Genomic DNA, 537,758 nt, shown 5'->3' with positions numbered 1-537,758 from the left:
CTGCTGGCAAGTGGCATCTCCCAAACAGCCGCCTCCTTCTCCGGCTCCTGAATCAGAGAGATTTGCAGCAGCTGCTGCTGCCACCAAATTTCCTTCAGCTGAAAGTTCCTGCCTTGTTTTTTTCTTTTTTTTTTTTTTCCACCACTAGGTGCTCGTTTAAAGACAACAGAGCACAAAGAGGACAAGGGAACGTGTTGGGAAAAGCTTTGGTTATTTTAGGAGGTGTTTCATCAGAGCCTGATAGGTTTTCTCTCTTTCCAGGGGTGCTGCCAGTAAGAAGCTAAATTATTCCTACAGTTACTGCATTGAATAGAAGCGTCTCTCTTGAAAAGGAGAGCTCCTCTGGATGGTTTCGGTTCAGTTGCTGTAATAAAAGAAGTTTTTGTATGAATTTGGGGGCAGATTCTTCGAAGCCACTCCCGGCAACAGGCGAGGAAGAGGCTGCAGCCTGCGGAGTCAGAGCTGCCTGGTGATCCCTGGGAGAAACCCTCTGCCCAGGGCCAGCGAGAAGGTCCATCCCGGCACCCACGGCTGCTTCGTGCTGAGCAGTCACACCAGAAAGCGGCTTAAGCAGAAATGGGTCTCTCTGCTGCCTTTCTGAGGCACTGGGTTTCTTTTCTGCCTCCACACAAAGTTGTTCCAGCAGCAGGAGGAGGCAGGAGGCCCCACAAAGGGCCAGCGTGGTCCGTGATGCCTCCCAGGCCCTCCCTCCTTACATCTGGATCAGCCCCAGGTGCCACTAGAAGTGCCGCAGTTCAGCATCCAAATCCTCAGTTATTTGGAGTCAGGTTCCTGGTCGGAAGGAACCTATTTTGGGAAGGGCGACATCTCAGGGGTTGGCAAGAGGAACAGCGTGTCCCGGGAGCTTTCAGATGCGGGGAGACAGACCTCACCTCTCCAAGCCCAAGCAGAACCAGGGCTACCGGAGTGCCCTAAATAACGGCCAGGATGACTTCTGGGTGGTTTTTTTTTTTTTTCCTGTATAATTCCTTCCAGCTGGGGCACTTCGGGCACGGCTCCCTCAGAGCCACCCCTGCAATCCCATCCTACAGGACAGGAGCTGCAGGGTGGGTGACAGTCCCCTCCCTATCCCCCCACAGCTCTGCCCAGCCAGGCTTCTTGCCCCTGGGGGGAAGGAGCCACAGACCCAGGGGTGTTTGTTAAACGCAAAATCTGATTTTGCATGTTGTTCCTTGCCGCAAGTTGCAACAGCTCCAGCAAAACCATTTATCAAAGCACAACCTCAGCTGGGCACAGTCCTTCTGCACGAGGAGGGAGTTGAAAGGGAAAGCTTGGCTCCACTGCAAGCCCAGGGACACCATCAGCCATCAAACCCAGTTAACGAACATGAAAGATCTTTAGAGAGAAGAAAGGACAAGTATGCAATTGTCAGCCTCCTAAGAGCCTGTAAGATACTGGAATGCAGTTAAGTAGAAGACAATCAATTAAGGCTTAAATAAACTCAAACGAGCAAACATTAATGAGAGCTATCTTGTATCTGAAACAAATCCTCTTAGCTGATCACCACTTAAAGAAGTATCATCTCCCCATTTGTGCCAAAGGCAGAGCTGGTGGGGGACCAGGACCGCATCCAGGGAGCTCTGGGACCTGGCAGCACAGCTTGAAGGGCTGGAAGTCAACAGGAACCCGTGCCTGTATTTATTTGTCTCTAAGCATCTTTCATTTCTCTACAAACATTGGTAAGGAAAGAGAACCTCAGTACTGAAAGGCCCCGTTGCCCTTGCCACCAGCTTTCCTCTGGCCCCGAGCCTCTTGTAGCACTTCTGGCCTCTGCCCTGCGCTGAAACATCCCCGGCCAGGAGCTCCTGGAGTATTTTTGAACCAGAAAAAAAGAGATATCAAAGGGAAGTTGAGGCTTTCAATAGCACCAAAGCCAGCATGCAGACAAAGCTTGTCTATATAGGCCACTGCTTGGGTTCAGGGCTGGTTTGAGATGCTTGGAGCACAAACCTCATGGGGAGGGAGGTCCTTGGCCAGAGTCTGGGTGTCCGAGCAGCATCCTGGCTGCCAGCTGCCGGGCCAGGCAACACACGAGGCGCTCGCTTCTGCACCTTCTTAAAATAGCCAGGGCTGCTTTTTTAGTGGTATTTTTAAAAAGCGGATTGGTGCCAGGCGGCAATCTCGGCCCCTTTTATCTGTCTCATCTCCCCAGCAGCGCTGCCCGGGCGGCGGGCGATGGAGCCGCCCGCTGCGGGAGCAGGAACTGCGAATTATCCCTCCATTTAAGCAGGAGGGAAGGAAGTCATTAGCGAATTCATTTGTCTAACTTGTTCTTCTCAAAGTCATCTCTCCCAGAGAGCAGAGTTCCTGACGCGAGCGCAAAGCTGCAAGATTGGAGCCGGCTGCGGGTGGAGATGCTCCCAGACCCACATTCGAGAGGAAAAAGTGGAGTTTTCCCAGCGATCCAAACTGTACTTCCCAGGTTTCCCATAACAGCACCTTTGTCATCACCCACCAACGTGAGCTTCGAGAGGCGAGGGGTCCCCATGGGCTCTTCCAGCAGTGTCATGGGGACATCGCCAGCTGCGCCGCGCCTCACCCATCGTGTTCTGGAGGAAAAAACTGTTAATTTGCCTCCGAGTGAGAAGAAAGGCGCTGTCCTGGCTGCACTTGCCGAGGAGGAGTGAAAATTGTCTCTTCAATAGAAATAGGTTGTGATTACCCATTTGCCTTTCATATGGAAAAAGCAGAAGTGTTACTGAGAGCTTGGGAAGAAAAGAGGAGTATAATGCGATTTCTACCTCCTGCGTTGGTTTTTCAGACCAGTGCTGGCAGGGAACAGGATTCTGGCAGGCACCTCACAGGTTTTGTACTCTGAGCAGCTCTTAGGGGCCTCAGACTTGTGTTCGCTTAAGAAAGCAGCCCCCCAGGTCTCAAACTCCTCTAATGGTTTTGATGGGAGCGGAGAGCGAGGCGCAGCCAGACTCCAGGGAGCCAAGAGTCTCGAGGCAGGGGGGCTGCGAGGGAGGGCTGAGGAGATGTGGGAAAGCTGGAAATTATTTAATGGGGCACATCAGCCTTCTGCCCGTTCCCTAAGCCTGACAGAGGCTCCGCAAGCCCCCAGAGCCTGGCAGAGTCCCCCCTGCAGCACGGACTGCCTGCTGGGGGATGTTACCCGGCTTCCCAGCTCGCTTTTGCAGGGAAACGAGTTATGTAGCCGCTTTTGTCCCCAAAGTCCTTCCCCAAGGAGAGGAGGCAGAGCATCCCGCCTCCGCTGACTAATACCGGCCCTGCAGCAGAGCCTGCCTCGCACGCCCAGCTCCCTGCCCTCCCCAGATGGATTTGTCCAATACTGAGACCCAGCAAAGAATGCAGAGGAGTCGCTGCTACCCAGGAGCCAGTGCCCTGTGCTGCATTTGTCTGGCTAGGCTGCTCTCATACAGTTTCTTTTTCTTTTTTTTTTTAATCTAAACATTGCTAATCAGTTTCTTCAAGCTCTAACATATGTCCTATAAATATCCCTTGTGGAAGCAAAATCTGCCTCATATGTGTATGCAAGACAAAAGAAAAAATTAGAAAGCGTGAAGCCCTGACTTAGCAGCCCAGCAGCATAATTAAACCAAAGCCTTGGAGATTAATGAAAGAGGGAAGATGCCTACCTTGTCTATACCTTACCACAGCCTCGCAGCACCCCAGAGCTCCAGCAGCCTCGGTCACCAACAGATACAGAGTTTGCCCAGGCTCAGGTGCTCAGCATTATTGCCTGCAGATCCCTCCTAAGCCACCCAAAGAGCCACTGAGGGCTGGGCAGGGGATGAGGTGGGGACAGAGCTGTGGAGCGCTTTATTCGTGGAGCTAAGCAGGAAGCTTGGTGTTTTCCTCTTGATATTTAGCAACAGCCCTGATGTGCTCCTAGAATTCTTATTTCAAGCACTTCCTTAGGAAATTTATGGGCTCCAGCAACAGCTGGAGATGCTGGTAAAGCTCACGGTTGGGGTGGGGTGTCATGATTCTCAGCTTGCCTCTAAATGGGATAGGATGGGATGGGGACAACTTCCTCACTCAAATTACCTCCAAGCACAAACATCCTGAATGCAGCAGCAGTCCCGTGTAGATAGAGCTCCTCTGGCTCTGCCTCTGTTCCAGCTGATGGGAATGAGCTCAGATCAATCATCTTTCTCTAACTGCCTTCCTAGCCCCCTGGCCAGGCTGCAAAGCCCTGATTGAAGCAGAAGACTGAGGCTGTCGAGTATCTGAGCGGCTTAATTGCCTTCAGCACGAGCATCAAGAATCCACCTGCTCGCCCCTTGCTTCATGCTTGGGTACCGTTTGTTTTGATGGAGACACAGTCAGCTCTTGGCTGGCTTCATCCCCAGCACACCCAGCCCTCACCCCCTCTGCCGCGACTGCTGGCATCTCCATCACGAAGCCAGCAGGGGCTGGAGATCCTTGGGGGGATCAGGCAGGCAGAGACTATCAATCCTGGAGGCATTAGGTGGGCAGGGGCTGGAGATCTCAGGGGGTCAGGCAGGCAGGGGACACAGAGCCCAGGGGCACCAGCTGGGGTCAAAACCAAACGTCTAAGAAACAGCACTTGCAGGAGGCTGGAAACTGTGCTTTTATCAGCTGGAGAGGTAACCTGCCTTTGCGAACTCCTCTGAGAAATCCTCGGCATCATTAGAAAGGTGACTCTGACTCCAGCATTGCCATGGTTTCCCCAGGTTTCACATCTAGCTGCTGCAAGGTGAAGCAAGGAGGCTGGCGGTCGTGCTGGCTGCAGGCTGGGAGGCATTAACCACCCCGAGATGTGAAACTCAAGCAGAGGTGCCTGCCTCACCAAGGAGAGGCACCCTTACAGGGTGCACCTGTGCACGGAGAAAGAAAAGCCAATGCAGTCTGGTTTGCTAAACAGGGGAAGGTAAGCAAGTACAAGAAGAGAGATGCAGGGAGATGGGGGTTCTTCCTGAGTCTCTGCGGGAGCCACAGCAGGAGTCCGAGTGCTGGGGAGGTGAGGGGGAGTCAGGGAGATAGCAAAGAGAGTTTTGATTTCACCGACTTGCAGTTCCCAACCGCCTGGTGCGAAGCAGCTGCTGCTTTGGAATCGTGACCCCTGGGAAGTGCCGCTTCAGAGAGAAGGAAACGGGCAACGATATCCCTGTGCTGGCTCTTCCATCGTGCTCAAGCATCGCTGCAGCAGGCAGCTTCCAGGACGCTCATTCACACTGAAGTACCGTTCTTTACCTTGGTGGTGGCACAGAGCACACAAGTCCAGCTCTTGGATTCCTTGTATAATGAGTTTTTCTTCAGGGAGGAGGCTTGATGCTAGGGCCAGTTTATTTCCAGCTCTGGGACCGGTGTATTCAGCTCCCACACAGCCCTGCCGATGAATTTTTCAGCCCCATTGCTGGGATAATGGAATTACAGCACTTGGTTTCATAAATGTGAGCCAGTTAAACCCTGCAAGGATCTCTAGCCGGGCTGTTACGGATTCCCTTTGCTTTGGCGATATTCGTCTCATGAATCTCAGTGATGTTGACAATTGGGCACAGTTTAATTTTGCAAATCTGAGGAATGATCAGGCCAATTTAGTTCACATTTAAAGCATTTGTGTTCACATGCTGGAAAGCCTTTCTTCTTCCTTGCTCCTTGCCTAAGGCCCTTATTATCCACTGGTGCTATTTATCAATGCACAGCAGGTATATTACAGTAAGGTCTCTTTCGCAAAGTGATACAAAATAATCATTCCTGTTCCTCATCTGTTCTGCAAGAAAAGTGAGCCCGACTCTCATGCATGTCAGTATTCCTGAGCCGCAGCATTTTATATTACTGCGGGAGAAGTGATTTAGCTCAATAAGCTTTTCTCATAAATGGCAATAGTTTTATCAAACGAAAGGAGGCGTGTGTAAATGAACACACCGTTCCCCCTCGGCTCCAGCACTTCCAGCCCTGCACCGGCCCTGGGGATGCTGAGAGACCCCCCTCCCCAGTCTCATCATGTATGTGGGGCTGCACCCCGGGACTGGGAAACCTCGTGCCAAGTGGGAAATAGAATCATTGAATGGCTAAGGCTGGAAAAGCCCTTTCCACTCATCCAGTCCAGCCCTCAGCCCACCGTGCCTGCTGAATCGTGTCCCCAAGTGCCGCATTTACAAGCTCTTTGAACCCCTCCAGGGATGAGGACTCCATCAATGCCCCGGGCAGCCTCTGCTAGGGCTTCACCACTCTTTCCATAAAGAAATTCTTCCTAATATCCAATCTACACCTCCCCTGGTGCAACTTGAGGCCATTCCCTCTCATCCCAATGCCTGTCACTTGGGGGAAGAGACCAGCACCCACCTCACCACAACGTCCTTTCCAGGAGCTGCAGACAGCGATGAGGTCTCCCCTCAGCCTCCTCTTCCCCAGGCTCAACAGCCCCAGGGCCCTCGGCCGCTCCTCATGCTGGGAGGTGTTCTGTTTGGGGCAGAAAATGTCCATTTTTCTCCAAGGTGGAGCAGCAGTCTTAAATAACAGCTCGTGCATCTGAAAAAAAACCCTCCTTCTCCCACACATAACAGCTCCTTATCCCCTCTTCTCCGCACAGATTTGCCTCTGTTTAGCAAAGGGTTGCACAGATCTATTTTGCCGTTTAATTGACACAAACGCATGTATTTCTGCTACACGTCGTGGCCTGCAGGATGCTGCTGGTTCACAGCAGCAATGGAAGCTGTCTGAGTAGGGCACTTCTTCCTCTGGCATGTAATTAAATGCTCGGTGAAGTGTCTGGAGATGTCTGCAAGCCTGGAAAGCACTACAGAAAGAACAGTCGGGGCGTGTGTTTCCCCATCAAAGTGATGAAGGAAGACGGTGCAGACCTGGGAGCTGCAGAGGATCAAATCCTGCAGGACCAACAAACGCCAGTGTGGGTGTCCCAGGCATCAGAACCAGGATGATTCTTTGGTACCAGACCTGCAGGGAGCCCTAGCAGAGTTGGAGCTGGAGCTCCAGGGCTCCTCTGCACTGCTTCTGCCCTGAGAGCGATGCCTCTGCAGAGCAAAGGGGATGATTTACCCAGCTGCCTTTCCTTGAGCACAGAGAATGTGGCTTTTGTTTGGCTTTCTCCTCCCCAGGGTACTGAGGTTTAATATTACCTTCCCATTAATTTATACGAGAACATTTCCAAATAGTAAACTTCCAATAAATTAGTAATGCTGATCTATAAAAGGGAAAAAAATAGTGTTGCAAGTTTATAGCCCTTTGGAAAAGACATTAAACAGAGGCCTCCTTAGCACGGAATGCTCTGGGGAGGCCAGGGGGGCTGAACTCTGGGCTGGAGACCCCTGTGAATGCGGCACATCTGCAGGGGACTGGGCTGCAGGGGCACTCGGCATCCTTCACCTCTGCCTGCAATAAAATCTGATGCAAGGCGGCTGTATCATCGCTGACTGACGTTGCTGTTATCACTTCTAAAGCTCTGACAGAAACAGGTTTGTGGGCAGGCACTGGGGTGACGTGAGGCTGCGGGACTCCTGTCCTCAAATTAAACTCCTCAACCCTGCAGCTCCTTCCCTGGAGCAGGCGGGGGGGCTCCGGGAATGAGTTCCCGCAGGTGTACGAGCTTTCCCTCTAACAGCCACTTTACATAGAAGTGGAGTTGATTGATGATTTTCCCACTGAAGAAGCCTGAAATGAAATAAATAGGATTGGACGTTGGAGGCAGTGATGCTCCCCTGCTGCTCTCCATCGCGGTGCGGCTGCACCTGCTGCGACTCGCGCTTGCCAGGAGCTCCGGTCTCCCCAGTAATGGATGGAGCAATGTGGAATGGAAGCCTCGTTCCTCCTGCACCGGGCTCCTTGTCTGTACTTCCCTGCATGATTGATATGTGGCTCAGGACCCTCCTTGCCTGGAATTGGCATCACAGGCCACTTGGAACTCTTACTTCCCCGAAAGGCTGCTTCCAGCAGAAACTGCAGCTGGCTGCAGGGAAGACGTTGAGGCAAACTGGTTGTGAAATCTGTCATTTCCACGTTGAGGGGAAAACCTCTGTGCAGGTTTCACCACCCAGCTGAGTTCCCTCTTACCTACCTGCACAGGCAGGTTGGGATGCTCGGGCACACAGCTCCGCACCACACAATAACCACGATCCTGCATGTTCCCATCTCCAGCTTATCCCTTCCCCATCTGAGGGGCAAACGTGGATCTTAGCCAGCCCCAGGGGACATGGAAAGAAACTTTGAAGTCAAGGCCCCGCACGAAACAGAAGCAAAGCAAACGCTTTCTGGTTGTTTTTCAAACGTGCTCTCCCCCAGTATCTGTCAGAGAGCAGCAGTGAAAAAAGCACAAAAAGATTCCCAACGACCAAACCAAAGGCGATGAAAAATGAATGAGAAGACAATTCAGCCTGCAGAGTACAAACAAACTATCTGGAGCAAATAGTTTATTTGAAGATGCTAACAAATTTGCTCCAGAGGCCCGCAGAAAAAAAAGTCAGGTACCACAGAGCCAGCCTTTTCCTTATTTATAGAATAATTATGATGATTTATTAGCTGCGATCAGAAATGTATTTATGGCACGGAAGTTTTCAGCCATATTTCAAGTAATTCACCTCCTCACACGGCTCCCTGTTGCTGTCAGCCCGGCTCCACTTTTTCTTCCCCTTGAAACCTGCTTACATGACAATTTATGGCTTTGTTTCTGGGAGAAGCAGGTGTCTTGCTCCAGAGAACAAAAGGAAAACAAGAGCTCAAGGGTAAACCCCTCTCCCCAGCAGCCCCCGAGCTGCCCTGTGCCAGCTCCCACGGCGGGGGCACCATCCCTAGCACACCCGGCTCTCACTGGCACCGTCCTCCAGCAAAGGGCTCTGGGTTTCTCCCCAGCTGCTCCATCCCAAGCACAGTGAGGCAGCAGATGTCCCAGCAGCACCACATATTCCCCTGTGAGGCTCCTTCCCCCGTGCCCACCAGCATCCATCCCTGGAGGGGTTCCAGGCCAGGCTGGATGGCGCTTGGAGCCCCTGATCCAGCAGGAGGTGTCCCTGCCCAGGGCAGGGGTGGGACTGGATGGGCTGTGAGGTCCCTTCCCACACAAACCGTTCTGTGATTCCGTTCTACGATCCAGATGGGCAGTGTGGATGGAGGGATGGCAGCCAGCACCTCATCCTCCACAGGTCTCCTTGGAGCCCAGCTCGCTGGCTCCAAAACAGCCAGAAAAAGCATCTCCACATTCTCATGCTGTCTACTGATACATCCTTGTTCTCTCAACCCCTGCTGCTTGATAGGTGTCACCATTTCCAGTGCAGGGAGGAAGCAAACCCTCTCAGAAGAACACCAAAGCGTGGGAGAAACACCTGAATATTTAGGTTCTGCCCCAAACAAAGCACTAAATATGTTTTTTCTGCCCCACCCACTGTGGTTCTTCAGGTGAGCAGCAATAAGGGAAACAAGGGGCAGCTGCGCTGCAGAGCCGGGATGGACAGGGTAGGGCTAGAACTTTCCTCATGGGGTCTTCAACGGGATGCCCAGTTCCACCTGAGCCAGCTGCCACTGGCAGGAGGGGAAGGGTGTGAGGGGGACGGGAGTCCCTCCCATCACCTAGCGCCCACAAACCATGACAGCGGCACCTGTGGTTCTGCAGCACCCCGCTTGCTGCACACGCAGCTTTGGGGGTTACCCTGAGAGTCGCTGCTGTGGGACAGGATGAGAACACAGGCTGTGGAGCATTGTGCATGTGAGGCTGCAGACAGACAGACAGACAAGCAGCCACAGGATTTGTGCACCAGCGGTGGGGGGAGCCGAGACGCCCACCTCTGCAGGTACCTGCTTTGGCTGATTTCTGTTACTCCCAGCCCGAGCTGCAGAGTTTTATTTAAGCACTTCACCACTCTCCTCTTGTCTTCTTTTTTTTATCTCACAATAAAAGTAAGATGCAGTTTCCAATTTCTTTCATGCCGCACTCATTCATCCCCCCGGTACCCGTGGGGCCAGCAGGCTGGAGACTGCGCCAGCGCCTGAATACTGAGGGGAAAAAAAGGTCTTAAAGTTTGGAGGTCCTTGAGGGTGAATGAAGTTTGATGCTGCTGGAAATACAAGCTGCTGCAGCCGCCGTCCTGCTGCAAACCACTCGCTTCTCATCAACTCTTGTTTGTTTGCCTGCACGGGCTTAGGGCACAGATATTCCCTCCCATCACCCGGCTTCTCGTCCGTTCAGGGGCTGCCGTGAGCTGCCCAGGAGGCTTTAATTCTCTGCTTTTGAAAGGCGATTTCATTTCACTGGCCGAAGCGCCGGATTTTATTACAAAGCTGGTATGACAAATTCATAAAAAGAGATGAACCCTCCCCTCTAGTCCCTGCCCACCAGCAGCTCCACGTCTCCCTCCTCCTGAGGGTGTTTGGGCAAAGGGCAGGCAAGAGGGAATTAGCTACCCTTAATTGGCTGCTAAACCCTGCTTACTGGGAAACTGCTTCCAGGAGCTTTTACTCTGGGCCCTCTTAGAATAACTTGAATTTCAGGGGCCCAGGACCCGACACAAAGGCTGCCACTAACAGGATTAATGACCAGAAAGCAGAAACGGCTCCATTACGGTTTGGGAATTAGATGTATCTGGGAGCAGCCGGGATATAATTTGGTTCATTTGTTAAAATAACATATCTAAAAATGCAGTCCAAAGCAAGCCCATTCTCAGAGCCCGAGAAGACAAATAAGAAGGATGGACCTCATCCCCACAGCATTTGTTTTCATTAAGTGGGTGGAAAAGGCCTGATGGAACCAGAGAGCTTGATAGCCAAGTAACCTTGTTGACTCTGGAAAAGTCAGAAGCTTTCAAGCCAGAATTAGCAAACCAGCTCAATTAGAAAGAAATAAAAGCCAGCCTAAAGCCTGAATTTCCATATCCCTCAGCTTCTTGCCCACGTTGGACACTCTCCGATCGCTGGGTCTCCGCACAAGCCCAATTGCAGAGGACGTGTCAGCGCCACATGGGAAATGCTGCACAAGCCAGGACGTGCCTGGCAGCCCCCTGCACGCTGGAGAACCAGCAGCCAGACCTCCCTACTTGAAGGGCAACCAACCGAGAGAAACTTTCAGTTCCTCGGGCTGATTTAACTCCCTGAGCTTTGTTTTGTGTTTGCTCCCACAGCGCCAAAATTAAAGGGATTTGTGCACTAAAACACTTTGGAAATTTATGACCTGTGGCCTGATGTTCTCCTGGAGCTTTTCCTTCACATCCATCTTTCTGTCTGGATTTCCCAGAAGCAAAACCTCACCACTCTCTTCCCTGAGTCCTAAACCACCTCCAAGACTTTCCTGCGAGCAGCCTGACCTGTGGGCACAGCAAACGGAGCTGTTGGATGCTCCCACTCCCTGCAGGCTGCCAGCAAAGCCTCGGGAGCTCATCCTGATCCCGTAACCTCCTGCGTGGTCCTGGCCGGTGGTGGGGGCAGCCCCAGGGACTCTGTTCAAGGATTGTGCCCTTGAGTCCAGCCCTGCCTCTCCTCTTGCTCGATCAGCTTTGGTAAAGCTCCTCAGCTCATCCTCCAAATCTTCTTGGCAACAGAGTCACCCAGGGCAGTTTAATGACTTTTATAAACAGGTTAAACAGCGCCTGGCCCTTTTGACTCCTAATTAAGAAGTCCTCTAATGCTTCCAAGGTCATGGCTTTACTCCCCATGTCTAATTATGGCTCCAGGCTTATGTGCTCTTTGTCTAGTCCAGTTTATCCACTCCTGTTTGTTTTGCAACAGCTTCTAATCGTTACCTAAAGCAGCTCCCAAACATTACTGCCGCCCCTTCGAGTGTCTGGATACAGGAGGCACCTGGCATACCCCTGCTGTAGGCTGCTGGCAGGAGTTTAATCCAGGAGGCAGGGAGAAGCTTTTCTTGCTTGGACTGAGGGGATGCTGTGTGGTGAAGAGGGATGAGCAACCTCTGAGGGACCCACATGTGGGGTGCAGGGTGACAAGGGCACAGACCCCACTGCCTGCTCCCCTCCCTGTATCCTTGGGCCATTTTGCTTCTTTGTAAGAAAATAGCTGAGAAATGTTCCCTTTTCCCCATTTCTCTGGCTGCAGCGCTGGCCCTGAGCACCCTGCTAGTGCCACTGCTCCCTCGGGACCTGTCCCGTTACCCACGGGCACCAGCGGCTCAGAGCCCCGTGCTGCTCATTCCTGTCCTTCCCCGCAGCAGCTCCTGGTTACGCAGGCAGAGAGAAAAGGTGCCTCCTCCGTGCCTCTGCCATCTCGTCCCTCTGATGCCTGAGATTTTTTTGATAAGCTCCTTGTTTCCCAGGCAGAGAGAACAAAACTCTTTTTCTTGCACCGAGCAGACAAGATGTTGAAATGTTTTTTCCTGTGATAACTGAAAGTGGAAGAAATCCTGCCTGCGATTCTTGTCGAGGGATCTCTTTGTAGTTCAGTGAATCATTTCATCCCCAATGTTAATTTAAAAGCAAACAAACAGAGCTGAATGCATTTGATAGCGGAATTATTTCCAGTACATTTCAGGTTTTGTTGCACTGTGTTGTAAAACATCGCTGCGTGGGCGAGGACGGCTCCGCTGGGGATGGCCCTGGCCTTGCTGCACCCCATCGCACCCCATCCTACGCGGGATGGAGCCTACAGGGAAGCAAATTCCTTTGCCAGGAGGGCAGGTAGCGCTGCCAGCCCCAGGGAGCATCCCAGTGGGAAAGGCTCTTGTTCACCACCACAGCTACAACAGCAAATCAGGAGTTAAAAACTCCCCTTGAGAAACAGGAGCTGCAAAACATCAGCCTTGTTCCACCTCAAAAGAGCAAGAATGAATCAGAAAAGGGCAAAGTGCATGAAAAGGCTGAATTGTAATAAAAATGGTGTTTAAATGTGCCACCAAGAATTAATCACTTTTCCCTTGGAGCTTCCCCTTTGTGGGCTATTCCTGAGAGTTTTTGGAAGGAAACGTGAACAAGAAATTAGTTTTATTTTGCGTGTAAACTAGATTGGGGGTGTAATTGCCCTGGTTTATGGGCACACAGCTCAGCAGAGGATTATTTCCACTGGAATGCCAGGAGCGGAGCAAGGGGTGCTCAGCCCCTGGTTCCCCTGCCATGGGGCTCTGGGAGAGGGGACACAGTCCCAGAGGGCTGGTGGCCCCAGCAGACAGCCAAGGGGGTGGTGGTGGAGACTTTCCTACCTGTTTTGGTGGCAGCCGGGTCAGGGTGAGCGATGCCCTGGCACTCGGAGAGCAGGAGGTGGCCACGGTGCGAGCCCAGCTCTGCGGGGACCAGGCTGCCCTCCAGGCTCAATAAATGCCTGAAATTGGTAGCGCTTATCCCACTTGAGTCAAAGGCTGGAAATAATGCTTCCCAGGGAGAGGCAAAGCGCTCCATCTGCCTGGCTGGTCGGAGGGGAGGCCGCCGGCTGCCGGCAGGAGCAGCGGGCACAGAGGGGCCCGTGGAGCCAAGCCATGTCGACAGCAGAGAGCCCAGGGAGATGGTGTTCTCCTCTCCATCACCTCATCCCACCTCTGCCCCTGCTCCCTGATCCCAGGGTTATCCACAACACCTGCTCTCGAGCAGAAGAGATGCGCAGTACCAGCGAGCAGGATCAGCACTGAAGGATGCTTTGTCATCAAAACCCCCCTTGCCGGCAAGCCCGGGGAGCGTCACCTTTTCAGATACACAAAATCAATGCTATCCTATATTCCAAAACCTTTTAACACCAGACAGGCAATTTATCTTCTTTTATGGTGGCTGAGAGCTGAAAGGAGTCTGGCCAGATTAAATAATCCAGCAATAGCAATTTGAGGTCATTTTCATCATATTAATGGTTTTCTTGCCGATAGTAAAGAAGTGAGCAGAGGACCTGGGCTCACTCTGCCCTCGCGATGGCATCGCTTTTCTGCAGAGAAGCTGTTTTTGATGAGCACTGCAACAAATGGGAATGAAGAGGCAGCCTCTATCGTGGATGCACATAGCATCACCTGGGGCCAGGGGAGCCGTGTCCTGACTCCTGCCTGGCAGACGCCGCTTTGGGACCAGGATTTGGCCTCTGTGGACCATTTATCTCCACTCCAGAGGAAGCAACGGAAGGGAGAACTATTTGAAACTCTTTCCTACCCCCTTTTAAGGACTAAGAAAGTAGAGTTGGAGCTTTATGAAGCTGTTTGAACATTTCAATGCAAAAACAGAGCTCCAGATTTTGGTAAGGAGATGTGGATGTGCTGCTGTGTGATTGCAGATACAGCCCACAGCCTCTCTCCTCCTCACAACCCCAACTCGTACACCACACACGTCGGGGGAAGGAGAGGAGGAGCTGGAAGTCTGAGTATTCCTTAGAAACAGAAAGCAAATTTGAGATAACATGAAAAGCATCTTTTCATACATGTGCAAGCCTCTTGTAAGCACTTTCCAGGAATATTTTACGGCCTCAGTTTCATTAGTAAGAACACTTGCAGAAAGCAAATTCTCAGTTTATATGCTCGTGCATTCGGCGCTTACAAATGCTGCATTATGGATTTGGTTGTAGAACACAACTTGCACTGTGAGATAACTCCCACCAAGCAGCAGGACGAGCTGCAGGTGGCGGGTGGGATTCCCCAACACAGGCGGCTTCACCAGATCGATAAACCCCCTGGAATTCGCTGCCGGGGTACTCTCTGTAGCATTGGGTTTGTTTACCACAGGGATATTTCTGTAGCTCTCCAGAACAGCGTTTGCACATGGTGCTGGGTGGCACGTAGGTAGATGTTTACGCAGGGAGGAGAAAGCCACTTTCCCGTGAGATATTGGCTCAGTGCATGCAGAGCAAATTAGAATCCTGGAATGGTTTGGGTTGGAAGCGACCTCCAAGCCCACCCAGTCCCACCCCCTGCCACGGGCAGGGACACCTCCCACTGGATCAGGGGCTCCAAGCCCCATCCAGCCTGGCCTTGAACCCCTCCAGGGATGGGGCAGCCACCCCTGCTCTGGGCAACCTGGGCCAGGAGCTCCCCATCTCACCTCCATCATGATCCAGGTGGCCCAGCACAAGCCGCTGGCTCCCACACCCCATTGCTATTCCAGCGGGAGCGCAGGCAGTGGCAGCCACGAAGCTGGTGGGATCGCAATCACCATCATACATCTCCGATATTGCTTTCCACCCATAGAACGTAATTGCTTCTGCAGAAGAAATTAAGCATCATAATGAAACAAACATAAAAAGCGACTTTGCTCTCCGTCACCAGATCACACATCGCAGGCTTTGCACGTAAGAGCTTCAGATGACACTGCAGGGTCCCAGCCCCAGGCTGCCACCATTTCTGACCCTCACCTGCACAAGTATTTGGATGGAACTAAGTGATAAACTCGACCCCAATTTGCAGACCCTTTCTGCCTTCCCAAACCTCTCGGCTTTCACTTTATCGCCAGTATATTGGCTGCCTTTGGCTTGGCTTTATTTCTGATCCTGAAAAACATGTCAAGGTCTTAGGAACATCATGTGTGGTGTTCAATGCAGGGTTAAGTCACTCGGACCTGGAATGGGAGGAAACATCATTTTCTGAAGAAGCCTCACATATCTGAGCACAGGGTTTGCAACGCAGCAGGACAGAGGACTTTACCAGAAGAGGTAAAAGCACAAAATGCTTGTTTTACCACCTGGAGCCTTGCACTGATCCAAGCAATCCCTGTGCCAAGGTGCCTCCCAGCTGGGACCTGTGAGTCAAAGCCAGACTGCAGCCACTTCTGCCTTTACATCAATAGAATCATGGGATGGTTTGGATTGGAAGGGACTTCAAAGCCCATGCAGTTCCACTGGATTGCTCTGCAATCTTCTCCTGAGTGGGTTAATTCCCTCAGAGTTACCAGGGAAGGGGAAGCTCAGTGCTGCCTGCACTCCTGGCTTCGGGAAGCAAGCACTTGGCAAACAGCTGGATTGATTTTGTCTCCTTTCCCCCCACGGTGCACAAATTCCTGCCTGAGGTGTCCTTTCGTTGTTCTCAGCCTGGGTTTTCTTCCTTGATTTGCCACCCACACTGAGATGCCAGCTGAAACCATCGCTAACACACCAGCCCCCACCTCACCCACCCCAATTAGCCGAGTTCCCTTCGTGCCAGCGCTGCCCTCAACAGGGACCCAGAGCCCTTCGCTGTTGGGAACTCACTGAAGCAGCACCTTGCCCTTTCACAGTCTCCTTGGACACCGCGGAAGAATCTGTCCACTTAAAATAGGATTATTTCTGGGTGGCAAACCACGAAGTTAATTTGGCTCTAATCCCTTTAAATGGAACCAATTATTGGAGTGCTAATGACTCTTCTGGAGGTCCCTCCCAGGCCGTGGCGAGATGAGAACCAGGATGGTGTAACCACCTCCACGAGGGAACACAGCGTTGGGCCAGGAGCCCAGCAGAACCCCAGGAGCTGCGGGTCCCTTGCCACCTGCTTCCAGTGCAAAATAATCAGAATAAACAGCTTCACTCATACAATGCCCGCTTCCTATCGCTGATAATATTATCATCATGATATTAAGCCGGTTAATTCTTTCTCTCAATTTATTTGCTTTTGTTTTTATACTCCTGTGTTGTAATTTTCAATTTAATTAGTTTCAGTGTTTCTGAGGGCAATAGGTCTTGGTTTATCTTTGCAGCTAATAGTCCTAATTGTTTACCCTTCCTTCAGCAATATCTCATTAACTTTATGGGCCATCATTTCCGTGGCATCTCCAGAATTAATTCCCCTCACTGTTTGAGCCACATTCCTAAAAAACTTCCCCCTATTCGCTTCTCTGAGCCTGCTTGACCTTGACCGCCCTTGTCCCCCCGACTGCTCACACAGCTCAGCGCTGCTGTGCCCCACAAATCAGGGGTAGAGGATGGAGCCAGGGATGCAGGGCAAGCAGCAGGGATGTGCCCTCTCCTCCTGCATCCCAGGAGGGTTTTTGTACCAGGGATCTCCCATGGCCAACAGGCAGAGATGGGGGAAAATAACGATGCTGGCATTGCTGGATGAAGCTCCGCAGCAGCCAAGGGCAGCAGAGCAGGGGAAACACTGAGCTGGGACACAGCCCCAGCGGCTGCTGAGCAAGGATCAGTGCTGGATGAGGAAACCAAACAGCTTTAGGTCATTTCTTACACCAATGTCAGGTCGCAGCGGCGAGAGGAGCTTTGTTCCTCAAAGTGCACTTTTGATACATCTAATCAAGCAGGCAATTTAGAAAAGAAACCAAATCGAGTCCCTTCTGAATACAAATTTCACAAACGCTGGTAACGGGCAGCACTCCAGGAGCTCCCGCTACAGGGAACCTTCTGGCTCCCGGCTCCAGTGATACAGGGTCGCCTGCCCTGGGCAGAGACCCCCTCAAGTCTGTCCTCTAGGAATTGCAGTTACATTTCTCCTCTTTTTGGGTCTTTCCACAGAAGGTCCCGCTCTTCTAAGAAGATTTTTGGTGGTTATTTCTGTCTTTAGCATCCCCGAGGTCACTTTTCCTGCCCATGGATGGTTTCCCCTTGCAAGTGCAAAATTTCTTCCTTCAAGCAGGACAGAGCTGTTGGAAAATGAAAGGATTGCATCACTTTTGAGGCAGCTAAGGCAGCACAGAGCTCCTCATCCCTCTGCTGGCTCCACGAGCGAGCTTGGCTGTCTTGGCTTTGGAGCATCAAGGCTGCTGCGTTCAGCACGGCACCGTTTGCACAGGTTAAGCGGAGGGCAGAGCTGGCAGACAGCTCCGCTACCCCCTACTCCTGCTTTCAGACCCCATTAATCACACTCCTAATGAGTTTGTGTTCACAGATGAGATATTTTTGGCCACAGAGACGAATCGCAGATTATATCTCCCATTGATTGTTTCATCCTGCTCGAATGATTTGTACCGGGAAACAGTTCTGAATTTTCAGCTTAAATCATGCTTGGAGAGCAAGCTTGGCACATGGAGATATTTGTTCTGTTGAAATGATTGCAATGAGTTTGGATTTCATTCCCAGTTTTATGCTCCTCTTCATCTCCAGGTCTGGGCTCCCTGGTTCCAGAGGGCAGCACCCCGAGCCCCCCGGTCCCTGCGCGGCTGGAGGGGTCGAGCAGCACAGCTCACACAGCTCCAGGAGCGATGCTGGGAAGATCCACTAGTCACAGCCACTCGGCTGCAGATTTCTGCGTGAGCCAAGCGCTGAAACATGCTTTCCCATTAAGCAAGCAGGTAGGGATCTGCTGGTGGGAGCTGTAAGGGCACCTGAATTATTGATAGGTACACGGGTTCCAGCAGAGGCAATGAAGACAGTGTGAGTGGTTCCCTTCCCATCCAATGTCATCTGGCTTGCAGTGAATTAACTGTCTGAGCCCACTGAGTGCTCGCAGGGCTGCACACCTCGCGCTGCATCGATTGCCAGGAGAGCGCGGGGAGGGCAACGGCCACGGCGGAGCAAAGGAAGCTTTAACTTTCAAGGTGATCAAGATGGTTTGGATAAACAGCTCCGAGGAATAATTGAGGTGAGGACCGAGTGCCCAAAGCTCTCCAGTCTTTTGCAAGAGAATTTTGATGAGTTTGAGATGATCGCTGGCATGCAAAGCGCATGGGGGGTGAGCAAACACATGTACGTACAACATATGGAGGAACACACATGAAGTACAAATCAGCCATATGGCCAAATGTTTCTGCCAAATTTTCTTTTCTCTTTCTTTCCTTTGGCTATTTTTCATCTTCCACGGGCTGCCACAAAATGTGCCCAGCCTCCTCCGCATCCCCAGTCACAGCATTTCCCATCTCACTTTGAGGGCCAGTTTGAGCTGTTTTCTGGATGATTCCATTTCTTAATTTTTCTCGTATTTGTCTTCCAGACTGCATAGAGGAAAACTATTCCCTAAAAACCAGCCAGATGTGGCAGCGGCCAGCAGCTTCTGGAGGGAGCCCACCGTGGGCAGTGGTGTTTCTCTAACCCTGTATTGACTTTGGCTTGCAGAATCAATATTCTTTATTAGCTGATGAATCTCATCAAAAGACTTTCTGTACTGAATCTAGATAAATTATTTAAGCAGTAAATCCCTTCCACTCCAGCACTATTACGGCCTGGTGATTTCATAGGGAAGAGCAGCAGAGAGAGGTTTAGGGACAAGGTCACCGTCAGCAGAACATCAGCGCAGCAATAGGTTTGCCAATAAGTGACTGTACAGCCAAGAGCTACTGTAAAACAGGCAGGGAACAAGAAATAGGTTTTCAACAAAACACTGGGATTAACGGTGAGTTTGAGGAGCGAGCCATAGGAGATGGTAGTCTTAATTATTTATGCAAGCAGGTTGCTGTGGCTGAAGGGAGCGCACAGGACTAGCTGCAGGCAGGAGCAGGCAGGGCAGGTGAGATGGGGCTGGTTTCTGCTCCTGACGAGGTGTCTCCATGGGAAGCAGCTCCCGGGCTGCTCTATGGCTGCCGGACAGACAGACAGACTCACCTCAAGCTGCCATGGAGGGTGTAGGAAGATGCAAGCAGCAACGTGTTTGCACCCTTCTGCCTAGCATCGGGGTCCCAGGCACAGGGAACAGGCTCATCCAGGCTCTTGGGACCACGACCACCCACATCTGCGCTGGGGTCGCAGCAGCAGTGTCTGTAGGGATGCTCATTTGCTAATTGTGACCTGAAAACCAAGATGCCAACAAGGGCTGGAGATGGAAGGATGCTCTGCTCCACCACCCCGCCTCCCTCCAAGGTCTGCTGCCCGCATCTCGTTTGCTTTGTAAATTGGGCTTCACGCACTTGTCAAGGGCCGAGGAGCTTCAAGGCCAGAGCCAACCTACAAGCCACGGAGTAAGAAATAATTCTGCCTCCAAGAATAATGCTGGCTCACGAGGTCAGAGAACTCAAACATATTTATAGCCAGCAAAAGAAAATGATTGTGTTAAACAGGAGCTGAAGTACGGCAGGACCTGGAGAGAACCGCGGGCTGCGACCATTCATTATGTTACCAGCAGCGTAATTACGCAGCTCAGCATTAACATCCTGAAGACTTCACTGCAATCCTTCTCCAAAGCCCACTTTGGGGATCAAAAGGCTAATGCATATTTTCAGTGGAACAAGGCTGTAAATCAAAGGCCAACCTTGGGTTTAAGAGGGGCTCGTGTTGGGTGGAAGCAAAGCGATAACAGGGCTAAACCGAGGAGCAGCGCATCCCCCCAAGCACCCACAACCCCTCACGCTGATACTGAGCAGGAGAACAACGCCAGGGACAGGCACAAGGGACTCGGAGTGACTCACTCCTGTCTCCTTATGGAAATCACACCCAGATGCGTTCGACCTGGTTCCGATAATCAGCTATAAATAGCAAGCTCAATTAAGGCAACCAAACAAAGGAGAGGATGGATACCTGCACAGAGGGACCTGGGGGACAGGAGAGGGGGCAGGGAGCCAGGGTTTCTCACCTTCCCTGTGCAAACAACATGGTAAAGCTGCAAGGAGCAGGTCAAGCATGGGACAAGGCAAGAGGGGACCAGGAGCCCAGCACACGCATATTGTGCTGGAAGCCGAGCATCATGCCCTGTGCTCAGGCACCCCCGAGATGCTGCACCCCTGCAGGCAGCCCTGGGGGTGAGGAGAGGCGAGTTGGGTGCCCCGGGCTCTCTGTGTGCAGTCTCCCATCCCCAGCCCTCCACACACGCCTGCTTCGCTCCATCCAGGCTTCAGACTGTGAAGCCCATTGCAGTTTCAGACCCCAGCTTTAGTTATAGCTCCCCAGCTGAAGTGAAAACTTGATTTCCAGTAAAACTTCCTCTCCTCTGGCTGTTCAGCTTATCTTTGCATTGGATTCATATTCAGGACCACATACAGTTAGCACCTTTATATTCATTTTCCATACGGACTCCACAAACGATGCAAACACAAACACGACATTGAGCCAAATGAGGCCAGCAGTGTTACCACCTCGGCGCGATGCCTCCCCAAAAACATTCCCTGCTGGGAACCAGCCCAGCTCCAGCTCCCAGAGCCCCTCACTCACCACCTGCAGCTGCCCATCCCACAGATCACCGGAGGAAAGTCACGGTGCTCCCACTGCTGCTGTTGTGTCCTGCAGCCTTGATGGAGCCCAGTTTTCGCTCAGCCCTTTCACTGGGACTGAATACAAGCATTTCACCTGCAACAACTCGTTTTAAATAGATGGGATAACCCCTGGCAGCTGCTTCTAACCAGGCTCCCCATCAAGGGGGAGAGGCACCCTCATGCTGAGAGTGCAGGGGTAGCAGCTGGTTGCTCCTGAACCACAGGGATGTGGTGGGTTTTGGGGTCCCATGGGCAGGTCCCGTGAGTCTCTGTGGCTCTACTCCCTTGTCCCAACGGCTGCCAGGCAGGGACATGGCCCTGCAGCTCATTAGGGAGCTCATCAGTGCTCCCATCTTCCCCCCAGCAGCAGGGCTCTGGAACTGGGATTGAAGGAATAAATTTAGAAGTATGTACACCTCGCCTTGTATACATCAAACCCAATTTATTCAGAGCAGGCAGCTCAAATGGGCTCACAGCAGCCTTGAGAGCGTGTTTATCAGCCAGGCTACTTGGGAGATCATTGCCATTGATTGCCATGTCATTGTCACCGCTGGGCACAACGGGAGGGAGAGTTGGACAGTGAGGGCGCACAGCGGGGGCTGCGCTTCCCTGGGGACGGGCAGGGATGCCGGGGTCCAGCAGAGCCCAAATGCTTCTGAACTCTGCAGAACCAGGTCTGCTGGTGTGACCCGCCAGAGCCGTTTAATGGGCTTGTTATTTATTTATGGATTGGTATAGAGCCACCTGCGAGGGGAACACGGGCTTTTTTGTACAGGAGAAAAGAAAATCCTGCCTGATGGAAACAGGAACAGAGCAAACACTCCATGAAGGGCAGGCAGGTTTCTTCACAGACAAAGGGCGGGCAAAAATGAGTTGAGGGCTAGAAAAATCTCTCCCCAAAAGGAAATTAAAGACCTCAGGCTATTGAGCTTATTAAAAGAAGACTGAGGGATGACTGGGGACCTGCATGGAAGGGACAGCGCAACAGGGGTCCCAGGGACAGAGGGGGATGGCGAGAGCCAGCAGATGGGAGTTCAAACTAGACACATTCCAATCAAAACTGAAGGTCTGTTTTACTCACAGCACCATGAGCAATCAATGGTACCATGAGAAATGACCATTTCCAGACATAAGAAGACCCTTCCTGCTCTCCGAAAGGAGCAGCTGAAGGCCAGTGCCCTCCTGCCCCGGCTCAGCCCTGGGGACAGGGAAGGTGCTGGCTGTGGGTGCTGCTCAGAGAGGAAAATATACTATGCTCGAGCCAGAAAGGGACTGCTACTGAAAAGTGCAATGCCCTTTTATCTGTACTCCAAATCATTATTGCTAATCCTGACCTCCTGGATGCAGATGTTGATCAGTAAATCTCCCAGTACTTTACAACAGAGGTTGCTCTCCCTGTCCCCTTTTTCGCAGACAAGGAGATTGAAGTCAGCTGGAATTGCCAGCGCTCAGCCCTCCGAAAATGAGGCTCTAAATAACTGAGACTGCAGGGGACGAGAGGGAGGGAGGCTGTAATGACCTGAGCAGGAAGATGTCCAGGGCAGCAGAACGGACACTGCAGCTCAGGAGAAACATCTCGCAGTATTTCATGGTCGGGAGTAGTTTGAGCACTCTCATTAGCCCCATCTTCTCATCAGCGAGGCAGAGATGGGTCCCAGCCAAGCCCCCTGCTGCATCTCCCCAGCGGGGTCCCCACCGCCCACCCTGGATGGGCAAAGCCTTTGCCAGGGTTGGATGCTGCACGATGATTTCCACTCGAGGCCGAGGCGGGCTCGGCTGCCCCGCGGGCTCGCAGCAGGGTGGCAGACGGTGGGATGGCAATTCCTCGCCGGCAGAGGGGTGGGAGGAGAAACTCACAACAAAATGGCTCGGGCTTTGCAGTCACTGCGGGGTTTGGCTTGTTTGCTTGTTTGCTCTTTGCTCATCCTATTTCCAGCTGCTCTTTTGTGTATTTGCGCTTTGAGGCTTTAATTGGGGTGGCTGAACAAAACCCATCCGCAGCCCACAATGCTGCAGCCGTAGGTAACAGGAGGCACAAATTAGAACAAATAAATCTGAATCAAATCCCATTCCTTGTGCAATCACAAAGATCAACACGTCAAAGTGCACACACTATAAATTAAAAGCCTCCAAGAAGACAGTTGAACGCGATTCGTGGCCGTCGTGGCTGGGTTTCAAAAGGCATTTATTCTTCACAGTGCGAGCTAGAGCTTTGCACGCTGAACAGCGGGAACTTTCCCTCTGCCGCCAAGAAAGCTTTTTGCCACCAAAAGATTCCTTTCAGCAGATATGAAAACCTCTGCCGTGGTGCTCTGTGCACTGTGCCTGTGTCAGGTAGACGAGCAGGCAGGCACCGAGGGGCCCCGGCACAGGCACGAGGGTGGCTCAGCATCAGGAGGTTGCTGTGCAGGAGGGTTTGTTTCTGCAGGCAAGGAGGTCCAGGGCTGACTGGTTGATACTCATGGAATCATGGAATATTGGGGTTGGAAGGGACCTTAATGTCCACCCAGATCCACACCCCTACCATGGGCAGGGACACCTCCCACCGGATCAGGGGCTCCCAGCCCCATCCAGCCTGGGCTGGAACCCCTCCAGGGATGGGGCAGCCCCCACTACCCTGGGGAACCTGGGCCAGGGCCTCCCCACCCTCACAGCAAAACATTTCTCCCTAAGATCTCCTCTCAATCTCCCCTCTTTCAGCTTGAAACCGTCCTCCCTCGTCCTATCCCTGCCCTCCCTGGTCAAAAGCCACCCCCCAGCTTTCCTGTGGGCTCCAAGCGTCACATCTCCAGGGCAGCTCACGCTCAGCATCGCGCTCCTCCGGCTCACAAGAGGGGCCTGGTGCACAAAGCAGATGTTGGACAGGAGAGGATGCTTACCCCCTGCTCCAGAAATTAAGATTTCACTGGCAGATTAGGGCAGTTCAAAGAGGAAAAAGGCTCCACAATATTGTGAAAGAAATGAAGTCAGCGCGTTTCAAAAGATGTACACAGAGATAAACAAGAAGGATGCTCGCAGGCTTGCTTGGTGTTACATTATTTTTCACGTTCCTTTAGCCTTTAACTGCCTTCTGTTTGATCAATGAAACTCTCTTTGCTACAGGGCACAAAATAAGTGGCATATAGTAAGGGAGGGGTACAATTTACCCGTGTTAAAGATAAGCAGAAGTATCTTCTGCAGCTTAAGCAGCCACCGACAGCTGCCCCACCTCCATGCTACGGGGCACTTACCTGTTTATCGATTCGGCGCCTGGCGTCTGCCGTTTGCTTTTTTCACCTCCCAGCTGCCATTTGAATTTTATTGGCTTCTTGTGTTTAAAATTACAAGCAGGTCTTTTGAATTGGCATTAGCTCTTTAAATATGTGCTGCATCTTCGTGTGTCGTGCCAGCACGAGCCAAGCACATCAGAAGCTGCTAGATAATAGGCAATTACTGCTCTTAAACAGACGAGGCATTCACTAGCAGAATGGGCTGCATCTTAAATCATCCATAAATTCTCTAATAGCACTTCTATTAATACCTGGTTTCTGGCACATTCCTAATTATTGTATTCCTTATCAAACCACCGCCTTTCCACAGTGAATCAGTGCTGCCGGGTCGAGGAGACGAAGGCAGGAGCCGGTGCAGCGCTCGGAAAGGGAAGCCTGGTTCTTGTTGCATCGGTACAGACGTGCCGCGCTGGAGGGATAGTCCTGGACCAGGGACCCACGGTGAGGAGGCAGCGTGAGGGCAGCTCTGCCTCCATCCCACCACCTGCAGGCATTGTCTCCCCCAGGGAAGCCGTTTCACCACATCGGTTGGGTGTTCCCCTTCGCCAGACGTAGTGTGCCTCGGCTCTGGCGTCCCCAAGGATGAGCAGCACCTTTTGGTAGAGGCTGAGGCTTTGAAGCAAATAAAATCTCCTAGAATATCCCAGTTGAGGCAGCTCACTGGCATCAGAGGAGCCGAGTGGGTGCCTCCAAGTTTGGATTCTTGGTGAGGGCAGTGTTGGCCGTGCAGAGCAACCCTGCTCGGCGCATCAGACAGGCTGCAAATGCTACCAGACAATTCCTGTCTCATTAAAGTTTTTTGAAATATTATCCTTTTCTTCTTCACCACGTTTTCCCCCTATTAAACAGAAATCATGCTTCCTTGGGAGAACACAAGCCATTTGTTTCCATAACAACACCTTTCCTCCTCGCACCCCGGCCAACACTCCCCTCCTGCCGTGTCCCCCGCTGCAGCCCCCAGACCCCAGCGTGGGCAGAACCCCCGTGCTCCCAGGGTTCGACGCAGCCCTTCGATGGTTCAGCTCTGGGACTCAGTTTTGGGGGGTTTGACGCCTCTGACATCATCTGAGCAAAGCCGGAGCCCCACGTCCAGCATCGCTCCTGCTCACTTCTGCCTTTCAAAGGAGCAGGGCAACATGTTCACCTGCCGGGTCCTCCTTTAAAACTGAATCGTGACTACGCAAGATTCTTCAATGCTGGGAGCTTCGATTATTTATGTTTTTAATCACCCTGAAAGCTCCCCAGAGCCTGGAGGGAAAGCGTTGCTCCAAGAGCTCCTCAGGTGCTCCCTGTAAGGTCATTAATGCTGCTGCCAATTAGAAATTCCCCTTCCCGCCTCTGGACCCTTGCTGCGCCAGGATATCACCCTCCCGTGTTCACAGGAAAATTAAACACAAGAGATGAAACTGCTAAATTGGATTCATTTACACAGATCAAAATCGCTGCAGCAGCATCAGCGCCAGGAGCGAAGGCAAAGCAGCACCAGGAGGGAGCGGAGCACGGCCTCTGGGAAGGGGACGTGGGATCCATCCATGCAAACACCCCCCGGATGCCGCCCATGGGTCAAGCAGCTTTGCAGATATAAAATGATAATTCTCTACAACACTGCGTGCTCCCAGGGGGACAGAAACAGCCCAGGGACCCCCAAATGCTCTCCTTGCCTCACGCGGGGTACGAGGATGCATGATGGGACCCACCCGGATCGGCAGCGCAGCCCTAAGCCCCCTCCTCCGGGCAGCGCCGAGTGGCTCCGCGGTGGCAGGGGGGGAGAAGCTGCCTGGCAGGGGAAGAAGAGAGAAAACGCTGCCAAATGATGCCCCAACATGCTAATTTCTGCTCTTTTTCACCACACAAGGTTGATCTATTTGTTAAATAGCCTCGCTTCATCCGACTCCCCATCCTCTTAGCATTCACTTTTGGAAAGCCTTGCTGCGCTTTGCCTGTTGTGGAGATGAACCCAGAGCAGCAGCTCGCACGCCCGAGCGCTCGGTGGGCAAAGCGCTGGATTTGCAAAATTAACCAGCACCTGGCAAACCCGGAATGAAAATGTGAGGCAGAACCAAGACTTCGGTTGATCGCCTCCACGAGCCGGAGTGCAGGGAAGGGAGATGAGCTCCGGTGATTTATGCAACCTGGCAGCACAGCGCGGGTTTGAATATTCCTGGTGAATGAATTAAAAACAAGCATTCTGTCTGGGAGTCGCTCTGCGGGGAGCACTGAGAGGAGACACCCTGAAGGGCCTGGGAAACAGAGCTGCTGGGACCTGGTGGGAACTCCAGAGCTCCAGGCATCCCCATGCGGTGGTCAAGAACTCTGCTTTGGGGCTTTATAGAGACCCTTCAAGCCCATGAGATGCTCCTCACGCCCTTGTCCTCAGGATTAACTTTCCAACTTTGCTATTCAATTGCTGCTCTGCTACACAACAAGGGCCACTCAAGGTGGTAGGTGCCACCTGGTGTCCCTGGCATCCGCAGTCCTGAGGCAGCGGGATACTCCTGGCCGTGCTTCTCCCCTCTAGAAAAGCCCCTGGAAGCTCAGCCCATCACTAAAAGTGCAGGTTTTTCAGAACTGGAATCCATGCCTGGTGTTAGTGCCCCACCTCTGGTGATCTCCCTGACACTGTTGGACTTCATGAGGTTCATAAATGAGATTAAAATACAGTTAAAATGGATTAAAGTGGACTCGTAAAAGCTTTTAATGGGAGAAACACTTCATTCTCCTAACTTTTTTAACCAGAAGAGCTGGAATTTTCCTTTCCTGAAAGTTTGATTCCTGATTTCACTCTTTTCCTGATCCCTCAGGACCGTGAACTCCACCAGAGTGTGATCACTGCAGGCCAGGACAATGATGATAAATTATTAATGTTTCCCATTGCTTCTCTTCACCTGCCCCCTGGCAGAGCAGCCCGAAGGTGCCGGGGGGGGAGGCAAGTCCCGTGCCACCCCAGCTCACCCCTCCCAAAGGCAGGAGATGCAGTCCAGCCGCTCAGTGCCACAGCTCTGAAATAAAGATGATTAAGGAGATATTCCAGCTTCTTCTCTTTTCCCCTCCTCGGTAAATGTCATGCTTCAGGGGAGTACAGCCAAGAAAAGTTCAAAGTAATAATATCAGAAATCTGCTTCTCTTTTCCTTTTGACATTTTATTGTGATATGAAATAGCAGGGGATAAAAGCTCTAATGGGGATATTTGGTTCTTTCTTTCGATGTGCATTTTAAATGCGGGCTGGTTATGACTCACATTTATTATGATATATGCAAATCTTTAAGGGCCTCATTCACAAAAGCCGAGGCAGCCACGGCCGCTCTCCCACGGGATTTGCTTTGTGGAGCCAAAGCCTGGAGGAGGAGGAGACCTGACACCCAAAGTCATGGAACCACGGAGTGTCCTGAGCTGGAAAGGACCCACAGGGATCATCCATCCCGCCGCCTGCTCCTCCATCCCTGGCTCATCCAGCTTCCCAGAGGAGGATGGATGACTTTGTGGGGAAAACCGCTCTTCTCCAGCCTTGATTTTGGTACAAGCTCATCGCTGCATCCTGCTCATGCTTTTTGCAATTAAAGCACAATCTGCTCCTCCATCGACCACTTTGATTATATTCCTGCGTTGACTTTAAACCAGGAGTTTCAAATGGATAAACAATGTCAAGGAAACTGGCTATAAAATACAATTTTAATAATATTTAGCTGGTAATGCTCGTGGAGCCTTGTTGATTTGTGATGGGAAAAACGGGTTGATTTAAAAAAAATAATAAAAACTTCATTTTACATTGAATCCTCTCCTAATTAGAAGCTATTATTGCTCTCCAACAAATAATCTTCTGAACTAAGTCCATTCCGCAGAGAGTGATCAAAGGGTGATTTAATTAAATTTTCATGTTTAATTTTCCTTTTTCATTTCTGACTTTTTTTTTGGTCCTTTCTCTGTCGGAGGAGGGAGAGGCGCTGGCTGGGGCCCCTGTGCAGCTGGATCCTGCTCTGATGGAGCATCCTCCTGCAGGTCACCCTGGGTGCGTGCCTGGGTATCGACATCCAGCTGGTACCCTGCGGCGTGAGATGCTGAGGGAGCCGGTTTCCTTCTTCATGGTGTCTTGGTTTTAGTTGTCTGGTCTGCAGCCAGCTTAAATGTTATACTTAATTTAGAGCAATAACACTTAAATTATGAATTGTCTGCTGTAAGTATAAATTATACATTTTGGAGATGAATATTCAGGTCCTAATTCAAAGCAGCAGATGTGGCATGGAAACATTCGCAGGCGGATATGATTCCAAGCTATGAGTTGTTTTTATTTTCCCTGGGAAGCTGTTCCTGGGCACCCCAACCTTGCCAACGAAGGAGCCCGTCAAGGGCCCCAGGATGCCCCAGCCTGGCCACCTCCACTTAATGATTCTACGATTTTATGAATAACGCTACGCCTAAGGTGAATGAGCATCCCAGAGCAGACAAACCAGTTGCTTTAGAGACGAAGGCATGGACTTGGGGAACGGAATCTGTGGGCAGTGAGGAGGGAAACCTGTGCTGCAATCCATCGCCCTGCTCAGATGCCCCCACACTTCACTGCTTGGGTTTTTTTACCCCAAAAGGCGCAGATGCATCATCGTTGGCCGAGTGGGACGGGCTGGGCCAGAGGGGACCCTCAACTAGGGATTGTAATCAGCCAAAGGCTCCCCTCCTGGGGAGAAGCTCAGGCACAAACCAGCTCCTCCTAACAACATTTCCTCATGTCCAATTTGTGTTTACAAGGGAAAAGGATATTGCTGATTAGCAGAAAGCACATGCGCTCACTAACGGAACGGGGCTCCCGGACTCCAGTGCGGTGCCGCGCTCCAGCTGGCAGCACCCGACGGGAGAGGCAGAGCAAAGCTCCGGTCCCCCCGCGCCGCCTCTGATGGTGCTAAAGAATTCATCAAAGTGACAAGGCTACAAAAGCCGTGCATTACTGCTCCACCGTTCCCTTGCCACTCACCGGAAAATAATGCCCCTGCTGAGTTGCATATGATCTGTTTCAATTATTTTTTAATTTTCAATGTGTTAGTCAAACGCCGGCACTTAGAGAAAAAGAGAAAAAATCATGCAAAGTACTTTCAAAAACTCCTGTTCTGGTAAAAAGCTCTCCTGCTATGAATACACAATATCTCCTGTAGCAACTGGTGAGTTAGCGTGCATTTAGAAACACCACATTTACATACAAATATGCTTTCATCGCATCTAGATAGATGGAGAGATATCTCCTTTTTCCTTCCAGCCACTGCCTGGTTCTGCTATCACTGCTAGAGATGCTTCTATTAAGACATATGCTGACACGCATCTATGTCATACAGGCACGGTTAAGAACATGGTTTCCTGCCTGTGATGCTTCTCTATTTTAGTTAATCATGCAAATAACCTTTCCCAAGGGACCACGGTGTCCATGGGCATAAGAGTGCGGTGGGACAGGAGTGCGGGTGGGATGGGGACACGCTGGGACAGGGATGCAGGCAGGAGCTGCTTCTGGACCTCCAGCGGGTTGAGCAGGGATGGACGGTCGCTCTGCAAACTTCAGCTGCTGATATTCAGCTCCAGGGCTGGCAACTGCCTTGCGCTAACGGTGCCAGCGATGCCCGGGAAGGCGCCCGTCAGCCCTTCCTTCCCGTGGCTGAGCCCAATGTTGCTTTCCCAACGATCACACTGGCAATTCTCAAATGTTGAAACGCTGGAGCAAAGCAAACCCGGTCCAACCTCCAGTTTGCTTGTGGTGCCTGGAGCTGATCTGCACGCACCCTGCATAGACCCTGCACAGCCCTCATGGCCTGAGCCTGGTAGCCCTCTGTTTTGCCAAAGTCCTCAAATTCAGCAAAGTTTGAAGGCAGTTTCTGGCTTCATATCCCACAGCACAGAAAGGAGTTGTGGGATCCCCACGTCCCTGTTTCCAGGGGGCTGCTGGCACTCAGGAGCATGAGCTGCTCACACCGGTGCCTGCTGGAGAAGACAGAGGGGCGATGGGGGAGCCAGGTAACTCAGCAAGCCAGCAAATGTCACCCCTGAATACACATCTCTGCAATCCATGGTGATCTCTAAGGTCCCATGGAAGCAGTTGAGTGCCAGGAGGGGCCAAACAGGTGAATAAGCACATGAAACTCGGATTGGCAGCAGAGCCTGGCAGCACCATCAGCCAGCACTGCACGGGGAACCAGCCCCTGGCAGGGAAATTGGCCCTTCTCCACTACCCTGCACTGGCTTCTCCAGACTGAAGTGTCTCAGCGTTCCTGCCAGGGCCAAACTCACTCACACTGGAGGGAACGGGGAGCAGGAGCAGCTCATTCCCGCGCCCAGCCCTCACCAAGCCATCCCACACCGCACCCTGTCTGCTCCCCTCCCTTTTCTAAACAGCTGCCACCACCATTTCACAAGATAAAATCCTGCCCTCGTGCTTCCCAGAATCTCAGCTTCTACAAAAATACTTATCTGATGGAGAAACCTTTATTTTTAGCTTTGCTTTTTCACTGAAGAGTGAAGAATTCCCCTCAGACCCCTCGGTAATGAATCGCAGAAAAAGTTTCTCTTCATTTCAGCTGAACGACGCTCATCTGAGGGGGTGGAAAATTACTGCAAAACTTTAATAGTAAGTAACAAAAAAAGTCTTAAATCCAACCTTTATGGCATTTTTAATCACATCAGGCATGATTCATTTCACATGCAAATCCGGCCTCACGCTCTCGGTGCTGCTGAAGCAGCTGACATCAAACCATTCCAGCACAAAACAGCTCCAGCAGAAGACAGAGATTCAGATCTTCACCAAAGAGCAACCGGAATTCTAATTTTGCTTTGAAATCTGGGATTCCTTTTGTAAGAAGGGAAAAGTGGTGGGCACAGCTGATAGCATCCTCCGACAGAGCGCTGTTTTATCTCTAACGGCAGGTCAGGAGGGGTCCCTGCCAACGCGAGGGGTTTATCCCAGCGACAGTACGACTCCAGATAGCAGCAGCACCCTGTGCCCTGCTGCACGGGGCTGGGGCTCCCAGGGTGTTCCACAGGCATGTTTAATCTCATTATTGGCCAGCCTGGCAGCTGCTTCTCACCATTCATCGCTCAAGGAATATATAAGTAAATGGGTGTTTCATCCCATCTATTTGGAGGGGCGGTGATGCCGGGAGTGCGGTTTTGGGCTCACCGCAGAACCGATGCACCTCGACCCGTGGCTAGGAGCCAGCCCGTCTGCCCTGGCCATCGATTCATCCCCAGGTCCTGGGAGCGAGCAGCTCGCTGCCTCGCTGAAGGAGAAGGAACACGCACAGTGGGAAGCGAAATGCACAGCCAGGAAAAACACCGTCAGGGAGGATTTTGCTCGATGCCTGTTGTTTCCCGATGACCCACTTTAGAACAACAGCAATATAGAAGAGCAGGTTTTGCGCTTCTCCTCTGATCTGCAGCACTGGGCAAAGGCATCTCTGGAAATCAGCTTGTGCCCACTGCCTGCATCAGGCCACCGTGCTGAGCAAAGTGGCTCCAAGAGGTCTAGGACAACTCATCATGGCCAAATCTCCATGGGACAACTCTTCACAGGGACAACTCCAACCATAACCCTAAACCTGACCCTGAGCCTAACCTTAAGCCTAATGGCTTCCCAGGGACAGTTGTCCCATGGAGAGTTGTCCCTTCCTGACTCCCAGCATTCCCACAGCCCTGAAAACCTCTATGACCAGGAATGCTGCCTGACAACAGGTAAATGGCACCGAGTGCCACCAAGGCACAGAGGCAGAGGAGCCAGGAACAAAAGTCCAGGGCTCCTTTAAACCCCTGGGAAATGCAGACCTTCCTCTCCTTCACCCCTGGACACTGCACAGTCATTTGTAAGCAGGTAAACTTTGGCTAATAGGTTTTCTTGCAAGTTTGCAGCCTTTTTTTAATTAATTAGTTAACTAAAACCGCTCTCCAAGTACTGCCACGCCCCCTCTGAAAGAGAAGCCAGGTGTACCAGGGCTTTTATCACCTCATTTTTCTTCCTTAGATTTTAGTCTAACTTGATTGTTCTTTGTTCCAGCAAGACTCCTCTCCATGGTGGGGATAAATACAGCACAAAGTATTTAACTAATCAATAGAGACTAATGAAGTGGCCACTGTCTGGTGATAAATGAGTGGTCAAATGTGACTGGGGACTGCAGCCCACATTGACCACGGTGTTTGCAAGAAGCATGGCTTGTAACCTCCATTTCGACTGGAACACACGTCAATTATTTATTAAGTGACTCTTAATTAGAATAAGTTTGAGTAAAAAAGGGAAATAATGCTGTAACCTGCACAGAAGAGAGCTCTGAGACTCCCCACCAGCACTGATGCCTAAATCCCAAATCCTCCTGATTTCAGGAGTGCCCTGAGTGGAAACGATGAGGGAAAAAAACATCTTACTATGAAGGGCACTGAACAAAGCCAGTAACACATTTCTTCTTGGCCAAGAAGGCCAAGGTTGTCTTGGGGTGCATGGATAAGAGATCAAGGAGCAGCTCCGTTACGCACAGAGGATGCAAAGAGATGCCAGAGCCTTCCACCCTGTCCTGGCTCGGTGCCGGTCATGCATTAACTCCATCCCAAATCCATGTCTTGGAGCACTGCTTGCTCTTATCAGCACACGCTATGCCTGTTTATCATAATACAAGACAGAAACAGGTTGCTACTGAAGAACTCAAGCTCTTCCACACTGGTATAATCCTCAGATTTATTCAAGTACTGTATTTGCAGTGAATTCCTCTTACAGGCTGGTTTTGGGAAGGCAGAGCAAACTACCCAGCTCTTCTTGCCTGGAGAATTCAGCCCATTCATTTTCCCCACACTCACAGGAATAATGTGAAAAACAAACCACAAAAGCTGTTCAGAGGGAGAAAGGAAGCAAAATATTTTCAGACCGCACAGCATCACAGAATGAAGCCTGAATCCATCTCCCCAGACCCAGGACTGTGTGCCGGGCCAGCGCTTTCCCCTTTGCTGCAAGGATTCCTCGCAAGGTTGCGCCCACAGGAGCTCTCCCGAGGACAAAGGTACTCGGTGTGTGAACAGAACACGCTCTGCTCTCATTAATAAGCCAAAATGCAGCAATCATCTCAAATCCAGGTCTCCCCAGCAGAAACCAAACGTGTGCATCAACAAAAAATCCCTGGCCAGCGCTCGGCTGCCGCGAGCCGCTCCACGTGCCCGAGGTCCAGATGCAAACTAATTGCTAATGGGAGCTAATTGGTTACGTGGCATTTCTTACATTGGTTTTGGCTCCTAATTGGGTACAGTTTCCCACAAGGAGATAAAATATTTAAAAACAAGTATATGAAAGCGAAAGTCAGCCTTTATTAAAATGACTCCATCGTTTTGAACGGATGCCTTCAAGTACGCTTTTGTAATTCATCCTCATAGATATAAAATTATCATCTGAAGGAAGATTGTTAATAAAACTGACACTTCCCCATCAGTCAGCTTAATTCACAATATAACACTTCCCAAATCCAATTATGCCTGTCTGATGACTGACACTCGGCTCAACGTTATTGTTCATGTGGAAAAACGGATACAAAAATCAGATGCAAGTGTTTTATGGAACACCAGGTGATTCCTGTTGGGACAACTCCTGGATCGCTGCTGATGGATAAAGCCAACAACCCCAGCACAGACGGTGCTGCAGGACCCGACTCTACCCAGCAGTTCCAGCCCTGCCCTCCGCAACCGCCACATGTTTCTCAACAACCTCTTAAACCTTTCCTTGTTTCCCATGCGTGATCAGATGCTTTTCCAAGCCAGCCCCCCTCCGCACGCGATGCCCGTGGGAGTCTCAGCAAACCCCTGCACCCCAGGCATTGTTCATCGCGGCGTGACGCAGTGGAGCAGCGTGAATGTGTGCACAGCTCGAGCTGAGCCAGTCACGGGACGTCAGAAGACAAAGCGCTTCTTCAGCTGGGGGTGTTGCCTCTTCCCACTGTTTTTCTACTACCTTCTTGCATTAACGTGATCTATTTTGTACGTTTGGATTTAAAATAAGAAACTTGCATTCCTATAAAGGATTTATTTTTAAAGATATCAGAGTTATCCTGCAGCGTAACTTGAATTGTTTGCTGGGAGGACAGAAACCACTGCTATAAACCTGTTAGTTCATCAAATTTAGGAGCACAGAAGAGGCTGTGAGACTACAGAGACAAACTGCATCTTGGACATCGGCCTAGAAGGGTTGAATAACCACCAAACAATAGGTTATAAGTGTCTTCCAGGCCACACTGTTTGGAAAACTGCATCTGCTGCGGGTCTGTGAGTGATGGTCATGTTCCACGGCGGGACAAGATTTTGTACCTGGGAAGGACCCTGAAAGGGCAGGTTCCAGGCGTGGTTTGGTGAACGTGCTGCTCATTCCTGCTGCGATATCCAACTCATCCCAGGACTAGGGGGCAGCTCCACCTTCGGGGTTCAGATCTCCAGGTCTCTCTTTACCCCTCTCCCCATCAGCGGGGGCCCATCCATCTGCAGCCCTGAGCTGTCGCAGCACGGGGCTCCTCGGTGCCCGTGCCTCCCCGGGGGCTACAACACAAGCACATTCCCTTGGGAAGAAAATCATGTTTGACTGAAGTCGGGTGGATGCGGTGCCACAGCAGCTATCGCATGGCAACCATCGCCACGGAGACCGAGCTCTCTCTGCGCGGGGCATCTCCACCAGGCAACTCCATTGAGGCCAGGAAGGTCCCAAATTACCTCTATCTCCATTCTTGCAAGGACCTACAGGGCATCACCTGTGGGTGCTCAGCTGCTTCATATGAGGCAAGAGGAGAAATGAACGCTGTTTCCAGGTAGAGAGCAGGGCCAGGGTGCTGCATCCTGCTCCTCTGCATCTACGTGTCCTCCAGCTGCTCCGGGATATGGGTCCCACTGCCTGCAAGGAGCTGCCTCCACCCCATCGATGTGCTTGTACAGGATTTGAATATTCTTCTTTGTTAACAAGGGTTATTTGTTTAAAGACAAAAATCTCATCCAATTGTCACAAGGACCAGCAGTTTAGTGCTTTACCGCTCTTCGGGGATGCCGTTTGCATGGCATTTCACATTTTATTCCCTTTTATTGGCTGTAGGGTCGTTACAAGGGAACGAGGTTCATCGATCACGCGTGCGGGAAAGCTGCCAAGGTGCCTGAGCGGAGCTGGGAGGGGAGGTGGGAAGGGCACAGCGACCGGCCACGAGCAACCAGCCTCCAACAAGAGGAGGAAGGAGAGGCAAGGCCTCCCAGGCAGAGGGGCTGGGAAGGCAGAGACGTCCCGTCAACCCAGGTTGCGATGCCGACAAAATGTGACGCGCAGGAGATTAATCCCGCCTTCCCACCTGGTTCAGCAGATGCTCAAGTAAGCAGCATAAATTTTTATTACTGTAATAAGTCACTGGCTTCTCTTGCAACTGCAGCAGCCGTTCCTCAGCCCCAGGCAGGGGGGCTTCACTCCAAACTGAGCAGGGGGGTTCTCTTGTTGTAAAGCACAGCAGGAGTGGATGGAGGTGCTGTGGTCTCCAAGTAGGACCAGTACATGGCCACAGCACAGGACCAGTTCTCCCCAGACCCAGATGGAAACAGCCTGGGGCTTTTCTTGGTGCTTTGCACAGTCCAAGAGAGCACGAGGACAAGACGGATGCAAACATGAGGCAGCTTGCGCTTTCTCCCGAGGTGGCCCTGGGCACTGAGGTCAGCTGAGGATCTTCACAAGGCTCCCAAAAATGTTCAACAGCAATTTCTATTTAGCTTTCAAAGCTGAGCTGTGAATGGTTTCAAGACAGTTAAGACCAACAAAGAAATATTGTGCATCTGCCTGCAGCTGTTTGCCAGTTGGACGAACCTCCAGGCCTCCCTTGAACAAGAAGATGGTCTTGGACCTTGACATTGTGGGTATCTGGCCAAGCAGCCCTGAGGCGCGACTGTCCTGCTATTCTGTTGCTGGCACGGCTGTGGCTATGGAAATAGAGCATCTTGCCTTGGAAGGGTTTGTTGTGGGCAACGTTCCTCAGACAGAACACCAAAGCAGGGAGCGACTGCTTTACATAAGCAAAGCACCAAAGCTTTCCACTTCAAATTCCTTCAGTGGGATGTGAGCGGCACGGAGCTGCACGGTCCTGCAGTGGGTGAATGCCAACAACTACCTCCTCCATCCAGCTGTTATGGACAGTTGTGGGTGGGAAGAAAGGCTCAAGGCCCATTTCTCACTCCGAAAGCGTATGCGGAGCAGCAGCCGGGGTGAGTAAACCCTTCTGCTTCTTGTCCACATGCCTTAAAAATCCAGCTTCCTCATAGCCTGCTGTGACCAGGCTCAGACAGAGGAGAGAGGAATTCCTTGCCATAACCAGTGAGGAGCGGAGCGAGTGACAATAAAAAGATGGGAAAGATACAAAAGATACAAACTGTGGGAAGAGAGACGTGCACCTATCCACAGGGCAGGAGCACATGGAGCCCTGGCGGTGTAAGCCAACAGCAGTGGGGGCTGCTCAGCATTGCACTGGCCTTGCCTGTCATCACCCCCAGGAACAAGAAACAAAAAAATTAAAATAACAGACAAGCAAGAGTCTTCTGCCCATTCCCAAGACCAGTGGAAAAGGTGTAACCCACCCTTCGGCTCCAGAAATCGATAATTCCCATTGGCACAGCCTTGGTAAGGGAGGCGGCAGCACCTCCCGGCACGGGGAGCACATTTGGAGCCTCAGCTGGCAGCCTGTCTGCTTGGTTGCACTGCTGCATGTCAGCAGAGAGTGATTGGGAGGCAGCAGGGAGCCTCATACACCAGGAGACTGCTCTTAGAACAAAACTGAGGCTGTTTTTAATAGTTTTTGTGTCCCCCCGCGCGCTCGCTCCGCCTGCAGCATCTGGGGCAGGTGTGGGGCGAGGGGGTGGGAGCTGCGGTGATGCTTGGGGACTGTGGGCATCACCATGGGGCCACAGTCTGTCCCGAGCATCCAGCCAAGGTGTCTTTAGTTAAGGCTAGGATGAAATCCTAACTTCTCACTTCAAGGATGGCAACAGAGAAAGCTGATTTCCCTGCAGCTGTGGCCCCGTGCGAGCAGAAACGAGACGGGTCATGTTTGAACAGTGAAACAACCTGGCCATCACCCCATGCTCAGCACGAGCAGCGATGCTCAGGCAGCTCCTCCACCACACTGGCCCCACGCTGTCACCTCCAATGGTGGCATCTGCCATGGTGGCACAGCTTGATGCCTTCCCTGCTCTTCCGAGGGGTTTGTCTTCCTCCCTTCTTCTCCCTGTTCAGCACAAGGCTCATGGCTCAGTGAGCAGCTGGTCACTGGGAAGGGCTGGCAGCCTGCAAGCTGCCTGCTCATCAAGGTAGAATCTGGTAGCAGAGGAAAAATAAGGCTGGAATTCCTGCTTGTGACACACACAGCCCAATCACTTTGCTTTGCATCATCCCCTGCCTGCTGATAGAGCCAAGCCACACCATGGACCTCTGAAAACCCACCACAGGCTGCCCTATCTTGGAGCACAGTGGCTCCATAGAGCAAATAGAGCCAGGCACAGGAGTTAATTTACTTGGAAAATGTTGTGATGGCTATACGGGTCCAGGGCACACAACCTAGATGAATGGTTCAAAGAGCTGGGCTCGTTTGTCTTGCTGCACTGCTGAATATATATACATTGTGCTTCGCTGCAGGGCTGTGAGCATTTCCTTCCAGCACAGAGGCTCTGCTCTCTCTCTGCCATAGAATAAATCCCTCACAGGTGGCTCTGGCCACGCACTCTGCCCTGCAGCCGTGTTCCCTGGGGCTTCTCCAGCTGCAAAGCCCCTTGTGACTTCCACCTCCCGAAGGAACCAGCAGAAGCTGGCAGTGCCTTAGCATGCACTGGTACCCAGCTCCACGGCTTGGCATCCTGTGGTTGCCATGGAAACTGAAGCAGCCAGCAGCGCTGCCAAGCGGGCAGTCAGTGCAGGGGAACCTGTCCTGATGGAGGTCTGGGATGCCCACTGGGTCATCCTCCTATGCAGGAGGAACAGTGGAGAGCTGGCTCACGGGCTCTGGTGGGGCACAGGAAGGCAGTGGGGAAGAAGGTGCTGGTTTCCTCTGCAGGTGGGGGAAACAGCCAGCGATGCTGGAACCGCACAGCGATGCTGGAACCGCACAGCGATGCTTGCATCCCCCTTGGAAGGGGTTGGAAGCGATTGCCCAGCCTCAGCTGGAGGGCAGGGGATGGCAGGGGTGAGGTAACCCCAGACTAGCTCACTTTGAGGTGAGAGGTGTCAGAAAACTCTTTCTACAAGGTGTTTGCAGAACACATGCAAACAGTATGTGCAAAGCCCGTAGTCGTCAGCCCCCAGTCTCCCCAGCACTGGGACAAGCATTCCCTGAAGCTGGAGGCTGGTGAGGCACCTCAGAGAGCTGCCCCAGCCCTGGCACTGCCGCATCGGCAGCACCGTGAATCCACCAAAATCCCTTCTGCACGCTTTCAGTTAGGAGCCTTGGGGACCACTTACTCAGATTGCTGGAAGAGTTTGCTGGAGGCAAATATGAGAACCCAGAACCGCAACTGAATAGAAACAGCATAGCTTTAAAAAACATAAACCCTACTCATCCAGATGCTGCATTTTGGACTTGAAGTGCCAGCTCCTCTGCTGATGGGAAGGGAACAGATCTTCTGATGTCAGAGGGAAGGCGGTTACAGCAGCATCTGCTGTTTAATACTTGTACGATATTTAACTGACAGAACTAATCACCGTGGCTCAGCACTTTCACCATATGTATTACCTTCCTATTTGCTCCCCAGGGAAATCCCTGGCAGCAGCGATGAGCTGCCTGAAAACCACCTTGAGGTTGAAATAAACCAGAAAAGAAACCCATGGATTTACAAAACTATAAGAAATAAACACATGATGCCCCTTTTTCCGGAATAGGTGCCCCTCTTGATGGATTCCATGCTGGAAACCAGCAACTGATAAAACATGCAGCACAGACGTGACAAACAGGAGAAAAGAAGCGATCTATCAAAGCAACTCCTGAAGCCTTGCAATAAAACAAAGTGCCAAATGGAATTATAAACCACTGCTGGTGCTTTCAGAGCCGGCTGGGATGTTGGAGCATAAATAACAGCTCTGAAGCAGGCTCTGAGCCCGGTCCATGCAGCCCATGGGAGCCAAAGGAGCCACCCTGGCCAAAGGGCTGCGAGGGGGACCGTGCTCCTGCCTGCATCCCTGCTTCTCCTTGCAGAGGAATCAGCACTGGGAATGGTGGTAGTTTACTTTTCACAGTAAGCATGAAACCAGAGTCCTCTGGACTTCGGCCACCACACACATGGTCTCTAATACCCCTGTGAGAGCCCATTCCAGCACATCCATATGAGACACAAATCCCACCAGCGTGCCACACGGGACCTGTTCACCACAGCCAGGCTTCTGAGCAACGTGAGCATGAAAGCCAGCTTAACCATCTGCTATTAACGGAGGCTTTCCTCGGGCTGATGTGACATCTGCCATCCCAGGACGTGCCTGGGAACAGGCACCTGCCCAAGTGATCTGTACTTGTGCAGAGAAGAGCTGCTCGCCTCTTCACGGACCAGCAGCAGCAAAACTTCATCTGCTGCTGGAAAGATGCATGAGTTTGAGGCTTTTCAGAGGAGACTGAGTGCCACTGAATCATCACAATATTTTTTTTCTCCTCTTCTTTTCCTTGTATTCATCTGAAACAGTTCACTTTGCTATTAAGGCTAAACCATGAATCTATGAGGACCATATGCTCCCAGCTATGTTGCAAGAGCCCAGGACTAATTCAGATCTTGAGCCTGTCTTTAGGCCATCTGTTCACAGGATCACACAAGACAATGTGTCATTATGGCTGGGAATTTGCATAACCGCTGTGGAGGAATTGTGTCCAACTCTATTCATACCAGGCACAATGAATTTTTCTCACGCTGCAGGAAGGGGGCAGGAATCGCGCGAGAAGCTGATGAGCATCCCAGCCACGTTTCCCACAATGGGCCCAGACTGAGCATCCATGGAACCCCTTTAAACTGCAGGAGCACAGCGATGCCACCCCTCTCGACCCTTCCTCCCCATCCGTCATGCTCTCAGCTCTGATCTGATGTGCAGCAGCAAACCCCGTGCCGAAGGGCAGAGCATCGAGCGCTGCTAGCATGTCGGCACTCCATCTTCTCTGTGAGGCTGACGCATTAATTCTCCCAGCTATGACAACAAAGGCTTAAATAACCGTGTAAATAATAGATCACGTTGCAGAAGGCTTGGAGGAGCAACACCGAGCTTGCTGCAGCCTTGGGCCCTCATCTCCTTGCCAGCTGCAGGAGCAGCGATGCCAGCAAGACATAGCAGAGGCTACAATCTGCTGGCTATCGCATGGAGCCTCTTCCAGACCGTTTCCAATTCTTTGTGCCAAACCCAAGGACAACCAGTAGCTCCAGTCCAGGCAGACTGTGCCGGCTCTGTCCCCATTCCTGAGGAGGTGGCCCTTGTGCCACATCCAGTAGAGCTTCATGGGGTGGATGAGCCATCAAACCAAGTGGGTTTAGGCAAAACAGGGTGAGGGTGGGGAGGCCCTGGCCCAGGTTGCCCCAAAAAGTGGTGGCTGCCCCATCCCTGGAGGGGTTCAAGGCCAGGTTGGATGGGGCTTGGAGCCCCTGATCCAGTGGGAGGTGTCCCTTGCCTATGGCAAGGTGTTGGAACTGGATGGGCTTTGAGGTCCCTTCCAACCCAAACCATTACACGATTCTATGAATATCGGTGTGGTTTTTGTGCCAGGACCTTCCCAGCTGTAGGAGCAACCAGGGGAAGGGAGCAGGGAGGCTTTGGCCCCAGCTCCTCTCCACCCGCCTTGGGAAGCCGGAGAACCAGCCTGGAAAGCTTCACCCGCCTCTTAGTCCTCGCCAAAAGCACAATAGCCCTTTAATGATAATTACAGGCTTTCCAGCAGCTTTGTTGTTCCGTGGGGCTGGGGCTTTTTTGGTAGCAATAGGTGCTGTTTAAGTACTTGAGAGAATGGCACTTAGCAGATGTCTTGGGGTAAATGGTAGGTTAAGTGATACCGAGAGCACCAGCGAAATGAGCGCTAATTTACGCTCACATGATTAAATTTGCATGGTTAATTCTATTTAAAGCAAACATCCAGCGCTTGCTGGAGCTCCGAAAGAATCATCGCTCTCCTCTGCAACACTTGGAGGATGGAAACGGCCAGGATAATAGAGCGAACAAACATTTCTGTGCTGCGGGAGCGAAGTTCCATAAACGTGTTTCCCTTGAAAAGCTTCGGGCGCACCTGATGTGATGTTATCGCCAAAGACTGCAGAGCAAACACAACTGACATTGAGGGGATTAAATGAGTGTCCTTCAGCTGCTGTGTGAGCTGGGGATGCTCCCACCCGCAGGGCTCAGCATCATGATAGGAACGGTTGGACTGGATGATCCTGCGGGTCTTTTCCAACCTCATGATTCTAAGATTCTAAGATGTGTGCGAGCATCGCCCAGCCTCGTGCAAAGACCTGGGTGAACACGGAGCTGCAATGAGTCCCCAGCCAAGCAGACAATAAAACCCAACACGCGCATCTGCAAGCCCAGAAACGCCAAGGCTGGAGGCACCGGCACCAGGCGAGACGGATCCTTCTTCAAAAGCCGCTTGTGAGCTGAACTAGGTCCAAACTATCGCCTGCACGAAACGCTTTGTTGGGGAACTGCCACCTGCAAAACGCTGGGCACACACCTGCGCTGCGGCACCCTCCAAGGCTCTGCTACCAGGGAGGAATGACCCATGCATCCCATCCCATCTCAACGCAGGGAGTCTGCTGCTCACTGCACTGTCCAAAGGAAGGGAATCACCACTGGGGCATTCCTTAAGGTCCTGCTGGAGCACCCAGAGCCACCAGCTGAGGAGGAGACGGGGAGAAGCTGCCTCCTTTGGCTGGGGACAAAGCTGTGGGTGGGCACCCACCAGCCCTCAGCGTGGGCTCCAAGCAGACCCGGTGCCCGAGAGCCTGCGCAGCACCAGCCGCGGGTGCCAGAGGTGCCTGCGAGAGTAAGAAGTCTCAAACAGGTTTTCTCTCTTTCTTTTTAGCTATAATTTAATAACATGGACAATGCTATACAAGGAACTGAAGTAGTTTAATTTATTCCTAATTAAGGTTCTTGAACATTTACCATAGAGCCATGGCTCCCTGCCACCTGGATGCTATTTCCCCCATTCTTAACCACTTGGGATCTTTCCTGGTGATTTTGCCTTCTAGTTTGATACTGGGAGAATGGAAGGTGGCAACTTAGCTTTTCAGCAATCAATATTGCTCATTAGTTGAATAATAACAATTCCTCAACAAGATTCTTCGAGTTCTGCAGGGAACAGAAGGCCTGTAAACACCCTGGATGAGCGAAAAAGCATAAATTACCTTGGAAATAATAAGCCAAACGTAAACTGTATTTATGGCTCATTAAAGCAGTGATGCCGCATGTGCACGGGAAAAGGCAGAAGAGGAAGGTGCTCACACACCTTGAACATGAAAGCAAAATATCCAAAGCACTGTCCCATGGCATATTGACATCGGTACACGTTGCTGTCTTCCCTTCCTTGCACAGGGCAGAGAAAAAACACTGCGTCACGCTGGTGGCCCGAGCCCAGGCAGGCTTTGAGAATTACAGGCGGCGAGCTCTCAAAAGCAACGATCAGAGGAAATATTTCACAAACAACCAACAGGGCTGAAATCTTTCCAGCAGAGAACAAATTTGTAAGACTCCAAGCTGGCGTCTGGACTATTTGTGAGCAGTAAAAGGAACCAAATGCAACAAATGAATTGCTCGCTGCAAAGCAGCTTGCGCGGCTTGAGTAACTACCCAGTAATACCAAGCCTCCTGCAAATTGCTAGGTAACTACGCTGAACTGAGCCAAAAATAATCCCTCCTGTGACTTGCTCTGACAGTGCTTGGAAGAGTGAAAACACAGTGTTTCAGCACATAAGGGTATGATAGTGGCTCTGTGGAGCAGCACCAAGGGGCCTCCGTTGGTGGCACAAGTGATGTGCCAGTGGTGGCAGGTCCCTCCGATGGGCACCGCCAAGGGGCTGGGGCACCCACCTCTCCCTGGGGGCTCCCCACAGGCTTTGGGATTCTTCAGGGTGGGAAAACAACATGAAAAACAACAGATATTTTTTACAAGGGCAAAGAAGGGGCTCTGCAGGTCACTGGATTGCCTAGGTTGGAAGAGATCTTTAAGATCACCAATTCTGACTGTAAACCTCACATTGCCCGGTTCACTATTAAACCACATCCCTAAGCACCACAAGATCCCCAAGGAGCACAGTCAAGTGATGCTGGAGGGACCCCTGCCCTGACTACGGCTTCTATCCCAAGTACGAGTCCTTCAGAACCACTGCGTACACCAGAGATATCAATAACACCCCGCCACCTCAGGTGCTTCTTGATAAATGTGTTCCTGTTGCCATACAATATTAGGAAACATCCTGATTAACTCCAAAAGGCACCATCAATTGCCAAAGTTGGAATTCTCCGGAATGAGAAAAGAACCAATTTTGTACCCTGTCAGCAGAATGTAAATGAACGGCCTGAATGAATTAGTGCACGATAAACTTTTAAAAAGCCAAGTTACAATTTAGAGCAGCAGCGAGAGCCGAGGGATGATTTAGGACTTATAAAAAAAAATAAAAGGTACAGCACCACTCTAATGCCATTCAATTACGCCTGCACAGCTGCCCATAAATATCTTTTACCACCTTCTGGGACAAAACATCTTTGTTCCACACTGCTACGAGGGTTTTGTGCCCAGCGCCTTCTGAACGGCCGCCCCTGGCATGGGACCATGGGGATAACTGTGCCCACTCAGGTCCTACAGAGGGGTTGGTCCTGCAGCCCCCAGCTGCTTTGCTGCTGGCAGAGGTCTTTTTGCAGAGCTGCGTGTGGACCAGGCACCAGCAAACACTTTTGCACGGGAAAGGGCACCAGGATAGACTTGAGGAAGAGTGCTGGCCGGGCACTGCTGGCAACGAGGGGCTCCCTGCAAAGGCAGGGAGTGCAGGGAGAGGGTGCTCAGCCCGGGACATCCCTCCTGCAAGCCCCTGACCCACCAAGGAGCTGCTGAGCCCCCGCTGTGTCCCCACGAGTGGCCCAGAGGTTTCACCATCACTTTGTGCAGATGCCAAGTGCTTTGTCATCCCTGCCAGGTTCCTCTGGTGCTGTGTGTGCAGTGGGGTTACCCACAGTCCCCTGACAAGATCCAAGTAATAAACGGCTTTGGTTTGTTTTCAGTAAGCCGCAATGACTCTGCTGATCCAAGCTATTAATTCTGGCCCTTCCCGACAGAGGGGTTGATGTCTGTGTCACCCAGGTCCCCCAGCCTTGACTCCTCCTTCTGCAGAGGTGGGAATGATGTGCAGTGGTGGGAGCGCTTCCCATTGTCCATCCACCAGCAGGGCTGCTCCAGGGCACCAATCCTGCCGTGCATGGGCTGCTGATCTGGGAAGCTGGCAGAGCACTCTGCATCGCCCATCCCAACGTCTCATTCACCACAGCACCGCTGTTCCCCTCAGAGTCCTGAGAAGGTTGGTGCTGAGTATGCTCAGGAGGTCCCATATCCAACCGTAACCACAGTGGAGAGGTTAAACACCTCCACAGCTGAGCTGCTGCATCTCCTCTGGGGAAAGGAGCCGCATCCTCTATGGCAAAGCTGGGTGAAGAGCTCGGCAACGCCTCCATCGCAGCAGCCAGGAGTGCAGCAGGGTAGAGATCAGTCACAGAAAGCCCTGCCTCTGAGCTGGCAGCTGCACGGGGTTGGCACAGACATTGAAAGAGTGTAGATGTGCAGGTCGCTTCTGCACCCGTACGCACAATGGGTGCCCTCGTCCCGCTGGGGATGTTTCCAGTCTCACCACAAGAAGGAGGCAGCAGCTGCCAGCACCCACCCCACCCGCCCCAGCACCTCGCTGCCAGGCGCCTTGGGGTGCTGCCAGGCACTTGACTCAGCACAACAGAACTTTCCCCTCATCCTCTGGCACTTTGCCTGCAGCCCCTTCAGCTCAGCCACTTTGCCGCTTCCCCCCGTGATGCGCGCTCAGCTCACGGGTGAGGCGGGCAGGCAGCGAGCCCAGCAGAAGCCAGCAGCACTGCAGGCGGGCTCGCTCGCAGCCAGAGGTGGGAATAACAGTGCCAAGATGCAGCTGTAATCATCTGATGCTCTCTCACATCTCTCCTCTCACCCTGGACGGACACCCCCTTCCTCTAAGGACGCTCCTCCAGGGTAGTTCAAGGAAACATCCCCCACCCTGAGCCAGCGCCCACGCCAGCTCAGCCTCCTCAGTGGGGAGCCGAGCACGCTGCAGCTTCTTGCAGGAGTCGCTCACTGCAAACGGTACGCTGATCCAATTTCACGCTTATCCTGGAGCCTCTCGTCCTCAGCCACAGTTGCAGTTTGCGGCTGTGCTTTTTGCTCCATGCTATTAGCCCTGGGTGAACAGGCCCTTTGGCAGGCGCCGCACGAGATGAGCTGAGCTCCTTGGGCCATGGGAAACAGGTCTGGGGGGAGCAGAGAGGACTGAGCAGACCACCAAGTCCCTGCCATGGGGATGCTGACTTGGCCAAGGAAGGCAAGAAGATGGGATGATCTCTGTCGCCGCAAGAGCTGCCCAGCCCTGCTGCTTTCTGCCAGCTCATCCCCATTCCTGTGAGGCCACAGAAAAGCAGAGCATCCTCCCCACACTCCCAGGGTCTCAGCATCACCTTGAGAGCCCCAACCCAGCGAGCCACAGCCCTCGCTGCTGGAGCCCAGGGGCTGCTCACTGGGATGCTGGCAGGGGAAGCTGCATCCCCGCAGCCCGTGGAGCGCAGACAGCGGCATGAGTCAGTAATTGCAGAACTCGTTTATAGACAGCACTGCAAATGCACCTATTAACATCAGCTCACATCTCCCGAGTGATTTACCTGCTTCATTTTGTTCAGTGAATTAAACACAAAAATAACCGCGGTCTACACCAATTCTGCTATCGACCTGCTTGAAATGGGCAGCATCCGTCACTCCTCCGGCTGTGCCACCTCGGCGACACGGGGATGAGCGGCCAGAGCACAGAGGTGCTGCCTCAGGAGAGCCGCGGGCAGGTCACCAGCTGCAGGCGGGTAGCGCCGAGCTGCCTCCCGCACAGCCAGACACCAGCCCGTGAGTAATTATTTGAAGAACTAGACAGTTTATTGTCCAATTCATGATATGTCTGATAGCAAGCCCGAGACATTAATGTCTTTCTAAATCGTTGCTGGGTGTAATATTTTGCCACTGATACTGCACATAATCCTCACGTTTGATATTCCCCTGTAATCTAATGGCAGTCTGTAAAATTACAGTGACACTAATGCTTACCACCCTTATTGAATGGTAAAATCAAATTAAAGATGAAGTGTCATCAATTTTAGTTTGGGCTCCAAGGTGGGAGTCAATGGACCTGTCTTGAAAAAACAAGAAGGTAGCGATGTTTTTGTCACTTTTTTTCACCCTCCTGGTGCTTATTGTAGGTTCTATGGGGGGTTCTTTCCTCTCTAGCTTCACTGTGGTTGCTTTTCTTCAGCAGAGCCACAACACAACCAAAGCACTAAAAGTTGCCAGCAAAAAAAAGGAGAATTGGCCAAAATGGGTGAAGATAGAGATGGAAGGACCAACCGCAAGGATCGACGCAAACATACAAACTGGGACTGAAAAATTCCAGCAAGCTGCTGCCAGAACCCCTGTTCTCGTTCCACACACTTTGCGCAGAGCTCCCAATCTCAGCCCCACACCAGAATTAGCCCCACAGCATCCACCGTATCTCAGAGTCCCAACTACGCAGCATCCCTGGAGCTTGGAGCTCCCTGTGTCCAAGGGGCAGCAGAGCAGCCCCTTCCGAGTAGCCAGCACAGCCACTCCCCGGCCTCACTCTCCACCGGGTACCCCAAGCTGCTGCACATTTGTCTCTTTAAACAAAACCCATCAATTCCATCATTTCCACTAAGGCAGCTTCCCTGCCTGCTTTGGGCAGGGGTGTGCAGGGAGCTGGAGACATGCAAATGCATCTCTGAGCCCTGGAAGCAGAAGCTGCAGCTACCATTTACACACCCTCTTAGAGACTGAAAAATCTTCTACAGGCACCATTACTTTGTTGAGGCCAGGCTTAAGAAACTCAGGAAAACACAACAAGAAAGGATAACTTAATTGTCAGGATTCGCACCCCTAAACAGACAAACTTGCCCCTTAGTACAGGCAGAAAATTCTTTTTTCCCCCCCATGAATGGCCTGAGGCTCTACAAACTTGATTAAAGATAGAACAACCACTGCAGGATTCATGCTTATCAAGAGCAGGCGCATCATCTCGCTGTGCTGAGCCGAGCACATGCTCCATCGCTGCTACCAGCAGGCACGTGAAGGGCAGAGCCCACAACTGGGAGTCTTGCACCAATGCCCAGATACAACTGGAACTCCAACGAGGACAAGCAGCTTCACAGCGTGACCAGAGCCCACGCTCCCTGCCCCAAGCTCTGCATGACCTCAGGGAAACCACGTAACCTGCCTCCGCCTGCATTCCTCACACCGCACCACACTCTCCATCCTCCTACCTTTCTCCATCCTTCGTTGCCTGTTGAGACCGCAGCGTGTCCCACCTCTCACTCTCATCTCGTTGAGCATCTGGAGAGGAGGTGGAGTCCTTGCTGGTGCCTCCCGTCATTTCTGCAACAGAAAGGGTCACCCCTGTGAATCTGATGATGCCAGCAATAATGCCTCAGGTACCCAATGTCGACATCGTTTGGTTCTCTCCTCCAGGCTCTCCTCCCCTCCCCAACATGCAGAACACGGCTGTTCTCTCATTAAACAGAGGGCAGCTTTATCACCGCTGATTGCATTAACCTAATAATACCTGCATAAAGCAATCAACAAAAAAGGCTAGAAGGTTTTCTGTTTGTTTGTGGTTTTTTTTTTCTTTAAAAAAAATACCTGCTCCATGAAGTATTGATTAAATTAGAGGATTAAATTAAGCAGTGACTGAATCAAGTGCTAGGGCTTGCGAGAGAGTCTGCATGCAGAACACCAATGCGGAGGGCCCCAGGGGGAATAGGAAGGGTTCTGGAGCCCAGCAAAGACGTGGTGTGCACCACAGCCTGCAGAGGAGAGCGAGGCCAGCGGAGTTAGCACAGCTGACAGCAAAGCCCATGTCCCTCACCCCACTGCCCCATGGACGCTCCCCTGCAGCATCTCACAGGACTCCATCAGATTCACATCCAGGGTTACCGGTACCAACCTCCGCCAGGGACACGAGGGAAGCTAGAGGCACAAATAGGACACGCACCACAGTGCCCATGGCTTGGAACACTAATTGTGGGGATGTTGGAGCTCACGTACACTTTCCGTGAAGTGTCATTATAAGCTGTTAAAGCGGGTTCTCAGTGGTGATCCTGAAAAATTGTTGCTTCTATTTTTCTGTCTTTGTGAAAATTCTGATCCTGCATCAGAGATGAAAGTTGCATCATCTGAGTATGCTTGTTGTGGTTATCAGCTTCTCCTTGTTTCCTGCAAGCTGGGGCAGCTTTCCTTAGATAAAATTGTCACCAGAAGGGAAAAACAGACCATCTTTTCAGCTGGTATGAGTTGGCAGCTGAAGTCAATGAATTGATTTTATCTTACATTATCCAAGCATCTCACTGGAAACCATCATATCCAGCCTAACAAATTCTTCAAGAATTTATCATTTCTGATAAAGTCAGGATCAAGGGTGTTTTTGAGCTTCATAATGAAATTAATATTGATGTGCCTGTGCTTTAGAGAAGGCTGCAAAGGATGCACAAGGAGAAGACGGGCTCTCCTGTCTCCCACGCTGCCCAAGGCTCACTCACAGCCCCCTGGTGACACCTCCCCTGGAAGGGCAGGATTTAGAAAAGCCCCTGGGCTAGCCAGCAGCTTTTCCATTATCCCAAGAGACCCAGGGAACACGTAATGCAACAGTGGCACTTGTAATTCTGCAAAACCAGACACCACCCCAACCTTGGTGGAAGGACAAAGCAGCTCCTGCCACGTAGTGCTGCAAGGAAGGGGCATTTCCAGCCCAAAGCTCCTGCTCCAGCCAAGGTCCTGGCATTCCAGCCCCCTGGACACCCTGCCAGGCTGATCATGAGGTGGAGACAGAGCCCCACGGTGCCTGTGCGGCTCCATAACCTGGGCTCAGCACCCCTGTGTCCTCCCGGCCACCCTCTGCCTCCTGAGCTGCAGCCCACCCAGCTCCTGGGAAGCTCTGGCTGCCCGATCCAGGATCCCAGCTCAACAGGGTTCCCAGAGACGCAAACAGGCAGGTAAATGGGTAACGGCAGCCTGGGGACTGCAAAGAAATATTTGCTGAGCAAGAGGAGCAGCAAGTCAGCTCAGGGTTGGTGAACCCTAGATGCTGCTGCTGGAGAATAAATGGCTCTGACAGGCAGCAGGCGATGCCAGCCAAGTCGCTGGAACACCAGGGTTCTCTATCAAACAAATTAAAATTAGCAGTAGGCCAGAGGCTGACATGCCCACTGCCTGGGGCCAGCGCTGCCACAGAGATGATGAGGATGAGCAAGCAGCGAGTAAGCCATCCCCACGCCATTCTCCCCTTGCGGAGAGCTGCCAGGGTGCACGGTGCTGCTCATCCTGACGGCAGGAGCTGTGGACGGGTCCCCTGCAGACACATCCCATCCCTCTCCCTGCCAGGACAAGGTGCTCCAGCCGTGGGACAAGCCACCTGCTCCGAGCAGCGATGTGTGCCTCGCTCTTGCCCTCCACACACAGATGGAGTTCTTAGAATTATGGAATCATTAAGGCTAGAAAAGACCTCTCAGCTCATCCAGTCTCTCCCCACCACGCGTGCTGATCCACGTCCCAGAGAGTCACATCTACCCGCTTCTTTAACCCCTCCTGGGAATGAGACTCGACCTTTCTTCCAGAAAGGCACAGGAATAGAGGGATAGGGACTCCCCAAAGCCACCTCTTCCTTATGACCCGTGTCCCCTGAGCCTGGCAGGGCGGCACCACTGCAATAAGCATCTACTGAAGCTCCCTGGAACAGTGCTCAGCACCACATCCAGAACTAGAAAATGACTTCTCTTTCCAGTGTAGCAACCAATAAGTTGCCTGAACTGAGGAATCTGCTCCCTGCGTCAGCAAGGACGCCGAGTGGAGTGTTCAGAGCACAAGAAGCATCCTCCAGAAACAGCCCTCTCAGGCTGGCACAGAGCAGCTGGTGACACAAACCCCACGTTCCATCTCCTTTTCCATGGCTCATTGCAGCGCAGCTTCCAGCCTGGCACTTATCAGCACCATATTCCCATTTTAACACAGATGCCAGTTCATAATCTTGATGATTGGCCTGGAAACACGTTCCTTTTCACCAGGATTTGAAAGGAGAATAATATTTTATACCGATTTCCCCTTCTTGTTTCGAGGGTATTAAGAAATGAAACATTAATGGAATACAGAAAATGAACTGAGCGTTCAGCCACCATTTACCAAATTGTTCCTGTTCATTTCTGGGAAAGGAGGAAAAACTAGGAGCAAGAATAAAACTGTGCCTAGAAACACACCATTTCTCCAATGCATGCATGGCTGACAGCCACAAAGCACAAATGAATAAATATTTTATGTACTTTAATTTCCTCATCTACGAGCTTGATGCTCTCAGCCTTTCTTTGCTTTATTTTGCTACTTCATAAATGTTAAAAACGTTTATCCTCTTATTCTTCCCAACAAAAGTGAGACTTTTGCCAGCCTCTGCTCCCATTCCATTTGCTTTCATCTCTTTATTAGCATAGCAAAACAGCACATCACCTGCAGGTTTCTCCCTACAGTAGTTCTCCTTTCTGTTTTTTTTTCCTCCTTCCTTCCTTCAGTTGCCTCATCACCTGCGCTCCCATCCCTCTATTATTCAGGAACCACAGCGTTAGCGGTTTTTCTGTCCCAGCTGCTCATCGAACCCTACGCACTATTGAGATGCAGCTTGGTTTGTTCTGGTGCTTATTTCATTTCCCTTTTTATTATCATCATCTTCTCTTCCTTGCTTTGCCATCACATCATTCCCCACCACTTCCATTCACCAGCTCTCGCGTCTCCTGTGTGCTGTGGCCAGGGATGCAGGGATGTCGAGGGTGGCATCCTTGTTCCAGCTGCACTTTCACCATCTTGCATTCGTCCTTTAAAAAACAGTCTCTGGAAAATTCCCACTGCTGTTTCCCTTCAGAGAAAGGTATCAACATTCCCATGGCAGCTCCCAGAGCCCAAAGGTGCAATCCTAACTGGTGCGTCTGATTGGCATCGATGCCAAACTCTGCCCTCCTGGAAAGGATCTGCCACTGGGAGCATCCAGCCCATCAGGGAATGCCACAAGATGCCACCAGGCTGCAGCTTTCTGGAGACTTTGAGATGCCCCAAAAGCCTCAAATCACTGCCAGACAACTCTGCAATAAGGCAAAAATCCTTCCTGCAATTAAAACTTAATCCTTCTAAAATGGAGCAGCAGCAGGAAGGAGGACAGGTAGGTGAGGATGGATGCCGCCAGACTGAGAAACAGAGGAAAGCAATAATGGAGAACAGAGAAAGGTGAGCACGAATGAGGATTAATCACAGGCAGAGTTCAATAGGAAGGTTTTAAGGTGAGGCAAGATAAGTGGCAATGCCTCCTGAAACGGCTAATTGTCAGGAATTGGGAGAATTACCAGTCCCGGCTGCGTGCTGCGGCTCCAATGTTGCATTAGGCTTTCTTGGCGATTTGCTAAATTTATTCTTCCGTGATTTCTAACAAAATTCAAAGCTCATAATCACCCAGTGGGTTATTTCCATTTGTCTGCTTTCAAAGTGGTTTTAGCAAACCTCAGATACTTTTAATTAGCCTTAAATCTCTCAGCTCTTTTCCTCAACCTGTGATTACTCTTTAACTGAGCTGCATCCATTGCCTTTCCTCCCTCCTTCGGGCTAAGAAATTGCAATTTCCTTCAAACCAGCTGTTGCTGAAAAATTGCAGCTGGGAGTTTGTTTTTCAGAAGTGCCTTTTTTTTGCCTGTCACAACCAAACAGGACAGGAGATGGGGATGCAAAAAATACTGTGCTCCTCCCCAAAATGAAACCGCTATCCCCAGGCAGCCAAGGAGGGTTCCTTCGGGAGACTGAAAGAGGAAAGATTGAGATGAGATCTTAGGAAGAAATGTTTTACTGTGAGGGTGGGGAGGCCCTGGCCCAGGTCGCCCAGAGCAGTGGTGGCTGCCCCATCCCTGGAGGGGGTCAAGGCCAGGCTGGATGGGGCTCGGAGCCCCTGATGCAGTGGGAGGTGGTGGAACTGGATGGGCTTTGAGGTCCCTTCCAAGCCAAACCATTCTCTGATTCCCTGCTTCCAAGTAGCTCGAGCTCTCATTACAACAAGCAGCACAACAAAGGCAGCATCGTGCTGGGAGTTAACCTGATGCACCAGTAATTCCCCCACACAGGTCACCAGAGCCAGAACTGCCTTTACAGCCAGAGCAATGCACGATACATCATCCCACAGCACACAGGGCTGTTCATGCCCTCTGAGCCACGACCATCACCCCTTTTTCATCACTGTGGGTTCCCACTTGCCTGTTTTCTGGGATTTAGAGGCTCATTTTAATTGAGCTTACTCATTTCAATAGGGTCTGGAAGTTCAGGTCCTTGGTGTGACTCTGCGGGTCTCAGTTTTGATCCCCAGCCCTCAGATCAAGAGGAGTTTTAGGCACATCACAGAGGTGCAGGGGCTCCCAGCGTACACCGACTTGCAGGTTTAGCAGCCCACACACAGGTACAAATCCCTGCTTGTGCTCAGCTTGTCTGCACACCCCCTGCACATGTGCCTCTGAAACACTGGAGCCGCACGGAGCTGCAAAACCATCGTGGCTCGCATGGGATTGAGATCAAAGCTGCCCAGCAGTGCTGATTACCGCGATGAGCCCTGACACTGAGAACTATTTTTAATTCAAAGAGTTGTGTCTGCCTCTGTGCCAACCTGCGAGCTCTGTCAATTTGCAGGGAAGCAGTCAAATCCGATTACTACAGAAAATATGCAGGGAGGGTAACATGGTGTGAACTCACATAATACGTGTTGGTTAAGGTGCTATCCCAGGCCTGACTGTTTTCTGGATGTTATAAATCCCACAGCGGTAAAGAAAGCGTCGTATCCAAGGGCTATAATTGCTATAAGCCCTTCAGCTTGAAATGTCTTTGCCCTGAGGGTCATAGATATGAAGTTTCCCTACAAATGAATGTACCTTTTCACAGGTGGTGTTTGCATCTTCTCCTTGCTGCAGGAGAAGGTGAAGCCGTAATGTCTTTATACAGGACCACAGGTTGAGCTTTCCTGCACGGGTACCTCAGTAACAGCATCTCCTGTTCATATTGCAGTTCTCCTTGTCCCCAGGGAGCCCTGAGGACCTGCAGACCTTCCGTGCTGGAAGCTGCTCTAAGATCTCCCTGGAGCCTTCTGTTCTCCAGACTGAACAGCCCCAGCTCTCTCAGCCTGTCTTCATACAGGAGATGCTCCAGCCCTGGAATTATCTCCGCACCCTCCCTGTGCTGAGAACCCCAGAACTGGATGCAGGGCTCCAGGTGGGTCTCACAGAGCAGAGCAGAGGAGCAGAATCCCCTCCCTCCCTGCTGGTCCCATGGATCCGGATGCATCCCAGGACACTGTTGGTTTCTGGGCTGCGAGCACAGCTCACATTAAGCTCCTTGTGCACCAGCACCCCAAGCCCGTCCCTTCAGAGCTGCTCTAAATCCTTTCTCTGCCCAGCCTGGATTTGTGTTTGCGATTGCCCCGACCCAAGCGGAGCCGAGTACGGCACCCAGGGATGGGGCTGACCACGGTGTTGAGGAAAGGAGGCTCAGCGTGGTGTTTGTAAGTGGGAAAGGGACAGAGAAGAGGCGATGATTCAACAGCAGCAGCTTCCAGGAGACTCGCACAGAAGCAGAAACAAAGCCTCAGAAAACTGCTGAGATTTGCCTATAGGAGCCTCCTCGAGGAGCTCCCATATCCCCACCCCTCACAAAGCCAGGCCAATTAATGATCCCAATCAATAAACTTGACCCAGAAATTTCAGACAGGAGCTACAATCAGAGCAACATCTCTCCCGAGGCAGCCTCACAGGCACAATTTCATGCATTACAAGGGGAAAGACTCACTCACAGTCAGTTTTCACGGGTCCTTTCCTTGAACACAGTCTTCAGGATTAGGGACAGCAGTTTAAAGAGTGCACCCAGGTCCTCTGGGGTAAATCATGTCATGACATATTTGGTAACGATTGTTAATAGCTCCTTTATTGCAGTGCGTAGCTCGAGGTGACACAAACACACTCTGAGCCCCCACAAACTGGAAAGCACACCCAGTTCTCCACAATACACTTAGAAATATTGATGGTAACTAGAGGAGACAAGAGATGCCACACTGATGAAGGCGAGGAGCAGCACCTCCCTCCTCAGAAGGGCCCTGGGTCCTGCTGTCAAAGTAATAACAACAACAACAGTGCAATTTGCTACCCTAGAACAAATAATACCTCCTAATGCAAAGGCATTTCACTTCCCTGCCACATAATTACCTTTCTGATTCTTTGAAAGGGCTGCAGATGACCTCTTCATCCGAGAGAGCAGCAGACAGTACATCTTCCCCCCCGCACGCAGATCCTCTGCTCTCCCTGCGCATCAATTGAGCATCAGTCAGCCTCCACCCTCACAGCCCAGCAGAGCTACAAAGCCCCCTCCCCAAAAACCCATTGCCTTCACCTGGGGGGTTTTAAAGCCTGAGGTCTGGTTGCCAAAGCAGGAAAACCTGCTGCCATCACCTCTGCTCTAACCAAGCCACCCAGATGCTAACGCGGACACAGGTGGAGTTACTAAACCTGGAAACAGCAGCGTGGGCAAATGGATACGATGGGAAGTGGCAGATGCACCTTATTTATTTTTAGAGGCCTCATTTAAGGGTGAATATAGTAAAATCCGTCTTTCATTGGGGAGAAAATATTGACAAAAGGTAAAAATAGAGCTCCACAAAGAAGAGAGCAGCTAACGAGGCTGCTGCATAGGAGGAAAACGAGCCGAGGACCACGGGTGTTGTGATGGGGGACAAGCAATGCTGTGGTTCTGAAAGACCTTCTCTGCAGCTGTGCATGAGGGTGGGTTCGTCTGCTGAATCTGTGCTCTGCTTTGAAAATTTACAATCTTTTTAACATCAGAGAAGCAGGCCGTCCTTAGAGAAGGCTTTTATTGACCCGGCATATCCAAAGCTGAATATATTATAACACCAGAAATAGTTTCATGCTCATGGTCAGCTCCTCCACTGAGCTGTGCTGCCGCCCGGTCCCCACTGCACCAGCTCACACCACGCGTGTTCGGGGGTCGCACGCCCAGAGATGCTCCTCAGCCCAGAGGCACACGGGGATCGGGCTTCCCCAGGGCGAGAACTTTGCAAAGAGCAGCCAAGATCAAGGGAGTCGAGCACTCCCCTCGCTCCGATCTATACTGGGGGGGAATCTGTTCTTCCAGAAAGGTTGAGGACAGGGAGGGAGGGCTTCAAAGTTCCTCCACAAGCCGCTGAAGCAGAATTTTAATGGGGAAGAAAACAAAAATATGAAAGTGAATAGAACAAACAAGAATAAATTATTTATGAGGATGAAAGTGAAGAAAGGGAAGTTAACGGAAACAAAGGGAACCACACGTTTCCCACAGCTGAGGTATCATGATCAAAGCTCTTGCAAAACCAAAGCCGATCGCTGAGGCTCAGCGATGAACACCGAGGCTTTGATAGCGCGTGGCGAGCGGTACGGAGCAGCCGGGCACGGGCGCTCCCTCCCCGTGCACCCAACCGGGGACACACCTCGCTCCTGCGGCACCAGGCACACAGTGCTCCTCCAGAGCTGTTGTTTCACTGACCCCTTATTTCATAGATCCCGCAATAAAATGCAGTGTTTTCTGCATTCAATGGACAGCGGGTGCCCCCTGCACCCCAGATCTGCTTCTCACGATGCTGCGAGCATCAGCTCCGCAGCTGCCCGGCTCCAGCAGGGCGCTGAGCGGCTTGGGAGGCTGCTCGCTGCGGAGAGAGAGTTATTGCAGCACTAAACTAAACGTTCAGGTTTCAGTGCCCCTGGGCGCGCTGCACAGCAGCTCCTTACTTGCAGTAACTCCTGTTTATGTCTCACCTCCCCGGCTCCACAAAGTGCCTGACGTCGGCTGCGTTGGAGATGAATCCCCAGGAAAGCTCACAGCCCTCAGCACGCTCCAGGAGCCTGGAGAAGTCAGAGTTCAGGCTGGTGCCACCGCCTCAGGGCTCCAGTGGGAACGCTGCGGGGTGAGAGCCGTCTCTGTGCTTCACCCCTAACCCAGGCAGCCCCTCGCTGCCCTCCTGGAGAGTGGGTCACCCCAATAAATCACACCGGAGCACGCCGCGATGTCACACCTGCCTACCACTTAGTTTCTCAAATAATGTCCCTCTGTCGAGTAAATGAAAGACCAACTATGGTGTACCCAGACAAACATCTTCTCTTTAAATATTTTAGAACCATTAACCTCTCCCAGCACTTGGCGTCATCTGCCAGGTAATTGAAATGGCTTTGCCTAAGCAGAATTTTTCTGAGATCAATTATTTACTTCCAGCAGAAGGGTCTGGCTTTAGGCTTATTTATGATGCAGCTGTGCTACCACCAGCTTCCTCAGCCGTGTTTACTCCTAAGCAGATAAAAGCCGGCTGATTGGAGATAAAGTTCTTCATTTTTCCAAAGTGCCTGATTGATCTTGTTGGCCACACTTGGAAATTGGGATGCAATGCCTTCATTACGCTGTTGTCTTCCTTCTATTGCCATTCCACGAAGAAGCTGCGCTGCAGCGAGCCAGCTGAAATTGGTGAAAAGAGCTGTTACGGAGACAGAAAAAATGGCTTTTTTCTTCCAGTGAGGCCCTGGCCCAGGTTGCCCAGAGCAGTGGTGGCTGCTCCATCCCTAGAGGTGTCCAAGGCCAGGCTGGATGGGGCTTGGAGCCCCTGATCCAGTGGGAGGTGTCCCTGCCCAGGGCAGGGGTGGAACTGGAAGGGCTTTAAGGTCCCTCCAACCCAAACTATTCTATGATTCAACGATTCGTACCCTGGATTCGCAGCAGTCACGGGTGTGTTAGGACAAGCTCCTTCCCCTGGGGAGCCTGTTGAGTCCCAGCTGAAGCGATGACTGCAGAGAGACCGGCTGCTCAGAGGTCTTGCTCCTGGGCTGCAAACCTTCCCACCCTGCAGCCTGGTCCCTTTTGCTGCTCTGAGTGCAAACAGGGAGCATGAAGAGTGCCCACGTCTGCCTTGAAGGAGCCTGACCTTAAAACAGATCTTTCACTCCTTTCATGAATAAGATAATTACCAGGCAAAGGCAAAACGAGAAGCATGAAAATGCATCGACAGGAGGAAATAAAGCAGGGGCTTGATAAACACAGCTTTCCCAGTGCCAGCCGGTGTGGAGAGGGCAATCGCTGCTTCCCTCAGCGAGTTTGCCGTATTTGACCATATAAATGGTCTTATTCAAAGCAGAGAATTAAGGTAATAACAGTTCTCCAGGAAGGAAAAGAAATTCAATTTCAAAGCCAAATTAAACAAAGCTTCCAATTAGAACAGATAATGTTTTCAGTGAGCTGAATATCCTTTTTTCCAGCAAGGTCTGAGTTTAATTTTTCTAATCGGCTCTATTTTGTCAGTTCAGTTACTTCAAGGTGGCCAATTCCTTAGGAATTGGCAGGTATTGACTGAGGATGCTGGGCTCAGAACTGGCTTTTACCTCCCGTGCCAAAGCCTGTGATGGTTTGCACTCCGCCGGCGCTTGGCTGGGTTCCCCGCTGCCGGTCCCTGCCGCGTGGCTGGGGCACGGGGCGTTTCTCCGCTGTGCCGTGGGGCCGTGCCCGGCCGCGGCACCTCCTCGGTTTGGCCCCAACAGGACCCTGCGAGCGCCCTGCTTGCAGCTGGCAGCCCGGTCCCACCCGTCTGCACGCTCAGAGGCCAGATTTGCATTATTAAAGGAGAGCTAAATGGCTTATTGGGTGCGGGTAGATGAAATTATCGATTTCGTGCTTTCAGGAAAAAGCCCAATTAAGAAGATCTAATGGAAACGTGACCCTTTATCCCCATTTTGTCTTTATACCAGGAGCCAATATTCAACTGCTTCAGTGAAGGAGAAAATCTGATCATTTCTCTTGTACTTCCCCTCTTGCTGCTCCCTGCCAGAAAGACTTGCTGAGTGCAAAGAAATTCACCCTGGGAACACCTGGCAGGAAATATTGTGATCCCAGGGGAAGCAGCTGCCTGTGAGGTGCCAGCAGGGAGAAGGCAGGATGGGAAAGAGCAGACCCACCACGACGGTGCCCGTTCCTCCTCTCCACCTTCAGCATCCTCTGTACCTGTGCCATTTCTCCCCTTAAACAAGCCAACGTGAGGCTCGGGTGTAACCGAGACAAGTTATCAGCCTCGTCTGCTGATCCCTGAGTAGTTTTCTCATTGATTTCTCTCCGGACTACACGACAGAGATGCCACTTCCCAGTAAAGAAGGACCCTCCGGAGAGTCGATCTGTACTCCTGATGTGACAAGAATAGAGCTTCCAATAACGGCGGTGTCAGGGTAAACTGTCACCAGAGCTGAGTGGAGAAGACGACATGATTGCTTTAATATGGGTTTTTAAGAAACTCTGCTTGTTGGGGAATTACGCGGAGCTGACAGTCGGGAGCACTGATGAACTGCACTGGTTCTCCCTCACCCACCCAGCCCCACGGGACCTGCAGCCAAACACAATCCCAAACCAGAGCGATCCCACTGGATCAGGGACTCCAAGCCCCATCCAACCTGGCCTTGAACCCCTCCAGGGATGGAGCAGCCACCCCTGCTCTGGGCAACCTGTTCCAGGGCCTCCCCACCTCACAGCAAAACATTTCTCCTAAGATCTTATCTGCACATCCCCTTTTTCAGCCTGGGGGTTGCTTGCACTACGGCTCTTCACCTGCTCTTGCTGCTTGGGAAGAGAGCGGAAAGAAAAAAGGCAGCAAGAGGGCAGATGGGGCTGCTCCCTCGCTGGCCGCAGGATTAGCCGGAGAGCACGAGGTGCCAGCCTTGTGCTGCAGGAAATTAGTTTTGCCACGGGTCAAGCACCTTCTCGTACAGATAATTCAATTACTCGGCTTGTTCGTGGTGGTCTCTGTGTGCAGCAGAGCTGGCCCTACCCTCAGACAGGGTTAGAAAACACTTTATGCCCAGCTGGTTTGGGGGCCAGGAGGGCTCCATCTCCTCCTGGAGAGGGACTGGCTGCAGTCCCAGCTCCCATTACCAGCCCTCAAGCTGCAGCACCAAGAAACCCGTGGTGCTTAAACTTTCCACAGCCAATCTCTTCACTGGATAATTATGGCAGAGGATTTCAGTTATTAAAACTTCCCACTTTGGCAGCTCATCTGAGATGAAATCCTCTGGCTTTGCACAAATAATTCGCATCAGATCTCACTGCCGCGCGTTCAGGGCTCGTTAGCGGCGAGCTGGGGGGATGCCAGCAACCGTCATCGCTGCCTAGCTCGGAGAAGGATGATTTCCTGAGAATAAGCCAGTTTAATTCCCACTGATTTGGAAAAGCACGAACATTCTGGGATTTTCTGCCATCTTCAGTGAAGACGAGTGAAGGTTTGGGGTGTGACTGGTTTGCCTCCAGCGGGGCTGCTGCTGTGCTGTGGACTCGCAGCAGGAGCGATGCGAGCAGGCGGTGCGGTGCCATCCTGCTCCCTGCTCCCAGAGGCACCTCTGGAGCCCAGCAGCCTGGAGCCTTCCCAGTGGGGCGGCTGAGGTGCGTGTGATTGCCCTCTCCTGGGATGAAACTGAACTTCCTGCAGAAATTATCCATAAGCCAATAACCACAGTAAGTGCCACGAGTAGCCCAGCTCTAATAAAACGGGGTCCCCTTCCCCATTCAATCAGGCAGCGGTGGTGGTTGACTCCTACCTGCGTGTGCTGCTGGCCACGGAGCAGCAGTAACGTCCATCCTAACAGAGGCAAGAGCTGAGCGGGATCCCAGCTTCTCGTGCAGCTCTTGGCACATACGGGCACCTGCTCACGCTGCGGCTGCACACGAGCTGCACGAAGCCCCTCACCACCACGCAGCTTCTCCAGCATCACCCACTGCGACAGGGAGGCAGCCGAGCCCGGAGAGGCACCAACATCTGGGGCAGCAGCTGCCGACGTCTCAGATGAGGAACACAAGCTCCCACGGATAACAGGATGCTCTTGGGTTTGTTTCTGAAAGCATAAAACCGGGTCCGAGGTGTTGTGCAGGGAGGAAAAGCCGGCAGCTGCCCCGAGCGAAGGAGACCGAGCAGCCCAGCCCTGGGTTTGCTCAGGCTCCGTCTTCCTCCCTGCTGGGTTTTCCCAGCGCACCCCACAAACACTAACCTAACCCCATGGGTGTTTTAGTAAAATCTCCCTCGCACGGCTTCTCTGCCAGTAAAAGTGATTTGCAAGTGGTTCAAGCACAGGTTTATCTCCTCCCTGCACAAAGTGGTTTTCGCACCGGACTTCTGAAATAAATATTAGAAGGAATAACCAGAAGCTGATATAATAGAGCCATCTGCTCTATATTTTCCCTCTTCCACTGCGGAGGATGAAATACGTTTATAGCCCCACTTACGGCCATCCCTAGGAGTGGTTCCTCTGGGCAAACTGAGCTGGTGATCAGTGAGGATAAATCACGCTGTCCCCACTGCAGTCAATAAAGCCGAGCGAGCACGCACAGGCTTGGGATGCTTAAAGTGTAAATGGGGGACGGAGCCCGACTTAAATCCAATCTGGAGCTGGTGGCTGGGAAAGCTGAAACGATGTGAGTTGTATTGATTCTCGGGTTTGCTTTGGAAACACTGGAAACCTCAAAAAGACAAATGTCTGTTTGGAGCAGATTTGGAAAGGGGAGCCCCAGAAAGCAATAAATATGCCTCATAAAAAAAGGTTAAACTTGTCACTTGTGTCTGCGGCAAGCAAACTAGGTTAGAGCCCGGCTCGGAGGGGATGGCTGGCAGAGCACGGCATCGCCAGGATATGGAAATTCCTGCTAAAAGAGAGTGATTTATAGACATGAAAGCTACATGGAAGAAATCATTGAAATACGGAGCCTATTTCCCAGTGTGATGTTTTCGAAGGTGCAGCTGGGGCTGCCAGGGGTGTGGGATGGCAGCAGCCACCCACTTGGGAAGAAAGAGAGAGATGAGAGGAGATGAGAAGAGGAGTTGCTTCTCTCATGCTGGAATCAGGGAAAAACCAAAACCTCTTGTTCTGGGAGCTACACACTCTGGATCAAGGTGTCCACTTGCTGTTAAAGCGCAGGCAGCGTGTTGCCATCTATCAAGAGTCACCACCGTGCAATTAAGCCCTCTCTACATCCCGAGGTCTTCTCCTGCACTCCATCATCCCCTCGTTCTCTGAAACGCTAATGGCACTAATATATTTATCCTTACCGAATCTATTAAGTTTGAGAACTGCATGAAACTGCTGAGTCGTAACACCTCGTTTGTAATTTTGTCCCTGAGGACACTGTCGGGTTTTATGCACCCCGTACCGAACGGCTCTGGCACACTGGGGAGCCTGGTCAGGAACAGAGTGATGGTTGTGGGGAGCTCTGGGGAGCTCGGAGCACCTCGAAAGCTGCGGGGAGCAGGGCTGGGGGTTCACAGAGCCCGGTGTTCCAGAGGGGAAGAAGCATCTTCAAGCTATGATGGATTTAGTGACACATTAGGGCTTAATTAGGAGGCAGGTAGGAGTCGGAGCAGCTTCATACGGCTGCATGCTGATGGTGTGGGGGTCTGGGATCACTGGGTGACCAGAGGGGGCTGCAGGGACGGGGCTGGTTCGTCCACCCAAGCTCAAATGAGGAGCATCCCCAGCTCCAGCGGGGAGGCTGTCAGAGAGGAGCAGCAGCCCTTCTGCATCACCACATCTTCCCAGCGCGATGCAGCTGGGTCACAGGGCTCCAAGGGGTCACAGCGGGCTGGGAGGGTTATCATTATAATCATTATTGTTCAGAAATATGAAGACAATGAGGAATAAACACTGGATCTATTTATAGAAATTCTAGGGAACTCTCACTCGAGCCATAAACCCACTTAATTGCAAATCTGCACAGATGTTTCCTTTGAATTTGAAAAGTGATTAATTAATAAATTAGAGTAATACTTGTTTTGGCTGAAATATAGTAATAAATAATGTTTATAGCGTTTAGTTACCAAAACACCCTCAGTGCTATGTGACAAATTAGACACAGGGAAAACACCTAAAACATATAAGATGGACAATTAAAGCCCGGCTCAAGCCATAAATAAACTCAACAGCACAAGTGGGTGTGCGCAGTGGGGGACCGAGGCTGGGATGCTCCATAGCATCGTGCCCGGTTTAGTTCTGGCCCCAGTGGTCCCAGTGGCCACTGATCCCAGTGGCACAGCACGGCACAGGGGCTGCACCCTAGCACCTCTCCACCTCTTACTCCATCACCACGGGAAGCTCCACGGCACAATCGATCCCTCTTCGAGCCCTTGGCAAAGCCCACGTGTTTACTGTGCCGGTCATGTTGACTTTTTTTTTTAATTCATGCATAATTCAAACTCAATACATAATTCCCGGGTAAACACAGACACAACTTTGCTGTTGACTATTCCTTGACCCAGTTACTGTACAAACACGCCATGGATTTCAGCAGCACTAGAAAGGCGAGACCTTCAGCAATTTCAAGGGCTCGTGGGGAGCAGCAAATGCTGGAGGAGAAGCCGGCTCCCTGCCCGGCTCCTGCTGGCCGCCCCACGGCTGCTCCAAGCCAGGAAACCCCTGGTGGGCAGAGCTGCCCACGTTCCCGGCTCCGTTCCCAGCTCCGATCCCGCTGGCCCCGAAGCGGCACCGTGCACTGATAGGACGCCTGGTTTGACGACTGGCAAAGTTATTGGAAAATCCGTTTGGGTTTCCACTGAAATAGGAGCTTTTATTCTAATTTATATTGTAATGAAAGCTTGTACCAGTTCTGTATCGTAAACACAAACAGTGCAATCTTATAAAAATTTCATCTTTATCTATTTTGGGGAGAAATAGCCCTGTCTGCCTAATTGAAGCATCTGTCATCCTGACATTAAATAGTGCATCCATGGCTCTTTTATTATATTTCCTTGCATTTCTCATACACTGTTAAATTGAAATAACCCCGTTGGCTAGGAGATAAAGGGAGATAATAGGTATTTTATAATGAGTAGAAAGGAGGATTCATCTTCAGTCGAAGCTGAGAATTGCTTTATGGGGTTTTTTGGTGGTGTTATTTTGTTACCCTAACAGGGGGATTCTGCTGCTCAGCTTTCCCAGCCCTCGAAGATCAAGCGAAGAGCATTTACCTGCACATGAAGAGGCGCGAGTGCCAGGCAGCTGCTCGCCAGCATCCAGAGCAACAGGGTTTCCAACGCGCCGCTCTCCTGGATGACTCTGGGGTCCGCAGAGACTTCGTGCATCACGGCTCCATCTGGGTAGCACCCACAGGCCACTTGGGAGATGGTTTTCATCATTCTAAGGAGTCATCTTTTCCCCTCATTGCCATTTCTGAACTGCTCCAGCGCCTGCTGACCCGCAGCAGCATCTGAAGAGTCACCCGTGTTGTGTGCGTGGGTGGCCAGGGCGCAGCACGGGGACCCCAGGCAGCACAGACCCTGGATGAAGCCGCCTCCGAGCATCCCTGGCCGAACAAGCCCAGCCTGACCTGGTTGCCCTCAAAGCCCCAGCGGCTCAGCCTGGCCACCACCACGGATCTCCACTGGGTTCCACGCCGGCTGCTCCATCCCAGCCAGGGCTGCAAGCAGGAGACGTGTCGGACTTGCAGCCGAAGCCGCATCCTGGAGGAGCACCCTGGCAGCAGGGCAGGAGGAGCCGCTCAGGAGCTGCGCTCTGCGGAGGATTAGGTGAACCGTGTTTGGGTGAGCTGGGGGTTAAAAGAGGATTTTGTGCATGAAATTAATTTTAGCCAGTGCTGCTCACGTTGCGAAGGAGCCGGGGCAGATCAGTTCGGCCTTGGCTTTGCAAGGAGTAAGAAAAAGTGGCTCCAAAGGGGTTTGGGACCCATCTGCAGGGGATGCCAGGGCAGGGTCCCTCTCTGGCTGCCGGGATGCACCAGCCCAGCGTGGCAGGACCACATCGCGCCTGCTCGGCTCTCCGGACCAGCGCTTGTCACCTCTCAGCAGTGAGACGGGGCTGTTCGGGGCACCCGAAGGAGAGGGATGCCCAAGCCCCGTCTCCCCAGCCACAGCTCTGCCACGAAGCAAAAACACCACATAAAATCGAACCGTTCTGCAATTTCCCCATGTGGATTTCTGTAATTAAATTCCATGCAAAACGAAGCAATTACCAATAAAAGGCCCTGCATGGCTTAGATAATTATCAGCGCGGAGGCTCCCCAGGTAGCTGGCAGCGGGGCTGATGCCCACTGGTGGGGATACTCCCCTCGGCCCCTGGTGTGAGAGGTGGGTGCTGCTTTCGGGGGTTCCCTTCAGGTGGCCCCTGCTCCCTCCACTGGGCTTCCCAGGCTGCCCACGGGATCCCCAACGCTCTGGTTGGGTTCCACAAGATCCCCATGGCTCTGGCTGGGCTCCGCTGGATCCCTGCGGCTCTCATTGGGTCCCACCAAACCCCCACAGCTCTGCCCCTGGGCGAGGGTAGCTGTGGAAGAGCCACTTCCCGGAGTAAAAGCATAAAACCTCTAATAGAGATTTCCCTGAAACCCACTGGAAATAATTAAAACTGACTTCTAATACTTTACAAACTAATTAAGAGTATTGGACTGGATAACTACGTCGGAGTAAAAGTAGCATTTAATTGGGATAAACTGAATCATAATTGGAAATAAGCGGAGCCCAGAACAATAAACAGCATGGCAGGAGAGGTTGTGGGCAGCTCGCAGCAGCGCAGGGAAGCGCGATGCCGGCCCGGTGGCCACCCTGCGTGGTTTGCTGCATCCCTGCTGGTGCATCCCGGAGCATCTCGAGAGCCAGAGCTGCCAGCGGGGCGACAACGGCTGCGACTGGATCTGGTATCGAGACACCAGAGATATCCAACCCTGTCAGGAAGCACCTGCACACCAAGCTCCATTTCTAGAGCCCGATCTGCATTATCAGCCCCTGACTCAAGCCTCTCCGGTTATTTATCTCCGCTTTAATAACAAGCCCCTTTCTCCAGTATCAAACAGCCGTGTTGCCGCCGTGCCCGCATCTCATTCTCTTCAATGAGATAGGAACAAATTAACTGGATACTGGAGCTGCCGGGCCTTTGTTCTCCCTCATCTGCTCCTCTCATTACTTTGAGGAGCCCTTTTTTCCTTTTCTTTACTGCTTTCTTTTCCCAAACAATGGGCTCTGAATGTATTCACACAATTCTTTTATCGCTCACTTCTGCAGAGATCTCTCATTCTCCACCTGAACAGTTGCTATTTCTGTTTATGAAAACTTTCTTGCTGACTGCTGAAATTCACATTTCATCTTGCAATGCCTGGTTACCTCAATTATCTCCTCTTTCATTCCCCCTTTTAGATTTAACAGCTACAATTTATAAACACCACCCTTTCCTCCTGTTTCCGTGTCTCCCACACGCTTGCAGCGAACCCGTGAGCCTCCTCATCTCCCTGTGATGACGGCAGGTGGCCAGACCGCTTTTCTTACATTATTTGCCCCACTAAAGGAAAACAAACTCTGAAAACCCTCACCCCATCCCTGGAGGGGTTCAGGGCCAGGCTGGATGGGGCTTGGAGCACTCTGGCCCGGTGGGAGGTGTCCCTGCCCATGGCAGGGGTGGGACGGGATGGGCTTTGAGGTCCCTTCAACCCAAACCATTCCCTGATTCCACGATTCCCTTTTCACCCTTTCACCAGCCACAGAGAAGCCCCTGCCAGCCCCTGCTCATCCAGGAACCCTCCTGCCCTCCCGAAGGCGTGAGCTGCTCAGAAGAAAGCTGTTTTTTACCTGTCTTAGGGCTCCCTCCCCATTTGGGTGCTGGGTGGCAGTGATGGGTCTGCGCGGCAAAGGACACACGATGCCTCTTGCCCAGGGCTCCTCCGGCAGCGAGAGCACCAGATGGGCTGGAGTTCATCAAAACCTCCACATCTCACGGTCTGAGGAGCCCTGAGAGGAGCTCGAGCACCACTAGCAAGGTCTCTTCTACCAGCCCAGCTCCTCAGCTGAAAATGATTTTATGGTTAACTACAGACCATCTGTTCTCCTCTACTTTTCTAATGGAGCCCATGTTCTTTATGGTTTATTAATATTTATTTAGCCTGTTTAAAAGCTAAGCGTGTTGCAGGAGACTTGTGATACATCTAGGAAGGTTTTCTCTCCCTTCTTGGCCGCTGCTGCACCCGGGCACCCTCAGAGCCAAGAGGGACTTTTCAGAAGGGTTTTCCCTGGAGCTGGCAGCTGCCAAGACCTGAGGCAGCGAAGCTCAAGGAGCTTCATTTGCACTGAGGTCGCTTGTCCCGTGTCTCCCTGGTATCTTCTAAGGCAGCACGAGGTGATGATGGGGATCACGGCCAGTGAGGAATTCCCTGCTGAGCCTCTAGACCATGTGAAAAGAATAAAAGGGCTGGAGAAGGGTGTTTGGTCCCTGTCCCCCGAGCACCCAAAGCTTCCGTGCCACCTCCCAGCAGATCCTGCATCTCCAAACCGGGCAAGGGCTGCTCCAGCTCTCTCTTAAATTGCCTCCTCCCTGTCCCACATCAGGGGTGAAGCTCTCAGAAGCCCCTGTGGTTGCAAACAACGAAGGCTTCAGCTTTGAGAAAGGGAAGCCTGATGCCTAATAGCTGCGAGGAGGATTCAGGAGCAGCACCGCACGGGCAGCAGCTTTGTGGTGGCACTGTGGGCAGGATAAACCTCCCCAGCGCAGCTCTGGCCGCAGCACAGGGCTGCTTCCCACCATCAGTCCCAACCATTTTAGGCACCTATTCCACATAAAACCCAAAGCGGATGGCAATTCATTTGTCTGGGTGCAGAAGGAGCCAGATGCTGCCTGGCTGCAGTGAGCCCCTTCGCAAAGAGCGCACGGAAAAAAGTTAAAGAGGAGAAAGAAGATGAAAAAACGAGATCTACGGCAAGTTTTGATGAGCATTAACATGCTGCAAGTCCGACAGCTCCTGATAAACGGCAGAGACATCGGGCTGTAACAAGGCAAGCAGCCTCTCAGGAGGCCAAAGAAAATAAAGTTTAGCATCAATTTTTAACTCCTGCTCTGCATTATTTACCCAAGCTACTCCCCACCCTCCTGCGCGCACACGGCTCCTGGTGGCAGTGGGAATGGGCACCGAGCCCAGCGCGTTGCAGGCAAAGCAGAGGAGCTGGGGCAGCACCAGCACCACCGATACCAGGACCACCAGGTGCTCAGGGATCCCTGAGCCCATCCCTAGGTGCTGCCTTTCCATCAACTCCAAAAGCATCACTCTGATCTCCATGGAAACGATGGGATAGGCTTTAGTCTGAAGTGCTGATTTGGCTGCGACCCTGGGAGCAATCGACAGGGGATGAACTGCGTTAAGCAGCAGCAGGGGCGGGATGTGTCTCTGGAAATGGGTGCCAGAACCGTATCTGATAACCATTTGGCTTAAAAACCCACTTTCAAAAGGCTGGGAGCCGAGCTGGGCCAGCCCATCACTGAAAAGGATTTATTTAATTCATCTGATCCCTTTCTTCTGTGCCCAAATTATCCATGAAAACAATTTGATTGGGTTTTTTTTTCTCTCTGAATTTGACCATTACTGTGAAGCAAGGGGGCAGGTGTGCAGGCAGAGCTCAGAGCATCCTCCAGCACCTCTGGAGGGTGAAGGCAACCCTGCTGCTGTCGCTGCCCCGCGGGGACCTCGGCCATGGGTCACCAGCCCAGAGAAACAGCCCAGGCTTGCAAAACCTGCTCTTGAGAAACAGATGGTGTTACAGCCCCCAGAGCCCTGGCTGACACCGCAGCAGGTACCCAGGGGGGACTCACCAGAGGTTTCCAGTACCGCGGGGTAGGAAGGGCAGCCCCACATCTGGCTCCCTCAGGACACGCTGTAACAGCCCCGGGTGATCTGTACAGGGCTGGTCTCTCTCTAGAAAGAAACCCCACCACCGCACACCTTTCTTTAGGGAGAAAACACAGAGCACGGCAGCGTGAGACACGGAATAGAGGCGCAGAGAAGGCCAGCAGAGCGCTGGCTCAGCCCGCTGGCATCTCCCGCTCCCATCGCCCACTCCACGCGTCTTCTGGAGATAAACAGAAGGCCGTAGCCTCCAAGGCTTTTATTCCAGGACTTTCCATTTAATTTAATTATTGAAGTATGTTTCCCCCGAGATAAGATCTGTGTGACATTTGATAAGCCGTTCCTCCCGGCAGAATCCACTCTCCGCTCGCACCAGTCGGCAGCCGAACAGATTTACAGGCGCTAATGAAGGGGCCTTATCGCAGGAGGCCAAGTCCTGGGGCATCTCTGTCGAGCATCTCATGGATGAGCAAGAGGGGCGGCGAGGCAGAGGAGAGCAGGGTGCGAATCAAATGTTAATCTGGGCTGGGAGGTGACGAACGGCTGTCAGCGCTCGGCTCGTTCTGTCCATAAAATCAAGTGCTTTCTGAGTGTGAATTCCTCCGTGCTGGACTCCCACTGCCGAGCCAGACAACACGTTCTCGCTTCCATGAACATCGCCAGCCGTGGGGAGCAGCTGCAGGACGCAGAGCAGCCTCGCCTGGCGCTTACCCTGCCTGCAGCACCCACTCAGTTCCTTTAAAACTCTTAATTGTGTTTGGAAATCGAGGTAAACGCTCAATGCCACTGACCTTTGCTCAGGTGGATGCTGCCTCCCACCTCTGCACAATAAAGTAATTGGTAAATGCACACAAAGCCTCAATTCTTCACCAAAGGCCAAGCTTGGAACAGAAAGGTAATTATTTTAAAAGCAACCGGCAGCTCATAAACAGTACAGATTTCTCATTCTATAGCTGTGCATTATTATTTCACCTGTCCTGAACAGTGCATGGGAAGAGGCCCCCGTCTCCTTCCCCGGTGGCTGCAGAAAGTCCCCAAAGACCTTTGGAGGGAGGCAAATGGAGAAGTCCCGCTTGACTTCAAAGAGACGAGCTCCACAGGGAGCAGCCGGCGTTGCTCACGGTGGATTTTGAGGCGCGTTTTTGCGCAGCATCCCCAGCCCAGCATCCCCTCGCCGCGGTCCAGCTGCCGCCCCAGAGGAGACACCTCCCTCCAGGCAAAGTCCAGGGGTTTGTGCTGTTCCACCTCGGAGCCCAGCGGGGCGGCTCCCGTCAGCCGCTGCCCACAGGACCTGATCAGACAGCAAGGACATGGTTTGAAAATGCCCTTCACATCTCATCCATCCCGGCCGAGCGGGAGCGCAGCAGGCGTAGCTCTGAGGCTTTTCATCTCCTCTGCCAGCCGTCCTTTCTGCTGAAGATGCTAATAAAATGCATTTCCTCCAGCCATTGTTTCACTTATGGAACCTTCAGCCCAGTTTTGATTGAGTGCACTTAATATAGTTGCTCTTGGAGAAAGGATTTTGAGCCTGGTATTTGACAGCCTTGATCTTAAAGAAATCCATTAAGAGCGGCTTTATCTCTGGGTTTTGTAACCCTTAAATCGGTTTTTTATCACGGCGATGGAGCGCTGTCAGGAAGACGTGTGGGAGAAACAGGGAATAAACCTCCCAACTCCAGCGCTGGGACTGCAGGGTTGGATTTGGGCTCTGTCTTCATAACTAAAAGGGGGTTTTCTCTGCAGAAGAACATCTCACACAGCAGCGCGAGGGGAGGCAGAGCCCAGAGGGAGCCCACCGACCTCTCCGTGATGCTCTGTCACCCTGGGAGCCGTGTCCTTGTCTTAAAGCTAATATGGACTTACCACCAGCAGCACTTTCATCACGGTGAAGCCCAGCAGCTACCTGGAATAATCTCCTATAGGATTTCTGGAATATTTTAGTAAGGAGGGAGGTGTTTCAAGTCATGCTGAAAGAAAGGCTGCAAGCACTCATCAACACAGGGGTGAAGGGTGTCTTATCCCACTACTGGCACGAGCACATCACGATGAACATTGGCAGCACTGGCCAGTGGCTCCCATGCTTTCTCCTCACTTTCCAGCCCATTTTTGCTCTCCCGATACGGTCACAAGCGTCAAGCAGGGAGATGGGGAGATCCAGGGGCATCCCAAGGGCTGCTCCTTCGAAGGCAGCGAGGGCAGGGGGGCCAGGAGGGGGCATTCGGCTTCTGTCGGGAGAAATTCATAAAGGAAGAGAGATGCAGAGCCTGGAACCCAAGGGAGCAACGACTGAACCTGCAGCCAGGGAGGGCTTGCACAACATCATCTGAGAGCAAAGTCACCCCCATCTGTGGCACACACACATGCTAAGGACACCTTGTGTTGCACGCATCGAAGAGAGCAGAGCAGAACTTTGCAGGGTGGAAGCGTCACCTAGAGCTGACGACACGGCAGCAGCGTCCGTTGAGCACCCATCCCGCACCCCCTGCCCGCGGCTCCAGTCACCGTGTGCTGCCAGAGACAAAAACTAATAAATCCATCTCAGGTGAATTAAAGCGTTTCATTCAGATTTTGACCTTTCAAAAGAAAATGAATAACACATTTCAAAATAAAAACTCATTTCAGAGCTGAGAGTCAGAACATTTCCAGCTGGAAATGCCAGGGCAACACATTAGAACACCAAAGCTTTTTGATTCCATAGGTGGAAACCCCGCTCCCTTAGACCCCAGTGCCAGCAGCCTCCTCGCAGACCGCAGCCCCAGAGAGCAGGAGCCTTTGCCTTGTGCCACGATGCCACTTCCAAACGAGTCTGTCAGCTTTCAATTTGGCAGAGACCCTAAATACTCATTTCAGCTAATAAAGACACCCGGTAATGTCATATTACGAGGCTGGCGAGCTCCCAGCAAATATTATGGTGAGCCTTTGTTTAATTAGAGGTTTCTCAGGCAGCCACAGTTTCATCCTCATAATAGGAAAAATAAGCCAGGTTTAAAAGTTTAGGCTGGAGACGTTACCCTGCCAGGCAGTGGACACCAACAGGATCCCGCGAAGGTGAGGAGCAGATTTAAGAGACTTGGGGCTGCCCAGGTGAGAGCAGCAGCGTGGCGAAGGCAGCGACACTCAGGGCCTGATGGGTCCTATCTGCTCTGAGAGGACAGAGCACTCCCAAGGGTTATTGAAACCACAGAAAAAGTTTCCCAATCCTTCCCTCCCCTGTGCGCCCTGGTGATGAGATACGAGATGAGATTTTAGGGTGAATTAATTATATCATTACAGGAATCCAATTTTCTTCCTGACACAAATGAAATGGGAGAAGAACAACAAGTTGCACGCCAGGCACGCAGCGCTACGAGCTTACTGTCATTAGCAAGGACAAATTCATTAACAAGTGCAAACCCAAGAAGCAGCTCCATCCCAGCCCCTGCCTGGCAGAGCCGAGCAGCAGCCGCTGCTCCTGCGCTCGCCCTGAGCTCGAGCAGCAGCATTTCCAGCACCAAGCAGAGCCAGGCACAGGCACAGCCCCGTTCCAGCCCTTTCCCCGTGCCTCTGCGCAGGCTCTTCGCCCGCTGGCAGGATGGGGTCTCGCCCCGCTCCCTGGCTGCTCCTCTGGGATCCCCACTGCGCAAACAAACCCGCATGCACCCAAAGGCTTACGCTCAAAGGAAATTGTGTAATTAAAGCTAATGTAGTGAAGACAAACTAACAGGCAGCAGCAGGGCATATTAAAGCCCTACAAAGATTTACAGGGCTGCGTGCACTGTAAGAAAGGAATTCCAGGTGGGAGAAGGTGGCACAGCTCTCACCTGCACTGCCTCCCTGGCAATGCAGAAGAGAGGGGAGCCCCAAGCTGCCACCTGGCTCCTGGTTTCCCGCCCCTCTACTAAACTCTGCAGCTAAATACAGGCACATGTGTAAATAATTCAGCACCTCATTACACCTTCATCATCTACAAGAAGACCATTAGCAGTAATGGAGCCCAGCCAGGAGACAGCTCAGACATGGGGCCGTGCACAGCGCTTTCCCACGCACCCTTATACCACTAGAAGTGACCAATTCCCACTCTGGGTTCTCAAAGCAGAGCTGTTGAGGTTTTATTTCTCAGCCCTTCCTTCTGGCTCCAGGCGGTGCCACAAAGGAGCACCCATGGGTATCCAGGTCCTTCCCAAAGAAGCTGGGACATAAGACGCCTCCAGCTCCTCCCACAAAAGTCTTTTCAACTTCTCCCCAGCAGCCTCACCTGCAGCTTTGGGGTTGCAGCAGCCAGGGCTCAGCCCAGGAGAGCTGTGTGCTACGGCAGGCGGTGGCATTGGCGGCTGCTGAGCCACCAGCTCAGCTCCAGCCCCGGTGTCAAGCATCCCTTGCCCACCAGCAACTCCTCGGCCAGTGCCTGCGACCACCTAGTGCTCGGCGCACAGCCGAGGGTACGGCACCAGCTCATCTGTAAGCCCCAAGAAATATCATTGTATGAAAAAGTAATGAAAATTATTCAGCTAATCTCTTTTAATAACCCGGCTCGGGGGCCTCTCTATGCTGCAGACAGTACAATAAATTTTAAAATATTAGCTGTCATTTCCAATCAGTCCCAGGGAGGGAGAGGAACTCAGCACACGACTCCATCAAGGCTGCCAATTCATCAGCCTCTGGCCCCGAAGGGAGCAGCAGCTCACGGCTCCTGGGGGTCATGGGCTCACCCTGGGCTCTGCCCTCCACCCAGCCACAGTGGCAGGGGGGGCACGGACCCTCCAGCCGCTCCCATGACAGACACACACACACTTTACCTGGCTGCGCTGCCTTTTTACCTCACCTCTTTAGGGTTTTCTTCCTCCACACGGTGAGTAGAATGCATCCTGGCCACGAATGAACACTAAGAGATGTGCTGCCACACACAGGGATGCAGCCATCACCGCTCAGCTCAATCTTATTTTCCAGTCATTCTACTCCACAGCCCCGGCCCCTGGGATGCTCCCGGGAGCTGGGGATGACACATGGGACCCCCAGTGCTCCCCACCAGCACTTGTCTTCACAAGACAGGGACTCTGAGGCTTTCCAACTCCCATGAAAGAAAATGCCGCCACACACTGCCAGTTCTGTGCAAGTTTAATTGATCAAGGATGAGTAAAAAATATTAAAAATCCTAGAAAACTGCTTCAGCCTGTGCAAAACTCACTGGGATATAAAATATTTCAAAAATATCCTGCAGAATCAGCTCTGCAATTTTTTTAAGTTAAAAAAGTATTACAACACACGTGAAAAACAGCAATGCTTAACAAAAATAAAGACATCCCGCACGGTAACAAACACATTAGCCCTCCCTGATTTGAGCAGACGGAGCTGTGCGGCACCACCAGCGCTTGCGGCAATGCCTGGGGATCCTGGCAGCCAGCGAGACCTCCCAGCTCGCTGAGGGGACTACGAGCAACTGGGCTCATGAGTCTGTCTGCAAACAACATGGCCAAGGAGAATTTGGAGAAAACAAAGATAAGAAGTCCCAGAAAGAAGCGTGTCCCTGAACCAACACTGGAGTCTGGCTGCTTTGCTGGGGTTGGGGGTGGCCTCACTGGTAAAGGACCTTCACACAGAAGGTTTCCTCATTCTTGTCCTCATGGTCATTAATGTGAATCAGGATCTCCTCCTCTCCTGCGCTCTGGCTCGGGGCGAACCGCAAGCCAATGGTGTACACCTCCCCGCCAGCGATCTGAGGGAGAACAGGCGAGAAGAGAGGCAGCAGGACACAGCACAGAGCCCTCAGCGTGCCCACTCTTTGCAGGCTGGCATGGCCCTCCCCTGGCAGTGTGTCCCAAGTCCACTCAGCAGCTCTCCCTGCATTCACAGAACATTGCACCTTGCACCCACGGGGCACCCTGCATGCACCAAGCGCCACTCTCTGCGGCCAGAGGGCATCCTGCATGCACCAAGCGTCACTCTCTGCAGCCACAGGGCATCGTGCATGCACCAAGCGTCACTCCACACATGGTGCAGCCCAGCTGGATGAGGGTGGAGCTCTGGCAAGGGGGGAGAGGCAGGAGGACGTACCTCGAAGGAATCCTCCTTGAACTGCAGAAGGTCAGGCCGGTTGGTGCACAAGAAGTAGAGCCTGGGCGAGGGGTAGGGGTTGGTGTAGGTGATGCGCTTGTTGCAGCCTCTCCCGCCTCCCGCAGGCAGCGAGATCTCAAACGCCTGCAAAGATGAGCAAAAGCTGTGGCAGAGGCGGCACAGATAGCAGCGGGGGCAGAGGGAACAGCGGGCTCCCTGCCAGACTCCCTTCAGAGAATTGCCTCCTGCATGGATGCACAGCAGGGGACGTTTTGGGGTGCACATTGCCTCACATCCCCTCCTGCTACACCTTACATTTGATCTCTGCCACCAGGTACAACAAAACACCTTCAAGTGAAAGCACTCATGTTTCTGCTGGCACCAGCACATTCACAGATGTAATTACAAGCCCCAGCAGCAAAGGGCCAGGGGAGCAGCCAGGCCCAGCAGCTCCTTCTCCAGCCAATTAAGGGACGCCCATGGGGAGAGCCACGGCACTCGCTCAGATAACGCCCCGTGGCAGTGGGAGGTGAGCTGGCACTTGGCAGGACGCTGTGGCATCAGTTTAAGTGTCGATCTGAACTCCCTCCAGTACCGAGGGCTTTGGGAAAACAATTTTAACAGGGAGACATTAGCCAGGAAATCTAATTTTCTGTCTTTGAGACAAGACCTCCACCAGCACGGCACTAATAGAAAGCGACACACTGTGGCTTTAATTTCACAACCAGGGATACTCCAGATCAGCCCAAGAGACATTGCACCTCGGTCACCAGGGAGATCAGGCGAGCCGCAGAGGCCTGAATGCTTGCTCAGGGTGACAAGTGCCAAAAACCCCACAGACGTAAAGAAACTACGAAGCAGGAGAGAGCCCCAGGTCACTGGCTGGATCACAACCACTGACTCAGCATCACCACTGGGTTTTTCCAGTGCAAGAGTTGCCATACCTTGGAGATGAGGGGCTGCCGGCAGGACAGGCAGAGCAGCCAGGAGGACACCAGCTGGTGGGACTCTACATCCACCAGGTTGAGGTAGATGAACCTGCTGCCAGCCCGCCGAGGCCTGACGCCAATGTACAGCTCCTGCATGCCGTTGGCGGGGAGGAGGAAAGCACCATCCGGATCCACCTGCGGAAACCAACACCGGGAGCTGCAGGCACTTGCAATGACCTAATGTATCTCTGTGACATAAAACTACACTCACTTGCTCTGAAGGAGCTCTGCACGCACGCCACCACCAAACCCCACCTACACGAATATGCCAGGACTGGCTTCGTGTCAGGAAGTAAGAGAGACAGCTCCTCCCCAGCACGGGGACTCCCTCCCCTCGAAGTCTTTGCCTGGGGATGTTTTCTTTTGTTTACAGGGCAGTGATGGAGTTTTTGTGCCTTTCATTATTCACATTCACAATTACGGCTGAAGGAACTCTAAAGAAATTGTTAGTCTTTCGATGGTCTCATTAACACAGATAATTTGCCCTCCGGGGTTTCACGCCAATGATCCTACACATGACAGCTCTAATCAAAAGATAATTATCCCAAACACTTTACAACGGCAAATTGTTCATAATTCCGAGTGGGCTGCCCTTCCCTTTCCTGACGGGGTTTCACTGGGCTAGTCCAGCCCAGCTCCCTACGTGCCACCACCGCAAAGGCCCCGAGCGCGCCCACGGGCGTTACCTGCAGCTCCTGGGGGTGGGAGGTGAAGGCTCTCACCCTGCGTGGGGCCGGGGTGCCACGCAGCAGCAGGGAGAGGCGGGCGAGCTGCCCGGCCATGCAGCTGACGTCCAGGCGCTGCAGCGAGTGCAGGTAGAACTGCCAGATCTGGACAGGAGCCGCCAGCCAGGCGTCCCTGTGGGAAGGACAGATGGACAGGGCTCAGAGTGAGCAGTGAGCACCAAGCAGGGAGCCTGAGCTCTGGGAAAGCTTCTTCTAAGGACCTCAGACTCGGTGCACCCCACTCCTGAGGCTCAGGTAACAGCATTGTCCGATGCAGACATGGCCCATGTGGCTCACGGGCATCGGCTGCACTGTCCAGATGCTCTGGACAGGGATTACTTAGAGGAAAACAGGACGATGTAAAACTTTAAGCTGCAAATGTTTCAGGCAGCTTTCTGCTGCTTAGTGAAGCTGTCCGGGCTCGGGTCCCCTCCTGCCCTGCCACACACTTGGGGTTAGGGTTTCGCACTTTCTAGGGGTCCTGCTACTTACATATAAATAGCAACAAAGAACTTTTTGATCTGCGGGCTCGGTCCTCCGGCTACTTTTAAGAAGATGTCCTGTGGCTCCCCAGGGCCCTGCGTGTGGAAATCAGAGCATGGTTCCACTACTTAACCTCGACATCAAACCAGCTAATGAGGACTCCAGGGTTTCCTTCACATTAACAGAAACACTCGCCACCAGCCCACTGACAGAAGCAGATGCTTCCAGCATCCAGTTAAACTACGTTATTAAGTTATTACACAGCTTGGCTGAGCCCTTCCAGTATTTTTAATTACAAAAGAGGATACGAACGACGATCACGTTCCAGGTCTGCATTTGTAATCAAATTTTGGCAAATATTCCCCAAGTTTTCTAACAAGCTGTAATCCAATTACGATGCTAACGCATTGCTGCAACAGCAATTAGCAACTATCCTTCACCACCATCTGCACATAGGTGCCCGAGTTTATTTTCCCTTCCCACCTCCCCCAGCCACAAAGCAAGTCCAGGAAATCCAGTGCTGGAGTTGGGAAGCAAGGAGAGGGATACAGAGTGATGGCTTGGCCCAAAGAGCCCTCCCAGCCTGGCATCACCACCCCTGCATCGCCCAGCAGAGCCGCTCTGCCCTGCGCTCAGAGGATGTGCTGACCCCACGCATGCCTCCAGCGGCTGCGATACCCCGAGCAGCAGGAGGGTCTATCGCACCCCTGACGAAAGGATGCTGTTCCCCAGCACCTTAATCAACTGGCATTTGCTCAAAAGCACAGGGGAGTATAGGCTGCTGCACCATGGGATAGTGCAACAGTCAGCTTTGACTGCAAAAACAGGGCAGCTCCTTTTAACTGGGAATAAAGGGCAATTCCAGCTTCATCGCCACCAGCATTTCACTACCATGGGCTGATAAATGAGGACACTCCACAGGCATAAGGCATTTCTCTGCCGATAAAAGCAACCCACGCAGCAGAAGGGCACAGAGGACAGCCCGATGCCGAGGGGTAACGTACCATATTTTTGGTTTCACAAATGATGTCGGGGTCGCTGCAGCGAACAAACATCTCTGGTTCCCCCCCTGGCATCCCCACTGGCACGCCTGCGGACAGACCCAGGAGCAACCATAGTCAGCGCTTTCTTTGTGCTTGCTACCCTGCACCCCACACAGCCACAGACCAGAAACCCTCATGTCACACTGCTAATGAACTACACGAGCAGAGAGGAGCAGGGAATTAAGTACAAAATTAACATAGGCGAGTGCAGAAAAGCAAGGAGTCCAAAGCTGTGAAAGGGTGAGGAAGCAGAGACAAGTTCTCTGGAACCGCCTGCAACTCCAGAAAGGTCCCTATGAACCAGGGATGCCAACTAATGAGGAAGAGCCCAAGCACCCACAGGGCATACTGCAGGCTCACCAGGCAGGGTGTGCCAGGGGGGCAACCGAATGGTCTTCTTCAGGAAGGTTAGCTCAGGGTGGTAGAAGCGGAACGTCTGGTCCACCACGTGGGGCTGCGGCTCCACCTTCACCCGCAGCAGCGCGATGGGCTTCCCCCTGCTCACCTGGAAGGAGACCTGTCCCGGCAGCCAGCAGGAAAGGGATGGAGTTGTGCAAGAGCGATACTTCTCCTCCCACACAGCCCTGCGAGCAGCCTTTTCCCCAGCTCCCTCACCTGGATGTGCTTTGTCTGCCCAGCCACGCTCTTCCTCAAGGAGCAGGGATCCATGTTGGCTCCAGTGCCCAACCCCGCTGGCCCCTGCAGGGTGTGAAAGCAGCTTGTCTCAGGGTGCAGCACTGCAACGACTGCGCAGTGCTCCCCATGGCTGTATCCCCCTCCCCTGCACTGGCAAACATTGCTAAGGGAAACAATTCCTACTGGGAACAACTCAAAACAAGGGGCCATGTGTACCTGAGCCATGACAACTGCAGGGTCTGCAGAGAAGGTCTGGTATTTGAAGGGGATGCGGACAGTCTCATGAGGGCGCAGGTAGACTTGAGGCCTGAGGTCATCACGGAGGTGGAACATCTCCTCCTCCACCGGTGTAACACTCTTGGTCAGCTCCTTGAAGTGGCGCCACTCCCTCGGGTCCAGAATGACGCTGGAGGAACGAGCGAACGGCAGAGATGCTGGTGAGGACCGGTCAGGAGCCGGTGCCACCCTGGCACCTCCCCAGGCACGCTGAGACTCTGTTTCAAGCCCCACCTGAGTTCGGGGTGGTCAATCTTGATGGTCACGGTGTGCTGGGTACCATAAGGGTTCTTCAGGGCGAACTCAAAGAACTCCGCCACCCCCAGCACAGCATGCACGGTGCGGGTGGCGGTGATGGCCTGGCTGAGCACCTGGGAGATGCTCTCACCCTTGATGTGCTCCCGGTAGGCATCAATGATCTGCAGGTCTCGCATGTGTGGGATGCGCTGCTCCCGCTAGGAAGGAGAGCACCATAAGCCTGGAACCACTGCAGCACCCCCAGCCCAGTGCCCCTCTCCTCACCGAGAGCTGGGGCACCTTCCCACCGCTGGCATCCTCCTGCTGCCGCACCAGCGCCATGCGCCGCAGCTTGCGCCGGTGTGCAGCCACAGCCTCACTGGGGGCGGCCGGGGGGACTGGCCTTGCCACTGGCCTGCGGCTGCACAGCGCAGCTGCCAGCTCACCGTCCACCTCAGCCAGCCTCCGCGCCCGTGACTCCTGCCCTCCTGCAGGGAGAGAGCACCGTGGCACCACCGGGGACCCACATCACCACTCAAGGGCCCCCGCGATGCTGCAGAGGGGACAGGCTGCACCCCAGCCCGGCAGGACTCACCACCAGCAGCGCTCAGGGAAAACCAGCTGCCTGCCGGGCCGCTGCCAGCGCTATCTGGTGCGGGCGTGGGGCGGGAGCGGGACGGCGGCGGGGACGGAAGCTGCGCTGGGGTGTCCTCACACGGGTGGCCTGCCAGAGGCAGAGACAGAGGGTGAGCGGAAACCATCCCTTTCTCATCATTGTAAAACCTACCACAAATTTTTATCCCCACAAATCAGGGGCAAATACCTGGCTGCTATCAATGCTCTGTGCTCCCACCAGAGCCATTGCTGTTCGCACCGTACAGCCATCCACCCCGGCACAGAGCGGCACCAAAAGCACAGCGCCGCCCACAGTGATTCTCTGCTGAGCCTCTCACCAGCTCCAGTTCCCATTTTGTGTGGTCTCTGTCCCCGGGCTGGGGCACTGCCCCCGGCACAGCCACACGGCACCGTGTCCCTTCATGCTCCCACAAAGGCAATGCCCAGCAGCACCACGCAAGGCTGTAAAGCACCAGGCATTTACCCAGCCTAGAAATCCCATCCCCATCCCTCAGGCAGGGGTACCACGCTTTCCAAAACTGTTTTTAACAACAGTATTTTGAAATTAAAAAGAGCGTGGACAGGAAAAAAAACAGCCAAAGGGCGGCTCCTGCCCTGGTGCAGCGACTCCACTTCCTCCCTCCTTGTGAAGGGTGGAAGTTAAACCATCCCTGGGCTGTGAATCTCAGATTCTCCTTCCCAGGAGCTTATCGTCCTTTTGCAGGCAAAGTGTGGGAACGATGATTTAAGATATCTTATAATGGAGCTAATCTTTCTTCTGAAGATAAGATTTTAAAACCTGGAGTCACTGCACGTTTATAGGACGGGGAATTAAATACAGAAAATAAAAGCAGCCAGCAGGTTCTGGGAAAAATAATGTTCTTACAAGTATGGTTTTCATTCTGGTACAGCCCTCTGCGTTTCTCCCGCAGCCCCAGCCTGTCTCCTAGCACCTAACCACACAGCGCTGTCCCTGTTCCTCTGGGCTCCCCACCACCCTGCGCCAGCCTTTGGATGCAAGCAGGGACCACAAGCACAACCAGGAGCCACACACCTCTGCCCTGCGTCCCGCAGCGCCCTGAGCCAAGCGGCTGCACTGGGACAGGGCTCTGGCCGGCACCGGAGGTACCTGGCAAGGGGGTTGTGCCACAGGGCACTGGTGACAGCACCCAAGCCTTCTGGCTGCATGAGTGATGGGCTCTTACCGACGTTGGCCAGGCAGAGGTGGAGGCGGCCCCTCACAGCCACACGGACGCCGAGGGGCCGCAGGGCACCGTGCCGCAGAGCCTCCCGGCCCAGCACTGTCACATCCGGCTCATACTCGGTCGTGGCCACCTCCAGCTCGTGGTGGGTCCTCACAGCCACGCGGCCCTGGCGCAGCAGGGGCTGGGGACAAGCAAGGATGGGCGAGGGGTAAGGCATTAAAGTCAGGTCTGGGTGAAGGGGCCTGGGTAAGGATGTCTCTGGGTGTCCTAGGACTGAGGGGTTAGCCCTAGAATACTGCAAGAGACCCAGGGGAGTGGAAGGAAGTCAACGTTTTGTCATCACTTTCGATGAGATGATGACAAATCCCACGATTAGGGGCTTGTCAGGACATCATCAGTCTCAGTTCACAGAGGGGCTGACAGCAACTCGATTACTAAAGATGCAAGGGTAATGCAACAGCATCTCAACACGGGACCAAAGGGAAAGCCAGGGTCTTCCTTAACCCTCCTGCATGCTAAGCAGGTGTCTCCATCCTTAGCATTCCTGAAGGCTTAAACGGAACAACCTTCAACTTAACCCATACCTCCAGTCTGACAGCAGCAGACCCAACAAGGAGCAGGGAGTCTCCATCCCAGATGTCAATCTGGAGGCTGTGCTCGGCCAGGTACCGCACAAACCAGCGCTGCTCCCCAGAGCGCAGAAAATTGGGATCCACCATGTACTTCAGCTGCAAGCCCGGCGGTCCTGTGAGACATTGCCACTGTCAGGGAAAGGGAGCTTCCCCAGGCACTGGCACCAGCCACAACAGGCACTCTCTTCTGCTCTAGAGAAGCCTGCTGGCTCACACATCCACTCTCCCCCACTTAATGAGCCCATGGGTCAATTAGCAAGGCCCAAGTTCCCCTGGGATTGACACCCACCCACAGAAACACTCAGTCTGTACAGACCCCCCTGACATTTCCACTAACAGCTCTGCGTGCAGAAAGAGCTTCATCAGCCACAAGCGCTTGGTGTCTCTCAGGATCAGAACTCAATAAGACACAAAGAACCAAAGCAAAGCATTCTGCTGGGAGGATCAGAGCCGCTCGCTCCAGGTGCCACGCTGTCATGTGTTGCCTTTCTTTCCAAAAATGCTCAAGCTGCAGCAGGAGCTGGCAGCCTCGATGTGCAAACTGCATCTCTGACACTCAGCAGTGTTTTACTTCAAGTGTTGGACATTTTGATCGTTCCTCATGCGTGCCATGCAAACAAGAGGAGGTTTGCTATTAAAGCAGACACCGGCCCCCTCCTCAGCCCAGAGGCAAGCCCAAACCTGACTGACAGATGAGGAGCAGCCACACGAGGATGCTATAAAACCTGAGCTTACCAGTGTTGAGGGTCCCGTCCTTGTTCAAGCGGACAAGGAGCTGTGCCGGCACAGCTGGCCCAGCCACCACATCCCCATCCGAGCTGACCAGCTGCAGCCGTGGCGTGGTGACCGGTGGGAAACGGTAGAACTGGAAGGTGAGGAAGACCGTCCTCGGCCAGGCCCCCTCCACACTGTCTAGGGCATCCCTTGAGGGAGAGAGAGGGGCCTGGGTTAGCTCGTGGCACAGTGCTGCCTTCCCATCACAAGCTCCTCGTGCGTTTGGCACGCGCTGAGAGGCAGAAGAACAAGACAAGATCGGCAGCATCACAAGTATTTGGACTTCTCTGAAGACAGCGGGCATATGGTTTGCCTTGGCTTCCCAAAAAGCTTCATAATTCCAGCTGTCTCTCTCCATATGCTGTGACGGAAGAGCCCAGCAAAGGCAGCGTTTTACCTTCGCACAGCACACTGCCATCCATGGAAAAAACACAAGTGGGGCCTTATCCAGCTAAAGCCACCCCAGTGGGTGCCAACTTTCTCAACTCCATATGCATTTACAGCAAACCCCTGCATTAATGAGCTTTTATATCCCCTTGTGGGTAGCAGATACAATTTAAAAAAAGAGGAATATGATTTGAGAGGACCTCGAAAGGACAAGAGAACCACCGTAAAACTCTCCAGGGCTCTGCCTCCACATCAAGATGCTGCAGGAAGCAGCACTTTGCAAGGATTTCTCCCGCACAAGCAGCAAATGAGTCTGGGGGGAGTTGGGGAAAGGACTCCTGGGATCTGCCTGCAGAAGGCACCACAAATGGCTGTCGGCCCACCTGCCAAAAGCCAGGAACTGCAGGATTATTTCATTGCCTTGCAGAGGGTCGTCTTCTTCCAACTGCAGGTTGAACCTTGCTGGCTCTACCAGCTCCGAGATCTCCACCGGCTCCTGGTTGCGGTCTAGGATCTCCGGGAACCCTGCAGCATGCAGGCGTGCCAGGGAGGCGCGGGAGAGCAGCGTGCAGGAACTGATGGAGAAACGGGGGTGAGATACATAGAAGCGGCCACGGGGAACCACAGTGCAATGGGGAGGGAATGCGGGAGCCTAGGGAAAGGCAGCCGAGCATCACCTGCCTGCCTGCAGCCCCATGGCAGCGATGGGCACCTGCAGAGGGGCAAACGGCAGCGCCCGCAGCTGGTCATCTGTGCAGGGCTCTGCATCCAGCGAGCTGAGATTGGCCTCCAGGTGAGTGATTCCCGGCTCCTTCGGAGAGCTGTGGCCGCGTGGTGCTGGGAGCTGGCCCTTGCCCCACGGCGAGGCTGTGAGCTGGGACACTGATAGCTGGGGGGAGAGTGGAGAGTGTGAGCACCCGCGGCCCTGTGCCCAGGGAACAGCCCCCAAAGCAGCCGACCCTGTGGGAACCCTGCGGCAAGGGGGGCCAGCAGCCCCTCCTGGCTAAAGCAGCTCAGACAACGCATTCTTTGGCATCACAGCTTTGCTGAGAAACAGCACAGCTCAGCTGCTCAAGTTTTCACACTCCTGCTTCCTATTTAGTGCTGAACTTTCCCTGGCAAGGAGAGGGATGAGAAAATGCAGCAGGAAGATCAAACCACCTAATGCGGTCTTTATGAAGCATTTCATTTCATCAAAAATATTTGTGTGCATTGATCCCTGCATCAAGATATAAAAAAGCATAAAGAGGGATCTCTGTATTCATAGCTTTCTTTAAATCCCAGTGGCTCCACACAAAGAAACCGTGCATCACTGTCAGCACATAGCAGGGACAATAGTACCCAGCAAATCTGGGCTGTCAAAAAACAGAGCTGCCCTTAAAAAGACATTTGGGGTGTGAACAGAGCTCAGGAAATCGTGCCCAGGGCATTCTATGTGGGATACATTTCCTTCCCCTGGATGAGGTGGATTCGAGCAGGACACTGTGCCGCTTGCCCACCACTGGTAGGAAAATAGGCAGAGGCCAGGACTGGAAGCACATCCTCGGCACACAGGCCATCCCCGGGAACACCGCTGCCCATCACCTGTGTGCTGGTGCACGTGGCACTTACCCCTGGTCCCTGCGGAGAGCCCGTCGTTTGCTGCGGGGACGGCGAAGCTGCAGAGAGGGACAGGAGAGGTGCTGCAGCAGAGCCACTGCCCTCAGGTCCTGCTGCAGCAGCTGCACCCCCAAACACCCAGCCCCCTCCAACTTCTACCTGCCCTTTTACATTTTGAGGTGAAGCCAGCTCAGAGAGGCATTTACCATTTCTCACTCACTTATTTGACTCATTTTTCCAGTATGAATGCTGCCTGAGGGGGAAACGCGGCACATCTCCAGATCCATCCGTTATTTTGTTGGGAATTAGGCTAACTGTGCCGCAAAGGCAGCTCCTCCATCCCCAGACTGTGCTGCGGTTCCCTACGGCCATGCGGCGCTGCTTAAGTGGGATGCTTAATGAGACGTGAAAGTTTGAGGATACTTAAGGTTTTTGTCGCTCCTCCGTTATTTCTTGTCACTCCCTTCATCTGTTCATGCATTCGTGCCCCGAAACAGTACGAGCTTTATCGTGTTTATATTTGGCTGCTCGGCTCGCGCGCCAGCACAGCTGAGCTCGCTGTGCCACTGAGCCGTGGGTCCTTCGGAGCAGACCAGAGGCACAGATGTTCTCTCGCTGTACCCACGTGATGCCAAGACCTTATTTTCCTTTCACCGCCATGTGCATCCCCGCTATCCCACGCTTTCTGCCGTGCAAAGGCAAGTGCCCTGTCTCCCTTACACCTAAACTACTGGTTCCTCTCAGTTTGGATGGCTTTGGCTATTGGTAAAGAGATGATGGACAGAGCCATCAGCAGCACCGGCAGCTTAGCCCACAGAAGATGTGCTCCCCTGGCCAAAAGGCCCAGGCAGCAGCACATTTTCCAACACAGCACTACAAAATGCACTTTTCAGCAGCTCGGGGCACAGGCTGGCTCTTGCACACAGCCACTCATCTCATGGCACGGCTCTGGAACCACTGCAGTGCTTCCTGAGCTCTCCCTGGTGCCACCAGCCCCCCAGAGCCAGAGCAACACCCGGCAGTTCACCCTGCTGAATCACCCTGCTGGGACACGTCCCCTCGCTGGGCACCCTGACCGCACTCCAGGACACTCCTTGCAAGCCAGAGCGCACCAGCCTAGCGCTGCGAGCTCACCATCGTCACACATACACATCTCCCTTCACCGCACTGCAACTCACTCAACACCCTGGCCAACGCCAGCTGAAAGGAGTCCAGGAAAACCCTCCAAGTAGCACCAGGAAGGTCCCGACAGTGATGCTGGGCAGAGCCTAACTCAGCACACCCCCCGACCTCTCACGACACCCACAAAGCTTTCTGCTCCAACGGCCCTTCCACCAGCAAACCGGCTCCTCATCAGCAGAAAGCCTGAAGCTGGTGCTGGGCCAGGAACTCGCTGCAGCAAAGCCATGGTGTCACTGCCATCTCCTGGAAGGCACAGCAGCACCGGAGCTGCCGTGAGAGCAGATGCCCATGCTGCACCCACTCACCCCAACCCACAGGCCGGCACCTACCGGCTCACCAGAGGAGCCAGATCAGGGCACAAAACACACGTAAAGGCTGTCAGATATCTGGGGCATCGCACCAAGACCTGCATAGGAACGACAGCAGGAGCAATGCTGTAGAGGAAAGGAGAGTGCATCTCCCACCGATCATGAAACAGGGAGCAGATAGAAACAAGCTGGAAAGGATTTCCAGGAGCACAGGGCATTGACTCAGCCTCACTCCTCAAGCCAACGGCAGTTCCCTTTCCGCCTCCAACACACTCGGCAGATGGGCACCGAAACCCTGACCACCTGCCCCCATGTGCTATAGATAGATACGTACATGCATACGTGCACGCACACACACGCAGCCCGGTTCTCCTGGCACAGCCCGTGCACGCCGACCCAACAGGTGCTGCTGTCACGCTCCCCGAGCAGCAGCGCAACGAGATGATTATTTCCTTCCTCAGCCCACAACTGACATCTCTCCTGTCCCCAAGGTCTGTGAGCATTTGGAGTGCAGACGGAGGAGCAGCAGCACTGGTGGGAGCCCATCTAGTGAGCACAGGAACTCAAACGCCCTCAGAGCGACTTGAAATGGGAGCAGGGTGGCGCCGTGCTGGAAATCCCTGGGGATTTTGCCTGTGGCTCAGCACCGCTATCACAGGGAAGTTTTGTAAGTTAAAAAGCAAGAGCTGAATTCAACTCGATAGAAACTTGGTTCGCTCCAGTAATTCATAAACCAGCTCACTGAAACCCATTGAAGTAGTGTTTCTTCTCCTGAGCAGACACCAGTGCCACACTTTATATTTTAAATGTCAGCGATTTGGAAAACACTCACTCAGTGACGGCGTGGGAGGCTTCTCCGACGTGTCCCTGTCTTTACGTAGGATCTCCGCAGCAGTTACAAGATGTTCCTCCAAATCAGTGGAAACGTGGAATTGGACAGTCCCAGACTCCACGTGCTTCCCCTGAAAATGGAAATGAAATACTTATAGACAGTGTGCTCCACGCAGGCTCCCTCGTGCCTCCAAGAGACGATTCCCTTGCCCTGCAGCCAAACGGTGCTGCAAGCTGGAGGCAGAGCTAGCAAGGGGCTGTACTTTAATTTGCTTTAACGCCCTTACCTGACGGGAGCTCCTGCTGCTTGGCGGCGCCTGGTAGACCAAGGCTTGGCAGGGGCCGCGGCGGGCACCGCCACGCAGGGGCAGGACCACGTCGGCCTCACCACTGCCCAGAACGGGGCTCCAGACGGCCCAGCGCATGGAGCGCATGTCGGCTGCTTCGTTGCGGGCGCTGCTGGGCAGGGACTGCAGAGGAACAGGGGGAGCATGGTGAGCACCAGGCACCGCCACCTCACCACCGGGATGGGGCAGTGGGTGCTGCCAGACAGACTGGGCTCTGATCTCCAGCCACACCTTCCCACATCCAGCTCTGGCATCACAGAATCCACTCCCCTTCAACCCATTCCAGACACTTTCCAGCACCTTATTTCTCTTTTTCGCACCCATTTCCAACCCTCGCATCTTTCTACTCCTGTCCCTTGCAGGCTCTGAGGAGCACAAGCACTTCTCTGATGCAGAGGGATACTTTGGTCCCGGAGAGGTGACCCAGGAACAGGAGATCTCTCTGTGAAGCACCCGAGCTGGCCTGCATGGTCTTGAGGTTTGCTTCTCTCCCTTCTGCCAGCAGCACTGACACCTTCCTACAAGATTTCACCTCCTGAAGGCTGACCACAAACCCACAGCTGCCCACGGGTATGAATCCTGAGTTCTCCCTCTAAAACCAGCACCACCCCTCCCTCATGAGCATTCCCTGGGGTTTCTCGCATCAGCCCCATTGACCTCGCTCACTCCAGACACCGCTCCCCTGCCCACAGGGTGCAGCTGCACTCCAGGTAATCGCACCGCATCCCTTCAGGTTATGCAAGGGATTACACCTCTAGGTTATGGATCAGCAGGATATAAAGCTGATATAGTAGAAAAGCACAATATAATGCTTTTCAAAACTAAGAGGGGTTTCATCCCTCGCATGTATTTAGCACACATAGGCTGAGACAAAGACACCAGCACCCAACTAAACGGCTTTAACCCCACACCCAAGCGGCTGCATTGAGGGATGGATCCCTGACTCCCTATCCCTGGGAGATGGGAAAGGCAGCGTAAAGGCTTCCACCTACCTGGGCACATCCACAGCCTCCCCGTACAGTGAAGGAGAGGCACAGGAGTGAACAGATCAGTCTCTACCAGCTGCAAGCACCCTCACAGCCTGCTAATTATGGCACAGCAGACAAGGTGATCAGCTCTGAGAATGGCTTTGGATTAACTGCTCTGCCCAAGGGCTGTCCCACGAGAACCAGCTCCACCAACTTCTCGCCCAGTACTCCCAGCACAGCCCAGAAAACAGATCTGCACATCTGCAGCCCCAAATCTACACGGGTCCTTGGGTTTCAGCTTTTTAAAGGGAATTGAACACAACTCAGTTGCAGACTGGAAGGCTCAGTTTCCCCTCCCTCAATACAAATACCTCTAGCCTGGCACATGTGCCCAACTTTAAAAATGCCCTTTTCCACCCAGTTTTGCTCTGGGCAGCTCTAAGGAGAGGACACCTGATGCATTATCAATGACCATCTCAGCAGGCTGACTGGGGCGTCCTGACAAACCCACAGCCCCTGATTCGGCCCCACTAGAGCAACAGCTCCAGGCGCAGAGAGCCCCTGGAGGGGACAGACCAACTAAATTGGGCTTAACCCGCAGAAAGGGTCAACTGAAATACTTGTAAACAATAGCTAAGTGGGCGTTAAGGAGTGTAGTCTCTGCAGTCAATACAGGGTGAAGCTCCCAGAGAAACCTCAGCAATCAGGAAAAAAGGAGTGGGAGGGGTTAACTTCTTTTCACATAAATGCCCAGTTCTAAAGAAAAGCCTTTTTTAAATTAGAAAAGGCTGAAGTTTTCCAAATTAGCTTTCCACACCCTATGGCACTGCTGCGGGACCGTGTTTCTCCATACACAAACACAGCAGAGAAACATAACCACATGTCATTAAAATGATTCAATGAGCCCATTTGTTGGACATGTTGCACAGCACTGCAGAAAGCACCTGGTCACTTTGTGAGGCCATTCGTTAGCCACGCAACAAGGAACAGCTGCATCTTGGGGGTGTGGGATGGCAAAAGGGGGGCAGAGGACAGAGTCACTCAGCAGGGCTTGCTCCCCAGCAATTCTCCACTCTTTAATAAGGGACAGAAACGAGGTGCACATACGAACTCAGCTCTACCTTCCCACCGGCTCTCCCAGAGCTGCAGAAGACGTACTCGAGCTGGAAGCACACCCCAAATGCCGGGTGAGGGACCATTTCGCTCAGGTGGATGCGGCTCCTCAGGACCAGGTCTTGACCTGCACCCCTGTGCCGGGATGGAGAAGCAGCTGTGAGCGGTGCCTGAGGTGGGAGGGAAGCAGTACTGGCAGGTTTCCCTCTTACCTGGCTCTGGAGCCAATCACCCCTGAGAAGCTGCCCCGTGCCACCTCTGACTCTGGCACCAGCACGGCCACCTGCGGTGCCTGGACGAAGCACAGGCCATTGTGGACACCAACATGCAGCCGTCGCTCCCGAACGGCCACTCCATCACCGTCCGGGGCGGTGTTCGCCTGCAAAAGGTAAGTTTTCCAGCTCAGACAGGAATACAGCACAGGGCAGCACAGCCTCCTTCCCCACGCCACCCATGGCCAGGAAAATTCAGGCAATCCATCAGGAACTCAAAAAAACAGGACACACCCCCAGCAGGTGATGCATATTAAAATCTTTCCTCTTTATGGCAGAGTTGGTGCCAATCTAGCAAATAAAGGACTTGGCCAGTGGTCATTACTGCACGCCTCGCACTGCCGTTCCTAAAGAGCCGTGTTCAATACACCCTGCAACTCATCTTTGTGTTATCATAGCAGAGCAAGCCCAAATTCTGCTTATTAGTGCCTGGATGTCCAAAACAAAGCCTACAGGAAGCACCTGTTACTAATCTAGCAGTAAAGCAAGCAAAAAGCTCACAGAGCAAAAAAAGTCTCCAAACAAAAACAAACACACAAGAAGCATTTATCTGAACCTTTCCACTCTGCCTGTAAATGCAGCACCAGTATTGCCGCTCACGCACTGCTTTCCCCAGCCCTGAGTACAACAGCAGTACCTGAAGCAAGCGATCACTGTTCAGTAAGTCCAGCAGCTCTTCCTCAAATTCCTCCAGGGAAGGGTACAGCCGGACAGAGAGCCTCTCCAGATAGCAGGTGACCGGCTTCATCAGCCGGGGCTTCTGCAAGCAGTCACCTGAGAAGACAAGGTGGTGGCCACCACTGCAGTGCTGAGGTGCCCTGCAGCACAAGACACTGGCTCTCCCCTCATCTGCTTTCAAGCTGCGGTCTCAGAGGCACCGGGGACTCTGCTGCTTTGGAAACCTTGCTCAGCTGTAACATTAACAGCTGCAGCCCCCAAACTGCTCAGCAGCAGGGTTTTCTGGGTAGTAAGATGAATTCAGCTGCAGAACTATGAGTACTTTTACCCTCTGAACACAAAGTTCACCATTTAATTGCAGCAGCTCAAACAGCAAGGCTGCTACCCACAGGGAAAGATTAACGAGGGCAGAGTGTGCAAGAGCTCATCCCACCAAACCTGCCAGACCCTCAGTGCCGCTGCCGAAGAGGAAGACTAAACAAGCTGCAAGGGCTTCTCCTAAGACTCTGCTGAAGGACTGTAATTAAACCAGCCATCACTTATCCCTAGCAGCTTCCCAGGAGCAAAGCAATTAAGGGAAGAAGAACAGACTGAAGCCATTTTGACATCTTTCAGGATGAGCTATGAATGCCAGCCCCACTGGCCCATGCACAGGGAGATGCTCTTGCTAAGGGGCAGCACTGCAGAGAACCCAGAGTGCCCAGAAACTACATGCCAGCACCCTGCCTGCCCTGGCCGCAGCCCCCTGGGTCCTGCTGCCTTCAGCAGGAGCAGCACAGCCTGCAGGAAGAGGGAAGAAGCCCTTACTCGCATCTCCACGTGCCAGCAGCAAGCCAGGAACCGTCTCCCGCCCGGATATCAGGAGGTTTTCAGGAAGGAGGTGAAATATCTTCTCCAGGGGCTGGTGGGGCTTCAGGGCATACTGCAGGTGGCTCTTCTCCATTACCATCAGGTATTTGTTCTCTGAAGAAGAGAAAACATCCCAAAATGACCAAAACTGGGGGCAGACAGCTTTGCAGTGCTGCTGCTGAGGAAATCGTTATCCACAAACACACGTGCCGGGAGCAAAGCAAAAACCTGGCTTTGTCTGGCCAGTACTTTCCCGGCTGGTGGTAGGACTCAAAGCCAGGCTGCTGCTTACTTTCCATGGGGTCCTGGAAGCGTGGGTGCAGTAAGGCACGTGGTGTCCCATGGTACAGCTTCAGTCTGAAAGCACAGAGCACCTGCAGCGTCAGCAAACCCAGCCTGAAGCACATCTTCACCTTCCTCAACAAGAAAACAACACTTTCCTACTCTGTACCTGTGGTAACCCCCCCTTATCCTTTAGGGAAAGCACAAGATCACTTACAAACCCATCAGTGCAGAACTCCAGGTTTCTAAATGCTGGCTTGGTTTCTGCAGCTCCAGGACTACATTTTCAACCCAGGACCACCCTTTCTCCCCACCTCAGCTGCTGTGCATATTGCCACCCCAATACCAAGCACATCCAAAGGCAGCGAGACCACCTACGCTCTGTCCTCAGTGACCGGGTCCATCGCCTCTGAGCCGTTGCGGAAGAGGGGGATGAGTCCAAAGCCATAGGAGAGATGCTGAGGGACCCCACTGCCTTTCCCAGCTGCCACCACCACTTCCACGACCGCAGTGATGCCAGGGTGGTTCAAGGAGGTGTGGAAGTAAACGGTCTGGGAGCAAAAGGAGAGAAAAAGGGCATTTCAGAGCTGGTGGATGCTGCAGGCAGGGTGATACCTGTTGCATCTTGGCAGCCAGTGAAGCAACCAGAACATCCATTAAAACTTACAGACAGCAGCTCATGGTAAATGACCTCCAGCATCACTTGGAAATCTCAAGCTCCTTATATCTCAAACATCATTAACTTCTTGTTCTTTCTTTTTTTATTGCTAACACTCCTTCTCCAGTTACTTGCAGGCTGCAGAGCCCATAAGAGCAGGGCTTCGAGGTGCCCCTGACCTACAATATTACAGCAAGCGCAGCACTGGGGAAGCCAAGGAGATAGAAACCCTCCTGCCACAGGGAGAGGAGACAGGGGTGGCCCAGACCTGCGTGCAGGAGGGGACAGGACACAGTCACCTCCCCAGGGCAGGATTTAAAGCTAGGTTAATCTTTCTATTAAAAACTCATTACCGCAGTGTCCCAGGGAAAACGTTTACTGTAATCACAGGCTGTCAGGAAGGGATAACGGAGAGAGACATTACCGCGTCAACCCAGGGAAATAAATCGTTATTCTATTATCTTTTATTGCAAATCGTTGCAACAATGACCGCTGGCTGCAGACCGATGCCTCGCCCTGCAAAGACACACAGCGCCCTTAAAGCGGATCCCTTGCTGTTCCCTCCGTGAATGCTGACAGTGCTTTGCAAGAGCTCGTTTCTCTCCCCTAAACCCTACGAGGGCACAACACGGGAGTTAGCTCAACCTTCTCCTCTGCAAGACCCTGAGCGCTACAGCTGCACCATGTGCACGCAGGGCAGGCTGCAGGGGACACGCAAAGCAACTGAGTGACTGCAGGCCCCTAACACCCCAAAGACCCTGCTCCAACTGCTCCCAACCCCACACCAAACACCCAGCAAGCCTGTAGATGCAGGAATGGTTCTTGGAAAGGCAGCTCCACACTGCACCCAGGGAGTAGGGAAGCAGCACCTCATGTTTTCCACTGCAGGATGCTCTCCCACAATTTTTCTCCATCCTTCTTAAAAAAAGCAGTAATTAAAACACTTGGGGAACAAACACACGCATCAACACCCCTCAGAAACCACTACTGGTTAAATAAATGAAGGAGCACGGCGCTAGTCTGTGTTACACTTCATCTGCAGCACTGGAGGAGGTGGAAACGAGTTATCAACGAGAAAACATGACCTCTCCACTGTCTTCCACACTACAGGGCAGCAGGATCTCCCCGGTACAGGAGCACCCCTGCTTGCCGGTAGCGGCAGAGGATGGAAGCACAGCTTGGGGTAAGTTTAATCCCCAGGTAAGGCAAGAAAAGTGCCGTGCCAGACGACAAGCGGCTGCTCTTCCCACTTGTGGAGAAACACTGCTCTCTGCTGCCGGCTCTGAAGAGAGCAGCCGGCACACGGCACCACACCACTGCTGCACAAGGAATCCACCCAGAACCACATTTCCTTGTGCCAATAAACCACGCAGAAAAGCTCAAGAACTGGACAGTGTCCGGGATGCACCCTAAGCAAAGCATTGGGAAGCACCCAGAAGGGTTTCCTACTGCTCTCTGTGTGCATACAGGACAAAAGGCCACAGAGAAGGCTCGGCAGCAAACCAACCGTGGCCAGAGCCTGTGCACAGAGCTCCCCCTGCTTTAAAGGGCTCATGGCCACAGCGCACCGATCACAGGCTCCCAGAGCTCCCCGAGCTCCACTTCCACCAGGCTAAGTCAAAAAAACAGCCCCACAGGAGAGCGGCTCCTGGCTGAACCAGAGCAACGATGGCTTTTCCCTTCATGCATCGAAAACCTCCCTCCTCAGACCTGTCTCCTGCAGCCCCAGGCACTGCCCCACAGATCGCTGCCCCTCTCACCACCCCAGACTCAGCCACCGCAGCCCCCTGACTCTCTACCTCGTTGAACGCCGCCCTGGCCGGGCGCGGCGAAGCAGCACGGGCAGCTCTCCAGCCGCTCCTCCACGTCCTCCCGAAGAAGTGGCGGTAGGTGGCATCGAAAAGGGAGAGGCGCAGCTGGTACTCGGCTCCCTGCAAGGCACAACAGGACAGGAGGTATTGGCATCTATGCCTGCTTGGGGCTAGCTCAGCGGCCCCACGCTGTGAAAACACACATCAGGAAGAGAGAACAAGATTCCCGCACTCAAATTGATGCCCAGATTAGGCACATGGCCGTGCCCAGCTTCACGCGCTCCTGGAGAGCCCTTCAGAATGGCAGAAAAAGCAAAAGTGGGAAAATTGAATATTAGGGAGGGGCAGCCTTTTAAAGTGCTACCCAGAGATTTTAATTTAAAAACTCCACCTAAACTAAATATTAGCAATAATTAAATTACAAATGAATCAAACACCAATGCAGATTTGTGGGTAAAAACACACAAGACAGAGACATGGCTCTAACTTGCGTTTCTGGGAAATTTACAGCCAGTTCTCCCCCAAACAAGTGACCTTGTTTCAAAAGCCTCCAGCTTTATGGGTTCTTGGCCCACAAAGACAGTAAATCCTGGTGCTATGGGGGGCTGGCAGTGAACGGAAAGCAGGGGCTCTCCGAGAAGGGGCTGCTGGGTCTCCTGGGCAGAGCAGAGAGCCCTACCTGGGTGAGCGCAGCCCCTTCCAGGTACTTGAGGACACAGCGGAACGGCGTGGAGCACGACGGGCGCGTCCGTCTGCGCTGGCAGTGCGGGGGAACAGCCAGGTGCCGCAGGAACTCCCTCTCCCACTCGCTCATCCTGCTCCGAGGGTCGCCTCTCCGCATCGCCCAGGCTGGAGAAGGGACCCTGTCTCAGGGAAACGCTGAGGGCCCCGACGGGGCTCGTGTGGCACCCGCACTGCGAGGCACGGGGACACGGGGCCCAGGGGGTGCCTCGGGAGGCCGAGGGCCTGGCCGGAGGGGCCACCACGGGCCAGTACGGGGCAAGCTGACCCCCTGCCCTGCTGGGCCCCCTGCTCCCCCGACACAGCATCCAGGTACCTGTGGGCACACGGCACCCCTAAAGGTGCGTGTGGGGAGACCAGACACATGCGTGTGCCCACAGACAGACCCCACAGACAGGGACGGGCAGACAGACAGGCCCCCACGGACGGGGACGCACAGACAGACAGGCCCCCACGGACGGGGACGGACAGACAGACAGGCCCCCATGGACGGGGACGGACAGACAGATCCCCTCTGGCAAGGACAGACAGACAGGCAGATGCCCTCAGGCAGGGACGGACAGACAGACAGGCAGACCCCTACAGACAGGGACGGACAGACAGGCAGGCAGATGCCCTCAGGCAGGGACGGACAGACAGGCAGGCAGGCAGATCCCTATAGACAGGGACAGACAGACAAGCACTTGCAGGCAGACAGAAAGACACCCACGAACACACAGACAGACTCCCAGCCACAGACAGACGCAGGCACCCACGGACGCGCAGATACAGGCAGACAGACACACAGAAAGGCAGACGGACAAGCAGACACCCCCCGGCCGGACAGACGGACACAGCCTCCCCCTCCCTCCCAAGCGCTCCGCGCCGCTCCCCGCGCCGCCGCCATACCCTCGGGCGCGACCACCTGCGCCCCGCCCAGGGGGGGGACACACGCCCACATCCGCGCCGCCGCCGCTCGCCGCCGCGCCGCCCGCGCCCCGCGCCGCCCCGCCGGCGGGAAGACTTGATCGGGATCTGCGGGGCGGTGTCGGGGCCGGCGGGGCGCGGCGGGGCGGCGGAGCCCGCGGCGATGGCGGAGGCCGCCCACCCCCCCTGCCCCCCGCGCGGGTGGTAGCGCCCGGCCCGGCATCGGGTTACTAGGGCGATGGTGCCGCACCGCGGGGGGCGTGTCCCGAGTGAGGCCCCGCCCCCTCGGCGCGGCCAATGGGGAGCGAGCGTGGCCCCTTGGGTTGCGTCCGGCGGGAGCGGCGCGCGGCGCGGCCAATGGGAGAGCGGGGCGGGGCGGGGCGCGGCCAATGGGAGCGCGGGGCGGGGAGGGGCGGGGCCAATGGGAGCGCGCGGGGGCGGGGCGGGGCGGGGCCGGCCCCCCACGAGGGCGCCGCGGCCGAGCGAGGGAGCGGCGCGCGCCGGGCAGGTGCGGGGGGAGCGGCGGGAACCGGGGGGGGGGCGGGAGGGGAGGGGAGGGGGCAGCGCGGGGTGCGGGATGCAGCCCTGGATGCGGGATGCCGTGCGGGATGCAATGCAGGATGCAACCTCGGATGCGGGATGCCGTGCGGGATGCAATGCAGGATGCAACCTCGGATGCGGGATGCAATGCGGGATGCAGCCTCAGATGCGGGATGCAGCTTCAGATGCAGGATACAATGCGGGATGCAGCCCTGGATGCGGGATGCAGTGTGGGATGCAATGCAGGATGCAGCCCTGGATGCGGGATACAATGCAGGATGCAGCCGTGGATGCGGGTTGCAGTGCAGGATGCAGCCCTGGATGCGGGATGCAGTGTGGGATGCAGTGCGGGATGCGGGATGCAGTGTGGGATGCAGTGCGGGATGCGGGATGCAGTGCGGGATGCGGGATGCAGGGCGCAGCATCCATGCAGGGTGCCACCTGGGATGCAGCGCGGGGCCGGGTCCCCTCCTGCTCCCACAGGCCTCTGCCCTTCCCGGCCCCCTCGCGGCCCCCTCGCCCGCAGCCCCAGGTCCGTCTCCCCCCCCGCCGCCTCCCGGGGTGCCAGGGCCGCCGTTGGCATCGCCGCGGGCAGCTCAGCCCCAGCCCTGCGGCGTGACGGGAACAAGGGACATGTGGGGGGTGTTCTCCCCCAAATCAGAGCTGGGGTGGCTCACAGCAGGGACAGGTCGGTGTGTCTCCGACAGCAGGCCCCGCTGACCGCAGTGACACGCAGGGCTCTCGGAAAGGAGGACCCCTCTCCCGAAGCGTTCCCCGTCGGCACCCCAGCCGCTGCCAGCGCTCCCCAGGGCTCTCCAAGGAACCCCAGAACCCTTCAGGCTCAAATCTCTGTGTTCTGACCCAAAGGTGTGCGTTCCTCTGGCTGGTGAGGCCCTCTCCGGCCTCTGCTCCCCGTCCGTCGTGGTTAAACTGGCATCCCAGTACCATTCACGGGGGCACCGGGGGCTCTGGTCGTGGTGGGGGCTGCGGGGTGGGAGAGCAGAGCCCGAGCTCGGTGCCACTGCAAGGAGAGGCCACAGCACCACAGGTTTCCCCCAGAAGCGCTGCTGGCAGCCGCGGTGTGAGCCGTGGCCAGTGCTGGGCAATGTATTTATCAGGGTGATGTGGTTTTGGGCTGAAAGAGGAGAGATTGAGATGAGATCGTAGGGGTCGATGGTTTGCTGAGCAGGTGGGGAGGCCCTGGGCCAGGCCGCCCCGAGAAGTCGTGGCTGCTCCATCCCTGGAGGGCCTGGAGGCCCTGATCCAGTGGGAGGTGTGGGACTTGGAGGTCCCTTCCCACCCAAACCATTCCAGGAGTCTGTGATTCTATAATAGATATAACTGGAAACACCTCTGCTCGCAGCTGCTAATGGGAGACACGCAGGACCAGCTTCTATTATTATTATTATTATTATTATTATTATGAGGAGGAGGAGGAGGAGGTGGTGGTGAAGGAGGAAGGCAGTGGGGCTTCTCCTCTCTTGGCCCGTAGGTGTGATGTCCAGGTGGTGCGAGGCAGGTCGAGGGCAGTGCCGGCGCGGTTCGGAGCGGGCAGCGCGCCTGCTGGCCCCGGCGCTGGCATCACCGCGCCGGGAGGGCACAGGAGCTGGCAGGATGCCGCGGTGAAGCTGAGCGGGCCTCGGCGGGTGGAGAGGGACAGGGGTTTCCTAATTTATAAATGGAAAAAGCCGCGCTGTGCGTCTGCAAAACCCTGACCCCTTTTTGCTGGCTTGGCCCCCTGGTTTTCCTGTTAAATCCAAGTGCCAGCCACAGCGGTGCTGTCACCGCTCCAGGATTACAGTGCTGGGCTGCTGCCAGGGCCAGCCTGCTCCAGGTACCAGGGTGGGCTCCTTGCCCGAGATGCCCTGAGAAGGCGCGATTGGCGTGTGTGGCCGAGGACGGGCGGCAGCCGGTGGGACGCAGCGCCCGGAGAGCCCCAGAGCTGCGCGGCAGCCCTGCAGCATCGCCTGCAGCCACCCGTGGTTTGTTTCTTAAGGAAGACGCTTGGCACAATTTGAAGGCATCCGGTGATGGAAGCATCCGGCCCCGGACTCCTCCGCAGCCTCCTCTCGCGCGTGGCAGCCGCTCGCTCGCCCACGCGTGCCGCCGGCGCTGGGCCGTGGCACCGACACGGTTAAGGCTCTAGTGGGATTGGGATGCACGCCACCGCGGCCACACGCCACCACGGCCACACGCCACCGCGGCCACGCGCCACCACGGCCACACGCCACCGCCAGCCAAACTTGCCGAGTCAGGACGCGCGAGCGGCAAGGACGGCTCTGCAGCATCTCTGGTGCTGCCGCATCCCGGGGTGCCACGCGCTCGGCTCCCTCTCCTCTGCCAAACGCCTTTTCCCAGGGACGGAGCAGGAATGGGGTAGGAACCAGCACCTGCTGTGTTTGCCTCCGGCTGTCACGGCTGCGCCGCATCAGCGCCGCTTCCCGAACGTGGCAGAGCCTCCAGCTCTGCCGGCAGCCGGGTTTTTATCCCAGTTTTTTTGTCTCCTGACTGCGCATCTCAATCTGAGCACCGGAGCCAGGTAAGTGCCGTGCTGGGGTGGTCGGTGCTGCCGGCAGGTCCTGCTGCTGCGGCTGCAGCTCAGCTGTGTTTGTCTGGCAGCCGCAGCGCAGCAGGGAGCGGGGCGAGAGCTGCGCATCGGGGACCCGCGGGTGCTGGGCAGCGCGATGGACCCCATGCTCTTGTCCCAGCGTACGTGAAGGTGAAGCAGACACAACCCCATCTGCTGCGTCGCCTGCAGTTTCGGGCTGTGTCATTGACTCTGGCAGCGGAGCGGCACCCGGTGCCTGCGCTTCAGCACGATCGCAGGCGACCTCGCATGTCGCAGCTCCATCTCCAACGCCTGCCGTGTTCGCTGGCTCGGTGACCAGATTGTAAACACGCCGGAGCCACCGGCCACGCCGGGGAACGCCGCGCTGCAGCAGCGGGGAAGGGGCACGGCTGCTGCTCTGCGCATCCCTGCAGCACCGGTGCTGCCTGCTGGGAGCGGGGCAGGAGAGAGGTGACGGCACCGGGGTGAGAGGCATTTAGAAGGCAGAGCAGGGCAGCGTGAGGAATTGTGCTAAAGTCACCTTTCCTGCGGTGCGTGGGGGGAGCGTTGGCTGAGGGTGCTGATGGCAAACCGGGTGAAAACGGCAAGAAATACCAGAGCAGGTACCTGGAGTGGGGAGATGCTCGGTGCTGTCTGCCCTGCACCCCTCGCCTGAGCGTCGGGAAGGACCCTGGGGTACCGGGACAGGGGTCCTGCTGTTCCCGCCACCCCAGAGGCTCAGCAGTGGGTGAGGAGGCTTCACCCCGACATTCAAATCTATTCCAGGCGCAGTTTCATCTCCTCTTGCTCCAGCAGCAGCGTCTGGGGGGGGCCATGGTCTGCAGACCATCCCTGGGCTGGCCCGGCAGAGCTTCAGCTCCCAGGGGCTTCCCAGCCATAAATTCTCACAGGGTCTCGGTGCCGGCGTTCTCCTGCCCCATCATGCCAGCCAGGGATGGGGATGGAGAAGGGGGGCAGGTGGGAGCAGAGGCTTTTGGGGCACCCCTCACACCCGGGCCCCAGGCACATCCCGCAGGAGAAAACCCTTCTCTTGGGGTGCCTCGCCCTGCAGGAACTCCCGCTGTTCGGACTCACGGCGCAGGAGTGGGCTTGGGGGGCACCAAGCTGCCCGCGCCAAGGAGACCGGGCTCCGGCAGCACCTTTGGCTCCGAGGGGCAAAAGTGTGGGGTTGGCCGCCGGGGTGGGATGCTCTGGTCTCAGGATGCAGAGCCCGGTTCCAAGTGCCAGCGTCCAGCAACGCTTCCCGGCAAAGTTCCTCAAATGCTGCTGGCAACTTGCCGGCCGCCGCGCTGGGTGCCCCGGCATTGCCACGGGGCGATGGATGAGGGGTGCCGGGTCCCGCTGAAAACCGCATCGAGCTGAGCTCGGGGCAGCACAGATCCCTGGGATGCGTAAACAGTGCCAGCCCCGAGCCCCACACTGAGTTTGGTTCTGTGTTTGCATCAGCACAGGCGAGGAACCCGCATGGCTGCGTTGGGGGGGGTCTGGCTGTCCCTCCCGCAGGCATCCCCCCGGCTCGCTTCAGCTTCGTTACGCTGCCTCTAATTAAGTGACGCTGGGTGGGCACGCGGCAGCTCGCGGGAACGTGCCCAGCCAGCAGCCACTGCTGACCCCGCGGGCACTCGAGCAGCCCCCGGGAGAAGCCGGGGGTCACAATGGTTTGGGGGCTTAGCGGGGTCCTCTTGGGAAGTGGGGGGGAGCAGCTCCCTCCTGCCCTCTCAGATACAAACCTGGATTTATTGAGCCCCATCTCCAAAAGCAGTGGGGGTCCTGCGGTGCCCGGGGGAGGAGGGATGTGGGTCTCTGCGCCGGGGGCCACGGTGGGGCCAGGGGCCACAGCGGGCGCGGGGGAGGCTCTGCGGGGACGGGCTCGGCTGCCGCAGCCGCTGCCATTGGGCCGCGTGGGCTGCAGGGGCTGCGCCAGGATGCAGGCACACCGTGCCAGGATGCGGGATGCGGGATGCGGGATGCAGGAGGGATGCGGGGCGCAGGCACACTGTACCGGGGTGCAGGAAGGATGCGGGGTGCGGGAGAGGTGCGGGATATAGGCACGCTATGCCGGGATGCAGAAGGGAAGTGAGAGGGATGCAGGATGCCGGAGAGATGCAGGCTGCAGGCATGCCCTGTTGGGATGCAGGCGGGATGCGTGCCAGGACATGAGCACGCTGTGCGGGGCCACGCACTCACTGTGCCCAGGAGCACGGAGATCTCTCAGTCCTCTCCAAAAAAAGCAGCTCGTGACCTGCAGCATAAAGATGACATGGGCCTGAGGAAAGATGGGTCAAATTGAAAAATGAGCCCCAGTTCTGTAGGCAGGCATTGCGGTTTTCTGTGATATTGGATAGGGAGCAGGAGCACGGCTCCCAGCTGCCCCTGGCACAGGGATGGAGATGGGGACAGGATGGGGACAGGGTGCCCGGGACACGCTCCCCTTTCCCCCAGAGCTCATGCGGGCTGCGGGCAAAGCCAAGCTCTTCGCCTCTCCTTGGCTCATCCCTCGCGGAGGCAGCCTCTGGGGGCAGCTGTAGCGCTGAACACCAACAAAACGGACAGTTTCTCAGGCCCCTGTTTCTTTACCATTTTCTGATGTGTCATAAGACCTTGGCAGCGTGGGTCGGGTCAGTGCCTTGCAGCTGCAGCTCTGCTCCCCGTGGTGTGGCTGGTGTGTCCTGCTTGGCTCCGGTGGGCAGCGAGGGATCCACAAGGGGGTCAGCAGCCAGCCCCGCTCTGCCCTCTCCAGGAGCCCCAGAAGTTTGGGGAGTCATCGGCATAGGGACGGGACGGGTTTGGGATCTGCGGCGGGTCAGGGTGCTGTGTCGTGCCTGCCGCTGCCCGTGCCACACACCCATCCGGCTTCAGCAACAGGAAGCACCGTCATGCGTGCGCCCCAAAAAACACCCATTTCTTCCTCTTTTTCTCTTCCCCCGTGGCAGGGGTGAGGCAGCGAGCGGCTCCGGGGAGCCCAGGCTGGCTCCATGTATCCCGAATCCACCACTGACTCCCCAGCGCGACTCTCGCTGCGGCAGACGGGCTCCCCCGGGATGATTTACAGGTAAGGGCAGAGGGGGCTCAGCGGGGCTGCGACCTCAGTGGGTGCCACAGCACTCCAAACCCATCCCAGCACCCCAAACCCACCTTGGCACCCCAAACCCACCACAGCACACAGTGCAAAAACTCTCAGGAGCACAAAAACCAGATGGTGGCAGCATTTTGGGCGCTGGTGCCTGTTCTGGGCAGAGGGGGTTCCTCTCGGGGCGCGTGCGGGTGCCCCTGCAGAGCAGCACAGGCTGGCACCACTGATCCTGCCCGCGGCCGCCAGCTCTGCCACTCAGTCCCACTCCACCTTTCTAATGGGGTTTGTGGCATCTTTCTTCTTTCTCCTTTTGCTGTCGGAAGCGCGAGATACGGGAGCCCCAAGCGCCAGCTCCAGTTCTACAGGTAACCCAGCCTCTCCCCCTCCCCAAAATCCCTCCCGGCAAGCGGACGCGGCCAAAGCCCTGGCAGCCCCTGCCTACACCCACGGTGCTGCCGGGGCGGTGCTGCCGGCAGGAGTTGCTGGGCAGGGGTCCCTCTGTACAAGGTGGGCATCACTGGCATGGCACCACGTCTTCGCCTTCTCGTGGGTTTGGTGCGGCCGGGTCGCTGGGCTCCCTGTGCAGCGGAACCTGGTCAGAGCGCGGTCAGAGCGTGGCTGGTGGGATACTGGTAGGCGGGCACCGTGGGGGCACTGGGCTCGGCTCGGCTCAGTGGGAGCATCCCGCACTGATGCTGCGCCGGGAAGAGCCTGCTGGCTTTTCCCAAGAGCAGCTGCAGGAACGCAGCCAGCTGCTCCGCTGCTCCTTCCATTAAGAGAAGCGTCATTAAGTGGTAGAGAAGGCAACACTCCCCCACCCCCCAGCATGCTTTTTCCATCTGAAATGAAGGTGGCACTTTTCCCTGCACAGCGTGCCAGCGGCCACATCAGCACTGCCAGGGCCGTGGCAGCTCTGCCCCAGCCCATCCCCACACACGGTGGGACAAGGAGCGCGTGCCCAGCACTGGGGTGGCTTGGTGGCAATGCAACCATGCCTGTCCTGGTGCGGTGCTGCCACCAGCACTGCCGAGCCCCAGCCACAGGTGGGTTTTGGTGCCACGCACCTAAACCTGGGCGCATGTGGTGTGAGAGGCACCCGAGGCGGAGCGGTGGGAGCTGCCTCGCCTGATGGTGTCTGTCACTCGGCCCCGTTTTGGCGCTCCTGCCATAGTGTTTCGGTCCTGCCGTAGCCCTGCTCCGACCGCGCCGCCGTGGGGACCGCGGGAGGGCTGCGTCCGCTCCCCAATCCAGCCCCACTGGCCGTGTGCCGATGGCGCGGGACCTGTCGCTGCGGGGCGAGGGTCGGCTGCGGGCAGCAGCAGCGATGCCAGCGTTGATGAAGCAGCTGCGCATCCCCGGGCTTTTAGCGAAGCAGCCATGAATAATTTAGGTCCCCTTCGCGGGGAAGAAAATCCCCTAATAGGGCTAATGGAGCGCGGTGAGAAAGCTGGGCGCTGGGGGGGCCCGACACCACCGCCAAGGGCTTTGGATGCCAAGCGCCGACACTCCCCTAACGCATAAAAACCTGACAGCCGCGCGTCTCTTATATCTGCCCCGGGGCAGCCCCAGCTCCGCCGTTGATAAGCAGCATCCCCAGCGTGTGGGTGAGTCGGCGCGGGCGGCAAGCGGGGATGGGCACGGACGGTGGGGAGGATGCTCTGCATGGGGCGGCTTGGGAATCGCTGCTTTGGGGGCTCGGGGTCTTTGGTTTTAGTCTGTTGGTCGCCCACCATTTCCCAGCTTGGCAAAGCCAGAGAGACGCCTTTCCAAGCCGCTGCGCTGTGTACCTGGCTGCCTCCCACTTGTTGTGCCCCCAGCGCAGGCTGATGGTCCCCCATTATCCCACAGAGCCCACACCCGATCCCCGTCCCTGCTGCTTCCCTGCAAAACAGCCTCACCCGCTTGGGCTTTGGCCGCTCCTGCAGCCCCGTCGCCCCACGTCCCTTGGGCAGTGTTGGGATTCCGGCTAACGAATGGAGAGTGGGTGACCCTGCTGCCCGCGCTCTCCCTGCCGCCCCACAACCTCGCTCAGCCGAACGTCAGGGAGGTGTCACGATGAGGCAGCCGGTGGGTTCCTGCCCAGATCCTCAGAGCAGCTCGGACCAAACTCCCTGGCTGCTCTTGCAGCCACATCAGTGCAGCATGGTGAAGCCGTAGGGCAGCGGTGCAGCTGGCGTGGGCTTTTCCCAGGGGTCCCACCAGGGCTGGGTGCTGTGCACACGCCCAGCGGGAGCCACCGGCGCTGCCCTAATTAAAATCACTGCCCGCGGAGAAGGGCTGGTGCCGACAGTGCCACCTCCAGACTCTGGCTTTGAGGCACGGCAGGAAGAGGAGGCTGGTGGCCAAGGTCCAGCATGGCTTTGCCACAGGAGAGGGGTCCCTTTTCTGGGTCCCCTTTGCATGTCACCCTGCGTACCCAAGCCTGAGTCTCCTGGCTTTGGTCGCCTCTCGCTGGCTGCTGCTCTGGATCTGCTGGGCTTTCTCCTTTTCCCCTGAGGTCACACCTCGACAGGACGTGCCCTTCTCATTTGGCTCCTACCACATAAATTTGAGCTTTGCAGGGAAAGAAAAAACCACCACGGGGAGCTTGGCCGGAGCCTGATGCCGGTGCGGCATGCTCCCAGCAGCCGCTTCGGCACCGGTGCCATGGTTTTGGCCCCAGTCTCCGCTCCCTTCAGACCCTGAGTGCCAGGGGCACTGCAGAGCAGCAGGGAAGGCGGCGCTGGTGCCGCCACTGGAGAGGCGGTGGGTGCTGCCGGCGGGTGAGGAGCCCGGCTGCGGCAGGCTATTTTCGGCAGCCCGCACTGGCTGTGAGGTCGCTGCCGGGGCTGCGGGGAAGGTGTTGGCTGGTGGTGCGGGTTGCGGCAGCCTGCCGCAGGCACGGCACCCACCAGCAAGCACCCACAGCCCCGGTGAGCCACACCGCCTCCTTTCCCATCCTGACCGCCCCTCTCTCCAGCGCACACGGGGCTGGATGCTCACTGGCAGCACTGGTGCCACGGCACAGCCCAGCGCAGCTCCTGGGGTCGTCGTGTTCAGCGCAGATGCAGACCGGGAGCGGGTGTGGAGGCAGCACCGCGTGTGCATGTGCCAGGCTGCAGCAGCTCGCCCAGCTCAGGGCAGCCCCGGCCATCACCGCCCAGCCGTGGGCAGCACCGCGTCCCTTCCCTGCCGCCCTTGCCAGCCCTTTTGCTCTCCCGCTCCTCCACCTCGGCTTTTCGTCGCTGAAGCGCTGGCTTGGCAGGGTCCCTTCTGTCCCCTCCCAGCGACACAGACTCGCCGCGGGTCCCTGCGAGGGCGGGTGCCACCAGGGCTCCGGCATCGTGGCGCGGGCACGGCTCCACCATGAGCGTCGGCAGAGCCCGGCATCGTAGCGGGGCGCTTTCCCAGCTCTCTCCGTAGCGTCGCCGGCCCGCAGAGCCCGTGCCGGGGCGGCGGGATGCTCTCCATGACGTACAGCGAGAGCCTGCGCAGCGTGGCCAGCCGGCCCCCGCCCGAGTGGGGGCTGCCCCCTGCGCCCCGGCCAGCGGACGGGCTGGAGCTGCGGCGCCTGCGGGACGTGCGGGCGGCGGCGCGGGCGAAGACGCTGGAGGAATTCCTGCGGATGCATGGGCTCTCGCTGGCCGACAGCACCGCCTGCGCCACCGGCATGGGGTACAGGTAAGGCAGCGCCGCGTGAGGCCAGAGGAAGCCTCGGCACAAACGGCGATCTCATGCTGCGCGTGCAGGAGAGGCGGCACCGCGGCCTCGTGGCAGCGCGAGGGTTTTTGAGCTTCTCACCTGGTTTTCCTTGTGGCTGTTAGGAAGTTGTGAGTGCAAACACGCACCGGGCGGCGAGAGCAGCCAGCGACAGCGACGCTCTCCCCGCGATGAGTGCTCCGGGCACAGCTGCCGCCGCATTAATTTTGCATGCGGTGCCAGGCACAGCGCGAGGTGCATCAGGATCTCAGCTGACTTTTGTCCTTCTCGTTACCCACCGTGCGAGGAGGACGTGGGTGCTCCAAGGACACGGGACTGGTTTCCCCACTTTCCCCAGAACCGCGGGTGGCGTGAAGGGACGGCGGCTGCTCACCCTGGAAAACGTGGGCACGGGGGGTGGGCTCTGGGCTGCTGGGAAGGCCTCGGGGGGGCCGGAGGCTCTGCTGGTTCCTGCCGCGCTGTGCTGCACCGCAGGTCAGGTTCCCCTGCGCTCGCCGTGGCAGAGGTAACATTTCTGCGGTGGCAGGAGCCCATCTAATATTGATGGGGTGGTTATTTATTGATGGGCGCTGGTGCGGCACCCCCAGCACGGCTCCTGTGGGCGTTGGCCCGCTGCCCCCCAGATCTCGGGGGCTGGGGAGCTGCCGGTGCCCCCTGTGCTGCCACCGGCCGGATTACCCGGCTAAGAAGCTTTGCGGCAGAGGGAAGTGGAGGAGATTACAAGAATTCTCATTGCGCTGGGGCTGAACAGGCATCATTTCCCCCAGAAGCCAAGCCCCAGCCCCGCTCTGTGTTCCTTACCCAGGGGCACGGGCGGCACTGGCAGCCGGCACACGACCCCAGCCTCAAACCGATGCCGTAGCTTGCGCCCCTGCTTCATCAGGAGGCGCTGGGCTGGGTTTCGCCTCCATCGTCTTGGGTCACACTGGGTGAAATCTGGGGGAGGCGCTGCTGGGGCCGTGGCCGCGATGGGTTGGCAACTGGTCCAGTTTTGGCAAACGCCCGGGATCCAGCCCTGGTGAGCCAGCAGCATCTTCCACCCCCTGCACTCTCTGCCCCTGGAATCCTAGATTTGGCGATGTGCGAGGGCTCCGCCGGGAGATTTTTGCTCGGGAGGAGGGATGCGCAGCCAAAGGGAGGCGAGAGACCCCAAACGAGGGCTGTTGGGAAGCGTCACGCTGGGGTCCCCGCTGCGGCGCATCCCTCCTGCCCCCCACCTGCCCCAGCGTCGCTCGCTGCCTGCGCTCATCAAATATTGAGGGCAGGAGGGTTGCCGGGAGCCGGCTCCGCGCCCGCCGCCTCGCAGCCCCCCACCGTCACGTTGGCGGAGCAGCGTCGCGTGGGCGCGCGGGAGGAGCTCCCGCCTCGCCCGGGGCGCCGGCTAAATTTAGGCAGCTGGCACGGCTGCCCGCCGGAGCAGCATGCAGGTCTCCTTTGTGTGCTCCGAGCACAGCATCAAGAGCCGGAGCGCGGAGGATCGCCTCAACCGCCAGAATGCCGGCAGCCCCAGCCTGGGCACCCGCGGCAAGTTCCGCGCCGTGGCCATGGTGGCCCGCAGCCTGGGGCAGCTCTCGGTGCAGAACGCCCCCTCCTCCAGCGAGTCCAGCGTCAAGCAGCCGGGGATGAAATACCGGTAGGAGACGGGCGCGTTGCTCGGGTGGCGGATTCGCTGCCTGCTCGGCTGCTTTCTCTGTTCCTCCGGAGGCGGCGGGGGGATCCGGAGGGGCGGCTGTGCCGCTCTCTCCTAATCCGTGGCTTGTGTCCTGCTCTGGAGGCTTCTCAGCGCTAAAAGTGCTGACCATGCACCACTGCCGCCTTCCTCGCCGTTCGCTCCTCACCTCTTTGATCCAGCCTCACCTAAAACCAGGGCAATGGCAGGGGGAAAGGGACCCTAAAATGTGGGAGAGGATTAATAGGATCCCCAGCGCCTGCTGTGCTGAGCGGGCTGCGAGCCGGGGGGGTCTGCGAGTCACGGCGCGCGTTAATCCGTGAGCTGCCATGGCATCGTTACGGCACTGCTGGAGACTCAACCGCCCTGCGAAGCGCACACGGGGCTCTAATCCGGGATCCAGACCTCGGTGGGTTTGGAAACGGAGGGCACTGTGTGCACGTTGTGCCCCCTCAGGCAGCGCCCATGGGGTCTCTGCACTCTACGTCCCTGGCTCAGAGCACCGGGGGGCAAGCGGGCACCTGTGGGGCTGGGGGCTCTCTAGGATGAGCAGGCACATTGCGGTCCATCCGTCGTCCGCTGCATGCCCCCGCCGCAGCCTGGACACGCGGCCATTGGGCTCACAGCACATCGGGGCGGCCGTGTGCGAGGCCATCGTCACCCCATCCCTGCCCGGATCAGCCGCATCCCTCGCCAGGCACTGGGGAAGGATCAGGGTGTCCCCATCCCGCTCTCCAATGCCGACTCCTGGGGTGGCAGCGCTGGGGCCATGCGGGGCGGCATCCCTTGGCTTGGGACTGGTGCCCCACAGTCATGTCCCCCTCCAAAGCAGGTGGGTGACCAGCTCAGGGGTCCCCAGCGGTGGCTGCGGGGGAGACGGTGGCACAGGGGGATGCTCGGTGCAGACAGAGGGGTCAGGATGGCTGGGAACAGCAATGGGCGCCCACCGGCCCAGAGGAGCCCTGGCAGGGCTGGTGCCATCCCCTCCTCCTCTCTGTGCCACAAAATGCTCTAAAAATAACGTGGGGCTGGGGGGAGAGCCCGTGCCTCCAGATGTTGGGCAATAACGCGGCGGCGCGGAAGGGAGATGCCCCGAGTCGGTGCCGTGGGGCCATGGCTGCTCCCCGTGCCACGGTGCCGGCGGTGGCGGTGCCTCCCGGTTGCTACGCGACACCCGCGCGGGCGAGCTGCCGCGGCTCACCTACACTTTATTTATTTTAACACTCATTGCTCGAGCCTTTGTCATTTTTAACGAGAACTGGCTCTCCATCACCAGGGCGAAGGCGTCTGCCAGCCCGGCCCCAAAGCTGTTTCCCACTCCTTGTGCCGGCCCCGGTGCCAGGGCTGCCCCATTTCTCCGGGACGCCCTCGCTCCCTGTGCCGCAGAGAACGGGCACAACTCGTGCCATGGGTGGGACACTCCAGCCCCGTCCCCCAGCACCGACGGTGCCATCAGGGGGCCTGGACACCCCGGCCTCGTCACAGGGAGCCGCGTTAACGAGGTCACTGCCCGCTGCGCCAGTGCCGGCTGTGCTGCCGGCAAGCCGCGGGGTGGCTTTTCAGTCCCTTACGGTCGGTACCCTCGCTGCGGGACTGACCCAGGGATGGGGTTGGGGAGCAGGGATCGCCATGGGTGCACGTGGTGGCTTCCCTGACGAATCTCTGTCTTCCAGGAACCTCGGGAAGTCTGGGCTGCGCGTGTCCTGCCTGGGCCTGGGTAAGTGCCGGGACCGCCGCGTCCCCTCTGTCCCTGGCGAGGGTGGCACTCACCTGCTCCAGCTCGGCTTTACGAAGGGCAGGAAAGGGTTTCCCTTCGCCCGGCGGCGCTTTGAGACGCAGCCCAGAAATTGTCACATTATTTTCTCTTTCTCTCCTCGACCGTGATCGGAAGCGACCGGGCTGTGCCGGGAGCACCGCGGCGCACGCGGAGGGGCCGGCTGTGGCCCCTGAGTGCCGGGAGCTGGGGAGGGTGGCAGGGGGCGCAGGGAGGCAGGTTTGGTGCTCACCATGCGTGCACCCTCTCCTCTGCAGGGACATGGGTGACTTTCGGAGGACAAATCACAGACGAGGTAAGGCTCGCACCCCTCACACATCCCTCCCCGAGCAAAGCACAGAGCAAATGGGGCCGGCGCGGCCACGGGGCTGCCTCGCTGCACATGGCGCTCCGGCTCTCGGCCGCCCCCGCCACCGACCCTCCCCACTCTCCCCTCACAGATGGCGGAGCAGCTGATGACTTTGGCCTATGACAACGGCATTAATCTCTTCGACACGGCAGAAGTCTACGCTGCCGGCAAGTACGTACCGCACTTCGGCAGCACCACAAGGGGCCTCATCCTGTGCCCCAGGCTCCAGCATCTCTGAACGCTGGCGGCACTGGGAGCCTCTTTGGTTTACTGGCTGCAAAGCCAGGACGGGGCTGCGAGCAGTTGCTCATAGGGAGTGACAGCTCGTGTGGCTCTGCACTGGCCGTGCCACACCGGCACAGCCAGGCAGCCGCACGGTGAGCTGCAGTGGCATCCAGGCCACAGTGCCCGGAGGCAGCACGGCAACCGCTGTCCCCGTGGCCATCGGGTGTCCCTTGCCATTGGCCAGGGCTCCCCAAGGAGCCTGACATTCCCTTCCCTCGCAGGGCCGAGGTGGTGCTGGGGAACATCATCAAGAAGAAAGGGTGGAGGTAAGCCAGGCTTCATCCCTATGCAGCAAACAGTCACCGCGGTGCCGATGGGCTGGGGAGAGCGGGTGGCGCGGCCCCGGGAGGGCAGGCGAGTGGGCAGAGGGAGCAGGCATCGCGCCTGGGGCTTCGCAGGTGCCGCTGGTGACTCTCTCTTTCTCCCTGCAGACGGTCCAGCCTGGTCATCACCACTAAAATCTTCTGGGGAGGAAAGTAGGTAGCATGCCCGCACCATGGTGGAGGGGCTGGCGCGTGCCAGGCTCTCACCCACTTTTCCTTTTCCAGGGCCGAGACGGAGAGGGGCCTGTCCCGAAAGCACATCATAGAAGGTAGGGCTGCTCGCCGGGAGCTGCTGGCCTCGGCACAGGCCGTGTGGCACACAGCCTGGCAACGCCTGACGCTCCCGTCCGTGCCGCAGGTCTGAAGGCATCGCTGGAGCGGCTGCAGCTGGAGTACGTGGACGTGGTGTTCGCCAACCGGCCCGACCCCAACACGCCGATGGAAGGTGGGTGCCGTGCCGCGGAGCCACGCTCCTCCCTGCCGCCATTCATCACCATCGCAGTTGGTTTGCGCCAGGCTTTTATTTCGAGGGCGTTTTCCCTTCCCAAGCAGAAACCGCTACTCCGCCGCCACGGCCAGCCCGTGCCGCGGTTAAGCTCTGCCGCCCCGCCCCGGCACCGGCCCCACCTCGGGTCGTGGCGCGGGTGGCTGGTGACGCAGCAGCGGGTGCTGCCCTGTCCTGGCAAGCCGCTCGCTCTGCTCTGCTGGCAGCGGCCGACTCTGCTCTCTGTAAATCTCTCTTTTATCACCAGGGCACCCATTTAGCTCTTCCAAGTCCAGGACTTTCATCGTAGAAGGTACACCCTGCCCGCCGGCCGCTGCGCCCCCGCGGCGTTCCCAGGGCAGATCCTCCTCCTCTGTGACTTCCATCCTCATCCCCTGCCCCGAGCAAACCCCGCCACAGAATGCACAGGCAGCGGCAACAGAACCTCCCCACCCCTTCAGACCAAGTAAAGGGGCAAAAGCTGAGCGCTGGCAGCTCCCTGGCCACCCCGGGCCATGCTGGGCACCGTGGCAGAGCGCCTCCTCACCAGGGAGCTGCTCCGGCCCTGGCCAGGCCAGCCTCGCGCCCCTCGCTCCCCTGCTGCCCACCTTTGGCTGCCAGAGCGCGCCTTGGCTTGGCCCCAGCCCGCATGGCTCAGGGCCGGCTCCTCCCGAGCCCCCCCGCGCCCCTCGCTCGGGGTCCGGGGCTCCCTCCCTCCCTGGGTCTCAGCACACATGATGCTTCAGGTCCTTCCCTGTGCTGCGGCGCCAGCCGCGGTGCCGGTACCCACGGGGCAGGCGCCGGGAGCCTCGCGCTGCTCCCTGTGCCAGGAGGGCCCCGGCCTCGCCGACGGCATGTGAGGGTCGGTTCTGATCCCTGGCACATCCTGAATGGCTGCTCCCTTGGTCCTCATCCTGCTCCTCCGAAAGCATCTTCCGGACGCAACCCAGCTCCCACCCCGGTGCTGGGGAGTGAGATGCTTGCCCCCTTCCTGCCGGCGCGGCACCCGCTAACCCCACCGGCCCCTCTCCCCTTCCCTCCCGGCAGAGACGGTGCGAGCCATGACTCACGTCATCAACCAGGGGATGGCAATGTACTGGGGGACCTCGCGCTGGAGCTCCATGGAGATCATGGTAGGGGTCCAGGGGCACGGGGGCGGCCGCGGCAGAGCAGCCCCGGTGACGCTGATTTAATTCGACAGCAGTTGGCGGGAGCCAGGCATTCACAGATGTGCTCCAGCCTTAATTATTCTTTGGGGCTGCTGCTCAGAGCTTCAGGCAAGGGACCCGGGGGGGCAGCGGGGGCTCGGCGGGATGCTGAGGGTCCCGGCTCTTCGGCAGGAAGCGTACTCAGTGGCCCGGCAGTTCAACCTGATCCCGCCGATCTGCGAGCAGGCCGAGTACCACATGTTCCAGCGGGAGAAGGTGGAGGTGCAGCTCCCCGAGCTCTTCCACAAGATAGGTAAGGGGGTGGGGGTCCCATCCCAGCCCCCAGCAGCCCCGGCTGCCCCTGCACTGCAGCCCCTGCAGGAGCTGGGGAGGAAGGGGGTGGCAGCGTCAGCCCCAGCTTCGCTCTGCCCGCAGGCGTCGGAGCCATGACCTGGTCCCCACTGGCCTGCGGCATCGTCTCAGGGAAGTACGATGGGGGAATCCCCCCCTACTCCCGCGCTTCACTGAAGGTGAGTCGGGCCGGGGGGGCACGCGGGGATGGACAGAGCTGGGGGAGCGGGGCCAGCGGCAGCACAGAGTCCCCCTAGGAGCAGGAGGTCCAGGAGCCACAGCCCAGGGAGTCTGGGGGTGTCCTAGTACTCCTCCATCCCCCCATTTCCCCACTCTGAGCCCCCTCCTGCCCCCCAGGGTTACCAGTGGCTGAAGGACAAGATCCTGAGCGAGGAGGGCCGGCGGCAGCAGGCGAAGCTGAAGGAGCTGCAGGCCATTGCCGAACGCCTGGGCTGCACCCTGCCCCAGCTCGCCATCGGTAAGAGGCCGGGGGACACTGGGGGGCCGGGGGACACCAGGGGTGGCTGGGCCACGCTCAGGCTCTGCTCTCCCTCCTGCCCCAGCCTGGTGCCTGCGCAATGAGGGCGTCAGCTCCGTCTTGCTGGGTGCCTCCAACGCCGACCAGCTGATGGAGAATATTGGAGCAATACAGGTCAGTGCTCCCGCCTCGGCAGCGCCGGGGGGAGGCTTCGCCGCGGGAAGGCGAGCAGATGCTGCTCACAGGGCTTTAACAGGGCAGCAAGTGCCTGTGCTTTGCTGCTGCAGTGCTGCAATGCACCGGGCTGCTCTGCAGCGCTCGCTGCTGCACGGGGTAGAAAAGGAGGTTGTGAACCTCACTCGAGACAAAGGTTACAAGCTTTGCTTGATCCGAAGACGAGCAGCAGAGCAGAGGCTTTGCTGAGTTGAGAAGGCAGGGAATGAGCCAGACCCACCCTTCCCATAACTGGGTCGCTCAGCCAGCAAGCTGGGGCTTGAGCATCAAGGTGGCAGGGTGGAGGTGGCGAGCGTGGTACAGCCGCGTGCCGCCGGCACCCTCCCACCTCCCAGCACCATCCTCTGTCCCCTTCAGGTCCTTCCAAAGCTGTCGTCTTCCATTGTCCATGAGATCGATAGCATCCTGGGCAACAAACCCTACAGCAAGAAGGACTACAGATCCTAAGCGCACACCCAAGCGCGCAGCCCTCGCCGCCCGTTCGCTTGCTTACGCTTTGTTGGAGCAAAGTGGAGAGTGTGGTTTGCACCGCGAGCGCCGAGAGCCAGCGCTCCCCCCCGCGCCGCCCCGGACCATCGAACCGCTGCCGCCCGACGCGGCTCTGGAGCGCAGGGATGGCCGCGGCGGGGAGAGCGCGGGAGGGCGAGCCCCGAGCTGCCCTGCCCTCGGCGGGTGCCGCATGGGGAGCCCTTGCATGCGTCGCTGCCGCCCCCCGTGTTGCCGGAGGCGGTGGGCGCGGGGGTGCGAGCGGGTGCTGTACGCCCACGAGGCCGACAACACGAAGCTGTTCCCCAGCCTGCGCCCCGACCCTCGCCTCTGCCCTGCCTGCGGCGCCGCTGCCGGCAGTGCCGACCCGGGCACCGGGGGGGCTGCGGGAGCACCCGCTGCCCGGAGCAGGACGGGTGGGGACAGGGAGGGGGCTCCTGTGTTCCCTGCGCATATAGAAAAAATTACAGACACGGGGACATGTATGGGTACACAGAGCTGTGTAGGCACAGCTTTACCTCCACACCTACGCGCACATCTGTGGCTGCGCACCCCTGCCAATGCCTGGAGAGACACCCTGACAGACTGAGAATCACAGAATTGCGGTTGGAAAAGACCCTTAATATCACCCGGTCCAACTGTCGATCCAGTCCTGCTAAGTCCAGCACCAGACCATGTCCCAAGAACATCTGCCCATCTTTTAAACCCCTCTGGGGCTGGAGATTCAACCGCTGCCCTGAGCAGCCCCTGCCAGTGCCTGAGAAGCCTTTCTTTCAGTGAAGAAGTTCCTAAGATCCAACCTAAATCTCCCATGGTGCATCTTGAGGCCAGTCCCGTCACTGGCTACCAGGGAGGAGACTCCTTTCAGGTAGTTGTAGATCGATGAGGTCTCCTCTCAGCCTCCTCCAGACTGAACAGCCCCCAGTTCTTGAGCTGCTCCTCATGCTCTAACCCCTTCCTGAGATGCACTCCAGCATCTTGTGCCCTTCTCGTAGTGAGGGACCCAAAACTGACCCAGCATTTGAGGTGTGGCCTCCCCAGCGCCGAGTACAGGGGAAGGATCCCTTCCCTGCTCCTGCTGGCCACACTGTTCCTGATGCAGGCCATGAAGCCATTGGCCACCTAGGCCACTGCTGGCTCATGTTCAGCTGCCGTCAACAAACACCCCCAGGTCCTTCTCCTCCAAGCAGCTTTCCTGACACTCTTCCCCAGTCCTGGAGCACTGCAGGGGGTGATTGTGACCCAAGTGCAAGACCTGGCACTCGGCCTCATCCATGGGCCCAGCGTGGCCAGGTCCCTCTGCAGAGCCCTCCTGCCCTCAGGCAGATCAACACCTGCAAACCGACTGAGGGAGCTCCATCCCCTTATCCATCGATGAAGCCACTGAACAGAGCTGGCCGCAGCGCTGAGCCCCAGGGACACCGCGGGTGACCAGCCACCAGCTGCACTAAGCTCCGTTCGCCACCCTTTGTGCTCGGCCCCCTGGCCAGCATTTCACCACGCGTGCCAGACGGCAGGGGCCGTGACCGCAGCCAGGACCCCCCAGTCACCCCCACCCCGCGCTCCTTCACCCACCGGCCACCGCTCGCCCCACCAGGCTCCTGCCGCCTCCTTCCCAAAGGATTTATTAAAACACAGAGAACAGAAACCGGGACACACGGAGTACAAAGTGAATGCGGGGCCTCGCTCACAGCTGCCATCGGCCTCTGGCAAGAGGCCACCGCTGCGGTGCAGCCGGTGTCACCGCGCTTGCAGGGGTCCCAGCCCTGGCTCTGGCCATCCCCTCCCTCCGGCCCACGCGCCCCATGCCCGGCACACCGAGAGCCGCAGCCCCAGTGCCGGGACAGTGCCGGGGCTCCCACCACGGTGCCGATGTCCCTGCTGGGAAGGGGCAGGCAGGCTCCGGCAGCGGGGCTGGCAGCACGCATGCACTTGCTCAAACACCACGAGGACGTAGAAATGGACCTTACAGGGAAGCTCGGGAGCCAGCTCGGCCCCTCGGGCACCCTGGAACAGGCAGCCGGGAAACAGGGAGCCCGCCGGCCACCCCTCACACCCCACACGCGGCAACAAAACCAAGACACAAACACCGTGACTCCCTCCCCTCTTGGCTCGGCCCCCTCACCCAGACAAACTCTTCAAGTCTTCAATAAGAAAGTGCAAAAAATGTACATGGAAATGAAACCCCCGGCTGCTCTGGCAATGATGGGGGTCGCGGCAGGCGAAGCACACTTGAAGCGGGAGAGCCCAGCAGCGCCGGCGGCAGCTCGTCTTCCACACAGGCACCGCTGCCGCGTTTGCCCTGCCTTCCTCCAGCGACGGGGCGGCTTTCGGCTGGGGGGCTGCTGCGAGGAGAGGGGAGAGCTGCCCACCAGCCGGGCTCTGGCCCTCCCCGCACCAAACAAGGGGCCCCAACAAGGGGATCCTGCCCCAGCGCCCGCTTCTGCTGCCGGTATCAGACACTCGAGGAGCAGCCCAGAGCTGAGCCCTCGTACAGCCCCCAGCCCCTCGGCACAAGACCCTGGGGAACAAAACGTGTCAAGTGGCGAGCAGAGCCTTACCTCAGCTGGAAACAGGAGCTGCACTGGAAAATCGTGGGAACAGCTAAATATCTGTGATGGGAGAGAGGGAACCATGCTTGTGCGCTGTCCTTGATGCTCCTGCCCCACTCCAACCCACTCCCTGCGTTTCCCTGCCTGGGAATCTTCACTAGAAACCCCATCCTACCAGTCACATACGGTCCCAGAGGCATCTGACTGTAGTTGACAATCCCGCCTGGCCCGGGACCTCGGAAATTTGGCCCAAAGTTGTTGTAGATCTGGGAGGAGCCAAAGGAGCCCTGGGGAGTTAAGGAGGGTTAGGGTTAGGGTTAAGGGGCGCTGAGCTGCAGCCCCAGCCCCACCACCGGCGAGGGGCTCTGTCCCCATCCCCCTGACCTGCTGGATGGCAGGGTCCCCCCCGCGGGTGGCCAGGCGGCTGAGGATGCTGCGCTCGGACATCTGGAGCCGGGCAGCCACGGGTGGGATGCGGGACAGCATGGACGGCAGGCGCGTCACATCGGCCTTCATGTCGCTCAGCAGCTCCTCGAGCTGGTTCAGCACTGTGAGTGGAGCGAGGCAGCACTCAGTGGGGGGATGCCCACCGGACCTCCAGCATCCCAGCCCTGGGAGGCGATGGCAGAGCGCTGCGGACTCCACCACGCCAGCTGCAGCAGCAGCATGCCGCTCCCCAGGGCCCTGCTGGGAAAGCGACCTGAGGAGGAGCAGGCAGCTCCTGGCCAAGGGAACACGACACAGGGATGACCTCCCAACTGGAATTCCACATGGTCAGAGTGGGAAACACTTCCCAGCCCCTGAGGAAGGCTCCCCCTGGCCTCTACCAGCACCCACCCTTGTGTAAGACGGCATTGGCGGGCTTGTTTCCAGCCAGGGACTCTTTGGAGAGATGCTGGTGGCTCTCAGCAAGGCACTCCACTTCAGCCAGACGAGCGTTCAATGCCATAGCCGGGTGATTGGGGTCTTGGGTCATGTTGAGGTACGCAGCCCTCCGCAGCTGCTCCTCGATCACCAGGGCCTGCTCCAGCAACTGGAAGGTAAGGGAGGGGAAAGATTCAGGACCAGAGCTCACACCAGCATAAACCAATACCATGCAGTTTGTGCCAGTAGAGCCTCTGTGCTCCGTGCACCCCACTGGCCCCACTCCCAAAAGCTCCTGGGGAAGCAGGCTTAGCCCTTGTGGTTTCATATCCTGTTCAGACACCAAGCATCCCAGAAAGGGACAGGGGCAGCATTTCTACAGCATCACACTTGGTGTGGGCAGAGCTCCCAGCCCTCTCGCACCGCACTGCAGAGCTGCAAGCTTCCCAGGACCAAGACCCAGCTGCTGGGTGCCTGCTCTCCTCCAGCAACCACAAGCCCCTCGCAAAGAACATGCTGCTCCCTGTGTCACTCCCAGAAGGTGCTGGCAGGCTCCAATCCAGCTTTGGGGCACCACACTGGTTTCCCCCAGCAAGTAAGCATTCACCAGCCCTGGACCCACAACTCACCTTGAACCGCCGGGCGAGGAACTTGTTCTTCATCTCAAGGTAGTTCCCCTTGTGTATCTCCGACTTGAACGGCTCGTTCAGGATGACGTAGCGTGGGTCATTCTGGATGTCCTGCCAGCGAGCGTAGCCGTGGCTGGCGCGGAGGGAGCGTCAAGGGAAGAACCAACCAGCCAACAGCACGCCCACCACCACACAGCAACATGGCATCGCCAAACCCCTCCCTGCTCGCCACCACGCTGGCACCTCAGCCCCTGCACCCTCGCCTCCCTGGCACTCAGCAGCAGGAGGCACAGTCCCACCAAGCCAAAGGGTACGTGACAATTCCTGCCAACAGCCAGTAGTCATGTCGGCGGTGCCAGATGTCGTAGATCTTGCCAGAGGAGATAGCAGCCCTCTCCTCGTTCTGCCACAGCGTGTGCAGCTCTGCGGAAGCAGAAGCGAGAGAGCTGGGTCAGGCAGCACGGCTGCCGGGGACAGCGCACAGCGCATCAGGCAGGGTGAGCAGTGACATTTCCTGGGTGACCGTGGGCACAGAGTAAACTGAAGCATCTTGCTGCTTTCTAAAGGGTTCCCCTTTCTTGCAGAGGCTCAGAGACGCCGTGCAGCAGCTCTGCAGCTGCAGCCAGTGCCTCGTCTCTTGCTCTTACCTGTAAAGCCACCATCAGCAATGTTGAACATAAATCGGAAGTTCACATTTCTATCATCCTTCTTTCCATCCTCCTCATCCTCTCTGTCACCGTTTTGCTGAGCCTCGCTCTGCTCCTTCTCCTCCACCTTGGCGTCCTCTGCTCGGCAAACACAAGAAGCAGCGTCTGTCAAATCACACTCTGCCAAAAGACTGACCGGTGTCACACTGCCCCATCAGCTCCAGAGGAACTCATCGCTAAAGGCCCTGCTGGAACAGCCATCAGCCAGCTCTCTGCTCCACAGCAGGTCCTACTGCCTGCACAGCAAGTGCCCCCCACAGCAGGGCGTTGCTCCCACTCGTAGCTCCAATCATCACCAGAAGGCGAGTGCCAACGGCTGCAGGTCCTGCCAGCTGTCCTCACCATCACCTCCTGCACACTGCCTCCCCTCTGCACTGGGCACCTACCTTGCTTTGGAAACTCCACACCTCCTCGTGTCCCAAAGCCTCCTTGCATCTCACCTGGTTTGACTTCTCTGTCCTCCCCTTTCTTCAGGCTGCTGTTCAGCTCCGGCTTCTCCAAAGGCTTCTCCTTCTCTTGAATCCCCTCATCTGCTGAACAGAACCGGACATGAGAAAACCTTGGTGTGCGTAACTCTCTTCAGGGAACAACTTTACTGTCTGGAGAGACTTCCCCTTTTACGGTGTTGTCTGTACATTCAAGGTATTCCAGAAACTTCGAACAGAATATGCCTCTGCATTTTATCACAAAAACTTACCTGGTTTTCCCTCTCCCTTAGAACATCTAGAGGAACACGTCATTAAGAACAGAGAATGCCCCCCAAGCTGAGCATTTCCCTTTTATTTACAACTTGGCATTGTTGTTTGTTCAGGAATTGCTACAGGTGACATTCGGGTTTCCCACTCTGACTAGAGAAGAAGAACGCCTGAGCAAGGTGCCAGCGCTGGAGCCTCCCACCAGAGGGGAAGCCCGCCCACCAGTAGCACAAGCACATCCAAGGCTGCGTGTGCCCTGTGTCCCCACAACTTCAGCCGATGAACAACTCCAGCACAAATCGATGTTGCTACCAAGCGCCACAGCCCCACAAGAGTCCCAGCCGTGGCTGAGAGGAAGTCTGGTTACCCAAGACACAGAGACCCACCTTTCACCAGGGGTTCAGGAGAGGGCTCAGCCTTTTCACTCTCCTCTTGCTTCTCTTCTCTTGGTTTCTCCTTGCTATCGCAACTTTCTGGGTGCTGTTCACTTTCCACCTTCTCAGCACTCGCAGGCACCTTAACGTAAAGCGCCCGCACCAGATCAGCCCAGCCCTTCCCTCAGGGAGCACTCCAAGTTTCCAGGCAGGCCACAAGAAGGCTTCCCTGAGGAGATGCTGAAAAAGGCCACCCTACCTGGCTGTCAGACACCTTCCTGGACTTCAGCTCCACTTGGTCCTTTTCCTCCTGGAACCCGAGTTGTGTTTCTGTTTTGTCTGCAGCAGTGGCAAAGCAAGGAAAGTCTTGAGAGGGGCTGCACACGCTGCCAGAGCAGGCAGACATCTGCAAGATGTTCTGGTGTCTTGGCCCACCTCCCTGCCCAAGCCAGCCCAGAGCCAGGATCCCTGGAAGCCTGGAGTCACACCCACCGGTGAGGGCCCCCGGCCCCGTGTGCATATGCGCTGGGCTAGCCGGCACAGGGGTGTTGGGATCTGAAGACACAATCTCGCTGGACTTCCTGCTCTCCGGGCCCCCAAGAAGCAGATCTGGGGTGCTGTACTTCCCGTTCACATGCTCAAACTCCTGGACCTGGGGCAGATACAAACCAGCAAGTCAAAGGCAGCAGAGGCATTTCCAACCTGGGCAGCAGGGTTCACGTTGTTTCATCCATGGATACAGGACCCCACACCCACCCTGCCAGAGACATTCAACCCAACAGCCTCCAGTGTGATTCCCCTTTTCTGCCAGCCAGACTATTAAATACCTGCTCACCCAGGTTTATGACACAAACGGATGAGCACTGAGCCTCTGAGATTCAGCAGGGGATCCCTGGCAAGGGGCATTCAGCAAGCAATGAAACCCACAGCTCTCCAGAACGTACCTGAAAGGGCACGTGTAAAATTCTACTCACCCACCTTCTTCCTTACGAGTGACATGACTCCTATCCGAGTCAGCACATGCTGGCGTGACAGCCCTTCCCGGGGAACGCCGTCCGCAAAGGTTTCAGCACCATCTGCCCCAGGTTCACACAAATGCCTCATGAAGAGAGAGACGTACGCCCTGTGGAAGGAAAGGCAGAGCTCAGGCCAGCTCGGCCCACGGACGCCATGCTGAGCCAGGCACTCACTCCCTCTGCGTTCACCTGCGGGCGAGGGAGAGCCTCAAGCCTTGCACCCAGGCTAAGGTTTAGGGATCTAAAGGGAATGTCAGCAGCCCTCTCGAATGAAACGGGTGCTGCCTCCCCCCGAAAGAAGCCACAGAGAGGGTGTGCAGGCACTGCTGCCAGCGCTGCCTTCCTGGGAGCGTGGCAGAGGCAGTGACACAACAAGGCAACAGGATGATCACAGTTCATCCCAAACACACAAGCTAAGTGCTCACTGCAATCAACCAGAGCCCTGGATGGACCTCACCTTGCCTGCCCGGGGGCCCCATACCTGAATTCCTTCTCACTCTTCCCGCGCAGATCCCGGACCAGCCAGTGCGAGTTGAAGGCGTCCTGGGGCGGCATTCCCCAGCGCATGATGGCGTTCAGGAAAGCCTTGCGCTGGCGGGCGTTGAAGCCAAGAACCTACACAGAGCAGAGGTGTTGCTGGGATCACGAGGTGGCACGGTGGAGCCCTGCAGCTGTTACAGGCATGCTGGACCAGGACCAAGGCACTGGCAATGCGGCACGGAGTAGTCCAGCCTGTGAGCCTGGAGCAGCCCTGGCACAACTGACAGAAGGTGCCGACACTCACCTCGATATTCCCCCCAACTCTTGCCAGCAAAGGAGGGAGAGGCTTGTCCCGGTCACTCTTCAGCTGCCTCCGGGATTGTCTTCGGCCACCTAGAATCAAGCAGCCTCATTCAGGCTCAGGCAACAAGGAAGGACAGCTGCAGCTCTCACACAGCTGACTCTATGCCCCAGGCTCCCTGCACTCCATCCCAACGGGAACAGACTCCAGGCAGAGCAGCAGTCTGGGCTGTAGAGGCCCTTCCACCCATCCCAGTGGCCGCCCCAAGCAGGGGCACTCTCCAGGCAAGGGGGCACCACGCGTGCTCCTCCTGTGGTCCCCATCCTTCCACCACGAGGACCAGAGCAGTGTCCTGCAGCGGCCACTAAAGGGAACAGCGCAGTGCTGTTCCCTGCCCTGGGAATTTCCTCACCTGACAGGCAAGGGGGATGCCTCCCCTGGAACGGAGGCCCAGAGCACGCCAGTCCCTCCAACCCAGATGTTTCTGCTGCACCCGAGTGCCAGGGCCTTCCCGCAGAGCAAGATCCCATGGAGGATCAAACACAATAACTCACTCTGACCTTCTGGCCTCTCTTCAAAGTCTTCATCCTCATCCTCGGAGCCGATGGAGTACTCCGACTGATTGTCAGAGAGCTCGTCCTGCCACTCTGCCGAACACAAGGGAGGCCGGGTTAGCAGAGCATCCGAGCAGTGGGACCCTGCCCAGCAACTGCGACTGCCCCTCTGCCAGGCAGCCAGAGGACACAAGCAGGAGGAAATCACATTCTCAGGTTTCCCAAAAGCAGTATTCTCCTCTACAGAAAGAAAATAAACCAAAATATTTTGCCCACAGAGATTTTTCCTAAATTCCTCCATCAAAACCAGTTTGCAGACCCCAAAGTGAAACGAAAAAGTCTTTGAAGTATTTCTATACTGGAAAGTTTAGGAACCTGGAAAGTACAGAGCCACACAGGCTACCAAACTGCAGACCAACAATTCAGCCAACATGTCCAGCAGGGAACCTGCTTGGGCAGCTTTGCAGGGCCAGCTACGGGCCCGCTGCTCACCCCAAGCCCCACCAGGAGCTGTGTGACTGCAGCTCTACCTTGATCCTCCTGCGAGGCGTCGTTGTAGTTGACTTGCTTGCGGATCCTCTTCCCTTTCCCCAAGTTCCTGGCCAGATCCTCCTGCTGCTGCTCATAGTGGTGCCGCAGCAGCTTCTCCCAATAGTCAGGGTCCACGTTCTCCTCTTGCTTGATGATCTCGCGTTCCACCTCCTCCTGCCAAGCAAGAGACAGGAGGCTTGAGATGAGGCAGCTGCAGACCTGCCCACATTGCCCCGCCTGCCTGTCCTCTCAGTGCTCCAGGGAAAGAGAGAGGGAGAATACTGAGCCCCTGGCTGGAACTTGGCTCCTGGGTCTTTGCCCAGCATACTGACCTCAGTGCAGGACTGCCAAACGGCCAAGACAACCTCTCACCCATCTCACATCGATGGAAACACTGCAGATCAGTGTTTGTTCCCAGAACAGCAGCCAGCAACTGGCTTCATCCCCAGGTGAAACAGGAGCAGCACCATGCCCATTCCCAGTCTGCACACGGACAGAAGAAGGTGCCTATGGATGCTTTGATTGAAGTCCTGCGACAACAGGGACACAGCCCAGCTTGCACCATGGCAGCAGAGGACAAAGCCAGCTGTGCTTCCTCAGCCTATGGCCAGTCCTACTAGCCCTGGGACCCCAGCCCTGAAACAATCAGGAGCGGTCGCAGGCAGAGTGGGGGTTCCAGCTCTGCACCGAGACACTCGCAAGGAACAGGAAAGGAAGCAGGAGAAACACAGAGGGATGTACAAAGAGATGTGATTGTAAGACATGATACTAATCACATTACCACACCGTCCTCTTCTCTCACAACATACTGGGCCACTTTAAAGGAGCTGAGATACTCATTCATATTCTGCAGCTCCGTGTCATCAGTCGCATCCTGGTTTCGGTCCAGAAGCTTAGAGATGGCAGCATCGTCGTAGTGGATCACACTGCTGTCATCCACATCCTTATTGTCACCTGGAGAGCACAAGGCAAAGGGAATGGAAGCACAAATCACCATGCAGAGAGAGCCAGGCAAGCTCAGGTTGTGTGCAGGGCCAGGGAGGGGGACAGCTCACCCCAAAAAGGGGGGGCTACACACCTGGTGGGGTGCCACCATGCTTCTTTTTCATGCCAGGAGTCACTGCACCCCCTTTGGTTGCCAGCGTGTCAGAGAAAGGGGTGACAGCATCCGGCATGCCAATCCGCTGTCCCTGAGACACCATTCCTGCGGGCACAGGGCAAGGAGAAAGAGCCCTGGCAGCTCAGACAGAGCCCTGCCTCACACAGAGCATCCCACACACCCTCCCCACCTCACCTTCCACATCATCCTTGAAAAGCTCTTCTGTCCCAAACTTGAGGATGTCATCCAGCTCTTGCTTGGTCATGGAGCCCGACTTGGAGCCGAGCCCCGGGCGGACCACCAGGTGTGTGAGCATCATCTTCCTTTTGGCCACCTGGGTGATGCGCTCTTCAACAGAGGCTCTGGTCACAAAGCGGTAGATCATCACCTTCTTGTTCTGCCCGATACGGTGAGCTCTGCTGAAAGCCTGCAGGCAGAGCACGACACCATCAAGGCGTCATGAAGACATTTGTCTTCATTTTCCATTACTTCCAGAGGCACCAGCTGCTCGCCCCTCCAGCTGTCACTTCCCAATGACGGTCAGTCCTCAGCTAGGGTCTGCCCCAGGGTCTCAGAAACACAAGTGGAAGCTTCCCAGAAGAGGAGGGGACACAAGCAGCAGAAGAAAGCAAGACGCCCACAGAAGGAGCTGATTTTATGCGCCACAGAAGGGCCAGGGCAAGGCTGGTGGGTGCAGGAAGGGAGCTCCTGAGTGGAAATGTGCCCCATAAATCCTGCAGAAAGCATCAGCAGCTCTCAAGAGAAGAGAGCAGCTTCCCTGTGCAGGGACTGAAATAGGGCAGAGCCAGAGAGGTACTTACTATACAGGAAGGAAAAGGAAAAAGTCAGAAACCTGGATATCATTGTGGGGATTCCAGTCAGAATCATAAATAATGACTGTGTCAGCTGTAGCAAGGTTTATGCCCAGACCGCCGGCACGGGTAGAGAGAAGAAAGCAGAACTGCTGAGCACCAGGAGCTGAGAAAGACAAACCCACAGGCGGCAAACAGTGAGACAGAAAGGAACGCGGCCCATGTGGAAAGATGCAGGGCTGTGCTACAGGCATAAACCAGCTGGAATCTTTGATCTAAGCCAGCAAGCAAGGGGCAGGGAAGGCAAGGAGTGAAAATATCCTTCACTGGGAATCAGTTACTGGAGAAAAAGCAGCTTCAGAGGCCAAGGGGAAGCTCTGCCATCTACAGAGTCCTTGAAGGAAAACACCGGAGTCCCTCCATCTAAGCAGCCTGCTGTCAGCACGCTCAGGGTTCATTTTGGGACACAACTCAAGCGTTTAAGGACGTGGTACGAGCAGCTCATGCAGTGCCTCAAGAAGCTGGATCACAACTGATGCATAGGCAACCCCCGCCGCCAGCCCTGCAGGCGAGTCGGGGCTCTTGGGCACAGCCGAGCCCACGGAGGGCTGCGAACCCGCCCCACGCCCTCTCCTCGGCAAGGCAGCAGGGCACGCACCGTTGAACCTGTCGATGGCCTCCTGGCGCAGCCCGCCGGTGATGCCCCCATCGATCCGCTCGTACTTGTAGCCTTCGTACTCCAGGAAATCCTCCAGCAAGTCCAGCATCTTCGTCATCTGCAGGGCAAAGCAACGCTGGCAGGAGCAGCTCTGCACAGCCTGGCTCCCCGTGTCCCCCGGGCCCTGCCCTGCCCAGCCCAGCTCCTGCCTGCAGCCCAGAGGCCAAGATGATGGCAGTGCCACCAGCCGCAGAGTACGGCGACAGGCAACTTCCAGAGGAGCGGCATTCACGTCTCATCTTCTAGAGGCAGCTTTGCCAGCACGAGGAAATCATGTCTGAACAGCACTGTTACAATTACCTCCTCTTTATCCACAGATAAAAAGATGTTTTAGACACTACAGAGAGTCCCTCGGCAGAGAGCTGGGACACAGTCCATCCACTGCGACTGCCACAGATGCCACACTACCTTGGGGTGAGCTGTCAGCAGTTCTCCCACCTTTCTTTACCTGTTCCTAGCACAACATTCTCATATAGAACAAAAAAAAAAAAAAAAGGTGTATTATTAATCCTTCCCTACACTCACCTGGGAGAAGATGAGAACTCTGTGACCACCATCCCGTAACTTCTTCAGCATCTTTTGGAGCAGCATCAGTTTCCCAGAAGATTTGACCAAAGAATTCCCATCATAGGATCCGTTGGGTAGAACTGGGGCCTCCTGTGAAGGCATCCTGGTTAGCCTCTTTGAGAGCAATGCTGGATAGCCTCACATTGAATCTCACAGGCATTTCAAAGACAAAATCCTGGTGTGAAACCACACACGTGAAACCCCACACCTTTAACCACAGCCAGATGATGGAAACAACCCCACCGACAGCTTACACACAATATTGAGCAATGTCTCCACGGGGCAAACATGGGTGACGTACCACTGCTGCCACGGGGAACAGGTATGGGTGGTTACAGCACTTCTTCAGGTCCATCATGATGTTGAGCAGAGATACTTGGTTCCCACCACCTTTCGAATTCAGGGCTTCAAAATTCCTCGTCAGTATGAATTTGTAGTACTTCCTGCAAGAAGAGGGACATAGACACTCTGGTTAATTTGAGTAGAGGAGGGACTGGCATAAGCAGAATGGCGCCGAATTAAGCCCCACTGCCCACTTCAAAAGGGTCGTTTTGATGGTTTTAAAAGCATCAGTTCCACAGCCTCAGCCCGGGGCTAGGTTTATTGGGCTGCTTGGAGGATGTCACAGCTCCTGTAAAGTGGGATGGACTCGGAAGCACAGTGGCCAGGAGCTCTCCCTGCCACTGGGTGCAAACCAAGCCCTGTCCCACCATGGTGGGAAGAAGCAAGGAGCCCTTCCCTGCTCACCTCCAGCCTCTGGAGAAACTGCTGTTGGAGCCAAGCAAGTTAGCCCAGAACAAAGGAGCAGAGCAAGCACAGCCTGTAGCAGTAGCGATGCTCCAGGCTGATGCCAGGCAAGCTAGCAGCACAGGCTGGTGCGCCGGGGCCGAGAACAAGGGAAGGAGAAGGGGCTCCAGCCTCAGTGCTTTCTCTGCACTTTCCAGAACGAGCAGTACCACACTGAGAGGCTGCCAGTATCAAACGCTCCCCGCTGAGCAGCTAGGACTGCACAGAGCCCAATTTAACCAGGCTGAATGTGCTTCCCAGTGAGACAGAAAGCGCTCCAGCTCTTCCTGCAGCAGGCCTGAAGCCAGCGGGGTCTCTCTGACCCCTCGAATCCCACCAATGCCCCACCATACTCAGAGGAGGTGAGGTGCGGGAAGCCAGCCGCCCTGGGGAGTGCTGCTGGGATTACTCACTTCTGCATCTGGCTCAGCTCCACTCTCACGATCAACTCTGTCTTGGCTGGCATGTTCTTGAACACATCCGCCTTGAGCCGCCGCAGCATGTGGGGACCCAGCAAATCATGGAGCTTTTTGATCTGGTCCTCCTTGGAGATGTCTGCAAACTCCTCCAGGAACCCCTCCAGGTTACTGTGAAAGCAGCCAGAACCCCACAGTGCTGAGCAATAACAGGATACGCAAAAGCAAACACATCATTTTCCTCATGACATAAAACCAAGAGTAGAGCTCTCACGGCACCCAATGAGATCACTCCCATGTCTGCAACCAGGCAGAGTAAAATCCAAACCAAGCAGCCACACGGATGCCTGAGGGGAAATTCAGGCTAAATGCACTAATAGGAGGTCAGAACAAGCTCCCCAGATACCTCTGTCTCCTCAGAGAGGGAAGAGAAGGCAGGTTCCAGATCCTCAAAATCCTCCTGACCGACAGCAAGGCAACAGCTGCCCCCGGACCCAAAACGCAGTAGCCCACAGGAATAAATGTGGTTTCACGCAAAATGCCTCTAGCTATTATGGTAAAACCTCCAGGGCGAGGTGCTCTGCCACCTGCCTGTCAGCGCAGACCAGTGACACTGGCACAGTCGCAACTGGATCCAGGCAGCCCCACACCAACAGGAACCCAGGAAACTGGAAAACCTCTGCTGAGCCGCCCCACTGACCGGCAAGGGAGCAGGGAACTAATGCAACTTACTTAAACCTCTCCGGAGTCAGAAAATTGAGCAGGTGGAAGAGCTCTTCCAAGTTGTTCTGGAGCGGAGTACCAGTAAGCAGCAGCTTGTAATCAATCTTGTAGCTATTTAATACTCTGAAGAACTGGGAAAAGAAATGAGATCAGGTGAAAAGCACTCAGAGGAGCCAATTACCCCTGTCACCTGGAGATGGTGCAGCCTGTGTACACAGAGACTCAGCAAGACCTTTCCCCACAGCAGGCACAGAGAAGAGTGCAGCTGCATGTCCTGCTCTGAGCCACCCCAGTCGAGCACAGGCAGCAATCCTGACTGTCCTGGGTCACACCACCTGCCTCCTCCTGCCCTGGGACTGCATGAAGGTCCCAAGGGCCAGAGACTGCATTGAGCCTCAGGAAAAGAGAAAAGGAAGGAGAAAGATCAATTCCCTTCCACAACAGCCCAACAAAGGACCATCAGGCCGCCAGGCAGGCAACAAGGCTGACACCGCTTCCACTACTGAAGGATTTTTAATGTCAGAGGATGCTAAAGGGAGCAAATCTATCAACACATGGGTGCCAGGCAGAGCCTGTGCGAGGTGAGGACACCTTTCAGCCCCCAGGGAGGAAAGCACGGGCCATCAGATCACCAGCACTAGGGTGTCACATCTTTGTGGCACCAGCCGCACCATAAAAATGGCCCACAAATGTCTGCTACCTACTTTGGACTGGTTGTTCTTCAGTCTGTGCGCTTCGTCCACCACCAGACAGGCCCACTCAATGGAGCCCAGCACCGCCTGGTCAATAGTGATCAGCTCATAGGAGGTGAGCAGGACATGGAATTTGATCTGGGCTTCCTTCTGGAGGAGCAGAAGGAGAGAAAAGCCAGGATTAGAGATCAGGGAATGGGATAGCCCCAATTTGCTTCTCCTGCATGTCACCCAAGGAGAAAAGGCAGGACTGTCTGCACTGCAGAAGCAGCAGGGCTGCAGAAATCTATACCATTCTGAACATTAGAACCAAGCAGGGGACTACAGAAATAGAAGGTCTGGCAGAAATCTTTAAAGCTCCTCACAAATCCCCTGCATTTGTAAACACTGCCAGTCTCCCTCTTTGGACAACAGCCGATGTCGAATCCTGCTCTCTCCCTCCTTACCGATGGTTAAAGTACTGAGTAGGGCACAGACTTAGCTCCCACCTTCATCCGAAAGACTTTCTTTCCACTCCGGATAGCATTGTCTTCAAAAGAAAACTCATTTTCCCGGATGACAGATCGGCTTTCTTTGTCCCCTGTGTACGTCACGACATAGAAGTCAGGTGCCCACATCTCAAACTCGCGCTCCCAGTTGATGATGGTGGAGAGAGGGGCGCTGACCAGATATGGCCCTTTGGAGTGGCCCTGTTGAGGGAGATAAAGTTCAAGCTGTTCATCCCATACCAAGCAGCTCTCAGCCACTGCAGGGACCGCTGGATGCTCCACTCACCTCCTTGTACAGGGAATACAAGAACACAATCGTCTGCACAGTTTTCCCCAGCCCCATCTCATCAGCCAGGATTGTATCCGTCCCTTGGGCCCAGGAAAACCTCAGCCAGTTCAGCCCTTCCAGCTGGTAAGGATGGAGCGTGCCTCCCGTGGCATCGATGTACCATGGCTGCTTGTCAAACTTCACTGTAGGCTGGAAAGAGACAGGACGCAAAGCAGTGAGAGCCAACTCCCCTTCCTTTCTCTGTGGCCAAGCACATCTCTCTCTAGCCTTATGACACATGAAAGCCTCCAAAGAGATGCAGAGCTGGTTCCCAGCCCCCAGGCTGCTCACAGAAAATCCATCCCAGAGCTTTGGATGTAAAATAAACAGGAAGGAACTAGAGGAAAAAAGTGTAAAAGGATGAGGGTTGGGCAGACATCCCTCTCTCTGGGCTCACACCCTGTGCTGCCCCCACAGTTCCTACTCACATCCACGAGAGGTGTTTCTGGAGGCTTTTCCAGCTTCTCCTCTTTCAGTTTTTTCCCTTTCTTGTTCAGCTTCTTCAGTGGGCGCATATCCTCCCCCAGCATCAGCTCCCTGCAACAGCCAGGGCACATCAGAAGGCAGGCGGGCAGCCTTCTCCCAGCCCCCAGGCCAAGGGACAGAAACACCTCCCAGACTCCCCTGTTGTTTCCCCGCAGGAGCTCGTCCAGCCCCGTGAGCACTGGCACTCACAGTGTTAATATTCCCCTCCCAACAGTCCAGGCAACTGCATCCTAAATGAGGAATGGCAATTCATCAGGACATGGTGGGTTTCCCCTCAAAGAGACAGGAGGCAGCACCATGAAGCCACCCTGAAGAGCAGTGAGCCTGCGAGTATTACAGCAGTGTAAGTTCAGGGGAAGGGGAGAATAGGCTGGAAAACGGATAGGCGGGATTTCCCAGCGGTCCTGAGCCTTCCCAAAGTGCTCGGCCACTGCTCTGTGAAGAAGGGTCCCTGCAAGTGGTGCTGGTGTTTGAAACAGGGACACCCGCAAGCCCCTGGCCGCCCCAAACGCCTGTGCAGGCTGCCCCAGCCCTACCTGCCCTGGGGCTGCGGCCCGACCGCCTGGCCAGCTCCTACCTGTGGTTCCAGTAGAGCTGTTTGAGGTTTTCATAGTAGGGGATGTCTATCTCGTCGATCTCCCAGGTGCACTGGTCGTACGGCAGGTCTTTCCACTTGATCAGGTAATGGATATCTCCCTTTTTATCGAAGCTGTAATGCAGGGCAGGAAAAGCCCATCAAATGCTGCTCAGACCCTGGGAAACCCCCAGCCCTAACCCACTTCCACACACCTGGATGCCTCCTCTGCTTTTACCGACCAACTGTGAGAGCCAAGAGAGGTAGAAAACCAGAAAGTATCAATACTTTCCAGCAGAAATACCTACTGATCTGCTCTGTGTGTTACATCATTAAAGGCTGCTCTTCCGTTCCACTGAACACCCTCCTTCTCCTGTTTTGCCAAGGCTGGATGGACACCAGCACTCACCTTCCTTCTCCTGCAGCCTTCACTGCTCTGTGTAGTTCTGCTTACACTGACAAAGGAACAAACGCCCTGCTGGGCCTGAATATACACCTAAGGGGAAAACCCTTGCCTTATTAGCAGATAATGTAAAGCTTGATCGAAAATTAGCCAGGCAGCTTTGTTTATTTTCTGCAAAGCAGCCTTCAAGCAGAGTTGGTGCTTGAAATTCCAAGTTGCCACTTGAAATGCAGGCATTCAATAAAAAGCTTTCTCTAGCCATTCAGTGTAGAAACAACACCTGCAAAGCACAGCTTATATGCGGGGAACTCTTTCCACAGAGAAGAAACACAAATGTCAAGGCTTCCTGAGGGAGTCAGGCACCTGCTCCAGCTCGGATCCCTGCTGGTTACTCAGCTTTGCTGGGAGTGCAGAGGGGCCTCACGGCTTCCAAGAGGAACAAAGGACCCACACGGAAATGGGCTGCTGTTCCAAAGCAGTTTAGGTGAGCAGCTACAGGGCACAATCGATGTAAGGAAGACCCTTCACTGAGCTGCAGCAGCGATTTACAAAACAATCAGGCTGTAACACGGACCCCAACAAAACATCCGGGCAGAGCAAGACAACTCTTCCTCTTACTAGGAGCGGCTGAGGGACCTGGGGCTGTTCAATCTGGAGAAGAGGAGGCTGAGGGGAGACCTCATCGCTCTCTGCAGCTCCCTGAGAGGAGGCAGCGTCCACTCACTTCTGCCCTCGGCCTTGCCTCAGGAGCAACCTCCAAGGCAATGCAGACCTCAAAACAGGCCAGCAGCCGAAATTCCACCAGCCTGAAATTTTGGCTTTGCAGGACAACAAGAACTTCCCAGCCCCCGGGGAGGAGAATTCAGCCAAGTAAAGAAATCCCGCAGCTGGCAGTCCCAGGGGCTCAGCTAACGGCATAAACCGTCTGTGCAAGAGCTGTGCACGAAGGGAAACTCACAGGGAGCGCAGCCCCATGGCTCAACACTTCCTCTGCAGAACTGTCAGGGGTCCCAGGAGCACAGCAGGGCTCACCCCTGCCGTGTCCCTCCCTGGGGTGCGACAGCTCAGTGCGTGCATTATAGAGGCTCAGGCACCCTGGTACTCACCTTCCCAGAGCCCATTCACACGGCTCCTCACCTGTGGTTCAGGATGCGGTGGATCATCATCCACTCGGGCTTGATGCCGTAGCGGTAGAACCGCTCCTCCATCTTGGCGTACTGCGGGTCTTTGTTCTTCCGCTTCTCCCTCTGGCTGTCCTCGTCCCCAGAGCCGTAGTCGAAGGCCGGCGGCTCATCCATGTCGTTCTTGCGTTGGTAGTTGCGGTACATCACGGTGTGGTAGAGCTCGAGCTGTGGCAGGAGGGAGCCGCGCTCAGCCCGCGGGCGGTGGGGCAGCGGGTTGGGCAGGGGCACCACGAGGACAAGGATGCGCTGGCTCACCTGCAGCTCCTTGACCCAGGAGCAGTGCCAGTAGGAGAGGCCGGCCCACTTCACGAAGAACTCGCGCTCCGGGATCCCCTCCAGCACCTTCGGCGGGGGAAGAGCCAGCTCCGCGTCCGGGGTGGGCAGCACGGGTGGGAGCGGGGTGGCCGGTGGCTCTTTCCAGGCCCAGTGCAGGATGCGTTGGACTTTGCCCTTCAAGGGAGGGCACTGGAGATACAAAAGCAGATAGGCAAGAGCACAGAGTTTAAGGGGAGTCCCTGTAAGGGGCTGCAGAGATAAGGACAGGCCTGGAGGGCAGAAAGGGTGGATGGCAGCCATGCAGGCACAGCAGGGAGAGCACGGCCTGGGCTCTGGGGAGCATCCCAGCACAGCCTGTGCTGAAAGCTGCTGCCAGAGGGGAAGCCCAGGACAAAGAGCAACCACGGATTCACCCTGGGCCACAGGGAACAGAGCATGGCAAACCAGGTGACCTGAATGGTCCTAGACCCTGCCTGCATCGATCTCACCCCAGAGTGCATGCGAGTGGCAGTGACACTCCTCCAGGGAGGGGGGTTGTGGCACAGGGTAGGACACCAGCCCCATGGCAGGCTTGAGGAGTGGTGGCAGCCAGGAGACCCAGGGCAGGCAGATGCAGGCACAGAGGGACAGGGCAAGGAATGCTGGTAATACTCACTGTACAGCGAGGGCAGAGCCATTCACCGTTTGGTATTTCTGGCAGTGGCGGGTTCAGGCAGTGGAGGTGGTAGGAGGACGGGCAGGTATCACAGCACAGCAGCTCCCCTCCATCTTTACAGACCCGGCAGAACTCCATGTGATCATCCTCCTCCTCCTCGCCACCTTCCTCTTCCTCCTCCTCCTCCTCCTTTGGCTCCCACTGGATGCCCTCCTTCTCCTGGGGAAGCACAGCCAGCATAACCAAGGGCTTCTGCCGGCCGCCCACCCGCCCCCAAGGGCCCCGACCCCACTCACGCAGTGGGGGCAGCTCCACTTGCCCTCAGGGGCCTTCTCCAGCTCGGGGTCCAGGCAGACGAGGTGGTAGGCACGCGGGCAGGTGTCGCACAGGATGATTTCCCCTCCCTGCTGACACACCTCGCAGTAGTCCTGGTGATCCGTCTCGTACCCGTCCCCTTCTTCGACTGCAAGCAAGGGACAGGTGTGGTCAGCGGGACGGCAGAGCCGCCTGCTCTCCCAGGAGGGAACGGGACACGTGCTCCTCTACCGTGCAGTTAAGGAAATAAGGACAGTGTTTCACCTCGGACCCCTCCTGTTACATCCCCCTACCTCTCTGTCCCTCAGCACCACAGTTCATCTTTGCACACAGCATCATCTCACCTCTGTCTCTCTTTCTCTCTCCATACTGTATCATCCTTTGGTTCCTTCAGGCTCTCAATGGAGAATGCCAGAACCTGGAGAGGTTGCAAGGGAGGCCGGTCAGAGAAACCTCCCCAGGCACCAGCACCACAAGCTGCAAACGCACCATGCAAGGGTGACACCGACTCCTCTCCTGGGACTACTCTGCTCTTCCTGGCTGCTCACTGGCACAGAGGCAGAAGCGCTCCCAACTCAGAACGGACAGGAAAAGGAAGGGAGGGACAAGGCCTTGCAAGCACCAGAACAGCCTATCTCAATTCCCGGCTCTGCCACAAACTCCCAGCACGGACCTCTGCCCTCCTGCTCCTCCAGCTCCCAGCAGAAGCTGCCTGGCTCCGGCACGAGGGCCCTTGTGCGGCAACAAGCCAGGAGAAGAGATGCCCTTCACACACGAGCCACAGAGCCAGCCAGCCAGCCCTGCCTCGCTGACCAACGGGGAGGCTGGCCAGCATCACACCCCAACCATCCCCCAGCCTAGCACCGCTCTGCCCTTCCTCAAAAGCAAAAGCAAAAACTCATTGGCAAAGCTGGAAAGCTAAAGGATACACCTGGATCTGAAGCACTTCATCCCGAACGAGGACGCAAGGCAGCACGCGTCCTGCAGCGGCGCAGGAGGTGGAGATGGCGTGGGAAGCCAGGCAGGGCACGCCAGGCCCTGGCAGCCCCTGTCGGCACTCGGAGCTGGAGCAGGGCACGGGGCAGCTCGGCACAGGGAGCTGCTCTCAACGGCAGTGCAGGGGTGGAAGGGCCAGAATCCACCCACAGCCTCCACGAGGAAAGGAATGAAGGAATATGCAGACAAACACGGCCACACAGCCACTGGGAGACCCCAACAGATGCCTCCCTCTTCTACGTCACTACCACAGACCTACCGCTTGCCTGCCCGCTGCCTGACCACACACCTCAAGATGAGAAGTCCCTTGTCCTAACGCTTTCTCGCCTGCTCCAGCGGGAGCTTGACTCAAGCCACATCTCTCTCCTGGAGAGACACTCCAGGAGCTGCCCTCAGAAAATCACTTCCCTGGAAGCCCCACAAATCCTGGAACTTTGCTGCCATAGGAAAAATGCTGGTAGGCTCATACATGCAGGAGAGTGCCGGCTGCCCTGCAGCCTGTCCCGGTGCCCGGAGCGCAGAAGGGGCTCAGTGCCCGCGCTGCTGGGGCTGCGAGCAGGCAGCGAGATGGCACAGGCAGGCTTTGGGAGCGCAGCACCGTGCAGGGCACAGCACCACAACCACAGCTCTCCCAAAGCAACTCTCAGTGGTGACATGGAGCTTCCTCGAGGGGACCTGAGCCCCAGGCAGTGGCTAATGGCTGCGAGAGGGAAAGCTGACTGCTGATCATTGGAAAAGCCCTGCTGCCGGGCTGTTCCACTGCCACCAGCACTGTGGGAGTGAGCCGGCGCCCCACGGCGGGACCCACTCATTGCCTTCTTGCAGGCACGAGCCCACCAGCAGCCAAGCTTGGACACCAAGCAAGCACTTCAAACTCCACACACAGACAAGCACAAGCACGTCCTCTGCCACCGAGCCAGCGCCAGACACAGCCTGGAGCTGCCGAGGCCAGGAAAGGACCATCTGAAAAGGGAAATCCAAACAGAACAGGAACAGAGTACAAAGGAATGGCCTACTCCTCTTTTTCTTTCTCCTCCTCTTCCCTTTCTTCCCCAGGCCAGCCGAGCACTCGGAGCGCACTGAGGAGCTGTTGATGCTGGCACTGTCAAAGTCGGATTCCTCTCGTTCCTCCTCTTCACTCTGCAGAGGGGAAAACCAAAACACATACAGTCCAAGGGCTGGCATCCCAGCAGTCACTCCCAGAGCACACCACTCTGTGGCAGAACAAACCCCCAGAGACCCACATAAACCCAGGTGGGACCACCCATCAGCAGCCGAGCTCCGCAGGGACCCCCCCTTTCCACAGGAATCAACAAGCAGAGCAGTCAGAGCGGCAGGGATGTCAGGGCGAGCACTCTCCAGGCTCCGACAAACAGGGTTTGCAGGAGAGCACCACAAGGCACAGGGAAGCAGGGAAATCTCCGATATCAGATCAATGCCACAGCCAGGGAATCGCTCAGCGTAGATCTGGACAGGAACTAGAGCCGACAGGCAACCATCTTGCACAGCTCCACACGGCACCGCGGCAGCTCGCCTGCTTCCCAGCACCGTCAGCGTGCAATCTCAGAGCACATCTCAGAGCACATTTAAAACATGTTAAACCAAAGTGTCAAGTCCCCGCTTGGCCTCCCTGACAATAGGTGAGCTCTGGGCTTCCCCAGCAGCGTGCTGACCCCGCAAGGACAGAGAGCAGAGATGTTGCGCAGTACAGCAGGTGAAGTGCTTCAGGAGAGGCTCAGCGTCCTGCACACATCTCCCAGCTAAGAGCCCGCTGCTGTGATAATGTTATCATGGGCATAGACACCCCAGAGAGACGCGGGTAGGGAACAACCCACTACTCCCACTGCTGTGCAGTCAAAGCCCCTTTCCTCCACTTCTCAGCAAAACTTTGCTCCCTCTCTCCCTCTCCACCCATTTCAGTTTGTGTCAGCCCAACGGTGTGCGTGCACGCAGGTATTCGTGCTTAACCTTCCTTACAACATAAAAAGGAGCTAAACCGGCCCAGCATTCAATGGTGTCAAAACATAACACGTCTGAATTCTTATTCTCAAGACTTATGCATGCAAATCCCTGATCTGGCAGCCACTAATTGGGCACTTAGCACTCCAGCTGCAGAAGCAGCCCAAGCTCTTTATAACTCTCAGAAACACAAACGCACAGATTTAGAGTGCGCTTGGAAAGGGGATGAATTTTCCATGATGTGTCATTCAAAAACACCGTTCCTTTCGCTGCAGCCTCTGACGCACAAAGGATGTGTGATGCGAACTGGAGCTCAAGAGTCTCTGAGCTCCAGTAAGGGTGAACAAACGGGGTTCTGATCAATAACATTATCAAAGCCTACAAGAGTTCCACCCCTGTTTAATAGCTGTTAAAGAGATTTATTCTTCAAAATGATCCGCTATTCTTTAAAACACACCTGATGTGCGTGTGCTGAGAGCACAGAGCAGAAACAGCAGCAGAGCTCGGCTGCTGTGCTCTTCCCAGGAAGCTCTGGTGCCCCTGGACCCCGCTGCAGGATCACAGCTGCCTGGAGGCAGCGATGCTAATGTAATTAAAGCATTCACTAATTCTCTTTGACGTATGGTTCAGCTGGAGCATAAGCCCTGAAGAATTCCTTTGCAAATGAAATCTGAAATGATGGCATTACCACCCTCACCACCGAATGCAAATGCAGTTATAGGATTGTAGCAGAAATCAGGCCCAGACACACATGAGGGAGGCTTCCAGGACATGGCTCATCCTGACATTTCCCAGCTGCCCCCTAACACCCGTGCAGGAGCAGGCAGCGCACACTTACAGAGGAGCCCTTTTTCCTTTTGCTGGGGATTCCTCCAAACCGGAACTTCAAGCCTGCCATCTTTTTCCCCTTCCCCTTTTTCTTCCCATCTTTGGAGCCTTTGATTTTCTTTCGCACACCTGGACCTGGAGAAACAGAAGAATTGTTCGCTTTGAGTTGGAAGGGACCTTAAAAATAATGTAATATTTATTAGTAAATATAATTTTTTATAACCCTGCAAAAGGCCAAACCCCAAATCGGTCCCCACCTCAGCCCCAGGATTAACAGGGAAGATGAGGAAGCACTGTGAGCCCAGGCAACATCGAGCACCATCCCCAGAACACATTCACTGGGGCTGGCACCTACCCTTGCCTTCCTTGGTCTTGGCCTTCCTGATGACTGTGGGCAAGGCCGACTGCTGGGGGCTGGCGGCGAGCGGCGTGGTGACGGTGACGGTCTCCACAGCCGCAGCAATGGCCGCTGCCGCCGCTGCTGCCGAGCTGCCCTTGAACGGGTTGTTGGCACTGAACTCTCTCCATTTGGCACCAAGCACGGTCATCATCTTGGACATGGGGATCTTGGGGTTCTTCTTGGCGATCAGAGGCCTGCAGGGTTGGGGAGAGAGAAAACCATGCATTAACGGAAACGCTTTGCTGTTATTGACACTCAATTTTTCTCATTAAACTTTTCAAATAAGCACACACAAACAAATGGGCTTTTAGAGGGAAGAAGAGGAGAGAGAAACACCCCAGCTGTTTTCCAGCCAATCCTGCAATAACAATGGAGTCCTGAGGACCACTCCTAGTCAGGCAGGGAGGGGCAACTGCGAGGTCATGATGCAGAATTCACTCCACAGCTTCACCCACTCGACTGAGCAATGCCCAAACCTCAGTCACCACACAAGACCCTGTCCAGACCTACAGCTTCCCACCTGAGGAACTGGCTGAAGGCCTTGTAATTCGTCAGAGTGTGGTAATCCTCTTCTGAGAAAATATAATCTACATCATCAAGGCCCCATTCCTCCATCAGCTGGGCTGAGCTCTTGGGCTCCTGTGGATTTACAGAGAGACATCATTAACATAACCAACCGTTGCTCTGCAGACAAGCAGCACGAGGCTGGGTCTGGCGCGTGCTCCATAGCAGACGTCCTCCCTCACCAGCGACACACAGCGATCTGTCGCTGTGATTATAAAACAGAGCATGCACAACTGCTTAATAAACTAATGCTTCACAGACTTCCAAGAAGCAAATTAACGTGGCGCCATCCAAATGCTCCCTATAATACAACGTGAAGCCTTGGCAGGTTTTGTGTCTCCAGGAAACTCAATTTCCTTCTGTGTGTAAGATAAACAGAGCAATACAACCTTTCCTCTCATAGTTGTTCACCTACAATCTCTTCCTCATCAAACTCAGGACGAGCTTCCCATGAAACCCAAGGCCACCTTCTCTAAGCACGTGCTGCCCTGCCAGTCTGCCTCACGTTCAGAGGATAGACAGGATGAATCTCTCACTGTCGGGATGTGGGCAGACGCCCTGGGAAGGCTCCTCAGGCTGAGAAGCTGCCATTGCCAGAAGATCCAAGCTACCTGACTAGGCCTCCAACCTCAGAGTAAAACACACCGGCCTCAGCCCCACGAAGGTTCTGTGAGGACTTGTGAGCGCTCATCGCCACGTGGCCAAATACTCCGCCATCCAGGAGCACTTTGCTTGTGCTGCCCTGCTTCACACAAAGGGAATTTATCCTCGAGCAGCCAAAACTACAGCTCAGCTCCACAGCGACTCACTGCCAAGGAAACTCAAGGGATCAGGCCCTATCCTGAGGTCTCATGCTCTAGCACCAGCTCGGGGTAAAGAAATCTTTGGTACCTTTAGACATCCATCCTCAGTGTCATCCTCCTCTTCATCTTTCTTCTTCCGTTTTGGCTTTTTCTCCTTCTTTTCTTTCAGTTTTTTCTTCTTCTTTTTGTTGGGGGAATAGTCACTCCCTTCACTTTCTGATTTCTCCTCGATCTCCTCTTCGTTGTCTGACATTTCATCATTGCTCCCCTAAAACAGAAAGCGACAGTGGAGAAAGGGCAGGGCCTGCCCCTCTCTGCCCTCCTCCAACAAACCCTCCCAGCCAGCATGAAGCAACGGCTGTCACCAGCCTCCCTCAAACAACTCCACTGCTACGCTGCGGGGCTGGGGGAAAACACCATGAAAATGGGATCTGGGAATAGCAAGAAGCACCTGAGCACTGGAGGCACAGAAAGGAACTCTTGGTTCGGCCATTAAAACCAGCTGCCTGGTAAACCAAAGAGCAGCTGCTATGAGTGACAGCTCCCTGCCCTGCTTAAGGAGCCAAAATTCCCAGGCAATCAATATTTAGGCAACAGTTTTGATCACTATAACACAGGTAACACAAGATATTCCATCTTATGTTTGCTTACGGCTTTACACAAAGTCACATTCGCCTATCAGAGCATGAACAGTGGGGAAACTAAAGGGAAGGTCTCTTCAGCCATGAGCAGTCTTTGAATGACTGGACAGGTATCACCCTAGGGTTTCGCTTTGTTGCTGTTTTCTTTCCCTGCTCAGCTGGGCACTGTGCTGCAGCCGAACAGTGTGACTGCAGGATGATTTCAGCTGCCACACGAACAAACAGTCCTGGTGGATGTACAGGGAGCCTGGAAAGGGGCAGGAAAGCAGAATTAAGGCACACGAGTCTTGCTGGACTGTTAGAGCTACTTGATCACACACAGCTTCAGCAGCAAGGTGAGCCAACTGCTTCAGGAAGGGCTGGGCCTGGTAGATGCCCAATGGGGCTCAGATGCCTACATCATGCTGGGGAGGACGCCGGTCAGGCAGAATTTCTTTCTGGGAGAGAGACCATGACCTGCTGCACTGCTCTCAGAGCAAACACATTACCACAGACTGCTGGAGCGCTTGGGTCCCTAGACAACCTTTGGGAGGATGCATGTGTTGGGGCATCCCTCCTTCCCACCCAGAGCCCTCACGCTGACGCGCAGAGCAGCTCAAGAGCTGAGTGGAAGGCTGCCCCGCAGGAAGGGCTGAGCCCAGCATCACACAGCACCCAGCTCCAGGTTCACCACCACAGCCCCTCCTGCCCCACGCCGGGGTTTTATGGCAGCGCCCCACACAACGCTCAGCGACCATCATGGACTTCTGGTCCTTCTCGATTCAGAACAAACCCAGCATTTCCTCTTGCAGGGTTATAAACAGTTGTAATTTGGCACGGAATAATTGGTTGCCATGGTAACTGCTGCAGTACAGGTTGACATTCCCCCTCTCCACTCCCTCCCCTGACAAGGACCCTCATCTCCATGCGCCGAGGTTCAAGCTGCAGCCTGGTTATTTTATGCAGATTTTTCCAGGGGGTTTGCAGCATCGCTTCCTGCGCCAGGGCTGCTGGCAGCGTCGCCGCACACTGAATGAGTTTGGTGGCTGGGGCAGGCAAATTCCCACGCAGGCACAGCACAGCATCGCGCCTGCCGCACGCCCCGGTGACAAAACCAGGGGGACTGCAGGGTGGCAGGCAAGCACGCCACAGGCAGGCACTTCACCCATGCCTTCCTCTAGCAGGGGAAAAGGCCACTTACCCCCCAAAACACTCGAGGAGGAGTTTAGGAGAAGGAAGACCCATTCAAGGCCCCCCCTGATCTTTTCTCCCTCCTCCCAAAGGCAGCCTGGGTCCTGCTCAATGCCTACTGACGGCTACAGCAGCAGCATCTCCCTGTCTTCAACGGATGACAGAACAGTCTCCCGCAGGTGGGACCGAGCTTGGTTAATACTGCCCACACAAGGCATTAACTAAAAAACCACCCGCACTCAACATGCAGCCTGTTATTTCCTCCTCACCCTGGTACAGCAGCATCCAGAGCCGGCACGAGCGGCACACATTGTCTTGGCTAGGCTGCCACTGACACAGAGTAGAAAATCAGAGGTGAAAATTACCACAGGGGTTTTGTTTTATTCTGCTCCCCCTGTCCAAAAAAGCAGCATAGGAAAAAATATGTCCAGTGATGGAAGAGGTAGAGGGAGGAGGGGATCCGAGCCAGCTTTGTGTGGCATCTGCAGAGGAAGAGCATCATCACCATGGCCACGAAGGAGCAGAAGAAGCTTCCTTGGGGCAGCGACTTGTGTAAAACGCTGGCAGGCAAGGCAGCACATGAAGGAATTAGTTTTCTTTAAATCAGCAGCTCATCACACTCCCATCAGCAGCAAAAGCACTTTAATGCGCTGCCTCATCCAGCCAGCCTGCGGTTACAGATCCCACGGGGCGCGGTGGCGACGGCTGGTCGGGAGCAGCATGCTCAGCCCCGCTTGGCAAGGGAAGGGGTGGGGAAGGGTGGCTGCGCTGGGCAAGAGACTTCTCCTCAGGCACAGCGTCCCTGGGGAAGGAAGGGGCTGAAAAGCTGCAGCGTTCACCCCTCCCTCCCACCAACCCGATGGCACCGAAGGGCCAGCGCACAAGATGGATGCGCCCATCCTCACGTCCCCCACTGCCCAGGGACAGGAGGGCAACAGGCAGAGCCCCTGCAGCACGAGGAGGCAGCGAGCACTGCCCTGGGACCACACCGTGCCCCAGCCGGGCACCCTGGCAGAGCACATGTAGCGCTGGTCAGTCCTCCCGACCAGACGCGGCCTCGGGAAAGCCTGACCCTCGAGGACATGACGCCCCGTCTTTGTTTTCTAACAGAAGGCTCAACAGCCCTTCTGTGTGACAAATCCTAGGAGCCCCTATGCTGTCTCACTTGTAAAACACCCTTGGACGAGCGCAGCCAACACTGACATCCAGTGAAACCCCCAACTCCTGCCCTGGTCGGGGTGGTTTGCAGCCCCTTCTTCAGAAACACGAGCCCCAGGCACCACGTCAGTGCAGGAGGTTCCAGAAACATTCTCTGCCTAGCCCTGAAGACGAGGGCAGGGAGGAGCCACACCGCAGCGGGCAGGAGGCCTTCAGCAAACAGGGATGGGCAGCACCATCGCTCACACCAACGCAGGCACCGCAACCAAGCCGCTCCCGAGGGGCTGGCAGCCACATCGCTGCCAGGAGGCACAGTGGATTCTTATCACCCTGAGGCCCCTCGTAGGGCAGAGTTCCTCCCCAGAGAGCCCGAGCCAGACAAGAATCGTTCTGGCCCTGGCTGTGGGCCACCTCCCAGGGCCAGGAGAGCACCCCCTCAGTGAGGGAACACCCTGGTAACACCTCCCTTTCCACTCACAACCACCTGTGAGGCACCTGCACAGCTGAAAAGGCCTGCAGCGTTACAGTCCACAGCATTACCTCCTTCTTCCTCCTCCTGATTTTAGCAGCTTTGCCGTCTTTCAGCTTCTTGGACTTCTTTTTCTTCTGCACAGCAATTTGCTCTTCTGCAAAAAACTCATCCAGTCCTTCCAGCACCCCATCGTCTTCTTCTGGGGACAAAAGGGACAGCTTGCGTGGATGGAGCGCACAGGCACGGACACCACAGCCATGTTTATCAGCTCAGGAGAGCAGATTTGTGCGGCAGCGGCAGGCATGGAGCTCCACAGCCTCTCCTGGAGCACCTCAGGCTGTTGAATGGACCCGGTGGACAGTGACCAAGGGAGGACGGGGTCGCTCCAGCTGCTCAGGGGGCACTGGGCTGAGCTACGGGCGATGCTCAGGGACCTGGTGGCAGCAGCGACGCCACCACCGGCTCTCACCCGCCGTTCCTCATCACCCTGAGGCCACATCAGGGCTTTTATTTTCCATTTCCAAGCTTATACAGCCAGGACTGTCCTGAGCTGAAGGGACACAGATCCGGTTTGACAGCAAGCTGGGCCAAGGCGGTGTCCGTGCTTGGCCAAATCCATGCAGAAGGGGCTCACCCCACACCAGGAACCGGCTGAGCGGAGACCCTGGCACGCCGGATAACAGGGATAACGGGGAGAATGGGGATAAGCAGAGAGCCGGGCACAACGGATAACGGGGAGAACCGGGATAACGGGGAGGAGCGGAGACCTGGGCACTCTGGGTAACAGGGATAACGGGGACGAGAGGAGATTCGAGCACACCGGATAACGGGGAAAACGGGAATAAAGCGGAGACCTGGGCACTCTAGATACCGGGAATGAGCAGAGACACCGGCGCACCTGATGACCGGGAGAAGCTGAGGCCCGGGCACCCCCGATAACGGGGCCGGGCGGAGCCTCCGCCCTCTCCCCACCCCGCCGCCTACCCGACACGTCCTCGTCGTTCTCCGCGTCCTCCGGCAGGTCCCGCCCGGCCGCGGGGCCCCGCATCCCGGGCAGCGGCAGCAGCAGCGGCGGCCCCAGCGCCGGGGCCGGCACCGCCGGGCGCCCGCTCCGCGCCAAGATGGCGGCCACAGGGTCCGCCCACGGGGAGGCCCCGCCCACCGCCTGGCCCCGCCCACCGCCGAGCGGCCCTAAGCCCCGCCCCATCCAGGCCCCGCCCACCGCCCCTCCCCTCGTGCCCCCCAAAAGGCCCCAAACGCCCCCAAAAGCAGCCCCTGCCCCGGCCCGCCAGCGGAGCGCAGGCTGTCAACAATTCTTCCCCACTGTTTATTCCAGGAAAGTAAAACTGTACAAAATGGCTGCCAGGGGGTAGCGCTCAATCCTCCTCTTCCTCCTCCTCCTCGTCCTGGTTGATCTGGAAGTAGCGCAGCTCGTAGCTCTCCTTGCTGTTGGCCACCACGCGCAGCCAGTCCCGCAGGTTGTTCTTCTTCAGGTACTTCTTAGTCAAGTACTTCAGGTACCTGCAGTGGGAAACACAGCTACAGGTGGCTCTGAACCCCCAGCCTCCAGCTCTGCCACCCTCAAATCCATTTGGTCATCCCAAATCCCCCATTCCCATGGCAGCAACACATCCCACCAGGCACCTCCCGCTGGGAAACACCAACAGTGGGGCAATCACACCAGTCACACAGAGCCCAGGTTGCTCCTCGCTCTCCACGGCTGCGGCTCTTGCCACACGCTCGCAGCCAGACCCGTCTGAGTGGGCAAGAACAACTGCCAGCTCCCGCTGGAGCTCCAGGGATGCGTGGGGTGCAGCACCATCACGGAGACACATCTGAAACACAGATGCTTGTGGAGCTGGGCAGTGCCCTAACACCGCATGTGGTTTCCCTTCCCCCACTGTTTCAGAGCTCTGCCTTTGTCCCTGCGCCACCCCTGCCACAGCAAACACTGTGTTTATCAACACTAAAGGCCCTCCAGCGCGCAGAAACCCTCTCCAAAGATCATTTGGGAAAGAGCATCACATTTAACAGAAAGTCTTGGCATGGCTCCTCCCTCAAGACTTCTCTTCACAACTGGGCCCTCCTGCCAGCCCAGCTCCCGTCTGAATGCCAGCGATGCCCTGCTGAGAGCCACCTCCTGCTGGCAGCGACCAACCACAGCTCTGAGCACCAGCAGCACCAGCCGACGCAGCAGCCAAGCGCAGCCCCGGGCACGAGCCTAGCACGTGCCAGCACCTGGTGCTGCCGGGACACAAGCCTGCCCCACCACCTCACCTCTTGGAGAACGGGACCTCCGACGTGACCGTGATCTTGCTCTTGCTCCTCTCAATGGTCACCACGCCCCCGCCCAGGTTTCCCGCTTTGCCGTTCACCTTGATCCTTTCCTGCAGGAACTGCTCCTGCAAGAGATGAATAACAACGCTCAGCCGGGGCCGCCAGCTCTCACCGGATACGGCTGTGGCAGCTCGCCAGTGCCCAGCGCTTTGGCTTTGCATGAGAGCTGGGAAAGAGAAAGAAATGCCAATACACCCAGGGGGAAAAAAGAAAAGCTGTATTCCTGCCAGCTGGGAGGCTCCGAGCCTGTCAGCGCCTTCCACAACAAATCCGACTAGCCTATCCAGACCTGCACAAGTGAAGTTCTCCAGTCTGAGTACACTGGATTAGTGAGGGAGTGACACCTTTCGTGCCCTCCAGGAGGGCAGACAGTGAAAGGACAGCCGTGTTGGGATCCTCCAGGACACCTCAGCCGCAGGTGAGGTGCCGCAAACCCATGCTTGAGCACAGATCGAATGAAATCAGGTGAATCACACCGAAATGCAGCACAAAGTCCTTGCCATTCCTCACGCTGTAATGTAAAATCAACCCTATGAGGGATGAACGGCAATGCTGATTTACAGGCAGGGAAAACACCTGCGCTTTAACTACAGAGTGTTTACAAACAAGTCTCCCAACACAGCAGACTTTTACGCAGCACTATAGCGAGGAGCAGGAACAAAGCAGGTGGAGATAGGGGCTGCTGAGGCAGCAGCAGAGGCCATCAGGGCAGTTGGGAACGGAGCCAGCAGCACCCCAAAAGGCCTGAAGGAGTAGCAGGGCGGTCACACCTAGCCCAGGGGCAGCCCTGCACTCACAAAGTTGGCGGCATCCATGATTCCATCCTCCACAGGGTGGGTGCAGTCCAGGGTGAACTTCAACACCTGCTTCTTTTTTTTGCCACCTTTTGCTGCAGGCTTCTTCTGCAGCAGGGAAAAGGGAGAGTCATGAGAAATTCGCCATGGACCTGGGGCAGCGAGGAGAAGGGGCCAGAGCGAGCCCTGAGCTAGAAGGACAGAGACCACACTCCAGGCTGCGGGGATAGAGAAGGGGTCCGGGCTGGGATCTGGGCCGCGAGCAGCAGGGATAGGGATGGGGCCTGAGCTGGGGGGCAGCGGGGAAAGGGACGGGGTTCAGGTCAGGATCTGGGCCAGGAACAGTGAGGAGGAGGATGGGATTCGGGCTGCGGGACAGCGAGGAGAGGCACGGGGGCCGGTCTGGGACTCGGACCGGGAAAAGCGAGGAGAGGGAAGGGATCCGGGCCAGGATTTGGGCCGTGGGCAGGGAGGAGAGGGATGGGGGCCGGCCTGGAGTTGGTCGGGGGATAATGAGAAAAGGGATGGGGTCCGGGTGAGGATCCGGGCCAGGAGCGGGACGGGATTGGGGCCACGGGGCCGAGCCGCGATTCGGGCCGGAGCCGGCGGGGCGAGGGCCGGGGCGGGACTCGGCCTAGGGGCGCTGAGAAGAGGCACGGGTAGCGGGTCAGGATCCCGGCCGGGCGCAGCGGAGGGGCGGGCAGGGCCCGGGGCCGCGGGGGGGCGAGGGCAGCCCGGGGCGGGGGGGGCCGGCGGGGCCGCGCTCACCACGGGCGCCATGGCGGCTCCGGCGCGGGGCGAGAAGGGAGGGCCTCGCGCCGCGCACGCGCACGGGGGACCGCGGGCGCGCACCGCGCATGCGCCGGCACGCAGGCCGCCCCAAGCGAGCGCCGAGAGCGGCGATGGCTTCCGGCCCCACCCGCGCACGCCGCCGGCCGCTCCGGAATCGCATAGCGCTGCCTGGCGGGGCTGAGGGCGGGGGTTGATACCTTTGTGGGCGGGGCTTGGGGTGTGGGCGGGGCTTATGCTGATGGAGGCGGGGCTTGTGCTGAGGGGCGGGGCTTATGCTGAGGGGCGGGGCTTATGCTGAGGGGCGGGGCCACAGGCGCCCCTGCGCCCCTCGGTGCCTCGGTGCTTGCGGGGTGCCCCCATCCCTGCACCCCAGTCGCTTCCCCCAGGGTCACTCCTGCCCCCCGAGGAGCCTCGCTGCCTGCGAGGTGCACGTCCTCGCACCCCTCGGTGCCTCGCTGCTTGCAGACTGCCCACTGCCCTGCACCCCGGTTGCTGTCCAGGGGTGCCCCCTCGCCCCCCTCGCTGTCCAGGGGTGCCCCCTCTCCTCTCCCCCCGTCTCCTCGCCAGGCCACTCGATGCCCAGGTCCCCGCAGCCGTCGCTGCCGCCCAGCAGCGCGCGGGGCTATTTTTGGGCCGCCCCGCAGTGCCAAGGGGCCCCGCGTCACGGGGGCCGCTGGGCCCCGACACCATCGCTCCCAGCCCGGCCGGCACACAGGGATCAGCGGCGCGTACGGCCCCGCACAGCACCGACCCCCGCGGGCACTCGGGGAGAGGTAAAGCCTTTGCCTGGCCATGGTGCCCCCGTGCCAGGGACAGGGGCTCCCAGCGAGTGGGGGGACAGCCCAGGGCAGGGGACACCCCCTCGCAGGGGATGCTCCTCCGCAGGGGTTCCCCATCCTGGGGGACACTCCATCCCGGAGGACGCTCCTCCGCAGGGGTTCCCCGTCCTGGGGGACACCCCACCCAGTCCTGCCACCCCCAGCCCGCGGTGCCGGGGGGACAGGGCGCATTCGAGGCAGCCTCATGCCATCGTGCTGCTCATAACCTAAAAATAGGTGGCAGCTCGCAGGCCCTGGGGGACAGGATCCGTCCTTCGCACTGCAGCCACTGTGCTCGGGCAAAGCGGTGCCGTGCGGGGCACAGGGGACGGTGTGGGGGATGGTGTGGGGCACGGCGGGGACTGCTCTCTGCCCCACAGATGGCCGGCGGCATCTTCTCGCCGCTGGGGAGCTGCTCGGAGCTGGAGAAGGCTAACTGCCACCCGCTGGTCTGCCTGCTGTGCCACGAGCCCTACCAGCACCCCTGCCTGCTCGACTGCTACCACAACTTCTGCGCCAGCTGCCTGCGGGGCCGCGCTGCCGACGGCCGCCTGCACTGCCCGCTCTGCGGGTAAGGGACGGATCCTCACCGGGCGCGCAGCCCCTCGTGGCACTGCTCCCAGGGTCCCCAGAGCTGCCCCACCTGCCTTGGGTCGGTGTCTCCATCCTTATCCCCATGTGATCCCTGTCCCCATCCCCATTCCCCATCCCAATCCAATCCATCCCAATCCAATCCAATCCAATCCAATCCAATCCAACCCAACCCAACCCAACCCAATCCCATCCCATCCCATCCCTATCCCCATTCCCATCCCATCCCACCCACAGGCACCCCTCGGTGGTGAGGGGGGGCACGGGGCTGCCCCCCGTGGATCGGCTGCTGCAGTTCCTGGTGGACAGCTCTGCGGACAGCGAGGAGGATGTTCAGTGCGCCAACTGCGACCGGCGCGGCACCAAGGCGGTGAGGACAGCGGGGCAGGCAGGGTGGGCAGGGGACCCTCGCCCGGACCGTGCCCGCTGACAGCCACCCCCCATGCCCACGCAGGAGCTGGACACCATGTACTTCTGCAACACCTGCGGGCAGCCCCTCTGCGCCCCGTGCCGCGAGGAGACCCACCGCGCCAAGATGTTCGCCCGCCACGAGATCGTCTCCCTCTCCAAGCGCACCAAGGACATCCACAAGAAGTGCCGTGAGTGCTGCCCCGTGCCAGGCTGCCCCGTGCCAGGCTGCCCCATGCCAGGCTGCCCCGTGCCAGGCTGCCCCGTGCCAGGCTGCCCAACACCCCTGTCCCTTGCAGCACTGCATGAGGAGCCCTACATCATGTTCTCCACCGAGAAGAAGTCCATGCTCTGTATCAACTGCTTCAGGGACATGCAGGGGTGAGCACCCTCGGCCCCACGCCTGCCCCGTGCCCTGTCCCGTCCCGTGCGCTGACGTCCCTGCCCGCAGGGAGAGCCGGGCGCACTGCATCGACATCGAGACGGCGTACATGCAGGGCTGCCAGCGGCTGGACCAGGCGGTGATGGTGGGCAGGGGGGCTGGTGGGGTTTCAGGAGGGAAGGTGGGGGTTTGGCGCTGCCTGCAGCGCTGCAGCCGCCCCACCGCCCCTGGACAGGCCGTGAAGGAGCTGCAGACATCCACACGTGAGGCCATCGTCCTCCTCAAGGCCATGATTGAGGAGGTGCACAACAGTGCCAGCGAGGAGGAGGCAGCCATCAACTCCCTCTTCAGCCGCATGCAGGTGCGGGGCAAACACCCCCTGTCGTGCCCCGAGGCTGCGGGTGGGGACAGGGTGGCCGTGGGACACAGGGTGGCCATGGGACACAGCAGCCACAGCGCCCAGGAAAGTTGTGTTGTTTGCAGGAGCAACTCTCCGAGAGGAAGAAGACGCTCCTGAAAGCCGTGCAGAGGTGAGAGGCTGCAGGGTCCCCCCTCGCGGGGCGTGTTGGGGTGCCCTGGCACCAGATGGCTCCCCGGTGTCCCACAAGGCTGTGCTTTTCCCTGCTCTGCTGCAGCCAGCACGAGGAGAAGGAGAAGGCCTTCAAGGAGCAGCTCGCCCACCTCGCCTCCCTGCTGCCCACCCTGCAGGTAAGGTCCTGGGTGGGCAGGGCTGGGCGGCCGCGGCCCCGAGGGGTGCCAGCAGCGACACTCCCTGCACACAGATCCACCTGGTGACCTGCTCGGCTTTCCTGAGCTCCGCCAACAAAGCTGAGTTCCTGGACCTGGGCTACGTGAGTGACGCTGGTGCTGGGAGCAACCGGTGCATCCCCTTCCCAGAGCCGGGCACCCGCCGGGTGCCAGGCGCTCCTCACTGCACCTCGACGCTGCCTTTCAGCAACTGATGGAGAGGCTGCAGAGGATCGTGAAGCTGCCACACCGCCTGCGGCCAGCGCAGACCAGCAAGGTAGAGCCCTGCCGCCCACCTCAGCCCCCGCTGTGCCGCCCCGGCCGCCGGCTCTGCCCAGCCCCGTCTGGCCCCGCAGATCAACAGCGAGTACCGGGCAGAGTTCGCCCGCTGCCTGGAGCCCCTGCTGATGCTCAGCCCTCGTCGCTCCATGGTGGGCAGCGCCAGCGGCATTGGTCCCGGCATCACCGGCGCGAACATGTGAGGTGCTGGGATCGCACCCGAGGCGCATCCCGCTTGCAGTCCCCCCACCCTTGCCCTTGAGCCCGTCCCCTCGGCGGTGGCGCGGGCGCAGCTGCGCTGACAAACGACAGGCGCGGGGGCTTCAAGTGACACTTCTGGGAAGCGGGGCTGGCAGCAGGGACCCTGTGAGCCTGGTCCCCAGCCTGGCCCCCACCGGGCTCCATCCCGGGGCTGCTCTTGCTCGCCGCACGCCCACGGTGCCGCGGCCTCTTTGCCCATCACTATTTTTATCAGAATTTCAGGGAAGTGCCCGGCCGTTCCTCGCCCGGGATATATTTAGGCCTGTTGATGTCACGGCGGTGCTGGCCCTGCCAGGCGCTCCCGGCCGGAGAGGACAAACGGGCACGGCTGCCCCATGGGGACCGCTGCTCGCCCCCAGCCAGGCTCGGTGCCGCGGGGCGGCTGAGCTCCCCGGGGCTGCCAGCCCCAGCACAGGCAGCGGGAGCGCGGCGCTGCACGGTAGGACGGATGGCGGTGGGGCGGCAGAGCTGGGGCGGTGGGCAGCGGGGCAGATGCAGGGGCAGCAGCGCTCACCACGGGGACAGGAGATGCCGGCGGTGAGGGAGAGAGCTGCACATTCCGCTTTAAAAACCACAGCGTGCCAAGCCTGGCTCCTGCCCTCTCTCTGCAGCGGGAGAGCAGCCCATGGAAACCTGACTTCTGGGGAGGTGTAGGCGACTCCAACTCGCCCTGAGCAAAAGGGAAGGGATGCACGGAGCTGGCACAAGCCCAGGCATCCCAGGGGCGAGGGGCAGTGGGGCTGAGCAGGCGGCTTGGCCCCTGGCCCCCGCTCGCCTCCAGCGTGCCGCTGTCGCCCTCTCCACAGGCTCCCCGGCGGCCAATGCTCCAAGACCCTGATGGTGCCCAGCTGCCCCCCCGCCGGCAATAAAATGTCCACGGGGCCCCTGGTGCGGAAGCCGACGATGCACCGGTACATCAGCACCAAGGTCCTGCTGGCCGAGGGCCGCGAGACCCCCTTCGCCGAGCACTGCCGCAACTTCGAGAACACCTACCGGGTAGGGAGCACCGATCGGGATGGGATGGGGCGGGAGGGGAGGGCGCTGCTCATGCAGCACCTGCAGATGCTGCAGACGGAGATCCAGGGCCTGAAGGACCAAGTGCAGGAGCTGCACCGCGACCTCACCAAGCACCACTCGCTCATCAAGACGGAGATCATGAGCGAGATCCTGCAGAAGTCCCTGCAGATGGACGTGCAGATTGCAGCTCACTACTCCGCTGTGGAGATGATGCGCAGTGTCTTCGAGGAGGTACGGCTGGTGCAGCAGGGTCCCTCCGTGCCGTTGTGCGCTGCTCAGCACCCTCTCCCCCTTCCAGGTCTGGGAGGAGACATATCAGCGGGTGGCAAATGAGCAGGAGATCTATGAAGGTACCGGCAACCCCGCTCCCCCCAGCCCTGAAGGCCCTGTGCCCACTCCGTGGCCACAACTGGCTTCTCTCGCCCCCAGCCCAGCTCCACGACCTGCTGCAGCTGCGGCAGGAGAACAGCTGCCTCACCACCATCACCAAGCAGATCGCGCCCTACGTCCGCTCCATCGCCAAGGTGAAGGAGCGACTGGAGCCCAGGTGAGGGGCATGGGGGAGGCTTTTGAGGACAGGGGTGCTTTTGGGGCTCGGGGGGACCCAACCGTGACTCCCACCCAGGCTGCAGGAGCCCCGCGAACCCAAGGAGGAACAGGCACAGATGCTGCTCAAGATCTGTGACAACAGTGAAGCAGCACCAAGGTAGGCAAAGGTGAGCACCAGGCTGCTGAATTCCCCCTTCCCGCTTGCTGACACCACCAAGGTGCTTTCCCTTCCCCAGGGTCGCCTCACCCAGTGGCACGGAGGGGGCTCCAGGCAGCCCTGGGGACGGCTGTGTGCTCGGTGGCACCTCCGGAGACCCCTCCCAGAAAAGCAAAGACTGCTGCAGGGGCCAACAGAAAAGCGAGGCCAAAAGTGCTGCCCAGAAAACGCTTGCACCATAGAGCCTGATGCCAAGCAAGCGTGAAGAGCTGCACAACAGCTGTGCCCTGGTTGTTGATGGCCCCTCTCGCCTCGTGCCACGAGCAAAGGCAGAGAAACAGCCTGGGCACCCAGTGTCTGCAGCGTCGCAGGAGCTGGGCTGAAGGCAGCTCCGTTTGCCTGCAAAAACTCTTTCCACTCTGCCTCTTGTGTGTTAGAAATGAAATAAACGGGCACAAGCGTACATGTCCACTTGGTTCCACATACCTGGTAAAGACAAAAGGCCAGCAGGGGCATTAGGCTGAAGCCCTGGGCAGGATGCACGCCAGAACACAAAGCAAAGCTGCTGGAGGAAGGGGCTGCAGGGCTTAAGGGAGGAGACACGGACACTGTCCCTCTCTGTGGCTGCACAGCCCCAGCAGTGACTGTGAGTGGCGGTCGTGCTTCAACACAGCGTTGAAGTGCACTGAAAACACCCTGGGAATGTAACAGTAAAGAATGCAGTTCTGATGGTGCCACCTTGGCTCTCCAGCTAACAACCAGACAGAAGTTTTCTTGTTTTTTATTAAAAAAAAATCCAACCCCAAAGCAATTTCCAGCAGAGCCCCCCTTTCCCGAGCTGTTCCCCAGCACATTCACCATGGAGCACCCTGATCTCAAAGCATGAACTGACGCAACTCATTTCCATTCCAGCTAGAAAGGATAGTTTAAAACTGAAGAAAACAGTGAACCTCTTTGGTATAGAACAACAGAATAATTATACCACACAGCTCAAGGAGGAACCATTTCCAAAATGGTAATGTTTAAAATAGCGTTAGCCAGCCAAACTGGTTTCCCATTTGGAGAATTCCCCCAGAAGCATCTCCCAGTCACACCATCATCCCAGGTTTTACCCAAAAAAACAGGCAAGGATCCTGAGCCCTAAAGCCCTTGGCAAGCCCGGCAGCTGCGGTTCTTCCCCAACCCCAAATCCTGGGATCTCTGCAGGATGGAGGTGGCCTGGCAGGATAGGAAGCATCGTGATTTGGAAGTGGGGAGAGGTGGGGAGGCTCAGCATGGCAGCGGCTGAAAGAGTGACCCAAATTCATGGCAGCAGCCGAGGGAGGAGGGAGCGGAGTCGCTTTCCTGACGCATTTCAGGAGCTGCTCACGACCCAGCACCATGAGGTGAGCAGGAAAGGCTCCCTGTGAATGCGAATGCTTGGGAGCACTGACTGGCTGCCAGAAGGGTGGGCAGCAGCCCCTGCACCTGGAGGGCTGGAGGCTCCCGTGAGCCACAAGCACCACCCCGCAGAACCCGGCCTAAAGAGATTAAAGCCACGCTGCCTGGCTCGCAAGGTCAAAAAGCTTTAAATTCAAACTAAGCCATAGCAACAATCCGCCGAGCGGCACCTTTCCTGCACAGGGGTGGAGGGCAGAGCTGTTCTCCGAACAGAATGGGTCCAGAGGCGTTCCGATACAATTCAGCTGCTGCAGGCAGGAGGGGTCGATTCTCTTCAGGGTCACTAAAGGCTAAGTTATCTGGAAGATCCCTGAATGTGCAATGAAGGACTTATCTTGAGGAGGATAAAAGAGCTTCTGATCCGCTAGTGACCTGGCCAGCCGCCCAGCTCCACAGCCCTTTGCCAGCTCCTCCCGGGCAGCTGGGAACACCAACAGGCTGCTTCCAGCACCACGCGTCGTCCCTCGCCTGGCAGCGCCTGGAGCCGGGCGTTCACTTGGCCAGTCCGGTTTTCACCTGCACTACAGTTCCACTTTGACTCCTTTAATAAAAGGGAGACCCGATGGCACCTTCCTTTTGTACTCCAGGTACTCTTCTCCAAAGAAGTGAATGAGCGTGATCTCCTCCTCCTCGATCCGCTCCCTGAAGAAGCGCCAGGAGGCCAGTGTGTAGCCCACCATGCAGATGGGATTGCAGAGCAACACCTGCGAATAGACACCACCCGTCAGCCCAGAGAAACCCAGGTGGCCACACTCCCACAGGCTAATCGCCCTTTGTTGAGTTTTCCAAATCTAAATGCTCTCCAAAGAAAACAAATGATCCCAGCACCTTTTGTGGCATTTCATTTCAGGGACAAATTAGTGCTTATGCCTAGAAGAGCTCTAGAACTCAGTGCTACTCCATGTGAAGTCCTCACTACCCGGCACAGGACTGGTTTTGGCAGGAGCGGGGTTGAGTCCAACTGCTTATGGAAGGCATTTTGGCTGTAGGGATACAAGGGAACTCTGGACACCAGCTCTGGGCTAGCTGTGCATCATGCCCTGCGCCTCCAAGGATGTTCTGGCTCACACAGCGGCCCCACCACCCCTGCTGATTCCACACAGAAAATTAAGGCAATGGGGTCTTCCTAAAGATGACATAGGGCAGAGCACTTGGGGCTTCCTGATCCGTTCTGTGTAGTGGAAGGTGACAAAACCCACGCCCAGGCCACCCCTGGGCAGCTTGCATCCTGTAGGCGTGCAGGGCAGCGTTAAGCAGAAAGACCCAGGTTAGAAGAGGGAAGCATCCAAGAGTGCTGTGCACAGTACCTGTGTTCCAATACTCCAGTAAAACCATCCCACGTAAGAGGGGTGCCGGAACCACCCGTACACACCACTCGTCACCAGCGTGTGAGTATCTGATTTCTCGTTCTGCACGATGTGGTTGAAGTTGGAGCCGGCTGTGAGCATGGCAGCTTTCCTCAGGCAGTCCCCGAAGATCACCATCAGCAGCCCCACGGTGCTCAGCCAGGTGATCTGCTTCAGCTCTGCCAGGGAGGGAGCGCGGGTCACAGCAGGGCTGCGCAGCTCACGCTCGTGGCACGGGAGGGATTCCCACCATCTCAAAGCACCACAGCATGTAAATCGCAGCCAGCGGCCTCGTGGCAAACTGCCCCGAGGGGAACTCAGTGCCAAGGCACAGCCTGGCTTCGCAACACAAAGCACGGTCAAGCAGACACACTTGGGTTGGACACGGGCAGCTTCACAGCCTGCGCTGCTGTTGTGAAGCAAAAAATGGAAGCATCCCAGACTGGGCAAACAGTGACAATCTTTGCCAATTTGATTTTATCCCTGGTCAAAAGATGCCCAAGAGTAACCACAGTGTTGCACTTTGTGCAGCCAAAGTGGCTTGGATGATACCAGCAGAAAAGGGCCAATGGCAGAGCAAAACCGGCACGGTGTGTCCGAGCAAGGGGAGCTCTCCCCCCACCCCCCGAGACCCAAACCGAGAGTGCAAAGGGTCTGAGGCTGCATCAAAGCTCCCCTCCACGGCTGGCCCACGTAGGCTAAGAGGGCGTCACCATCTGAGCGGGTGCTGGGCAGAGCCAGGGGACGGCACACGGGTGGGTGGGCAGCAGGGAGGGGCAGGGTGGCCAACCTGGGAAGAGAATCTTCTCCAGCGTGAATTCCACCCAGGAGGAGAGTGCAGCCAGGTTGTACTCGAAGCTGTGGTTGAGCAGGAAGGAGTCCAGCGAGAGGCTGCGTGGGTTGTTGATGGCTGTCACCAGGTACTCCGAGTAGTGGAAGAGGGAAAGAGAGCACATGTACCTGCGGTGGGATGGAGGCAAGGCTCAGCAGGGCCCAGGGCTGCCACACGCGCCTGGCTCTCCCCGGCCCTTCCCTTACCATCCAAAGTGGCGCCAGGCAGAGCGGCCGGCGCTCAGCAGCAGCCCGCAGCCGAAGGCGAAGCCTAGGAAGCAGGCGCGGACAGCAATCTGCAAGGAGAGAGAGTACTGCCAGTGTTGCCCTTGGAGCTCCAGCCTCACTAAGGCCTTCCCCAGGGCTGGTGCTCCCCACCTGCCGCCCCTCGGGACCCCCCTTCACCCACCAACCTCCCCTTGCCCCCCAGCCCCGCTCCTCCTCACCCTGCAGCCCTGATCCCCGGAGTCCTCCCCTCTTCCCACAGGCCAGCTCCCCTGAGCCTGCTCACTCAGGTTCTCTCTTCTCCCCCAGGTCCTTCCCTCCCTCTCCTCCCAGCCCCCCTTCCCCATGCCCTCTCCGCCCCCAGCCCGGCTCCCCCATGCTCGCCTCACTACCTAGGCCCCCTCCAGGCCCCCCAGGCCCCGCTCCCCCGGGGTCCCCCCCGCCCCTCACCCTGTAGAGCGGCCGCGGGTAGAGCAGCAGCAGCGCCGCGTTGACGCCCGCCACGTGCAGGACGAGCGCCAGGCGGCCACGCAGGCCGGGGGCGGCCAGCAGGCCCGGCGGGGAGCCCAGGGCCACAGGCAGAGCCGCCACCGAGGCGCCCATGAGGAAGGCGGCCAGGCTGGCGCGGCCCTCCCGGCCCAGCCGGCCCCGCCGCGGCCCCGCCGCCGCCGCCATCTTGGCGGCCCCCGCCCCGCCCGCGTCGCCCGGGAAACGGCCGCGCCGCTCTCGCGAGACTTGCGCCTTAGCCGGGCGGGGCCGCCGCTCTCGCGAGATTTGTGAGCCCGGCGGGGTGGCAGATCTCGCGAGACTTGCGCTTTAACCCAGAGCGGCCCGCAGATCTCGCGATAGTTGCAGGCCGCGCGTGCGCAGTGGCCGCCGGCGCCCCCTGAGCGGCTGCAGCTTAGCCTGGTCCCGGCCCCGCACCTCCCTCCGGTCCCCGCCTCCCCTCACTGGCCCCGGCTCCGCACCTACCCCACCCAGGTCCTTGTTTAACCTCGCAAACGCCGTGCCCCGACAGCGCGGGGCTGGCCCGTTCGCCCCCTGACCCGGCCCGAGGGGTAGGGAGCGAGCCCGGGGCTCGAGGCGGCCTGCTTCACCGGGGCTCCTCGTGGAAGGCCCACTAAAGAGGCAAATTTCCCGAAACGCAGGGCAGGAGGGGCCGAGGGGTTGGCAGGAGCGGGGAAGCAGCGCGGTGTTTGGAAATAAAGCCCTTGTGCCGGCACTACTGCCCACTGGAAAGCGAAAACACCCAGAGGGACGCCCTTGTTTCAGTCAACGACAAGAGACTTTTATTATGCCATACAACTCCTTAAATAACTTAGATGTGCACAGAGAAACTACCTAAAGATGTCAACAAAACAGTCCAAGACATTCAGTACGACGCCTGCTCGGCGCGAGGGTCGTACGTAAGCTTTGGTGTGCAGTTTTGGGACATACCGGCACGGTTAACACAGCATCACAAAGACTCGTGGCCTCGCGTGTCCCGCGTGCCACCACGTGCCTCTGCCCTGCTCCGGCACGGGCGGGAGCTTCGCTTATGGGACCAAACAGCAAAAACCAGGCTCGAGGGGTGAATGGCGAGCGACCGGGAAGGATCCCGGTGGCTTTCGGGGCGCTTAAGCCACCTAAAGCACAAGGTCTATGGCGCTAAACCGATCAGCAGCGAAGCAACCACCCTGCATCTTCAGCGGCAGGCTGGGGCGGGCGAAGGCGCGAGGCCAGCACGGACCGGACACAACATTAACAGGAACCTGGACGTTTGGCGGTCAAGTGTGGAGCGGGATCAGGGCTGGGCAGCCTGCTGCATCTGCGCCTGCCGCTTGGCTTTTGTCTGGAGGTACCTGCCCTTCCCTTCCTCGAAGCGCCGCTTCTCATCCTCTGTCTCCGTCTGCCAGTGACAGAAAGAAAGCAAAGCCACTGGTGTTAGCTGCCTCGGGGCAGCACGGTTCTCCTGCCTTGCATTTTGCAAGTGTGTGTGGGAGGGAAATGCACCACCCTGGAGAGGAAACAAAGCAAAACTTGTGCTCCATGAAATATGTGTGTTTTGACAGCCGATGTCTAATTAGCCAACAAAATACTTGGGAACACAGAAGAGCTTAGAGCAGGAGCTGGATGAAATATTCATCGAGAAGCTGCCCTTAGGCAGCAGTGCTGCATCTCCTGTCAGCAGAGCTGTGGCCAGGAGAGCTAAGACCAGGTGAGGGCTGGAGCAGGGACAGGGAGTGCAGGGGCCTGTCTCTACCCCTCTGGTGTGGGCAGGGTGGGAAGCTGTTGAGCCTGTCCTCAACCATGGGAAAGGAAAGTCTCCAGCCTCCACACTGGCAATTTTCAAAAGAAATCCAACCCAAAACACTGATACCTGCTCTGGAAAGGCTCATTCATGCCTGTATTTTTCTACTGGGTAACTCAAGGGAAGAGGATTTGTTGGACAAAAAGGCTGTTGGGGTCTGGCCCGGGAGGAGCAGGGGAAGGGCTGGTGCACAGCCAAGCTCTTACCAGCAGCTGCGGCACAGGCAGGGGCTTCCCCTCCTTGCTCAGGGAGACGTAGGTGAAGAAGGCGCTGACAGCACGGTACCGCTCCCGAGGCTCGTCCACAAATGGGTCGGCATCCACAAAGACTTCAATTTCCATGGATTTATTGCTCGTGAAGGTCATGCGCCCCGAAATGGTGATGACACTGCCTGTGAGGTGGAGAGGGGCTGGTTGAGCAGATGGCCCCAGCTTCTGCTCGGAGGAAGGGAGCAAGGTGTCCCGTGTGTTGTAAGCTTAAGCCATGCCTTAAGCTTCTTGGCACAGGACAAGCCCAACAGGGACTGAATTTCTCTGCCTGTGTGCACCCAAGGGGGCCAGGCTGTGGCACTGGGAAAGCAAAGCAACCGCCACCCCCCAGTACCTTTTTTGATCTTCTCGTGGAAGTTGATGGCGTCCACCGAGGCGGTGACGATGTTGGTCTTGCAGTGGCGGGCGGCAACAATGCCAGCAACCTCGTCCATGAGCTTCATGGTGACACCTGGAGGAGGAGGCAGAGGGTCCCATCTCAGGGAAGCTGATGGGATTTGGTAAAGCCACACATAGCTTGCTAAGGCCCTTTGCACAACCAGTGCTGTGCCAAGGAGCGGGACTGGAGACCAAATCCCAACTGCAGGAAACCCCCAGTACCAGCACAGACTCCTGTCGAGAGTAGCATCAGGGTGACATCCTTGCAGACCTGGGCTTAAGCTCTAGGCCAGCTCTGGCTCTCCCAGAATTCTCCGAGCAAACCTCAGCCTTGCAAGGCAAGATCAATTACACAAACCTCCTGCTTGGGAAGAGCCTTGAGCCATGTTGTTGGGGGGCTTTTTAAGCACACAGTTAGATGAAGCGCAGCAATCAGTGTCCTCCCAGCCTTTGGCAAATGCACCTCTCCCTGGGCTCACACTGCACGTGTCTGTCCCATCCTTCCCAAGCAGCAGGCAATGTGCCAAGAGGAAATTGCTCCAGCAAATAGCATTCGCTGGGTGTTCGTAATACCAGATTTGCGGTTTAAGAGACAATGGTGAAATTGCAGGATTTACAGTCTGAGCATGCCAGTTTTCAGAGCCTTGTTTAAGCACAGAAAAAACCAAAGCTTTTGTCTCAGCTGAAGCAATGCGAAACCTCACAGACAGTGGAAACGGGTTTGCACACCCTCTGAGGCAGAGCCCGCTTCTTGGAACACTGAGACGCACAAATAATTCCCGAATCACAATTCTGCTCCAGGGAGAAACCAACACAGCCACCTAACGGGGCAGCGCTCACTCACCTCCATGCACGAAGCCCAGCAGCGTGCAGTCCGATGGTCCCACCAGGTGGATCAGGCTGGACTGGCTGTAGCCAACAGTGTGTGGCTCTGTTAGAGAAAGAGCAAAGCAGAGGTTGGAGTGGGTCACCAGCACCCAAACACTGATGTACGCCCCTGCCTCAAACCGTCTGAGGGAAGAAAATGCGGGGCTGGCTTGTGGAAAGCTGAAGGATATGCAAATCAGTGCTGAAATCAGCCCCAAGAACTCTGAAAGCAGAGCCCATTCACCACCTGATTGGCTGCCACCTCCTTCTAACACCCAACGATCAATTTTATTCCAACTCATGTTGTTTCTTCTTTCAAAGTGCTCGAAAACAAAAGGGAGAGAACTGGATGAGTGCATGCTGTACACTTTCCCTCCTCGGGCCCCCAGCTGCAGCCCAATCTCCCCAAACCTGTCGCTTAGCGGCATCTCCAGAGGACCACACTTTGCCCTTGGCCCCACATCCCCCAGCCCTGAGACATGCTGTGACATCTGACTGCCACTGAACCCAGGTGACAGAGATCACCCTCTGACTGCTCGCAGAGGAAAACTGCTCTCAGGGGTGGCAGCATTTTCTTTCTAACGGGAGATGCTAAAGGCGCTTAGTGCAGGAAAAACCATCTGAGCCCCAGCCACTCGGCATTGCCTCCTCTGGGAGGGCACCCACACGGCAGCACCCGCAGAGCCTTACCTTTCGTCTGCCTGTCTGTGAGCAGGGAGAACAGAGGGGAAAAAAGTCATTTGAGCAACTTCCATCCCACGTCAACCCCCAATGACCCCTGCATGCCACCTCTCTGCCTCTGCCCGAGGGCCACGGCTGGGCATGGAGGCCACAGACCACTTGCCCCTTTGGCTCGCTGTCAGCACTGCCACCACGTTTCCAGAAGCCAGGGCAATGCGTTCAGTGGGAAAGAGATTCCCAGCGATCCCCTAGGGAAAGCAAGTCCCCCAGATCCTCCCCTTCAAACTTTTTCAGCTTCTTGCTGAAAACTGACTTCCAAAGAAAAGCTGCAGCTGCGGAGCGCGCAAAACCCTCAGCCAACCCTTGCATTCACCCTGCGCTGGGCAAAGCCCGCTTCCACTGCCCAGGAACACTCGAGGGATGTAAGGACCGGTGGCAGGAACCATGTTTCAGCAGAGGGCATCCCACGAACCGGCCCCAGCAGGCAATCGCAAGTGCCCACCCAGCTGCCCCTCTGCAGCTCCACCCCCAGCGCAGCCACAGGTGCCTGGGGACCTAAGGAGTCGCCTCAGAGACCAGTTCAGCCTCCCAGCACCACTGGGATGTTTCCATAGGCCACATGCTGCCTGCCCGCATTACCTGGGTTAATGACAGGGAAGATCACATCGCCGTTTCTCTGCTTTGTTTCCAACCGATCCAGCTTTTGCTCCTCGTAACGCTTCTTCCCCTCATCCTCCTGCTCCTTTCTCACATACTAGAAGGAAACGCCAGTACAAGCAGGGTCAGCAGAGCCACCCGCACAGCCAGGGGTGCCAACGGGGCCAGGTTAGTGCCCCAGGGAGGGCGAGCTCTGGTGTTTGGGGAGCAATGCGAGCCGTTCTACCTGAATGGGGGGAACCTCAAGGACCTTGTTCACGTTCTTCAGAGACAGTGGCACATACCACAGCGTTGCCTTGTTCGTCACCTTCTTTGCCCCTAGAAGAGAGGGTGGCAGAGGATGACCATGCCGATGCCAGCAGCGCTGCGATTTGGGACTGGTTGTGTGCTGGCAATGCTGCCAGCACCACAGCCCCCTGCGCTGCCTGCTCCTGCTGCGCTTTGGCTCAGAGCGGATGTGACAACGTGCATTTGGGAAGGTGTCCCAGCAAGTGGAGCCGGTTGCCACAGCAACAGCAGGAAAAGGGCCTTTTTGAGGCTGAGGGCAGCCAAGGGCGGCAAATGAGGCAGGAGGAACAAAAGGCAGAGTTATCCATTCTTCACTAAAAACGATCAATGAGCTGTGATCCCCAGGGAACCTGCTCGGCTTCCCTTCCCAGCACCAACCTCCCTGCTGCCCTCGGTGCTCTCAAGAAAAAGACAAGGTCTCCCCTCTGCCCGATGCTGTTGACAATGGTGGGCAGAGGACAGGGTCACCGCCACAAGCTCTCGACCTGCCAGGTTATTCCTCACATTTTGGGATAGATCTGCTGGCAGCCACCCACCTGTTAAGATGTTTTCAGACATGACGTTGACCTGGACCTCCACGGAGTGCCGGGAGGTGTAGGTGATCTCAGCGCTGACGTTAGCCACCTCGCCGATGCACATCGGGGAGAGGAAGTCCGTCCGTTCTACCCGCGCCAGCGCGGCCACACAGGGCTCCTGGAGACGGTGAGACAGCCAGGGTAGAGGCCACAGCCACACCGCGCAGGACGCAGCCGGTAGCTCACTGGGGCGCCGATCCATGCTGTGCACAGCTCTGGCAATTCAGCCTCTGCCTTATCAGCCAGTGGCTGCACTTCCTCCCCACCCATAACGGATGCAGAGGCTGCCTCTGCCTTGCCCTTTGCAGGAGTTAAATTAACAGCAGCATAATAACCCTCCTGCTCGTAAAACACAATTTCAGTGGGGTGCTTCCGCAAGCCAGGGCCGTGCTCAGGGAGCAGCCAGACCCACCGCTGCTTTGCACACAGGAGCAAACGCTTCCAGTGTGTGTGGGTGACTGGGGAGACCCCCAGGGATGCCCAGTGTTTCTGTGAACCCCTGCTCCCGGGAGAAGCCCGAGGTGCAGCAGGGGGTTCGGAGAGTTGCCGAGTCAGAACCCACGGGCTCTCCGACACCTACTCACCCCGCCCTCGGAGTTGCAGTGGCGGGTGCTGATGATGGCTCCTGCCTCCTCTATCATCTTCAGGATGGTTCCACCGTGGACGTTCCCCACAACATTGGCATCGTCCGGGCGCATGATCCTGCCCGGGAGAGACACCGGAGCTCACACCCTCTGCCTCACCCGCATCGCCGGCCCCAGTGCAGCCGCCCAGAGGCATCGGCATCGCCATCGCCCTACCGGATGAGCTGCTGGGCCATCTCACCACGCTGATGCCGGCAACGTCACAGGCGCTGCCTGCACACGGCTTCCTGTGAGCACTGCTGGAAAGGTGCCCTAAATCGCTGCTGGGAGGGGAAGGAGGCATCACTCCCTGCCAGGCCGGCTGGCTGCTGACCTGGGACCTCGTCTCGCTGCCACCTCACTGGAGCCTGAGCTGGGTACACGCCACCACTCAGCCCAGCTGCCCAGCTCTGGTGGAGGGACCTCGAGGCACCGGCCCGGGGGGGACCCGTGGGAACAGGCCAGAAATCTGGAACCTGCTGCGCTGCACACCCTGCACGGTCACAGACACCGGGACAAGGGCACGGAACCGCTCCCCTGGGCACGGGAGGAGCAGCGTCATTGCTGCAGGCAGCGTTACCGGAAAGGTAGCACCGGGAGAGGCAAGGTTACCGGGGGAGGAGGCGTTACCGGGGGAGGAGGCGTCGCCGATGTAGGCGGCGGCACCGGGAGGGGCAGGGTTATCGGGGGATGCAGCGTTACCGGAAAGGTAGCATCACCGGTGCGGCCAGTGGCACCGGGAGAGGCAGGTTTACCGGTGCAGGTAGCCTTGCGGTGCCGATATCCGCGCCGGTAGCATCCCGGTCGGCCCGGCGCGCCCTCTCCCGCCCACCCCTCCCCTCCCCTGCATCCCCGGCACGTGGAGGGGCTCACCTGGAGACCTGGATGGCGGCGGGCCCCGGGCCCGCGGCGCCCCGCTCCGACATGGCGATACCGGCGCCCCGCCCGCAGCGCCGCAGCGGCAGCGCCCCGACAGGCCACGCCCCCCGCGCGCCATTGGCTGAGAGCGTTTAGACACGCCCACTTCTACGCTCCTATTGGTTGATGGCTCTTAGCCACGCCCCCTCCGCGCTCCCATTGGCCGCGCCGGCAAGGCTCGCGTTGGCCACGCCCCCGCGCGGCTCGAGCCGGCACAGCGAGGCACCTGCCCCCTGCCGGCGCCGGCGCCGGCAGGGGGCAGGTGCCTCGCTGTGCCGGCTCGAGCCGCGCGGGCGCGCTGAGGGGACCCGTCGCCCCCGCTCCCCGTCCCGCTTCGGGGTCTCACCCCCGGGACGGGGGCACGAGGTGTTCCGGGGCTTCGGTACCGGTACCGCAAGCTGCCGGGGCGGGGCGGCGGTGCCGCTGTCCGCGGTGCTGAAAGCGCGGCGGTGCCGCTATCCGTGGTGCTGAACGCGCGGCGGTGCCGCTATCCGCGGTGCTGAAGGAGGGAGGGGGTGTCCCTGTCCGCCCGCCCCGCCCCGCTCGGTTCCGCGCCGCCGCTCGCCGGTCCCGCCGTCGGTTCTCACGGTGTCGCCCCCCCCTACGCTGTCCGTCTCGTCCACCTCCGCGCCGGGAGTCGGCAGAGCAGCCCCCCCAGCATCGCCCCGTTCGTGCTCGTGCTGCCGGCACCGGCGGCGCACGTCGGGGCTGAGGGAGGAGCCCATCGCTGCCCGAGGGAAGCGGGCACCGGCGGGACCCGGGGGGGCAGCGGCGGTGTCCCGGCTGTCCCAGTGCCGGTCGCCGCCCGGTAAAGCCCAGCTGCCGTTTGAGGGGCCGTCGGGAGCGGCTCGGGGGGTCTCGTTCAGCGGGTAGCAGCCGCGCCGTCGGGCGGGGCGGGCGGAGGGGCGGCCCCGGGGGAGGAGGAGGAGGAGCCGGCGGGGCCGGGGGGCGGCGGGGCGGCAGCGCCGCGCAGTGCCAAGCGGCGGCCGGGTCCGGCGGGTCCGGGTCCGGCGGGACCGGGTCCGGGATGGCGCTGGAGCGGGCGCTGCTGGCGGCGCGACAGGGCGACGTGGAGGCGCTGCGGGGGCTGCGGGCGGCGGGGCTGCTGCGGCCGGGGCTGCGGGACGCCCTGGGAGCCTCCCCCGCGCACCACGCCGCCCGCGCCGGCCGCCTCGCCTGCCTCCGGTACCTGGCGGCAGAGACCGCGCTCCGCGGGGACGCGCGGGCGCGCAACGGGGCCACCCCGGCTCACGACGCCGCCGCCACCGGCAACCTCGCCTGTCTCCAGTGGCTGCTCACGCAGGGCGGCTGCGGCGTGCAGGTGCGACGGGGGCGCGGCGGGGGGTGGGGGGTATGAGGGGAACCCCCGCTCTGCCGACGGGGTCCCGGGCAGCACCGGGCGGAGCGGGGCGGCAGCCGCAGCGCCGCCGCGTCCCGGAGGGCAGCGACCCCCCCGGGTTACACAACGGCGGCAGCGGGGCGGTAAGCAGCTTTCCCCGGGTCGGCCGGTGGCTAACGCCATGTGATGGGCCCGAGGAGGCGGCGGAGGGGCTGGGAGCGCGGATTAATCAGGAAGGACGGGGTCAGCACGCTCCGATGCCCTCCTGGCCGGGGGCCAGCCCCGCCGAGCACGTAGGACGCCCGGGCGGCTGCTCAGCGGGGCCGGCGGCGAGTCCCGGGGCTGCCAGAACAACGGGGGCTTTGTGCAGCGCCGGCTGGGACACTGGTCCCGCAGCCCGTTCCCTCGCTCCGGGCCTGCTTCGTGCAGCTGGGACCAACGCGTCGGCCAGTCCACCCTCCCCAGGGCCACCCTCGGCCCCCAGCCCCACACGTGCTCCCTGGAGCCAACGGCCACCTTGCTTCCTCCTGCAGGACACAGACAACTCCGGTGCCACCATCCTACACCTAGCAGCCCGCTTCGGTCACCACGAGGTGATCGACTGGCTCCTCCGCTTCGGGGGCAGCGACCCCACAGCGGCCACCGACACGGGAGCGCTGCCCGTCCACTATGCCGCGGCCAAAGGAGATTTCCCTTCCCTGCGACTCCTCTTGGGACACTGCCCAAGGTAACGGCTCCCGCTGCCTGCGGGTGAGACAGGCTCTATACTGGGGTCTCACCAGCACCGGCAGGACTGGGGCTGGTGGGGGAGCAGGATGCCTGCTGCCACCCCATTCCTGCCTCCAGCCGCCGGGCAAGGCGCCAGTGCTGGGCACAGATTCCGCATCCACCCTCGTCCCTCGGCTCCAAGGGCAACGCAGCCGCATTATCAGGAGGAGCAGCCTGCTGCACCTTCTTTATGGCCCAGGGAGAAAGGGCAAGGAGGAGAGCGCTGAGCACTGGCAGAAATATTGCTGCCGGCTGCTGGGTCAGTTCCCTGGGCTCCTGGCGCTGGGCGATAACACAGCCGCCTTTGTCCACCCGCAGTTATGTAAATGGATTAGGCTGCCCGCCCAGGAGAGTCTGCTCCCCACGCCAGTGGCGACCTTTCCGCCTGCCCAGGGCTGCAGGCATCGCTGGACACGGCAGCCTTGCTCGGCCGTCATCTCCACAGCAGCATCACCACTCACCTCCTGGGTGGTACCCGGGGCCAGGCTGGTTCCTGAGGCAGGCAGCGCAGCAGCCCACCAGGCTCACAGTGCCCAGCCTCTCCGTGGGGCACCGGCAGGCGATGAGGTGCCCTTAGTATTATTTCCCGCAGCAGGCAGAGGCCACTGGAAATAACACATGGCCCTACACAAGGTGGAGCCTGGGGGTGTGCTTTGCCCCACACCATGTCTGGTGGGCTCAAAGCCTGTGGATAAAAGGTTTACACAGTTCCCCTGCATCCCGAGGCACCCACCAGCCTCAGCCTTGCTGGGCCCAGCTCTTTATCCCCATGCCCCAGGGCCCAGGTGTGCTGCGTCAGCCCCAGAATTAATCCAGGATTAATCTGTGGGGTTTAACCCCATAGCTCCAGCCCAGCCATGGCTCCCACTCAGTGCCCGCAGTGTCAGCCCCTGTGTGGTGCCGGTGGCCACCCTCCCACGCTGGCTTTCACACTTCTAGCCGGGGTTGCTCTGCTGCCGTCACTGCCTTCCCCCTGAATTATTCAGGGCTGGCCCCACTCCCGTCCTCGTGCCCGTGCGGAGGCTCCGTTACAGCCATGAAATCCAATCCCTGGGTGCTGTCGTGGGATGCTGGTGCTCCCAGCGCACCTTCACACCAGCCCCATGGGCTCCCCGGCAGCTGGTGGCCCCGCGTGGGGTCTCGGCCATCTGGCAAAGCACTTTACCAGCACTTGCCCAAGTGGCTTAACCCCTTCCCGATTAGTGGGGAAAAGCAATCAGGGGCCAAACCCATGCACGTGCTCCCGCTGTCTCCTCACATCCCGGCCCCAACCCCTGCCTGGAGAGCACCCAGCGCCGTGCCGGGCTGGCAGTGCCGTGTCGTGGGGCACCATGCGGTGTGGCAGGAAGGCAGTGCCAGCTGCTGCCCGTCTCACAGTTACAGGGATCAATTATTAAGGGCCCACGATCGTTGTGATAACAGAGCAGAGTATTTATTGCTCTTCCTTTTTTAAATATTCAACAGGTTTGTTTATGGAGCACTTGATAAAACAGCTTCCTGCGCAGCAGGGACGCCGGAGGCAGGGGTGTGGGATGCAGGGACCTGTACCACGGTGTAGGTTGGCCTTTCCCTGCCGGCTCCCCTGCAGCCGGCACTGCCTAAGCTGCTTATTTAAAAATACTGCTAAATTGCAGTGTCCAAAAACAGCCGGAGGAAGGAGCTTAGCCTAAGCAGCTGATTAACTTAGTGACCTCCCACTGCCGCAGCCATCGCTGTGCAGGGACCCCGTGGGGAGCTGTGGGGTGGCCAGCTCCCAGCCCACGCTGCCCTGCGCATCCCCGCGCATCCCCGGACCCCCAAGTCCTGCCAACAAACCTGTGTGTCCCCCGTGCATCCCCTGGACCCCCACAGGTCCCGGTGCTCCCCGGCCCACGTGTCTCCTGTGCATCCCCTGGATCCCCATGTCCTGCCAACCCACGTGTCCCCTGTGCATCCCCTCACCGGGACGCGTCCCCATGCCCCACAGCCTGTGTGTCTCCTGTGCCCTGTGCATCCCCTGGGCCCCTACACGTCTCCTGTGCCCCCATCCTGTGCGCCCTCCGTGCCCACCCTTCCCCGTGCGCTGCCGTTGGTGCTGGCCGGGTGTGACGGGCGCTGTGCCCCGCTTGCAGCACGCTGAGTGCCCAGACCAAGACAGGGGCCACCCCGCTGTACCTCGCCTGCCAGGAGGGCCACCTGGAGATCATCCAGTACCTGGTGCAGGACTGCGGGGCTGACCCCCACGCGCGCGCCCATGACGGCATGACCCCGCTGCACGCCGCTGCCCAGATGGGCCACAACACCGTCATCGTCTGGCTGGTAAGCGCTGGTGGGCACCGTGTGGCGGCACGGTGAGGGGCTGGCGGTGCCGGCTCTCGGCTCACCTGCCCGTGCAGATGAGCTTCACCACGGTGAGCCTGTCGGAACGGGACGCCGAGGGGGCCACGGCCATGCACTTCGCCGCCAGCCGCGGCCACTCCAAGGTGCTGAGCTGGCTGCTGCTGCACGGCGGGGAGATCACCACCGACAACTGGGGTGGCACGCCGCTGCACGATGCTGCCGAGAACGGCGAGCTGGAGGTGGGTGCTGGCACCCGGCAGGGTGTGAGGGCGCGGAGGGGCCTCCCGCCGGCCCTGCTATGTGCCCTCCTCTCCCCAGTGCTGCCAGATCCTGGTGGTGAACGGCGCCGACCTCAGCATCCGCGACCAGGATGGCTACACGGCAGCTGACCTCGCTGACTACAACGGCCACAGCCACTGTGCCCAGTACCTGCGCACGGTGGAGAACATGGTACGGCAGCAGCCCCGAGCGCACGGGCAGCCCGCAGGGCCCTGACGCTCCCGCCACGCTGCCTGACCACGTGGCTGTGCCGGCAGAGCATCGAGCACCGCGTGCTGTCGAGAGACCCCTCGGCGGACGGGGAGTGCCGGCAGCCTGACTCGGGCATGTCATCACCCAACACCACAGCGTCAGTGCCCCAGGCGCGCTTCGAGGTGGGCTCCCCCGCCAGCACCCTCTCCAACTACGACTCCTGCCACTCCAGCCAGTCCAGCACCGGGGACAAGAGGGGCGGTCCCGCGGGGGCCCCCGCCGCCCGTGAGTGTGGGGCTGGGGGGACGCGGGGTGGGGGCAGCGGGGCCAGCCCCCCTGACTCCCTCCCGCACGCAGGGGTGCCCGAGCCGGTGCTGGCGGACATGCAGGCGTACATGGACATGCTGGACCCTGAGATGCGGCCACGGGGCCGGGGGCCAGTGGGCGAGGGTCCCCCCCCACCGCCGCCCCCCACCTTTCCACCGCCGCCACCCCCGCCCCCCAGCACTCGGCCACCCCCGCCGCCCCCCGGCTACCCTGCGCCCGCGCCCCCTGCCGCCCCCCACACCGCCGACATCTACGTGCGCGCCAAGAACAACCTGCGGCACGTGGAGAGCCAGGCGCTGCGCCGAGAGGTACGGCCCCGTGCCCAACACCCTGTGCCCCACGCACTGCAGCTCCCACCCACACAGCCAGGGGCACGAGCCCCGGGGTGACAAACACTGGGCACCAATCCCTGTGGGGATCTGCAAGCTCCTGGTGACACTGGGAGGGCACAGCCCCAGCCTGAGGCCATGTGCCCACGGTGCTGGCACACACCAAGGGGCTGGGGTGCAATCAGCAGTGACCAAGGGGCTAGCGATGCTCCAGGGCCACCATGGCACCGGGCAGCCCCACTCCATCACCGCGCTGCCTGGGGCACCTGGTGGCACCGTGCAGGCCATCGCACGGCAGCCGTTGCAGCCGCACCCACAGGGCCCTGGCGATGCCACCGGCACCGCGGCGAGCTGGGCGTGGGCGGCTGCGCAGGCTGTAACAAGAGCAGCCAGCTCCGGTGTCGCCCGCGCCGCAGGTGTCGGGTGGCACAGTCGGTGCTGCCAGGAGCTGAGAGGGCTCAGCCGGGCGTGCACAGGTAAGGAGGGTGCAGCCTGCCAGCGCGGGCCGGGGGCGCACAGGGACGTGGTGGGCTTGGGGCACCCCCACCCCTGCCATGGCTTTCACCACCCCAGTGGAGCTGGGAGCTCGGTGTGCGGCTGGAGTGAGGGCACTGGCAGAGCCTGGTGCTGTGGGGAATTGGGGCACATGGGGTGGGAGTCTCAGCAGAGCAGGGTGTGCCAGGGCCATGGGGGCTCAGGACCCCGTCGGGTTTGTTTTGCACAAACCTGGCTCATTAGCGCTCACTGGGGTAACGAGCGGCCCTGCGGGGGGGTCTGGAGCCCTGGGGAGCTGTGGGCAGGTGCCAGTCCGGCGCCAGAGAGGTGTGGGTGCCCCGAGCAGCAGGGTGAGCGGCACAGACCCTCGCGCCGGGCTGGGGCTGGCACCGCGCCCGCGGCAGCTGGAGCAGGAAGCGCCGAGCTGGCACTTGTTGACTTAGCTGGGGCTGGTGCTGGGTGCCCAGGCTCGCTATGCAAATGCCACGGGCAGAGGTGGCACATGGAGAAATGCAAATAGCAGGGCCCCCGGCACAGGGCGCGGGGCTGTGCCGCTGCAGCACCTCAAGCCCAGGCAGCAGGCACAGCCCCCTGCAGCACAACCCACAAAGCCGCTGCGGAATGTGCCGGGGTGAGCCAAGGCTGCGCTGCCCGAGACCCCCATTCAGAGGGAGGTTTGGGGAGATAAGCTCCTGGTAATCCACAGCCGGGGCTCCTGTTCCCAGGGGGTTATCCCAGGGGAGGCTTGGCTGGGCTCTCCTGGGCACACGCTATGGGTCACAGTGCCAGGCGCTGCCTGGTGTGCAGCCTCATGCCGAACAGCCCCTGCCTGCCATCCCCCGACCTGGGCATCTGCCCCACAGCCACCACTAGCCCAGGCCAGTGCCACCACAGCTCAGCCCCGCACGCCAGGCTCAGCCGTGCTGAACCGCGCTCCCGGTTGCAGCTGGCATCGCGGGAGAGCAGCCCCGAGGGCCTGCGCCGGGCTGACTCCACCAGGAGGTCGAGGAATTTCGGCAAGCAGCCGAGCACCGGCGACTACTACAAGCACCTGGGGCACAGCACGGCCGAGCAGCCCGGGCCGCGGCGGATGGCGCACAGCGAGGAGGTGAGACCCCACGCCGAGAGCCTGCACGTGGCTCAGCGGCTCCAGGCGACGCCTGCCCATGCTCTCTTCCAGGCGTCGCCCATCTCGACCGACACCATGCGCAACGGGGACAGCAAGACTGGCTCTGAGCTGCCGCTGCCGCCGCCACCACCCCCACTGCCCGATGCCGCCTGCCCGCCACCCCCGCCACCACCCCCACCAGCCGAGACCCCTGCAGGCCCTCGCCGCTCCTCCTCCTCCACGGGAAGTAAGTGGCGAGGCACTGGGTGGGCGAGGGGAGCGATTGCGGGCACCGTCCCGTAGGCTGCTCCATGGCGGCGCGTCTCCTCCCGTGGCGCTCTGGCCGCGCGGCTCCTGACGGCCTCTCTGTCCTTCTCTCCTCCGGTGTCGGCGCGGGGGCCCTCATGCCCGCCCGCCCCCGCCTGCTCTCACTGCTGGCCGCTTCTCTTCTCTCTTGTCTCGCGGTGGCCAAATCCTTCCTCTGCCGCGCGCCCTGCGCTGCCTCTCTGCTTCTCCCCCTAGAAGGAAAGGCGCTCAGGCAGATGAAGAGTAAGTACCAGCCCCCCGCGTGCCTCCTGCCCAGGGGGTGCCGGGCACGGCCGTGGGGCTCAACCTTCGCCAAAGCCCTGGGGCGTTGACGGCTGCCCGCGAGCCCTCGTTGCTGCGCTGGCGCTGCCATGCGGGCGCACCAAGAGCCGGCACGGGGCTGCCAGAGCCGCTGGGCACGGGGCCCCGATCCCCACGGCCCCGCACACAGAGGGCCTTTGTTCACCTTCAGCCGGCCGGCGTGACCCCGCCACGTGAGCGCACCCGCTGCTCCCCCGCTCTGAGCGCTGCCGGCGGGCTTGGCCGCTGCTCAGCACCCGCTTTATTAGCGCCGGCTCACGGGGCCGGGGGGGCTCGGCTGGCACTGGATGGCAGCGTGTGCACCCTGCTGCACGCTCAGCACCTGCCGCTGCCGGGTCACAGCACGGCGCGGCCGAGCGGCGCGAGCCGCAGGCGCCAGGGAGGGGGCTCTGCCTTGGCACGGCACCATGGGCCGTTAGGGACCCACTCATGGCTGGCACGGACGGTGGGTGCTCACGGAGCGGGTGGAGCGAGCAGTGGTGCCGGTGTCCCTGGGGGCACTGGATGCCCTGGTGCTGCGCAGCCCTTGGGGCTGCCGGTGGGGCTGGCACAGGCTGTGGGCGGACAGCTTCTGGGGATGCTGGGGATGTGTAGGGGGTCTGGGCCCCCAGTGATGTGGCACGGGGCTGCCCTCCCATGCCAGGGCTGCAGTCAGACATGGGGCATCCTTCTGCGGGTGGCACTCGGGGCTGGGGGCTGCTCCAGTGGGGTCCCATGGACCCAGTGAGCTGAGTGAGGGGATGCTGGTGCTGCAGACCCAGGTGCTGAGTGTGGTGCACTGCTGCGGTGGGGTCCCATGGACCTGGGGAGCTGGGTGCTGCTGTTCCTATGGACCCGGTCAGCCTGGAGCTAGTCTGGCAGGGTCGCGTGTGTGTGGGGAGCGGGGTGCCCAGTGCTGTTCTGATGGGGGTAACAGGGGTCGGGGTCAATCAGCCACCCCACCACCCCCTGGGCTGGGGGCTGCCAGCACTGGGGTGCTCACTGTCCGCCCTACCCCCCTCAGGCACCAAGTCCTTCAACATGATGTCCCCCACCGGCGACAACTCGGAGCTGCTGGCTGAGATCAAGGCTGGGAAGAGCCTCAAGCCGACTCCACAGAGCAAAGGCTTCACCACCATCTTCTCCGGCAGTGGCCAGGCAGGGGCCAACGTAGGTGGCAGTGGGAGAGCTGGGGAGCCGGCAGCGTGGCGTGGTATGGCACAGCAGGCGCCAACCCACCCTCCCTCCTTCCTCCGCAGGCAGAGTCTCCGCTGTCCTCTCCATCGCCCACCAGGACACCCACCCCGCCGGCCACCCCTGAGGCCACGGGGCCACCACGCTGCCTGGCAGGGGGCTCGCCAGAGCCGGTGCTGAACGGGAGCTCACCGGTGCCAGCAGCAGGCGCTGGGGCAGCAGTGGAGGTGGAGGTGCTGGTTCCGAGCCACGATGAGCAGGGTCGGCCCATTCCGGAGTGGAAGCGGCAGGTGATGGTGCGCAAGCTGCAGCTCCGCATGCAGGAGGAAGAGGAACAGCGGCGCAAGGTAGGGGGGTCCCACGAGGTGCAGTGGCAAGCGTGGTGCGGGCACGGCCCCGTGTCTCAGGACCCAGCGACAGAGAGTGCGTGGCATTACCCCTGGCTCCCTGCCACACCGGGGACCCCCCCGACCCGCATGCAGCACCGTGGTGCCGTGGGGGTGCCGCGTGCGGCAGCGGCGACACAAGGTGTGCGCGGCACAGCCTCAGGAACCCCTTCGCCCTCTTTCCCGCCGCAGCCTGCAAGCCGCTCGTCACCCCCGTGCCAGCGCAGGTCACCCACCTGCGAGGACACGCCGGGTCCTGCCGGGCAGCTGCTGTGGGACGAGATGCGGTACCTAGAGAGGCAGCTGGGGAGCCTGCGGGTGATGCACGAGGTGCAGCCGGGGTGGCCAGAGGAGGATCTGCTGCCGCCCACCGCCCTGGCACCGCAGCGTTTCGCCCTGGCCCACGAGGAGCCTCCGGCCTGCGGCAGCCAGTACCCCGTGCTGCCCTGGAGCGCGGCCACGCTGCCGGCCACCCTGGGCAGCCAGGAGGGCCTGGGGCTGTGGGGAGCGGTGGGCGGGCACGACGCCCGGCACAATGCCCAACGTGAGATCCTGGGCTGCGGCGTCTCCGTCCGTAGCCTCAAGGCCAACTACGAGGGGCCAGGGGAGTCCCCCACGCCCCTCCCCAGGGTCACCAAGCGCAAGCGAGCGCAGCTCCCCGGCAGCACCCGCCAGCCCGTCCTGGAGGAGGAGTACGGGGACGGGGCACCGCGACGGTGCCGGCCGGCACCGCCAGAGCCAAGGGGCCCAAAGGAGCGTGCTGTGGCACGGAAGGAGCGTGTTGTCTTCCTCTTCCTGGAGCACTGGAAGAAGCGGGCGGCGGCGGCGGCGGCGGCCGGGGAAGAGCGGCCGTGGCAGCCGGGAAGGCGGCGGTTGGCAGCGGGGCGGTTGCTGGCCCGCTGGAGGAGCGTCGCCCGCCGGGTGCCAGGACGGCAGCTCCGGCGGCTGAGCCGCGCCGCGGCGCTGTACTGGCCACAGCACTTTCTGCCACACGTCGGCGGCTCACCCATGCCCCACGACAGCCTCCCGCTCGACCTCTTCATGCTGGGCTACTTCCAGCTGCTGGAGATGCCGCTCAGCCCCGAGGAGCGGCGATTCCGACACCTCCTCTGCTACGAGATGTTCGACCGCCTCGGCAGCCACAGCTGGCACCGTGTCCGCCACTTCCACCGCACCGTGCTGGAGCAGGTCGAGGCTGGACACCGCCACTGGCTCGATGGCTTCGAGGACCTCGCTGAGGAGTTTTTCGGGGGCGGCCCCACCACGGTGGCCAGGAGCCCACCAGCGCCTCCCAGCACAGCCCCAGGAGGGGATGGGGCAGCAGCACCGGTGCCGGTGCCAGTGCTGGAGCTGGGAGAGTTCAGCGAGGAGGATGTCTGCCGCTTCATCGACCGCAGTTTTTCCTTCTGGAAGGAGAAGGAAGCAGAGATGTCGGACACCTGACCCCGGCGGAGCACTGCGGCTGTGCCAGTGGCATGGGGATGGCCGGGAGCAGGCGCCGGCATTGGCAGGAGCTGGTGCCCGGGTGTGCTCAGCCACCTCTGTGGCTCGGCGGAGGGCTCGGTGCTGGTCCGCGTGGCCTCGGGCTGAGGTTGCAGTGTGCTGCTTGCCGTGGGTGTGTGTTGTGCGGGGGGCGCTCCCCTCCGGCGTGGCGTGTGCGGTGCCAGGGCAGTGTGGGGCCCCATGTGTCAGTGCAATAAAGCTGTGGTGTGCGAAGGGCTGGCCGCGCCGCGCACTCCTTCCTCCTCCCCACACCGGTGGGCGGTGAGGGGCTTCATTAGCCGAGCCACGTGCCAGCGCGGTGCCGGGAGCGTGGTTCAGCCCGGCTGCCAGTGGGATGCGGTGCCACATGCCGCCGTGATGCCACACGGAGAGGGTGGGCTCCCGGCGGTGCTGGTAACACCGGTGTCTGTTGCAGGAGAAGGAGGAGGAGGCGCGCCTGGCCAGCATGCCGGCCTGGAGGAGGGACATCCTGCGCAAGAAGCTGGAGGAGGAGAGGTGAGCTGGGCTCGGGTGCTGCCGTGCCAGCCAGGCACCCCGTGCCCACACTAACCCCGTTCTTCCTTTTGCCTTCACAGGGAGCAGAAACGGTGAGTGCCGAGAACCCCTTCCCTGGGTAGGTGGGTGGGCACGGTGGCTCCGGTGACCATGGTGCCCTGTGCCCTCCGCTGCTGAGCAGGAAAGAGCAGGAGAAGCTGAAGCGAGAGGAGGAGGAGAAGGAGAAGGAGCAGTCAGAAAAGCTAAGGACTCTCGGGTACGATGAGACAAAGCTGGCACCCTGGCAGCGGCAGATCATCCTCAAGAAGGGGGACATAGCCAAGCACTAGCCACGCCATGCCGCACCCCAGCTCTTCGTGGCGGGAGGAGGCCGGCAGGTCCCACCGCGGGCTGGGATGAGCCTCGGACCCTCCTCCTGCCGCGGACGGCCCATAGCCTGACCCGGAGGAGCCCCCGGTGCCGCCACAAGCACCCGTAGCCCCTGTCCCACTGCCGCCAGCCCGTGGCCACTCCGTGCTGCCCCTCGCAAAGCAAAGCGAGCTGCTGTGGCGTGGGGCACCCCGTGTGCCGCCTGGCCTCACCACGCCACCGGCTCCCCATGCTCCCCGCTGGCACCGCTCGCCGTTGCGACCACGGCGCACTCACCTCCATTCCTGCCCCTCCTGCCTCTGGAGCTGCTCAAGGCTGGCTCCCCTTTGCCCCTCACCGCCTGCCTTTCCAGCGATTAAAACGATAAACCCCGCCAGCAGTGCCCCGCGCCTTCCTGGGGCTGCCCATGCCACCCCCACCGGCACCGCGCCCACCGCGGTGCCCCCACCGCCCCATCACTGACATTGTCACCATCACCTGCATTGCTGCCGTCACCCCCGGTGCCGCCGCGGTAAGAAGGGCTGGGGGCAGCGGTTGGAGAACACGCCACTTTATTGGGGTGGGGGCAGGCGCGCCTGGCAGCGGGCGGCCTCGAGAACTATCCCATGGGTTTGTGACGGGCTCAGCGCCCACTCGTCCCGCGAGCGGCTGGGCAGCCAGCGTGCTGGGGCGTGGGCCCCCAGCCCCAGGAGCAGGAGGACATAAATAGGGGGGGCGGATGGCTGGGCGGGCAGGGAGGGGGCATAAAAGTGACATAAAATGTCTACACGGCATAAGTAACAATACTTAGGGCTACGACTCGGCCGGTGAGCTGGGGAGGAGCCGGGACCTCGCTTTGCTGGGGTCAGGGCCCCGCGGGCAGGCTCCGGCGCAGAGCCTCGGCACAGCCGGCTAGATCCATGTGCTCCAGGGCAGCGAAGACGCGGTCGAGCGTGGCGCTGGTCTGCTGGCACCAGCGCTTCAGCATCTCGTACTGCTGGTCACGGATGTGGGTCACCTCCAGCTCCACCAGCTCGATCTCCGCCTCGCGCAGCTCCAGCACCCGCATGAACTCCTTCCAGCGCCGCACCGGCACCGCGTCGATGACAGCGTAGAGCTGGCTGCCCTGCAGCAGGGCACCGTGGGGCTCCGGAGGGGCGGAGGGCTGCACCTCGCCGGGCGGCTGTGCTGCGCCGCTGTGCTGCTCCCACAGCAACGCCCGCTGCTCAGGGCTCCAGCTCGCTGTGCCGGTAACGTGCTTCATCACCTGTGGGGAGAGCGGCCACGGCCAGCACACGCCGTCCTGTTTCTGGGCACTGACCTGGCACCCTGGTGCAACCGCAGCACCAGCTGTGGGGCTGGCTGCCTGCGCCACAGGGACGGGGCTGCTTGCCGGGGCGCCGTGCTGGAGCCGTTTCCTCTTATGGTAGATGGCGAGGGCGCCCAGGAAGAGGGGCCCGGTGAGCGAGAGCAGGAGGTACTCCAGCCCCGAGCCTGCAAGGAGGAGCAGCAGCATCCCTGTCAGCCATTGCCGTGGCATCCCCCACGCCACCACACCCGGCCCTGCCATCCCTGTACCTCCGCTGCTGCTGCCGCACACGCGCTGGCAGTCCTTGCCGCAGGTCTCTGGGGTGCTCCTGCAGGGAGAGGGGAGCCGTGGGTGCCGTGCCACGCCATGGGCCCCGCACACGGGGAGGGTCAGAGCTTACAGGTGGCACGGGCGGCACTCACTGCCCTCAGCGTAGAAGTTGGGCTTGCAGCTGCCACAGAGCGTGTCCTGCACCTCTGTGCCTACAGAGAGAGTGGGTGTCGGGCAGGGCGGCACAGCCAGCGCGGGCACGCGAGGGGCGGCCGGCAGCACTTACAGGGCCGCTGGATGAGCCGCCCGGTGCAGGGCTGGCACTGCCGGCACGAGAAGTGGCTGCAGTGCTCATCAACGCAGTCGCGGAAGCGTCCGGGCTCACAGCCACAGGCGATGTTGCTGGTGGCCGAGCAGTTGCTCAGCACGCTCTGGAAAGCTGCAGGAGGCAGGCGGAGAGCGGCTCGGTGCTGTGTGGCACAGCACAGCGCCATGCAGCATGGCACGGTGCAGCACAGCGCGGCACGGCACCGGCTCACCTTGGCGGTCACACTCATAGCAAGCCTGGCACTTGGGGAGGGTGTTGGGCTGGGCACGGAAGGTACCGGCAGGGCAGGCATCACAGACGCTCTCACTGCCGTTGGTCAAGCAGGCGCGGACCAGGAACTTTCCTGCGGAGACAGCGGGGTGACGAGGAGCACGGCTCCCTGGGGTGACAGGGCACAGCACCCGCGCGGCTCTCACCTGCGGGACACGGGACGCAGCACCGGCGAGCCCCCTCGATCCAGTTCGTGCCGGTGGGGCAGGAGGGTCTGGTGTTGTGCCTCCGCAGGCGGGCGGGCGGCTGCACCCCGACCTGCAGCTCCCGCGGCGCAGCACAGTCCTGGCACCCCGGAGGCCGCGATTCACCCACCGCCGCGCACAGCGTCGCCAGGATGCCCTGAGGGCAGGGACAGGGCAGGGATACAGCAGCCAGGACGCCCCAGGGAAGCGGCCGGAGCCAGAGCTGTGCTGTGCCTCGAGCTGCGTGGGTGTGAGGCCCCGAAGCTGGGAATGCCCCGTGACAGCCCCTGCGCCGCGCTCGCCCCACACACCGCGGGGCCACCCTGCCGCCCCCTATGCTGGGGGAGCCCTCGAATGCAACGCTGCCAGGTTGGGCCCGGGGTGCTGTGCCACCCGCTCCCCACAGCGCCGTGGAGAGGGGACTCGGGCGTGCAGGCTGCCGGGCTGCGGAGGTGCCGGCGGTGCCAGCAATGCCGCCCACAGGCTGGGGCTGCCGGCAGCCGGGTGCAGGAGGGTTAATGGTGCCGGCGTTGACTTTCTTGGGTTTGATCTCCCTCGCAGAGGAGGCGATTTCCTCTTGCAGAGGAAGCCATGCCTGGCTCACGCTCTCCCCGATGCTATCGCGCCCGGTACGTGCACGCTAAAGTAGGTCAGCGGCGCCCCGGCAGCCCTGCGCCCCACGGCCCCCGCGGGGGTGGCGAGGGGGGTGCCCGCGTTGGCACCTCTGTGCCGGGAGGGCCACGGCGCAGGCAGGCAGCCAGGGGATTCCTCGCTGGGGGCTGGATTTCCCAGCCGCGATGGCCTCGATTACAGCAACTGAATCATTTTCTACTAAACCTGCCGCCTGCAGACTGGAAACCACTCACGGGCCGCCTCGCTTGCCGAGCGCTGAGGGTAGAGCGGGGCGGCCGTGGCTGCCAGCGGCACGTCTGAGTCAGCGCCGAGGCGCAGCCGAGCCCTGCGAGCGAGCAGGCAGCTGCCCCTTCCCCCGTACAGGGTGCAGGCACCCCGCAGCCAAGGAGCCGCGGCACAGGTCCCATCGCGCCGCTGCCCGTGCGGTGGCGAGAGCCACAGCTTCTTGTGCCACGCAAGAACCACCCTTGCTCGTAAAGCTGCCCCATCAGGGCCGAGCATCCTGGCACCCGTGTGCCGGGACACTCGCCCACCCAGCAGCCCCGAGCCCTCCCGCAGGGTGTCGGCACCGCAGCGCCCACAGCCCCCGAGGCCACACGGCGGCCGTGCCCACCGACTGGGTGGCCGTGCCCGCTGCAGGCGCCCGGGTGAGCAGGCAGAGGACTGGGTGTTTTCAGCATACTTGGCACCGGTCCTACCCCCACCCAGAACCCCGCAGCCCGGCTCCAGGACACCCCCTCACCGGTGCCAGGGGCCACGGGACCCCGGTGCCGCCGCACTCACCCAAGCCGCCCCCAGGCAGCAGCGCTTCATCCTTGCAGCCGATGCGGCTGGGTCATGCCGGGGCTGCGGGCACCGGGGTGTTGGGGCAGCTCAGCACCCGGGCAGGACGCCCCGGCGCCCCATGGCCGCTGGCAGCGCGTGGCGTGTGGCGAGTGAGCGGCAGCCCTCCCCACGCAGGCTTTTACACCTGACCGCAGCAGGAGGAAATACTTTTTTGGAAATGAGTCCATGGGGTGCGAAACCACATGACGGGAGCTCCAGGCGCGGGAGGGAACTGCACCGCCCCGCCACGGGCTGCCACCCTCCCCTCCGCCTGGCACAGTCCTGCGGCGTCCGGGGGGCACGAGGAGCAGCACCGAGCCCTGCCAGGGGCTCCATCCCCACTCCGCACCCTGGGACACGAGGCCAGGGCCACCCCAGCCCCACGGGGTCCTGCGCCCTGTGCCCAACCCGGTGCTGCCCAGCCACAGGGTGCCCTGCAGCCGCACGAGAGGTGAGGCGGACGCGAGGACGTGCACCAGCTGGGTTTATTGCTCAGTCTGCCCCCCCATCCCTCCCCACAGCACAAACCCTGCCCTGGCCAGACCCTGGGGCCACCGCGCCCCAGCCCAGCACCATCCCCTCCGGCCACCAGCCGCAGCCTCCCCTCCGCGCTGCCCGCTGCACCAGCCACTGGTGCTGCAGCCCTCGCTACACTTCCCCACTCACTGCTACCAACGTTGTCACCCCCTCCTGACCCACTGGAGCCGCCCCACGGCTCCCCACAGGCCCAGAGCCCCCTGCCTGACGCACCGCAGGCCGGCTGAGCCCTGACCACCAGCCCTCGTCCCTGCTGTGAGGGTCCCGCTCCGGGAACACGCAGGCAGCCCCGTGCCACCCTGCCGTCCTTGCCGAGGGGACTGGTCTGCATCCCCCGCCGTGTTCCCGCCGGCACAGCATCCCCGTTTCCAGCCTGCCCGGCCGCAGCGGTACAGTTAGAAGCGGGAGCAGCTCCTCGGCGTGGCCGCGTGTCCATCCTTGCTGCCCCAGCGGCTCTCAGACCTCCCTGCAAGGCACAGGGTGGGGAGACGTGCCCTCAGCGTGGCTGGCGAGCAACAAGGGGGGCCAGAGAATCCTCTGGGAACACGCGAGCAGGAGCACTTACGAGGCAGTCAGCGTGGAGTTGAGCAGCATGGTGGTGCGGATCCGGTAGAGCTGCGCCAGCGTCAGCCTGCGGTGCTGAGCCGCCTGCGGGTCTGACAGCGTCCGGCGGGCAGCGCCCGGGGGGTCACGATTGAGCTTCCCTGGGAGCGACACCGGGCTCTCCCCTGGCTCCTCGGGCTCCGAGAGCTCCGAGGTGGAGCTGCCGCTGCTGCCGGGGGCGGCTGGGGGGCCGGGGGCTCGGCCAGTCCAGGGGGGGCCGGCGTGGAGGTCAGAGAGGCTGCGGCTGTGGCCGAGGGGGGCCAGGGGCCCCGGGGGCAGGAGCTGCGGCAGACTGGCCTCCGACTTGGACTTGAGCACCCTGGCCGGGCAGGACAGCAGCTGCACGGGCATCCGGCGGCGCAGCCGCGGCGAGGGGGGCCGGGGGGCCGCAGGGGGATCCCGCTGCCGCCCCTCCTCGGCCGCCCCCTCGGGCTGCTGGCTGAAGTCCTGCAGGGAGGCGGGCGAGAGCGTGCCGTAGGCGCTGTCGATGGACGACGAGCGGCAGCCGCCGGCCGAGGCCGCCGCACCGTGGGGCAGGGGAACGGGCAGGGCGCCCGCTGGCAGCTCCCGGGTGGGGGTCTCGGCAGAGCTGGGGGTGTCAGCGGAGGTGCCGGTGCCAACGGAGGTGCTGGTGCCAACGGAGGAGCCGTCTGAGGTCGAGCCGAAGGGCCCCGCGTCCCAGTCTGGAGAGGAGAGCTCGTCGCCGCCATCCACCACGGCGAGGGTCTCGGTAGAGCCGTCGGAGGGGCTGTGGGGACAACAGGGTGAGGAGGGGGCTGCACCGGGGCGGGGGCCTGTGGGGACCCCTCCCGCTCCCTACCACCGCTGCGAGTTGGGGCTGGCGCTGCCGCGGTGCAGGACGGTGGGCGAGCTGGCAGCTGAGGTGCCGCTCTCGCCATCCTCCTCCTCCTCCTGCAGGCGCCAGCTCTGCCGCAGCCGCTGCAGCAGGGTCTGAGGAGGAAGAGGCGTCAGAGAGGCACTGGGCGCCCCCAGCACCCCTGTCCGCCCCCCGCGCCCCTCACCTGGGCTTTCCGCACCGCCTCGACCCAGCTGCGGCACAGCGACTGCCCGCTGGCCTGGAAGGTGTAGGCAGCCACCGCGCTGCCCAGCTCATTCAGGTAGATGAGGACGAAGGAGCCTGTGGGCAGGGGCCGTCAGCAGCGCCCGGGGACCCCCCGACAGCCCCCAGCACCCCCAGCGCTGCTCACCCGGGTCCCTGAGCTCCTGGCAGACGACCTTGTCCACCAGCAAGGGCTGCCGGACCACCTTGGTGCGCTCAGCCTTCTTGAGAGGCTTGGTGATGAGGAAGAGGTCGGTGAAGAGGAAGCAGTACACATCCATCTGGGGGCGAGAGCGGGGCCGTGGGTCCGGCTGGCGCGGCGGGCGGGCGCGGGCGGGCAGGGGCCAGGGCCGAGGCTCCCCGTCCCCCGCGGTCCTCACCTTGCTGTCTTTACCTTCCCGCATCCGCAGGCTGCCCTCGAGGAGGAGCTGCCGGGTGTCCTCCGGAGAGGTGCCGGGGATGGGGGCCGTCAGGTCCAGCCGCAGAAACTCCTTCAGCAGCTGCCAGGAGCCCCCGGCATCAGCGCCGGGCTCGGCTCGGCACGGGGTGGGGTGGTGCGACAGGACATAGGGTGGCAAGGCAGAAGCTCGCGTAGCGTGGGGCGGCACGGAGCAGCAAGGCACGGCGGGATGAGACACAGGGTGGTTCAGCGCAGCAGAGGATGCGACAGCACAACGCGGGGTGGCACGACACGGCAGCTCCGCTGTGCCCAGCCTACCTTGTCCACCTCGTCCGTGCTGCCCTCCACCACCTCGTAGGCGTCGATGCGGCTGAGGATGGCGGCCAGGCGCTGCTGCTCCTGCCGCTGGCGCATCCGCGAGTTGACGTGGTTGATGAATCGCTCCACGGAGACGATCTGCGGCCAGGCTGGTGAGTTTGAGGGGCTGGGGGGCACCCCACACCCCACCGCCCCGTGCCCCTGGGCCCTCACCATGGCAGTGATGGCCTCGCGGGCGCGCGGGTCATCCGTCTTCTTCAGCACGGACTTGAGGAGCAGCGGGTACTTGGTGAGGCGCTGGTGGGGCTTCACCAGCATGTCGCTCAGCTTCAGGCGGCTGCACTGCTCGTGTTTCTCTGCCCACTGCAGCACACGAGTGTCAGCTCCGGCATCGGCACCAACACCAGCCCCCAGCCGCTCCCCTTACCGTCACGTAGGCACGGAACAGCTCGCTGTCCCGCAGCAGCGCCCGCATGTACTCCATGCAGCCCTCCTCCTCCATGCAGTACCGCACGTAGGGCTTGAAGAGGGACCCAAACTAGGGGACACAGGGGGGTCATCGCACTGTACAGTGTGGCTCAGCCCCCTGCCGCGGCACAGGGTCCCCACTCACCATCTTGAAGCCACTGAGGAAGTCGACAGGGTCGAGTAACGCCCCAGTCCGACGAGCCTTGGCCAGCACCGGGGCCATGACGCTGCGCCACAGCTCGCGGTGCAGCCGGATGATCTCCCCGACGTTGCTGAAGAGCCGCTCGGCATCCACCTGCGGGGCGAGGGGGCGGCTGTGCGGGGATGGCACCTTCACCCTGCCGCACGGCCAGACCGCGGAGCCGTTCCTGCGGGGTCCCCGTCCTGCCGCCCCCACCGCTCACCTCACAGAGCAGCCCCGACTCCTGAAGGTTCAGCAGGCAGCAGAGGAAGAGCTGTGGGGCAGAGGGGAGCTGATGGGGTGCAGCCGTGTCCCCCGGCCCCACCACGGCGCGGTACGGCTGCCTCCGGCACTCACGTCAGTGATGACTTTGAGCTTGCGGATGTAGCTGGCCTCAGTGTGCAGCAGCTCCCAGATGGCTTCCTGCTGGTGGCACTGCCGGCGTGACAGGGCCTGCGGGGTGGCTGTCAGTGCCGTGCCAGCGTCCCACAGAGCCACCGTGGCCCCCAGCCCCAGCCCTACCTCTGCGCCGTGGATGATCTGCTGCCAGCTCTCCTCCAGCGCCAGCCCGGCCTCGTCCCCATCCTCCTCCCAGGAGTCGCGGTCAAAGCGCAGCTGGGGCGGCAGCTTGGGCAGCCCGAAGGTGCCGTAGGCGTGCAGCCGGCTCGCCAGCTGCTCCAGCTTCTCGGTCTCCTGGCCAAAAGCGGTGGCAGAGCGGCTGGGACATCTCACTGACCTCCCTGTCTGAGAAGCTGGGGGGGCTCGAGCCCCCGGGCACCCATTCCAGCTCCCCAGCATCACCCCCTTCCCACACGCGCATCCTACATACCCGCCCGAAGGAGCCGGCGCTGGTGCCGGAGCCGAAGAGGCCGCTGAAGCGGCTCGCAGCGCGGTTCTTCCAAGTGTCGGTGCCGTTGGTGGGCAGGGCGCCGCCGCCGTGGGGGGCCAGCTCAGCGCCGGCGATGCTGGCATCCCCCAGGAACTCGGTCATGTTCTTCCTGCGCCGGCCGGGAGCCTGCAGCGGGGGCAGCCGGAGCCCTAGGGCTCAGCGCAGCACCGCACGCCCCGCGGGGACAGCGGCGCGGCAGAGAGCGACGGCAGGGCTGGCACCGGGCACCGGTGGCACTGATGGGCACCCAGGGGGCACCAAGGGCAGCGGAGGCCGGCCACGCTCCCCTGCCCGCACTGACCTGCCTACCTGCATCCCGGGGCGCGGGGCAAGCGGCCCCTGGCACCGCGGCTCAGGGCATCCCACGGGGCACAGACCCCGGCCGAGCCGCCCACCCAGCCGCGCGCCCAGCTCGGACAGCGGAGCCGGAGCCGGGGAGGCTGCAGTCGGACTCCTCCGAAACAAAAGGAGGTGGGGCCAGCACCGAAAAACTAATTTCCCCCTTGCCAGATAAGCTCACCAGAGCCAAACAATTCACCGGCCGAGATCAAAGCCCCCCAGCTGGCCGCGAGAGCTGGGTCACGGCCAAGCAGCTCCCGCTGGCCTGGGCACGGCTGCGCCAGCGGCCCCACGCGTGTCCATGGCTGTGCCGGACACGGCCGCTGCCTCCCCTGGCACAAGAGGCAGCAGGGCCAGGGCTGCCCTCAAGCCACGGATGCCCCACTGACCCCGGCACAGCCCCAGCCCTGCCACGTCCTCAGCCGGGAGAGCTGCCGTGGTGCCAGCACCGCTACTCACCGTGCCACCACATCCCCAGGTGCCCCCGCCACCGCCAGCCCCATCGCCCCGGCACGGCTCAGCTGCTGCCTGCCCCAGGGAAGGCAGCCGCGGCCGAGATCCCCGTGGGGAGAGCTCGGCACCCGCTGCCCCCTCCGCCCCACCAGGGCTGTGACGGTCCCGCAGCCAAGCATCGTAGTGGTGGACACGGGTGGCCACCAGCCCTGGCCACGCAGCCAGCTTGCCACGTCCGAGGGACGCCGGCACAGGGCCGGCACCACCAGCGCCACTCCCCACGAGCGCAGCGGCCAACCCGGCCCCACGGCTTATCTGGGGCCAGGGTCCACGGGGCAGGACTGAGCCGTGCACCGCCGCCGGCTGGTACTGTGGTGAGAGGCGAGACCCTGGGCGGCATCGAGCAGCTACCACCTCCGGGTCCCCCGGCCTCCTCTTTGCCTTTGCTCTGGGGTCAGCCCGTACGCGGCACAGCTGCGGGGCCGGTGCCACCATCTGGGCTGCCACACCTGGCACAGGGCGCTGCCTGGGCACCCTCGCAGGGGCACAGCCAGGAGATGAACCGGTTCTTGGCATCTCAGGGGTGTCTTCGCCCCTCCCGGTGGTGCTGTGCCACTCACCAGGTTATCGGTGCCCTCCCGGCGTCCCGGCACCGGCCCCAGGAGTGCGGCGGTGCTGGGAGGGTGCAGGACGGGCAAGCTGGCGGACCTGGTGTCCCACGCTGCCTGCTCCACCTTCAGCTCATCCCCGGGCTTGGCTGAGGGAGCAGCAGGTGGTCAGAGTCCCCCAGGAGCCCCGGGGCGGCCGAGCCTCCCGCTGGGCCCCCGCCACACCTTTCACCCGCAGGTAGTGCCCCCCGAAGCGGAACGCCTCAAACTGGAGCGACAGCGGCGTGTGGGACTGGTCCAGGTAGATGTCCACCTTGTCCAGCTCTATCGCCTTCCGCTCGAAGACCGGCAGCAGCACCTCCCTGCGGGGACACGAGACCCCATCCAGCTCCGTATCTGTCCCCACATCCGTCCCCGCGCCTGATCCCACATCCACCCCCGGCAGACTCACCCCAGGGATTTCTTCTTCACAGCCGGCACGATCTCCATCTCGATGTCACCGCTGAGGTCGAACTTGAGGGTGAAACACTCCTTGCTGGGGTCCTGCGGGGAGGCAGCAGCCGCTTGCCCATGGTCCCTGGTGCCTGGCGGGGCCTCGTGGCCGCCCACAGAGCCCAGGGCACGAGGGACAGCGCCGTACGTCCGTGTGCCTGCGCCGAGCCTTCTTCTTGGGCAGCTTCAGCGCCGAGCTCCTCCGCTCCCTGTGGGCACGGAGCGCGTGAGGCGACGGGGACGCCGCGGCTCGGGGCAGGCAGGGGACACGGGCCGGGGGCTCACCCTCTGCTGTCCAGAGCTCCCTCCTCCTCCTCGTCGGACGCAGGGCTGGTGCGCGGCGGGCACGAGCGCGTTGACATGTTGCGGGCCAGGACGGATCCTGCAAAGAGGCATCGAGCTGGACGGTGCCAGGACCCTCTGCCCCGCACCAACCCCACCTGCAACCCTCTCCCCTCCCATCGCTGCCCCGGGCTGGCGCCGCGGAGCCACCGCGTCCCACCCAGCTCACCTTGCGCGGGCAGGTCGAAGCGAATGTGGCTGTCGAAGTGCATGGCGCCATGGAGGCGGCCGTCGCGGGGCTCACACCGGCTGAGGGGGCAGTTTGGCTGCCGGCACTCCGTGGGGATGCATACCTGTGGGCACACGGATCAGCCGGGGGGGGACGGGCAGCACCTCGAGCAGCCTGGACCCCCCTCCCCATCCCTGGGCACGGCCAGCACACACACCACTCGTGGACAGAGCCGTGGCCAGAGCCGTGGCCAGGGCGCATGCGGGGATGGCCGCGTGAAGAGGACGCAGCCACGAGGCCGGGGGTTCCGCACCACCGATCCCCCTCCCTGCTGAGCAGAGACCCTGGGAAGGAGGCACGTGTGTGGGTACGGGGAGGGGAGCCGGGGGACAGCACCCGTGCCACCCGCACCTCGCCGGGGGCCGTGGAGGCCGTGCCGCAGCCCCTGGGCGCTGGCAGAGCAGCGTCCGCGCACGGGACGGAGGAAGCCAGCGTCTGCAGCGAAACAATGCTCGAAGCCGGCACGCTTCCTCCGATTGTGCGCCGGCCCCAGCCCCACCGGGTATTCTCAGCGGGTTATTTTTAACCCCACAGCGCAGCCGGTGACCCCCACATCGCCGAGGGCTCCCGCTGGCCCCGCTCCTGGCGACCGCGGGTCCGTCAGCGCATCCCCGTGTGGGACCCGTTGCTGCAAGCAGGCGGCGGGCGCGAGAGGCTGGCGGGGGGAGTGAGCCCCGCTCGGGCTTGTCTGTGCCGCTGTGGGGAGGAAGCGCCCATGCAGCCCCGGCCGCCCCCGTTTTCCTGCCCTCCTTCCTCCCGGCGCTGCTGAGGTCAGAACTGACGCGTTCCAACACCCGCGCTCCCCGGGGGCCACCAGCCCTGCCTCGTGTCCCGGCCACAGCCCTCCTCGCCTCCCACCACGTGCCCAGCACAGCGCGGCCGCGGCACCCGCTCGGGCTGCGGGCACAGCCGGCACTCGCTCAGCGCCCGTTGGCATCCCTGCAGCCGGTGCCGCCCGCTCGGCCCCACGTTGTCCCCGCAGGAGGAGCTGGGCAGGATGCTCAGGCCCCTTTGCCCCCCCTGAGATCGGCTCCTGGCCCCATCGTGCCCCCGGCAGCTGCCCCAGCGCCGCTCGTGCCTCGGCAGGTCAAACCCCCCCGCCCCACGCTACCTGCCAGCAGCACCGGGGGCCTCTGGCGACAGCTTGGGGTGGCCCCAGGGGTCCCACAGGGCAGCCACAGCCCAGCGCCACGAGTGCCGCTGCCGGCCCCACCGCCCCAGCCGCACAAACACAGCGCGGTGGCGCAGCTCCCAGCAAGGCTGAGCTGCCGTTCTGCCTGCTGCGCCAGAGGCACCGCTGCGTCCGGCACGGGAACCCCGGGACGCAGGGCCAGCCTGGTGCCGCAGCCGTCCGGAGAAGGGACCCTAAATCCACTCCAGCATCACGTTAGCGAGCCAGGGGACAGACGGGCGGGAGCGGATTAGCCGGAATCACAGCAGCTCAGGCAAACAGGCAACCGCCGCACCATGAGATGCCAGCAGGACGACGGCACCGCCAGGGAACGCGTGGCCAGCACGGGCCAGGGGCTGCCGGCCGCACCAGGGCAGCTTCAGGGAGGGGCGAGTCAGGCAGAGCCGCCGGCTGCCCTGCTCTCCCAGCAGGTGCTCCCACCGCCCCACAGCACCCACCTCGTCCGCGCTGCACTCGCTGGCGCAGTCGGGGTGCTGGCAGCGCAGCTCCGTCTCCTCCGGCGGGCACGGCTCACCTGCGGGAGAGAGGGGTCAGCGCCAGGGGCAGCCGCGTGGCTGCGGCGAGGCTCCCGCACCCCGACGCTGGGTTTCAGAGCTCCGCAAAGCGCTGGGGCTCAGCCCATCCCGCGGGATGCATCCCCGTGCCCAGGAGCCAGCGCGGCATCCCTGCTGGGGAAAGGTGCCGACACCCCACCGCGTCGGGATCCGGATCGAGACACAGACCAGGTCCCGCGGGGCCGGCACGGACCAGGGCAGCAGCAGGAACACTAAATCTGCTACTACTTGCCAGCCCCCAAAGGGGCTTAGGAGCCCGTTAAGCTTTGACAGTTAAATCGGCCTTGGGGACAAATCCTATTTTGAAGGCTTTTGTTATGTGTCTCTTCTAATCATTTAAAAATAACAGACTCGGGAGGGCTGACGGCAAAGGAGCAGCGCGAACGCCGTCCCGCGGGGCAGGGATGCTCTGATGGAGGCTGCCCAAGCGTGGGGCAGGGATGCCGCACTGGGAACCGCTGCGGCTCGGAGCCGGGGATGCGGAGAGGCCAGGCGGCACGGTGACACCGGACAGCACGGGGACACCAGCCCCAGCAGTAGCACAGCCAGCCCAGGGGCTTCCCCGCCGCGCCGCTCCCCTCCTGCCAACACAAACAGCGTCTGCGCTGGCCCAAGCAGGACGGTGGCCAAGGCCAGGGTTAGACTCAGTCTGCGGGGAAAAAAGCCTCTGGGGCCGCCTTTGAGCTGCTGCCTCTGCCCAAAGAGGGCTCCACACAGAGCAGTGCTGGCTGCCGCAGCTCCCGGTGACCCCAGGTTCCAGGGGTGGCTGCGGCACAGCGGGCGCTGCCGGGCGATGGCACAGGAGCAGCCAGGCTGGCTCGGCTCGCCGCCCCCGGGAGAGCTCCAGGAGCTGGGGCTCCACGCGGCCCCCGCAGCCGGAGGACAATGAGGGCTCTGTCTGTCCCCTCGGCTGGGCTGCGCGGCCCCCACCCCCTGCCGCTACCGCTTCACTTGACCTATTGGGAATAATAACGGAAACAAATAAGGAATTCTTGCACGCACCCAAGGGAAAGTTTTCCCAACTCACCCAGAACTTGAGGCCAGCCAGCACGGCCGGTGGTACCAGGAACCAGCCACACACCAGAGCCCCGCGGCTCTCCCCAGTGCTGACCCCGGCAGCGGGACACGCGTGCCAGGCCGTCAGGTGTGCCAGAGGGAGCTCCTGGCACAGGGTGCACAGGCGGAATCCCCGTGGCTGAGGCAGGAGGGGTCCAGGTCCCCACCCCGTCACCTCCTCCCGCTTGTGTCATCGCTCCAAACGATGCCGAATAGGTTTGAAATCAGACGGCGCCTGCACCGGCGCGCACCGCAGCTGCTCGCTGTCCCCAGCATCCGATGGAGCGGGGAGGAAGCGGGATGGCAGCACACAGTGGTTTGCTCGGTGCTCCCAGCTGCACCTGCAGCAGCCCCACCGCGTCCCCGCTGCTGCGTCCCCGCTGCGCCCGGAGCTTCTGATCCGACACGGGTGCCCAAACGCCACCCCTGGGGTCACCTACCCGCGAGCTCCTCGCCGCCGTCCAGGCTGGAGCTCCAGGAGAAGCGCTCCACCGCCACGCACTGCAGCGCGGCCAGCCCGGCGGGCACAGCCTCCAGCTCGTAGGCTCCTCGCTTCCTCCAGTACAGAAACATCGCGGGGTCGCGGCGGGGCCCCCCGAGCCGTGCCCGCCCGCCGGTGGGACTGGCCAGGGGAGCCCAGCTCCGGCTTTAAGAGCGGGTCCCGGTCTCTGGACAAGCGGCGCATTCACGCTGGCAGCCGGGAGCCGCGGGGCGGCCGAGGGTGCTGCTGGAGGCTGCCCAGCGCCCGCGCGGGGGGCACACAAAGGGCCTTTCTTCAGCCTCCTACAGACATTGCACAAATTTCACTTTCCGCCGTCTATGAGAGACATTCGGCCACGCAGACAAGACATGCTTGTGATTAAAATAATCGGCATGAAGAGGGGGGCTGTTCTGCTGTCGGATGGCTCTTGGGGGGGCAGGAATGTGCTGCCCCGCACCCCGGCAGCTCCCCCACACCCGCAGCCCACATGGAGGAAGCCAGGGGGCTCGAGGGGGGCTTCCCCCTGCTACAGCCGAGCAAACGGGAAAGCGGCAGGCAGGGCTTACAACCCACAAAGGCAGCACCTTTGTCCTGTCCCACGCAGAACCCTCCCTAAAACAGAGGGAAAACAAAACACCATGCAGGACAATCATCCCAGCTCCCAAACTCATCAGCATCCTCTCCCCCTGGTCATGCTGCTTCTGGGGGCCCTTCTGCCAGAAGAGGTGGCCAGGAATTGAGACTAAATCATTGCTGCAAAGTTAATAGATGCCAACTTACTACAACATCCATCCTGCTTTACTCAGTGCATCGGTGGTGCCTTAGGTGCCACGTAACTGCTTCGCCATCAATCGCAGTGCTCAGTGTTCCCACCCAAGCCAATGGGACGTGATGCCAAGGTCTGTGCTCCGCAGCTGCCGGCCAGACCCACGGTGAGCGCCGGGAGCCAGCCCGGTACCCCAGCAAGAGGCCACCCCACCCGCCTCCAGGCCCCGGCAGGTCCGAAACCAGACAAGAGGCTGTGCACGGGCTCACAGGGTGACTCACGTGTCCCCCAGCTCGTTCCAGACAGCATGGGGTCCAATGCCCTCGGCTGGGGCGCTGGCATAGCGCAGACAGGGATACTCAGCCCCACTGGGTGTTTCACCCACATCACTTTCCCATCTCACCTTTCCCAGTGCCTTTTGCTCCTGCTCCCCCATGACTTGAACCCCTGCCTCGCCCCGGATTTCCCCCCTGGCTGCACATTGGCCCCTGTATTTATTTTAGCCACTGTTCAGGCCAGGTTGTCAGCCAAGTCCTTCCTTCACCGCCAGACCCAGCCAGATGGGCATAATTAGGCCTGGATTACGTTGAAGCTTTAACTCCTTCGAAGGCAGCGCTGCTGACAGCCCCTTGTGGCTCCTCCGCAGTCCCCTCCCTGCCAGCCGTCCCATTTCATTTGTTCCTTCACCAGCACACGCTTCTGGGAATCTCACAGAGCACACAGAAGCACTTTCGGCAGTTCGCTCACACCCACCAGAGCCGCCAGCCAAACAGGCTCGGCCCCGCGCGGCACCAGATCCCTCCTCCTGCTGCTGCGGGAGAGCCCCGGCCTCAGCGGATCCAGACGGGCACCCATCCTGGGGCTGCGTTAGCAGAACTGCAGTCAGCAGCCGGGTTACATTTGCAGTCAAGGGTTCATCAAACGCCTGATGTGCTGGTACCACCCATCCAGAAGTGCATTTCCCAAGAAGGTCCTCAGTTCAGCCCAAGATGCTCACTCACCTCTGCGTGACACTCACCATCCTCTCATCCTCAGTTGGGAGTGAATCCCTGCCCCAGAGAGCTGGGAAAAGAAAGAATTAAAACAATGAAGTTGCTCAAGTCTTTCCAGCAGGGCAGAGTTGGGCAGGAGAGCCCAGCACCACTTCTACCCATAGCACAATCTATCCAGGGCCAGGCGATGCATCCAAGCCAGACCTGGAGCTTGTCCAGGACTGAGCAGCAACCCCCACCACAGAGCTGCTCAGGCCACTGTGCAGCAGAGGGACACGTGGCGAGCGGCCAACCTCCCTCCAGTGGCTCCAGCTGCTGCCAGCCAGGCACACAGAGCATTCCTTAGCTTGCTCGTTCCTCCCAGTCTCCAAAAGGAGCAGAGGACTCATGCAGCAGCAGGGACCGAGCCCCTGGCATGAGCTCCTCCCCAAAGCAGGAGCAGCCCAGGTCACGGCCGTTGTGAGCCAGGCTCACGCCAGGCTCTCCCAACCCCAGCACTTCCCGAAGGCTGCTAACGGAGAACTGCTTCCCGCCCAAGGGAGCAGCCGCCTGCAGCACGTGCCGGCTGTGTCCGAGTCGACGCACGCTAACGTAAAGTTCAAATCAAACCACACTTTTAACAGACAGAGTTTTATTATAAAACACCAAAATACACACCGCAACTATAAAACATCACCTGAACTGGACACACTGCAGTATCCACTCTGGACACCCAGCCAGGGCCTCTCTGAGCTCTACAGCGCTCGGGGATCCATGACGTCCCCTGGCTCCTTCCAGTCTCCACACAACCAACCCTGAGTCTCCACGGCTTCAGGTGTAATCGCACTCAAACATGTATTCCCTCCGCTTGAAATGCTTCTTCTTCCTCAGCTTCCCAGAGCCCAGAATGCTGTAGTTATAATCAGATGTGACATACGGGATCTCTCCCTCAACTCCTTGCTGGAAAGAGGGAAAATAAAACCAGAAACCACCTTTAAGAACGAAGCAAGAAGGGCTTTCCTCTACAGACACAGCTGACTGCTGGAAAGGAGAGAGCCTTCAGCAAACAAACCCTGCTCTGGTATCCAAAACACGAGAAGAACGTCCTCCTCTCCCTGTCGCTATGCCTTAAGGACACTTTCCTACAGAGATACTGATCTGCTAGCGTCCAGACATCTCTGGGCATGCACAAGCCAGAAACAAGAACGAGAAAGCCCGCAAGCAGCCTCAGCACAGCCAGCTTCCACCCTCTTCCTGTGCAGCACCTACCTGGCCCATGAGGACACAGTTTGGGATGGAAATATTGCCCAGGAGCAGACAGTTCACTTGTCTCAGGTTCTCCGGAGGCACTGGTGTCAGGATGTGGTAAAGTTTCTTCTCCATATCGACCCCTCGGACAATTCCTGAAAAAACAGACAGGCAAAGTTCAGTACCAAACTCTGTGTCAGAACCACATCAAATCCAGTCTTAGAAGGAAACCAGCAGACAATGGAAGGAACTTCACATAAGCCACATGGAATCTGCTTTTGAGAACGTGAACCCAGACAGCAAGCAAATAGTCATATTATTGAAGAGGTGAGCTAGGACAGGCGCCGCAAAATGTGTTCCCCACAGCTGGGACCACCAGTTAACGCAAACCAAAGGACTCGCAGCTCAGCTTTTCACAGAAGGGAACATGTGATGACCCTTCAATCTCACCCCACTTCCTCAGTGTTTTTTGACAGAGCAGGCAATTCCGTTACTGCAAGGAGGCAGCTGGAGGTTCCCGGGCTCGCTCACCGAAGCCAAGGCAGTCACAGACTGGTGTCTGCGTCAGCAGGACTGGCCCCTCTGACTGGCAGCGGATCTCATCTGGTATCCTGCAGAGCCCAACCCAGCTGGCGTTCATGGCATACATGATGTTGGTAGGAGCGACGTCCGTGTGAATTACCCTGACTGCTACAGCATTGAACGGCACCTGAGGGCACGGAAGGAAGAGAAAAGCCTACCATTAGCTCTGCAGTCCAAAGGCAAAGATTAGATAAAGCCACGGACACAAAACCACAGCCTCAGGCATTCCCTGTGGCAAACACACTGGGTTGAATGCAAACGGGCACACACAGAACACGCACGTGTCATCTTGACAACCCAACGCACCTCACTCCTCCATACACTGAGCAAAGGCGCTATTTCTCTGTGGAGCACAGGACCATTTTCTCCGGAAAAACAGGCTGTGGAGGCAGAACCATCGGCCGGGCCCTCCACAACATCTCCCAAGCCTTTCAAAACCGCTCCCTTACCTGATACGGCACCAGGCTGTGCAGCGGCAGCACCGCCCCGATGTCTGGGTACTGCAGCTGACCCAGGTAGCCCAGTATGGACATGTCCCGCAAGATCCCACCGTGCACTCGTCTGCAGAGACAACCGTAGCAAGTCAAGGCAAGGCAGGGCACGTGCACACAGCAATCCAAACCAGACACCCCAAGCAGCGTTAGCTGCTACCTCTCCCAAGCTGTTTTTAAAGTTTCTACCACTGAAGAAAGTTGAGAGCGATGTTTTTATTGCCTCTAAGGGATCACAGGATTTAGGATATTGTTTCAAGGCATTAATTGACAAGGGTGGTGTTTGGTTTGTTCTATTTTTTTCAAGTCTGTTATTAGATAATGCATTAGGAGCCCCCCAACTGGAAAGAGAGCAGCACTACTCTATTATGCTGGGCAGCAGCCGTGGCCAGGGTCAAAGTGAGTGACCAGCAGAGGGAGAGACAACCCCTCCCTTCCCTCCTCCCTCCGCCGAGCACCCAGAGCGCCCAAACCACAGCCTAACACAACCCACCAGCTCCAACCGATTTAATGGAGCAGAGCAAGAGCCTACACCATCAGGACTAGGCAGGATTTTGTTAAGCCCACTAACAACATGTAGCACTGAGCTTCCTACTTACGCTTCACCTGCAACCCCTGCTCGAGGGAATTCCGGATGGACATACAGCAACTTATACTCGGGAGCCGATGCATCTCCCTCCCCTTCTGACTGTTTCCAGCTCTCCACTGCACTCATATACATCTGCTTGCACTTGGATTGCTGTTTGCCCTTGGTGTACAGGCCGGGAGTGAGGTGCACGTACTCCGGGGTGAGCGGAGCCATGGCCTTCCAATCGTACACATCCATCTGAACAATGTGACTGGGCGACAACAGCCGAATGATATCAATCAGAAGCAGCAGACCCTCACCTTCAGGGAGAAGGGAAAACATGACTGCGGCCGCTATCCAAACAGGCTGGAATGCGGTTACGGAGACCAGAACTAGCTCAGAGTGGGTAAGCTGTATTTCTGGTTACAGAGACTCTAGAAAGCGCGGTGTTCTTTCCCTCCTCGCACACCACCTCCCGAGAACAGACTTACCCTACCTTTCACCCAGCCCATAGTGTTGATGACCAATGGCACCTCCTTCTTGTAGGAGCTGAACACGTACTTTACGACGTCGAGGTACCTCTCTGTGTCCTGTTCACAGCTAGTCTGCCCGTAATACACCATCTTACGTGGCGTCTGCTGGTGAGTGAAAGGGGGTCCTGAAAAAGCCATCAGCAAACTTCTAGTGGCTTCTCTAAGTTGAATAAAACAGCCCCCATCCCTGCAGCACCTACATCCCTTCAGAAATAACCTCCCCTCTTCCCACATGCTGACAGCCTGCATCTATAGAGGAACTTTTCTGTCACTGGCAAGGCTTCACACTAGACATTCTGTTTGTTCAGGGCTTGGGTTTTTTTTCTTGTTTGTTTTAAATCACTGCTTTTTACACACTTGTGAATTTCAAAGCAAGCCTTCAATGACAGACTATCCAGAAAGCAAACCAGTCTGGCCACATCCTTCTAAAACAGCGACCCAAATCCACATGACCGCAATCACCAGCTATTTTCTCAGCTCTAGTTTTTTTACACTCGTAACAGCAACCCCCCCACCTACATGGATCCACAAAGTATTTCTCAAGCTAGTTTCTGGCAACTGTAGAGCATGGAAAAACACGTACCCAGAATTGGCTCTGTCACATTACTTAAGGACACGCATCCAGGAGGCGTAAACTCGGTTTGACCTATGTCACATTCCATATATTCAACAGATGGAAGGCTGCGGTGAAAGAAGCCCCCATATTAGTATCCAATGAAAAAAGAAACAAGACACGACCTGGAACACACCAGAAGCACAATCCCAGGTTGCAAGAATTGCATTCTTGAATTCAGTCAAACCACCACTTGTCTCCCTCCTTCCCTCACCCGAGAGGGGATTGGGGATTAAGAGAGTACGTAAAAGGCTCAGCCACAGTTCAGTGTGTATTACAACAGCTCCATCCCCATCCCGCTCCAAGGGCGGCAGCCAGAATGATGACCAGAGGCGGCACTAGTGAGTGTATCCCCCGTTAACTGGGCACCCTGAGACCAGCCATTACGGATTTATGAACATTATCACTTTCATGCTAAGCCCACAGCAGTCACAATAAGCTTCCACACCTTGCTCTGCCAAGAATCCTCAAAGACATGAGCAAACTATAACTTACCATGTGTTTTCAAGCATTCTAACTCCCAGTTCTTTACTGAATCCCGACTGCTTGGTGTCCAATTAGTTCAGGTACTCCAAGACAACAATTTCAACAGAAACACTCAATAGTCACCTTTTTTGAAAGGAACTCAACTCAAGAACGTCTAGTTTTCTGAGTTCTTGTTTGTCTGGTATTTAAGAGATATTCATCTTCCAGACCTAACAGCTTTCCCAAGAATCTTGGCAAGCAGTTTTTTCCCCTTATAAATCCCATGCAGCACTCAAAAACTTGTAGAACACACACAGACTCACCGGTTCAGTAACAGATTAATCAGGTATCTGTTAAACGTTGATTTCCCAGTGTTTTTTGGGCCACACACCAGAACCACAGGGACACCTTCATCTTCCGCTGGAAAAGCAAACACACTCTGAAACAGACCGATGCCATCAGTCTGCTGATGTTCACATATATTTGTCAGGTTAAAAAAAAAAAAAGCCTAAAGCCCCTTTGAGCTGTGGGGTTCAACCAGGATATGTTTTAATGAAATGGAAAATAATCCATTAAGGAGAATCACATTAAGTGAAACAGAGTAAAGGGAAAAGGCCCCTGGAGCGAGAGGCCAGCCGTAGCACTGCAGCCCAGCACACACAAACTCCCAAGGTTAACAGTATTTCTGGGTCTCTTCCAACCTGGTTATTCTATGATGCTATTCTATGATTCCATTTTGGGTGCTGCTGGGTAGGTAAGGGGGTGCTTTTCCTGTCTGCTACAAAATGAGGCAAACCAGGCGTTCTGACGTCAGACTGGAAGTGCCTTTAGAGCTGTGATCTCGGAAAGGTACAAACCCACTCAAGGAGATGCACAAGCTCAAGACACCCACCAAGCAGGGGATAAACAGGACCTTTGAGCAACAGCTGTCCCAGGGCACGCTGTCCCCAGCTTTAACGCACAAAGAGCCTCACAACTCTCCTTCCCTCAGGCTCCTAAAGCCACCAGCCTCCCTGTGCACACGCCACTCACCACAGCACGCCTGGATCAGCTCCTCCAGCGCCAGGACCATGCTCTCTGACACCAGCAGCCCGCGCTCGGGGCTGCACTTCACGATGCCCACAGACGCCAGGACTGCGTCTTCCGGCGTGAAGCTGGACTCCTCCTTTTTCTAGGGCAGAGCACAAAGTCATTTCAGAAGCGTGCAGGACACCCGCAGCCACACTGCCGGGTGCCCAGAGGTGTGTGAGCGCGACGGGCGCCTCTCGCTCGAGGCACAGCGTTCAGGCAGGATCGGGGCCGCACCTGGGGCTCGAAGAGCTGGGAGAGCGGGGGGTGGCTGAGCAGGAACCGCGTCACCGGCGTGTCCAGGTGCTCCAGCAGCACCAGCGTGCACTCGGGCGAGAACCGCGCCATCACCTTCACCCGCGCCTCTGAGGGGCACGGACACATGGACACGTGCGGACACACAGAGGCCACGGACAGAGGTGCAGACACAGAGAGACACACGGACGCAGAGATGAATGGACACACGGACAGGTGCGGACATACAGAGACAGGCAGACACACACACACAGGGACAGAGACACACTGAGAGAGCACCCCCCCCCCCGCCCCGCCCCGCGCGAAATGGCGGCCCCGCACTGCCCGCGCACAAAATGGCGCCCCCCCCCCCCCACCCCAGCTCCCCGCACCCCCTTCCCCCCACATTCCCCGCATCCACGGTGGCGCCCGCACGGCTCCCCCGTTCCCGCACTCCTCGCTCCTCCCGGCCCCCCCCCCCGCGCTCCCGTTGCGCCCCCCGGCACTCACGGCGCCGCACGCGGTGCTCCCGCATGGCGCGGCGGGCGGCGGCGCGCAGCTGGTGCGGGTCGGGGCGGGCGGCGGGCGGCAGCGCCTCGATGCTGAGCGCGCAGTGCGAGGCGGGCGCGAAGAGGCGCAGCGGCGGCTGGTGCGGGGCCAGCGCGAAGCCGAGCACGCGGGCGGCGCCCAGCAGGCAGCGCGCCGCGCACTTGCCGGAGAAGCTCAGCGCCTGCGGGGACAGCGCGGTCAGCGGGGCCGGGGGGGGACCGGGGGGGAGGAGGAGCCCCCGGGGGCGGCCCCCACCTGCCGCGGCGCCAGCAGCAGCACCGCGCTGCCCTCCGCCGCCTCCGCCGCGCACAGCCCCGCGCGGGGCGACGCGTCCCGACGGGCCGAGCGCCGGGGCCGCCGCGCGGCCGGCATGGCGCCGCTCCCACCCCGCGCCGGGCGTGCGCGGACCCCGCCCCGGGCCCAGCCCAGCCCCTACCCCGCCCCGGCCCTGCGCCCGCTCCACCTCCCGCCCCGCTCCCCGCCTCCGTCCTCACCCCGAACTCCTCTCTCTGCCGCGTCCCCGCGCCGTGCCCCTTGCCCTGCCCCTCGCCTCCGCCTTAAGTCCTGCCCTGCCCCGTCCTCTGCCTCCATCCCCGACCTCCCTTCTTGCATCCCCTGTCTTCTGTCTCCGGCCCCGACCTCCCTTCTCGCCTCTGCCTTCAGCCCCGTCCCTGTTCCACCTCCATCCCCTGCCCCATCTCCCCTCTCGCCTCCGCCTTCAGCCCTGCCCCATCTCCATCCCCTGCCCAATCCCCATCCCTATCTCCATCTCCATCATCTCCATCCCCATCCCCACCTCCATCTCCTGCCCCATCTCCATCCCCATCCCCTGCTCCTTCCCCTGCCTCTACCTCCCTTGTCGCCTCTGCCTTCAGCCCCGTCCCTGCCCCATCTCCCCTCTCGCCTCCGTCCCCGCTCCCCGCCCCGGCCCCTCCGCGGTGCCCGGGGCGATGTGGCCGCGGGCGCTGCTGGTGGCGCTGGCGCTGTCTGCCGGCTGCCCGGGGGGCCGCTCCGCGCTGCGCCTGGCGGGGCTGTTCCCGCTGCACGAGGCGCCGCCGCCCGCCGCCCGCCCCGCGCTGCCGCGCTGCGACCGGTGAGCCCGGAGCGCCCCGCGAACCCACCGCCCCGCACCGCGCGCTCTCTGCCCTCCTGGGGGTGTTTAGCCTGGAGAAGAGGAGGCTGAGGGGAGACCTCATTGCTCTCTCCAACTCCCTGGAAGGAGGTTGTGGAGAGGAGGGAGCTGGGCTCTTCTCCCAAGGGACAGGGGACAGGACGAGAGGGAATGGCCTCAAGCTCCGCCAGGGGAGATTTCGGCTGAGCATTAGGAAAAAATATTTCACAGAAAGGGTCATTGGGCACTAGAACACGCTGCCCAGGGAGGGGGTTGAGTCACCTTCCCTGGAGGGGTTTAAGGCACGGGTGGACGAGGTGCTGAGGGACATGGGTTAGTGTTTGATAGGAATGGTTGGACTCGATGATCCGGTGGGTCTCTTCCAACCTGGTTATTCTATGATTCTCCCCAGCCCTGCCGCCTTCAAGAGCCACGGGTACTGCCTGTCCCAGGCCATGCGCTTCGCCCTGGAGGAGATCAACAACTCCAGCCGCCTCCTGCCCGGCATCCCCCTGGGCTACGACATCCATGACACCTGCTCGGAGCCCGCCAGCCTCCGTGCCACGCTGCGCGCCCTGGTCCGCAGGGACGGCCAGGACATCCAGCTGCTCCCCTCCTTCCGCAGCTACCGGCCCCGGGTGGTGGCCGTCATCGGGCCCGACAGCACCCAGCTGGCCCTCACCACGGCTGCGCTTCTCGGAGTCTTCCTCGTGCCAGAGGTAAGGGTGAAGGTTTGAGGGTGATACCGCGGGCGGGCGTGGAGCGGAGGAGCCCGGCCAGGCTGGAATCGCAGCCCCTCTGTGCGCGCGCCAGCCCAGGTCTCTTTCCAGGCACTGGCAGCTGCCGGCCCAGCTCTCTGCGGGACCTGGGCTGCCGGCCCTCAGCGCACCGTGACCCAGGGGAGCGCAGACCCCTTTCTCCTGGCTCCCTTTTCCAGATCAGCTACGAGGCCTCCCTGGAAACGCTGAGCCTGAAGCGTCACTATCCCTCGTTCCTGCGCACCATTCCCAGCGACAGGCAGCAGGTGAAGGCCATCTTCCTGCTGCTGCAGCGGTTCAGGTGGACCTGGGTCGCGCTGCTGGGCAGCGACAATGCCTACGGCAAGGATGGCCTGGACGCGCTCAACAAGCTGCTGGCGGTCAGCGACGTGTGCGTCGCCTACCGGGGCATCATCCCCTTCAACCAGGACTCCAGCAGCCCGCAGCTCCACAACCTGGCCAGAATCCTCACGGAGGCCAAGGTCAACGTCACTGTTGTCTTTGCCAACAAAGGAAGCGCCCGCGCATTCTTTGAGGTCGTGGTCCAGAGGAACATCACTGGCATGGTGTGGGTGGGCTCTGAAGACTGGTCGTTAGCACAATCAATCTGGCAGGTGCCGGGCATCCAAGGGATCGGCTCGGTGATTGGCATGTCAGTCGAGAAGACAGAGCCCACGATGCTGAAACGCTTTGAGGCTTGGAAGGCAGCAGAGGAAAGCGCTGCAGCTGAATGCACAGGCAGCATGGGAGCAGACGGGGAAACCGGAGGGAGCGCCCAGCTGGAATGTACCCAGAGCTGCACCGGCTGCCGCTTGCTTGCCACTGCCCCTGACGTGTATGACGCTCAAGCCTCCTTCAACGTCTACTCGGCCGTCTACGCCGTGGCCCACGGCCTCCACGACCTGCTGGGCTGCGCCTCGGGGGCCTGCAGCAACGCCACAGTCTATCCCTGGCAGGTAAGAGCGATGCCAGAAAGGATCTGCCTTGTGGAAGAGGATCCTTCCTCAGGGACAGGATTCTCCCGTGTCCAGGGGCTTCCCTTCCCTCTGGAAGGCTTGGGTCCCAGCTGAAGAGCCCCACAGGTTTCAGCTGCCCAAGATCTGGACCTGCCCCAAGCCCTGGGTCATGGTCAGCCCTTGCAGAAACTGGGAGGGACTTACTAGATCCAGGCATACACTGGCCCCTGGGGCTGGAAAGAGAAGCCAGAGCAAGAAGGGTCCCTCCAGCACTCCTCCTTCCCAAGACAGGGCACTGTACACCTCAGCGGGAAGGGCTCTTCTGTTCTGTTCTACAGCTCCTACAGAAAATCAAGCGAGTGAACTTCACCCTGTACAACAGTTGCATCTCCTTTGATGCCAATGGAGACATTCGTAAAGGCTACAACATCATCATGTGGAAGTGGAGTGGCCCAAGGTGGGCGTTCGACGTGATAGGAAGGTTCAGTGTGAACCCTGACCGGCTGAGTGTTGACCAGGGCAGAATGCAGTGGCACACCAAAGACCGCCAGGTACCGTTCTGTCTCCAGATCTTATTTATTGATTATCGCCGAGCCAGCTACACCCTCAGCACTGCCAGGCGTGGGGTGTTTCCCATAGCAGAACAAAAATGGGGTGGCATAGGGGGGGTGATCCATGTCCTAAGCATCAGCTTTCATCCTGCCAAACAACAAGCAGGGCACACAAACTGAAAAGGCTCCCAGGCCCTACTTTTATCTTTAAAAGGCCTTATTTTCTCTGTAAGAACCACAGCGTTGCGAGCTCTCAGCACTGGCCCAGGCTCTGTTCAGGGAGCCGGCAGCGAGCTGCTCGTGTGCTAGCTGGCCTGGGCCTGGCACTCAGCGAGGCGCCCCGCTGCCCGCCTGACCCTGGCCGCACTCCCGGCAGGCTCCCCCCTCAGTCTGCTCCCAGGCCTGTCAGCCCGGGGAGAAGCGGCTGCAGCAGAGCCGCCACCAGTGCTGCTTCAGCTGCGTGGCCTGTCCATCGGGAACCTTCCTCAACAAATCTGGTCAGTACGCCGGGGCGTGCTCCCTCCCCTGCCCTCACCTCACCACCTCCTCCTCCCGGCTCCTTGCTTCTGCCCCACCGTTCTTCCCTCCCGCTTGCTCTTCCTCCCTGTGGTAAAACCCTCAGAGCTGACATGAACGCGTTCCCATCTGCCTTCCAGTGGGTATGCAAAGCCCGTATCCTGTGCCTTCTGGGGAGCGCTGCCCACACCTGGGTGCAGGTGGCCAAACGGCCAGCGGAGCCGGTGCCGGCACAGCTCCTTCTCCCACTGCCAGCCGACACGGGGTCTCCAGCCACACAGCTGCTTCTTATACCGCATCCTCTGGGAGGGAAATTCGGTTGCCTTTGTGTCCTGAGAGGCACTCGGGGCTTCCGCACTGTGTGGCCATATGGAAATGTCCATATGGAAATGTCCCCTGCCTGGGGCAGGCAGCAAGAATCTCCTGTCTCTGAGTCACTGGCCACAACGTGAAGGCCCTTGCTGGTAGGTGGTCACTCAGCAGCCCCAGCCCATGCTCAGGATGAAGGGGCAGAAATGGCAGCTCGGGGTGACAGCGGTCAGCGTTCCTGTCCCAGAGCCCTGCCAGTGGAAGGGGGGCTGCTCCAGACCCACCCCGGCCTTTGCAGATGCCTACTGGATGCACAAGCCCCTTCCCACGCAGCCCTAAGCCTCGGCTCACCTTACCCCTGCCAGCCTCCTGCTCACAACCCAAGCAATCGAATTCTGGGAAGTCCATGGGGGTGAAATTTTGGGAAAGGAGGCCCCCGCACCCTCCCAGGCTTGGAAGCTCCTGAGGGGAATGCCCCAGATGTGAGGAGAGGGCAGTTCTGGCAGGGAGCCTGGGGCTGCGAGGCCGGGGTGCTGCACTGTGGCCCATCTCTTACCGGGGTGTGCGAGGTGCCTGTCAGCGCCCGGCTCCTGTCCTCCGCAGATCCCTACAGCTGCCAGTCCTGCAGGCTGGACGAATGGGCCCCACCGAGGAGCGAAGCATGCTTCAGCCGCACCATCGAGTTCCTGTCCTGGTCTGAGCCCGTCTCCTTGGTGCTGCTGATCCCCACTGTCCTTCTCCTGGTGCTCATGGCGGGGCTGGCAGTCCTCTTCGCCGCAAACGCCTCCACGCCGGTGGTGAAGTCTGCAGGAGGGAAGATGTGCTTCCTCATGCTTGGCGCTCTGGCCTGCGCCTGCAGCAGCCTCCTCTGCTACTTCGGGGAGCCCACCCGGCCCACGTGCCTGCTGCGGCTCCCCCTCTTTGCCATCAGCTTCACCCTCTTCCTCTCGTGTGTGGCCACGCGCTCCTTCCAGATCATCTGCATCTTCAAGCTGAACGCGCGCTGGCCGGCTCTCTACGAGGTCTGGGTGCGGTGCCGGGGCCCAGTGCTCTTCGTGGCCGCCAGCACGGCGGCCCAGGCTGTGCTGTGCCTGGCCACAGAGGCCACCAGCCCCTCGGTGCCGTACAGGGACTACAGCGCGTCAGCCGATCGGGTGCTGCTGGAGTGTGGCCCGAGCACAGCGGTGAATGGGACAGGAGCCACCGGCTACACGGTGCTGCTCAGCGCCTTCTGCTTCATCCTCAGCTATCTGGGCAAGGACCTGCCCGCCAGCTACAACGAGGCCAAGTGCCTCACCTGCGCCCTGCTCCTGCACCTCACCTGCTCCGCCGCCGTCTTCTGCACGCAGGGAGCCTTCCGCGGGCGGAACGAGGCGATGGCCCGGGTGCTGGGTAACCTCTGCACGCTGGGCGGGCTGCTGGGCGGCTATTTCCTCCCGAAGGCCTTCATCATCCTGTTACGGCCGCGCCTCAACACGGCCGAGCACTTCCAGATGGCGATCCAGCGCTACACCCGCCGCCGGGCCGACTCCTGAGCCGCGGGGGCCGCGATCTCCGCCGCGGGGGGACGCGGAGGCGCTGACTCGCTGCCTCCTGGGCCGCGGGGACATGCGAGAAGCCCGAGCTCCGCCGGAGGCGCCGACAACACCGGGGGGGGCCCATCTCCGCCACCGGGGACGTGGGAGGACCGATGTCCGACGCCGACCTCCGCCTCCCGAGCCTCGGAGGTCGCGCGGGGCCGGTCTCCGCCGCCTCGGGGGCCGCAGAGCGCTGTCCCCCCTTCGCCTCCCGAAGCCCTGAGGCGCAGGGGGAACCGCTCTCTGACGTCACTTCCGGCGTGACCGCGACGTCGTCGCGCTGCGCGACGCCACTTCCGGCGCGGATGGCGCGGCCATGGCGGCGGCGCACAGCGTGCGGGTGCTGCGGGAGCTGAACCGGCAGCGCGCGGCCGGGCAGTTCTGCGACGCGACGCTGGGCGTGGGCGGCCGCGAGTTCCGCGCGCACTGGCCGGTGCTCGCCAGCTGCTCGCGCTTCTTCCGCGCGCGCGGCCCCGGCGGCCCCGTGGCGCTGCCCGAGGCGCTGGCCGACACCTTCCAGCTGCTGCTCGACTTCTTCTACACCGGCCGCCTCGCCCTCACCGCGCACAACCGCGCGCGCCTGCTGGCCGCCGCCGAGCAGCTCGGCGTGCCCGACGCCGTGGCGCTTTGCCGGGCCTTCCGCCCCGCCCGGCCCCGGCACGGCGCCGCCGAGCCGCCCCGGCGGGACGCGCTGCGAGGGGACGGCGGCCCGGCGGTGCCCCGGAGCCCGGCGGTGCGTGAGGGGGCGGGGGCGACACGAGGGGTGGTGGGCGGCAGCCTCGCAGCCCCGCGTGACGGGGTAGGGGACGGCAGAGCCGCGGCCCGGTGGTGCGAGGCGGGATGGGGCTGGCGGTGGCCGGAGCCGCGGGGACGGCCGCCTGTCCCCTCGGCAGCCCGGCGGTGCCGCCCCTTCCCCCGGTGGCTGCTCAGCTACGGGCCGTGGCCCCGCAGCCCGGTGGTGCCAAGGGGACAGGAGATACAGGGGGAGGGTGGCCCCACAACCCTGCCGTGCGTGAGGGGGTTGGGGGGGATAAAAGGGGAGGGGTGGCCGCCCCGCGGTGTGTGAGGGGGTGGGGGTGGCGACGCCAGAGGCGCCGTGACAGGTGCTCGTGACTCTGGCCCCGCAGTGCGGGAAGGGACAGGGGGGATGGTGAGGGAGGCGATGGCTGGAGGTGCAGTGACAGGTGCCCATTCCCCCGCAGGCCCCAGAGGTGGCAGGTGATGGGGGGCAGGTGGATGACGGGGCCCTTCCCGGGAAGAAGGCCCTGCGGAGCAAAAAGAGCCCCTCCCCGGGGAAGACGCCCGGGCCACCAGGGAGCGGAAAGGGCACAGCAGCGCCGGTCGAGTGCCCCACGTGTCATAAAACCTTCCTCAGCAAATATTACCTTAAAGTGCACAACAGGTAAATGTTTCGGCTTCTCCTTGCATGCGCCCTGCTGGGACCTTTGCTGCTGCACCATGAGGGTGGATGTGAAGTCCTGCTTCCAGCCTCGTGGGAAAGGAACATCCCCTCAGACCCGGGGTGGGTTGATTTGAGTCAGCGAGGGGGTTGTGCATCTCCAAAACAATTACAAGACCTGCAGTGTCTGTCCTGGGCTTTGGGAATTTAGCAGAGAGCAGTGGGCACCCAGGCTGCCTGGTCATTCCTTCTCCCTTCCTGCCACTTCCCAGAGTCCTTGCCAGGCCAGTTTGTGCATCTGCCGTGGGGCTGGCAGTGATGGACACTCTCCGTTTGTGTTCCCCTAGGAAACACACTGGAGAGAAGCCATTCGAATGTTCCAAATGTGGCAAATGTTATTTTAGAAAAGAGAATCTCCTGGAGCACGAAGCCAGGAACTGCATGAGCCGATCCGAGCAGGTACTCCTAGGAGGCTGCCGCGGTCTGGAAAGCATGTGCCCTCGGGAGCGGGATTAGAGCCTCTTTCCAGCTACAGTCCAGGTCCTGCTCAGCTACAGAATAAAACCCCCTTGTCACCTCTGTGTGGCACGTGAACCTCGGCCAGAACTCCCCTGTCTGCTGCCTCTGGCAGCAGCTTTCATCTGACTTGCAGACACCACTTGTTTTGTCTGTTTTTTTCCAAGCACCTGAGGATGCTCTCGATCCCTAAAAGATCAGATGGCTGTGGGCACGGTTTGACATCGTACCCCAGCGCTGGTCTGAGCCGCAGGCGTCCGATGACCTCGCGCTCTCTTGCAGGTGTTCAGCTGCTCGGTCTGCCAGGAGGGGTTCAAGAGGCGTGTGGAGCTGCGGCTGCACATGGTGTCGCACACCGGGGAGATGCCCTACAAGGTCAGCAGCGCCCGCCTGCGAGGGCGTGGGAGGAGCTGTTCTGTGGTGGGGCGGCCTGGCCAGTGGAGCTGAGCGCACCAGCTCCCTTCCGTGGTCTGCGTCGGCCTCCTCAGGGGTCCCCATCTCTGAGCTGGAACATGCTCTGGGGACACACCAGAGCCAGGTGCTCTCTGTGGCCTCACCAGGGACTCCTGTGCGGCCTTGGCACGGCACTGCCCTGCCTGCTGCACCCACACGCCACCCCTCGCACCAAAGTGGCCGTTCCGGGGTCAGGAAGCTGATCCTTCTTTCCTGTCCCCCAGTGCTCCTCCTGCGCCCAGCAGTTCATGCAGAAGAAGGACCTGCAGAGCCACATGATAAAGCTGCACGGTGCACCGAAGCCCCACGCGGTGAGCGGAGCTGGTGGCTGCGGGATTCTGGGAGGGAATAACCTGCGCTGAGGCCTTTCTTGGCTCTGCTTAGTGCAATGGGGAGTGACAGCAGCTGGGAATGGTGTCCAGGGGTGCAGGATCATCCCTCGTCATTCTTTTGGGTGACAGACCCAAGTTCAGAGCAGCCGTTCACTGCTATTGGGCTGCCTCATCCTGTTTGGGTGCTGTGCGGCCGCAGGGAGGGATGGGGCTGCTGCAGGCACGTGCTGCAAGTAGCACCCCATGAGCTGCCTAATGTGCACTCCCATGTGCCCTCGCAGTGCTCAACCTGTTCCAAGTGCTTCCTGTCCCGGACTGAGCTGCGCCTGCACGAGGCCTTCAAGCACCGGGGAGAGAAGCTGTTTGTCTGCGAGGAGTGTGGGCACAGGGCCTCGAGTCGCAATGGGCTGCAGATGCACATCAAGGCCAAGCACAGGTGCGTCCTCCCGTCCGCCAGCCAGGCTCTCCTGGCTGCACCTCATCCCCCGCGGGCCCGGCTGGTGCTGCCATGAGAGGAGCTGGCTGTGGCCTTCCAGAGGTGCTGGGCTGGAGCTCCTGCTGGGAATGCAGCGGAGCCCCACGGCCGTTCCGCTGTGCTCTCCCAGAGGGAGCGCCGCCTGTCAGCACTTCTGAGTGCGACTGCAGGAAAGCAGGCAGTGGCCGAGGCTCACCCGCTCAGCTCATCCCTGTTCTTGCCGTGGCAGCTCCCAACGCTCATCCTGCACATTCTCTGTCCTGGGCTGGTCATAACGCCCAATGGCCCAGAGGTTCCAGAGCAGTGTTTGTGGGCCTGCAGATACGTTAGTGTGAGACAGGTTGAATGAGGATTAACTGTGGGTGAGGAGCAGCCGCTCACCTGAGGGGCTGGAGCTGGCAGTGGCAGGGATGTTAATACTTGGCCTGCCCACAGGAACGAGCGCCCCTATGTCTGCGAGTTCTGCCACCACGCCTTCACGCAGAAAGCCAACCTCAACATGCACCTGCGCACACACACCGGCGAGAAGCCCTTCCAGTGCCACCTCTGCGGCAAGACCTTCCGCACGCAAGGTACGGCATGGGCGCGTGGCTGGTGGTGCTGAGCACCGCGCTCCAGAATCCAGGAGCACCGGGAAGCAGCTATGCTGCAAAACCTCCCTTCTCCTGCCAGCTTCACCTGGGGAGCCGCACCACGCTCTCATCTGCGTGGTGATCCCGAGGAGGGTGCGTTCCCATTATTTCCATTCCCCTCAGACACAAAAGGGAAAGGAAGTGCTGGCTTTTCTTTAAAACGGTCGGCCTGGACCAGCAGCTGCTGTGTGTGCTGCTTCGCGGCCTTCCTGACCAGCCTGGCAAACAGCACATGTGGGCTGCGCTGCGGCGCGTTCCCATGTCTTGGGAATGGGGGGGGAATGTGCCGGCACGGGGGGCACACGCCGCACCGCTGACCCACGGCCGCTCCCCTCTCTCCTGCCGCGACCGGCAGCGAGCCTGGACAAGCACAACCGGACGCACACCGGGGAGCGCCCCTTCAGCTGCGAGTTCTGCGAGCAGCGCTTCACAGAGAAGGGGCCGCTGCTGAGGCACATCGCCAGCCGGCACCAGGAGGGGCGGCCCCACTTCTGCCAGATCTGCGGGAAAACCTTCAAAGGTAACAGCCCTGGCCCCGCGGCTCCCTGCACGCTGCCCTGCTCGCGGTGCTGCCGCCAACGCCTTTCGCTTCCCTTGCGCAGCCGTCGAGCAGCTGCGTGTCCACGTCCGCCGGCACAAGGGCGTGAGGAAGTTCGAGTGCACCGAGTGTGGCTATAAGTTCACGCGGCAGGTGAGGCCTCCCCCGGTGCGGGGCACCGGCCGTGCCAAGGAGCCAGCCCTCACCGGGCCCCTCACCCTGCCCCGTCCTCTTGCAGGCTCACTTGAGGCGCCACATGGAGATCCATGACCGGGTGGAGAACTACAGCCCACGGCAGCGGAAGCTGCGGAACCTGGTCATCGAGGACGAGAAGGCGGTGGTGGTGGCCCTGCAGCCGGCCCCGGAGCTGGAGGTGGGCTCGGCCGAGGTGATTGTGGCGTCCCTGTCCCACGGCTCCCTACCCGAGCAGATCCCCGTGCAGAGACTCTGCTCCAATGAGAGCTTCTCCGCGGACGTGATCGAGCAGTCACTGATCATCACCACGACAATTCCCTAAGACTGAGAGAAGGCGCGACCGCCCATGCGTCCATCCTATCAAACCACAACACCGCGCTAGGCCAGAGCCCCTCTCGCCACGCTGCTGCTTCCCGGGTTGTGCATCCACCCCTTCCCCTCCAGGCTCCCACCCTCGGCTGCAGGGAAAGGGTTGCAGTGACTTTTTCACCGGGTCTTTAATGAAATGACCACAAAGCTACTCAGAAGGGCTGCTCAAACAACTGTGTGTGCGCTGTGTGCTCTCACCTGGCGCCAGCAGTTCTGCCTCTGGATCTGAAGGCCATTAAAGCGCACCTTCTCCTTTCCTTAATGCTTGCCTGTGCCTTATTTCTGCTCTGGTTGTTGAGCTTCTGCTAATTGCTGCAGTGGGGCACAACCCGCACCTCCGGCTCCCTGAGCCAATGTAACCATTACTCAGCTTGAACTGGGTTACAGCAAGGAACTGGACAGAGCGCCAGGCTCCCACGTCCAGGGGTGGGGGATTTGTCTGAAACAAGGGGTCCCGAGTGTTCCCAGGGTTGGGGAACACGACCGAGGGCACCCGTTTGCCCCAAAACCACAGCCGCGCTCTCTCCCTTTCCCCTCTTCCTCACCGAGAAGGCAATCTCCAGTCTCGTGCTGCAGTGACCCCTCGGACGCCGGAGGTGCACAACACATCCTTTATTTGAGTTGACTGCTGCAAGTAAATTCAAAAACAAACCATGAGAATAAAAATACACGATCTGTAAATGCCGCAGGCCTTTGTTTCAAAGGACGGTGCTGGAACCGTACTCAGGGATTTGGACATGAGAGTTATACAAAAAATAAATACTGATCTGTAGCTAGGCAGCCGGCTGGGGTGGTGGATGCGGCAACGAGCACTCATGAGGGCCCAGCACAGATACCTCGGGCTGTAGCGCAGGGTCAGCTGCACGGCACATGCCGTCCCTCCTGGGCACCACACGAGGCCCCCAGGGACAGAGGAGCCACCCTGGATCGCAGCCCCTGCCCGGCTCCTCTGCCCAGGGGGGTCCCAGTGCCCCCCAGCCCGCGGCAGCGCCAGCAACAGCTTCAGACCATGGGGCTGCCACAGCGCGGTGGCTTCAAGGCACTGTCAGTGTTTCAGAGGTGGTGTCGTGAGCTGCATTCCCATGTTCCACAGCTGAGGAGCACGGCACAAAGCAGCATTGAAGGCAAACGGGATATTTTTAAAGCTGTGAAGATGCTGATGCTGTGGAGTCGCGGCTCTGGCACTGCTCAGCCCACGGGAGGCGGGTGGTCAAGTGCACAGGCTTCCACCTCTGAATCACCCTTCAATTCAAATATTGTTCCTTTTGGTTAGAAGTGAAAGATGGAGAAATCAAATGTATCCAGGCACCACCTCAGCTGCTGTCACCCTTTGCGATTCTCCTGAAGGCTCGGCTTATTTCCAGGCAAGCCATCCCACAGTTTTAGCTGATTTTGTTGAAGAAACATTCCAGGAGCAAACAGCAGGCAGCGGGAACGCAGCCCTGGCCAGCACGGTCGCTCAGCGAGCATAAAGGCAAATTGTACACAGGCCAAACAAACCCACACCCCAAACAAAAAGATAAAAACCCCTAACCCAGATACCTTTCACTCTGCAGCACTGCCTGACTCGACACCTTCACCAAACACCTGGGTGGCATCTTCCAACTGCTCAGATTCTGAGGGCTCCTGAACAGCAGAGGTGCCCCAGACACGAGACCCCTCTGGGGGTTCCCTCACACGAGGTGATGTTATTCTGCATCGAGGGATCAAACCCCGCCAGCAATTCCGCAGGCCAGCACTGAATCTCCCGAGGGTTGCGTTCCCCTTTCCCAGCAAGCTGAGGTTTTGTCTAAACCAGGACAATGCCACTCGGCTCCTTCACAGCGGCACAGAAGAACCAGCAGCAAACGGCCCTCACCACAAGCAGCAGCTCTTGCTGCCGGGTTCAGCCCCGCTATCCACGAGCCCTGGTGCAGGGGGAGCAGCTCTGCCCCGAGTCAGCCCCAGAGCCACCTCTTTGGCCGGGTCAGAGGGGTACACGCTCCCGCTCTGGGCACAGCCAGGGCAGTCAGAAATGAAAACGATTGAATGTGACAACGTGAGTATAAGATAAATAAGGGGTTTCTTCCTAGAAGGAAAAAGTGCTTAGCTGGGAGGGGCTGAAGAACAAATACCGGCAAAAAATTAAATGCTGCAAGTTAAAGAAAAACCCCACCAGAACACAGCAGTGAGGTCGTGCTCTCTGCCAGCTGCAGCTCTGCAACAGCACGTCCAGTGTTCAGTTCTCACCCCGTCTGTGACCAGAACAGTTTTGTTTCCAGGCACCGGTTTGCCACCGCCATCTCTCAAAGCAACCCTGGCTCTGGACAAGGAACAGCGGGGGACGGCGCCTCCCCCTGCTAACGAAGCTCGTTCAGGTTCTGGTTGTGAAGGTTTTGGTGCTGCCTGTTCAAGCTGATGGTGTTGTCCAGCGTGATGCCATCGTCCTCCAGCGTGGTTTCCGGCATGAATTGCCGGAATATGCTGACGCTGCCGTGCCAGAAGATGGGCTCAGGGAGTCGCCCCACCACGCTCCACGTTCGCGTCTCGGGGTCATAGGCTTCCAGAACATCCGAGAGTTCAAAGGTGTTATCGTAGCCACCAGAGACGTAGAGCTTCCCGCCCAGCACGGCCACGCTTCCCCCAACATGAACCTACAATTAAAAATACACACAGAGCGCAATTAGAAGGAGGGCTTTGCCCAATTAGGGAGATGATAAAGTGTCGGGTACCGTCCTGCAGCCACTCGCTTGGATGGGGCTCAGCGCCCACCAGCTCCAGGCCCAGCACTGCCCCAACACCAGGTGCAGACACAGCTTCCCAGCTTTTCCCAGCTCGCACGTGCTGCCCTCAACACCCGGCTGCACAATTGCAGGCCATGAATTTTATTTTCAGGAGACTGCAGTTAACTGCACACTCTACGCTGGGGGAGAATCAAGGCACACCAGGTTTTCCAGAGGTAAATCAAGCCGATTTTTAACACTGGCAGGCATCCCATAGGCTGGTAAGTGTCCTACCTGAAGCATGGCAGGGATCTTATCCCACTCATTCTTTGCTGGATTGTAAACGTCCACTTCAGCCGAGTCATCTCTGTGGGAAATAACACAAGGTTACTCTTCTGCGTTCTAAAAACCTCCTGCCTGCAAAGCCCCAAGCCTGAAACACCATCCTGAGCCCTTCTTCTCCACTCCTGCTACATACACTGGAGCCTGAGGGACCCGCGTATGGAGGTGCAGGCCTCCACGCAGACCCCACCTCCAGCGTGAGCTTTTCCTGCACCAGCAGAGATGTTTATCTCCAGCAAACGTCTGCACGTCTCAGCCGAACCCCTGCTGACGGAGCAGGCTGGCACAGAGCAGGCGCATGCACCGCAGACCAGTGCCGGAGCGCTCCTCGGTGCCAAACACCTGCAGCCAAAGAGCCCCAAAACCCCTGCCGAGCTTCTCCACGGGCAGAGCAACGCGCTCCGTACTTGCGCTGAGCTATAGGATGTCGCCCAGGAGGTGGGGCAGACAAGGCAAGCCTGGCAGACAAATGCTGCCGCCCAGAACTGTGTACCTGGTACCGTTTGTCCCCCTGCTGCGCACACTGATTCCCATCACCAGCAGCAGGTCCAATGCTTCTAAGGATGAAGCTGAAAACCCCGACAGGCTGGAAGGGAAGCGAGGAGCAAAGCCCTCACCACACAGCTCCAGGCTGTGGTCAGGCCAGCACCTCCTCTCCCGTCCCAGGGCTAGTGCCAGCAGGGGTGCAGTGAGGCCCAAAGCCTCGTGCTGCGCCGTGTTTAGGCCTGTAAAACGAGTCCCCGTGGCGGGGAACATCAGGCAGATGCGCCAGTCTGAGCTATTTAAAACTAACCAAAAATGAGTTTGTGTCTTTCATCCATAACAGATTCCTCTGTCCCCCAGGGATGATCTTACAGCTTACACGGAGCTGCAGCCCACGTGCAGCACGTGGAATGAGAGGAGAAAAACCTGACCCTGGTCATCTCCTCACTAACTCCTGCAGATGCATAAGTCATGGGAAATCCTGACATCTCAATTACTTGTTCTTTTAAAACGGAAAAGGCAAACCCACAGGACTGACTCCTGACAGGTTGCAAACAGCCAGAAGAGCCACTGTTACTGAAACGAGGTGACTCCAACGCTCCTCGCGAACGGCCACCAGGAGCCGGGATGCTCCTCTGAACCCAAGTGAATCAAACGAATGCTCTTGGGTCAAAGCGGCTGCTTTGTGCAAAGCCAAGAGGAGATGAAAAAAGAAAAGCGCCTGGAGGCTATCGCAGACATTAACGTTTGCTCCAGGTCATTGCAACCAGATGAAATGCTTCTGCACTAGCATGCCTTTCCGTTTATTTTTAATGAAGCGGATAACCAAAGTGTTTGCGCCACCAGGACGGCTTCGATGGGCAATTAGGTCCCAGTTTGGAAAGATGCTTAAAAATAGTGACCAATCATTTCATCTGTAGCGCTGTTATCTCTGCCAGGAGGGAGGATGTCCTCCCTGTGCTACGGTTTAACGTTTTCTTGGAGCTTACTGACCTATTTATAGCAACAAGGGGGGGAACCAGAAGCCAAGAAAACCGAGAAGTCTAATTCCAAGCTGCGCTGCTGACTCCGGCCAGATTTACACCTGGCTATTCCCAGCCCTGGGCTTCAGTCCAGACATTTTTGCACAATTTTAAGCACAGCTCTTTGAGGCTGAGCTACAACAGACACGAAGGAAGGGGAGCAGTGGTTTACAGACCCCCCTGCAGCATGACAGGAGCAACGCCACGCTTACCCAATGCCACGCTCTTCTACGACCGCCCGCAAAGCCCGCGCCCCTTCCTGGGAAACCCTGGGTGGTGGGACAGGCGCGGTGGCCCCGCTGCTCACCGTATGAAGTACATGAGGCCATTGAGGGTGACGGTCTTTGGGGCGAAGGACCAGGGAGGCAGCTGACCGCAGCTGACGAGGGACCAGAGGTCACTGTCGGGGTCGTAGCACTGCATCACCATCGACTCTTTGCCAGCAAGGGAGCCGATGGCGAACAGCTTGCCGCGGCAGGAGGTGGTGGAGCAGTTGTCCATGGGGTATGGCATGGGCTGCAGAGCCTCCCAGCTGTCCACTGTGTGGTCATAGCGCTCCGTGCTGTCGGAGGCGATGACGTACAGCAGCCCGTCCAGGACCATGGAGCTGTGGTATTCTCTGGCTTTCAGCATGGGCGACACCTCTGTCCACTCGTTCACGCTGGAATTGTACCTCCAGACACAGTCGTAGAGCCTCGAGCCGTCCGACCCCCCTGCAACACAGCACACATTTCAGAGCCTGGGTTAGCACAGAGAAGTTCTCTGGAGTGGCGGAGGAGAGGGCTTGGCTTGGGAAAGGGACCATTGCTGCCTCCCAGCTACACCTTCTGAACACCCACAGGCACTTTTCTGTTTCCCAGGGCCGCATTCTATGAAAATACTTCACTGCTGGGGGACTGCAGCAGCTGTGGACTTAAACTCCACTGTGGTTTTGTGGATAAAATCCACTGTGGGGATTTTAATGCCAGTTTTGTGCTGTTGCTTTCACAGCAAGCCAGGAAAGATTTCTCCCATGTTGTTCCCAGTCTGCACTCAGCAGCAACTCAGATCGAGTCTCCCAGGTTTGCCCACCTCTATCCTTCCAAAAGAGCATTTTCTTTCCCATTTTCCACCCCAACTCTGTCGCTCGGCAGTGGCTGCTGTGACGTGATGGAGACCAACGCTTGCCAGCGCCTGGGGGCCCAGACAGCGTTACTGCCGGCAGCATGGAAACCTCCCGGCTCTCCCCGCTGCCCGTGCTACGACACTGACGCTGAGCAGAACAACCGATGAGCCCTGCTGGCAGCAGCCTCACCGAAGCACGGGGCTCCCAGCAGTATCGGCGCCCCTGGACCTGCTGGGATTGCTCTGGCGAACTCCCACAGGACATAAGGGTGTCTATATAAATAAGCTGTGTGGTTGCCTATCATTTTTCCTACCTTCCCCTTAAAGAAAAGCCTAATGTTTGCTCCTGACAAAAGGATGGACAGCTTTCTGTCCAGCTGCATCCGACCTGCCCTTCACATCTTTGTCAGTGCGTCCCGCATGCCCGGAGCGAGCTGTTTCGCAGCGCCTGGTGTCCCAGGCCTCAGTCTGTTACAGCTGCCGCAGGGTGGCCATGCCAGCTATAGGGATATAGTTCAAAGGAGGCTCCTACATGCAGACTAGCAGCCAAATTTACACATCCGTGTCACCTTGACAGGAGTAATTATAGCACCAGTGGATGGTAAGGAGGCAGGAGACGTGCTGGGAAGGTACGGTGACTCAGGCGCTGACTGGCTGCGGAGCCCGGGGCATTCTGACACGCCTCTGCCTCCAGCAGCTGCTCGGCTTGATTCAGGGGCTCTGGACCCAGACCCCATCTTCGCGGCCAGAAACTCAAAATCCTCTCAAGTCACTCACTGAGTGAGTGATGAGAAAGTCCTGCAAGTGCAAGAGCTATGACTCCTGCCCTTGTTCTCTGGAGCATTACTCACAGCAAAACACATCCTGGACTGAGCCCAGCTGCTAAATCTAGTGCCAACTCTAGAGTCATGGAATCACAGAACGGTTTGGGTTAGAAAGAACCTCAAAGCCCATCCAGTTCCACTCCCTTCTCAAAACCGTTCCCCCCCTCCTATCCTTGCAGTCCCTGATCAAAAGCTCTCCCTGACAGTTCCTGGTCCTGGCTTCAGGCTGTGGCTGTGCTGAGCCCCAGTCACGTTTCAGACTCTCTGCTACCCCAGGAAAAGCCAAGCCTCGCTGCTAGAGCCCACACGTTTCTAATTGGAATCCTGGCACCCGTGATTCCGTGCCCTTACCGGTGACGTAGATGTCGTTGCCCAGTGCAGCGACGCTGTAGCCCCCGCCCAGGTGCTCAGGGAACTCGGCCAGGTAGCGCCAGTGGCCGGTGCGTGGGTTGTAGCAGTCGACTGTGACGAGCTCATCGCAGTCGCGATCGCAGCCGCCGACAAGGACGAGGATTTCGGCGAGGCCGGTGGAGGGCCGGGGACGCATGCGGGCGCAGGGGCCCCGATCGTGGCGGTCGAGGCGGGCGGCCTGGAAGTCGCGGGCCTCGCGCAGGAGGCGCAGGCAGGGCGGGCAGCGGGCCACGAGCGGCTCGCTCTCCACGTGGGCCAGCAGGTAGAAGCGGCGCACGAAGGGCAGGCGAACGTGGGCCAGGAGCTGGGGCAGCTGCGAGGCGCGGGCGGCGGGGTCGGCGCGCACCCAGCGCAGCGCCAGCTGGAAGGCGGCCTCCTCCTTGGGGACGCAGAGCCCGTCGTCGCGCAGGTAGGAGAGCAGGCGCGGCAGCGGCAGCCGCTCCAGCTGGGCACCCAGCTCGCCCACGTGCCGCAGGATGAAGCGGTGGGCGGCGGCCGCCAGCTCCGGGCAGGCGAAGGCCTCGGCGAAGTCCTGCATTTCCAGGGCGTTGGCGGGCTCCAGCTGGCGTGCCAGCCAGGCGCCGCAGGCCTCCTTGACGGCCGGGAACTGCAGCAGGTCGGCGGCGCGCAGCAGGCGCTCGGCGATGTCGGGGCCCAGCCCGCCCACGCGGCCGGTGTAGGCGAAGTCGAGGAGGCGGGCGAGGCACTCGGGCTCGACGCCGTGCAGCCGCACGCGCTCCGCACGCGCCTCGCGCAGCGCCCCGCCGAACATGGCGCGGAAGTAGCCCGAGGCGGCGGCCAGGACGGCGCGGTGCGCCCCGAACTCGCGGCCGCCGGCCACCACGGTCACGTCGAGCAGGCTGCGCTCGGCCCGCAGCGCGCTCAGGCCCCGCAGCAGCGACACCGCGTGCGACGGCTCCCCGGGGCCCACCGCCCCGCCGCCCGCGCTCGCCGCCATGCCGGCCCCACAGCGGCTCCTGAGGAAAAAGAGAGGAAAAGGCGAGTTAGCGCAGGGAAAGCCGCTCCCCGGCCGCGCACCGGACGGACCGCGGAGCCCTCGGAGCCGCCGTCCCCGCGGAGCCGCCGTTGCGTAACTGGGTGGCGGCCGCCCCCACCCCCCCGCCCGGCCCGACCGTATTTTTAACAGCCCGAGCTGGGGCTGCCCGCGGCCGGGGGAGCCCCGAGCGCCGCCCGCCCGGTCCCCGCGCTCCCTCCCCGCTGGCCCCGGACCCCGCTCCGCGTGGCGGCCCCGGGGCGGCCGGCGGCGCGGGCCCCGCTCCCCGCTGGGCGGCCCCGGGGCGCGGGGCGGCGGGCGGAGGGGCCGGGGCGGGGCGGAGGGGCCGTGCCCCGGGGCTGGGGCGCTGCCGAGGCCGCTCCCGCTCTCACCGCTCTCGCTGCCGCCGCCGCCCCGAGCGCGTCTGACCGGCCCCACCCTCCGCCGCTCCCGGCGGCCCCCGCGCCCGGACCACAACTCCCGGCACCCCCCGCGCGCGTGGACAGAATTTCCGGCCGCCCCTCGAGCCTGGACTACAATTCCCAGCATGCCTCGCGAGACGCGACAAATGACTTCCGCCGCCGCGCACTAGGACTACAGCTCCCGGCGTCCCCCGCGCGCCGGGACCACAACTCCCGGCACCCCCCGCGCGCGCGCGGCCGCCCCCTCGCCGCCTCCCGCCGGTACCGAGCGTTCGCGGGTGTCGGCGCTGCCCGGTCCCCGCCGGCCCCGCCTCGTCTTGGGACATGGACTCCGACTCCTGCGCCTCCCCGTTCGCCCCGGAGGTGAGTTAGGGTCCCGCGGGGCGGGGGGCGTCTCCCGCCGCACGGCCCGGCCGCCGGTGCCCGCTCCCCGCCGCCGCCGCGGGGCCGGGGCCATCTTGTGCGGGGAGAGCGGCCCCAGGGGCCGGCACCGAGATCGGGGGGTGGGGGGCGGGCGGGGCTGCCCGGTACCGAAACGTGGCGGGAGAGGGTGGGGGGCGCACCGTCCGGTACCGGGACCGGGGTGGGGGGCAGCTCTGCCCGGGGCCGAGACCGGGGAGGGGCGGGCGAGAGGCTCTGCCCGGTACTGAGGCCGGCGGGCAGGGGAGGGGGCGGCGCTGAGACACGGCGGGGGGAGGGGGGGGGCAGGCGATGGCTCCCGGGGCCAAAACGTTGGGGGTGGGGGAGGGGGCGTCCGGTACCGAGACCCGGGGAGGGGGTCGGGGAGAGAGCTGGGGGGCGGCGGGCAGCGGGAGGTGCTACCCGGTACCGAAACGCGGTGGGCGGAGGGGGGGGCAGTACCGAGAGGGGGGGTTGGGGCGGCAGGCGGCGCTGCCCGCGGCCAAGCGCGGAGGGAAGTCGGGGCGGGGGGGTGTAGTACCGGGACCGGGGGCGGCGCTGCCCGGTACCGAGACGGGGGGGACGGCGGGAGAGAGGGCGCCGCCCGGAGCCGACATCGGGGTGGGGGGAGCGAGCGGGCGGCGCTTCCCGATACTGAGGCTGGCGGGGGAGGGCGGGGGGTGCTCCCCGGTACCGAAACGTGGGGGGAGGGCGGAGGGTGCTGCCCGGTACCGAAACGTGCGGGGAGGGCGGCGCTTCCCGGTGCCGAAACCTGAGGGGGGTCGGGAGGCGGCGCTGCCGGTACCGAAGCGTGCAGGGAGGGAGGGGGAGGGGACGGAGCGGGGCCCGCTAAAGGGACCGGTACCGGGAGCCCGGGGAGGGGGCGCTGCCCGGGGCCGAGGCTGGGGGGAAGAAGGGGGGGCGGCGCTTCCCGGTACCGGAACGCGGAGGGGAGGCGGGGGGGGGGCGCTGCTCGGGGCTGAGAGCGGGGAGGGGTGGTGCTTCCCGGTACCGGAACGGGGGGCGAGAGGGGGGCGCTGCCGGTACCGAAACGTGGAGGGAAGGGGAGGGGGGCGGGCGGCGCTGCCCGGTACCGAGTCCCTGGAGGAACGGGGTGGGGGGGGCGGCCCTGCCCGGTACCGAGGGCGGGAGCGGCGGGTCCCCCTCTCCCGGCGCTGACCCCTCCCTCCCCGCAGGATTTCTCCTCCGCCTCCCGGCGGCACCGCACCGTGGAGGACTTCAACAAGTTCTGCACCTTCGTCCTGGCCTATGCCGGCTACATCCCGTACCCGCAGGAGGTGAGCGGCCGCCGCACCGGGGGCACCGGGCAGAGGGGGCGCGGGCTGCTTCTGGGCAGGGGGAGAAGCCCCCGGTGCCCGGGATCGCTCCCGCAGCCTTCCCGGGCTCCGGGCACAGCTCTGTCCGGCGGCGGCGCAGGTGCCGGGGCGGCGCGTGGGAGGCTCGAAGCTGGGCGAGATCGCCCGTGCAAGGCAGCGCCTCGGGGAAGGGCGCAGCGCCTCGGTGCCACACGCGAATCATCTCAGAATTAATGCCTTTATCCGCTCTGTCGACATTTTCCAGGAAGCGCCGCTGAGGAACAGCCCCAGCCCCCCCAACAGCACTGGAGGCACGATCGACAGCGATAGCTGGGATCCCCGCTTCAATGACGTCTCCTCCTCTGTCTCCCTGCCCACCAAGAACAGAAAGAACTTCAGTCAGCTGAAGCGAGCGAAACCGTACGGATCCCTGTTTCAGCGGGCAAAGCCCGGCAACTTCCTGCCGGAGCGAAAGCAAATTGACAAGATCAGGAAGAAGAAAAAGCTGAAGAGGAGGGAAACAGAGGTGTCTGCAGAGGAGGACTATGAAGAGAAGCTGCTGGAGCTAGAGGCGGAGGACTCTTACGTAGAGACGCCGATGAGCCCCTCGTCGGAGGGCGACCCTCAGTCTGCGACCGAGCACTGCTCGGTGTGGGACTCCGACACGACTTCCAGCGTCTCCTTCCCTGCCGTGACGGCCGAGCAGACGGTGGAGATCCAGAGCGTGGGCAAGAGGACGGTTATTCGGCAGGGCAAGCAGGTGGTCTTTCGGGATGAGGACGGCACCGGCGATGACGAGGACATCATGGTGGATTCAGGTGGGTGGCCTGGCTGCCTCGAGGGGATGAGCCCGGTGCTAGTGGCAGTGCTGCCACCCATCTCTCGGCACAGTACGATGCCAAGGTGCGCTGCCTGGGAGAAATTATGTAGTGGTTGGGTTTTTGAGGCCTGAGGGTTGTTGGTTGCCTGCTTTTGCAACAGACCAAGTGAAAAGTTCTGGCTTTATAGCAGCAGCCAGTTTTCCTCCCTGAGACTATGGCCTCTCACGTACTGCTCAGTGTCTCTTCCCATGATAATTTCTTTTAAGACATGGAGAAATCAGCAAATGCCCATCTTTGAAACGCAGGTAGCTCATTTAGAGTGAAAGGAGGGTAAATTCCCAGTGCAGGGGAGAGGCGCTGGCCATTAAAGACGTAGCGTGCCATTTCTCTTTGCAGATGATGATTCCTGGGACCTAGTCACCTGCTTCTGCATGAAGCCTTTCGCTGGGCGGCCGATGATCGAGTGTAACGAGTGCCACACCTGGATCCACCTCTCCTGTGCCAAAATCCGCAAGTCGAACGTCCCAGAGGTCTACATATGCCAGAAGTGCCGGGACTCCAAGTTTGACATTCGCCGTTCCAACCGCTCCCGGACGGGCTCACGCAGGCGCTTTCTGGACTAGGGCGGGAGGCGGGTGCGCTGCGCGGGCGGGCGGGTGAGCCGCGGCCGCCGGCCGGGAGCCGGGAGGGCTCCCCCGAACTGCTGCTGCTCAGGCCGAAGGGCTGCCCGGCCGGCTGCACCAACGAGGAATCGCCGAGGCCTGGGCAGCGGGGCTGGCAGAGGCCGACTGCTCGGGACTGCTGCTGGATACCGGTCGGCTCAAGGGACAGACCACACGCTCTGGGTTCGGTGGGGATTTGTCTGGTTACAACCACAAATTGGGTGATGTCTGGGGGATGTATAATACCTTTGCCACGTATGTTTTCTCATCCCATCAGGAAACTGCAAACCTTCTCTGTGCTAGGAGACTCCTCCTCCTCCAAAGAGGGAGGAAGAGGAGGAGGGAATCTGTGTGAAGAGTCTGAAAAGTAAATGGCTACGTGTTTTACTTTTAATGTAATATTGTACCTGCCCATTTGTCCGTATATATCAATCTTGGATATTCTAAGGCTCCATAGGAGGGAGCGTCAATGCATACTGACCTCTGCACCATCTGCCTCCTCCTCAGTGGGCCCTGGGCAGCAGAGGAGTTCTGTGATTTGGCATCGTTCAAGTGAAAATGGAACTTTTTCCTGCGCCGAGGGACCGGCGCGTTTAAAGGAAGAGAGCGGCCCTTTTCTGGACAAGCAGCACTGGTGATTAGCGACATCGGATTCCTTCCTCGAAGGTCTCATCTTACGGTGATTTTTCATGATGTTGTTTTGCATGATTGGCTCGGATGTGTGTTTGGGGGGGATGCCGTTTTCTCCGTTTCCTGGCCCTTTGTTAAACTCTTAAGGTGCTGTTTTAAGAGGACAATGACTTTCCCTTTCCTCAGCCCAGAATTCAAACACTGACTGTAAAAGGGGCCATAGTAAACTTAGAACCTGGCAGGTCTGGTTTGGGATTTGATCATTTCCATTCAAGTGCTACAGCTGAGTTGACTTTTGTTTTCTCTGTTTGTTTTTTGAGACTGGATTTGTAATCAAAGAAAAAAGAAATCTTTAACCTATTGGTTGCAAATTATAAAGATAAAAGCAAATGCAGGCTATGCAGCTAGGAAGATGAAGTGCAACGAAGATCCATCTGATGCAGGGGAGGACAGGAGAGTGCTGAGGCCCCTGCCGACACTGCGGTCCCTCTGTGGGACTTCCTGGGGCCTCAGCCCGAGGGAAATCCCTCCAGAAACGTGACAGGGAGTTGAGGCTCGTACGCAAAGCCACCCGAGATGGCAGCGTTGTTCCTTGATGACCAGGGCGAGCCGTATCTATCGCACAAATTGGTTTGTGTTTCAAAGCATTTCTCCAACATTCTGCCTGATGAACAGTGCTCAGTCTGGTGGGACCGAGAGGTGAGGGCAGTCACTGGCTGGTGCTACGGCCACACTAGTCCTGCAGATACAGTGCGCTGAACCTTCACCTCATCAGGAGATGCATCCAGTGCTGCCCATGGGCCTCTCAAGCACACGGTTGGGTACGCTCCTCCGGACATGCAACATGGGGCTGCCAGAGCTCCAGGTGCAGCCCAGCACTGCAGCGCCCTGCGCCTCTGCTGCAGGGATGCAGGTCGGGGTGATGGAGCTGTGCGACGTGCAATGGTTCTTCAGTCCCGCATCTTTCTAGAAATCCCGTTCCACCAGCTGCAACAACTGACTCTGGGTTCTGAAAACCAGCTCCAGCTTCTGCAAAACCTTAAGACCATGATGGTACGCTGCCTTCCAGAAGCTATGAGGAACCACCAAGGAGTCTGCCAAAGACTTGCCCCCGATGGCTGCTTGACTGTTCTTTGCAGCCAGAATAACCAAAGTTCTCAAATGCTGCCATTTCACTCTGCCAACAGGACGGCTGTGGAAGATCCCAGTCACAAGCTGCGTAACGGTTGGACCTGCTCCGAAAATTGGTATTTCTGTGTTTTCACCGTGTCTGCAATTCAGCTGGGCCTCTGCAGATCGTGTTCCCGAAACTTTTGTGGGAGAAACGGTGAACTGCCAAGCAAGCTGCCTGTGTCACAGGGGCTTGATACTCATCAATGTGACCGACTCCTGTTCTGTTACCTATTTAGATCTGTCTGACAAGGCCAGCACGTTACAGTATCAGCAGAGAGACAAAAAGAAGTAACATCTCCATTCTTTTAGTTTGTTACTTTCACCCATGTATAATTATAGTTTAATTCAGAACTTTATTTTTTCATTAAAACTGTTTTAATGAATCATGTTTTTTTCTTAAATGTGAAACAAGCGAATAATGATTTTGTTTTATTCTGCACTCGGGAGTCGGCTGTCATGATTTACTAGTGTGTGAAGCAGTTGTGCAGGTGGCAGCAAGACCTGACACTAGAAGCCCTGTTCCATAAACAACATGCAAAGTCAGGATGGAGACTGCAAATGTCTCTCCTCTGCGCGCACAGGTATCCCCAGCTCTGCAGCAGCTCCTCCGTGTCCAGGCTCTGCTGGGAGCAAGGTAAATGGAGCCTGGTCACTGGGCCGGGATGAGCGATGGGAGCAGGCACTGGCCGCTGCGGCAGGAGCCCAGAGGCTGAAGGCAGTGAGGATGCTGCTCTGGGGTGGCGGGAGCCCTGGGGGCAGAGGGCTGGAGGGAGGATGCCTGTGGTGTTGGCCATGTGCAGTCCTGGCAGGGGTCCTTTGTGGAAAACTGGTTAGCCAACGCGACCCTATGCTTGTCCCTCTTCCCAAGAGCCAGGTTCCTGCAGGACCGGGCACTGCAGCCTCAGAAACAGACCCTGGCCTGCTCAGCCAGACCAACCCAGTCTCCCCTGGAAGCCAGCTGAAGGAGAGCTCCTTCCCTCCCAGCCCTGCTGCTCCACGGGGTGGCACTGAGCACCCTGAAGAGCCAAAGGGATGCCTCGGTACCACCCCTCAGCTCCTGTACCTAATATGAGCCTGAAGGCACTGCTGCTCAGCCCCGTGTTCAGAGCAGCAGCCTTAAAAAAGACAGCTTGACTCCTTGGAAATGGCCCTGGATCACATTGGAAGCTGAGCTCTGATTGCTTAAAGCTTCTATTTCAATTCTGTTTGTAATTTTGCCTGATTGAGTGGAACTCCCAGAGGAGTAGCTTTAAAATGGCAGCTTCTGGAGCAAAACTGGCGGTGAAGGGCAGTGGCTGCTCAAGGGGGGCTATTTTTACATTCTCTAAAACTTTGGACTGATATAAAATAAGGAAAAGAAAAGGAGGCAGGCTGGAGTAAAGCATTCAACAGCAGAGACCGACTCAATATCTGGCTTCAAGGAAAGCGACAGGCAGGCATCAGACTCCACCATGTGGACACAGTTCAGCCTGACAATTACAAACAGTGCAGGGAACCAAAAATGGAGCCCAGGCTTCAACTGTGGCAGCAAAGAACCTGCTGCAGCAGCTTCACAGTGGGGAAGAGCGCCGACAATACTTGAAAAGAGGGGAAAAAGTGAGAGTCTGAATCCTTGATGGGCTGATCTGGCAGGAAAAAATAAGCTGTGTACTTCTAATGACCAGGCAAGGCCTGTGCCAGTAATAATTGTGAGGGATTTTACCTCAATGAGATTCACAACTTCAAATGCACAAAGTACAAAGTTAAGGTTTGTCTGTCCCTTGCACTAACTTCTTTGTAATTGGGCAGAAAGTTAATTTGGAGGCAAAGGGGGAAGGCAGGAGAACCGAGTCAGTTCTCTGACAGGAACACAGAGGAAAGTGCTGGCTTGGAGCTATGAACACACCCATCGAGGAGGAGGTTTAGATGGCTTTTACATAGCTTTTTATACCCTTTCACTGGTTGAGCCACCCTGGGACTCAGGTATCAAAGACAAAAGCACCTACAGGAAGAATAGGGAAGACTCTAAAGTCCCAAGCCCCCATCTCAAGAGTTTACAGTTTGAATGATCTGGCTGAAAAGACCAGCATTTCTCCCAGATCATTAATAAGGCATCTGCTGTGTCCATTGGAGACGAATGTCTCTACAGCACTTTAAAGTTTGCACCAAAGTGCTACCCTGTAAGGTTTCAGCTGCTGGAGCGGGAACAACGTGCTCAGTCCCCAGAAGCCTTTTTTTTCCAAGTACAGAAATATCACAGGACAACCTGAAGTACTGAACAGCTTTTAGAATCACATTGCTATTGACTATGCAAGAAAACACTTTGATGACAGCAGGAACTGCAGCTCAGGAAGCTGTCAGAAACAAGGACAGCTGTTTTACTGTGCAAACTTTTTCCAGAAACATGCTTCTTGGCATCACTGCTCTGTGAGACACAGGCCTACACTACCATTCTTTGTAATCAGGAGCGAAGGGGCTGCCCCTGTTTAGCACTTGCTCGTGCCAGACTGAACTCTCAGTTGCTTCTCCTGTGAGTATTTCACCACAGACTGGCTCTCCTGACCTTTGTACACATCATGCAGTGCCCAGCCACAAAAGAGGAATTTCTGGTGGAGGTTTATGCTCCCTCAACCAGTTACACCCAAGCAACCAGCAGAGATCAACAAGCAGGATGTGACAGAGGGTGCAATCACAACCCTGCCTTTGCACTTGATTTTCAAGTGTCCTACAGATGCAAAGGGAATGGGGGCTACTTTTCAGATGAATATAATTTATTGCACATTTTACATTTGATTTCAGACCAACAGAACACTGGTTGTAAGTGAAATAAATCCTGCAGCAGGAGATGGGCACAACTGAAAAGTTTCGGTTTGTTTTTAATAAAAACAAGTGAACATCCCTTCATTGTATGAACTGGGTTTTTAGAGGGGGGGGAGTATTTCTTTCAGATTGGCTCAAATAACTACGCTTTTGGAATTTTCGTTCTCCTGTTACAAGGACCTGAGCAAAGAGAACCACAGTTGCACAGAAAAAGGGGCCAGGTACGTGCGAGATGATTTATAGCAGCAGTTGGCAAGAGCAAGAACATGCTGCCAAGATATGTTTTTTCCCCTCTGTCTCTCACATGTGATCACCAACACAGCTTCTATGCAAGATTCATCCAGTAGATCGATGTCATAACTGATGCTTTTTAGAAAGGGCAGCTAAATTTCATGTTTTCAGCTCTTTAACCATTTGGCATCTCTCCTTACTTCGGTTTGGTTTATTGTACAAACTATGTTCCTTGTTTTCCCAGAAATAAATTAGGTAGGACAGATAGTTGCAGCATCAGATTCAAGCAAAATAAATCTCTGTCCTTCTCCTCCACTTGCTTTCGTTTTTTCTTGGCAACCTTGACAGTATGTGTTTCTAGGTGGCAGAAGAATTACTAAGACTATTATACCCCATGTCCTGGTCTGGAACAGTAGTGTTTGAAATTAGCAGCTGGATGGATTCATGCTGAATAGGTCCACGTTACTAAAAAAGGCAAAGAACATCATTCCAAACATACTTGTTTTTAACAAGTGCATTTCAAACACAGATTTAAGATGGAAAACAATCTCTGTCCTTAAACACTGAGGCCTTCCAGGAGTGGCCAGAGAACTGAACTCCCCCTTAGGAGCAGAAAAAGCTACGTTGCCTGCCCCAGGAAGTATGTGGAGAAGACAACAACAGGTCTTCTTTCCTGCTCAGTGCAAGAATAACTATGTGAGACCGCACAAACGGACAAATCTGAGCAGGAGGGACTTGGCTGTGTGACGGGTGGAGCTCAGTGCCCGCTTACACGACCTCAGCAGAAAGCACTGCGCATTCAGAGTCACGTTGCTTTATTGGTTACTGAGCCACAATTGAGAGAAGTATTGCTTTGGAGCCACGTGGAGAAGCAGGTTCTCTCCTTTTGTCTCCTAACATAACTTGTGGGACACCACCTGCTATAGGATAGTAAAAATAAAAATGTCTCTGTTCAAACTTGCAGCATCCGGGGGAAGGCTTTGCCGTTTCTGTTGACCCAGGTACTGTAATGGACATGGACACTCTCACCACATTAGCCATCCGCATCGATTCTGTGAGCTGTTGGATGAGAACAGTAAATGGACACGGCCCCAGGTGTCCAACAAGAACCATCCTAGCTTGGACTCAACCAGCGTGTCAGGGACAGACAGGAGCATTTCTGGCTGCTCATTACATACGATTCATATACACCTCCAATGTACTTATGAGAGCTTTGGATTCACCAACTAAAGTGGGCCAGGGAGCTGGTCTAGAGTAAACACAAGGTTTGCGCCCTTCAGCCAGCTCCCCAGATCTACAGGGGTACCAGTAAAGCTCATCACTAGCAGATACTGCTTTCACAAAATTGCTCTGGCAGGAAAAATGTTTTGGCAGGTAGATAAATGGGGATGAGGAAGAAATTTGTCTCAGGACCCCACTTGCCTTCATACATTCAATTCAGACCTCAAAGGGCAATCCAGTGCTGTGAATTGCCCAGCAGGGACACCAGCAGCCTCTGCTTCTATCTCCAGTTATACGTACCACTGAGACGGTACCAACAGCCATAGCAGTACTGCTGAGCCCTTCTAGGTCATGCTCCAGAGGCACAGCATGCGAGTCCACTGCAGTAACCCCAGCTCTGAACCTCAGAACCCCAGTTCTGTGTGCTTTGCCACACAGAGACAAAAAAATCCTTGACCGGTTCCTGGAGGAGGGAGCGAGATGGTCCTTGCTACTCACATTGCTTTGGTATCCTAAGGGCCTCGTTGTCAGCTGACATGACTTGGTGCAGAACTCCTCGGAACTGATAAAGCACTTTCAGACTCTTCTCCTCACCCACGCAGGGGTCGTAGAAGCCCGGCAGCCCAGCCTTGAAATAGAGAACAGACTGAGCATCAGGCAATGGAATTCACAGCTCTTCAACTGACCAAAACATTCATTAGTGCCAGAACGAGGAGGAAGGGAGTTTTGTGCCAATGAGATGAGATAAGCTGAAGAATCACTTCTGCAGTGGCAAGTTTTAAATGCAGAAAAGAGGGAATCAGGGAGTTGGGAAGTTTCTGGATACAGCCCCAGTGTCTGTAATGCAGACCATCACGCTGCAAATACAGAGACTCTGTTTCACTGGCACTTGAAATGCCCGGGAAACAGAAGCCTTTGGAGGTTCGTAACACTTGATATGTAAACGGCTTCTGTAAATTATCTAGAGCTACCAGCTTCAGGCACAGCAGAGAAATCCCCCTGCAAGAGAGCACACACTTCAACTGGAATTCTGAGTCACACATTCAAGCCCTTGAGCCGGGGCTTGGACAGAAACGTCACGGTACCTTGGATGCCTCTGTAAGGATGAGTTTGGAGTCTTTCACCAAGCACTGCAGGGGCACAGTCACATCTATTACTTTCACCTTCTCATTCTTCCTGCTGTTGTCATTGACAAACTTCCCATACCAGGCGTTCACCACAATCAAACCTGCATTTCACAGGAGATCACGGATGTGATGAAAGGCTCTCCAGAACAGCTGGGCAGACACTTAGGAAAAGGCCACCCCGGCAGTTTCTCTTGCTGTCAATATTATTTACATTTCCCCTGCCCGGACTCATGCTTCTCCAGACTTAAGAATATTTCCACTTGGGTGTTTGTTAGCAATCTTCAGAGAATGACATGACTTCAATACCACCCTGGCACAACAGTCCATGCAGATGTCTGTCTGCTTTGAAACATTCAATTGGAAACTGCTAGCAAACATCAGAATTCTGATTTCCATGACAATTCAGGAGTGATCTGTGTAAGCTAGGGACTAGTGAAACCTAAACTGCTAAGTTCAGGCACCAGAAGGTGAATCATAATGGAACTTCCCCAACACGTATACAACAGCAATTACACTGTGCCTCACTGGGGTGAAAACGAAGAAACAAACTTGCATTTCTCCTCACTAGCTATTCAGCCCTTGTACTGTTCCTTCTTCCTCTTTCCAAACTTATGGAACAAGTAAACAGTGTTGTACTCTTTACCCATTCTGGCTTCCTCCGCTTCAATTATCCTCCTGACAGACTCCTGCATTAACCGGACCTGTCATAAGACAAGAGGCAGAGCAAAAATCAAGCAGGACCATACACCATGTCCAAAAGGGAAAAGCACAGAGTGAAAACAGCTTCCTTTAAGGGGGATAAGTTATAGGCAAGACTTACCGCAGCTTCAGCCTCCTGCTTTTTCTGAAGGATGTCGCTGGCTGTGCTCTCCCTTTGTTTCTCCAGCTCTCTGACATAAGAAAGTCATAGAATTATTAAGATTGGCAAAGACCTCTAGGATCACCTAGTCCAATCATCAGCCCAACACCACTGTGCCTACTAAACCATGTCCCGAAGTCAACGTCACAGCAGGTGTACACAGAGGATGGGATTCAGCCACAAGCTGGCAGCGCCTGCTTACCCACCTGTTACAGCTGACCAACCCCCTCACACAAATGAGCTCAGTTTTAAGGTTCTTCCCCACCTTTCAAGATATTTTTGTAGGTTTCCAGAACTTGGTAGTATTGATGATATAGTGAACCTCAGTGCCTCAGCTGGATAGGCCAACCTTTGCACCTGGCTCCCTGAAGCCCCTGAATGGGACTTACAAGCTCTGAGTTTAAAATAGTCTTTACAAGCTCACCTCTCCTTTTGTGCCCTGAGGTAGGGTTTGATGATTAGCCTATGCATGGCGAAGTAGACAACTAGAGGTCCCACAGTGGCATAGAATACAGCGCTGGGAAGCAGCTGATCTGTTAGGTGGACAGGGAAGAAGTAGGTCTGGCTAGCCCTGTTCAACCTGGAACAAAAAAAGAACACGGACAGGTAAGAAGAAACTCAGAGTTCAGTGTGCTTGCTGAAGCATGCTTTTCAGCAGTGTGCGCTGCTGAACAACTGCTGAACTAAAGGAGAGATGAATGATGAGCTCAAAATGGTGAAATCTGACAAAACAAAACAAGACAATGGTAAGACAGAGAGCTGACACCACCCAGGGCCTGACCCTTATGTATCAGACAACTCTTGCGGTGATAGCTGGCCTCTCTCTGTCACGGCACCTTACTAGTAGTGCGATTACCTAGTCTAGTTAACCATCAGTCACTAACTCAAGTATGTATGTTTGTACAGTGTTATAAAAATGGAATGCAACTATTAATCCATTTTTACTAATAATAATTTTGGAAATCTCCCATCCACTCACCGTAACACTCCAAACTTTACTTTTGGTTCTATTTTCAGAATATTCTGACACACACACACATAAAGACACACACATGCTGACAGAGGTGGCCCAGGCCCAGAGTAACACTGGCAGAAGGCACACTTGGCTTCCAATGGACATCACTGAGATTAGAGGTGAGGGAGCTGCAACCTTTCACAGTGACAGATCAATATATCTGCACTGCCCTAAGATCGGGACCTTCCCACCTGAACACTGGAAACAGAATAATGCAGGTTACAGTCAAGCTCTGCAAACTAGAGTTGTAATCTTGAACTGACTTGATTTTCAAAGATACTCCTTGGGGAACACCAACACTGACAGTAGCTCCTAAAACGCTGTGCCTGGAAATCTTCCTCTCTGCTCCGTACTCCACTATGGTCCCAAAGAAGCCTGCCCTAGAACGACAGAACCAAAAAAGGGTAAGGCAGGGAAGGCTCCTGAATTCCTCTTTACTGAAGCCTGTAATTCCCCAACAAGTAAAACATGGAAATGCATCTGTGTGGAACAGAGGCTGGCTACTAGGAGATTCTTGGTATATCTACAAGGTCAGCTAAGCCTTTTTGGCTTGCAAATTAATGAACAGACTACAAAAACTTCTGGCTTTCTTATTGGCGATGACGCAGAGATACTGCACACAAGTATTTTGAGTTCCACTTACCTGAGGAGGCACACAGAGCTAAGCCTCCAAGACATCCACTTCAGCATTTACCAGATTTAATTAATGAAAAGCGCATTCCCAAAGACCAAAGCAGCATTTGATTTGCATGGAACCTGAAGGACCTCAACAACAGGAGAGGACAGAGCCTTCAGGCTGTGTGCAGTATGAGGTTCCTTTTGCAGACTTACTTGAGAGAACCCTTCACTCGTGTTTGATCGTCATCCTGAAACTTGTGCTGATAACTGACCATCATGAAAGAATGGGGGATTCCCAGCTGAAATACAAGAGGCACAAACGTATCGAAGTGTACCCTTGGCCACCACTGAATGCTCCCCCAAATTTCCATTCTTACCCTTTAAGTGAAAACAGAAAACATCGCAGTGCTTGCCACTTACTTGTCACGGCCTGCAATCTCTGCAGTCATGCAATAATAGAATCATTAAGGTTGGAAAAGGCCTCTAAGATCGTAAAGGCCAACCGTCTGGGTTGCGCATCCTGACCGTAACCTGAGCTAATCCACATTAGATACAACAATGTTGGGTGCAAAGTGCTGTGCCAAATGCAGCTGGTGAACGACGTTATGTGTTCGCATGAGACAGCACTAACTACTCCATTATCTGCTAGTCCCAACCCAAAATACTGCTGGGATGGAGGCACTGAGGCACTTCCCTCCCATGGGGTGATACCAGTGTCCCCTGCGTACAGCAACAGGGCCCTCACCTGTAACGCCACAGTGAAATGGCTGCTTTTTGTATCCCGGACAATGCTCGTGTTCATGGCTGACTGGATGCCCCACCGCCACTGTAAATACCCCATCGTGTTCTTGTCAAGGTTGCGGGCTAGGACCGTAGTGAGGCCTGGGCGGATCCCACGGGATGAAAACTGCAGGGCAAGGTTTGTAGTGATGAAACTAGGAGAAATAAGGAAAACCCCCATCAGTGATAATACACAGCTCTCAGATGACCTCTGTTCCCTTCTTACCCAGGAGCCTTGCTGAATATGCAGAGTCTATCCTGCAAAGAGCACAATGCCTGAGGGTTTTGGGAAAAACTCAAAGCTAGACTGCATTGATGGCAGCACCGCCCACAAGAGCAGGGCCATGCCCTCTTTTATTGGTCTTTGCCACACTGCTGCAGCCAACACAGCAGGCTTCCTTTCAGCCTTTGCCGTTCTTGCCCTCAGCAGATCAAGTCCGGGTCTTCTGCAGAGGCAGCACACCTGGCTGCTGAAGATAGCAGCCCTGCTGTTTAATAATCCTCAAGCATCAGCTCCAAAAAGCAGGATTAAATGACTCTACAGGGAACAAGATCCCTGTATAAGCTCTGAGGACTGACATCCTTACTAAATTAGAACATACAAAGAGACGGAAGTCTACACTGGCACCTGCAGTGCTCTAACATACACTTTCAATCACAGTCCGTACTTTGAAATCTCTCTTGCAACCCCAGACCTTTATTCAGTTGTAAACACACACCACTCTAGTGGCAAATCTGGCATTATTTCCCTAATACATGACATATTGTCAGAAGTCTCACAGACAGAAGCCCCGGAACAGCTCCACAATTTCTTGCTCTGCTCACACAGCAAACTTCTTTTCCTCCGATTGTGAGATCACACCTTTAGTATCACTAATTCATGGTGAGATTAATTCATGGTGAGATCAAATACAAGTCAAAGAATGTGGAACACACACCTTCCTTAAACTGGAAGCATGAAAACGAAGGACACCAACACACAAAACATATAAGCATTATGGTCACTACAAAAGCACGACCTTGAGCCTAGTAAGAAATACCTTATTGTGTAGGACAGAAAAATCCAAAATTAACACGGAAAATGACTGAAGTCATATAGTTCCTTAGTGTGGAATATTAATGATTAGTCCATTTTTCTAATATTTACCATCTTGGGGTAAGGTTACGGAATATCTTCAGGCCGAAGAGAGGTCCCTGAAGGTCTCCTGCTCCAAACTCCATCTGTTTAAATGCACAATGCCAAACTGTTAGAAGGAAACACCTTTCACAACAGTGACAAAGTACTTCACAAGCATAATTTACAGCACAGATATTTTACACATCTGAGTAACATTTACCACGTTTCAGTATCTTCTCTTTTCTGTTTTGAATTCAGAATGAGGTGCGAGCAGCAGTCTCACAAGTAAAACAAAGCCAGTTTCACAGCGCTACAGGCTTCTGCCACCAGCACCTGCGCTAGCTGCTCCAGTGAAAATGGAGAAGAGCTTCACCACAGCCTCACAATGGCAAAGAGGGCTTGGCTGCTGCCTTCTGAGGACAAGATCCTCAGGACAGCCTCACAGTATTGTCTGCAGTTCTGCTGCTGGACCGTCTCTCAGCATCTGCAAAACATGCCTGCTGCTTCATCCACCGAGTGACTTCCAAGGCTGCTACTCAATGCTTACTTGGTGCTGTCTCGTTAACAGAAAACTCTTAAACCTGGTCCTTTCCATGACAAAACCCACAAAAACAGTCCCTGCATCTCCCAACTAGGTTTATTACAGGGGAGTTTAAAACCTGTTTTAGTCAACTGACTTAAGACAACATCCACAAGCTCCTGTATTACCAATATTACAAAATCCTGATGCAAATCAAATGCCTCCAGCCACTGAATTCTCAAATGAGAAGAAACCTCCTATTTCTCACAAGCTGAGGAAACAGGTTAGCAGGCACCAGCGTGCAAAAAGGAAGGTGCATAAAGCAGCAGTTCTCTGAAGAAAACAACCACTCAGAATTGATTCAAGCACCCCAAAACAGAGTGGATATAAAACCACATAACAGCTAGCACGCTTACCTCTCCCCATCCCTTGGCAGATGTTACTCGTCTCAGAGCAAGATTGATCGATCCACCTCCATTCCCGTTCTGGGTGGAAAGGTTACCAGACAGTATTGCTGTGTCCGTGGCAGTCAGTGGTGCCTGACAAACAAATACCACTTTGATCCCGGTTCATACATTAATGCATGTTCTGCAAAGGCAGAACCATGACTGCAGAGGCTGTAAGTGCAGAGAGACACACAGGCCCCTGGCTGACCCCTTGCCACATACTAAGCCCAGATGTTTGAGGCAGACATGGCAATAACTTTTGTAAATATTGTGGCCAAAGACCAAGAATGGCAAACATTGAGATAATTCTTACGGCATCAGATATTTGTCACACCACGCCGAAGTCCTGACCCTGAGCTGCAAACCCTTCTAATCTCACTAGCAGACTAAACTTCAACTCCCTGGAACAGAAGAAAGACTCCCCCTTCTCTTCCTTACCTGCACTTTCAGAACCGTGAGCTGTCTGTTTTCACACAGCAATGTGCTGCAGCCCAGTCACACCAAAGCTCGCTGCACAGTCACCACACAGTCCTGCTGGAACTGAGCTTCCTCCCGCACCCACCCATGCTGGCAATTGCATCCCTCCATAAATCCGGACAAGAGCCTCCTGAGCAGCGTTTCATTCTCTGCCGCTCTGCACGGCGCTGCCTCACGAGCTCCAGCCCTGCTCGGCGCCGGTGGCTGCCCTCCTTACCTCGATGGACTGGGAGATGTGCATTTTGTTGATCTCAATCTGAGGAAAGCTGCTCCCGGGCACATCTTCGTATTCTTCGTCGTAACGATCGAAGAGGTCAGTGGCATCTATTCCAACACTAATTGTTCCCTAAGGAATGACAAGTGAAAGAAGCAGTTAGCATTAACAAACATCCAACGTACACTGCCAAATGGCTGAAGCATCCTGGTAAAGGACCACATTTTTTGCAGTTTTTTTCTTGTTCTGCAATTACCTTTTCCTGTTTAAAAAGCATTTCTTACAAAATCAAGACAAACAAAAATTAATTATTACAATGTTCTAATATAAATCACAAAATAAACTGGATAAAATTTTGTTTCCTTTTTCCTAGTTCATAACTCAATCAGGAGAAAAGCTTGACAAACATAGAAAATATTTACCCCTTGCTGAAAGTCTCTCTCAAGACCACAGAAAAGCTTATTCCTATAAAGAAACAGGCCCCAGCTAAAGTCTGCTACCTGCTGCTCACACAGACTAACTGCAAGAGAGGGTTTATTTGAAAAGGGCACAATTAGATCCTTGTCCAGGCCACGTAACTTCAAGAGGCTTTGGAAACCTCCCTATAGACCTATTACACAGCATTCCAGCTCACAGAAAATGTACCAGTTGCAAGAACGAAATCCTTCCGAGCACCAGCACAGAATGAACTCTGAGCAGTTCGTATAAAGAAACTGAATAGCTGGGTAGGTACAGAAACCATTCACAGAGTCTGGCTTGGCTTCTATTTATTTACTCACTGCAGGGACCCCTGACCTCTTCTCAATCCTTATTTTCCGATTTCTTACACAGCAAAAATTGGATAAATATTTTAATACAGGAAGGTGTGATTAATTCCAGGAGAACTCTAGAACAGGGGCTGTGCCCCAGCTGTTTCCAAAATAACTTTTGGCAGGCTGGCAAATCTCAAAGCAATTGTGCCGACGGTTCTGTTCGTGGCAGCACAAAGGATGAGCTCCTGCCCTTTATGCAGAAGGCCACGACTGTTCAGGAACCACCAGCAAAGTCACCTTCAAGGGCTCTGCTCTCCAGACGATACAGCTTCTTCAGTTTCAGCCCTCTGCTACACTGTGCTGCTGAACTGAGGCCGATGTAAGAGCGAAGCAAGGCGAAACTGCAAACCACCTGCTGCAGCCCTCTGTGAAGACACAGAGTGGAACAGCCAAAGAGAAACAGCAAGGGCCATTTCCATGAAATTCCAGCAAATGCACTCCAGAGTGGCCAATCAAACACTCCTAAATACAGGAGAGCATTTATTTTAACAATAGAGATAAGTCTCTTCGTTTTTCCCTGGCACTCTTCAATTCAAGGAAGTGTGAAAACCAAGACCTTTTGCAACAGAGGCAAGATGGAAAGAAGGGTTTTCCTTGCGAAGCGCCACATTCAGTGCCAAACCTTGGCCAGAATGCAATTTTAAATTCCCAAACATATCTAAACAAGAGACATCATGCTGTGCACATTGAATTTGAGTGGCAAAGAGAAAATTGTGTTTTCAACTCAGATCAGAATAAAAGCAGCAGCAAAGCTTTCTCAAGGATTTGCACTAAAATCCCACTAAAACCATCTTACTGTACTCCGTGTTCACGTTGCGGTGCTTGTGCTCTTAGTAAAGAAGCACCAAGGTCCTCACACGCTCCTGAAATTCATTGCATCTCCTTTCTTTCAACAATACAAAATCTCATTATTATATGTGATATATTTATCACATCTATAAATTTTATAACAAATATCCCTCCCAATGGAAAAAAGGAAAACACCTAAACGTATCCACGAAAATCCACAAGCTCTGTTCCTAGGAAAGGCACATCCCGGGTTCCACCCTGGCTCCCCAGCAGATTTTGGATCTAGCTGCCTGTTGCTGAAGCGAGTGGTGGGCTCCGTGCAGTTGATTTACCTCCCACCACGCAGGTGAAGTCGCCCTCGGAGGTCTATGGATCCTGGCAAGGAAACTGGCTCTGGCGCAAGCACAGGAAAAGCAGCAGATGGCAACGTTAAAAATATTCCCAGAGAAGGACAGCACCCCCTATGCCACCAGATAATGGAGAGGGCCCCCTGCTGCTCACAGCTTTCCATAGGCCACCTGCTCAGACTCTTGGAAATGAAAATGCTCTCCCCAGAGAAAGAGCAGCAGGGAAAAGGCTGTAAAGCTCTGCTCCCGAGTCGGCTATGCACGTACACAACACACTGTGTAGCACACAAAGTCAGTATGGCAGGGAACTGGGGATCAGCACGATGGAACCGTCGGAGATGTTACCTGCTATCAGCTTGTAAAACCACCTTTATGTGCCATCCTGTGAGTATGAAACAGACTTTGCTGATTGAATTAAGAGGTGTGCCAAGGAGAATATGCTCCCTCCTCACCTGTTTTCTTGGGGATTTACCTTCTGGAAGGTGACATTGGAACCTGTGCCAGACTAAGCCTTTGAAGGACCCGCATTTCTTAGATGTCAACAGGATTTAATATTTCCTAACAGGAAGCAGTTCTCCTCAAATCAAGTAGTGAACTTTTCAACCCTCTTGCACATCTTTGAAAGCAAAAACAAAGCTCTAAAAGCAAATTGACTCGATTTGAAACCTGCCAAATTGCCTACATCTGGTTATTGCTCAACATTTCTGGTTAAATGCTTTATTTTGCTGGAACCGCTACACAGAAATAACAAAATGTTGGGAATTTTAAAATAACTCGTGTTCATGTATGAAATGATCGCAGCTGCACTACCGAATTCCACAGGAACACTGCCTGGAGAGACATTTCCATAGACTGTCAATCAGCAATTGCTGTAAACACCCAGATGGCTAATTTTGTCACGGGACATGGGCTGGGACTTACAATGCAGCTCAGCTTTTACTGCTCACAGCACTGGCCAGGCATGCAGAGAGAATGCCAAATTCCAGAAGCCACAGGGAAGCATGAGGTGGAGATAACTGTGCCCTCTCCAAGAACGCCCTCTGACACCAGCCACTCCAGCTCCAGCAGAGCCCAACTTGCCTGGTTTGTGGCATCCAGAAACCCCTTCCTGGTTTCAAAGCTGCATTTGAACATCTCCCTGCATTGTTGTGATACTACAGCTGTGTGCAAAGGAAACGGTCAGCAAACTGCAGGGAGTTTAACTTTATTTGGAGTACTGGAAAGAAATCAAACATTTCAGTGTTAAGTCTGTTTTCTCAAAATTGCTGAAAGAGATATTTTGCTCCTACATCTTCCAACCAAAAAGAAGAAAACTTCCAACAGAGGATTCTGTTGAAAGAACTTGCTGTTTTCCCTGCATTGTCCAGAGAAACTGCATCTTAAATAAGGAAAAGTAACTCCCTACGTGTAGACACCTAAGGGGCTTCTATAGCCCCTCGTGTCAGCTCATCACACCTTGAGTATTCATAGTGATTTATGGATTCACCCTGGAGACTAGGATGAAGCCTTTTCTTACCTTTGGATTAGTTCGCTGCTGCAGTCTTCTCTCTTCCCTCTCTCTCTGCAAACGCTCAAATTCTTCCCTGATCTCAGCTGGAGTTCTCTTTCTTTCCACAACCTGCTCAGAAAGAAGTTAAAAACGCAAAAGATTACCAGAAAGAGGACATGTGGGGTACCACTGGCCTGGCGTGCTCTAATGCATTGCCCTGTTGCTCTAAGCCACTCTGCATGGACTTCGGTATTCAGAGTTTGGAAGCAAACACCTGGGCCAGATCAGGTGATAGGGATGAGAGAAAACCCGTACTTTGAAAGAAGGGAAAATAGCCTTGTGATTTCTAGTCCCTTGACAAAACCAGGGCAAACAGCTTCCAAACCACAAGTACAAGACATTGCAGTACAGCCATTCCCAACAGCTCTCCACTAGTTTCTCTGCTAGGTGTACGCACAAAACCAAAAATGACTGCAAGTTTCTGGCCTGAGGTAAACTGATCAAGCAAGAGTTTTTGTGATTTCAGGCTACGCCGATTCACATCTGTTTACCTCACACATCTCAGGGTTTTAAACAGGCATGGTTCTAGGTATGGATAGAAGGTGTGAGATTTGGCTTTTCAAAGCAAGATCAGGTCTGCCACAAGCAGCCCCAAACTGTCTGTTACACGCTGCCACTGCTCCACGCTTCCTGCTGCTGACCCCAGGCTTGAACCCGGCACTGACCTGATGCAGTACAAAACGATTCTGCGGCAGACAGTGCGGTGCAGTCAGCTCAGACTGGCAGTGGCTATCACGGGACTTAGCAACAGGAAAGCCAGGAATACACAAGTCCTCTTTCAAAGCCCCAAGAGCACAGAAATAAAGTAATTCTAAACTCAGAGGGCAGCTGATGCTGACAGAAAAGTTTCAGATGAAAAATATGAGAGCAGATGGACAATAACAATGCATTTGTCTCAAAGATATTGCCCGTCACAGTAATATCCTACTAGCGAAATCTGAACATCAGATTTATTGTTCTCTGGTCAAGTGAAAAACCTAAGTATTATTTGAAAATCCCTCATGGTGTTTCACCAGAGAGAGACAGAGATAACTAAACCGGATGCCTTCAAACAAACAGGCATTTATTACCATCCAGGTGTCAGTGCAGGAATATCAGATAAAGGTGGATTTGGCCAATCCCACTGGCCATAAGGTGCTAAATTTCTCTCACCTCCCATCCTTCCATTTCCAGTCCTCTCCTCCCATATATGTCATAGATGGCTCTGGTCTGCGGGTCACTGAGCACTGCAAATTAAAACCAGGAGAGAGAAGTTAAAGCTACCAGAGAGTTTTCGGTCTTCTCAAATTTGAGACCAACATACTCGTGTCATTTGGAACTCAAGCACAGATCCTGGAAATTCTGTTCTACAGCTGCACTCATTTTTCACATTAACTCCCATTCACGTTTTCACACCTCGTTCATTGCAGAGTTCACACTGCACTGCTCCTCTGCACAGGACAGAAGCAGGAAACAGCATCACTGTCAGCAAATTATCACTTCATAATAATAACTACCTTCTTCAAAAAGCACAGAACCAGAACCCCCTTCCTAGAAAACCCCTGAAACAGTTTCTGCAACCTGAGGCTTCCTCTGACCTTCATAAGCTTGGTGAACGAGGTTGAAGAGCCGCTCAGCTTGTGTTTTGAGCTCGGGGTCTCTGTGCTTGTCCGGATGGTACAGCATACACAGCCGGCGGTAGGCGGCTTTCAACTCCTCCTGAGAGGCCTGTGGGGAGCAGCAAAACCAGAGTAAAGTACAGCCAATGCCGTTTAAGATGGATCATTCTCAAGATCAGCCCTAACAGAGAAGTTCATCTGATATTACGTGACATTACTATTACTTACACAAAATCAAGAATGGACTTGTGTTTTGTGACATCAGTTAAGGAAATGTTCATTTATGCACACCTGTGTTTTCCACACTATTTGTGGAGCAACAGCTCATCAGCATACATCTAGGTATAAAGAGTCAAGTAAACTAAACCCCCACCCAAGCAAACTGCGTTTGTACATTATTTTCATTGGGCAACTGCCCCAATTCAATGCAGCACAGCAAGGAAAAGGAAAGTCATGCGAGGAAATTTTTCATAATATCCAATCTGAACCTTCCCTGGTACAACTTGAGGCCATTCCCTCTCGTCCTATCGTCTGTCACTTGGGAGCAGAGACCAGCACCCACCCCACTACAACCTCCTTTCAGGTGGATGCAGAGAGCGATGAGGTTCCACCCCTCAGGGCAGGGGTTGGAACTGGATGGGCTTTGAGGTCCCTTCTGACACAAACCATTCTGTGATCCTGCTACGTGTTCATTGTTTTTCTGGGAATTCATTATCATAGTTTTTCACCCAGGCTCGTGTGCACATCACAGTTTCTTTGTGTCTTCAGAAGCCTCTGATGGGCTTTATCTCACCTCCTTCCCCATCGTGTCCTCTTGGTGAGCTCAGGTCTGTCCTGTTCCCGCTCCTGTCCATTCAATACTTAATTTGTTCCTTGTTACAACCAGCAAACAAGCTAAACTCCCGTTACAATCACGTCCTTTCTGCCTGCAAGCCGGCTAAGATCTGACTCTTAATATCCTTATTATCGATTAAGCTAATTCATTCCCTTAACATAATCACAGTGTCATGGAACGGTTTGTGTTGGAAGGGACCTCAAAGCCCACACGGTCCCACCCCTGCCCTGGGCAGGGACACCTCCCGCTGGATCGGGGGCTCCAAGCCCCATCCAACCTGGCCTTGAACCCCTCCAGGGATGGGGCAGCCCCCGCCGCTCCGGGCAGCCTGTTCCAGGGCCTCCCCCCCTCGCAGTGAAGCCACCCGCCCAGCCTGCCCCGTCCCGCCCCCGCAGCCCCTGCGAGCAACCCCCGCCCAGCCGTCCCGGAGCCCCGTCACCCCGGCGGCCCCCGCACCTCGCGCCGCACGTTGAGCAGCCCGTAATAGTCCTGGTTGTCCGGCAGCTCCTCGCCCGCGGCCGCCGCCATCTTCCCGACCTCTCACCCCGCGCCGCGCGCCCCCTGCCGGCGCGGCGGACCGGCCCGCGCCCCGCTCCGCGCATGCGCGCCTAGAGGCAAGGCATGTCGCTCTATGCGCATGCGCGCCTACAGGCAAGGCCTATCGCCCTCTACGCATGCGCGCCTACAGGCAAGGCCCGTCGCCCTCTGCGCATGCGCGCCTACAGGCAAGGCCTTTCGCTCTATGCGCATGCACGCTTAGACAAGGCCTCTCGCCTCTGCGCATGCGCGCATAGAGAAGGCCTGTCGCCTCTGCGCATGCGCGCCTAAAGAAGGCCTGTCGCCTCTGCGCACGCGCGCCTAGAGAAGGCCTGACGCCTCTGCGCATGCGCGCCTAGAGAAGGCCTGTCGCCTCTGCGCATGCGCGCCTGGAGAAGACCTGTCGCCTCTGCGCATGCGCGCCGCTAGGAAAGGCCTATCGCCTTCTGCGCATGCGCGCATATAGGAAAGGCCTATCGCTCTCTGCGCATGCGCTTCGGGGAGGGGCGCTGTGCGCATGCGCCTCAGCCGGCGCTAGGGCCTTGCCGTCTGCGCATGCGTAAAGCCGTGCAGGCGAGGCGGAGCCTTTTGCGCATGCGCCCTCTCCAGGCCCTAGGCCCGCCTCCTGCGCACGCGCAAATACGGACGGCGAGGCTCTTTGCGCATGCGCCCCTCAGGCTCTGCGGCCTGTGCTGCGGCGCATGCGCAGAGTGTGGCGGCGGCCGCGCGGCCCAGTGCGCACGCGCATCTCATGGGCGCCAAACCCCCTGGCCGCGCGTGCGCAGAGCGTTCCCGCCGGCGGGGCCTCGCGCGCCCCCTCGCGGCCGCGTCCCCGCTCTGGCGCACGCGCACGGCGGACCCCGCCCCGGAGCGCGAGGCGCGGCGGCGGCGGGCGGGATGCGCGGTGAGTGCTCGGCGGGGCGGAACACACCGCGGGCACCGGCGAGTCCCAGCGGCCCCTCCCCCCGCCGCCTCCGGGGCGGCCGGTCCGGTGCCCCCGAGCCCTGTAGGGAGGGGATTCCTCCTGCTCGGGACGCCTTGGAGCCGCTCCCGAGGCTGAGGGGGCTCCGGGACAGCTGGGCGGGGGCCGCTCGCGGGGGCCGTGGGGGCAGGACGGGGGAGCGGGTTAGCCGGGAGGGGGGCGGCTCTGGAACCGGCTGCCCGGAGCAGCGGGGGCTGCCCCATCCCTGGAGGGGGTCAGGGCCAGGCTGGATGGGGCTCGGAGCCCCTGATCCAGTGGGGGGTGTCCCCAGGGCACGGGTGGGACTGGACGGGATGTGAGGTGCCTTCCAACCCAAACCGTTCTGTGATTCTGTGACATCTGATCTGGGACGCGCTCCTCACGTTCCATGGAATCACTAGGTTGGAAAGGACCTCTTGGATCATCGAGTCCGAGTTTGTGCCCTGTTGCCCTCCAAGGCGGGTTAACCACGAGAGGCCGTTTACCCAGGAGTAAAACGGAAAGAAAAGCCCCAAAAGCGCGGGGAGCAAAGTGTTTTTTTATTAGAAGTGCTTCCCGGGCTGCGCTTTAACCCGCGCCTCGTGTGCGGCGTTGGCATTGTCGCTGTGATGAGGTGGCCGGGAGGAAAGGCAAAGGCTGCGTGTCCCCGGTGCCGGGCTGGGGCGCTTTGCGAGCGCTGCTGCCCTCAAACAAGAGCTTCTGCAGGAGCGCTCGGCAGCACCAGCGCAGGCTGGCGAGAGGCTGAAGCTGTGTCTTCCCATTCCAAAGCTCAGCGGATCTGCTCTGGATTTTATCCTCGCGTAGCTTTTGTTTGAAAACAGGCATGTTTTAATGTTTAATGTTGCTTTCTGATCCAGGGGTAGTTAGCGAGGAAGAATCGATCGTGTTACAGAGGTTCCTTCGCGCTCGTAGTGAGATGCAGTGCTTGGAACAAGAGGCCCACAGAGGCTCGTTTTCTGAGAAACCCCACAGAAACGGGTCTGTTTTACAGGGAATCACCTGGCAGCAGGCTTTTCCTGAATGAACCCACCTGCTACACTCATTTTTTTTCTCCACGTGGTTCAGGAGTCGTTGAGTCTGTGCAGAATGCGGAGAAGGCTTGAGTTCTGAGGATGTCAGTTGCCATGGCAATGCTATTTCCCATGGATTTTGGTCCTGTTGTGGTTGTGCTCTCCTTCTAAGGTGCTGTGAGATCTGAGGGGCCCCGGGGCGTGTTAGTGGCAGAGTGACCGGGAAGTCTTCCCCTTCCCAGACTGATCTAACACTTTCCTAAAAGGCCCAGCTGCTCATTGCCAGCGCTGGCCGCTGCTCCGCCTGCGTCACAGATGATGCAGGGGAATTTTCCGGGAAGAGTCCACAGATGTCACATCTTGGCAGGGAAATGTAGGAAGAGAGAATTGTGGCTTTAGGGAGCTAAATATGAACTGTGCTTTCTAAGCATGTAGAGAGAGCTCTTTAAAACCCTAAAATATAACAGAGGAAATGGAACATCTATGGCAAAAAGCAGTTTGGGAGGGAAAAAAAAGGGTGACAAAAAAGAAAAGCGTGTGTTTGTGCTCTATTGACTTGCCAGCTTTTGGTTCAGGGTGCAGCGTTGTCCTTGCCCACATCACCACTCGCACGTCCCTCACGCCAGTTCAGAAGGCATCAAGGTGTAGTGCAGGCTGTGATCCTTGCAAGGAAAGAAGCAAACCCCAGGAATCAGATCCCGGGTTTACCCTGTCTGGATGTCCCTGTCTGGAAAATTGGGTTTGGAGTTAAAGTAGTCTTTTTAAGCCGAGGAAACATCCATGTTTGTTTTTCTCTGGGGTGCTGACTCCTCTACAAGGGGCAGAGGTGTTCCACAATCGATTACCAGAGATTCCTTCCATCTGCTGAGTCTTTCCTCTAGGCTAGCAGGCTGGATGGGAAACTGTCTTCCCTAGTCTGGAGAGAGTGGCCAGGGACTGAGGGGAGCCCTTGTTTAGCAGGTTTTCTTAGTAACTGGAATCATGTAGTCATTGCTGGAGAATTGCCCCCGCACAAAGTGTTTTTGCTAATATTAACTTTAGTTCCATCTCAGCTCAATGGAGGGAAAAACTAGAAAGTGCCATAAATCCAGCCAAGCTTGTCAAAGCTGTCAAATTACCCTCTGACAAAGCTGCTGCCTCCTAATGATTGCAGCCATCAGCCAGAGAGGAGATGCACGCCGGTGGGGCCGTGAGCGCAGCGCCAGGGTTCAACACCGTTAGACTTTTAATGTAGTGTCATCTGGGGGCTCTTTGGCGCCGGTGGAGGGTGACGCACTGAGTGGAGCGAGTTCTTTACCAAAACAATAAGAAACCCAAGGATGCAGACGAGCGCTGCCCCGCTCTTACTGGCCGGATTAATGCTGACTGCTGAATTTTGGTAAAGGTCTTCTCTGGTCCCATTTGTTAGCGTTAGGAGTCCATCGAGATAATGTCTTTTCACGTCTAAAGACGCTATTGATTTTCTGTTCTTGTTGTCCTGAATTGTGCATGGTGTGTCTGTGGAGCTGTGACAATCCTCCATCACTGGCTTTATGGGAAAAGAATGGTTATTGAATCTCTTCCCATAAAATATAATCTCTTTCTCTCTTCCAGAATTCGCCAGCCCCTGTGGGAATTCCTCCTGTTATCTCTTTGAGGAAATTGATTTTTTTGTCTCTGCTTTGTACACTTGTGTTTAGTTTTATTTTTAATTTGGCTCATGTGGTATGAAACGATGACTTCCTTAGCATCAAGCGCGCTTTCTCAGTGTTGTATTGCTGCTTTTTCATATAGATGAACGCTCTCAGGATGTTTTACGATAAAATAAAGATATTTGCTTGGCACAAGTCTCTCTTGTTGTTGCTGGGAGTTTTTTTACCCCGGGTGAGTCACTGCCCTGCTCTCTCTTCCAGGCGGGTCTGGGATGCTGACAGGTTTTCAGCTGTGTGTAGGTAAATCTGGGGTGAGTTTCTAGAGTCGACACTGGCTGGTGGATTTTGGACGAAAGACACCGTAGTGGAGATCACAGGTTGCAGTGCTGTCTGCTTAAGGAGCATTGGGCTTTGAGCAGCGGCACAAATACTGTGTCAGATTTGTCCTTTCATCTGTGTAGCAAATGACTGACTATGGGACTTTTTCCTTTCAGGGAGGAAACGGCAACATGAATTCATAGATGATGAGTAGGATGCCAAAGCCAGAGATGACAGTGCTCTTGAAGAAATGCTGGGTAGAACAAAAAGGTAAAAGGAACAGCTCATTGAGTGCATTTTGGAGCCTGTGGGCCCTCATGAGGCGAACGGCACCCCCCCAAACCCTAGCCCAGTGTTCTGGATTCCCTCTTCCTCCATTTGCATGAGCCCCAGTGACGCTGCTCACTCCTGACCTACTCTGCCTCTGCTAGGTCCTCCCCACCGCCGCATCGTACTTCGAATGTGTCCTTGCATGCACGCGCTCGCAGGCCCAGCCGCCTCATCCCCACTCGCAGCTCACGCTGCCACATTAGCCTAGCGATCATACCAGGTTGTGCTGCCCTGCTTTGTGATGAGAACAAAAAGAGGAATAAGAGATGAACTCGACCAGCTAATCTGCAGCCAGTGCCGTTCTCCCGAGGTGACGGTTCAGTGCAGCCATTGCCTGTGCCATTTCTCATTTAAACCCGGTCGGATACGTGGGGTTAAAGTATTTGAAATGCATTGCAAACAGGTTGCCTCCACGAGGTATAAATTGCTCTCTGCTACTCTGGTGCTTTTGACTGCATTTTGTGTTAATGCTGTTGAGATGCCCAAAGGAATCGCTTCTTCCTGGCTCTTTCATTTGGAGAAATGATCTCTGTAACTGAGGCGCAATAGTCCACTTGGGGACCCGGGGCAGTCGCAGCTGTAATCACGCCTGCTGACAGCCGGGCGGTCGAAGGGCCTTCGTTCCCCTCGGCCAGTGGCAGCAGAAGTGGCTGAAGCTGCTGACGAGCAGCAGGAAAGCCGGCAATAGTAACGTGCTCTCCTTGGGATATTTTCATCCCTGTTTAGGGAGGGATGGCTCGAAACCCCCAAAACTCAAAAGTAAACTCTCTCCTTGCAAACGTGCCAGATTTGTAGTAATGATGCTAGCGTTGCTCCTGCCTCCTGGCTGTCTCTGGCAGCGAGTGTCCAGGACAGAAGGACATTTCTGTGGCAGCAGATCCTGACAGTATGGGAAGCAGGATGAGGTGTGAATGGCTGATACATATAAATAGCAGATCTGTTCTGCTGGAAGTGTCGTCCTCAGAACAACGATCAAGGAGGAATTTGCTATGGTTGGGTGTTGGTGCCGATTGTAATTTTTGTGTGCTTAAACCGTTGCTAATCAAGACACGGTCTGTCATGCAGAGCAGTGCGCAGGGCAGAGTTGAGGCTTTCAGATGTGCTACCACCACAGCCTTTCCTGAAGATCATTAGCGCAGTTTTGACAGAGTCAGAAATTACTTCTTTGGGCTTCGAACTGCTAGGAAATTGTCTGAGAAATCCAGCAATTCCCTATGTGTACCAGGTGTCTGGGAAGGGAGCTGCTGGTCTTCTGTTGGCTTTTGGCACCTCATTCCTTACTGAAGTGTGTTTTCTGCAGCAGCGTAGCTTAAACCAGGCGCTCGGTGCCTTTGGATCCTTTCAGCCAAGTGCGTACAGAGTCCGTCATGGGGACAGCTCTGCATTAGGCATCGCTTTCATCTGTCAGAACCTGTTTTCAGAACATGGAGAGCTTGCCAGAAAGCCAACCGTTTACACTTTGAAGATGAGAAACATATAGGAATTACTTAAGAGATCCCATTTTCCACGGACAGCCCTCTGAGTTTCTTGTTGAGTTGGTGGCTGGAAGCCGGGAACCTGTATTCCCTACTAGCTCTTCTCTCCGAAACCTGCCTCAGCTCACCTCCGGTAGAACAGTTCTCTGAGAAGTCGTCTGTTTCTCCTGCTACATCAGTGAGAATGTTATGTGTGCTCAGTTCTGTGGTTTAATTCTGCCTCTATTTAGTAAAATGCTTTCCCATTGTTGGCACGATATGGAGATGCTGGGTGCTACAGGATGTCCTACAATCCTTTTCTATTTAGGCCATGTGATGTCACAGGGAAGGAACAATGCCAGGTTCAGCTCTTGGTGAAAAAGTAGTAATTTGGGAAATGTAGCCATGTCTGAAATACAGTATAAATATCATTTGAACTGCAGATTGTTTATTTGAAATGGTTGTTGCTTGCGTAAGCTGTCATATAGTTAAAATATACAATGGTATAATTTTTAGTTCATTAACACCAGAGTTGAGAATTCAGGCGTACTTAAAATAGTAAGTAGCAAATTTCTGTGGTTGTCAATCCATATTTTGGGAGATCTGATAGTTCTGTTCGCTCTTTTTCTGTACATGTGTGTGTTAAGGCTGTTGGTATGTTATTTAGCTCTTTATAAACTCGGATGTAAATCTGTTACACTGTTTGAATTTTGAAATTCTTCTCCGTCAATCTGGAAAGCTTTAAGTCTGCTAAAATTGGAGTGCAGTCAGCGCTGGCAAGGAGCTGCGTCCTTACGGCTGCGCTGGTTCCCCAGAGCCAGGACTTGTAGCCGTTCCCTGTTCCTCCTGCTCACTGGTTGGGGCTCTGGAGCCCAGCCAGCGCGGCTCGATGCCGGAGCGCAGCACCCTGTGAGTCCAGTGTCACAGCTGACTGGGGGAACAGAGCACAGGGAGCAGTTTAATTGTATTTGTTGCAGTTTCGACCAGGAGCACTGTCAACATGGTATTTTACTCCTGCTGCCGCTAACCCTGGGCTCAGGGAAGGTGCGTGATGCTATTGCTTTAAGGTGGCGGGTGGCCACTAGCTGTGCTCGGCATTGCCTTGGCCAGATCCGGCACCGCGGCACGTGCTGTCAGCTCAGCAGTGGCTGGAAAGCTCAGATAGGACCAGGTTTGGCGTCAGCATAATCAGTTCTGTGGGCATTGTGCTTCGGATGTTGCCAGCTCCTCGCTGTTTCTTCTTTCTTCCAGCACGTGTTATGTATGTGGCCCCGAGGACAGGCTGTTGCCTGCTAGACCAGCGTGTGGTTTTTTGGTTTCCCTTCAGCCTTGCAGCACTTGGGTTTTCCATTGCAGGGAACACTGGGAAATTTGTATCCTGGTTTGCTCACTGTCCTGCTAAGGCTTTAACTGGCTGAGCTGGTGGGAGTTGGCAGCAGCAGGAGCTGGTGTGCTCTTCGCTGTTTGGGTGACACGGTCTGACAGACAAGGCTCTGGAGCTGGGAAAGGAGTGGGCTGATCCGAGAGTCGCATCCAGTCGTTCCGTGAGCCTCGCCTTACCACTTGATACCAGTTCTCACTCAAAAGCAGGTGGAGCTTTCAAAGCGCCTAATACTATGTTCATGTTTAGCCTATGTCTTGCGAGCGTACAAGAAAGGAAGGTGAATCACTCGCTTGTACACTTTGATCTTAAAGTTCAGTGCTACTCCTTCTCTGTAAATGGTTTGTCAGACAAAATTTCTTAGTCACTGCATTTGAAGATCTCGCCCTCAGTGTCAGAGGCAAGGCAGCTGGAGGAGATGTGGTTAGAATCCCTTCAGCTTGTGAGCGTTTGATTTGGTGTGGAGTATTTCACAGGCCCATCAGTGCGTTTTAATGAGAGCAGAGCCCCTGTCAGTGGCTGCTGCTACATCTGTGGGCACTAGGAGGGCTCTCCACTCGCTGCGTGGGATCAGTGCGGCTAAGGAGGCGTTTGTAGCAGTTCCGTAACTGGGACTTTTGTAGAGGTGTCAGTGCACAGGGAGGAAAATGGTAAAAAGTCCCCATCGTGATCTGGGATGGTTTTCCTTGAATGCCATCACAGCAGCATGACCTTTCTTTTGTGTCTTTTGCGGCTTGCACCATGTAGAAAGTCAAATATGCTACCTGCATGACCCCAAGGTAGAGGCTTGGGGTGAAACTACCTCTGTTTTTGAAATGAAGGAGCTTCAGCAGCACCAAATGAAGTGGGAAATGTTCTGTTTCCAGAATTATGGGGTTAATGTAGGCACTGAGCGTGCCAGGGTGATTGTAGATGTAAGCGCTGATAGAGGGAAGGTCCTGGACTCCCTGTCAGTGTTCAGGTGAGGTTATGCAAGCTTGTGTTTTGGGAGGATTTTGTGCATTGTTTCCATGGCAGAAATAGCCCTTTAGATAAACATTAAATACGGACTGAGGAAAAGAGACTGCATATCCCTGAGCACTGAAAGTGACGCTTCATAAGGACCCTTTTCAATTTACAGTTGGATAAGAAGGGCGATCTAGCAATACTCCGTCCTTGCCTACAATTCTGCGGTTTGACAGGATCGTGTTCCTGGTTCTTGCCTTCATACTGTCCCAGACTGAAATACTTCATATTCAATGCTCTGAGATCTGTAAATAATTGACATGCCTGTCTTAGCAGCTGCAGATCAGCAGCAAATTGTATTATTGGTGAATAATAGTGGTGATGTTCTGTGTTCTTTACTCTTTTACATCTTAATTTTCACTCTGCTACTGAGTGTGGGAACTGATTTACTCTGCTTCAGGAAAAAACTGTTGCTGTTGCAGTCCTTTGGGGGAGGAAGCTTAGGGGAAAGTCAAGAACTTGCAAGTGCAACCCTCTACGTAAAGACTGGTTATTTCTGTGTGTTTTCTGCAGATACCGTGTGTGTATTTTCCTCAGTCCCTGCGACTCTCGTGGGTCATACAGGAACAAATGGGTTTAGTGTTTAGGCAAGGCTTAGGCAAATGTAGCAAGAAAACTCTATAGCTAAAACTAATGAGAAAATATTAAAACAATCATTTTTACTGGTAAGAACTAGGGGATAGCCATGATGGCAGAAGAAAAGGTTTGTGTAGTAAGGCACCAGACAGGCACCCAGGAGAGACCTGGAGCAGCTTGTGTTGCCACGGTCCCCCTGCCAGCAAATCACAATTGTCTCTGGTTTGTGATACTGGAATAACACTCCCACTTGGTTTATCTGTTCATAACTAAAGGTGAGACGAGTCAGGGAAGTTCCTTCTAATTGTGAGTTTATAGCATGGCAGAACCCAGTTGTGGTGGAGTCCTTTAAAGATTTGAGGCGATGATTTCAGCAATAATGCTTTTTAATTGAAAGCAAGGGCAGGGCACTCTTGTTTGTTAATGATGCTTCCATGTTACGCATACACAGAATAAATCGCAGGAGTGAAGTCGTGGTTTGGTAACTCCAGGATGGGTTTTGGGGCAAAGAGCAGAGCCTGATGCTGCTGTCATCAGGAGTTCCTCGGGGTCAGACTGACTCCCTTAAATGTGACTTTGCCTCTGGCTTCCAGGTCCTGAACCTGTGTGGCTTTCAACGCCTCCTGCCTGTTACCATCATCAGTTTCTACTCCTTCGGTTCTCCTTTTGATCTTCCCTCATCACCTTCCATTACTCACTCTTCTGTTTTCAGTGCCTGAGGCTGGCATTTCCATACCTCGGTGACTAAAGTTTGGCTCCTAGATCCGTGTTTATTCAGTTAATATAGACAGCAGTCCAATTTCAGAAGAGTTGAGTATCCTGGGGAAGATACTTGTTTAAAAGCAGAAACAGAAATTTAGGCGCGTACCTTCAGGAATCTGAGACTTAAACACACTTTCCTGTTATTGTTTGCTTCCGCTGTCGCTGGAGATGTGATATCGAACTCACCTGAAAATCGCGCTGTCCTGAGCCTGTTGAGGGGAAAATAAGAAGTATGGACAACAACCTTTTCCTCCAGTGACACTGGTTACTGTCTGGCTCTCTGTGCGTGCTGTTGGTGGCGCTCAGAGAGCTGGCGCTCCCCACTTTGAGCAGCGTGTCTTGGCCAGTGCTGACCTGGGAGCTGTTCGCCCACTGCCGGGACAGAGCCAGTTGTGGACCACTGCTCTGCACGAGAGCTCTGTCGCTGCTTTGTAGGATTCAGACTTTCTTCCTGCTCTGTAGGCATGAAGGGCAGTGTTGCAGGGGAGAGGGGTTAGGATGTGGGGGCAGGATGCTCCCAGAGGGCAGCAGCCAGGCTGTACAGCTCGTTATGGGATAGTGACTGCTTTAAAAAATTGAATTAAAAAGAGATCCTTCCATGTACCTCAACGCTGACTGCTCTGAAACAGTGACTGAAGCTACGTGGGTGACAATCATATTGCCTCCTTAAACTAAATAACTCGATTGTCTTATTAGAACAGAGAGCAGAGAGAGATGTCCTGAATACGCTGTAGGAAATTGTCTTTACTATATCTAGCCCAGCATTTATGAGCATTGTATATATTATTTGATTTTGCCAGAATTACATAAACTGGGGGAGGGGGGATTGTTAATGTAAGTTGACTACCAGAGTAAATCACAGCCTAATTATTCTCTCTTTCTGGCTAAAATTAGAATTTGATATAACGGTCAATAGACGTTTTCTTTAATTTTTGAGACATAATTTCTAACAGCTAATCCAAATGAATTGGAGAAAGTTGCTGCAGAATTGAAAAAATAAATTATCTGAATTTTATGGTGACTTACTGGTAAATCCCCTTAGTTGGGAGCTTTAATTTACCTCATATTTCAGTTTGTTCTCCTCTAACTGGCTTAGGGGTGTATATTAGAGCAAAAGCATCATTATTTTCTCTAGTGCCACCAGGGTGCTTGGAGCACAAGCAGTGCCCCACAGAGACAGGGCCTGTTTCCTTAGGGAAAGCAGAGATCGAGGGGTGCAGGGGAGGAGTGTCGGGCTTGTGGCAGCGGCAGCGTGCTGCATGGCGTGGCCTGGCCGGCGCTCTGCCCTGGCTGCAGCAGTGCTGGGGACTGGCACCCACCTGAAACGTGTGTTTATGGATATTGACCTGGTTTTGATGAGCTGGGGAATGCAATTCCCCTTCACAAATGTGGGGACATACTGGGAGGTAGCCATGGATTTGTACATGGTCACCGACTTGGCTGAGCCTTGAGTTCACTTCTAGAAGAAACTGCTGTTGTGTAAGTGGAGAGTGGAAAGGGCAAACCCGTGGCATTGCTGTCACTGGGGGGGTGGGGGTTTAGGCATCTCTGTTCACACTTTTATTTTTGTAAAAACGCTTGGTCTTTCTGGGTTCTGAATCAGGAGGTAACTTTGTACAAACAACTGAAAAGAAATGGGGTTCCACCATTGCTATTTGAGCCATTAAAACTGTCTGAATTGTTTTGCTTTTTGATGCTTGCCATAGCAACGGTGGGCGTGTCGTTTGCTGAGCATCCATAATGGGATATTTGGAAATACTCTGTTCAGCTTTCCCTCTGCATACAACTAAGTGTGCCAAATCCTCCGTTAACCCAGTTGACCAGGCCAGACCCACTGCTGCCATGGAATGTCCAGGAAGGGTTTTTTAAAGAACTTTGTCTTTCTCCTCCCGCTTAACAAACCCCAAACACTGATCATCAGAAGAGCGGCACCTTTTATCGGAGCGCCGTTAAAATTATTCATGATTCCAACTTTAAAAACTCCCGGCACATCCACTTCTGTGCCACTTATCAGCTGGAGGTAGCTCTGTTTATGCCCCTAGAAAGGTAAGACCGCAGCGGTTTGTCCTCTACCCTACATGAAGAGACTCCTCAGCAGAGATTAGGCCTTGGATTTTTAAACAGCGGGGAGCTGGAAACTTGAAAGATACCAGCACACTCCAATTCAAATGGCTCCTTTCTTATCATTTTATTGCACAAGGAATTAAATGGAAATATTTGGGACTTTGCTGGCATGTTTAATGAAAAATCCATGTTCAAATGGCATTAATATCACATAGATCACACTGCTGCAATAACCTATATGCTACTGTTAAAATTATGTGTGATTCGGGTGTATAAGAGTCAGTTTATCAGGGTTTTCTTCTCCTGCTTCCATTGAGGCAGAGAATGTGTTCATTAGTGGCATGCAGCAGAGTTCACACAGTGCTTCAGTAGCCCCTTAAAGATGCCTTCTTCGTCCTCGTCCACACAATTCCCATTGTCCTTACGGACCAAGAAGGATCTAGAAAGCCAGGCTATGCTCCCAACGCCACTTCACAGATCAGATCACGCGCCACTGCCGAGCTGGCGAGGGATGTGTTAGCTCTGGGACGGAGCCACGTCCACCTGTTCCGTGGAAGTTCCCCCTTCCCCAGCCCACGGCGGCTGGCGTCCTCCGCAACCTTATCAGAGCTCACGGACCTCGTTACTCTGATGAGCCACAGAAGCTCATAAGGAACTCCCTGAGCTTCGAAGAGGAGGGAGAGATGGACACACGTGCACGTGTAGCTGCTTTTGCATTTCATTATGTTCCCGAGTGATCTCAAGGTCTGACCCCCTGCGGAGCACCTTATGGTTACCCCTTCTCGAGAGCAAGAGGGGCAATGAAGCGGCGCAGGCTGTGACCACAATAGATGTTTGTGCTCATCTCCCCAGCAGTAACGAAAGGCTGTTCATGGCAAGAGTTGCCATCTCCATACCTGGGAGCAGCCTGGGTTCCTGCTTGCCTTTCAGCCACAAGCACCGGTGTCTGCAAAGCCAAATCCAAGCAGTGCTCTGACATCGTTGTGTTTGGTAGCAGAGAGAATCTTTGTCACCCGGAGGAGATGCGTGACCTCCACCATTTCTCATCTCCTTTTCACGACCCAGTCTTGCCCCAATACCCAAGAGGAGGCTCGAGCTCCACCTGGGCACCGTCCTGACGGTGACCTTGTCGCGGAGACTGGCCGGGAGGTAAGCGGGTTTGGAGGAGACAGGCAGCTGGGATCCGTGTGCCGGGCGCGGGCCCGTTTCTTGCTGGAGAAGAGCGAGCTGGCAGGTCTGTCTGCAGGGGAGACGCCGGCACCTGCTGCTCCCGCGGGCGAGTCCCGTGGGCTCGCGCTCTGCCTCCCGGCGCGGTGTCACCTCCACACCTGACACTCAACCCGGAGCCCGACCCGGCGCTGCGGCTGCAGACGGGCCCGGTCTCGCCGGTGCCGGCGGCCCGCAGCCTCTTGGAAGAACCGCCGAGGAGAGACACGTGTTCCCTGGAGCTCGTCGAGACGGCGATAGCGCCCGGCCGGCGGGGCGCCTGTTCCCGGCGGATCGCGAGCAGCCGAAGGGCAGGACTCTCCCGCCGACCCCGGCTCGGGGCAGGACGGAGCCGCCTGACCGGCGGGGACGCGTCACGCTCCAGGAGATCCGCGGCCGCCCGGAACGGGGGAATCGTCCTTCCTTCGGCCCAGGAGAGGCCGATCGCGCGGGACGGCCGGTGCCGGCGGCCCCGCGGGAAGGCCCCGCTTCCCGGTCGCGCGGTTTGTCTGGGGTCACGGGGCGCGGGGGCCGCCGGGGCGGCCGCCGGGGGCGCCGCGCGTCACGGCCCGGGCCGCTGCCCCCGCCCCCCCCCCCCCCCCCCCCCCCCCGGGGCCGCCATTGGCCGCCGGGGCCGCCGCTCGCGCGCCTCCGCGCCCCCATTGGCCGCCGCGGCCGCCGCCGGGCGCGCGCTCCGCCCCCGCGCGCCCCGCCCCGCGCGCGCGCCCGCCCCCCGCGCGCCGCCATTGGCCGCGGCGGCTGCCAGCGCGGCGGCTCCGCCAATGGGCGCGCGGGGGTGGGGGGGCGGCGCGGGGCGGCCGGGCCGGCGGCGGCGGCGGCGGGAGGAGGCGGCGCGCGCCCGGGTCCCGGCGGCGAGGAGGCGGAGGAGGATGTGGCGCGCGGCGGGGAAATGGCTGCCGAAAACAAGCCGGAAGGTGAGCGCGCCGCGGGGCCGCTCCCGGGCCCCGCTCGCCCCGCCGCCGCCGGGCCGCGCCGCGCCGGGCCGGGCCGAGGGAGGGGGGGGGGGGTGGTTCGCCGGGCAGGCCGCGTGGCGCGGGGGCCGGGGCCCGCCTCCCGCCGCCGCCCGGGCCCGCTGGGCTGGGGGGGGGGATGAGGCGGGGCGGGCACCGGGGCCGCCGCCGCCCGGGTCCGGCCGCGCCGCGGGGCCAGGCCGCGCCGCCCCCCCACCCCCCCCCAGGCGGCACGTGCCGAGCGGGCGCGGGGCCTGGCGGGGCGGGGAGGGGGCGCCGCCAACTCCGGGGCGAAGTTGCGGGGCGCCCGCGAGGGGGAGGCGCCCGCCGACCCGCCAGTGCGGGCCCGGGCCCCGCTCCGCCCGCCGTGCAGGCCGGGGCTCCCAGGGGCGGCGGGTTCGAGCGGCAGGGGTGGTTACCGGCGCTGAAGGCTTCGTCTTTTGTTAACCTCTCTGCTCCCAAATTCCTTGGTTCTGTCCTTCCTGGAAAACGCCGAGCTTCGCTCCTTTCTCCTTTGGGTCGAAGGCAGCGATGGACTCCACCGGAGCGGGAAAATGCCGCCTGGGTCGCAGGGCGTGAGTGAGAAGAGAACCGGCGGCCGAGTGAAGTTGGCAGCTGCGGTCGTGAGGTTCCGGTTCTTTAGCGGATGGAAGCGCTGGCTCCAGGGCGCACATGGCCTCGCTTCTCTTTCTGGGCCTCCTGTGCCGACGCACAATGATGTTTTTTCTCAGTAAAGCACGTGTTTCGGTAGATCCGTTCCTGTGAGGCCACAGCCTTACAGAGCCCTGCGGATCGGTGCTCCTTGACTCGAAAGCTGGTTTGGTCCTTACGCTTGCTATTTAATGCAACTTCCACCATGTTGCGTGCCGGTAACTGGTTTTGGTGGGCGATGAGGGCTGTTCTTGCTGAGGAGGTGGGTCTGCAGCAGCATTTGCTCTCTTGCGCCCAGCATATAATTGCACCCGTGCAATGCTGTGACCCTGCGTTTCACTTGGCTGCTCCGTAGCGGGTTCCCTTGTGTGGAGCCCAGGCGGCATCGCTGAGGTGGGAGCGGGGAATCTCAGCAGCTCGGCTCGGCACCAGCTCCGGTGTTGCTCTCGTAGTAAGGCGCAGAGCAGCTCCCCAGGCTGACCTAGTTCCACAGTGTGTTTTCAAGGAGGCAAGATAGAAACCATTCATTCCTTAAACTTAAACTCCGCCTGTCAAAAACTTAAACGGGAATCATTCTAGAGTGTGATTCAAGACAAATGTTTCACCAGCAGCACAGATGCTGGAGGAGAGAACGCAAATCGTTTTCGGCTTTTGCTAATATTTAAAACCCCAATGTGAACAGCAGCTCGCAGGGTGGTTGTTTTATTGGGGAGCAGTCTGTGCCATCCCCCCAAAGGGCATAGTAGAAATGAGCCTTGTGAACACGACGCACAGCTCTGCAGGCCCGCCTGGTCCTGGAGCTTCCCTCTCACGCTCTGGTCAGGGCTGCTTGTGCCCAGCTGGGGGCAGGAAAACCTCAGTGCTGGCTGGGGGTTTGAGATGAAGCTGGTGTCCCTCTTCCCTGGCTGCAGAAGAGGTTGCCGTACCTTGCAAGACCTGGGGTGAGTCTCCTCTTTCCTGGTTTACTTTGGCAGGATGAAGTCGGGCTCGATGACCGACCAGCTCTTCCCATCCCTGTGGCAGAGGGTTTGCAGCTCTTGCCATTCTGCCGTGTTCTGGGTGTCTGATCTGAGGTGGGTGGATGGAGCCTGGATGGATGGAAGGGGCTCTGAGCTTGATCGGGTGAGGAGTGGTCTTCACATTACAAAAGGAAGTTTTTTTTAAGAGGTCAGAATAGAAAGGATGTGCCTCGAGCTCCTTCCTTGGCGTTTGTGTGTGCTCACTGACAGGCATTGGAAACCTTTAAACAGGATCGAGCCTGTCTGTTTGGATGGTGCTGCTGGCACTCTGTGCACTGAGCCCACCAAGCGCGATTCCACGTGGATGCTGGATGTTCTCTCTGTCGGTTCGGGCAGGGGAAGTAAGTGAGAAAGGCAGGCGGTGGAATTTCTCCCTGTAAGTCCCGTGGGAGCCAAAGGTACCGGGAGGATGGGGTGGGGGCATAAGCAGCTCTGCTGGGTTTGTGTTTGATATGGACTGAGGGGGAGGTTGAAGCTTCAAGTGCTGTTGGATGCCGAGAGACTGGGCAGCACCTTCTGAAAACAAAACATTCGGATTTGGTTGTTAAACGGCAAATATTCACCTCCCTCAGGCGAAGCGTTGCGTAAGGGCTTATTGCTTAAACAAACCCGAGCTTATTGGGAGTGTGGTGGATGGGATCTGGGCCGCGCGCTCTGTGCTGCTTTCCTTCTGGGCAAAACTGGGCTGTCACGGTGAAGGGGCAGGGTTTGATGCCGGACTCGGTCCGCTCCTTGCCCCACAAGTTTTGCTGAATTTCAGCAGTTGGGGGCTTACCAGAATTCCTGTTGTTGGAGATGGAAGCGAACTGCAAGTTAAGTGTTTTCCGCTGGAGTTTCTAGACCGTTCCGAGGGTTGTGAGACAACGGGGCAGTTCCAGAGAGTGGCCTGGAGTTGCTTTTTCCAAAGAGCAGGGCCTGCGTATCTGCGTGAGGTCAATTGTTTCAAGGGCTTTTGGTATTATAACTGTTTTTCGCGCAAGATTCCTGATGCAAGGCATGGGGTTTGTTTCAAGCTCTGGTTTTTAATCCAGTTCCACATCTCTTGTTGTTAATGGTTTTCACAGGCACATTGGCTCAAAGGCTTTTTGCTTTATTTGTGTGGGGTTTTAAAGCTGCTTGACTTACAACTTCTGTAGAGAATCTCCCTACAGAAGATTTCCTTTCCTTTGTCGGGAAGCAGTGGAAGGGTTATGTACGAGTGAGGTTAAAACAGATGTTTGTGAAGTTCAGTTTTTCAAGACTTGGTGCTAACTTTACCTTCCTAACACTTCTAAATGGCTTCTCTCAAACCTGCTTGGAAAGGTCTGTATTGTCTGAGGAAGGGGAAAGAGCTGTCCTACCTCTCTGGCCTGGCAGCCTTCAGGAAGAGGAATCTGGAATGTGACCTTGCTTTTCTGTTGTCCCTTCTGTGCCTGCTTCAGTAAACCAGATGTGTCTGCTGGGGGGGACACCCAGCAAACCCAACCCTTTCCGTGGGGCGAGATGAGGCCGGTGGAGTGCACTGTGGGACACGGTAGTGGTTAATGAAAATGCAGGGCTTCCAGCAGCTTCTTGCCTCTTCGCTGTTTCCGGGGTTCCTCTTCTACACCTTGCCGAGTTCTTTCTTTTCATTTTTTTTTCCTTCCTTTGTGTCCAGTTTCCACCTTCCCTGGCTTCCTGCATCCCTTCTTCCCTGTGCTGCGTTAAACCCTGTGGGCTTTGGGAGGCAGGTCTGCCTGTGGGTGCCAGCTCCTGTCTTGGCCCCGGTTTTCCATCATGAGCACCTCCTCTCTTCATGGGATGGTGCTGCCGGGGCAGCTTCCCACCACGGAGCACTTACGGCCCTGGGTGAGCAAGAGCAAATGCCGCGTACCACTGGGAGCAGAGAGCTCCGTGTCCTTCTCCTGCTCTTTTCACATCTTTGCTTCAAGGGTTTCTGGTTTTCCTGCCAGCTCTCCAGGTATGTTTCCAAACTCAAATTGTTCACAGCTGAAAAATAAAGGTGCCAGTGCTGGTGGCTATGGCTGCTGGTGAGTGGCCCAGGGTAAGGACTGGTAAGGCCAGTGCTTTGAGTCTTGTGGAACGTTGGCTGCAGCATTGGGTTTGTGATGTTGAAAACTGTGTGAATGAGTGGTTGAGTTTTGCTAGGCTTGACTTAATATCCATCTCTCCATAGTCTCATTGCAGTTGAATTTGATAATGTAATTTTAGTGAACTCCCAGGGATGGAGGAATTGATGGCAGGTCTGAAACAAGAGAATTGGGAGCAGTGGTCTCACCATTCTGTTGCAGTCGCTGTGTTTAAAAGCACTAGGGTGGAGGCCATGCTTGAACACTCCCAGGAGCTGCAGGAGGTGGTTCTAGCGTTGTTCTAGTGCTCCTGAAGATTCCTTTTGAAGTGGCCACTTCTGCACCCCTCCTGAACGGAACCAGCCTCCTGCCCGGTGTTGGTAGTGGGCTGTTGGAGCCACCCACGATGATGGGAGAGGAGCCCATTCTCTTGGCTGGGGGAAGGAGGTTCCTAAGTGCCGCAACAAAAAATACATCGCTAATTGTTAAACCAGAGGTTACCAACCAGCACATGGGCTTCCCCAAAGAATTGTGCTATCAGCTCTTCCCCAAAATGCACCGCTTGCAGCTTCACAGAATTGTGACGTTCAAATTGAATTCAGTTATAAAAATGTCAGGAAACTTTCTGCTCTGTGGAGAGGATACGGCAGCTCACAAATGTACGTTATCAGTGGCGAGAAGCAGGCACCGATACGCAGCAGCAGAGTTTCAGCTATATTTGTGTTTCTTACTGCTTCAGAATGGTTTGTAGAGCTTGTCATAGCAACAAAGCGTTTATCGAAGATATTCCAAGAAACGAGGCTGGAGTCAATAACTTTCTAGAGGAAAATTAGTTCCTTCATCATCTTTGATGCTCTTCCCATTCCTATGGTTCCTCCACATCCTTTTTGGTTTCTCTTGCTCCTCCCATTTTTCCCGTCACCTCTGCTCGCATGCTGGTTTGTGTGTCGTCCTCTCTTGCTCCTGTTTCACATTCTTCACCTTTGCCTTGACTTTTTTCTCTTTCATGCATCCTCCCCTCAGTGCCCAATTGCTCTGGGGGCTTCCTGCATCCGTCATGGGGAAGGACCAGGAGCATTTTTGCTTGGCCAATGCCTGAGCCAAGCGCTGGTATCCAGTTGAGCCTTGCTGGGAAGACATTGCTTCAGAGCAGGACCTGGTTATCTCATCTTAGCCACCTTCTACTGCTGTTCAGAAATCAGCTTCTGTTGCCAAGAGATTTACAACTGTAATCGTCCAAATATTTCTAGAGAACAGACCCAAAGCTGTTGGGTTTGCGTATATTTCTCCTTGTTTACTGATGGAAAATGCCAGGAGTGAAGTTTAACTGTGAGAAATAGCATGCCACTCCTTCAGATCTTTGGATCGGGGATAATTCTTGGCATTTAATTCTGCCAGATGGAATTCATCGGGTTTGTTTGTGTCCAGAGGATGGGAAGTGAAAAGATGTAGGACTTCAAGGGACACCACACCCACTGCCAGGACCTGGCACAGCCAGATCAATACATGGGCATGCAAATACACAGGAAAAAGGGGTTTTCTTTTGACTAATTCTAGATGTCTTGGCTTGGGTTTTGTCTGTGTCTTTGTGTATTGTCTTTAGGAAGGTGAGCTGTTGGAAGAGGAGCTTTCTGCAAAGGGAAGAGGTTCCGAGGAGCTAGTAGGGTTGAGAAGGATGGCTCCGAGGGAAGGGCAATGGAGGTAGTGCTCTTGCTTTGGGTATTGGCATAATCACTGCTGAGCTGTCTTAATTAAGGCACACATTGGTTATTTTCCTTGTGAGGAGGGCTGGGGCACAGGTCAACTCTGCGTTTTGCTGCGGACGGGATGATTCCAGGTAGCCTGCGCCACTGTGTTCGCGTGGGTGCTGCTTCTGTGCTGCGTTTGCTCGGCTCCACTGCCAAAGCGGCTCTGTGGTGAGTGGCATCACGGTCAGCCCCACGCCCTCCCCTGCCCTTTGAGCAGTTAATAATGAGGTGATTTTAGCCGTTTGTTTTGTACCAAAGTGCCCGTTTGTAATGTTTAAACACCTTCTACCTCTCTTGTGAGGTAGTTAAGAAGATGGCCAACCCTTAGTTACTACTTCATGGTAATGGTTTTATAAAACTTGTGTTTGTGATTTTTATAGGCTTGTTCTTTGTATTTATTTCCAGTGTGGAACTGTCTGCAAATCAGCAGTTGATCAACACCCATTCAGCCATTTTTGTGTTCTCCAATTATTCGTTATATTGATAAACTGCGGTAGTTAAATGCTCTGCAGATCTAAATTCATCTCTTGGATCACAGGAGATTTAAGAACCAGTTAAAGAAAAAACGCAAGGTGGGAGGAGGGGTTGTTTGGAGTGCGGGGAGAGAGCGCAGGCTTGCGCTGTGATTTGCTGTTGCGTGCTTTTAAAGTTTTATGGCCCATGTTGCATCCCTGGGGAGGATAAAGTGCAAGAGGCATGAACAAACCCATAAAACTACGAAGGGTTTATGTGGTATAATTAATATGGAACTTTCCATGAACTTTATAATAGTTGTACTTCCTTAATTTTACACGAGTTCTTGGTTTGCTAATCGGTAATCTTGGAGATTGCTAACAGAACTGAAGTTTTGGATTTTCACCCAGAATTATAACACTGTGCATTGTGGGCTGCTGTATTTTAGCAGTAGCTTCCTTGTTTTCTGAATTGACTGTGCGTGCCCTGGGAAGCGTTTGTGAGCTGTGTCCAGCTTTGCACTAAAAAAAAAACCCCACATTGATACAGCTCTACTGGCAAATCCTCCTCGTGCAAATGCAGCTTTGCTTGCAGAAGTGCTTTTTATTGACGCTGGATGGGTCTGCAGATCACAATGTCATAAGTCGCGCCCTTAGCAAAAATAATACGGGGAGGAGAGTTCAAATGCAGGCCTGACCTGGATTTGCACAGGAAAATCAAATCCTTTTTTAACTACAGAGAAGATTTTACTTCCAAATAAATGTAAGATAGTCTCTCTGGAACAGGCTGGTTGCTCTAAATTGCACGCGGATGCTGAGCAGTGTTGAATGAGCTCAGCGCAGATGCTGAGCGGTGTTGATTCTTGCTCCTCTGACTCTGTGGTGGATGACCAGCTACGTCGGGATGGCGAAAAACAGTGGATTTGATTCATACCAAAGGAGAACGAGTGATGTTTTGCTCCACCTCCCTACAGGTTGGCGTGGTTCCGTTGGGACGAGGAGTGCGAGTAGCAAAGCGACAGTTTGTTTGGAGGAATGTGAGCTCGTGATAGCCTTTCTGTAGTGGGGGACAGGTCTTATGTGGTACTCTGGGATGCACTGAAGGCAAACACTTGGCGAAGGAAGCCGAATCCTGGAGCGGAGGTCCCGGAGTGCCAGCACCGTTAGTGCAGCTGGGTCAGCACCCTCCTCTTCCATGCCTGGCTTCCCCATTTATCTGCACAGGCTTTCCTTCCTGTGGGAATATGTCATGAGGGATTACAGCGGGCAGAGGAGCAAGTTTTAGAGCAAGCGTGGGCATCGTTTGGGGCAAGGCACGTTCCTGCCCCTAATCCTCATAGCTGGTTGGCCAGCTCCGTCCTTTTCCAAGGTCAAGCCTGTTTCAGAGGTTGCTGCTTTCAAGAATCCCTTCCCATAACGCGACTACTGCCCATCGTTCCGACCACTTGGCTAGAGGTTTCCATAAGAGAATGCCTGTCGGACTGAGCAGGTGGCATGTGCTCTTTCCCATGCTGGGGATCTTTAGGGATCAAGAGGTGTTGTTGTGAAAGGCAGAAAGGGAAGTGTACGTGGGATGTAAGCACATTACAGGATGGTGACAGTGCCCTTCCATCACAGGAACAACACAAAGGTGGGAGATCCTCAAAGCGGGAGTCGGGAGGCTCGGAGTCAGCAAGTTCTGATAATTTCTACAAAAACATTTTTAAAGGATCCATTATCAATAGGTACTTTCTGGATTAATAATACTGATAATTGATGACAGTGGAAGAAAGTTAATAAAACGAGCTGAATAATTAGAGGTCTGCCAGGCCTGCAAAATAATGGAATGAATGATAGAGGACTTGACTGATACGGAGGTAAGGGTAAGTAATACAATTAATGTCAATTAAAATGTGCCCATAGAAAATAAGCTGATGAGATGTAACTGGGGATGTAGTTCGGCTGATAAAAGCAATAATGTGTGCTGTAAAATTCTTTGCCGCCTTAATGAATTGAATGTAGTGCAATGCAATATTTTGAATGGGAAATGAAAACAGTGTGAAATTAATGTAGGGAATGTTAAGCGGGCACCGGCTAAATGGGACGGTGGGTCTGAAAAGGTGGACGCGGCTGGGGCTGCTGTAGCAACTCTATTCATTGCCCCAGGTGAGCTGGTGTCCTTGTGGATAACCCCAAGCGTCACGACCTGTGTGTTATGAGGCTCCAAGAGGCCGGGGTGGTGGGAAATAGCAGAGGGGAACATGGACTGGGAAGAAGATGTGGCCAAGAAGTCCTGCAGAGCAGCAGTTCAAGGTAGTTGGTGTCAAGGTAAAAATCCTGAAATGGCATGGAAAAAAACAGAGTATCTTTTCCCCCCCCGATTTTCTTTATTAGCTCAGCAAAGATCAGCACTGCCCAAGTGCTGTCTCACCCAGGAAGACATGCAGGACTGGCAGCCCGCGGGATGCAGTCTCAGGCAGCCGCACAGCCACATTCCCAATAACTCAGGGAGCGAACAGGACTCATAAATTATAGAGCAGCTCACGTTTATCATACACATCGCTGCTTATCTTGTAAACTCATCTGCTGTGCTTGCACGAGTAGTTGATTTAACAGTGTGTATATTGTTGAACCTGACACATCCCAGAGTATAATCAAGCTTTAAAAACTGTAGCTGCGTCTCGCTGCCTGTTCACGCTCTTCGCCCGCTCTCTGCAATGATGGTGGTGTGGGCTCTTTGCTGAGGTCGCGGGGAATGTCTGTCGTGTAATGACCGAGGAATTTTATCGTGATGCTGGTTTCTGTTTAACAACCTAAAATAATCAGGTGTGTAAAAGGAAAAAGTTAATATCCTTTTTCTGTGCTCTTAAAGCAGGAAATGATAGTGTTGTAGGGTAAAAATGCCTGTATGTTAGTGTTCTTCTCGTATAGCACTGCTCAGTGTCTGTTGTGTGAAGTGGGAGAACAGTGGGAGAAGGCAGAGGTGTGGGGGCTTCAGTAGGAGAGCTAGTAAAACTCCTGTAGTGCAGCTGGGATGTCTTCTGCTGCTCCGTTTCCCTGGGTGGTGAGGACTGATGTGATCTGTGAACTGCACAGTTCGTGGATGCTTGGGTTCTTTCGGTGGTGTTAGAGGGGCGACAGAGACATGTGATTGAGTTGATGTGTTTGGGACTTCTGTAGGAATATTTCCATCCCTCTGTCTCACGCTTATGTTGAGGAACTACATTCATTTTCTGAACTCTCCGTGGAAAGCAGAAAGTAACCTGGTTTTAATCAGGTACAGGGCATGCGAGTTTTGAATGAACTAATGGACCTTGAGTTGCATTTCTGCTGCAGCTTGGCAAAATTATAGCAGATACTGGGGCTCTGTGCTTATTTACTTGCAAATCCTGTCAAGTGTGAACTTCATTTACGACTTCCCTGGCAGGTCATACCGCTGTGGTCACAGCTTCTGAAACATTTTGTCGCTATCGCTTGTAGAATTTGTCACCAAGGGAAATAATGAGCTAAAATAGGCACAGGTAAGCACACACACAGGCTTCTCATCCACAAACCCGTCAGAGCTCTTAAAGTTTGCAACCACAAGGATTTAAACTGTATTTATGTTTCTGGAATAAAGATGCAGTTTGAACAGAAAAGCGTATTCTTTGTGCTGACAATTCACCTGCTCTTTGACAGGGCACTGCTAGGTTCCAGGCCTGGTCGCAGCTGGGGTCTCTCAGTGGGAACCTCCTGCTCATCACCACTTTCTTCTTCTTTCCAGATGATCATGGGAACAGCAATGGCAGTCATGTAAAAATCTTTTTACCGAAGAAGCTGCTTGAATGTCTACCAAAATGTTCAAGTTTACCGAAAGAGAGGCACCGCTGGAACACTAATGAGGTAGTTAAAGCTCTTCTTTATTCTTAAACGTATCACCTGACTTGACGCGTATGGATTATTTTTTGAGAGCATGCCATGTAAGTTATGGAATATAAATTGCCTGGCTCTGGAGCTGTTGTTTAAATAATGCAGTCCTGTTACATGTTGAAAGTGAGCTGTAAACGAGACTTGATGAGGCCTGTCTTCACTTAGCTCTTAAACCAGACTTCCAAATGTGGAAGCTGACCACCGGTACAGTTGGAGTCTTGCTGGTGTGTGTATGTCACCCGTCTGAGAGTCCGGTCTTGTGTCTTACTGGTGTGTTTCAGAGCTGCTTAAAATCAGATAGATGGTTCAGTACCACATTAGACACAATGTTATGTAAAGGCTCCCAACAGAAACCAGTGCGTGTTTTTTCCTGCCAGATGGGATCCTGAGAAATAACGAGTTTATTCCTGCCCAAAAAAAACGTTAAGAACAGGGACACAAAGAGTTGGGCAGTTTATGCGGGAATCGGATTCCTCTGACCATACCAGTTCACAAATCTCCTGCGGACGCATCAGGGCTGGATTCAGTGGAGCAGAAGTGTTGAAAATGCAGGTGCCTGGGGGGCCATGGTGAAGGCATGGAACAGTCCAAATGGGTCTGCAATCCCTTCCCTTTATTCCTTCTGGGCCGCAAGGTGGGAAGTGACACCGCAACTCCCACAGAGTAGTTTGAGTTTCTGGCAGCGCTGTCTGACTGTCCCTTTGCCGTGTTTGGGGGAATCGTTTACCAACAGGAGCAATCAACCTGAGAAATTACTGCAAAACTGCGGTTGTTTCCTGCATGGCTCTTGTCCCTCTTGTCAGTCATTTGTGACATCCAGACTTGTTAACAAGAACCGTACTTGCAAGTTTAACAACTGCAGTGGCAAGCTGAGTGCAGGATCAAATGTGGGCCAGTTTGTGTGTGTGTGTTTCAAAGCTGGAGTCCTTCCCTCCTCCTTTTTTTATCTGAAAAGCTGAAGTGAGCTGGGTGCAGTGACAGAATTGATCAAGTCTTTGGGGAGTTGCTGGCACAGGCTCTTTTCTGTAGATGTTTTTGTCTGGGGTCACTGAATTGAAATGTAAATTGTAGAAAATATGGGTTGCAATTTATTCTTGTAGCATTTATACTAATGGGCATGAGGCAGGGAGTAACAGCAATCCTAGTGGCTGTGAAAGGTGAAGTCCTGACAAAGACGGTTGAGAAAGAAGGCTCTTTGTACATTTCTGCTGCCCCTGGGTAGAGCTCCCTGTGTGCACCAGCACAGGGGCTTCCAGCCTTTCCTTTGGACCAGTGTTTGGGGTGTGCAGCCTCACAGGGCATGCACGTGGCTGATGAAGTTCACCATATAGCTGAGAGTCTTCAATATTCCTAAGCATGATGCAAACGGGAAAGCGTAGGTGCTTGTGAAGTGTATTAGGCTGGGAGAAAAGTCAGGGAGCACAGCCAGCATTCCGGAGATGGGTTGGCGGATGGCTTTGGTCAGTGCATTGCTGTGGTAGATTGGGCTCAGACCTTAATTCTGGATGGATTGTTTGCTAATAATGCAGATCCTCGGCTGACATGTTGGAAACCAAACCTGAGCCACTTCTGTCTGCTGAGCATCAGGTTTGTCACCCTCATCTGTATCACCCTCCTCCCGACCTGCCGCTGTGGCTGCCGTGCAGCATGGCCCTGGAGCTGGTGCTGTGCACGGGTGGTCACCAGTGCTGTCTCCGCTGGCCACAATCTCCCTGTTGCGTTGTTTCAAAGGAAGATCTGCTCTTGTGGCTAGAGAGTTTTGGCCTCGTTAGCTCAGAGAACAGAAAGAGGCAGAAACTTCTGCCTGGGTGAGTCTTTGTGAATTTGTGTTAATTACGGAGGAGGAGGAGGGAGCTGAGCTTACAGATCTTATTTCACTCCTCACCCCCAACCTAGAGGTTTAATTCTGTTCAGTGTTATGAAACTTGAGTTTTTCTCAGGATATAATTGAATCACAATGCAGGGCTGTGTTTCAGAGTCACTCCTGGGGGGGTATGGGTTTTCATCTGAGTACGCAGGTGTCTGTTCATGCTGATGGAGCCATGAGTTGTGAAATATAGGAGAAATAAATGTACTTTGTGCAGTGGTCCTTCCAGAGCTTCAGACCCGCTGGTGCTGCTGCTGAGGTCTCCCCAGGAAGGGGGTATTGGAAAATAAAAAGGAAAAAAAGCATGGAGTAACTCGCAGATCATAGAATCATAGACTGGTTTGGATTGGAAGGGACCGTGAAGGTCATCTAGTCCAACGCCCCCTGCAGTGAGTGGGGACATCTTCAACTAGATCAGGTTCCTCAGAGCCCCATCCAACCTGGCCTTGAATGTCTATGAGAATCCAAATGTCTGTGGCATTGCTGTCCTCCCTCCAACTTGTCTGTGTTCGGGCAGACTCATGTACATCTGGGCTTGCCATAAGCTTCTCCAGAGCGCACAGTGGGATAGGGTGTGGGATGTGGAGAGGGATGCATCCTGGGGGTCAGCTGGGGCCTGCCCTCCTGACCCAGCTACACCTGGCTGCTCACTGACACCCTTAAGCGGCGCTTTTCCTGCTTCTTCATATGGGGATATTTCAAGGAAACTTAAATGGCTGCATCTGCCGGGCCTCGAAATGACGTACAAGTGTGTTTTCTGGCACTGGGCTGGCAGGCAGCGTGAAGGGCACGTGCTGAGCGCCATGCAGAGCCTGGGTCTGCAGGCGAGTCCCTCACATCCCCAGCTGAGGCGCTGGAGGCCAGCGTCAGGGCACAGGCTGGGGACTGGTTCCTCCCTCCCAGGGTATCACCATGGGAACCCTGTGAAGAACTTCTGTGTGCTTTCATGTGCTGGTTGAAGGCAATGGTCAGGTGTTGCTCTGGATGGGGAGTGGGGTTGGACAATGATATCCTTTGGGAGCTGAATCGCCTGTGGTTAGATTTATACTTAGTGAAACAATGCTATAAGCAGCTAGAGAAACGGAGCATTTAGAAACACTTCGAACACGTTATCAAGGTGTTTGCTTCCTGTCAAATCATGCAGTTTTAACTGAAATGTTTGATGGAAATATATTTCCATATCAAGCTGTCATCTCGCCTTAAATCAAGTTTATAGTGGGTTTGTGTTTCCTGGTGAAGGAAGTGTTCCTTCTCATTCAATTTTTTTTTTCCAGAGATACAAGATCGCCAGTTTAGCCCAGCAGTCTTGTTACAGATACACAGATTTGGAGGAGCTTGGGAAAGCATCTGTGCGCGCTTATTTCTACCGTTTGAGGCGGGGAGGAGATACAAAGGGTGTTTAATGCAGTTTTTCGCATTAGGACAAATCAGTTAATTGCCAGAAATTCTGCAGTGCTCTGTTCATGTGTGGGAGTTCCTTGCTGTTGGGTTTGCATTTTGGTTCCTTTTGAACTGTTTTGGTGTCTGCAGGTCCCTCAGGGCAGGCAGCTGAGCCCCTGCTCTGCCCGGTGGCTGCTGGCACCCTCTTGGCCTCGTTCCCTGTTGGAGGTGGTGAAGGGCGGTGATAACCACTCCTGACTTCGGGCAGCCAGAGCTGTTGTCCACAGGGATGCATCTTGCTGCTTTCTGCCAAGTGGGCAGGTTGTCTGAGAACTGGGAGCTTCCCCAGTGGTGGGTGCAGGGGCTCAAGGCTGCCGGAGTAACCTTGTCTCGGCACGCTGCTTGCCAAGAGCGGGATTGCAGCTTTGAGCAGAGATGCCTTTCATTAATGGAGTTGGCAGCTGCAGCCATTAATCATCCTTGTAAACACTTAATGACACAGTAAGAGAAAGAAGGAAAAGTTAAACATCCGAACTGTAAACTGCCACCTAGGGCTGTGGTTTCTGCCAGGATTTATGTCCTGTGGTGGGAAAAGCCCAGAATTTCCACGATAGAAAAACCAGTGGTGATGGCTTCGTCTGCTTGGGTTTCTCCTCAAGGCAGGGCAGGAATTGCCCTGTCTCCAGTGCAAGACCAGCATCAACTTGTGACCGATTCCAGGCTCAGGGGCTGTGATCCGTCCTTGCTGCCTGCTGCTGGGATCCCCTGTAGCCCTGGCAGACAGCGCACCAGGCAGCCAGTCACCGGCACACTCCTGCCATCACGGGTTTGTCCGTCAGACTGGCACCCCAGGCAGTGACTGAGCAGCACCCCATTGTTGCTCTTCTAATGCCTTTAGGTGCCTTTTAGAATGAACTCTTCTGTTTGCAAACTTAGACCTGTTTGTTTTAAGGCTGCCCTGGATGGGACAGTGCATTGTAACACGTTGCTGTGCCAGTTCAAACCTTATTGACCAGAGCAACTGAGTGTGGTATAAATTCATGGGGGTGAGCAAGCGTGTGGGATCAGCTTCTGTCATCACCACACTCAGAGCGAGGAAGGGGTGTCTGTCCGCGTCCCAGCATTCTGTCACACCATCAAGATGGCAAAACTTGCTGGAAAAGCAACAGCGCTCACTGCAGTTTCCTGAGGACCATAAAATGAGTCTGCGTATGGTGTTTAATGCTTTCCATTAAGTTGAAGTTAATGCAGACATGTTTTGCTTAAGCGCGGTTTCCCGAAGCCGGAGGCTGGCCGTTGTTGGGAGAGCTTGGCAGCTGCCTGGCTCTTGCAAAGCTGGAACGTCCTCATGGTCCACATCAGCTCCGTGATCTCTCAAGAGCAATGAGAATATTTAATTTGGACTAATTGCCTGCTGCCCACGTGGTCATGGAGTGTGAAATATTACAGTGGTAGGGGTGAATGCTATTATTAGTGGTTTTGTTGCTTGTTCTGCCTGATGATCCTCCACTGGAGGAGTTGGGAGCAGTCATGGTCCAGCTTCTAAGCGATTCCTGTGCCACATCTCTTTGTGGCACCTGGGGCTGCCATAGATTTGTGCCAAGCTGGGTGCTGAAACAAGTTACCATCAGGCTTTGTGAATGAGAGGAAGCGCCTAGCCGAGGGGAAAACATTTGCCAGGGACCAGAACAGCCATAGCGTCTGTAAAAGCAGGAACACTGGTGCTGGTTCACATCCTCTGTTCCACTGGACACTGTAGCCAGGACCCGTTGGGGTTTGTCCCTGGATCGTGGGGCGCTTGCCCTGCCAATCTTTGGCACTTGCTTCCCAGCGCCTGTCCGTCCCCTCGGCCAGCGTCAGCAACGTAAGGCATCCTGCTCTCTTCAGAGGAGAGGACAGAGCCCTGGCAGTGGAATCAAAGGGAAATGTTTCCCCCTGACTGGAGCCGAGCCGGGAGGGAAGTGTGGGTACACCTGACGGGCGCTGTCTGGCGCGTGGGCGGCTTCTCTCGCTGCATGTGATGGGGATTTACGGCTGATTGGTGGGTGAGATGGGAATGTCTCAAACGGCAGCACTTCATTATGGATTTATTTTGTGAAATTAATGAAATTCTGCGCTTTGCTTAATGTACAAAGCAGAAAATTTGCTGCTGGCTCTGCATTTGCTGTTTTCCAGCCATGTTTACACAATTAGTGCCTGTTGTGAGGAGGCTGGGGGATTGCAGAATGGGAAGGGTGCTGTGCAAAAGCCGTGATACCTGCGATGCTGTTCAGCCTCCAGCAGAGAGAGATTCCTTGTCTACCTCCTGGGGAAATCTGGCTTTTTCCCCTTCCCTTTCGTTAGTGTTCGGACTGCTGTTCTACTTGTGTGAGGGCTGATGGTGCAGGTCTGTGTCAGAGTCCCCAGGACCAGGTGGCATCCTGCCATGTGCTCCGCCAGTTGGACTTTATGCCGCCTTTTACAAGGAAGATGTTACAACAAAGTCAATTTACAAAGTCAATTTAAATGTGTCTCTGCCGGGGCCTGGCACGTATAAACACAAATGAATTGGCTCACTTGTCGAATGAGTGGAAACCGCAGATATTGCATTTTGCAAGTGATTGAAATCCTGTCTTCAGTCTCCTGTCGCTGCTTCTGAGGGTGGCTGCTTTGTTTTGAAGGGAAAAAACAGGGGATTTAGAGAAAGAAAAGAAAACTAGATGTGAAGGAAAAACTAGTGCCTGTAAAAGTGAAGGTTTTGTGCAGGGGTGCTTCTTCAGAAAAGGAGCCGAGAGTGAAACCGGTTTGTGTTCTGCAGAAAGAGCGTTCATCGGGGCAGTGGGGATAGAATATGCCGGGAAGAAAGCCTTTGTGTTATTCCTTTGGGATTGGCTCTGCTCCTGTGCCTGTACAAACATGGCTCGAGGGGACAGCAGAAAACTGGGAGCAGGGAACAGTTTGCTGGGTGGCAGACGGTGTTGTGGGATTAGCAACTGCTGAGGGGATGGGCTCACTGGGGCTGCCCCGTGTCTGGCTCGGGACATTGCCGCCCGCTGTGAAAATGGTCTTGGAGTTACATAAAACTCATCTTAAAGCAGTTGTTAGCTGGGCAGTCGGGAGGGAGCCAGGGTCACGCTGGGGGTGCAGCACTCATGGTGCAGCAACGGGTTTGCGTCCCTGTCACTGAGGTCTTGCTGATACCAGGATTTGTGTTACTGCCTTCAGTGTTAATGAGCTTCTGAGTTGCAGCAACTCTGTGTCTCTGCTCCCAAATTATTTCAAAGTCACTTGCTTTCCAAATTGCTTTCCTCCAGAAGGAGCCCATCGTGCAAATCCAAGTTCTGAAGGGGGATTGCAGGACCCAGCCTCGGCACGTGGTGAGGTCACAGCGGCAGAGCTGGCTTTCTGTTTCGGGTCACAAGAATCGGAGTTGATAAGTGTTGGAAGTCATGGCGAGAACTCGGTTTTAACCCCAGCGTGTGGGGAGAGTTTGCCAGACACTGGTGAGCGGGTGTTAAACATACCAACCTTCCCGCTTTCTGCAGCTCTTGGCTCTTGGCTGCAGTGCAGGTAACTTGGGAGCGGTGTTACCTGGAGAAGCATGCACACAGGTTACACCGTTGCTCCACTCTTCAGCTTAGGATCTGGTGATTTTTCTGTTGGTGGTGGCTGCGTTGCCTTACGAAGATGGTTTTGTGGGCTCCTTGAAGCTTGGAGCTCTTTTGGTGCAGACAAAAGACTCCCAGAATGTAACTCCTCGCCTGGCAGCAGGAGCAGGAGGCCGAGATGGAGAGGGAGGCGGTGCCCTGGGTGGGGGTCTTTCTCCTAGGATCAGCTGATGGAAATATTATACGCTCTGTATAGATTTAATGTAGATAATTGACTGTGTCTTGCTTGGGAATGGGTACCGAAGGGTTTTTATAGCTTCTGTGTAATTGAGATTCCAGGAGGAGAGACCTCTGTCTCAGTAACCACGTTTGAATTACTTCTGTATCGTAGTGCTAAACTGATAGGTTGTGAAGTTAGGGGGTCCGGTGTGCGTGATCAGTGATGGTTGTAGCTCCACAGTTACAATGGAGAAAGCAACTCCTGAAAAAGAGGGAGTGGTGCCCTGGAAGAGAGCATCTGCAGGTTGCATTGATGGCCGTTTGCGTTGGTGCCTGAATAGCAGGGTCTCGTGGAGGCGTGACTGCGTGCTGTGCGTCGCAGCTCAGGCATCCCTGCTGCTTGGGTTCCCCTCCTGAGCTCTGGCAACACGTCCTGTGTAGCAGGGGACCAGAGCCCCGGTGTGGGGAAGGAAGGACGTGGAGAGGCTCTGACCCAGGGTGGGTCAGAGCAGGGCTCACGGACACGCGCTGGCGGCAGCCGGGTGGTGGTGGCCGCCGGGGGGGAGCAGGGCGGCCGCGGACACTGCTGGGTGTGCGGTGCGGAGCGGTGGTGCGGTTCCCTGGAAGGTGCTGGTTTTACTCACTGAAGCTCCTTTGTTTTGCAGAGATCTTGATGCAGACGCCCTTTTGGATTTCTTTTTAATAGTGTGTGACCCTTCACCTTTGATCCCCTGACCTGCATTACTTTGGTAACCATTTCATTTATTTAATTTAATTTCATTTTTAATTTTGGTGTGCAAGCTGTAACATTTCATCGTTTTGAACTGTAGCGTTCTCTGACCTCCCCAAATGTCTTTTTTTTCCCCTGTGAGGATGTAACATTGGCTTTTCTTAAATAAAAAGTACATTGTTTTTTAAAATAAAGTGTGTAATTTTCATTGGGTTTTGCTTCTTTTAAGTTGAACTGTGTGTACGTTTCTTGCATAGCTCATTGCTTTTTTTTGGCCTGTGTTCTCCCAGTACTTACTCTAATTAATTTTGATATATCTGTCCATCTTTGGGTTTAATTTGCATTCCTCTACAGTTCTTCTGGTCAGTAAAACATGGGCTTTTTATTCCCCACCTACTCCTCACGCTCCGCTCCACCCCGGTCATGTTTTCATACTTAGAGTAATCATGGAAGCATTTAAGATACTCCTAGGAATTAGAAATATTCTTTGTTGTAAAATTGTGTTCCCTCGCTATCGACTTAAAACCGAGAGCTGTTTTAATAAAAGATTAGGGTTTAGACCAAACTGAAAATCTCAGTTGAACACGTTTCTTTTTGCCATTTCTTTTTCCTTGAAGCCAGAAGGGAGGTTACCCATGCTCCGAGATGTGCTTTAGGCATGGGAGTGCTTGAAGGAGCAGAGTTGTGTGTACACGAGATAGTGGATTCCTCAGTGTTCAGCAGCCATTTCCATTTTCCTATTGAAAGGGGACGCCGTAGGAGATGCTGATTTTGGCCAGATCCTATTTTTATCTTGTAAACAATCATCTGAGCTCTGAGCACGGCCCGCTGAAGCACAGGTTATTTTTTAAGTGTCACGTTATTTTATTCTCTAACATTTAATGCTGAAGTTTTAATTGCATACAGATGAAGCTGCTAAATGAGCACTGAAATGGATTTAGGTCTTCTCTGAGCCTTGTTGATGGTTATAAAACTTTATATCATTCATTAGAGCTGCAGATGAAAGTTGTCCTGAGCCATTCACATAATGTCAGCTCTGCTGGCCTTGCCTGGCCGCTGCCCATGCCTGGCCACGTCTGGAGGAGCCCGACGCCCGCCTGCACCCCTCCTACTGATTTCCCTGGGAAACAGAGGCTGTGGCAGGCTGGCCTGCGGGCTTGCTGCGGGTGCTGCTGTGAGCCTGAGCTGCCTTCACCACCCACAAGTCCTCAGTGAGGCTGGGCGGGCTGAACCTCAGCAGGGTTTACCCCAGGGCCCTGGGGATGCACTGTCATCACCAGAGTTTGTGTCAGGAAGGATGTCCTGTTTTTAATTAGCATCCATGCTTGAGAGGATGGCATTTCTAGCGCTGATCTTTGTGCTTCAACATCAAGGTCTCTGTTTTTACATTGCCCTTCATTGTGTTGGCAGAGTCACCTCTTAAAGTACAGGCAGAAAGAGCACTCACACAGTTCTGTGGGGCAGGATCCCCTCCATGTCGATGCACGTTTCTCTTTGACCTGGTGGTTAGGAGACAAGGTGGACAGTCACAGCCTACAGTTACCATGGATTTTTCTTTCCCCCATCTTGTTCCAAATTCTAGCTGTAGTAGATTTTATAGGCCGAGAGCCGTTGTTCTGATATACAAGGCTGCCGCTCCTATAGCCAGCAGGGTTTGGGGAGCTGGGTTTTGGCTCTTGCTCTGGTTCTAATGCTGCCTGTCAGCCTGAGAAGTGTCCTCCTCCAGAATCCTCTTAGGCTATTTCCCCAGGCTTCAGAACAGGACTTTTAAAAATCCGTGGAAAAAATACTTATTTTGTCCAAGAAAACTCCTTGAAAGCTATTTTTCTCCTCCTGGTAACACATATCTTATACCAGCAGCCTTTAGACATGAATGCCTCGACTTTCTAGGACAGCAATTTTAAAAGACCTTTATTTGGACATCTGGAAAGCAAAGGGAATTGCACACAGGGCCAGTTTTCAGTGCCTGCTGGTAGAACAAATAGCGAGGAGGAAAAAAGTGATGGGATACAAATGTCTGATGTTGGGAATTGGAGTCAATAACGTAAAAACACATGAGGTTAAAAGCTGGCTAGAATTTCTTGTTTCAGGAGGTATTGTCTCGTGTCCGTCCTGCCGCCTTCTCCTCAGGTAAGCACTCTGAGCAATGCGGTAGCGGGTTTATCGCAATGCTGGGGTGATGCAGGGCGATGCACATGGTCTCTTCCATGGCCTCTCCACGTGTCTGTTGGGTGCAGGTGGTTGTTCACAGAAATCGGTGCAGCGGGTGTGGATTCTGCTGTTCCACTGCTGCACAGGCTTCCAGGATGCTGGAGCCGCCACAGTCCTCCCTAGGAGGTAGAACCCTTGGAAAGGGAGGGTAGGAATTGTTCCCAGGTTCCTGTATAACAGCAGTGAACTTTATTAAGTAAAGCTGCTTCGTTAACAAGCAGTAGCATTGCCACTGCCCCGGGCCGTCTCTGGGCTTCTGCTGCACCGGGAGATGGTGGGGAACAGCCGCAGTTGTCCACTTTATGGCAAGAGATGATGGAACTTAATTTGTTTTAATGAGCTTGTTCACTACTGAAAAGGAGCGAAAATACATGTTTTGTTCAGATGCTCTAAGAACACGAATGCTGCAAAATGTTGGCAAAGTATTTGTCTATTTAAATATTAAGAGAATGCTCTATGAGAGATATGTTCCTATTTTCTGTTATTCAGACCCAGGATATCAATACCATCCACTCCTGAAACAAGTCTTAATTTGAAATGTATTCATCTCTTATGCTGCCGGATGCTTTTCTGCGCACGACTTAACATACGACCAGGCGGCAGAAGTGCAGTATGTGGCACACAGACTCGACTGAGAGCATTGTGTGCCTTGCAGCTCACTCATCAGCCAACACAAGCAAACATTAGTTTTTCTATTAATAATAAAGCTCACCCAAACGTGCAGGGTGAAAAAGTGTACAAGACAGATTCTCCCCCAGTCTGTATCCACCTGAGCACCGATTTCTGCATGGAGTCTGTGTGCAGTGAACGTCACGGCCCGACTGAAGGGCTGGTGGCTTCTGGGCGCAAGTCCCGTTGCCCTTGTGTGTGGAGGGGAAGGGGAATCCTCCCTTCTTGGAGGAAAGCCTGACCCCACTCTGGCCTGGGCAGCTGCGCCCAGCTGGCAGAGCAGCGGCCCTGGCAGGACTGGGGCCCTGACATTCGGCTGCTTGGGGAGTTTCTGCTGGGGCTGGGTGTGAATTTCCCAGGCTTCTCGCCCGCTTGCTGCTCTGTGTGCGTATTGTTTCTCAAAGCCCTTAAATAATCTCATTGTTGTTGTCGCTTTCATCTATAAGTGCTCAGAGTGCATTAAGGTCTTTGGTCACTGAAGGGGGAAGCCGGTGGCGCTGTGCAGCCTTCCCCAACTCGGTCTGTGCTGCTGCTTCTCCTCTGCTTCCAGAAGTAGAACTCCTGTAGCAGTCGAAACCCTGCATTCGGCTTTCTGTATGCGCTAGAGCTGGGGTCCTTGGCCTTCCTGTCGCTCTTAGCTGCAGGCCTTGGGTCAGGAAGCGTTCGGTGATAAAACTGTGTTTTTATTTCTCCTTCAGGTTTGGCTTGTCTGCTTTTCAGCTCTTCTAGACACTGGAAATTCCAGTTTGTGTTTTACTCTGGATTCCTTCCCACAAGACAGAACTGAATTCAGCATGGATTGTTGGGGAGAACCTTGCTGGGAATAAGGATAATTGCAGTCTCTGGCTGTGCCGCAGATTTGCTGATGATTTCTTTTAAGTTATTCACCTGCACTGTGTCTGTTTCCTCAGCTGTAAAATACGGGTAATTACCTCCTTTGTAAAATGTTATGGGGTCTGCTGGTAATTATATGAATGAAGTGCTAATTACAGTGATTATTACTTGGACCTAGTCTAGATCTGGGTGATGCTTCTGTTGTGATGAGCATGTGAAACAAATACTGCAACTTGCCTTTCTCCACTCTTTGCGAGGAGCCCGGAAGGGTACGGTGCTGCGGCACTGGCGTGTGAATGCCTGGTGGGAAGCTCTGCTCCCTTCTCTCCCCAGCCAGTCTGCTAACGTCCCGTCTGCCTCGCTCTTTGTGTGCAAGCGGGGTGGTTGGCTGATGAGGGGCTAAGAAATTACTAATTCGGTAGGTGTATCCACGTGCCATTTGATAACGAGGGTTTATGCTTTGGCATTGACTTTTTGCCTTGGAGGTGCATGGAAGGCGGTGGACTGGGAAGGGTGCTCTTTGGGAGCGATGGAGTCGGGGCTGGTCTGTGTCCCACCCGTGGCCTCGGTTCCGTTGGAAGATCCAATCTTGATGCAAGGACGGCTACTTCCAGCTGTTGAGATTGTTCCCCCTGTAAAATACTGCAGGTTGTTAGATTTTATTATCCAACACTTTATTTGCCTTTCTCTTCACCATTCATTTAGGACACATTTTCTTTGTGTGTGGGGACAGCTCTGCTCTCCACCAAGGAGTGCTGGGGACTGGAGGGAGAACTGATATTCCTTGAGGTAGAGGTGGAGTGATCTCATCCAGAAAACTCTGCTGCTGCTGCCTGGATGGTGCTGTAGTTTCTGACAGTGATAATAATGAGTGATGTCTTACATCTGGTAATGACGAGAAGCTCCTACCCAATACCAGCCTCCCTGCACATATGTTTTGTGGCACAGTCACAGCAAAACCTGTGTTCTTGGTTCATCTTGGTGCAGTTCCTGCCCTCTCTGTTCTGCCATGGCTGCTGGCTCTGCCTTTTAAGGTTCTCCTGGATGGGTTTCAGTTCTCGCCTCCACACGCCTGCTCACCATCCACCTCAGTACTGCTTTGCCCTGGCAGAGCAGCGTCAGATCTCAGTCACACCTTCAGGATTTGGTGGTGAGCTAGAGGTGATGTGCTGAGCAGCTCTTCCTTTCTCATAATTCATTGCAGCAAATTTTTACCTTCCAAGAGGAAGGTTCAGTTACTGTCTGGTCTGATGATAGAAAAAGGCTTTCTAGCAACGGAAAGACAACTTTTAATTGCAGTTTTGCACTGGAATTTTCCAACCTAGATGCTCATCTCTGACAGCTTATTTCTGATTGATTGTACGTGTTGAAATCGATCTGGAGTCCTCGCAGTGTTTCAGTGGTGGGCAGCGCAGAGTCATCCAAAGCAGCTTATCAGGTCGTTGCTGTGTTTGGGGGTTACTGAGGGAGGTGAATGGGTACAGTTTTTCCCAAGGCTTCTAGATTTAGAACTTTTAAACCCTAACTGAAAATCCACGCAGTACTTGTGTTTCTTCACCTCTCTGTCCATGAGCGTACTCCTGCACTGACCTGTGTGCCTGGCCTGCCACGAGGTGCAGCTCTGCCTGGAAACGCAGGACCTGAACCAGCTGGTCTGGGGCAACGGCGTGCTGGCAGCGCTGTTCCCACACAGCGTGCCCTGGTCCCAGAGTTCGGACTGGTTTTCGCTCTGCACACCCTGCAAGTGGAGCTGCCGGGGCAGGGCCAGCAGCTCAAGAGTTCCCAGAACCCTCCCTGCTCCTCCGGCTGCCTCTGGCCGGGCGCCTCAGCCGCAGCAGGCGGGCACTGGGTGCTGCTTGTGTGGTTGGCTCTTTATGACCTGTTTTTTCGTGGCAGAGTGCTGTGTGCTGCAGTGAAGGGCAGCAACACTCAATTCCAGGCAGGTGAGAATGTTCATCACCAAGTAATGAGAGTGTGGAAGAAACTGACCTTGTCCAGTAGAGTAAAAAGTGCATGGGGAATTATCCTTCCTCCTGCCGTCACTCTTGTCTCCTTTTAAAGCATCTAAAATATCAGGTACTTGTGTGTGTGTGTGCACCTCATCTCATAGTTGTATGTGAGATTTATTTAAAAATCCTGTTGGTTTGGGAAGCAACAAACTTTGTTCGTTCCTGCAGAAGCATCATCTGTTAAGAGTAAACAATTTTGGTGTACTTGGGAAGTGGATAATGCGGTATCTGTGTTCCTGCTGCACATTGCACAAGCAAATTGATCCTACAATGCTCTGTGAGTCTTGTGTGGTCGGGCACATTAAGTTACTCTATAACCCAAAGGATAGTCAGTGTTTGGATTTGAAATTTATTCAACTCTAATTTTACAGTGTTCTTGCGAAAAGTGTGGAGGTGTGTGGTATCTGTGGGGCTTCTGTACCTCAGTGCTGCTCTGAATGCTATAAGTCGACAGTCTAAGCAGCATGAACTGTTTTTAAACTGAAATGCTTAGTAACGTAATAATTATAACTCTCTCCAGTCTTCATCCTCTTAGAAATCCGGGAACTGCCTGGTTTCCATCACTGTAGCAAAGCGTTCCACAAACCGCTGTAAGCTTATGATAACAATGCTTCCAAGTATCTGAATCAAAATGTAGCATCACCACAGAAACAGCTATTGCAGAGCGAGAGAGTCCAGGATCGCTAAACGGAGATTTCTGTAGTTGTGAGAGCAGGTTCCAAACCCTCCTGACCCCGTTTGGGTGGCACCTACAGCCCCGGGGAAGCAGACGAGGTGGCGGTTTGATTTGTCAGTGGTTATGACAGCAAAACTGGCGGCGCGTGCCGGCAGGACAACCCGGCGCTCGGAGCCAACAGCGAAGGCGCTTCTGCTGCCCGTCCGTGCCAGCCTCGCCGGAGAGGAGGAGGATTTCCTTCGCGCCCCATTTCCAGCTGCCCCCGTCTCTGTACGGACGCGGAATCCCCACAGGAGGGTGCTGTGAAGGCATTTAATGTGCGGATTTTGCAGGGAAGAGCAGAGTTTTGAGGAAACAGTGATTATAGGGAAGCCAGAGCTGTGTTTTTCTGGCAAGGACAGCTCAGGGATCTTCCCCAGGAAGGGATGTGGGGAGAGACCCGTGCTGGTGCTTCCCTGCAGGGGTCAGGGCTGCCAGTGCCAATGGCTGGAACACTGGGGCTCTCAGGTGCCACAGGGTAACGGGCAAAGCGTCCCAGGCTGTTCCCACACCTCCTGCTTGTGGTGAGTACTGGCACCTTCACGATGAGTGTCACCCATGGCCAGCAGCCCACGTAGGCCTCGCTGGCAAGTGCTGGAGCCGCTCTTCTACTTACCCCTCTGTATGAAGAGTATTTAATACACGAGCTGCAAAATCCATTTGGTTCCGAGTAGAATCTCTAACTTCTGTCCATGAGTACTCTGTAAATTAGACTGTTTCACTCAGCATCATCAGAGAGGCTAATTGAAATAACACAGAAAGCTTCCTGCAGCCCATATTTGACAGAGAAGTTGTACAGCTGTGTTAGGTGCAGCAGGGTATTTCTGTCACACAGTACCTGCCATGCCAAAACACGGCTGGGGGACACGGCCGGCTCAGTGGTATTTCCCATGCGCTGCTTCCTTCACCGGGGCTGCTTCACACGGACACTTGGTGTGATCGGTCAGAAGGAAACAGAGCCCTGCCCTGGGCTGCTCCCAGCCACCCCGCGCTGCCCTCGGCCCCAACACTGCTTCCGTCTGCTTTTTGACTTTTCTTAATAAACTTTTTAAACCAAGGATTATGACTAAAATAGAGGTTTATCTCTCGGGTGACATCTGATGCACGGGGGTGGGGATTAAACCCAATCCTGTTGCACTGAATGTGGGTGCTCCAAGTCCCGCTTCTAATGGCAGTGAGACAAACTGATGGCACTGCATCCTTTGGGGGGTTTAATCTGCCAGTCGCTCAGTAAGAACATGGAACATGTCCCTCCTAGACTGGGTGGCTGGGATCCGTGTGCGTCCTGCACGAGTCCCTCCGGGGTTCCCTCCCGGCCGTGGGCATCACTGCACGTCCTTGCTCGGGATCAGGTTTTAGAGGTCAGACATCTGAGTGGAGGATGGCATTGGGCAGAGCGCGTGCTTCGTGTTGTCTTGCAGTTCTGGCACTTGTCTTAACTTGCATCACCTGAATCTTTTGACGGTGTGGATCACGGCAAAGGTTACCGATAACCGCCGCACAGGGCCCGTACCTGGTAGTAGCGTTGGAGCCTTGCCTCGTTACTGCATGAGGAAACCAAACCACTTGTGTATCCATACACGTGTTAAATTGGCTGCTGGTTGTTGCAAGTAGAGCTGGGTTATGGCATTGTACAGTGAGCCTTCCTGCTTCCCCAGGGGAGTTTTGACTTCATTTCATAGCTGTTCGTTGCTGCACTTTTCCTGGGGAGAAGCAGGAGCTGGTTTCGGCCTTTTGCAGGGCTTGCCCCAAGCCACTGCCTGTGCAGCCTCTGTAGTTTGGTGTTAGCAGCTTTCCTGTGGACGGGAGTTGTTCTCCCAGGGCCCCTGTGCTGCCGCCAGTGATGCCAATGACCTGCCTTTTCTTTAATACCGGTGGAAAGGCCCAGCTAAGGCTGGGAAAAGGAATGAACCAGGCACTTGTCCCAGTAGAGCTCACCGAGTGATCCAAGTGCTTTGGCAAATTATGGAAAAAAGAAAAGCCCTGTTTCTCCAGAGGGAGGATTGCTGAGGCCTCGGTTCTTTGCAGCTGAAGTTTCAGTCCACAATCCACCCTGGATCACCAACCAGCCCCTCAGGGTGACAGGTTCAGGAGGAGCTGGACCATCTGGCCTTGTTTCCCACTCACTCTGCACACACACATATTAACTTAAATGTTTAATTGTCTGAGTTGCAGTAGTTCTAATTAAATTGATCTGGAAAATTTGCCTGTTTGGCTTTTCCCTGGGCTTTGTTTCCTCTTTGACCAAAATCCTAGCATCCCTCATCGGTCACGGGCGCACCAAGATGCTGGGAAGTTGCGGGGGGGTGAGGACAGGGGAGCTGGCGCTGCGCTGCGAAACGGTAGTGGAGGCGCTGGCATTCCCCATAGCCCGTGGGAGCTGACTGAAACGCAGCTTCAGACATGTATCACCAAAATACTACAGGTATTGTGGAAGCGATCAGGTGCGCGTTACCCACTTGGCATGTTGGAGGCAGCTCCTCCCCAGTGCAAGGCCAAGTGGCTCTGAATTCATCCCCTGGGATTTGGCGTTAAAATGTGTTTGCTGCCAGCTGACAAAGGAGTCAAGCTCGGATTTATTACACCAGCACCTGCAGTAAAAAATGACAGATGAAAACGTATTTAATTATCATTCAGTGCCACATCCTTGCCTGCTCCGGTCCCAGAGCTGCAGCTGGCGGCACACGCTGTATTTTAAAGTCCATGTGCTCATCTGGAGAGGATCCTGATTGCCGGAGCAAATGGGCTGGGGAGTGGGAACCGGCTGTGCCGAGGCACGGCTGGGCAGATGCAGAGCTGACCCACGCTGGCCTGCCCTCACTGCCTCTTCCCCTGGACTTCCCGGCAGCTCCCCACTCTGTAAGTAAATGTGCTTGGAGGAGTTTGGCAGCAGGCGAAGCTCCCCCTTTCCTCGCCATCGCTGTGCCACGGCTCCGGCTCTGGCACCCCTGCGGCACGCAGACAGGTGCTGTTGGCGAACCCTGCGGCAGGAACGGGCCGTAGCTGGGGAGACGCCTCTGGAAGGCAACTGCAGCTTGCAGCAAGGTCAGGAGGACGAAACACATCATTACTGTACCATGAGAAGTCTCCTTTCCAAATGGCAATTCCTCCAACATTCCCTTTTCGTGATGTAAAAACATCACAAAACACAGCCACGCGGCCCTGAGGAGCTCCAGCGCGTGCTGTGTGTGCAGAGGGACAGATCTGCACACGTGCACGTAGGTACCTCCTCACATACGTATTTGGCCGGTGTGGCGAGGCGGCCCAGGTGCTGCTCCTCAGCTGACCCAGCACCTGTGGTGCCGCACCCTGTCCCAGGTGTGCTCGATGGGAGCTGATGGGGAGTGGGGCTGAGCTCTTATTGACCGACTTACTTGCTTTTGGGGAAGATTTCCCCTGGTGGGAGTCTCTCCCACACCAAAACTTGCACTTTTTTGGTGGATGTGGAGGTTTTCCTGTGCGTTTCAGCTGGAGGAGCTGAGCAAGTGCACAGGTCTGTGCTGATCCTCATCAACCACAGTAAACCTCAAATTCCAAAGTGGAGCAACTGGCTGAAAATAGGAGCTTGTGAGTAGTCTTCCAAGTTGCTAGTGTTGGTGTTCTCACTCGTCCAGAGCCTGCGGCTGTATGTGCTGGGGCCAGGGCCCGTCATCGCTCTCCTGTGAGCCCCAAACTGGGAGAAGGACTGGAGACGCTGTGGAGCTGGGAGTGGGATGAAGCTGCTTTTAGTATTCATGAAAAATGCCTGTGACAGCCCTACCCCGGTAATGAGAAGCCACCTGCAGTTCGGAGCAGTACTTGATAATGCAGTAATTAGATTGGAGATGCAAAAAAGATCATTAAAATTAAATAACATATTTGTCACTGTTTTAAGAGGCGTAGATTGCCTCGAACCATGCTGGTCTCTTGACCTTGAGTGTTTTGGCGGAGTCCTTGCTGTTGGGAGCACAAGGATAACGTTGGAGCATCCTGTGGGTGGTTTTGTGGCCCGGTTCCCAGCGCAAGGTTGCAGTGGCTTACCTTGCCGTGGTTGCATTGTTTGGCTCCAGCTTGTTTCCCTTGCCGAGCGGGGCTGTGCTCCTGGCACCTGGATGTGGCAGGGCTTCGGATACAGCCCTGTGGTTTGCAGGCAGGGGGATGTGGGCACGACAGGCAGTTGCTCGCAGGAGAAGCGATCCCAACCTGCCCCACTCTCCCCCTGTGTCTTTACTGGTTTCTTGCGTTACAGTCGGGATCAGTCCCTTGTTAGATGAGAAGGTGCTTCCCATCTTCCTGGGAGAGAAGGCTGCCTCTTGCTGTCAAATATGCCAAGAGCTTCCAGGGTTTCCTGGAGTTTGGGGTGACTTTTCCTCCTCTCTTCCACACCGTGTCAGAAGAGCAGCTGAGAGCTCCCACTGGAGCAGAGATGGGGGGAGTTGGCGCTGGAGACCCCACAGATCCCAACTCCTCAGCACTCCCAGTGTGTAACAGGCAGTGATGTTGGACGGTGCTGAGCTGGAGGGATGGGGAGGTGGGAGAATCACTGGGTACGACAGCTTTTCCTCCTTGCAAGCACAGGTACCCTCAGGTCATGACTGTGCGCAGTGCTGGAGCACGGGCTGCTGGGGGTTTGTCTCTGTCTCTTCAGGTTTTGATGAAATACAGTAAAATGTGTTTTATATCCCCTTCCTCCCTCCCGCCTAGAAAGGAACATGCAAAGCCGTAACGGCACCTATTAACAAGGCTTTAATTTTCTCAAATTAATTTTTAATGACTAATTTGTCTTGTTTTCTGATGTTTTGTACAACACCTATTGTTTAAACCCCATTTGTTTCTCCGCAATGTCACCGTGAAGGAGACCGGTGCTGGCTTTGCCCTCAGCCGGGGAGGCTTCCTCCCAAAGAAGGGCTGTGCCCACCGAGGAGGAGGCTCTGGGGAAGGAAGATGTCACTCTCTGCAGAAGGGTTTCCTCCTTTTCCCACCCAAAGCGGGGCTGCCGCTGACCAGATCGTTCCCCTTGCTCGGGGTCTCTTCCTCACTACTGCAGTGGCCGTGCTATCCTTCTCCTCCAGCAGCATCACCCAGCCAGGGCCCTCTCTCCAATAGCTTTTGTGCACAGAGATGAGAATTTAAAACAAAAAAATGGGTTTTTCTTCCTCCTCCCCACTCCTCATGAGTAATTCCACGTAGGTGTCTTGGAGTGGGAGTGTTTATGGATACTCCTCTGTATTTTCAGAGTGGGGATTTTTCTTTTGGCAGTTGTGAACAGCACCAAAGGCCCCATGCCAGGGTGGGGAGGTTTGTGTGTTTGCGTTCTTGTTTGGGAGCTGGGGGAAGAGGGGAAGGCGTGTGTCCCCGAGCAGTAACCCTCGGTAGAGGGAACAGCGTCCTTGCAGGATCATTGCCTGTTGCCGCTCAGCAGGAGAGGGGTTCACAGCACAGCTGCTGGCACCTTGCGGAGAAAATTATTTTAGTATAATGCTGTTATTCCCCTCTAGGATAGATCTTTGCAGGGCTGAGAATGGGGTGCTCGCAGCTCGTGCAGCTGGACATGCCCCTCGGCTGTGCTCATTGTCAGTTGGGTCAAGGTTTTCTCCTGTGTTCTTGGCACCAGACTCGGGCATTTTCAGAGCTGATTCTGACTGTTGTTGGTGAAATGGTAGAAATATGTTCTTGGGGAGAAATTACTGGGATAGCTGGGATTCCCCGGGTGAGTGAGTGAATACTGGGGACCTTCTGCAGAAAATTGCTGCTGCCAGACCCTGTCTGTGCTGCGTGTGCCAGCCTGCGAGACCCACACCAACCTGGGCGTTTGGAAATCATAGAATCACCAGGTTGCAAAAGACCTCTTGGATCATCGAGTCCAGCCTTGTTGAACCTCATCCCATTGGTCTCATCGCAGCAGGCCAGCCTCTTCAGATCCCTTTGGAGCCTGCCGACCCTCCAGCAGATCAGTGCTGCCCGGGCTCCCCTCAGCTCCTCTGGGAAGGGCTGGTAGTGTGGGGGTCCTCACGACGGGTTTGAGAGCCCATGGTGGGCAGACCTGAACCTTAAAAATGAAGTTGGATCAGGGCTTTTCACAGGCGCAGGTTGAGATTGGACCTATCCGCCTCCTCTCTTGGCTGGGTACTGCATTATTAGCAGAATAGTGCTCGTGTGTCATCCTGGAGAGGGAGATGGGAGTGAGCAGGTCTCACGGTCGATGATGCCCGTTCCCAGATGAAACAGAAAGCGTGATTCCTATTGTGCTTGGAGTTGCTCTGCCTTGCTTGGGCTCCCTGTCCGATCCACGCGGGCCCTTTAAGTGAATCTCTGCAGCTTCAGAGGAAAAGAACACCCCCTCCTCCCCCAGCCCATTTAGCCTGTGCGGTTGTGCAGAGGAATCTGCTGGAAGAGTAAACCCTGGGTAAACATCCTCAATTTGCTGCCTCCTGAAATGGAGCAGCTTTTAGAGTTTCCAGCCACAATTTGTATTCAAATGAAGGTCATTTGAAAGGTGTAACACAGTAAACAGCCATTATTTCATTTTGATAGTGGTACTAAAATTATAGTGTTGGTTGAATTATTTTAGTGTAGGACCATTACCATCTCCCTAAAACACTTACAGGGGTTTTATATCAGTGCTGCAGTCCTGAAATTAGAGGAAAATTAAAAATCACACGGCTAGGGTAGGGAAGTAATTTTTTTGTGAGCATGCCTTCGTTTTATCGCGCTTTCTTTCCCTCACTTGTCTGCCAAAAGAGAGATGCGTGTCCTCTGTTGGGGCTTGCGCTGACAGATTGCTGCTGCTGGTCCTCTTCCCTGCTCTGCCACGAGCCACGGCTGCTTTGGCTGCAAATTGCGCTGGGGCAGCATCCTGATCCTGCACAGGCTCTGTGCTGCTCAGCAGCTCCTGCCCGTGCCTCCATGGTGCTTGTGGCTTGAGAAGAACATGTTTGGTCATAGGTGACACCTCAGCAGTCACCAGGCTTCATGGGGGATAAAAAGCATCGTGCAAAAGAGAGGTAGAAATAAGGGTGGTGAAATGCTGCTAGGTCACATTTACACTAAATCTGAAGTACGTGCAGGGGAAGGACAGCCCTAATGATGCGCTACACGCAGCAGTAAATTCACGGCTCCAACAGGAGGAGGGGAGCTGGAAGTCGCTGTGGGCAGCTCACTGATAGCGCGGGTGCTCAGCCGTGGCCAGAAGGGTCTGCACTTCTGCGGTGTCCAGTGCCCCCATCAAGCGTGGCATGGGTGCCGGGAACGGGAGGGAGGGAGGAGTTTGGAGAAAGCAAGATTGATGCATACTAACTCTGAAATGGATCCCCAAGAAGCTTCCCTGTGAGAAGGAGCTGGAGGGAATATGCCTGCATTCACATCCCCATAAAAATGCAACTTGGCCATGATGAGCTCTAATAAACAGGCCTGCCGCTTCCAGGTGACTAACGGCTGTTGTGAGACACGTGGGGACAGGGAGGCCATCAAAGCAATCTTGGTGACGAGCAGAAATCGAGAAGGATTCCCTCTCTCCCAGTGTGAGAGCTGACGTGTCTGACTGCACTTCTGCACGCTGCTCCGTGTCGCAGGCCGTTCCCCTCCTGGGTAGGGCACCTGCGCTCTGCACACCCACGTGAGCTTTACAGGCTCACAGGGGTCCCCGGTGTCCCACGGGTCAGGGCTCTTGCCAGCCACCTGTAAAACTTACGAGTTTTTTTCAATGAAAGGTGCCTACTGCCTAGTTTCAGCACCCTGTCAGTGTCTAGGGCTGAAAAATACTCGTGTAAGGGAGTAGATGTGCACCTAAAGCTGCATTATTTTAGAAACACATAATAATAAAAGTTGGAGTCAATAGACTGGATGTGATTCCCCAGTGAGGGCTTGGGCAGCTCCAGGTGCTGCTGGTGAGGGTGGCGGAACAGGGCACGGCAGCTCCAGCCCCTGTTGGCACCGCAGTGGCAAGGCTGGGGCACGACAGCTGCGTGTGAGCAGGGGCCGTCAGACGTGAGTGAAATCTTAATTGTGAAGTTCTCCTAGATTATTATAGCTGCCTTCATTAACATTTTCACACTTGGCTGGCTAGCAAACGAGGAGAAGGGCTTTCTGTGTTGCTGGATTGGTAGTGCTCGAATCTGCTCTGTACTTCGGCATGTGCCAAGGACTGCGTCCTCACCCTGTGCTGCGGTGATGCTCAGGCAGAAAGGATTGCCTCATTTTTATGGAAGGCAGAGGAGAAAATAAGGATTCTCGGAGTATTTTTAGTGGAAATCTTTACTGGCGATAAGCTGCTTCTCAATAAAACAAAGGAATACTGTGCAAATAAAATTCCCCTTAATCTATAATTACTCCAAGAATTTAAGATGTGAATTTCTATTTTCTAGCTGTGTCTTTGGCAAAGTTCAGATTGGGTTTGATCTAGTTTTTATGGTGGTTTTGATCTGCTATTGCTTGAACTCCAGGGATTTTTTTACCTGCACAAGGAGGACTCCAGTTATTATCCACTGGGAAAGAGAATAAATAATTAAATCTTGGAAGCATTGCTGCTTCAATGGCACTGCAGCTGGCAAGTGCCGCACCAGCCATGGAAGGTGTTGGCCACGGAAGGCTACCACATCGTGTTGCAGGTGAAGGGCTTGCCTCGTGTCTCTTTCCTAGCCTCACTGTGCCTGGGCTTGCTCCTGCCTGCAGTTCTGCTGCTGGAGCCCTCCACACTGGCGGTGTGAAAATGTGTTATCCTGATGAAGTTGTGGGGTTCTCAAGTTCAGGGTGACACTGGGGTGGATTGGTTCCCATCCTTGTCTGAATGGGGAATGGAGCTCTGGCAGAGCAGCTCCTCAAGAGGTTTCAGGTGGGGGTAAACCTGCAGCTGGATTGGGATGCCCTCAGAGATAAGCACAGCAGCCTGTTCCATATTTATTATGGGTAACAATTTGACTAAGGGAGAATTTAGATTAATAACATTCAGCCCGGAGAAGTAATTTCCTTTGAGAAAGCGATTTACATGCACTCTGCCAAAAAGAGCCGTCACTGTGCGCTCTCGTCGTGTCAGCTCCAATAATGAAGTTGGAAATAACATGGGAGGTTAATAGGTCCTACTTATCTCCTTAGCTCCGGAAAGGAAGATTTACAGTGCGGAGCCTGGGTTGCATATTTCCATTGGAAATGGGGAGGTTCTTCCCAGCTGAGATTGATGAGACGGGGCGGTTACGGGGTGTCTGCTCGGCTGTTGCTCGTGGCAGAGGCTGTAAACCTGCACCCCAGGGGAAGCGCTCGTGCTGAAGGGAGCTGCCTTTCCCTGGGTTGCTGGCCAGGGATTTATTCAGATGCCTGTGCTGCTGTTCCAGCGATAATTCATTTTGATCGGCTGTATCTCCTCCAAGCCTGGAAGTTCACACAAATGTCCACGTGGCAGTTATGAGATGGGTTGGAGCCTGGTGCGTTTTCCCCGGAGCCGCCCATGGCGTGCGAATGGGGAGGTCATGTGGAGATGCGGTGGGAGGAGGCAGTGGTGCTGAGGATGTCTGCGTCACCTCTCGGGCTGCTGCTTGTGCGATGCCGTCCTGCGGGCAGACGTTAGAGCGTGTTTTATCCTGCCTTAGCCCGTGCGCATGGGGAGCTGCGGGATGGTCCGGGGGCTGCCGGTGGTGCCGTGTCGTTAGGCAGGACCTGTTCCCCTCATCAGAAACAGCAATGACCTTGGCATCGCCAACGAGGACGCTGCTGCCTTGGCTTTGGCGAGGCTGGAAATAGCTGGAGCCACACTGTAACTGCACCTTCCCCACTCCATTGGCCTTGCCGAGGGATGGCAGCGGCGCGGCAGCCCTGTCACTTCGCATTACTGTCCTCGGGCTCCCGAAGGACTCGTGGCACGATATGGGGAGCCACGGTTGTTACAGGAGTATGAAACGGCTCTCCTGCTTTGCTCCACTCCCTCAGCTTTTCAGATCACTCCCTGACTGCGGTTCTGTCCCAGCAGGTCCACATTCTGGTCCCTGCAGGGTGCTGGGCTCCCCCAGACTGGGAGTAAACCAGACTTCTTAAAGTAAATGATTTTTGGATAATGTCAGCCTAGGAGCGCAAACCTCCTAGACCTCTATCTATCCATTCTGCTGGAGAGAACGACTCAGAAAGGGGAGAATGTTTAATAAATGTCCTGTCTAGCACAAACTGTAAAATATTCATTTTGGTCGGTTATTTCACGTTGCTGAGCAAATGCAGGGATTGACTTTCTGAGCAGCTTAAGGTACGAGTTGGTAATAACCCAAGCCATTTAATGAATGAAATATTTAACGTAATTTGCGTACATTAAGTGATGGGACAGTGGGTATAACAAAAGTAGCTCTGAGTCAGAGAAGAAAACTGGGAGGAGTGAATGGAATTCCCAAGCGTGACCCCAGACAGCTTCTCTTTGCTGCAGCACTGGACAGGGTGAGAGCTGAACATGGAGGCTGCCGTGGAGGATCTCTGTGTGCTGGAGACTCCTCTTAGCAGCATGGTATTCAGCATGACAGCGTGGGACACCCGGGAGCTCCCCTATTCCCAGACACCCCAGGAGGGCTCCAGCTGCGCATGAAGCCTGTCCTCAGCATGGGGCTGCTGGGCTCTCCCTCGGGAAATGCCTGCTTCGGGCCGTCCCCGTGTGCCTGGGGTGGCTGGCATTGTCTGTGCGCCCAGGAGACTCCACTGCTCAGTGTGGGCTTCGTAGCTGAGCTGCCCTTAGGGGTGCAGAGCCCTCCTGCCCCAAGAGCAAGTGACCCCAATTGTGCACAAGGTCAACTGAGGTCAAGCAAGAAGCGAAAGTCCCAGGAAAGGGAGGTGAGAGGAAAACCTTGATGCTTTCCCCCATAAAAATAGAGCGATCCCAGTACGGCAGCACCATTGACTCATCCAGAGGCTCTATAATCCTTTGTCTTTATCTGGCTCCTTTTGCAGCCTGACCTTTCCCTCCCCACCACCCTGGCATGTGGCGCAGAGGTGTCTGTCACACCATGTACCCCAACGCGCTGCTGATCTCTGATCACCTGGGGGTGATGCCATTAGTGATGACCCTTGCAGACCATATGAATAATGCATCTTTCTCTTCCAATCCCCATTACTTTGCTCTTTTTTCGCCCAACCACGCACTCCATTTCCATCGTGTTGATTGTTTGCCCAGTTTGCAGTTTGTTGAGGTCTCTTGGCTGGTTTTCCAGCCTGTCTGATCCTCACTTGTAAATGCCTTTTGTCATATTCAAATGCTGCCTTCTCGCTGCTCGCTTTCCAGGTCGCTGGTAAATAGGAAGCACTGAAGGATGTAGGCTGAAGAGTAAATATGCAAGGAGTCAGACAGGGAATCCCCATCTGGCCGGGAATGCAGAGCTGCTTGATGTCAGAACTGACTCTGGAGAGCTTTAAAAGCTTAAATATAGAGAAGAACAGAGAAATTCTGAAACACATCCTTCTCTGTTAAACAAGGTTTATATTTTTAAGTAAGTTATGGGGTGAGCCCACTACGGGGGGTGTGAAACACAGTCTTGGATGCGTATTTACAGTCCCACCTCGGAGGCTGGGCTTGGACTACCTTAAAAGAAGGAGGCTTGTTTTCATCCCTGCTGCCGGTTTGCCTTGACAGCCCTTAAAGTCAATATTACCCTAAAAGCATTCTGCTTTCATAACAGGCAATTTTGCTTGTGTTCAAAACGCTTTGTTTGATTTCTGGAGCCATTCATTACAGGATCAAGGCTTCAAATTGGAGCCAATTAGGTATAAGAGTTTCTTTTTAAAAGCTTTTTCCAAAGGCAAGAGCTTGAAGGTTAAAGCCAGGGGAGGCAGCCTGCAGCCCCACAGAGCTGGGGTCCCACTTGGGGCCGGTGTCCCCCTCGCTGGGGCTGCATCCCTGCCGCGAGCTGGCAGCTGCTGTCAAGCTTTGCACCGCAGCTCACCCTTCTATATTTAGTAAGAAATGCATCAGCATCCCTTTTCCTCCCTGAATTCCCCCTGGGAATGGAGCTAGTAAATATCTGTTGAGCTAAAAATACCCCCTGCTCCAGCCCCTGGCAGCCTTTCCCCCTTCCCCAGCTGAACCGGACCCAGAGGGCCCCCCCCCAGCCCCAGATCAGATGGGGGGGATTTATGATTATTTTCATTTTAAAAAAAAATAAAAAATGCAGGAATCAAACGTTTGAAAATGTAAAGGCCGTGAGAACGCCTGTAACACTTCACCTTTGGAAAACACGATTAGTGCTGTCGGCCAGCTCTTCTCCATTTAATGGAAGCCCCAGCACAGCCTGCAGTGATTTTCCAGCCGTCGCTGGCAGGCAGAGGTGACCCGGGACTGCGCAGGCGGCCGCTCCGGCAGCACGCGTCCCTCCTGTCTCCCTGGGAATATGGGCAGCGGCTGCTGGTCAACTCCTTCTGGGGAGAAATACATGAAATCCTGGGCCATTTGCAGCCCTGGCCCTGCTCAGAGCTGCAAATGGCTTTTATCACACAAAGAGTGTCCTTTTCCTCTTTTATTTTTTTCTCTTGTCCCTTTTTCCTTCAACGCTTAATCGAAAGTCAGGAAGGAGTAACAGCTCAGAAGTCTGACAAGATGTGATGCTGCAGACCAGATCGGTGCGATTTAATCTGTTCATAAGGGCGAAACATTAAAATTATTCTAGGAAAGATAATAATGAATGGGTTTGGTAACTTTTTTTAAGATTAAATGTTTGCATAATGATCCAGGGACACTTGTGCGATATTCAGAGCTCCTTGGTGAGCGGAGAGTTTTCAAAAGTGAAAAATTATTTAGGTTGTTCAGTCTGGAGAAGAGGAGGCTGAAGGGAGACCTCGTTGCTCTCTGCAGATCCCTGAAAGGAGCTTGTGTTGAGGGGGATGCTGGTCTCTTCTCCAAGTAACAAGCAATAGGAAAAGAGGAAACGGCCTCAAGTTGCACAGGGGTGGGGGGAGGTTGGGTTGGATATTGGGAAAAATGTCTTTACTGACAGAGTGGTGAAGCCCCGGCAGAAGCTGCAGTGGGGGAGCCCCCATCCCTGGAGGGGTTCAAAAAGTGTGTAGGTGCGGCGCTTGGGGACATGGTTCATTTGGCGTGGTGGAGTTGAGCTGATGGTGGGACTAGATGAGCTTAGAGGTCTTTTCCAACCTTAACGATTGTATGCTTAAGTAGTCATTTAGGTAAAGGTAATCATTATGGCAAGCAGCTCCATTATTCACAAGATTTTTAGGAGAGGAGAGATCCTTTTACTTGGAGGGTGAGAGGGGGATGCGTGAGACATGAAAGCAGCGTCCAGGACACTGTTTAATGAGGGTAAAGGGACTGAGTTCGTTGCAGGACAGCGCTGCTTCACCCAGGAAGGGAGAAGGGACCAGTTACTGCGGTTCCCAGATTGCCGTGCTTCACGGCACACGGTCTGACCGGCATCATCATTCGAACACAGCTTTTCTCATGATTTAATATGTATCTTTTAAGAAGGATTTTAATTCCCTGTTTGAAGTAAGAAAACGCCATAAATCAGAGAGAGAATCTTTTAACATTTACAGTTTTAAATGAATTCCTGTTGAGAGTCTCTTAAGCCAGATTTATATCAGATTCTGCATTGAACTGTGTCGTTATGTGGGGCTGAAAAACTCTTACAAAATTAGGCATAATGCAAAAACATGCTGAAAAGACAGTTCTGCAGGAATTGGAACATTATTATGTTAGCGAATATTGGAGTGAGGAATATGCAGAAAGGGACAATTACCATGGGTATTTTCCTATTAATGAACCTGCTGAGTTCTTTGGAAGGGTTTGCTGCTCTCTCTTTGCAGGAGAAGGCAAAGTGAGAGAGCGCTGGTACTTCCACCCCGTCTGGTGTTGGGGTGTCGCTGCCTCGCTGTGAGGATCAGGGCTCTGTCACCCGCGGGGTGGGACAGAGGATGGGCCAGGTGGGAGTGCGCTGGTGCTGGATGGAGATCCTATGGGTGTATGGGTGGTGTCTGCACAGCATCCCTGCAGCATCCTCATAGCCCAGCACTGCCAACTGCGCTTCAGCTCTGTGTGTTTGGCAACTACGAGTACCAAGCACAGTGTCCTGCCCTGCCCACTGCTGCTCACTGTGTGTCCAGGTTTCACCCTTTGAAACGCAAAAGGGGTTCTCTTTGTCACGTGTTTTAGCGAAAATTATTTCTCATCTTAGTCCAGTTTCTGCTTTCCAGGTTTAGCCTTGAAATGAAGTGTTTAAGTTTTCCACTCGCAACTTCATGCAAGTTTAAGATGGCAGAGCCAGCCGCTTCGAGCTCTTGCCTTGCTGACCTGGGAGAAAAGCCTGGCTTTCAGCAGAGCCTTCGGAATCTGTGCCGCTCGGTCAGTGATAAACAGCCCTCAGCAACTCCTCCAGTTAAAATGGTAATGAAAAGTAGAGCAGAGCAGGCTGAGGCCTTGTGAGTGCTAGAAACAGTTCTGTGAGTGCAGTGTAAACGGGATTGCGTGAAATAATCGTTAATTATTCATTGTCGTGGGAGAGCGGTTGGTAGGCGGGGATGCTGTGGGGCACCTTTAGCTGGGTAGATCAGATTCTGCTTTCCATTAGTGTTCAGGCACAGGTGTGAACCTGTTGGGGCTCAGCTTTGGACAATGTTGGCTGCTCAGTGACCTTTCTTTTTTCCATTTCCTCCCTGTCCCCCCCAGTCCCTTGCATCTGCCCTCTGTCTCTCTCCCTAAGTTTTCTTTGGGAATGTGTCCAGGCCTGTCTGAAGCTGTTTTTTTCTGTCATGCTGAGGCTGCCATTTGTTTCTCTCTCTTCCTTCTCCAACATCAGGAGTTAAAGCAGTCGGCTCAAGTGTTGCCGCTCGCAGAGCTTCCCTTTCGGTAGCGTCCTGGCTGCAGCTGCCCTGGCATCGCTGCGATACGCCTTCGCAGTCAGATGACTCGATCGGTTGTCGGAGCCCAGGATTCCTAAATGTCACCCTCTAATGTCTCATTAGGGTTGCAGTTTGAAGACATCATGTACTTTAATTGAAAACTGTAAAAGTAATCTATTCCATTTTTTTTTCTGTTAAATTAATGGCACGGACCTTTAGCAGATGGTTAGCGCGGCGCCGTTATTAATGACAACACCCACTGCCTGCAACCCAGCCGCTCATCACCGTGCAAAGCGGAGAAACCCAGTGCACATCTCCCAACCAAATGCGTTTTCCACTCCGTGGCTTTATTCTCCTGCGGTGCCCATTAGCAGTCCCAGCGCTGCCGTTGCGCCTCCTTTGCAAGATTTAAACTCTGCTGAGGTGGTTTCTGCCAGCGAGGCCTGGTGAAGGAGCTGGCAGCACCCCGTGGGCCACAGGTCCTCTTCTGCTCTCTGGCAAAGCGTGGGACAGCAAGAAACACTCTGGGCCCCCAAAACTGTAGGATTTCAATCCTTTAGGGTGATCGACCAACCAGTCTGGCTAAGCTATGTACAGATGTTTTTGCAGGTTATCAATAAGCACCTCTGTGTGCGAGTGTGCTCTGTGTTAACCAGGGTGAGCCCTGCCCCTCCATCCCTGCATCATAGGTGAAGGTTGCTGGGTCGTGTTCACCATCCCAGGTTTTGGTAATGAGTCTTTTGTTCCCCCCTTTACACTTCCTTTCTCCCTCTAACCTCTCCTATTGCTTTCCCGCTTCCCAGGGGACAAGCAGCAGCAGCGGAGATGGGGGAAAGACAGAATATTTATCGCTCTCCTACACACAGGCTCTAAAACAGCTTCTGCAAAATAAATCTCCTTTAAGACCCTTCCAGAGCGGGGTTTGGCTTATTGCTCCTGGAATAAAGAAAAGCCTTTCCTTCCCCAGGTGCCTCATTGGGCCCCCAGTGGTGGTGGCTTGGGAAGCTGCCGTGGCCTGGCCATGTGGGGTTTTGCCTCTGCCAGAAAACAGGCATTGAAAACCCATGCAGCGTCGTTCTATCCCAGTGATGCTGGTGGAGCACAAGGCGAAGCTCGGCATCCACGCGTAGGTGCCATCAGGTGGCTGATGGAGCAGGGCATCCCTGGGGCAAGAGCATAGCTCTGGTGTTGAGGATGCTCAAAGGGAGGAGCGTCAGGGATGCAGGGATCCATGTTTCCCAACAGCACCTTCACCTCTGTGGAGGAGGAATTTGCATCTGCTCCAGGGAGATGGAGTTTGAGACCTGGTGAGGCAGGGACCTTACAAAGCAAATATCTTCCCCCACCCCAATGGCACTGGGGAAGGGGAGACAGATGCTGGTTTTTCACATGGAGGACAGGGTCCCAGTGAAGGTTTTGATCGCAGCAACCTCCCTGGAGCTGCCTCCCCTCCAGGGCAGGGAGCCCTCAGTGCAGCCGGGGCTGTAAAGGATTTGATTAGTTAGTGGCTGATACTGATAACACCCAGCCTCCATCTGATTAGATAGAGTGTTTGTTGGTGTGCCCCTATGTAATTAGAAAAATGCGTTTTAAATGAAGTTTTAATTTATTTCTGCTTTTCTGTCTCAATGAAAGCAGCGATGCAGTGGCTGGGAAGCTGGCTTTTGGGTGCCTTGTGTTGAATGCCAGCCAGGGTCATGCTCCGCTGCTCCCCGCTGTGTTTTTGAGGACAACTGGAGCGAGTCCCACAAAAGCAGTAGTGGAAGCGTAGCTGTGGTGTTTTGGGATGTGGTTTAGCAGGCATGGTGGGGATGGGCTGACGGTTGGACTGGATGAGCTTAGAGGTCTTTTCCAACCTTAATGATTCCACGACTCTATGGACGTGTGGGTTTTTGGAAGGAAATTCATGGCACACTTTGGGAAACCGATTGGCCCGAGAGCCTGCTCGGGCTGATCCTGGCACAGGCACAACACCCAGGAGCCTCTGTCCCACCTGCCACCAGCTCCCATCACAGGCTGTCAGGCAAACAGTGGTCGTGGTTGGGGTCATTCCCCTTACCAGCCTCAGAACGTGGGTGTGTTTCTGCTCTAGAAGCTGCAGCTGGGTAACACTTCAGGTCTTACAAAAATCACTGCCTGCCAGAGGGAGGGACACGTGGTGGTGTCGAAGCTGTGGTGGTGACGGGGACCTGCCTGATGTTTCCCTGCTGGTCACCCACAGCCCTGCCTGCTCCTCTCTTGCTGCTGGTCTCTCCCAGCTCACCCAGCCAGCCCTTCTGACAACGTGGTGCTGTCTGAAGCCAAACAACCGGATAAGTGGAATGGTGCTGTGGTTTCTATCCCAGTGATGCTGAACAAGGCAGCGAGAGGCTCTGAGTGGCTTCCAGATCGGTTTGTACTTGTGACAGTTGGAATATTAATGGCTGTGAGTGGGGACGGCGAGAAAATGAAAATGGCTTGATCCCAGCTGAGAAGATGCTACACAATCAACATGAATTTGTATTTTCATTTCAGAGGGGAAGGAGATAAGGAAGTGATGGGCTGGAATTTGTCTTTATAGCAGCAAGGACGTGGAGATTTCCTCAGAGAATAAATGTGCTTGCTTAAGAGATTGCGACTTTATTACCACTGTGGTATAAATCTAGGAATGTGTACAAACTCTCCTCCTTTCTCTTAGAACGTGCATATATTCCAGGCTTATTAATTTGGATGCGGGTAGTTCATACAAAGTAATAACTCAAAATGCAGACTTTTTGAACAAATGATTAATTACTTTGAGGTGAGGTCGGAGGCCTGGGCTGCCTGGTGCAGGAGTCGCCTTTGGGTTCCAATTTATCTTTCTCTTTTGAGAGCTTGGGTGGGAATTGCAGATACTCTGGAGGGGTTGGGCCAGGAGAGCACTACTGCTCAAATCCATGGCATCAGCAGCCCCTCGGTGCTTCCCGGGGCCAGTGAGAGTCCCAGTGAGGAGGTGCTGTACGGGAGGATCACCCACTGCCCTGGCAGGCGGTGCTGCTGCGCCCACAGCCCTCCTGTCTGCCGGTCCCTGTTAGCATGTGAGCCAAGCAGTGGTGAGCCCAGAGCGTGCTCTGCTGCTCAGGCACTCGCAGGGGCACTGCCCATCCTCCCTGCCTTCGCTGTGGGGTGGGATGCTCCGTCCAGCGGCACGACTGCAGCTGCATCCCAAACGCAGACCCACCACGTGGTAGCCTGGCTGTGCCTCCCCCTGGGCATCGTTCAGGCTCAGGGCCTCTTCTTTCAGGCAGTGCTATGTGCTGCACATTTCAGAGCTTTGATAACTTGTTCTGTTCTTTCCAAACAATGTGTGTTCCACTGCAATCCGTTTGGTACAGAGCAGAGCCTGCAGCTTTGCTGCGCCTGTGATGGGCACTGGGCCTCTCCACCACCGCTCGTGTGCTGGGTGCCTGCCTGTCCATTCCCTGCTTGGGGATGAAGTCCTCTTCAATCCTTGTACAAAACGACGAGAGCATTTAGAGGAGCTGCAGTGCAGCACATGCCGAGCCCTCTGCAGCAGGCAGCTCGCAGCTGCTCCTTGTCCCGCATGCCGGGCTGCAGCGCTGCAGCTCGTCCTCTCCGCGGCAGCAGGGACACAGAGGTGAGATCAGGCCGTCCGCGCTGCTGCAGCTCTGGGTGCTTCTATGCTGTTGTTAAATATTTAAGTGTCTGAGGAGCTGTAGTCACGTAGCGTTGGGTGGGAAGGATGGGGCTGGCTCTCCTGCACCGCCGGCCCTTGGCCCTGACCGGTGAGGTCTGCAGCTCCTTCCTCTGCCCGGCTCACGCGAGCCTGAAGATGCAGCTCCAGGCGAAGCTGGGGAAGAGAGGAGGAAAGGGCTCTGGGGGCAGGCGTCTAGAGACGCTGTAGCCCACACACATCCCATCTAATGCAGTTAACTTGGCTTTGCAGCTGATGGCTCTTTGATGCATTCGAACTAATAATCCTAACGAACAGGGAGCGCAGAGGAGAAATAGATGTGCATTTATATAAAGTGCTTTCAGCCTGAGCAGCAAAGTATGAATTAAACCACTAAATTATATGGCCAAGTTTGGGATAAAACATAACTTGTGTGATGTTAATGTTAAATTATCTAATTGCTTTACGGGGTACTTCCATTAGCCGATCAAATTAAACCTTTTTTTCCTTATCTGTGGCTTATAAGCCACGAATGCAGGGCTCAGTCCTGCAGACTCTCGCATGGGTGAGACAGCCATGCTCTAAGCGGTGCCATGAAATTGTCAGGCACGGTCAGAAACGTGGGTCTGCATGGATTCTGTTGCTTTGACCTTTCTCAGCAGTGCTCTCTGTTTTCCTGCTGGTGGTGTTTCTAAAGCTGAGTTAGAAGGGATGTGGGGCTGGGTGGGATATCCCAGCCAAGGGGGTGCTGGACCTGGTGAAAGGTGCCTTTGCCTAGGAGACGCTCTTGGGTTTCCCTTGTCGCATGGTGCCCTTGCGTAGCAGTTGCTCTTGGGTGGGCTTGAGGTCCTGACCGGTGCTGGGGTGGACTCGCCAGTGGCGATGTGTTGGTAGTTCATGGCATGCGTCCTTTTCTTTCCTTTGCTGGTTTCATAATTAAACAGCAACGCTGTGGGCAGAGCTGGGATTTCAAAGCCATGCTCTGTCTCGTCTGACCTTGCTGGTGCCACGCTGCCTTTTGTTTGTAATCTCGGGCAGGAGGCAGCACAGAGAGGGTTTGATAGGAGACAAAAGCAAACAATAGCCTCGCTCCAGAGACGCACTGAATGGGCTGTAATTGAATTTTTTGGTGAAGACATTGATTTGACCCTGCAAGACACACAGAGTGAATCATTAGGGAATTAACGCACATTAAAATGCAGGGGTTTTATCACAGGGCTTTTATTGTGCCTATAGTTTTGTTTTTAATTATTTAATGACTTTGTGTCTTCTAGTGATAAATCTATTTCTTCTCCCCTTTGTAAAGGCGAATGGGTGCCGCTGTGCCGCAGCGGTGATGCCCAAGTGGCTGCCAGGGGCCGCTGGCTCTCGTGGGCAGCTCCGCTCATGCCCTGGTGCATGGGCACACCCGCGCTATCACACAGCTTCTTTGCGCGCTGCTGATAAACCATCAGTGTTGCTCTGACCGCCCTCTGGGCCCTTTCGCGTTTATGCTTTTTGCAATCTGTGTGTAGCAAAATCTCTGCAGGAATTAATTTATTGCAGGAAGCTGCGTGGGACACTGTTTAGGAGGAAAATTCCCAAACCTGAGCTGCTCGGGGTGGGTTTTTGGAGCGCCAACCACTCTCATCTGCAGCTCCATGTCTGTGGCTGGAAACTCGCCGTCTGGCCTGGCTGTGTGTGTGTTCACTGCGAGCATCACCGTGCCGTCTGCTTCTCATGGTTCTGCTCTGGTGTGAGGTGGCAGACAGGAGCCGCTTCTCCAGGAGCCCTGGTGCTCATGTCAGGAGGCGTCAAACCATAACCGGGGATTTCAGCTCACTTCTCCCCTGCGCGGGACACGTGGTCGGACATCGTCCGGCCGCCACGACAGGAGCTCTGCTGGCACCAAACCTTGTTCAGACCCTGCGTGCTGGTTTTGTCTCGTCCTGCGCTGGTGGCCACGTGAACCAGACGGAGGAGCCGCCAGCGCGGTAGCTCACAATGCCGAGTGCACCGGCCCCTCCTCGGGGTGATGCTGTCCTGGTGAAGGATGTGGCGCTCTGGGCAGCAGGATCACGGGCGGGCACGGGCAGAGCGAGCAGGCAAGGCAGGCGGGGTTTGTGTTTTGTCCCATTAACACACCAGTCCTTGTTATCCTGAGTACTTGGGGCACAGGAGGCAGCGTGGAGTCATCGCTATCTCTTTCCTGTACATGTTAATTTATAGCGCTGCCGTGAGCTAGATTTTCCTTGTTATCCAAGGTATTTCCCCTGGAGGAGGGAAATCAGGCTGTAATATATCATTAAGCAGAAAGCCTGGGGGAGCTCCTCTCCTAGTTGATGTGGATCCTTCTTTTATCCTGTTAGAGGAATTGAATTATACGTTTTGAGTTGTGTAAAGATCCAGCTTGGGGTCCAGCTGGAGCTGTGACTCTGTTAGCACAGCAGAGTGGGACCTGCCCAGACATCTCGGGGACACATGCGGGTGTGTTGGTGGGTCGCCTGCCTGCTGCATCGTCCAGCGGTTTATTCTCGGATCTGCCCACACCTGCTGAGCAGGCCCAGGCCAGCAGTGTGGAAACAAGCGTTTGGCCTTGAACGGGAGCATCTCGTTGCTATGGCTCCTCACGTGGGTGACAGCGTTGGGGTGGAGGGGTTGAGTGTGCAGGGTGTCAGCTGGCTGGAAGGAATAATTAAACAAACCTTGGCTAAGGACGTCCGTTTAACCGAAACCCTTTGGTTGTCTGTGCTAGAGCAGTGTGTTTATTCAGCCATGAAAGCTAGAATTTGCTTTATTCTCCTTATGACAGGCTGAATTTTGGTAGGAATAGGCAAAACCCTGTGCTGATTGAAGCCCACTGAACCTGCCTACTATTGCATGATTTTGAGATGAAACAGCTGGATCCATTTCTGTGCCGAAGGGATTTGTTCTGTGAACGCCTGTTCACACAAACCACCTGCCACAGGTGCCTGGGGCGTTAGAGGGGATGATAGAGCACTCCGACTTGGGCAGCCACAGGTGGTCCTTGGTGTCTCCAAAGCTCCTCTTGCCATGGGGTGCAAGATCACGCAGATTTGCAATGGAGTGAGTTGAGAACACAGCGCGGGATGGACTGGGGATAAAATTCTGCTGCCTGCAGCACATGTGGTGGGAATACTGCACTGGCTTTGAGAAAAGCGGAGAGCCTTGGTTCATAGTTTGTGAATTTTGGTTGCAGTGTGTTCTATTTTTGTACCTATATACAGATGAAATCAGTGTCTGGCTCCTCTGACTCACACCCTGTGTCAGAGCTGTGTCCATGCTGCACTGGTCGCTCCTGCAGGGCACGACAGGCGGTGCCTGATTGACTCCTGGGCATTTTGGAACACTGGACGTTTTGGCTGAGCAGTGTCTGGATTTTGGCTTTTGCTTCCAATCCAGCTGCAGCTCCTGTAAGACGTTGATGCTTTGCGCATTCCCTTGGAAGGTCGTGAGTGCGAGTGCTGTGCCAGTGTCCCCATGGAGGCCTTCATCGGGTTATTTTGATATTGAGTTTTACGCAGCAGTTAGGCAGAAATCAAAAAGAGGTGTGTTCAGAGCTTGGCATCACGGCTTCTTCTCCTTACTTGTGTTGAAGCAGCACTGCTCCCATTGCCTGCTGCCGCGGCAATTGGTTAAAATGCAGAGCCGGGCTGGGGAAGTGAGGGCTGCGGCGGAGGATTCTGGGAGAATTTATTTGCAGTGTAAACATGTTGGTTAGGAGTCATTAATATGACATTCACACAGCTCTAATAAAGTACATAACACGGAGATCTGGCACTGCTGCAATACCCAGAGGACATTAAGTATGAGTCTTAAAACCAAGAGTATTGGAAACAAGATATTTTTACGTCTCGTTTGGGAGTAATATAATTGCATTTTGTGGCTCCAGCAGATGCTTGGGCCAGCTGGTTGGAGAGCACTGTGGGTTTTTTAGCGGTGGTTCTATACAGCTACACCCCTTTATAGAACCGTCATTTGAAAAAAGCAAAGCAAGATCTCATCTCCTGGTGGAAAGATCATTTGCGTGTGCGTCACCTTCATGTGGCACAGCCTGCGACACTGCTGCTGTGGCAGCTCTGGAGATTGAGCCGCATGCGGGTTTGGGGCCTCATTTGAGGCAATTGAATATTCAAGGCAGCTTCACTGACCTTTCTGCACAGCTTTTGCTGTCACAGGTCTCTCTTAAAGAGGAGGTGTTGGACCCGGCTGGGAGGCAATGTTTGGAAGAGAACCGTCAAACCCTACCTGTTGCCGAGTGTATCTTCATGGGTGGGGAAACAAAGCTTGTTTCCCCATCTCGAGGAAACAAGGCCATCTCGAGGTGCTGGGGCGTTGCTAGCGTTGTGGCAGCGTCCGCTGTGGTTGGGGACGGTCACTGGCCCCACATCTCCTCTGGCACGAAAGCCCTGCTCTCTCCAAGGCTGCCCAGGACGCTCAGCCCGTCTGCGGTGGGGCCGCCCCACAGCCGCTCCAGGTTTGTGCCAAGGAAACGGATGGGCGGCCATCCCACGTTCGTCAGTGCGTGTACAGGCACCATCGTGAATTATCTCGCTGGCACCGATAATTTCCTGCGAACAAATCGGTTCTGATCTGGAAGTAATCGCCCGTATCATTCCTGCAAGTGGGAGCGATGACTTATGTTGATGTCACCCGCTGGCTTTTTATGGCAACGATTAATAATTCAGTAATTCTCTCTGCAGTGATGCTGTTCTATTTATAAATATTTAATTTACCCTCCCATGTCTGTGTTGTCGCTGCCCTCTCCACTGCCTCCTGACAGAATGCCAGGCTCCGGTGATGCCGTGGTCACCAAAGTGACCAGCACCTTGTCTGTGCTGGAGGATGTTAATACCTTCCCTTGTTTGCATCTCTTTGTTATGTTATTTAAGCCTGTCTTTGGCGTGGATACGAACCTGATGGAGCATGCCGTTGCAGTCAAAACCGGACTGAGGCTGCAGACCTCACCTGGGGCCAATGGCTCCTTCTCTCTGTTATAAAACTTCTCTGCTTTAAAAGTTTCCCCTTTTCAGCAAAACCATGCAATAACTCTTTTCTCTTTCTGCGTTTCTTTTTCAGGAAATTGCAGCTTATTTAATAACGTTTGAAAAGCATGAAGAATGGCTAACAACTTCCCCTAAAACCAGGTAACGTTGCTCACGCTTCAGCACATTGACTCGTTCTCACTGATGACTTGACTCGCTAATCAATGCCTTGGCCACCGAGTGAAAACTCCCAGTTATGCTTGATGGCTTGTGACACCAAATTCTCATTAATTGACTTAATGAGCATTTTATTGAATGGAATCAGATTGATTTAAAATGGAACAGCTGCAGTCTTGACACGTTGAAGTTTTAACCCGATTGTTGGGGGTTTAATTTTGTCCCTTCAGATGGATGGGTTGGAGGCCTCTGAGCGGGGTTGCAGGCTGTTCATCTTGCCAGAGCTCCCTGCAGCTCCCACCTTAAATAAAGGAGCAGCGCCGAGCCCTCCCTGTGCTCCTTGTTTCCCTTGCAGGCGCAGGGACTGTTTGCTTGCTGGGGTTAAGTTTTTGATGGTGAGGAGATCCCCAAAAGCCGCAGTAACAGACAAGTTTGCAGTTTCTTATTCAGTAAATGTCAAGTCGTCTTCATGCTGCTGTGAATGCTGCACTCCTCCGCTCCCCTGGGAGCCGATATGGGAAGTTTCGGCTGAGGATGTTTGCCTGCTGTTTCTGCCGTGTTTGGGCCCTCACAGTTCCTGTGTTTCACTAACACAAAACCCGACCTTGCTTTCTAACATTGCAGGCTTTATTTTTGTTTTTCTTCTTCCCAACTCGCCTGTTTCCTGTTGAAAGCGCCGGGTTCCCGGCGGGGCAGCCGGCTAGGACTGAGGTGGGAGGAAAGCCTTTCCCTACCTCCTGCATCCCTTTGCTGTCCGCGGCAGAGACGCGGTGCCAGTGGTTTCCTGCGCAGCTTGGTGCTGGCTTTGGCATCGCCTCCCTCTCTAATGGGCAGGGGCAGACGTTGCTGGCGTGGACCCTAACGAAGAGCAAGGATTAATTCTGGAGTGCCTCGGCTCCCAGCCAAGGAGAGGCTGGAGGCGGGCGGTGTAGCAGCAGCCGGGGCAGAGCGGACCGGCCTCCCTGGGGATTCTGGGAAAAGAGATGGGTAATTGTAGGGGTTTTTTTCCTAGTCTCTTCTGTATTTTTGTGGCATTTTAAGTAATGCATTTTCTTGTCACGTTAAAACGTGTCTGCCACCCTGGAAAGGAGCTGTTCGGAACGCTCTGGCTTTCTCCTGGTTTTCCAGCCCCAGAGCTGCTGTGGCGGCCGAGGGGCCCTGGGACGGAGCTTTCCCACCAGGGCAGCAGGCGTCTGCCTTTGGGGAGTGTGTGAACGTGGTGTTCATTTCCCTTCCTGGCTGCAGCACAGCGGGATCCAATGCCATCGGAGGGGGCTTTTCCTGGCCTAGTGATCCCAGTTCCAGAAGTAATGCAAATAATGGTTGAACCTTTGCCAGATAAGCCAATTAACAGGAAATCTGTACTGGGCTGTGCGTACATGGCATCACTAAAGGTATGCAGTCATAAATGTCTCTGTGGTGCTGTCTTGTGATATGAAGAGTTTGGTACGCTAAAGGCAATGCATGAAAATAATTTCCTGATTAGCTCTACAGCCCCTTCCTCCTGTGCGTTCACTCCGAAAGCAGCAGTGTCCCTGGAGTGGGCAGGTTGTGGAGGCTGCTCGGCCACTTTGTCTTTCTTTAAATATAAAAATTAATTGGAATAATTAAACGCTGAGTTCGTGCAATCAGGGCTGTTGGTATTACAGCATTAATGCCATCGATCCGGTGCCGAGCTGGAACGTTCCCCACTCTGTGTGCTGCTCTGGGGGCCACTAATTTTGTCTTGGAGAAGTAATAAAAATGAATTGTCCCACTGACCAAATGGAGTGTCCAGTGTGGAGCCGCACAGTGGGGTGTGAGGAGCATCCAGGGGAGCAGCTGGATGGTGCGTGCTGGGAGCTGGTGGAGCTGCTGGTTGATCATGGAGGCTGATAATGGGGTTTCCTTGCAGCCCAGCTTGGGTTCCTGCGGAAGAGCTGCTGCTGTGCAGGCTTCCTGTGGTGGGACCTGAAACCTCCCGGGCTACTGAGCTAGAACCAAAGGTGACAAAGTGTGATGAAGTCCTTTGGAGCCATCCCTGCGGATTGTTTATGGTGCGGTACCGGCCAGGCCCAGCTTTGGCCGCAGATGCAGGAGGAACCCAATGATGTCGTTGTGGGGGCATCGTAGGAGCCGTGAGAAGGCTTTAATGGTCTCTTCTCTGTTTTTTTTTATGGAACTTATTGCTGGATGACTGTGGTTGATGGAATACGCTGATAAGAAGGTGCTGGGCTATTATCTCAACAGCCTTTTGAGTGCGTCAGGAATCTGACGCTGTGACCAGCCCTCGCTTGCTCTGCGCTGCAGAGCGGCCGGGGCAACTCCCAGATATGAGGTTTTCAGCTCAGAAAGAGCCCAAAGGCTGGTTTTGGGCAGTGGGATTTGGCATGGATCAACATTTCTGCAACTGAAAAAGCTGGGCAGTAGCCGGCTCCTGTGAATTGATAGCAATTTACATGCACCATCAGGATTCACTTGGGGTAATTCAGTTTCACTCCTGCTTACTGCTGGGTTGTTTTTAGGATTTTAATTCCTCTCCCCTGGCTTCAAGCAAAAGGGGCAGGCAGGGACAGGAGGATGGGTAGCCTTTCCCACTGATAAATCCCCACCTCTTCAATCCAGGGTGATTGGGATGGCAATAGTGAAGAGGCTGAGCTCAGTTTGCTGCTCTGGGTGAAAGCAGGGAGGGCTCATCCCGCCTGGCAGAGCAGGTGTGGGCTGTGGAGGGGTGACATGTGGCAGCCCCGCGGCTGGCCAGGGCTTGAAGGGAGCTGGACCCAGGTCAGGGCCCAAGCTGAGCCAAGGTAGGGAGGAGCGGAAATAAGTAACCAGACTTTCTTTCATCATAGTTGTGTCCTGGCAAAGAGCGTTCTGTTTGTTCACCCCAGCAACCGGTTGCTGAACCAGGGGTTGCAGTTCCATTAGGCTGGTTAGAAATCACTTTTCCTGATGGAAAATGCACTCACAATGATTACTGGTTTCCTCCGCTCCTTTTTTAGTGATTTTTGCTGGCCTCCGAGTTCTGAAATTTCCCAAGAAATTTGATTTGTTTTATTAAACATGGGCCGGCGCCGGGGCTGGAGCAGGGGGTGCTGGGCTGCAATGAGATTTAGAGGAAGCTTGCAGGAAAACCCGATGCAATTATTGTTTCAGCAGAACTGCCTGGGGGATGCGAGAGCGAGGAGCAATGCGCCCATCTGCCCGGGAGAGCATCGCCGTGTGCGGGGAGCACAGCTCCCCACCTGGAGCCGGGGCCGGAGTCAGCATCGCCTGATCCCTCCGACATGGGGGGAAATGCTGGGGAGGATCGGCCCCGCTGCCCATCGCCCCGGGAGCACTCCCCGTTCCTCACCTGACCGGCAGGCCAGCTTAGGGGATGTGTTTAGCCTTGGGTATCTTTACTGGGGCTTCTCAAAGATAAGTTGAGATCTTGCAGTATATTAATTTTGTATTAAATAATTAATAGTAAAATTAATTGAATTATTCAATTTTCAGGTAAAAAAATAGAGTAATAAATATTCATAACTTATTTTATTAAGGGAATTTCCATTTCCTATGTCATTAAACTGAGATTAACTAAGGTTGGGTTTAAATGAAGACTGAAAACAATTGTGCTTAGGAATTAATTTGCTTCGTTAGGCCGTTCCCCTGCCAGGCGGCTCTCCGGTGCGCTGTGCGGGAGCCCTCCTGCTGCACCAGGGAGATGTTGCTGCCAGGATGTGGCACTCGTGCAAGGAGCTGGAGGCTCCGTGTTGAGGAGAGGCTCCTGTGATCGATAGCAAAAGCTCTGTCCCTCTCCCTTTCTGCTTGTTGTGAAGAAAAATGCTCTGAAGACCTTACTTAGGATTTCAAGGCACATTTAAAGGTCTTTGCTTCTTGACGTAGCTCCTGCCCTCCGTGGTGTCCAGGACCATCAGCCTCACCCATGCGCAGTGCTGGAATCTGGGGTTCTGCTCCTGCTGCTGGGAACTGTTTACTGTCTGGGGTCGTGTGCGACCTATTTTCTTCCCTCAAAGGCAGTGAGTGTGCTGTCAGCTCTTTCTGGCTTGTGATGCTGCTTGACATAATCCCTGCTAAATGTGGCACATCTCTCTTTACACTTTAAAGATTTCATGACTCTCAACACTTTCTTTTCGCTGCTCTCAGTATTTCCTACTATTTTTTTTCCCTGAAGAGGATAAACAGTGCAGAGATGGTTTTAAGAGGCATCGATTCATATAGATTTTCAGCCTCTGTGGTCCAGGGGTGTTGAGATGCCAATAATTAATTCCTCTTAACAGCTCACCCCATTTGTTTTAACGTGACCTAATGGCAGAATCACTGGGAGCCATCAGGATGCCTGGCCTAGATCAGCCGATGGTCTTCAAGTATTTCATGCAAGCCTGTTCCAAGACTGATCCAGCCTGTGCAGCGGGTGGGAGCTGGAGCTCCTGGAGAGCTGGTTTCACTTCGTGTTTAATCAGTGGCTCAGGAGAGCTTCATCGCTGTGGAAGACAGCACCAGCCAACCTGGGCAACTGCGGCAAGATGTCTGTATATCCATTCTGGATGGGAGTCACCTGGCCCTGATGCTGAAGGTCGTCTCCTCCAAATTGTTGATTGCTCTGCAGCCACCATGCGCGGTCACCAGGCTCCGACTCTGTCATGTTTCAACTGGGTACAGTTTCAAAGATGCTGGCTTCATAGCTGGTCCATGGACATGCATGTCTTCTCCTGGTCCTTGCTGCCTGGCTTTGTGGCGAAAGGCGGTGCTGAGGTGCAAGGGCTCCTGCTCCTCTTCATGCAGAGTCAGGGAAGAATCCTGCCATGTTGTCCCTTGGAGAGGCAGAGAACACTAGAAAACGCGCGATCATCAGAAAAAGCAATTACCTGACAATAGAGTGATTGAATTCTTCAGCACGCTGTCTGCCTTCAGCGAGGCTTGGTGAGTGCTTCCCATCGATCGACATGTTCAAGAAAAACACGTGGCCTTTGGTTTTGGGCAAAACCGATGTCCCAAAACACTACAGGGGTGGGAGGGGCTTGGGGTTTTGGAGGCTGCTCAGTATGAGCGAGTCCCCCATCTTGACTGTGCAATCTAGGTTTAATGTGCTGTGAGCTGAGTACAAAAGAGGAACTGCGCAGAAGAAGGGTCAGAATGTGCAAGGAGAGGTTTTGGGTTGGGCCTCCTGATGGCCAGAACCAGACCTGCTGGACTGTCCAGTGCGTTCATGTCCCCTGTGTCTGGTCACAGGGCACCGAGGAGGCTGGAGGGTTCAACTACTGCTGTGGTACCTCTTTGGAGATCCCTTCCCTGTGTGACATGTAGGAGCTACAGAAGGGCGAGGGCAGCTGGTGTTTGTACATACTGCTTTAAACAGCAACAAAATTAGAATCTCTGTTGCATTTGAAAGTCTTTGTAGCTGAATTTAGATTCTGGTACGGTAATGAAGAAACATCTTTTGTCCAGGAGGTGAGATATGCAAAAGTAACCTTTAAGTTGCTCATAATTAACCTTTAATGATATTCTCTCATTTTTTCCAATACATTCTCTGCATCAAAAACAACATACAGAAGGAGTTCCTGAACCTGCTTGTTGCATCTTAATGCCCTGCAAATACCAGCCAGTTAAAGCAAAACTCTTTATTGGGATTATTTGTTGACAAAGTTTTTACCCTCCAGGAAATCCGCACTGAAGTCGGAGCGTGGGGCTGGAGCCAGGTGTCGCGGCTCTCCCGTCCTTGGCCAGCAGAGATCAGGACACCCAGAGCAGGGTGGAAGCAGCGTGTTGTGTCCAGAGGGCGGGTGCTTCTCTTTCTGGACTGGGACAAGGGGTATTTATGGTAAATATAGCAAGAGTTAAACTGTACTCCGTGTGTTAGCAGGTACAGGCTGGAAGTCCCAGACTGGGAGGGGGATGTTTGCACCTTGCGTGTGCGAAGAGCTGCCAGGAGCCGTGCAGCACTGGGGGCACGCTGTTCAGATTGGCAGAATCCAAACTGATCTGTGTAACGAGCCATATTTGCCAGAAGGTGAGGCACTACAGAGGCAGATTTCTTTGTGGTACTGGATGCAGCGTGTGCAGGCGATGAGCTGCCGAAGATCATGCTGGAGCCACAGCAGTGATTTGCTACCTGGCTGTTGGTGTGCACTGCCAGGCTTGCAGTGTCCTCGGATCACTCTGAAGAGTTTGTGATCTTCTTGGATATTCACACAAACGTGAATTTGCTCCTTCTCTCCTCTCCCAATAGGCTTTGTCCCTGGCACTGGGAGTTCCTACTCTGTTTTCCAGTGTACCCGAACAGCCAAGGCTTCCGTTCTCCCACTTGAGGAGTGAGCTTCAGCCCAACTCCCATTGTGCTTTCCTCTCTCTCCCCCTTCACGGTGATACTTGTGACCAGTGTCTGTTTGCAATTGATGTGAACTGGTGCTGCTGAGGGCTGTTTGTCACCAGTGGTGCCAGTGGACTGCAGGTTCAATTATTGGACTAACGAGTGGTGCCTGATGAGCCCGGGGCTCAGACACGTTCTCAATGCTGTGGGCAGGATGCTGGTGCCAGGGTGCTGCCTGTGCCTACCTCCTCTCATTTCAACTCAAAACTTGTAGCTCTTTGCTCACTGCTCCACAAGCTGCTATAAATTCCCTAGGCTGATGACTTGGCTTTGGTTTCTAGCAGTTCATTTTCCTGTTTCCTAAGGCATCAATTCTGAGGCCCCCAGACCATGCTGGGGTTCTGTGACATCAACCGTACAACAAAGTGCATCCTGACTGTCCTCCTCATGCCATCAAGATCCTGTACCAAGAGACAGCGCGCTGTTTTGCTGCTGCTTTGCTGGCTTCACCCACAGACTGCTGTGCCTGTAGTATTCCATTACCTGCAGGAATACGTTTGGATTTCCAGGACCTGTACATCCCCATGCTTGCATTTAGCAGAGAACCATGTGGGAGACTCGTTGTGTGTGATGTAGCACAGGCAGCGTGGTTCCAGTTCCCTGAGTCTGGTTTCTGCAGGGAGGCTACTTAGAGAACTCTGCTCTTCCACCTGTCCACTGAAGAAGCACAAACCCTCTCAATCTGAGGGCATGCAGCCAGTGGGTGAGTGATAAATCCACAGGTTGAGAGCAGAGGTACAATGGCTCAGATTTTTTTTTTTTTTTCCTAGTCATGAGAAATACAGATTTACAAAACCTGGCTAAGATTCTTCTGACTTACATGTGGTTGGTGTTACTGCTATGCGCACTGTAACAATGCTTTAATATAATTAAATTTTAAATTCCGTGTAGAATCTGGTAGGTAGGCAGATGTACCGGAATGTTAAACTTTATGTCACTTAAAAATGGTTTTCAGGTACATCGGTGAGAGACCATTGAGCTGTAAAACGATCTGCTTTATGATGCTGCATCGCAGCTTTGGTCTTTTTGTTTTAATTAAAAATGTACCGTAAGTCTCACACCCTCAGATAATTCCACCGTGCCTTATTGTTTCCTGTAATTTACTGATGGAACATAAACAGACACGATTCCTTCACCAGTTTTTGGAATGGTTTACAGCAGGGAGAAGTTTGCTAATGAGGATAAAACCGTTACTGTTTCTTCAGTGGATTGGGTGCTGGATTTCCTTCTGTCCAGCTGTGTGAGCAGCAGAGGTGGGTGCTTGGCAGGGCTCAGTGCTTTTCCCAGTAGAACAAGTGATAAAAGGGATTTAGGGGGTGGCTTTGTAATTGGTGGGCACGCAGCAGACCCACGTTAGGACAGGTGCAGGTGTGCAGCTCCGTGCGCTTTGCCTGCCCGTGTCGGGAGCTGCTCCCCAGTGCTTCCACCCGCCTGACACTCGCAGGGCTGCAACGAGCTTCACCTGCATTTTCCCAACCAACAAACCCCGCTGCGTGGCCAGCAGCACTGGGCGCCGTGTGGCATGGGGATCTCCAGCACCACAGAACAGGAGTCTCCTGAATTATTAACGGTGCTGTTGCTGGAATTGAGTAAAAGGCCTGGTCCTGAGGCGTTCCACATGATGATTCACCAAGTTTTGTAACATGATTTATGCTCGGCTGTAGGATTATTGTTTCCTATTGATTTGGAGGGAAATAAAGCAGCAGTAAAATCCCATCACAAGCATCCAGGTGGAACGTGAGAATGGGAAGCTTGCCTGCCAGAACTCCTGCTGTCTCTGTGATGGTGACTCTGCTACTGCCAACCCAGCTGATCTCGCAGTGAGCATGGTCTCTGTTCCTCCTCCTCCTCCCCTGTTGAGCATCGCCCGGCTGGGTCCCACAGTGCTGCGCCAGGTGCTGGGGGGATGCCTTGTGGTCCCTGATGTATTGGGGCACGTTCAGGCCCTTGATTCAGGGCTGGCAGTGCTGAAGAGATTTCCTGGGCTCTTCCTCACTGTGTTTTGTGGAGTGTGATCCCGCCCTTTCCTGCCCTGCCACTGTCATAGGCTGAAATTAAACCTTTTTTTCCCACGGTTCAGGAATTCTTTTTAATTAAGGAAAATGAATTTTTGCATATAAGTGACTTCTTGCCTGGAACGCACTGGGTTTTTTTTGTCTTCCTCTGCACACTGTAGTCCCAGGGCATCATGTTTGCGTGCTGCTCGGTGCCTGGCACTCTTACAGAGTGAACGGGAAAACCTATTGATGCTGGCAGAGCTGTCGTGCCTTTTCGCTGCAGCCAAAATGTGCTGGTGTGTACGGTTTGAATGGTTTATTTCGATGTGGTATAACTGTGCCACATGCAGTAGGAAGTTGCCGAGCAGCGTGGCTGTATTTTAAGAGTCAAATGATGATGGTGTCATGAGCGCTGGTGCAGGTATCGATAGGAAGAGGCCTCTGGGAGGGCAGGGCTGGGAGCTGGTGCCCTGGATGGACCTTGGGCGCTGCAGGGCTGTGTCTGTTCCTTCTTGTGATCAGCAGCACAGAACTGCTGGATGCCATGAATCCCACATTCTGCCTCTGACAGAGCCATGGACCGTGCTGCAGGCTGTTAAAAATCAGTCTCGATAGATGACCCCTGCATCCAGGCTGTGCCTGCAGTGGGATTTCAAGCAGCAGGGAAGTGTTTAGGGGCGAGGCACCAGTGGATCCTTCGGGATCAGCTGGCGCCGTCTGGCTCCACTCCCGGCGGGCTGCTCCATCCCTCCCCATGCCTCCTTAGTGCACGTGTGACTCCTGCTGCGGCCGGTGTGAGTGAGCGTGCCCATGGTGTTATTTCAGTGTTTATTTTATAAATGTCAATGATGAGCTAAATTGAGATAAATCAGGCTGTTCTCGCTTGCTGTTTAATTTACAAAATTTTAATGAGACTAATAACATCTGTACTTGTTCTGTCTTCAGGCCGGCTGGGGGACGGCTGGCAGCTCTCACAGCTCTCTGCTTAGCTCATCTTCAATAATGTTTAGAAAAGGAGGGTTTTACAGGTGTGCTGTTAATCCATTTGGGTTTGTCTCTGCTTCATCTTACACTGGTGGAGAGGTTGAGGGACCGATGATGAAGGCAGAACACCCTGCTGATGGGGGAAATGGTTGGGTTGTTGTAGATGCTGTTGTAAAGTACAAGCAATGGGCAAATACATCGTTTTACATCACAGCGGTGGAGATGGACAGAGGTGGGTGTAAAGCATTAGTTTCCTCCTACCCTTTTTTTGGCACTGGGACTTGATTTGCACAGTGCCTGGTAAGGGAAGGGAAATGATGATTCAAGACTCGCAACACTTCTCAGAGCAACCTCCGGTACAAACAAGCCTGAGCGCAAGGCCTGGGGGTGGGTCGTGGTCTGCAGAGGCTTTGGAAGTGTCCGCGCCTCCACACGCCGGCTGCTCCGGGGATGGCATCTCTGTGTCACTGCAAGTTGATGTTAACATCAAACATCTTTCAAAGCCTTTGTTTGGATCTTTTGAGTTGCAGGATGTCACCTGGGGCTGTAATATGAAGCTGTGCCCTGTGTTTCTGGAACAAGGACTGCAGTTCTCTGGGCCCTCAGGTGTAAGGGCGCTCGCAAAATGATCCATCCAGGCTGCTGGGTTTATTTACAGGCCATAAATTAAAATCCTAGTACAAATCTTTCTGTGTAACAGGATTTGTGAGCAGCTGGGAGAGGATGAAGCTGTTGAACTGGCTACCAAGAAGATATTTTGTTAGGAAGAGGGGATTTGGTTCACTGGCGTTGTCCCGGCCACCAATGCAAAGGTGAAATACAGCCCTGAGTCAGGTTTTTTGCTGTCCTGCTTCTTATTTCTACTTTGCAATACTTGGAGGGGGAACTTCTAAAGCCAGCATTACTGACATCCTGGAGCAGAGAGCTGACAACTTTGTCATCATTCATCCGGCTGTTGACTTCCCACTCTTGAGTTTTCTGCTGCGATTGTTTCTATATCATGCTGGTGCTGCAGGCTGGAAAGCTTCTGTCGAGCGCCCAGCAAGTGCAGAGCTGCCGCTCCACCGAGACGTCTCCATCCTCTGGCCAGCAGCTACACAGGTGATAAAAACAGCGGGTGTGTGGGCTCATCGTGGCTGAGTTGGAATGGCTTTGCCGAGGGGTGTGACGTGAGGTTTTAAAGCATGATTCCTTCTAACTTTGATGGTCGCAAATTAGGGCATGATCAGAAAAGGATTCTCTGTTATCAAAAGTTAATTCAAGCTAAATTAATCTGAAAATGTGTAATTTCATCTCAACTAAAAATACTGTAATGTAATTAATTCAAAAGTAGGGTGAGCTGAGTGGGTGCAAGGGAAGATAAGCATCGGAATAGACAATAATTGAGTTTGCATTGTAAACACCTTCCTGTAGGAATTTGGGATTTTTTAAGCTGCTTCATTATAAATTTTAAGTCGAGAGTGCTTAGCGGCTGTGGCAGAGTTTGGAGCAGTGGCTGACTACCTTCCTGTTTGTTTGTGTTCTTTGTTTGCAGGATTTTCTATATTTGGGTTTAATTCTTCCTTATCGTCTACGAGTTTATTAATAAGTTTGAAGGCGAATAAGGCTTAAAATTAGAAGATGTGTGTTTCCATGTGAAACTGACTGTTTTGTGGATTTGTGTAAGCTTTTAATCTAATTTTTATAATAATTGGACCTTTAATATATAAAATTGCTGAATTAGATTAGTATCATTGAAATACTTAATGTACTAATTCTGAAGTGCGTCACATTCACCGCTGGAGCGGAGGAGCCATCTCTGCTCTGCGCAGAAGGCGTTTGCTCAGGTCTCCGTGCCCGCAGCGTGGGAAGCGAGTTGGGGCCAGGTTGCATGGTGAGGCCCTTCCGTTGGGGTGGCCCGAGCTTGCGTGACAGTGCGGGTGGCGAGGGCGAGTGGTGTAGTGAGCCGTTTGAATACAGTTGTGGAACATGGATTTGAACACTTCCAGCTCCCCAAAATGATTGTTAGGTGTTTGCAGAGTGCTACCATTGGCTGTTGTAGCTGTCTGAGTCTTGTTTTCCCACTGCTGGTGTCCGTGTCTGCGGGCTGCGACTGCTAGACAAGGGATGGAGCAAACGGATGCTGTCTTACTCTTAGCAGGATCCAGAACCCAGGCAGCGAGGGGATGGGAGGTGCTTAGGAGCTGCCCCTTGTCTCGTTGTGGTGATTGTGGCCAATTGAATGGCTGTGTTGTGGTACCACATAGTCAGCACTGGTACCTCGTGTTGTGAAACACTTCATTTGGGCAAAGGTTTGCAGGAAAAATGCAAAAATGGTTCTTTTCCATTTGCTAAAAATCCTTTATCCTTAATTCTGAAAAATTACTTTGCGGATCTTCATATTTCACAGCCCATAACCAGATTACTGCCTTTTACGGGAATGCTTTGTGTTGATGAAGACCGATTGGGATTACACAACAGATTTCCTCTAAAGGAGGCATTATGTGGTTATTTTTTACTGTCTGGCATTCTAGTTAATTGCCTTGTCATCTTTAATTGATGGGACTGAATTGATATAAATAAATAGATTATATTCCTGAGGTTAGTTTGAAGGAGAGGAGGGGCTTAAACCAAGTCGCTGCGGGTTGTAGCACATGCCTTGAATACAGCAATGAGTGATGGGTGAGGAGAGCTTCTGCACCGAAGGTCACGGTCACGTGCGGTGTCACCACTCCTGAACCCGCTGGGAAGATGGATGCGGCTGAGCCCTGCCCTCCTGGGGAGGAGAAGGTGCTCTTAACTTTCCTAGCTGAGGCCAGGGCGTTTTGTGTTGCCTCATCTTTTAAAATTGGCCTCAACCACTGGCTCAGCTCAGTCCCACACTCAGCCCCGCAAACAGCCGGGGTCCTGGCTGTGGTTTGGGAACGGCCCACCCCGTCAGCCCCTCATTTCCAACAGCGTGAGAGCCTCTGGTTTCCAGTTTGATCCAGATTTGTGTGTATAATGACTATGAATCAGCGATAGACCGAGTCCGTGGGTAAATTGACCTTTTTTTAATTAGATGGCAATATTGCATAAAATATTCCTGCCTGGAGAGAGACGGTGGTGGTTGGTGAGGGGCACGATGCCTGTTCTACCAGCCCTTCCCGCCGTGCTCGCACATCTTCTGCTGTTGTTAGGCAGTTTTCAAATCTTTATGGGCTTTAATTGAGTCCCCACTCGTGAGCTCAGCTTTGCACTGCTGGGCAGGGGAGAGCCAGAAACTGTTTTCCTTCCCCTCAGCACTTTCTGAGCATGGCACAGAGCTTCGCTCTCCTCCAGATCCCTCCGAGGCTTTCCTGATCCCTGGCAAACTACACACAGCTCCTGCCAGCATCCAAGGAACTGGGCATCAGTGGTATCCTGGCAAATTCCTCTGGAATATGGTACTCTGGACAAAACCGAGGCAGAGCCCCACTTTGGCACGGCTGGGGAAAACCTTGTTAGCCCTGAGCCACGGCTGCAGCAGGCAGGGGAGGTGAACTGGGAGCAAACTGAATCAATCACATCTTTCTTCAGTTTTCTCCCCACCCCATAAGAACACTACAGCAGTTGCCATCGCTAGAGCCGTAACCAAAGCAACCACTGCAGTACGAGGCCATTGCAAAAGAAGTTTTTTAGGAGTTAGTGGGAGCCCCAGATCCTTGCCGTAAGGACCTATTTCTATGGAGAGGGCAGCAGGGTTGGGAGCCAGTCGATCAAACTGACACCCTCGGTGCACTGGCAGATCCTGGGGAGATTCCTCTGAAAACGGTTTGGAGTATTCATGAGTTGTAAGAATTAGCTCCTGATAAATCAAACTGCATCCCCATGGGAGTGAGGAAGGGAAATAAATGAGAGCTAAAGAAATTGATAAAGATCCTTGAGCAATAGAGACGAACACCAGTTCTTTTAAAATTATATTGAAATTTACAAAGTTGATTTAACTGTCTTTTTTCATGCTTTGTCCTAAGATTTAGGTCTATAGCACATCGTCATATCAAGAAATAATTTGACTAAAGACTTTTTAGCATTTCACGTGCATGCCACTTAATGATAATCTTAATATTGCAGCTTGGGTCCTGTATTGTTGCGAGGAGGTTTCGATGCTCGGCAGGCTGAGGCGTTCATACTGATTGCCTCTCTTCAAATCTGGTGTAGAATCCAGACCCATCAGCATGTGAATTATCCTGTTACACAGTGGAAGACAGTTGTGTCAAGAACAAGTTTGGAGAGCAAAAACGTGCAGGCTTTCTCAGGGCCTTCGTAAAACCAGGTCTTAGCACAGGGAAAGCGGAGCAAGACTGCTCCTCAGAGAAGGGTGCCTTGTGCCTGTTGCAGGCTTGTTCTACACCCATGGGAGGAGTTAGGGTTCTGGGCGTGAAGGCACATTGCAGGACTTCATCTTCTTAGTGTTCATGGGGAAACCAGGTTAATGATTTAGTTAAATCATTTATTGCAAGGCTCTGTCTCTGTCTTTCCAGGTCTTCCTTCAGGACTCCAGCTTTTCCCAGCCACTTTCTGTATCAGAAGGCTGCTCCTTTGGGAGCTTGGAAGTTAATTTCTCATTATTATCATGCACAGATTTGGAAGATGGAAGATAGATAGTCCCCTGTGCCGTCCCTTGACTCTGATAATTTCATAGCCAGGGAAAATAAAGCTAACAGTTGTGCAGGGTAAGAAATAGCACAATCCCGATGGTTTGCAGGAGCCGCTTCCCAGGGCAGAGACGGGTGGGGAGGGAAAGACGGAGGGTGCTTCGTCTGGGCTAGGGGTGTGCTGCTCATAGTAACGGTGCCGAGCAGGACTGGCGTGTGATGCCCTTCACTGCTTTATTGCTCCAGCTGCCGGCGCCCCCGGCTCTGGGGCTGGCATACACGGGCAGCGTGGGGCGAGAGGCAGCCGCTGCCTCTGACCGTGGCAAGGCCCCTGAGCAGCTTCACCCCTGACTGTGTTTTATTGTGAAGAGCTGAGCTGCTTTAAATACTCGCCTGGGCAGAGAATTGAAATAAATATAGGATGATAAAATAAAAAATCAATTTTAGAGCCATGGCCCTTCTCTAGGAAGGGTTCTGGCTGATCTTATTCTGTTATCCTGGGAAAAGAGCTGCGTTTGGCTTTGCAGTATTTACAATTCCCTCTCAGCAACTCAAGCTCCCTGGGCAGTAAAACACAGTTTTCATTAAATGATGCATCTGACATTTACCAAATCTTGATGTGACAATTTAGTTGCATTGAACGGCCTTATTAATATTGCGGTAATGTGATTAGGGGAACATCTTGGTCGTTTAGGCTGAAGGGACTTGAATTTATGAGCACAATGGAGAGACAGAAATGAAGCATCAGTTGACCAAAATATCCTGATCTTAACTTGTTTCTGTTTGGTCCCTCCATGTGTCTGGTTCCTGGTCATGAAAGATGAGCTGGTTTAGTTCCTTATATCCCTAGTAAGGACTTTATGAAAGAAACAAAACCCCCTCAGAATGGGACCTGTAGCTCCAGATGTGCGCAGCTGGATTGGGGGCCAAATCCCAAATGACGTTTCTTCCATATCTTCCCTGCAAATCCCCTCTGCTTCCTGCCAGTACAAGCCCTCCGTTGCTGCCTGTCCCTGTGTTCTGAGAGAAATTCCAGTCTATCCAGTGGCCTGGGCTGCTCCCGAGCTGGAGATGAGCACTCCCAGGAGCCCTGGATGGCCCTGAGCAACCCAGCCGGTCCTGAGACCTGTCAGCCACAGGGTAGGATTGTTTGCTTTAAAAATCAGTCTGAAAATGGAATGTAGCATCTTCTTCCTGGCCGTAGCAGGAACAATTTCGGCAAAAGTAGCTCTTATGCTGTTGTGGCAATTTATGTGAGAGCCATGGTGGTAAATAACGGGGAGAGTGGGAGGGAAGCATCTCAAATCTCATCAATACTTGAGAGAAAAGGCTTTCTGCTCTGCCATTACTCTTCCTGTCCTTTCCTCTCCTTCCCCCAGGCCACAGCAAGAAACCTAAATAGAGATCAGGCAGCTTTTAAATGCCACAGGCTCATAAAGGAGAGGAAATTCAGAGCTGCGTGCAATTTGGGTCTATGAGCAAGCAGACCATCCTGCAAGCTCCACACAGCGGGACCAGGGATAACTGCACTGTCCTTGCAGAGCCCCCGGCTGCCCTTGTTCAGGGCTGAGGCCTTTGCTCCTCACAGCTTCTGGGGAGCTGGACAAGCGGCGCGGGGCTGCTGGTGCCGAGGGCAGGTCCCCACCACTTGCCTGGGCGCGCGGGGGCTGGAGGGCTGGATGGGGCGCGTGTCTCCGCTCCTGGAGTGACAGCGGCAGTGGCCGTTGTGAAGGTTTGCTGCTCGGTGTTTCAAGCCAGAATAAAACCCAGCACTGTCCTGTGCGCAGCCAGGCAGGCAAAGGGCTCCGCTTCTCCTGCTGGGGTCATCTTTTAGGATTGCTCCATTCACAGCCCCTTTCCTTTTGTTTGCTGCCTTTTTTTTTGTAAGAGGCACAGACCGTTTCTTGTCTGAGCGCAAACAAATTCATTCTGAGTGGAGGGGGAAATGCTCTTGACTTTTCCGCATTGTCTGGGGAATCAACAATGTGAGTGAGTGGAGCAGCCCAGTGTTTAACGTGGGGCAGGCAAGGTGAGGCGACCTGCTGCAAGGCCACGCTGCTGTTTCATGGCCACGGCTCCAGCATTTGTCACACGTGAGGCAGAACTGGGCTGCGGCCGTCCTGGCGGGGACGGAGGAGAGCGCACGCGTCGGCCAGCTCTGTGGGGTCCACTGACCCTCCCGCAGCCTTGGCCCTCGCGCTGCGGGCACTAGCAGCCTTCTCGTGGGTTTAGGTCACTCTGGCTCCCTTGCTTTCAGCTGTACCATAATATTAAAGCACTATTTTATTATTTTCCTACATTAATGAAAAGAGCACCGCATAGCTGCAAAGCAGTAGCTAATCAAATCAAGTAAATTGCTGTTAATGCTCCAGTACTTGTTGTTATTGCCATGCTTCCAGGTGGAGTTTAAGACAGAGGGAGGTGGTTGCTGTCTGTGTCCGATGATGTGCAGGCAAGCTGTCTTTGCCTTGGCTGCTGGCTTCCCAAAAGGGAGCCCACGGGAGCCCATCGGGCTTTGCACCCATGGCCGTGTGCTCCTGTGTGTGGGCATGGGAAAAGTAGAGGGGTTGAGCAGGTTCTGTGGCTGCTGGTGGTGGCTCTCTGGCGAGGGAGGGCATTGTGCTGGTTGATGTAGGCAATTTCAGTCGGCCTGTGGCTGTAGAAAGCCATCATGAGCTTGTTCTCCTCGTAGCAAGGTGCCTTTATGCACTTAATGGAGCATTGGGGCGAGTTACTCTGTAATTAACAGCTTTTACATCAATGTTCATGCCCTACCATTATGTGATAAACATGGGTGAAGGTGGCTGCCTCCAAATAGAGTGTTTTGTTAGACAAAACTGAGCAGAGGGTACCTGCGGAAGCCTGTTCTGTGTTTGTTTCATGGCACCGTGTTGTTTGAAGCGCAGGGGTGGAAGGGAGGGAGGGTGGACGTGTTTCCTGCTGGGCCAGGGACTGAGTTTTGCCCCTTTGGCAGGGCTCTGCGATCTCAAACCAACATTGCTAGACACAAACCACTTAATTTGGCTTCTTTATTTCAAGAGCTTCCTTGTGTCAGTGGGGCCTTTATCTGTTCCAGGTACTGCTTTGCTCCGTCTGAGCTCCCCCAGTTGCTGGTGTCTGAGAAGTCATGGGTGGAAAGTGATTCTATGATTCTGTGTCCAGTTGGACTGGATGGCGCTGGGGGAATCCTCTCTCTGGAGAGGCTGCTTTCTGCAGAGTGGCTTTGTTTGTGCAAGTTTGAGTGCTTTACTTTATCAAAAGGCCCCAGCCAGAGCTTTTTTGTGAAGTTGTTTATTGCTACTGCTGCTAATGTCATTGTTTTTCTTTCTGTTCTTGGTGTCCTAAAGCCAAATCGCTGTGACTAACGCGCTGCTGTGATGTCTGTGGCACCTACAGCGCCGCTGCCCGCCTGGGACACAGTCTGTCCTTGCAGTGAGGTGTTGGCGGGGGGATCTATTTTTCATGTGTTAGTATTGCAGGAGAAATGCCCCTGTTGGGGTTGAGCTGAGCAGTGAGAAAACCTTTCAGTGAAATATTGTCCTACGCCAGAAGGACGTTGTCTGCCCCTGTTAGCATTGAGGTTCTGAAGCATCAACGTGGTGTGTAAGTGGAAAATGTTCTCACGTGTCTTTGAAGTCAAGGAGGTGTTCAAAGGAGAGAAAGTTATTCCATGTCTCACTGATCTAAGCAGGAACAGAGAAACCAGTGTCTGAGCTGATGCTTTTTCCCTCCCATTCTTTTTTCTTGTTTACTGACTTTTTAAGGTGGTATCCATATTCTGGGGCTGCGCTCAGGGTGGCTGTTACCTAATCCTGCTGGTGCATTAAAGAGAGTGATTGTCTATAATAAAATAATAACAATCCTTTTATTTCCTTAACCTTTCTTTCCTTCTAATTTTCAGCATGTAGCTGAGCCCAGTCATAACTTACTCTGGAAAACGTAGGCCACTTTATAGGATTTCCTTTTCTTATCACAACCTGCCTCTCAGTGCAAGCTGACTTCAGTAGGGACGAGATTCTTAAGTACAGTTTTGCAGATTGTGAGATATCAGTTAATCTAGTTAACAGCACCAAAAGGTGAAAATATGTTACGCCAAAACCAGAATGTTGCTTTTTCTTGGCGACTTGCACTGCTTTGCAGTGTGTCGCTTCCTGAATGCTCTTATGGTGCTCTGGTTTTTCCTTTCTGTAATCCCAACCTGTTTCTTGTTTTCAGACCGCAGAATGGTTCTATGATCCTGTACAACAGGAAGAAGGTGAAATACAGGAAAGATGGATATTGCTGGAAAAAAAGGAAAGACGGGAAGACCACCAGAGAAGATCACATGAAACTGAAGGTCCAAGGAGTGGAGGTAGGAGAGCGATGGGGTGGGTTGGGGCAGTAGCTGGGCTCGGAAGCAGCGGCTCCCCAGAATATGCTCACTGTGAAGTAGTTCCACATTCAGAACAGTTTATTTGCTGTATTCTAGCTTCTCCCTTCTGCCCCCCCTGCCCCTCAAAGACGCATGTTCTTTTCTACTGCTTTGAGCAAAATTTGAATATAGCCTCACCCTCTCCATTCGGGCTGGTGTGAAGCTGAGCAGCTGTGGTGCTGGGGACAAACACAGAATTGTGCTCACCCCAAGCATCTTCTGGGGAAGCCGGTGCTGTTTGCAGCAAGTACTTCACCAGGATGACCAAAGAGGTCATGGTGGGTTGCCAGGCATTTTTTTCTTACCATGTAGGATCTCTCTGTGTGTGTGATTTGATTCTTAGAAAACATTAGCTAGGTTTTGGTAGCAGTTGCCACATTTTCCATGTGCTTATGCAGTATTGGTCTCACTGTCTGCAGAGGCAGCATTTGTGTTGAGTCCGGACCAGAACTGGACTCTGCTTCAAGGTGTGTTTCAAGGAGACCATTGCTCTCCTGGTGGCATTTAGCCATTCAAAGAGGTGCAGACAGGTGGTTTCACCTGATGCAGTATTTCTGGAGTAAACCTGTTTGCTCTGTAGTGTGTCGTTGTCTGACTCAGCTACTTACCCTCCAGCTGCATCTGCGTGGGTAAGGGCTACTCAATAGCGCTGACCACTTCTGAAGGTAAAAGTCTACACAGACGTTGATAAGAAGGACATTTATTTAACTTTTATATTTTATTCTATGGGAATTGCATTTTCTGATGGTAGAGGTCTAGCTGCTTAGTTCCTAAGACAGTAGGGCCGTATTCCCTGTATTTATACTGAGCCGCAGGCCGAAACGGTAAAAAGAGTGTAAAACCTGTAATTGTGTCATTTGGCCGTGTCCTCAAGAAATACTTGAATTTTAGGGAATGAGTAGTGAAGCCATAACGGTTTATATTTGTGAGGCTGTACTGATACCTGCAGTTAATCGTGTATCGCTGCGGATGGGAAGTGGTGCCCAGTTATACGGGTGTAACAACGCAGTTTGCTGCACTGGAGTGACTGGTGGTGTCCAGGGACAGCAAAGCTCAACCTGTTGCCTCGGGACGTGTCTGAGAGCTGCCGGGCCGAGCCTGGGGCTAAGCCTGGCTTTCCTTCCTCCCCAGCCCATCTGGGCAGATGTTTTGTGTGGAATTTACCCTTACCGGGGTGTGGGTGCTGCGCTGCCCAGCGGGGCTGCGGGAGCTGTGCCCGGTTTGACACCGGCGCGGTGCGGCCGGGTTCGGCATGGGGGAGGTGAAGTGGCCGAGCGCCTGGAATCCATCTCGTGCTCCAGCTTCCTTCTGGGTGATTTGTCATTCTTACGTTCTGTCTGCTCTAATGAGGTTTTTGGGTTTAAAATAGTATTAAATGGATTGCATTATATTACACCAGAGAGGCATAACTTTGTTCCATAATTTTTACATCCAATAACAATGTTTTATTATGACAAGCCCCCAAAAAGTCAGCATAATAGAAAGTGTGCTTTGCTTTTGTTTCGGATTTGCAGAGGATGATTTAATTAACTTCTGTGAGCCTTAACGAAGCAGAACACCAAACCCTGCGCTGCAGAACTGACCTGCAGGAGGGGGGTGGTGACCGAGGGCTCCCACGCACACATAGGAGTAAATAAATACTCTCTGATATGTTATTCCTAATGTGGATCCATCAGTCCCTGAAGTGCCTGGCTGTGTGGACGCATGTGACTATCAGATTTAACTCAAATAGCCAGCACTGAATCCAGTGATTTCTCTTTTATTGAAATGTGTCTTCTGGAAAGTAGCAAAGCTGAAATTGGATGTATCAGGCACTGGAGAAGGCAGCTTTCCGGATCTCTTCCCGTGTCTCATCACATCCACCACTTAAGAAAATAAGCATCAAAGTACTTGCTTTGTGATTTGGATGTGCTGGGGTTCAGCCGTTCATCCCTACGGCTTTCTCCAGCCTAAGAGCCCCTTAGGAACTGATGTTTTATCGCTGAGAAGATCTTTACACCCTCTCATCAAGCTACCCCTCAATCTTCTCCGTGCCGAGCCCAGCAGACCCAGCTCCGAGCCTCCTGGCTTCGGCACATGTGGGATGCGGGCATGTTCCCTGGGGGCAGGTTCTGCAGTGGGTAAAGTGATAACTGAGCACAAACCTGGTTCCTGAGCCAACACTGTGACAATTAATGGCAATATTTACTGGGGCTCCGAACTGGAGGAACATGACTTCTATATAAACCTCTGTGTAAAGTAGCGCTAAGGGTTATCAAATTCCAGACTGATCATCTTGGTGTTGAAAAGAAGTGAGTATTTTTTCCCCTGGCGATCAGAGCGATGCTTTGAGTCGTAATTTGTGTATGGAAAGACAGAAGAAAAGAAACAGACAGGAACAGGCAAATAGAGATTTGGGTCTGAAATGTAATTCCTGCACAAATCTGGATCTGAAGGATCTGCATCCACTGAGGAAACTTCTCTTGTACTGAGGTGTCTGAAAGCATCTGTTGTTTCCAAGGGCTGGAGGAGGACCCTCCGCTGCCCTAATGCCCCCTCGCTGTCCCACGTTGCTGACCGGGCAGCATCAGAGTGATCACTGCCAGGCTCCACTCTGAACAGGGCAGGACAAGTTCATATTCTTGACCTCCAAGTGCTGCTTGGGCAGAATTTTCTATTTTCACCCTTTTTAATTGATCAGTGCACCGGGTCGCTTCAGAGAGTGGTAGGGGATTGTTTCTGGTAGCGTTCTGATGGAAGCGATGTTCTTTACTTGGAACACAGGGGCAACAGACTTAAAATAATAAAAAGGGCTTTTTACAAAGTTGGAGCAGTGCTGTAGTTAACCACATTAGGGTTTAACAGGGCATGAAATAACTGTCTGCCTTGTGGCACTGCCAGATCATCTCAGCAACTCTTGCAGCCAGAAGATAAATAGGTATCATCATTGCGCTGATGGAAAAATACTCACAGAGCCGACAGCCAGGAGCATCGATAGCATCCAAACAGGGCTTGGAAACTGCAAGCAAAGGCAAGAAGGAGAAGCACATTGGCCCGTGAAACTACTGACCAGCCAGTTCTGAAAAGGGAATAGTATTGGCAGTTTAATAATGAATGACTTCCTGAGCATCATCAATGTGAGGGCTCCTGCCTCTTGCCAAGGTGTCGGTAAGGAGAAAAGCGCGTTTTGAAACAAAATGCTTACCCTAGGTACCTGAGGATGCTTGTGTCTGTCAGTACCACTCAGGAGGAGGATCTGGTGAGTGTGGACAGGGCAGCTAAAGCAAATTTAGGAGATGCAGGGAGTAAAATAGTGTTAATGGGAATACCCTAATTTGAATAAATAAGGAATAAGATGAGTAAACTAACAAAGCGGATGTGAAATGGTAACTGCCTGCTGTCCGCGAGCTGTTGTCTTGGTTAGCATCGCTGGATGTGAGGCATTTGGAGATTACGTGGTTAATCTGGTGCGCTATCCTGTTAGAAATCGCTGGATAAACCAGAAGTTAATTTGGCCTTTCCCTTAATGCACTCTTTGTGCAATTCTTTGTGGAATCCATTAAAAATCTCCAGTCTGTGATCCATTTTAAAATTCTAATTAATTAGGATCCCTGGTGATGTGTTCCTAATCAATCCACATAATTAAAAATTTTAACTAATAAATAATAGTAAGGATAGTGTTGAGATGGCTTTAACATCGTTCTGAACTGGTGCTGCTCCGACTGCACAGAGCTTGGTTCAGCTGATGCGTTTGCCTTTTCTTGTGCCCGAACCTTTCCTGTGCTATAAACGGTGCATCCACGTGAATTCTTGGGAAACAGCTGCTAATGTTAAAATGAGGTCATGTTTTTATAGTAAATTTCCCTCTTGTCTCCTGCACTTTGGAAGGTCGGCACCAATTCTGTTTCACTTTATCCTCTTTTGGGGTTATTTTGGTTTCTCCAAAGCCCAGTGCCTGAGGAGGAGTTGAGGAAAAGGCTTCAAGCTCAGGCTGCCAGGATAGGGCTTTGCCGAGTGGCTGGTGTGAGCCCACGGCTCTGCAACCCTGGTGGCTTCGGCAGCAGCGCATCCCTCAGTGGGGATGCTCTGGTTCCTGCACTGGGTGCAGAGGGAGCCGCGCTGCTGGCAGAGCGATGCCATCCACCACCGGCAGCCCCGGCTCGGCAGGGAGCGTCCGTCCTCAGCCATCGTTCAGTCTGACACTGCTGATGTCAGGTTGGAGCGACAAGAGGGCAAGAGTAACATGCCAGGGCTCCTGTGTGTGAAATACCTCGTTCTCTCCTCTACAGACCTGTGTTAGCTCTGTGCAACCCAATATCCGTATGAATTCCTTAAAAAAAAAAAGGCAAAACTTGATTTAAGCCTTATTAAGTGCAGAATCCCTTGTGGAGATGGGGATGCAGACTATCCAGTTTGTATGCAGGACTTGTATTTAATTATTATCATAATAGTCCCTTAACGCTGTTAAAGATGAGTCCATGAGGACAGGGATGGAAGTTTTAGATTATTCAATTACTGCAAAAACCCTGGGACATCCCTGTCAAAACTTTGCGAAAGGCTCCTTCATCGCTGGGCTCCGATGCCACCTGCCTGCGCTGGGTGATGCGCAGCCGTACGGCCCGGCAGTCACAGCGCCAGGTGCGCTCGCAGCCTGCGGGCTGGGGACGCCTGCGGAGAACAGGATGACTTTTCCGTTTAGGAAATGACCAAATGGGCTTTTCTGTTTTGTGTGAAATAACCCATCATGGAGCGTTAAACTGCAAAATGTTTTACCTCTCTCAATTCCCTACTATTGTCAGTGGAATTTAGTTGGGAATTACTGGAGGGTGACAGCGACGTGGGAGATGGTACGCTTGGGCAGCACTGATCTGGAGAACCATTCCTAGGACAGGCCAATCCAATCTGCTTTAATTTACATGGGCTGTGCTGGCCCTCAGAGGTGAGCTCTGCAGTTTGCAAACTAATTAGGATTGTATTGTTCAGTCGGGCTGCTTAATGCATTCCAGAGAAATACTGCAGAATGGCTTTGGAGGAGAGAGGAGAGCTTGATGGGAAAGGCTTTGGGAAGATACTGTCCACACGTGTCCCGACGTTAACACAAACAAGCATGGCCCTGGAAGCAAAGGACAGAAACCACCTGAGGGGGAGAGGCAGGTTTTGTACGAATTAATCGTTTATCATCCTTACATCTCTCCCAGGATTTCCCTTTTGCCATTTCTAACCTGGCTTGCCCTTCACCTCCCGTAACTCATCAGTGGGCGCGGAGCCCAACACCCTCCCCACCTTTGCCGTGGCGTGTGCATCTGTACAACAGACACAATGGGCAGGTGCTCGTACAGAAATATGGGAGATGTTGACTCCTCCTGAGCTGGGGTGGTTTTTATTCTGTTACCTGTTCTGGTGGTGTTTACAGCATCCACAGCATAGGGTTGTGATGGAATCTCAATGATTCATGCGTCTGTGGCTGTCCTGGGGAAATCAGCGCTAGTTTACCGTTCCTGAAGGGGAATATGGATTATCATTACATCTGGAATGGGTCTCCTGAGAGTCTCTTCTGAAGGGAACATACATATCAATAATACGTTTTCTATATTGGGATCCTAATGTATTCGCTTGCAGTAACATAAATTCACAGCAAATGCTCGTGGGGTTTGGCATCTTTTCCTAATGCCATATACGTGTCCAGGAGCTTCAACAAACCTGCGTCGTACCTAATCCTTTAATTGTTGTGGCTTATTTCACAGTGTAGAACTTCAGCTGTAAAAGCTTTCTTAATATCAGGGTGTCTCAGAATGAAGATTTAGCTGAGATAAGGGCTATTGGCTTGTGTCTGCGTGTTTATTTTTGAGTGGAACTCTGGAAATGAGTCTGTGTTAGTCCCACGCCAGCCAGGAATGTTGGAGTGGATGCTCTGCCCAGGTCTGGTGCAGTTGGGATCTCCTCCACTTGGAGCCATGCCTTGAACACACTTGCTAGTGTTTTAGCAGGAGGGTGCATGCGGGAATTATTTATTCAGAGATGTGCTATTAAATACTTGGCTTTATTCCCCTCATGGGCCAACTCATACCAAGGCAGTGGTGTGTTGCTGCGTGACGCTTCAGGGAAATTCATCTTTGGGAGAGAATTTTCAGAGTTTAAATACTCCAAATGTGCTGCTCACAAAGCAGGGCAGTGGCATTGCTGCCCCTGAGCAGCACAGCGGGAGGGGAAAGGGACATCGGGCAGCGTGGAATGGCAGCGGGCTGAGGCAGCTGCTGGGGATGCTTTGGGTCTGACAGAATCACCTTACGTGTGCATAAGCTCATGAGATGAGGATTTACTTCACGGCAACAGCTGAGCAGTTTGTGCCAACGCCATGAAGCGAAGCAAAGAGCAGGACCTCCTGACTTCACAACTCATCTTAAAATGCATTTGGGCAGCCCAGCAAAGGTGTTTGCAGCGGTTATGTGGCTGTGAAGTTTCTGAGATGATGCTGGTGGCTGCACCCATCACAGTGCCTGGCATCGCTCCTCCAGATCCCTGAGGGCTGGGAAGGTAGCAGAAGGGCAGAGACCTGGGGCCGAGGGATGTCTGATGTGCCTGCGGTGCAGGACCAGGTGAGGAGTTGTCAAACCCAGCCAGAAACAATGGGGGAGTCCTCTGGAGCATATATGGTAGGAAGGTTACCCAGGGCAGCCATCCCCACAGCAGAGGCACCAGGTTTGCAGCCACGCTCAGGTAATTGCTGTGTAATTGACTGCATCACCCTTTTCCCCTGTTTAATAAATAGTGTGAATGCAGCAGAGCCACAGGTGGTGGGATTGTAATTCAAATCCCATTCACCAAAGTCTGAACAGTTTTCATTTAGTGTGGAAAGGCAGATTTGATGTAAATTATTCCAAAAGAATCTCTGCGGACTAATGACATTAGCATTGAGATAGATGGAAATTGTTTGAGTAATTGGTGCTGCAACTGCACCACCCACTGCAGGGGGATGAGGGGCCAGGGGCACGAGATTGCACCCTCTGTTCGGGGCAGGCGTGTGCAGACATGAACCAAGGTAACGGGCACCCTGCGCCCCCTCTGAAACGAGTGGTTTGTGTCACTGCGGGGGCTGCACAGCACAAATACCCAGTGACGTTTATATTGACTCTCTCAGTTTAGAAAAATTCAAAATTAAATCTATTTTCTGCGAGCTCTGTGCAAAAATCCATTTATGAAAACAAAATCCAATAGGACATCTAAAGATTGGTGGGCAGAAATGAAATATTCTGAGAACAGAATATATGGAGATTGGATTGCTGGCTCTGCGGCCTCGGTCAAACGTGGGAACTGGAGATGGGGGGGAGGGGTGGTTATCGGCCTGAACTTCATCCCAGCGTTTGCAATTCAGCTGAGAAAGTTTACAGGAAAACACAATAAACAGGAATACCTTTTGGACTGGAGGCAGTGGTTTGCATTTCCCTGTGTGGCCGTGCAGTTGTCTTGCTGTGCATGTGCAGAGAAAGCAGGACTCCAAAGACTGAAGTCTGGCTGCAGGTCATTCATGGCGCTGCTCCTACAGTGTTTAATGGGGTGCAGAGCAGTGAGGTAAAATCCTTGCCATCCCTCGCAAGATTAGGAGGTTTCCTTTTCCTGTAGGGATCCTTGCGATTGCACGGAGGATCCAGATGCCGAAGCAGCATGTGCCTTGTAATCTTGTAATTGCGTTGTGGGCTGTGACGGAGATAAGGGCTTCCACTGGAAGTGAGGAGCCTCCGTGTCTCTGCCTTACGTGCCTGGGTTTAATGCAGATTTATTTATTTATTTATAGCATGGTGTGTTGGGAAGGAACAAATCTCGTTTGCTCGATTGCTGCTAATTTTATATGCATCAGACATGTTAAACAATTTGAATTCCTGAGTTCCTGTTAGAAAGAGGGTATCGCTTACCGGAGCGTACGTGGGAGGGAGGCAGCGAGAGCAGAGTCGTGTCGAGGGGCTTGGAGGTATTTGAGCTCCTAAGCAAAACCTGGTCTCATCCCCAAAGCGCAGCACAGACACGAACCTGCAAACTGGGATTTTGGCGTGCAGCCCCATCCTGCGCGTGAGCACGTTCTAACAGCCACCACCCCGTAGGATATTAGTTACTCACTTTTTTTATTGACAAGAGATAAGAATTAATTAGCCAGTGTTTGTACAACTCTTTGGAAATCCAAAGCATTAATTGCGTCCTAATACCCCGTTGTCAGAAGGGAAAGGCAAGGAGATGCAGCAGAGGATCAGGGTCGTGGTGGCCTGGGAACACCCTTGGCAGAGGGTTCTGCCACCCTCGCCTGGTCCCTGGCCGATGGCTCCATCCCGGCATGGAGCTGCTCCCCTCCCAGAGCTGGATGCAGCAGGACGGGCTTGGCAGGGATGGCCAGGGTGTGCCAGTCCCCCTTTGTCACAGTCTGAGTCGTAGGCTCTAGGGAGCGCACAGACCTGCTCTTGGTGAGGGAGATGCATGGATGCTGTCTGGGGAACCAGAGTTTTTCCTCTGGGATCCGGGTGGGATGCTGGGATCCTGGCATCTGCCAGCAGCAGTGAGAGCTGTAGTCCTCAGCTCAGCCCAGTGCTCTGTGAGGGCTCTGCAGGGCAGGGGATCCCTACCGGGGGTCCCTGGACCCTGCAGTGAGTGGAAGCTGTTTTGTTTCTGAGGACAGGGCTCTTTCCCACTGCCAGCCCATTCCCAGCAGGGTTGGACTCGGACGGGGCTCGGCGTTCCCAGCCCACCCCTCCAGGACAGCGTTCCTGTGCCTGCTCACGGCTGCTCCTTGTCACTTACCACAACAAATGTGCTGTGTTTTTCCATTAAGAGGTCCCGTGTTACTGAGGCTGGCAATGTTTTAGAGCGCTATAAATATGTGTTTGAAGATTATGCCTTCTGTCCGACCTGAGTATGTTCTGTAATGCTGTGTGGGTGTTTGTTGATGGTTACACTTTGCCTGCAGTTTTTTTTGTGCCTGTTGCCATAAACAAATTTTGAATAAAACAAGAACGAGTAAATATGTTTATGCTCGGGCCCTGGCAGCTGCTTACACGAGCGCCGTGGTGTTGCTGCTCTGGCTGTGTTCCTGCTGCCCCCGCGTTGGAGCGTGTGTGGCCACGGCTTCGCCCCTTCCCTGTCCGCCACCCTCGGCCAGGCTGACCATCATCCTGGGGACAGAAATGTTCCACGTGTAATGTCCTACCTGCTACAGGCAAAACAGTTCATTTTAGCTTTTTTCTACTAACGGGAAGCATATTTTTGAGCTTAAAAAGGTGGAATGCCTTCTTTCCTGCCTCTGTGTCCTTCCACTTGCACCTGTCCCTCGGAGAGGTGGCTGTATCCAGCACTTGGACTTGATTTTCCACAAGTGTTTCCCTTTGTTTGGGTTCCTGCAGGCTCTGCACAGCACTCTGATCACAGAGATGCAGACTCTTTGGGAAGGAATTGAGCAGCATTAAACACACCCAAACTTGCGTGGACAGGTGGCAGCCGAGGAACTGGCATTTCCCTCCCCAGTGGCTGCGCTGATTCCTGGCTGAGCCTCCCTGCTCTGCCCCAAGCAGCCCCCGCTGGGGATGTGCACAGTGCCGAGCGAGGAGGAAAGCAAATGTCTCTCTCAACCAAGGGCTAAAATATCCATCTCTAACATAGCTGCCAGCCTTTGGCGTCTGTCCGTCTTGCCGTTCAGCCTGCGTGTTTCCTGGGTGAGCGGGAGGCACTGGCGGATGAGCTCTGTGCCCTATGACCTGATGCTCTCGGGGACCAGCGTCTGCAGCCCAGGAGAATGGTGTGGGTTTGGGTCGCTAATGGTGATGCTTTTCTGGCCCGTTGCTTTGCCGTCTGTCTATCGCAGCAGGTGTTATCATACAGTAGACACATGAGGAGCGATGGTTGTGCATCGTGTGAAGGTTCACGGCTGCGGGCTGCACTGCGCACTGCTGTGGGTAGAGTGAGAGGTAAGGAAGATAAAGATCCATTTTGAGCATAAATGGCATATATTAAAATATCTGAGAAACATCAGTCTAAAAAGTCTGCTGCTTTTTCCTCTTTCAGATTAAGAGAAATACTTAGACTTCAATGTCTTTTTAATCACTCCTCATTGTAATAATAAAAAACATGTTTATAATTACAAAAACATGATCAATTTTTGTGTTAAATCCTAAACTCCCCTGTGAACCCTTGCTGAACTCTCTGCCCCTGGATCCAAGCCCTGTGGTCCCAAAGCACGATCCTTCCCTGTCCTTGGGGCAGATGGAGCGGGCAGAGAACGTTCTAAGCCCACGGCCTCTCAGAGCCCAGTTTGTCACGCTTTCTTGTGAACACTTTGGAAGTGCAGTAATTGTATAAGATATATGGAAGGGTTCGATGACAAATCCAAAACCCAACGGTTTATTAATGGCTGGAGGGCACTGGAATTCAATACTCGCATGTCATCTTGTCAATTCACAGCGTTTAAAATCCAGCGGCGACTGGGACAGTTCTATATATAGCAACTTTATTTGAATAGTCTGCATGGCTTTCAGAGTAAATATTAATTCCATTATGCTATAAACTGTTATTTATCATGACAGAAAGCCATAAAGTTATTTTACTAGAGTATAGCCAGTAAATTGCACATCCTAGATGAGATACAACGCGCGCTGAATTCCAGCGGCAATTACCCAACACGCTTTATCCATGCTGGTATTAAACACACTTCAGCAAGAGTCGCAGCTGAGGGTAATGCAGAAAACCCTCCGTAGCTGTTATCCTGGCGATGCGTCAGTGGGAGACGGCACTCGCGCCGCAGCGCGCACGGCCAGGGTCGAAGAGCAGAGCGCCATGGAGCAGTAACTTGCTGGTACTACGCCCTGCGTGTTAGCTGTTTGACTTCTTTAATTACCTAAATTGCTCATTGGAAGTGCCTCATAATTACCTGACTCCAAGGTATTGTGAGAAGTCTAGGTTTTAATTATGCTTTTTTTTTTTTAACATGTGGTGCATTTAAACGTGTATGAGGCAATTGGATAAAAAGGTGGATTTTCACTAATTGTTGTTCTAAACGAGGCTAAGTGGGGGCCATGGTGAGAGCGGTCAGCTTTAGCCTCTTCATGAAGCGTGCGTGGGGTTAAACTGGCTGCGCTGGCAGCTTCCACGTGCTCCAGGTTGATCCGTGCATCAGTTATTCCTCGTGCATACGCGGCGGTGCAGCAGGGGTGCTCCCAGCTCTGCGGCGTCCTGGGTAGAGGACTCATTGATAGCGCCGCTGTTGTGACAGTCAGAGGCTGTTGCACAATATTACAGATTTCGGTTGGTTTTGTGGCTGCTGTCCCTGATCGCAGCCCTCAGTGTGGGCTGACCTTCACCAGAGATCAGATCTTCCATTTTATAGAAGAAAACAATGTCGGGGAAACATTAAGGTTCAGCAGCAGCTGGATGCGCTTGTGCTAGCAGAACAGCCGAGGAGATCTGCCAGGAATTATTGACTTGTTGTTGGCTTTTACGCACAAAAATATGTTATATTTTTTTTATATAACCCATGAGAGCTGTGCAGCAACTGGTGTCATAGCAAAACCCCAACAGGGTATTCAATAAAAGAATAAGTTTTCAAAAATATTAGGGTTAGTTTCCTTTTCTTTAATGACTAAGAAGTGTCAGCCAGCTGTGTCACACAGGTTGCCGTGAGCACAAGAACATAAAGTTCATTGTATTAGATTTGTAAATATTCTCCTTATTTGTGTGAAAACTGGGGAGAGAAAAAGGCTCATTGCATCAGCAATGTCTGTGCCACCAGCTAGATCACCTTCAATACCAGAGAGGTTAGAACCACCAGATTGTTGATGGAGGGCTGGTCGGATATCAAAGGATCTCAGTGTGCAGCCACCCAGTATTTGCATTGTAAAAACACCTTTGAAATTGCTCAACTCTTCATTAAACAAACAAAATCTGAAATGGGTTGGGGAGAGTTCATTATTTTAACATTAGATTATGAAAATAAAAGAAAAATGCAGAGCTATTGTTTAAATAAAGTCCATTTTAGGAGGAAAACCCCAAGCAGATCATTAGCTGTAGTAGTTCTTGATACCTATAACTGGGAGGGTGAATTACTTAAAATACATATTGCAAGGTCAGGAGGAACATCTGTGATCATCTGACCTGCATAGCACATGCCGGAATATTCTACCTGCTGATGCCTGAACTCAGCCTGTGACTCTTCCTTGGGCCTTTATCTTCCAAAATGATGTTGGTCGTGATTTCAGGAGGAGACGGGGAACCTGCTGCACGTATAGGAGCAGTGCTTCGAGGGGCTGATCGCTCTTGCAGTTCAAATGCTGCGTTCGTCGCTGTGCTGGCTCTGTCCCCTCTCTTCTAGGAGCCTGCAGATGGATCTCTTCCACCTGGCAGGGCTCACGGTGCTGTAGTTGGGGAAGTGAAGTGCTGTCTGTGGAGGTGCACGGCGGTCTGTGAGCCCTGCAAGGGGACAGGGAGCGAAGCGGGAGCTGCTCTGCAGGGTGGGCAGGACATCAGCCGTAGGGACCGTGAGTCACCTGGGAGAGCACCTACCCTTTGTAGAAGGAGCCTTTGGAAATAAACTGTCCTAAACCATGCTAGGCTGGAGAGATTCTTTATATATACCTGCAGCCTCCTTGCTCCCTCTGTTTTTCACTCGGGTAGGTCAGGCTTACTGAAATCGGAGCAGGGCAGGTTTGACACTGTGGGTGTGCTCTTGCAAGTGCTGCACACCTCACCACTTCTCTGGTTTCCATCTACTTGTTTCTATCCCCAGGGCTTTGTGAGAGCTTCTTACCCAGTGCATGGCATGTGCTGCCCAGTCCTGCTACTTCCCTACCACCCATCCCTTCTCCGGGGCGTTCCTGGCATCCACTTATTCCCATGGTCTATCTCCCTCGCTCCCAGGCTGCGTGGCATCCAGCTGCGTTGCAAGGCGTGTTGTTCAAAGAGGCCAATTTCCTCAAAGGGAAGAAGAGTTCTGTTCTTTTTCAGAACCACAGTTTTCCTTCTTCCATTCTTTGTTTGAAGTTTGACTTTTAGGTCGCAAGAAGTAGCTTTTTTAAAAATTTGCTGGTTTTTTCCTGCTGAAAGCTGAGGCGAAGTCATGGTTCTGTGAAGCCAGAGCCTTTGGGAAGAAGATGTTGGAAACTTGGTCTACATAGTGTGGAGAAGAAATCCAACTGCTGGCAAGAGTACAGAGCTAGAGAGAGTCTACCAAATACAGCTTAATTATAGCAGGTTGTAAAAATATCCTGATGGAAAGTTTGCAAGGTAGGGCAGCTTTGAGCAAGATCAGCGGAGCTGGAGAAGCTGCCTCCAAAGGCCAGGCTGGTGGGTTTGCATGGGGAGAGGCAAAGCGATCGTGAAGTCGTCAGTGTAAGTGAGCAGAGTCTGTGACAGGCGCTTGTCCCTCTCTGCCGGCTGGCTGTACGTCCCACCCGACCGCTAACCAGGCGAGAGGGAGCGTGGTCAGATGACCCGTGAGCCAATTCCCAGCACAGAGGACAGGGAGTTGCTCGACAGGCTGTGCTCTGACATGAACGTGGTTGGTACAAACAAGCCCAGATGCCCCAGACATGGGGACAACGCAAGAGGGAGCATTCGAATGTCAGAGGCCCCTGACAGGTTGCCTCGGTCAGGAGCGTGTGTTTGAGTCAGTGCAGCCAGGGACCGTGGCGCCGGCCAGGACATGAGCCAAGGCCATGCCCTCTCCAGTCCCATCAGTGAGAGGCGCTCGGAAGCAGAATCTGAATTTTAATCTGTGTTTGTGAGATGCTGCTGGTGGTTCCATGTGGCCACTGGATCCATTTCCCACTTTCTGCTGTGCCATCTTATTTATTACGTGTTATTGCTGATCTGAGCGGTCCTGTCTCTTCTCTTGCGTGACTTGTTTTAAAACAACATTTTTGTTACTCTTTGCAGAGCCTTCTGCTGATCCCTGTTCCCTTGAGCCTCTGTTGCTAAAAGCCTCCCTGCGTGCTCCAACAGCCTCTTTGTCCTTCCAGCAGCTCCCCTCAAACCACTATTCAACACTGCCCTTGCCTGCCATCCCAGTTCTGTCACCTTTTCTTCGGAACCTGTTGGTGGCACCTTGGCCCTTTCTGCATCTGTTTCAAGGCCTTCTTCGCCTTTAATGTCTACAGAGTTTTCCCCTGTTGATGGATTCTTGTTCTGTAATCCCCTTGACCCCTTCTGATTCTGTCCCCTTGTCCATCATCTGCTGTGTCTCCAGCCCTGTCCATCAGAGGCTGCACCAAAGTCTTTTCTTTCTCTGACCTTGTTTGCTCCCCTGTACTACGCCGCATGTTCTTTGGGGCACGGAATGAGCCTTCATTGTTTTCAGAGCACTGCGTGCGTCTGCAGGGCTGTATAAATGATTCACCACGCCGACAATAAAATGTAGGGCATGGTGTGTTTTTGGGTAGGAGCTACATTGCCATTGAGGATTCATTTTGCTTCAAGTGATGTAAACGTCTTTCACTAAATGAAAGGAGCATCTAGGACCTTCACGAAAGTCCTATTTTTGTCGCAGAGGGCTCAGAGTAACAAACAAGACCTTGAAATGCTTAATATGAGGGGGTTTTATTATTATACATAAACAGAAATAGCTCTTGCTCTGGATTTTGGGTTTGTCCTCCCCAAGACCCTTGAGGAGGAACCTATTCAAGAAAAACTCTCAGGAGTGCATGTACCTCTTCTGATCTTCGCTTCTGAGGGGCCACCAGTTGAACTATTGATCAGATAACCATCTCTGTGGTGATGGAGGAATTTGAAGAGCAGTTTGCTCTTTCACTACATAACAACCTTTCCACACCAGGCTGTGGCTTTCCATGCTTGAAAGCAGGGAAGGGCATGGCTGGAAAGTGCTGAGAAGCAGCAGGTGAGCTCAGCTGTTGTCTGTTCCCTGTGTAATCTGGAAAATAAAGGAAGCAGCCTTCAGACAACCTGGTGGAAAGCTGCACATAAAGGTGCAAACCGAGAAGGGGCAAGGAAAGGAGACGACGTTTCACCTGCCCATGCGGTGCTTCCAGTGAGATGCTGCCCAGTGAGTCTGAAGGTCGTACCTGGAAGATCTGGGAAATAAAGGCTGACTGCCTGGCTGCTTCCCTGCACCTTCCCTACGTAATTAATCAGCAGTTACAGCCTGTCAATTAGGCTAAGTGGGGAACAACGTGTTTCTGTCATTTCAGCAACGTCAGTTGAAATGTGTTCCCGTGGGTCAGACTGGCAAGTGTGATCAGTTCTGTTCCTGATTATAGTGTCTGTCCGCAGGTTGGCAGTGAGGGAACTGGATAGAACGGACAGGAATCGCGCACACTGTGGGTTGGTGGGGGTGACCCTCAGCTTTGGGAGCTGGGGAAGTTCTTGGGAGGCGCTGGGAAATGCCTTAAGGGAAGTTTCAAGCGTCCAAGTGGTTGCAGTTAAGCTTAGTAAAGTCAAGATAAAATCTTTGAAGGCCCTCTATCAGCGTTCACAAAAATGCTGCTTTTGGTCTTCGCCAGAGTCGAGGTTAAACATGAATGTGGCATCACTTGCGTGGGATTTATTGCAGATATCTCCACCAGAAAGTGCACCAGCTTTGGCCATGGGTTCACACGGTGTGCGGCTTCCGTACTGGAGGAGCGGGGTGGTGATTCACCAGCTGTGGGTCAGACGCGGTCCCTCTCAGTGGCCCCACACCAGCACCAGTGCCGTGTTGGAGCACGTGGTACCTGGGAGCAGGACCCTCTGCGGGATCATCCAATAGGTCTGCAATGCCTGTGGGTGATTTATGGGCATTTTCTGAGCCCGGTGTAATCAAATCATCCTGAGAAGCATGGAGATGTCCAACAGAGAGAAACAGTAAAAATCCCCGCTCTCCATTCTCTGGTGCCCTGATAAAGTGTTTTCTACCCAGGATCTTAGAGGAACGTCCTTATTTTATGAATGACTTTAGGGAGAGGAGCAATCCCCACCAGGAAACCATCAGGGAGGGTGGATTTCATTATATTTTGCCAGTAAACAAAAATTGGTACATTTAATACTTGCCCAAGTCCTGTGGGATCTCTCTGACTAATGTGAAATGACAGTTGTCACAATATTCCGAATAAATACTCGTCTGTTTGCAGGTGTCTGTTCTATTTTTAATGTGATCCCACCTTTCCTGCTGTGAGGGAGAGCGGGATGATCGATGGACTCTGCACCTCTGTCTATCATTTATATTGTTGTTCATAAGGATTCAAGGGTTTTAATACTCTTGCCAGCTTACCGTGGTAATTGTTATTCATGTAATTTAGCGCAGACTGACGAGGCGATGCCGAGCTGATTGCTCGGTCTCTCTGCGTGGTGACGCAAGCAGTGGGAGCCTGCACAGCAGCAGCGCGTGCCGCTGAGCGGAGTCGTCGCCTCAGATCAGGCCAAGGTGCAAGAGCTGGAGTTCAGGAGAATAAAACATGAAGTACATTTGAAAAACTGAGGAGGTTTTGTAACGTCTGCATGAAGCGCGTGTGGTGCGAGGACCACTCTGTCTTTGCTGGGTACATTTACAGGCTGTTCCTTTAGTTTCAGTTCTACATGTTTGATCTGGTAATGAGCAAACATTCTGGGGTGGCTGGTGCTTTGCCTTGTGGATAACTTGAGCCCTCAGTGTGTTAATTTGCGTAGATACGTAGCTATTCATATACATCCATACATCTACACTGCTATAATTTACTTGTGCACATCTAGTGAATTATTCATGAGGGAAGTTTTGAATTTTAATTCATCAGCATCTTGCGTGATGCGGACTGGGAATGTATTTCTGACCTCAGAGATAGGAAAATTCACCCATGTTGGTCACATACACTCCCACACAGCCTGGAAGAGCTTCAGTCGGGGGGAAGCGTCCCTATGTGCTTGCTCTTGCCCCAGCTCAGCAGCGTGCAGGTTCCAGTTGCACTCTTCAAACCTGCATCGCACTCACTGCAGTGACTCCTGGTTTCAGGAACCGGAGTACGGAGAGAGCCCTGGAGCTTGGGCCCCTGGTATGACACCTCTGTAGCCCGAATATTGACCTCCAGTGGAAGGCACCAGCTGGAGTGTTTGCATACCATGCCTCAGCCAGCCTTTCATTTGACTACTGAATAAAGCATTTTTGTAGCCTGCTCAAGATCTTCAAGCTGTGTTTACATTTTAATAGGCACTGCTGTAGAATAGAACATATTTTTATTGCTTACGTTTATCAGCAAGAGCGAAAACTGAGTGCCTGGCTGCAGCTCTGCAGAGAATTCACTCTTCTAAGTAACCAGCATCTGAAACTGCGTAGGGGAAATACCAGGATTTTTAACCTGTCAGGTAACTGTGCTGCCTGCGTTTGATCGCTGGTATGCAGTATCGGAAAGAAATTCTATGTAAAAATAGATTTTTCAGCAATGTCAGCATTGAATAAAATGAGCAGGAAGCAGAAGTCGCATCTGTGTTTCATGCCAAGAGGGAAATTCTATTGCCTTCAATTAAACCAAAGGTAAAATTAAGTGAGGTCTGTAAGTGTTCACAATTGCTTGTTCAGAGCACGTGGCGGCTGAGGGGTGGTTTGCCTTCCTGGTAGCATAGAGGCGTTTTTTCTGATGCTGGAGGAAGTTTTGCGGGGGGAAAGCAGAGGAATCCCAGCGTATGGGGGTTTTGTGGCACTTCTTTTCAGTGGGAGAATCCTGCCGGGTGGATGCGGAGGAGGGAGCAGTCTGGGGCCGTGATCAACGCCTGCGCGATGCGACCGTGGCTGCCTGTCCCCATCCCAGGCAGAGCTGCTGTGCAGTGGGGATCTCACAAGATGCACTGCTGGCTTCTCCATCCTCTCCTGGTGTTCCCAGGAGGCAACTCGTTAAACTCACTGATGCCAATTGAATATAACACTTCCCTGATGGGAGGCGTTGTGGTGATGGGTGGGCAGCACCCACCAGCCGTGTGTTGCTTTAAAAAGACCATCAGGTGCTTTCAAAAGTTAAGCTAAAGTTCTAGTGAAGAATATTGTATTCAGACCCTGTTTTCTCTTGGAAAAAATGAATGTTGATGGATCTAATTCTCTCCAATCCATTTCTTTTAACAAATTGACTTTGTGTTTTGCCTAGCGTGACAGCTTGCAGGCAGCAAACACCTATCGGCACCTTTACCAAAGGAAAAGTATGGATTAAATCATACTTAAAATAGGAGCTGGTTTTCAATATATTGTGATTCCAAACTGGTTTGGTCGCCAGCGTTGGGCAGCTCTCGGCTTTTGGGGAGCATCAGCTCATCACGCTGTGCCGGTTCCGAGCTGATTTGACATGTAGTGCTGTGTTGCATCTGGAGTCAAGGTGTGTTCTTCACCCTGGGCACACATAGAAATCAAGGTGTCAGGAACAAACTGTTGCCCTTTAGATTCGAGGTGGTTACCCGGGTCCCTCCCTACACGCAGAGCACACAGCGGCACAGGGAAGCGGTGCCATGCAGTCCCCTGGGGACCCTCCTGTGCCCCCAGGTCTCCGTGTGGCTCGGCTCCTGTGGTTGTGCCAGGGGCAGGAGGTGCTGTGGGTGCTTCACAGCAGCCCTGTGAGGCGTCGCGGTGTTGCTGCCTTTCCCTGCTCCCGGTCTGTGGGAGCAGTTCTCCTGTTTCAAATGCAGAGAAGGCCCCGGATCCTCCAGCAGGGTTTTAACCTCGTTGTTCGCCAGCGCTGGCTGGCTGTGCCAGAGGGAGAAGGGAAGGGGAGGTCGTCACAGCGTGCAGATCCCTCAGTGTCCCCTCGCTGTGTCCAGGCAGGGGCTTCTTCACTGCTGCAGCTCCGGCATCCCAGGAGGGTGGCTCATCGGCTCTTCTGGGAACAGAGCGCTCACTGGTTGTGCTGGTTCCTCTCTAACATTGTTACTGGAAAGGTGTGGGATTGGAGACTGGGAGGGAAATAAAAAGATAACTTAATGGGCCTTTAAAATAGCAGTGTGTTGTGACCTCCAAGGTGAACTCAGCTAAATGACCTTGAAATAAGCCATTCACTGCAGAGGCAGTGACATTTTTGAGGCTGTAGAGCTTTAGAGAGAAGGAGTTTCCTTTTTTTTTTCTTCTGACAAACAAGGGCATGAGGCATGACTTTCCCCGCGTTTCCATGGCATGAGGGTTGCTCGCTGCATGCACTGCCTGGGAAGGGCCGCTGCTGCCTGTGCCTTCTCTCGGCAGTGGGTTTTCTGGCTGGCCTCAGGCGTTCTTGCTCTGGCACCCTCTCCTTTGCCGTTGTTTTAAGGCAGCTGCTGGAGCTCCACTTGCAGAGGCAGCTCCCCATCGGTGTTGGTCGAGCCCGGCTGGCCAGTAGCTGTGCAGCGCTGAATGGGCTCAGAGCGTTCTCCCTCCCTGCCAGCATCACCTGCAGGGTTACCTGCCAGCAGCTCGGCACAGCGGTTTGGTCGGCGTCCAGCGGCTCCTCCACAGAGGCCTCCATCACGGCTGGCTCTGTCTGGGCGTCCTGCCCTCTCTGAGGAGTGAATAATTTTCCAAAGGGGATAAATGTGGTGGCTTATGCAGTAAAACGAAGTTAAATTGCAGGAACAATAGTGGAAGTGCTTTCTCTAAATGGAGCGCTCTGTACAATGGGGAGGGGTATTTGACTATTGAAGAGAAGTCTGTGCCAGCTGCTAACAAGCCTGGCATTGCCAGGGATTCCTTCTCGTTTCCTTCTCTGACTTTTTAAATGATACTTTCTGGTTTTTGTCTTCATTTCTGAGCACTTTCCATGTGCTCCATCTGCCTCACAGGCTTTTGAATGGGATTTTCCAACCTTGGTAGGGATAATCCATCAAATTCCAGTGTGCTGCATCATTAAGGCTGCGTGGCGGCCCCTTGAGCCTGGCAATGCCAGCCTGGCTGCCTGGAACAGGCATCACCTGGAAGGAGCCCTGTGGATCTTTTTCTTCTGACCTCTCTTATGGCTAAAATATTGTCCTGTGGATTTAAAATGAAAAAAGGGTACAGCCTTATTTCTTCACAGATCAGCCAGTCTAGCCCAAAGGCCCAATAAAATTCCAAACTTTGCTTTTAGGAATCGTCTTTTATAAGTAATATTTCTCAGAGTTAAGTGGTAGGTACACAACTGAGAAATAAAATGCCAAGGCTCAGTGCCTTGGAGCTGAGCAGGGGTTTCTGTTGTGGCGATGGCTCGGTTTCATTAGGAGAGATGGAAGATGGTCCCTTCTGCATAAGCTGCCTCAGTGCTGACTTGGTCCAGTCCGGCTGCTGGTCCTCTCTCAACTAGAAGTGATGTGTGGGTCTGTGCTGCCCTCCCCACAGAAACCTTCCAACCTCTGGTCTCAGCGTGGCGGTACTTTGAAGTTGCTAACGTTAATCTCAAGAACTGTAAATACCTGGATTTGTTAGAATTGAAGGAAGGGCAGAGGCGTTAGGAAGCCCAGGTCAGCAGGACCCCAGCCACGAGCATCCTGGTCCATGCTGGCTGTGTGACCTTGCACAGCGTGGGCAGGGAAGGTGCAGCTGCTGGGCAAGAGCCTGAGCCCTCTCCGTACGGTCTGTGCTCTGGCTGTCGTTGGGGAAATGGAGAAAGCCTCGTTCCAGTCTGCGGCAGCAAGAGTGCTGCCATTTTTCATGCACAAAATGGGTTGTCTGTTGCCAAAACAGACTCTTGCCGTCTGCCTGTGGGTCTTGTGCCATCAGCAGCTGCGCTCATGGGGAGGTTTTACGGCCACGTGGTGTCAGACAACAAATCTGGAGAGCCGTGTGAGCGTTGTCATTAGGATTCTGTGCTTTTGCCTGTTAATGGTAGCACAGAATAGCGATAATTATACAAAGCATCATTTAACATCATTGCCAGTGTGTGCTACGGTTTTATATAGACTTTTTCATTCACAGTCAGCAGAACCCAGGCTCTAAAAAGCCCCCAATAAGTAGAGTATCCCATGGCTATTACCCTGTTCCCAGGCTGTGCAAGTATTGTAATTCCGCTTGCAGTACCATCGGCCATTTTCTGAGTTATCCGAGGGCCTCTCCATGTCTTTTTATTTCTTGGTTCACCTTTGTAGTACTGGAGGCCCAGTTCCTGAAGGAAATGCCTGCTGCCACGTGCTCCTACTCGGGAATCCATTGAAAGGTCATTAAACTTGTTAGAGACGTAAGCTCAAAGTACCAAAAATTGCTGTAGTTCAGAAAATGTGGGGAGAATATGAAAAGCTTTTCCACTTCTTGTCAAGCGATCTCACTTTGTTGCTGTGAAACAGCTTGGGTGGCCAAACTGGGGCTCATGTCCATGGGGCCACCTGGTTCGGAAACTGCATGTTGGCTTCCATCTGTGTATCCGTGCTTTCTGGAGGCTGCAGCGCTGGCTGATTGTGTCAATGTAGTGTGGGTGTTTGTCTGGGTGGAGAGCACCTACAGTACAACAGGTAAATCAGCGCTTTGACATTGTCAGGGTGTGGAAAATTTATCCCATTACCTGGAAGTAGTGGAAGCAGATGTTAAAAACGGACTTCATTTTATTTTACAAGGAGTCTGTCATCCTCAGGATGGAGGAGCCAGCAGGGATGGCTGCAGGAGTGCAAATGTGTCAACAGAGTTTAATCAGACCTGAGCCAGAATCCTCTTTCGTGCTGCTTTAAATTTCTGCTGCCAGCTGGGGAGGTGACTTTCTCTGGAAGCAGAGTGACTGCGGGGCGGTGGGGTCATTTTCTGTGCGATGGCAGCTCCTGGCAGGGGAGGCTCTGGCCCCGTGCTAATGGGGCTGTGGGTGGGAAACGCAGAACTCTCTTTTGGTGTGTTCAGTGCATTGCAAGAACAATTCCACAGTCAGGGAATAGGAGGTTTCCTTTGCTTTGCTGTGTGGCTGTGGTCGCTGACTCCCTTTCCCTGCAGCTCCAGTCACTGCTTTGGAAGGAGCAGTGCAGTCTCTGTGGTTAAGATGTCCTCAAACGTACGGAAGGTCAATAAGGAAGGTTTCCTGTTAGATCCTGGGGGATGTGACCCGCGAGCTGTTACATCAATGTCAGTGGTAACAGAGCTGGTTCTGGCTGTCTTGTTCTGGGTGAGAAATGGGAAACTGCGGTGAAGAAGCATCACCAAGCCGGGAGCGGTGAAACTTCTCCGTTTCATGTTCACGTTGTGCGCTCTCCGTACACTTTCTCGTATGTGCATCGTCAGAAGTGCCCTGCAGCGCGACAGAATCCGTTTGCAAACTTTTTGCTGTACCTGCAGGAGACCTTGAACTATATAACAGCTTTGTATTATCTGCATAGTGCCGGACTCTTGCAATACTGCCAATGTCAGGAAGATTGTTAATAAATAATGAACAGCAGAGTGAGCCAAGGGCTGACCTTTTGTGGAGCACCATCTGTCACCAGAGCTTCACTTCATCCTCACTTCCAGTGCTGATTGCTTTTCCCATCCCCCTTTGAGGATGTTGGAGATTTCACTCTTCAGTAGCTTTTGTTTGACTTGTAAAAACTTGGGCAAAATGGGGAGGTTCCCAACTGTCATGGGAAACAAATATTTGGGGAACTAAACTGGGGTTGTTTGTGGACCTACCAGTGGCTGGAAGCTTCTTGCAACACCCCAGCTCCCCTTAGTGAGGGAGAGTGATAAGCATCCTCAGGGTGTTGGATCATAACCTGGATTTACAGCCGCTCTGGTTTCCACTTCTGTGTTGTCTGGCAATGGCAAGGTAAGAAAGAAGGCAAAATCCAGGGAAAAAGTTTGCCAAGAGTTTTAAGTTAGAGCTTGCTCGTGTGCTCTTCAGAAACTGATCCAGCATGTGCTAAGAGGGCACCTGTGGGTGAGTGAGGGATTTGCAGCGACCGCATTCTCCTGGTCCAGTGCAGGGTGAGTGGCGTGATGTCTCCCCATGCAGTTTAGGAGGAAATTGCAGGAAGGTAAATGCTGCAGTTTTTCACACTGTTGTAACCAATTGCTTACTACAGGCACGGAAGTTCATCTCCTCAGATGAAACTGTTATCAGTATGATACCTACAACATTTCCTTCCTTGATTCTTTGTAATTTCCAAAGCCTTGAGTCGTGGAAACCAGACTCAGGGAAAATCTATTAAGTGATTTCTCTGCCTTTGTAGGCAAGGCTGGATTGTGCCCTGCGGTTGATTTTCTGATGCTGTGCAGAACCTGAACTGTTCCAAATGATGAAACTTCTGTCACAGGAGGTGATTCTAAAACATTCATACATCTCACTGCCACTGAGGTTTTCTTCATATTCTGCCTGAGTTAAGGAAGAATTTCCCTGTTTCTGCCTACTGTGAATTTCCTGCCGTCCACAGAAATACTTCTCTTGCTATCTGACATTTCTTTTCCATTGGCTTTCCAGCTGCTTTCTTCTTCCCTCTGTCTGAGCAGGTGGTGGGCTGTGGCCAAGCTCCTTGGGTGGTGTTGGTTTCTTTTTTACTTTCTTTCTTAGTGTTGGTAAGTTTGGAAGTAACTTGGACTGAGCTTGGTTTAGCCTCTATCTCCTGACTTAGCTCGAGGGAGAGATGCTCATGGTGATTCCCTACATTTCATCTGTAGCTTTCAATGGAGCAGTTTTCCCGTTAAGTGCCTTGCTGGGTTCTATTTCAGAATCGTCTTCTGCTTTGGCTTGGCTACAGTTTGGAAGCAAATCATCCCCCTTCCTGCGCGTGTCAGCACAAGCTGAGGGTTGCGATCATGTTTGCATCATTAGAGATGCTGCAGAGATGGATCCGACTGCGTGGATTGCAGGGATCCTCCCTGAGTGGTGTTGCTTTGCTATTATTCACCTTGCAGGTAATGCAGAGCAGGCATTTGTCATTTAAATATCAAAGTGCTTGAAACCCACGCTAGGGGCAGGAAACAAAATGCCTCTTTCACCAATGGAATGGGGCCAGGGGTCCCGCCAGGGGGTGGGGGTCTCTGGCCTCAACTTGCAGGTTCCCTTCCCTGGCCCTCTCGGGCTGCCCGGGGGTCAGTGTCTCCAGGAATTAATGTTGGAGCCAGCCATACGTCAGTAGCCCTCCAATTTATGTAAAAAGCAACCTTTGCCTGCATCTCCCCCTGCTCCTGTCCTCCCTTTGCAGCCTCTCTCCTAAGGAGCGCTGACAGGAGCTCTCCTCCCTCTCTGTCACTTTGGAGGCCGTCAGCGAGCCCTGCAGAGAGGTGACCTCCGCTGGGAGAGCGCGACCGGCACTGGACGCAGCCCAAGCCAGAGCCTCCTCCAGTGGGCAAGGTGACTGTGGCCTCACGTCAGCGTCCACAGCAGCTCCCTCTCCTCAGAGAGAAGGCATTTCTTTCTGAGCAAGAGGTCCCATGTGCTGTGCAGGGCAGGCACCTGGCCCTGAGCTCCCCGACCCGCGAGAGGCACTGGCACCGGGATGGCCTTCAGCAGCACGGGGCCCTGGCCGTTAGAGCCAGGTGTTAGGACGCCGCGGAGCTTCGAGGAGCAGAGCATTCCAGGCACGCTCTGGCGCACACCTTGCTTTCTGCTCACCACAATATCTGCGTGGAACTTCCTTGCCTTTTTTGTTTATTTTTAAGCTATCTGTAGCTGGAAAACCAGGAAATTTTAGGACTTTCCTACTCTGTCTCTGGTGGCCACTGATACTTTTCAGTGGCTATCTAGACTGTGCTCATGGGACTGCACCTCGTCAGGATGAGGTGCTGTGCAGCGTCCCCCTCCTGAACCGCGGAAACAATTTCATTTGAGTCAAAGTGTGTGGGAAGATAAAACTTGAAAATCATTTAACTTAAATGTGGAAAAAAATGCAGCTCGGTTATTATGGCGTATGCTAAATTTTAATAGCGTTTAGAAAGTGTTTTGTGGGGTAGAAAGGAGAAGGAAACTCATCAAACCTCAGCTGTATGCTGGTTTATAGTGCAGAACTCTTTCCTGCTGCCATCCAAAGGCTTTAAAATGTAGTACGGCACGGTCAAACCCAAGGGTGTCAAGATCCATATGAAAACCGTGCATGTAAAGGAGCAGAATAATAGGTTCCATTGTGGAGCAAGTAGGATTTAGGCAGAGATGCTTCTAGTGGAAAAGTCTCTTTGACTTGTCCTGTTTTGTAGATAATTATTTATTGACATGTCCGACTACTTAAAGAATAGCAGTTTGAAAAGTTCTGAAGGCCTGGAGCATCTCAAATGGTTGTGGTTCTGGTTAAACAATTCCCACTGCCCTAGTCGCACCAATCTGTGTCATGAACAACATTCATAGGAGAAGCTGCTGCTCTTGGATTATAAACGTAAACCTGCAGAGTGACCTGCTTCACCCGTTTGAAATATTGGTCTTTGCTCCTGACGTGAGCGAGTGCTGTCACAGCTGATTCCCGGTTCTCATCTGTGATTTTATTCGTCATTGTATTTCTTTTTTAAAGATACTGTGCTTTCTCACACAGATTTATAGTTCTCTCATCTCTGTACACCTATAATATGTTGTTGTGTGCTTTTTGCAAACTACTGCAGAGAATTAAGCCCGTAAGTCTTTCCCTGATGTCAGTTCAGATGTTCTGTCCTGTTACCGAGCATGTTCCTTTTTAGTAACAACACCAGAAAAAGACCCAACCTGAAAATGAGAAACAGAATCCAAACTTAGCTGGATTCTGCTCTGACTTGTCGCGGTGCAGCCAACAGCAGGAACGGGTCTCCCAGTTCGCTCAGGTGAACAATACAGGATTTTTATTTGCACAATGGGAGCCGTGAGTTTGCTAAGTGACTTGGTGTTTAAAACTGGTGATTCATGAGTTTCTTCAGGCTGGCGTCTGGGCAGTTTGGCCCCGCGCTGACGCTCGAGCTTTGAGTGGCATCTGGGACTTTATGCGGAAGGACTCGTATGAACGTGTGCTTTGGTGAAAGCACACTGGTGATACATGAGAGCGGCCTGGTGTCAGCAAAATCAGATGCCAGAGCTGAGGTACTTTGATGTGTTTGTTGCAGCATTATTTATTAAAATGTAGATTATAATTGTATGGATAAATCATGTTTCTCCTAGGCCTCATTTTCTCTGCCAGTGGAGCCAGCTAGAGTGGAAGTTTGCTTAGGATTTATGAGACTGTCCTCAGGAGTTCTGGATGTCTCACATGGAAGTCTTTCACCCTCCTCCAGCTGGTGGTTGTCAGGAACGGGAGGCTGGGCTGGACTGGGATGGATCCAGTGTGGCAATGTCTCTATTTCATGTCTGCTAGTAGATAATCCCCCACAGATTAAATTCCTGACACGTTTCCATGAGGATGCATCTCCCAATGTACTTTGGTGACCTTCCAGGGGGTGAGCCACGTGGCACACAGGCGGTGGACACTCGGAAACACAGCGGTGTCCAAAGAGGGAGGCACCAGCAAGAGCTGCTTTCCCTCCAACTTCTTCTGGCTCCAGCTGGGGAAACCTGTGCGTTGTTTGAGGAGTGGGATTAATCCTCAGCTTCTGAACAAAGCTGCTGCCTGAAATAGCGCTCTCCTTTTGAAACGTAGCTCCTGGAGTTGTACAAATACCCATCAGCAGCGCAGTGGCTCATTGCATTGGCCCCTGCGCATGCAATCTTCATTATTTGCACTGTTGGTAAAAGGCTGTGTTTCTCGCAGATCTGCACTACTCCATTTAGTCGGGAACAATGATTTATTCCCCCCAGGCCATCGGACACCCTCTGCTTCCCAGCTAATAATGAACTGGCTGCAAGGGAGAGGACAAGGAAGGATGGCTCTGCTGCAAGGAAAAGCAGAAAACCAGACACTAGGAAGAAAAACTCCCACTCCCTGTTGGATGACAGTAAAACTTGAATAGGAAGCTTGCAGCCCTCAATTATCTCTGATGTGGACATCAGTAAAGCAGGCTGTGATTCTAAGTAGTCTGGTGCCCTGAGCAGGACTGCAGATGGAAGGTGTTCTCTCAGTGCTGGTGGTTCAGGGCCACACATCCTCTTCCTCGTCCCCCTGGCGCTGCCTCTTGTCTTTCTGCTGATGCTGGGGCTCGGTGGGGATGGTGAGTCTCACCGCAGACTGTCAATCTGCCTTTGGCTCCATGTGGATGGTCTGCTTGGCGCCTGTTCCCCCACGGAAGCATTTGGAGCAGATGAGAGAGATGGAACACGCAGGCAAGAGAAGGGATGTATGTTATATTTCCAAGGCTCAGCACTAGGGCCTTTAGAATGACCCACTGCAGAAGCACAGGCTGCTGCCGTCAGAGCCATGAACAGTGGCCTGCTGGCTTCTCGGCATCAGCCGGGTGTAGGGTAGCTCGGTGCCCAGGCAGCCCCCCCAGCCCTGGGGAATCCCTCAGTGGCCACTACTGATGATAGAAGGAAGCAAATGCTGGGGACCTCTGACTGCCAGGTGTCTCTGCCTTTTTGACTTCCCACCCACGAGCTTGCGTCTGGGATGATTGACAAAGCGCCTTGAGTGCAGTGTCGGGGTAAGGGCAGAGGGTGCCTGGAGTCTCGCATGGCTGGGCTGCCCCTTCTGCTGTGGTTTAACATCTCCTGCATGCTGGATGGGCAAAAAGAGCATCCATATCCCAGGAAAAGGACAGGGAAGGGCATCCTTGCTGTGCTGCTTCACACATTTTCCCTCTTTTGAACTGTTCCAACCAGGCAAGCTCTGGGACAGAGCTGTGCGATGGTCACTTCGGCAAAGGAAGGGATCTGCTGGTATCTGTCAGGCTGTCACGCAGAAACCTCCCCCGGGCCCTTCTCTCCTCTGTTCTTGCCAGTCATGACAGCAGTTTGGTTTCACGGCTGCGCGCACATGTGGGCTGAGTCATTTGTCCACTCCAGAGCCTTAACTCTTCCAGAGTCATTGCTTTTTGGGGTACAGCCACCTCTCCTAAAGCTCCTAAAGTTCAGTTATAGTTCCCAGCTGATCACTGCTTTGAGCTCTGTCAGCTCTCCAGCCTTGAATCCATTCAATGTGCATGTACAGGTAACGTATAGCAGTGGTTGGATATTAGAATGGTGTTTGGTGCTAAGTCAAATGCCACACAAAATGTTAAGTGCTTTTCAAACATGTTACCTTTGTCTACCAGGCTTTGAATCTGCTCAGACAATGAAATCAGGTTTGCTTGATGAACTGTTTCCCACGAAACAAGTCTGATGGGTGTTCGGCGTGTTCCTATCCTTTAATTTCTTATTAACTGAATCCCATATCAGTTTTTCCGCTGCTTTGCCCAGGACTGATGTTAGATCAGAGAGCCCAGCAGGGGAGAATGTGAGCTTCATTCTGCCTGACCTTTTGGGTTATTGATTAGAAGGAAAATTACAGAGGACATAGATATTCCATGCGATCACAAGTTTGTAGCCTGTCCCGTGTTCCAAGTGGCAGGCGTGACTGCCTGTTTATTTTGCCTCATCACACACTGCTGTGTGTTGCAGACAGATACTCAATGTAGTTGTTAATTAATGTCAGCCAAAAATTAGCGTTTCTTATTGCCCTGTAAAAAGCAAAATCTCTTCACATTCAACACGGGCAGCGTTACCTCTGTGTCTGGTAATTCTGTAAAACTATTTAGGTGGCAAAACTGGGGTGTGAGTGAGCACGTGGCCTTGCGGTGCTGGGTCCTTGGGGTGTGAGTGAGCGCACGGCTTCAGGGTGCACTTCCCCTGGCTTCATCCAGCGATAGATTAGGATCAGCCAGCAGAGAAGCTGCAAGTTTGCTTAATCCTGGGGAAAACGTGATTTTTTTTTTTGTTATTTAGACATCCCTGCTTCCAGCACGAGCGTTCTTATTTTGGAGAATGTTTCCAGTTATTTGCAATGTGCTAATTACCCGGTGGCAGAACCTAAGTGGGTGTAAATTGTCATATCTCTGCTGACTTCAGTGGAGCTGTGGCAATTTGCACTTCAGGAGGATCTGTCACCTCGATCCTTGCCAAGTGTGCAATCCCTCTGCTCAGGCTCGGCTGGGGAGCCTCTGGCTCATGGGAATGCAGAAGAAAGCAAGCATTTTGCAGGACTTAAAATTCTGTACGTCCCATTGATTTGTTAGCGCTTGTGTTTGTTATTCAATCCGCCACAGTGATGTGTAATGGATCCTTGAGCCATCTCGACTGATGAGAAAGGAATCCTGCTTCAGATCGCGCCGTTGCCATGGAAACTGCTGTGGCGGTACCCGCGCGGGCTCCCCGCTAGCTGGAGTGGGGCATCTCTGGTAATTCAATAGAGAGGAGGCAGCCACACGCGCAGCCTTCAAAAGCCTCTATGAAGTCAAAGCCAGGTTAAAGGCTTGTGCCTTTTCCTGCATCTTTTGTCGTGAGCGTGAATCTGGCCAGACCCTCTGAATGCCCGCGTGACTGGAGGCGGCAGCAGTGCCCTTCTCCCCGAGCAGCCCCCCTGCCTCTGCAGGGCCGGCTGAATGGGAGATGGCTCAGGGTGATGGTAAACAGCAAGTGGGGAATTCCAGGCAGAGGGGCATAAATACAGATTTGCTTGGCTGTCCAGCTTCCTGACGTTTCCGGCTGTAATGGCCTTTTAATTGATTAATCCTAATATAAAAGATTCATGTTGTCAGCTCCCTCCACAGCTTTTTCAGTTCAGTCTCATCTCAGAAGCCAACAAAACCATCTCTCGCATCGATAAGAGCTGTGGAGAAGATGGCAGTGATGGCAACTCTGGGCACGGGAGGCCCTGGTGCCTCTGCAGCGGCTGGGTGTGTGTCACCTTTCCTGAGTGCAAAAGGAAAAGCTGTTTTGAGCTGGCTGGAGCCGGCTGACGCTGCTCGGCCGGCTGACTGCCCCGGCAAGCCATCCAGCAATGGAGGCCCGAGAGGAGTGAGCTGCAGCTGGTGACCTGTGCTGCCCGCCCCGTCTCTTCCTGCAGGGCAGGTTCTCCTCGTCTGAGCTGTTGAAGGGGCTCTTTGTACCTTGGCACGTGGATCAGGAACCCTTCTCTATCAACACTGTGGTGCCCACCAACCCTCCAAGGAGTTTACTCTCGGGCTCTCAGAGGAGGGAGGTGGTCAGCTGGTTTGCTGTCCACCAGAGCTTTAAAATGTGATCCTCAGATGTCAGCTTTGCTTAGATTCTGCTCAGCCACCCCTTCCCCTTTGTCCTTGCCTTGTCTCAAGCCTCTGACACCTGCAACAGCCTCTCTCCTCTGTGGAGCCTTCAATTTGCAGTAATTTTTTCTTCATTTTTTATTCCTTTTTGGGTCACCTGCCATGGATACCTCTCTGGGTCGGGGTCAGCAGCTCACGTTTGCCTCCTGTGAGTCCCTGATGCCAAAACCCCTGTGCTTGCTGGTCAGGTTTGCTTTACATCGTGCCTTTCTCACGAATATCTGGTGAGCTGCATCCTTGCTTCTCCTTCCGACTGCCCTCTGCCGGGATGCCTGCAGAGAGCTTGCAAGTGCTTTGTCCCGTGAAGTGCTGGTGAGGTGGAATGTCGTTGTTTCCATCAGTTCTCCACGTGCCTGGCAAGGTCCTGTAAGTGAGACAAGAGTCCTATCCCCATCCCTTGTATCTCACAATGGCAGCAGTATTGCAACGTGAGTTACGATCACAGTGAAGGGCCTAGGACCACCTTGCTTTTCTGCATAGCTTAAACAGCAGGGGATTAAACAACAAATTACTCAATCTTAGTGTTGTTAACGCTGTCATTGTTTTTTCACCTTGACTGGTGCAAACTGTATTTACTCACGTTCTGTAGTGCCTTGCAGGCATCAGTGTTTGCATTCCTTTGAGTGGGTGGCTCAAGCGATGCAGCCCTTTCCACAGTTCTCACTGCCTGCAGGTATGTGGAAGCGAGCAGTGCAGTTGAGCAGCGCAATCCTCCAGCGAGCTGTGCGGGCTTCCTGAAACAGATGAATCCACAGGCAGCAAGAGATCTTTCCAGAACCTTATTTATTGCCCATCTGCTTTTATGTCTCATCCGTTCCCCATTTTGGGGAATTTAAAGGCCATTAGACCCCATTTCCAGATGACAGAGGGGCAAACACTGCGGTGGGGAGAGCAGAACGGGCTGGATGGGCACCGCGCTGCCAGCATCTCTGAATTCACCATTCCTGCCTGTCCCTGCTATATGAATGACTAAAGGTTAAAATAAATGTCCACATGGTTTCATAAGCAGGTGTAACATACCAGGTAGCAGATTTTTATCTACTTTAGGCCTCGTTCATTAACATTTTGCTTGTGCAGGCACATCGCTGTCTTTATGGCCCCTCTCTCGTTGGCCAGATGGGTTTGTTGGCTGCATTGTATTTTTCAGCAAGGATGCGGCAAACTTGCCATATGGGTGATGTTTGCCCAGCTACTTGAAATAGTTCCTTTAAAATATGGACACCAGAAGTTTCTGTTATCCTCCATTTTACCACGGGCAGTGCATATTTCGCTCTCCTCTGCGTTGCAGCACAGGGAGGTGGTGGCCGCACGGGGATGCACTCAGCCTCTCTGCAGTGGGCAGCAGGCATCTCTGCTGGATGGTGAGCAAAGGTCTCCAGAGTTGAGGAAGTTTCTTGCAAGTTGATAGAAAAGCTGTTTCTTTGCAAGCAAACCTTGGTATTTCAGTAATAAGGGTGTCTTTTATTGCACCATTCCCAGGCTGGTACATTGCCTTACGTAAAGTTGATTTAAGGATGCAGGAATGACAGCAGGCGAACGGCAGGAGTCATTGGTACAGAGGGGCGAGTGTGCTGGGATGCGCGGGAGCTTGGGGGGGATGCTCCTCGTGCCGGCTGGGAGCTCGCTCCCTCCCCTGACAGAGGCTGCGCCTGCTCTTGGCAACGGGATGCAGGGCTGCACAGCCGCTGGCTGCCTGGTGGGCATCGCAGCTCCTGTGCTTCCCTCGGAGTAAAAGAGGGAACGCAAATACCCTGTTACTGAGCAGCATCCGGACAATGTCTCCGAGGTCTGACATGCACATTTGTAGCCTTTGTAGTAATACTATTTCCCATTGCTACCCAGTTTTTCTAATGTCAATAGCCAGAGCTCTCTGCCTCCCAGTGTTACATCTTACACAGCGCTGCCTCCTTTGCACCCTGGAGCACTCGTGTTCTCTAAGCTGGCTCTCAGAAAGCCGGCTTTCAAAGAAAGGATTCACAGGAGACTTTGCTATTGGCAGGTAAAGAACTTCTTATCGTGGTCTGGAGCAAAATGTGCAGGGGATCTTTAACTGAGGCTCACCTTTAGCCTTCAGGGTTCTTCTGGCCCCGCTTTGAAAGCCATTGTGGTGGATCATTATCCACAGGGATCAGCTTCCCTGTGAGACTTCCTTCTGGGCTGCGACTCCAGAGCAAAGAGCCAGACCTCACCCTGGGTACCGCATGTCCTGACCGCTGGTGACGAGTGCACGGTCTGCAAGCTTGGAGTCCAGTTCCTCACAAATCATGGCACAGTCACTGCTGTTTAATTGTGCTTTGTGGCCAGTTCATCCCAGGGCCCTGGTAAAGCTGCACCTTTCTGGGGCGGCACGGCCGATACCGAGGAGGCTCTGAGAGCTGCAGTTGAAATATGCAGCTCCTTTATAACCTGCGTGCTCTGCTCTCTAGTGACTCCATGTCGTGCGCTGCTGATACCGTTGTGATGAATCATTTCACATACAGCTTTGAGACGGTGGCTTCTAAATTTAGGGCTTGGCTTCGTGAACCCTCCCTGAATGTCTGCAGGTGACAAAGAGCAATTCTGCCTGTAGGTGCCAGCAGCCGAGCTGGGTGGCCGGGCCCTCACATGCTCATCCCGCTCCAACAGCTGAGGTTTGGCTTCTCTTTAAATAAGCGCCGTGTGGTTGTATCAAACAGTGGGGAACACGTACTTTGCTAACAAACCCAGTCTGGCAAAGGCAACACCTTCTGCCACTGAAAACGGCTCTGTATATCTGCTAAAAGAGAATGGGATGAAGAGGATGGTGACAACAAAGCAGGTATGCACACTGCCTGCAGAAAACAGTGGTTTGATTTATTTGTGGTAGCTGTGTTGTGCTTGGGAAGTTTTGGTGGTTTAATGATCCTTCAACAATGCTCGGTGTCCTTGCACCGTTTATTGTGTGTCTTTAAGTTACCCCAGGGGAGTTTTATATTTCAAATGGGATTTGTGCCCTTGGCAATCGTGGTAATAGAATTAATAATTACATTTTTATAGAATTTTCATTTGCAAAGCGCATTATAACTGGGCTGTAATTAATTGCATACCTGTAACGGCACAGAACTCTATCAGAGCCTCCACAGCAAAAGAACTGTGACTTTAGTTTTTGACAGGCTGCTTTCCATCCTTCCTCCACAGGGCAGTTGGTGTGGGAGCAGATCCAGCTTTGGGTGCTGGCTTGGGTCAGGTCTCTGCTGCCAGCTGTTCCCTGGGGTCTGGAGAGGGCACTACATGCAGGAACTCACATTCCGTGTAATCCAGCAAATCATGTCATGCACATGCTGGGAATCTGAAAGTGGCTTTTGGGTATCCAAGCGGGAAGGGATTGGTGGCCACGTGGGGCTCGCTGGCTCTCCAGCACAGCTGATCGGGGTGGCTGCTCCCTGGTTTATAAGTTGTTGCCTCGATCCTCGCTTGTTCGTTGCACGCAGCAGCATGTGCCACCTCCAGCCCCTGGCACGTGCTCCCTGTGCTGAGGAGTCCTGCTGCCTGAAGGACTCAGTGCTCTCTACCCCTCACAGCAGGCTGCATCTCAGCTCTGCTTTGTTTTAATGTATGTTCAGTTTTTGTGCCTGCACTGACGATACTGAAGGATGAAGCTCTCCAGGAGACAGGGCTGTGTTTGGTCCTGGCACTGACAGGAGCACCCCTGGGTCCCTGCTGCTGCAGCTCTGTCACCATGTCTCGTTCCTTTTGTTTGTTGGCTACTGATAGTCTTTCATCTTAGCTGGGCAACAGCAACCAGTGCTTTTTGCATAAATACGTTCCACACGGATATTTGCTTTAGGCTTTTAATTTCCAGCTTGAATAGATTTATTTCACTTTTTTATGTTTGAGCATCCCCTCTATAGGGATAGTTTGAACATTTCAGTCTCTTCATCACAAGCAAAGGCTGTTAAATGAGGCAGGACAGACATCTCAGGGAACAATCCTAAACTCAATCCCCTCTGAATGTCAGAGGGCAGCAAACCCAGGTGGCCGGTGAATGTCAGGTAGTCAGCAGGTATATTCACAAACTAGGAAGAAGGGTCTTTTCTGCTTTGTGAATAACACCATAACAACACTGACCATGTGAATTTAGATGAGTTATTTAAGCTTGATTTGTCATTCGCCACAACAAGGGAAGGTATTTCATAGTGGAGGCAGCTGAATGTTGTTGGGGTGCCAGATGCTGGAGGTGGGCGCAACCGCAGGGAGATGCTCAGCCCACGCTGAGCTCACCTTCCCCGTGCTCATTCCCCTCCTTTGTGTGCTCACTGTATTGATGCTCCTCCACTTCTTCCCAGTTGCTGGTTTCCCTCAGCACTTTTCCTGCTTAACCTGTTCTTCTCCTGAATTCTGTTTCTCTTACCACTTGCTGAGTGCTTGTGTTATGGGAGGGCTCTGGGCCAGCTCTCTGCGGTGAGCCCCAAGCCCTAAACCTAACCCTGCCTGCAAGAGAGCTGTCCCTTTCTTGTCCTTGGCTCTTCAAAGCTTGTTAGTTTGCTAGTTTTTGAACTGCATTCATTGTAGATCTATTTACTTAACAAGGTAAACAACAAGTAATGAAGTTCTAGCTGAGTGTGCCTTCATTTATTTTGCATATTAGAACCTGAAGAAGATAATTTAAGCAGCAGAAAATAGCGCCTGTGGTCACAGAAGGTGGAGTGGGACCGCGCTGAGCGCCAGAGGCTGCAGAGCCTCCCTTGGAGCGTGGGGAGGTTGGTGCCGCACAGCCCTCATGCTTTATGTCATTGAACCTCCTTGTACTCTGCCCATAGCAATAGAAAAGGAAGACTGTGAGGTGTTTTTAAGGGGTTTGAGGGATTTTAAGCCTTTTTAGGTGCATTGGTCCCACTCCGCATTTCCCAGTCCTTAGTATGGCTGATGCCACCAGGTCTCCTGGCCTGAAATAGTAGCAACTCCTTTGCATGTGACAGCAATTCTCCCCATCCTGCTGCACTCATGCTGTTATTCAAATAATGACGAACATTGTTGTCGTTAGATAAATAGCTATAATTAATGAATAATGGGCATAGCTTGCTATGCTGGTTTGCCCTTGATCCTTGCTGGGGCTAACTGCCTGCAGCTTCCATGCAAGGCAGCTACAGGATGGATTTGCTCCGGCAGGCGGCGTGAAGGGTGCTTTCTCTTGGATATTAAAGTGCCATGGAGGGAGAGCAGATGAGCCCAGCAGGGCGAGCGGCTGCCACCCCATCCCCGTGCAGCTCTCTGGGTCCTGACGGTGCCTGAGAGCCAGACTCCGAGTCCTGAACGATTTGTTTGGTCCTCATCGAGGGGAAGTGAGGATGATGCAGACAGGACGGTGGTTTCCCTGTCGTCCAGCCTCCCTCCCCATTTCTTTCTGAGTCGGATTTATCTATGTGCCATACAAGCCCAGAACTGGAGAACTGTAAAGATGAGATTGATCAGGCTGAGGAGGGAGGTGAAAATATCTGATGGATGCTGCTGCTCCATGGGTAAGGCAGTCGGTTGCTGCTGGTGTTGTCGCTCCAGACCCTGCCTAAGCTGCCACCAGGTATTTGATGAGTACCCATGTAAAGACAAGAACAAGCCAGCGGCCAAGCAGGCCTGGCCAGCCATCCCCTCGGTGCTGGTGCTGCAGGCAGAGCCGTGCGTGGCACCGTGCGCATCCTGGTCATGGTCGTGTACAAACCAGCTCCAGCAGGCAGCAGGCAAACCTCCTCCATCACCTCTGCTCGTGGGCTTCCCGGCACTGGCCAGCCGCAGAGCACAGGCAGTGGCCACGGCCTGGGGTTCCCTTCCGTCCCACAGTCGTCCATTCTCCCCTTCTCTGTAGGCACAAAGCGGATTCAGTATTTGGTGAGAAGTCTGTCTGCTCAGGATGAGATAATTGATACAAGCAATTTCAGTTCCCTTTAATATAACAGATCTCAAGTGTGAAACCTCCTTAGTTAATGACCAGCATAAAATAAGTGTCTTTTTTAGTGTAAGTTCTCAGTTAATTTTACAGTTCGGTTGAAGTGAAAATATCATTAAACAGGGCAGCATTAAACTTTATATTTATTGGGCCTCCCCTACTCTGCAAGGGAGAGATAAGTCGGTGTCTTGACAGTCGCCGTTGTGAACTGGTCATTCTCCCATCCCCGTTCCTCGCGCGCACCTGGCACTGCTGGCATCGGCAGTGGGAAGAGGCAGGAGGAGGAGGAGGGCTGGGTCACAAGCGTCCACACCGGTGGGCAGGCTCTGTGCGTGCTGCAAGGGACACACTCACAGGGTAAGTCCAGTCTGTAGATCTGCAGGGAGAAATGTGATAAAACAGACGTTTCTTGGTGCCTGGGATTTGGTGGGGTACCCAACATTGGCTCTGAACGAGCACTGGGGAACTGGTAGGGTTCAGAGGAGCCTCCAAAGGTACAACACCGTCCCTGACCCCTGCAAGGACGCTCAGCTCGTCATCATGTCAGTCTCTCTTTTCCTTGACGTCACTGAAGAAACACCTTTTTATTCCAAATTAAATTTGCAAACGAACCTTGAAATAAAGTAATGATACTTGCTTTTTCTAAAGCAAACGCCAGCATTGTGAGGAGGCATCCTTAATATTCAGAATATTTATTAAGGCTGCATATGGAATTTAAAACCGAAAAGGTTTGAAGGTGACCTTTGCCAATGCTCTTTCGACCGTAGTCCTGTTGACTCCAGCGCTGAACTGGAAGGAGGCCTCGGTGTGGATCCCAAGGCTGAGCAGGCTCCGGGTGGCGGGACAAGGACGGGGAGTTGCGGCAGAGGATGCACACGCACGGCCTCGGTAATTGTTCGCCATCCGCCTGCAAGCAACAAGGAGCTTTGAAGGGTACGGGAGCTGCGAGCTTTGTGCTGCTGACAAAGGACAGAGGATGCGGTTTCGGTTTTTCATCCCTCTGCTTCCCCTCCTCCGAGGAGAGCATTAAGTACAGTTGTGATTGATTTTGTGAGCCAGGTGAAGCTTCCCTCCTGGAGGCAGGGTGGGTAAACGGCCACGTTGGCTGTTTTTAGCCCCAAACTGGGCTGTGAGCGAGGCAGCGCTGCAGCCAGAGAGCTTGGGAAGATGAAGGCACAGTAACAGCTCTCAATTTAAAAGAGAGTTTGACACTGTGAACAAGAAGATAATGAGGAAACTGTTATTTGCTGGAACTCCAGCAGCCAGTGTTGTTAGAGACAGGAACGTGAAAGATGCTCTGTTAATCTGGGGAGAAAAAGGAGGCTTGGGAGCCAGAGAGTCCTGCTTCACAAAGGTGGGCGCGCTCGATCTGCTCCGCAGAGCCCTCTGCCAGGAGCTCTGCAGCGGCCGTGGGCTCCTTCCTGCTGTCAGGTTTGCTCCACAGCCTCTTCTTTGTGTTTGTTCCAGATCCTTTACCCAGTTCTCTTAAATTGCTCTGATGTTTGTGCACAGTAACAAAAAGTTCTCTAAAGAGGAGCCTCTTAGCCCTAGGGGTAAGCTTTAAACCAAAAGTTAAGATGGCATCTGCTGTGAGAGACTGGGGTGGGGCTGGAGATTTCTAAACAGAGGAGCATTTTTGGACTGCTCAGGCTCCAATTCATTTATCTTTGGGATTTGCTTGAAACAGAACAAATCATAAAAAAGCTCTAGTGAAGCACAGGATAGGTTTTTAAGGAATTATGCCACTTGTTCCCTTTAAGGAATGTTTCATAGCAGTATGTCCTCTAAATTAACCTCGGTGATGCAGTGGGATCTTGCAGGGCTGTGGTTTTGCACTGTGAAAGTTTCACTCCTCTTTCATTTCAAATAAATCTCAGAAAGAACAGTGTCCTGGGACATGGTGGTGACAGAGCTGTCCCCATCAAAGGTGCCACTCATGGCAAAGGACAGCATCCCCGTCCTCCCCGTCTGCTTTCACCTTAGTGATGCGACGTCTTCATCAGCCCTGCTGGTAACGCGCTGCTGATGGAGATTAAAAGAGAAAATATTTTCTAAACACTTCTCTATGCGTTTTCATTAATCTGTGCTCGGGAAAATTAATGTTGTGGGGTGACCTGCAAAAGGTGTTAATTGCACTTTCAGAGAAGGATTTATCAAAACTTTGAGAAGGTGCCGCAACAGCCGCCCCGTGATAGCAAGATCCCAGCAGGAATGTCCCCATCCTTCTGCCCCCGCGCTTAATGCGAATTAAAATATTTCCCTTGAACAGCTCTCTGAAGGAAAGTGCCGGTTTGGCTCTGCAGGGCTGCGACCTTGCCCCTTTGGGTTCTACATGGGATTAGAGAAGAAGGAATAGGTGAATAATTAAATTAATGGCCACTCAAATCGCTATTTTTGGGCTGTGCTCAGGGCAGGGGGTTGTTGTTGTTTTGTACTGTTACCAATAATGCAGTTTGGCCTGAAAACAGAGCTGGGTGTGTTACGTGAATGGCTTCGGTGTGATGATGATTTATTGTCCACTTTTACTTATGAAAGCAGACTCGCTAAATTCCTTGTGATTTGTAAACCTAGAGACAATGGATTGGATAAAAATGATGGATTGCACGGCTGAGGGAACAGATTTCTGTCCACTCATGGGACCCATTTTTCAGGGCACTTTTGGCAGTGTTAACACGTGGTTTGGGGAAGCAAGCGACCCTGGATTTTCTGTGTTTGCTTTTGCTTTGCCTTGAATCTTGAACGTGAGTTGGTTTCAGTGGCTGAGAAAATATTGCTTTTCGATTTTGTGCTGTAGCCAGCTTAAGTGAGACTCAGTGCGCGGTCAGCCTCAATGAAGCATTTGATCGCGGTAGTGAACAAGTCTATGAACGCGTGTCCGTGCCCTTTCTCCCAAACGCTGAAAATCTTCTGTTTACAGAACAGAAACAAACAATGTTGAGATTTACACATGTGGCTGTGATCCTTCCTGTGATCTCTTTGGCACCGCGGGTGTCTGGATGCTGTGAATTATGTGTGGAAGGATCAATCTGTTTCTGAGCGGGGTTCAGCCAGGAAAGGGTTCAGAAAGCGTTTGACGTTTGTACAGACACTGGTTTGGTAAGAGGGTGCTGCTCTCTGGGGTTGATATTCCCATTTCCCAGACGGACGCGGAGCATCACTTCAGCACCTCATGCGTGCAGCTCCTCTGGAGGAAAGTGTCTGCTCTGTCTGCACAGGCGAAGCTGTGCTCTGAACTCACCTTCAGGGGAAAACCATTTGGGTTGAGAAAATCGCTGGTTTGCCACAGCCAGTAAAACGGTCTGAGATCCAGGAGGGTGAAGAGGACAGACCTGATGGCAAAAAGCTTAAAGGGTGGTTTTGTGATGTCTTGTGGTGTTTTCCCAGTCACTGCCAGCCTAGAAGAAATGTTGTGAGTGTTTTAATTCTTGTGATGGGGCAGATGGAAGATTCCCTCTGCGTGAGAGCAGGTGACATACCGAAAGTGAATCTGCATTCTGTTTTGTCAAAGATCTCATCAGCAGCACTGGCTTTTGTTGAGAAAATCTGCAGGAAGCACCTTAGAGGAAAGCTGTAGAAACTGCCAGCTCATCACCTGGCTTCCACGTGTCGCTGCCCTGTGGCCGGGGCAGAGCCGGGAGCTGCGGGGCAGCCGGAGCAGGGCAGCACCCTGTGCTGCGGCCACCGTCCGGGCAGCGAGGTCTGGGTGACCTCCGGGGATGCGACGGGGACGTTGCAGCCCTTATTACCTGCTCAATAACCCGCGGGTTCAGCTGATGCTGTGTCAGCATTTCCAGCTTCTCAGTGAGAAAATACAAAAGGTTGGAGAGGGGTGGGTGAGATCCCATCTCTGTGAGAAGAGTTTGTGAGACCGATTTGCATGAATGCTTGCATCTAGTTAATCTACAATTAATCAGCAGAGCCCACCAGTTCTATAATTGGATGCTAGCGACAAGTTAGTTAAAGCAAAATTAAATCCCTTCGTGTCACCTTTGTGTATGGGAGACACTGCAGATTCTGTTCTTGCAGATTCTGTGCTCAGCGGGTGCTGGGGGTTGCTGCAGCCGAGTGACTGGGGAGGCGCGGGAGCATCCTGACCACACTGGGGGTCCGCGGTGCCGCACAGCGGCTGGTCCTTTGTGGACCGTGCGTGGTAGGAAGGGCAGACCAGACCCACAGTCCAAGATGCCTCCACCCTGCAGTCCTATTCCACCTGGAAGAACACAAATGAATTTTTTGTGGCAATGTGTAGGTAAATCCTCTTTAGACATCTGTACTTTGAAGGCCAGGCATAGAAATTGCTGTTATTTTACAAAAAAAACAACCAACCAAACAAAAAACCCAAACTTGCAATTTTTGTGTGTGTTCTCCGTAATTTCTCAGGGCACAGGGATGTGGGAGAGAGCAGGGAAGCTTCCTCCATAGTCCCAGTGCCACAACTGTTAAATAGCCCTGATGAACTCTGCATAAGGCCGAGCAAGAACTTGCAGAGTCTCAGAGATAAAGTCACCTTGGGAGGACACGAGGAAGGTCTCTGAACTACTGCTGTTGGTCACACGAAGGAAATACCGGTCTTGTGTACCTTGCCGTAGCAGATGTCTTCCAGCATTCAGGATCTGCCACAAAAATGAGCTTTCCACTTCTGATAAAAAATTAATACAAGTAAAATGTCAACCTTTCTGCTGCTTATTGAATGTCAGAGACACTGGACTGTTTGCTGGTGAACTTCAGTAAATTCAGGCACACCAATCCTGAGAAACTGATTCTTTGTGTTTGGGTTTTTGGGATAGGAATAAAATATTTATAAGTTAATTGCAAGCAATGTAAACTTAGCATTTCTACAATGGCTTCTCCAGAAGGAGAACGCTCACATGCTCATTTACTGTAGCTCCTGCCTTGCGTGTGAGCAACAGTGAAACTCCTAGGATTGTGAGCAGGAGGGTTTAGTGTTAGCGTACACAATAATTTATTTTAGGTTGTGTAAATGCTTTTTAATCTAGGGATTCATCTGAAGGAGGTTTGAAAGTCAGGTTCTTCCAAGTTTTCCATGCATTTAGATTTGATTTTCAGAATTGAGGAGCTGCTGAATACCTCAAATGACTTCTTGAAATGGGGAAGGGAATATCAGCCTCCGAAGCACCTCAATGGAACACAGATGCCCTGATTGTATCGGATTTTCCATTTCTGTTGTAGTAGATGTGATTAAAGACCGCGAGTGAAATCTCAGCTAAATCCTGTCACAGGCTGGCCCATTATTGCTTGTTCTCCTATTAAGATTTTAGGCATTTCTTTGACACATTTTTATTGCCAGATTAGGAGGAAAACACTTGACTTGTTTGCAGCATTCTCATTATGTTGTCTTTATAACATTTTGAAAAGAGAATAAATATAAAATACTTCTGTGTATTATGGCCGTATTTCAGGCTGACGTTAATATGAGCCATGATTTTCCAGCTCACAGTTCTTCTAACCTTGTGGTGACAGCCGAGAAGCCCCCATACCTGGGGAAACGTGTGGTGGCACAAGCTGCTGGGGCTGAGATGATGTGGGGGGCCCGGGTGACATCTCCATCCTGTAGGCTTTAGAGATCCCACTGGAGTAGCATTGGGCGTACCCACGCCTATACGGGACAGCTTGAGGTTATGAAGTGGAGGTAAATGTTGGAGGTTTTGCCCAGGTATGGGTTATCGGCCAACTGGGAGCAATCCAGTGGCCTCTGGGATGCCTGGCTGGGTTATCACGGTCATCCCTTGTGGGGTTATTTTATGATTTATGGGTTTTGGGGTTGGTGGCGAGTGTCACAGACAGCAGGGATTGAGGTGGGAAGCATGAAGCCTTTTGTGTCAGATTAGGAGGTGGTTCAAAAAGGATATTTCATGACTAGTTGACTGTGAACGCTGTTCCTAAGGAAACTTTCAGCTCCTGGAAAGCTCGTGATCCCGTCGAGGATCCCATGCACGCTCCCTGCTTGAAGTGTTCCCAAGGGAAAGCTGTAACGTTTTCCTCCTTTGTCTCACAACTTTTTCTCTATCCAGGCAGCTTCCCTCCTGTACGGTTCTCACTGAGGCTGGGGTGATTAAGCACTTAAATTGATTAATCAGATTTCTTGTGATGAGAACTACTGTCATTCATTAATCTGAATGGGATTATAAATAAGAGTTGGCAGATAGGGGAGACAAACATGTTGACAGATAGACCTGCTGCTTTGAATACAAATTACACCACTGCATCTGGAGGGGTTTCACTCCTGGCAGCCGCGGGATACAGCTTCCCTAAAGGTAAAATGAGACTGAGATTAAAGTATCCCCACATTAATAAAGAAATATGCATTTATGAACAGCAGCCGCTGCAGGTGGGGGTGCGGGGCTGCATACCAATGATCCTACAGCAGGGCTGGGCTGCGGGCTTTGTTTCTTATGTAATTATGAAAGATTTTATGTGGTTGGTTTTAGTCAGAACTCAATGATAACCCAATTGCAAGTTTGTGGCCAATATCAGTTTGAGGAATAAAGTAGAGGGCTGGTGTGGGCAGTTCCCATTGAATGTCTTCAGCGTCACAAATAACAGACAATTCGTATCAAACTTTGCACTTGTGCAGCTGCTGTCTCGTGTTCATTCTTTGGAGAACTAGCGCCCTGTGCTGTTCATCCCATGACGTAGTGCAGGACGTGGTTTAGGTGGCTCAGGGAAGATGCTGAAACCCTCGCTGCGTTGCAGCCAATAGCAGAATTCCCACCGCAGCAGCGGGGCTGGAGTTTCTCTGCTGGGAATGAGGTGGCTCTGCAGGTCGTTCCTCTTGTTGCGGAGCAGCAGGCAGGATTGCTGCAGCGCGTGCTGCGATTAAAGCCGTCGCCTCTTGTTGAACCGGCCTCACGCATTGCTTTTCATAAATATTTAAAGAATACTTATTAAAAGAATTACCAGTAGAACAAATTAAGTGCCATAGCTGGCGCATAGCATGCTGCGGTGTTACTTGAGTCGGTGGTGGGAGGTCGGAAAGCCAACATGCCACTCACCGTCATGGAAAGGCAGTTTTCTCTGCATTGACACTGCCAACTCCACCCCAGAGACGGTGAATTGGTCAGCGGCCGGAGCCTTGTCCAGGCGTCCTCAGATGGAGGAGTGTGGCGGGACTATGGTATAGAAAGGCCTGAGGGTCACACTGGGAGGGTGGAGGGACATCAGTCAGGCATATGGTGTGGGATTAGAGGAATAAAATCTACATTTTAGAATTTGGGACACTGAGGATCCGTACCCGTACATGCAGATTTCTGCCAATTAGCCAATGTCATTAGAAGCAGCGTTTATAACAGGGAGAAAGTTAAAACCTGCAATCCTTTCAGTGAATTCAGAACTCCACAAGGGAAGGCAGGTTTTGAAAAAGAACCCATTAAACATTTAAATATTTCATTAAATATTGAACATTTCAAAAATTCAAAAACAAGTCCCGAGGTAAACAGGACAATAGTGGATAGCAAAAGCGACTGGGAGTGACATGGTCCTGCAGCACGCAGAGCGTGGCCCACGGTTTGGAGGCTGCGGTAGCTTCTCCTCCCTGGATCAGCCATCAAACGGGATCCCTGGGCTCAGTCCAGAAACCCTTATCTAGGTAGAACTGCTGGCGATGTCCAGGGCCTCGGGAGTGTTTGAAACACGGAAGAGAAAGAGCCAACAGGATTAAACCCAAAATTCTGGCAGCAGGCTGAGTGCCAGAGCAGCAAGCGGTGCCCGACGCTGCAGCCGTGCCGGCTGGGACCTACAAACAAAGGGTCAGGTTCTCCAGGGTTTTGCAACCGTGTAGAAATGGTAAAGTGTTTTTGTGATACGCTGTCAGTACATAGCGACTTCTTGCCCAAAGCGGAAAACTGTAAGCAATTGCTTAATTTTGTTGACATCAATAAAAGGGAAACCTTGCCAGTGGCGCAGATCAGTCCTGCACTGAGATCTGAGCGTGCTTTTTCACTTTGCTGAGTCAAAATTGCTATCTATAAATGTTGGAGGAAAATCCAAACCTGTCTAGTGCCTGTGTTTCACTGAAACCAGGAGCGAGGAAACACATTTAGTAGTGTTTTAGTTGAAAGTTTGCTGTGGTGGTGGGAAATTTTGGATGCCTCCCTATATTATGACACTTTTATTCCCTTTTTAGATCAAAATCAGACCTGCGGGTGCAGCCCAGGGGGTTCCTCAGTGCCACAGGGCTCTGCCACGCTTCCACCTCTCCATTTTAAATGGCTGAACCGGAGCCAATTTGTGCAGAGAATTGTTGAGGTCAGTTTTGTGTTACAGCTGGATATCCCCATGCAGAGGTATGAAAACCTGCTTCTCCAGTGTCGCAGCCAAACCTCCGGCACTGCTGCCCCCTCCCCAGACACATCTCACTGCCGGGGGAGGACAGGCAAGATTGATGGCACTGGGTTCCCTGTGCGTGGTATTGGCACTGAGTCAGGGGGTTTTATAGCAGCACGTTGGCTTTTCTCGGTGAATTTTGATTAATGGAGCAGGCGGGAACCGCTGCTGTCTCCCAGCTCCCGTGGCTGACAGGGCCGAGCCTAATCTGATGCTTAAATGGATTTGGAACGTGTCCGTGGCCTTAGCATCCCTGTCCTGAAGGAGGGACCATCTGCTGCGAGATAACCCGATCTCGGAGGGTGCATTCTTCAGGTCAGTTTGAAGAGAGGTGACACATAAAATTTGAGGGTTTTCCCTGATGCTTGCTAATTTGGCAGCCAAGAGGCAGCTCATGTTAGAGACTCAGGGTTTTCAGCTGCCTTGCTTTTCCAACTGCGTTCTGCCCTTTTGGAGAAGATCGGCAGAGAATTTCGTGGGTACTTGTTACGGTTGCAGATGGAAGATGGCTCCTACATGTAAAACAAATGTGCTATTTCCTAATGGAAATTGTTGGATCAGCTCTGAAGTTGTTGGGAGCTCAGTCCGTCACTGCCTCCCCATGCGCTGCAGGTGAGGGCAGGGTTCTCTTTCCCCAGTAACGGGTGCAGATCCTGCCCCTGATGTCCGCGGGCTGTGGAGTGTGGGAAGTTGAAGCCTCACACCATAAAATTACTTGAGTGTATTTTAATAATTTAGAGCCACAGGTCTTACGTGATTTGTTCTCTAAAGATTGATTTAGCTTCTTATTAAGGGAATTGGGGATTCAGCGTGAAAATCTGAACAAAATCTAGGCAGTTTTTAAGTTTTTTTAAATACCCACCAGCGTAACTCACCGGGGAGAAGAATTTCAAAGCCTGTCCAACCCTACCTTGAATTTCTGATTCTCTGGCTTTCCTATTCACATTCCCAGGGTGTTCTTGTTAAGGTAGAACACCTCAGCATTATTGTATTATTTTTAAATATGCCACAATCACTTTAAGGAGCTCAGGATAAAAAAATCTACTCATACTTTGATTCCCCCCTCCTTGGTTTTCAGAAGTTTGATATTGGAAGATGTGGGCTGCATGTAAATGGTGGGGCAGGAGGCTGTAACTGCACAGAGAAAGCCCTTTTTGCTTTAATTATGAGTCGATTTTAAAGAGATGCAGGATGCCGTGGAGCTGGCAGGGCCTGGGTCTCTGCCGTGAGCATCTGGGGGCCAGTATGGATTGCGCGGGCGCTGCTTCCGGCTGGTTTGTGAGCACAGAGGGGTCCCCTCGCTGCAGGACCCCGGGACGTGCAGTGTGCGCTCCAGCTCTGAACGCGTCTCGGCCCTGCCCAATGGGCGGTGGTGACGTGCTCTTGGGAGCAGATGCTGCAGTGCTGCACCCCACTGCTGCCCAGGGCATCCCTGTCCCACCGCGGGGACGGGAGCGATGCCCACGGGCCAGCGTCCATGACCGCTGCTGGCGGCTCCTGCGGGAGGGGACGGCCAGTCGTGGCTCGGCCTCTGCTCTCCCAGCAGCGATCGATAAGCTGCTGAAGTGGCGTTTCTCTTCAGACCGTTCAGAAATGCCATTTCTTTTTTCTGGGAGATTTTGTAAACTTAAAAGAGAATCAGGGAAAAAAAATGTTCTCCCCTGTCCAGCTCATTAATTCCGCCTGCTCAGGACAGAATTAACCTTGGCAAGCCTTCCAGAGGAGAGAGTCGTTCTAACCTTAAAAATCTGCTGATTAAAGCTGGTTTGAGGAATTCGATTTCACTTAATGCGTTGGCTGGGAGCCCAGCCGGGCATTAACGTGGCCACAGACACGCGGCCTCTGCGCTTTGTGCCTCCCCGAGAGAAAAAAATCACATAAAACACCCCCGAATGCCCAGCGGGTGGAGCCCCTTCTGCCTGCCAGGAGCAGGAATTGGCGGCGGAGGCCCCTTCAGCCGCAGGCGCTCCCTGTGCCCAGTTGCCCGTCCCTGAAGGCCAGCAGGGAGGCAATTCCGTTGGAGCGCCGCGTGCTGGGCACCGGGCACAGGGAAATCGCCTCTGTGCACACCCTCCCTGGGGACCCACGTGTCCCGTGCTGTCAGACCTCAAGTTTCGTGTCGTCTCGTAGTGCTGAGCTCGTTAACCTTCAGAATCCTCCAAAATAGTGGGGGTCAGATATCTGAGTTTTCTATTTGTATCTTAAGCATTTTTTATGCCTTTTCAGCTGGAAATTAATGTAGTTTTTACTGCCACCACCGCTCAGTTTCTCTTCACTCCAGAGACTGGGTTCCCAAGGTGTTTCCCCCGCCGTGGTGTGTTTCCCCGGTTCCTTCTGTGCCGGCGCGCTGTGCCCAGCAGCACAGGTTAACTGCGGTGGGCAGATCACTGGGCAGTAAGTGGTTGTATTTTTTTAATTTTTATCATCATCATCGTCCTTTTATTGTCCTGTGAAAGCTGTTTTTATCTCAACCCACAAGTTTCCTTTTTCCTTCCCTGATCCCTCTCATTGCGAGGGGTGGGCGAGCGGCTGCGCCCTGTGCAGCTGCTGGCTGAGGGCTGAACCACAATGTCAAGTTAGAACATCCAGCCCCAAAACATCAATCCGGGACTGAATTCCTGTGTTGTGCCACGTGGTGGGCGTGAGGTGGGGCGTGGGGAGTAGAAAAATGTAAGAAATCACTTCTGCATTCTGGATACTCTGTAAATTCAGTGAACCATTAGGATTTTCTTAAGGGTTTGCTGAAACGTTGGAAACCAGTTCCATGGAGGTGGGATCTTTTGTGGAATTCACCATTGACCCCTCTGGATTTGTGCATGCGTGATTCGGAGCCAGAAAGCAGCTTTCCAGCCTCCTGATTGCAGCAAGTGGCGAGGAGCTCAGCACTGCTGCTCCCAATATTTCTTGCTTTAATTGCGGTGAAGTTTCGATTGCCTTCCCAGCAAGTTGGGGCTGTGAAGCACACAGGGCGTGCTGGTCTCTATCGATATTGTGTGAGGCACTGCGGATGTCGCGGGGGCTTCTCCAGCTGCACGCTCCAGCCCAGCTTTCCCATCCACACTGGGAGATGCTGCACCCACCAAGCCGCTTCCCAAAGCGGGGGCACTGGCTCTGAGTCAGCAGAACAGAACATTAAAGCCCTTTGCACGCAGCCCCCGGCACCGCGCAGCCGGGCGTCGCTGTCGGGGATTATCCCACACAAACGGCACTGCTTTTCCGGGGCCGAATGGAGGGATTTAAATGTTAAGCTTCTTTTGGATTATTTTCTGCGGGGTTTTTTCCCCTCTAATTTTCCTCCCTGCTTTCTGTGTGTGTGGAATGCACCCTTGACACATTTAAAAACATTATTAATCTTTGTTATTGGTATTTTAAAAATAACTGGGTGACAGCAACCAGCAGCCCTTAAATCCTCTTTAATTCAGGGCGACCTTGTGAGCGGTGAGCGTGAGGAGGAGGTGCTGCCGCCAGGCTCCCGTGTGCTCACCGATAAGCGTGCACGCTGGCCGGCTCCTCCGCGCTCACCCCGCTGCAGGGCATGGCGACGGGGCAGGCGAGCTGGCTGCCTGTGGGGTGTACCCATGGGTTGTGAGGTGCCTCCAGGATTTCAAATGATGATTTTCCGGCCCTGTTGTGTTCGTGATGAATGGCTGGTGTCCTGCGCTGGTGAGATGGCACGGATGGAGCCGTGTCCTGGTGGTGCCTTGTGTGTGGCCATGATAACAGCATCACCAGGGCTCTAAGCGTGCGTCCCCACCAGTGCTGGTAAAGCCTTGGTGCTACACATCCACCTTTGCATCACCATTGATGCAGTGGCATCCATATCTGTGAAAAGAGGGATTAGAGAAAGCTGGGAGGGTGAATTGGCACTAGGTGTTTTCCAGTACCCATCCACTTAGGTCCCACTTAGCCCTGTGTAAGGTCTTGCTGAAGTCCAGCCGGGGCCATTCCCTCCTGCGGCCGCTGCTGTTGGGAGGATGCACAGTGATGATTCCATCACCAGATCGGAGAGGAGCTTCTGGGAGGGTGCAGACAGGGCTGTGAGTGAGGGAAGAGCGTGTTAATCATGAGAGTGCAGTCACTGGAGTACAACAGAAAAAGGAAATTCCCATTAAAAATCCCCTGCAGTTGGATTTATTTATGTTTCCCTTCTGTAATGGCAGAATCCTGGTGTGCCTGGTACACGTGTGGCCCATGATCTTCCAGGGGAAATATCTGAAGAGAGCTGGAGCAGATTGCTGGGCTGTTGCCATCTTGCATTGAGGGAAAACTAATCACTTTTGGTAGGGGAGGATGTGTCATCGTGCACACACTCCTCCCCATGTGCGCTGTATTAAAAGCCAGCAGAATCAGAAAATAATATTACTTTTTTAATAATAAACAGATCTTGTGGACAGGAATCGTATTGGGATCTTTTAAATTAAAAATAGTTTTGTGTATTTCGTTTGTGATGGGCTCAGCTTCCCACCAACAGTGACGCTGTGAAGTTTCGGCATACTGGAAATTTGATTTTTTCCTGCAGAAAGAATTCCTCAGCCTTACTCATTTCAGTGAATCAGGAAAATAGAGTTCATTTTGAAAAAGAAGAAGGAAATAAAGGAAATGTGTTTTGGCATTTTGCTCTATAAAATACCTGGAAGCAATTTTTTCAGTTTACAAACCCTAGTTTTTCAGTTTACATGCTCAGGTGAGAAACCATGGAAAAAGAGACGTTTGTTTTGTGTTTATTAAAAAATAAAATTATGTTGGTGCACAGATTGAAGCATGGCTGCTGCCCCTCTGCGCAGTGTGGCGGGTGCGGAGCACTGTGTCTCTGGCCGCCCGGGTGGACGCAGCGCCCCGGCGTGTCAGGGCTGTGATTCTCTCACCTGGAGCAACGGTTCAAAAAGATTGTGGTGCTCTAACCCGGTGTTGAGCATTACCTGCCCTGGGCCACCCTCAGAAACAACACCCTGCCACTCCCATCTCCGGCACTGACTCCTCGGGCGATGGTTTCCTTCGCTAACCCGACTCTGCTTTCTCTCTTTCTGTGTCCCCAGTGCTTGTACGGCTGCTACGTCCACTCCTCCATCATCCCCACGTTTCACAGAAGGTGCTACTGGCTTCTGCAGGTAGGAGGACGACGAGTTTCTCTCTCATGGGCTAATGCAGTCAGCCCATATGCCACGCTGGACTGCAGCAGGGGTGGTCAGCGCGCCCGAGTTTCCTTGTTTGTGGGGGAGAATTGTGGTTGTTGGAAGGGGGTGTGGATTTTCTTACTTGTACATCTCTGTTCAGAGGTATGATACATTTTCTCTAGCAAATATAGAGCTGGTGCCTTCTCAAACATTCTCAATCGAGTGAGACTTTCCATAAGGTTTGCAGTTGGGTTTTCCCACCCTGGAGCAAGGCAGCAGGAGCTTGGGAATCCGACTGCTGTAGCGGCGCACAGTGGCGTGGGAGAAAAAATAGCCCTGTGGCTGTGTCTGAATTTGGGTTGAAGCTTGTGGCCGGCCCTGTGGTGGATTTGCCATCCTGCAGTGGGGGGTTCGGTCTCAAGGGAGTTTGTGGGGTCACTCAGTGATTTTCCTTCTGGCTGTTGTGGCACAGTGAGGCCGTTGGAGATGAGCAGAGTTTTCCTGTGATTTCTGCAGTGTCTGGGCAGTGTCTGGATCCCACCAGGGCTCCTCGGGCTGCGATGGGTGTTGCACAGGTTCATGGGCCAGAGTTTGCCCGGGTGGGCATTTGCTGGACCAAGATTCTAACCCTGCATTGCAAAGCAGTTTGTGTTATTGAATGATGTCCCTAGTTTAGGAAGTGGAAGCAATTTGGTTTCTTTTGTTAGAAAACAGTTTGACACATATTGTAATAATGTTATTGTTTGAGATCACACACCACCCACCCCACACCCCCCCGCAGTTCTGAAAACAAACAGGTCTGAGGAAAGTGGCGTCTGCTTCAAGACACAAATGGGAAATAATCCCTTTTGTCCCCAGTTTTGCAGTTGTGCTCCCATGTTAACAAAGATGTCACTGCTGCTGTCAGTGCTGTGTGACAGAGAGGATGGTGCCCACACCGTGGCGAAATCCCAGGGAGTGCGCACAAAATGTCACTGTCCCCTGTGACGTCTCTGTGCGCCTCAGCTCTGTTCACATCCTCCGCATCTGAATGCCGTGTGCGGGTGAAGGGGAGACACATCTGCCACGGTGGGAGCAGTGTTCACCTCTGCGGAGGAACGCTCTGACTGCTGAAAACGCAGCGCAGCCACGTCGAGCCCACAGACTTTCAGCGTTTCTCCCCGCTGCCTCTCGAGGTCCCAACCCGTACTGGTGTTTGGATGCAGTGAGCAGCGAGAAGAGAAACGCAGTGTAGGTGCACCTATTGCAACTGTTAAATGTTCATGGGTCGGTGCGCTGAGCGGAGCAAAACCTCTGCACTTGCAGTCCGATTTGCCTGGGGCAGCAGACAGCTGCTCATGTTGTTGTTTAGCATCCATCTCTGCCAGCACCTGAGACGGATGGTGGGACACGAGGATTCAGAGGAAACCCTCAGTTCCCTCTGAATAACTCTGAATAACTGCTGGCAGGGCACAGCGGTGCTTCCTGAGCCAGCATCTGTCCCGGGCGTCCCTGTGAGGGCCGGGGAGACCACGGTGGGTGGAACTACAGGTCACTTGGTTCGTCTGCTCTTGCCCATTCGGGAACAGGTCGTCCAGCTGGAGCTTGGCAGAACCATCCTGCCTCCACCACCCCAGGAGCTCCAGGAGGTCCTGGTCCTGCAAGGGGGTGAATGGTGCCGCAGGACCCCCCTGGCAGTGATGGGCAGCAGCCCTCAGCCCAGATACAGTGCCGGCAGGTTTCCAGCATATCTGAAGGGCGACTCAGCTCAGGAAATGTTTTCAGATAAACAGAAACTGTTGAGGCCTGTTTCTGCTGATATTCAGGGCAGATGGCAGAGGCCTTACGCTTAGATCCCAAAAGGAACTAACAATGCAAAATCAAACTGCAAAACTCAAACCTAAAACTGGGCTGTGACCATTGGGTCTCCCAGCCTGCAGAGCTTTCTCCGTTACCTTTGAGGGAGGATTTCCTAGCTTTGGTAGGAAAAGTTCCCCATGATTTTGACCCGTTATCCAGCACCCTGAGCGATGCCCGTGCAACCCAAATGCTCTCAGACCACAGGCAGTCCCCAGATCTGGCATTGTTGCAGGCTGTGGCCTGGAGGTCCTCCCCTGCTAGGTCACCCCTCTTATCTTTAATCACAAGTTGTATTGTATTTCTTTTTACTTTTGTGGCTTGCCATCTCAGGTCATTGCTGGCTGTTGTGGCACTTCACAAGTTCATATCTGATGAGCTGCATGTCTGCACTGTAGGATCTTGCACCTGCACGCTGAGGTCTGGCTTGTTCATGTTCGGGGCAGGGGTATCAAGGTTGGGGCTCTTCTTTGCTCTGATAATTGCTTTGGATTGAGACGAGTGGATGGGAAGTACGTTTCTTATGAGCCTGTTTATAGACTGTAATGCAGGGCATCTCATTGTGGATGTGGAACGCTCGAATCCATAAGCAAGGACACGCTGTGCCTCTGCTGTGGGAGGAACAGGGAGCTGTGATTCATGACGGCATCTTCAGGCGTAAATGGGCATCCTTCAACCGTGTGCTCAAGGTTGTGCAGCCAGAGAGAAAGGAGCTGCCCAGGAATTGGTGACGCTTTCCTAATGGCTGCACAGTGTTTCTGTTCAGTTCCACAGAGATTTGGGGTGATTGGGAGCAGGGAGGGGGAGGTGTTTTGTGCATCTGTTTCAGAGTCTTCCACTTCAGCACAACCCAATAAAAGACTTTAATCTTCCAAAATGTGTACAGACAGGGCAATGTGGAACACTCACCTCCTTCAAAAGGTTTGGCTTTTTAGTTCACGGAGGCAAATGGATGACTTTTGGTTTTTTTAGAGAGTGAAGCAGTGCCTTCCTGGGATATGGGGCACTCTGCCTGTGAGTCACTGCTCCATAGGAAGTAAACACAATTAGTTTGTGAAGCTGCCTGCGTTTTATGGGATGATCCTCCTCCAAATCCTATTGTCAGGTTGGATATTGATTAAAACTCCCCATGCAATTGCCTTGATCTTTTCTGACGAGCATTTTCAGCACAAAGGCCAAGACTCAAACCTGCCACAGAGACTGGCAGTCTCTGCCGTGCATTTAGACTGTGCTGCAGCCATTAATTATACGCTGGTATCTGATTTCTTACTTAAACAGCTTTGTGTGGTTGTTTATGATTGACACAACATGTCTTCTCCCCGAGGACTGGTCAAAGGGATAAGAAATGAAAACTGCTCAGCAGGAATCATCGGTGGGCAGTGTGCAGTGCTCCCAGTGCTGCCACAGCAGCCGTCCTGCTGCACAGGGCAGATGAGGCTTCCTCCCCTCCAGTCGGAAGGGCTTCACTTGATTTTAGAAGCTGCTTTACCCCAAACACTGTTAGTATTTTTAGTAGATATTGTAGTTGCAGAGCAAGCCTTGTGGTATCTGTGCGGGAGAGTGCCCAGCCCTGGAGCCAGCAGCCACTCACACGGAGTTCTTGGAGCTAAGGGGAGGACTGGTGACCAGGGCGGTCAGAGGCTGTGGGTATCCGAGGGTTAATCTCTGCTGAGAAGTGCAGGGCTTCTGGCAGGCAGGGCCTCAGCCACGATGTGGAACTCCTGCCTTCCTAAAGTGTGGCCACAAACGAGGTCTAAGGGAAGGAAAAGCCCTGCCATTCTCATGTCCAAAACGCTGTAGTTTTGGAAGGCTGAGGTGTTTCCTGACTGCTGTGACACTCTTCAGTGCCCTCCGAGCGCTGGTGGTGCTGACGTGGAACCCAGTGGTTGTTCTCAGACACATCCCCCCCAGAGTCTCTTCAGCATGGGCATAGCAGTCCTTTCTCTTTGGAAGGGATTATTTCTGCAGGACCAGGCAGGACCTTCTCCAGCAGGTGAGTATTTACAGAATAGACCTTTTAAGCAGGCGTGCTTTAATTGCCTTGGATTCCTATTTTTAGCACAAAGTGTGCCCGTGGAGCTGTGATGTGAGAGAAGATGGTGAGAGTGGTGGGAGCGGACGGTGCTACCAGGAGAGTAGAATTGCCTTCTGCATCGATCTGGCTCTGAGCCACAACAGAAAAAGCACTTTCAATACCCACTCTGGCCAGAAGTCAATAGGATGCAGCAGTCAGGCCCCTTGTGTTTTTGTGCTTCATGATGCTTCCATGTGCAAAAGCATTTTTGGAGAATGAAAAAGTTGTGGATACCCTTTTCATGCTTCTTTAACATCACTTTGACGTGATTTTTCTGACAGATCCCTCTCTCCTTTTTCTCTTTTGCCCTCTTGCCAGCTCTTTTGAAGGCACAGTGCTCCTTACCCTGTCTCTGCTGCCTTGTGATCACAGGAGCAAACATGTCTCCAGACTTCCCATCACATTAAGCAGGGATCATTAAGGATCTGAAATACTCCGGGAATCAGTAGAGCTGTGCAAAAACTATTGCTCAATCCAACTGAAATTCCAAGGGCTTTGTTAACTCCTCTGTAATAGTTTTCTATTTTCATTATTTTGATTTGGTTTTTGTTAGGTTTCCAACAAATATTTACTCCTGAAAATGACTTTCAGAGAGATGTTAGCCATGGCTCCATGCAAGCACTTAAACCCTTCATATTCCTTCTGGTTGGAGGGCAGAAGCTGCCCATCTCAGCAAGCTGGGATCACCTTCGGCAAAGCTCTGGTTTGCAGCAGGGCAAATAGTTAAATGGGTTTGAAGGAGCCTTTTTGTGGCTCTGCACGTTGAGTAAAATCTAAGTTCCGTTGAGCACAAATCCCCTAGAACTTCATTTTTACTATCATTAGAGACAGCTTTTACAACAACAACTCATGTTGAGCTCCGCTGTGCTCCAGTGCTTCTGTGACATAAAGATGAAGCCAAAGCCACAACTCCACATGCTTTGTTGCTGGAAGATCTCTCTTTTGCCTTTGGCATCAGAAAACGGAGAGGAACCGTTTCTCTTTGAGAGGCGCCAGCTGCTGCAGGGCTGCTCTTCATCATCTCCCTCCTCGTCGCTCCTTGTCTCCCCGGGAAATCCGGGGCCGCTGTCGCCTCCAGCTGTCATGATGGGCACTGAGAGTCACATGCAGTGACAGCTGCTCTCTTCTCCTGACACTGGCGCCTGCTCGCTGCCGTTGAAATGTCTCGCGTGTTCTGCTCTGTGCCCTGTGGATCGTGCCACTGGAGATGGGAACACTCGACTCTTGGAGCGGTGCTCGGGCAGCGCGGCTGCTGTCTCTAGCTTGTTTGTTGCTCACTGATTCCTCTTGGTTGTGGCTCCTCTTGGTCCAGACGCTGGCCTGAAGGCGCTTGATTGGTTTTGCGGCACTTGTGGCAGGCAGAGCACCTGCTGGCAGCACGCAGCCCCCAGTGCCTGCAGGGGTTCGCCCTGGGGTGATCCCATTGGATTCCCTCTCCTCATCCTCTGCTGCTTTCAGAGCAGGTGCATCTTTTGAAGCCCAGCTCCAGTTTTGCAGTCTTTTTTTGATACAGACACACACGATCTGCTTAAGTTAAAGGCTATTTTTGCTTGATTTTTCCTCCTTCAGGTTTTACTTGCTCACTAATGTGAGATTCTCACCGAGCCTTCACCTTCACTAAAGCTGAATTCCATCTGGCAGAGCCCATCACAAGCTGTCTCCCTCCTTTCCGTGTCCTCCTCTTCCTAAAAGCAAAGCCGTGCCGTGCACTGTACTCCAAACGCTGTTTGGTTCCACAGGGAGCGTGTCCCGTTTGCCGCTAGGGAAGGACTAGAGGGAGCAGCAACTACAGAGCCCCCTTTTGCAGGAGATCCAGCAACGCGCCTGTGTTTTACACCCATCCCTGCTCATAGGACCACAAAAATAAGTCAAGATGCTACGCTCCCAGAAAACACTTTTTGTGACAAAACTCTGTAATAGGTACAATTGAGCATGTGGCTCCGGCTGGGCTGTGCCCTGGTGTCGGTCAGGGTGCCTTCGGGACAAGGATGGGTTTGACACTGCAGGATGAGTAAAACGGGGCTGCAGAGAAGGGCAGCAGTAACCCTCGCTGCTGTTCAGCGAAGGGGAGGCGGCGAGGATTACGAATGAACGGGTATGGCGGAGGCTGGGAACATTTTAGTCGGAGTGCTTTATCTTTTGTAATGTTTTTATAAATTATATATTAACACACTTGCTGCGTTTTCCTGAGAAATTGGATGGAAAAGCAAAAAGTATAGCTGGCAGATTATATGCCAGAAGAAAGACGCCAGTGATTAAAAAACAATTTCCAGCCCTTTCAAAGACATAACTTTATTTGAGATGAGCAGCCTGCTATTTTTGTATCGCTCTCCACCATTTTAAAGAAAGTCCCGGATTTGTTCCCTAGATATATGAGGAGACTGACGTTAATGCGAGCAAACTAAAAAGCAGTCAGAGTGCTTTAGTTGTTGCTTAAATAATCTGCTGTCATTTATAGAAGAGATGCATTCCCCAAACTGCCGGGGGACGTGCCTGGGCTGCTGATCAAGAGGAGTTATTACAGGGGCGACGTAAAAAAAGTCCAAAACATGGCCGGCTCCACAGAAACGGAAAGCAGATTTTATGCTTTTGGCTCTTGGTGAAATGATGCACCATTTGCACTTTACGCCTGGCTTGGGGGATGGAAAGCAGCGTCTCCCATCGCTTTATGGTGGCTGCAGCCCTGCCGTGTGTGCCGGCACGGCTGGCGGGGAGCCCGCGCCTGCCCAGCAGCGGCTTTGTGCACGGCCTCGTGCCCACAGCCTTTCCCTGCTGTTCCCAGAGACTCATACAGGGGCACCTGCCTTTTCAAAAATGTGTTCTACCCCTGTGGCTACAAAGGGAGCAAATGCGGGGCTGGTTCGGGGGGCTGGGAACCCCACGATTGCTGAGGAAGATCAGTGTTGTGGCAGCAGGAGCCCAAAGGGACACAACAGGAGACCGAGCTGCTCTTGCTGTCACGTACACCCACACGTTCTCCCAGAAGGACCCCAGAGAGCAGGACCATGCATCTTCCTGGATTCTGCTCCAGCTTGGACCGGTGATGCTATCACAGAGAGATCTTCGCGGCAGGGATCACAGTCATGCGACAGCACAACTCAGCTGGAAATTAAATCAAACCACAGGCTCCAAGACACTTATTAATATGCTCTCTATACTGAGGATTAGGCTTTTGGTGACATTTAAATTGAATTCTAATGCTATTTTGAAATATATAATACGCTGAATTTACTTCACCTCAGGTTTGAGTTAATGGTTTATTAAATTATGCACCTTGCAGCAGCAGGGCTGTTCCTGGTGTAGGACAACGAGGCTGGCACAGCAGTGCAGCAGTTCTGCTGAGCTCATCCCCATCCTCCCTGGTCAATTATTAGGCCCGCAGGTGTCCCTGAATGTATTACATCGCTGGCTGAAGTTTCACCCTCGCCGGAGAGGCATAATTGGGGATTGGGTTGGAAATGCCTTGGTGAAGCGAATTACAATTGAGGTTTGGAGTTCGTGTTAGTGTGGGCAGCAGAGGGCTTGTTGCAGATGCTGCAGAGGCCGAAGTCTCCCTCAAACACAGTGTTTTTTCCTTTTAATGTGCAGTGTTTTGGCCTGCAGTGTTTCCTCCCTTTTGTGCTTCATCTAAGGCACGCTTTCATAAGTGTTTCTGATCAGTCACTTCCCAGGTGCCTGCAGTTTTGAATGCTTTTCTTGCCGTTCTTCTACCTGCATGAACTTGTCCCTTATAACCCTGATTGCTTTTCTTCCCCGAATCATATTTTAAGTCTGAGGGAGTGTCTGTGCTCCCTTTCTCTCTGCCTTCAGCTCTTCTTGGTATCTTGTACTGTTACCGCCTGTGCCCGGGTGATGAACCTGCGCTGCCCCTCTGTGCCAATCGCCTCCCGTGGCCGCCACCATCGTCACGGCGTCCCTGTCACCGGTCCCTGCTCACGTTGAAGTCCTGTGTCAGACTGATGGGTGGGAAAGTGGCCCTCACATACGTGAACAAATCTGCGGTGCACTGCCCTTAGGGAAAGGCAGCAAAGGATGTGAAGAACAGCCCTGAGCTGATGGTTTGTGCTATACAATGATGTACCTGCCTCCACAGCTGCGGAGTGGGGCATGCGGACCATGGGCTTGGTCTTTCACAAGTCATTTGATGGTTTTCTTTAACATGTCAGCGAAGGGGCAGAACAACCGAAATGGCTTTCTCCCCTGAGCAGTCTTTGCACCTAAGGGCATCAATTTCTGTGTAAAGGAAGAAGTGCAAGGTTTTTCTTACTGTACATTTGTTCCACGTGAACGTCAGCCGGTTTGCATCTGCTCCTCACGCCGCCGCAGGACGTGCGTCGTCTGACAGCCTGCTAGCTCACTCTGGAGTCTGGAGCTGTCAGCAGTCAGGAAAGCACGGTTTGGATGGAGGGAAATAGGGTGTGCGTTTTCACAGTTTACTCTGTACCATGGGATGGCGGGCGGCAGAGCACACCCTGGGTGATGCTCTGTCTGCCTGTGACCTGGCGCGGCCTGCTCAGTTTGTGTAGCGTGCACGTTGGTCTGCCCGCAGCCCTCAGGGGCATGCAGGACAATAGCAGAGTTGGAAAAACGTGTTTGGCTGGCATCACCAGCTGGAGCCTCATCCAGGACAGCCTGAGAGCTGTGAAGAAAAGGAGACCTTAGGAATACGACTAAATTGTGGACTAAAACCTACAAAATAATACCATCTTACAAACTAAAACCTGCAAAAGAAGCTGAGTTCATCATCCTGCACCAGGGCACGGGCAGTGGGTAGGTCTGTTAGGTCACTGCAGCGGCAAGAGCCGCATGCCTGTGTTACGTGGCAGCACCGATTCGCTGCTTCCATCCTTCCCCGCACAGCAGGGGCTCCCGGTGCGGTCCAGGGGGATGGCACGCATGCTGCTTCATTCAGCTGCCCTTTCGCCTGGCACTTGTGATAATCACCTTTTAAAATTCAGCGAGCCGTCGCAGGCAGTTTCTACTGGAAAAGAGAGAGAGGAGGCTGCGGGGATTTTCACCATTTTTCATTTATATTTGTTCCTGGCACTTTAAAAGCAGGCATCAAAGGCTCCGTAATCACAGCCTTTATTTACAGACACAAAACACTTGTGCTTCTTTCTCTTTGTAGCCTACCATTGAGCCACCTTCTGCAGGGCCTTTGTGGTGTGAGACACAGCACCGGTGTCCATAGAGCTTCCGGAGTGTCAGGACCTTCAACAGATCGGCTCATCCAAGCATCCCCGTGTGCCTTGACCTCCATGGTCCAGTATGAAGGCACTAATGTGGACACAAATGATCTCTCTCTGTAGTGTCCATGTGCAGAGTTAATGCTTGGGAGAGCTGTGGCCTTCCTGAAACACAGTTGGATTCTGCTCATCTCATGCTTTTTCACTTCATGCACTTGTCCTGTCAGGAATTTGCCTTATGTGCACGCTGTAGAAGTTTGTAGGGAAAGGAGTCCATGTAGAAAATAAATCCCCAGCCCACAGCACAGAGAATGGGGCCGCGACACCAGTTGAGCGAGGCACGGAATCCAGCGCTGACTCCTCCTGCAGCGCTTGGCACTGGCACAAACAGCTCCAGACTGGCATGCCGTTATTCTTTGGAGTTTATTGAACGTTAAATCCATCTCAAAAATATGCAGGAAGAAAAATGAATGCAACATCTTTCAAGGTCATTGGTTTCCGTGGAGGTGATGTAACTGTGCTCGGCTCTCTGTAATACAGCAGCAGTGGTGCGGGAACCCATAGATCTGACAGTACCGGCTCTGGATCAGGTAGCTGTGCCCCTCCTTTGATGGAAAAATACAGCAGATACGTCCTGTAACCTGCTACCTGTGCAGTGAGGCACTCTGATAACTATAACTATTATGGGATGTCATGTCCCGTCTGCCATTTGTTGACCTTTTCTTAGGTGTCATTCTCTCCTCAGGAGCCCGAGTAACTCAGTATCCAGGGAGGACCAGCTGGCAAGAGCTGAGGGCAGCGCGATGCCCGAGATCCGCTGGAGTTCTGAGCGGTGTTGATGTCAGACCCATTTATTGTTTACATTAGGCTGACAAGTCAGGAAACCTTGGAGAAAAGAAGTTTTTTGTGAGATCACCCTGTAGTTGTCGGGGGACGAAGAAGTTACTGCTGTTCAATGCTGGGAAGCTGCTAAAAGAGTTATCGAAAATAGCTTTTCTCTCTGTAATATCATTTTAGATTCTAGAGTCTCTCTAAACTCAAGGTGACCTGTCATCTTGCTTGTATAGTGAGAAACATCATCCTTCCAGGGAATGAAACTATCATTTTTGGGTTTCATAGAATCAAATATGAAATCCGTAACAGATTCAGGAATTAGTATGACCAGCATAATTCTTGGAGGGGCAACAGACTTTGGGGAAGGAGGTGGTATCAAGTCTGGGTTGTAAAAGTGTTTTGCTGAAATCGTGTGAATTAATGTCATGAGCTAAGAACATCAGTTGCTTTAAAATGTCAGCTTCTTTGAAGCTTTACTGTATGTGAAGTAGACCCAGGCACCGTCTTCAGGCATGGCAGAGGGTGGATAATCTGTCCCCCTTGCTGTGACCTTCAAGCCAGCATCCCTCCTGCTGCCTTTGGTGCTTCGGGGACCAGGGCTGCGTGGGCTCAGATTTCCAGCCTGCCACTCGCGTTGCAGCAGAAAGGAAGGAGAGGATGTGGAGTGGGCTTGATTAAAAAGTGCTTTTGCTTTCTCTCTTGAAGGATATTTGCAGTGAAAACTGTACATGAAATTTATACTCCTCTCGTATGATTTTGACTGGTTTTAGTGCACAAATTCTCAGTAGAAAATGTATTCAATAAAAATTTGATGTGGAACTATAGCTCAGCAGAATCTTTTTTAAGAAATCCAGCTCTGGAATATTTATTCTGTATCTAGTTTCGGTTTTAGTGCCTATTGCTGCTGCAGATGCCCTCGTTAGCCTGCTAACAGTTTATGAAGAGCTCAGCCCCTGTTGTGCCTGCATCCCAGCATCCTGGCGCTGCCTGGAGCATTTCTGCAGTGCCTGCAGGTGAGGTTTTTGGGGAGAGCGCAGCTGCGTGGAGCACTGCTTAGAGCTGCTGCGGTCTTTTTCTGCAAGCAAATCCACGCTTTTTGTTCATGAAGAGATCAGAGGGCCTAGGACTCACTCAAGGAGCAGGGAGGCTAAGCCTGTGGTGGGGAAAACGTTCCTATGCTGGTGGGCAGCGATGAGGCCAACAAGAATAGAGTGCACTTGATTTATAGCAAGTCTCCTGGGAAACAGTTTTCACAGGAAAAGTGCAATAAGTCTGGATTTCTTCTCCTTTGGTGCTCAGCATGCCAAAGGAGACCATTCAGGGGAAATCGAAGGGGATTTGGGATGGCTATAATGAACATTTCAGGGTAAACCTGGCAGCTGTGAGCCCCTCAGGTACCATTTCTTGCTATTGAATAACATCCTTCCGGTGCCAGTCAGCAGGGTAACCCCAGGGTGAATTAACTCCCATGTGCAGGGGAGAAGTGACTCTAACGTGAGCTACAGCAGTGAGTGAAATACTTGCTTGCCTTCTTGATTTCTGACTATTTAGCCAAAAGGCTCCCGTTTGTTTCCCAACATCCAAGCGAGCTTCGCTCTATCAGGTGGCCGTTCACCCAGCTCCAGCTCTGGCCAGGAGGGGCATTCCTGGCAAGTGGTGACCAAAGAGCCACAAGGAGCCTCTCCAAGCATAAATCCCAAGGTTGAAACCTCTGCTTAGCATTTAGAGGTCACCAAAAGGATTTTTAACAGGTTTCTGGTCCAGTGTACTGCAGAGAACAGATCCCGAATGGGGAGACAGAGCACCGCCCCCATGAATTCCCGGCTCCTCAGCACATTTCAGCACAGTGATGCAGGCTCAAAGCACCAAGAGTGTTTCCCTAATGTTTAGTGATAAAGTTTTGTCTCCTGTGAGTAAACAATCTGCTTGCTTTGCCCTTTTTTCAATTTAAACAAGAGTTCACGGAAGCCCTTTTGCAAAAACATTTATTATGTCAGGCAAAACTGGAGGGTTTGAGTTGTGTTTCTCCAGTCTTTTTTGTTTTTTCTTCTAGTGTTCTCATATCGAGTTTTCTCTCGAAAAATACTGCCCAGAGGCATGGGAAATGGGACCTGGCTTTATGAAATATACCTACATCCTAGGATATACCATGTTTTCATTTTGTGACAGTCCAGGATTCAGTGCGTGGCCTAAATATTGTGGCATCCTATTTGATTTTTGAATTGTTGGATGGACGCGGCACTGTAGCTCACGGACAACATGATCGTTTTTCCTCGTGGTTTACCCCTTTTCTAGATTACTGTCTGTAAGTTTCAAAATGGAACAGGATCCCTCCGTGGTTTATAAATTAGGGCCATATTACAGCAGCACCCAATAGTGCTGCTATATTTTAGATGGTGTCAGAGTTTCTATTATAAACCTCATTTTTCAAGGGTTTATAGCTTGGCCATAAAAATTCACTGTATGCTGGGACTGGGAATGTAACGGCTGCATCTCAGCCATGCAGAAGGTGTGTTTGCATGTATTATTTACAAGCAAAACAAAGCGTGCTTTGTGTGCACGTTTGTACATGGAGGCCTGTGTGATTGTATTGCGAGTCAGAATAAATCTAGCCTGACTTTTGATTTCAAAGTTAATGGTTGGAAGTTAGGAAATGCCCCTGTCAGCAGGCGCTGCCCTGAGATGCCTCTCCCGGCAAGAAGAGGTGTCAAGCCCTGGCAGAGGCTGCTCGGGGCAGTGGTGGAGTCACCGTCCCTGGAGGGATTTAAAAGCCTCGTGGATGTGGTGCTTGGGGACACGGCTTAGTGGTGGATCTTAAAGGTCTTTAACAACCTGAACAATGCTGTGATTCTGTATGTTAAGGCACTCTGACCTCAGTGCTCTTGGCCTGCCTGAAATCTCACTGACGATCTGCCTGGGAAGAGGCACCCGATCCGACTTCTCCTCAGGTGCTGCAGTGACAGGAACGGGCTGGTTCTAGAAGTCGTATTGAATTACTGGAGGGAGCACATTGCTGCAGCTCTTCCCCAGGTGCTCCTCAGTGTTTCTCATCTGGATTCAGACCTAGGTAACAACATGCCATTACGTCTGGGGTTTGTGATGACAAGGAACTTCTCACGGCACACGATAGGGGTGTTCCGCCACAGCTAACCCCTAATCTGGCTCCCGTCAACACGCACCGAGCTCGGCTGCTCTCATGAACACACCTGAGCAGCCTCATTAATTAATATCATGTTTTACATTTCATTTTAATAAAGCCTTTTCATTACAGAGCTTGTTCCCATGGCAGGAAAAATTGAAATGCTTAGCGAGAGTGTTATAATTGAGCTGTAGTGCGTCAGGGAGGAATGCTTCTTGCTTGGAAGTGTGTCTGTCTGAGCTGCATCGCTGTAAGGGCAGTCCCAGCAGTCTCGGGCAGTGCTCCTTTGGCTCTGCTGTGGAAGATTGCTGTCTGAGAGATGCCGTCTGCCCAGAGCATTGCACCTTTGTCTGCCACGGGCTTCTGTCGTGGTTTGACTGAGCTAACAGCTCAGCCCACCCAGCTGCTCACCCACTCCTCTCTCTAGGGCGGGGGAGAGAATCGGAAGGGTGAAAAGTGCGGAAACTCAGAGGTTGAGATACAGACAGTTCAATAGGCAAAGCAAAAGCCACACACACCAGCGAACTAAAACACAAATTTCATAGACCCCTATGCATCAACTGGCAGGCTCAGCCCTCCCCAGGACAGCGAGGCTCCATCACGCGTGACCATTGCTTGGGAAGACAAACGCCATCACTCTGAACATCTCCCCTTTCCGCCTTCTTCCCCAGCTCTGTACGCTGAGCGTGATGCCATACAGTGTGGGACATGCCTTGGGTCAGCTGGGGTCAGCTCTCCGGCCGTGTCCTCTCCCAGCCCCTCCACACCCCCAGCACTCGCTGGTGGGCTGGGTGAGGGGCAGGAATGGTCTTGGCTCTCTGCGAGCGCTGCTCAGTGGTGACTAAAACACGAGGATGACCTCTCTAAGGCAGCAGTTCCCCAGCGCTAGGCTGGCTGCACCATCACAGCTCTTGGACATCCTCGCAGCCGGCCAGGGCAGCAGCAGGGAGACAGGTTTCACTGTGGGGCTGGGTTCTGGTTTATTTATTTACTGTACAGTGTAGGCTGGGGCTGGCTTGTTCCTGTAGTTTAAAATCAATATAACTGGTGTGTACTGGTCAGAGTGGCGATTCCTCCTGATGACCGTGAGGAAACTGGGGTTCACAATGGGGTTAAAGCATCACTGTTCAAGAAAGGCAGCTGAGCAAGGGGAGTTAATTAAGTTGTGTTAGAATTACTTGTGCATTTGGAAACATGTTTTTATTTTCTCTTTGACAAAAAACAGGGTTTATGAAATTAGACAGAGCCTGCCCAGGAGGAGCCGTTCTGTTCCTGCCTCTGACCTCAGGGATGCTTCTTTATGAGCTGTACAGCAAGAAGATTGAAATGCTTCATTAGCAAGCAGCATTGCACGTTATCTAGAGGAGATCCTAATAGAGCAAATTAGGAGGGAAACATCTGTTGCTTTCTGCCTTGGTTTTAGTGCTCAATCTGGTGCTAATTCTGGCCTTTTGTGACCTTTTTATACATCCCTTCATCCTAACTATGAGCCATGTTTTGTTCATTAACTGGGGATGTGTGGTGCAGCCTTTGAACAGAAATGGCTCGGAGTTCATCTCTGCCCTCTAGGAGAGATTTGTTCCCTTCTTATTTTCCTTCATTTCCTTGACCTTGCAGACAAAATGTTATAGGTCGAGTTGAAGGGGAAGAAGGTCGAGAAGCAGCTAAATCCTGAGTCAGGCAGAGAGAGATGGGTGTATACACACATGCACGTGTATATGAAGTGCAGAGCTCTGCCCTCCTTCCCCTTTTGTGTAATGATTTCATCATTAAAAAATAGCTTAAAGCAGAAAATTTGTGGCACATTTTAGAAACAACATTTCTTGCAGCAGCTTGATGTCTAAATGTCCAGATCCAGTGGAAGGAGAGGTGGTGTGTGAAATTCCCTTCCTAAATCACTTTCTTTCAGCGACCAACCCAGCACTGGCAGGCACAGGGAACTCGACTGCTCTGACGGATTTGGCTCAAGGTGCTGCTGCAGTGCTGGGCCCTGCCTGCTGTGAGGAGCTCCCCTCGTGTGCGAGGAAGAGGAGCCAGAGTCGGTGGGTCCTCTCCATCCAATGCAGGGATGCTTGATGCCATAAGCACTAAGTTGCAGCCACTGTCGCAGTAGAGTTTTGTTCAGCGCTTAAAACACTTGCTCAAATTAATGACCAAAAATGTCAAATGTGTCCACAGCTAATTATTCATTAGATGCGTAATTAGTGTGAGATGATCATGACATTTTACTGTTACTAATTTTTATACTCTAGTAGGAATTAAATGAGGCTACAATCACAGAACCCCAGTTTGAGCTCTGCACTGGAGATGCTGGATGCTGGGTTGGGAGGATGCCTCTGCTGCCCAAGGCTGTGCGTTAGAGCCAGGGGTGGCGTTATTCTGCCCTGTTCAGGAGCAAATCATGATTCCTCAGGCAACAGGAATTTCCACTGACATGGGGAGTGACAAGACAAGTAAGCAGAAAGCGGTGTTGCAAGCGTAGTTCGGTGCCTTAACGGAAATAGAGTAATTATTTCTGCACGTGTTGATTTTTAAGGCATTTTGTTCTGAGAGTGTGTGGCTGACGTTGGGTTTCCTGAGATCAGCTTTTAACTTCCCACTCTGAACAGAAAGTTGTGAGCTGCAGGTCCATAGGCTGGGCCCTAAATACCAGCCCTCGTTGTCTTCATTAAAGCAACAATAAACTCAGAAAGAGCAAAGCCAAACACATTGGGTTCTCTTCATTAAGAGAGAGGTGGGTTTCTGGCTTTATTGTGTTTTAATGCACCGAGAGAGCAGATGCAGGTTGACAAGTGGCATCAGCTGAGGGACAACGCTTTGTAAGGTGGAAGTGAGCTTGGAGAGAGCCTGCTGAAATCTAATTTGTAGCCAGGTGGAATAAATTGGAACTGATAGTTACTCAATTAATGGTGTGGGCAGCAAGGTGAGGTCTCCTCTCAAAATAGCAGAATAAGGCTTCTTGATGGGGAGGTTTGGGAAATCAGGGCACAGAAACAGGTTTTCAATCATATTCAGCCATCAGCCATCTCAGCAGCAGAGGGAGATGTGATTATTGTAGAGAGGCTCAGCTAAATGGTTTGAGTGAGCCCTTCCCAAAAGAGTGATGGAATCCAAACCCGAGCCAGTGGACGTGCCCCGGAGCCTGCCTGGAGCCGAGGAGTTCCTGGCAAGCGCCGCATAAAAGGATAACCAAGAAGCAGCAGTCAAGACCAAAGGTGAGCCGCCCCCTTCTCGCAGGACTCCTCGCGCGCCCCGATGGCCTCTCTGGGCACAGGGGCCTGACCCCTTCTGCCACTCACCCGCTAGGTGAGGAGTTCCTGTTCTGTCCTCAGCTTGTTCACTGAGGAGTTCTGTGAGAATGGACAACTTTGGTGTCTTTCTAGTGCATTTTGTGCACCCAGGGATGCAGTCGGTCGTTCGCTGGTGTATTTGCAGGATGGTTCAGATCTTTGGGTAGTTTCAGTAATGACACTGCCATAGTTCTCTCTGCCACGAGCAGACCAAGAGCTATAGAAAGGCGCTTTTTTTAATCAAAAGAAAAATGTCTTCCTATGCAAATGTCCTCCATAATAACATTATCAGTGTTGCCTCAGGCTTGTGCAGGCTGAATGGAAGAGAAGTTGAGTTTATGATTTTCAGCAGAATGGTTTTAAGCTTTATCAGTTCAGTATGTAAGCAGGAAAGGGGGACTCATTTTACCTGGGACAATGGGATTTTTTGGTTGCATTTAAGGGCAAGGCAAATAAATAATGTAAACAGAAAGTTCATGTTGGTGGCTTGAAGCCGACCGGATCATCTCTGTGATGCTGTTCTCAGGGCACCAAGAGCCTGGGCAGCTCTGGCTGTCAGTGCAGCTTGGACCCTCGTCTGGATCACGTGCTGAGCACTCCTCTCCCTTCTCTCCCTGCATGCTGTTTGCCGCCCCCGTTCACAGCACCACAGCCTGCAGGCTTGGAGGTCAGTGAAGTTCCAGTACCAGCTGCAGCAGGGTCCAACATCTGTAGTCTTTCATTAAAAGCAAAGTTACAAGAGTGAGATTTTGCTCAGCAATGCTGATTTGGTGCCTGCAAAATCATTAACAATTTGATATTGTATCTTTCTCATTACAAACTTCTGCAGGAAGGGGGAATTAATTTTTCTCTGCAGTCAGGAGCTGTCAGAGGAGATCCCTCCCTTCCTGCACAACCGGATCAGAAATTCCTTGTACACGCATTGACCCCTTCTCTCTAGGGAGCGCTTTATTTGAAGTCACACTTCTAATTAAACTTGTGCTGCAGAAAAGGAGTGTAAAAATAATGCAGAATAACAGTGGCAGGCCTGGAGGTATTTGTAGGAGCATTAAGCAAGGCAGAGGGTAACACATCAGGAGGCTTTCAGATCAGGCAGCCAAGAGGAGGCTGCTCCTGGCAGTTTCTGCTTATACATAGAGCATTTTTCTGTAAGCCAGACTATAAGGAAAGTCATAGGATTTCCTTATTGCAGCAACATCGCGAGCTGTCTCTTGATGTGCCAACACTTTATCACCTCGCTGGAAAGCAGAAGGCATACCAGGAAGAAAAGTGGCTCTCTCTCCGCCTCCATACTTTCTGGTCCCTTTGGAGCCTGTTAGTGTGTGCGCGCCTTCCCCTGCTCCCGGTGTTCGCCCAGCGGTGCTGGGGCACGCCTGATGGTGAACCAGAGACGAGTGAAACGCAGACCTGCTCGATTCCCCGTTGCATGACAATCCATTATCTTTCTGACTTAGATTAATGTCTGCTAAGAGAGAAGTGATAATTCTGCTTACCAACCCCATCTGACAAACGTGCCGTGTTTCTGGCTATTTTTGATTTTGCAGATGAATGCGTCTCCCCCTTCCTTTACTTTGCACCCATAACCAGTGCCGCACACGTAGCTCACGGTGAAAACAAATGTCTTTGCCATGCATTGGCAAGGGAAGAAGCAGATAGCACAGGGAGGGATGGGGGTTTGGCCAGCGGCAGGCAAAGCTGCTGCTCTGTCAGGCCAGGAGCGTGTCCCCCTGGCCTCCTGGCCCCATCATGAGTGGAGACAACTTGCTAGGGCCAGCCTGTATGTCTTTTCCCCACTCCATCTGTCCTTTATTTAGGTTGCCCCGTTAGCATATCTATCTGTCAACAAAATAATGGTGTAATACCATTGTGAAGAAAGCAACTACATAAACAGGGAAAATGAGAAAAGATGTGAGCGGTCTTATCTAGCGCTGATACCAAATTTAGAAGGTAGGCAAGACCTGCATTCTCAACAGGGCTTCATCTTCCCAGGCTGGATTAGTAATGATTGATATTTCTCTTTGGCAGTGTGATATTGGCAGGGGGATTCGCTCTGCCGTGGCTGTGCTTTCACAAAAGCCTGGGAGAGCCCCCGGTGTTCTCTCTTCAATGTTGCATTGATGGCCTGGTGGGTTCTTGCTGACAAAACTTCCTCAGTTCTTAATATCAGCCTGTCTGCATTCATCAGCTGCAAAGGTTTTCCCTCCTGTCGGATACCTGAATAGCATCAGACAGAAAATGGAGAAAGCGTAGGAAGCCAATATGATCATTTTTTAATCTACCCCCCCCATGCCAGGGAGTTGGATGTGCTGTGATGCCTGGGTATTGTGATGCAAAGCAAAGAAATGCTGGATGTCATCTTAATACAGTGAGTGGAAATTCATTTTTCAATGATCTGCCAGTGTCCAGCTGCAGCACAGAAAAAAAGCGCGTGGACTGCACAGTGCTCCTGTACAGGTGCTGTACACAGCCTCGGGAACTGTATTTTGGAATGCGGAGTGGTGCTTGGAAGGAGCTACAAGTCCCATTCAGCAGTCTGTGTGGGTTTAAAGGCAAGGAATGTCCATGTCCTGCTCTGTCTTTATGAGTCGCCCTTACGAGTTGCCGTCTTTAAGAGCAGCCGTTGCTCCTTTTGTAGACCGTCCCACCATTTCTCAAGGAGGTGGTGGCAGTGGCGTCACAGGTCAAACTCGATGTCCCTGAGCGCACCCAGAGGTTTGTTCCTGAGTGCCCACAGAACTTCACTTTAGGGAAGTTTTAGGTGTTTGACTTTTTAACCACACTTTTAATTTCTTTGGCATAAATATTAACGCCACGTGCAGGGGTTACCAAACTGGCACATGCCCTGGAGATGCCACAGCTCGCTGGCGGTTCTTCCCATTCCTTGTTAACGGGAGATCTATCAGTTTGTGGTGGCGGCTCTGGGCGCGTCCCTATGAGGCTGCTGTGGAGCCCAGGAGTATTCAATATTTTATCAACCATCTGAAAGAAATTATAAAATCATTGCTTGCAAGTTTTGTCACCGCTTGCAATGTGAAATTTTACAGGGTAATAAATATTGATGAAGATTGGTTACAGAAATTAGCCTGAACTTGGTTATTAGAGATGGGCGGAGTTATCAACATGTGTTTGAGTTGAATAGCAAGTTTTTGCATTGAAAAGAAGGGTGAGAGCACTTAGGGGGTAGCAGCAACCAGCTTTGTCTCTGGAAATGGCTTCCAGTCCATAAATGTCTGAATCCGTGGAAGTCAGGAGTCTGCATGGTTCTGTGATGAGCAGTGCTAGCACGTACCCAGCCGCAGTCCCTTCACTGTTAGAGGTGGAAAACTGCAGAGGTTTTAGAGGAGCTTACAGTGAGAGAATAAAGCAGCTCAGAGAGGAGCCTGAACCGTGGTTTGATCACCACCTGTTAATTGTGCTTGAACTTGGGTGGTTTTAACAGACAGAAGCTGAACAAGAGACCCGGCACCTCTGAGCCGGAGCCAGCACAATAAAACTTTGACTTGTGTTTACCATTGGAATGGGAAATGCGTTTACCAAGGGAGCGAGCTGTTCAGGAAGTTCCCCTCCTGAATTTGGTGGGGTTTGAGAAGCCATGTGTTCCACCTGGCCAGGAGTCATCGGTGGCACCAGAGGCCAGAGTGCCCCTGCCTGCGTTGCTGTGCTTGGTGTTAGCGCAGCAAGAAGAATGTGGGATGTGGGGAGTCTGCAAGATGAACATTGAGCTCTGCAAGGCATTCGTTGGCAGAGCTTGGAACTTGCAGGTTCCCTGGTCATCGGGGGCTCTGTCGGCACCGGTCCCGCTCCTGCCACGGCACAGCAGGAGCCGGCGTGGGCTGCCCGTGTAGCAGGGAGAAGGCAAGGAGGGGGAAGCACGGCTGGGAGGATATTTATGCGTGAAAGACTGTCAGGGCTGGGAAGATGAAAATGTGTTGTGCTCTCCCAGGGCTCCTAAGTTTCTCCCCTCCAGGCAGCTGGCAGGATTTCTCTAAATATTTGAGATGGTAAAGGGCTTAAACTGGATTACTCCTGGACATGAGCAATTATAATTGTAAATGCGCTATTATCTGAGTGCTCTCCCAGTGCTATTTTGGCACTGACGCGTGACACAGTGACAGGAAGGATATGAAGGTCAAGTGCAAGGTAAGGAGAACCCTTCCCTGGTTCCTCACAGGCCGGTTTGCAGTCGGCCTGACCTACTGGGAGTTGTCCCTTGCAAGGCATCCCCTTCCCATCAGCTGAGAGCTGCACAAAGGTCTCCCAGATGCCTCAGGCTTCCACAGTTGTATCGTGTTGGAGCTGCGTTTATTAAATGGATAAATACCAATTAGGAACAGGTATAAACCTGGTGCATTTTATTGTATATTGGTTTCAGTTGGAGTTTAATGGACATGAATGTTCTTTTAAGAAGTCTCAGATGGTTTTCTTCTTGTTTTTGATGCTGTGATGTAGAAGCAGCCGCCAGCGGGGCCAGAGCAGCAGGAGCACGGGATCTGGCGCGGGGCGGGCGGGCAGGGGCTGGGGCTGCTGGCGCGGGGCGGGCGATGGGGCCAGCAGCTCGCGGGAACCCAGCGTCAGCTGTGGGACGGGGCGCTAGAGGCAGCGCAGAGGGTGCACATGGGCAGCGGGTGCCCCAAAGGCACCTTCACTTTATGGCTTTGAAGGGCATGCAGTGTTAGAATAACCTGGTGCTTTTAAAGACGTTTGTGTTTCAGTGTTGAATTTAACTGATCTGAGGGACTAGCAGTGGATCATTAAATGGGAAATCAGTCTCTTGGAACAAAGCGAGATCCTCATTCCTGGCAGCAAAGGGTGTGTCAGGAGGAAATGCAAAATGCAGCGTTTTCTACAGCCTGAAATCATTCTCCTTCCCAGAGCCAAGAGGTCACAAATTTACCTCCTGCCTGGTTTCCAGAGAGATCCCTGCATTCCTGTCGCACAGAGGAGAACAGATCAGAGGATGCTCAGCGGGAGCTCGGGAGGCTGGTGATATAGAAGCCTTTCAAATGAAGTGTTTGCATATAGCAGAGCTGGAAACAGGTAGCCAGCAACTCGCACGCACACCCACGCGCTCGGCATCCTCAGCGCCTCGCTGCCCTCTGGGCAAACAGCTGCCTCCCATTTCTAGCAGTACAGGCCGTACGACTTCAGTGTTCCCCCCCCAAGCAAGATGACGTGCGTGAGGATCCGGCACTACAGGAAGGACCGTGATGTCCCATCTACTTGTCTAGAAAGCTGGGCAAAATCATCCAATATCATTTTCTGTCTGACTTCCATTGGGGAAATGAGTCAGGGGCTCAGCCTTATGATAGAATAGCTTTCAGGAATGTGCAGAGGTTGATAGCAGCTCTTTAATTAGCTGTCCAGCTCATCCCTCTGCACAAGGGTGTCACTCAGGAGAGCAGCACCGTGGTGCCACCAGTATGTCGGTTAAAGCCCAGGGTGCGTGCAACACAGAGCTTCCTTCATTTGAAGGGTTGATGGGAATAAAGACAAGACACCTTCAGTGTGTCCCCTGAATATCTGCTGATCTCTGGTGCCTCGCTTGGAGTTTGAAAATGGTTTGAAGTCGAGGTGTCGATAAAAGGAAAGCTTCATAAAACAATGCCAACAAAAATAAATGAAATCCTTTTATCTGATCCCTCACCAGTCCCCCGAGGTTTGTGAGACGTAGGGTGAGGGGACTGCAAGGTCATCGGGAAAGAGGAAGCTGGGAAGGTTTTGTGTCTGCATGAGCAGTTAACTGGAGCGTGCCGCAGAGTGTTTACGGCAGGGTTCGGCTTCACAATGGATTAAAAGATTTTAAAATCCATCTGCAGAATATCTTGAACTTTAGCTCTGTTGTGTGCTCAAAATAACGTTAGTCTTTTAATGTTTGATGCGCTGGGAGCCTAGAGGGGAATCAAAGGATTCTGAAATGGCGGGAGAAGGTCAGGGTGGCCCTTGGCATTAGCAGAGTCCTTTTTGCATCAGTGACACGGGACACCCTGCCTGCAGCCTGGCAGAAACACAGCTGCGAGCTCAGAAACCATCATGTGGAGCCAGCGTGTGGGGATGGCTTGAGAGCTGTTAGGCTCAGCTCAAGTGTCCAAGCTAGTCCTCAGCCTGTGTAGTGCAACATCCCTGGTGCGGACTGGGGGCTGAGCCACGGAGTCGGGGCAGAGCCCCCAACCCTTCCCCAAAGCTGCTGCCAGCTTTGCTCCTGCCTCAGATGAACCTCTTAGCGACCACTTTATTTGGAGAAGCTGCTTCGTAAGTGAGCTGTGGAGAAACTGCTCTGCAGTAGGAGCCAAGGCTTTCATGCACTCCGTAGAATAAGACACCCTGGGACCTCCTGGAGCCTGATGTTACCTGGGAAGGCGTTTGCTGTGCTCAGAAGGGCTTCGTGGTACATGTGGTGATCATCTAGGGTCCAAAGAGTCTTTGGCTGCAAGTGCGCCGTTCCTCTTGCTGTGTTGTGCTTCACACCCTTCTCTGCTCTGGGTAGTGAGGAGCAGGAAACCTGCAGAAAGAGCAGCAGCAGCTCCACGTGTTTGCAGGACGGGCACAGGTATGGCTGAGGAGATGGAGGAGACAGAATTTGCTCTGTCTCCAGGTACAGCTCCTGCTCCACCGTTCTGGGGGCTTGAGTGAGTTTGGGAAGCCCCTTCCTAAACCCATGCTGATGCCGATTTTCAGAATAATTCAGAAATATCATCAGAATTAGTTCCAGGGTCCTACAAACACATGGCTGCCCACAAGAGTTAATCCGTCAGTTGGAGCAGGAGTTGGTGGCTGCCAGGGCTCAGGCCCTGCTGCTGTCGGTACCTCTCCCTGTGGGCGCTGGGATGGGGAGGTGCCTGTCCTTGGGACAGGCCTGTGTCTGCCTCAGCTCCTGCTGCCTGTCCTCTCGAGGCAGAGGAGTGCCTGCTGGTACAAAGCCGAGACAAATCACTTTTTAATTGCCTCAAGGAAGAAATCCATTAGTCTCCCCCTTACGTGAGAATCATAGCAAAACTCTGCTAAACACGCGCAGATGATGCGCTCCGAATCACGCAGGCTCTGCTGCGCTTCCAGTTCCTGTCACTGTCCAGTCGGGACCATTAAATTTCAATCCAACAAAACTGAACCATCAAAGCCCCGTCCTGCCCCCTCCAAGCAGATGCTGGAGAAAGCTCTGCTGACACAGGGACCATGATGCATTAATTATCAGGGACATTTATCTTGTCTTAGTGTCCAGCTCCTATTTGCTCTTCTTGGTTTTTTTTAAGTAATTGACAGTTCTTTCTTTTGTTAGAAGAGCAGCCAACAGGACCTGGAGGGTTCAGACCCTTCTGGCCACAGCGTCCCTCAGCTTTCCTGCATCTTGCAGTAGCAGCAAACAGGCAGAAACTTTGGAGCTTGTTGTTGCAGGAAATTATTGCCCTGCCACCTTAATGTAAGGCTCTGTGCTACAAAAAAAAAAAAGGTTCAGTAGGGCCTCCAAGCTGCTGACAGCCGCGGTAATCACAGCCTGCGTTTACTGTGCCTGGTGTTCCTTTCAGCCAGATTAGTCGGTATTTTTAGGTATCTTTTATAGGAAGAAAGGCAGTTAATGGCAGAGTCTGAGTCTTACCAGACCACGATGTTTTTTTCCCTCTGGGCTTTTCCCATTTTGTGAGAATTCATTGCATCCTGGCACAGGTTTAGAGCAAGATGCAAGAATAAAATCCAGGATGTGGGATCACCTGTAAAGCCAGCCTCCCTATCTGCTTTTCTGGTGACAGCTAGTGATTTAGCAACAGTTGTTCCCTCCGTTGTGCATCGTCTTCGCCTCCTGTTGTGGATGAAGGACCAGGCAGGCGAGCACTGGACACGGGCAGCTGACCTGCTTCCACTGGGGTCGGAGCAGAGAGCAGCCGGGTCTGGAGCTGAGCATGGCCACAGGCTGCCGGCTGCCCCGGGGGTCCCTGCGGCACGGGGTAAAACAGGCAGGAGAGATGACAAATCTGGCTGGAATGCACACACAGCTGGAAGGAGCTGGTCTGGAGCCTGGGCCACCAGTGGTGTGATCCCGCTGCGTTCCAGTGGCTGCCGAATGTCAGGTAGAAAAGTAGCAGTAAATGTTGCTTCATACCATACAACAAAGACTTAAATGCAGGGAGGAGCATTTTCCCAGACAAGGAAAACCATTGTTGGGTGTTTCAGTGTAAAAAGTGAGACCAGAAAAGGTGACGGTAATTGAAATTCGCTGTGTAGAAAAGGTTTGGTGCTGCAAGGAGGAACCTAGGGTCAGCACGGGCAGTTTGCTGCCCCTCTGCAGATTTACTCTGTTGACTCTGTTATTTAACTTTTTTCCTCAGTTATTCTGTATAAACAAATCTCTTAACATTCATGCATTTGCTCGGCTCTTACAAGGAATGTGTATTTTTAAAATTGCAGACTAACATTATGTTAAAATCCACTATTAAAATGTGCACAGGGAAATTATACTAATATAAACAATTATGATAGAGGGTAATTGTTGGAATTCGAGCAAGCAGTCCCAGTTTCGTACCCAACCTGTAACATGAAACACTTCTCTGGTCACAGCTCTTTCTTGCTTATGGGACCAGTAAATGAATTTGCATTTGCAAGTTAGATAAACCCTTTGAATGTATTATTGATGCAAACAAATGAGGATTAGGGCTCTAGACAATACCTAATGAAGCTGACTCGACACAGGCTGTTCTTGCTGAAGGGTGCCAGGTTTCCGCGCGGGAAGATGGATGCCTGTTTCATCCCGTAATTATCCCGTGGCTCATGCTTGCTTTGTACGTTCCTTGGCTAGGCACAAAGCTAAGGGCACGATGATAAGTAATTAATTACTGGGGATCCACTGGCAGCGATTAAAGAAGGCTGATGCTCAGTTGGTAGTTTGTGACTGTATCTACGCTTTCATCTCTGTGTAGCTCAGGGTGTTGACTCTCCAAATTGGTTTTTTTGGTAACTATTGCTAATCAGAAGATGTCTTAGAAGAGGTTTGTACCTTTTCTGAAGATGGTTGCTTTTTTCAGCTGCAGACTCCAACTGGTGCTAAATAAACTTAGTTTAAAAGCCTTGTTCCAGACATCTGAATTATAAATAAGGTGTGCAGCACTGGAATAAATGCCAGCTGAAAGGCTGCAGCAGCACGCGGTGGAAAGCACCTTTAACCTGCTGGAGAGCTCAACATTTCCCTTCTCTGACAAGAGAACCACCTGGAAGCAAAAGGTTACTTTCCTCTTTTGTGGTTAAGGAAGGCATTCCCAGCTTCAGTACCTAATCCAGAAAACAGATCAGATGCTTTATGCTACAGGGTGGGGCAAAGCTGCTCTGTACGCTTCAAAACTGCATCCACGGGCTGCAAGAGCCGATTATTTCCACATGGAAAATGAATGTTTGTGATATTGTAAAATAGATTCAGTGCAAGTTATTAGGATCCTGTTTTCTCCCCAGACATTTCTGGTCTCAGCTCGGTTCTCCCCGCTGTGTGTTCATTCATGCATGCAGTATCTGCAAGCCTGGTGCTGGATGCAGGGTGCAGCGGGTGCTCATCTGGGCAGGGGCTCCAGCTGCAGGTCATGGGCTTGGAACCTTCGCCTCTCTGTCCCTTGGATCTTGAGCTACAAAACGGCCTGGGCAGGATGACGTCTGCGTGGAAATAAATGCAGTGTAAGAGGCCAGGCAGCTGTCGGGATGACCTCCAGAAGTGCCACCAAGGGAAGAGGAGCTCAAGGGGGCTGATCTGGTCTTGTGTCCTGGGGCCAGGAGAGAAAAACAGAAGTTTGCTTTCAACCCCTTGGTCTCAAAGTGGCAGCTGAGGTTTGCCTGTTTCTTGGCTTTAATTCTCACTGGCGGCAACTTGAATTCCTGGACCCAACTAGTGGCTCGCTTTTCTGTGCAGGTGGCAACCAACTGGCCAGTTGGCAGTGAGCGATGCGCTGGGTTAAAGGCGCCAGAGGGCTGGTTACGTGGCCAGAGAGGTCACAGAAACTGTTGTCAAAGCCTGAGCACTGAATGGAGCTGTAGCAGCTTGATTAGTTGGCTGAATTAGAAAGGCTTTGACCTGGCTCACAGAAGTTTAATGAATTAGTTGATTAGTTACAGAAAGTTATTCCACCACAGGAAAGTGGGGAAGGTTGTTGGTCTCCAGAAAACAACCTCCACTGGAAACTGCCGGAACGAGGCTTTTGGGTAAACTGGTTTGTGAGAGAATGAGGTTTGTAGGCCCTGTGTAAAGCCCGGCAGAAAGGAGCACGTTAAAACCCTGCCAGTTCTGCAGTGCACGTGACCTTGCGTTATTTTTCAGCATCCCAACACTAGTCAGAGCAGCTTGCGTGCTCATGGCTTGTTCATTCTTACGTTTCACCCTTCCTCCCTTCCTTTTACCTCTTTGTTGGCCGTGTTGGTGTTTGGAGAACGTGCTGCCCTCCCTCCTGTTCTGCGCTCACTCTGCATTCTATTCGGCAGGAAAGCTCGCTCTCCAGATGATGAAAATGACCTAAACAGATAATTTTTGAACGTGAATTAAAATTATATCTCAAAAAATACCTTTATCAATAGCAGCCCATTTTATAAGAAAAATGTCATCTCTTTCATAGTCATTGTTGTTAGGCAGGAATTTGTGAGTTGGGATGAGTAGGAGGGTTGGGGCAAGCCTGATTTGATCAATAAAGCAACTGCCTGAAGTGGAAATAGAGCAGCAATTGTGAGCGTGTTAGACAAATAAAGTCATTGCAATCTGTTGTACGTGAAATGAAGATTCTGGTTTCCTCCTGAGTTATTAGGATATGTTATTGATTACACAAAACCCGAAGATATTATTCACTTGTATTTTATTAATTTGTGAAGCATTGAAGACCTGCACTGTTGTGTAACGGGGAAATAAAGGAGTAGGTAGAGGCTCAGTAAGAGTGCGTTAGTGATGCAGTTAGTTTTCATCCAGAATTACCCTGTAATGCTGTTCCTGCCTCGGTTTAAAAGCTCGGTACCAATCTGCACCGCAGAATGATGCTGCAGATCTGCTTGTGGTTTGGCAAGCTGCAGTGTGGAGGTAACAGTTTGGGGTTAATCATGCTTGTGATCCAACAGCTTTCTGTGGGGGTGCTGAAACGCAGTCGTGTGAGTTTGAGCTTCTGCCTGTGTTCAGAATTTTGGGGAAAACACAAAGTTAAGCTGGGTACAGAACGTCTGCTGCAAATTGAAGGCAGGTTATGTCCCTGTGATTTGAGAGTGGAAGGCACGATGGCAGCAGAGCAGGAGGTTGCTCCTGTTGGGAGGGTTTCTCTTGCCTGACCTGCTGCTCCGTGGAGCTGCAGGTGGCACAGCGGCACCTGGGCTGGGGGCACTTTGGTTGGACTCTCTCCTGTCTGGCCCATTTCGGGTCCTTTCTGAGATGTGGAGGGACCGTACGTACAGCTCAAACTGGAAAACATTTTCTCTTCCCTTCAACACACCCTGGTACGGTTTATTGTCAGGTGATGAATAAGGAGGGACTGCTGGATTAGCATTTTGGAGCTGGCTCATTACAAGTCGTGGCACTTTTTAAATGACTTTCCATTTACATTTTTTGCCAAAAGGCAGCTGTGAAAAAGCCCTTGGACTAAACTCTCTCCTCAGGGGGTAAAGCAACCTCCAGTATATTTTAATGGATTCTTGTCAAATTACTGATCAGAATAAATCCAAGTGCTCTTGGAGACGGAATGTTTCTTGTTAAACCCTCCAAAAAAAGAATAGGATTGATTTGGAAATGTGACTTGCGATTTAAAAGCTTAAAGGTGAGAATGTCAGGGTATAATTAGCAGCAGCTGATTTTTCTTTCATTTATTCCTTGTTGTCTGCATGAAGATGTGATGCCCCCCAGTGACTTTCCTGGCCACCCTGAACTGGTGGCTACAGAGGAGGAACTGAACCAGAGGTGGGTCAGGAAAACCAAGCAAAATCGAGTGATAGCAGTGTGAGATGGGCACCACATGTTGCCTTTTTCTGTGCTGTTTTTTGATTATGTTTAACTATTTGAGGTGTTCAAGTTGTCGTGCTTTGCAGGTGATCCCCCAAGTCGCTGCCTGTTTTTCCAGCTGGAGACACCCTACCCTGTCCTGGAGCAAGCACTGCTCCTTCACCTCATGGTTACTCCTCGCCCAGCGTGTTCAGAACCTCTTCCCCTTTTGATGTCTTGCTTTGCAGCCCACATGGAGCTGTGATGACGACCTCGGTTCACTGTGCAACCATCACCTCCACAACCCCAGGCTCCTTGTCCCTTCCCAGCCACGCTGGAGCAGGGAAACATCACGCAAGCCCAACCTGGGTGTCGCTGCCAAGGCAGTTCAGGAATGAGAGAAGTGGGAGAAGGAGACCTGAGCGTCCCTGAGGGATCCGCACCTCCCTGCTCCTGCTCTGGGTTCTGCGTGGTTTTCCCTTCGGAAGAGAGATGAGGTGTAGGGCTGTAATGAATTGCAGTCGCCCCCGCTGAGGGCTGAGGCACAGGGATGGGTGCAGCCCTGCACATGGGGATCCTGGAGTGCCCTCTCCTTCCCACTGGGAAACCAACTTGCTTATATGGCATTAACCTTGTCCTTGCCAAGGGGATGAAATCGTGAAGCCAGGACAGAGGATCATGCTCTTACCCATAGGAGCAGCTTCTGAGGCTGCCATGGGACCTGACTGGGCAGCCGTCTGCCACTGGGGGATAAAACACCTGCAGAGAAAGCAGGATATTCTCTTTTCTCTTTTGATGCAGGCTTTTCCAGCTGGGATATACCACTTACTGTCATATGATGAAATCAGTGTTCCCTGGCACAAAGCAAGGCAGCAAAAAACAGTGATATTTAAAGAGTAACTTAGCAGACAAAGTCAGTCTGATAAAAGAGCTGCTAAGAGGGGGAAACTTATTGGGCTCTCAGTGTTTAATTTAATTGGATTATTTCTTAACTGAAGAAAAGAGATAAGGTCCTGCAACACGGTACTGGTTTCCAATATTATGAAATTGGAGTGTGCAGGATCCCCATCATCTCCACCCTAAAGCCAAGAGCACAGCAGGTTCAGAAAGGGGCGGAGCGAGGTGTCCTTGCTGGGGACGCGCATGGAGCAGAGGAGCGCTGAGCTGGGCTGTGTTTCCCTCTCTGATCAAGACGAGCAGGCGTTTGCGCCACGGGACATGAGGTGGTTCCTCTGCTCAGCTGGCTCCCTGTGACGGGAAAGCATGTTTTGCACAGGAGCTTTCTCCTCTCTCAGTCGTGCTTTGAGCATTGGCCTTTGCCTTCATGGCCCTCTCTGTACCCTGGAGAGCACATACGGGATTGTTTCTTGCTATATTAGCGTTTGTAAATGTAGATGATATCTTTCTGCAGTCAGATGTGCTACAATAAAAAGTCCAGAGTTATTGCCCTGGTACGAAGAGACTTTTCAAAGATATCTTCTGCCGTTGGGAGGCAATTTTGCAGCAATTAATCGTAAAATTACATTTCAGGGGAACAGCGTACATCATTTTAGAGATTAATTCTTCTGGAAATACCATCTTTCATCACTCTAGGTATTACTTGTGAAAAAAATTCCTTTATTTCTCAAAAATAGAATGTGAGCCTGTGAATAGAAATCATATTGTGAATTCAGATTTAACCTGAAATCACTGATATAAGTATTCAAGATATGGTCTTTGAAAAGTCTGATTGTGATAATCCCACAGCGTTAGAATCATATTGTGCCGCCAAAGGTATGAAAAGACTTGGTCTCTTTTTTCAGATACAGTAAGTGTGGCCATTGATGGGGATCGCCTGATCCATTCTCCACCCTATCTTCCTGATGGTGTGCATTTCTTCCACTCGTATTATCTTTGTTGAATTTGAATAAGATTCAATTTCCTGACGTCTAAGACTCTTTGTACTTTGCAAACTGTTGTCCTTAGCCGTAAAAGAGGACGCGTTCCGTTCGTTCTGCCCTCCACTAACTGTGGACAAAGCAGGCTGCCGAGGGTGCCGCGCTGTCACCGTGAGCGCGGGGCGGCTGTGCTGCGCTCTGCGGGTGCTGGCACGCGCCCGGCCGCAGCGGCTCCCAGGGCAGCTTCAGCAGAGGCGGTAGCAGCTGGATTTGCTTGAGGGGGGCAGGAAAGGATGTGTCGTGCCTTAAACTGGGAGTGTGCCGGAGGACTTTGCTGAGGCCTTGGCAGAAGGGGATACTTGAGTGTAAAATCTAGCATGGCTCAGGTTTACTCTGAGTGGTCTGAGAAAGTTCTGCACTGGCAAATCCATTGATGTCAAGGAGAAGAGCAGAAGCCGTTCCCAGTGTCTGGAGTAAGAGTAAGGCTTCCTACACTTCACTCCAGTGATTTCACCTAAATCTCCGTTTCCATCGTGATACTGTAAATGTGTGTGAATCCCGTGCTAAGTGTTTGTGGAGGCAGAGGTCAAGGAAGTGCTGGATGCTGCACCCTGAGCAGACAGGGAAACTCCTTGTGTTTGCTGCTGCCACCAGAGCAAACAGATCCCGTTCCCAGACATATGGGATCCATTGCTCTGCAGCTGCCTGTGTACTCCAGAAGAAATGAAATACTGGACAGGAGGAATTGCGTTTTGATAGCAGGTTTGCCAGGTGCTTATGCCTGCACGGTGAGTTACTCTCTGAGCACTGCCACCATGCTGGTGCATTCAGCCAGAGGCACAGGGCTGCACCCAGCCTTCCCTCACAGCACGGGTGGAAAACGAACTTGTCGCCTACCTGTGCCTCTTTACCTGGCAAACTTGTGCTGACAGGGCCAAGGGAAAATGGCGATGCGAGAGGCGACCCTGGGGCTGACGCTGCGGCGCAGTGGCTGGGGCATCGCTGGCATCTGTCCCTGGGCGAGCGTGGCGTGATACACACTTCTGCTTGCTTGAACCATGGACCTTTGGCATCAGCCCTTCTGGGAGCGTGCATCTGCCGGTGCCAAACTGAAGTGATTCCTAAAAACTACATCCCAGTTTGACTTTTTTTTTTTTAAGGGAAACCCCATATTTGAGACAAGCAAGAACTGTGAGCAGCAGGGAGGTAAAGCTGATGTTTGATGGGAGTAATGCAACATATGGATAGTGCAAGGCTCCCGGCACCTGCAGGGAGCAGACAGCAATATTAATGCCTCTTACGTCTGCTGAGGCGATTGCTGGAAAAATCCTTCCATGAGTCCTTGCTTGTTGGCAGGGTGAGGAGGATTTTCAGAGCAGGAGGGTGTTGTGCTTGGCAGCGTTCCCAAACCACGCGCCTGCAGGTGCTGCCATCGCTGGTCAGAAGCGCTGTGCCTCGTCTGTGCTTGGCCGTTGGTATCGGTTTTGCGGCACTGAGGACAAAGATGAGGACGGTGTAACTCTGTACAACAACAGCCACGACGAGCTGGGCATTGTTGTGCTCACCCCGACCCTTGTGCGTGCCCTGCAGTGCCACCCGGGAGTCAAGGATGTGTCACCATTGTAACTGGCTGCTCTTCTTTTTACCTGGCAAAGCTGCAGATGGCACAGCAGACCCAGGGCATGATCCACACGGTTCTGGTATGGCAGATCCTTGCATTCCTCCATCTCTGTGGCACGATCCCCTGCCCTCTCCTTCCCAGGCCTGGAAGCACCATATTAAAGCTCTGGAAGTGTCCTTGCGGAGTCCTTCATCCATCAGTGTTTTTCTGGTGCTGCTCCAGTGACATGATGAGCCTTTGTCAAAGAGTAAATGAGTTCAGAGGAGGAATGACCTGACCCAGCGCTTTGCAAGGGATTAGCGGTGAGTGACACTGCCTGGGACAGAGCTGGACATGCCCACAGGTCCCAAACAGAGGTGGTTTTTCTTCTCTCTGCAGTCCCAACGCCTTGGCCTGTTTCTGCAGTGCTGGGATGTGAGCAGTTCGTGCAGGCAGAGGAGGGGAATCTGGAAATTTCCACAGTTCTTAGCTTTTCTTTTAGGAAAGAAATCCACATTAGGCAACTGTTACTCAGCATGTTTTATGGTATTTTTCCCAGGTTTCAGTGTGTAAAGTCACTAAGCTGTTTAATTCAGCACTTTTCCTGTGTAGCTGCATGGCATAGTTCAGCTTCTGGAGCAGCAGCGTGGAATAGGGATTTTAGCCTGGGGAAAGTTGATCTTTGAATCCTGCCCACAAAAATCCTGCCATGGTTTCAGTGTCGCTCTCACAGGTTTGCTCCATCGCTCTGGAGGGTTGTGCTGTGGCAAACCTGGGGCTGGGGCTTGGCCTTTTCCCAGCTCCTTTCTAGTACCTGACCTGTGCTCCCCCAAAGAACAGCTCAGGGTTTGCTGGTTGGTTGTGCCTCTGGTCTGTTCCCCTGCTGGTTCATTGCCTCTAACTTCTGTCTCTATTTTTCATGCTCTCCCAATGGACGAGCAGTGTAGCCACCAGGATGGCCAGCAGGTTCTTGACATCTCCTTCAGGCTTCCTTGCAAGTAGTCTCCAAGTGGATCCGGTAGTGTTGCACCTACTGTGCTGTGTGCCAATATGATACTTTGCAAGAAGCGAAGGATTTCCTACGCACCCACCTCTGCATCTCACGTGTGTTCCCAGCCCTTGGGATAAGGGCACAAATGCGTACAAATCTGTGTGTGCTGCTCCAGGAGCTGACGCCTCTCCGCCGGGAAGGCTTGGTAACGGTGCTGTTCCCTGGGCTGTGTGGGGCTGACCAAGGCTTCAGCACTGGCAAACTCTGACCTCTTTGCAGCACAGAATTCAAGCTCATGGCGAAGCCCTTTGTTGTACTGCTGAAAGCAGAAAATCATTTCCATGGGTTCCTGTGGGACACCGTGGGAAAGTCTGCCTTTGGCATGGGATTCCCCGAAGCAAGCGGGCAGCTCCTTGATGAAGCAGCAGGGTCAGAGTGGTGCCCGTGGTGCATCTCACAGTAGCCGCCCGGCTCCCCAGGCTTCGGTGGGCAGGGTGACAGCCGTGTGTGTTTTGGGAAGGGTCTTCCCAAGGCATTCCCTGCCCTGCCGGAGGCTCCCCGCGGCCACATCTCCGCCCTCGCAAAGTCTTGGTGTTCGAAGAGCGAGCGCGAGGCTGCCCTGATTAAAATGTAATGAGGCTTGGTATTATTGAGGGCCCTTTAGTGTCAGTTCTGCTCTCCTCAGCAAATAAACACATCAGCCGGCGGTGCGGGGGCGAGCCCCCACTCCGCCAGCAGCCCGGGCAGCCGCGGGGTCAGCTTCTGCTGCAGACGATCAGTGGGGAGAGAGCAGCTCTGGGCAAGGTGGGGAGCTGGGCGGCTGTTCCTTTTCTCTCCGGCAGCTTCTGGAGCAGGGGTTCCCTTTTATTTGTTATTTGCATACTTTAGCCATTGGAATTGAATTTGTGCCCATTAAAACTAAATTAGCACTGCCTGGAATTTTAAATAGGCTCTGGCAGAGCAGCCCATTAACTCTCTCGGAGCAGTTTCTGCAGATCTGTGCTCTACAGGCACACAGCGCACACTGGAAACCACTGCAAAATGTTGATTATTTGTACGTTCCTGAGGATAATTGGAGTGCTGATATTAGACACAATAAATTATGGTTTTGGAAGCCATCAGCATGGCTCAGAGATGAGTTTAACTTCCTCTGCTTCAAAAAAAAGTAAGGTGTAAAGGTCTCACCAAATTGGTTTGCAGTTCCTTGAATTTAATTAAGCTGTATTAATGCTAGGAACCCTGTGTCCCTGTGATTCCCATCCCTTGCACAAATGTCTGGCTCTGCCCTGGTAAGCCCATTGCTGCTCCTCGGGGTTGCCCTCCTCCATCCTCGGCAGGTCTGCTGGATCCTCCTTACCCCAGCCTCCTCTTCCTCACCCCCACAGCAGCCTTTCTGCTGTCCCGAGCCCCGCTAGTGGCATGCCAGGGTGTTGCCTGCTCCGGACTCGGCTTTGGAGCCATGTGGGCTGGGACACCAGGAGCCACCCTGACCCCTTGCAGTCTGAAGGGATGCTTTGTGCCTCCCTCCCAGCCTTCGTCCTCATCCCAGGCAAGGGAGCCCCGCGCTGGGTCATTCTCAGCCCTTTCCTGAAGGCATGTGGGATGCGTGAGCTGTACCACATCTGGCAGCAGGAATGGCCCAGCAGCTCGGGGAGTGAATGGATACTACGTGTTGGACTTGCTATCAAAATAATCTCTTTTGTTCGATAATCTCTAATGAGAAAAGAGAAAATACACCTGAGCAGAATGGTGTGTCTTGTTTACAAAGACTAGAATTTAATTTAAAGCTTATTCTTTCCAGAAAAAAACCCAACCATGTTCAGTCAGCCAGAGATGCTCCAGCAGGGTTTGTGAGACGACGCTTGGCTACCTGCTCCTGGAACCAGCCAGGACCCTCGGACTCTGTTGGACTATGTATTGGATATCTTTCATGATTATGAAATAAGTGAATGGAGCATCGCACTGATGTTCTTCCAATGTTACGTGCTTCTCAGCAGTCCCTGCTCCAGACATTCCCAGGCGCACTTCCATCAGGCTCTGGTGTTGGCTTTGTTTCACTTGGCTGTGCACGTGTGCCTCAACACCAGTAAAACAGCCAGGGACTTTCTCCTCCAAGTCCAGACAAACGGGTGAACACCCCATAAAGACAGAGACCCGTCTTTATTTTCTTCTTTTCTGGAGCCAAGCCTGTTCCTGAAATGTCCAGAAATGCTTTATGGCTTTCTGGGACGAGGGAGATCACACAAACGGGAGGCGCATTGTCCAAACTGACATCATGCGCATCCTTCACTGCCACTGCGGCTCCTCCATCCCAGGGCGGGAGCTTGCACAGAGATCACCCGCTGGCCACCTCGGCTGACGAGGCTCCATCTCATGGTCTTTCCCCTCATATTCACCAAAAATACGCTATAGGCATCGATAAACGTCAGGAGATTCAGCTCCTTTGCTTCTGCACAGCCAGAGCAGGACCTGCCCTGGTGTCGCTTGCCGGATGCCCACCAGGCAGCCAGGGAGGAGAGGCCACCAACCAGCACCATGGCTCGGGGCTGCATAAAGCAGGATTTCTTTTTGGATTTGATATAAAGTGGCCAACACGACTCCTATGTAATTGCTTTGAATCCAATTAATGCTGTCTGAGTAGATGTTAGGAATTCTAAAGAAGAATACGAGCATGAGCTTGTCACCTGAGCTATGATAATATTCCTTCAAAGGAGGCACATTTGCAAACATTGTTAATTACCTGGGGAACAGCTCAGGGTTTAAACTGAATTAAGGGGGGAATGTGTTTCTATTATTTCGGGTTTGACAGAGAGAGATTCCTGTGTTCTGGAACAATGGATTAGTTCTTTGTTACAGGCCTGGCAGCGAAGTACACGGAGTCAGTCTGCCCCGTGTCCCCGGCTCCCAAACTCCATTTGCCAGCAAGGATGTTACGCCAGGAATTACATGGGGCCAAAAGAGCTTTCAAAATCATTTACACCCACTCCTCTGACCAGAAGAACCTAGGGGTGCATATCTAAAATTGGGATGTTGTGTTTTCCATGAAGGGTCATTTGTGTCAGGGCTTTTTGGAGTTTGGTTGTTCTCGGGGCGAGCTGTGGGGACCCACGGGGTTCTGCAAAAAGATCCCACCTTGTGGTGGAAGTGAGGGTTCCCACCCAATGTCCCCTGACACTCCAGGCAGGTGGGTGGCAGGGAAAGAATGGCAGGACCCCAGGGCAGGTGGGCATGAGGTCGGACAGGCTTGGGGCTTGCTTGGGACCAGCAAACCTGGATGTGGTGCAGGCAGTAAAATCCAAAGGAGCCAGTAAATCATCTGCAGCGCAGGCTGTGGAGGGGTTGAGTGCAAGACTGGTGTGAGAGCAGGTCTGCTTAGACCGTTAGCCAGGGAAATTCCTAGGAATTCCTTTTTTAATCTTTTTTTTTCTCCTCTCAATGTAAAGAAATCATCAGCTTGTCCAAAATGACTTCACCCTAAGCCAGAACTACCAGGTGGGCCTCGCCTTCATCAGGGTTTTGCCTGTCTGAGAGGGCACCAGGAGCTGGTTTCAGCCCCGGTTCTGCCAGGATTGCCACACCTGGGTGGATTTAGAGCATCCAGGAGATCTAATAACTGCAATAGAGGGAACAGCTGCGTGGGTCCTTTATAAACCTGCTCTGGTCCACTACTCAGGTTTCTCTGGGAGGGAGGTTGGGTTTGGATCTATGTGGCTCTTTGTTGGTATTGGGATTACTTTTTCCCTACAAGCCACAGAAACCTGGTGTTTCTGTAATTGCAGTGTGTGAGCTGCTCTTGAAAATGCTCTCAGAAGGTGTTCATGTCTTGGCTCAGCTGTGAGCTGAGGATTTCAGGGACTTTTGCATGGAAATAGCCTCTTCCTTTGGCCATTGAGTTGCTGCTGTCACCAGAAGGTAAGTTTTCTTTTAATTCTATGGTGGTAAAAACCCCGGCAGCTTTGGCAGTGTCTGGCTGTGCGCAGGGAGCCTGCAGTCACGTCTCTGGAATTGCTAAGCAACTGTGGCCCATTCTCTCTAGTGGAGCAAATTGAAACATTGATTTATCTATTTGTTTTGCAGCCAACACCAGGGCTTCATTATGCTGGTCCCTGGGGACATACTCCCACGTGCTTGGGTTGGAAATTAACTCTCTTACCAAAAAAACATGCATGGCTTTGACTTTAAAAGAAAAGTCCAGAAGTGTAGTGCGTGGCTCGCTGTGTGTTTGCATGTGGCTGGGGGCTGCTCTAGGAAGAAAAGATGGAGACTCCTTTCCCTGGGCTGCTGGGTGCTGGTTTCACAGCCAGGTCTGATCCAGGATGTCGTTTGAGCCTTATCTGCCATCTATGGGTCTGTGGGGTGGCTGTAGCGAAGCTGGTTCTCCAGAGACGGGTAGGCGAGAGTAGAATTCAGCAGCGGTGGGACTTGCAGGTGCCCCCCAGTCCCAGTGCCGGAGGGGAGCAGCGCGTCCCAAACTGGCACAGCTCAGGGGAGAGGAGGATGCAGGTGCTGATTTGGGCAGGAATCTGAAGGAGAAGCACCAGCCTTTGTGCACCATCACTGGGGAAGTTTTACAGAAAGCAGCTGCCCACACAAACGTGCAGGTTTGCATGTCGCATAGGCAAAACACTGCAGCCTCGTTTTTACAAAAGTGCCTAAAAGCTCGGTACCGGCAGCCTGTGGCTTCTCAGCCTCTGCTTGCAGGGTACCCCGAGCCTCACTTTGTGAAGTGGGACTGGAAGTGGGACTGATTTTTAGGGACAGGTTAGCATCATCTGTGGCAGAACAGCTCCTCGGTGCCTTTGCTGCGTCTGCCAGTTACTGTGCAGGTTGTAGGAGGAGTAAAGGTCTGAGAGTCAGGCAGATTTGCTCTAGGTGAGAGCTAGCAAAGATTCCTGGAGGGGATCCGTGCTGAACCCTGGTGAGCTGAGATGTGTTGCTGCTGCTAGAGTCACCCTCTGGTAGCACTTATTGGCATCCCTGAACCCAAGCAGCAGTGTCTGCTGAAACCTGGCTAAGAGACTGGGAAAATGGAAACATATGCATATAGAATTAGGTAATCTGTTCCCTTGTGGCGAGTATTAAAATATATAATAATGTAATATAAGGCTTAATTACATGAGTGAATATTTTGTTACATGGTTGGATGTGTTCCCATATGGAGCACAAGGAAGGTTTGAATGTGCGACTTTGGGATTCTCTAGAGCTAAAGAAATACCTGGTGGTAAAACTGGGCTGGAGGCTTTGGGGCGTTACGGTGCACATTTTTATGCAGTGTGTGGTTTGTAAGTCAGCAGTCAGGAGCAGCCGGGCTCTCCAAGGAGATGATGCTTCCAAGACCAGGCAGTCTTTGGGTCAATCTCTCTGAGAATCAGGATGCTTCTTTTCTTGGTGAATGATGTTTCCATAAGCAAACAGATTATAGCAAATGTATAATCAAGCAGATTTAGTTTGATGAACTGAAGCAAGCTGTACAGGTTGTGGCAGCTGCAGTATTACCCTCCTCATAGGAACCAAGAACAGAGTCTGGCTCACAGCTGCTCCAAGTGTCATCTTATTGAGCAAGGATATTTTTTTATTGGCATCTGGACTCAGATCTTAGCTACAAAAATACTTGTGACAAACTAAGTTTTTTTCCTCCCCCAGAAACATAATAGCTAAACCTTTCCCTGTGTCTGTGGAGAGTGGGTGGTCCAGAGCCTGCCCTGGGGGAAGGGCTGGAAGGGAAAAATGCAGGAAGGTTCTCCTAAAGCATGAATGTGAGATATCTGTGTTCATTCTGTGTGCTGTTGGGAGTTAGGTCTGCACTAGACTTGTCCAATTTGCTCCTACAATTCCTGGGCCTGAGAGCATGTGAGGGAGCAGTGGGCGTGCTGCTCGCGCCTCCCTGAGCTCACAGTGCAGAAGGAAACTTGTTCTGCGTGCTGAGAGCGTCGCACCCGATGCAACCTGAAATCCTGCCATTGCAAGACCTAGGCTGAGCTTTTCAGTGCCTTTGGGGTGGCTCTGCGCTACTTTAGGCCAAAAGGAAATGGAAACATATGGGAGATAAGAAGAGGAGGAGGCTAAGAAGGTACATCGCGTTTGAGGAGTAGCATAATAAATTACTAGTTAAACAGTCTGTCAGTCAGATTGTCTGGATCCTGCCCTGTGCCAGTGATATGAAGCCTGTGTGCTTGTGATGCCTAAACTGTGTTCACAGTTATTTTTCATAGCATTTTCAGGAAAGTACCAGTAAATAATAATCTTTAAGTGCTGCTTATCCTGAGATTTCCTTTTGGACTAGTGTGCATTTCAGCTCCCCGGCTGCACTTCAGCTCGCCGTTCCTCATGTGCAAAATGCATTATTAAGATGCACTTAAACAAAGCACAGCAAATGGCTTCCCCTCTCAGAGCTGGCTGCCTGTGCCACTACCAGCAGCGGGTGGCTGCTGAGAGAAGAGAAAGTATGGGGTTATGTAAGGCTTGGTCTGCCTTGGCAGAATGCGCTTAAAATGAAGATGTTGCTGATAAATAGAAGAAAGAAGAGCAGAAGGCCCTGGGCCAAGGGTGCTTGGCAGTGTGGAGGGTCTGTGCGGTATCTGAACCGTTGAGCCAGTGACTAAATGGTGTTTGCACCTCGTTTGGAAGCTTCAGGATTGGAGAGGGCTGGACATCATAGCGTAGGACGGAGGTGGTCCTGCGCCGTGGATTTCTTGATGGAGGCAAAGAGCTACAGGTCACCATTTTGCTCTGTTCAATCCAAATGTCCAGAATGTTATGGCTAAGTATTATTTGTGTAAAACTAGGGTTGTTTTTCTGTGTTTGGCAGCATTGTTATCTCGAGAGGATGTTCTGGCATGAGTGTTGCTGCCTTAGGGGCATGCCCTGCCTTTGGCTGGCAATCCTAAGGAATTCCCTAGTAGTGAAACCAGGCTTCAGCAGTGTCTGTGTGTGGCCTTGCCTCCTGGAGGAAAGCTGAGCTTGTTTTTTTCCCCGCCATCATCGGCTAACTCTAAAGATACATCCGTTATTCCATAACAGAATTTATTAACCCCTATTCTATTCGATGCTATTTCCTGTCAGTACACGAGCATTACGTGTGCTGCGTATCCCAAGGCAGCTCTTGCGAGCTGGTACACGGTGGCATATTCCTGTTGCCTTTCCATTCCGGTGGGGATACTCAATCCAGTTGTGCTTCCGTCACAATATCTGGCAATCTTGTCTGCCCAAGGGAGTAAAAGCGCACTCCTCCTGTGCAGCACAGAGCTGGCACTTGCAGGACACTCTCTCCCTTCTCCAAAAAAAGAAACAGGGATGACAGGTTTTCGGGTACTTGGAGTCAGTTATCAGTTTTAATTCCTGCTGAGAAACCAGGGCAGGGAATATACATCGACACTGTGCAGGCACTTTCCAAATGGCCACAATCAAGCTTAAATTCTTTTTATTCTTCACTGTAAACCTGTCCTGAAGTAGGTTAGTGGATCAGAGCAGATCTGCTCTGTATTATTTATAGGCTGTTTCCTTTTGGTTCTTGCTGCTTGGCTGGGTGTTGCTGAAGAGGACTCCATGTTCCAGTAGTCTTTCTCTTTGCTGCAGCTTTAAAACCTTCTATTTTTGTCTGCAGGAATCCCATCTCCCCAGCTCCCTTTTCTGCTAAAATCAGCACACTGGCAGTGCTGAGTCCTTCATTGCATGCCATGCCAAGATCTGACTGCGATGACAAGTGCCGTGCCGCTTTGTTAGAGGGTGAGCACAGGTAGCATGGGCAGCACCCAGCACCAGGATGGGTGTTCGCCTGCTCCTGGGGCCAGCATCCTTCAGGAGGCGCTTCCAGGGAAAGCTGCTTTCCTCTGCCAAAAGGATGCTTTGGCCAGGATATTGCTGCACACGCTCTGTTTCTGTTTGAGCCAGATAATTTGGCAGCCTTCGCAGCGAAAGCAATAGCCATGTTTGTCCAGGAGGGTGTTTCAAGTCCCAGGCTCCAGCAGCCCAGCGTAGGGCTGCCCTCAGCAGGGCGAGGAAGGAGCCTTCGTCATTCTTAAGGAGCCAAGGAGCTCTCGTAATTTAAACCCAGTGTCAGGTGGAGAGATTCTACGCAGCAGCCAAATGTGATAGGTGGGGTAGGGCTTCATAATTTATGAAACTGCATTTCTTTTTGATGAGATTTTGAGTCTGAAAGCTCTGTGAAAGGTGTGCTATTTTTTATTGCATCTGTGAACTCAAATTATGTCAGATTCTGTGGGCACAGCCTGTGCTTGTAAATAAATAAATAACGTAGGCAGCCTGCGGTTGCCCTGGCCGCATGAGCACACCTGGTCCAGCGCGGTGCACAGTAAACCAGCTCCTCGCAAAGCTTTGCTGAGAGCTCCCACGGCTGAGCCCCTCTGTGCGAGGGGAGCACAGGCATGAGTGGTGTGCCAGGGATTATCCGCACGTCTCCAGCAGCCACGTGCCAGTCCTGCTCAGCTGCAGGACCTCTGGGGGCCAGGCTGTTCCCTGGTGTTCCGCTGTATCCAGAATTGCGGGGTCCAGCTGTGCGCTTTTGAGCGCATTGGCTCGGGTTCCCCTTGTTCGGTATCTCTCTGTCCCAGGCCCCCCCATCTCTACGCAATCTGGCCGGGCCTCGGGTCCAGTGCCACTCTGTAAAAGCGGCCTGAAGCAGCAGCCAGGATCTTTCTTCCAGGCATTTTATGGCCCTGGCTTGGACAGCAGCATGAAATGCTCATTGCAAGGTACGTCCCAGCCTCACCGTAACCCCTGAAAGGATGGAGATGCAGGGTCACTGCCTGCTCTTCTCATGTGTGCCAAAAGTTGTCACGTGCAAGGCTCATGGGCTTTGAGCAAAATCAGCATATGAGCCCAATGCGTTCTCCTTTCCACTGCAGGTGGGTGCCTGTTGGCAGTGTTGGGGCGAGCCTGCTTTTGGTGCAAGGATTCCCTTTTTGAGTAGATTATTCTGGGTAAATTACTGCAGGCAGTAGTTTGAGGTCGGAGAGGCTGATATCACTGGCTGTACTAATGTGTAAGAATTTGGGGGACACATTGATATTTTCAGGAGATAAACTACTAGAAATTGGAAAAATGTTATAAAACTGCGGCCCAAGTTCCTGTGCCCTTATCTCTGCTTGAATGTTATCCAGAGTTTAAAATGTGTGTGTGATAAAGCACTTCATGGAGCAGTTGCAGTGCTGATGTGTCCTGAAAAGCATCTCCACCTTCCTCAGGGATGGGAGAGCCCAGGAGAGCTGCGTCTCCAGCATGGAAAACTGCTTCTGTCAGTCAGGTTAGTGTTGCTCTGGATACTGGGCCGTCAAGAATCAAGACCTTTATAATGTATATTTGTAATGGCGAGCCTGGGTGCTGCAGGTGTTCTCAGTGCTGGGAGGTGTCCTGGGCTGCCCTTACTCTGCCAGGCCCTTTTCACATTCCTCTTGTTAATGAATGGCATCCCTCATCATCAAATTATTTTTTCATAGGAGCTCTGGCTATTGCATGAGCAGTATCAGATGTCGTTAATTCTGAAATGCAGGCTCTAGGGGATACACAGCAAGTTCAGCCAGCACAAACCCTCTCCTTGTGAATGTTTCCCCTGCTGGGCAGGTGCTAGGCTGGGGCACACATGTATGATCGCTCCACAAAGAGCATCTGGGGTGCCCCTTTTCTGCACCATCCTCCCAATCCAGAAAGGGCAGCAGATTACCCAAGCCCCAGCAAAGTTCTTGTTTTCCCTGAGATAAATATTTCTTCACAATAATATGGCAAGGTGGCTGTCATTTATACTCCTGTAAAGCAAAATAGTATTGCCTGTGTCATATGAGCTGAGGTTTTTATTTATTTTTTATTATTGTTATTTGTGGGGATACATTCTCTAGGTCTTTCTGATGTGCTTTAGGATTATTTGTGACCTCCAAGGTGCAGGTTCAAACCGCCTGGCTTAGGCTGCCTGTTATGCTGAGCAGCAGTTGGAGGATAAGGGCATTCCAGTCTGATGGCTTCTGGTTATCAAGCTGGGAGGCGATACCTAATACCCAATAAAAAGCCAAACTCTGGCCTATGAACAGGAATGAGTACTTGCTAAAGTGCTTCAGTGCTGTGACATGTCTAAATCAAATTATTGGGCGAGGGGTGGGTTTCTGCCACAGGGCTAGTAGCTTCCCTCAAACACTAGCTGTGTGCAATGCCAGAGCTGAATACCCTTCAGAGCTGCTTAAGAGCTTCTCTTTTCCATTTTGGTGATATCTTTCTAAATTATACATTAAACTTACCAGGGTGAGTAATGCATCACAGCTTCCCTGTGTCAGTCTCGATGTTACTTACTCAGCTGCAGCTCTGTGTTTGCCTTTCCCTTCTGTTTATCTTCAGGCTCTGCTAGGATGGAGCAGCCCCTGCTCCCTCCTTACCGACCGCTGGCTGCCGCGGGGATGCTCTGCAAGGAGCCAGAGTGAGACTTGTGGTCCGAGCAGTTGGAGTGCTGCCCTGTGCCAAAGGCACTGCTGGCACACAAGAGCCCCGTGCTGCGGTGTCTGTGAGGGCCCTGGGAATGCTGGATTTGGGTGGACCCGCGCTGTTCTGTGGGGTTCCGGGCTTCGCTGGGGGCAGGTTTTGTGAGTCAATATGCCAAACCATGCAACTACCTCATAGGGCAACACGTGGGAAGAACGGTCAGAGCCCTCTATCAGCTCTGTGAGCACTGATTTTAGGTAATGAGGGACCAATAAGATAGTGGTTGTAATTTTAGGGGTGACAGGAAAAACAAGGGATTTGAAACTTTACCTTGCCAATATGTCTGAAGATGAACAGTATTTGGTTAAGTATAGCTTTAAAATTGAAAACAAAGCAGTTTTCTTCCAGGGGCTTTTCAGAATGTTGCACAGCGAGATGCAGCGGAGAGGAAACGTCTCTGTTTTAAGTGCTGTGTATTAATGCTGATCTATTTTGTGAGATTACCAGGCTTTGTTGCTGTAATCTGCACCGTTCACCCACCATAGAAATAGTCGTTTGTCTTTAGGTGCTGGCAACAAGTGTGTTTCTAGAGCTGCTGCTGCTCCTTCTGAAGTATTGAAGTTGTACAAGGATTAACAAGCAAGAATTACTAATTTTAGGGGGTTTCTTCTCTTGCCATCTCCTTCTGTTGTGATGCCCTTTATAGTCCTTCTATTGGCTGTAAACAATTCACTGCCAGGCAACCAACTGGAGTTCCCTCTTTCCATGCTGCGTCTCTCTTCAGCTCCCTCTGCCAAGACTCCCCTGTTGGAATTGCCTGTCTCTTTGGCCACACCGAGCACGTCAATATGCAGATGTTTTGCAGGGCCAGTGCTATTCCAAGCAGTCATTTCATAGCATTCCACTCCATTTTGCTCTGATATATGTATAAATAATTGGGTGCCTTTAGTGGGTTGCAGCTCTACTCCTGAGTCATGCTTCCACCATTTCTCCTCTGCTTTTTTGTGCAGAAATCAGTAGGCAGATGTGGGAATCAGCACTGCTCTCCCATAAATGCAATTACTCAAATGTTTTTAGCACCTGAGCGGGTTTTTCTGAACAGCAGTCAGCTTTCACTATTTGTATCACCCTTTCACCTTATTATGTTTACATTTCTATAGCAAAACACTGCATGTTTTCAGTAAAATTAATCAGCATAATTATATGTGATTTCCAATGTCAGGTTCAGCTGAAACACTAATTTAGGGTGGTGATTGGCCCTATCAGAAGCAACGAGGGTGGAGAGCTAATCTGTGCCTAAAACTGTTATTTTGAAATATGCCGTTTATACTCTGTTCATAAATTGGATAATTCCTCTGAACCCCTCAACCAATTTGAATAGAAATGCATTTATAGTAGATGGCAGTGCACCTCGCTTGGTTGAGATTGCTGCTTGCCGTGCATGCGGAGGCTGCCGGCATTCAGAGAGGCTGAGGTAGGTGCAGGTATTTATTAACAGGGTCTTGGTGCCTCTGTATTTGGCTGAGGTTACATCAATTGAAATCTTGACATTAATTCAGTCTATGCAGTCTTTACTTTCTCTGATCTCTAAAAATTAACAGGATACAAAGTCCTGTGAACGTTGTTCATGAACAGTGCTGCAAGAGTAGGAGAGTCTCGAAATGCTGTTCCTCCCATGTAAAGCCCTGCCAGCACCTCGCTGCCTTGGTGCATCCCTTCCATAGAAAAGTCCTTGAACCCTTCTATGGTTCATGAGACAGGTTCCAGGTTCGTTCTGAACATGAGAGTCGTGGGGGTGTGGATTTATTCTTGGTTTCAATCATGCAGCCTTTCAGAATAAGGAGTGTTTTAAAGATTGCAAACACCTGAGTGATTAATTTGCTATTTTAGTCCGTTAGAAAGTGCAATTATATAGAAACTAAGCTCCCACATCGTAAAAAAAAAAAACCAAAACTTCAGATCAATTAGAACAATTTACTTTGTTGCTAATGACTTCAGACCACTGTAATTTATTGGTAAATAAATGACTTAAAAAGCGTGTTCATTCAGCAAGTGCACAGAGATCTTAACAGGATCTTAGATAAATTAAGTCTCAAATTTGCAAACAAACTCTTGCTGCAAGCCAAGACCAAGGGTTGGCTCGCCACCACTGCTTGAGAGATTCCAACTTTGGGGAACAATGACAGGTTCTGATGGGGTTTCAGTGTTCAGAGAAGCGCCAGTAGCAAGGGAGTTGATGCTGGAGTGGCCAAGGTCCTGCTGGGCTCCTGCAGAGGCGGGGGCCTGCTCTGCCCCTACCCCTGCCACCTTCTGGGGATGCACCCCTTCCATCACCCAGCAGGAGGAGGTGAAATGCAAGAAGGCTGCCCCAGATCTGAGTGGGTTCGGAACCGTGGGCTGACCAGGGCCCCTCTTGTTAGTGCCGTCAAGGGACATGCGAGCATCCACCTTCCAGCCTCTCGAGTGGAAGGGGGCTCTGCCTCCCACCTATCTCCAACTTCAAAGTGTATCTCTCCCACGTGGTATTTATTTTGGAAAGCTATTTAGTTTGTTTTCCTTAATTATTTCAGTTACAAATGAGTTCAGAGTGTTTTCCACTGGACAAACTGCCTGAAGGAGGTGAGAGGCCTCCCTCCCGCAGCCGTGAGAAATCCCTGGTGTTGGAGAGCAGGCGGGGTCCGCTCAGTAGAGGCAGGAAGGTAAAGAGTTATCAAGCGCCTGTGATATCAGCTGCCAAATCCAGTCTGGGAAATCTTTGGAATGGCCTTTCATACTGGGCCTTTTTTAGTAGAATTTAACAGTGTTAGGGAACCAGAAGCCAATGGTGGTTTTGTCAGGGTCTCACTTATCCTGTGGACGAGTCTGCTGCAGCTTCAATTTGAGTGCCTGGTAAAAGAGGCTGTCAGATGCCAGGGACAGCCAGATCCGTCAAGCTCACACAGTTTTCCTTTATTAGTTCTATTGGGTTTATTGCCTTTCGTATGCTCTGAGGGATGATGGTTGTTTAGTGACAAGAACCTGGCAAATCATTCAAGCTGACAATGCTTTCTAGATTTCATTTTTTCCTTGTGTCTCTATCCATAAAAAAGAATGGCTTGACAACACTGAGAACTAAATGGGGAGCTTGGGGTGTTACTGAGAATTTGCCTTCACGTTACGGGCTCTGCTTTCTCTGTGATCCCCGCATCACTGAGCTGGGGCGAGGTACGGACCCTCACCTGCCGAACCAGGATTGGTGCGCGCGGCGTCTTGTGCAGCAGGGACGTGCTTTGGGTTTTGGCAATTGGTGACAGCCTGGCTTTGACTTCCTCAGGCCTGTCCGTTGTTCTGGTCATTTCCAAACTCAGTGTGCAAGCTGGGGAGGAAGCTTTTTTCCACGTTCTTGTAATACTGAGCCAGGTGAAATGTTTCTGACAAGGCCAAAACATCAGGAAACCCGGGGAAGGTAAAACTCAAAGTAGCTGTGACAGGGGATCTCCTCTGGCTGCGCGTGGGTTCTCTGCCTGATGGCAACAGAAATATTTCCAATGAATGGGAGAAAGCAGGCGCAGCTCCTGTGTCTCTGCCAAGATGAAAGTCTTTCCCATTGAGCTGTTTATGAGGAGGCATGACTGCAGTCGCCCCAAATCACACTGCTGCTGAGTCAGCACCAAGTCTCCATTCCAGCACTGTTGGAGAGTAATGATGCGGCTGGATGAGTGAAGATGCTCGTGTCTAGCAACAAATGCGAGGCATCTGGGCAGAGTCTGACTCAAAAGACAGTCTTCACAGGCAAAAGAAAAGTGTTCCCAGGCAGAAAAACTATGCAGGATGTGTACAAATGCTAAAATGGTGTTTTCTAGCACAGCACTGTATATTTGCCCCGGGTAGGTTGTGCTATGAAGATAACTTTGCAAAAAGCCTTTTGATGAATGCCATCCCTTAATGTAAAGGATACACTTTGAACTGGATTTTAGTGGAGTTGAACTGGTAAAAGGGGACTAGAACTTGTCCCAGTGACAGGAAATGGGAAGTGAAGCGAAAGAGAAAAGGACGTGTTCTACCATGACAGTCCCATATCAGCCAGGAGAGCAGGTGCAGAACATCAATACTCCTCTTCATCTTATCTGCTGTACTGTGTGCCACACTGAACAGCGGATACTCAGGTCAGTTCTCTAGCTTTTATCTTCTCTCGAGGCATTGCCTGATGAAAAGCGACTCATATACATGGCTGATAAATAGCCAGAAAGCTGCTGTAGCCGCATTCACCTGATGCTCCCTAGCAATCAGTGCTGGCAGGGTGCGTGGCCGTGGCTGGAGCCCTGGGACACTTGGGGATTTGCTGACTGGCCCTGTGGTTTCGCTGCCCGTGGCAGCAAGTAGCTTGCTGCTGGGCTGGAAGCTGCAGCTTTCCGTACTGCTGACCAGATCACACTTTTCTCTTCCCTTCTCCACTTTGTCCCACACCTTCAGGGGTGGCATTTCTAGCTATTAATACTAATTAATAGTACTGATAAATCTTTGTGGTATTGAGAGGATTGTAACTATGCATGAGAAACACTGGTGGGGTTCAAGATCTGAGATACGCAAGCTGAAGAAGTAAAACTGGTCTTATCCTTTCTTAAAGCACAGTCAGACAAGGATCAGACAGGAAAAACAAGAAATTGCCATAATTTTGGAAATGCACTCCGGGTCTGGATGGAGGAGAATATTGTTCTTCCTGGTATTTCAAGGACTTTCTCCATAAGCTGTTCATTCCTCAGATTTACCTGCTTCTTAGATGCTGCTTTAGATGCTTCGATGCCTAAGCTGAAAAAAAACCCTTTGATCTGTGCTCGCTTTCCTGAGCATTTACAAACTTGAGCATACTTGTGTTAAACTTTAATCATTCCCGTGTCTGGCACTGGATGTTCCAGCTACTGCTGCTTTTTTGGGATGTCTTGGGAAGAACCAGTGGGGTCAAACAGCTGATGAGTAGAATGAGTAATGATTCGCCGAGTGTGATGGTCTGTGTCTGTTACTGAAATCCAGCAGCTTCCCTGCCTTTTAATATTTTGTGAAGTGTACAATGTTATGCATTCTTTTCTCTTGCTGATGTGAGTGTACACCACAGGCAGCAGCACTCCATTTATAAATAAGATCTTCACTTCAGAGATACTTCTGGCAAGTAAATTTAAAAGAGAAAAGGGGAATTTCTGCATATAACAGCAAATGCATTGCACTCACTTACTGTATTATATTCTTCAGAAGGCATTGCCAGAACTTCACTGTTGTTGCTAGAGCATACTGTGAAATAAAAGGATCAAGGAGAATCTCCAAAGGGACAAGGTGAGATACAGCCATGGAGTCACTGCAGAAACTGGTAACTCCCATGAGCCATGTCTCCAAACGCTCACCTAATAAATTTGCTCTCACTACTTAAAAATCTAATTGGATGTAGCGTCTGCATCTGTCATCCGCACAGCCTGAGCCCAAGGGCTAAACAAAGCTCACCTTCTGCTTAAATAACACTGCTTTTGAGGTTATCGTTGCACTGGCATTTGCTAGGAAATTACCGGGCTGCTCCCATGCAGTGGGTTTAAGGCTGAAGGACAACTTGGTTTTCTTCAGCACCCCTTCTGCTTATCACAAATAATACCTCTAGTTAGCAGCCAGGTTGCTTGCTCTGCCTTGGGAGTTTGAGGCAGAACAGCACTTGCTATCCAGTTTACCAATCCCTCTCTCGCTGTCTAGGAGGTGCAGTTTGGGGAAAAATGGAGTCATGGGGGAGTGTGTCCTCCTCTGAATGTGGAGCTGCATGAGTGCTAACCAGAGCTGTTAGTCCACTCTGGGAGTGGTTCTGTGTTTGCCCTCTTAAGTGAAATGAAGAAAAATCTGAGTGTCAGATAGTACAAAATCTCCCTAAAAGAAGCTTGGATACCTACATGGCTGGAAAGGAGTCAGAGCCCTTGGAGAGGTCTGATAAGGAGGTAAGTGCTCTCACCAGCAGGTCAGAGAGACCCCTCTGAGCTACACAGCAGCACTAGGTGGGCTCATGTTTCCTTTCCAGATTTCAGGGCATCCGCTTGGGAGTCTAGAAATACAGGAACTTCCAGCGCTGGGCTCACAGCCTGCAGCAGCAGCTCTTACATGCTAATCTCTGTTTGTTAATCTTCTCTGTCAGGGGAAATTCAAGGCTTCTGAGTGATAGTGAAGAAGAAAGAAGGGTGTCTAATAATCTTTTTCTTGCAATTCAGAAGAAATTCAAGTCTGATACTTCCTTTGCCTTAGGATTTGATGCTTCCAGTCAGAAGTGCTGCATCAGTTCCCAGCTGGCTGCTGTCAGTCCCTTTTAGGACATGGTGCCTAACGAGTAAGAGCTAGCAGCCGTAGCAAGAGTGGAGGAGTCTGTCTCTCTGACCTGGCAGTTTGCTGTGTCCCCTGCCCATCTCTGCCTGTGAGGACTGCCCCACTGCTGCTGGCCTCCCTCTGCATCTTTAATTTGGGTGCTCGCGGTTGAGCCCTCACCTCCAACACAAAATAGAGGTGGACTCCAAAATATGTGTCACAAGAGAGCTTTGGGTTCCCAGGCAGTGGAGCTTATTCGTGTCCAGAAAGGTTATCCAGGCACACCATAGCTGTCAGTGAATAATCTGTGCTGTGTAGCAGTGTCAAAAGGGTTGTGCCATAGGAACAGAAATGTTACAAGACTATCAAAGCCAACAATGTGTTTTGAACGTTATTGATGTTCCTTTTCTGGAAGTTGCATTACCAGTCACTGATATCAAAAGTAACATATTTAAAGAAGCTATAAATGACAAAGCCCTCAGAGCAAGAGCGAAGAGTAAAAACAAAAGGCACTCATTGGCTCACCATGCACCTTATAGACTGTGTGGAACATTAAATAGTGTTTATATGCAGTTCCTCCAGGCAGGCGTCAGGGTCATGCTTCACCCTTTCCAGGCACCTGGAGCCCTGTGTCTGCACTTGCTGTGCTGTGAGAGGATACATGGGAAGGGGCTGGTGTGCATCGTGTCCTGGTAGGGAGGAGGCATGAGTCGTGCTGCGTGCATATCCAGACACCAGCCGGAATTAACAGGGAGTCACATAACAGCAGGGCACGTCTGTATGGGGCGTCTGTCATGCCTAACAAGAGCTGACAGAGTCCTGCACCCTCCTGGCTCTGGGAAGCTATGGCAGAGCTGGCTGCTCAGTACAGCTCCGGCCCCTGGGATGCTGCAGGAAGCTCCTTCTGCGATCAGCCTGTGAGTGGTGCAGGGCTGGGAGTCTATGGCACCCTGCAAAATGCTGAGCTGCTGGTGCATGTGTACAAACCCTTAGGCTTGTACTGCTGCTACTCTTGCATCGCCTGCTCCTGCACACCGATATGCACCCTGATGCTCACGCTGCTGCTGTGGAGAGGAGGTGTGAGGTTTGAGGGGCAATTAGCTTCCAAATGTTTTTAGCACATTTGCATACATGTAAAAATAGCTTAAAGCTCGATGAAGCTTCAGGAGTGGTGCTGAGGGGCAGCCTGTCTCTGGGAGGAGAGCTTATTGCATCTGAGTGCATCCTTCTGGGGTTTTCTTGTTTGGTATTTGGAAATGTCAGCTGCCTCGTACCTGCCAATTAAAAAAATAAAATGTGAGGTATCTTCAGGTACAAATTGAATAGTGCTTAATTCATGGCAATGCATTATTATTTAAGAACAAATAGTATTGCTGAGGCAAACCAGGCCATCAGCACAAGGGAGGAAGAGCTTACCCCATCTGCATTCAAACCAGAACTTGAAGCAGTGCATTTGGTTTATAGAAACTTTGAAAGCACTTGGTGAATGTCAGTGGAGCTTTGAAATTAAAATGTCGTCTTATTTCAGACCAACTATTGTTGCATCTCTGGCTTGGGTGAGCTGGGGGAAGGATAGGAGGCACTTGGGGCACGCTTTGTAACGTTGGCATTTCTGGAAGATGATGAGGGTGGGAGTGTTTTGAGCTGAGCTCTGCCTAAGCCCGTTTGAAATGCAATGACAGAATTCCGTCGTAAAGGTTGCAATAAAAACAAAGAGGTAGAGGAGATTCTGTACCTCAGGATGAAGAAAATGAAAAGTCCTCACAAATGTCACCTGGGGGATTTCTGTCTCGTGCTCAGTGGGGAAAGACAGTCTTGAGTGCAGCAGCAAATCTTTTACTGAGGGGCAGTCTACAAAGAGGCTGGCACATTGCATCTGATGCCTCGATGTTTATTTGTGTGTGCTGATTCGACATGGCTTTGTCTGCGTTTGCACAGGTGTCGTAACATGGGTCTGAACTGTTAGTGCAGCTGCAGAGCTCTGCTTCGTGCCTGACGCTGCAGTGGCTGGGGGTCTCCTCTCTGGCATTTGTGTTACCCTAGAAAGAGCTGTGCATTGTATTAAATGAAGTAATCCTAGTATAAAACCTCAGCTGTATCGGTTAGCAAATTCTGTGTCATGTTCTGGAAATGAAAAGTACAATTCAAGCGTAGGACACTTAAATGTATGATGGCTTTGATTGTCTCCTCTGCACCACTTTACATGCAGGAGAAATTACACCAGGCTGGAAACGGTTCGATATGCAGGTTTAATATAAGAAAACAGAGGCATTGTTTAAGTGTCAGTCTTCAAAGGTGGGTAGTTGGACTACATGCAAGCATAGCAAAGAATCTGTCTATAATAAGCCTTGCTTGTCAGGAAGAGTACTCGTGGGAATTCAACCCCAAAGAAGCCTTTGCTTTGCCCTCAGTTATTGTTTGAAGAACCTCAAGGCTTTTGCAAAATGAGTTGTAAAACCTTGGGCGACTGCAGAGAGCAAGTGACAGAGGAGGAGGAGGAGGAGATGCTTCGATGGCTCCCCTGGCAAACGTGTCTCCCTCACAAGGCAGTGGATACTGGACACATCCACCATCGTTATGGCAGGTTTTTCGGGAGCAGGGTGTGCATGAAGAAAGAACACCTCTAAGCAAGCTGAAGTTGGGCAAATTGCTCTCCATAAGTTTTCTCTCCACGCTTTTTTCATGATTATGTCTTTATAGATGAGCAGCGGCGTAGCTTGAGAAGGTTGTGGAACTGAGCTGGCCAGGCCTCTCCTGCAACCGACTGTTTGATGGCTGTTGAAGTCTCAGGCTGGCTTTTCAAAAGTCCAGCTGTGCTGTCATAAAGGATTGAGTGGAAAACAGTAAAACCTATGGCTTAGAAAGGCTGGGTCAGCTCTTGCCTCTCCCGATCCTCTGCCCTGCTCTGTGGTTTGAGGTCTGGAGCCGCTGCTGTTCTCCAAGTGAGCCTTTTGTGGGCTCTGGGGCTGCAGCAGAAGGGGATGTGCTGTGGTTGGGAGCCCGTGTGCAGGGTAGTGCCAACGCCAGGAGCAGTGTGCCAAACACTCGGGTCTCCTTGGCCTTTCCCAGGCAAATGTTCCTGTGGTCTCTGGCAAGTTCGTTGATCTGGAGCAGTAAGCAGGACACAAAACCTCCCTGCCTGTTGCTGGACTTGTGCATCAGCACCACTGGCTCCGATGGGTGTTTGTAGGTAAACAGAAGCAGTCCCGGCTCCTGGCAGAATTATCTCGTCCCTGGCAGCTGCCCCTGTAAGTTCAAGCTTCCAGCTGGGAGCAGTGACACAGATGAAAAGAAATTTCTGTTATCCAGAAGACTAACATTTGTGTGAGAGAGGAGAGTGCCTTTTGTTTTTTCTGCTGCACGCTTCTGGTTGTATGGTGTCACTTGTCTGTTCTACCTTTCACTGTCACAAGAGGTGTTGCTATGAAAGATAATAGGCAACTCAGAAATCCATTACTTTTTGGAACTTTGGAGATGAGGAATTACAGTGCTGTATTTTTCTGTGTCTTTCAAAGTGCATGTTTAAATAAATACAATCCCCAGGAGTATTCAGAGGCAGCTCTTTGTATATACAATACCTTCAAATAGATCACATTTGATGATGCATTAGTGTGTTTGGTATTTCTTCTATATTAAAACTCTCTTACTTTGCTACTTGTGCTGCTTAAATGCTGCCTGATGACTGGGTGGATCCGTGCACTGTCTGTAATCCCACGCAATTGTTGCCAGCTTCACATATGAAGAAAAGCTTTTTCAAGGACCTCTGGATTTTTCCCTGGACAGGTATCTGCTGGTTCCTGGGGTTGTCTTGGGGCGACTCAACTCAAACTCGCTGTATTGCTGAACCCTGGACACCATCCTAGACCTTTCTTTTAAGGAGGAGAAAAACACTTCAGAACCATTTCTGCTCCCCTACTGCCTTCTCTGGAGATTCTCCTGTGGGATCCCCTGCTTTCAGCTCTGCTAGAGATCTCCCACAGGCAACGCTTCCACGAGGCTCAATGAGGAGATGCTTGGGATATGGCTCTCACTCCTGTTTGTGTTCAGCCAGCACACAGAGATGGTTCAGTGTTTCAGCCAAGGATGCTCTTTGCAGGCTGTTAGAGACCTGAGTGCGCAGCTCCTGCGGAGCAGTGGGGATTCATTGGTGTCATAGGAACAGGACAGGCACGGTTTGTTGTTGGAAGAAATGTTCAAGTTAACAAGAGATGTTGCCAGGAGCAGCCAGAGGAAGAAGAAAGATAGAGTAGGTTTAAATCAGAAAATAACACAAGGAAAAATTGTTATTTTTTTTTTAATGCAGACCCTGCCCTGTGGTGGCTCCGTACCCTGTAGTCATGCTTTTGAGGTGTGAAATGTAGAGCAGAGTACAGTTACTTTCCTGATTGCACTCTGTCTTCCCTTACCACAGTACTGAAGAGGAACTGAGGAGCACACAGTGAAGCACGCAGACCTGTTGAATCTCAATTCCCTTTAAAACATGAGATGAGAGTTGGGTTTCTCTGGTAGTGCTGCCCTCCCTGTGCCTGAGCATCTGTCAGCCTTTCACTGCTGCACTTTGCATTTCTGCCCTCTGCCAGCAGCAAAAGCCAGAGCAGCCTGGCTTGTTCCAGTGTTGTTTTGTGCTAACATGAAGCACAAACATGGAGCAGGCTGGTGGAGCAGACAATAGCTGATTTACTTGGTTAATTTAAGCAGCGTGTATGGGTAGCACAGGGTGGCCACGGGCCTGCTCCAGCAGTCGTGCTGGGAGGGAGGTCTGCAGCGGCAGAACACACTATTATTACTTTCTGGATAATGTGTACATATTCCCTATCACATAGTTTTTCTCCTTCATTTTTCATGAGAACTGGCACTAGATTAATGTTTAAGCCATGGAAGAAATGTAACGCCATGCCAGTCTGATTTATCGACCACTTAGTGCTGATGAAGCTGCAAACAAGAGTCAGACAGATGTTGCAACTGCATTTTTCTTTATCAAAACTAACAGCTTTTTGTGTTTTTAACCATTTCTTGCGCTGTTTCCTGCTTCCACTACAGCTCCAGAAGTACTGGAGAAAATTCCTCCTCCACTGGACAGAGGCTCTGTGGAGGAGGCTGCCTTGATGCTGCGGGTGCAGCGTGCCTGGGAGCCTTGCCCAGGTCAGGGACAGATGGCAGCAACTTTGACTTGGATGCGTGGGAAGCAGAGCAGCTCTGCAGAGGCTCCAGCACTGAAATTACAAGCACCCTTCTGATGGGCTCATTTCCAGAGCCACCTGCAGCCCAGTCCAGGGCTCCCTGCAGGAGCGGTGTCCTGGCACACTTCTTGTGTGCAAGTTAGATTTGTAATTTCTCTTTTAGTCTTTCCCATTTCTGTGCTCTTCTGGTTAGTCTGCACAAAGAAATAGAGATTCTCTGTAGATTTAATTTTCCAAAGCAGACATATTCTCTTAGTCTGTGTGAAAAAATTTTGCTGTACTTGGTAGACTGACATTTGTGAGATTTGCCAGTCTGACATCAACTTTTAGATGCAGACACAAGGAACAAACCTGTTGGGTTTGTGTTTATTTAATGCTTTTATGTATCTAATAAGTGTAATTCCAGTGCCAGCCCCCTGCTGAGGTCCACTTGGTCCTGCTGCAGTGAAGCCAGGCGTCCCTGTTGTCCTGACTTGCTGAGTGACAAGCAGGTGCTGTTGGGCTGGAAGAAATGCGGTTTATCCGAAATGAGGAAAGCAGCACCTGCAGAAGTGCCAAGTCACCCAGCGTGTCCTGCACTCGCCTTTGAAACTTCTGAGAGCAAGAGGCGTCTGTGCACTAAATCTCTGAAGCATATTACTTTTTATTACTTCATCATCTAACTCACTAATTATGTTAAATTAGCTGATGGAGACTATTTGGTTGTATAGGTAATCATTTTTATTATCTGAGTCTTTTCTGAATTACGCATGAAGGCTGTAATATTTCAGACCTCCCCTTCATCCTCTCCCCAGCCTTGAGCCACACCATCCACTCATGGTGGAAGCGTCCCAGCCACCCCATTTATTCACCCACAGCCCTGGCTGCTGCCCCAGTCACTATTGAAGGGTGAAGTTGGGAGGCTGAAAGGAATCTGTGAAAGGATTTGCACTGCAGTGTGGAAAGACAGGAGGCAGTGGTTTAATGTGTCCTCCTCTGACTGCCTTCTGTTTGGGGTAGATGTGTTTTGTGAAAAAGAATGTTTTGGACATGTAAAAATTGGACAAAAAAGGTCCAATTGTTGTCTCCAGGAGAATCCTGGGAATATGAGAGCCGGCAGTTTTCTTTGCCTTAATGTGTTCCAAGCTCCTCTAAAATAAGCTGTTATCAGTTCCTTACTAGGTTTCCTTGCCTCTTCTCTGTGCAATACAGCTCTTTTCAACACAGGCTGCAAGAATTTGGTAGTGCAATCTAGCAGAATCTGCACAGAGCTCTGCACAAACACACTTGCAGTTTTCATTAATGGGGTGGGGGGGAATGCAAGTTCCTGCTTGCATGCCTTCATAAGGGAAGAGAGCACTGTTGGGGACACATCTAATCACTGCTGTGTACCAGCGTGCATGGGGATGCAGACAGGAGGAGGGTACTATGTGAAAGGGCAGCCTTTCAGCTGCTGGCCTCAGCAAGCCTTGAAGAGCTGTGGGACACAACCACCTGCCTCCTCATCTCAGGAACATGCAGGATGCTCCCTGCATGCAGGTGCACGAGGGGCTGCATGGTCACCTCTGCACTCATCAGTGGTGAGTGCTGCTCCGGGCGCAGCTGCCCAGTGCGCCGTGCCTGGCCTCAGAGCTGTGTTTTGGCCATCAGAAGGTACCTTCTCCTAGCCTTTCCTCGGTGCGTGTGACCACGTACTGCTCCAGCCCTCTGCGGGTTTCATAAGCAAGTGCTCCCATTAGCCCAACCTTTTCTAGCGAGTGATGGCTTGTGTTCCTGCTCAGAACAGGGCTCTAACAGCATTAATGAAATGTTAGAGTTTTAATTACACCATTATCCTATTTATTTTTATAAATAATTCCAAAGCAGTCATTAAAGTTTGTGAACTTAGGAGTAAATGACTTAAGGGAAAGAAATCAGCTTTTCAATCTTGTTATTATCTATTGTACAATCTCCCTGGGATGCTGTTGGGAAACCAGCAGAGTTGTTTCTGTTGCTGTTGTTAAGATGATTCATTTACTCGCAGGGTGGTAACACACTGCTCAGCTCCCTCCTTGAAGTGCCTGTGTCAGTGGGACGGCGCTGCAGTGCGTCAAAGTGGTGTTGCATCCCCTCTTTCAGCCCCTATGCGAAGATGCATGGGGAGAGAGGGTAGCATTAAACAGCCCTGTGGGAGTGAGCACCTTGCAGTCGTTCTGCAGCAGCTCTGCAAAGGACACAGTCCCTTCCAGTGCCAACCTTCTGCAGCTTGCTGTTTTCATCACAGAGCTGCAGGGTTGTTGAATGACAGGATATTCGGGGCTGGTCTGAAGAAAGCCTGTACTTGGGTCACTCTAATACTGTTTGGGAGCCTCCGTGGCTCTTCCCTTCCTCTTTCTGCTACTGTATGGAAAGTGTGGCTGTTACCAGCGTTCTCAGGTGAACATCTGTGTTTGAAATAGCCCAGTGTGGACCAGAACTGATGAAAGCATTGGACTGAACAGGCCACAGGCCTCTGAAACCAAAGCAAATTGCCAGTTGTGTGTTGCTTTCAATGTATGTTTGCAGGACTTTTGCAAGTATTCAGTGCTGTAGGGGTTAGAAAAGAGGTTCACCCTGAGCACAGGTGGGGAGAGTTGCAAGGGCACTTGGGGCTGGGGGGAAGCTGCATATAAACTGTCAGGCATCACCTTTTGCCACCTCTTTTAAAGAACAGCTCTGATCTCGGGGAAATCTGGTACATACTGGGATCTAATTATGATGTTTTCTGTCATAGGTTTAATTAGGAAGGTAAATGCAGAGAGCCCTGAGCAGAGGCATGGCCCAATGATGTAACTTTTGCTCTGCTCTCCCCGCAGAACCCAGACATTGTGTTGGTGCACTACCTGAATGTCCCTGCCATCGAGGACTGCGGGAAACCATGTGGCCCCATCTTGTGCTCAATCAACACCGACAAGAAGGAATGGGCAAAGTGGACAAAAGAGGAACTCATCGGACAGCTCAAACCGATGTGTGAGTGTCTGGAGGCTTTCTTTCTCTTTGGCTTTTTGGTTCAATGTCAGAATGGAATGGGTTGCTGTTGCTTACAGATGGACTCCATAGACCTGTGTGTTCCAGGGGGGTATCATTTACTGCTGTTCAACTTTGCAGTCTAAAGTGAAGGACGCTTAGATGTGCAGAGTGATGAGAAAGCTTGCTCTGTAAACAGAGTTCTTTGGACACCTCTGTATCTTCCTTGGAGTAGAACATCTTCTTTCACATCGCAGTTATGTTGTGTCCCAATGCGCACAAACATCTTTTTGCAATGAGAGAAAGATTGGACATCATGTGGGTCTGTAAACAAGAGAAAATTAACTGCAGGAGCCACCACAGCAAATCTAGGTGCTTGTATCTGAGTCAACAAAAAACAGGTCTGCTTTTCTCCCTCACCCCTGCCCTGGACGGACACTAGTGTCATGCCCAGCTTTCCTTAATGAGAGGTCAGAACCATTAGATACGTTCTGATGTGTCTCAGCTGTCAGCAAAAGATCAGTCTCGTGCTGACACAGCGTCAGCAATCTGAATCTGCAGCGCTCCTTTGTTGCATCCCAGGCTCTGCAGACCCATGTAGTCCTTTTCCATACAAAGTTGGGAGGGCAGAAGACAAGCAGTAAAGGAAAAAGAAAATAACACATTTGCTAAACAGAATATTGCCCCTGGGACTGATAACCTCAGAGAGAAATTCAGGATCTTGACAGTGTAGCTAAGACTGGACAAGTACCTTAACATTAAACAGGAGAGGAAGTGGCAGCCTGTTAAAAAATCTGCAGTGCATCAAGAAAATTATGTGAAAACTACAACAAACTCGCCGTAAATTTAATAACACTTGGCTTTTTTATGTCTCAGGAGGGAAGAGTGAAATTCTGCACAATTATTCAGAGTATATATGCATGTACACGTCCCTGTTTATGGATACATATCTTGGGAAATGCATCTTTAGAAATGTAGCTAAAATAAAAGCATTAGATTCTGATCAGACCTAGAAAACAAAGAGGACACGGGTAACTGTGTTTGGGGAACACAGAAGGGCACTGCTCGCCAAGAAGTCATCAGATTCGGTTCCAGTCTTGGGTGTGCCATGAAATTCTGGAGCCAAGCATATTAGTTTCATCGCATTTTTGCATTAATCACATTCTTTCACAGGCTTCACAGTTTGATTGCCTGATGTTTCCAAATTTCTCTGCCCTAAAGCAGATTTGTCTATGACTTAATCAAAGCATTGTGACAGTCTCACCTTTTACCTGTTCCATGTTGAGGTACATCTGGTTTTATTCCTCTGGACTTGGAAACTGTGTGAGGTTTTTGTGGATTCTTTTGTTATCTTGGTTGCCATTTTTCATAAGAATTTCATGTTTAAGACCAAGGTAGTGATGATCCAGCTAGGGTGGGCCTGAAGCTCCAAGGCTAAATGCTGTACCCACAGGGACAGTTTTGCAGCCTGTTTCAGGTCGTTGATGTCATTCAGAATTAGGAGGAGAAGCTCATTCTAGTTCTGCCTTTACAGAAATTGCCTCTTCCTAGTCAGAGGCTGATGATAGCGTCCAGATCCTGGCTTGCTGAGAACAAGTGCTGTTTGCGCAAGTCCTACTCGGCCTTGACCAGAGTTGAGTATTAAAGCTTTTGACCTCTGTCAGGTGCTGAAGCTTTTATGTCAGAATCTAGGATATCAGAGTCAGTGGTGTGGCAGCCAAAGGCTTGGAGCATGTTCTCTTGGCCGTGTGTGCCCAGAGAACTAAAAGTGATGTGGCAGATGGCTGGCAGGGAGAGAGGCATCGGTCTGAGAGTCTGAGCCAGACAAATACATCAAACTGTTTTTCCTGAAATACAGAGAATCCCTGACTGGGATAAGCAGGGAGTTTGCTCATGTTTCTTGCATAGCTAATTCAGTCAGCTCCTTCTTCCTTCCCGGCTACATCGTCCCAAAGTTAGTTCAGGCTTCCAAGTGTTTGGCTAGCCCATGGGATGGGCTCCTGGTCCCGGACTGCATCCCCTCCATGCGCAGAGCACCATGCTAAGGCCGAGGCTGCTGAGAGGTGGCTGCTGGAGACAACTGTGAGCCCAGAGCTGCTCAACAGGCTTCAGAGGTGGCTTTTCCTAATGCAGTGACTGTGCTTGCGCTGGTGGTTATAGATAAAAAATAACTTTTCAGGTTGGCCATATAGCTCTAAGAGCTGTACAGAAACTCCATTAACTTGTCTTAGTATATCTACTAGGTGAACTAATTAAGACATTAAAATTAACCCATCAGAACATCCATGAGAGGTAAATACTCAGGATAGATGCTCTGGGAATCTGGGTTTTTTCAACATCACCAACTGAACTGAGACTGTAAATAATTAATTAATCAGCCTGACCTCAGTTTTCATGGCTTTGGAATTTTGGATTAGTTCCTGTGTGTGTGTCATCTGCCTTCATGCAGGGACATCCGTGACCTCCAGATTGTCCTGTCTGGACTGTCACTCTTGGCTTGTGAGGCCTTAGTTTGGCTGTCCCTAAGGCTGAAAAAGCCTCTGGCAGGATGATTCCTTTCTCCTTCCAGGCTAGGAAATGGGGCACCTTGTGTTTAAGGTGTAAAAGTGGTCAGGAAGCCCAGGGAGGGCTGTAAAGCCTCCACTGAAACATCCCACTACTGATGGCAGACTGGTGATAATCTGACGGTTGGCAGTGTCCTAACTGGTTGTCTGAACCAAAAGGCTCATCCCGTGTGTTGCTTCTGTATGAATGCAACCTTTTGGGACATTTGTGCAAAATGAATAGCAATAATACATGAAAATGCTGCAGGAATGTTGTCCGAGACACCTGTAAGTCATTTTGGGATGCCTGGTATGAAGAGCAGGACTCAATTTGGCATTGCTTTTGATTTCCCTGCCTCGTGCCCCGATACAGCATTGCTGTGAGGTTTCTCTGAACAGATTAGCAGATGTCCTTAGAGGCATCTGGTGGTAAAAGCAAAATTCAGTGACAGATTCCAGGACAGCAGAATTCTGTATATAAACTCCATATGATCAGTGAATCATGGGCCAGCATTGTTGTGGGGGTTCTCCAAATCATCCCCCTTGGCTTTCTCATCCCTCAGCTGGCAAAGTTGGAGATACAGGCTCACAGCTGGTGCTGCATTGCAATCCTTGTTTTGGGTCCACTATAATTAAGAGCTATCTTTCTTTTGGAAAGCAGCTTTTCTTCATTCCTCTGCTGCTCGGAAACTGATTGCTCCGCTCCTGCCGCCTGCACGCAGCCACAGTTGGGCAGACTGAGGGTTTCACGTGGCGCTCATCACACTTTGCACCTCTGGGCGCAGCAGCTTCTGCCTCTCCATGGAGCCACCAGTTCCTTCTGTTCTGCCTGTTCAGATGAGCCGATGTGGGGCTCTCGGAGGTGACCTGGAGCTGCGTCCCTGCGCAGCCGCAGAGGGTGTTAAACGCTTGTAGCCCAGAATGAAGGTTAAATAGCAGTAATTGGCATTAATAATGGTTTGAAAAATTGAGTTGTTGGGTATGTTATCTTGACATAACTTTATGTTCGGTTTCTGTAATTGCGTTTAAGGGTTATTTTTATAAGTGAGTCTTAAAAGATCAGTTGTATACGCTCTGATTGTTGCCATTCCCCAGCCGAATGGTCAGAGCCGCAGAGTGACCCTCGGAGGGGAGGGAGCTTGGTTCCCACTGACCTCCCCCTACGAACTAACTTAGATGACTTAAAGAAGGTTGTGTTTGGTAACGCAGAGGTCCGGCTTTCCGGAGCAGCGCTGGCGCGGGGCTGTGACCGCCTGGCCCGGAGCGCCGGCTCTGCCGAGCCGCCCCCACCTCGCCCCGGCGCAGCTCGCGCCCCTCCGTGACACCAGCCTGAGGGAAGCTCAGCCGGGGAGGCTCCTCTCCCCCGAAAGCGGCGTGTTAAACGGGGGCGGCGGCGAGGCCGCCACGGGCGCTCCGGCCTCCCTCTCCTCGGGGGCGGCCGGTGACGGGGACTCCGGACCGGAGGGCCCAGCGCCGGGTCCCCGCCGCCCGTTCCTTATCCGTTGGCGCCACCTGGCGGTGCGGGACGCGGGGTGCGGGGGGCCGGGGGCCGCTGCCCCGGGGCCGCAGAGCGAGAGGAGCGCGGGGCGATGGACGCAGCGCCAAGGGCCCCGTTGTCTCCACGGCGCTGAACCCAGCTGGGACGAGGCGTCACGGCTGTCGCAGGGCTCGGCAAACGGAGCGGGAATGCGGAGCAGCCCAGGGGTAACGGCTCCGTCCAGGGCCAGAACACCCGGCGCGACGGGCGCTTCGTGCCAGGCGGGTGCGTGGGGGCGGCCGGGAGAGCCCTGAGGGAGAGCTGGGCTCTGTCGTGCGTGAGCAGCCCTGAACCTCCAGGAGGGTTGAGTGAAAACTCCTTTGGCTTTAAGTAAAAGTGGTAGAAGTCGCTCTCTGAGCAGGTTCAGAGGAGTTGTGTCCCACTGACCCCCCAAGGGCAACTTGCAGACCAGCCAGCCCTCAGGGAGAGGTCTCGCTTTGGAAGAAACCCTTCTCTTTAAAGAGCAGCTGGGAGCAAAATGTCTGCATGAGTCTGTACAAAGGCATTAGCATTCAGGAGGTGTCATGGAGAAATGGCAGATGCGCAAGGTGATCTTCTCCACCAGCAGCGGGTCCTGGGAATCCTTCGTAACCTATAACTAGTGGAAGTGGACGGCTGGAAATCAAAGCTGAATTGTGTGGGGGCATCTGGATGTGAAAGGGTAAGCCTAATGAGAATCTCCTGCAGCCAAACTGAAAAATCTGAGCAAGACCTTCACTTCTGTCAACACCAGCCCGGTGAAAATGGAAGGGACAAGGCTGCCATTTCCCATTGACCATCGCCATGGAAACAGCCTCCCATATCAACAGTTGGTGGAGCCGGATGTAGGCAGCGAGGCGGCTTTCCTTGCAGTCAGCAGGGCAGTGGCACAAAGGCCCCGCTCACACTGCTGTCAGTGCTTGTAGGATTTTCAAAGCTTTTTGTGTCAGTTGGGAGCAGCCGAGGGCAGGACTCGGATGTAGGGGTTTGCAGCGGGGTGTCCAAGACGCACTGAGAAGGAGAGGCAAACAGAAACCTGACCTTGACGATTCCAAATATTCCAGCTCTGCCAGGCTATCTAGCTCATCCATTTCACAGGGGAGATGTCACTGTTGCTACTTGAGTACCGAAAGGTAGGCCCTTACCTGTCAAAATGGGCTGAAGGAGCAGCACACGGGATTTAGGGAATGGCTTCCTTACATAGTGTGCATACACGTGCTTGTGTGAGTTGCATTGTATGTGCAGGATACAGAAAAGTAAGAGCTCTGGAGTAGAATCAAAAATGGACGAAATGGCGAAGAGAGGCATCTAAGAGCATTCAGAAATGGAGAAATGATGTCTAAATGTGGGAAGGTGTTTTAGGGACCAGTTTTGCCTAGGGTGGAAGAAATGACAGAGTGGGAAACAGGCAGGGTTTTAACCCTTGCTGGTGTTTGGTGTGGAGTGAAGGTGAGGCACCAAGGTGACTGGAAGTGATGGGGAGGGGGAAGATGTCTGCAAGGCTGCAGAGCTGGCAGCTGTGGAGTACCGAGTTCTACCAGCAGCAGAAGGCGGCAGAAATAGGCAGGGAGTCATAACCGACCTGGACAACGTGTGAGTTTCCTTTGGCTTCTGAGCTGTCTTTGTGCTGGTGATCTAGATAATTTTTCATTCCTTTGCTCATGATGGTCAAAGTCCTGACAGCTCTAATGAATGGGGAGCTACTGGGCCAATGTTGGAAGTCCATTTTTATCATCTTTTCTTCAGAAGGGAAGATGGATAGGAAAGGTGTGAGCCCATGCTCACAAAGAAGTTGGAGGCATTTCTGCTAGGAGCAGCAGTAGCACTCTGTATTGTGGCGCTTACTCCAGCCTTGCATCCCTTCAAGCTCCCAGTGAAATGCCAGTAGCGATCCCAGCTCCACTGCTGTGGGTGCTGTGCAGAGGGTGCACGGCAGGGAGTATGTTGCTGGTGTAATGCAGCAGCTTTTAGACCTTTTTATGATATCACTGGAAGATCTTGGAGCAGTCACAGCAGGAGGAGCCTGAACAGAAATCCAGATTAAAATACTGCCCAGGGTTTCTATTAAGCTTCAATCTTTTTTTCCTGTTTTTTTTGGTTCCTGCATTGTGGCTGTATTTAATCAAATGTGGTTCTGCAGTGGTTTCCCTTTTGAACCTCTAAGAAACAGGAAGAGTGCAAGTGTACGTGCTTTTTATTAACCTTCCTTCCGTAATGCACTTTCTGCCCTATAGAAGTCTCTTTTCTTGCTGATTCATTATGTGTCAGGAAGCCAAGCGTGACATGTTAAAAGCCATCTTGATAGTATTTGGTATTCAGGCCTGACGACTCACCATCTCACGGGAGGTTTTCTTTAAAAGGGGGAGGGAGAGAATCTGCATATTGGATGTGCCAAGATAGTGGATAATTTGCATTAAGCATCCAGACATTCTTTTTTTGCAATCTGTCGCCCTTCATTGGCTTTTTATTTTATAACCTTCATAACACAGGAGGAACATAAGCACTAAAAAAAGTTGCACCACGTGGAGAGAGGCTGAAGCCGCAGCCCTTTAGGACCAGCTGGAGCAGGGCCTTTCCTCAGAGAGAACAGACCCACAGTGGGACTTTGTTATACTGGAAGGACTTGGAAATAATAGGCCTGGTACTGGCAGTGTCCAGCTATAAAGCTGTCCATTATTTCATAGCTTCCATCTCGCAGCTTGGTTCGGACTCCAGCACCATCATCATGAATGCCCAAACCACAAGCTGTGACATATGCACCAGCCTTGCCCCCCGCCCCAATATGCGGCTCAGCATGGGATTTAGCAGCAGCAGGGAGCAAACCCTGACATACTGCTGCAAAATAGACTCTACACCTAGCAACATGAGCGTGAGGTCGCTTCTTTAGCAAAGCATTTCCAAAGTAACTGGAAATAAAGCAAAACTTCTCAGTAACTTGCTGTGGTATAGCTGAAAGTGTTCCAATTTTGTTACTGCATTTACGTCACTGTCAATGTATTTTTTGCAAAACTGCTGTTTGAACATCACTTATTAGGCATAACATCACATGTGACAGAATAATCTACCTAGAATAATAAAATGGCTGTGAGCGGAGGTACTGAGGTGTAAGTGGATATAAACTTAAACTTAGACGTAATAACAGATACTGAGTGTTAAAAGGAAATTCAAAATTGTGAGCATACCAGAAAGCAAGATCTGCTGGGTACAATAACAATAAATGTGGTTGTCAAGCAAGCATAGAGGGACTCATTACTAAACTAACTGCAGCACTTTAAATAGTCATATGAGAAGGAATACTTGTAAACCTTATTTACAGTATTTCTGCAAGTTATCCAGCTCGGCCAATAAAAATGAGTTCTGTAGTATAAAACTAGACCAAGATGAGATGCTGTTTGGCAAAGTGGCATTGGTGAGTATTTTGTTGCTTTCAGATTTTTAACAACGGTTACACGCACCACCAACAACAAACTGAAGCAGTGAAAGGTATTCTGCTGAGGTTTGTTCCCGCTGTATGCACGTAATCCAGGAACTGTGTTTGGAAACCTATGGGTGTCAGGGAGCAGAGAATAGTAAGACAATAAGTGTTATTGTTGCATCTTATAGGTCTACTGTAGTTCTGACAAAAAGCAGCAGGAATGGGTTTCTTCTGTTCTTTTGTTGTGGCTTTTGATGGTTTCTAGTGTGGTTTTGAAGTTTATGATGGGAAGTTTTCCTGTTCTCTTTGCAGTTCATGGCATTAAGTGGACATGCAGCAATGGAAACAGCAGTTCAGGGTTCTCGGTGGAACAGCTCGTACAGCAGATACTCGATAGTCACCAGACCAAACCGCAGCCTCGGACACACAATTGTCTCTGCACTGGTACCTTGGGTAAGTACCCTGGGAGAGCACAAAACTGACTGCAGCTTAATCCTGTCTTGGAGTAAGGTGCGTACCACTGAAGTGCTAAAGATGCTGTATTGTGAAACGTTGATACCTAGTGAACTTAGAGGTGACAGACGTCTTGAGTGTGAAAAGGTGCAGCTGGAACCTCTGGAAAAAAATTCACACACACTGTAATGTCCAAGTTCTAATAAGTGCTCTCTACTTGTGGCCAGCTCAGAAAGGCATATTCTCTTTTAAGCGCTTAAATGTTGTTACTGAAGCCTCAAAATTTGATATTCTTCCTGCTTCACCCTCTGAACTCCTTACCCTGCAGCCCACCTTGCTGAAGAAAATGGGCCTAGGTGGTTAATGACAAGGTATCACTGGGATAAGGCAGGTTATATTTAGGTATCACAAAAATACAAATTTCTTTCTTGTTAAAGAAGATGGTTTTGTCTTGGGTGAGACAGCAAGAAACAGCGTCCTTAGTATTAGCGTTTTATAGAGAGAGTGGGAAGCCAAGTGAGTCACTTCTCCAACTCGTCTGCTTTATAGCCACCCCTTCCTAGTACTTTGGTCAAGTAAAATACATGACACATTAATTAGTCTGTAGCGAAATTGATAAAGAAAAGCTGTCAGTGCTTCAAAGGGTTTATTTTTTCTTCTTTTTTTGGGGCAGTTGCATTATACAGTCAAGATTTAAGTAAGAATGATGTGACCTCTGAAATACCTGAGTTTGGATTAAAATTCAACCCTTAAGGCTCAGCATTTGATCCAGGCTAGCAGATCCGAACATGAATCCTTTTATTCTTCCCTTTGATGTTTTGTCTTGTGCTAAGTCTGCTGCATGCTTTTTAACATAACAGTATCACTTTGTTTTGTAACAGCTTGCACATTGACACATACATTCCCAATTCCTTACTGTCATCCACAAAGACGGCACCGTGAAAGCCTCTCCCTTGTTCCTGTTCATCTCTATACCTAGGAGAATAGAAAGATTTAATATGGCATTTAGTCTCAAAAGCACTGTCCTGAACTACTTTTAGTGACCTGATTCAAATCTCGAGCACATAATAGAGACGTTCCCCTTCAAGGGCAAGGAACAAAAGATTTAGCAAATTGCAGCGGCTACACAGGCGCTTTATGTTACCCAGAAGATGGCATTTATAATTGTAGCCATTAGCTATAAGGAGGAGGTTTCTTTCCCCTTTAGTCGTTATTCAGTACCATAATTAATGTTCTTACCTCATTCTAGGGAAAATGAATCAATTAAGGAAAGAAACATCAAAAATTCATGGGCTGTTCTTCTTTAAACAACAAAAGCAGTTCCTGCACCAGAGTTTGTGGCTGAGATGCCTTTGCAGACAGAGTTGTTTACTTCATCCTACCTGATTTCTGAGCCCCTGGGAACTCAGGTGATGTTTATCTTCTGTCGGGCCAGTAAAAGCACCAGCTGGCTGAACTCCATGGAGGGCTGTCTTCTGGTGACCTTGGCTTGAGCATTCTTCAGCCCCTCCAAAACTAATCGTGCACTCTGCGTGCGACCTCTCAAAGCACAAAATATTTATCTGTCAGTGTATGAACGGTTTAGAACAAGAGAAACACATCACTGTCCTTATGGGAGGGAAGCTTTCTTTCTGCAGGCTAATGTACTGCTTCTTTAATGATGTGACCAGCAGCTGTAATGGACACAACGATGACAAGAAGATAAGGGCTGCAATCTAGGCGGCAGGGTGATGCCAGGAACAGGAGTATGATACGGCATCTGTCACCTCCAGATTACCAGTCAGCATCCGGCCCATGAGAGCAGTTGTCAAACAGGCCAACATCAGCCAGTGTGAAGAGCCGAGCATCTGTGCCGCAGGGGCTGAGGTCGTGTCTGTGGTATTGGATGAAGCAGGGCCTGCTGCGAGGCAGAAACCCTCTGCCACAGCTGACAGCAGCAACCCTCGCTTGGCAGACTTTGCACTGAGATAGGATGTGTTTAATAACACTGAAGCTTGTCGTAGGTGCCGGTTCCTGTCCTCCTAATGAGTTGTCTGATGGGGCAGGGGGTAAGAGGGTAGCTGCCATGTGGGGTGAGGGTGTACATGCACCCATTTTGAGGTTGCTGTCTATGCACACAGTGGATCTATGAATTAGAGGGAAAGGGAGCTGTAAATCTGGCACTGGTGAGGAATTAATTTTATTTCCGAGGCCTCTCATACTCTCTCATATGTGTGCTCGCTCTCTCCAATACACACATGTGCATAAGCACGGCTCCTTTGCAATAGCCACAAGACACACAAATAGCATTGTCTTAGTTTTGTATTTACTGAACGGCAAATGTTGTTTTCTGGCACAGGGGCAGGAAGCAGTGTGCATCACAAGTGTAACAGTGCCAAACATCGCATCATATCACCAAAGGTCGAACCACGGACAGGTGGGTACAGCGCTCATTCAGAGGTTCAAAATAACGATGTCTCTGAGGGGAAGAACGAGCACAGTCATGGCAAGGCCTCCAGCAGAGAGAAGAGGAACGGCAAAGTGGCTAAACCGGTGTTGCTCCACCAAAACAGCACTGAGGTTTCTTCCACGAACCAGGTGGAAGTCCCTGACACGACCCAGAATTCTCCTGTGTCCATCAGCAGTGGATTAAATAGCGACCCGGATATGGCGGATAGCCCAGCCGTCACCGGTGTGTCCAGTATGGCCGTAGCATCAGTTATGGGAAGCTTGTCACAAAGTGCCACTGTATTTATGTCAGAAGTCACCAGTGAAGCTGTGTATACCATGTCACCCACCTCTGGCCCAAATCAACACCTTCTGTCCTCAGATGCAGCTGCACAAGGACTGGTACTTGCTGTGAGTTCAGATGGACACAAGTTTGCTTTTCCAACTACTGGCAGTTCAGAGAGCTTGTCAATGCTACCCAGCACGGTCTCTGAGGAACTTGTGCTTTCCACAACTTTAGAAGGAAATAGAAAAATTCCAGAAACCACCATGAATTTTGACCCAGACTGTTTTCTTAACAATCCCAAGCAAGGGCAGACTTACGGTGGAGGAGGTATGAAAAGTGACAGCATCAGTACCAACATAAGGCAGTCACCCACTACGGAACGTAGCTTCAACTTCAATACAACCCTCACAAAAGAAATTAAAACTGAGGACACCTCTTTTGAACAACAGATGTCCAAAGAAGCATTTTCCTCCACTTCTGCATCTAACACGCTCACCCTCACTACTGGTTCAGGTTTGCTTCCATCAGGAGGAGGTCTGAGCCCAAGTACCACCCTGGAGCAGATGGACTTCAGTGCCATTGACTCCAACAAGGACTATTCTTCCAGCTTCAATCAGACCGTCCAGAGCCCTCACGTTCATCAGACCCCTTCCCCCAGCTTCTTTCTGCAGGATGCCAGCAAACCTCTTCCCCTTGAGCAAAACACTCACAACAATTTGAGTGACACAAGCGGCTCATTTGTGAACACGCTAGGAATCCCCAGTGTGAAAACAGAGTCCTCATCCCAAACCACTTCCAACTGTAATGGCACAGTGGAAACCAGAATAGAGTCCACCTCTTCTCTCCAGCTTATGCAGTTCCAAGCAAACTTCCAGGCTATGACTGCAGAAGCTGAAGTTCCCATGGAGACCTCCCAGCAGGCAGAAGGGAATGAAAATCTACTTAAATCAGGGGATCTTCAAGCCTGCAGCACAGAACACTACTTGCAGCCTGAGGCCAATGGGACTATCAGGAATGGGAACAACCTCCCTATTCTCCAAGGTAACATGGTACAAGGACTCTATCCTGTGGCCCATCCCAGCTTAAATAACTCCTCCAACATGGAGCTTAACTTGGACCACTTTGACATCTCCTTCAGCAACCAGTTTTCTGATCTAATTAACGATTTCATATCGGTAGAAGGTGGGAGCAATTCTCTCTATGGACACCAGCTGGTGTCAGGGGACAGTGCTGGACTGTCTCAGCCTGAAGACACTAACAGAGCAACCTACAACCAGGCTGAAATGTGCATTCCTTGCTGCAGTCCTCAGCAAGCCAACATGCAGCTCAGCAGCACAGAGAACGGAGCCAGCACGATGGCATACATGCACGTGGCTGAGGTGGTCTCAGCAGCTGCGGCACAAGGCACTCTGGGGTTGCTACAGCAGAGTGGGCGCTTGTTCATGGTGACAGATTACTCACCAGAATGGTCTTACCCTGAGGTAAGTCTAGGGCTTTTACTCATTAACTTAACTGCTTTCTCTTCCATTGCTTTGTTAACAGGGGCTCCCAAGAACTGGTTTGTTAAAGCTTTGACAAGGCTTATAAAATATTTCTCTTAGAAGTCAGAGCATCTAAAGCCATCTGAGTGTGTGTCTGAGTGTACTTCTTAATTAAGCACTTCATTACGCTTCCACGACCCTTTCTTAACTTAGGAAGCATCTGAACAGGAATGCTTTGTTTCCTTGAAAAGCAAAGCATTTCCCACATCATGACTTTATGGTGCTGCCCAGCCACCTGAGAGCAGCAGAGTTTGCAAACTGGAGCCAATCCTTAAATCTCGCTCTGATGCTCATAGTAGAACAGTTACTGACCTGTATTGCTTTAATGAGTTGAGCATTTACCTCTGTCCCACAGACTATTCAAAATCAGCCATGTACACCACAAGTTCATGGTGTCAGCAGCACATACTTCTCTGAGGCAAAGGAATGCTAGAGGAAAGAGGCTGGTTTGAGCCAGTAATGGAGAGGCAGGATGTTTTGAATTTATGTTTTTGTAAGCCCAGTCTTGGAGCACTGTTGTGTCTGCTACCTGTGCAGTAACTGCTTGGGAAAAGATCTCTCTGTTCCCGTTGACTAGTGCTATCTGATATTCGGCAGTCCCACCCCCAGTAGGTGTACATCTGGCTTTGCTGGATGGCAAGATGGCCAGTGGGGGAGGCAACAGGAATGTGCAATAATAAGCAGAGGAAGTGGCTTAACCTTCAGCTGGATGGTCTTGTGACCACTCCAGGAGCACAGCATAAGAGGAGCAGGGGATGAGCTGGTATGCAGTGGCTCCAACAGTTCACATACTTTGCAGTGTGGGACTTGATGTGAAAACACGGGTGTTCACTCTGCAGATGGAAGGAAACAGAGGTTGCCAGCGTGCAGGAATGGCCGATGGGCACTGGTGCAGAGCCCCCTTCAGGAGTTCCTGCCCTCCCATTGGTTGCTCTCTCTGCAGACAAGTCCATCGTGACCAGTGAGGTGGCAGTGCAGGCTCAGGCATGGCAGGCAGCCGAAGGCATCCCACCACTCCTTACAGCCTCCCGCACTGTGTGTGTGGGCTGCAGCTGGTGGGGAAATCTGGGACTGTCCAGGGCTGGAGATGCCATGGGGCCTCACCTCTGCCTGCTGCCAGATCCAGAGTCTCTCTAAGAGCCAGGGTGGCACCTGCCAGTGGCTGGCGTTTACTTCCCCCCGGTCTTGGTGGGAAACCATGTCTGAATGTGCCCATCTGGCTTCTCTGTGGTGACACACGCTGATGTGCCAGCGCTGTGGTGGCCGCCACCAGCATTCCCCAGCCACCCAGCTAACACGAAAAGGCACGCGGTGTCAGTCTGTTGGCAACCGCACCCCGTTAGGCTTTATTTGCTATAAGTCGGTATTTTGGGGTCATTTGGCGTTGTTGGGCTACCGACCGTGCTTCCATCACCTCGGAGCTGGTGTGGGACTGCAGGAAGGGCAGGTGGCTTGTGGTGAGGGTGGTGCTGGCAAAGCAGCTGACCTGAGCGTGTGTGCAGGAGCACCTGGAACATGGTGTCAAGAGAAACCAAGATCTCTACTATGCAATGGTGTTTGTATTCCTCCCATAGAGATGGGAGCCTGGTGTGTTGGTGTGGCCTAGTGCCTGGGGTCTGTGTTGGCTTGGCACTTCTGTTCACCCTCACAGTGCTGTTTGCCATTCAGCTGTTGCGGTGTGGGGTCCTCCCTTGAGGACGGCTGCTTCTGTAATGCTTTTCTTTCTTCCTTTCTTCTCCTCACAGGGAGGAGTGAAAGTCCTCATTACCGGTCCATGGCAGGAAGCCAGCAATAATTACAGCTGTCTGTTTGATCAGATCTCAGTGCCTGCATCTTTAATTCAGCCAGGGGTACTGCGCTGCTACTGCCCAGGTAAGGAACACCTCTTGCCTAAAGCTGGTGGTTTCAGAGGAAGCTCTTAGCCTGATGTATCAGTGTCTGTATATGTCTTAACAGAACTCATGGGACCACTCTGAAAGGTCATGCATAAACATCGAGAAGCTTTTCCTTTATCTTTGACCTGTTTAGTGAGAGAAGAGCAGTTTAGGACCTCGATACATCACAACAAATCAGAATAAATATTATTTAGAAGCTCTGAATTAGCTTTAAAATAATAATTTGTAATAATTTAAAGTTATTTTAAGCATTTATTTGTCTTTGCAGTAGCAGATAAAAGAGCAGTTGTTGTTCAGGTGTGCAGTCACTGCTCTGCTGACTCTTAATTTGCCTGTGTTCTGCGCTTTGTCATTGGTATTCGCAGGATGAGAACATCTCCAGCATCCCTGCAGAGATTTTCAGTAGCGCTGCCCTCAGTGTATGACTTTAAGCATATGCCAAATAACATCCATTATTAGGCCCCAGCTTCCCCCTGGAAATGTGGTGAGGCTGGTCAATCTTTAGGAACACATGTGATTCTGCTCATGCCAAAACGACTCATTAGATGACTCCTAAACTTACAACGTGCATGTCTGAAAATGCAGATCGGTATTTTGGACTCTTCAGCTGTCTAGTCTCAAAAATATTGTCAAACGCCCCCTCTCCTGTCATGACATCTGCTTTCAGCCTCCTGCTTAGCGTGTGGGGAGTTCAACAGGATCATACCTAGTCATGAATTTCTGCGGGGAGACCTTTGTCTCACCACGTGTGCTTTCCTTTTAGCTCATGACACTGGGCTCGTGACTTTGCAAGTTGCCTTCAACAATCAGATCATCTCCAATTCTGTGGTGTTTGAATATAAAGCCAGAGCTCTTCCAACCCTGCCTTCCTCTCAGCATGACTGGCTGTCTTTGGATGGTAAGAAGCGTGCGATATTCTTTAATGAAGCTCATCAAATGGTAGGACTGTGAATGAAAGGAACCACTCCTGGCATGGGGGATGGATGTAGAGGCACAAGTGTTTTTGCTGCAGGGAAGGTCTGTTGCACAATTAATCAAAGACCTTTTGCTGAAATTTCTTATTAGTTCTTTTGATGTGAACAAAATGTGCTGCATTTGATGGGAAGGAGTCAAAGGGGTGTTTTCTTTGTCTAAATAGAAAGCTGATTGTTTCCGTTTCCCCAAAACAGGGACTACCCAGTCCCTAGCAGGAGAGGAGCATCGACCCTGCAGTTGTCTTCCCTGAGAACTCTGAAACTGGAACTTGCCTAGGAAAATGCATATTTACATAAGGAGAAAGGGGGAAGATGGTGAGAGAGTTTAAGGAATGAGAAAACTTCAGTCATCCCTGCTATGATGTCCACATCCTGCCTCATTACCCAGGAATCACCAAATGGGGCAGACAGATTCTGTCAGACGCTTGAGAGTCTTGGTGGCAGGGCAGTCTGTGCTAATGGCCAGCCAGGCTTGCTCTGAACGTAACAGCCACCATCAGCCTTTCTAGACATGTAGGAGCATCCCTTGTGCCTTGCAGAGATGAGATGAACACTATAATAGCCTTAGCTCTTAACCAAGCAGCTGGCAGAAAGATCTGTGATTGACAAGAACAGATACCTGGTACCCAAATGCTGCTCTGAGAGATGAGAACACAGGCTCTGGATTTGTATGGCAACACTGTGCATCCAGATTTTAGGTTCAGGTTTACCTGATGACCCTGTGCCCCCAAAATGCATTTTATAAAGGAGCAATATGAGAAGGATAGCAGGGGAACTTAGGAGCCTGAAGCAGTCATTTCCCTTCCTGAGCGCGACTGCTGGAGAGATGCAGACTCCATCTCAGACCGAGGAGATGCACGAAAAGAACTGGTTTGTTCGGCACACTGAGAAAGGACCAGTAATCAGTAATGCTGCTTTCGTCTTTCTTCATCAGAGTCAGCTGCTGGGGTACTGCCTTTTGTGCAGTCTTAGCTAAGTGCCAGCGCTCCTGCCTGCTGACCTATGCTAAGTGTCTATTTTCTCTGCTAAATACAGGAGACAGACTTGGTAAGGTCAGATCCTTCGTCTTCAGAGATTTCATAGCTGGGAAACTAATATTAATGCTGCAAAGCATTACCCAAAAGAAGTCACAGAAGTAATTGTTTGCTCAGGGCTGTACTGAAGGCAAGAGAAATAACAAGCTAATAGTTTGTTCTTCAGTCAGTTAACCTTGTCCTGTCAGCTGCAAACACAGTCACTATACATGTGCTTTGGGAAATCTGCTGTGGGTATTACCTTTGATACAGGTTTAATGCCTTTAAAATATTTATATCATTACAAAGATTTGAAGCATATGTTACTGCGTTGTTGTTATTATTTTATATCTTTGATAGACGTGGCAAGTACTTAGAACTGGTTAATTGGAGAAATATTGGACAGTTTCTAGCTTAATTCAGGCCAAGTACCTGTCAGTGTAGGCAGGCGATGTTTTGAAAGGCTTTTGGTGGGCTCCCTCATGCTGTCTGGGAAGCCCTAGCAGAAAAAACGTTTTTTATTGAAGCAATTGTGAGAAGCTTTTTTCCATACCGTTAGCAGCTGTGAGCCAAACCTGAGCGCCCTGGCAGTGATGCTGACAGTGTCCGCTGTTTGTCTGCAAACCATGAGTGCCGGCAGCAGCAAGGAGGAGCCCTTTCGAGCTGGATTCTGGCAGTGTGATGTGTGTATGTGTGCAGGGTCTGAGCTGATGCTTTTGGAGACAACTGAGGGGGAAGTATCAAAGTAGCATCAGGCATGATTTCAGTGGCACAGTGCCTGTGCCTTCAGCTGTTCAAAGTGTCCATTCGCGTGAGCAGCGGACTGACGCATCCTCCTGGCTCTCCTCCTCCCCTTAACATCACAGGACACAAACGTTTAGTTTGTCTCTGCTTTCCGACCTGTGGCTGCTGTGTTTCTCATGCCACACACGAGAGGCATGTTTCAGGGAATTGAGGGAAGCGCTGCTTCTGACTTTGTAGAACGAGCAGAACAGAGACAGGTCGCTGTGGTTATTGGTGGAGTAAGGAGAGGTTTGTGTCTTGGCTGCAGGGCCAAGACATGGAAGCAGCTTTTAAAAGAGGAAGGACACATAGACTTATGTTCAGCATCAAAACTGAATTAGTCCAACTTCTTAGTAATGGAAGAGTCTGCAGGCGCTTTTCATCTGCTGCTGAGGCTGAACCTTGCATGTGAGGTACAGCTGGTGCTGATGCAATGGAGATTGATATTCAGCTGTTAGCAGTCTCTCCAGAGTGGCATGCAAAGTGGATGGGTTTTAAAACTCTCATTTGACAATTCCCTTGGCGTGGGTGAATTCAGAGGAGCTGCAGAAGGTGACTGTGAGTGCTGTTTGTGGCATTCCTGCAGTTTGTCTGGGAGCTCCTGGCTAGCGGGCAAGCTCTCAATTAGAGATTGTTATGATGTGGCAGTGGTGGAAGGGAGGGGGACTGCAGCAGTGAAAAAACGAGGGCATCACTAACAGGGAGGGAGAAAAAAGAAATGGACCTCTGCATTGCAGAGGCCCTTCAGGGAAAAAGACTGAATAATTACACTAACCATGACTTATCAGAAGCCTCTGCTTTGATGCACAGAGCTCCAAAAGGAGCACATTACAGTCTTATTTAAAGGACCAGCAACATCTTCCCGTTTATTCTTAGAGAACAAATGTTAGCTTAGCCAGCTGAAGTATAAGCTAGTGTGAGTTGATTCTATCAGTAGAATAAATAACCAAATGCCTGTCTCCTCTGTTTACTTTAATTGCCCTGCTTCAAATCCTTGCCCTATTGCCTGTTATGTAGTCTTGAGGGAAGGATTTCAAGGAATATTTGTAGTCTCAAAATATTGACAAGAATTTTAAAATTCTTTTTAATTCACTCAGTGGAACACTTTGAGTTCTTCTGCACTGCGCTGTTAAAACACAGCTAACGATTCCAGCTGGTGTGACTGCTTCAGGAGAGGCAGGGCTCACGGGCAGCCGTACCCCAGGGCAGCATCGTAGAAGATTAAGCAGTTTTGGTCTTACATAACTTTAGATAAAAAATTGTCTTCCACACTTTCTTTATAATATAGAAAAAGACATCCGATATGTGAACTGCAGAGGACGGTGTGCCCTTTACTGAAGTGAACACAGCCACCCTGATTTTATTCAGTTTTCCCTACTTTACCCTGCAGATGAGTTAGATGTTTTACAAATGGACACTGAACTCCTGATGTTCCTGCTTTTTTTTTTTTCTATTTAATTACAACAGTGATGTGTTTTCTTTTCAAAGAAAGCCTTTCTTCTTTTCATAGAGGAAACACTCCCATGTGATCCTGACTCTTCTGATAAACTTGGTGGCCTCTTCTTGTTTTTCTGACAAACTGATAGTTTTCAGAAGCCATCGCGTGCTTCTGTGGCCACTCAGCCTCACTTTTCATTCACTGTTTGCAGAGGTTAAGAAAAACGAAAACCAAATTAGTCCCCTTTTGACCCAAAGGACAGAGCTCTTCCAGCAACAGAGGCGTGACGAGTCTGGGAGGCTTTTCGGTGCACGTTTTCAGTGGAAGGCGCCTGTTTGCCCTGCACCGAAGCCTTCGCGGCTTTCCGACGCTTCCTCGGTGTGGGACGCGCCCCGGAGGGGCCGGTCCGAGCGCTGCCGGCGCCGCGCTGACCGCCCGGGGCGGGGGAAGAGCCGCGGCAGGGGGAGCCCTGGGGAGGCGGAGAGTACGGGCGGTGAGTCGGGTGTGTCTGGGGCGGTACCGCTGCGCTGCGTTCAGCGGCCTGGGGGCTCGCAGTGCAGCACTGGGCTCCCCTGTGTGCGGGCACCGGGGGGCCGGTCCGCGCCTCGAGCTTCGCCTCTCGGGTTCCGGGGAAAACGCGGCGCGTTCGGGCGGGGCTGCTGCCCGCGCGCACCGACCCGGTGACGTCACCGCGGGGGCGGGGCCGGCGCGGCGGCGGCCGCAGCCAATGGGAACGAGCGGATTCCTCGCGGGGGCGGGGCCGGCGCGGTGACGTCACGGCGGGGCGGCGCCCGCTCCTCGCGAGCGGCCCGAGAGCTGCGGGCGGCCCGGGCCCCGCCGAGGCCGCGGCCGCCCGCCCCGCGCCGCCCCCGCTCCCCCCCCCCCCACGGGCGGCCGGCGGCAGCCGCGGGGCGGGGCGCGGGGATGCGAGAGGCCCCGCCGCGGGGCCGCCGCTCCGCACCGCGCAGGCTCCCGGGGTGGGGCCCGCGACCCCCGCGCCGCCAGCGGCGGATGCGACACGGCGCCGCCTCCGTGAGTATTGCGGGCGCTCCCCCCGCGGGTCCCTCCGGGTCGCGGTCCGGGGGGGGCGGGTGAGGTCCGTCCGCAGCCCTTCCCGGGGGCGCGGGGGGCGCGCCCGCTCCGCGCCCGCTGGTCGCGAAACTTGCCTTCGGGGGCGTTTCGTCGAGCAGAGCGGGACCGGGAAAGGGGCGAGAAGAGGCTCCGCGGGCCGCTCCCGGGGGAGAGCTCGGTCTGATCGTGACCTGTTGTTGTGTTTCGCGGTTTGAAGCGGTTCGTGTTTATCTGAACTTGCAGCAAATAAAGGCCGTTTCATGTCATCCCGCTCGTGCCTGGTGATTTCTCAGTGGATGTTTTGATTCCTGAGTTTGCGGGTTTTATGAGAGAAAACTTGGTTCAGAATTTGTACCAGACTCGCGGTGCCGTGGCACACGTACTGCGTGGTGCCCCGTGAGCTGCTGGTTTTTTCCCCGTTTCCTCGTGGGTTCCAAAAGCACGGCCAAGTTCCTACCCGAGATACAGAGTGACCTTAGGCAGCCAAGTGGCTTTATATGAGTTACTGATGGCACAGAGACTGCTTCACTGGTCTGCCCTGCCCTTAAAATGCTTCAAGTTTACGTGGCATCTTTAAAACCTCCTCTGGCTTTGCTGAAGTAGCTGTTTCTGGATAGCATGGAAATCTCACCCTCTCTAAGCTCTGGGAATGGGAAGTCTGAAAAAAAGGCAGTGAGTACTTTATTACTTTTGGTGTTGAGATTGCCCCTTAGGGAAGAAGTCGGCCACTCCCCTTCTCCTCTTCTTCAGTTACGGCATGGTAAAGAAAAGCGGGGAGAAGTACTGACCTCTGAGGGAGCGCTGATTGCTGGGGGTGATGGAAAGGAGCGGAGCAGCCCCAATAGCCCTGGAAGAACTGTGGGAGAAGCATTGCTGGTAACAAGTCTTGCGCTGGTAGGGGGATTGATAGCTTAAGATTGATGATGGTGCCTGTGCGTGCAGGGCTCGGTGACTCCATTATCCCTGCCTGTGCCCAGTAGCGTTTATTTCTTCTGTGAAAGGACAGACTTCTTTGAGCTCTCTCTTAGCTCAGGGTAAATACAGTGTTTTCCTCAACCTGTGCCTCAGTAGCTGTGGCGTTTTGCACTAACCAAAAGGCCTGGAAGTGACCTGCCTCACTGTCACCAATATGCATTTATCTTTGAATATTAGGTAAAAATTTTAAGTGCTTTCATTTACTGCTATAGACGATAACCTGTAATAGCTTACTGCTAAGCAGAGCTTTCTGTAGGATTCATTGAGGATGCTACCACAGGTTCATTCCAGAAACGTGTTCCCTGCAATGACAGCACCTCAGAAATAAGTACTAAACCGGATCAAATGGGTGCTGTGACGTGGAGGGTGTTTGAGCTTGTTACTGTGTAGCAGAATTGAGTAAGTGTCAGGTGATTTATAAAACAGGAGCAGAACACTGGTGCTCAGGCAAGTGATGTGTCCTGAGGCTGCTTTCTCCCCACCCACAGCTTGCACTGGATGAAAGGATGCGGTCTGTCTGACTTGCTCTGTGAAACAGAAAAACGTCTGGGCGCTGCACATTTTCTTTACAGTGCTCAGTTATCACACCTGTTAAATTCAGTCTGCATGTGTTCGTACAGTGACTGCCATAACATCAAAACTGCTGTCAAGGAAACAGCACGTGCTGAGAAGCCAGCGCCCTCAGAGGGGCTTCTTCCCTGCTGAGTATTCAAGCACAGTACTTGGGATCATGTGCAGATGCAGATCTCGCACAGCACCATCAGTTCAGTGCTTAGAAATCTGGGGGAAGTAATTCTGTCCCGGGCAGATACTGCCCAGTGGAATGTGTAGGAGATCACGCACCCTGTAGCCCTTCCAGGCCCATATTGTCTGCCATTCGGGTTGTGCAGTGTGGCAAAAAAGGACAAGGCCTCCAGGGGAGAGTATAAAACAGCAAGTGGCAGAGACACTTCTTACTGCTGAGAACCAGTCATTTATTTTCCCTCAGTGCAAGGCAGTATTTCCTCTGTAATAGTTCTCGCTGCACTGACGTGTAATGAGTGGTACAGGCAGTTTCTTGCTGGCTGAAGCTTGCTTGGCAAAAGGATGAATGAGAAGACCCTTCTGGATCTTTACCTTTGTTTGTCCCATAAAGCAGCGTGCAGTGGTTAGAAAGGCAGCTCTTGACACTATTTTTTTTCAGCTTGGCTTGTCAAGCAAAGCAGGTGTTGTTACTCGCTGCTGCTGTTGTTCTCTTAGCTCTGTACTTGGACCATAGTGGTGTTTTAGGTACCACACGAAGTGCAAGATCGTCTGTGCAGGTCAGTGTCTGCTAACACATTTTGGAATAAAGCATCGGCAGGAGGAATGGTTTGAGCTGATGCCCACCCTTTGGGAACATCGCTTGCATGGCTCAGAAAGAGAAATAGCCCAGTGTCTTTTGGGAGAAGTCTTCAGGCTGGAAGGCGGGGAAGAGTGGGCCACAGCAGGGGGCAGGTGAAGCCCGGCACTCAGAGCTGCACCCTGCAGTGGAGGCGATTCCTCCAGGCTCGGCCCTTGGATTTCTGTACTGTTTAGGGTGGGGAACTCCGGCTGAGGGAGGGAGCAAGTAGAGTGTCTTCCTTCAGGTAGGTCCCACGCTGGGTATAATCACGTGCATTTCTGGTAGCTACCCTGTTGCCTTCTTGTGTGGAAAAAACTTGTACAATGTTTGGAAGTGCTGTGTTTTAGGCCACCCTTTTAATATAGCTCCTACAGTCAGGAGCTGTCACGAGCTGTTCACAGGCCTCACAAGGCTTCTGCAGTGTCAGTGAAAGCTTGTGTAATATGAATGGTTAGCGTGTGTTTAGATTCTTACTGAGGAACTTCAGTATTTGTTGGAGGACACCAAGGGAGAAAATGGAGATGTGACTTCCAGGGTCTGGGAGTTCAACTACATCAACGTCTCTGCTCGCTGCATTTCTCATGCACTCTGCCTGCTGTGGCGCGCATGGAGCTGTTGGTATAGATTGGCTTTAAATTCATCAATGAAGGGATCTGGGCTAAGAAATCAACGCTGGCTTAAACCAACCCTGCCAAAAGGAACTGTTAATATGCATCTATATCTGGGTTTGTCTGGACATAACTGTACGAGTGCACACACTGTAGCTCTGTGAAATGCTAACTGATGTAAATAACAATGCATCCTTGGAAGGCTGTACCAGAACAGTTTTGCATCTCTGAAATGGCTTGTCCATAACCTGCAATCATTCCTCCAAGTACAAATGTAAAAGAAGCTCATCCTGCACTCAACTGATGGTTCATGAGCATGAAATTTAAACTGGTTTCTCAGTACGGGTCAAAATCTGTCTTAGCAGCTATTCCCAGCCTCTCGCTGCTGGGACAGTGGGCACCTCAGGCTGCCAGCGCTGTGGAGCACCTCAGCCCTGACACCACACTGGAACAATTGGTTTTCTCAGGAGGACCAGACCCTGCAAATAAACACTGCCATGAATGGCTTTGCTGTGTTTCCTAAGCTTGCTGTTGAATCCATGGGATAGCTTCTACCTCGCTGGTGGAGGCAGAGGATAGCAGAAATTAAAATGGCTTTGCATGTGATGGAGCAGATCACTCAGTTAACACACGAGCTGGGGTGCACCTGGGGCTTGCAGGGTTTCACGGAAGGTGCAGGGCGAGAGGGTTGTAGCAGGAGTGAGCGGGTTTGTGTAGCTCTGTCGGATCCCGAAACCGTTGTAGCTCCCATCAGGTGTAAAAGCAGATGCTGGGGAAAGCTCTGCAAGACCAGGCTGTCCTGCTGTGCCGGGGCTTCGTCCGTTTGCACAACAGGCCCTTGGGGCCTGAAGCCACCACCTCTTCCTGTTCTGCTAAAGAATAAGGGTGAGAAGCAGTTTTGATGTTACACTTCTTATTGTTAAAGTTGTAGAATAATTATTACCAGAAAAAATACAATGTTCAGAAAATTTCCTGTGAATTTATGAAGTGTCTCAAGTAGAGAAATGCAGTCATTTTCATCACCTCCAATGGGGGTAGCCTTGAGGAACAGCTTCAGAGTCCTGCTTTGTGGTTTCTTCAAGAATTTTGTAATGTTTCTTCAGATTTATATGTAATGTAAAAACTCAAGAAATTGAAACATTTCCAGATCTTAATTTTTTTGCCTCATGAAAAAAAATCTGAAACTTGATCATCAAAAGTGGAGTCCTTGGAGAAAACCTAAAATATTTGGATATGTTTGTGTCCAGGTGTATCTTTGCTTCCTTTGGCAAGAGTTAGGGTGCTTCCAGTGCAAAACATGTTCGTATGCTGGGCTGGAGCAGTTCAGAGTTTCTGTGCAATGTAGCAGGAGAGAAGCTTATTCAGACAACTTGATTTCCGTGCTGTTAAGCTCATCTTCAGTGCACTGTGAGACAGATACTTGCCATAAGATCCTCTGTCGAATATAAAGCAAGGAAGTGGAAACCGTGTTCCTGTGATTCCGTTGCCTGCTAAGCAAGTGGCTGCACACAGACCCCTGAAGGGAGAGAGAGAGAGAGAGAGAGAGAGGAGAGTGACTGGCAAAGGAAGAAATGATGAGAGATGGAGGGTCTTGAACTCCTCAGAGTGGTACCTGTAACGTTCAGCCCTGTGGCTCTGATAACCCATCTCTCAGTTGTTGCAAGGTAAATTTCATAACTGTCAGTTTGTCTGTTCTCGTGTGTGCTTTGTTCTCATCCTGTGTTTGGTGGTTGGGCTTTGCTGATGGTGCTTTTTTTGGTAGTTGGGGTTTTCACAGGTAAATGTGTTTGAGAGTCAGCAGGACCAGGTCAGGCTTTGTCATGTTGTCTTTACAAGAAAACATGGTTTTCTTTTGTGATGGTGTAGGGTACTTAAGCTTGAAGAATGTGCTGGTGTCATCCGATACCTTTATCATTGAGCTGGAGGATCTAGTTTCAGACCTTGGTTGTGTTTGGTATGAAACAGACAGACGAAAAAAGGATCATTTTTTAAAATGATCCTGAGAGATACTGTGAGAGTGCACCAAGAGGAGTGTGTGTAGAAATCGATATTTGAATGTGGTTTACTCTAGGGAGCCTAACTGAAAGCAAGCACGTTCTCTGGCCCTGCTCCAAGCAAGCGAGGTAGGAACTGGCGCTGTTCAGGGGATTGAGTAACCCGAGGATCTTCCACACCACGAGTGACGTGTGTTGGTCTCGCTGCAGCCTGGACAAGGCATCTCTTGGCTTATGAGCAGCATGAGAAGTGTGCTCACTGTGCTCCAAATGCCGTTAATCTGGCACACGTCCAGGCCTCGATGTGGAAGAGGAGCTTTTTTTCCTCCTTGCCAAGTCCTGGGGGAACCTTCAGGGAAGGTCTTCTTCCCTTTGGCTGTTCCTCTGTGCTTGGGTGTCTGTGTTTTGTTTCTTGAAGACTGTAACAACTGTTGCAGAGAAGATAGTTGCTGTCTCCTTTTTCCTGTTCTCGCTCTCTCCTTGCCTGCCTTTTATTAATTTTCTTTGTGTTTGGTGAAGTAGAGCGGTGCACGAGCTTCAGGTGACCAGTTGCTTTCAAAGGGGACACCTTGGTGTACTTGGTACCAGAGAATTTACTATGGTAACGCTATGCATAAATAATTCTGAAATTGCCATTGGTTATGGGCTTGTTCTGGCTGCTTAGGCAGCAAGTTTAATTACCTGGGAAACAGGCGGCATAGAGGTGCTTTCCATGCAGTGCCACCCTACTTTGTTCTCTGCCTGGAGGTTTTCCATCAGAGGGTGCACCTTACTGCTGGGCAAATGCTGGCAGTCTCTGCTTGACATGGAAAGGGTTCCTTTTGCTCTGTGCTGGCGCTCCAGAATGCTTGTTTCCACTTCTCACTTTACTAATAGTGACATATTTCTGACCTGCCTGTAGACTGAGCAGGACTTGCAGCCATCTATGAAAAACACAGTTCTCTTGGTAAGATGCCAAGGTTACAGGTTGTCTGTCTTTCAGACTTTGGTTAAGTCAAACAGTTACCTTCTGCTACCTAAAATCAGGTAGTCCTGCCCCAGATACTTCCTGGGAACACTGTCGAGGTGTCTGGGAATATGTGGGAGCATTGCATGCTGATTCAAGTTCTGCTTCCTAAGAAAAGTTCCCTGCTTTTCTTTCCTTGTTTTAGTGTTCCCGTTGGGGGACAGTGGTGGTGATAAGATGTCCCTTTAACTTCTGTCCTCTGATGAAAAGTGCCAGGAAGTGCTTACTGTCAGGAAAGGTGCAAGCTTCACTCTCTAGACATCACAGGGCACAGGGGGAAGTGCCTGGAAGATGGATGCAAACATGGGCCCCTCCATTTCTGTGTCAAAATGGTTTCAGCCTGGGGAAGAAAAGAGGGGGAAACGGTAATCTGCACAGTGTGCTTCTGCAACTCACTGGAATAATTTTTTCCTCCTGTTTCTCACTGTACAGGGTAATTATTCTCCTTTGACAGCTAAATTGAGTAAAAGCAAGTCCTCAGGATCTTGCAGTCCTGGACTGCTTGTTCTATAACATCAGTTAAAGCCAAATTTCTTCTTCTTTTAGAAGATGCTACTTTTGCCTACACAAGGTTGAAGGCTCAGATACGATACCCAGTGTGTGTTGCTGCTCTTTGCTCTAATGAAATACAAGTGCTGGCCACCCAACCAGAGGCAGAGCCGGTAACCGGTGTGGCAGACATGGCCCGTTTTCGTGGTGCCTGTGTCATAGCAGCTGTGTTTGACACAGGTCTGCGGCGAGAGAGAATGGCTTAGCGCCGCCAGGTCTCTGTCAGTCTCTGCAGTGTACGTGCTCTGCCTGGCAATGCGAAGGAGGAGACAGTGGTGCGGACTGCACTGCAGCACACTGCAGCACTCTGGAACAAAGACTGGTTGGGAAAACACGGCTTGTGTGGCTGCTGTGTGCTGTCCGCAGTTAGGAGATGGGGTCCTGGGACCAGTCTGCCTTATCAATATTTCCTCATTTAACTGTCAGACGCTTTCCCGGAGGCTCTCCAATTAACAGGACATCTGAATTATTAATAAGGCACTAATAATGAGTAATAGTGGTTTTGACTAGGTGAGAAAAGACTGTGGCGTGCTCCCCTCTGCAGTGAGGTTAGAGGAGGGGACGCTAGCTGTACTCGTCCTTTCACTGGCTCTTGAGCAGCCAGGGTGGAATGCTGCTTTACAATCCTTTGGAGCTGGCCAGAAGGAGCAGAGCTCTTGTCTGCTGTCAAACCACATCAGCTTAGGGAGAGTGGGATGTCTTAAGCCAGTGGGGCTGAGCTGTCACTCAACAGTGGTCTGCAATATGGCCTTCAGTGCAGTACAGCAGAGATCCACAACTTTCCAAAACGGTTGAGCAAGAGCTGTGCCTTGCAGAGTGTATTATACAGATATTCCTGCACCCTTCCAGGGAGGACGCTGCATGTAACCAGGTCACTCAGAGATTATTTTCTCTTTTAAAACCTGATCAGGGCTTGTTGATTTTGATTGCACAGAATCCTTTTATTGTCAGTGAACTCTCTTCTGGGGCTGTCAGTGCTCTGCACCACCACGTTGTCACTGTGGATGCGTGAAACCAAACAGCGTGAGGATTGTCTTTTCCCCACAGTTCATTATATACGCTGTTGTGCATGATAGAAAGATTCATTAAATGTTCTCTATTTACAGAATTATCCTGCATGATGCTTTTCCCATGTGGGTCACAAGATAGAAGGAGCCCTCTGTCTTTGTAGCCACTAGACCTGCACTGACTGGCCCTCAACACAAAAAGATTGCACGAGTTGATCTCTACAGCGTCAGGTTTAGCAGTGTCCAGTTAGCCTGTCCAAATCTCCCTGCTCCACTATTCAAGCGTTAGTAGCTGTATCATAGCGCTAAGTTACAATGCTAGGGGGAGAAAATTAACCAGTACAGCCTTTAGACTTCTGCAGAGCCCAGAGGGCTCAGGAGTTGTACTGCTTTTCAGAATGATGTCACTGGATTATCAGTGCCCATACCCCGTGATTTCTGGTAGTTCTGTTTCTGGCACTTGGCTGAAGCTGTTTTCCAAGAAAGGGAGCCTGTCAGGAAAGGAGCAAGTGCCTTTTAAAGGGCTTCTTTTTCTAAGCACAGAAGGAAGCAGAGGATTATTTTTGCTGCAGATGCCATTATTGCCTGGTTTCAGGGGGCAAGCCAAGCTGTATTCAGGGGGGTTGACTGAAACGCTGTCTGAATGGTTATATTTGCTCCAGGTTTACTTGTGATTTCAAAGAAGTTACATTAGCCCAGTCCTTTATTGTGTGGATGCAGCTAGAATCACAAGGAAAGGGATCTGTCTTCTGCCTGCATTTTTCATTTTTCTGTAAGGAAGTTCTCTGGCATTGCAGTGAAAGGGCTGCTGCAGGAACTTGAAGAGCTGGGATGCTGCAGGGCAAGTGTCCCTGTGCATTGCCAAGCAGAGCAGATCTCCTGTGACTCTCAGGATAGCTGTGGCTTCCTGCAGTAGGCTGCCAAAACCTGAGTTTTCTTTCCCTGGAAATATCCTTATTCTGGCTTTCTCCAATCTAGATAACCAGTTCAGGATGTCAATATTGGAGCGACTTGAGCAGATGGAGAGGAGAATGGCTGAAATGACAGGCTCCCAGCAGCACAAACAAGGAGTAGGAGGCGGGAGCAACGGGAACGGGAATGGAGGAACGCAGGTGCAGGTAGGAACCTTGCTGTGCCCAGACACGGCAGTTTTACGCTTTCTTACCAGAGTTTGGTTTTGGTGGGGTTGGAAAGGGTTGTTTCATAACAAAGGGGTTGTTTCATAAACAAGTCTGGCTTGTGGGAATCTCTTAAGAGCAGTTGGCCTTCACTGGCGTTTGTCAGTGTTTCAGTACTTCTAGAAGGGGAGGGCTACCTGCTCGGGGCAGGTCACAGCTCCCCTCAGCGGTTCATCTGGGATGTGTGTGGTGTTTCAGTGCGTTTCTGGGACTGGGACGCTGGGCAGCTGCTTTGAGAGCCGCGTGGTGGTGGTGTGCGAGAAGATGATGAGTCGTGCTTGCTGGGCAAAGTCCAAACATTTGATTCATTCAAAGACTTTCCGAGGAATGACACTGCTTCACCTAGCCGCTGCCCAGGGCTATGCTACACTGATCCAGACCCTCATCAAATGGCGGTAAGACCTAGCCCATTGGACTTTGGGTGTCAATACAGGCATGGCAAAAGCACATGTAAGCTCTGCTTAGTCCAGATTACAAACAGCCAAGGCCTTGAGCTTGCTTCTGTCCCCTGGTCTGACAGGACCTGTCCTTTGAGAGAGCAAGTCCAGTCCCTGGCTGTATCATGCTCTTAAAGTCTTTGGTGGGAACCTGTTTGTAGTAAATGTGTGCACCATGGGCGTATGTGTGGCCAGTTCTTTGTAGTGTGGTGCATTGGATAAAGCTGTGCATTTGGGCGATGATCCTATCGTAGCTACAGAGCATCATTTGTTCTGTCATTTCCTTTGCAGCACCAAACATGCAGACAGCATTGATCTGGAGCTGGAAGTTGACCCTTTGAATGTGGATCATTTCTCCTGCACTCCTCTGGTAAGAAAAACTCCTCTGGACTGAAACTTCTGAGAGAGTCTTAGGGCCCTCTGGAGTTTTTCCTGCTCTGTTGTTTCCCTAATGTGTTTCACACTGTGAAGAGTAGATGTTTCTTGTATGTCTTTGCTGTGTAAACGGAGAGACATGGCACGATCAGTTCCCTGGCACTTTGCTGAGAGAGACCACACAAAATACCTTGTCATCGAGTAGCACGAGGAAAGGGGACAGACAGGCGGTTCTTTTTTGTGTTTTATCCAGAATCCAGTCTGCATTAAGTGCTGGGGAAAGGACTTCACATGCCTCCTTTCAAGTTATTCTCTTTGAGTGATGGACTGTAGAGGTTGTAAAGTCGCTACGTCATCTTGGTCATTGGAATCATGAAATCGTGGCTGGGAACTTAAATAAGCTGAAAGCCAAAGCAGATGGAACCTGAAGTGCTAGTTTACAACAACAGAAAGTGTTGATTTTATTGTTCCCAACCTTTGGTCCTGTCTGTATGTTTCTGATCTCACAGGTTCCTTTGTGTATGAGGCTGTTCTGTCTCCACAGTGATGCTAGCATCAAAAAAACCAAAACCCTGCAAAAAGCAACATTTATCACTAAATAAAAAAACGTAAGACTGTCAGCTTTCCTTGGCAGATGGAGGTTTCTCTGCCACAGGAGAGAATAGGATGCATCAGTTCCTCTGCAGTGGCCTTTTGTTGGGATAAGACACTCATAAAAGCCAACTACTGGGGTTCAAGCATGTTACTGTTTTGCTTGTCAGAGTCTCTTTTCTGTGACTAGGGGCTAGACTCCACTGCGTTAGAAAAAAAGGAAGGAGGAAGCAGGCTGTCCAATTCATCAATCGTATTCTTTTTCAGATGTGGGCATGTGCCCTGGGCCACATGGATGCAGCCGTTGTCCTGTACAAGTGGGACCGCCGAGCCATCTCTATTCCTGACTCCCTTGGGAGACTGCCACTGGCCATTGCCCGGTCTCGGGGCCACGTGAAGCTGGCCGAGTGCTTGGAGCAGCTACAGCGAGACGAGCAGACTCAGCTTGGGCAAAGCCCCAGAATTCAGTGCCCCTCGAGTACAGACTCCAACACAGAGAACTGGGTATCCCAGTGGCACAATGAGCTTATTGCCTCTCAGGAGCCTCAGAAGGGAGTCACTGTGATTTCCAGTACAAACACAGGTAAAACAGCTCTCAGGGGGTGCACTGCTTTCCTGACATTTGGCATGTGAAAACCTGAGGTCAAGGAGCATACCTGGGCAGCAGATGACACCTCTAGGCCTGCCGTCCATATGTAGTTCTTTACTTTGGGCTCTCTGTCATGTGCTCCATGCATTTGCATGAGTATCAGGCAGAGAAGCGAATGCGTGCTTCAGGAAGGCGTGGACCTTAAGCGTGATTGAGGTAGTGTCCGTCCTGGGTATTCTTCCCTTTGCATGTACTGTTGGGTGTACAAGAGCGTCGCACAAACTTCTGCCTGCAGCTCTGCAGTGGAAGCTGTTGTAGTTCCTACAATGATCATGGGTTGCCTGTTTCATTTTGACCATTGATCCATCTGTTTCCAGAGCTGAGACGACCAAGATCGGAACCTTCCAGTTACTACAGTAGTGAGACTCAGAAAGATTACCCTGCACCCAAAAAACATAAGCTGAGCCCTGAATATTTTCAAGCCCGGCAAGAGAAGCTGCTTTCCACTGCACTGAGCCTGGAACAGCCGAGCATCAGGAAGCAGAACTCCAGCTCCAAGCAATCCGCCACTGAGACAATCAGCCCCAGTGAAGGGATAAGGGACTATGGTCGGGAGGTCTCCCAGCACATCCCAGAAGTTACTGGGTACCGGGGCTCTGGCAGCCAAGCAGGCATCAAATGGAACCCAAAAGACATTTATATTGGTGTGTCTGCAGTGCAGGTGGCGGGGAGCCAGAAAGGAGCTGCAGTGGGGAAGGACACTGTCACCCATCGGCTACGCCAGCAAGAACAGATGAATGTGCTGATGATGGCTGACAGGGAGATGGTGGATGCAGAGCTCTTGTCCTACAGGGACAGTGCAGGGGATGAGGACTGCTTACACCACATGGATGACTTGCAGGTAAACATACCCGCAGCACCACTGTCAGCAGTCTCAGAGAGCACAGTGGCTGCATAGAGGAGCCTAACTGTGAGAAACTTTTGTGGAGGCCTTTAGAAACCCTGAACTGCGCTTTGTGAAAGGAGGTGGTCATGCAGTCAGCGTATTCAGCCCGGATGCAAAGGCTAATGGCTAGCATTTAGGGTTCTGCACTGGCATACTCATCAACGGTTGACACAATGCACAAAATTATTCACAGTTTTTCAAGGAAAAAAGAGAAATTGGAGCCTCCTGGTCACCTCAGTAAATGAGACTAAGGTGGCCTCATAGTCCTTCGGGAACTGGAAAGCAGTGCTCCTAAGACAAGGTGGCCTGAGAGAGGCAGTGCTGTGGTTGTAGGCCAAACCGCTGCATTTTAAAGGGTGAGGAGATAAGAGTGGAGAAAGGGAGATACAGTGGATTTGAGGAAGAAATCCCATCAGGTATGGAATAGAGAAATAAAAACACAACAGAAGCGGGACAGGCAGATGAGAAGTAGTCACTGGGGGAAAGGTAGTATGTTTGGTCTTTTGAGTAGGAAGAATTGTAGGAGCACAGGCTACATGCACTGACTTCTGCTGATGTAGCAGAGATGACGCAGATCTTTGCAAAACAAGAACTATTCTCTGGATTAAAATTTCCTGTGAATCTTGGAGGGTGGGGGCATGTGGTTCATAAGGATTCCTGACAAAGCTGTGGTCCCAAGGGTTTTAACTCTGTTGATGTGGCTTTTTTGTCCTGTCCTGCTTTACTGCACATCTTCATGAAAGAGTGGCAAGATTGCTTTTCCTTTGGAAAGCAGCAGCGCACAGCAAAGGTGCAGTGACATAAACCTTTCACCAGATCTCTTAGGCTGCCTGTACACTCAATGAAAAAGAGGTCTGGGGAAAATGAAACCCACAGTGCTTTGTCAGAAGAGACAGGAAAGCAAATGAGCTTTGTTCAGTGAATTTGTCTTCAGTGCTTGGGCAAACAGTACACTCCAGCTACCACAATTTTGGGGAAAATGGGGCAGTCTGTCTACAGCTGGGCTGTACCTTGCAAGCACAAGGCTCCTGCTACCAGGCAGCAAAAGTTTGCTTTCCTCTCCCCCTTCCCAGGTGAACATGATGACACTTGCAGAGCACATTATTGAAGCTACGCCTGACAGGATCAAGCGAGAGAATTTTGTGCCAATGGAGTCACCGCTGGTGGAGAGAACGGACAGTGCTGCCATGAGCACCACAATGAGCTGGCTGGCCAGTTACCTTGCTGATGTCGATCATCTGCCAAGTGCTGCACAGATAAGGTCAGTAAGAGCTGCACTGTTGCTCTGGGGTTTGGAGTGGTCTGAAAGCTGGGCAGCATGCACTGATTCTGTAGCCTGCAGATGCTATTTCTTAGTGGGACTCGGTGCTGCTGGTGTTCCAAGCCCAGTCACACTCTTGCGGTCAAACAAATCATGGCCCGCACAGCTACAGAATAATGGAAGAATAGGAGTGCATGCAGCAGGAGGGGAAAACGGCCACGAGGTCTGACTGGTGACTTCTTTTCCAGTGCCAAGTCTGTGCAATGTGGTACAGGCAGGCTTGGGAATGTGGGGTGTTGCTTGGAGAGGGGGAGGGAGCGTGAGCTTCTGCCTTGAACTCAGGAAATGTTGTAATCCTTATCTGTGATATCAGACCAGATGCTTTGTGAGCCAATAATTCCTCTTGTGATTGGTGTTTCAGAAGTCTTTATAGTGAACCCCTGACCCCCTCTTCGAACACCAGCCTGAGCCCTGCAGGCTCTCCAATCAGTGAAATAGCTTTTGAAAAACCCAGCCTTCCCTCAGCAGCAGACTGGTCTGAGTTTCTGAGTGCATCCACCAGCGAGAAGGTAGAAAATGAGTTTGCACAGTTAACTCTGTCTGATCATGAACAGAGAGAACTCTATGAAGCTGCCAAACTCGTCCAGACAGTGTTCAGGAAGTATAAGGTACGTGGCCAAAACATCCAGTGTCTTCCTTGTTAGGTGAGAGAGAGTATAATTAGTTACAAAACAAAATGTGGGTGTTGGGCACTCTGGGACAGAAATACAGTTTCTGTTGTAACCTTTGCAATGCTCCTGGCGTTTGCTGGTTGATGTTACTCAGCAACTGCCGTTCTAGGGAAAGCGTGCCATGCCATAGCATGCCTTCTATGCCAAACAGCACCCCAAAGCACATCCTCAGAATAGACCCCAGAGGTTCTGAGTAGTTGCCTGCTTGGCATAAAGATCAATTTTAAGGATTCATCCCTTATGTGAATTGACTGTAGAATACATCCAGGAAACACCTAGACCTGAATCAGACCAAGTAGCGCTGAAAGGAGAGATTTAGAAGTAGGTGCCCTGCAAGCTGCTGTGAACCATTTAACATAATTTGTCCTGTTTTTTGATATTCTCTGACTACTAATTGTTTCTTTCTTCACATAGGGTCGTCCTCTACGGGAACAGCAAGAGGTGGCTGCTGCTGTTATTCAGCGTTGCTACCGAAAATACAAACAGGTAATCATGGAAGTGAAATTTTATGAAACACATGTAAATGCCATGAACACAGCCCCTTCTAACGGGAATTATCCCACCGTTCCTCTTGTATGCTTTTCAGCATGTAGTAGTGAATGCCTTGATCAGGCAAAATTGAAAAGGGAAGAAAATTCATGTCCTGAATTTTAATTTTGGAGGGAAACCTGGAAAAGATTTTGTTTGTGGTGATACCCGCATTTTTGTGATGAGACGGAGAGCAAGGATGTGTTCCGTATTGGCCTAGTGCATGCTGTAGCCTGGTGAGACTGTTCTCTGACTAGTAGCTTGCCAAATTTCATTGTGAAATTGAAGTTGGTTTGTCTTTGATAAAGGCAAAGATGAAAAATAGGTTGTTTATTTTGCGCATACTAAACTTTTAAACTGTGGGAAGTCATGTGTTTTAGTTTGATGTGAGTTGTTCCAGGACTGAGACTGTTCTCCAGATTCAAGTTGGAGACACGCTTTGAGGCTGAGTTCTCAACCCCAGAAAAAGAAGATACTTTTTCATTTTCAGCTTTTGGTTGGGTTTTTTTGTGGGGGCTGGAGCTCATATCCCTCTTTTCACTGTACCCTGCTGGACTCAAGCTTTGTGTGATGCCGGGCAGTGTGTTATTTAAAACAAAAGGCAAGACGCCTGTGCTCTTTTACAACATTCAAAAACATGTATTTGGGAAGCTTTCCTAGTGTTAGGTGACTGCATCGTGATTCCCGTTGAACCCATCACATGGCTGTCATTCTGGAGTGATGCTTCCTGTAATACAGAGGCGTAATTCCTTTCAAAAACTGCTTGACAAGCCGCTTTGTCTTGGATCCTGGAATTGCTTCTTTTTGAAAGAAGATGGTTTTGGGTTTTTATTTTTTGATTCTTTATTTGCAGAACTAACATTAACTGTGTATTTTTCTGTTTCTCCCTAAGCTTACTTGGATAGCCTTGAAGGTAATACAAATACAAACACTATTTTGAAAACACTTCCCCGTGGGTCACTAACTTTCACATTCAATATAAACCAGGAGAACCTAGCATTTAGAGAAATGCTTTAATAGTTTCCACTAATAAATACCTGTGGTTGAGAAATCACAGACAAACTAGACCTTATGGGAGATGGTAGGCTGCCGTGCCACAGCACGTCAACGTATCCAAAACAAAAAACAAAAGAAAAGTCTCCTGCTTCTGTAGGTGCTCATACAAACAGAGGTGGGCTGAGGTGCAAGGATGGTTTTGAACCCAGTTTCCAGAGGACAAGCTTTCCTTTGTTGCCCCTGATCAGTTGTCATTTGGCAATCTTTGCCTTGGCGTTTAGGGAGCACAGGAGAATATTTATCCCACATGTACAGCCAGTGTCCTCTGTATTCTACCTGCCTGCCAAAGCATTCCGAGTGTTCGTCTGTGAAATACCTGTGCCCTAAATTCCCAGGAATCGTAGAACCACGTATGTTGTGGCTCATGCTGGAGGTACAACTGTTGATACCAGCCTTAAACTGCTTACGACCAGTAATTCTTTGCTGTAAAGATGTGCTGTGTAATGTCTTGTTCTCATCAGATACCAGAGTCAGCTGAGCTTCCCTCAGAGCTACCTGGGAGGCAGGGCATGCTCTTCCCAGGCAGAATGTGTCCTTGGAGTAGTTTTCCATCCACAGCTTCCTCCTGCAGTATGGTTTTGTATCAAAGTACTGTTCTGTCAGTGCAAGTGAGCTGAGTTCTCGGGGGTGGCTTGCCATTTCACCGAGGTTAGGTGACTTCTCCGCTTAATCTCTTTTCAGCTGGAGGGAAAAAGAGCAGGAGAGGGAGCAGCTGATCAGCTAAGTGGGTCTTAAAGTTGTAGTCTAGTCTGTCCAGTGACTGCTGTTTTCCCTTTCACATGCTCTATTCCTCAACAATGTTACTGTGTTGCTGGGATCAGCACAGGCTTAGGACTCACACCACAGTGTCTTTGAACCCTTCTGTTCAGGGGCTTGTAACTCAGCCACAGAAGTCCCATCTGGGCTAAAAATTTGAAGGAAAACCATGACCAGCCCATGAGTGGACATATTTAAAACAGTTAATTTAAAATGACTATCTGATCCGTTTAATTTAAAATGTTAAAAAGGAAAAAAAAGGCAAAACAAAATAACCCAGTGGAAATGAATAATGGCAAAATATAACTGCACCTAATGACTGCTTCAATTCCGAAAAGTGAAATTTGGTAAATGGTGGTCTGTGATGGTATTGGAGGGGTTTTGCTTTGGGGTAGTGTTGTGGGGGTACTGTTTGTTTGCTTTTTGGATCCGCTGAGAAAAGTGAGGCAATTACCATGTATAGGGCAGCAGCCGCTGTTTCTGTGTCTCATCTGTCTGATGAAGTGAGCAGAAGTCAGAGCTGATAAAATATTCAGGAACAAACACAAGTTTTGAAAGTGTTAAAACATTCAAAATAAGATCGGTAAACACTGAAAACCTCTGTTGTAATCTTAGTTCAGAGGTGCGAGTGCGATTTCTATACATTATTCTCTATCTTAGAAGGACTTTTAACAACATGCATGAATGCTTACAGTTTCTATTAAGCAGCCATCTACGTGTGTGCTTAGAAAAGAAAAGGATGTAGAATAAGGATTTTCTTTTTGAGAGTTTGTGCCTGCTTTATTTGGAATCATGCGCTTAGAAGTAATACAGTGCTAGAGGAGATTTTGGATGTGTGTGTCTGCTCATGCAAATTTGTGAGTTCAGGTGATGCTTGTTACAGACTTCTAACAAGATTCAGTTTTGCCTGTAATTTAGCCTGAATATTAGACTTGCTTAATAAACTCTTGTGGGCTTTGGGTTTTGTTTGGGTTTAGTTTTCAAAGTTACAATCGTGTTATTCCATTTGAAATGCTTGGGTTTAAATGGGCATATTGAGCAATCAAAACTTTTGCAATACTGTGCTGTTGTATAGAAATAAGAAATAACCTGCTTAAAAGTTAACTGTCCTAGGAAAGTGGAATATACTTGTGAACAGCAAATTTGGTTCTTACAAAAGTAACTTGTTTAAAAGGTATTTTCAAATGAAGGCACAAAAAGGTGTATTTTGGTTTTAGTTGATTTGTTAGCATTTTGCAGTAGCCGTTCACGCTGCTTTATCCTTATAATCACTTAGTTGGGCGTATTTGGCTGCTGTCTTTGCGAGTCTTTACAAACAGTGGCTGCACAAATATAGGCATCCTGTGCTTTGTAAAGTGATATCTGTATGCAAGGGAAACAAGCAGTCCCTGAGTGTAGTCGATTGGTTTAGCTCTAACGCAGACCCACTGCAGTACAAGTAGGAAGCAGTGTAAACATGACAGGATCAGCTCCAGCTGTTCCAGAGCTGTTCCTATGTCTAGTACAGCTGGATCTGGTCATTAGCAAGTGCATGTAGAGCCTCTGCTAGCTAGGTATTAAACCAAACCAGTCCTGTCCGCCTATACCAGGGGCAGCAAAACAGGCAGTTGCTTGATGCAGACTAGGTTCTGCAGCTAATCTCGCAGTTGTTCAGGTTTGCTGTCACCCTTTTCTCACATGGTTCCCAATCAGTAAACAGACACTCATTTGCTTCTTGTCATGTTGTAGTGGCACAAGAGTCTTTCATCGTAGGAACCTATATCTTGCTGATTTTATTGGAATGCCTCAACTTCTCTTTGTTTCTCTTGTAGTATGCACTTTATAAAAAGATGACGCAAGCTGCCATTCTTATTCAGAGCAAATTCCGAAGCTATTATGAGCAGAAAAAGTTCCAGCAGAGCCGACGAGCCGCGATGCTGATCCAGCAGTACTATCGCAGCTATAAAGAATGTGGCAAGAGGAGGCAGAACCGTCGGGCAGCCACCATTGTACAACAGAAACTCAGGTGAGCTGCTGGGATGTTGGGTGCTACAAGGATCTTTATGTTGGTTTTACACTCATCAGGGCTGTGCTTTACAGGCAAGGGCCAGTGGGAAAACAACAGTACTTCATAGGATAATTATTTTTGCATTTAGTATTATTCTCCCCAGTTTTGCCCAGACTTCAGTGTTGGGTTTTTTTATGTTTAGAAGCAGTCTGCTTACCAAGAAGCAGGATCAAGCTGCTCGCAAGATTATGCGGTTTTTACGACGCTGCCGCCACAGGTATGATGCTATCTTTTGGTACCTGCCCTTCCTTAGAGCAATGCAACAACGTTCAAGTGTGTCAGCAATGAGTACAATGTAAAAGATAATAAAATCAGCTCACTACCAATCTTTTAAACAAATAACGGAGCCCAGCTGCTTCCAAGATAGACGGACAAAAATGACGTGTCTAGGACGTCTCAACTTAGAACAGTTGCTGAAAGAATCATGTTCACCTCCTTTATTGTTCTGGTAAAGCAGCCCAGGTCATGTTGGGCAGACGCAGAATAAGGAAACCTTGAGAAAAGCAAGGCATATGACTTGAAAAGCTGGACTTGAGAAAGCCTGAAAAGAAGCTTACTGAATCATAGCAGCAGCCTGTAACCGCTGCACTAAGCATTTGTGGTATGTGGGAATGTGCAAAATGTGACAACGTCTGGAGCACACTGGAAATGCTTTTAGTTTGGCTGTAGGATCGTTTGGTAAACTTTTATCACATATGGGTTCTTTTTTCACGGGAATAGGTGGTATGTGCCAATGGAGCAGCAAATGCATTAGTTCATGTCAGACACTCCACACGTACCTCAGTAACCTGGGAGTACAGAGACAGACATGAAGATTAATTGTCTCCTGCCTGTGTGGGAACCCACGCAGGCTCGCCACAGTCCTCACGTGCAGCAGTTAGCACTACCATACCAGTACTCCACTACACGCAGGGCGTTTGGTTTGATATTTCAGTGAAAGGATCCCATATTTGATCGGGTCGCAAACTGGAACTTTGTCTAGACAAAAGTGAATTTGGATGTTTCTGACTCTGCTCCCTCCATTCTCACCACACATGCATTTCATCCACTCAAGAGCTTGTCAGACCTGATGAATTTTGAACCATGTCTAGTTCAGCCCAGTGATGTTTGAACAAGGAAAGCTCTGAGAAGCAGAATTGCATGTGATAAATATTTTTTTTTTTTTAGAACAGGCTCAGTCCTTTTGTGGTAGGATTTCAGAGCTATGCTTTGTAGGAGGTCAGTGTGGCTCATGTTGAGGAAGGACATCTTACCTGCAAATTCAGTGTGAAGTAACATGTGCGGACAAGAAGGAGGGCTTTATAGTTTCCAGGCCAATTACAAATGCACTTGACACAGCCACAGTTGTTCCTGAACCACAAGTAGCTTCTTGCTCTTAGCAGAGCATGTCGAAGAGACTAAAAGGTTTGGTTAGGCAGCATGTCCTGCTGAAGCAGGCAGAGGCTCAGAACTTCAGTATTCTCTCTGATCTGCTTGAGATACAGGCAGTCCCTGGGGAAGCCACATGCCACGGTTTCCATCCATGGAGGCTCTCGAGTCAGCCTGCCAGAGGCTCTTACAGCTGATGCTCAAACAGAAACCCAGGGAAAACTTCACAACTAGCTGTACCCGTGCGTTTCCCATCACTGTCCAGGATGTGCTGTGCACTTCAAACATGCTCAGTTAAGTCTCCAGCTGTCAAGGAACCTAGACTCTCCAGGGGTTAAATTGTCCATGATTCCAGCAGTTTTTCTTGCCTTCTGCTCATTGTCTTCCTCTTCCTCAAAGTCTCCCGTTTTGTTTGTAGAATGAGACTCACCCTGCTCGTCTTCATCACTGAAGCTTGCAGGCAAGACCCTTCCCTGTGGTTTCTCTCCTCTCTTCAGCAGCAGGGTCACTGCTGCGCACCTTTCAGAGATGGGTTGAGGTCCTGGGTATTTAGAGGTGGGAAACAAGCAGCAGTGGGGGTGCCATTATCAGTAGGTTCCCTCTGGCCTGTGTCACCCTGCGCAATAATTCTGCAACAGTGCTGTCCTGTCTCTGTCCGTAGGTGCTTTGTTAGCAGTTGTGGTCACTTGGGAATTCATTCATGCTTCTTGGTAAGGATGCAGCAAAAGAAAAGTAACTTATTTCCACTGAAGATGTGAACTAACCACACCTTCACGGTCATGTACTTTCTCAAAACCGTCATAGGGGTTTAAAATTTGTGTCAATTATCAGTATTAGTTACACTAACACAGTTTTAACCAGGAGCGTTCTGGCTTCAATAAATGCTACAAAATAAAAGCAAGACTTGCCAAAATGACAAACCAGCATTTAGAATCTGCTTAAAAAAGACATAAATTTATCAGCCTACTGGATTTACAGAACTGTTTAGAAATGTGACAAGTTGGGGCCTCTTTCCCCTTAGTCCTTTGGCTTGTCAAAAAAAAAAGCCCTAGTAAGCACTTGCAATGAAACACACACTTAGTGCCCTTTGCACTGAGGCTGCATCTGTGATCCTGGGATCACATTGCAGGAGTATCTCATGGACCCTCAGGCTCGCCTGGCTGCTGGTACCATACAGAGATACCTGGTCCCCGTGTGTGTTTGCGCTCAGTGAAGAACAACACACAAATCGGGTTCTTGGGGCTCTGCAACCCACCTTTCTGAGCTGCCCTGCGTTTGGTGCCTGGACACTGGGGTACCAGGTCGAAGGTGAGGGAATTGCTTCCTTCTCATCTGCTCTTTCTCGGTCTTCCTGAATTTTCTTTTCTGTGTCTTAATAATTACATCATTACTGCTTGACTTCTCTTGGTGACCTCTTTCTAAGGATAGAGTAGTAAAGGTTAGGATGTTAAGTTTAAAACCACCTCTATATAAGCTTCTTTATGATATCCATTCAATCGACTGCCCATCCTGTGTAACACTCACGCAGGATACAGCTGATGATGGTGTGACTGGTACCTCGGCTAACAGCCCTGTACACAGTTTCAGGAGTGCTGCTGGTTGGAATCCCATCACAAACTCCTCTTCAGATGCTCAAAATTAGCATGCTGCTGCTATAAAAAAGAAAGCCACAGGCTCCGTAAAGAAATACTTCAATCATCCAAGCTCCTGCGCATCTGGGGCAAGCTGTAACAACTAAATCTAGGTTAGTTAATGCTCTGTAGCATAAAAATGGCACTATGGAGCCACTTGCTAAACCACAGTGTTTTGTCAGTACAAGGGACAGAAATGACAGATATTTTTGGAAAATCTGAGGGAGTGTGAGAGAAGAGCGTGCACAGGAACATCCAAGAAACAGGGTCTTGTAGCAGCTTCTGTCAGCTGATAGAGGTGGGGGAGGAGGCTGTAAAAGCCAGTTGCGGTCTGTCATAAGGCGAGAGAGCTAGGTGAAAAAGCAGTAAATTCTTAAAGGTCAGAAATTCAATCTTAAAAAAAATGAAACTATTTAATCTAGATTTTTGTCCACAAGCAGATGCTGTTCCTGGGCCAATCGGTGGCTCCTTTCCAGTGGCAACCGTCTGGCTGGTTGTGGTTTTCCCATTTCAAATTGATCAAAGTCTACTTTATGCCAATCATGAAAAACTTATCTTCGGGCATCAGGACAGCTTAAATGGCCTTCTTGTCCTGTTTTACTTATTAGCTTTTTGGTAAGAAGTCACTGTAGCACAAACATGGTTCCTACCAGCTTGAGGATCCAGGTGCATAGGGATGGTGGTCTCGTGTTTTCTGATCTCCTGAACTTACACTTATTGCCTGATCAGACAGTATTCCATATATTCCGAGAGAGTTAATGAGCGAGCTTCTGCAGTTGGAGCTGTCTTGGCAATGGATGTGTAGATGTTGATGAAAATAAGAAATGTAAGTTTTGGTCAAACGTATTCTTGGAGAATATATTGGAGCTCTAGTCACTGAATGTTATAAGTATAATGGGGACAAAAGTGGGTCATTCATCAGCAGCAGTCATTCTTATGGTCAGACATGTATCGTTTCCTTTTGATTTTGAAAAGAAATCCGTATTTATCCATCTATTGTCATATTCTCAAAAATCTGTTGAAAAACATGCATCAGCCATAACACGGTATCAACATGACTTGTCACGGAAGTGTTGTCTGTTGAGAAGGAGAAACAGAAACTTCCTAACCTTTGGCCACCTAAAACCTGCCGTTACACCAGCTGTGGGTTGAGCTGTCTCCTGGCACGCTGTCTTGTGCGAGGCAGGATCGAGGGTTCCCATATTTAATACTTTTCGAAAGACTTTTCGTTCTTAGTGATCCCCAAGTATGACACCTGTAGAGCTGCGGGGAAATCATAGAGGTCCGTAGTGGGTTTTGGTTTGCTGAGCTGCATTCATACGTGGTCCATACAGTAAGCCTTCACTGGGAAGGTGACCTCCTATTTCCTATTCTTTCTATGGTTCTTGGGAAGATTTTACTCTTTTGACAGGTATCTATGCCATTGCAAGGCTGTGATTATGATCTGCAGTGTTTGTTATGGAGCAGCATTTGGAATGAGATACAAAACAGATGGTTGCTGCCAGGAAAGGCAGGATACAGCTAGAAATACCACGGGGATGACAGTGTTGGGTTTATTTTACTTGCTTATTACTTCCTCCCCTAAAACACCTAAACACAAGACTACTCTTCACTGCTTAAAGAGGAGTGGTCCCATAGGCAGGAGTGGGAGGGGTTCTTTCTCTCCAGGCGAGCAGAAGTGTTCTCTCCTCCTCTCTGAAGTGAAGCTCTGGGTAAGGTACGGTTATTGCCATGTGTGTGCTAATAGCTCTTTGGTATTGTTTTGCAATCTGAAGCCCACTGGTGGACCATAGGCTGTACAAAAGGGTGAGTTTAGCTGCCTGCTAGCCAGGTCCTCTCTTCCGTTTTAAATATTTTTGCTTTCTGCTTGCTTGCATGGGGCTGCAGCCAAGATATGCCAGTAAGTTTCACCTCCATTAATTATATAAAACAGAATCCTGTATAAACTAACCCTACTGCAATGACTAACACTGCTGCTATTATAACAGGACAGAGCTCTGCAGTAGATGTTACCAATGCATGAATGCGTGAAAAAGGACATGTATATTCATCATGGGCATGCTTAGGCGGCGTTGTCGGTGGGATATTTTTCAGTATCCAGAATGGCTGTTAGTAGATTTTGGAACTCGACAGTGTCTGCACTCACACACACTCAATGAGTAACAACGCCCTTTGTTGTGGAACCACGACAGCATTCGGGCCAGATTGTAGGAAGCTGCAGTACTGGTGCAGCCTACTCTAGATGAATGTTTGTTTCTACCTGAGCCAGAGGGAAGCAGAAGAGCTCTTCACATTACTTTTTACTCCATAAGGTAGTTAAGCACCAGTGCTTGTCTTCTAGAATTTGGTCTTCAGTAAGTTACACATCTGGTACCTTACTAGGGCCAACTTTTTGACACTTGCTTCTCTCAGCTGTCAGTCTTCGTAGTGGTATGGAAAACCAAAAAACTGAAATGAAGATGCTGTAACTGTAACAGTGTTATAGTAAGTGCCCACTGAGCTTCTGTCGGCAGTTTCATTCTCAGCATGAAGAGAGTCCACTTACCTTTGTTCTCTGTCACCTTAGTGGCCTGGTTTGCTACCCACCAGTAGGGTGGGTTGCACCAAAGCATTCCTATGGCAGGTCACGGTCTGTGCACAAGCATGGAATGCTGTGGCTTTAAAGGCACATGCCAGAGTTGTCAGTAGGGCTGCTCAGTACCATCTTATGTTGGAAGGGTTGTAGGACAGCAAGGTTTTGTCAAAAACTGCAATTGGGAATAACACCATTTGCGTGTTTGTTACTGCTCCCTTCAGCAAAGGAGAGGAAGCAGAAGGAGGGATGACCTGGACTGCTTCCAGGTAACATTCGGAAAAGAAAACCGAATTGTTGATTATGGAGTTTTACTGACTTTGAATTGCAGAGATGACTTTTATGAGTTAGGAGTGAGAGTATGAATTGGACTTAAGCCTGCTGGAGGCATCATTATTTGTTTAGCTGCTGAGCCTAACTAAGAAGCAATAACTGATGACATCTCTCCAAACTTTTCGTGCTGCCATTTTTTGTTGTGTATCCTCAATTTTTTTGCACGTAACAATTTGTGTTCTTTACTAATGACAAATGAAGTAAGAATTGGATGAAATGGGGACAAAAACCCCACATGTGCCTTAACATGTAAGTGCTACTTCTGTGGATTTTGTCCGGATGAAGGAAATGTTACTCCTGACTGCAGAGACACCAGTGCTCTGAAGTTGTTCACCAGAAAGCTGTAGCTCCAGGTCTTAGTTGTAAAGCACATCCATACATGCTAATGCAGGTTAATTCAGGAGCTGTGTAAAAATAGCTTGTATTCCCATAGTGGTGGACTGAGTGACTTTTTTTTAACCAATATGATGATTTGTAAATAACTGGGGCTGGTAGTTTTTGGTCTGCAGTTGGGTGTCTGGTTTTAGAAGCCTCTTGAAGAAAAAACATAGTTTTTCTGAAAAGTAAAGTTCACTGTAACTTTAAAAAAAAAAAAAAGTCATTCTGATTAGAAAAACTGACCTTCCTCTGTTGTAAGGATGTTGCCTACTTGTATAGGGAAAAAACATTAACAAGTTTAATCATCTTTAATCTTGGGTTCAGTCACCACATCCATGGGACAGTAATGAACACCACAGGCAAACGACGTTTTCTTTAGCAGCTGGTGGAGCTGTACACTGCAGGGCAGAGTGGGCTAGCACAGCAGCTCACCAGCCTTCCCTAGCAGCAAGTGTTCCAGTCTCCTTCCTCCTGCCCCAAGCCTGGGCAAGCAGCCATGCCAGCCTAGTTAGTGTTGCTCCCTGCTCTTGGGCACCTCCCTCTGTTCTGGGATTGACGGGCTTGGGCTGCCCACAGAACGTTCCTGCTCGCTGCTCTCCACAGCCCTGGGAATTGCAGAGGCTGGAAGCTTGTGCTGTATTCTCCGCTAGCAGTGCTGTGGGAAACCTTTGCGTGCCAGACAGGAGGGGATACATTTAAGACCTTTGTGTACAGGAAAAATAATTTAAACTTAAAATCTGCACACCAAAGTGGGCTAGTTGGATTCAGAAGGGAGGAGAATGTGCAACGCATGACTTGGTATAGAGGAATAAAGCAGTTGTACTGTTCTGTGCAAGGCTAGTGTTCCTACTGAGAGAGCAGATACACACTGCAGCCCCAAGATAAGCTAAAACTGAGCTGTGTTGTGTGGTCAGTGCGCTCCTGGAGGGGACTGTCAAGAGGAGCAAGGGCAGGGCCCAGGTCCACAGCTAGTGCCTGGCGCTCTGGGCTCGAGTCAGGCTGGGGAAGCCGCCCCTGCAGACACACTTGGTAGGGGCTTTATAGAGTTCTGCTCAAGGTACAGCTCACAAGCCGGTCATCAGTAACAGAGGAGAAGCAGTTGTTGCACTTGAAGGCTTTGTGTGTGTAACAGTGTATGAGAAACTGGCAGGAAGGAGATTCTGGAAGTTTAGCAGCATTTGCAGGTTTTGCCCTGAATGACAAGTGGTGTGGGATGGATCACGAAGTCAAGGAATTCTGTGCTTCTCTGGAAGAGGAAGCTATGGACTATCACAAAATATATCAGCTGCTCTTCTGCCAAATTAAGTCTGTTACAGCAAATGATTCTTTGCTGCTTTGCATTCTGATAGCAACCTATGTGCGTACGCTGCTGGCGTGCATGCACATAAGAAGAGTATTTCTGGGCCTTCTGATGTGCATAAACTGCCATGCTCATATATGCTGAAGGAATGCATGCAAACATGTCTGTGCTGTATGAATTTGATGTATTCTGTGCACTGACACTGTGCTTAACTAGTCTGTATGTGTAGTAAAGAGGGAGAGGTAGGAGGTTTTATCGACCAACTTACCTCGGACAAGACTTGCTGCCTTTGTGCAGTAGAAATTGTATCCAGTTTCTGTTGCCTTTAAGTAATAGGTTTCACCTCAGGGGAACCCTCTCCAGTGGACAGAACTCAGCTAGTCCCAGAGCCTGCTGCACAAATATCTCTCTATTGGTTAGACCATCTGCTGGTAGCTTTCTGACAGAGAGCTTTGCTCAAAGTCCAGATGTGGGACACAAACAAAATTACACGGTGCTCGGACTGCGCCACACTGCCGTGCTCTCAGTGGGCAGGTGATCTGGAGCCGATCACCAGGATCGAGGCGTTTCACAGCATTAGGCTAGCTGGTCGCTTTCTGCCTATGGCAGAACTTCTGTTGTCTCTTGGGCAGAACAAGTGCACTTGTTACCTATGATGATGAGTAATAAAGAAAATATTCATTCGTGGCATCTTCCATGTAAAATGGGATACCCTTACCTCTACCCTGTTTCTTATGGTCCAATTGAATGCTGCTCTCCGGTTTGGGGAGTGTGCGTGTGACACCTGAAGTCAGTTCCTCTGGTAAGTACACCTTTATTTCATACCTGAATAAACAACAACATCTATATTTTGTTGTTTTCTGCACACCCTTCCCTATCTTGGCATTTCAGCAACAAAGCCTTTCCTAGGACTTTTTTTGTGTGTGTGTGTGTTTTAATATGCACTGTGCAGCAGCCACTGCATTTACATACCTGGTTTCTTAACATCTCCTAGTAAGACTGAGAATGGGGGAAGATTTTAAGGGATAGGAAAGGCCCATTTGTTTGAAGCCAGGATCATGTGAGAAAATGTCATGCTGGGATATGCGTCACTGTACCTGCAACACAAGTCTTCAAAGTAATTTCTCTTTTCATTTACCTCTTGCAGGGGCTGAATGTGTTTGGAGCTCAAATGGGTGTGTTAAATCGCAGACCGTGTGCTCTGGGGTGTCATTCTTATTGGGCCTCTCTGTCTTTTTTGTTTTGCTGCCCAAATGAGATATCTGGAAAAAGGCAAGAGCTCCCTTTTCTTAACTGTCCCACAGGCCATTTCCGTTCTCAGAGCAAAAGGTAACTCAACAGGCAGCCGCCTCTGGCTGCTGCACCCCGTCCTTCACACTGATCTCCAGCATTCAGATTCATTAAGCATTCTCCTGGCTGAGCATTATGGAGAAAATCAGACGCAGCAGCTTGGTGTTACGCTTTACCCATGAAGCCATCGTTTGCTGTACCTTTTTCAAAGTAGGCCTTATTCATTTGCTGACGCACTCCCATTCGAGAGTGGGGAGGGCACGTGGGGGAGAGGAGCTGCTGCTCGCTGCTGGGGCTGTTGCTTTCTACATTGCTTCAGCACATAATGATGCAACCTCCCGTACAGTGTCCAAGTAAGTAACACAATTTGAAGGGCGGAAGCTTTGTCTGGCTGGAGCAATCTGGGAACTGGGACATAGCTACTAAGTGTCAGGGTTCGAAGCTCATGGTTGAAATCATCTTCTTTTCCCTTCCTGCGCGTCAGCACCATGGCTGCGATTCAGACACCTTATCTGTGGTCATCTCTATTGCACGTGCTTTTTCTGTCCATCTGCTCTTCAGCAGTTGCTGAGGGAATGACTTTGTACCTTAGAGGCACTTGCTGCCAAGAGATGTTATTTGAGGAGGTTTTTCATTGAAGGTTTCACTGGTGCAAAACCAACTTCATAGTCCTTACAGTTCTGTGCGTGGTTTCAGTAGCTGCTGCAGTGGGATGGTACTTGCACAGCCAGAGCCTGTTACCCTTCCCGGCTGCTCTGGCTTGCAGCCGCACGTCCCTTAACTGCGCTCGCCTTCAGTCCCCGCGCAGCCAGAGGCACTCTAGAAGTGATCCAAACCAGCACACCAATGCCTGTAGGCCCTGGAGAGGTTTGCGCCCCATCCATCAGCACGTGTTCTGCTGGTGTTACTAGCTGTCTATGCTCTCATTTTTTCTCTTACTGAAATGTCTCACTGTAAGTCTACCAGACTGGATTGAAAGATCTTCTCTAGGAACATCCTTTCTGCTCCATCATTCTATAAATTCCAGTAGTGTTCTTTTTTTTTAGAGCAATTTATTAACACTTGTAACTGCAAATGCTGCATTTTGGCCCTCTACCCCTGCCTGAATTTAAGAGTGGAGAAATGCAAACAAAAGGTGCATGAAAGCAATGTGATGTTGTTCATTTAAAAGCTTACCTAGCAGCACTTACTCAGTGGTTTTCTATTTTCAAGGGTCCTAACTTGTCCAAAATATTTCCCTGGTCAAACTGTATTTTTAACTGCATTTGAAAAGTTAGAGAGTTCATTTAGTACCAGCCCCACTTTATAGCAGTGTAACAAAATTGAATCAAAGTACCACTGAGTAAGATGCTTACTCAAAAAGAAAACAAGTGTTGAATGAGGACTGAAAGGACTTCTAAGACACAGGAAAGGCTGCAGTACAGACTATCCAATAAAAAATTAATTGTTTGAAAACAGTTTTAGGTTGTCTTGATAAAGCAATTCAGAGGCTTGATTAAGAACAGTTATTGTAAGTAAGAAGATAAGTGGATTACCTTGGTCTGGTCTGATGCATATGCTGATTCCGGCACTTCATCTTTAGTCCTGGTTGGGGAAGGAAGCAAGGCATTCGCAACAGAAGTTGAGTCCTTCCCAAGTGTCAGTCAGGCCATGGATTTGCTCTGTTATTGGCAGGAGTTAGAGGTACTTCAGATCCCACAGCTGGACAGGGCTGCCTCTAGCCTGCTGCCAGGAGAGGGGAGAACTCCTCTGGCCTCTTGGTGCTGGCTTTCTGAGCAAGGAGGAGAGAATGTTAGCTGCACACTGCAAGTCTTCATACCTACTGGGCAAGCTTATTGTACAAATAAAGGACTTGCAGTACCTACCTACACTCCCATTTTTAATGTAACACAAACACAATTATGTATACTGAACACAGAGGTTAGTTTAATTTAAAAAATGTAGTAGCTAATAGATTTGGATGGTCATTGTCTCAAAGCTTAAGTTTAGAAATGCTATGCTCTGCAGGTTTGTTTTAATCCATGGTACTAAGCAGCATCTTTCAGTTAAGTACCTGTGGCAAATTTCAAAGCCTGTACTATTGCTGTAGGGAAATTCTGTACTAAATTCTGTACTAGTATGTTCTTGTGTTTTTAGCAGTAATTACCATTGCACTTGCAACATTTTCATAAGCCTGAAAATATGTAAACAAATGTAAAGCACACTTGACCAAGGGAAGTGTTGCGTATTTCTGAATAGGGATCTGTACTAGTGCAAATGCTGAGTGCTGCAGTACTTAACTTCCATTGGCATGTGTGTTCCAGTTGAACCATTCCAAAAGGTCTGCACCAGTACAGATGTTGCATGCTCTAGGTTGAAGTTTGCAGCAAAGCATGTCTTGCATTCTTTCAGCAAAAGTGCTTTGTTAGTGTAGCCCTTGCATGTTGAAGTGCTAAACTAAGGTATAGCATGTCTCTGTGAAAGAGCCACCAGCTTATCTAATGTGCATGTTCTCAGTAAGAGATTTGTGATAACAGGTTAATTTTACATTACAGTACCAAAGTGCAACAGAAAACACTTGGAAGTTGCACTGCAAATCATGCATTAATAAATGATATCTTGAACTTACTTAATCTAAGGCTTAAATATTGCCTGATGCACAGGGGCACACCACATTGTTCTAGCACAGCAGTGCTCTTGGCTCACCTTCGACTTCTAAGTGGTGCAGTAATAGAAATATTAGTAAAAATTTTAAGGGAGAGGCTGATTTTTTGTTGCAAGAAAGGAAAGAAAACTAAACACACTGAAGCAGTTTGTAATTTGTGGGTGTTTCAGTACCAATCCTCCTGTGTTTCCTGTAATAAGATGATTTGGACCTACCCAGCAGGCAGCACGGCCATGCACCATCCCTGCTAGGGCCACCAGGGGCTTGTAGTGCTGAAGACCCCACTCCTCTGATGGCAGCAGGGTCTTCTAGACAGCACCTCATGTAAAGCTAGAATTTCCCTGTAAGAAGTTTCTCTGTAAAGCTGTAGCAGGCATTCAGGCTCGGCTCAGCACAGCACTGTCCAAGGAGGAATTTCAAACCAGTGTGCTATTTGCTGCCTTGCTCCTTCTTCACCCTGGGGTTCAGAGGGCTTCTTGGCACTGGAGAGAGCTGTATTGCGGTATCCCTCTGCTGGACTTGAATTTCAGAGGAGTGCTGTGGGCCCTTGGATATAGGTCTTCAGGCTCTGAAAACAGCACATGCATTTGGGCTAGCAGAACCCTCTGTCTCTCCATACATGAGATTCTGAAGCAGTTTGGTGGGAGTTAGGTAATTAGCTAAGGCCTGATCTGCATATTGGTTTGTGTGATTTAGTCATTAACTCGTTTCCCCTGGTTTCACAAATAAAGAGGATGCCTTTGGGAGCTTTGAGTCAGGTAAAACAAGGAGTTAAAAGCAGCCAGCTCACTTTTGACTGTGATTCCAAGTAATTGTACATGCCGAAAAATGAATAGATAGAAGAGTGAAATGGAGATGTATTTATAGAGGTCAGTTTATAGCCTGCATCATATCCTTATGTTGGCAGGCTGGCACAGGAGCCAAAGAGGACATGTGAGTGGGAGTGTTTGTACAGAAATTACAAACTGGCATTACTGCCACTCAACACTCACAAGATCTTCCACTGTTGACTCAGACTTTGTTAAATTCGTTCACTCTTAGTTGGATTCTGTTATACAGGCTTGCTGCTCCTGCTCTGACACAGTGCTTTGTACCTTATCTGTATTATTTGACCTCTCAAGTTCTTGCTGCATCAGTTGAGCACGTACATACTTTGATAAATCTCCTCAGTTTAGGCTGTGTTCCATTTAGGGGTCCCCCCTTGCAGTAGTGGAGGAGAGGCATGCAGAGGCAGGTGGCAGAGATCACTCTGCAGAGAGGAGCTCTCTGCAAAAGGAGGCAGCCAGGATACCTCACACTCACCCAGGCCCCTGCCCTCAGGTTTAGGGGCAGCGCAAGGAGTTCCCAGGGATTGATTTTGGTTCCTTTGCAGAGAGCTTTCACTCATGTGCAGCCAGTTTGTCAGCCTGAGCAGAGGATTGCTGCTACTCCAGCACCAATGCAGAGCTCTGCTTTACTTGGTGGGGTTGAAGTGATTCCCTTCTCTTCATCCTTTTAATTTAATGTTTAATTATTTCAGCTTTCAGTGATGATTTAGTTCTTAATGCTGACAAGCGCTAGAGAAGGTAATGTACTGCATGCATTTCAAAGAGTTGAGAACTGAAGCATCAGGCCACTTCTAGGGAGGGTGACTCTCCCGTGTTGTGGGTTCATCTCCCTTGGCATGTGTCCTCCACTGCTGGCTGGGAAAAAAACATGAATCTACTACCAACAACGTGCTGGAAAGTGCAGCCACTAGCAGCTGGAGAAAGTGTGAAGTAAATGATCTTTCCTCACAACCATACTGGTTCTTCTACTCGTATATAAACGCTTTCTTATGTAAGTTCCTGTATCAACATCAGGCTTCCCTTCCCAGCCTGACTGACATGTTCCCTGCTGTGCTGGGCATGACATCAAATTGTCCCCTCTTCAGCGATGGATGGAGAAGAGAGGTCAACGGGGGAAAGCTCCTCTGCCATAACAGCTGGATAGCAGGCAGCTGCACAGTCAGTTAAGAGCAGTCCAGAACACCCCCACGCAATTGAACAGGCCGGTACCAGGACAAAGCCTGGCAGTAGTTACAAAGAGTAGGAAAATACTGTAGCTGGAAAGAAGTATGTATTTCCAAATGTGTTTTGTCCCCAATTTCTAGTAGCCCTTCCTGCGCTTCCAACTGTTTATGGTGTCTGGAACGCATTACCCTCCTGCCGTTTCTCTGAGAGCTGGCTCTTTTGCACGGGAGGTTAGAGCGAGGAATCGGTTTGATTTTTCTGTCTTGAAAGACCATTGTGATAGAAGTGTTATAGAGCTCCTCTTTGTTTTTTCAGAGTGAAAGAATTGAAAAAGGCCAAGGAACTTGAAGATACGCAGCAGCATCCCGTAGCAATGTGACATTGCTTTTCAGACTGTTTTCATTTTCTGTTTTTAGCAGAGACATGCAACAACAACAACAAAAATACCCACTGCAGATCTGGAAATGCCAGCTGCAGGATTTTAACAGTAATGTTTTGGTCATTGCATTTGCACTTTCATGGACAACTTTTAATTTGTTCAGCAAGACATCTTGGAACTCAATCTTCTGTTGGATCATGGGGAAAACAAAAGACACCAGGAGGAAATTGTGAGTTGCTTCATTCTCCGAGAAGGAAGAAGCGATTAATTATCCTTTTCATATAGGGCTGTATTAAACAACATGTGGAACTGTACAAATATTATACCAAAAATATTGTTAAGAAAAGGTGGGAATGCACAAGCAACACAAGAACGCTGTTCCGGCCCCTGTCGGTCATCTCCAAGGAACTGAAGTTGAAGAGAGTCTCAAGTGGAGGGGCTTATATCAGTCCATCCGTATTGGGTCCATGCATCCTCATTTCCTTCGCACTTCTGTCCTTTGTCTTTATTTAAATCTCTACAGCACACTTAATGCAATTTTTTAAATCTGCAGGTTTTTAATACATCCCGTGGGAACTTAGGAAGGGGTTGGTGTTCGAGGTAAACGGGTATCGCATGAGGGACGGAGAGAGCAGCTTGAGCCAGTTTTAAAATGTTTTTTTGATGTTTTTACTAGAACCTGCAAACATATCAATGGTCATGTCCTTTCTCTCATATTCAGCACTTTATTTTCTAGCCTTACTTTCATGTACTATTATTTTAATTAAGTTCTTAAAATAATTTGTAAAACATGTAGCTTTTTACCTTAAGTCCTTGTCAAACCTATCGTCGTTTTGCAGAGTCACATACATATGTTGCCTGGACATTTTATACCACCTAAAGATCAGAGTGGTGCTGCATTCTGGCCAGTAAATTTCTTATTTTGGCTACTTCATCAAAATCTGGGCAGTTTCTGTATATATAGAAGGTAGAAATGGAAAATGAGAAAAAATATTTGAAAGGGAATATATTGATTAATTACTAAATATTTTATTCACAAAGGGTCAATAACTTGGCAAGATAAAATTATTATTTGTATAGTTTTGTCTGAATGAACGAGAAGAGTGTGGATGTATTGTTTGTACATATTGTATATAATAAAACAAAGAGATATGTGCATGAACTCAAGAAAAAGAAATGAACAAAGCAAAGCATTAGTGGCTATGGTCTGTAAAATGAAACAAAAACTTTATTTCACTATAAGAAACTTTATTTTAAATGTTCTTTAGAAGAACATTTTTGCTAAAGCATGACTAAATGGCAAAAACGAGCTACTGTATTTAGACTTAGGAAAAAAAGGCAGAGCAACATTACTTTAAAAAAAAAAAAAAGTAAAAAAAGGATATGTTTACATTTGATTTTGGCTACCAGGAGTTTGGTTTGGTTGGATTTAATTTATTTATTCCTTCTTTGTTTTTTTCTTCCCCCACCCTGTCTTTTTCTTTTTCTTTTTTTTTTTGCCAATGGTGCCAAGTAATGTGAATGCTGATATCGCTTAAGAAAATTAAGTTACTTTTGCAAAGCAGATAATCATAAGAGTACAAAACCGTATCTAGCTTAACACCATACACTCACTCCAATAAAGAACACTTAGAATGAACATAAAATTTAAAAAAAAAAAAAAGAAATAGTACGAAAGTAGAAAATACGTTTCACATTTTCATATCTCCTGCTGGAAGTCAGAAAATGTAATAAAAATTGCACAAAAAATTTTAAAAAAAATCAAGTAAAACTTAAAAAAAGATGCAAACTGATCCTGTAGGGGTGTCATGGTATATTGCTATTTCCACATAGTGAGGAGCCAAAGAAATTAGATTTTTTTAAATTGAGCTACTAATTTAAAACTGTCGCAAAGTCTCAGCAGTGGAACCAGGTTCTGATCTCTGTTGCACAGGAATGTAGGGGAGATGCTCCCGATCCCATGTTGCTGCTGTGGGTCTGTGCGTGTGTCTGAGATCACGAACAGTTCCTGGGCGGTGGGTTTGCTCGTGGCAGTTTAAAATTATTGAATGGACTGGTGTCAATTTGAGATTGTTAATTTTGGAATAGTTGTTCTTGCTTGATCCCGGCCACCAACTGCAATGTTTAAATGCAAGGCTTGTTGTGAAGCCTAAAAATATTTACACGTGAGAAGCTTTTAAACTGGTGTCTTTAAAAGAAGAGTAAAAATGACAATTGTGGCAAAAAAAAACTGGGGTCAGTGCTCTTGGTGCCTTTTCTATAATTGTACCTGTTTTTAATTACTTCTTTTCACTGCCAGCATTGAATTACAGTAGATGTGCTATAGCTCATTATCGGAATTCTCTTGTACATTTCTGAACTGCTGCTTTATGACCTTGATTCAATTTAAAAATAGGGAAAAAAGAAAAATGAATGGCCTGGCCCTCACGTGGTGCCTGTGGGCGGCCTCATGGCCTCAATTTGCTGTATGGAATTAGGACCTTAACCAAACACAAAAATGGAACAGGAGATGGCGAAGAATCTCCCTTGGAATGAATTGGAAATGCTCTGTATTAATACTGGAAGAACTCTGACACTTTGAAACCGAAATGTTGCTCCCATTAACCAATGCGTGACAATATAGAATCGATCTTTTCCTGACAAGAGTAGTGACCTCAGTGAAATGTTTTAACTCCCTGCCTTTACAGAAAATGATTCAGTAATATACAGAGCTATTTCAAATTACTCTTCCAGATCCATGGGCCTGGTGGTGTGTCTGCTCACCTCGATCCTGCTTCAGCCGGACGCTGAGGTGCGTACTTGCTGTCGAGCACGTGGGCAGTTCCGCACACAGCTGAGCTGCCCATGTGCTGAAGGCCAAGTACTGCTCGAGTGCTTTGTTGTGTCGGGCTGTAACCCTCGTGTCCCTGGGGAGTTGGAAGGGCTCCCCTGCAGGGAAGTGATTCTGCTCACCCATTTCTTGGTTGTGGAACTTACATTTTCACGGAAGATAAGTAAGTGCAGCTTTCCGGGAAAATACTAATTCCCAAGTGCCAGGAGATAGATCTTCTGTCTTCTGATAATGGAATTGCTCCTTTGTGAAACACATTCGACAGCAGTAATACTGTGTGAAAGAAATACAGAATATAACATGAACCCCCTCTGGTTGCACGCTTATGGCAGTTCCACACGATAGCTGGTGCCCAATGGGGGGTCCCCAAGACTTGCATGTAAAACTAGTATAGATGTCTTCTCTTTTGTAAGTTTTATTTTTGTAACCGTGCATGTAAAGCATCACTGAATCAATGGATCTGTTGAAGAACTCAGCTGCTGGAACCATGCAAAATGTTTTGAATTGCCCTTAAAATATGGAAAATGTTTTCTGAATGCTTTATATTCTTTCTGCTGTAAATTAAAAACAAAGAAAATTTCCCCATACAAAGTGTGTGCCTTCTTTTAAACACGTCTCTTCCATCCTAGTTTAAAGGTTCTTTAGTCAGTAAGTATCCATGACAAAAAAAAATTTCATCTAGTCTGTCACCTGCTTGTAAGTAGCATCTGGTTTCTTAAGGGTTAGAGTGAGCAGACCACAGCCTGCCCGCTAGTGGGTGCGAAGCCCTTGGGCTGCACTGGGATTCACCAATAGCAGCACAGTCCCTGGATCTGCAGCCCTTTTTGCTGCCCTGTTCCAGTGCGTAATCTTCAACAGAGTGCAAAGCCGTGCGTTCAAGAGGAGCTCTGTATTTCTTGGGCAGCAAACTTCTCTGGGTCTCCTGCTGATGAGTGCCGCTGCCCAGAGGGGCCCCGCAGCTCGCCAGCACTGCCAGCCCATTCCTGCTCCAGGTCAGGGGCCAGCCCAGAGTTCTGAGCGGCTACAACTACGCAGAAGTGTTAAAAATCCATTTGTCCTTAAAGCCTGGTTTGGGGGAGGTTGGTGCCCCAGGCGCTGTGCTGCAGTCTTTCAAATTTGGGAACAGTCTGAAATTATGGAATGTGACATAGTTACGTTTTTGTAAATGTTTCACGAGCCGTCAGATGGCCCCAATTCTGATGCTGCTTTCCAACATAAATTAAAGCAGTTCTCTATCAGCACAGAGACGGTACATCTGTACTTACCAGTGGACAACCAGCTCTTCTAAGATCAAATCACTGTCAGGTCCTGTCTGGGCAGCAGTGTCTGTCTGGGTGTTTGAGAGAAACAAAGCACAGTAGCAGAACGCTAAATGGTGCAGAAAGCAGAGGCAAATCGTTCGAGAGGCCTGCTGACACAGAAACACAGGTCAGACTTAATAACACCGATAATTCGGACTTAATAGGTAATTACTGCACCAAACAGACAGGCAGGTTACATGAATGCAGTAATGCAAATTTTGTACCTGACTACAAGGCCGCCTAACAGGGGAGAAGAGCTTTAATAAATTCATCATGTGGCCTGTGCAAGATTACACCGGGACCGCTGCAAGTTCTTCCAAAACCCAGGACCACAGCAGGAGAATTCGTTAACAGACTTTTTTCCTGGGCTACAGAGGAACAGGTTTAGTTACGTTTCTCTTTAAGAATAAATCATCCTTTATTTCCCCGATTTGCTCACAGACGCTTCCCTGATTTTCCAGTCAATGTGCCTGTTAATTCGCGGGTTTAGCACCGCGGAGGGCCGAGCCTGCCCAGAGCGAACAGCGGCCGCCCCCGCTCCTCTGAGATAAATGCCGGGTAGAGATAAAGGCGGGTCAATAAGGGAAAGGGAAACGCTAAAAAACAAGCAACACTCGGGCAATCCCTGCCTCCCACCCGCCGCGCTTGGAGGAGGAGGAGATCGACACCCCGCCCCCACCCCGCTGAGGGCGCGGTTCCCCGCGGCCCCGCCCCCACCCGCCCTCCCGCCCCCTGAGGGCGCGGTTCCCCCGGCCCCGCCCCGCGCCGCGCCCTGTGGGGGGTTTGCTCTGCAGCCCGCCGCGCGCTCTGCCCCGCCCGCCTATAGGGCGGCTGCTGCGCGCCGGGCTCCGCCCCGCGTGGCTTCCGGCCCCTGGTCCCGCCGCCCGCGCGCAGTTTCTGCTGGGAGCCGCTCCGACCCCCGGCACGATGTGAGCGCGGGGCCGGGGCCGGGCCGGGGGGGGCGGGAGCGCGGCTGAGGGCCCCGCACGGGCCGGGGTACGGTGCCGCAGTGCCCGGTGCTGTCCTCGGCTTCCCCTGGCCTCCCGTCAGCGGCTCCGGGACAGACGCGGAGCCGCGAGGAGAGGGGTTAGAATGAGCGCCGAGTTTCTGTTTGTACCTTCTCGTAAACTGCTGTGCCTTAAAGCTCGGTATTTGTGTTCAACCTGGAAACCGAGAGCATCCCTCAGCCCGAACTCTTGGACGCTTGAGCCCCTGCTGCCTTCTAGCACGTCGAGCGGCTTGTTGGCAAGATGCTGGGATGCTGCGTGACGTTCGCCTATTGTCAGTTTAAACCACTGATTTTCCAGTAGGACACCGCCCGTGTTTATTCAAAGGACACAAGTTTCCTGTTTTTAGCATGTCGGAGAACTTGTGTACTTTAAGTGTATCCATTTAAAACCAGAACCGTAATGTATCAAAAGCTAATCAGAATAATGATGGTTTCTTTTTTTACTGCAGGTCAGCCAGTGTCCCTGGAACCTCAAATGTGGGTGCCGGCAGCAATCGCCGTCTTCAGCAGACTCAACACCAAGTAGATGAGGTAAAAGTCTAGTCTGGTAGCACTGTAATCGTTTTCCTTACAGAAACCTGTGTAACGAGAACGGGTATTTTGGCCAAAGCAACTTCTCCTTCGTTAGGTGAAGGAGATTATTCAGCTTGCTTTATTCGACTTGTGTCATCTTAACTCTTGTAAAGGTTGAAAAAGTAATATCCCTTTAGCTGGAGTATAGGAGCGAGAGAGAGAAGTTACCTGTGTCCAAGGATTCACTGCAGGCTCAGTGCTTGAGTATTTGGCACAAGAAAAGATAAAAACCTTTGTTTATGCAGAGGAAGAGCTTCTGTCGCATCAGTAGGCCACAATGAAGGCCGACTGCCAAGTGTAACATGTCCAGGTTTCTGGTGAGTCCAAAAGCCAGGCTAGCCACCAACGGTTTTTGAGGTGTGGTTGACTAGTATGTTTATATGCCTCAAGTCTCCGAAGTGAGTCAGGAATCACTTCCCAGGTTTAAGGGAATATCAGCGCTACTGGCACTTTAATGCAGGTATTAGAGCCTTACAGCTGCAGGTGAATTTCACACTTTTCTTTAAGCTTATGACTGAATAAACTAAAAGGCAACAACCTCTTATGGAGAAGAGAACATTGAGAATACTCTGTGTTTCTCTGTGTTGCCTGCCATTAAATTCCACGATGGGATGGTACAACTGATAACTTACTGTAAGCATTGAACTGACTTAGGTTGTTGATATCATGAGAGTGAATGTGGACAAGGTATTGGAGCGAGATCAGAAGCTGTCAGAGTTGGATGACCGTGCTGATGCACTGCAAGCAGGAGCTTCCCAGTTTGAGACCAGTGCGGCCAAGCTGAAAAGGAAGTACTGGTGGAAGAACTGCAAGGTAACAATGGCTTTTATACTTGTGCTGTGCAATATTGCAGTTAACGCTATTACAGTCAGCATCTCAAAAGGCAGAAGAAAAAGTGATTTTAGCCAACGCTATTTAAGTCATAGCATCTATTTTTAGAATATGGCATTGTGGTTGGGTAAAGTAACCAAAAGATGCAATAACATCTTTGGTGGTAAAGTAACCAGAAGCTGTAGTACTATCTTTGTCTAAGATGGTATTGGCCAGAGGGAAACACCTCAGTCATCTGAGGGGGAAGAAAAAGGCCAAAGGCATGGGTTGAGTTAATATGCAGGGAGGAAAGCAGAAGGAGCTTTCTTACTCAGATTCCTGCACTTGTAGCTGCTGGCAAAGGCTGATCCTCTTTGGTGAGCAACAAAGTGCAAGACATGGTATAGGGTAGGAGAAGAGATGATGCTTAGTAGCTCTTTACTCTTGCTTGTGTAGTCACCTGAGGCAGGCTTTGCACGGAGGCACCATGGAGAAGAACCCGCTGGTCTGCTTCACCTGTGTGCACAGCCTGCTGTCTCTGAGCAGTAACTGTGAATCAGGCTTGCTTGCTGAAGTTTTACATGCCATGTGAGGTCTAGCAGAGAGTGCAAAAGTACCTTGCAGGGGCCACTTTCCTGTAGTGCAAGGGCTGGTTAACTCTACTGCACAGTTTGTATTAAGTGTTGCATGGCTTTTTTCCACAGATGTGGGCAATATTGATAGCTGTTGTCGTCGTTATCATAATCATCATTATTGGTAAGTCTCAATGAATGGGGATTTCTCATAGATCTGAAACAGATAGTGTTAATTCACTGGGTGGTGGTGCATTTTAAATAAAGTCAGAATATGCAAATGAAAGCGTATACAACACCAACTGGAAGTAACATCGACTGCTTTAGCAACCATTGCTTGCAGTGAGTAGTTACCTTGGAATCTCAAACACTGGTGCAGAGTGAAACTGGTGAAAGTGGAATTAGCAAGGACTTAGAAATCAGGAACACCCTTGGGTTTTTGCTGCTGCGTGCGTGACAGAATACCGTCTGTGTCCCTTGCCGGAGAACTGTTCTGTCACCTGCCCCATCTGCCTGCCAGGCAAATGGTTTGCAGGTGCGGTGTGGTGGGTGGGGTCAGCTTTTCTCCGGGTAGAGACTTCGCTGCTGGGTGAAAGGACATTTGCGTTGGGATAGGGAGCACGCAGTTCTGTCTCTGGTTTGAATTGCCAGCCCCCAGGCGCTTCGCAGGAGGACAAGGCTCGGGGTTGCGCTGTGCTAAGGTGACAAATGGTGCAGCGGCCGGTGGCAACAGGTCCTGGGTGGGAAACAACTGGGATGGAAGCACGGAGGAGCTCTTCTGTTCCTCTTTATCTCCGAGACCTTAAATTCTTGGAGCGCGGGGCTGTGGGAGGCTGCTCTGTGCCCAACGTTTTTCCTCTTTTCGCAGTCTGGGCGGTGCTTTCATGAGTTGCAGGAAGCCTCCGATCGACCAAAGTGCCTTCCTACTTCACCTGCTGCCTTTCCAGCCCGTTTACTGCTGCTTGAAGGAAACCTCTCGATTACCGAAACGATAACTAACTTTTCCTGTTGCCTTAAGACGCTCCCGTCACGAAACACTAACGAGCACAGCTCCTCCCCCCCCCCCAGTGGGCGGGGCCGCACGTGGCGGCGGGGCCGGCGCGCGCACGGGGCCCGCGTGCCGCGGCGCGTGAGGGGCGGGGCGGGGCCGCCCCCGCGCGCGCCGGCGCCTCCAATAAAAGCGTGTGAGACCGCGCGCGCGCGCCTCCTGCCTCTCTGTGTGTGCGAGTGTGTGTGTGTGTGCGGGCGGGCGGGGCGCGGCGCACGTGGCCGCGGCGCGGGGCAGCGCGTGCGGGGCCCTTACGTAACGGCGGGGCGGGGGCCGGTGCCGCAGGGCCTCCCGCCCGCCGCGGGGGGCGGTGAGGGGCGGGGTGGGGGAGTGTGGGGGGCCGGGGGCGCGCGAGGCGGCGGCGGCGGCTCCGGAGACGAGGGCTCCGCGCGCCCATGCGGAGCGGCCATGGAGCCGGCCGGGCGCCGCAGCCCGGAGCCGCCGGCGGCGGGCGGCCGAACCCAACTTCTCAGGTAACTCCGGCGGCGCCGCCACCGCTCGCGCGGGCCGGGAGCTGCAGCCGGGGCAGCCCCGGTGCTTCCCTCCGCTCCCCCAGCTCGGCTCGCTCTTCCCCCCCCCCCCCCCCCCCCCCCCGGCTCTGTGGGAGCGCGACCTACAGCGAATCGCTTGCCGGTAGGAGAGCAGAAATTGCCCCAACGGCGGTTTTTCCCGGAAATTCAGAGATTCGACGAGGTGATCGTTTATTTTACTTAGTTAAAAAAAATATTTAAAAAAAAAAAAAAAGGCAGCTCGAGCGCTGCGATTTGTGCAACGTGGGACCGTCACGTGAAGTTAACGTGCAGCCCCTGAACGGCTTCGCGGTGCGGATGCTGCGAGGGTGATGATAATAAAAATGCCAGATGGACGAAGTGTTTAAAATAGTGTTCCACCTCACCTGTAAGATCACAATGTGTCTGCGCTCCGAGGGCGTTGACTGCTTATTTTTCAGCCACTGAAGTAAGTGGGAGTACGAAAAGGGAGATTTTGCTTCTTTATAACCTTGCAGCTGCTGAGGCCTCTGACTCTGTCAGAAGTTTTAATGAAGACTCTGATTCACGTGAGGAATGAAATCTTCCAGTCGGGTCTATTTTGAGGACCTCACGTTTCCCTGAAGTGCTTATAATCAAATGGGAACTTCAAGGCTAGAGAGATTTATGCATGTAAAGAATCAGCATGTATTCATGATTTTGGTACCAGAGACTGAGAAAATCTAGAGTAAACATCAGCTTATTTTTAGTTGCCAGGTGTCTTAGCAAGGAGATCAGTTATGATGTGACTTTGCCATCCATGATGTCTTACAGTTGGAAAGCAGGAAGGTAGAGGAGAAAAGATTGGGTAGCAAAGAAAAGGGGAAGACAGAACAGGGAATAGTGAATGACCATTAGGACATTTCTAGGTATGCTGTGACTCTGCAGCCAAGACAATAAATGTTAATTTAGTGAGTAATTTTAATTAGTTGGCAGAAAAGAAGCTCCTATACTAGAAGTGTCCAGTAAAGTGTAGTTTCTGTTTTACAGTGAGCAGCTGAATTGTAGTCAGTCTCACAGAGATCTGATGATGATGATCCAGGAAATGAAAAAGTGTTTGCCTGAAGAGAAAAGGAGTTCCAGCAAGCCCAGTACCATCAATGCTCTCAACTACGCCTTGCAGTGCGTCCAGCAGGTCCAGGGTAGGTATGGCAAAAATATGGAAGCATAGAAGCTATGTAGCAGCTTGGTTTGAATGGACACTAAAACGCATCAAAGTATTCCTGCTGTCCTGCAAACAATTGGCTTTTCGAAACACAGTGGGTTGTTTTGGTTTTTTTTTAAACTATCATGTTATATTTTCTATTGAAATGTCTATGCATTGCTCCCCTTCAGAATCCTGTAGTTAATAGGTGCCTACTAATAACTTCCTATGTATATTGGAATAAGAGCATTCCCATCCCACATTGAAAAATTATTGGATAGTCAGTGTTTCCAACAGATCTAAGTAGCTAAAATTGTTCTTTTGCCATCACATTCTGCCCATTTTACTTCCTCATGCTTGTTTTCTGTAACATAAATGGGTCACTCCAATAGTATAATCAGTATTCCTTTTTCCTTTGTCACTACACAGACCTTCCTCATGTCACTTCGGACTTCACCAAAAAGATGACAAAAGTGCAAGGGCTGTAAGAAATACTTTCAAAATAGTTTCCTTACTGACTTTCTTGTGTTTGTTTTGCTTTTCCTATTTTTTCTTTTCAATTAGCAAACAATGACTTTTTCCAGGCTCTGAATGACCGAAGAGGTTTTCAGACAGATGTGATGACATACAGCATAGAAGAGCTGGTGGCAGTTGCATCGGAACACACTCCCAAAAACACTGTAAGAAATTTGGGCACGCTCAAGGAGTTCATAATTTTTTACTAACTTCTCTATTTAGTCTCCTTGCATCGTTTTGTGGAATTGGAATGTGTAAAATTGAAAAGCCTTGAAGTTTTAGCCAGACAGGGCTTTGTATTTTTTAAGGGTAAATCAAGACTACTTATCTGTGCTGACTCAGGGTACCCAACAGCAGAAAGTGAAGAAACACCTATATTTTTTTTTCCTTCCTATAAGCAACAAATATGTCATTGAGAATCTTATTTGAGACTTCATTTATGACACAGTGATCTTTTGAGACAGTCTTAGCAGAACATTTTCAATGCTGATCAAGTCCATAATTGTAGGGGACTTTGGTTTCGTTTCTGTAATACTGGATTTAATTTTTCCCCCTTGATTTGTAATATGTGTCACACTTCCTGGCTCTGCTTCAAAGAAAAGGGTGGTTTTTGAGATTCAGTGCTGTTAGATACAGTATCAGTGACATTGCACATGCTTCCTGCTGGAAAAGTTCTCAAAATGTTTTTGTGTGTGGAATTGTGATGAGTGCTCCGAAATTCGTGGAGGAGCATGTGGAGTGATAACCAGTCATTCTGGACAGTGGCAGGCATCACCATAACCTGTTCAGTTTTGATGCGGCAGTCTTATTAATGTTTGTAGATGATGAGTAAGCTACTCTAGCGTTGGAGGTTGTAGTAGCTCGCACACGCAGTTTCAGTTGGATACTAACTTGGGAAGATATTTTTCAGCATCTGTCTTAGGTTGTGGTGTGTGGTGGTTTGGGGTTGGTTTTGTTTTGGGTTTGGTTCTTTTTGTCCTACAGTATTGCTACCTTGTTTTGGGGGTGGATTGCCTTTAATGATTTTTGTTTTCCAGGACACATTTGTGGCTGTGTTTTCCTTGCTTTCTGGACGCATAGTGCATATTTCTGAGCAGGCAGCATCCATTCTAAACTGCAAGAAGAAAGCATTGGACTCCTCCCGGTTTGTAGAGCTGCTTGTCCCTCAGGATGTGAGTGTGTTCTACACACACACTGATCAGTCCCACCTGCCACTTTGGAACACCGAGAGTCAAACAGGTGGGGCTTGGCAATGCTCTTAAGTGCTTCATGTGTCTTTCTGTCTTTGCAGAATGAGGATAAAATGCTTGTTCATTTTAAATATGCTAGCAATATACATAGGCAACATTTGTTGCCTTTCCACTTTAAAAACTTGTGTACCTATGCAGCAGGTCCTTGCTAGTCTCCTAGAGGCTTAGCTCTTACTTGGGTTAGGTCAAAGTCATATACTTCATTGCTTTGTGTGCCACCTTAGTCATTCGAAATACTGCTGCTTTGTAATAAGAAACCAAAAGTCTAATTGTGAGTTTAAAGTTGTTCAATCTACATCTTAGGGTTGCGTGGGTGCTTTGTCTTTATGATCTGCTTACGTCCTGCTGTGATCATAGCTCACTGAACCGAAGTTTTAAGCTGCCTTGCTGTTTAGTGCTGGATGTGCCTAAAGGAGTCCTGTGTTAGTTGTGAGCAGTTCACACATAACTTGCATGCTAAAGCCATGTCTTTTGCCCACCTACTTGTGGGGCTGTTCTGGCACCAGAGCTGGCAAGTCCAAAGTCCTTGCTGTCAAAGGATGAGACATCTGAGGCTGCTAACGCTAACATGCCAGGGATTCCACAACTTGGGAGCCAGTCCTGTGCCCACCCATCAGAGCAGTGGCACCCTTTCGGAGTAGTTATTATTTTCTAGCGATGAACTGCTGCTGAATTTTCTTCTCCTCATAACTTTTGGCTATATATAGCTTTCGGTACATGTCTCATGAAGCCAGGAACTTTTGCTTTTCCTTTCCATAGTGATGCACTGGGGAAAAGGAGTTCTTTAGATCATATGTGTTTCTTCTGAATTTAGTTTCAGGTCAGCCATTTCCCCAAGAGTGAGGGGGCTGGAGAAGAGATAACATTTTAGGTGGCAGCAGACTGTTGAACACCTAATTCAGTGGCTTCATAAAGAGCAGGTTGTGAGACTTCTGTCTTGCTCAGAAAGTCTGGAGAAGGCAGAGTTTAGAATAGTTCTGATAAGTTTGATCTTTTGAAGGGTATTAACTGTTACTTTCAATGTGTGTTCTTCTTATTAGCATCTCTGTATGAATATGCCCAGGTGAAATCCTTTTTCTGCAGGATCAGGCAAGTACTTTGTTTTAGTTTTATGTTCGTGAAGGCTGGAAAAAAGGTACAGTACTGGGCAGTACTGTGATTATAGCTGATCGGTGTAAGTTCATGGGACTCCATTACAAAATTGGCTTTTTGTGTTTTAATATTGGTATCCAGCAGGATGTTTTGAATATTTTTCCCATAGCAATGCTGAAACTTGTGTGGAATAAGTATAGCAGGACAGATACCAATTTTAAGCCAGGAAACTGTTTGTAGTGTGCATCAACATTTTGCCATAATTTTTCTTCAGGCGTTCATACAACATCTCTCCTTGCTTTATATAACAGATCCTTCTGATTATGTGGGCTTCATGAGTAGAAAAATGTTTTCACAAGCACACACTAAGTTTAGGTATGAAAATGTGCTTCTTTGGGTTAAACTTCTATATCCAATTTAATATGTATCTTTTTCCCCCAAAAGTGGAGCTGTCAGTAGTTTTTACGACACTAACCTCTCTCTAGAAACATTTTACAAAACTAAGTGTGGATTAAGACAATAACTTTTAGTGTAAGCGATAGTGTCCAAAAATTTATTTTGATTCTTTCTGTCGGAGCTGGGTAAGATACTGCAGTTCAGCAGGTGGAAGAGCGCTTGCAGTAGAAGTGGGCTATTGCTAATGCAGTTGTTACAGAGCTCTGGTTAAGATCTCATCTAGAGCGTTGTGTGCTGCTACTGCTCACATGTTCTAGGAAGACAAGTCCTCACGGGAGGAGGACAGTCACAGAACAAATAACTGTTTGTGAACTGAGGCTGGGGAATCCTACATAGGCCAGTGAAGCAAAGCTTGAGAGACAGGTTTGATTTTTTTTTTTAATCCTAAAAATGGTACAGAGTGAACAATAAACAGAAAAAGAACTGTTGAACTTGAAGGAGAGCACAGGGCCAAATGAGTGGTTTGGGTGAATATGAGTGAAAATTAGGTGGTGGTATTTAACTGTTAAAGTAATGATATTTCTAGAACAGACTCTGAATGCAAGGGCCGTAGGCAAAACACCTACTTGTTTTTAAGGGGACTGAGGTCAGTGTTGCTGAATGTGTTTGCCTTGGATCACAACAGAGCGTGCGTAGGACTTGAGGAGATTCTGATTTTCTGGGTCTGTGTGCTCAGCATATCTCTGTGCAGGGCTCTCAGTCCTGGCGTTAAGTGTCAGAGTCTTGATACCAGTATGCTAAACCCTTTTACTTTTCCTCAGGGGTGGTAAAGATCAAGAACAAGAAACACGTTGTTACCCCTTCCGAATCACCCCGTACTTGGTCCGTGTGTGTACTTCTGTCCACCTGGATGCCGAATCCTGCTGCTTAGCTTTGGCTGAGAAAATTCACTCTGGATATGAAGGCAAGTCAGGAGACTGTAGTGAAACAAACTTAGCCAGTAGGAAAATGCAGTATATGAAAATCTGCTTCCTTTCCCAGTCTGCACTCGGGAGGTCTCACTCATGTAACTTCCAGTTTGTGTCTGTGTGCATGCATGCAAATCGAGAGCGTCTGTGCCTTCTTTGCAAGGCCCTATTTTTATTTTTGAGAGAAGTCTGCAGCATGTAAGTATTTTTAATGTTTCTATGAGTTATTGGTCAGAAAGCAGTTAAAAATGAAAAAGTTCAGGAGCCGATAACTCTATATCGTGAGCAGAAATAACAGGTTTTCTAAGTGCATATTTTGTTACAGTAAATATTTCTTTTTTCTACTAGCTCCTCGAATTCCTATGGATAAAAGAATCTTCACCACCACTCACACCCCTGGATGTGTTTTTCTTGAGATAGATGACAGGTGAGATAATAATTTTAAGACCTGTGAGGTGAATATGGACAGGTAGCAAAAAATCCTTCTGGGATGCAGCTGGAGACCTGTGTAGAGTCGTTGAACAGTTGGCAGTAGTTAATTAAATAAAGTAGTTTTGTGTTGGCCTGCACAGACGTAATCTACTTTGTTGCTTAAAATGTGAGTTAAATGGAACTGCAGTCAGTTTTCATTATCCAGTGCAATTGGGCACCTGTGGTAAACCCAGATAATGCAAAGCTCTGGGGATCGCACTGCGGAGATACAGCTCTGCTGAGCTGAGTCAAATGAATTTGGGCAGTCTAAATCTGTCTCCGGCAGAACCACAGGAGTGTTTTTACAACACACTTTGCAGTGTCCATGTCAGATTTCCTACTGATACTTTGCCTGTGACCTGTTTCTTCAAGATCCTTTTTTCCTGTTCCCTTTTCATACAGACACAAGCACGAAACTGCCTGCAAACATGAAAATCTGTCAGATCTCCAGGCATAGAAATGTTTGTCATTAGTATTTGTGTGTCTGCATTGGGCTGGAGGATTATTAGATGGGCTGGGCTGTGATGAAAAATGTTGTGTAGCCTTAGTTCATGCCATTGTAGATTGTGCACGGGGACCTCACTGACAAGCAAAGGGTTAAGTATCTAAGTACTCAAAACCATATTATAATCAGCGACAATGTGTTTGGGTTTCAGAGCAGTGCCTTTGTTGGGTTACTTACCTCAGGATTTAATTGGAACATCCATACTCATGTATTTGCACCCAGAAGATCGTCCTTTGATGATTGCAATTCACCAGAAAAGTAAGTATAGTTGCTATAAGAGGAGTTTCTGTGGGTTTTAACATTCTTTTATTATCATATTGCTTGACATGTGACTGATCTACAGTCTAGACAAAAACAGTTGAATTGATAAACCAACCAGTTAAAGGTAAAAGCAAATTCAAACCCGGAGTTTTAAAGGACTCAGGTCATTAGTGTTTGGTCTTGCACTACTGTGTCATAATGCAAACTAAACCTTCTTTCTTGATTGTTTTTTTTTCCAGTCCTGAAATTTGCTGGCCAACCCCCTTTTGAACATTTACCTATTAGATTTTGTACTCAAAATGGGGATTATGTCATACTGGATACCAGCTGGTCCAGTTTTGTGAATCCTTGGAGCAGGAAGGTAGTGTTCATCATTGGCCGACACAAAGTCCGGACGTAAGTCAATAGTGGAATTCATCTGTAAAGGTGCTTTTCTTTGAATGCTCTGCAAAACAGAACTGTCTCAGTACTTAACTAGAGATGTAATGTTGCTCCTGCTGTCTGTGACAATTACCTAGCATCTGTCTTGCAGCCCATTCCTTCAGAACAGCATTAGTCTTGTGTATTAAGTATGAAAGTAAGTAAATTACTTCAAAAGAAAAGGCAAAGCCAAGGGTTTTTTTTTTTTAGGATTTTTGCGCATTGATGATATCCAAATCCTGTGACAATGGACATATCTAATCAAAATATCGGTTTTAGACAAGCTGAGTAAAACTTAAAAAGCAACATGAAAGGTAGATCGCCTCAACAAATAATGAGTTGACATTCATTCCTGACTGGCTCATAAAAAAACCATTATTTGACAGATGTGTAGGCAAAAGTCACTTTCTGGCTTGTTTCCTTCTAGAACATACACTTGATACAGAATCTAAGTATTTACTGTGGTAAGCTCTTTTAATAATACAATTAGTATTGAGTGTGCAAGTTAATTTTTCTCATGTTTCTCACGAGTTTCCAAGAGATTTGGAAATATGACTGCCTTCTTCTTACCTGGTTTCTTTCCTAGGAAGTGGCTTTTCCGGACGGCATTCAGACTTTTCAAAGTGATCTTTTATTTAAGAGTTTATGGGGTGTGAATTTGTCTCCTGAGCAGAGGAGGCGGTGCCGGAGTAGATGCTTTTCAACCATAGCTTATGCCACTGTGCTGGTGTGGTGACTTCCCTGGGGCTGCGTGTGAAGCGCTGTTCTCATAGCACTGCCCCACTACCCCAGCAGAGCTGCTGGTGCAACAGATGACATCGCTGTGTATTAATTCAGCAAAGCAGTCAAATTAAAATAATGGTTCTTAAAAGAAAAAAAAAAGAAAATCTGTTCTACCTCTGTTTGTAGCTACCTTTTTTTCATGAAATTAAAATTAGTAGTGACGTTTTGCTCGCTCTTTCCAGAAGCCCTCTGAATGAAGATGTCTTTGCTGCAAGAAGTAAAGAAATGAGCAGTGTTGAGAAAGAGATAAGAGAATTGCAAGGACAGATTTACAAGCTACTTCTGCAGGTAAAGAAGATGAAAGAATTTCAGAATGCTGCCTGGCCTTCTCAATGAGAGGGTAAAGAAATAGGTCTGTTCAGCAGACTACTTCAGGGGTGGTCTTTTACAGGATCTAAAAGGAAAGTTCTACATGGACGCGGGCTTGTGGCGTCATGAAAATATGGCTCTGGGTAGCCCACCTGATTAGAAACAAAATAATATTTTGTGTGTCGTATTTGCCAAGTCCTTATGTTGAAAGATAAATCTGCATCCCAAAACAGCTTTAAGCATGGTTGAGAATTTTCCCAAGCAAATGGTAGAGCCCAGGACAACAGTGGCTTTTGACTTTATTCACTCTGTTTGCTTGAAGTTCTTTGTGGGGTAGTATGTTATTTCCATCGTTTGTACCCTAGGAGGATGATATGTTTTAAATCACTATTTTTTCCCCTCATACAGCCGGTTCACAGCAATGTTTCCAGTGGTTATGGAAGCCTTGGAAGCAATGGCTCTTATGAGCATTATATCAGCATAGCATCTTCAAGTGACTCCAATGGGAATTGTGCAGAGGAAATAAAAGAACCAGTAAGTCCTTAAATGTGTCGCTGCCTGCAGAGTAGTAAAAATACGATTTTAAAAATGAAAATTTTAACTATGTTTTTAACTATGTTTTGTCATGAATGTTGCTGAAGTGGGAAGATACAGCTGTGTACAAGCTAAATGTACTTAAATCAGTCAGTTGTAGAATGCTGGCTTTTGATTTCTGCTCTTCATTTTGCTGACCGAAATGAGCAGATAGCTACTACGGTAGTTCTCCGAATTGAAGACTTGCTTAAGATCAGCCTCCTCAAAGAACTGATAAGAGAAGAAAGTGGAAGAACCATGCAACCAGAAAGAGGATTGATGTATGTGGAGGGCTTTCTGTTCGCTTGGGATTTTCTGTTTCATTTTAAGAAGGGCACTAGAGGTAGTGTAGACTGTTGTAGAAGAGAGTGGAAACAGTGCTGTCATAAAACAAGCATTGCAATTGCCCAATTTCCTTGTGAGGCTCCTGGGTAAATTGTCAGCTTATTCCTACACTCAAGGTTTGCATCAGTATGTATCAGAAATATGTAAGTGCTCATGCTGTTCAGGTTTTTATCATAGTTAAATTAATTAAATTAACCATGGCAATTAGATTCTTAAATTTACAAACACCAACAGAGACCAGGCTTAGGCTGACCAGCTACGCCCTTTCAGCTGGGAGAATACAAAAACCCTAGCCCATCCTGATGGTCTCATGTGGCCTCTTTTTACTTTTCTTATTCTGACTTCGCATTTTCACATATCTCAAGATGACATTGCAACAAGTTTGTGCAGATGTCAATCGAATAAAGAATCTGGGACAGCAGCTGTATATTGCGTCGAGGAGCAAGCCACAGAGTGGAAATGAGCAGGCTCTGAGCTCAGAAATGCTAGGAGGTAAGTTAATGTCGTTATGATACTTAACATGAACTCTTGTAGATCTTTAGCAATGAGTTTGGCTAGCTGCTGTTATGCTGAAGAACTTAGGGTAGTATTTAAGCATGGCTTAAATGTTGGAAGTATTTTGTTTGCTTTTTTTTTAAAAATGAAATTAAAAGCAAACAACCAATAAACGTCTCCGCAGATGCTGTGACTTTTTAACTGCTCCTTGGGATATGGAGGAACATGTCTGTCTCTTTCTAAGTTAATAGAATCTTACTTTTTTTAATTGTAACGCTTTCTAGTGAAAATGCAGCAAGTTCCGTTAGTTGCTTTATGAAGACTCTCATAAACAATCCACAGGTTGGAAAACATTGCCCTGTGTCCCACTGAAGAAGTAGTGGTTTAGTTATTGTGTGCTTAATATTGTGCTAATGCACATTATTTGCTGTTAATATCTAGCACAAAGATACAGAGAAAACTTGATGCTTTCTTAGATATCATAGGGATCTGCATTAAAACATTTTGCACTGTGATAGTCTGTACAAAAGTTACCATGAACCTCCTAGTCTTAGTGATAAGAAGGCTGCACTGTGAATGTTAATGCTGCTCTGACCAGTGTAGGGTCAAAACCTGCAAATTACTGCTGAATAGCAGGTTGGATTCTGTGATGTAAAAACCAAGAGTAATATTAATTACAGCTTTGTTTACAACATATAGACAGTAGGTTTTTTCTATCGTGTTTTCATTGTGTTTACTCATTTTTCTGAGCGTGTGTTTAAGCTGTTGTGTGGCTTTTTTTCTTGTAAGGCATTCTTTCCCCTTCTAGCTCCCATGTCTTGAAACGTGAATTGAGATGAAAATGCAGAGTAACTTAGTAATGAGGCTTGTGCTGTCATAAGCCATATGTTCCTGTATAATATATATGTATCCCAGTGTATATATGTGAATGTCTTGGTGGGAGTAGTGTTCAAATGACTTTTAGAGGAGTCTCTGAGGATTTATTCTTTTCTAGGGAAGAGGCATACTGCTTCTTGTTTTCTTCAGACACTGAGAAGTGGTAGTACAGAAGAACCAGGAAATGCATTTTATGATGATTCAAAGAAGACTCCACGTGTTCCTTCGTATCAGCAGATCAATTGTGTTGATAATATCATTAGGTAATAAACTGTGAAGCGATTTTAGTGATTACAAGTTTAAGATTAACCGATGGAAGGTAAATAAGTTATGAGATGACTTTGGGATCGTTTGTAAAGCTTTCTTCCTCCCCGGGTAGTCCATCCCAACAGTCAATCTGAATTACTCAGTAATGAAAAATTTAGGGTCTAAGATTCTGTTTGCGACTGTTGATGTTGGTCTACTGACAGGTTCACCCCTGGTGCAGCAGGAGTTTAAGAGAATTTCACTGGGCATAATATGCTAGTGTCTTCTCAATATATGCTTTGAGAACATCTGTATAAAACTGAAAGTTGCTATAATTTATAAAACGTTTTTAATGTTTTTAACACAGTGGATAACATAACCTTTTTTTTTTCTTTTTTTCTTTTTTTTTTAAAGAAAGAGTAAGTGATAGATTTTATTTAACTTAGTTCTTGGAAAGCAGATATGTGTCCAGAGCTTCCTGCGGTGAATTTAAAATACTAGTTAACAATTCCTGGATCTCCAGTTTGGATTGTTCAAATGTATGTCTCTCCAAAAGGAGAGAAAACACAAAGTAGAGAGAGCTTCCTGTGATATGCTTTTATTTCAGGTATCTAGAGAGCTGCAGTATTCCAGCATTGAAAAGGAAATGTAAATCTTCTGCAAATACGTCATCATCATCTTCAGAAGAGGTCCAGCAAAGTCAGCAGGAAGGTGAGGCATTGGAAGGTAACGTACGGTGTATTGATGATCATAACAGAGAGCAACAACTTTTTCATTTCTCGTGTCCCACTGTTGTACATGCCAAGATTTATGTCCACTTCTTAAATTTTTGTCACACTAACAGCACAAACATTTGGTAAATATTGTGGTAAATATTTGCTTACCTTGTCCAGATCTCACGATTAAGAATCGGGTACAATATTAAGTCTTTGAATGTAGAATGGGTCAAAAAAGTACTAGTATTTGTTGTTTCTAAATGAACCTGCTGTTGCTTACTGATTTTGTGCCGTGTTTAGGATGTGCTGATATTGCACTGGCATATGAACTTTATGTTAGACTGTCTTATTTAATGGTCTGCATACTTACTGGTTGTTTCTGAGCCAGTAAGACTGATGAATTTGGAGCATAGTTCTTGGAATGAAATTCCATGTAGAAACTTTGTCATTTACCGATACTGCTATGCTTTCAGCAGTTAATTCCCAAACTCCAATATCTGCTGATCGGGAAGAGAGGCTGAAAGACCAGACAAGCACAGGCATGGTGGGTGCTCCTCTGGCAGACCTGACTCTGTCCAACAAGGCTCCAAGTGTGGTATCTGTCACCAGCCAGTGCAGTTACAGCAGCACTATAGTGCATGTCCCACACCCGGAATCAGGTAACGTTCACGCTCTCAAAGCACTGAATTGACTCCCTGATTTTTAAGATTGCATAACGTTCCCAGACTGAAGTACATGGTGAGACAGTTTTGTCCATTTGAGATACGTTCTCATGAATATAAACTCTGGCGTATAGTTGAGGTACTTCTAGGGACACCGTGAAGAAAACTTGAACCTGCAAATTTTTATGGTGTTTCAGTAAGATGTAGTTTTAACTGATTGCACTATTTCCTTTTCCCTCAAACACAAGTATATACTTTTTGCCATTGAAGATTGAAATAAAAATGACTAATGGGCCAGTGTTACTTCATTTTAATGCAGAAGGAAGTGTAAAAATGAGTATTTAACTGCTTTTGTACTAAGAAAGCATGAAAAAATAAGTGCCTTTGTAACTTCAAAGTGAACTTGAAGTTTCCACACCATGAAAAGTAGTTTGCGCAGTTGATGTTAGTGTAACTATATTTGAGTGTAAAGGGTGTTTTCTCCCCCTGCCTCTGCAGCCTATATCTGCTGGGTAGCTCAGACGAGACTGTGTTCTGTGTAACCATCTGGGTGTTGTGGGAGTTGGCACCAGAATGCCAGACCAAAGAGTGATTTATTTTCTTCCCTCTTCAAAGAAGTGACTACAATGGAGGATACTACTGTTGGAAGTGAACAAATTGAGCTGCCTCCTGTGAATGCTCAGAGTCTCACTATGGTGCCTGAGGACTTAAAGCCAGTTGGGCTAACAAAAGAGACGTTGTCAGCCCACACTCAAAAGGAGGAGCAGAACTACGTTGACAAGTTCCGCCAAAGGATCTTGCTCTCTCCTTTTAGGACTTACCTTCAACAGGGGAGCAGAAGTAACAACGGACAGTCCTGTGGCCAAGGTAGGCAGCAGTTCTGAGAAATAAAGACAGTTCAGTCTGGATTGCAATGCAGTCTGGTTCTCCTTTGCATGACTTAGTGAGTGTCTTACTATGGCTGCAAACAGAATACTTCATTTGAACTGCCAAAGCTTGACAACGGCATTGCCCACACAGGAGGTCTTCTCCATCTTTAATTGTTGCTATCTTGGACCTTTCAACGAAGCACATAATTGTAGTAATTAAACTTGCAAATCCCAAGAAGTTTACTGCCTTCCCTTCAGGGGAAACGTAAAAGGTCTAATTGGAATAAGCCAAATTGATCAATAAGAAAATTGATGACATGAAGGAAAATACTGTACATATGTGAGCAAATCCATCACTGTAGCAAATGGAAGAATTGTTCAGAGGAAGGTCAGCTCTCTGAATAAGCCACACTCAATTATCTGGATGTTTTTCTCTCTTTTTTTTTTTTTTTAAACCGTAGGTTTGTCATTTCAGTGAATGTGTCTATTTTTCTTCCTTCTCAGGAGATTCGCCTCCAAAGCAGATGAGCCCAGCTAGCTGTAAAAAAGGCAGACGTGGAAAATTCAAGCGCCAGAAACCTCAGAGACAGTCCTCAGATAGCCACTCTTCTAGTAAAAATAGAAGTAGTCTTCCATGTGAGAAGAGAACAACTCAGAAACAGTCATCCTCTCCCTCAAAAGTGTCCTGTCTGAGCTCCTCCAGTATGAATGCCCTCCCTCCTATAGGATTTCCAGTTTCTTCAGATCCACTCTCTAGTTTTCCAGCCTCTCCTGTAGGAGAGGAGCTTGCCCCTCGCTCATTAAAACCTGAGTCCATGTTGTCATCGCAACTATGCTGTGAAGCCCAGTCACACCCAGCACTTTATACCCCTAACATGAGCACACTTATGGCTGTATTTTTTCAGAGTTTCCCTGTGTATGCTCAGATGCCTCAATGCGTCTTTCTTCCTAGCCCTCAGTATGTTTATCCCCCCTCTTCATATCCATGTACTACACTACCTCCAGCCCCACTTCCTTTTGCTCCATCACCAATAGCAGTGCACTCTGTGGATCACCCCTTTCCAGTCTCTTCTGCCACATCCATGGAGGACCAGCAAGAGGGCCAGCATGACCAGGCCCCGCTGCCAAGTAGCTCACGGAGCAGCTCCCCTCTTCAGCTGAATTTGCTTCAAGAAGAGCTGCCGAGACCTATGGAGCTTTCCATTAGTACTGATGTTAAAGCATGTACAGAAGCTAAATGTGTAAGTAACACCAATTTTTAATGTAGAGGAGAAACTGACTTTCATAAGTGTTTGGTCACCAAAACCAGTGGTGATAATCTGTGTTTCCAGGTCACCAGATTGTTAGCTGCTTTTTCCAGTAGCTGTGCTGTGTAGGCTGCAGGGCACAAATAGCTTTCTCCACCTCCAGCGCTGTTTATACCTGCCCACGTGGGAACTTGTAACAGTACAGCATTGGCACCTGGCAAACAACAGAAGTGTGAGATCTGGTGTAGGCTGCCACAAGCTGCTTTGGCTCAGCATTTTGGCAGCAGCCTTTTCAATTAAATTGTCGGCTCTAATTTTGGGTTTGGGGCTTTTATGCATGTGGAACTTGGTTAGTGCTGCGCAATTCGCATCCTTTTCCACCGAGTCCCACAGTCTCTGTGGAGAACAAAAAACAAAGGGAAGATACACTTCTAATTACTCCCTCTGTCTCCCAGGGATGCAGCTAATGAACGAAGAACAGGGATCCGTGTGGGTCGGTTTCCATACATGGGCATAGAAAAAGCCTCTCCAACTTCCGCGGTAATCTCAGAGGCAGGAATCTGAGCTCTGCAGGCGAGGAAAAAAATGTTGGCTCCTGAATCCAGGTTGGGCTGGAAAGGCTGGATCAGCTGAAACTGCAGGGTAGGGTCCTGAAAGGGGAGTTGGTATACCTGTAGCTGCTGAAGCGGTGAGCTTCACGTAGTGAATCAGGGGAAGGCACTCCTGTTTTCCGTGTAGTGCACCATTGCTCGATGTGCATGGCTGCTTCATGCTGTCTGACAGGACAGGAAGGGAATTGACTCCTGTTCTCTTGTCAGCAGAAAATACTAGCTTTGTGCCACAGTACAGTATCTTGACCCAGTGGGGAAGGATCTACAGCAGAAACCAGTGAACTAGAGTTCAGATGCTTGTTGGTTTTTCACCCGTGAAGATTGTTATCCTGAGTTGTAGACAGACATTTGTTTTCAGAGCTAGAAACTCCAAACCTATTGAACTGATATGAGAACTTAAGACAACACGTGACAAATAAAATAAATGCATGAACTTTTTTTTTTTCAAATCTAAATGTAATTTCCATGGATGTGTGTTTTGATTTTTGTTTCCAGGACAATGATCCAGAAGATAGTGGTAACAGTTCTAGCCATTATGTTTCTTGTGAACTTATTGACCGCTCACTGTATGAGGACTCCCAGTCGGGTGTGGGTTCAGCAGCATCAGGCAGTGGATCAGCTTTATCTGGCTCTTTAGGCTCTGGCTCCAACGAAACTTCTGGTTGTGGCACAGGTAGGGAAAACTCAGATTTGAGTGTTGTTTTGGTGCTAAATGGCTTGCTAACATGTTTGTAGTTCCTAACAAGAATAGGAAATCCCAGTAAGATGATCTGTAGTCTTTACCTTTCATCAGCTTTCAGTGTTTGAAGCCAAATTTGTTTCAGTCACTATAGCTGGAAATGGGAATGTAAGATGGTGTTGCTTTGTGAGCTATAAGCCACTCTTGCATTTTGCTCATCATCGCTTTTCTCTGCATTAGATACTGGCTTACATCTTAAATTTTAAACATAAATGTAGATCTGCATAGAGCAGGACCTTTTGAAACAGAAGCAGAGAAGCTGAGCAGTTAAGTTTGAGAAGAGTAAGTAGAGCTTTGGAGATCTTGATTAACTTAATAGAATGCTCTTTATCTTTGGATTCTCAACAGGTAGTAATCGCTTGCTAGAGCAGTCACGTGGGAGTACCTGTGCTCGTGTTGCAGAGCTAGCTCGCAGGAACACACAGTTGTCCTTCTACTGCTTGTGCTGAATTACTAGAATTTCTCAGGTATCTGCATTTATTTTTTTGTGGTAATTCTCAGCAGGTAGTGGGAAAAGCAGCAAGTACTTTGCCAGTAATGATTCTTCTGAAGCTTCCAAAAAGGAGAAGAAACAGGAGCCAGAAGTGAAAGGGACGTCTAATAAATCCAAACATGAGTCAGCCTGGGTGATGATGGATCGCACACCTGAGCAAGTTCTAATGACTTACCAAATGCCAAACAGGTTGGAAAACATCAACTATTTCTGACATGTAGTTTGGAATTGTGCATAGAACTGTAGAATTAAAAATGAGACCATGGAAACAGTGCGCGTATCAATGTCACTCCAAGAAGGTGTATTAATCTACTGTTTGTGCATTTTAAGCCCTCTTTGTTTTTTTTTCCCTGTTTTTTTCGTTATTTCCCCCACCAGTTAAAATATAGTAAAACAGAGTACAGTTACTGTTCAATGGCTGATGCTGTCTGCACTTCAGCTGTGGATATTGATCCCAGTAGGATTAAAATCAGTGCTTGCCTTGCTTCATTTAGTACAGCTGTGTTCACAGGTGTCTGTTACCTGCAGAATTAAAGAGGAGGTTTTAAAAGAGGATTTGGAGAAGCTGGCAGTCATGCGCAAGCAGCAGCCTTGGTTCACGGATGGGCAAAAGAAGGAGCTTGCAGAAGTGCATACGTGGATTCGGACCCAGACTGTCCCACTGCAAGTTAGCACCCAAGTAAGGAGCAATTGTGAAAGCAATCAGCAGCTTATTCATGCTTTGGCTAACCAGAGGCAATGCCATTTCTATACCAATACAATCTTACAGTGATTGGGTCACTGATGATTATTACTTGTAAATATAAGAAGGAAGTGAGCTTGAGTACGCTAGCGGCATGGGAAATGCCAAAATACAGGTCTTTCTATTGTATCTCTTTTTGAAGATATTTAAATCCTGTGTAGAAACTACCTGTAGCAAGGTTCCTTCAGTCACACTGATGAATGGGAATAATGTCATGCTCTCATGTAAAATTCCAGATCTAGTGATGTTTCTCCTGTAGTATTGGGTCTTTTGCTTGCTTTATTATGAAGTTGGCCGTTGCTGTGATTGAATAGCATGTAATACCGGGGTGTTGGTGAAGATAGGAGCAAGTGTGTTCAGCAAGCTGAAAAATGCTTGCAATCACAGAGGAGGTTCAGGCATATAGAGAGAAACACAAAAATAACTGGATTCATGCTTTAAGATTTTTTGTATGTTATGCCTAAATATTTTATCTGGTGTGACTCTTGGGTATTCTGATAAACTACTTCTGATTTATGTGTTAAAGAATGTCCTAGTCAGTTTAAAGTGCTCCTAGGTGTTATGGAGAAGAAATGAGCAAGGCAAAATTAGTCACAGAAAGATCTAGAGCTCCAGTGATGAGTTGCACAGAAAACTTTAAAATTGTGGTCCAAATCCTTAACAAACAGTTTGCTGAGGAAGTCGCATACATTTTTAACCCTGAGATGAGACATATTCCACTAACAAAGAAAACTAATTTGTGACAAGATAACTTGGAGGTACAAGTACCTGTTTCAGAAAACAACTGGAAAATCTCTGCTTTTTAGAGATTAGAGCCCATTGGTGAGGGTTTCAATAATTTGCAACATATCGTGTGATCAGGATTTAATTCTTTGAAATTTATTTATAAAAAAAGAGAATTTAAATTATCGTGTTCTTGTTCCTTTTTAAAGGGCTGTGTTACATGTGACATCAGGGAAGTGAATTGTGAAGCTGCAGTGGCTCATGACAATATGGAAAGCAAGGGAACATCATCTTCACTCCTGCAACGCTGAAGGCATCAGCGCTTGTGTCAGTAAAACTGCTTGGTGTAATTCCCATTCTCTTTTCCTCTGGCTTTGCTGCATACTAGTGGTGAATCTGTCTGGCTATCTCTTCCCAACACAAGCAGTTACACATGTGAAACTAAATCTTTTTTCACTACCCTGCCGCTCCTGGCATGATTCTGAAGACAATCTTTCACTGGGAGGCTGTTTCGCTTCTTGATCTCACAGGCTTGCCGCATAATGGGATATGTTTCTAGCTTTTGATTGCTCGAATGATGAACAGGATACAAAGGTTTTTTCTGTTTGGGGGTGGGTGGGTTGGTTGGTTGGTTGGTTTGAACTTGGCAAGCAGGGGTCTTAAAAAGACGCAGTGGTTGAGAGCTAAGCGATTGACCTAGCAGATCAGCATGTTTACTCTCCAAGTAAGCTAGGTGTGTTGAAACCAGGATACAGCACAGTGCTCTTTGGTTTTGTTTGTTTGATATTTAAAGATCTAAACTGAAGATGACAGTGCTCTGAGGATATAAAATCTCTGTGGGTGATTTGAAAGTCCAGTAAGCCTTTTAATGAGCAGCTGAAAACTGGCCAAGTTATTCTGCATCAAAATGCCTTTCACCAGCTTGTGCCCATAGGAAAAAACAAACTGAAGAGAAGCAAAGCAATTCCTGATGTTTCTCGTTATGAGTGTTTTGGAACCAATCTGGTTATAGCATTTGTTTTTAAAGTTGTGTTTCTCAAGAGAGGTGTTTAAAAGTAATTGAAGGTAACTGTTTTCAAATCTGCTAGAGATTAAATTATAAATAGCAATCAAAAAAATAGAAGTAACAATTCAGAAGTTAATTTCTTGTGCAGGATCTGCTCTTTAATAAAAACCTCTGTCAAGGTGCTATAGTCTAGTTATGAATTCAAGTAACTACATGCAGTCTTTTATCCTATGTTGCTAGCACTCCGGAAGGCAGATTTGTATGTTTATTTTTGTTATTGTTGTGTCAGAGTAGTTACATGAGCTGAATCCAGACACAGTGAGTAGGAAATTTGAAGCTATTCGCATGTTTTGCTTCTATTCTGATGCCAAAAATGAAAAGGATAAAAAGAGATTGAGCTTTATTTCTTTTGCTTTCTTGAAAAGTCACAAGTTGCGGAGCCAAACTTGAACATCAAACTGTATATTTATTATTTCTTACCACTGTTGACTTCTTGGACACGTTTCAACCTCTTTCTTTTTATGGAATCTCTGCCGATGAAGTACATGGATCAAAAATGAGTTTGTGCAGGATGTGAGTTTGTTGTTCAGAAAGTGGCAATCATTTTCAGTACGTGAAAAGCCTTGTTCTCATGTTAATACTTATAGCTTTTAAAGCTGAATGCCTCAAAGTGCTCTTCAGACAGGACATTCTTCACTAAAACCGAGCAGATTGTCTGATTTCCCCTTTGTTTTTCAAAAGCTAGATGTAATCAGATTTCCCTTGTGGTGTTGTGAATCGCCTTAGTCTTCTCAAAAGAGAGTTTTAGAATGTAACGTGTTATTCACCCTTTTGTTCTGTATAATTCTTCCTTTTCTGGTACGTGAAGGATTTTCACTTTTTCAATTTGATTTACTAGTAAGCCTCAAATTGTTGAGTAAGCTAAGAATACTGTGATCTGCAGATCGTTGAAGCAAAATACATTTATCCAAGATTTTTGTTACTTTTTGAAATCAATTCAGTGACAATTTTTGCCATTAAAACAAAAAGGAAAAATTATTTTTACAGAACTTTTAAGTTTTCAAGGCTAGTTTGACTCAGGCAGTTCTTCTGTTTGGTTTTTGTTTTTACAGTAGGCTTGCCTGGTATGTTTATACTTATTGCTTTCTATCTATTCTTAAGCTGCATTTCTGTGTTTGTCTTTCAGTATTTTCAGCTCGAACTTGTGTTTTCTTGTGTTGTAAAACAGCAGAGGTTCACACATCTCCATACTTTTTGTCTTCAAACTGTAGAGGCTTCTTAAAATAAGCGATTTAAGTAGGTATTTACATATAACAAATTACGTACTCTAAATGGAAAATGTGGACGATAACCTTACTCTTTTCTTAGTCTTTTTCCAGCACTTTCCAAACATTATTCTGCATTATATCCACACTACCTAAAACATTTGCTCTAAAATGCGTAAGAAGGTGCTTTGTGTATAGATATTTCTCTTAATTGGGAAGCTTCTTAACTAACTTAATTGTCAAATTAGACTCATGCACTAGAATCCATTCTAGTTTGTTGGGCTTAAAATGACTGCTTTAATGTATTCTGAGTCTTGGTGAAATAGATGAATTTGAATGCTTCAGAGAAGAATGGCTGCCTCCTTCAAAATAGTTTAAAAGTGTAAGCCAGGAGAGAAGTTTAGATAATCAACTCTTTTGCTGTGCGTTATTTCTGCTCTTCATTTCCTAAGCATGAAAATGAGATGGTTTGCAGTATCTTAGCAGGCATACGCGCCGTGCACTTTATGAAACAGTGGGACTTAGTTTAGGAGAATGGTAATACATACCTAACACTTGAATAATGCTTTTCATCCATAGGTCTGGAAGCATGTCAAAAAGATGACTATTCCAGTTATATAAAAAGAGGCAGAGACACAAAGGACTTGCACAGATGCGTACCCCCAGTTCATACCAAATCCAAGAGTATAGTTTGGGGATCTTCACTCACAGTATCCTGTGCTGTCTTTGCCACAAGCGGTCAAGATTCTGACCTGAATGTAGAAACTTGATGGTATTAAATGTGTTTCTTGTTTGGAGATGTTAACCCTTCTTATACCACATACTGCGATGAATTTGTGCCCAGTAGTGTCATATAGCATCAGAAATCCTAGATGGTTTTTGTAGTGCTGTGAACATTGTACCCTCTGACCAATAATGAAGGTGCACATGCTTAGGAGTTTGAATTCGAAGCTTGTAATTCTGGATACATCTTAGGTGCAAGATGACTTGTCTGGGACTATGCTAGTCTTGGGTTACAGAAAAAAATATCATAAGGGAGAACAATGTAAGAGGAACAAAGAGATCGATCAGTGCCCTTTGTGACAATGAAACTAAACTATTTGCCCAAAAATGCAAATGTGCTTGGTTGCAAAACCAGGTTTAAGACAGAACAGTTTCCCAAGCTACTCTTTGCCCTGCTAGAACCACATCATCTTGCAATCAAATGCCTTATCAAACCTTTTGAGAAGGACCTTGGTTTCCATAAGTTTTCAGGAACTGCTATTTTTTTTCTTCTGCTTACATTAATCTGTCAGTCTTTGTGGTTTGCTGGAATAGTTGAAGCGGGTGAGATCCAGTTTTGATCTGAAAGACCAATGGAGTAAATATTGCAGATGGATTTTCCTATGCTGTTTTGTTTATGTAACTTTGTTTTACCTAGCATAAAAATCTTGCAGACAGCTTAAAGCTGCTTGGAATGGAAGGTCACTTTTTTGGTGATCGAAGGGCAAACATGCAAGTATAGTAATGGTGCATATACTGCCCCCTGTGGGGGTGTCAGCAGTTTGGAAACTCTTGAATTTTGCTGGCAATTTTACTTGTTGGATTCATAAATATAGAATTACATTTTTAAAAGATGAGTTGATGGTCAATTATTTTCATGGCATTGCTATGAACAGGAGGGACCCTAGTGTATTTTTACAGTGTGGGTTAAATAGTCAGTGAATGAGTAATGTATTGGTAAGTTTATCTTCCAGCTGAATCAAGTTTTAAATTGCAGTTGAATGAATTTTTACATCAGTTAATAGGAATATTTTATTGAAATGCTATTCAGCTGTGGTTGAATTTACAGTTGTGATTTTAACTGTACACTTTTAAAAAGCTTCTGTTTTTATAAATAAAACTGAAAAATATGCTTCAAAGTACTTTCAAGTGTGTGTTTACTTTTGTTATTAATTTCAAGAAAATAGACTTTAAAGAAAATGTTCGTGACATTTTTCTGATTATCCATAGGTGCTGAGGTTGTGGGTATGATGAAAATGGTACTGTAGTGGCCGTTCATCCTGTTTTATGGGGGATTTTGTCTTTTTTTAGTCTTGCTCTACCTTGCCCACTTTCGGCTATGTTCTCTCCTTTCTAAGTGCATCCCATAAAGAAGGACAAGTACCTTTTGAATGCCAAGGATTATATTTGGAAGTGTAGACCGTTGGGATTTGTGCAGGGTTTTAGAGCTTCTATCTGAGAGGATTTTGTTAGGAAAGGTAAATAACAAGCACCCTGGCCCCCACCATGCTAAAATTTGTGTTCTAGAGGAATTGCAAAGAACAATTCACAGGTTTAATTCACAGCATATCACACAGAGCACTGCTCGCAGCATAATTGCAAAACATCAAGTATTTATTAATTCCCAAGTAGCATAGAGTCTAAAGGTAGTAGCTGTCTTCATTCTCATTTTAAATCAAGCAAATCTATATACATGTTTTCAGACATCTGTATAAATTATGCAACCAAAGTCAGGGAGATTTTTTTCTGTTGTTTACACACAATATTTCCAGAAGCACTCAGAAAGATTCCCACGTTTCTTGTACAGTTTTCTGTCCTTGGTCAAGAAGCGGCCCAGCAAAGCAAGTCGAGGATGGTTTCCATAGAAAGTCTGAAGTCAAACAGCATTAGACAAGTTAGTAATGGATGGTAAATATTCCCCGTGGGGAAGTACACTCTAGCTGACCACCTGGCCCTGTGTTCTGAGTAGGGGAAGGAGAGGCGGCTGCCCAGTATGCCCTCTGTTTTAGATGGCGCACTAAAACTAGTCTTTATCTTCTGCCTTTACGTTTAATTCAGCAGACAAGTGAACAGGAATGATGTTTTCAATTTATCTAATGGTTCATAACAAATCTGACAATCCTGTGCAGCCTGTGTTGCAGTGGGGAAAAAATATGACGTACATCTAATACTGGTTAATGTACTGGGTTGTCCTAGTGAGGCTGGAAATTTGCCTTTCTTTAGAAAGCTGTTTTTCTGGGCGAAAAACAAAAAAAGGGGAAGAGGTTTAGCATTAAATGCTATGGATTACTCACTTTTTTTCCCACCCTTTCTTTTTCTCCCCTGCTTATCTAACTGCTAAGTGATTCCAACTTGCAGAACACTGGCGTACTTTAGTCTATAGTATTTATGAAATCTGCTGATCTTCAATGCTGTCTCAGTAACCATTCAGTGTATTTTGAAGTGTGGAGTCTTTAGTTTTCTTGTTTGAGTGTTTCATTTACTTACCTCTTTGATATTTTCCCTTGGGTTGTAGCTGCTGGGGCTAAGACCTGAGAAGGGAGACATAATGAAATGTTTTACCATTCAAAAATCATGAACCTACACAAGCAGTTTTGTGTCCCATAATGCTATAGAGCCAGCAGAAGTCTTGGACTGGAATGTTCAGAGGATCAGACAGAAAACCCTTTTGCTGCAGCATAGCCAGTCCTCGTGGCACACAGTTCCAGCAGGATCCGGGACTCTGGAGATGTAAAGCTTACTGTCCTCTTCAGCAGCCAACTGCTACGCCTGTTCCCCTCCAAACCATCTGTTGCTTTCTATTCTGTGTTTTCTGTAAGTATTGATGTTTAAGAGACTGCGGTTTTGTTTTGTCTGCTGGCTCCTTCCAAGCCAATCTTTGCCTTGCCCAGGTTTTACTAAACTGTTTTGGAGGCTTTTCCTGTCTAGAGCTTCAAGTGTGGCTGCCAGCCGGCTTCCCCAGCGTCACTGTTAACCCAGAAACACCTGTCTGTGGCCTACATGCAATGCTGAATTTCAGCAAATACCCAGGAGTTGGGACACCGTATCTGTGGAAGATGGTCATGCAAAGCAGTGACACGCTCCCATAAGCTGGTGTGGTAAACCCCCACCTGCTTTGTTTTCCTCAGTCAGGGTGCCCAAGAGCTCTGGCAGGAACTGAAGCAGGGAAGCTCTTCCTTGGCTGCCAAGTTGCTCCAGATTTAATCTTGAATCTTCATCAGCTGCAAATAGAACAGGTAAGTGTTTTGATTTGAATCTGCGTTTTAATCTGTCTGGATCTATCTAATCTATCATTAAATCAACAATCAATCATCCATTTACATTTAATAAATATAACAGGGGATAGTTGTGGGGTTTGGGGGGTTTTTTTGGCTTTGAGAAAAGAAACCTTCCTAATGTTAATCTCAAGAGTCTCGCTTCTCTGGCAGATCTTCCTTTAAGAAAGTTTTTTGACCAACAGCAGCCCCTCCCATTGCTTGGGCAACTCACAACCTAATTTTTCTGATAGTCAGCTGTAGACAACCCAGACTTGTATATAATTTTGGGTTTTAATTCATTTCTTTATTGACTAGTTCCTGTGTTATAGTTTTTCTATGAATGAACACAAAACTTCCTGTTCGAGGCCTATTAATCTGCTCAGTTTCCCAGCTATTAAATACAATAGGGGAAAGACAGGAATAAATGTAGGAGTTTGGCAGCTATGTTTCTCAGTGCATTTCATTTAATGTGTGTATCAGTACAGTTATTATTACTTTTTCTGAAAGGACAGATTGCTGATACCTGATGAAATGAATTTGTATGTGCATAGAGAATTTAGAATTCTGCAACTTGCCCTAGGGCAAGTTGCCAGAAGGAGCCCTTAGCAGTGTTATACTTGAGGTAAATAAGGCTTTTGTAATCTAAGCAGTAAGTTTAATCTTTGCTAATATATAACAGACATTTAAAATTGTGGGCAACAAGAGGGTGCTGTTATCAAACTCTGTGTGGATGAATATAATTTTGTAGTTGCCCTGTTAGATGATACTACAGAGTTTTAGTTGCTCTTAGCGACAGGGATGGGTGAGATTGTAGAGCTTCTCAATATTGAATATCTAAGAAAATACACTGCTGAAAATAATCCCCTAGCATTTCAGAAACTTGGACCAAGATCAAGAACTCAGTGTGGAAATTCATGCAGTCAGTTTGTTCACTGTGCAAAAGGACAATTGCACAGGACAGTGGAGATTTCTAAGACACTGAATGAGAATATTGTAACTTTCCTGTGCTACGTGGAGACAATTGATCCTGCGTTATTTTTTAATTCAGAGCAGTGTTAGGAAGTGAGTTTGCCTTGAGATTTAAAAAAAAACCCACAACCCAAAACAAAACTCTTTAATACAGACCTCTACTTCTATATTTCCTAGCCTAGAGACTCTTTATATTAGCAGAGAAGATTTAATAAGCCTAATGGATGTCCTCAAACAAATGCAGTAATTGTTAGAGTGCTCTTGTTCACCCTATGATGTGATAGATGTTATCCATGGTGAGTCACAGTTGCCTGTAAATGCAAGTTATATAGTGGAAGGCTTGAAAAGATGCCGGCATAGTGAGTCAAAGATTGTCAAAGCAAGGTAGGGACTACCAACATCTATAAACCAGCATAACAGCTGTTGCACCTGCGAAGCAGGTAAGAACAGCCACATTTAGTAGTCAACTTCTTGCAATAACTTCAGGTTTGATTTGCCTGCTGTTTCAGAAACTCCTCCAACACAGGTGAGGTCTGGTGACACTAGCATTCCAGACCTCTTGTGCATTTTTACTGAGCTGTTTCACTCTTGACGTATACTATAATTTCAAACTTTGAGGACAGCAGTTTCAAACAAATATTTATTCTTTCACTGGACTGAATGGAATCTACATTAGTGCTGGTTTTGTAGCGTAAGACAGACTTGCCTGTTCTTGATCTAAGTAGGACTGCATTAATGTTTGCAGTAGGTTGTCCCCTTTTATAAATACAACTCAGTTAAACGTAGCTCATTTTAAAGCATCGCAAGAGGAGAGACTGTACAGCCAAGTTTCTTTAAATTACCCAATGCCTACTAATGCTGTTTCAGAGGCAGACACTGTATATGCTGGCTCACATTGAGTGCTAGAAGACTCAGACACCTTGTTCTCCTGGATCTCAAAACAGCAGGAAGAAACATACAGGGCACCAAATGTCCCCATTTTACAAGACTAGCACCCACTGATGATGTTACTTGCACTGCTGGTGTTCTGAAGACATTCCTGCTTTTTCCACAGCCGAGTGGCACAGATAACAGCCCCTTGGAAAGCACACCTGCTTCTCTTCTGGTATTACTGCTCCCACCCCTGCTTTGTGACCATTAAAATCAAAAGACTCTTACCTGAGAGTTGATAAGACATCTCACTGGCATTGATGATGGGGACTGAAGAGAGAGGACAAGAGAAGCTGATAATAGTGAGACAGCAGAATACCAGCTTATGCATCATTGCTGTATTGAATATATTTAGTCTTTGTCCACCCCTGTAACTCACAAGTCCTGTCTGACTGCTGCCTCTGCTCCTAGTTTCCCCCATTATATAGCTGTTCATGATCTCATAAATATCATCATGTTCTCTCCCCCCTTCAAAAAAAAATCCGATTAATTTATTGCCCATTGATTCCAAATGGAAACCACTTTGCATTGATGTAATTTTTCAAGGTAGCAGTTCATAGACAATAAATTTACTGTCTTATAGCTTGGTGTACAAAATGGATATTATATCAAACCAAGCACAGTAAAGTTTATAAATCTGGCATTAAAAAAAAAAAAAAGTAACTTCCAGTTATAAATCATGAGGTCAGACGTTGGTTGAAATGACCAGGGCAATAAGACAGCTGATTTATGAGCCTTAGCAGGCCTGACGCAAAGCATCTGATATGAAGTGCACTTTTTTTTTTTTCCTTTTTGTGAGATGGATGGATGTGTTGTTGCTGTATTTGGGGTTCTTGTGCCAGAAAAAAAAGTAAAAGAGAAGGGGAGTTAAAATATCGAGTTAACTTAAAAAGAGAGGGTTAGGGAAGTTCAATTACTTTTTTTTTTTTCCCTTGTAGCATTTCACCTGTATTTATTTGAGAAGACCTCATCTAATGTTGCCCTAGAGAACTATCTTGGCAGAGAAAGTACAGCTTCCATCTGGAGACTTGCTTGGTACACGTAAACTACTTTGATATTAAACACAGGTCCCTCACTAGACTGGGAGACCCTTTTCCATCTCACTTACCTTCTCTTTTCCTCAGTTGGAACTAACAACTTCATTCTGTGTGTGCTTGCTAATTTTTTCACCTGTTCACCTTTTGCTTTTATTTAATGCTTATACAGTAGTTACCGTATATAATCTCATAACTTTAGTCTTTTTTTTTCTCTCCATCTAGCGTATCTTGCCTTTATTTAGAATTTCATTTTTCATATCAGAGGGCAAGGACCGACTGAACGGATTCCTCATCTTATTCTCTTTGAAGCATCATATCCAACTGTACAGAGCCTTGAAGTTAAAAAAAAAAAGTGTATGACAATTTTCTTTCCGTTAGGTGGTGAGAAACTAATGCCTGTTCAGCTTTGTAATAACTCGAGGTTTGGTAATTTTCTTTCCTGCCTCAATAATCAAATGTTTGTGCTTTCAAATGCTCTTCAAAATACTTTGAAATCCAATGAATTTTACTGAAGTTCTTTGCCTATGCTGAATTGTATGATAGTTCTAAGTTATAAAAGGAGTGAACTCATCTACTTCTTTTTTTTCTTTATTAACATTTCCTGCTGAAGATTCATTTTGATATTATGAATTGTGTTTCCTAGGACTAAATTCAAATTAGTTATATCGGTCATATGGGACATCTGTATGTCCACATCAGGTTGATTTAACTCAAAGAGAGCATACCCCACATATACATGGTTAACAGGTCGTCCAGAAAAGCTGCAGACTCTGTGAATCATGGAATGGTTGGGGTTGGAAGGCATCTCAGGAGATCATCTAGTGTAAGCCCCCCCGCTCAAAGCAGGGTTAGACAGAGCAGTTTGTCCTGGAGCGTGTCCAGTCAGATTTGAATAGCCTCAAGGATGGAGTGGAACAGAGTTTCAAAACAAAGCTTGGCAAGCCCTGAGCGCCCCCATGTAAGTTCAAATAGTCTGCTTTGAGTGCAGATGTGGGAGTGCGAGAGATGAGAGAGGACCTTTAGAGGTTCCTCCAACCTAAACTTTTCTATCATCCTCTGTGTACAGAGAGGTCTGGTATTGACTTACAGAACACATGCTGCACGTGCCTGAACTACAAAACTGTTTTTGCTGGACTTCACTGAAGTGAGTGGATATGACAAAATAATTTCTCTACAGAATTAATCTAATACATTTTATATGCCTTTTCCCTGTGCTTCCCTATGAGAGAAATAAGTAGCTAGAGAGGAATTCTCTCTTCTCATCTGAGTCATGCCACTCTTCATTCCAAAGCCACGGACAGTAATTAGGTCTGATTTGATACATGATCTCACTGTTGGTGCTGGATGCTCTGTACAAATGCTTCTCCTTCAATGAACTATCAATGACAATGGTATTATCAATATTCGCTGAGCACCCTCCAAGGAAAGTTAATGAAGCACTCTTCACAAGCAACTTATGCCCTTTGCCTTCTCTCAAGGAAGACTCAGCCTCCTAGAGCCATCATGAAGTGCGTCATGTGGAATTTGGGCAACCTGCCTGCAGCTTATTGCCTTTGCTCAGATTTGAAGTTGTCACTTAGACACGCTTTTCTCTATCAAACAGTCAAAGGCATTCTCCTCAGAGGTCAGTGCACACGTCATCATGTGAAGCAAAGAAACAGCATATCCTAAACAAAGGTACAGAACCCTGAATATGTGGGCGAGGGGAGCAAGTGTGAATTGCACTTCGAAAACTTGGAAATGGATTTGCAAGAAACTGTTTTATTTTTTATCAAAACTACTATAATGACACTATGCCACCGCTTGCTACCACTTGACACCAAGTTGGGTGGGAGTGTTGATATGCTTGAGGGCAGGAAGGCTCTACAGGGGGATCTGGATATGCTGGGCCAAGGCCAGTTGTATGAGGTTCTACAAGGCTCAGTGTCAAGTCTTGGGCCACACTTGGGCCACAACAACCCCATGCAATGCTACAGGCTTGGGGAAGAGTGTCAGGAAAGCTGCCTGGTAGGGAAGGACCTCACGGTATTGGTTGACAGCAGCAGAACATGAGCCAGCAGTGTGACCAGGTGGCCAAGAAAGCCAACAGCATCCTTGATTGGATCAGCTGTGGTGTGGCCTGCAGGACTGGGGGAGGATAAAAGGTAAAAACTAATCATAACTTGAGTACTTACTGTTAACTTCCTTTTTCGAAGATGCTGCTTCTGCCCACTGTGTACAAACTGTAATGTAGCTCATGTGGTGTATGTTCTGTATAACCAAACAGCACTGCATGGTGTATTTGGGTATGCACAGCATTATTTCTGTCTTCTGAATTTCTCTCAAAGTTAGGAAACATCTCTGAGAGGTTCTGACCTAGGTTTTCTTGTTTCTGTGTTCTGGGCTGAAGTTGCATAGATAAGTGTGTGTGCTTAACTGAATATCTACCTCTGCAGATGAAGAGGGCAGGTCTGAAGGCCTTTCTGAAGATACTTTATTTTGCTACAGAATTGGCAAGTGGTCTAAAATTTCTCTGGTACGGGATCACAGCTGCCAAAACATTGCTCCTTTGTAGTACAGTTTCCACCACTGGGGTGGGTGGGGAACCCTCTTGATTTCTGGCCCTTCGGGGCTGGCACGCTGTAGTCTGGGTATATTCTCCAAGTGAAGCTTAACAAACTGGTCCTTAAGACCCCTGTCCTCTCAGTGCTACAGAATTAGCAAACTGAAGCTTCACACTATTTGACATGAAGGAGAGTAAGCCTGGCATGACTGGAGCTTGGAAATATAGTACATCAATATTGTATGGGAATCAGATTCTGGGTAATGCAGCCACAAACAGAGGAACAGAGACCAGGTCTTGAAATAAGGTTTCTTCCACAAAAAAAAATGTAATGGAACTGACTATGCAATTACAGTTCATTTTTAGAAGTAGAACTATGAGAGTGGGCAATGTAAGGAAAGAAGAGAATGCTGCTTCGGCAAGAATGGGACTTTAACTTTCTCTTGCTCTCCCGAGGTACCCCAAATTATCTATACAACCCTAACAAGAATTTATGATCTGGACAAAAGCAGAATAAAAACTTGATATCGTTTTTCGGGTCAGCACACTGTGCTGAAAAGCACAGACTGTTGGTCAGTGGCTGTCCATGCTTACTTTCTCATTTAATCAGTCTCAGCTACAGAGCTGGCGAATTGGACTCATGTTCTTTGGAGGTGCGTGTCTGCTCCTACAATACAGCTGCACTTGCAAACAGTAACATTTTCCAATTTGGCCTTCTCTGTTGCAGAGAAGCCTGTTGTGAGACGTTTTCAAGGCAAAGTGCTCGATTTTTAGGGACCCTGCGATAACCTAAAGCAGTTCAAATCGGCTCTGGTCTTAGATACGCTGCACCAGTCCTTTCCTTCCTGGTTGTGGGGTGTGTGAAGGGAGGGAACTGTTCAGAAAGAGCTGGAATAGGTGACTTCGGTTTTTTGTTTAGTTTCTTGAATAGGGCTAAATTAACTTTTGGGCGGGTGCGTTTTTTAACGGTTAGCCGATGTGTCTCGATCAGTAACAGGTATCTCGTTTTTTCAGACTACGTTTCAAAGAGAAGGAACCTCGGCTCATGGGCCTTTGTTCCTCGGTGGATTTAGGGGAGATGCCGATGGAGTTACTGCCCGAAGGTGGCGCTGAGAAACTTCCCGACGAAGGCGCCGGCGGTGCAGGCTGGAGGCCTGGAGAGGGAATTCCACTGGGAGCAGGTAACCGTGTGGTGTTAGGTTTGGGTTTTTTTCATATTTCTCTTCTGAAAAAAGGTTTTATTTCTCATACATTCTTCCACGTGTATATTTTTCTCAGCTAAAGAATTCTGTTAACTTTATTTTTTGAAGATTGATTAATTAAGGTAAAGGAACTTTTACTCCAGAGCAACTATCCATACAGTGTATTCCTTAGGTATTATTTTTTGATTAGGTAGCTTCGCTGATAGGAGTCACTATCACTGCTGGTATTGGAACTGCATCAGAAGCTTGGTCTAATAAAGAGCACCACATCAGTAATACGTGTCGAAGTAAAGCAGATAATCAGGTCAGGACAGGGCCTTCACTCTTGAGTGGTTCTTGTATGAAGAGTGGTATGATCTGCTCTGCTTTCTCGTTTACTCTGACCATTTGTTTCCTTCTCCTAATGCCTTTACTGTCTTGGCATTTTCAGAAGCGGTTTAAAGCTCCTCGTCATAAGAAGCTTGGAAGGCCTGCTTTTGTCTGGTTTAACTCTCTGAAAACACAGCTAAAGCATTTTGTTCAGGTTTTTGACCTTCATGGGGCTTTTATGTAGCAGCCGCTTCGTTAGTCCTTCCTTACACCTCCTTCCATTCCATGGACTAATTTACCATCCTTTTTCTGTTCCTGCTTATGTTTTTGTTTAATTCCTAGCACTGTTCCTCTGTCTGAACTGCTCAGCCCTGCCTGTCTGTCTGCTATAGGTGGAAGTGTAGGGAGTGGGAAGACAAAAGGAGCTTTAAAATGAAGGATTTGGGAAGGTGGTTGTGGGACTCAGTCCTTGTTTCAGCCTCAGCTCAGGTCCAATGGAAGGTGGCCCTGGGCAGCTGCACAGGAACAAGGGAGTTGCTAGTTGCATTTATGGTATATGAATTAATAAATGTACGGCATAGAGTTTGGGTTTGGTTTTATTTGTTGTCTTCGAGTTTGGTGAGAAAATGGATGTACTCAGCAAAGTGAGCTTTCTGTCCCCCGCCATCCTTGAGCACATAAGCTTGTTCAGCGCTCTGCCTCCCTGTGGTTCTGGTCTCAAGAGATCCTAGCTTCCAAGTCAGCCTTGGTCCTGTCCCTGCTGGTCCACGTTCCCAGGTCATCTGACAGCATCTGTGGGGAAGAACTTAGACGTGGGGAATAGTTGCCAAACTGAATATCCAGTATCGTTACACTTGTTCTCAGGATGATTAGCTTGGATGACTCCCATCAACTGTGGTCCTTTATAATTGAAACTGTAGTGTATCATGTTGATAGTTTCTTTCTGAAAGTGTTTAAATAACTGGCAGGAACTGAATACTTCTTTCTATATATTTTGTAATAACACCATTATTCAGAAATCGGTTTTAATTTGTACAGACATCGAAACACAGTTGTTGTAGAGCTGAAGAGCATGAAGGAATCACCCTGTGCTCTGAGGACAAGATAATAAAAAATATAGGTTGATATACGAGATCGTGACATTGTAGGGTATTCATATAAAACTTCTAGATCATTTTTTCTGCTACTGTCCATTGCAAGACTATCTCAGCACAAATCATAAAACTTTTATTTTATTATGATTTAATTAAATCAATTTTTGTCTGTCTGCCAGAGCTAAAGCACAGGCTGGAGGCCTTGAGCATGGCATGAAGATGCATATACAATTTAGGGGATATATCAGGGAGAAATACTTGCTGACATAGTTTGGGAGTTTGTCTTGTAGAGAAGGAATCGAATTTTCTGCATGCTGTGTCTCTATAGTGGTTCTTGCTACAAATGTTGGGAACAACCGTGCTTGAATCTTCTGTCGGAGGCAATTGATTTGCTACAAAACGAAGCTCACAAGTGCACAAGCTTATGTCCAATATGGACGATTAGGTAGCGTGATCCTTTAGAACAACAGCCAAATACAATGCAAGCTTAAGAGTACCTTCTGGTCTGTATATATTACAGTACACACATGCAGACCTTGCTAAGCGCAATTGCATTATTACCTTCAGTTTTGTTTATAGTACTACATAATAACCTGCTTTTTCCTGCGACTGTGGATCATTTGTGCCTTGTATTTCTGTATATTCACACTAGTTTTTCTATACTAGGGTATATTTATGTATCTTTAGACTTTTGCATAAGTACTGTTTTGTTACAAAGATCACATGTATAGTCATAGTTTTATCAGTAGTAGATATTATATTTTTATTTTTAAAACAATAGGACGGTCTTCCTGAGGTTTGATTTAGCTTGTAAAAAGAAATTATCAAGCTAATCTTCCTGCAGAACTAGGTGACTGCTGCATACTGTGACGTTTTCACTCTTGTTCTGTTCTTAAACCACTCATAATTTTTGTCAAGGAGATTATTGAGAATCTTTCCATATAAATTTTTGTCCTAGAGCATGCCCAAGCAGGTATCTATAGAGCTGAGAGTTTGAAGAAGTTAACTTTAGGTTTAATATTTCTGTCTCTTAAGGCTTTTCAAGTGCAACTTTTAAAAAGATGGTACCACAAATGTCAAAAAGGGACACAGTGATGCCCTGCTGATTCTTGTAGTAGTTTTGGTGATGGGGTGGGCAGGCCAGGCCGTTGTCTTGGACTTTTTCTGGCTCAAGGTGAAATGCAGAAATACTGGGGCAGCAAACTGCAAGAGTTGGATGAGGCATGAGAGTTGTCTTCCAGATTTCCCTGCTTGAGACTAATTCGTATGCTATTTATTACATGGTGCTCTGCCTCGTTAGTTTCTTGCTACAATCTATTTTATTGGAAACTTGTTAAGATTTTGCTGTCTTTGAAGATGGTGCCTTGTTTCATTATTTAAAAGAGCAAGAGGATAAGGGCTTGCATCTACAGCAGGGATGGAATAAAGACAATTTTGTCAGAGGTGTCCTTACGCTTTTCTTTATTTTTCTGTCCAAATTTTCACATTTGGTATGCACATGTTCTTCCTATTTTTACCACAGAGGCTTAGCATCAGTTATCATCCTAATATCCACAACTGATATTAAAGAACAAATTCCAGGTAGTTCTGTAGAAATTCTGTGTGTGCGGGCAGCAGACACTGACTAATTAGAGAGGTATCTTAATGATCATTGGCATTTAACTGTCCCACTTAGCGCAGGCAGTAAATGAATGGATCACAAAAGCAGACTTTAATTTTTTACTTTGCTTTCCAAGTGCACAATCCCTTTAATCCTTCACTACTTAGAGGTTTTTTTGTTAATTAAATGGAATCTCTGCAGGCTTGGTGATTCACATTTTGGGACAAAGACATGTACTTAATGGGGGAAAGTTGGCATAGGTCGCACTGGGTAACCTGAGATTTAAAGCGGTTCTTTCAAGGTTATTTTGTAAATGAATGTATGTTTCTCGGCAGTCAGCCACGTCAGATCTTTTCTTCACGTTTTTAGAGACAGATTCCAGTTTATCAAATATTCCCACAAAAAGAGTTAACTGATTTTTCTCTATGGTTACTGACTGACTTTCTGACTGGTCTTGACTACAGTGGAAAGCTGTTTCACATACCTGTTCACTGTATTTTTCTTTCTAGTTTAAAAAAATGATATTATGCTTTAGACACATCAGGAAATTTTGCCTTCGGCTTGTATGTATGTTTTCTTCAGAATTGTGTTCTACGCTTCCAAAGTTGCTCTAAAATTCGTAGAAAGGTGCACTGAGTAAAAGTAGTACAATACCTTTTTTCTGTAAAAGTAGTACAATACCTTTTTTCTTTTGTGTTTGTATTTTTTTTTATTTGCCTGCTTACAGGCTGTTATAGCATTCTCCTTCAAGTTATATGGTTTACGTTGTTCTAAGTGGGAAGTATCAAAGTATTCTGTAAACATTAGGAGTTTTTTTCAAAAATTCTCAAGTCTGTAGTGTTGTAGCTAAAGGCAAATTGTGCCTCTCATCTCTCCATCCAACTTTGTGCTGAACTTGCTGAAATGTGTGTACAGGAGAAAACTGAGTTCACTGAACCGAAGATTTTCAAAGCCAGGTTGGATGGGGCCTTGGGCAGCCTGATCTAGGGGGAGGCGTCCCTATCTGAGGCAGAGGGGGTTGAACTGGATGGTCTTTAAGGTCTCTTCCAATCCAGACTATTCTATGATTCGGCCTAAAACTTAAGTGGTTAACTTGGACACTTTACCTCAGTTTTGAAATGGCTTGTTCCAGTTTGGATTATGTAAACTGAGAGTGGACTTAAGCAGGTTTAATATACGCTATGAAAAGTCACCCTTAAAGTGAGGTAGGTATCTTTGTATGGGGTTTCACACTTTGTAAGTCAAATAAAACCTGATTTTTTTTTTCCTCAATGCAAATCGGTTAGACAAACATGAGAGATTTTTCTCCCTGATTTCAGTGGGTGTTCAGCTGGCATTTTTTTCTCATTAAAATACAATCTAGTTTTGTTTCGGAGCATTGCAGGAGTAGTCCACTGCTTTAACTGGCAGGCACCCAGGATCTAGAAGGTGAAAGGAAAAATAGTAGGTGATATCATAACAAACACTTGCCAAACTGAGGTTAGGGGGAATTTCCATTTTCTTTGTAGATGGTATTAAAAATTCTTATTTACAGTGAGGGCAGTGACAGTATCCAACAACCTTTTTTGTGCCAGTTCAGGGATAGAAGGATGCTCAGCCATCTGTTCCTGATGCATAGCTAACACAGGCTGTGTGGGATAGAGAACCTCTTCTGACAGACTCTGAAGAAAGCATTCTTTCAGGGAAGGCTTGTTTGTTGCTGAGAGAGGAGCTGAGGTAACCCTTGGTGATAGAATTAGACTCGAGACTTTTTATAATTTTAATATTGAAACATCACTTTTTGTCACCTGTTTAAAATGTAAATGGAGTCATACAAGTTGTCTGTTTAGTACTATTCCCTATGTGTTAAGTCTCTTCCAAGTGGACCATCTCCTGTGGCAGTTTTTGCAGCTTTAGTGTCAGTATCAGAACAGCTGCCAGAGCAGAGATCCTTGTGAGGGATCTGGTAGAAGTACTGAACATAAATCGTATTCTGCTTTTAAAGAATGATATGATGATTATATGTTTGCAAGGAGACATTATAGTTTCAGAATCTGTCATACAGGAGTTGTGTAGAAACGCACAAGCATGCCTGTGGAAGAGAGGGAGCTGAGAGACTGAACCTTTTGCTTTCTTTAGCCACAGAACTCTTGCAAGAAATCATGAAGCCAAGATGTGACAAACAGTTTTAAATACTGATGCCAGGAAATCGTGTTGGTTCTGGAAGCAATAAAAAAAGCAGCAGGCTTCCCTGCTTAAACTTATCTTTAAAGAGGATTTGCCTCCTTTTTCCATGCCCTCAGAACTCTGCCTGACATCACCCAGGCCTCTGCCCACAGTCTGGCTAAGAGGGCACTTCCTGACTTCCAAGAAAAACAAATGGGAATGCAAAATGCTTGCATCTGGCCTGTTACCTCATCCTTGACCACCAGGGCTGTTTGAGAGTCGTCATGGCATTTCCAGTTCCTTTTTGCTTTCTACATAATAAATTAAAAAGACTGCTGAGAAAAAGCACATTTACAAAAAGCAGGCAACACTCACCGCTCAGAGTTAGTAGGACTGATCTGCATTATTTCTACACGAGCTGGTAAGTTTCTTCAGATATTAAAGAATCTGTGTTCAATAATAGCTCCCCGTGAAACTAAGCTGCACCTGATCTATTACTTATCATCGCAAAAATTCTTCTTTTCTATAGCCTGGTTCTGAATTATGGACAGTCAGGCTTTTCTCATTCCTCCTGCCCACCTTTCCAATCAGAGGTATATCATGAAGTTTCCTCCCCTTCACCCTTGCTGGATGAAGGATTTCACAGTGTTCAACACGCATGCAGGAAGGCTGTCATCCTCTGTGTTAAGAAATGGACAAATTCAGCTGCAAATTCTGTTCAGGAAAGCTAGTAGAAGCTTAATTCTCTTGACCACATTTCTCTTAATTTAGTCATTGCTGATTGCTATATCTCACTGTGCAACATTTTCACAAAAGTTTGAGAGAACAAAACATTCAAAAAAAATAGCGTGTGGCATCCTGGATTATTTCAATGCAGTGCGTATACCATTTCTGCTTCTGTGACTTCTGTAGTAACCACTTGTCAACTGTTGAGCTGTTTTGATGCAAGTTTTATTAGCTGCTGTGGATTTTTTTAGAAGACAAATGAATAATTTTAAAAAGGAAGAGTTACAAATACGTGGCTTTTTTGCAGATGCAAGCTTCCAAACAAACTTAAATCAATTTGTCTCCCTGTCGCACGACATGCTGCCATAAGTGGTTTGACAGCTGTCTATGTTACCTGCATAATGAAAAGGAGGACTTAAACAAATTCATTAGTACTTTTAAATAAAAATATCTATTTCTGTGGAGTCTAGAATTGGAACAAGCTTCTAATACATTTGTTCTATGTGATCACATAGAAGGAGATTACACAAGAATTAGTTATGTTCAAGGAAGTCCATGATTCTGTGGCTATAATTTAAGTCCTGATACACTGATTTCTATTACTGATACTCAAGTTTATCAAAATGTGAAAATCATCTGCTGTCATAATCTCCTTTCTGATGAAAAGAGAGAAGGGTTGTCATTCTTCAAACACAGAACAGCATCTTTCAAAGTCAAATGGCATTGAGGGTTTTTGTTCTTTTTTTTTAATAAGTTACTGAAAAAAATTTGGTTTTGTAAAAGGTTAAAAACGATGTTTCAAATACCATCATTCAAACATGCGTTTTCTTTTTTCTCTTTAAGACCAAAGTAACAGTAATTGATCAGAGACACAGATAGCGTGTGGTGGTAAAATCTTTCCAACCTCAGAGTTACAAAAATAGCACCAGAAATGTGTCACATTTGCAAAGTGCATAGTATGTTTACATCATCTAAAAGATCAAAGTTGAATGATACAGGGCTGAAGGTGGTGCGGTCCAGGAGCACACTAACTTATATTTCTATTTCTAAGATCAAGTTGACCACAGCTTCTCTCAGTGTTTCCACTGCCACAAGCCTATCCATGTAATGCAACAGCAGATGCAAGCTGTTACAAAAGTGCTTTGCAGCTCTAGATTTTTAAGGCCTCCTCTCCCCTACATCTAAGGAGTGCAGTGGTCAGGCCAGTGAGTTATTGCTAAGGCTAATGGGATCTGAAATTAGGTCTGTCTGTATGTGTAAATGAACCCTAAGACCACTGGGTTTGAGCCAAACTTGAGGATGAGCTACAGCTTGTGGCTGAGAGGATGGGTAGTAATGGTAGCAGAGACCATGCGTATCACAGGTGGCTCTACCAGGTGCTGGAGATAGATTCCTCCTTTTCAGCATCAGCTGCTTTCAGATTGCATGTGAATTTTGTCTCAGGCACTATTTGCAAGAGGGACCAAGAAAGCCATTCAGCCCTTCTGTTAGTGCTTTTCAGTGCAGCGCTTCTTTCTATATGTAGATCAAGTACTGCTCCTTAGAAATATGATTCCTACTCCTCGAGGAAGAAAGTCAGACAACTACATGTTTTAATTTTTTTATTTTTAAGAAATTGAAAAGATGCACTTTTTTTCTCAGCAGCTGGGCTGCTTAGTGCTCTGCAATTCACAAATTCCCATGCCTTCTCCATTTATGTAAACAGGTTTTACTATGTGTTCCAATCAAATGCAAATGTGGATGACTTGGACAGTCCAATCCCTATTTCACCAAGAGATCTCTGAATTCAGTGGATTTGCCACAGTCCTGATATTCACCTTGTTCTTCCTCAGGGAAGTGGCAGCTGCAGGCATCATCTTCCTGAATTGATTGTTCAGGTATGGTACGCACTAAAGAAAAAGATAAGACTTTTCACTTACTGTTGTATTTTATCACCCATCTTGTTTCACCCTTCCTCGGTCACAAGTGCAGGAAGTTTTCCAAAAGATACAGTAATTTGAAATAATTCCTCTACTGCGTGTATACCTGATAAAACAAGGCCAAAACATGGAGCTATCTGGCACTATTGAAAGATAATAAAACACCTGGATTCCTGATTTCTGCCTAGTTTCAAAAACAGAAAATAAATTGAAGAGTGCATCTATCTTACTTTTCTTGAAGACCGCGTGTAGCTTCTTTTTCTGCCAGATACTGAAGCATATGCATGAAGGCAGCAGAACCACTAAGCACAACAACCCAGCTACAGTCAGTGAAATTGTCATCATATCCGCCTGGAGGTCCTTCCCTAGGGAGCAAACAACATTCCCTCAGAAGTGTTATCGAACAAAATTATACTGCCCTTGGATTAGCTAACAACTTTTGTCTCCAACTCTGCTTTTGGGTAACTCCGCAACACTGGGGATGCACTCTTGCTTTAAAGGGTAAGTGAAGGAACTACAGTATGTTTCAAAGTAGGTCATAATTCTGTACCTCTATAAGCAATATTTTACAATGACTCACCTGACATTGTGATAGAAAATGGAATTGTTGGAGACGTGGTAGGTAGACCATGGTAGTCAGCAGTAATTTTGCTAACTAAATTAAGATTATCTGAAGCCTGTTTGCAAATGACATCTTTTGATGGGGTTCCAGGCTCCAGGACCTGGTTTCCAGAGCACCTGAAAGACAATTAAAGCAGACTGGGAAAGAAAGAAAAAAAAAGGGGGGGGGGGGGCAGGGAGGGAAATCTAGTCAAGCATAACATTTATTTTTATAAACATAAGCATAACATAAACATAACATTTCAAGCAACATTTATTTTTAGATTACTTACTTTGTCCAGTTTTTACAGAAGCCATTGGGCTGATCATTGTAAGTTCCATAGCGGCAGGGCTGGCAACCTTGAACAGACGAGGACAGATCAGTTCTTACAAGATGACCGTTTAAAACACAGCCCAGCGCGGCCCCCGGCCCCGCGCGGCCTTACCGCGGCGGGCGCGCTCCTGGCCCGCGGGGCAGCCCCGCTCGCAGCGGGAGCAGCCGGCGCCGCCGCAGCGATACCCGGCCCGGCACGTGCACTCCGCGTCGCCGTCCGGGGAGCATTCCTTCAAATACCGGAGGATTCCTACGGGGGAGGGAACGCGGCTGAGGCGCGGGGCGGCTGGCGCTCTCCGCTCGGGATGGCGGGCCGGCCCGTACCTTCGCACCTCCTACAGAGCGAGCAGCTCCCGCGCCCCGCCGCGCTGAAGGTGCCGTCCGGGCAGCGCCGGCAGCCCGCGCCCTCCGCGAACGAACCTGCGGACGAGACACACTATGTCTGCCGTGGGGCGGGGCCGCACCGGCCCGGCCCGGCCCTGCCCTGCCCGGCCCTGCCGCTCACCCGCCGGGCAGACGGGCGGCGCGGCGGCCGCGGGTCGCGGGGCGATCGCCAGCGCCAGCAGCGCCGCGGGCAGCAGCGCGGGGGCCATGGCGGGGGTTTGGGGGGGAGAGCCGCGCGCCGCCGGCCCTTAGCGGGGAGCCCGGCCCCGCCCCGCCGCCCCCCCGCTTCCCGGCGCGCCCCGCGCGGCCTCCCCGCTCGCGACCGGCGACAGGCGAGTGCGGGCCGGGGGCGGCGGGCTCGGCCGGGGCCGAGGCGGGGGGGCGGCGAGGGGGCGGGAGCGGCCGCCCTTTGCCGGTTTAGCGGAGAGGGAAAAGCCTCGAGGAGACCGCTTCGGTGGGAGCTTGCGAGAGAGCGGGGCGAAACGTGAATTGGCCTTTGTGTACGATAGAAGCGAATTCGGTATTTCTGCCGGGCGGTCCGGCGCTAGTTAGTGAAATTTGTACAAAAATTCATTTTGTATAATGAATGCGTATCTTCAGGATGAACTGTTAAGAAGCTCTGGTTGTCCTGAAGTTCTGCTGATACCTGCAATAAGGGGAGACCTTATTGCTCTCTACAACTACCTGAAAGGAGGTTGTGGAGAGGAGGGAACTGGGCCCTTCTCCCAAGTGACAGGGGACAGGACGAGAGGGAATGGCCTCAATCTTCACGAGGGGAGGTTCAGGCTTGATATCAGGAAAAAAAATTTCACGGAAGCAGTCGTTGGGCACTGGAACAGGCTGCCCAGGGAAGTGCCGACGGGCAGGGCTTAGCGGCTGGTAGGAATGGTTGGACTCGATGATCCAGTGGGTCTTTTCCAACCTACTGATTCTGTGTGATTCTGACATGGGCGCACTTGTTTGATTGGCCCCATGTTTGATAGTGCGTAAAAAGCTGTTCTGAAAGCAGGACTCACTACACCGAGTCTACCTGATAGAAATGGTTGGACTCAATGATCCTGCGGGTCTTTTCCAACCTAGTGAGAATGTGATCTGCTCGTGTGGGTTCTGCATCCTGCAGGACATTCTGCTGTTTCTCACTGCGTTCTAGAAGTAACATCTAAATGAGACTAATGTTAGGGAGCGAACCTGAAAATAGATGAAGTTGACGCAAGGTGAGTAGATGGTTTTCTTTTACGAAGGCAACTATATGCAAATCTCGTGAAGAGCTCTCAGATGCTACATGCATTTCTGGGTGGAAGTTCCCTATACAGGAAAATCCTGCCTTGTAGAGTGAATGACCTGTGAAATGCCTTCTCGTAGCACAGATGCTTTCACAGACTTCTGCCCAAACCACTATGACTTAGTGTGCTTCTTACGCAATGTAGATAAATTTACCTTAACCTTTAAATGGAAACTTGGCCGTTCACCTCAACTTGAATTTCAGAGCTGAAAAAAAGTATCTTCAGTCTAGTTTGTTCCATTTGCTAAGTTATGTGGTCCGCTCCCCCATCGCACATGTAAGCACACGTTTCTCCCCCACAAATCGTGAGATGCTCAGGAAAATCTATTGCTCAGGTTTTGCAGAAGTACTGGTCGAGTCATTACATAAATTACGGGAAGCTCTTCATTAAATGTGCTGTGTGGAAACTAAATATCAGACTTTAGGTCAAAGCTCTTGCGAGCCTAGTTACAAATGATGACCTGGGTGGGAGTCAGTAGTCTGGGTATGAGTGAGGGTGTGCAAATTGAAAACAGCTCTGCCACCCACCTTGAACCCCTCTTTCTGGCACACTCGAGTCACACAAGCTCTTGATTAGCCCAAGCTGCTTCATGTTCCGGTGCTGTGGCTCCTGTTGCACAGATGTCTTAATCTCTTAATGTCATAATGCATTCTCTGTAAAAAGCCCTTTAGTTAAATGTGATTGCTATGAATATTAATTAAAGCTAGTGAATCATTTTGAGGCAGCTTGAGTGAAAGGTAATGCAAAAATGCATATTACTGTTACAGGGAAGAATTGTACTAGGAGATTTGCCTTCTAACCCCATTGTCTTTTTCTGCCCCTCAGCCCCTCCCTTCACAATCATCTCACTGAAAGGCAGCCCCTCAAGATATGGCATCAAAAAGAGCACTGGTGATTCTAGCAAAAGGGGCAGAAGAAATGGAAACTGTAATCCCTACAGATGTTATGAGGAGAGCTGGAGTGAGTATGCAGACAATGAAAAATCTTTTATGAGTGCTTGGTCAAGGGGACAACCTTTGCTTTTCACGTTGAGGTCCGTTGCTAGGAGTTCAAGATAGTCGGTTATATGAGGTGAAAGTTTACCTGTGCCATGCCCCAGATAAGCATGTGTGACAGCTGACATCTGTGCAAAAGATGAACTTCTAAAATACGAGACTGATGTAGACTAGAGCAGGTGTTTCAAGTAAAGCTTACCCTGTTGGAAAACAGGCTATAAGGGATTCCTTATGCTCTTTGTTGCTTTTGCAGCTGTAGTGGTACACACTGTTATCATCTGATTAGATGTGAAAATAAGCTTTTAAATAAATACACTGACTTCACACGCGTAGAAATGACTGGAATAAAAATTAACTTCTCTTGCAACTTTTGTCATTCCATTAATGTACTCCTATTTTGGCTGCCATGAGAAGTACAAGCTTGTCCACTTACTTCATGAATGTGAGCTGTGCCATGTGCACCTGTGATGTTATCTAAAAGTTGAGAGAGAAACTTGAAGACACCATAAGTGTAGAATGGCTTTAGACTGCAGAGAGACTTAAGTTCATTATCTGATCTACTTAGTCTGGCTTTCCTGGATTGTATTGTTTTGTTTAAAACCTGTGGGATCAGATACTCTCTAAATGCCCTGTTTCAAAATTTGAACTATGAGAGGTCTTTGTTAATCCCTAGGTGAATATCGCTATTTACCTTGTGTGTTTGGACTTAATCATTGTTCGGGGAAGCTTAAGTATCGCCCTGTTCTTGACAACTTTGAGTAGTGCTTCGCTTATTCTGTGTACTACTGAAGAACTAGCGTATAAGAAAAATGCCCTAAATTCCTAAATTGTAACAATGCGTGTATTCTTCTGTTAGATCAAAGTGACCGTTGCAGGCCTGGCAGGTAAAGAACCAGTGCAGTGCAGTCGAGATGTCTTCATTTGTCCTGATGCCAGTCTCGAAGATGCCAGAAAAGAGGTTGGTCATCACCCTGATCTGATACAAGGGCCGACATAGCCTCTCTCACAATTTCAGAAGTGGATTTGGAAAGCTTATGCATTACCTTTAGAAATCTGTTGCATGTTGTTTGCTCTATGCAGTTGTGAATCACAGACATGCACAGTTCCACCATGCTCCTCTTGAGTCTTGTCCTGCTTTATAGCATGCTAGTGCCATACAGGTTTCTTGATTATGGTCAGGTGTTTGTTTTTGCTAAGTACCAGAGAGCCTTGTTTTGCATGTTAGTTGGCTTAACAGAATACCGTGATTTGGAACAACTGAAAAGTTCCACTGGGAAGCCAGACAATGTTATATTCGGACCTGTACAGTAAGGCTGGAGCAAAACCACTTTTCTGTACAGTGCAGGAGCTACTGTTTGCTTGCTGAAGTTCTTAAGTGCACTAGGCTTAAAAGTTAGTTCCTGTAACACACTTTACTGATAATAGACTCTTCCTGGAATAGAAAAACAGTATTTGTCCCATAACTGGAACTGTTTCTCTGATGAGAAAGTGTTGGTCAGTGGAAGGAAAGGTAGATGGCTTTGCTTTTCAGCTCAGCTGTAGCAGCCTTAAAACACTGTCATGTATGCATCAGCCTCTGTTCAACAGAACAATTCTATCTTTTGTTCATTTAGGGGCCTTACGATGTCGTGGTCCTGCCTGGTGGTAACCTTGGAGCTCAAAACCTGTCAGAGGTAAAGTTGTGGTGTCTTAAAGATTCATGGACATCCTCATGAGCAGTGGGTGGTCATTTGCTAAGTAGTCCAGCAAGTTCAATTCAGCATACCAAAATTCTGAATGAATCCGTAAACTAGTTGTTAATTGTCTTAAAGCCTTCTTGTGAATATATAGGTGGGGTAACTGGGTAAGTTTGTGGACTTGAGTTAAGCAGCATGAAAATGGAAGGGTGCTCTGTATTGTGGGAAAATCTCTGTTCATTATCATATGAAGATGAGACAGTTGCAAATGAAGATTTAATTCCATGAAATATAAAACAGGCCGAACCCACGGGGCTGTGTTCCTATGCTCAAGAATTCTGTCTGTGGTGCAAAATTATTGTAGTAGTGGTATAAATGCCTTGTGGAAGGCAGACAGACAAAGAAGTTGATCTGTCAGATAGGATTTAGATGGTATCAAACAGTTTGTAAGCCCTGGAATACGAGACAAATACCTCTTATAAATCTTCATAAGAGTAATAGAGACTGTCTGGAGGTATCTTATGAATACTCTTCCCTATTTGTCATGTGAAGTTTTCAAACAACTTTCTGTGTCCATGGATTAACCAACTTCTATGTGGGCCGTGTAATTCCTTGCAGTTCCTTCTGATTTCCTTACTCTTTCGTTGTGGGGCAAGTATTTATTAGTTTCCGTTTTTCTCCTTAGTGTTTTTGTTACCCTCTGTCCTGAGGCAGGCTGGAGAGCTGTCAGCTTGTTTTCTTTGTACAACTTGTTTGTCACTTCGCAGTGGAAAATACTTCAGCCATGCTTCAGATAATCAACGCCAAACAATGACTTTTGATATGGTTTCTTCACACAGTCTCCTGTTGTGAAAGACATTTTGAAGGACCAGGAAGGCAGAAAAGGCCTGATTGCTGCTATATGTGCAGGTGGGTTAACAAGGCATCTTGTTTTGTAAAGCATTTGGGTATTTTGAAGGGGCATGCAGACAGTTTCCTGTCCTGGAAATTTCTATTCCTGTAGTTTAGTAGCAGGGATTTGGACTGTACGTGCACCTACTGGCATTTGAGCATTTTGTAAATTTAATAGTAGAGGAATCTCTAAAATACTGTGAACGCTTATCCTATAAGTTCTGTATAGTACCCAGTTCTTTCCAATCAGTTGTATTACTGTCTTTAAAACAAAAAGTGAAAGGTAATGTGCTAGGATTTTTTAGAAAATGTTTGCTTGTTCTGGTGAGCTTTCTGTGAGGACACAGTGCTGGCAGAACATCATTGCTATAAATTTATCTCACATCTCCTCTCCTGCCCTTTAGCTTCAGAAGGAAGGCTGTAAATATAGAGTTACAGGCTCACCCTTCCTCATCTGAGAGGTAGCAAAAGATGGAATTACTCTGAGGAGAGGGTTGTCTGCTTGCATATTCTGCACAGCTAGGTGTCTGGTTCATTCCTTTTTAAGATTTGCATGTCATAAAGCAAGCTGAACAATTGCCAGTGCTCCCAGCTGAACTGAGAGGCTCGCTTAGGTACCTGTAGCTGAGAAGGAGGAGAGCAGCAGCAGTGTGTGTGGAAGGCAGTCTGACAGAGTGTGTTTTGGAGTGTGTTTTCACTGTTGTTTTCTGTTAGGTGGCTGGGGTTTTTTTGCTTTCATTTTTCAGTTAGGTGATACGCATACAGAGTTGTGAGTGTTCTTGAACTTGGCAGTGGTCTTCTCTCTCTGTATCTTGCAGAACAATTTTAAATTCACACTTGCCCAACAAAGGCCTTTGTAATTAGGAGAGTTCATTTATTTAGGTATAATACTGCCTAGAGCTGATTCCAGATGAGCACAAAGAAGGTTATTTCCTGGACTATATGTGATATGAATCAAGTATACAGAAATGAAACTCACATTAGGCAAATCCTGCCTTCAGGGCATTTTTGGAATTCCCATAAGGATTTTCTGTGAAATGACCCAAGTCGTCTTGACACAAACTCCTTCCTCAATTTAGGCCACGGAGGAAGTATGAAAAATAAAGAGAAAGACTGTTAAAACAAAAAACTTAGCAGTTATCCCATGATCTGTCCAAAATGCTGCTTGGCACACAACTCAGCATGTAAAGCCTTGCTCAAATTAAGTTTTATTTGTTAAATCTCTGAATTCAAGGCTTAACAAGGTTGTAAAGTAATTGTACCTAGTTAACATTCAGATTGAAATGCAGACTTATGTTAGTCTCAAGCAGTTTTAAATAAAATGCATTATCTGGAAGCAAAATGACCATTGCTCTTGTCTCCTTCAAAGGCAGCAGTCTTTGGTAGGAGAGCTGCATGAACTGGGTGTTCCGTAAACCTTCTCTTTTCTTCATCTGTTTCTCTACACAGGGAGTTTTGTGTAATCGAATGGCAGAGATTATACAGCTCTGGGCTTTTTTGAGGCTTTTTGCCTCAAAGATAGGGCTGGTGTTGGTTTTATAAAAAGTAGCCTGTCCACAGTGGGCTTTGGCCCCTTGAGAGCCTGGTTCCTGAACTCTGTTCTTAAAAGTGTTTGTGGCAGGAAAAGAGTTTGTCACTGGTGCAATTTTGTGTCCTTACAGGTCCTACTGCCCTTCTGGCACATGGGATAGGGTTTGGCAGCAAAGTCACAACGCATCCTTTGGCCAAGGACAAAATGATGAATGGAGGTATGTAATGACTTTTGTAAGTTTCTGTAAACTCTTCTCAGATTTTTTTTTTTTAGCTGAACCCCTGACTTAAAGAAACGAAAATAGGTTTTGTATCTTATTTTGTATCTCTGGATTTTTTTAATGCTTTTCTGAACATGATCAAAATTCAGCTGACTATACTAACATGGTATTTCTAAGTATGTTTAAATTTGAACTTGAAAATGCAGGGCTATGTTAACATTCTCATTCTTGAGGGAAAATACACTGCTGTTATCATGGTAGGAGCACTTTTTCCCCTATCCTCTTGAGGCTGAGCAGTCTCTTGTCCTTGTGGTTCTTTGCCTCAGTGGTCCCAGCAGCAAACCCCAGCAGCACCTTTCTGCTCTCCCATGAGCGGTGCTTTGGCGCAGTGAGCAGCTCATGGGTCCACCCTTTCTCATACCTAAAGGAAGTGGTGGTGGAAGTGCTATTAAGAAGTCATTCTGTGAACATGAGCGAGTCTGCAGGTGAGCAGGAGATGGCAGGGTTCTTCGAGTTTCTTCTGCATGCATTTGAAAAAAAAAGAAAGTTGTGAACAGCAGTCTGACTTCCAAAAGAAACCTCATGGGAACGTGACAGGCACAGCGAGCGCTTCTTGAAGAGCTTGTCAAATCAGAGGTGCATTCCTATACCATGTGGATAAGCTGCCATAGCTCCCTGCGGGCCCTTTTCCTCCCTGAGGCCTGCAGGCAGTGATGAGCTGCTAGGTTCCAGAGGGGCAGGGGTACAGAACCCAAGGCAGGCTGGGCCTACACAAGTGGCTGAGGTGCCTTCTGTGGAGCATGGAGCTGCTGCTCCTCCACTGGTGTAGCCCGCAGGGAGCGGGCGCAGTGCCCTGTGGTGGGCAGGTCTGTGCTCTGCAGCAGCTGTGGGCACTGCACTGGAAACTGACCCTCTTTCTGTTGTGTGTCCCCACAAGCACACTACTCCTACTCCGAGAGCCGTGTGGAGAAAGATGGGAATATCCTCACCAGCCGTGGCCCTGGTACAAGTTTTGAATTTGGGCTGGCCATTGTTGAAACGCTGCTGGGGAAGGAAGTGGCTGAACAGGTGAAGGCACCTCTAATACTGAAAGAGTGAAATTCTGGCATGGGATGTGGAGTCAAACAATTTCAGATGGGGTTCTTGTCCTTTGTAGAATAACTGCAAGATGCATTGTTCTAAATACCATTTGTTTGTAGGTGAAATTAGCAATTGTACTTGCCTAAGCTGTGTTACCTTAACCAACCAATGGTCTTTATTTCTGGAAGAAGATCCTGTTAGCAAAACCACTTCATCACTACAAAGCAACCAGCACCTAATAATCGTAGTTAGCTCTTGGATGGCATTTAAAAATCACATGGGAAAACGTTTGCTGAGTAAATAAAAATGAAGCAACCCTGCTTGCGTGTTGTTTCTTTCTGTGTTTTCTCCCAGCCCAGACCTATGGCTAGCAATGTACTGCTCAGCACAACTTCCATCTAGAATCTCACACAGTTCTTCTGAAGCATGAGCTCAAATGAGAAGGTGGTCAAGCACCAGAACAACTTGCCTAGCAAAGTGGTCGTGGTCCCAAGCTCATTGGTATTCAAGAAGTGTTTGGACAGTGCTCTTGGATATGTGGTTTGACTTCTCGGTTGCCCTATGCGGAGCCAGGAGTTGGACTTGATGATCATTGTGGGTCTCTTCTGGCTCAGGATATTCTCTAATTCTGTGAAAAATATTATTAAGTAGTAACTTCAGATTTGTTAAAACAATATTTAGTTTCCTGTATACAAATAAGGCCAGTAACTAGTATTAATTCTAAGACAACATGGAACTAATTTAAAAGTGGGAGTATTCTTACCCTGTCAAGCATCCTGAAGTTCCTGTAGCTAGCAAGTTGTTGATGATACCATTGGAATTTGTCTTCTACATTAAACTATTGCAAATTTATTTAGCTGTTTAGGCAGCTAATAATCAGCATAAAGCAGGAAGTTTGGACTTAGCTTACCACCGGTAGCAGTGCTTGTTTCTACTTACTATAAATCAGAACTTGCTACAAGCCTGTCTTAAGCGAGCATATGTCAGTTTAGAGGAGCTGCTGGACAGGTCTATGGAGGAAGAGGTTGAGCTGTATCCCAATCGGAATTAAGATTTTGGGATCAATTTTTGTATTTGCTACGTTTCTTTTACCAAATAACTCTGCTGTTACATGGCTCTGTGAGCAGTCTCGCTCGCAAGATGGCATCTCACTGGACTCTGAAGTTACCACAGCACCTGGAGACCTGACTCTGCACACATCTGAAGTGTGCAGTCTAAACTGTAGAATATGACTGTATAAGTGCCCTTATGATTGCTTATTTTAATGAGAAACAAGCTCATTCTCAATTACTGCTGTTTGGTAATGAAATACATAGGTACTTCTGCAAATTTACAATTAAGAAATGTCTCTACATTGTTACTATCTACTGGAAGAACTGCTTTAGCTGTATGCTCTGCCTCTAATTTGTTTAGGAAATTTTTTATGTGTTTCTCTAGCTTTGAAATATGCTCAGGATATGCAAAAAGTTATAATCTGGGTAAGATTGGGCATGTTTGTTCATTAAATCTGCATGTCTAACTGGTATTGCCATGCAAATGCAAACCAAATGATGGAAAGATGCTTTGTCCTAGAATCTGGAATAATCACTTGGTTTGTAAACGGGCATGATTCAGAATACAGGAAAAGCTGTGCATTCCTGGGTCATAGTACTAGTTTATAGCATTAGAAGGAAAATATATCCATGCTTGCATTGCATTTAGGCTTCCAGAACTCTCCTAATATAAGGCACTAGTGAAGCAGCCAGAAATTTGATTATACATTTTTATTTTTCATTCTAAGGCTGAAAGAGTTCAGTTTACAGAAATGAGGTTTTCAATGTGTACATTTGGACTTTCCTACTCCTATTAAAAGAGTAACAGGAAAAGCAGTCAGTAAAATGAGCTTAGAGCCCATTAATGTGTCTGGTTCACTTGCAGATTCTTCCACTGTGTTCAGCAAGAAAGGACTTGGTTAATGAAGTGTGGTAATGCTGCTTGCATCAGTTTCCTTCATAAAGCTGACCCTGTTCTCAACCTTGTACACAGCAGATGTCCTGCAAACCTGAACTCTGTTTCTGCCAAGGTGTCATTAACCTAGCCTTTAAGTTATGGGAAGTGTATGAACTAAGATTGGGCTAATTTTCCTCTTAGGGCAAGCGTTAAGAAGGAATTTGTTGATGTGATTTTTTTTTTTTTAAAAATGCCTTCCGATTGTGAAATGCTTTTTTCTTCTCTCCTTATCCATTTCATACAGTGGTTCCCTAGCTGTTACATATCTCTTTTCCTAAAATCCCCTTTATCTGCTACCAAAAGGTGAGATGAGGCGCTCTTCTGCTGTTTCATATACTCTAGAAACTTTGTGCCCTTTTATTATTGGCAAGCTTTAGTTTAGAGCCTGTGGTAATTGGATATTTACTGCCACAGAACTTGGCTTTAATTGGAGAGTGTATCCACTCTTTTCTATCTAGCATTTTTGTTCTGACAGTTGGAGGATTTGAGGGATTGTTTGTTTCTTTTTCTGTGGACAAGTAGTCAGCATCTGCTGGGTGCCTCCTGTCCTCTCTTAAGAATAGCATGGGGGGTTTCTTTTCATTCTGATTGTTGTGTAAGCTTTAATGCATAATTGGGAGTGAGCTTTTTTTATTGAATTGAGGAGTACAGTATAACTTAGGAAAAACCATGTACACAAGATGGCACAGATGCTAGTGCCAGCAGTGAATACTTGCAACGCTGAAAAATATTTTCCTTCGGAATGAAGAAGCTTGTAAGCAAAGCAGCTATGATCCAGAACAAAGACCGCGTGGAGAGTGAGCGGTCTGGTTTTGCTGCAGCTCTTTGGCAAGTTTCTTTCCAAATCAGGAAAGCAAAATACACAGCACTGTAGCGTAAGCAGGTACAAATCCTAATCCAGGAATATGTCCCTCCAAGCAATGGAGAAAGGATAATCTTCTAGACAGGGAAAGCCATTACTTTTAAAATAGGTGGAGACAAACACAACCATAACAGATGCAAAACAGTCTGCACGCTAGTTCTTAGAGCTGTAAAAGTACACAAGGAGATGTGCTTCATCCAGTAATTACAAGCTTTGGACAGCATGTTAGCCATTTTGAATATCCAAACTACAAGGTGTGAAACGAATGGCTACTTAATGAAATTATTTTGTTTTTTCTTTCAATGAAAAGAGGCATTGTGATGCAGGCGATAAGCAGTGATCCCACAATGATAAAAGGCAGCTGTCTTGCAGCAGCCTGGATGACAGAGGGCTTGGTTGGAAAGATAAGCATGTAACAGAGAGGTGGGAAGGTACAAACTGCAGAAGTCGTCACAAGCACTGTGTCCGTACCATCATTCTTGTTCACCTACTATACCTCCAGAATAAAGGATGCATTGCTTTTACAGTGAGACTGCATTTTGGTAGGATATGGGGTTGAAGAACAAGCAAGAAAACACTGAGTGAATTAATAAATCATCACCCAAAATGTTAAATAACAGTTTAGCATGTTTAGTATGTGGTGTTACGTATGGTGTATCTGTGTGAAATGCAGTATGGAAAGAAAGCAGAATACATGAAATGAGAGCTGAGCAGGCCGCAGCACAGACGTGCCTGTGCCTGCCTGCTGCCCTCATCCGTCGGCCGAATGGCTTATTCTGCTAGCATTTCCTGGCTCTTGGCATTCATGGAGATCCTGCAGTTCTTGCAGCATCGTCACAGGGCAGGAAGCTAAAACGTTTCTGGGAAGAAGAGCAAAAAGGGCCAGGCTGCCCCTGCTGGAACAACTGCTCTGGCCTTAAGCCCCATCCCCACCAGCTTACCCTGACAACAGTCCCAAGCCACAGCCAGAGAAGTCCTGCGTTTCAGGTACATAGTTCAGTAACAGCTCTAAAGACTGCTGCCATCATCTCCTCATTGATGGTTATGGTAGAATTCTGCTTAGGATTCTCCAGGTTTTCAATCTTGTGTAGCTGCTGTTCTGCATCAAAGGAATCCCCTGAGTGCAAATGGGTGTTTCTGCAGGTGCTTCTCCAATCAAAATCGTGTCTGCTCTGTGCTGAACAGAGGATTTCTTCCTCTTAACTATGTAGTTTGACTTCAACTATAGCCCCAGATCTGTAGAGATCTTTATTTTTTAGCAGAGTATAACATGTAATTTTGTGACTTAATCCTTCCAGTCTAGTAACGATTGAGTTTTCCTTCGTTGTGCATTCTCATTTGTTGTTCAAGACTTGGTGACCAGAGAAGTAACACTGTTCTAAAGCATCGTTTAAGTTGCCTGCTGACAGCTGTCCGGTTCTGGGCAGGAATGCCCAAAGCTCCTTCAGACATCTTGGTAAGTTTTCGGGGGCTGAGCAGCAGCTGTGGGTGCCAAGAGCCCCTCATGGCCCTGAGCGGCCTCAATATAGAATCATAGAATAACCAGGTTGGAAGAGGCGCACCGGATCGTCGAGTCCAACCATTCCTATCAAACACTAAACCATGCCCCTTAGCACCTCGTCCACCCGTGCCTTAAACCCCTCCAGGGAAGGTGACTCAACCCCCTCCCTGGGCAGCCTGTTCCAGTGCCCAATGACCCTTTCTGTGAAAAATTTTTTCCTAATGTCCAGCCTAAACCTCCCCTGGCGGAGCTTGAGGCCATTCCCTCTTGTCCTGTCCCCTGTCACTTGGGAGAAGAGCCCAGCTCCCTCCTCTCTACAACCTCCTTTCAGGTAGTTGCGGAGAGCAATGAGGTCTCCCCTCAGCCTCCTCTTCTCCAGGCTAAACACCCCCAGCTCTCTCAGCCGCTCCTCATAAGACCTGTTCTCCAGCCCCTTCACCAGCTTTGTTGCTCTTCTCTGGACTCGCTCCAGAGCCTCAACATCCTTCTTGTGGTGAGGGGCCCAGAACTGAACACAGGATTCGAGGAGCGGTCTCACCAGTGCCGAGTACAGAGGGAGAATAACCTCCTTGGACGTGCTGGTCACGCTGTTTCTGATCCAAGCCAAGATGCCATTGGCCTTCTTGGCCACCCGGGCACACTGCTGGCTCATGTTCAGTTGCTGTCAACCAACACCCCCAGGTCCCTCTCCTCCAGGCAGCTTTCTAGACAGACTTCTCCTAGTCTGTGGCACTGCATAGGGTTGTTGTGCCCCAAGTGCAGGACCCGGCACTTGTCCTTGTTAAACCTCATGCTATTGGACTCAGCCCAGCGGTCCAGCCTGTTCAGATCCCTTTGCAGAGCCTCCCTACCCTCCAGCAGATCGACACTTCCACCCAGCTTTGTATTGTCTGCAAACTTGCTAAGGGTGCACTCGATGCCTTCATCCAGGTCATTGATAAAGACACTGAACAGGGCTGGACCCAACACTGAGCCCTGGGGACACCACTTGGAACTGGCCTCCAGCTAGATTTAACGCCATTTCTCACCACTCTCTGGGCCCGGCCAGCCAACCAGTTTTCCACCCAGGAGAGTGGGCGCCTGTCCAGGCCAGAGGTGACAGTTTCCCAAGCAGAATGCTGTGAGAAACCGTGTCAAAGGCTTTACTGAAGTCCAGGAAGATCCATCCACAGCCTTTCCCTCATCCAGCAGCCGAGTCACTTTGTCATAGAAGGCGATCAGGTTAGAATCATAGAATCATAGAATAACCAGGTTGGAAGAGACCCACCGGATCATCGAGTCCAACCATTCCTATCAAACACTAACCCATGCCCCTTAGCACCTCATCAACCCGTGCCTTAAACACCTCCAGGGAAGGTGACTCAACCACCTCTCTCTGTAGCCTGTTCCAATGCCCAATGACCCTTTCTGTGAAGAATTTTTTCCTAATGTCCAGCCTAAACCTCCCCTGGCGGAGCTTGAGGCCATTCCCTCTTGTCCTGTCCCCTGTCACTTGGGAGAAGAGGCCAGCACCCTCCTCTCCACAACCTCCTTTCAGGTAGTTGGAGAGAGCAATGAGGTCTCCCCTCAGCCTCCTCTTCTCCAGGCTAAACACCCCCAGCTCTCTCAGCCGCTCCTCATAAGGCCTGCTCTCCAGCCCCCTCACCAGCTTTGTTGCTCTTCTCTGGACTCGTTCCAGAGCCTCAACATCCTTCTTGTGGTGAGGGGCCCAGAACTGAACACAGGATTCAAGCAGCGGTCTCACCAGTGCCGAGTACAGAGGGAGAATAACCTCCCTGGACCTGCTGGCCACCCCGTTTCTGAACCAAGCCAAGATGCCATTGGCCTTCTTGGCCACCTGGGCACACTGCTGGCTCATGTTCAGTCAGCTGTCAACCAACACCCCCAGGTCCCTCTCCTCCAGGCAGCTTTCTAGACAGACTTCTCCTAGTCTGTGGCACTGCATAGGGTTGTTGTGCCCCAAGTGCAGGACCCAGCACCTGTCCTTGTTAAACCTCATGCCATTGGACTCAGCCCAGCGGTCCAGCCTGTTCAGATCCCTTTGCAGAGCCTTCCTACCCTCCAGCAGATCGACACTTCCACCCAGCTTAGTGTCGTCTGCAAACTTGCTAAGGGTGCACTCGATGCCTTCATCCAGGTCATTCATAAAGACATTGAACAGGGCTGGACCTGTTAGTTTGGCAAGACCTGCCTTTTGTGAACCCATGTTGACTGGGCCTGATCACCCGGTTCTCTTGCATGTGCTTCATGATAGCACTCAAGATCACCTGCTCCATGACTTTCCCTGGCACTGAGGTCAGACTGACAGGCCTGTATTTCCCTGGGTCCTCCCTGCGACCCTTCTTGTAGATGGGCACAACATCAGCCTCCAGTCCAGTGGGACTTCCCCAGTCTTCCAGGACTGTTGGGAGATGATGGAAAGGGGTTTGGCCATCACATCCGCCAGCTCCTTCAATACCCTTGGGTGGATCCCGTCCGGCCCCATAGACTTGTGGGTGTCTAGTCGGGCTAGCAAGGCTCTGACCACCTCCTCTTGGGTCACGGGAGCCTCATTTTGCTCCTCTAGCTCCTGCTTTTGTACACAGGTGGAACAACTTTCTTTACAATTAAAGACTGAGGCAAAGAAGGCATTAAGTACCTCAGCCTCTTCCTCATCCCCTGTCACTGTTGTTCTTCCATGCACTTCAGGAGCCTCCTAGACTGCTTCCTTTCTGCTCTATTGTACTTCCAGCAGATATCAGGAAGATTGAAGCCTCCCACAAGAACGAGAGGCATCGATCTGGAGATTAACCCCAGCTGTTTATAGAAGAGCTCATCAGCTGCTTCTCTCGGGCGCAGCTGTGGGCCTTGGCGGAGCCCAGGGGCTGCGGGCCTGCCTGTCGCCGCGGAGTCGCCGCAGGTACGGGGGCAGAGGGGGTCCGGTTCTCGCGGGCTCGGCTTCTCCAGGCGGGGTCTCTCTCCCGCTCTCCGCTGGGCGGCCGTGGGGCCTGCGGGACGGTGGCCGCGCGGGCCTGGGGCTCCCCGGGGCGCGCCTTTCCCCGCCCCGGCCGGGCCCGCTCTCCGTCTCTGGTATGAGAATTGATAAGTTCTGCTGCAGCTAGGTGGTATGTTTAA

The 537,758-nt window shown here is 52.1% G+C and overlaps 22 protein-coding genes across 50 annotated transcripts; 10 read left to right on the top strand and 12 right to left on the bottom strand.

The window, feature by feature from the left end:
- Positions 1-72,993: 72,993 nt before the first annotated feature.
- NPHP4 (nephrocystin 4) lies at positions 72,994-93,946 on the bottom strand. 2 transcript variants are annotated; one of them, XM_069874539.1, is made up of 28 exons: positions 93,789-93,946; positions 93,098-93,229; positions 91,019-91,191; positions 90,651-90,715; positions 90,317-90,472; positions 89,469-89,605; positions 88,772-88,938; positions 88,568-88,694; positions 86,419-86,601; positions 86,133-86,262; positions 83,823-83,869; positions 82,889-83,100; positions 82,595-82,786; positions 81,786-81,973; positions 81,003-81,163; positions 80,419-80,599; positions 79,194-79,322; positions 78,884-79,086; positions 78,596-78,816; positions 78,302-78,491; positions 78,065-78,148; positions 77,810-77,966; positions 77,411-77,496; positions 76,416-76,501; positions 75,885-76,056; positions 75,154-75,333; positions 74,210-74,353; positions 72,994-73,871 (listed from the first exon to the last, which is right to left on the bottom strand). In XM_069874539.1, exons 1-28 carry the CDS (start codon positions 93,921-93,923, stop codon positions 73,731-73,733), a joined length of 4,179 nt encoding a protein of 1,392 aa, XP_069730640.1. In that variant the 5' UTR covers positions 93,924-93,946; the 3' UTR covers positions 72,994-73,730. The 2 variants fall into 2 exon arrangements, with proteins under 2 accessions (XP_069730640.1, XP_069730641.1); XM_069874540.1 differs by lacking the exon at positions 78,065-78,148.
- A 1,244-nt stretch (positions 93,947-95,190) lies between these two features.
- KCNAB2 (potassium voltage-gated channel subfamily A regulatory beta subunit 2) lies at positions 95,191-112,574 on the top strand. Of its 3 annotated transcripts, XM_069874613.1 has the most exons (16): positions 95,191-95,264; positions 100,799-100,917; positions 101,262-101,303; positions 107,980-108,023; positions 108,338-108,375; positions 108,521-108,600; positions 108,936-108,980; positions 109,146-109,190; positions 109,263-109,306; positions 109,396-109,482; positions 110,569-110,654; positions 110,862-110,982; positions 111,105-111,199; positions 111,378-111,498; positions 111,584-111,672; positions 112,090-112,572. In XM_069874613.1, exons 2-16 carry the CDS (start codon positions 100,841-100,843, stop codon positions 112,177-112,179), a joined length of 1,104 nt encoding a protein of 367 aa, XP_069730714.1. In that variant the 5' UTR covers positions 95,191-95,264; positions 100,799-100,840; the 3' UTR covers positions 112,180-112,572. The 3 variants fall into 3 exon arrangements, with proteins under 3 accessions (XP_069730714.1, XP_069730715.1, XP_069730713.1); XM_069874614.1 differs by lacking the exon at positions 101,262-101,303; XM_069874612.1 differs by lacking the exons at positions 95,191-95,264; positions 100,799-100,917; positions 101,262-101,303 and adding an exon at positions 105,993-106,270 and having other exon boundaries at positions 112,090-112,574.
- Positions 112,575-114,779: 2,205 nt separating this feature from the next.
- On the bottom strand, positions 114,780-141,557 carry CHD5 (chromodomain helicase DNA binding protein 5). 5 transcript variants are annotated; one of them, XM_069874591.1, is made up of 41 exons: positions 141,419-141,557; positions 140,503-140,633; positions 137,082-137,261; positions 136,147-136,265; positions 135,582-135,820; positions 135,237-135,361; positions 133,456-133,579; positions 131,425-131,591; positions 131,129-131,347; positions 130,453-130,662; positions 130,151-130,362; positions 128,614-128,745; positions 127,979-128,087; positions 127,509-127,700; positions 127,223-127,423; positions 126,747-126,884; positions 126,052-126,173; positions 125,317-125,490; positions 124,419-124,560; positions 124,076-124,207; positions 123,491-123,608; positions 122,874-122,998; positions 122,216-122,447; positions 122,000-122,125; positions 121,703-121,875; positions 120,921-121,095; positions 120,391-120,483; positions 119,840-119,928; positions 119,537-119,670; positions 119,018-119,162; positions 118,532-118,691; positions 118,299-118,378; positions 118,052-118,181; positions 117,411-117,500; positions 116,911-117,048; positions 116,578-116,686; positions 116,264-116,396; positions 115,608-115,803; positions 115,155-115,318; positions 114,946-115,057; positions 114,780-114,830 (listed from the first exon to the last, which is right to left on the bottom strand). In XM_069874591.1, the coding sequence occupies exons 1-41, from the start codon at positions 141,480-141,482 to the stop codon at positions 114,823-114,825; spliced, it is 5,862 nt and encodes a 1,953-aa protein (XP_069730692.1). In that variant the 5' UTR covers positions 141,483-141,557; the 3' UTR covers positions 114,780-114,822. The 5 variants fall into 5 exon arrangements, with proteins under 5 accessions (XP_069730692.1, XP_069730695.1, XP_069730694.1 ...); XM_069874594.1 differs by having other exon boundaries at positions 120,397-120,483; XM_069874593.1 differs by having other exon boundaries at positions 140,503-140,630.
- A 190-nt stretch (positions 141,558-141,747) lies between these two features.
- On the bottom strand, positions 141,748-144,477 carry RPL22 (ribosomal protein L22). The gene is made up of 4 exons (XM_069874498.1): positions 144,334-144,477; positions 143,569-143,673; positions 142,712-142,836; positions 141,748-141,955 (listed from the first exon to the last, which is right to left on the bottom strand). The coding sequence occupies exons 1-4, from the start codon at positions 144,343-144,345 to the stop codon at positions 141,811-141,813; spliced, it is 387 nt and encodes a 128-aa protein (XP_069730599.1). The 5' UTR covers positions 144,346-144,477; the 3' UTR covers positions 141,748-141,810.
- A 557-nt stretch (positions 144,478-145,034) lies between these two features.
- On the top strand, positions 145,035-150,029 carry RNF207 (ring finger protein 207). Of its 2 annotated transcripts, none has more exons than XM_069874516.1 (18): positions 145,035-145,130; positions 145,556-145,746; positions 146,004-146,136; positions 146,221-146,365; positions 146,474-146,555; positions 146,626-146,701; positions 146,792-146,917; positions 147,040-147,086; positions 147,192-147,264; positions 147,339-147,407; positions 147,512-147,580; positions 147,660-147,781; positions 148,650-148,839; positions 148,906-149,091; positions 149,159-149,210; positions 149,290-149,407; positions 149,486-149,576; positions 149,646-149,778. In XM_069874516.1, the coding sequence occupies exons 2-17, from the start codon at positions 145,556-145,558 to the stop codon at positions 149,568-149,570; spliced, it is 1,764 nt and encodes a 587-aa protein (XP_069730617.1). In that variant the 5' UTR covers positions 145,035-145,130; the 3' UTR covers positions 149,571-149,576; positions 149,646-149,778. The 2 variants fall into 2 exon arrangements, with proteins under 2 accessions (XP_069730617.1, XP_069730616.1); XM_069874515.1 differs by having other exon boundaries at positions 145,036-145,130; positions 149,486-149,566; positions 149,646-150,029.
- Positions 150,030-150,331: 302 nt separating this feature from the next.
- ICMT (isoprenylcysteine carboxyl methyltransferase) lies at positions 150,332-154,110 on the bottom strand. The gene is made up of 5 exons (XM_069874517.1): positions 153,859-154,110; positions 153,391-153,479; positions 153,143-153,312; positions 152,314-152,531; positions 150,332-151,710 (listed from the first exon to the last, which is right to left on the bottom strand). Exons 1-5 carry the CDS (start codon positions 154,081-154,083, stop codon positions 151,528-151,530), a joined length of 885 nt encoding a protein of 294 aa, XP_069730618.1. The 5' UTR covers positions 154,084-154,110; the 3' UTR covers positions 150,332-151,527.
- Positions 154,111-154,671: 561 nt separating this feature from the next.
- On the bottom strand, positions 154,672-161,025 carry ACOT7 (acyl-CoA thioesterase 7). Of its 4 annotated transcripts, none has more exons than XM_069874568.1 (10): positions 160,910-161,025; positions 159,998-160,115; positions 159,375-159,531; positions 158,777-158,868; positions 158,533-158,647; positions 157,903-157,917; positions 157,190-157,276; positions 156,302-156,418; positions 155,905-156,089; positions 154,672-155,296 (listed from the first exon to the last, which is right to left on the bottom strand). In XM_069874568.1, the coding sequence occupies exons 1-10, from the start codon at positions 160,960-160,962 to the stop codon at positions 155,192-155,194; spliced, it is 1,044 nt and encodes a 347-aa protein (XP_069730669.1). In that variant the 5' UTR covers positions 160,963-161,025; the 3' UTR covers positions 154,672-155,191. The 4 variants fall into 4 exon arrangements, with proteins under 4 accessions (XP_069730669.1, XP_069730671.1, XP_069730670.1 ...); XM_069874570.1 differs by lacking the exon at positions 160,910-161,025 and adding an exon at positions 160,214-160,248; XM_069874569.1 differs by lacking the exon at positions 157,903-157,917.
- Positions 161,026-161,913: 888 nt separating this feature from the next.
- On the top strand, positions 161,914-173,022 carry ESPN (espin). 7 transcript variants are annotated; one of them, XM_069874589.1, is made up of 15 exons: positions 161,914-162,275; positions 162,827-163,020; positions 165,173-165,359; positions 165,437-165,619; positions 165,699-165,830; positions 165,917-166,136; positions 166,209-166,486; positions 167,949-168,110; positions 168,183-168,357; positions 168,633-168,659; positions 169,741-169,886; positions 169,976-170,257; positions 172,215-172,294; positions 172,375-172,386; positions 172,476-173,022. In XM_069874589.1, the coding sequence occupies exons 1-15, from the start codon at positions 161,982-161,984 to the stop codon at positions 172,621-172,623; spliced, it is 2,520 nt and encodes an 839-aa protein (XP_069730690.1). In that variant the 5' UTR covers positions 161,914-161,981; the 3' UTR covers positions 172,624-173,022. The 7 variants fall into 7 exon arrangements, with proteins under 7 accessions (XP_069730690.1, XP_069730691.1, XP_069730686.1 ...); XM_069874590.1 differs by lacking the exon at positions 168,633-168,659; XM_069874585.1 differs by lacking the exons at positions 172,215-172,294; positions 172,375-172,386 and adding an exon at positions 170,489-171,766 and having other exon boundaries at positions 172,835-172,851.
- A 229-nt stretch (positions 173,023-173,251) lies between these two features.
- On the bottom strand, positions 173,252-176,543 carry TNFRSF25 (TNF receptor superfamily member 25). Its single transcript, XM_069874746.1, has 9 exons — positions 176,518-176,543; positions 175,871-176,331; positions 175,638-175,783; positions 174,966-175,161; positions 174,761-174,892; positions 174,508-174,660; positions 174,352-174,433; positions 174,221-174,279; positions 173,252-174,136 (listed from the first exon to the last, which is right to left on the bottom strand). The coding sequence occupies exons 1-9, from the start codon at positions 176,541-176,543 to the stop codon at positions 173,508-173,510; spliced, it is 1,884 nt and encodes a 627-aa protein (XP_069730847.1). The 3' UTR covers positions 173,252-173,507.
- Positions 176,544-176,989: 446 nt separating this feature from the next.
- PLEKHG5 (pleckstrin homology and RhoGEF domain containing G5) lies at positions 176,990-187,061 on the bottom strand. 2 transcript variants are annotated; one of them, XM_069874563.1, is made up of 22 exons: positions 186,624-187,060; positions 185,011-185,087; positions 183,322-183,445; positions 183,096-183,192; positions 182,959-183,019; positions 182,770-182,861; positions 182,544-182,680; positions 182,331-182,467; positions 180,859-181,044; positions 180,552-180,722; positions 180,387-180,482; positions 180,253-180,303; positions 179,994-180,143; positions 179,808-179,918; positions 179,594-179,743; positions 179,381-179,518; positions 179,043-179,162; positions 178,811-178,943; positions 178,625-178,740; positions 178,423-178,553; positions 177,565-178,350; positions 176,990-177,465 (listed from the first exon to the last, which is right to left on the bottom strand). In XM_069874563.1, exons 1-22 carry the CDS (start codon positions 186,754-186,756, stop codon positions 177,456-177,458), a joined length of 3,207 nt encoding a protein of 1,068 aa, XP_069730664.1. In that variant the 5' UTR covers positions 186,757-187,060; the 3' UTR covers positions 176,990-177,455. The 2 variants fall into 2 exon arrangements, with proteins under 2 accessions (XP_069730664.1, XP_069730665.1); XM_069874564.1 differs by lacking the exon at positions 176,990-177,465 and having other exon boundaries at positions 177,561-178,350; positions 186,624-187,061.
- Positions 187,062-189,036: 1,975 nt separating this feature from the next.
- Positions 189,037-195,124, bottom strand: NOL9 (nucleolar protein 9). The gene is made up of 12 exons (XM_069874631.1): positions 195,008-195,124; positions 194,714-194,933; positions 194,207-194,334; positions 193,934-194,072; positions 193,225-193,321; positions 192,407-192,504; positions 191,787-191,948; positions 191,322-191,610; positions 190,681-190,792; positions 190,181-190,358; positions 189,671-189,804; positions 189,037-189,361 (listed from the first exon to the last, which is right to left on the bottom strand). Exons 1-12 carry the CDS (start codon positions 195,122-195,124, stop codon positions 189,233-189,235), a joined length of 1,803 nt encoding a protein of 600 aa, XP_069730732.1. The 3' UTR covers positions 189,037-189,232.
- A 578-nt stretch (positions 195,125-195,702) lies between these two features.
- Positions 195,703-200,488, top strand: TAS1R1 (taste 1 receptor member 1). The gene is made up of 6 exons (XM_069874474.1): positions 195,703-195,845; positions 196,276-196,582; positions 196,801-197,577; positions 197,916-198,128; positions 198,505-198,625; positions 199,557-200,488. Exons 1-6 carry the CDS (start codon positions 195,703-195,705, stop codon positions 200,486-200,488), a joined length of 2,493 nt encoding a protein of 830 aa, XP_069730575.1.
- Positions 200,489-200,814: 326 nt separating this feature from the next.
- ZBTB48 (zinc finger and BTB domain containing 48) lies at positions 200,815-205,696 on the top strand. Its single transcript, XM_069874630.1, has 10 exons — positions 200,815-201,263; positions 201,733-201,932; positions 202,277-202,388; positions 202,728-202,820; positions 203,123-203,209; positions 203,512-203,666; positions 204,141-204,277; positions 204,693-204,857; positions 204,940-205,028; positions 205,114-205,696. Exons 1-10 carry the CDS (start codon positions 200,847-200,849, stop codon positions 205,390-205,392), a joined length of 1,734 nt encoding a protein of 577 aa, XP_069730731.1. The 5' UTR covers positions 200,815-200,846; the 3' UTR covers positions 205,393-205,696.
- Positions 205,697-206,036: 340 nt separating this feature from the next.
- Positions 206,037-213,870, bottom strand: KLHL21 (kelch like family member 21). Its single transcript, XM_069874473.1, has 4 exons — positions 212,268-213,870; positions 210,296-210,701; positions 208,436-208,508; positions 206,037-208,072 (listed from the first exon to the last, which is right to left on the bottom strand). The coding sequence occupies exons 1-4, from the start codon at positions 213,868-213,870 to the stop codon at positions 207,779-207,781; spliced, it is 2,376 nt and encodes a 791-aa protein (XP_069730574.1). The 3' UTR covers positions 206,037-207,778.
- Positions 213,871-213,971: 101 nt separating this feature from the next.
- PHF13 (PHD finger protein 13) lies at positions 213,972-219,156 on the top strand. 2 transcript variants are annotated; one of them, XR_011338981.1, is made up of 5 exons: positions 213,972-214,106; positions 215,339-215,440; positions 215,724-216,276; positions 216,676-217,308; positions 217,449-219,156. XR_011338981.1 is itself a non-coding variant. In XM_069874632.1 (4 exons), the coding sequence occupies exons 1-4, from the start codon at positions 214,068-214,070 to the stop codon at positions 216,900-216,902; spliced, it is 921 nt and encodes a 306-aa protein (XP_069730733.1). In that variant the 5' UTR covers positions 213,972-214,067; the 3' UTR covers positions 216,903-219,156. The 2 variants fall into 2 exon arrangements, 1 of the variants encoding a protein (XP_069730733.1); XM_069874632.1 differs by having other exon boundaries at positions 216,676-219,156.
- Positions 219,157-222,572: 3,416 nt separating this feature from the next.
- Positions 222,573-236,687, bottom strand: DNAJC11 (DnaJ heat shock protein family (Hsp40) member C11). The gene is made up of 16 exons (XM_069874555.1): positions 236,555-236,687; positions 235,243-235,372; positions 234,818-234,891; positions 233,633-233,734; positions 230,172-230,300; positions 229,448-229,570; positions 228,542-228,615; positions 227,360-227,549; positions 226,828-226,913; positions 226,260-226,376; positions 225,406-225,561; positions 224,943-225,012; positions 224,766-224,823; positions 224,081-224,223; positions 223,494-223,623; positions 222,573-222,833 (listed from the first exon to the last, which is right to left on the bottom strand). Exons 1-16 carry the CDS (start codon positions 236,624-236,626, stop codon positions 222,808-222,810), a joined length of 1,680 nt encoding a protein of 559 aa, XP_069730656.1. The 5' UTR covers positions 236,627-236,687; the 3' UTR covers positions 222,573-222,807.
- A 793-nt stretch (positions 236,688-237,480) lies between these two features.
- On the top strand, positions 237,481-477,521 carry CAMTA1 (calmodulin binding transcription activator 1). Of its 6 annotated transcripts, XM_069874623.1 has the most exons (24): positions 237,481-237,539; positions 240,732-240,825; positions 259,965-260,083; positions 297,847-297,914; positions 316,073-316,208; positions 365,485-365,556; positions 423,025-423,178; positions 430,962-431,102; positions 433,441-435,296; positions 437,102-437,228; positions 438,015-438,149; positions 451,011-451,150; positions 451,409-451,605; positions 451,939-452,017; positions 452,881-453,196; positions 453,580-454,103; positions 455,222-455,409; positions 455,831-456,077; positions 456,555-456,626; positions 457,561-457,581; positions 460,292-460,485; positions 460,670-460,744; positions 465,302-465,332; positions 474,350-477,521. In XM_069874623.1, exons 2-24 carry the CDS (start codon positions 240,759-240,761, stop codon positions 474,380-474,382), a joined length of 4,992 nt encoding a protein of 1,663 aa, XP_069730724.1. In that variant the 5' UTR covers positions 237,481-237,539; positions 240,732-240,758; the 3' UTR covers positions 474,383-477,521. The 6 variants fall into 6 exon arrangements, with proteins under 6 accessions (XP_069730724.1, XP_069730726.1, XP_069730725.1 ...); XM_069874625.1 differs by lacking the exon at positions 457,561-457,581; XM_069874624.1 differs by lacking the exon at positions 465,302-465,332.
- Positions 477,522-479,367: 1,846 nt separating this feature from the next.
- VAMP3 (vesicle associated membrane protein 3) lies at positions 479,368-482,637 on the top strand. Its single transcript, XM_069874504.1, has 5 exons — positions 479,368-479,473; positions 480,003-480,084; positions 480,781-480,939; positions 481,641-481,692; positions 482,377-482,637. Coding segments are annotated over exons 1-5 (315 nt in total). The 5' UTR covers positions 479,368-479,471; the 3' UTR covers positions 482,397-482,637.
- Positions 482,638-482,945: 308 nt separating this feature from the next.
- PER3 (period circadian regulator 3) lies at positions 482,946-504,315 on the top strand. 5 transcript variants are annotated; one of them, XM_069875014.1, is made up of 21 exons: positions 482,946-483,029; positions 484,074-484,225; positions 484,792-484,907; positions 485,781-485,982; positions 487,034-487,082; positions 488,303-488,445; positions 488,798-488,876; positions 489,577-489,683; positions 489,926-490,082; positions 491,072-491,177; positions 491,607-491,732; positions 492,482-492,608; positions 493,606-493,750; positions 494,341-494,444; positions 494,926-495,108; positions 495,727-495,978; positions 496,485-497,221; positions 498,334-498,511; positions 499,079-499,259; positions 499,599-499,749; positions 500,745-504,315. In XM_069875014.1, exons 1-21 carry the CDS (start codon positions 482,965-482,967, stop codon positions 500,844-500,846), a joined length of 3,462 nt encoding a protein of 1,153 aa, XP_069731115.1. In that variant the 5' UTR covers positions 482,946-482,964; the 3' UTR covers positions 500,847-504,315. The 5 variants fall into 5 exon arrangements, with proteins under 5 accessions (XP_069731115.1, XP_069731114.1, XP_069731113.1 ...); XM_069875013.1 differs by having other exon boundaries at positions 494,923-495,108; XM_069875012.1 differs by having other exon boundaries at positions 494,341-494,459; positions 499,082-499,259.
- Positions 504,316-505,321: 1,006 nt separating this feature from the next.
- On the bottom strand, positions 505,322-509,160 carry UTS2 (urotensin 2). Its single transcript, XM_069874522.1, has 4 exons — positions 508,953-509,160; positions 506,679-506,789; positions 506,056-506,099; positions 505,322-505,438 (listed from the first exon to the last, which is right to left on the bottom strand). Exons 1-4 carry the CDS (start codon positions 509,158-509,160, stop codon positions 505,322-505,324), a joined length of 480 nt encoding a protein of 159 aa, XP_069730623.1.
- An 11,807-nt stretch (positions 509,161-520,967) lies between these two features.
- On the bottom strand, positions 520,968-522,878 carry TNFRSF9 (TNF receptor superfamily member 9). Its single transcript, XM_069874541.1, has 7 exons — positions 522,738-522,878; positions 522,557-522,652; positions 522,345-522,482; positions 522,192-522,258; positions 521,879-522,036; positions 521,529-521,663; positions 520,968-521,268 (listed from the first exon to the last, which is right to left on the bottom strand). Exons 1-7 carry the CDS (start codon positions 522,823-522,825, stop codon positions 521,141-521,143), a joined length of 810 nt encoding a protein of 269 aa, XP_069730642.1. The 5' UTR covers positions 522,826-522,878; the 3' UTR covers positions 520,968-521,140.
- A 16-nt stretch (positions 522,879-522,894) lies between these two features.
- Positions 522,895-530,612, top strand: PARK7 (Parkinsonism associated deglycase). Its single transcript, XM_069874542.1, has 7 exons — positions 522,895-522,948; positions 524,725-524,859; positions 525,751-525,852; positions 526,508-526,567; positions 527,410-527,479; positions 529,123-529,209; positions 530,150-530,612. Exons 2-7 carry the CDS (start codon positions 524,770-524,772, stop codon positions 530,308-530,310), a joined length of 570 nt encoding a protein of 189 aa, XP_069730643.1. The 5' UTR covers positions 522,895-522,948; positions 524,725-524,769; the 3' UTR covers positions 530,311-530,612.
- The last annotated feature ends 7,146 nt before the right edge of the window (positions 530,613-537,758 follow it).

This window comes from Phaenicophaeus curvirostris, chromosome 22 (genome assembly GCF_032191515.1).
Source record: "Phaenicophaeus curvirostris isolate KB17595 chromosome 22, BPBGC_Pcur_1.0, whole genome shotgun sequence".
Classification (NCBI taxonomy): Eukaryota; Metazoa; Chordata; class Aves; order Cuculiformes; family Cuculidae; genus Phaenicophaeus; species Phaenicophaeus curvirostris.
The sequence above is the reverse complement of the archived record's forward strand: the minus strand, read 5'-3'. Positions and strand labels throughout refer to the sequence as shown.

Bases quoted from the DNA above. Each gene is read 5' to 3' on its own strand.
- KCNAB2 (XM_069874612.1), top strand. From the start codon at position 106,059: ATGCAGGTCTCCTTTGTGTGCTCCGAGCACAGCATCAAGAGCCGGAGC. The intron at 108,601-108,935 runs GTACGTACCGCA...CTTCCCTCGCAG, and splicing joins GAAGTCTACGCTGCCGGCAA to GGCCGAGGTGGTGCTGGGGA. The intron at 109,191-109,262 runs GTAGGTAGCATG...TTCCTTTTCCAG, and splicing joins AAAATCTTCTGGGGAGGAAA to GGCCGAGACGGAGAGGGGCC.
- ESPN (XM_069874585.1), top strand. From the start codon at position 161,982: ATGGCGCTGGAGCGGGCGCTGCTGGCGGCGCGACAGGGCGACGTGGAG. The intron at 165,620-165,698 runs GTGGGTGCTGGC...TCCTCTCCCCAG, and splicing joins CCGAGAACGGCGAGCTGGAG to TGCTGCCAGATCCTGGTGGT. The intron at 166,487-167,948 runs GTACGGCCCCGT...TCCCGGTTGCAG, and splicing joins GCCAGGCGCTGCGCCGAGAG to CTGGCATCGCGGGAGAGCAG.
- TAS1R1 (XM_069874474.1), top strand. From the start codon at position 195,703: ATGTGGCCGCGGGCGCTGCTGGTGGCGCTGGCGCTGTCTGCCGGCTGC. The intron at 195,846-196,275 runs GTGAGCCCGGAG...GATTCTCCCCAG, and splicing joins GCGCTGCCGCGCTGCGACCG to CCCTGCCGCCTTCAAGAGCC. The intron at 198,129-198,504 runs GTACCGTTCTGT...CACTCCCGGCAG, and splicing joins GGCACACCAAAGACCGCCAG to GCTCCCCCCTCAGTCTGCTC.
- PHF13 (XM_069874632.1), top strand. From the start codon at position 214,068: ATGGACTCCGACTCCTGCGCCTCCCCGTTCGCCCCGGAG. The intron at 214,107-215,338 runs GTGAGTTAGGGT...CCCTCCCCGCAG, and splicing joins CCTCCCCGTTCGCCCCGGAG to GATTTCTCCTCCGCCTCCCG. The intron at 215,441-215,723 runs GTGAGCGGCCGC...GACATTTTCCAG, and splicing joins ACATCCCGTACCCGCAGGAG to GAAGCGCCGCTGAGGAACAG.
- CHD5 (XM_069874591.1), bottom strand. From the start codon at position 141,482: ATGCGGGGCCCCGCGGCCGGGCGGGACCTGCCGGAGGACGCGGAGAAC. The intron at 119,163-119,536 runs GTATGGGGCCCC...TTCCTTCCACAG, and splicing joins AAGAGTGAGAAGGAATTCAG to GGCGTACGTCTCTCTCTTCA. The intron at 117,501-118,051 runs GTGGGTCTCTGT...TCTGTTCAGCAG, and splicing joins TCCTGAACCCCTGGTGAAAG to ATGAGGGGATTCAAGAGAAG.
- TNFRSF25 (XM_069874746.1), bottom strand. From the start codon at position 176,543: ATGGGGCGCCGGGGCGTCCTGCCCGG. The intron at 174,661-174,760 runs GTGAGCCGGTGC...TGCCTCCTGCAG, and splicing joins CTATGAGTGTGACCGCCAAG to CTTTCCAGAGCGTGCTGAGC. The intron at 174,280-174,351 runs GTAAGCTCTGAC...CTCTCCCTGCAG, and splicing joins GAGTGCCGCCCGTGCCACCT to GAGCACCCCAGAGACCTGCG.
- VAMP3 (XM_069874504.1), top strand. The intron at 480,085-480,780 runs GTAAAAGTCTAG...GAACTGACTTAG, and splicing joins CTCAACACCAAGTAGATGAG to GTTGTTGATATCATGAGAGT. The intron at 481,693-482,376 runs GTAAGTCTCAAT...CTCTTTTCGCAG, and splicing joins TATCATAATCATCATTATTG to TCTGGGCGGTGCTTTCATGA.
- PARK7 (XM_069874542.1), top strand. From the start codon at position 524,770: ATGGCATCAAAAAGAGCACTGGTGATTCTAGCAAAAGGGGCAGAAGAA. The intron at 525,853-526,507 runs GTTGGTCATCAC...TTGTTCATTTAG, and splicing joins TCGAAGATGCCAGAAAAGAG to GGGCCTTACGATGTCGTGGT. The intron at 529,210-530,149 runs GTATGTAATGAC...TGTCCCCACAAG, and splicing joins GGACAAAATGATGAATGGAG to CACACTACTCCTACTCCGAG.
- RNF207 (XM_069874515.1), top strand. From the start codon at position 145,556: ATGGCCGGCGGCATCTTCTCGCCGCTGGGGAGCTGCTCGGAGCTGGAG. The intron at 146,702-146,791 runs GTGGGCAGGGGG...GCCCCTGGACAG, and splicing joins GGCTGGACCAGGCGGTGATG to GCCGTGAAGGAGCTGCAGAC. The intron at 149,211-149,289 runs GTACCGGCAACC...TCTCGCCCCCAG, and splicing joins TGAGCAGGAGATCTATGAAG to CCCAGCTCCACGACCTGCTG.
- ICMT (XM_069874517.1), bottom strand. From the start codon at position 154,083: ATGGCGGCGGCGGCGGGGCCGCGGCGGGGCCGGCTGGGCCGGGAGGGC. The intron at 153,313-153,390 runs GTAAGGGAAGGG...ATCCCACCGCAG, and splicing joins GCCTGGCGCCACTTTGGATG to GTACATGTGCTCTCTTTCCC. The intron at 152,532-153,142 runs GTTGGCCACCCT...CCTCCCTGGCAG, and splicing joins GGAGAAGATTCTCTTCCCAG to AGCTGAAGCAGATCACCTGG.
- PLEKHG5 (XM_069874563.1), bottom strand. From the start codon at position 186,756: ATGTTTCTGTACTGGAGGAAGCGAGGAGCCTACGAGCTGGAGGCTGTG. The intron at 182,862-182,958 runs GTACGGCGCTGT...GCCTCCCCGCAG, and splicing joins CTCGGCGCAGGCACACGGAC to GACCCCAGCAAGGAGTGTTT. The intron at 180,723-180,858 runs GTATGTAGGATG...GCTTTTGGCCAG, and splicing joins GCGCCGGCTCCTTCGGGCGG to GAGACCGAGAAGCTGGAGCA.
- DNAJC11 (XM_069874555.1), bottom strand. From the start codon at position 236,626: ATGGCGGCGGCCGCGGGCGAGGAGCTGCCGGACAACCAGGACTATTAC. The intron at 229,571-230,171 runs GTAAGGAGGGCA...TTTGTTTGTCAG, and splicing joins ACATCTCCCAGTCCATCGAG to GCACCACTGACTGCCACGGA. The intron at 228,616-229,447 runs GTAAGCGTGCTA...GCATTTAAACAG, and splicing joins CTGCCAAGGGATGGGGAGAG to ATGGAGTTTGGAGCAGGAGA.
- CAMTA1 (XM_069874624.1), top strand. From the start codon at position 240,759: ATGATGAGTAGGATGCCAAAGCCAGAGATGACAGTGCTCTTGAAGAAA. The intron at 452,018-452,880 runs GTAAGAAAAACT...ATTCTTTTTCAG, and splicing joins ATTTCTCCTGCACTCCTCTG to ATGTGGGCATGTGCCCTGGG. The intron at 456,627-457,560 runs GTAATCATGGAA...TTTCTCCCTAAG, and splicing joins GCTACCGAAAATACAAACAG to CTTACTTGGATAGCCTTGAA.
- KLHL21 (XM_069874473.1), bottom strand. From the start codon at position 213,870: ATGCTGGGAATTGTAGTCCAGGCTCGAGGGGCGGCCGGAAATTCTGTC. The intron at 208,509-210,295 runs GTGAGCAGCGGG...TATTTCCCACAG, and splicing joins GGCCTCATGTACTTCATACG to AGATGACTCGGCTGAAGTGG. The intron at 208,073-208,435 runs GTAGGACACTTA...TTTTAATTGTAG, and splicing joins AGATCCCTGCCATGCTTCAG to GTTCATGTTGGGGGAAGCGT.
- NOL9 (XM_069874631.1), bottom strand. From the start codon at position 195,124: ATGCCGGCCGCGCGGCGGCCCCGGCGCTCGGCCCGTCGGGACGCGTCG. The intron at 191,611-191,786 runs GTAGGGTAAGTC...TTCTCCCTGAAG, and splicing joins CACTATGGGCTGGGTGAAAG to GTGAGGGTCTGCTGCTTCTG. The intron at 189,805-190,180 runs GTGAGCGAGCCC...CTGTTTTTTCAG, and splicing joins CTGTGACTGCCTTGGCTTCG to GAATTGTCCGAGGGGTCGAT.
- RPL22 (XM_069874498.1), bottom strand. The intron at 142,837-143,568 runs GTGAGTGCAGGG...CATCTCTTGCAG, and splicing joins TCATGGATGCCGCCAACTTT to GAGCAGTTCCTGCAGGAAAG. The intron at 141,956-142,711 runs GTGAGGTGGTGG...TTCCCACTGCAG, and splicing joins GAGGTCCCGTTCTCCAAGAG to GTACCTGAAGTACTTGACTA.
- PER3 (XM_069875012.1), top strand. From the start codon at position 482,965: ATGGAGCCGGCCGGGCGCCGCAGCCCGGAGCCGCCGGCGGCGGGCGGC. The intron at 489,684-489,925 runs GTAAGTATAGTT...TTTTTTTTCCAG, and splicing joins GATTGCAATTCACCAGAAAA to TCCTGAAATTTGCTGGCCAA. The intron at 499,750-500,744 runs GTAAGGAGCAAT...TCCTTTTTAAAG, and splicing joins CACTGCAAGTTAGCACCCAA to GGCTGTGTTACATGTGACAT.
- TNFRSF9 (XM_069874541.1), bottom strand. From the start codon at position 522,825: ATGGCCCCCGCGCTGCTGCCCGCGGCGCTGCTGGCGCTGGCGATCGCC. The intron at 521,664-521,878 runs GTGAGTCATTGT...TTTGCTCCCTAG, and splicing joins ATTTTCTATCACAATGTCAG to GGAAGGACCTCCAGGCGGAT. The intron at 521,269-521,528 runs GTAAGATAGATG...CTTTTTCTTTAG, and splicing joins ACACGCGGTCTTCAAGAAAA to TGCGTACCATACCTGAACAA.
- ACOT7 (XM_069874568.1), bottom strand. From the start codon at position 160,962: ATGTCGGAGCGGGGCGCCGCGGGCCCGGGGCCCGCCGCCATCCAGGTC. The intron at 158,869-159,374 runs GTGGGTGGCTGC...CCTCTCTTCTAG, and splicing joins GTCTGAAAACATCTTAACAG to GGGCAAAGAAGGTGACGAAC. The intron at 155,297-155,904 runs GTAAGAGCTTGG...TGTCACTGGCAG, and splicing joins TGCCTGTGCCGCAGCTGCTG to ACGGAGACAGAGGATGAGAA.
- NPHP4 (XM_069874539.1), bottom strand. From the start codon at position 93,923: ATGAGCGAGTGGGAGAGGGAGTTCCTGCGGCACCTGGCTGTTCCCCCG. The intron at 88,939-89,468 runs GTACTGCTGTTG...TACCTTTTGCAG, and splicing joins ACAGTGATCGCTTGCTTCAG to GCGAACACCGCCCCGGACGG. The intron at 81,164-81,785 runs GTAAGCTCAGGT...AATGTCTCACAG, and splicing joins GGACGGGACCCTCAACACTG to GACCGCCGGGCTTGCAGCTG.
- ZBTB48 (XM_069874630.1), top strand. From the start codon at position 200,847: ATGGCGGCGGCGCACAGCGTGCGGGTGCTGCGGGAGCTGAACCGGCAG. The intron at 203,210-203,511 runs GTGAGCGGAGCT...GTGCCCTCGCAG, and splicing joins GTGCACCGAAGCCCCACGCG to TGCTCAACCTGTTCCAAGTG. The intron at 205,029-205,113 runs GTGAGGCCTCCC...GTCCTCTTGCAG, and splicing joins GCTATAAGTTCACGCGGCAG to GCTCACTTGAGGCGCCACAT.
- UTS2 (XM_069874522.1), bottom strand. From the start codon at position 509,160: ATGAACAGCTATATAATGGGGGAAACTAGGAGCAGAGGCAGCAGTCAG. The intron at 506,100-506,678 runs GTGGGGGTTTAC...CTCCCTTCTCAG, and splicing joins GACTGAGGAAAACAAAGCAG to GTCTTAGCCCCAGCAGCTAC. The intron at 505,439-506,055 runs GTAAGTAAATGA...GTTTGACTTCAG, and splicing joins CAAGGGAAAATATCAAAGAG to ACTTTCTATGGAAACCATCC.